Source organism: Microtus oregoni, unplaced genomic scaffold, assembly GCF_018167655.1.
Source record: "Microtus oregoni isolate MIOR12 unplaced genomic scaffold, Mior012 000001F_ref0000356, whole genome shotgun sequence".
Lineage (NCBI taxonomy): Eukaryota > Metazoa > Chordata > Mammalia > Rodentia > Cricetidae > Microtus > Microtus oregoni.
The window spans coordinates 58192501-58607500 of NW_024543060.1; the positions used below are offsets into that span (position 1 = coordinate 58192501).

At 44.7% G+C, this 415000-nt stretch overlaps 4 protein-coding genes and 1 pseudogene across 7 annotated transcripts in view; 4 read left to right on the forward strand and 1 right to left on the reverse strand.

Moving 5' to 3' along the window:
* The window catches only part of CUNH12orf56 (chromosome unknown C12orf56 homolog), a 53679-nt gene extending 22391 nt beyond the window's left edge, over window positions 1-31288 (forward strand). The window contains exons 5-13 of the mRNA XM_041675791.1: window positions 2030-2103; window positions 6984-7128; window positions 11817-11923; window positions 12958-13047; window positions 22524-22647; window positions 25330-25404; window positions 25659-25733; window positions 28834-29012; window positions 31162-31288. Coding sequence (XP_041531725.1) covers window positions 2030-2103; window positions 6984-7128; window positions 11817-11923; window positions 12958-13047; window positions 22524-22647; window positions 25330-25404; window positions 25659-25733; window positions 28834-29012; window positions 31162-31288 — 996 coding nt within the window. The remainder of the gene's footprint in view (window positions 1-2029; window positions 2104-6983; window positions 7129-11816; window positions 11924-12957; window positions 13048-22523; window positions 22648-25329; window positions 25405-25658; window positions 25734-28833; window positions 29013-31161) is intronic.
* A 38240-nt stretch (window positions 31289-69528) lies between these two features.
* Kics2 (KICSTOR subunit 2) lies at window positions 69529-85884 on the forward strand. 2 transcript variants are annotated; one of them, XM_041677305.1, is made up of 3 exons: window positions 69529-70063; window positions 75219-75504; window positions 83267-85884. In XM_041677305.1, the coding sequence occupies exons 1-3, from the start codon at window positions 69829-69831 to the stop codon at window positions 84081-84083; spliced, it is 1338 nt and encodes a 445-aa protein (XP_041533239.1). In that variant the 5' UTR covers window positions 69529-69828; the 3' UTR covers window positions 84084-85884. The 2 variants fall into 2 exon arrangements, with proteins under 2 accessions (XP_041533239.1, XP_041533247.1); XM_041677313.1 differs by having other exon boundaries at window positions 69934-70063; window positions 75386-75504.
* Window positions 85885-115179: 29295 nt separating this feature from the next.
* Srgap1 (SLIT-ROBO Rho GTPase activating protein 1) lies at window positions 115180-398508 on the reverse strand. 2 transcript variants are annotated; one of them, XM_041665937.1, is made up of 22 exons: window positions 397881-398508; window positions 271388-271583; window positions 265179-265341; window positions 233240-233302; window positions 206056-206238; window positions 205454-205582; window positions 190571-190792; window positions 187958-188059; window positions 174262-174459; window positions 173483-173567; window positions 166458-166485; window positions 163504-163537; window positions 160512-160572; window positions 160227-160304; window positions 157907-158041; window positions 145892-145997; window positions 142699-142923; window positions 137715-137794; window positions 129725-129905; window positions 127013-127147; window positions 126537-126876; window positions 115180-120073 (listed from the first exon to the last, which is right to left on the reverse strand). In XM_041665937.1, the coding sequence occupies exons 1-22, from the start codon at window positions 397945-397947 to the stop codon at window positions 119696-119698; spliced, it is 3189 nt and encodes a 1062-aa protein (XP_041521871.1). In that variant the 5' UTR covers window positions 397948-398508; the 3' UTR covers window positions 115180-119695. The 2 variants fall into 2 exon arrangements, with proteins under 2 accessions (XP_041521871.1, XP_041521870.1); XM_041665936.1 differs by lacking the exon at window positions 163504-163537 and adding an exon at window positions 164054-164156.
* On the forward strand, window positions 357113-358311 carry LOC121457302 (ribose-phosphate pyrophosphokinase 1-like). 2 transcript variants are annotated; one of them, XM_041665950.1, is made up of 2 exons: window positions 357391-357398; window positions 357809-358311. In XM_041665950.1, exon 2 carries the CDS (start codon window positions 357839-357841, stop codon window positions 358181-358183), a length of 345 nt encoding a protein of 114 aa, XP_041521884.1. In that variant the 5' UTR covers window positions 357391-357398; window positions 357809-357838; the 3' UTR covers window positions 358184-358311. The 2 variants fall into 2 exon arrangements, with proteins under 2 accessions (XP_041521876.1, XP_041521884.1); XM_041665942.1 differs by having other exon boundaries at window positions 357113-358311.
* A 14562-nt stretch (window positions 398509-413070) lies between the features above and the next one.
* LOC121463534 overlaps window positions 413071-415000 on the forward strand; it is a 2691-nt pseudogene continuing 761 nt past the window's right edge.

The window sequence follows — 415000 nt, forward strand, 5'->3', positions numbered from 1 at the left end:
GGCCCCTGGTCTTGTATTTCCTTATTGCACTAGTGTAACAGCAATTGTGAGAATTATTTTTATTTTATTTAGATATTGTCTAAGTCTCTATTTTCCTTTTCCTTTCTCTTCCCTCTCCCCTCTTCTCCTTCCCTTCTCCTCCCTCCTCTCCTTCCCTCCCCTCCCTCCTCTCTTTTTCTCCCTTCCTCCCTTCCTCCCTTCCTCCCTCCCTCCCTCCCTCCCTTCCTTCCTTCCTCCCTTCCTCCCTTCCTCCCTCCCTCCCTCCTTCCCTTCCCTCCTTCCCTCCCTCCCTCCCTCCTTCCCTTCCCTCCTTCCCTCCCTCCCTTCTTCCCTTCCTTTTATCGTCTCTTTTTTCTTTCTCCTTCTCCTTGTGCTCACTCTGTAAGACAGACCAGCCTTGAATTTGCAGTAATACTTCCGTCTTAGACTTCCAAGTTCTGAGATTATAGGCACAAGACCACCACATCAGCTAAAATGAGGCTACTGAAGCACAAAAATTTCAGTGCTTTCTTCACGGCAACTTTTTTGGTGGAACTTTAAGCCAGAACTCTCACTTTTGGTGATAAAAAAAAATGGCAGGCATGTATTTGATGGCTGAGCTACATCCTGCTCTCAGCTAAGGAGCCTTAGATACACTAGGATTGGTTTATATGATTTACTAGCTCGCAGGGGATGTGTGATTGAGTCCAAGCACTCAGGAGACTCAAGCAGATCTCTGTGAACTCAGGGTCAATCTGGTCTACATAGCCTGCCCCAGGGCAGCAGAGTTACATGGTAAGATCCCATCTCAAAGAAACAAAGTCACAGCAGCAACAGCAAAAATACTCACCCAAAATATATTTGGGAGGCTGGAGAGATGGCTCAGAGGTTAAGAGCACTTGCTGCTCTTCCAGAGGTCTTGAGTTCAATTCCCAGGAACTATAGTGGCTCACAACCATCTATCATGGGATCTGATTCATATACATAAAATACATAAATAAATCTCAATATATATATATATATATATATATATTGAGTTATCTTTGGTGATTACTAACTTTTGTTAATATTCTTCCAATAAAATTTTAATAACTATGAAACATTTTGTACAGAACAAATTGGTTAAAAGGAGTTTTATAAGTGCTTAGAAAAGTGAAATACAAGTCAACTAAGTTTTTCCCTAACAGTACATTTCACAAGGATCAAAATATCTGAAATTCCTCTCTAAACATTTTTAAAAAGTTTTCTCCAAGTTAAAAATGCGAACAAACCCTCAAGAGAGGAAAATTGGTCTACTAAAAGAAAAATCTCATAAATTCTAATTTTAAAAATCAAAACTTAATTAACTTAAATTTTGCAATCTATATAAATACTTTCTTTATTTATGTCTGAGTGTCTGTTTGGGTACTCCATGTGTACAAGAATTCTAAGAGGTCAGGAAAGGGCTTTGGGGTCCCTGGAACTGGAGTTACAGGCAGCCATGTGTTGATAGGAACTAAGCCTGAGCCCGCTACAAGAATACTTGTGTTTGCAGGCATAAAACTTCTAACCGAACATGGTAAGTCATTTATAAAATACAGAATTTTGCCAGGCCTGGTACCATGTGCCTTTAACCCCAGTGTCTGGGAGGCCGAGGCAGGAAGATCTTTGAAGGTTTGTGTTCAGCTTTGGTCTGCATAGTGAGTTCCAGTCCAGAGCTACAAAGCAAGACCGTGTCTCAAAGCAGCAACAGTAACAGAAAAAACAAAATTTGCACGTCCTCCTTGAGCAAAGGCCATGCCAGTCACTGCATTGTTCCAGTTTTAACACGTGTACAGCAGACTCGAGCATGAATAAATCATTTTATAGTGAAAACTGTTATACTGAAATCTTTAGTGATCCTGAAAGAGTTCCTTGTGCTGCTATCGGATATCAGAATGGGTCGCATAAGTGACGCACATGGAATGCCATAGGCAGGACTGAGGAGTGGGGGTATATGACATCGATCAGAACTAGAGATTATTTTTGGTAGACAAACATTCTGACAGTCCCTGCTCTCTTCCTCATTCAGAGAGCTACTCTTTCACAAGATCCCCTATGCTCCAGTGAAGACAGTCTCATCAGCGGGACTCCAAAGCCATACAGGTAAGGGGCCATGTATGATAGACTCATGGGAGACTTTGCTCTGCTCGTCTCTTCTTCTAGCTCTATGCTGTGCATATGTGTGAATTATGCATGTGTGCATGTGTACGTGTGTGAGTGCATGCATATGTGTGTGTGCGTGCACATGTCTGTGTGCATGTGTGTGGCAGTGTGCACACATGTGTGTATGTGTAAGTGGGCATGCATGCATGTGTATGTGTGCCCATTCTTGTGTGTGCATGTGTGTGTGCATGAGCGCATGCGTGGGCTCATGCATGTGTGTGGTGTGTGTGCAAGCATTGCGTGCAATGTAAGTGTGCTCATGCATGTGTGTGAGCGTGTGTGTGTGTTGTGTGTCTGCCATACTTGTACCTCTACCTCAACATCTGCCATAAATTTTAGGTCTGCATTGACACAAGTTGAGTCCCAGAGGACACAGGACTAGGGTGCCTGAAACACAGCGAGCAGATGTGTGACGGACATCGCAGAAGGTGCCCCCACCCCCACGCAGAGATAAAACACAGTGGATTTGAGGACACTGGGCACCAACCCCTTTCTCTGTAAACAGCTAACAAGTGGTGGGAATGGTGCCTTTCCTGTACCACTTCTGGGTTACCAAGTGGCCCTAGCTGGTGATGGCAAATTATCTTTTACTGCAACCCAGCCAATGAATGCAGATTTAATAGAATTGGAAAATTACCATATTTTTTGCAACTTTTTTTTGTAGTGTGTCACTAGTATTGCTTCAGCAATAATTTCTTTTTTTTTAATTTATTTATTTATTAAAGATTTCTGTCTCTTCCCAGCCACCGCCTCCCATTTCCCTCCTCCTCCCCTAATTAAGTCCCCCCCCCTCAGCCCGAAAAGCAATCAGGGTTCCCTGTCCTGTGGGAAGTCCAAGGAACCCCCCACCTCCATCCAGGTCTAGTAAGTTGAGCATCCAAACTGCCTAGGCTCCCACAAAGCCAGTACGTGCAGTAGGATCAGAAACCCAGTGCCATTGTTCTTGAGTTCTCAGTAGTCCTCATTGTCCGTTATGTTCAGAGAGTCCGGTTTTATCCCAGGCTTTTCCAGACCCAGGCCAGCTGGTCTTGGTGAGTTCCCAGTAGAACATCCCCATTGTCTCAGTGTGTGGGTGCACCCCTCATGGTCCTGAGTTCCTTGCTCGTGCTCTCTCTCCTTCTGCTCCTGATTTGGACCTTGAGAATTCAGTCCTGTGCTCCAATGTGGGTCTCTGTCTCTGTCTCCTTTCATCGCTTGCTGAAGGTTAATATTCAGGAGGATGCCTATATGTTTTTCTTTGGGTTCTCCTTATTTAGCTTCTCTAGGATCACTAATTATAGGCTCAATGTCCTTGGTTTATGGCTAGAAACCAAATATGAGTGAGTACATCCCATGTTCCTCTTTTTGGGTCTGGCTTACCTCACTCAGGATAGTGTTTTCTATTTCCATCCATTTGTATGCAAAATTCAAGAAGTCCTTGTTTCTTACTGCTGAATAATACTCTAATATGTATATATTCCATACTTTCTTCATCCATTCTTCCATTGAAGGGCATCTAGGTTGTTTCCAGGTTCTGGCTATGACAAACAATGCTGCTATGAACATAGTAGAGCATATACTTTTGTTGTATGATAAGGCCTCTCTTGGGTATATTCCCAAGAGTGGTATTGCGGGGTCCAGGGGTAAGTTGATCCCAAATTTCCTGAGAAACCGCCACACTGCTTTCCAAAGTGGTTGCACAAGTTTGCATTCCCACCAGCAATGGATGAGTGTACCCCTTTCTCCACAACCTCTCCAACAAAGGCTATCATTGATGTTTTTGATTTTTGCCATTCTGACAGGTGTAAGATGGTATCTTAAAGTTGTCTTGATTTGCATTTCCCTGATCGCTAAGGAAGTTGAGCATGACCTTAAGTGTCTTTTGGCCATTTGAAGTTCTTCTGTTGAGAATTCTCTGTTCAGCTCAATGCCCCATTTTATAATTGGGTTGGTTAGCCTTTTACAGTCTAGTTTCTTGAGTTCTTTATATATTTTGGAGATCAGACCTTTGTCAGTTGCGGGGTATTTTTTGCAACTTTTGAAGAAAGAATAAATTTACTGCAATCCTCAGTGGATCGAAGCAGAGGAGAGGGTGTTAGGTCCTCGGGAACTGGAGGCAGAGACAGTTGTGAACCAGCATGTGGGTGCTAACTATTAACCCTGGGGCCTCTGGAAGACCAGCCAGTGCTCCTAACTACTGAGCCACCTCTCCAGCCCCATAACACTTCATTTAAATGGTAGTTGAGGCTGATCGTATCGTAAAATGTACTCTACATTTGTGGAAACTTTATCTCTGTTGTTTCTGGAGTTCTCAAGAGAGTATAAAGATTTTATAGTCTTTGAAAATGAAATACAGGAATCAGAAGTGGATGAAACACGACCTCAAACTTATTCCAGTTTTATTCAGAGATAACCATGTATTTAACACTTGTAGCAGGGAAGGTGGTCACTGGAAGCATCATAGGCCAGTGGCTATCATCCCATTGTACAGACTTGACAACTGAGGTCCAGAGAGGCTATCAACGTCCCTATAGTTGTTATCCAGCTTCATAACGGAGCCCATCTAGGGTCTGGCCTCAGCCCTCATGCTCCCAATCATTGGTTTTCTGCCTGTAGAATTGTTATTGCTGAAATGATATTGATAATCTTTTCTCTAGCTTTCCCACTGGGAAGGACTCCATCTCTTCTTCCAGAAGTTGGGTTTAATAAGGAAGGCTTGTTGGCTGCCTTGAGGAGAGCATCAGACACTTTTTAAGGAAAGAGGCAGGCGGTGGCAGAATCAACATTGCATACAGTAGTGGGGTAAATGGCTGTATCCAGGTTTCTGCAGGAGGTGGTAAAGTTGTTTTTACCTGAAGTCAAGAGTGTTGAGTCCACTAATCTATAGGGAACACAAACTGTTCTTCCTGTAGTTTACACACAGATATTCTAAGTAATTACCCGTGGAGCTTGGACAGGTTCTTCCTTTCTCTTCCTTCTATACTAAAGCTACGAGGTTTCCCAACCAGTCTGTGCAGGGCAGCAGGAGCTCCACCAATGAGGAACGGGTCTCTGAAAAGCCCCAGCCTGGAGCTTTCCGCACAACCAGTGAGTGCCCCTTCTAGGGCCAATTGCGATGTCTAAACACAGGCCACATGAGGTCCATTTTAAAAAGAATTGTGTGTGTGTGGTGTGTGTGTGTGGTGTGTGTGTATATGTATGTGTGTTGTGTGTATGTGTGTGTGTGTTGTGTGTATATGTGTGTGTTGTGTGTGTATGTGTGTGTTGTGTGTATATGTGTGTGAGTGTTGTGTGTGTATGTGTGTGTGTTTTATGTGTGTGTGTGTGTGTGTGTTGTATTCACCTGCCATGGCACATATGTGGAAGACAGAGACAACTTTTTGTTTTTTGAGACAAGGTTTCTCTGTGTAACAGCCCTTGGCTGTCCTGGAACTCACTCTGTAGTCCAGGCTGGCCTTAAACACAGAGATCCTCCTGCCTCTGCCTCTTGAGTGCTGGGGTTAAAGGCATGCGCCATCAGGCCTGGCTTAGAAAACAACTCTCAAGAGTTAGTGCTCTCCTTCGCTATTAGGCCTCAGGATTGAACACAGGCTGCGTCTGCTTCACCCCAATGCCTTACTTACCCTGCTGAGTCATCCCCCTGTCTCCTCTGAAGACAACAATTTTTGTTCAAGTTTCAAAATTCAGCTGAGGGGCACAAATAATTACGATAGGTAAAATGAGATTAATGTAATAAAGTATAGGAGGGGGTTGCAATGCGGGTGGTCTGGAGAGATGGATTAGGGATAAAAAGGTAGACTGTTCTTGTAGCAGACACCAGTTCAGTTCTGAGAACACACATGGGGCTCTTCACAGTAGCCTGTCCCCCTCCATCTCCAGGGGATCTGATGCTTCTGACCTTCAGGGCACCTTCACTCACGTACACACACACACACACACACACGCACACACACACGCACACACACACGCACACACACTTAAAAATAACAAAAATAAATGGAACTTCAATGGAAGAGAGTCTGCACTGGCCTTGGCTTCAGGGAAAGATCTAAGACAGGGTTGTCCAACCTTTCATACTTGAATATGATGCCATCTGCAAAATTCACTCCTGTGATTGTTTAATCAAGTGGCAAAACTGAAAATTTAAGCTGGACCTCAGCCATAGCTGTCTTCTCTAAGGAGAACCCATGGTCTTTCAGTGCCTGTTTCCTGAAGAGTGGAGACCTGTGGGGTCAAGGATGGAGGTGATTTCCAGTGGCACCCACGCAGAGGGAGGGAACTTCCATCTCCATGGTGGAAGAGCAGTTCTTACTGCTCATCAGCAAGCACTTCTTAGCTTGACACTCTGTGCTTTCTGCCGAGCGGCAGCCTGTCAAACACAGACGTCTGTCAGAGTGTGTGTAGCTTGCATGCCATGTTTATAGCTGCTGGCCACTTGTGCCAAGCGGTCCTGGTTTCCCTGTCAAGTAATGAAATGGAAATTTCTCTATAAATGCACTTACTTGGCAAAGGAATTGATGGAAGGAAAAGATTAAACAAATAATTTTACCCAGGGCTCCGGGACTGTGCTAAAGATATAAATGAGCCCCCATTGAAGACTTTGCCAGAGACAGCAAGAGCGTGCATGCCAACTGGCCAAGGGCAGGGTGAAAGTGAGTTAGGGAGTGATAGGCACCATTTTGTGGGGGTGGGTTTCCCTGCTTCTCAGTACTAAGTCTAGGAGTTCAAAGTTCACCTCAGATTCTACCAGTCTCAAACTTTTATAGACTTGTCAATAACTGTGATATTTGGGAACTGCCATTTCTTACATTTTACCCGAATCTTCCTGTGTGTTTCCGTAGGTCCGAGGAGAAAATTAAGCACTTCAGTCAACTGAAATCTGAACTCTTTCTTCAAGACAACACTCTGAGGAAGATTTTGAGTTTAATCACGGAACTCAGGATAGCAGCCCAGAGAAATTTTATCCTGAAAAGACTTTTCTGGAAAGTAAGTATCTTGTTCCTCATCTTTAAAACTTGTTTTCAGCTAGTCCGGTTTTATCCCATGCTTTTTCAGACCCAGGCCAGCTGGCCTTGGTGAGTTCCCAATAGAACATCCCCATTGTCTCAGTGTGTGGGTGCACCCCTCGCGGTGCTGAGTTCTTTGCTCATGCTCCCTCTCCTTCTGCTCCTGATTTGGACCTTGAGATTTCTGTCCGGTGCTCCAGCGGACAATGAGGACTACTGAGAACTCAAGAACAATGGCAATGGGTTTTTGATCCTACTGCACGTACTGGCTTTGGGGGAGCCTAGGCAGTTTGGATGCTCACCTTACTAGACCTGGATGGAGGTGAGTGGTCCTTGGGCTTCCCACAGGTCAGGGAACCCTAATTGCTCTTCGAGCTGATGAGGGAGGGGGACTTGATCGGGGGAGGGGGAGGGAAATGGGAGGCAGTGGCGGGGAGGAGGCAGAAATCCTTAAATAAATAAATAAAGTTAAAAAAAAAACAAAAAAAACTTGTTTTATCTGGTTATCAAATTTAAGCGCAAATCAAAGTAGAAATGCAAGTTGTATTCTGATGCTGTATTTTTAAAATGGCGATTATATTTAATGTAGTCATGCTTTAATATATAAAAATGTATGAGATAATTGATAATATGTATGCATATGGGGGACAATGGAATGAAATGGAGCCACTGTACAAAGTAACCGAAGCAGGCTGCGTTGGTATTGTCCAAGGAGAGGTGGTAGAGGGCAAGTTTTGGTATGTGTGATGGAGGAAAAGGAGAGTTTAACAAGTTTTCCTTTAGTAGGAATACATATTTTAAAAATGCTTTTAAGTACAGGATTGGTGTTTTTTTAAAAAATGTGATCCCCAGGGAATCCCAGGAGCTTGATTCTCACATGGTAAGTTAAAAGTGCTTCGTTCTCAGTTATGGTTGGAAGGTGTCAAGACGCCACAGCGATAAATGCTGGGTGTGCATGAGGCCACTGCAGTGCCCCTGGACACACATGTCACCCCCGCCTTCTTAATGAGCAGCTATGAATTACACAAACACTCAGCCGTTCAAGCAGTGAGCGTGACTTCACTGTGAGGTGCTGTGTATGCAGAGGACTAGCCATCTCGGTTTTCAGATGAGAGCAGCCTGCTGTCTCAGTGTGGGTGGCTCTGAGGATGTCCCTGGGACATGGGTTAGCTGGGACAGCCTCAGGCAACTCAAGGTGGCCAGCTGCCCTAATGATATGAAAGACTGGCTATAGAAAATAGCAGGTCAGTTTGCAGCAACAGGGCAAGGGGATTGCACTGCAGCCTAAAACAGTCAAGAGTCATAGATCCTATTAGGGACACAATGTACACACTTTGACTCTAGGACTTCACAGGGTTGTGGGAAAATACAGAGGTGGACACCAGACACTAAAATAACCAAGGATGTTAGTTATGAAAATGAAATTCATACAGAAAAGCTAAGGGAATTGGAAACTGCAGACACCCCCGCCTGTGTGCTGTCAATTTAATCTATCCTAATCATATAGATTTGTTTGCTCAAAGACCTTCTGTAGACTTCCTTATGAAACACAAACACATGACTATAGTATTTAAAAGGGCCTTTGTTTTTAGCAGGGCAGGGTAATCAGCGGGAGCCATGATCTGGGTAGGCAAGGTGGTCAGGGAACTGATCCAGCCGTCGCTCCTCCTAAGAAGGGTTGGAGCCCAAGCGTGAGAGTCACCTTGAAAGAGGAGTGGGCACACTGAGATGGAAGCGCAGTGCCCCGTGAGATCATCCTTGAGCATCGAGTAATCACTTAGCACCATGAGGTCCGGCTTGGCGAGGGTGCAGAAGCAGGTTCTCCGGGGAATGACACAGAAGATTGTCAAATGTAGAGCCAGATGCTCAAAGAGCACAGCAGAGCCCAGAGAAGCGTGCTAGGACCACCGGAATGCAGGATTTGAAGTGGGGTTTTAAGTAGGAGGATGCATACTGCCTGGGGTTGCATAGGAGAAAGTGTAGCTGTTGGCAGTGCTGGCCTGGCCATTTAAACATCTCCAGTTTTAAAGCAGGCCTGATCAGTAGGTGGCGCTGTCGTGGAGCGGAAGGTTGGCAGAGAAAGGGTGAGGACAGGCTGAGCTCATCCAAGCCAACCTTCATCTCTCCACCTATTGTTTGTTTATTTGTTTTGCTTTGCTTTTTGTTTTTTTTGAGACAGGGTTTCTCTTTGTAGCTTTGGAGCCTGTCCTGGAACTTGCTTTGTAGACCAGGCTGGCCTTGAACTCATAGAGATCCACCTGCCTCCGCCTCAGCCAAGTGCCGGGATTAAAGGTGTGTGCCACAGCCACCCTGAGCTGGGTGTGATGGCTTGAACACCAGGTAGTATTCTCTGATCCCATCCTTTTCTCTGTTCTTCCATTTTCCTCTGTATCTTCCATTTTTTCTCCCTCAGTAAAGGCCTATCTGTCCTCAAGGCTCTGCTCAATTGCCATTGTTCTCTTCCCTGTTTTCCCCAGTGAGGAGCCAGGTACCTTGCTCCTTTTGATTTCTGGACCTACTCTGTGCATATGACACTTTGCTATTTGTAGTCTGTGGGGCCCAGTTCAGTAGACACCATCTGCACTTGGAGGTGGCCAAGGACAGAGGTAGTGGAATTTCAACTTTAGTTAATTTAAATAGCCCCCGTGGCCAGCTGCTACCATAATGGGCAATGTCAGTTTCCAGCATCACCCACAGCATTTTAATAACACAGCAAACATTTATTATATTTCTAATCAGTGCAAGACAAGGTCACAGGCGTTAGGCGTGGGAGTGGGGTTAAGACAGCATTCCTGCCCTCAAGAATCAAGCAAACATTTGTTATATTCCTAATCAGTGCGAGGCATGGTCACAGGCGTTAGGCATGGGAGTGGGGTTAAGACAGGGTTCCTGCCCTCAAGAATCAAGCATGGTCACACTAGTGGTTGGCTCAGGTGCCTACCACAGCATGCTCAGGCCCAACACAATGCATGCATATGCCATGCTGGAAGCAGTTTTTATTAAATAGAACTCTTACTCTCTTGTGAAAAGTTAGGACTAAAAACACCCATTTCATGTCTCACACTTGAAAATCCTAGCCATTCTTCAGCATAGTGCCGGTAGCTGGACTAAAGAGACTTTAAATTCTGCTTGTGGAACATGGAAGGGTTGAGTGGAGAGAGGACACACACACAGAGGACACACAGTCTTTGCATGCTTCCGTGGCTCCTCTGTGGTCCTGACCATATAAATACATGGATACATGGATATCCCGGAGTTTTATCTTTGCCGTCTCTCTTTGCCACCATGCAAAGTTCATTTACACAAAGTTAGCATCTATGGCTAAGGAAGACAACGTTCTCAAATCCTTTCAGGAGGATTAACTTTTCTATTTAAAAGATTATCTTTTGTGGTCCCAGCTAAATCCCTAGCTTTACCAGAGCCTGGGCGATGTCCCCCTGGAGCTCACACAGAAGTAGAGAGAGTAGACATACTTCCAATTTTCAGTTCTGGGCAAGAAAATCAAGATTTACATCTCCATTGCTTCTTTAAAAATCAACTTTGTGGAGGCAGGAGAGCTGGTGCAGCAGTCAGGAGAGAACACTGACCTTGCAGAGGACTGGAGTTCACATCCTGGCACCCACATGGGCTGCTCACAACCACTATGTCCTCACATTCCGGGGATCTGACACCCTCTTTGACCTCCCTGGCCACCCCCGTGCCACCATCTAAATAGTGTAAGTTGTCACCAGTCACCACGGGCCCAGGGAAACAGTGAACAACGGGACGAGAAAGGAGAGACTGCACACTTCTTATACTGACTTGCCTGGTTTTATATATGTCACTAATTTTCACGCTTAGCTCGTGAACTTGAATAGGAACACAGAAACATGAGTTTCTCAAACCTAAGTGTTTGTTTGGATAAAAATGACAATCTGTATTTCAAACGCAGCATCAAAAGTGTTCGTCTGCTTCCCCACTGTTGTAAAGGAGAGGGTTCCTTGTTTGTCCCAGCTGCCTGGCTACCTTACACCCGAAATAACCACACAGAAACTGTATTAATTAAAACACTGCTTGGCCATTAGCTCTAACTTCTTGTTGGCTAACTCTTACATCTTAGTTTAACCCATGTCTATTAATCTGTAAATCGCCACGTGGCAGTGGCTTACCGGGAAGATTCTACAGTGTCCGTCTGAGGCAGAAGATCCATGGCTTCTCTTCTCTGCCCTTCCTCTTCCCAGCATTCAGTTCTGTCTTCTCCACCTACTTAAGTTCTGCCTTATCAGGTCCAAGGCAGTTTTCTTATTCATTAACCAATGAAAGCAACACATGACCAGAAGAACCTCCCACACCACCCCACTGCTTTTATTGGCTATTATCACACCATTATTACATGGCACATTTGGTCTAGTGTTGTTCGGCTCTGTTCATGGCCTTACAATGACCTCCCACTTACTCCTGGATGACGTCATCAATGCCTGGGCCAGAACGAACTGAAGTCCCCTAGCTCTTGATGTCCCACCTGGATGGCCCTGAGCGAAAAAGTATGTGTCTGTTCGAATTCCGCTCGTGTTAAAGAAACTGTTGTAAGTCTCTTCCTGAATCGAAGAGATGTTTCCGTTGTCCTTTTATGTGTGGATGGAGCTTTAACAACTGGTGTCTTCATTATTTCCTCCCCCGCTCTTGCAGACCAGTGAGCTTTTCTACTTCCTAGTGAACAAACTTCATGAGTATTTGCCAGAGTCTCAGGATAAGACTGCACTTCAAAATAAAAGCCAAAGGGCCAGTGAGCTGGTGTAAGTACTAACTATACAATCGGGTAGTAGCCCACTAAGGCAGAGGTTCTCAACCTGTGGGTTGGGACTTCTTTGGGGCTGCATAGCAGATATTTACACTACGATTCATAACAGTAGCAAAATTACATTTATGAAGTAGCAATGAAATAGGTTTTTGGTTGGGGGTCACCACAACATGAGGAGCTATATTAAAGGATTGCCCCGTGGAAGGTTGAGAACCAGTGTTGTGAGGTGTTAAAGATAAATGAAGATACTAGACAAAATATATGCACTATTAATGATTAGTAGTGCTTCAACTTTGCTTCACATAGATTTTTAAATTTCAAAAGTTTTTCTTTATTGTTATTTAATTTTTTTGAATCAGGTCTTGCGATCTGAACCACCCTAGAACTTACTATGTAGACGGGCTGGTCTCAAGCCTCGTCTTCCCAAATGTTAGGACCCTGGACTCTGCATGATGCCATGCTTTCAGATGGATTTAAAAATTTTAGCGCATACACAAGAAATTAGTAATAGTGACTGCCCCAAAATGGGGAAATAGCTGCCTTGAGACGGACATTAGGGGCTGGAGGTGTGTTTCAGTGGTTAAGAGCACAACCTGCTCGTGCAGAGGACCCTGCTCAGTTCTCAGCTCCCATGTCTGGGAACTCACACCCCTGTAACTCCAGCTCCAGGGATCTGATGCTCCTGGCCTCTGCGGGCACCTGCACTCATGGGCACAAGCCTACATTCAGGTATACACATGCAAATATTTGAAAATAGATCATTGGAAAAAAATATGCATTCAAAAATGCTTAGGTCTGTGTCTTGATCCTCTTGAAGCTCTTAGTCAGTAGGCATGTTTTGATCGTCTCCTGTGCAGCAGCCCCAGACTAGGCGTGTAGCCGGTGCTGGCAATCAGACATGTGGAATTTGATGCTCTTTTGGCTAATGAACATCTGAAAGCCGTTCTCTCAAGGCTTACTGCTTTTGTGGGATTCCGACCTTGGGGAACTGTGCCATTTTCATTGCTCATGTTTTCTCTTATTTCCTAGGGCATGTATTGAAATTATACGAACCCTGGGACTGATGTTCAGAGAAACAGAAATTGAATCATCACGGTTGAGCACACTGGCAGCTAAGAAGTAAGAGTGTGTGTGTGTTGTTGTCTTATGTTTTAAGAAGACTTTGGGATGATGTAGTCCCTGCCATTGCTCAGATTGGCACATGAATCGGGAAGGGTGGGGCCTACAATGAATCGACTAAAGTCTCAGGCCATAGCCAGCTTAAGGCAGAGCCTCAGGTAGTTTTCACTCTGAGGGTTAAGGAAAGTCACCCGAGGAAAGTGAACAATCACAGGGTCAAGCTGTGCGTGGCAAAAACATGTTTTTCCTCGGCGGCACATGAAGTGAACTCACTCCTCTCTGCTACTCCCTGGGGGGCACAAAAGCACGTTCCACCAACATCTGTGTTTTTGAAGAAACTGAGCTCACAAGACTCTTGTCTTCTTGGAGTTTTCTCACAAGCACTGAGAATTCCCCTCTCATGACTCCATTCTTTTTTAAAAATTTATTTATTTATTCATGTTTTATGTACGAGTACTCTGCTTGTACACCTGTGTGCCTGAAGAGTGCACCAGATTCTATTACAGGTGGTTGTGAGTCACCATGTAGGTGCCGGGAACTGAACTCAGGACCTCTGGAAGAGCAGCCGGTGCTCTTAACCACTGAACCATCTCTCCAAGCCCCTCAGGACTCTATTCTTGATCCATACTCTCTAACTTCTCTGTTCAACCCCTTGTATTTTATGTCTGTCTCTCCATGTCCTTCTGAGCTGTGTAGATTAACTGATGCGTGCTGAATTCTCTCTGTCCCTCTGCATCTGTAAGGGCACAGAGATATTCTTAGCTCAATGCCTTTTGTTATAGCTCAGTAGACCTGAAGCAGACTAAATGACCCATCATACAGCCAAGGCCTGGAAACAGAGTCTCCACTAGAATTCATCCACAGCAGAAAATTGTGTTTGCTAAAGCAAGAGTTACTGAGGCCATATTTTATTCATAGTTATGGACTACATAACCATGGGAATATGTCTACTTACAGAAATTTAGATGGTACAGCCTACTAGACACCTAGGCTATATGGTGTAATGTATGTAATATATGTATATATAACACATATATATGTATGCACACAATATAAAATATATAGGATATATATGTGTACATATATTCATACTATATTGCATATTGCCCTAAGGCCTTCATAAATTAAACAAGTGATTCAGTCGAGCCAAGGGAACATGATGCGAGTGAATTCAGTAACCAGATGCTTGAGCTATATGAAGGCTGTCGCTGGCGTCACTTTGTAAACTCTTCATTTCCATTTTATGTTGAGTGGTTTGCTTGCCTACATAGATGTCAGCATGCCATGTGTGCACAGTACTGGCAGAGGCCAGAAGAGGGTGTCAGATCTCCTGGGACCAGAGTTACCCTGGGGATGCTGAAAATTGAACCTGCATCTCTCTGGAGGACCAGCCGATGCTTCTAATGCTGAGGTCTCTCTCCTGCCCCAGCACACACTCTTGTAGTACACATGTAGACACACACTCTAAAATAATGACTGAAGGCATAGTAGTAAATCCCTGAACCCGTAACACCACTGTTAGAAACACCAAGCATTGTGTACTACCATAATGTTGTGCTATATTTTTATAAGACATGCAGCACAGCGTGTTTATCAATAGCCCTGCTGCCATGTGCACAATGCTGTGTAGGAAGGATAGGGCTAGGATGGCTGTAGTTCTGCCACACAATAGGAAGGTTAAAAAATCAATATATATCATATGTTGTTAATTATTATTATATGATATTGTATATTATTAATTACATATTCACGAGACCATAATTCCATACCATGCTGTCACTGATGACAGTAGCATTGCCGTGTAGCACACGACTGTGTCTGTGACTTTCATGAATGACTTGTAAGTTTTATTAATGTGGAGGGTGAAATGCTGAGGAAAGATATTTAAATGTGGCCTAACTGATAAGTTTCCCTTGACCCAGTAAAAAACTCTCCTCCATGCGTATGCAAACAACCCTATTTAACTCAGTGAATATGCACACATGCATACACACACACACACGCATGCACACGCACAAACATGCACTCACACAGGCATGCACGAACACACACATGCACACATGTACAATAACGTGAAGGTAGAGAGGAATTTGTTGGGGAAAGGGTTTTAGCGTGGGAGGGGAGTAAGGGAGGGGAGTGAAGGGAGCCAGAGAAGGGACTGAGAGAGGGGAACGGGAAGTGAAAATGGCTAAAAATCATTAAAACATTCATGAAACCATTAGAGGAATAAATAAGAAATATGTGTCCAAAGGTATGTAGAAACATAAACCGTTCTCACATAGCAGTCTAGAGCAGGTAGTGAGACTTTCCTCAACAGGGTCAGCCAGGTCCCAATTTCCTCCTCCTTTGTTATTCTGCCATGTTAAAAACATTTTATCTATTCACTCATACTGTATACAGTGTGTTTTGGTCATCCCTCCTGATGCCTCTCATGTCCCCATCCCCACGTCCCTCATAACTTCCTGAGCTCTTTTATTTTAAACCGCTGAGTCTGATTGGTGCTGTTGGTATATATATGCAAGAGTATAGGGCCATCCACTGGAGCATGGGCCTATTATGACCACATCCAGAAGAAAACTGAAACCTCCCTCCCCCACTCACCATCAGCTGCCAAGAATGCCTCACCTGGGTGGAGCTTGGGGAGCCCTCCTTCATCCTTGTTAGGTTTTGACTGGCTCGCTCTTATGCAAGTCCTGGGCGGCAGCCCCAGCTGCCCTGAGTTCATGTGTGTAGTGGCCCTGCCATGTCCAGAAAAAAAAAAACAGTTTTGAAGCCTCTCTTCCCAGCGTTTGCCTCTTTCTGCCCCCTCTTCTGCAATGATTCTCAAACAGTGGAAGGAGCAGGCATGATTGCGAATAGATGCCCACTTAGGACCAAGCACTCCACAGTCACCTCACCCGCAGCTTGAGCAGTTGGGGATCTCTGTATTGGCTACCGTCGCCTGTAAAAGGAAACTTCTCTGATGAGAGAGGAACACTGGTTTGGTGGCTCAGAGAAGTCAGATCCCAGGGGAACTGGGTGCCCATGGAGTGTGAGGGAGTGGGGCTTGCCTGGCAGAGCCTACTGTGTGTTTTTCTGGTTTTTAAAATTTGATTTTATATCTGTGCCTACGTGTAAGTTTATGTACGCATGTATGCAGTAGCCCACAGAGTATCTGTGCCTACGTGTGAGTTTATGTACGCATGTATGCAGTAGCCCACAGAGCCAGAGAGAGGGCATCTGGTCTCTGAGAACTGGAGCTCCAGGTGGTTGTGATCTGACTGCCATGGGTGCTGGGAACCCAACCCAGGTCCTCTCCAAGCGCTGTAGGCTCCACTTCTGAGCTGTCTCCAGCCCCTGCCTGCCATCTTTTTCATACTGCCTGTGTCCTCATGATTAAGCAAGGCCTATAACACTCGTGCTTACATTCTATTGGTTTCTGCTTTTCTCTGTCCTACTTTTTTAAAAGGCCTTTAATTGTTCTATCTTGGTTTGACCCTATCAGCTTTAGCAAACCTTTTTCCCAGACATGACTAGTTATTTTCCTAGCTAACCTTCATTATGTGTTCAGTACCTACAGGAGAGTGTGGTGATAATATTAATTTTAGGCACCTTTGATATGCATAGGATTATCTTGAGGACAAAGGTGTAAGGTGATAGTATTAAATCCATTGCCATGTAATAAGTTGCAGAAGCATAGCGAGCTAAACGTTTAAGTTTTCTGTCACATCTCTGTGGATCAGGACTCTGGGCAGTAAGCGGGGTCCTGGGCTCCTGAGTTCAAACATTTCCTTTGTCGTTTTGACTGGATTCAGTTCCCCCCTCAACTCAGGGAAGTGGTGGCGGAGAGGGCAGCCATAGTTGGCAGGCTCTGTCTGTGAGTTCCGGGAAGGCCCACTTCTGCAGGCTTCTGCTGACTGGATCACTCCCACCCGGGCTCATTTCTGCTGGACTGACGAAAACATCAACTAATGGTGGGTCCTAGTTTATGTGTGAAGAGACCTTCCTACTTACAATTTACAGTCATGAATGATAGCCACAGTCGCAGGTCATGCCCACACATAGGGAGGGGGTCATGTAGGATCTCTATGCTCCTGTGGGATAGGAGTGTTGGAGACCATATTAGAATGCCACCTTCCACAGTATCACAGACCATTTGACCTCCGACATCTGCATTCTAAAATAGAGTGTAATAGATCTAAAATCCATATGTTATTATTAATAATAATAATAATTGAATAATAAACCCATTCAATTGTTGGGATGGTTTTAGGCCTGCTGTCAATCCTCGGAGTCTCTATTCTGGATGAAGCTACAGTTTGACCAGAACCATTGTCCCAGAGAGTTTTAAATTAAGTCAGTTGTTAGAAGGGGTGGATTTCAAATTAAATTCCATTTAAGGAAATAAAGAAGGAGTGTTCATTTTGCATTTCCTCTTTCTCTTTCCCAGAGTGGAAACTTCGTTAGTTCAACAACCCACCTTGCTACAGTCGTGACATGAGCCATGTTCTTTTGTATCTTGGTATTATCCTGGTCGGATTTCTATATTATCACAGCAAGTGACCTGGAACGTTAGAGTTCTTTCTCTTAGATCTGAAAAGAGACTGTTAGTGAAAATAAAGGGCTATAACTGAATAGAGCAGAGAACAGAGTGCCATTCCAAAGGCCGCATCTAGAGAAAGCTTTCAAAAGGATGTTCTGGGAGCTGAGGTGATGCTTACTGGATAAGAGTGCTTGCTGGGACAGTGTGGGAACCTGGGTACAAATCCCCAGAACTGACATAAAAGGCCCAGCAAGGCTGTGCTTCCCTGTCGCCCCAGTGCGGGGGGGGGGGGGGGGGAGGAAGAGAAGGGAAGGTCTGTGGCCTGCCGACAGCCTAGCTCCACGTTCCTTGAGAGACCATGTTTGAAGGAGTAAGAGAGAAGGAGGTGGTAGACTATAAGACAGCCGACTCCCTCCTCTGCCCACCACATGCAGGAACACAGGAACACACCCAAACACACCAGTGCACGTACAACACACACCAACACAAACTCACAGAGGAGTAACAGAAATAAAAAAGGATCGTTCTTTTGATCAGGAAAGTCACAAAAGTGATTTTCTGATTTTCTCACGTGCCTACACTGGTGTGACACCAGTAGCTGAGGACGACTGTCAACTGGCCCTCCTGTCTCCATGCCCTCTAGGGCTCAGACTGTAGGTTTTGATGACTGTTTCTATTTCTTTAGCAGTTATAGGTCTATTTAATTTGCTTATCTGGTCTTGATTTAATATTGGTAAGTGATATTTATCCAGAAAATTGTCCTTTTCCTTTAAATTTTCCAAATTTGTGGAGTACAGGTTTTTGAAATATGGCCCAATGATTCTCTGGATTTCCTCCGCGTCTGTTGTTATGTCCCCCTTTTTGTCTTTGATTTTGTTAATTTGAATGTTCTCTCTCTGCCTTTTGGTTAGTTTGAATAAAGGTTTGTCTATTTGTTGAATTTCTTGAAGAACCAATTCTTTGTCTTATTGATTCTTTGTATTGTTTTCTTTGTTTCTATTTTGTTGATTTTAGCTCTCTATTTGATTATTTCCTGCCATCTAGTCCTCCTGAGTGAGTTTGTTTCTTTTTGTTCTAAAGTTTTCAGGTGTTCTGTTAACTCATTAGTGTGGGATTTTTCCAGCTTCTTTATGTAGGCATTTGGTGTTTTGAACTTTCCTCTTAACACTGCTTTCATTGTGTCCCATAAACTTGGGTATGTTGTGTAGTCATTTTCATTGAATTTTAGGAAGTCTTTAATTTCTTCCTTTATTTCTTCCTTGACACATTGGTGATTCAGGTGAGCATTGTTTAATTTCCATGTGTTTGTGGACTTTCTGAAATTAGTGTTGCTGTTGAATTCTAATTTTAAGTCACAGTGATTCGATAAGATAAATGTGGTTATTCCATTTTTTTTGTATTTGTTGAGGTTTTCTTTGTTACCTAGTATGTGGTCAATTTTTGAGAAGGTTCCATGAAGTGCTGAGAAGAAGGTATATTCTTTTATGTTTGGATGGAATATTCTTTGATGTCTCTTAAGTCCATTTGAGTCATAACATCTGTTAGTTTCCTTATTTCTCTGCTAATTTTCTGTCTGACAGGCCTGTCCAGTGGTGAGCGTGGGGTGTTGAAGTCTCCCACTATTAGTGTGGGGTTTAATGTATGATTTAAGGTTTAGAAGTGTTTCTTTTACATATGAGTGTGTCCTTGTATTTGGGGCATAGATGTTAATTATTGAGATTTCCTCTTGATGAATTTTTCCTGTGACTAATATGAAATGTTCTCTTTGTCTCTTTTGATTGATTTTAATTTGAAGCCTATTTTGTTATATATTAGGATAGCTATACCAGCTTGTTTCTTAAGTCCATTTGATTGGAAAAAATTTTCCCAACCCTTTTCTCTAAGGTGATGTCCGTCTTTGAGGTTGAGGTGTGTTTCTTATATGCAACAGAAGGATGGAGTCTGTTTTTGTATCCAATCTGTTAGCCTGTGTCTTTTTATAGGTGAGTTGAGTCTGTTTATATTAAGGGATATTAATGACCAGTGATTGGTAGCTTCTGTTATTTTAGGTTTCTTTGTTGGTGATGTTATTGTGTGTGTTTTTCCCTTCTTTGGGATTTGCTGCTGTGAGATCATTTATTGTCTCTCCTGTACATGTCCTATTTTTCAGCTGGTCTTCCTCCTCTTTCCTCCCCTGCCCCCACCTCTTTACGTCTCTCCTTTCCTTGATTTTTGCTTCTTTAAGACAGGGTCTCATGGAGTTTGGATTGGTCCTGACACTACAGCTGAGGATGACCTTGAGCTTTGTAAGCCCCCTGCCTCTGCCCAAGTGACTGCCCAGCTTCCTTCCACACCTTTTTAATTTTTCAGTGACATCTTACTGTGCTGCCCAAGACGGTTTTGGATTTCTGGGTCCAGGCGATCCGCCTGGGCTCGGTTTAGCTCATCGTCCAGTGGCCTGCTTTCAGCCCCATTTCAGCCACACGTGACTGCACTTGGCATTTGAAGATAATCTTAGACTCAACTCTTTAGGATACATAATTCGAATTGTGACCTTTTCTTATTGTTAAGTAACTAGCTCCCATGTACTGTCAACCGTGTAGTAACAGGTATGTGATTTGTTTGTTAGTGGACAGTTACAGTGCATTTGAAAGGAAAGGCCCTCAGCTGTAAACTGGTTTTATTAACTAATGTTTAGCTTTTAATTCGCTAATGGTGCTTGATGGTGCAGAAGACCCTTAAAATGCTCTGATTTAAAAAAAAAAAAAAGAGAGGCTCTGGAGTCAAACTTTGGGTCAAATGAGCGTTTTAGGAAGTATTTCACATTATTGATTGGGGACATAGTTCAATGCCATGTCCGGTGCTACTGGGACTTGACCTGACTGAGGAGGTGGCAAGGGAATGAAGAAAGTATAAACACACATACAGAAAAGCTGGGGTCAGTGGCCTGTGCTGACTATGATGGAGAGCACCTATCACACTCAACAGCCCAGAATCTCATCAAGGTTATTATGTATGGCACAGGGAGGAGTTAGCTAGTCTCTGTTGGAGGCCTCTGTAGTAGAGCAGTCTCAGGCTGTAAACATCCCTGAGGAGGGAAATCTGTGCTCCCTAGTTTTGCTAGTTTCCCCTGGTCCTGAGGCACTGACCCTTGACCTGGCCACGCCCATGTCAACAATGCACACTCACTTGGAACGTCACCCACTCACTGAGCATCCGCTCAAGCACCTCACTGCTCAGTAGACAGTGCTTCCATGTGAGCACAAGGACCAGAGTTGGATCCCCAGCAGCCATGTGACAAGCCAGGTATGGTAGCATTGTTCACAAAACCAACACTAGGGTGGTGGAGATAGGCTGGGGATTGCTGGTCAGTCTGAATAGCCTAATTGGTGAGCCAGATCCCTGTGAGAGACTGTCTCCAGAAACAAAGTGGATGGTTTTGGAGGAGCAAAACCCGAGGTTGACCTCACAGACCCACATATGTGCATATATACACAGATCCACATATATATACATATATACACATATATATATACACATATATACACAGATCCACATATATGCATATATACAGACCCACATATATGCATATATACAGACCCACATATATGCATATATACAGATCCATATATATGCATATATACAGACCCACATATATACATATATACAGACCCACATATATGCATATATACAGATCCACACATATGTGCATATATACAGACCCACACATATGTGCATATATACAGACCCACACATATGCATATATACAGACCCACACATATGTGCATATATACAGACCCACACATATGCATATATACAGACCCACATATGTGCATATATACAGACCCACACATATGCATAGATACAGACCCACACATATGCATAGATACAGACCCACACATATTCATATATACAGACCCACATATGTGCATATATACAGACCCACATATATAATATATACAGACCCACATATATGCATATATACAGACCCACATATATACATATACACTATAAAATATGGTAAATATATGCAGTAATACATTGCTGAATCCATCAAAATATATGATATTTTTATTTTTTTTAATTTAAAAAGAACTATGTAGTACTTTTCGTTGCCCCAGAGATACATGCTTTCCATTGACAAAGCAACACATCTGAGAAGTCCTGTAGTGAAGAGATCCAATGTCCATCTTTCAGTTATGTGTATATGTGTGGGTAGGTGCACAGGAATTCAGGTGTCCTGGGAGCCCCTGGAACGGGAGCTACAGACGGTCGTGAGTCACCGTATGGATGCTGGGATCAAGCCTGGGACCTCGGCAAGGGCAATACATGCTCTTAACTGCGGAGCCATCCCTCTGGCCCCAGTAGTCAGTATATTTAAATCATTAAATATTTGAACTACATATACTGTGTGTGCATAAATAAGAATGTGTCATTTGTGGTGAAACACTGCCTAAGGGGATCTGAGATGACAGTCTTCTGGTCCAGCGTCTTACTCTGTCCCCACTGTAACCTGCTCGCGGCTTCCCTTTTCATCTGTCTGGTTTCCTCCACTCGCCCGCTTCTATGACACTGTCCACTTGCCGGCCCTCCAGTGCTTCCCAACACTTGCCGCTTCATCTCTTCTCACCATCTCTTTTTCTCTGTCTGAGTGGTTCCTGTGTTTGTGGTTCTAATGGACTTACTTTACCAGTTACTTACTTCAATTTTAGCATCTATTTTGTCTGCAGTGTTGCTTAGAACTAATAATCCGTAAATATAGCCAGATGGCAGTGGCGCAGGCCTTTCATCCTAGCACTAGCAGAGGCAGGGGGATCTCTGTGAGTTCGAGCACAGCCTGGTCTACAAAGCAAGGGCTACACAGAGACACTGTTTCAAAAAATTGAAAAGAAAAAACAAAGTGTTTCTAAGTTTGACCTCACTGCTTTCCTTTAAGAACTTTATCCATTAATGGTTTTTCTTTTTTTTTTTTTAGGGGAACATTGTTTAATCTCTTAGTAATTTTAATTAGCAAGCCTACGGTTCCAAAGTCTTGCTCCCGGTCTAACACCCAGCTACAGTCTGACTCAACTCCAGCCGAAATGTCTTTTGATGCTCAGGTGAGATGAGAATTTGGGGTCGACTGAATGTAACTGCAGGGACTCTTGTTCCTTACATATTAACACGGAATATGATGCTGTAGAATACAGAAATGTGCATATTAAAGAGGACGTGCTTCGTTAGTGACCTGAAATCTGAGCCATTTGGCCAATATTAGTGTATCTATTTTATGTTTTCAGGTCTATAAACTAAGGAAAAAAATACTATTTTAAAATGCCATGCATCTGCCCAAATGTCTCTCTGTATATTATTCAAATACCTGTAATTCCATAGTAGAAATCTGACCATAAAACAAAGAAACAAAACTCCTAAAGAATGTCTTCCAAATTTTAAGGTCTACGTGGACTGTATTTCCTCCTAACAAGTGAGTAGTGTTCAAATAGTGCTCACGCAGTGAGAGCCACCTCTTTTCTTCCGTTTTAGGAAATCATTAGAAATACCGAACTGTATCGAAAGTGTATTTCCAAGAGAAGATACCAGCTCACAATCAATTGATTTTTTTTTAAGGGTGGGATATGGTTTGCCGGTTCTTAAGCACACAGCTGGAGCTGTGTTGGAAGGTGTATCCCCGCGGCATGCATTCACTGATTGCCTATTAGAAGCAAACAAGGCTAGGCAGAGGTCCAAAGACTAAACAAAGCACATTTACACAGTTTTCACAAATTCACAAGCATTTGCCATCAAAATAGTTCATGAGCTGTGAGTGGGACAGGTGTCGGTGAGGCGTGCCGTGCCTGCATGGGGACACCTGCTACACACCTTGAGATGGTTGAGCGAATGAGGAGATTGGAGACTCGGTGAGAAGCGAAATGCGTACAAGTAGAGCTACTATATACATGGTGCTACTATATACCGTGTGCAGTGGCTTCCTACACACCACACATACAGGGTGTGGTGACACATGCCTGGAAATCCAGCACTTGAGAGGTAAAGGAGGGGGAGGAGGATGGGTAGAGTGCAGCCTAGCTGAGGGATAACAGAAGTCAGCAGGAAGCCCTGGAACAGAGAGAGATGACAGTTCAACAGTTAAAGAGTGCCTGCTACTCTTGGAGAGGGGCCAAGTTCAATTCTAAGCACCCACATGGCAGCTCTCAACCGGGTGTAACTCTAGTTCTCTTCTGGCCTACATGGGTACATACATACATGCAGGCAAAACTTTCACACACACGAAATATATTTATGTCTATTAATATATTTGTATAAAATATGAGTATATTTATATAATATAAAAATGTGTGTGTGTGTGTGTGTGTGTGTGTGTGTGGCTTTTTGAGACAGGATTTCTCTCTGTAATAGCCCTAGCTGTTCTGGAGCTCTATCTGTAGAACAGTCTGGTCTTGAACTCACAGAAATCCACCTGCTTCTACCTCCCAATTGCTGGCACCACCAGAAGGCTTAAAAACAAAAGAAGAGGGAAGCCTTCCCTGAGCCCTAGAAGAGACTAGTCCTCTTCAGAGCTGTCATAACTTTCTGTGTTTTTCTTTTGGACCTTTGACTCAGTTTATGTCTATGCATTAACTTACTAATTGCTAGCTTGGTGCCTGTTTCTTCAGTAGGCTGTATTCCACGAGAGAGGCGGGGCTCTCCAGCGTCTAGCACAGTGCCTGATGCGTATTTGCTGAATAAATACACAAAGAGGAAGGGAGACGTCATCTCACGAAGAGGGTAGATTCCAGAATATTTTGGGAATTTGAGCTGACACTTGACATTAAAATAAAGTGTGGAGACTAGAAGACAGCTTTTAGAATCTGTCCGAAGAGTCAGACATGAGTAACAGCAAGAAGACCATCTTCAACAGGGAGGAACTGAGCTTGGTTGGGTTTGTTAGTCTGGATGGGCATGGGTGTTGTGTTTGCAGAACCTTAGATCTTCTGCACTGGGCAGCCAGCGTGGCCATCAGGAGACTATGCAGATTTTGGTCACCAGATGTAAAAGGAAGGGAGACAGTAGACTAGAGTTCATCCTGCACACTGTATGAGGGCAGAGTTGAGGCCTGGAGCATGTCCACAGGCCGTTCTCAGGCCCAGAGTGACTTATGGACCCTCTCAGCTGCCTGGAGATCTTGTGGACAGAGTTCTCTGAGCCCCATATATACCCATTCCCCAGAAGGAACAGAAGTTCAAACTGGGCACAAGCCTAAATCCCTTAGAAAACCTCCTGCATCAAGCCCAAGGAGCACGTTCACACCCTGAAAGGAAGTAAGGTTGTTGATCTGACTGCTGATGTGGACCCCAGTGTGCAGGATTTTCGTGGCTTTGTCTGGGCCTTGGTGTGTTCCACGTTGTTAAATGTGTTGTCTGTTTACACAAATGGCTTTGGTTTTGGTCGTGCTGGGAGTGAACACGTGAGGAAAGCATTCTACCACTAAGCTACTAACTTTTCATTTTGAGACAGGGTCTCACTAAGTTGCCCAAATAGGCCTTGAACTTGTGACCTCTGTGCCTCGGCTCTTTCGTGTCTGGAATAACGTGCCTGAGCCAGCCAGCCCAAGTTTGAAAGCCACCTTTCTGGGAATGGCTGAACCAAGTGGAATGGAAAGCGGACATCACAAATAAAAATTTAAATCAGAAATCCTTTTTCAAGGATCTAAAGGGAAATGACTTTTTTGGCTGAGCCAATGGTAGTGTACTGATGACTGGCTCAGCCTCTGGCAGCGCGCTGATGATTATTGAAACTTCTAGTTACAGAAGCTCACCCTGGAGTATACAGATACGGCTACAGCCCTGCTCTATGAGATTCTTCTTGTCTTTCAGCAGGTACAGCGTGTATTCTAATTTTAATTCTAACTTGATTATGTTATAACATTTAACAGTGTAACATTTGGGGGGATGGTCTCTAAAACTGGTTGGCCTCAGTGATGCTGCCTTCGCTCTTCAGTGCTATTCTAGGTGATTTCACAGTAACTGATTTGAAAGATTTGATTGATTCGGGTACAAACACATTTGGGAGGGAGAATCCTTTAGCTGTGATTTAGACGTCATGTCTGTAACTTGTTTCCTTGAGTCTCTAGGGAAATCTTGGATTGGGATCCACAAAGTTTGCTATTACCTGGATGATGTCTTTTCTACAGAGCTGTCCTCCCACAGTGAGTATTGAGCAGAAAAGGCCCAACTTACTGGATGCTTTGTGCTTCATTAATTAAACACAGACATTGTCCTGTGATTTACTTGAGTCTACAGAGCAGAAGCAAAAGATAAACTTGTTGATTTTATTATTTAATGAAAAGGAAATGTTTTTATGTTTGAATTAAATATATTAGAGGTATTAAATTATGGCTAAAGATTAGCTTTATTTTTATTAAAACAAAAAACCCAAAACTTTGAAGGTATGTATAATAAATGAAGTGTTAGAATTTAAGTGACAAGATTGACATTTGCCATAAGTAGAAACACAAACAGAACTCTTGGGATTGGCTGTGCTCTCTATCCCTGCAGCCTCCATCCTGGTCCCAACTCGGATCTCCTTTAAGATTCCATTCATGTCCAAATGGTCCATGTCTGTTATTTTACTAGGTTGCAGCCAGAGGGAGCTATTTAGCACAAAAAAATGTGATTGCCCTGCCTTTCTGTTAGCTAGATGATCTCTCAGCAGCTTTTCCCTTTGCCAACCTCCTTCCCAGGCCTGCAGGGTGGGCATCTTAGAGCTTTGCTGCTTCAGCTGGTCCTGCCTTCATCCTGCCACGGCATCTCCAACTCAAGGGCCAGCCCTCCTCCTCCCTCTGTGTTGGTCTTTGTTGTAGCGGAGTGGGTAATTTATCAAGGGCAGAGGTTCATTTGGCTCATGGTTTTGGAGGCTGGCTGGTTCAAGATGGAAGAACTATATCTCGAGAGGATCTTGCTGTGTCTCTCCATGTCTGAAAGCCGAAGGGCCAGAGAGCACAGTGGGGTGTGAGGCAAAGTCATTTGGGTATTTTTGAGAAGGTGTCTTGCTATGCTGCTGAGGCTGGCCTCCAGTCACCATCCTCCTGCCTCTGTCTGGTTGGTTTTTGGTTTTGCTGAAGTCACTTTTATAGCAACCTCTTGAAACAACACGTTCTCTCACTGGCTGTCCATGTGCACAGTTGCGTCATTCCATTCTCGAGGGCAAGAGCCCGTGATCTGACAATCTTGTATAGCCTCACCTGCTCGCAGCTTAAAGGAACGAATTTTCTAACACATGGAAACATGAGCTGTAGCGTCTGGGTCTGAAATCCTCTCCCTCTCCTTTCCCACCTGGTTAACCCCCACTCATCTGTGAGTCCTCAGCGCCAATTCCTGGAGCGGGAAGGCAGGTCTCCAACCTTCTAACTGGGTCAGATTCCAGATACAGTCACAGTAGACACCGTAGCCTGAGTCTCCACCCCTTGAGCTTGTCACTGTTGCAGATTGCATTGGTCTCTGTTGTCGCCTGGTTCTGTCCTACGGTAGCTGTCGGTGGCTTTGTCTTCCGGCACACTTTCCACTAGGCACAAGGTAGGAGTGGGCGTCACTCTCCACTCGATTACTTTGGCCTGAGTCACTTCTGGGCAGAAGTTGTATAGCTTGTCCAGCCTGCTTCCCTGGGTCACTTTTACTTCTGGAATGCTGGCTAGTCCTCCACTGGTGCTCCCCAGTGACGGTGAACAGGGCACCCTACTGACCTGTAAGGGCTGTGTGGTGTGAACAAGCAACAGAGCTTTTCTGTTCTGTACCGAGCCCTGGTAATTTGAGGTTTGTTATAGATGTAGTCTGTCATGACTGCGACAATGGCTTTCTCCACGGGACACGAGGACAGAGGACAGCGATATGTCTAGAGTGCCACATGCTCTACAAAATATCGCATGAGCTAATTTTTGTACAGCCTCCATCCTCCGTCTCTCCCCACTTCCCCAAGCTCGGTTTCCCTCTACTCATTCATGCGTTCAGCCAACCAACGTATGGTTTACTGGAAATCTCTTCAAAAAGCAGCGCTTGGGGCTGGTGAGACGGCTCAGTGGGTAGGGGTGATTGTTGACAAGCCTAAGAAACTGAGTGTGTGCCCTGATCCCAGTGTGGTAGAGAAGAGAACAAGTTCCATGAGTCGTCTCCTGAGTTCCACACATGTGTAGTGGCCTGCACACCCACATGCACATGTGTGCACGGGCACATACAAATCACATACACACACACGCACACATACGCAGGTAAGGTAGCGAGAGGAGTACTAGTCATGAAGAATGTGTTCTCTTTCCACACATGAGCGTATGCCTGCTGACCCATTCCCAGCTGTGAACTACTTTTCAGAGCCGGTCCTGAAGAACCCGTATTCTCTTGTCGGATCCCTACGGCACGTTTATGCAAAGCTGGCCAGGGCCGCAGTGTACAGTATCAATAGAATAGCCTACTGGCCAAAGTGATGAAGACACGGTGTTGGCTCCTTCAGCAGTGCACAGAGCTCGGCCGGGCTCAGATCTACTCAAGGAGCACCATAGTGTTTACTTCTTCATATTTCTATGTGCAATATGAAAGACCCGTACTTATCTTAGGCAGTGGTCGTAGGATCTATATCTGACTGAGGTCCTAAGGGTCTCAAACAATGGCGAAGCCTCTCACTCAGTCTTCAAGGAACCAAGTCAAGTACTAGGCCAGTGTGTGACTGTGAAGCCCGGCAGGACGTAGGGTGCCCTGAGGCAAGGGGACACGGACACGTGAAAGGTATTAAGCCAGCTCTGAACAGGAAACTCCTGAGGGGGTGGGGTCATCAGATGTACCTCCTGAGGGGGTGGGGTCAGCGGATGTACCTATTTGTTCAGCCAGCCCTGATTATCTTACCTAGTAAAACCAAGGTGCCGTGAATTGAGGAGGTGGCTCAGCGGGTAAGAAGCACTTGCTGCCAACCTGAGTTGAATCCCCGGGACTCATACGTAGGAGAGAATCGACTTAAGCAAGCTGTCAGCCAGCTTCTGCATGCACACCTTGGCAAGCATGCATAGCATGCCACCCCTAAATAAGTAAAAAATGTAATTTAAAAATTAAAACAAAAATATAAAAATGCTAAAGAAATTAAAAGTGTAGTCACTGGTGGGTCCGTGATCTGGTACTGAGAGCATGCCAGTGGGAACTAGCCCAGAAGCCTGGGAGGAAGGATGGCAAGGGCATCAGCCTAGACCTGTCGATGAGGCTAACAGCTGAAGTGGGACGCGTGTGGGTGGCCCCCTGCCCACGTCTAACTGCCTTCTCCTCATCTAGATGGCGTTTGTGGCCAGTATTGTGAAGCGGGTGGTGAGCGGGCTTTCAGCCTCGCTCCAGCTGCTGAGTCCCTGCCAAGCGGTTCTGTTGTACCAGCAATTTTACATCCTCAAGAGCTGCCTGCAGTACAGCAAGACTCTCGCCGAGTACATCAGGAATGACCACAGCGAAGAGTTCAGGTGAGGAAAAAAAAGCACGGCCAAACCAAAATGCTCATGGCGCCTTTTCACGGACGCTTACGACAGGACCTGATCGTTAGGTAAACGGTGATGGAAAATTCCACTTCTGTTTTCAGCAGTCCTTTATTTGGCCACAGGTAAGGTGACATTGTGTACAGGTCTCAGAATGCCATCTGAGGAGTGTCCCCAGCCCAGAAACTACTTGCCACTCGTTGCCTTGCTGTGTGCGGCCTGCATTGCACAGAAGCATAACTTGTTTTGGGGTAACAAACCCTAGAGAAAGGGGATGATAAACTGTGAACCGGAAGTTGAAGTCAGCTGCTGCACGCACGTTGGGGGTGACCAGTCAGTAAAGGGGGACAGTAAACAAACACTGGGGAGTCTGTTGTTGATTTGTTCCATTTACTCTTTATTATCCCCAGTAACACAACAGTAAGCAGAAGTAGCAGGTTTGGTTCTGTCAGTCCAGCAGCCTGCTCTGCTGTCCCTCGGGGTTTCCACTTCTACACCACGGCTAGCAAGGCCAGGGGCACTTGACACTACCCCTGGTCGAACATGTATTCAAGAAAACTAAGGTAGTTTTTCCCATAAATGAGAAGGGTGCAGCCAGCGTGGCTCCACCCTCGGTTCAGAGGGAGACATCAAAAGATGTGGAGGCTTACATTATGGCTTTATATTGACCTCAAAAGGGGTAAAGTCAGCCCTCTGTGTAGACTCTGTGTTCCCTGCATGTGGCATTACACCAGAAGGTCCACTCTGGATACCATAAAAGGATTTATTTGGCTCCAAGCTGATCCCACAAGTCGGCCCCAGCACCCTCCCTCTCCTGGTTCCTAACTTCTCTTTCCTTCTCATTAGGAAAAACTGACATAGCGTGAAATTTACCCCTTTCGAGCATATAATTTGGCCGCTTTGAGTACGTTTCACAGTATTTTGCAACCATCATCACTGAACGTTGTCATTATCTGAAAGTACCCGTTAAGCAGATACATCCCTTCCCCTTCCCCCGCTGCTGGCAACCACTCACCTACACGCTCTTCCTGACAACCTTTGGTCTCAGATCTTTCATCCATCATGTTTCCAAGGTTTGTTCGTGTTGTAGCATGAATAAAAACTCCCCACCCCAACTTGTTTTTCCCATTTGGAGACACGGTCTCGTGGTGTAGCCCAGGCCAGTCTGGAACTCACTATGTAGCTTAAGTTGGCTTTGAACTCATGGCAAGCCTCTTGCTCTAACGTGAGGGCTGTAATCATAGGCATGTGTCATCATGCCCAGCCTAACTATAAAAGCTGTAGTTATAAACTTGAGAAACTACCAGAACAACTGGCAAATACGGTGTCATACTCCTGGATAGCAATAGCTGACTGGAGCTCCCAGCAGGCCCTGTCAGGAGGATTGTGCGCCCTTTGGCTACCATCTCCCCATCCCCCCTTACTCCTCTCACCCCACTGCTTACGTTACTCATGGACATTCAGTTTTGTAGTTTCTGTTTTAATCTAGTGGTTTTTCCGTTTACCTTGCATTACAGTCATCTGGGTAGTTATGAATAACATCAGCCCAGCTGTGCTCCTGTTTTGGTTCACCTGGGGCATAGTCTGGGCAGTGACAGTTTTTTTTAAGCTCCCCCTGGCAATTCTGTTATTCACTGGGGGCTGAGGACCATTTGATGCTACCCACGGAGATGGCTGAAGGCTGTCTATATATTCTTATGTAGAAGCCTCTGCTTATAGAGGATGCGGGAGATAAGCCCTGCTCTTTCCTCTTGATTGGTCCCGATGGGTTATCTTGGCTTGACGTCCGTGCCTTATTCTTTTCTGTGCACTGTCTGAGGAATCCAGCATCAGAATGCTCACACATTGTTGAGGACAGTCCTGTCCTGTCTTATCTTTCCTGGTCACTGCCTACATGGCGGATGCATCATGAGTTCCTTTCTCAAGTAAAGTACCTATGCTCAGTGAAGTGCACACACAGCGGAGATCTTCTAAGTCTTGAGTCAGGAGGTTGGAAGTCTGACACGCTGAGTCTCATGGCTAAGTCTCCCCACCCCCCACCCCCACCCTCAACCTTGTGCAGTGAGTGTGAACACACTGGATGGACCGATGTGAAAATCCTCATTTTCACAGGTGTTTTGTTTCTCTGTGGTTGCAGGTACTTCATTCACGTGCCAGCCTTGGAAAAGAGGCTTCCTGGATGGTACCCTATTACGGAGCCCACCACTCAACTCTGCCGTGAAGTTCTACAGTTGATTGAACAGAAACAATATGCAAAATTTTAGAGGAGATAAAGTATAAAGTGTTCATTGAAGTCAATCTTTATGAGAAACAGCCTTTCGGTTTATTCAATATGTCGCTCTCCCCGGGTCTTGTAAAGATTTTAGTTAAATGTCCACTAGCCCCTCTCTAGGAGGTCTTACTTTCTAAGCAACCATGACTAGGCTGAGATCGTACAGCTCCATGATAGCATCCTCCACGCCTAGCATCTGTGGAGATGTGGGTTCAGCACCAGCACAGGAAAAATGAAACAAAAAACAAAGCACTACAACTCCGTCTAAATCTTTATGTAGAGTGGTGTGTTTCTCCATAATGAAAGGTTTCTTACAGACATGAACCCAATACAGGGCACAGAAACATAGAGACTGAGTGTGCACAATAGATCCATTGGTGCAATAAGGGAGCTTGGTAGAAGCCACCAGAACACCCACAGCAAGATGGTTGTGGGAAGTACAGACCACACAGTGAGCCCAATAGAAGTGCCCCGCAATGGCACAGCGCCTTCTCCTCCACCTGGAAATGTTCTGTGGCAAAAGTATCCAGGCAGCAATGGGCAGGAGAGCAGCCGCAGGCACACAAAAGACAACGGGAACCAGGCCCGACTTGCTTTGGCATAGCCTGCTTCCTGCCCGGGGGGCAGTCTGAGCCATCCTGTGGGGCCCTGTGGAAGAGAGGCTACTCTTGAACTTTATAACTCTCGCAACCACTTATGAAAGCCCTCGGCCACACTGTGTGGCCGTACATTACCTGCGTCCCAAATGCTCCCTATGTGCTGTTGTGTTTGGACATCTGGGAACACCAGAACTGGGCTTTCTGTTCAGCATGTGACCACTTGAGGAAAGTCTGCCTCCAAAGAAATCGCCCTTTGGGCAGCTCTGCTTGCAGTGGGCAGTGGAACCACAGCTGGGGACCCTGTTGAGGAGACTTAGGATCTCGTCATTAATTTGTCCAGCAATATTTAAATAAATTATTTTACAGTGACCATTTTTATATTATTACATTTGTATGACTTTTAATTGATGGTCTAAGACATTTCTTAGATTTAATACTTCTACGGTTTTGTAAACATTCTATGTAAACATAGACTTCTTCTTTCTGCCAATGTAAGGGCACTTGCCTAATGTGTGGGAGGCCCTGGGTTCAATGCGCAGCACTACAAAAAAAATTGTCTTCTAATTACGAGACTTTGTGTTAAAAATGTGCACGCAGAGACACTTTGAGCTTCCCAAATTGCTCCGCTGAGAGGCTGTGGGTGGGTGAGGAGGGAACCTTCTTACTTGTTCCGTCCCTTGGAGGTAACAAGGCTGTGTGCCCCTGCTCCCAGCGGTGGCAGCCTCCTCCTCACTTCGCTCCACTCCCCACAGGTCATCCTTGCAGATCCGGTAATGACTTAATTTGCCAGCATCACAGGTTCCCATCATTTACAAGCTCTTATGTGCTTGTTTTATTGCCAGCGCAATATTTAATACACAGAGGCAGAACCATTGTAAGACTTTTCGGAAACACACAAAGGCGGTACTGAGTTTTCAACTTGCGAAACCCTGGTATACTGTTTGGTTCAAAATAATGTTTTGACACATTGATAAAAATATTTTTGTTTGCAGATTATTTATAATAAATTGTTAGCTTTATTTGTGTGAGATTTCATTTTTTATATTGACTTTTTAAAAGTCTTTGGTATTGTACTTTTGCAAAAAAAAGTAAGAAATGAAACCTTCAATCAGGAATCTTATTGTAATTTAAAAAGAGAAAGATGCCATGTGACAGAGCTCACATGGAGGGGTTTTTATTGGGAGAAATAGAAAAGAAAAATGGGTAGGGATGGGGGGTATCAGCCTCTGGGGCCAGGAGCAGCAGAAGAGAAGAGAGAGAGAGAGAGAAATTGATGGGAGGCGGGCAAGGTTCACCTTTTAGAAAAAGGGAAGATAGCGAACGTGCACCGGAAGTGCTTTTAGTGCCTGCACCTGAGGGTGAATCCTGTCAGGACCTCAAGGGCAGGCCAGTGCAGACACCCGAACACCAGCAAAGCGCATTCCTAGTTCTGACCCCATAACCAGCTATTTAACTTCAGCCTGCAGGTCCTCTTCCTCGGCCTTGTCTGGCTCCTTCTGTTCCTCTGCTGTGCAGCAGGATGAGGCTGGATGGTCTCCAGCTGCTCGCTAATGTTGCCTGTAAACAACACTTCTGTTAGTTTACTCAAACAGGGTCCCACATAGCCAGGCAGGCCTTGAGCGCTCTCTGTGGCCACGGATGAGCTGGCACGGCGAGTGTGGAGCCACACCTGCCTCTGAACACACACTGTTTGTTTTTATGTGTGGGTCTGTAGAGACCAGAGAGGGTAGCATTGGATCGCTTGGGCTGGGGTCACAGAGTTGTGAGCTGCCTGGTGTGAGTGCTGGACACTGAACCCTGGTTCTCTGGAAGAACAGCAAGAGCTTTTAACCACTGGGCCATCCCTGGCACGTCTCTGTGTATGAGAGTTAACACTCTGTAATGATGCAGTGTGTTTCCCCATCCAATCAAACCGTGCACTCCTGTGTTTCTGTATGTGTGTTGGATCGGAAGTGTTCGTTCCTTGTGGCGAAGGCGGCTTGAGTCCTTGGCTAAAAATCAGGGTCGCATAACTTGTGCTGGAGTCCAGCTGCTCTGAACAGAACTGTCTACCTACTCACCCGATGAAAGGTCTTGGTAGGTTAAACTCGTTCAGAGACTCTCTATAATCAATTCTAAGACAATATGAAACCCTTTAAAGAGTCTCTGTAAGTATGAATGTTCATTCAAGTATCCATTTCTCTGGTTAGTTTATATGAAACTGAAACACATGGCCTTGCCATTTGGAGGTCCAAAATTGTTGAGAGCTTCAATCCCATATAGAAGTAGAAAACCCTAAAAGATGGAGGTTATTATATTAATGGAAATGCTAACTTGCTTAGGGTCTTTGTGTTTAAATGTATATAATTTTTTCTAATTTTCCAGGTTGTATAGCACTTGTAACAGCTTATTCTCACACAGGTTTGGATAAACTGTGAATCAAGTCATGAAGCTCAATTACAAACTGTTGAGCAGGCATAGCACACTTTATCCCAAAATAAAAATCTTTCTTCTCCCAGTATTTCCCCTTCTCCCATTCACCTCACATCACTCTTCAGAAGTTCCTGACAGATGTTTTCCTTAATGCGATCCAGCCGCAGCAGCAGTTAGAATAGTTCCTTCAGAACACATTCCTGACCTGCTAACTTCTCAGCTGGGGTCACCACTCTCATTTGTAGCAGTTTACATTCATTTCTTTAGTATATATAATTTATTTTTATTTCATGCACATTGGTGTTTTGCTTGCATGCATGTCTGTGTGAGGGTGTCAGATCTTGGAGTTACACACAGTTGTGAGATGCCCTGTGGATCCTGGGAATTGAACTCAGGACCTCTGGAAGAGCAATCAGTGCTCTTAACCACTGAGCCATCTCTCCAGCCCCATTCAGTTTACATTCTTAAGCCCTGGAATCTTCTCTCTGGAGTGGAAGTGGAGTCAACTGACCAGCAAGGAATCAGTAAAATTTCTGGTTAAAAACCCATATGTTAGTTTCTACTGCTCAAGAATAAATCAAAGTCCCTGCATGGCCTTCACTGCCTTTGGAAGCCTGGTCAGCTGACTGCCTCTGACAATCCATATCATTCTCCCTCCCTGTTCCCTTCTTTCCTGGTCCTTCAGATGAACACCCCAAACTCTTTCCAACCCTGGGAATCTGTGCTAACAAACTTGTCCCTTGGCCTTCAAATGCCACTTCAAAGAGGACTTTGCTCACTCTAAAGTGCCTCCCACCCACTACATTGCATTTCAACATAGTTTATCACTTTGTCTGTTCTTTACAATATAAGAATTTAAACTCCACGAGGGTCAGACTCTCCCCCACTCTTTCATACATTCCCAGTGCCTACAACATTGCCTGACTTGCCGTGCCTTCCGTGCGTAGAATGAATGAAATAAGAAAACACTAATTATAATTACCAAACACTTCATTATAGTTGGTTTCTAAGATCAGTGTAATATATGTTCTTCATCAGTGACTAAATAATGTCACCAGTCTCTACCGTTACTCGCTGCTCCCTGCTCCAAGAGTTGGAGCTTGGGGTGGGGAGATGGCTCGGTGGGTTAAGTGTTTGGTGCACAAGCATGAGGACCTGAGTTCAAATCTCCATCACCCATATAAAAAGACAGGTTACAGACATATGCACCACCATGCTGGCTTTTTTTATATGGGCGATGGAGGATTTCTGGGGCTTCCTGGCTGCCAGTCTATCCCCAGGTTCAGTGAGAGATCCTGTCTCAAGGGAATAAGGTCAAGGGTAATGGAGCAGAATACCTGACATCCTCCTTTTGTCTCCATTCATGCTCATGAGTGAGTGTGCCTGTATATATGTGTGCACACTACACAACACACCACACACATATACACACACAGGCACACAAACACCGGGGAAAAAAAGAGTTGGACTCTATATATTTTGGGAGAATGGATCTGTGATATTTTGACTAATTACTTGGAGAAGTGATGTTCATGACTGCAGAGCCTAGGGGGTTTGTTTGTTTTGTTTTTTAATGTGCCTCTCTGTTTATGTCTGTGCATACAAGTACAGTACTTGAGGAGCACAGAAGGACCTGCTGGGTGCCCCTGGAGGTGCAGGTGATTGTGAGCCACCATGTGGGTGCTGAGGATTGAATTTGGGTCCTCTGTGAGACCAGCTGGTGCTCCTAACCCCTGAGCCATCTCTCCAGCCCCCCTCCCCAGTCTAGTTTTTAAAGTCTCTCAGCTGCTGCCTCTGCCTTTTAGAGTATGAGTCACCATGCCAGAAAGATGGGAGATGGCACCATGGGCAGAGACCAGCAAGGATACTGTATCAGCTGCCACACTTGTGACGGCCTCAAAAGAGACCTGTAGACTGTTTGGCCAATTCATAGAATTCTGAAATACAACGAAGTGTGGTTTTAAGCCGATAAGTGATTTATTACATAGCAATAGACAAAACAGTCATGAACAACTTCATCTGTTGCTCCTCAGAAGTAAACCTTCTAGCAATGTTCTAGTAATTCCAAATTAAACAATTCACCACCATCAGACCACACCTACCAACCCAAGGGCTTCAGCTGGCCACAAGCTCCCCCACAAGCTCTCCCACAAGCTCCCCCAGATTCTTCCTAAGTTACTAAAATCATAAGATCTCCTTTTACTGTTTGGGTAGATTTGATAACATCTTTACATAGCTTTAAAATCAATTGTCCCTTGATTTTAAAAATGTTTAGATACTGGAATCGGTGTCATAACTGCCCCTTAACAAAGAGGGGCCCCAGAAATCACATTATGAATGATAACTGACCACATTAGCAGCCAATGTCCACCAGGTCAACTAAATTGCCTCTTCTCTAGAAGCTTCACATTCCAGCTTCTAGAAGGCACTTGTGGGACAGTGTTACAAAGCTGGGAACAGGTGTTGTTAGGTGTACAGTCCATCTGTACTGTACCGCCTGAACAGGGATGGTTCACGAGTCAGGCAAGGGGCTGGAGATTGAAACACACACACACACACACACAGAGGCAGAGACAGGGGTCTTCCTTGAAACAAGAATGCCCCTTTTATTGTGTTTCAGGCAGCTTATATAGGATTCTCTTTGACTAATGGCCACTCCCTAGCTTTTGGACTTTTCAGCTGCAAGTCCAACAAAAACCACTCTCTGCCATCAGGAACTCATGATGGTCCCCATGCTCAGAGCAGCTGTAAACACAGGAAAACAAACTGTTTACCCTGGAAGGCAAGGAGTCACAGAAAATTTAAGGTCTAAGGGCCTGCAGTTCCCAACATTTGGGTGTTTATTTGCCATAGGTCTGGGAACTTCTTGATGTGAGGAAACTTTACATTGAAAGATTTTCCTTCCCCTTTCCCACCTCTGGTATCCCTTTCCTCTCTTGTTGCTTATAGGAAATTGTGTTTAATGATAGAAAGGTCAGGGGACAATGGGTGATTAAGAGAAAAGAAGGCATGGCTTGCCAAATGACTGCCCAAGATTCTGGAAAAGGCAGAGGGCCTCTTGGCTTCCTCTACCCACCACCCCCTGCCTCCATTCTTTCTACTTCTGGGGTGATGAGGGCAGATTAACCTTGGTGGTAGCAGTGACTGCAGATACGGTCATTATTGCTAGCAAGGAGAGCAGCGGAAGAGGGTGGTGTAAAGCAAGTGATATGGTATTGCTATCAAACCTACCTCAAGGGCTGGGAACATAGCTCAGTGGTTGACTACTAGCCTAGCAAGCCCAAGACCTTGGGTTTGATCCCCGGTCCTGAAAACAACCTTAAGAACAGTAACATTTGAGTACTGCTTAATGGGTTTTGATGGGCTGCACTATCTACCACTGCTTATGTTTCTGCAGGGAATCCCACTGCCCTCCATAGTGCTGACATGCAAACACACTTGGGAATGATACTGTTATTTGTAGTGGGAGAGAGCTTGTTTGTTCCTGGCTGCTCAGCCCCAAACTAACCACACAGAAACTGTATTAATTAAATCACTGCTTGGCCTATTAGCTCTAGCTTCTTATGGGCTAACTCTTACATCTAATTTAACCCATTTCTCTTAATCTGTGTCTTGCCACATGGCTGTGGCTTACTGGCAAGGTTCCCGCTGGTGTTTGTCTTGGGGCAGAGGGGCTACATGACTTCTGACTCCATCTTTTTTATCCCAGCATTCAGTTTAGGTTTCCTCGCCTAGCTTTGTTCTGCCCTGCTATAGGCTCAAAGCAGTTTCTTTATTCATTAACCAATAAAAGCAACACATATACAGAAGGACTTCCACGTCAGGTATTGTTACAGGGTATCTGCCAGAAAAGACTGCTCGGACACAGGTTTAAGTCAATAGAAAGTCTTTATTACCCAACTGCAGCCTGGTGTTTCAGATCCCAGTGCAGCCCTGAGTCTTTCTCAGGGCGAGCTTTAAGTATAAAAACTGTATTCTGGATTGTCACACTTCAGTTAGCAAGAGCAGTTAGCCAGAGTGGAACTTCAGAAGCCAAAAAGCAAGGTTAATATATTTAGGGACTTTCCCAGAACTATGGACTTTGATGGATTAGGTTTTTGTTCTTGTTTTGGCAGGCGGTGCTGTCTACCTGCTGAGTTTTATGGTCTGAAAGGTGATTCCATCAAGGAGTATTTGTGTCTAAGGTCTTGGGACTTACAAAAGGAACATGGCAGTTGGCTTCCATTAGCAGCTACAGCCAGCAGAGGGCGCAGGTGGGTTAGGAAGAAAAAGAAATCAGGGCAAAACTATGGTCTAACAATAGAGCAATGTTGACTGAGGTTTCAGCCCCACCAGGTCCCACATCGTTTTCGTCCTGAATAAACATACAGAGGCCTACATTAATTATAAACTGGTTGGCCTAGTAGCTCAGGCTTCTTATTAATTAATTCTTACATCTTACATTAACCCATTATTCTTGTCTGTGTTAGCCACGTGGCTTGGTATGTTTTTTGGAGAGGCGTCACATCTTGCATCCTCTGCGTCTGGAAGATGACTGCAGACTGAGTCTTTCCTTTTCCCAGAATTCTCCTGTTCTCATTGCCCTGCCTCTACTTTCTGCCTGGTCTCCCCACCTATACTTTCTGCCTGGCTACTGGCCAATCAGTGTTTTATTAAAATACAATTGACAAGGTACAGGCCATTGTCCCACAGCAGAGCAATTTTTAAATCATAAAAAAACCATCATCATCTTAGGCAGGTTAGTTTGATTTACTATGGAATTCATTTTATACGCTTCTTATAATACAATGTATATACCTCAAACATATACGATATAATGTATATGCCTCAAACATATACGATACAATGTATATACCTCAAACATATACGATAAAATGTGTTCATTCACCCTTGGCAAATGCTGAAGAGTTTTGCTATTGTTAACTTGTGCACATGTCTTCTAGGACATTTCATCTTGTATGACCAAACAGCAACTAATCTCCTGCCCGGGCCGCCATAGTCTAATGTGACCATTTTGGTTACTTTACTGATCAAGATGATGAGACTTTTGAAACTGGATTACAATATACATCAGGAGACAAACCCGAGACTTTGGGTACAAGGAGAAAGTAGGAGGTCATGATGTCAGGAGATGTACTGAGTTGAGTAAAGTTGTGATGGTTGATCTCAGTTGTCAATTTGATAAGATCTTGAATGCCCATGGAGAATTATCTTGATTGGACCAACTGAGGTGAGAGGATCAGCCCACTATTCCCTGGGCGGAGGTCCCGGTGCTCACGGGAGAAAGTGAACTGAGTATAAGCGTTTACTGCTCACTGATGCCTGGCGGTAGCTGTGATACGATGAGCAACTGAAGCTTGTTTCCATGACGACCTATTCTTTCAAACTATATGCTAAAATTACCCCATTCAGGTTTCTTTGAGACAGGGTTTGTCTGCGTAGCCCTGGCTGTCCCTTGACTCACTCGGCAGACCAGGCTGGCATCGAACTCAGAGATCTGCCTGTTTCTGCCTCCCCAGTGCTGGGATTAAAGGTGTGTATCACAGACTGGCTGACCCTTTTCTTGTTTCTTGTTGAGTATTTTGTTTTAGCAACAAGACAAAGTTACTAATGAGCTTATGTAAGTGGAATCATGCAGTCTTTGTTGTTTTGACACTAGTTTATTTTACTTGGCATAATAATCTCAAAATCCATACTGTAGTATCTAGCAGCATTCCCTTTCTAAATGCTGAATACTATTCTGCTGTATGTATATGGCATATATGTATAATCTATATGTATATGTCTGTATACGTTCTCTTATTCATCCTTTGAAAGATGATTTTGTTGTTTCCACCAGCTGTGTACCGTGAATGCTGATACATTTTTCTACATGCACGAACATTTTGTAGTTAAGTTTTTTGAAGTCTTGTTTTCAATTCTTTGGGGCACATAGCCAGGTCATATGAATGTAGCTCAGTTGATAGGGTGCTCACCTAGCATGCACAGATTCCTGGGTTCAGTCCTCAACACCACCCAAGACTGGGTATGGTGGTATATACCAACAATCCCAGCACTCAGGAATTAGAGGCAGGAGGATCAGAAGATTAGGATCATCCGGATTATTTCATGAATTTGAGGCCAGTAGTGAGACCTTGCCTCAGACAACATAAAAACAATCCCCTCAGGCTTTCACGTTGTGATCCAGGAACCATCACTCGAGAGTCTCTATCAATAGCAGGAGGGAGATCCATGTTTGAGGCATGGTGATCCAACGGGATGGCTGGCTTGTGTGGGTCTGGCTTAGGCCTTGTCTCTTGGCACTCTTTCACTTTCAAAAGCATCCTGTTATGGTTATGGTTAGTATCATCAAATGTACGTGAGGTTTTATGCATTAGTCATGAATGAATTCTGGCCCAAGACTTTTTGTTGTTGTTGTTTTGAGACAGGGTTTCTCTGTGTTCTTTGTGTAATAGTCCTGCCTGTCCTGGAACTCGGTCTGTAGACCAAGCTAGCCCCAAACGCACAGAGATTCGCCTGCCTCTGTCTCTGCCTCCTGGGTGCTGGAATTAGAGGTGTGCAACACCATCATCCAGCATTTGGCCCAAGGCTTTTAAGATCAAGAAAGACCTGTGTCATCATAGGAGGGAGTGATGGAGCCATGCAGACTTTCCTCGGAGAACACAGCTCGTTCACAGGAGAGAGACTCTGGGTGTCTCACCAGGTTCAGACATGTTATTCTGATCATTCACTGTGTCCTAGACTTCAGTGCATCCCCTGTTCTCTGCATCACCACACACTACTCTAAACTCCAGCTACAGAGAGGAAATAAAGCGGAAGATGTCATTTTCATCAGGCTCTGATTTTGTCTGAGAGAATGTAAGGTCATTCCAGGGTAGGAGGAGCAAACTTCTGGAAGGGTCTAGAAGAGGGGATCTGGAAGATGAGGACAGTTTTGTAACCATATGACACAATTGGCTGACTCTGTGGATGGCGTTGCTACATAACAACACGAGTCTTCGATGAATGCCAGGTTTCAAGACTGAGCCCAGCTGCCAAGATGACTTCAGATAGTGCAGTGTGAACAGTAAGAGAGAGATGGTGTAAAATAGTGATTTTTTTTAGGAGACTGAGAATGGTTTCTCTTTTTTAAAAAAAAATGAAGTATTTGGATAGCAAGTGTGTGTGTGTGTGTGTATATGTGTGTGTATGTATGTGCTATGTATGTATATGTGTGTATGTATGTGTGTGTATATATATGTGCATGTGTGTGTATTTATGTGTATATGAATGTGTGTGTATGTGTGTGTGTGTGTGTGTGAGAGAGAGAGAGAGAGAGAGAGAGAGAGAGAGAGAGAGAGAGAGATCCTGATCAGATCCAAGAATCAAAGCATCACCCAGACTGAAGCAAACTGGGATCATTTTGTTGAACAAGCATATCCCGGCAGCCTCACCCTCCTTCCTTCAGAGGTTTGTATTATTAGCATAACTTTATATTAAGTCCCAACTGGGGCAACTTCTCACAGTGGACATGTCAAAAAGTGGAGCTTTACCATCTGTTCTCAGAACTGACAAGTGGTGGGGATAATATTAAGTTGTCTGTCTGAAGCCTCAAAGGTTAATCATGAGTTTGAAAGGTCTTACTAAAAATACTTTTTCCGCCCCAGAGAAAAATCACTTCAATAAGCGTCGATTGTGAGTTTGCTGGATGGTTGGGGGATACAAAAATAAATAAAACCAAGTGTCTCTTGTCGGGGACAAATGTTCTAGTGAGTTTTCTATGGTGAATTAGTTGAGCACAACAGTCAAAATTCTTGCCTTATCATTCAGTTCTTTAACTAATATTTTCTAATCTATTTACTTCAGTAATTTTCTAATTTATCAACTTAGCTTTGTCCTAAATAATGTTTGAGAACTCATAGAATTAATGTTTTAAATATATATTTTATATGTGTGTGTGTGTAAGTACATAGCTAGACATTTAACAATTCATTTTTTGGATTTTTAACAACAAATAAACTTTTAAAAGTGTTAAATATTTTCTCTTGGATAATCTAAAACTGTCTTGGTATCACTCCATACAGAAAGAAAGCATCATCATGGCAGAATAAGTCAGCTAGTGGTTTTGGAGGTACTAGTCCTGGCTTGGTTGACCCCATTGTTTCAGGCATGTAGTGAGGCATCACGCCATGTTGGAGCCATGAAGTGAAGTCCATCTCATGCCAGGAAGAAAATGACAATGAAGGGGTACCCAGATCCTGCAATGCCTTTCAAGGGTGCACCTCCATGGCTGCAAGATGTCTTACCAAGTCCTATTTTCCTAATACACAATACACCATGCTGAAGGTTAAGGCCATATGGACCCTTGGAGAGCATTTAAGATTCAAATTATAGCATGGAGACACATCTCTCACCCCTTTAGTTGGCTCTACTGAAAAAGACAGATAATAACAAATGCTATCAGGAATCACCAAAAAAAAAAAAAATTTACGTTACTGGTAACAATGGAAAATGTCACAGATGCTTAAAAAGGGTTTGGAAGATTCTCAAATGGTGAGGTACAGAGTTAGCAAGTATTCTAGCAGTTTTCCTCCTAGGAGTAGAGGTGAGAGAAATGAAAATGTATCCGAAAGCTTGCCCATGAATATCCATAGCAACATTATTCCCTCTAACCCCAAATGGAAAGAACCCACAGGTGCGTAAGCTGATAACTGGATAAAGGAAATGAGCTATTATTTATATGATGGATCTATATTTGGCGTACAGAAAGGAATGAAATGTTGACTCTCTACAGCATGGGTAAATCCTGAAAACATGCTGAAAGAAAGAAGTCAGCCACAGAAGGTCACAGACTATACAAAATAACCCAAGAAAGTGAATCCATAAAGATAAAAAGTAGATAACCAGTTGCCTAGGGCCATGTGGGACTGGGGAAGGGTGACTACCATGGTAGTGGGGTTCCAGGGTGTGTGTTGCAATGTTATGAAACTGATGTTTGCACAATCTTATGAAGCTCTTACAAAACAACCCAAGGCATGAATCAGTTGGTCTTCCTGCCAGGAGTTTGCCAGCCTTTGTTGTAGACACATTTGTAGACGATAACAGATGAACTTTCTCAAGCTTTCTAATAGATTCCGTCATTTATCTTAATGGCTATATCCAGAAGGACTTTCTCCCTGGGGTCTACTGATGAGGGGACTTGCATATCCTAGAGCTGAGGGGCAGATGCAATAGTGAAGAGTCATCGACCTGGTGGCTTCAATAAAAGCCAGGAATTTAGCCTACAAATTCTGATACCCCTGACACACTGTCCTATCCGGTTGGTACATCATCACTAGATTGTGAGGGCCTTGACTTAGTCCGAGACAAGCAGTCATTTTGCCAATCTCACTCTAGACTCCTTCATTAGTGTCTCTCCCTGTTTGGGACACTGTTAACAGAATACCATCACCCCAACTTATAAGCAACACACTTCTATTTCTCGCCACAACCCACCCCGGTGTCTCGTAGAGGTCACACAGTTGGTTCCCCTATCCCACAAGGTATTAAGAGGGAGCGAGCTCTCTGGAATGGTTTGAATATGGTTTGTCTTCTCTGAAACTCTTGTTGCAGTTTAATCTCCACCATTAGGTACTGAGATTAAAACTTAATTCAATTAAAGTGTTTGAAAGCAAGATTAGGATTAACCACCAGACTAGAGTCCCCGTGACTCCATACTGCCTTAACAGGGAGAGGCCAACCAATACACATATGCATATGCTCCCTGGGTCTCCTGCTATGTGATAGGTACCCTAACCCATCTTGGGATTCTGCATTCTAAGAAGGTCATCACCAGATGGGATGTTGACCTTGAACCAGAACCATGAGCCTTCATAAATTCATAAAAGTCCTTTTAAATATGTGTTGCTTTTATTGGTTAATGAATAAAGAAGCTGTTTTGGCCTGTGATAGGGTAGAATAGAGCTAGGTGGGGAAGACTGAGCTGAATGCTGGGAGGAAGAAAGTGGAGTCAGGAGACACCATGTAGCCACCAGATGGGAAAGACATGAGCTGTCAGCTGTAACATTACCGGTAGGCCATGAGCATCATGGTAAAATATAAAATAATTGAAAAGGATTAATTATAGTTGTAAGAGCTAGCTAGCAATACACTTAAGTGATTGGCCAAGCAGTGATTTAAATAATATAGTTTCTGAGTGGTTATTTCGAGTCTGGGCGGCCAGGAACGAACAAGCAGCCTCCTACAACAAATTCCCTTTTAATAAGGAATACCATCTTCAAAGCAGCTTGGGTGAGAAAGAATTCATGGTGTTTTGAATGAAAATGGCCCTGTAGTCTCGTAGGTTTGAATCCTTGGTTTTGCCAGGTGCTGAGACTGTTTGAGAAGGATTAGGAGATGTGGCCATGTTAAAGGAGTTGTATAATGGGGGTGGGTTTTGAGGTTTCAAAAGTTCATGCCATTCCAGTTAGCGCTCTCTCTCTCTCTCTCTCTCCCCCCTCTCCTCTCTCTCTCCTCCTCTCTCTTCTCTCTCTCTCTCCTCCTCTCTCTCTCTCTCTCTCTCTCTCCTCTCTCTCTCTCTCTCCTCTCTCTCTCCTCTCTCTCTCTTCTCTCTCTCTCCTCTCTCTCTCCTCTCTCTCTCTTCTCTCTCTCTCCTCTCCTCTCTCTCCTCTCCTCTCCTCTTCTCTCTCTCTCTCTCTCTCTCTCTCTCCTCCTCTCTCCTCTCTCTCTCTTCCTCTCTCTCCTCCCTCTCCTCTCCTCTCCTCTTCTCTTCTCTCTCTCTCTCTCTCTCTCTCTCTCTCTCTCTCTCTCCTCATACCTGTGGATCAGATGTGCACTCTTAGCTAGCGTCATGTCTATTTGCCTGCTGCCACACTTTCCCACCGTGATGGTCATGGGCTCTAACTCTCTGGAACCGTGAACCCCACATGACATGCTTTCTTTTGTCAGTTGCCTTGGTCATGGTGTCTGTGGAGGCCTGAAATTATGAGCCAAAGGTGGGTCATGCCTGAGGCTTGTCCGCACGTGTGTGGCCCTGGAACCCGCAAGTGTCAGCCTTATTATGGCTGAATTATAACAAAGGGTATTTTAAGCAGTTGGAGATTAAATGTGGGAGAATTTTTAGTACTCATGAAAATTCCCTCCTGATACTATCCTATATATTTCTTTGCTTTATCATTTTATTATTTTCATTTGCATCTTCATATTCAATACTGTATTTCTAATCCCCACGGCTTTACCCTGGTGAGAGGTATTTTTGTTGTGGTTGGTCCCTGGCAGGTTCTCTTTAGAGCAAAAGAAAGGTAACTAAGACAGGGTTGAATTTAGCTCACAATCCCAGGTGACAGTCCGTCCTTGAGGGGAGGTCATGGTGGAACAGTTAGCCACATTACATCACCATCGAGAGCAGAAGAAGGAAGGCAGTTGGTTTGTGCTCAGCGGACTCATTCCTTTTCATTCAGCTGAGGCCCTGACTCACAAACTGGTTCTTCTCTACCCAGATTCAGAGTAGGTTTTTCCACCTCATGTTATACAATTTTTAAAAAGTTCCTTCACAGGCCCATCTCACTGACCCCCTTCCAAGGTAATTCTAGATTGTATCAAGTTGACAATTCAAACTACCTAATGCTACATCTAAACCTATGGGATTTTTGAGATTGCCATGTTTATTAAGAGCTAGGTAGGCCAACAATGACTCTCTGAATATTAGAGAGGCTGAGAACCCTGAGGTTCTGCAGCTGCTCAGTTCATGAGGCTGGCTCTGGTACTGAAGGCCTCGTGGATCTCTGGAAAGCCATTTGTTTTCAGTTCATGTTAGAAGGCCAAAGAAAATAGGGTGTGGTGTCAGCGTGGCAGCAGCAGCAGCAACAGCAGCAGCAGCAATAGATATATGCGCACACCAGCAAGAGGTGAAGGTGAGCAGGTGAAGAATCTCTGCTTTTCCTCTTCTCTCTTTACACATGGGTCATTGGAAGGTGCCACTCCTGCTATGGGAGAGGCTGTCATCACTTAGTTCATCCTTCCTAGAAACGACCTTCCAGACCTTCCAGAGATGTGTTGATGTCCTGGTTTGCTTCCCATTTGCTACAACAAATGCCACAGTCAAAAGCAATGTGGGGAGGAAAGGGCTTATTTTATCTCTCACCTTATAGTCCACCATCAAAGGAAGCCAGTCAGGAATCCGGAGGCAGGAACCCGGAGGCAGGAACCCGGAGGCAGGAACCCGGAGGCAGGAACCCGGAGGCAGGAGCTGAAGCAGAGGCCGTGGAGGAACAGCTGCTTGCTGGCTTGCTTTCCTCTGGCTCATGCTCAGCCTGCTCTCTTCTATACTTACATAGAGATAGTACTGCCCACAATGGACTGGGCTCTTCTCCGTCAGTCATCAGCCAGGAAAATGTCCCATAAACACATCCCCAGGCAATCTGTGGCTGGCAATTCTTCAATTGGAGTTCCCTTTCCCCAGGTATTTCAAGTTGACTAGTAAAGTTCACCACGACAAACTGCTTCGTGGATTCCAGATCTTGTCAAGCTGGCAATCAAGATTAGCCATGGAAGGACTGAGGAGGTACGGCTCAATGTGTAGAGAGCTTTCTTAGTTTGCAAGAAGATCTGGTTTTGATCCCCATAAACTCATCTAAGTGGCCTGTGCTCTCAGCACTCAGGCGGTGGAGGCCAGAGGATCGGAGGTTCAAAGTCACCCTCAACCACACAAGACCAGTCTGGAATACACAAGACTCTGATTCCAAAACAGGAACCGTTACAGAATGCTAGGCCATTTAAGAAAGAAGCTGTGATTTTCCTGCTTTTCAGTAACTCATCTAGGCTCTGAATTCTATGGTATTTTGTGTCCCATCTCTTTGTGTGTGCATGTGTGTGTGCATGCGTGAGTGGGTGTGTGTGTGTGTGTGCATGTGTGTGTGCATGCATGCGTGAGTGTGTGTGTGTGTGTGTGGCCCAGGTAGTGCTAGCTAACTGAGAAAAGGAAAAACCAGACAAGACTCTTTGGTTTTATCAACGTCAGGCAGAAGGATTTCTAGAAAGAGATGTATCATCATGCAGAAAACAGGGCCCTAAGAGTCTGGCGGACTTTGGTTCATATGTAAATGGTGAATAAATGGAAACGCCTACCTTCTGTAATGAGGGAAAGATGGACAGGGCTGAAATATTCAGAAGATTCCAAATTTAATGAATCATCCATACTTAAGAAAACATACTGAGATTTTTCTCTGAGGTACACAAAGTAAGAATTTTAATGGGGCTAATGATGCTACTAAAGAAGAAAATCTGAGATCATTCACAGCCCAGAGGGAGCGTCCTGATGAGCGAGTGTGCCATCTTCTGCAGAGTTAATTGGAAAGAAAATGTTGACAAAGCCTTATTTCCAATCCAATTCAGGGGCTTAAATAACATCTACCTATGAAAACAACACTTAGGGTTCTAACATAAAATAGGAGCAAGCGTGTATTTGCTGGGTCATAGATGGATATGAGCACTCCCATAGCTACTTATGGAGCACTAAGTGTAGAGAGACCAGGCCTATTGCCTGCTTCATGAAGCTCACAGTGTCCCGAGGGGAAGAAGTTAGTCACAAAGTGACTGAACTATAAAGTGACATGTGTAATTGAAAGACCCCCGGTGTGGGGAGACTCTCACTCAAGTCTCGGGATAACACGATCCCCCCCCCCCCCCCAGTAACTCACGAGAGACCATCCTTGCTGCAATCACAGGAGGCTTTAATCGATGAGATGAGACGGGAACCAGTGCACTGGGGCCGAGACTCATAACCCACGCAGGGGAAGAGCTTGACCCCGCAGGGGAAGAGTTCTACCCCAGAGACCAAGAGAAGGGGTTTTTATAGGAAGAAACCACAGCCCAGTAATCCGAAAGGGGCAGGGAGGGTGTCACAGAAAATCACAAGGGGACAACTCCCCTGCCTCTCAAGATCACTCAAGGTTCATAATCAGCTAGTTCCTGAAACACATTATTCCAAAAATACCAATGAAAATCACAAGGGGGAAACTCTGTTTCTCAATATTATTCTCAAGATTACAATCTAACTTTATCTTCAGCTAGTTCCTGAAACACAGTCATTGATCTGGCTAATCCTGGATTTCTGATTCTTCTCTTCCTGCTTAGATTTTTGGCTATTTTCTTCCTGCTGGGGGGGGGGCTGGATTTATCCAGGGCTTTCTTTGGGGATACCTGGATTTATCCAGGCCTTTCATAATAAATATGTAATAACTGCTATGAGGTAGTGGCCAGATTTCAGCATTATACACTAAGAAGGAGGCATTCATATCTCCTTCAGTCAGAAACATGTTCACAAGGAGGTCACACTGCCAATGAGGCTTAAAACAGGCCGTCTTGGTCAGTGTTCTATCGCTATGAGGAGACACCATGACCACGGCAACTCATAAAAGAAAACATTTAGTTGGGGCTGGCTTACAGTTCAGAGGTTTAGTCCATTGTCATGATGGCAGGGGGCATGTCAGCATGTAGGCAAACATGTTGCTGGAGAGGTAGCTGAGAGTTTTATCTCTGGATCCACAGGCAGCAAAGTGACGCTGGACTTGGCTTGGGCTTCTGAAACCTCAAAACCCAGCCCCAGGGACACACCTACTCCAGCAAGGCCATGCCTGCTTTAATATGTCCATACCTCCTAGTTCTTCTATGTAGGGCCTTGCTGTGGAACAATCCTCTGTGCACTGTGAAAATGTGTCACTCTCATTGTTAATAAGAAGCTGATTGGCCAATGGCTAGGCAGGATTTCCAGGGCAGAGGGAGTGCTGGGAAGAAGGAGGGTAGAATGAGAAGAGTCTCAAGCCAGCTGGAGAGGAAGCAGGACATGCAGAGAATGTGGGGACCAGCCATGATGATCTAAGTCTGGACAGGTCACCCAAAGGAAGTTCTTTACTTCCAACCATTATCACCTGGGACTCTGGCCATTGATGAATTTAAATCGAGTCTGGAGGCTCAGTAGTTTACTCTGAGACAACGCCTGGCTGCAAGAGGAACCACAGGGGAGATTGCCTGACCCCAACCCAAGAGCAGATCATTCAAAGGAAATGCCTGGCATTCCAACAGTTGAAGAAAGAATCACCTGACAGCGTACCTTAACAGGACACCCCTAGACAGATGTCAGGCAATCAGAGGACCTGAACCTCAGAAACCCCTCACCCCCACCTTTACTACTATAAAAAACCAGTTCTAATTGAACTCAGAGCTCTCTGGATATTCCAGTACGTTGGACATGCAGAGAGACCAAATTTGCAAACTGATTAAAATAAGGGCTCTTTGCTTTTACATATATAGGACTTGGTCTCCTTTGTTGGCTTTTGTGGGGACCCCGCGGATTTGGACGTAACACAGAAGAGGTAAAAGCCATGAGCCTCAGGGCAGCACAGAGATGAATAGAAATGGGTTAATTTAAGCTGTAAGAGTTAGTTAGTAATAAACCTGAGCTATCAAACAGTTGTAATTAATATTATGTTATAATATTTAATTAATATTATCAATTAATATTATATTAATACTATATGTTATAATATGTAATTAATATTATATGTTCTTCTGGGAAGCAGCCAGCAGAACAGAGCTGCTTGTGGTCTGCCTACAGAGCCTCTTCTTGATGACTAAGCACTCAAATGTGAAGGGGCCTCAGAGTTGGCACAAGACACACCCAGACACCAAATTCCTGGCACAAAGGAGATTTATTACCCAAGAGGCACAGGCAGGTAGGGGTGGTCATAGAGATGGGGGTCTCACTTGGCTCTGGATTGAGCAAAAACAGCAGCAGGAGGCTCTGCAGGAGTGGGTTTTAAGGAGAAAAAAGGGGGCAGTCTCTGCTAGGATGAGTTGGTAAGTCCTGGTTGAAACTGCTAGCCAGTGTAGCCAAATAATGAATTTTGATTGCCTGAAGTTGGTGTTTTAGTCAGGCATAAGGAAGTGACCAAATAAGGAAGCAGACGTTGTTGACTGGCTTTAGGAATGTAATTTAACGGTTTAGCAATGAAAAGAGGAGAGGGTGGGCAAGACCTGCTAGCGAGCCGCGCGTTTGCAATGCTTGGGCCCGTTAGAGAAGCTCATCACGATATATGAGCATATGGGGGCTGTTCTTATTCAACCACCACGCACATTAACACATTCATAGTCTAGGTCCTGGGGTGAGAGAGAAGAACATTCCAGGAAGCGGGCATCATGACAGCAAAGGCCAAGCGGTTTTTAGGAAACAACGGGTGTTTGGCTGGGATATAAATTAATGTGTTTGGGAAGGAAGGCAGCAGGAACCACGACTGTAAGGGAACAGGGTCAGACTGTGATGAGCTTTTCATTCCTTCTTTCACCCAACAAATAGTCACAGAACATTTGTGCCTGGCTCTGTACCCGACATGAGTGAGTGAGAACCCACAAGAGATGCCTGAGAGCTATACTTTCAGTACTTGTCCCTGGACATCTCCACCCAGACTCCCAACATCCCTGAGGTAAAATCAAGTCACATTATGTATGCATGTCCTAGCTTTCATACTGACTTGGTGAATGTGAAAGGAAACACACCTCCTTTTCTTGCAGGGGTTCAGGAAGGATTCTGAGGATGATAGAGACACATCTATCAGCAATTTTATGTTCAAATTAGATTCTTGTTTCAACGAACTAGGTCAGATTCCTTAGCAGGTTTCCGAGGACCTGACCCAAGTCCTTATCTGAGAGACAGCGACTTCTGCGATTCATTCCGCGAGAGGCGGGGCAGGCTCATTTTGCCCCAGAGAGGGTGAAAATTTAGCAATGATCTTGGTGGCTGATGCACTAGATAGGTCAAATTTGGTCTTCAGCAGCAGAAGCTGCGGCTCAGAAATTCCAAGGCCAAATCCTTGCAGCTGCACTCAGCCTTGAGCTTGGCTAGAATGTCGGTCTACCAGCTGGGCTGTGGCAGGCCCCGAGGGGCAGCAGAGATGGGAAGAACCCGGATTTAAAGTGGCAAAGAAGGCCGTGCGGGCTACTGAAGAGGCTGTGTCTGTATTGAAGTTCTTTAAAAAAGAAATGCTAAGTAAGAGAATGTTAGAAGTAGAAGTGGGGTGCGGGGCAGTTATACTACGATTAAAGTGAAACCGGAAAACGCATCCGGGAGGGTGTGATGAGCATCAACTCCAGGAAAATGAAAAAGCATACACCCCAGGCTAAGTGTTACTAGGGTGGAAGGCAGAAGCTGGGGCAGGCCAGGCTTCCTCAGTTTGATGACCTAGCGGAACTCCTTGTGCCTGGGCCAACACGGAACACTCTGGGGACGATAAATGAATCCGTCATCACAAACCCTGACACAGAGCTCTGGGACAGGCTGACCAATGGGAAGCACTGACTCTCCTACTTACCGCTGGGGTGTTAGCTTCCTAATCGTTTAGTTTCTGATCAGTCATTCTCGTAGCCCCTCAGTCTAAAATCCATCCGGGCTTGCCTACCTAGGAAAACAGCCGTGGTCTGACCCCTAGTTAAATGTACTGACTGTAGCAGGCTTTCTTTGGGCTGCCAACCACTTCCCAAATAAAGACACGGAGACAATATTAGTTATACATGCTCGGCCTTATCTTAGGCTTGTCCTGCTCGTCCTCATAACTTAATTTAACCCATTTCTCTTCATTTATGTTTACCCTCCATTCTGTACGTTCTACTTTTCCTGTTTTCTCTGTGTCTGTCTGTCTGATGACTGCCTGCCTGGCCCAGGCATCTCCCTTTCTTTCTCTTTTATTTTCTCCTCTCTCTCTTGAGCCTAGATTTCTCTTCTTACTCAATCACTCTGCCCGCCAGTCCCGCCTGTCCCTCCTCTGCCTAGCTACTGGCCATTGAGCTTTTTATTAGACCAATCAGGTGCCTTAGGCAGGCAGGGTAGAACAGCAACGCATCTCTACATCATTACACAAATGCAGCGTAAACAAAAGTAACACACCTTTACATAAATAAAGTAATATTTTGCAACATAAATGTTGGGTCTGGGGGGGGGGTTGTGCAAAGATGGAGACAGACCAGCAAAGTCTAATAAACCAGAAGTGAACTTTGTTCCAGAAACCAGAATCCAGGAAAAAAATAAAATAAAATGTCTCCATGGGACACAAAAAGTTTATCAGCTAGCTGAGACCACAGCCAGAGATGGATTCTGTAAGGCTGTGGCAAAGGCCGGTTTCTGAACCCACCTTTTTATACTAGGGGCACCAGGCATTAGATCTGAACAAAGGAATTTTTACAATCTCAAGGTGAAACTCAGATACAGATTGCCTTACTTTATAATCTTCATTAACAGAGTTTTTCAGTTAAACTAGTGTTTGTTCTTAATTTATTGTCTTCCTTGTTACTCCCAGGTGGTCTTTACTGAAGCCCTGTGCCCTTTGATGCTGCCGGTTTCACATAGCAGGGATAGTGTATAACCCAGAGGTTATGTATCTATCTCCTAAAACTTAAATCAGCTCATATCCGTGCTAATCAAGGATGGCGGGGGTGTTAGACTCTCAGTTTGCAGAGAGATGCTTTGGCTTTGTAAATAGAGCTATGGGTTGTAAAGCGGAATAACCCACTGTTAATAGTTAATCCTCAAGCTGCTGAGAAAACTGCCAACAGTCTGCTCTCATTCTCCTAGGCTAACAACTTTATATTTCTTTATTTCTACATTCTTACTTTTGGAATCTACATTTTTATATTTATTAATGGACCCTTATTCTTGGACCCTTATTCTTAGACCCTTCAATAAACAAATGTAACACACCCTTACATAGGTAAAGTAATAGTTCACAACATAAGCAAATATAACACATCTTTACATAGTTAAAGTAATATTCCACAAGGAACCATTTTTAAAAGCCAAGTTTTGGCTCAGATGACTCTCGCTGTTCTCAGTGGTATAAGGAGGAGTGTTGGAGAATGACAGCTAATGATATAGGCCCAACAGGAGCAGGTAAAGGAATAAGACAGTTCGTGATTGGCTGTTCACTTCTCTACTTTGTGTCTTCTATGTTGGGATGGCATCCTTGTCAAACTGCCTTGTTACCATGGTGATAGCTACTAAGAAATGCAAAGATGAACGTCTGAACAGGTTACAGACCTCCCTGTGTTTTAATATATAAATAACGCTTTCACAGTAAAGAAAAGTGGCACTTTTTATTGCATTGTTATGTAGAGATGCAGATTGAACTCGAGGCCTTCCCCCTGCTAAGCAAACTCCATCACTGAGAGCTACATCAGAAGCAGAGAAGAATGGCTCTTACATCCGGTTCATGGACCGTGCAACACTCTGCGTTCATGTTCTTGACAAAACTGAACTTAAAGCGTGTGGACACATGCACGCTGACCCTGCACAGTCTGGGGTTGATCCCACTGCTGAGTGTCTTCTTTGCAGATTTATGACAGTTTGGGATAATTCAAGGACTCTCGAATCGCTCTGAAGGAGCTCGGGATGAGGATGGGAACTGGCTCTCTGTAGGAAACTCCCCGCCGAGTCTATCTCTACAGGCTGAGGCCCTTTTACATGCTCTTGGCATAATTTTCACCCAAGAAGCCTTTCTGCCTTCAGTCACAGAGTAACTCTTTGGGTTTTAAAAATTGGCCTGTGTCTATGATGAAGGTACTGAAGGAACTGGTTAGAGCTGGTTTCTTGGTGGTTTTGTTTGTTTGTTTCCCCAAAGGAAGGTAACACATGACAAAAAATACAAATTCTTGCGAAGGAAGATATTTTTCCTTGGCCAGATGTTCATGTATATTTATATAATATCACACACACACACACACACACACACACACACACACTGTGACCTTGTTATTTTCTATACAGAGTACCATAGAAGACATGAGGAAACTATCTGCCAGGCACACTGCCTTACACCTGTAATTCCAGCATGTGGGTAACTGAGGCAGGAGGATTGCCACGAGGACAGGTGAAGATTGGGCCACACAGTTTTAGGCCAATCTAGACTACAGAGTGAGACCTTATCTCAAAAATAAAACAAACAAATAAAAACAAAACCCAGATACTACAGAATATAGGGCAATGGCATAGAATAGGGGACCCAGAAATAACCCCCACCCCTCACAGGTACAGCCTCCTAATATTTGACCTAATTATCAAAAAGAAAAAAAAATGCATTGGAAGAAAAACAATCTTGTCAACACACAGTGCTGGGAAGCTGGATTTCCACATGGAGAGGGACAGAACTGGAGGCACGGTTCTCAAGTTAGAGATCTCCATATAAGACTCGGAACTCGCAAGCCATAAGAGGAAAAAAATGTAAAGAAAGTTCTTCAAAATGGGCACAGGCAGGACTTTCTGGAAACGAACCCAGCAGCACAGAAAACAGTCCTAGGAACTGACTAATGAGATTAATAAAACATGAAGAAGCCTCTGTCCTGGTAACAATCACAACAGTGAAGAGGTGGCCTAGAGGACAGGATAAAAACTACTAGCTAGACAGAGAGGGGAGAATACCTAAACTATATAAAGAAGACTAAAATAAAAACAAAGACACAAAACCCAGCGAACCATTCATTTAACCAAAGGGCCATTCAATCAGACAGGCAGGTCTCAGAGGAAAAAAAAATCAATCAGTATTTGAAAAAATGTTCTATCTCTTAAGCCACCAGGGAAATGTAAATTTAAATGTTGAGATTTTTCTCTCAGCTCAGTCAGAGTGGCTATGATGGAAAAAACCCTTAGCCGTGTTTGTGGGACTCTAACTGCTCCAGCCACATGGAAGACAGTGTGGAGGTTCCTAAAGGAAATAAAGACAGTGTCCACCAGAGGACTCTCGGTCAGTGTTCCACAGAGATCCACACATAGGTGCTGACTCTTGTGATGGCCACAGTAGCTAAAAATGGAACCAGCCGAGATATCCTTTAATAGATGGAAACAGCCAAAGAGTATGTTATAATATGTATATATTCATATATGGACATAAAGAAAAACAAAATTATCACAGTTCCGGGAAAATAGAGGTAGGTCATGAAAACAGAAATGAAGTCAAATTCACACAGCTGAGGGTTGTTCTCTGAGAAGATGAGCCTTAGAAGGGTCGGCGTTTCTCCAGGGTCACAGAGTGACTCGCTCAATAACAGAGGTGGATACCCTAGCTATTGTCTTGAACAGGGCAGGAACCTGGAGGCAGGAGCTGATGCAGAGGCCATGGAGGGATGCTGCTTACTGGCTTGCTCCTCATGGCTTGCTCAGCCTGCTTTCTTATAGAACCCAGGGTCACCAGCCCAGGGATGGCACGACCAACAATGGACTGGGCTCGCCTACAACAATCACTAAATAAGAAAATGTCCTATAGAGCTGCCTATAGGCTCATCTATGGAAATATTGTCTTAATCGAGACTCCCTCCTTTCAGATGACGTCAGCCGATGACATCTAAGTTGACGTATAACTAGCCAGCACAGACAGATTGTAATATCAGAACTATTTACCATTCTCCATATATACCAATTACCTAGACAACAATAAGACTGAACTTCTCTTTGCAGAGCTTGCCCAGGTCAGGAAGCAGTCTTATGGGATAGCAAGAACCAAGGCTATGGTGAGAAGGAATGACAGGCTGCGGAAGGGCTAGAGTCAGAGCTGCGGAAGCTCACCGAAGGCAACCAATTCAATAAAAGATGGAAGGAGGAAAGGGAGTAAGAGGGGGCCTTTCTCAAAGGGATAAAGTCATGGATGAAAAGAACATACAGCTACAACTCAGTTGTGTTGGTACTCTGAACCGGCCCTGGCTGTCAGGCTCCATTCCATCTTCTGGCTGCTTTCTTAAGCTGCACAATGTAAAAAAAAAAAAAAAAAAAAAAAAAAAAAAAAAAAAAGAGGAAGCACATCTTCCATCATCATCATCAGAGTTCAGCTTCTGCAATTAGATGCACTTGACGGTGGATCTCAGGTCACTGCCATCTGTTTTGTCTCCACAGTCAGACAGACGTAGGTTGGGCACATTCGACTTCCCTGTAGGAGCACTGCAGCATCTAGGAACCAACTCTGTGGGTGTTGAATGTTAGGTGGAGGACAGCACTGACTCCATTACCCTTGGAGTATGTCCTTGAGCTAGAGAGCCCTGTGGCTGCACCTCCCGCCTGCTAGCCTAATTACCGCAGCTCCCCTGGGGACTTGTTCCAGGAGTCCAGACTCAGGGTCTGCTAAAGAATGCCTTTAGCTTTCTAATGATTTCGCAAGCTCCTGAGGCATTGCATTTGGCTTCTCCCCCCCCCCCCCCCCCAAGAATGGTCTACTGCACCTGATTCTTTTGACAAATATACTGACAGATTTTTTTCCCTCAAAATATAAAATGTGCCATGAATAATTAATACCATTTGCAGGGACCAGAAGAATGGCAAACTTTCTTTATCAAGGGCCCAGATAGAAAATATTTTAGGTTTTGTGTGCCACAAATGATTTAATCTCCTCTTCCTTCCTTCATCTTCCTCTTTCTTCTTTTTCCTCCTCCTCATCTTCTTCTTTCTAAATAAAAGTATAAAAACTGAGAAACCATGCAGAAAACCTGAAACATTGTAGATTTTGGTTTGCTGCCCCTTGAGAGAGAGAGAGTGTTGGCAGTATGAAGAAATATATATATATATATATATATATATATATATATATGTAAAAAAAAGTTAAAGGCTCCCAAATTCTTTACACTGAAGTTATGGTTGATGTGGTTACCAGATTAGAGCGCACATTAGCCAGTCCTAGGACAGGATCCCAGGCTGATCAAAGGCGACAACAAAATCCAGTAAATAAGAAGCTGCCCTACGCCTACCCAACTCTGACGTGCAGTCTAGTTATTTAAAGAACGCTGGGAAGATGGCTCAATTGGCAACGTGTTTGCTGTGGAAGCGTAATGATCCCAGACGGAATCGGGAATCAAGAACTGTCTGAAAGCCCCAGCAGCGCGCTGCTAATCTGTGATTTGATTGGTGAGGAGGCAAAGGTAGGCAGATCCCAGGCTGACTCAGTGAGCTGCGGGTTCAGTGAGGGACTGTCTCAAAGACTCCGGTGGAGAATACAAAGGCACCTCATGTACACTTCCGGCCTCTGCCTGGGTACTGGTGGAGGTGCCGGGACTAGAAGACATCCACTAAAGGTCATTGCAGTCTCGGAATGAAGCTACGTGTGTCACGGGCAGCAGAGCTGGAGGGACAGGGGTAGTCCTGCCCTCGGGAGCCCAGATGTTTTCATCAGGAGTTCCAGATGCTCAACAGGGCTGTAGGCCTTGATGTTTGTCTTATCGGACGTTAGTGTCGCTTTAGCTCCGGCTTTCCTGGCGGTGTCCTCATTCTTCCCTTTGGGATGAGAAAGTTTACTCTGTGCCATTATATGCTGCAAGTATTTTATTTTATTTTACAGTTAGGAGATTGTTTTGAGTCTCAGAAGAGACTTTGGACTTCTGAACAGGGTTGGACTGTTAGTTAGCTAGGGAGACACTGGAAGCAGCTATGAATGTATTTTGCAGCATGTGATGGCCATGACCCTACGAGCCTAGGGGCAGAATGCTGCGCTTTGGATGTGTCCCCAGTGGGTTTATGTGCTTGAACACTTGACCCTTAGTTGATGATGTTCTTTTGGAAGGTGTGGAACCAACAGGAGATGGGATAGTGGATCGCTGAGGGAAGGCTGAGGGTTTAAAGCTGGGTTCCATTTCCTAGTCATTGCCTATCATGCCGCTGACCTGCTCCGGACGGCCACCGTACCTCCTCTGCCTGCTACTGTGTGCTCTCTGCCTTCTGTCCCTTCAAACCGTAAGCCAGAACAATCGTTCCCTTCTCTAGCTTGGCCAAATGGTTTGGTGAGACAGCAAGGAAAATAACTAAAGTGGATGAATCTCTTTCCAGAACTCGTCAACTCTCCTATATGTGCACCCAGACGCAGAACTGCTGAATCATATAATAGTTCTGTTTTTATTTTTGAGGAATCTGCATTGTTTTCCAAAAGGACTGTGCCATTTTATATTCCACCAGCAGTGGAATGTTCCAGTGTATCCGCATCCTCACCATGATGCTTTATCTTGACAACTTGACTGTACTAAGACATGCCTAAATTAGCAAAGGGTCTAAAGAGTGCTCGGGGATTTCCAAAGATGCTGGAAAACCCACCTTGAGGGTGGGCAGCACCACGGGCGCCATAGCCTGGGGACCTGAATAGAATAAAGGGGGAAAGGAGAAAAATCTAACAGTTAAGGCATTCTCTCTGTCTCGATATCCTCTCTCTTTTTGTTTCTGTGTGTCTGTCTGTCTCTCTGTTGCACCCTGCACCCCAGTCTGTTTCTTTGTGTTTCTAAGTCTTTCTCTCCTCTCTCTTTCTCCTGGCTACCATAATGAACTGCTCTGCTCTGCCCCTCTACCGTGATGGACAGAATCCTCTGAAACAGTGAACTAAAATAAGCCTTTAAAGCCAGTGGATCTCACCCTTCCTAATGCTGTAACCCTTTAATACAGCTCCTCATGTTGTGATGACCCCGATCATAACATTGTTTTTATTGCTACTTCATAACTGTAATTTTGCTACTGTTATGAATTGTAATGTATATATCTGTGTTTTCCAGTGGTCTCAGGAGACCCTTGTGGAAAGGTCACTTGACCCCCAAGGGGTCATGACCCACAGGTTGAGAACCCCTGCTTTAACTTGCTCAGTCATGTATCTTATCACAACATTGAAAACTAGAAAGTGTAGGCTGTGACCATCTGACCATGTAAACCTCTGGAGAATCGAGAGATGCAAACTCTCCAGCTAAACCTTAGAATGTCATAGGTAGAATGTGACTGCAGTCAGATGTCCAGGGTTTTAGAGGTTTGAAAGAAAATGGCCCCCAGAAGGAGTGGTGCCATTAGGAGGTGTGACCTCGGTGCAGTGTTGTTGGAGGAAGAGTGGGGCGCACTTTGAGGTCTCTTTTGCTCAAGCTTCCCGCAGAATGACTTTCAGACCATTTCCGTTTGCCTGCAAGACGTAGGCCTCTCAGCTGTTACTCCAGCACCATGTCTGCCTTCATGTGGCCATGCTCCCCACCATGATAATGGACTGAAATTCTGAACTATAAGTGAGCCACTCCAAGTAAATGTTTTCGTTTATTAGAGTTACCATGGTCACGGTGTCTCTTCACAGCAATAAAACCCTAAGATACCAAGAGTTGTGGGATCTGGGCAGAATACCATGGCACCCGCTGGCAATGTTAACAATGATTATCTCTGGGTTTGGAATTAAGGGTGGTGGCTTTTCTCTTTATGTTTTATTTATATTGTTTTGAATTTATTATAATGAGCAAAGAATTGCTCTAAAGATTAAACAAAGTAATTCAAATAAAGCACCTAGCATCCTCATTGAATTCATTAAGTACCCAATAAATTTACCTATGATACATCGTGTGCAGCTTTTTATTTGCTTTCGGTGTTGGGAATGCACCCAGACCCTGCACGTTAGACAAATGTTCTACTATTGAGCTTTCGGTGTTGGGGATGCACCCAGACCCTGAGCGTTAGACAAATGTTCTACTATTGAGCTTTGCTCCTTCTATGTACATTTAGAATCACAAATACAAAATACCCAGAGGCAAATGTACTGACTACTTAATAACCATATATAATTTAAAGAAGAAAATGTAAGTGTAGCTACTATTGAGAAGAATGAAAATGTGAAACAGGATTTAAAACAACACATGTGCCTTGCTGTTCATTTTGTTTTGTTATGACTTGTGGAAGTCTTCCTTCCGACATTGTTTCTCTCCAGTACTGTCCAGTAGGGCGCTCTGTGATAGCAAGTTTCTATGCCTCTGCTGTCTGTGCAGTACGGTACCTATTGGGTGGTTATCAACATCTGGAATGTGAAAATACAAATGAGTGAGGAAAATTCTAATATTGGATAGTTTTTTTTTTTTTGCAACTTTACACAAGCTAAAGTCATCTGAGAGGAGGCAATTTCAATTATAAAATGCCTCTATAAGATGGGGCTGTAGGCAAGTATATAAGGCCATTTTCTTAATTAGTGACTGATGGGGGAGGGCTGGGCATGTGGTGGGTGGTGTCATTCCTGGGCCGGTGGTCCTGGGTTCTATAAGAAACCAGGCTGAGCAAGCCTAGTGAAGAAAGCCAGTAAGCAGCGCCCCTCCATGGCCTCTGCATCTGCTCCGGCCTCCAGGTTCTTTTCCTTTTTTCTTTGTTTTGTTTTGTTTTTCGAGACAGGGTTTCTCTGTAGCATTTTTAGCCTCTCATGGAACTATCTCTGTAAACCAGGCTGGCCTTGAACTCACCGAGATCCACCTGTCTCTGCCTCCCGAGTGCACCACTGCCAGGCACGCCTCCAGGTTCTTTCCCTGACTTCCTTTAGATCTAGATGGAGATGAGTAAGCCAGATAAACCCTGTCTTCTCCGGCTCGCTTTGGTCATGGTGTTTCCTCACAGAAATAGTACCCCTAACTAAGACAGTTTTACTTTCATTTGCTTAGACAAACAACCACCTGGTGTCACTGGCTGCTTACCCGGGGCAATGCAGCTGAAAATCAGTGCTCGGTAATGGGCCGAGAAGAGAACTGAAATAGTCCTCCTTTCTTGAACTGGGATTAGTTCCTCAGCCCATGACTTTGTAATTCCCCAGCCTTGACTCCAGAAGCTCATTATAATTAGATGTGTAGGAAAACAAAATTGGAAGAGCTAATTAAACATAAAAGACTGTGTGTGTGTTGTTAAACAGATGCTAATTTATTTACATAGAAAAGTAGAAGGAGTTCAGTTGGAAGTTAGGTGCCAAAGAGCTATCTAATTCATCGCCAACTGCGTAATAACTTCAGTGAACTACCTGAAGGGGCAACAGAAGAAGTTGTTGTACATGAAGAGTTTGGTCCCTGCTCATAAGCCAGGGAAGGCTTCTTGACACAAATCTGCTTCAACCACACTCCCGATACAGTAAGAGAGGTGCTGGCACAGACAACCTAAAAAGGCCAGAATGACAATCTGAAAGTCTCTTATTGCTGAGGTTGAGGCTGCCTGTAGGGCAAACTCAGAGCCAGCATCCTGCCTCTGCTGGGTGCTGGGTTTCTGCGGCAGGCTGCCACATCTCACTGGAGAGACTGGTCTCCATTTGTACTCTTGGCTTTCCAGTTCCTTTCTTTGTGCACTTTGGACAAGGTACTTACACTTTCAGAGTCTCCATTTCCCCGAATTCAGAGGGCACTGACCACATCCGTATTGACTTGGAGGAGTATTAGTGAAGCCTGAAGCACTTGTAAGGGCTGCATCAACCACAGTCTCACGATTGATGGTATTCTATTCAGAAACTGATCAGGAAAAGGGAAGTAAACCCAAATGCCATAAAATTTAAGTCATAATGAAATATATAATCATGCAATTATAAAATCATGTTATGCTCCTAAAGCCAAAGACTGAATGTCTAACCCCATTTAAAAATTAAAATTAATTGAAAGTTTCTATATTAATACAGTGTATGCTGGTCTTACCCATCCACCACTGCCTACCTCCAGCTCCCCCAAGTACCCAATACTCCATTTCCCTCCCAACTTTATGTCTTTTTAAGTTATAACTCCCTGAGTCGGGTTAGTGTTGCCCACGCATGCATGATGTGTGCACTGGGACCTGAGCAGCCTCCCAGGAGCCACATTCTCAGAGAAGAACGGTCCATTTGTCAGCGCCATCAACTGTCCATAATTCCTCTGATAGGTGTGGACCTGGAGGTGTGGGGGGAGGGGTTCCCTTAGCCATGCTGGGAGTTTGACTAACCCCACTTTTAATGTCCCCTTTCAGCCAAAATGATTCTCTCTGCATAAAGCGGTTAGGGCACTGCACTCCCTATCCCTAATGGAATTCTCAGAATCCCATAAGGGGCAACAGTGAGTCAACACTTCTGAGCCGAATTGTTCTTTTAGACTTAGCAGGAGAGATTTTGGTTGAAATGCAGAAGCAACATTTTTAGCAATAAAACAACACAGCAGAGGCCATTAGGGGCTTCTATCTTGTGATATGTTTAAGATGACTGGTAATTCTCTATGTTAACACATAGCCGTTTGTGCCAGCCAGTCTCCAGGATGACCCCAATGATCCTTGCGCAGATTAAATTCAAGCTGGCCCTAAATATGTTGGAGAGGTGACTTCCAAGCACAAGTGATACGAAGCACTGTGACTCATGCCTTGGTCTACTGTATCCATCAATTGCTCCAGGATGAGTCAGTTGCCAGGCCCTGGAGGGATTCAGGCAGCTCTGTGGAGAGGCCCCTGTGGTGACAGTCTGTGCTAGCCCACCAGCATGTGGCTGTCACTTTGGAAGGAGATTCTCCATCTCCACTCAGGTTCTCAGCTGACTTGTGCCAACACCCAACTGTTCTAAGAGTCTGCTTGTTTGTTTCCTGGCTACCCAGGCTCCTGAAATAACCACACAGAAACTATATTAATCAAATCACTGCTTGGACCATTAGCTCTGCATTCTTATTGGCTAACTCTTACATATTAATTTAACCATTTCTATTAATCTGTGTATCACCACGAGGCTATGGCTTACAGGGTAAAGTTCTGGTGTCTCCAGCGGGACTACATGGCTTTTCTCCGGGCTACCTGGCTTCTCCCTGACTCAGTCTTTTTTCTCCCAGCATTCAGTTTAGTCCCGCCCCCCCCCACACCCGCCTAGCTCTACTCTACCCTAACACAGGCCTTAGACAGTTTCTTTATTAACTGATGGCATTCACAGCATACAGAGGGTAATCCCACACCCAACTGCAGGACAAAAGGGGCTGAGTCAGAGCTGCTAAATGGAGCCAATCTTAATTTCCCTGATTCACTAAAATTGTGAGAGATAATAAATATTTTTTATCGTCTTTAGTCATTAAATTTTGAAATTATTTTATATGCAGCAATAGATATTTAACATTTATTGATGACATTAGAATATTTGGTTTATGGGCCAAATGTGCAATCAATAAAGGTAACTTCTTGCCTTACTTTAATGTTTAATATGTTATTAACTTATCATTAAGTCTACATATTTTCACCCAACCCTAGCAAGGAAGGTACGTGACGTAGTAGCAATTGGTCTGCTTTGTATTTTTGGCCTAAGCCAAAATACAAATGTGTCCTTTTGAACTTTAGATTGTTTTCTAGGAATTTTCATCTCAAAGCTTTTATCAAAGCATATGATCTAACCAGCAGTTATTTTATGGCTTTGTTTCAGCTAATAATGCACACTGAAACCTATGACTGTGTCTTTCAGCATTAAGATTAAAGGAATTTAAACTAAAAAAAAAGTCTACATATTTTCTTATAACATTCGCACAAAGCAAGGAGAGCTGGCCAACCCCAACTTTACAGAACATAGACAGTTATGCCAGCATCATTTACTAAAGATGTTTTCTTTTTTCCATTGTATAATTTTAGCTTCTTTGTCAAAAATCAGGTGTTCATAGGTGTGTGGATTAATAGCCGAGTCTTTGATTCAATTCCATTGGTCCACCTGTCTGTTTTTATGCCAGTACCAAGCTGTTTTCATTACTGTAGCTCTATAATAGAACTTGATGTCAAGGATGGTGATGCCTCTGGTAGTTCCTTTCTTGTACAGGCTTGTTTTGGCTATCCTGGGTTTTTTGTTTTTCCATATGAAGTTGAGTATTGTTCTTTCGAGGTCTGTGAAGAATTGTGTTGGGATTTTGATGGGGCTTGCATTTTTCTTTCAATTTATATTACAGAGCTATCTATATATAGCCTTTTGTTTGCATAGTACTGCCATGAGGGCAAACACAGAGCAAAGGAAGGCAACAGAAAGACCAGAAACAATTCCCTGAATGCCTGGTCATTAATCTTAAAAGGAATTATTCTTTGGTAATTTCACACATGCAGACAGTGTATTTAGATAGTATCGACCCCTAATTCTTCTTCCAACTCATCCTGAACTCTGCCCTCCACAATCACCTCCTGACTTCACATTCTTTTAATTTATTTATTTTTAACTTCATGCGCACAGTGGTAAGACTATTCACCGGAGCATAAGAAACATGGTTCACATGACTTTCCCTCTCCTGGTAGTGTTTGACTGCCAAGAGCGCCTCATGGGCCTCTGTCTCCATCCATGTTGGAATGCGGACAGGCTTGATCTTGTGAAGAGCTCAGGCGGACAGCCACAGCTGTCCAGAAAACACGATTTTTCAGCCGTCTCTCCTCCCCATTTTCTAGCTCTTCTCTTTCTGTCCCCTTGTCTGCACTGTTCCCTGCGCCTAGGCGGGAAGCGATGTGATGCAGTTGTCCACTTCTGGCTGAGCATCCCGCAGTCACTTACTCTTTGCACCTCGACATGTCGTGAGTCTGTGTTAACTGCCTCATACTGCAAATAATAGTAGGAGGCTGTCGTCTATCAAAGTCTATCGTCTTTGTTAAGAACATAAGCGTGCAGAGATGCGAACAATAATGTCTTCAGTAAATGGTGCTGGAAAAACTGAAGATCTAAACAAAACCATAGCTTTATCTAACAGCGCATTCAAAATTGAAATCGGTTAAAGACACACATGTAAAACTCGTTGGAGGAAACAGGAAGTCAATGCTTTTGTTTGAGTGAGGACATTAAAGTATGGAGAATAATAGTGAAAATAAACAAGACTTTGTCAAACTCAAAAGCCTCTGCACAGCCAATGAAACAATCAGGAAAACAAAAAGTATCCCTTAAAAATATATGCAAGCCACGTGTCTGCTCTGATATGAGATTAATAACTAAAATATATAAATGTTCATGCAATTAACATCAAAAACCAATCTAATTTAAAAATGGGCAAAGGAGCTAAGTGTGGTGAGTGAGACTTCTGTGCCAACAGGACGATTTCATGGAGCTGTCCCACGCCTAAGTTACCTAGTAAGAGCCCGTATCAAAGAAGGGTTGGAATGTGGGGAAGAGAACTCAAAGACATTTTTTTCAAAGAAGACAAATGCCCAACAAGTACATATAAATGTGCTCAGCACTAACTAGGCAAAGGCAAATCAAGGTCATGAAATGTGGGTTGGAGAGATGGTTCAGTACTTAAGAGCACTTACTTCTCCTGTAGAGGACCCAAGTTTGACCAGCTTGTGTAAGTCCAGTTCCAGGGAATCAAATGCCCTTTTCTGGCTTTTGTGTAACCAGACATGGACATGGTACTCAGACATACATATAAGTAAACCCCCATAAAATAAGTAAAATATAAAAACACTCACATACACAAAATAAAAATTAAAAAAAATAAAATGTTGCCTCCTATGTTATGAGCTCCTATTATAAATATGACAAGTGATAATGAGTATTGAGAGCAGGGAGAAGAGGGAACTCTTGTGCCTTGTTGGAGGAAATAGAGACTGCTACAACCATGATGGGAAATTGTGCAGGAAACCGTTCATTTGTGTGGTAACCTGAAGAGGATATGCCAAGTAATATAAGCCAGCCATAGGAAGGTGAATACTCTATGATCTCATTTCATGTAGAATCTAAAAAAGCTGAACTCAAAGAAGCAGGAGAATGGTGATTGCAAGTATTTAGAGGTTGGGAGAAATGAAGATGTTGGATAAAGGGTGGAAACATCCCATTATGAGTAATGTTCTGTGGACGCTGGTCTAGTGCACACAATGGTGGCTATCGTCAGCATTGTATTGAGTGTACACACCTTCATATTGATGGATCCTGCAACACGGTGGTGGCTATTGTCAGCATCGTATTGTGTGTAAGCCTTCATATGGATAGACTGCATCACATGGTGGTGTCTATCAACAACACTGTATTGCATGTACACCTGCATATGGAGAGATCTGTTTAACAGAAACACCAAGTTATATCCACACCCACAGTGCACACATTCACAGAATACACTCGCAGTACACTGGTCAGCACTTGAAGATTGGTTCAGCGGTTGGGAGATGTTGGGGGGATAGCTCACTCAATAAAGGGACTGCAGTGCCAGCATAAGAACCTGAATTCAGATCCCACATCAAAGCTGGGCTTGGAAGCAAATCTCTTTAACCCAGGCTCTGGGTGAGGGAGGCCAGGTGGATCCCTGGAACTTATTAGCTAGCTAGCTTCAGGCTGTTGTCTGAAGTTTCTGTCCCACACAGTCTGGCAGCCCTTAAGTCCCAAAGAATCACACAGAGGTCTACATTAATTATAAACTGATTGGCCCATTAGCTCAGGCTTCTTATTAACTAATTCTTATAACTTACATTAGCCCATACTTTCTGTCTGTGTTAGCCACGTGGCTTGGTATCCTTTTTGGCAAGGCGGTCATGTCTTGCTTGCTCTGTGTCTGGCTTCCTCTGCGGCTGGGTGATGACTGCAGACTGACGTTTTCTCTTCCCTGAATTCTCATTACCCCACCTCTACTTCCTGCCTGGTCACGCTGTCTCTACTTTCTGCCTGGCTACTGGCCAATCAGTGTTTATTTAAAATACAAGTGACAGGGTACATATCATTGTTCCACAGCAGTTAGGGTTTTGATTGCTGTGAAGAAACACCATGATCATGGCAACTCATAAAGAAAAACATTTAATTGGGGCTAGCTTACAGTTTCAGAGGTTTAGTCCATTATCATCATGGTTGGACATGGTGGTATGCAAGCAGACATGGTGCTGGAGAAGTAGCTGAGAATTCTACATCTTGATCCACAGGCAGCAAAAGGAACTGTGTACTGGGTGTAGCTTGAACACAGGAGACCTCAAAGCCTGCTTCCACAATGACAGACTTCCTCCAACGAGGCCACACCTTTTAACAGTGCAACTCCCTATGGGTCAAGCATTCAAACACATGAGTCTCTGGGGGCCATAACCTATTCAAACCACCACACTAGTCTAACCAATCTGTGTGCTCTAGGTTGAGTGAGAGACCCTGGATCAAAGGATAAGGTAGGGGAAATTAAGGAAGACACCTTAAATTATATTTGGTCTCTACATGCAAATACACACATGTGCACTCAAACCACATGCACACACTCATGTGAACATACACTCCTACAAAAACACATACTAGTGTTTTAATCTTACTTCGGGTCTGGGCATCGTAATTCCTGTCTGTAACCCTAACACTCAGTAGGCAGAGCCATAGGATTATTCAAGGCCAACTTTGTCTACATAGACCCTTCATCAAAAAGGAGGTTCATTTATTAATTTCATAGTCCACAAATGAATATAGTAGTTTAGCTTGCATTTCTTTGATGGGTGAAGCTGGGCATAAAAATTGTGTTTTATATTTCTCTTAAGTGAGCACATTCCTAGCCTTTCAGACATGTATTTGTTTTGTGTGTGGGTGTACGTGTATGCTCAGGTGGAAATCAGAGGACAATTGTGGGACTAAGTACTTTCCTTGTAACAGGTAGGTTCCCGGGATTTGACTCAGGGCCTCAGGTTTGGCAGCAAGTGCTCCTGCCTGTGTGGCCATCTAGCGCCTCTTCTTTTTACTGGCTAGAGAGCGGTCTCAGTCCACTAAAACTTAAAACATTAGCCCTTTGTCTGGCATATCCTGCACACTGTTTTTCTCAGGGTGAGAAGAGGAACCGTTAGGAGTGAAAGGGTGCAAGGGGAGGGAGTTAGGGAGGGGAGGGCAAGAGAGAGGAAAGGGGAGGTGGACACAGCCAATGCACAATATATGCATGCACGAAATGTCAGCGTGAAGCTCACTAGTTTGTATATTTAATTTCAATATATTAACTTTTCTGTACCGCAAGTCAATTTGATTCTTTATAAGTTATTCCAATGCATTTATAGTTGCAAGATTTTCTTTCTTTAGACCTAGTAATGCTTACTTTTCCTAGTTTATGGTTTTTAAATGTACACTTTGTTACAGGAAGCAAGTAGACAGTCTTTCCCATTTAATCATGTGTCCTTCACTATTCCCTAAGTTTCTTTCCCCCAGTGACTATAACATTGCCTTTATCATCTAGGCAGTGGTTCGCAACCTTCCTAAGGCTGCGACATTTTAGTACAGTTCCTCATGTTGTGATGACTCCACCATAAAATTATCTCGTTGCTACTTCATAACTGTAATTTTGTTACTGTTATGAATTGTAATGTAAATATCTGATATGCAGGATATTTGATATGTGACCCCTATGAAAGGGTCATTTGACCCCCAAAGGGGTTGCGACCCACAGGTTGAGAACACTGACCTGAGGACTTCTTGTGTTCTCGGGGAATGCTGGGAATGAACACTGTCACTGTCTGTTGGCGCGGGTGTCAGTACCACACTCTGACTTTTAATTTTCATCCATTCTTCATGAATAGCACATTCTTGGGAAGCTTCCCCGAGTCCTCAAAAAATGATTGTTCCTCCCTTAACCATAGCTACCTTTTTGTCAAGCATAAAGCCCTGCCTTATAGACAATTAAAAGGCTTGGACTTATCCAAGCACATTCTTGAGGACAGAAAACAAATGCACAGTCTATGAAACTAGATTAGTTACTGGTTAAAAGGTACCAATGAGCTGGGTATGGTGGCCAAGCCTTTAATCCCTGCAGTTCTAAGGAAGAGCAAGCCGATCTCTGTGAGTTCAAGGCCAGTCTGGTCTACAAAGAGATTTCCAGGCCAGTCAGGGCTACAGTGTGACCATGCCTCAAGTAGCCAAAACAAACACAAACAAAGACAATGAAAATAATTAGTAATTGTTATTAATAATAATATAAAAAAACATAGGTAGTGATGACATAACAGCTGTAGTTTGGGGAGAAAACCTGAAGATAGGCAGTTCTTTCAACTGTCCAACAAACATCCCCATTTCCATTACGAACAGTTACAATGGCAGGTAGACTCTAGTCTCGGCCCAAGTCAGCTCATCACTGATAGGACAGAGACATATAAACACACACACACCTACACTCAGTGTGACTTGTGTAAAATAAGCACGTATATTTAAAATACAAAATATGCAAAGAAAAAAAAACACTGAGTGGGTCATGGGCGGCATTTTAAGATAGCAGACACAAACATACGTGAACTGAGCTGCAGGTCCTAACATGTCATATGAAATTGTGAAGAACCTGCACGACAAATTGCACCGGTTTATGTGAATTTATCCTTGACTCTGAGGACCCCACCAGGAAGCTTCACATTGTTTTGAGAGGGATGGGCAAGGTGAAGGGTGCCGTGTAGCCCTGGAGGCGGGCCCACACAGACAGATCTGGCAGGGACGGGTGTTAGCTGATGGCGTGTGTAGGGATGAAAACTAGGCGACTAGTCATCAACAGTCAGGCTTCCACCTAACCACCTCCATCGGTGTAAACGCTGATCAGGCCTCGGACTCCGATGTCCACGCAAGAGCTGACGTCAAGCCCGCGTGACGTCATCCGCGCTAAAGGATCTCAAAGGGGACAGGGGTGCAGGAGACCTCACGGGGCCTGGAAGTGACAGCCTCAGGCTCGGTAGCGGGTCTCTTGTCTGCCAAGCTAGGGAGCCTCCTCCACCCTCCGCGAGGTCCCCGAGCAACCCGCCGCCGGACAGCTCGCCGGCCCCGCCCCCGGCGCGCGCACGTACGCGACAGCGCAGGCGCGTCCCCTCGGAACCCGGAAGTGTGAGCGGAGCCACGTGGGTGGAGGCTGGCGCGCAGGTCGCATGGGGGAGTCTATCCCGCTAGCCGCCCCGGTGCCGGTGGAACAGGCGGTGCTGGAGACGTTCTTCTCTCACCTCGGCATCTTCTCTTACGACAAGGCCAAGGACAATGTGGAGAAGGAACGAGAGGCCAACAAGAGCGCGGGGGGCAGCTGGCTGTCGCTGCTGGCGGCCTTGGCGCATCTGGCCGCGGCCGAGAAGGTCTATCACAGCCTCACCTACCTGGGGCAGAAACTAGGTACCTCCGTCCCGCCCCCGCCCCTTGAGGAGGAAGGAAAGGGGGTGCGCTCCCCGGTCGGCCGCGGCCCGGGTGCCCTGTCACTCCCAGCCGCGGGCTCCGCTCTGCCCAGGTCTCCTCCCACCGTCCCCTCCCCCTCCCGCGGCTGCCGCAAGCCCCGCCCACCTCCCTGCGCCGCCGCTGCTGCCTCGGTGGACTGGGTGGATGCTATTTGCTAGGCATGCCCCAAACCCCTTGGGTTTATTGAACCGTGCGTGCATGGATCGGTTTCATAAATGACAAGTTAACCAAGTTCTGCGTCCCCCGTTCTAACTAGTGACACTGTGGACTGAGGAGTAAAACCAGGCCATGGAACCTAGTTATGTTAATAAATACGACTTTTGTCGGGCCTCTGACACAAGTGGCGTCCTGTCCCCTCTTCGTAGTACCTCAGTGCATATTTAGGAAAGGAAGGAGTAAGTGGATCCTGGGCAGGAAACACTGCTCGTCCTCAAGTAAATCTTAATCCTGAAAACAAGACGGCAGGAACTCTTAACTGATCATCCCAAGAAACAATTGGTATCAGTTGATAAGGAAGTAATACATAAAAGCCAAGGGCTATGCATTCAAAGTATTATTTATAATAATAATGGAAAATGATAGCTGCCTTCCAGAGGATTGGGCTAGATTTAGCACTTCGGCTTTTTGACGTGTTACTTATTAAAAGTTCAAGGTCCTTTCATGAATAGAAGGCACACATCCACGCCATAAAAGATTACTAAGGTGAGAGTGAGCGCCAGTTACACAGAGTTAATCCCTTTCTGTTGCCAGGGATCTTAACTGAACGCTTGGTAAGCACTCAAGGGAAAGGGCTTCCTGAGATTATAATTTACGTAGCTTTCCAGATAACTTGTAACTTAGTGTGATGATTTATTGGCAGAAAGTACCCAGGGATTTCACCCTCTTTAGTTTTCTCTCTACAGTGTTACCTCACACAAATGTGCGGTTGGTGTGCCGTCTTACAATTCCGTTTTCTACAGTGTAGTGAATTGTGCATGCATTTGTAACTGTAGGTGATAGATCTCAAACTTGAACACCTGCCTCGAGTTATCAGATCAGATGTATACATATAATTTATTTAAAACTTGCACATGTAGTATAATTTATATACTTTATTTTTGTGTATGTATATGATATGTATATGATATGTATTTTAGCTGTAACACTGAAAGTACATAATATTCTGGCAGTGTGGGTTGTTTTAGGCTTCCCTACCTATAAAAAGTGAATATTGACTCAAATGTCCTGATTGTTAACTTTTTGTTGTTGTTTGAGGTCATCCATACGAATGTATTGAAAGTTGCCAAGTTACGCCCCCCCCCCCCAAATATATGTATATTTATAACCGGAAGGAGAGAATAAGAGAACAACTGGGTTTCCTGAAGTCCATTTGTGGATCCCAGCAAAAATAAACAAATAAAGTCTGCACTAAGTTTAAATCATATTCACCAGGTTTCTGTATAAAGAGAGCTGGGCACATCGGCTCTGAACATTTAGAAGTCCTTTACTGTCATTGGTTGGCTGCCATGAAGTGACCCTTATTATGTAAAGTGCTGAGTTCTGCTTGAACCTCAGCTGTCTTGTAGGTGAGCCGCAGGGACCTGGCTTGAGGTTGACTGACTACATACCAGTTCACACTGTGAAACATGCCTGGGGACTCTAGGGTTCATCTAATAATGTTCTGAAGATGTCAGTTTAAATACTTACTGACTTACACACTCAAGTGATAGTTGTTTCAAAATTTAAACTTTAACATGTTTGAATTTATATAGTGATGCAAATGTGATTGCGATTGGACTTTATGATGATCAGAGAACGGAAAAAATGTTATTTAAAGCAGTACCATGTTCTGTAATCATGTACCATGTTCATATGGTTTTCTTTGTTAAGCAAAGTGAAACAATTATGCGTACTCTAAAAATCTGAAACATGGTTTGGGAATGTGGTGATACATGTCTTTAGTCCGCCCTCAGGAGTCAGGCACAGGTGAGTTTGAGGCCACCTCATTTAAAGTTCCAAGCCACCTGGGGTTGCATAGTGAGACCCTGCCTCGAAAGACAAAACAAAAAGAAGCATGGTCTGATAAGTCTTTACATTTTTTTGAAGGTATAATAGACAAGTAAAAATTGTATATAGTCTCAGGCTCTCCAACTTGATGTCTTGATATACCTTATGAAGCGACCACTGTAGCAAGGTGGTTGATGTATCTTACCTCTTCATTCTTTCTGTAAGATCTACTGGGTTAGCGAATAGCGAGTGAGTCTAAACCGGTGTCGTGTGAGGTACAACGTGCTTGTAATCCCTGCACTCTGAGGCAGGAGTGTGGAGAATTCAAGGTCAGCTTGGGCTACAAAGTGAGACCTCGCCTGCAAGAAAAAAAAAGTCTTTGACCTCTGTCTGAAGTTCCAGCTGCTGGTCCTGATTTAAAATGCAAGCATGGGCCTTTAACCAAAGGACAAACCTGAGGGGAGTCTTCTGTCACTGTCGTGGATCAGTCCTGAAAAACTGGGCATGACTCTTATCTTTGCTTTGAGGCCAGAAAAATTTTGGGAAAAGAACAGTGATTAAAATGTGCTGAGTGGACACAGTGAAGGATTGAGACTGTCTACCTCCCTGCCACTCGAGAATGGGAGTTTAAGGACGTTTAACAAAGTTTGACAGTGCTCAGGATGCTTGACATGGTTTTCTTCTTTCTTTTCTTTCTTTTTTTTCTTTTTTTCTTTTCTTTCTTTTTCTTTTTCTTTTCTTTTTTTTTGAGACAGGGTTTCTCAGAAAACTTGTAGCTATGGAGCCTGTCCTGGAACTCACTCTGTTAGACCAGGCTGGCCTCAAACTCACACAGATCTGCTTGCCTCTGCCTCCCGAGTGCTGGGATTAAAGGTGTGTGCCACCACCGCCCAGCATGGTTAACATGTTCTTTATGCTTTAAATTTCATATGAGATAAAAGGTTGAAATCTTGGAAAAAATAATGGCCGTTGATAACTAGAACATTCTGGAAAAAACCCTGAAGCATCCTAATTTATAAATTGAAAGTGCTAGAAAGGTAAATGAGTTGGGTGTTTCTGTTGCTCCCCAGGAAGAAGGAAGGCTAATCCTTATTGGGTATTAGAGGGTAGGGAGTCAAGAGATGGGGTTGTTTTGCCAAAAGCTTTGAGAAAAGAGCTGGAATTGGAGTATTTCCCTGCTGGTGACTGGTGTGGGTAGACCTGGAAAGGTATTGTTTGCGTTTATGCTGTATTTCTGTTCCCCTGTGTTCAGATGAGGGTAGGCTTTACTTTTTCGGTGCAAAGTTCAAATTTTGCTATGTCCACCTTTTTTTTTTAAATAGCGGGTGTAGAGTCAAGGTCACCTATCTGCCTGTTAAATAGTAATTTACCATAGAATTTCCCAAGCTCCATTATAAAGTGGAAAGAAAGGGACCAGCAAGACTGAGTATATTCTTCCTTCCAGGCCTGTTCAAAGTGCTGCCTCTTCTGTCTTTTCAACAATTCTGGTTTTATGGTGACGGTAACAGCATTTAAAGCTCAGAAGAGCTAGGTGGTTTGAATATCACACAGCATTTAAGTTTGGCAGTGAGAACTAGAAGTTGTCCTTTAGATTTGTAAAGCTTTTGGCTTTTGCATGATGCTTTCTGATACTGCAGTTTCATTTACAGAGAATCTCCCATTGTGCAGCCTGACCTGTAACTCACTTTGTGGCTGAGGATCTTTGAATTTTGGATCCTCCTGCCTCTGTCTCTTGAGGTCTGGGGTTATAGGTGTATGCTGTCATAACCATCTCTGTATGACATTTTTACTACCTTCCTAATGTAGGGGATGTTTGTTCTAGACATGGGCACAGAGGACTGTTCTATACCGATCACTATAAAATCAGAATACAGACACGGAGGACAGACTTCTGAGAACTATCCCCGCTGTTAGTATAGCCATACCCCATGCTAATGAGAGAAAATATTTCTATAGAGTTAGGGATCGGAATGAAGTAGAGCTCCCAGATCAGGGGCCTTTAGATGTAGAGCTGCGCCCTGTGTCACGGTGTCAGTCGGTTCATTTCCAGCTTAGACAATAATGAGATCAACAAAACATCTGGATGAAGGTTTTCCTGGGAGATCAGACTTTTGGTGTTAAAACCTGGATCATCTGGGTAACAAGGGGTGTAAGGTTCGTTTCTTGAAACATAAGCCAAGAAGCGAAGTAAAAAAAAAAAATCCTGAAAAAATAATTAAGCGGATATTTTTCAAATTCCTTCTAACTTTCAATCTTAATAGATTTATAATAGCAATAACTTCATTTCACGAAAGCGCTCTGAACGTAACAAAAGCCTCTGAGGCTTTTGTGCATTTGTAGAGATTGCCCTGTCAGCTCTCCCTGTTTCTTTTCATTTTACTAGTCTCGCTTTTGTCTCTTTGATGGGGGATCTAATGCTTAAGAAACATAGTTAGTCATATACAAAGTCACAAGTAGGTAAACGATGCCTCTGCTGTTTGGTCCTTTTCAACCATCAGCAACAATGTAGCCTCTCTGATGCCTGCGCAGGTTTCCTTGGCGGCAGAGCAGCGGTTACTTATAATTGGTTCTTGGCCTTAATAATTCACAGTGTGGTGCTTATTCTGAAGCCTGCATTGTCAGCCTTGTCAAGAGCGCTGCAGTCCCCTGCCTCAAGATCCCAGTGTGTGTTCTTTTTTAAAAAGATGTGTGAGCATTCATTCTCATTTCCTGGCACAGCCTGAAAGATAAGATTCAAGACAATTGCACCTCTGAAGAGGAAACAATGGAAGTGTTTGATAATCCTTGTGTGTTCTCCTTTTTAAAAAAGTATCTATAAAAAAGGAGAGCTTTTTAAAAAAAGATTCAGGGTAATGATTCTAAAGAAGTTTTGAATGTCCGTGGAGTGGAGTAGAGGGGAGTTGATACATGAGTGAGATGAATTTGTAGCAAGTGCTCAGTTTTGACTTGTTCCTCAGTGAGGTGCTGACTTGGGTGTCCGCGCCCCAATCCTCAGTCCAAGCTCGCTGAGTTCCACAGGTTCTAGCCCTTTCCATGTGGGGGCTGGGAGGTGCCAGGTCCTTCTGCTCCCTTCCTCACCTGTCACGTGCTTATGCTGTCTGCTTCCCAGGAGGCCAGTCGTTCTTCAGCAGGAAGGACTCCATCCGCACCATCTACACGTCCTTGCATAACGAGCTGAAGAAGGTGGCCACAGGCCGAGGTGCCCCGAGTGGAACGGCTCCTCATGTGGAGGAGCTGCTGCCCCACCTGTCAGAGCAGCTCTGTTTCTTTGTTCAGGCCCGGATGGAGATCGCAGACTTCTATGAGAAGATGTACGCCCTCAGCACGCAGAAGTTCATCAACACGGAAGAGCTGGTCGGTATTTTGGATACCATCCTCAAGAAGTACAGCTCCAGGTGAGTGTGGAGAGTGTGAGAGTCTGTCAGCCCACAGGCTCTGGATTTCCCCTCGCTCTTTTTTTAAACATTTATTTATATATTATATGTGCAGTGTTCTGTCTGCATGTTCTGCCTGCACACCAGAAGAGAGCATCAGATCTCATTACAGATGGTTGTGAGCCACCATGTGGGTGCTGGGAATTGAACTCAGGACTTCTGGAAGAGCAGTCGGTGCTGCTAACCTCCGAGCCATCTCTCCAGTTCATGTGTTCCCTAACTCTCAGGAAGGTTCCTGTACCCTATTTTCCATGTGCTCATTAAACAGCAGGCAGCCGTTTGTCACTTTAGGGTTCAGTTAACCGTGCTGAACAGCCCCCTCTGTATGTTTTCAGGAAATACAGGATTCTCACAGTAGAACTGTTACTTTGGGGCCAGAGAAATGGCTCCATGGGTAAGAGCGCCAGTTCTGATCACCAGCACCCATGTAGACAGCTGGGGCCCACTGCATGCACTGTATACCAGTGCTATGGCTGTCGTAGACAGGAAGACACCGCACATACTGTACACCAGTGCTGTGGCTGTCGTAGACGGGAAGACACCGCACACACCGTACACCAATGCTGTGGCTGTCGTAGACAGGAAGACACCGCACACACCGTACACCAGTGCTGTGGCTGTCGTAGACAGGAAGACTACTGATGTTCAGCAGGACATCCCATGTCCAAGGGACAAGGCAGAGAATGATAGAGCAGGGCGCCCGATATTGTCTCTGGCTTTTGCACCAAGGCACATGTACACACACACCCTGCACGCACACACAGGTGCATGGAGAGCAATGTGATTGAGCGGCTACTAGTCAAATAAGTGCTCTTTTTTGGGTAATAACCTGGGAGTTCTCCCTGTTACTCTCTTGTGGTCATTACTACGCACTTCTTACAATGAACTTCTATCTTCTTCTCTTGTGGCTTTGGTTTCAAATCTTAGTGAAGGCATGCATTGCTGTTGAAGGACAAACTTTAGTTCTTTGTGATAGGTAAGAAATTATTTTGAGGCCAATTTAGCTTACTTTTTTTTTCTTTTTTTTTTCTTTTTGGATTTTCGAGACAGGGTTTCTCTGTAGCTTTTTGGTTCCTGTCCTGGAACTAGCTCTTGTAGACCAGGCTGGCCTCGAACTCACAGAGATCCACCTGCCTCTGCCTCCCGAGTGCTGGGATTAAAGGCATGCGCCACCACTGCCCGGCCACTTTTTTTTTCTTGACTGGGAACTGTTACATTTGAAGAAACTTGCTCCTTACAAAGAAACGGAGTTGTTTGTGATATACTGCACACCGCTTGGCCTGGAAACAATTTCCGAAGAATCGCAGGAATTTAAGAACATCACCAAAGTGGAGGGCCTAGTTTTATTTTGGCTTCCTTGGAGTCCAGCACAGTAGCTACTACTTGGATTAGAAAGATGTCCTTTGAAGGATATTACACATTAGGGTTTATTAATTCAGATTGGTTTGATTTTGAAAAAAGGTTCCTGAACAAGATGCCACCTGCTTGAAATCCTAAAGCAGTGGCCACTGTACGGCAGCTACTCAATTGAAAACACTGAGCAAATTAGTAAATAGTTGTGTTCAGGATGAAAGTTGCCCAATTTGGTGAATAGTGGAAACCATGAAAGGTTGTGAACAGGGGAATGTCGTGTTCTCATCTCTATCTTAGGCTAATTACTGTACCACCAGGGTGTAGGGTGGGAAGGGGCGGGCGGTAGGTGGGCTGCTGGGGTAGGTGCCCAGCATGTGGTGGGCGCTCCGCGGCTGTAGGAGCAGTCTTGGCAGCCAGATGGTAGGAGTGCTAGGTGGTTCCTGCCACAGAGGACCTGGAGGCCCCGTGCCCTGTGCTGGCATCACAGACAGGATGGACACGTAGAAAGGGGCTGGAGTGCTTTAGAGGAAAGGTGGTGAGCTGAATCTGAGGTGAAGCTGTTAGTAGCTGGTTTCAAGTGAGATTCAACAGGCAGATTCCAAGTAGAGTCCTAAAGCTCAGCTGAACGGCCCCAAATCAAGGAAAGAGTCAAAGCAAACCCATCCAGTTTTTAAATTGTTTCCAGATTAAAATGTCATTTACTTAACAAAGTATAATTTGATTTTGCAACTTATAGGTCAAAGGGTGCAGTATTTATATCAGGTATTATTTCTGTGTTTGCTTTTGGAGAGAAGTTCTCTCTATGTAGACCAGGCTAGCTTCAGACTCAGAGCTCTGTCTGCCTGTGACTCCACATGCTGGGATCAAAGGCTGCGCCAGCGTGCAGCACAGGGCTCTAGTCCTCTACTGTGCAGGGAAGTGGCCCCTGTTGAGCCGCTGTCGGGGACCTGCATTGTGTGACTCTCACCTGTCACCTGACTTCAGTCATAGGCGGAGGTGGCACTCCTTGTTTGAAGACTTAGTAGTGAAGCGGTTGGCTCAGAACTCACCTCCCTCTGACTTCAGAGCCCGTATATTTTTCTTTCTTTTTGCTTTTAGAGCTAGAGGTTGGACCCGAGGCCTCTCTCAGGACAAGCGTGTGCCCTCCTTCCTAGCAGACTGAAGCAGAGCCTATGTTCTGTTCTGTATTCATTGTTGCTTTTATAAAATTTGAGATGCTCTCTACTTGGTCCAAACATTAATTTATTTCTGTTGACTTTTGCATTCAGTAAGTGAGTTTGTTTGTCAGGTAACAGTACAGCCACTCCCTACACTCATCTCCGGGGAGTAAGGGTTGTTTCCTCCATAAACCCACATTGTGCCTGCTTGCGTGCTTTGAGCCCCAGACATTATGATTAGTTTTGTCCCCTCCCTCTTTTTGATTTGTTTTAGTTGGTCAAGATGTAATCTTGTTTTGTGTAGTCCAGCTTCTCTCCACACTCATATGAATCCTGCCTCAGGCTTCCAAGTGCTGAGCTTACAGACATGACCTCCTGTGTGTGTGTTCTATTCGAGGCAGAATTTCACTGTGTAAACTGTATAGCTAGCCTTCAGATCTCCGTCCTCTTCCTTCAGCCTTACCTCAGCCCTCCCAGTGCTAAGATTGGGGTATATGCCTACGTGCTTAGTTCCTGGATGTTTTTGTATGTGTTAGAGGTGGTTTGCCTGCAGTATGCATGTGCACCATGTGCATGCCTGGTGCCTACAGGGCAAGAAGAGGGTATGAATTCCCATGCAACTGAGCCACCATGTGGGTATTTGATGTGGGCTTCCCTTCAGTGTGCTGTGAATATGTCTTATTACCATTGGGTAATAAAGAACCTCCTGTGGCCTATAATAGGGCAGAATAGCAAGATAGGAAATCCAAGCAGAGATAGAGGAGAAAACAACGTGGAGTCAGGCCAGTCACCTGCCAGCCGCCTAGGAAACGACATATAGAAAATCAGGTAACGCCATGGCCACAGCCACATGGCAGGACATAGACGAATAGAAATGTTTTAATTTAAAATATAAGAGCTAGCTAGCTAGCTAGAAATACACCTGAGCTGTTGACCAAACAGTGTTGTAATTAATATAGTTTCTGTGTGATTATTTAGGTCCGGGTAGCCAGGAAACCAAAGCAGAGTGTCCGATTATTTGAACTTGGATATTGAACTTGGGTCTTGTGGCAGAGAAGCCAGTGCTCTTAACCTCTGAGCCAACTCTCCAGCCCTGAAGTTAATTGCAGAGGCCAGATAGAGGGCTCAGCGGTTATGCACTGCTCTCATGCTCTCACAAGACCTGAGCTTAGTTTTCAGCACCCAGTGTCGTGTTCTCATCTTTATCGTAGGTCTGTTAGTTTGTTCCAAGGAACTTGCATACTGACATGATTTGGCCTGGTGTGCTGCCCTCAAAGGTCATCCCTGCTCAAGCACGTGGCAGTGTTCTTTCCTTCTGTAAGGCTGGCTAACAATCCCCTGTATTTTGTGTCTCTCGTATTAAATGTGTGAGTTTCTGCTGTGTGTGTTACAAATACCACCTCTCACTATGGAAGATCTTACAGGGCAGCCCTCTGACCCCATCTTTGCACAGTAGTCCCCCTTGAGCGGTTCTCCTGCTTGTCATCCACTAGCTGAAATTCAGCAAGTCAAGAAATTAACAAGTTTTAAATTGCATGCCTGGGCTCGAGAGATAATTCATTCAGTCCAGTGCTTGCAGAGGACCTGAGTTCCATTTCCAGAACCCACATTAAAAAAACACTCAGGCACAGTGGCATGTGCACCTGGAATCCCACTGCTGAGGAGGTGGAGACAGGCAGATCCCTGTGGCTTACTGGCCAGCTAGCCTGGCCTGCTTGGCTACCTCTAGGCTACTGAGAGACTCATCTCTCTAAAAACAGGGAGGCCATGTTCCTGAAGGGTGACACCCAAGCCTGTGTTCTGACCTCGACATTCAGTGTTCACACTTGTGTATTTGCATCCAAACATGTATACACATGAACACACACTGTGTGTGTGCCACCCTGTGGATGTGGTCCTTGTCCAGTAGGTCCGTATTGTATAAGCTGCTGAACACCTAGATCAGTGAGGGACAGCATCATTTTAATAATGATTCTATACTGTTAATAATTGCTAATTGTTAATAATGAATAATAATTAACTCATTATTAATTATTAGTTTCTTACTGTGTCTAACCTATAAGGTAAACTTTACCATGTCTATGTTCATTACTGTCTCCCATGGAACTAGGAACAGAGGATCTATGGACCAGGGAGACTAGAATACCCTCAGTGGGGAGGTAGCTAAGTAGCAGCAAACTAGTGGCTTTAAGTGAGAAAGGACTGCAGATTTCTTCTGTTATAGTAAAATGGACACAACATAAAATTTCCCATTTTCATCATTTTTAAATGTGTATTTGTGTAGATTGATTTTATTTTTTTACTTCTGACTGTCATAGATGCAATCAGCATACTTTTGGAACTCCACATTGTAGGTCTGTAGAGTACGGAAGTAGCATTTCTAGAGTTTTGCTTCTCGTTAGCACAGATGTCTATTTTGCACCTTTCTCTGCTCTGGACCCTGGTTTCCTGCTTGCCTGTCCTCCTCCCTCTGTTCCTTCCCCTTCTCTCCCTCACTCTGGACCCCCCCTGTTTCCTGCTTGCCTGTCCTCCCCTCCTCCCATGCTCTTAGAGCCAGTGTTCTCCACAAGCTGTTGGCGGTCTCCTGTCTCAGACACTTCCAAGCTCACTACCTTGACTTAGGTGTATGTTTGTGGATCACAGCCACTGAGCTGGGAGTAGCTGTGAGGCACGTGGCAGAGAGGAAGCTGGGAAATAGTGCATCATAAAGTTCCCATCTGCATTGGGCAGACGGACGATGGTATGAATGCTCGCTTTCCTGGAGGTTGAAAACTAGCTTTGCTGTTCACATGTGTTGGACATTGTGCTTCTGTGGTGTCGTGGACGCGCTGTGCACACTCTCTGAGGTTTGTAGTGAGAATTCATGTCCTTTGAAGCAGAGCATGGGCTATAAATGTGATTTCTAGGGGCAAGCGGTAGGAAGATCAGAGGTGATTCCTGACTCATGATTTTTTTTCAGTGCTGAAAAGGTGATAAACATTCAGTAGAAACTGTGCTTGGAACTTTGAACTTTGATTGTTTCCCAGGTAGAGCTCTAGTGACATTGGGCAACCTCACTGTCAGCCAGCCAAGCAGTCATGGGGTGTCGCAGCTGACGCTATAGTTATTGCAGGATGAACTACAATGGTTGGTAGGCTAGGGGCATCCAACATATTTTAACTTGCACTATTTTAAAGGTAGGATGGGCTGATGGGGTTACAAGTATAGGAGCATCTGCAGCAGGATTGTCTACCAATGCTGTCCTGTTAGCCCAGAGTCTTCTGAGGGGTCTGAATTGGGGGATGTCCAGGTCAGTTTGGCATGCCGGCATGTCTGTGGGATATTGTCACGACTAATGATTGCTATGGGAGGCCCAACCAACTGTGGGCAGAACCATGCCTAAGTAAGTGAGCTCTGGCTACATAAGAAATGTGGCTGAGGAGCTAGAGAGATGGCTCAGTAGTTAGGAGCACACTGCTCTTGCAGAGGACCTGGACTCAGTTCCCCTCACCTCCATGATGTCTTTCTTGTACTAGCCTCTTAACTCCAGACTCAAGGAGTCTGACACTGTCTTCTGACCGCTACAGACACAGAGCATACAGGTGGGGCACACACAAATGCAGACAACACACACATAAAATTAAATAAGTAAATCTAAAAAATCAAGAGTGGCTAGGGCTGGGACCTACCCTGGCTTGGGAGCAGATTTCTCTAAGGCGGTGACCCTGCAGAGGAGACCTGAGAGGAAAAGAGAAACTTGCCTCAGCATTTTCAAGTTGCCCATTCTCCTCTGCTGAAAAATTAAGGCCCTTCCACATCTTGTTGCCCCTCCTCCAGTATTATTGTGAAGTGGAACGGTGTTTACAGATGACAGTCAGCGGTTTATATTCATAAATTCATTTACTAACTAGAAATGTGACATATGATATAGATATATTACAAAATATCATGATACACTGCACAGTAAGGAGTAAATTTGCATGTGTGAGTACTCAGTACTTGGTCACAGTATAAAATGTCACTGCAGCACATGGTCAGGAAGTTTTAAGAGACTTTGTATAGGTGGGAATTTATTTATTTTACATTATATGTAACGTGTGGGGAGGGTGTGTGCATGTGAGTGCAGTGCCAGTGGAGGCCAGAAGAGGGCATTGGATCCGCTGGGGCTGGAGTTAGTTACAGGTAGTTGTGAGGCAGCTGATGTGGGTGTTGGGACCTAAACTCAAGTCTTCTACAAGAGCACTCTGTGCTCTTCCCCTCCAGCCAGCTCTGTAGCCCCCCCAAAATGGTGTGCCCTCGTCATTTCACGGTAGCTAGGACTCAATTTGTGACTCAATTTCAATGAGGACCAGAACACTTCAGGTCTTAAATACCCCCTGTGGATTTGAGGAAAGTGATTTTTAAAAGATTTTAGATCTTCATTTGTGGCCACCTTTTTTTTTTTCAATTAATTTTTTAGATTTGATTGCAAAATAATGGGTTTCATCATGGCATCTTCTTACGCAGGAGTCACTCTTCTTGTTTGAACTTGTTACCCTTCCCCACTGCCCTCTGTTGACCTGTGCCCCTCCCCCGTTCTAGAGGTCTCCTTTTGCCCAGTCAACCGTCCTTTCTGCTTTTCACTGCACGCATCCCATTGTGCTTTTTTTTCTCTGTGGCTGCCATTTTGTTTTGAATCATGGTTAACAATGAAGGGAATCGGGAAGTCGAATGGATGACAGTTGTCTGGTAAATGTGTGTTCTTTTAAATGCCTGTGTCTATTGAGTTTCAGATAGAGGTTCATCTGTAGAGTGGGTCTGTGGACAGTAAAATAGTTTATCTGTGGATGACAGGTGTCTTAGTATTGTTTTTTAGTTGCACATCCCAAAAAGAGGATCCCTTGTTTTGATGATAGTGTTAGTCATACAGTTCTCAGAGTAAATAAAATATTACAGCCAATGTAATTTCTCCTTATTTGGAAAGAAATTAGTTATTTTCATTAAAAAGAAAAACCACAAAATAAAGGGTATTTTCTTAGGAGAGTAAGATGAACTGCCCAAGTTGTGTCCGAGTTGTAAAAACAACAACAGACAAACTCACCGACCCTAGACCCTCTGAGCCCAGGCTGGCCCAGCGTAGCGTCACTTGTCCCTCGGTCTCGTCTGGGTTTATGCTCTTGCTGTTTTGTTAATTTGAAGGTTTCTCCTTGTGAAGTAACATTGCTACTGATTTCTGTCCATCCCCTCCCCTCTAGATTTCACCACCCTATCCTCAGCCCTCTGGAAAGCAGTTTCCAGCTGGAAGTGGGTGTTCTGAGCCATCTCCTGAGGGCACAGGCCCAGATCTCCGAGTGGAAGTTCCTGCCTTCCCTGGTGACCTTGCACAACGCTCACACGAAGCTGCAGAGCTGGGGCCAGACCTTTGAGAAGCAGCGGGAGACCAAGAAGCACCTGTTCGGAGGGCAGTCCCAGAAGGCCGTTCAGCCCCCACACCTCTTCCTTTGGTTGATGAAACTCAAAACCATGCTCCTGGCCAAGTTTAGCTTTTACTTCCACGAGGCACTGAGTCGACAGACGACCGCTTCAGAAATGAAAGCGCTGACGGCAAAGGCTAACCCAGACCTCTTTGGAAAGATCTCCAGTTTCATCAGGAAATACGATGCTGCCAATGTGTCCTTAATTTTTGACAACCGAGGCTCAGAGAGCTTTCAGGGTCATGGCTACCATCACCCACATTCCTACCGAGAGGCCCCCAAGGGAGTGGACCAGTACCCAGCCGTAGTGTCTCTGCCCAGTGACAGGCCTGTCATGCACTGGCCCAATGTCATAATGATCATGACAGACCGGACATCCGACCTGAACAGCTTGGAGAAAGTGGTCCACTTCTATGACGACAAAGTCCAGAGCACCTACTTCCTGACCCGCCCAGAGCCCCACTTCACCATCGTTGTCATTTTTGAGTCAAAGAAATCCGAGAGAGACTCCCATTTTATTTCCTTCCTCAATGAACTCTCCCTTGCCCTTAAGAACCCCAAAGTGTTTGCAAGTCTGAAACCTGGATCCAGAGGTTAGCAGGAGCTTGCTCAAGGATTCTCCAGACTGGATGCAGTGTTCTTAGCTGCTCTGAGGGCAGCAGTGGTTTGTGACTAGAACTTACGTTCACTCATGCTTCTTTCCGACCTGAGCTAAAGACAGCTCCGCCCGAATCATGTCGCACACTTCAGAAGCAATGAAGACCAAGAACGGAATCTCCAAAGAGTCGTCTAGGAAGTGCCATGGCTACTGTGTATCCCCATGGCCTGGTTTTCCTGTCTCGTGTAGCTGGAATAGTTAACGAATCTGTCGTGTATCTGTCTAGATTTTTTGTTGTTATTCTGAACATTGTGCCCTAACGCACTTCTCAACATATTCTCTCTGTGTGTCTGAAGAGCAGCCAGGATCAGACATCAGATGGGACTGTTTCACCTTCATCAACGCCCATATTAACCAGTTTTACAAGTAATCTAATTAGTATTATACTGTAATTAGAATCTGGGTGAGGAATTTTCACCAGGTGGTGAAGTGGAGCTGATTGGTTGGTTGGTATTGACCCTCATGGCAATAACCAGTCACAGGCTCTTTTCAGGTGGCTGTCACACACTTCCTCTTATCTTCAGAACGTTTGTGTTATTCTCTTTGGAGTCAGCCAAGGCTTCATGCAGGCTTTCTCCACCCCGGGTACCCCGGGTACGCTTGATGTCGCTGCTTTACCGAACTGTGTTTTCTCATGTCTGCTTACTCTCAGGTTTAGAAAGCTCGCAGCCATGTGTCTGTAGCCATGTTTTAGTTTCTCGCACAGCACAGCTTTTATAAAGTCAAAATGATGGTCCTGATACTTCGTGCTTGCTACAAATGAGTTGTCTTCACGGTCCAGTCCAGTCAGCCCATCAGCACGTCTGGACCTGGTTTATTGCCTTCTGCGATTATGTTCAGATGCAGTGCCATGCATCTGGGGACAGGCTGCTCTGTGCACTTCCTGTGTGTGTTCACAGGAAGCGGATGGAGCCACGTGGGGATAATTTCTAGCTTATTGATTCAGAAGGGAAAGAAACCACCAAGAATCGAGCTGTCACCTTCGGCTATGTCCTTCATACTTGCTGGGTATGTCCTTCAGAGCTGCGTAAATGTCCTGTCAGAGCAAGGCTTTCGCCATGATCGTGTGGAGCCACTGTCCTAAGGGGTGGCCACAGAGCATGATGACCACACCAGCAGCCGTGGAACCCTCCAAGGCCCGGGCGAGTGCTGGCTCCCATAGGAGAGTCACTGGCTAGTGTTCTGGATCTCCCCCTTCCGCATAAGCTAATTAAGCCAGTTTTCTTTAAACAGAAAGTTTAAAGTTTGCATTTTCTCCAGGTTCTATACAAATACAGATGTTTATAATAGTGACCTTACATTTAAAAATTGAAAGCATTTGGAATTAAGAACCAAATCATTTTCCTTCCTCTTGTGTTTTGCCGAAAACCTGAAAAATTACTCTTGGTATGTATTTTTTTTTCTGGATAAAACCACCATTAGCCTTAATGATATGGCTCCCTAGGTACCTAAAAAAATAAAGACTTCAGTGGACCATGGAGGAATGTAAATAAAACACACACACATATATATCATACTTAAAATTGTCAAATGTATACATATTTGAATTGTATATTTATTTTTAAGCATATTTTTGAGTAATACAAGAGGTATTTACAAAGAACAGAAAGCAGATATGAATATTAATGAGACAGCACAGACTCCTAAGTCCCTGTGTGCTGTCAGGAAGTACAGGAGGACCCTCAAAGAAGAGTACTGATACTTTAATTTTGAAGTTCCTCAATAAAATTTTATAATTATATATCTCTCTCTGTATTTTCTGATCAAGCAAATCTTATTGTGTACATGTTTGAAGGGTTCTTCTCCAAGAGCCTCCTGAGATAGGAGGGCTGGGTTGTGGGTTCCTGTGGGACCCCCACACACGTTACATTTAGACTCAGGTGTAGACACCTGGACCAGCGCACAGCTGGTGGGCATCCTCCCTTGGGCACAGGAGGTGCCAAGGTGAGCTCTTCATTTCTTCGATACCGGCTTCTTAGGTCTGTGTGATGGTTTCCCCTTCCAGGGCCTCCCTGCTGCCTCCTTTCTTCTAGCATTTATTTTCCCCTTGGCCAAGCTCTTGTGCTTCTGGGGAGCCAACTTTTTGACTTGTTTGACAGGCATGGCCTCTGGGGATAAATCTGCGTCCTCCTCTTCCTGCTCTGCTTCCCAAGGTAGGTCTGAAGTCTTCTACTATTCCTGGGCACCGTAGAACACGGGTCTGAGCCAGACTGCAGCTGAAAAGTCATGGCAGGAGAAAGCGCTACACTGTCGGGGTGACCAGAGGCAGGACGGGGGCCTCCAGGGAAGCGGTGATACACGTATACACACAGATACAAGCTGCCCATATGTTGGTTCAAGTCAAGAAGTGATGTGTTCCTGGGATTCGCTCTCTGGAAGCAGGACCGAGATGGTCTGTAGTGCCTGCTTTGCCAATTGCAGAGGAAGTGTGCACATTTTCCCTGACCTGCCTTTCTGACTGTTACTTCTAAACCATAGCCTGATGAATTCTGGGTAACTGGAAATGTATCCAACACTGAGTTTGTCTGGAGGTCCCCTGAGGAGTGTCATGTTTTAAGGTGACATTGGTTAGTAGATGAACTCTTAGTGGCTTTGGCTTTGTTTTTATGTGGTCCAGCCTAGTTTCTGACGATGTCTTTTGGGAGAATATGTTCAAATGAAGCCAGATTGTTAACTGGGGAACCAAGGCTCTTTGTATACTGGAAAATTTACCTTTCGAGAAAACAAAAAACAAAAAAACCGGGACTTCCCCTCCTGCTCACTCCCCTAGTTAGATAATAATATATATATTATCTAACATATATATGCTAAAGTCTAGCCCGCAGCATGGGAGTCTGTTACTTTGGTGTGTCTGCCTCAACTTTGTAAAGTGGGGCCAAGAAAACATAGGCTGCCTTTTCCCAGGGTTCGGGTGGGGTGTGAGAAGGCCGTGTATGTGAAGTCATGTTGGAAATGGACGGGAAAACGGTATGAATAAAAGGGGAACCACTCTTCCCTGACTTAAATGCAAATTCTCATGTTCTCTTCCTTCTCATGGAGCCTGAGGAACCCCTGAACTCCCATGACAGACAGATGGATGCCTAGATGACACTCAGTGTGTCCAGATCTTCATGGCTCGTGGTTCCTAGTTTTTTATGGTTGGTTGATAGTGGCATTTCAGATCTACGCCACTGCCCTTTTATTGGGCTGCTTTGTCAGTAACACAGAGGTGTGCTCAAATTGCTCTCTGTGACTGTGTCTGTGTCTTACTTCCTACATAGGTTGAATGACGGAGGTTACAAAGTGTGGATGTTCTCATTATTTATAATTTATTAACCGGAATATATATGTCTACCATCTTAAACTATTGGGTTACCTTGGAATGTAGTCAATTTGATTTCTGACTGTTTTTACCTTTTTTTTGAATGTTACATCTTTGTATTTCTTTTGCCTTACATTTTTCTTTCATTTTTTTTATTAAAAATTTCCACCTCCTCCCATCCTCCCATTTCCCTTCCCCTCCCCTCTCCCCCTCCCTTCCCTCTCCTGTCCTAAGAGAAGTCAGGGTGCCCTGCCCTGTGGGAAGTTCAAGGCCCTCCCGCTCTCCATCCAGGTCTAGGAAGGTGAGCATCCAAACAGAGTAGGCTCCCAAAAAGCCAGTACATGCAGTAGGATCAAAACCCGGTGTCATTATCATTGGCTTCTCAGTCAGCCCTCATCATCAGCCACATTAAGAGAGTCCGGTCTGATCACATGCTCATTCAGTCCCAGTCCAGCTGGCCTTGGTGAGCTCCCGTTAGATCAGTCCCACGCGGTCCTGACTTCCTTACTCATGTTCTCCTGCTCTTCAGGGGCCTTCTCCCATAGCCACACTGATGAATATCTTGCATATCACCATAGAACCTTCATCTGGCAATGGGTGGAGATAGAGACAGAGACCTACATTGGAGCACTGGACTGAGCTCCTAAGGCCCTGTTTTTACTTTTGTACCCCCTTTTGACACTGCTTGTAATCAGAATCATGGCCTTATGGGCACTGGGCAAATTCAGGATCTCAGTGTTATGTCCCCAGCCTCTGTTTGATCTTACTGGTGCTGGAGAGCGAGCCTAGTTCCACATTGTAGGGAGGACTGGGTGGCTGACACTGTAGCCCCTGTCCTAAAGCAGTCTTAAAAATAGTTCTTAGCATGTTTAGAGACCTGTGAATTGCTTTAAGGAATAGATCTTTACGCTTATAAGGGATTTTTCAGTTTTTAATTTTTAAAAATTTTTGGAATTATAATAAAGAATTTCTCTTCACTGTCTTCCTTCCAACACCTCTTATGTACTTTCTTTGCCCTCTCTCACATCCACAGTGTGGATTGGTCTTACACACACACACACACACACACACACACACTCCTAAATATATAAATACAACCTGCTCAGTCCCTATAATGTTACCTGTATGTATATGATTTCAGGACTAAGCTCTTGTATAGGATAACCAACTGGGCTCTTCCCCAAGGAAGACTATTTCTCCTGTTCTCAGCATTACTCAGGGTTTTTTTTTTTTTTCCATCTTAGGCTTAACTTTAGATTTGAAACAAAACAGAGTCATTTTCCATCTTGACACAAGATAGTCTATGTAAATATTATGACTTTCCCTTCTTGCTTCTGGCTATTTTTCCCCCTTTGCTGTTGTCTGTTTCCCTTGCTTTCCTCTCTCCCCTCCTTTCCCGTCCCTCCTGCTGTGTTCCACGGATCTTCTTTTGCCCTGTGCCTTCTTCACCTTGTGTTTCAGGGAGCCAGAGCATGCCCCAGTGATTCGCTCCAGCTTGAGGAAAGCCACATCCGACACTAACCATTTTTTATTTTGGTTTTATTTTCTCAACTAGTAGGTCATTTTCAGTAAGGCAAGAAAACGGGGCAGGTTCGTGTCGCCCCCATTGGGGTGAGTGTAATGGTGTCCCACCCGTCATGAGTCCACACCCTTTAGCCAGCTACAGCAAAGCAGGACTGTATCTAACAGATAAAGTTAGCTGTAAAATCTAATTCAGATAAAAATCTTTCCAAGCTGTGACAGGCTGTCAACTTGACACACCTGGGAAGGGGTAACCTCAGCTAAGGAACTGCCCCTGTCAGATCGGCTTGTGGGCATATCTGTGGGGTATTTTCTTAACTCCTGATGATGTAGGAGAGCCCAGACTGCTGTAGGCAGTACCATCCCTAGGGAGGTGGGCCTTAGATACGTGACTGAAGGCAAGCCTGAAAGCCAGCAGTAAGCAACATTCCTGCACGGTCTCCACTTCCATTCCTGCCTCAAGCTCTGGTCCTGAATTCCCTTGATGATGGACTGGCACCTTTCCTTTTCAAAGTGCTTTTGGCCACAGTGTTTATCATAGCAATACAAAGCAAACTAAAACAGTGTATTTTTGTGATATATTTTTTAAAAATTAAAGATTATAGTAGACGGAAACTGCTTGTTCGTTTCAGGCTTCCCAGACCCCAAATAATCACACAGAAACTGTATTAATTGAAACACTGTTTGTTCAATCACTTAAGCGCATTGCTAGCTAGCTTGTATATCTTAACCCATTTCTATTATTTTATATTTTACCATGAGGCTCGATGTTTATCAGTACTGGTGTGCTGGCGGCTGGCTATGTGGCGTCTCTCTGACTCCGCCTACTCTCTCTCTCTATTTCTCTCCTGAAGCAGCTTCTTTATTAACCAGTGGCAATAAAACATATTCACAGCATACTGAGGGGATTCCCATATCAGATATGTTTAGTCTATTAGTTCTTCTTCTTTTTTTTTAGGTTTTTTTCTTTCTTTCTTTTGAGATAAGGTTTCTCTATGTAACAGCCCTGGCTGTCCTGAAACTCACTCTGTAGACCAAGCTGGCCTCGAACTCACAGATATTCTCCTGCCTCTGCCTCCTGAGTACTGGGTTTAAAGGCGTGCATCACCACTACCCAGCTAGTGATTTTTTTTTCTAATTAGTGTATAAGAGCATTAAATTAGTCTCTGATTTTTTTTCCTTCTTTAAAGTCTTAAGGATCCGGGCTTCCTCCCTTCCTTTCTAAATGAGAACTTAAAAGCCACACTGGGCGACTGACCCTCTGCAGAAGCCCTGTAGGCAGAGTGATTTTGCTGTTCCTCTTTTGCTTTTCTGATGGCTTCCTGTTACCAATATAATTATTCTGAGTAAGTTCTCCAGAGGAAATGAGTCAGAAGAAACGGACTGGATGAGCTCCTTTGTGTGGAGACTTCCCTTGGTATTGTGCAACCCCGCGCAGCGTCTGTTAGTGGACGCACCGTGACTTATCCGCCTGGTTACTCAATCTGGTTTGGATGACACGGCCTGTTTTGGGGGTGCTTTAAGTTGAAAACCATATAATATCTGTAAGATATCAATGCTGAAGAACAGAGGGAGGCAAATAGTGGCCCTTTTTGGTAACCCTGTTCTCCACATGAGCCGGGGTTCTGAACACTGGCTCAGAGTGGGTCCTGGCAGCAACTGCCTTGGAGCGCACGCTTCACGGTTCCTCACTGTCATGAAAAGTCTTACGTTATTTAAAAAATATACATGTTCTATTGTTCTCTGTAGTGTATGGAGAACATCTATCTAAAATATATCTCTGTTTAACCTTTAAAACATACCTAATTTGGCCACAACTTTGATCGGTAGATGACTAGCCACTAAACTGTATTTGTAAGTTACGTGCCCTGAGTGCGCCCCGAATGCAGAGAAAGAGTGGGACCTGCCAGCGGGAGGAAGACCGTCCTTTCGCTAACTTTGTCCCTAAGGATAAGTGTGCGTTTTTGCTGGTCTGGAAACTGTAGCGTGGTTCCAGAATGCGGTCATGTTTGAAAGTCTGATTTGATCTGAGATTGCAGGCGTGCAGCTGGTTGACCTGTATCCATGAGGGACACTCCAATCCCTCTGGGCTCACACTGGTCTCAGTGGCTCTCTAGGCTCGGTGTTAGCTGTGCCCAAAGCAGAAGGAGAATGGGGTGTGAACTGCTCCTTTGCAGTGTTCCAGTGTTCACTCAGCTAGCAGTAACTGTGGGACCTTAACTGTGCTAACCCTGGGGGACTATCAGTACGCAGAGCTTGCTCCCAGCACTCTGGCAGCCAGCCAGCCAGCTAGCCAGACGCTAGAAGGGCCTGTAACCACTACAGCAAGAAACAGATCTCAGACTTGTTACACTTAAATCTTCCCTTCACATTTTGCCTGAGCTGTGACTCTCAGGTTTCAAGAAACCTGCCTGTGGATGACTGGTTCACTATCAGAATCCCCTGTGGGCAGAGACAACGTGAGAATAACTTAGTGGGTGCGGAGAGCCCTACAGTGTGTGTGCCTCCAGCAAGGTTTCAGTTACTGGGATTACAGGCCAAGGGTTGTACTTCCAGAGCAGCTGGTGGGTGGCTGTGCACGCCTTTAATCCCTGCTCTTGGGAGGCAGAGGCAGGCCGATCTCTGTGAGTTCAAAGCCAGCCTAGTCTACAAAGCAAGTTCTAGGACAGCCAGGACTACACAGAGAAACCTGTGGGGGAGGGTTTTTTTTGTATTTTATTTGTATTTTGGAGATTGGTAGAGTTTCTTCTCTTCCTCCTCCTTCTTTCTTTTTCCTCCTCTTTCCTTCTTCTTCCTTTCCTCCTTCTCTCCTTGTCCTTCTCTCTCTTCCCCTCCCCCCTCTCTTAGGGGTAGGCGAACTCTTTAAGCAGTCAAACTCTTTTAAGAGGTTTTCCATTAAAATAAATAAATAAATAAATAAATAAATAAATAAATGTAATTGCGAATCTTTTAGTGAGCCTGAGAATAAGAGTATATTGGTGGTATCCAGTAGAGGGCGCTATAAAAGCAACCCAGCTCCCACCCACTAGACGGCGGAACGCCAGCTGAGCCGCAGTTACTTTAAAATGGCCATTTTCACTGTTTCCGGTGAGGATTTCTGGACCATCCTTGTAGAAACAGATACTCAGTCAACTGGCCCAAGAAATGAGCAAGAAACAGGACTGTGACTTCCACTGAACGTTACGGTGTTTCTGGTGATGTGTGCGCGCCACATTCATTTCCGGCCCATTCAGAGGTGAGAAGAGGATGTCAGAGCTGGAACTGGAGTGACAGGTGCTTGTGAACCACCACGTGGAAGCTAGGAACCCGACCTCGATCCTCTGCTAGAGCAACAAATGCTCTTAATTGCTGAGCCATCTCTCCAGTCCCATTGTCTTACCCAGTGTCCTCCAGTGTGCTAGGGTTAAAGGAATGTTATAACCAAGACATTCTAAACTGTTTCCTGTGCTGGTGCCTGTGTAGTTAACCCTCGGCAGACTCGGCCATTTGGGATACTGCAATCGCCTCTCTTCACCCGCGGACATTTTTGGTTTATTTTGAGATGCATGTTCCTTCTTCCAGTTTTCAGATGCAAGGGTTTACCTTCTTCTATTGTTCGGCTCTACAAAGGTAGATGGTTTTGGCGTTCAGCCTACGGTGTCCGCAGTAGGAAGAGAGACTTAGAGAGAGCAAGTTAGGTCATGGGGCCAGTACTTGAGGGGAACAGTGGGTCCCTGGCCTTTCTCTCTGCTTTTTATGGCCATAGAGTGAGAAACAGCTTTAATTTTTCTGGCCTCAAAACAATGGAACCGGCCGACCATGGACGAAAATCTCTGACTGTGAACCCAAATAAGTATTTTTCCCTCTGAAAAGTGACTGGGGCACCTGGCTTGTGGCACTTGGAGGGGCAAACAGCATGTCTTCAAGACAAAGGTGGGAATCCAAGTGCATCGAGTTTGTATTGAAAGTGTACATCTCTTTCCCAATATCCGTGAGCACAGAGTTTTATACTGCAATTGCAGGGGTTCATTGGAACCCCCAAGGGACCTTCAGGATAATTGCCCCCCCCCCACCCCATTGTGGGGACATTCCTCCGCAGGAACGTTTCTCTTTGCTGCAGTCACACTGGGGTGTTTTCAACGCCATGCTCCCCCGGAACCATTTCAGCTGACCTCCTTCCTGTTTATCCGTGGGGACCCCTGAAGCTTTGTAGTCGTTTTGATTCTTCTCTCTCAATGGTAAGCCCTCAGCAGGGCCTCTTTAACTTTTTAACTTGAAAAATGAGGTGTACAGGTGTGCGTTTGTGCACGTGAGAACAGGGGTTTGTGGAGGCCAGAGCAGGGGGCAGATCCCAGATGCTCTGGAGCTGGAGTTCCAGGCATGGGTGCTGGACTCTGAACTCGGGTCCTCTCCGAGAGTGAGTCACACATGGCCTTCACCACTGAGCCGGCTCCCTAGCCCCAACTGCTGAGTTTTTATCCATTCAACTTTCTTAGAAATCTTGTCTTCAGTCTGGTCTCTTGCTTTCGGTTTCTTTGAATTTCAGCGGCTTTTCCTACCCTGACAAAGTAATCTATATGTCTTAATACTGAGCCATCTCTCCAACCCTAGTGATTTATATGTTTGCTTTATTTTTTGAGGGTTTTTTTTTTTCTAAAAAAATAAAGAAAAAAAATCCGAGTCAGAGGCTCTGCAGAGCCTGCTGGGTAGGGTGCACTTTGAAAGATCAGTTTTCTTGCTTTGTCTCAGGTTTCGGTCACACTGAACTCCTGCCTTACTCTGTATTTTCCCTTCTCTAAGCCTTTGCTCAGTTTTCTTTGGAATCCTTCTAGACTAGACATATATTCTTTACACTAAAACCTATGACATTATAAATTATGACATAAGATTATAAAAAATATTTTATCTATTTAAAATTTACATTCTCTCTTTACACACTCACACACACATGTGCATGCACACACTTTTTCTCTTTACACTATGCGGGCCCAAGGACAAACTCAAGTTGTCAGTCTTGGGAGCAGGCGCCTTTACAGCTGGTCCATCTCGCTGTCCCTGTTAAAGTATTCTGAAATCTGTGACGCTGCATGTGTTTGTTTCTGAGACAGGGTCTCAGGTGTACCTCTGGCTAGCCTGCAACCTGCTATGTAGACGAGGCTGGGTTTGAACTCACATCGATCCTCCCACCTCTGCATCGTGGGTGCTGGGGTTAAAGGAGTGAGTGGCCATACCTGGCCTTGATGCAGTGGCTATCAGGATGTAACACTCGGTCCTAACAATTATCATATTTGTACTGCCTTCTGCAATAGAAGAATGGACTAAATTTTTGTGAGCGGCAAAGGAAAACGAGGCTGTAGGTTTTTCGTTTGTTTAATTTTCAAAAAGTTATATGTATATGAATGTTCTGCCTGCAGGCATGTCTGCACCTGAATGTGCATGCCTGGTGCCAGTGGAGGATTGAAGAGGCTGTCTGCTCCCCTGGAACCAGAGTCACAGACGGTTGTGAGCTGCCACGTGGCTGCTTGGAATGGCTCTCTAGAAGAGCAGCCATCTCTGTGTCCCCCAGGCTACAGTTTTTCCTCCCTGAAGTTCACAAGTCTCAGGCTGAGAACCTTAAACCTAGGGAACTGATTCTCAAAGTTGAGGATGTGACTCACGCGCCTTAATGCTGCCCACTAAAGCAGTTCCGGATTTTGTAGGCAGGTCAGCAACTTTCTCCCGGAATCACCTATGTGGCAGGCCCAAGGATTAGACTTTGAGAACTGCTAATCTCCAAATCTTACCTCGTAACTGTCGTTACCTATCAACTCCTCTGCCTTCTTAGGCTCCAAACACCTCCTTTTCTGTCGTTTTCTGTTGTCACCCACGGGAAGAACGGCACTACACTTCAGCGGTTCATCCACTTTGCACCAATACTGTGGTATTCAGCTTTGTACTTTGTATCGGGGTCCCTGGGGTAAAATGTGGTTGGTTCTCACAGTGGACTCCAGGCTTCTAAGCTATTCATGATCCTGAAAGGCTATGAGATTTCAAACCTCTCCTTTGTTACCTTGTGAGGTGTGACGCATGACTTATGATTTAACAAGAAGGGAGGGAAAAGGGAAGGGACTTCCTTTTTGGGTTGGATCCATTTGGGAAGTTGACATTAGCATAGACATTTGGTCATATAAAGGAATGCTTTGTTTATTCACTTAGTATCCTTCCTTTGTTCTGATCCAAAAACGTACATAGAAGAAGAGGCAGGTTACATATTGGCCTTCCAGGGAAGATAACCTTCTGCCACATGGCAATCACATGGTATAAGTGACTCGGTCACTGGTTCTTACCTTGGGGGATCCCAGGAGCATCTCTGGATATTTCAACTAAGTCTTTGATGGGATTATCATGGGGTTATGGTAAAGGCAGAACAAATACTAAAATTAAGCTTATTTATACCTGATCAGACCTTCTAAATATTGAGTACCCCTAATGTGAAGCCCTCCTAATAGGACTTACCTGGGTAAGTATTGAATTTCTCCCCTAAAGCCATTTAACCTTTTCAGAAGCCTCCTCTTCCTCTCTCCTTCTCCCTTCCTCTCCCCTCCCCTCCCCAGGACAAGCATGGTGATAACATAGCTTAGAGGTTGATCTATGGAGAATAAGGTTCCTTCCCACCTGAAATCCCCGAGACTCTGGCATACAGACCCATAGTAGGGCTCTCTATCTCCTTACGGAGCCCTGTGCTCGGGATCTCCTTCATTGGCACCGAAGTCACCTCTGAACCCATAGATGCTCTGAGGTCTCGGTTCAGGCTAGGCCCAACCTTACCATGTCATGTCAGCCTTCAGCTCTGTTACTCTGTGGAGTTGAGACAGCAAAGAGGTAATTATTGCCAGCCTTGATGATGAATATTGGTAGGAGCCCTTTTATTTCTAAGTGGCTTGGAAGAGACCACATGGGTCTGTTAATATTCCGGGTCAGAGAGTTTCCCTGAATGATCTAGTTTAGTGGCGTTTGCACGTCCCCGTCACTATAAAAAGTCCTAAATTCTCACTAACAAGTAACAAGTGTCCTCTTGGTGCCAGCTGTGCCCCTACTTCTGCTCCTGTGAGAGGGTTTAAGAAGACAGGGAACAACTATTACAAAATTCTTTCTTAAAAGCAAGAACTGAATTTCCTCTGGAGGCTCAGAACAGATCTGCAAATAATTCCCTCCACTCATCGGTAGTCGCAGCGGTGCCTGGCCAGGTAATTCAGGAGACCCAGTGAAGTAGCCTGCTTTACTCCCCAAGGGAAATCTCCCCCTGGGTGCAGTGCAGATGTTTTCCATAAAGCTCACCCCATGACTCGACTTCCAAATACTCTGGATGATTTGCCCACATTTCTCGGTATGTGATTCACCACCAGGAACGGGGTCCTACTTCTTTCTCTTTCCCACCTGTTGTATATGGTACTGAGGCTTTGTTAGTGGGATCAAAATCTTCCATTTGAATCTCATCTACAATTAGGGTTCATGTACTAACATTCCCAACCCCAAACACGTTATTTCTATCTATATATTCAAACTTAAATCATATTAAATTCATTGGGGAGCATAGTAAATAGTACACGATGCATTGGTGCATGGTTTAATGACTGAAGGTTATGTTTTGTAATGAACACTATAGTGTGTTGTCAGGGGCTATAAAATTCTCGTCACTCCCTGTCCAACCCCAGCCACCTTTCATGATTGTTCACTGACTCTTTGGATCATCAGCACAGCCCATGTTGTTCCCTGTGTCTTGAATGTTTTTCCTCACCTGCTGTTGGGGACTGCAGACTCTCAGACCCTGAATTTTCTATGATCCCTTGCCTGCTGGAGTAAACAGCTTGTTTTCCTGTGCTTACAGCTGCTCTGGGCACGAGACCCTCATGGGTACCTGATGGCAGGGGAGTGGTTTCTGGTGGGCTTGCAGTTGAACAATCCCAAGAGCTAGGGCATGGCTGTTAGTCAAGGAGAGCCCCATATAAGCTGCCCTGGAACACAATAAGATTGGCATTCTTGTATCAAGAGTGACCCGTGTCTCTGTATGTTTTTTAATTCCCAGACCCTTGCCCGATCGTGGTTTCGGGTGGTGCAGGAGCCATAGCCCGCCATCTTCTATCATAACCCACTCTACTTTTCCCCTGCCTCCTTAATCTCAGCCATCATTTGTCAGGGTTCCCCAGCCAGCCCCTCCCAGCATTGTCCAGACTCTTTAGACAAGGGGCCCCCAGGCTTTGCATCAGAGCCTCCATTTTGATTATAAGTGGATGGACATTCATCCCCAAGTTATTTCCTTTCTGTCTTGTAAGCTTCCAGTGTCTCAGCCTGTTTTTGCTGATATTGGTGCTGTTAGCACAGAACCTAGAACAGCACCAAATTCTGCTTGGGGTCGGTGCACCCCACTATTTCCGTTGTATGACAGAACGGTCCCATCTTGAATACAGGCATTCAGGACCTACTGTGAAGGGCAGTCTTGTTGTCATCCACCTATGTACGCACACTGAGCACTTACAGCCAGAGCTATGAAATGTTTGCTGAATTCATAAAAGCATTGCAAACACTTAATTGTGGGTGATCTGAAAAGCAGTGTCAGGGCAAGGCCCCTTCCTGACCTCACCCTTGTGCCAGGCTGCATTTTAATACCCATTACTTTAGTGGTGCTGGTGCTGCCCGCTGGTGGCTTCTCTATTCGTATTTCCTGAGAGCCCACATCTGGGCGTTTTAAAACATCTTTCCCAAAAGTGCATGCCGATTAAAAGTGTTACCAACTAGAGGAAGGGTTGAGGATGGCGGCGGGGCTTGGGATGGGAGCAGGACATTCTAGGCATCTCCTGCTTCTAGGACCATTCTAGGAATGTCTATGAATACCTGGACTGTTTGCTTTGAGCAAGTACCAAGGAAAACTATCAGGTGGGGAAAATGTCTTTAAAAAGCACAACAGCTTTAAGCAAGCACAGGTTTTAAAATAAGACACTGAGGGCCTGACATGGTCAGGCACACCTTTAATTCCAGCACCCAGGAAGCAGAGACAAGTGAATCTCTGAGTCTGCAGCAAGCCTGGTCTACATAGCTGTTGCCAGAGGTTTCTGTTTTGCCTGGTTCCCACAATTGTTAAGTTCCAAAGAAATCACACAGAGGTCTTCATTAGTTATAAACTGATTGGTTCATTATCTCAGGCTTCTTATTAACTCTTATAACTTATACTAGTCCATTATTCTTGTCTATGTTATCCACGTGGCTCAGTACCTTAGTCAGTGAGGCAGTCACATCTTACTTCTTCTGTGTCTGGGTCACGACTGCGGACTAGGACTTCCTTCTTCCCACAATTTTCCTGTTTTCCTTGACCCGCCTCTACTTCCCGTCTGGTTGTCCCGCCTATGCTTCCTGCCTGGCTACTGGCCAATCAGGGTTTATTTAAAATATAATTGACAGAATACAGACCATTGTCCCACACCACATAGCAAGGTCTGGGCCAGCCCAGGCTGCATAGTGAGAACCTGTTTCAAAAAATAAAACAAGATATTGGGGCTGGAAGGATGATTCAGTGGCTAAGAGCACTTGTTGCTCACGCAGAGGACATGGCTTGGTGTCCAGTACACACATGATGGTTCACAGTCATCCTTGACACCAGTTCCAAGGGATCTGATGACCTCGTCTGGTCTTTGAGGTCATCAGGCATGCTTGTGGTGCATATCGATACATGCACACAAAACACTCAGACACATAAATAAATGAATCTGAAAACGACATTTTAATGTTGTATATGCCAGTTTATATGTCTTCATGCAAACTTCATATAGCCTTCAAAACTCCCCCTTCATTCAGCTTGTCAGTACGTCGCCTTGCAAAGACGCCAGCTCTCTGTCGGTGACCAGTAAGTGGCTTTGGCTGTGAGGAGTATGTGCCTTGATGTTATTGCAGAAGAGCATCAGAGAGGGTGTGGCTCTCTTGCAGCACTGCCTGTCTCGGATATTAGACAACAAATCGTCTTGCATTCATTGAGGTGCAATTATTAGACACTTGTTGAAATGGGTTCTCCTCCCAGCATGTAGTTCTGCGGGAAGTTCCTGGGAAAGCTGAGACACTGGAAGCTAGACACAGGCCAGGGTGATGGCAGAGCAGCCTTCTCGGTGTTGTGTGGTGGCTAATGGATTCCGACAGCCACCCAATCAGACAGTTTGTTTTTAGACTAATGCTTTTCAGCTGGTTACTATGGCAACGATGGAGTACTAGTTGTCATGGCAACAGAATGGAAATTTGGGGGACCATTTTCTTTCGATGAGGTAGATTCATTAAGCCCTGTCTTTCTTCCCTTAAGGCTTGCCATGCTGCACAGGGCCTTGTGGTGGGTCTATTTTTCTCGACTTTGCATACATCTCAGGCTTTAGCAAGGTCTTTTCTTACTCTTGGCTCTCCTGGTTTAAATCTTTTCAACTCCCTGATGAGAGTAGACACTCCTTCCCTCCCCCTTCCAGTCTTTGATAGCTTATATTAAAGAAAGAATGATATCGCAACAGCTGGGTTTCTTTTTATTCCCCCAGGAAATATTTCTGCCAAACTGTATTAGACAGCTCCAAAGTTATTCTGGTGTAAAATAGAGCAGGTCAGAATAAACGGAACAGGCTACAATAATAGAGAGACTTTCCGCAACACTACGCAGTACCCATCCACTCACGTGTTTATTGGGTCATTCTTTGAGGAGAGCCTTTGAGAAGTGGGAGCTCGGCTCCCTCCCCTCCTCATGCTGGTTCAAAGCTCTTGCTGCTGAGTCCTCGCTGCCTGGGTTCGCCAGGGGCAGATGCTTGTTGTTCACATGGACACCGCCTTGGTTGACCCTTTTCTTGGTTGCGCCCAAGGAATCTATGCAGCTGTTCGTTTTTAGGTCTTGAATAGAGAATGGTAATCATAAGAGTTTTGTTAAATCTGGGTCTCATTAGAAAATTTAGGGACTGGAGAAATGGCTCAGCTGTTGAGTGTTTGCTGCTCTTCCAGGGCACAGCAATGTGGTTCCCTGCACCCACATTGGGTGACACATAACCACTTGTAACTCCAGATCCGCAGAGTCTGATGTCCTCTCCTGTCCTTCTCAGGCATCCACACACATGTGACAGATACACAGACATATGCATACACATAAATGAAAATAAAGAAATTTAGATAAAAATGTATTGGAAAAATTAGAATATATAAAGCTCAAGTTTTTTTAGTATTTGAGATGACCCACTGTATTCTGTAACTCACTGACATGGAACTCAGCATGTAGTCCAGACTGATCTCCTACTCACAGCCATTCTCCTGCCCCATCCTTCTGAGTGCTAGGATGATAGGCATTAAACATCTCACCTGTTTTTTCTGGATTATTTTTGGTGTACTGTTGTGTTCTGGGGGAAAAACATCTTGGTGTGTTTCTGTTGAACGGATCTGCTACCATAGGAGTTTACATGCTAGTAATAATAGCAATTCCCAAAGTGCACTGTGCTGGCAAAGTCCTGGAGATTTAGAACGAAAACTCTTAAGAGAATTTCCTAGATTTGTAGCTCTGTACTAATTTAGACATACCAATTCACACGAGGGCCTGTGAAGACCCAGGACATCTTTTGAATCAATTCCTGCTCTGTCCGTACTCAGGTGTGACTTTAGGGCTTCCTGTCCCTTACAGGGCATGGCTGGGCATTTGTCTGGAATTTTCCTTCTGGTCTGTGTCCCTGTCTAGGGCTGCCACAATGAGGCACCGCAGGCGATGCCATAAGCAGCAGACATTCCCAGGCTGGAAGCTGTGCATCGCGCCGTGGGCAGTTCTGATGTCTCCTATGCTTCCTCCCTGTTTGTGGTTGTGCACCATTCTGTATTCTCAGATCCTGGCATCTGATGTGTATCTCCAGTATTCTCTTAATAGGACACCGACCATTCAGACAGGATTGGGACTACCCTAATGATCTTGTGTTAACTTAATCATGCCTTTAAAACCCTTTTCTCCGAACACGGTCACATTCTGAGGTGGCGTCCTTAAGATTTCGGGATAAGCCATTAGTGGGGACACATTATAGCCCGCAACACACTGCAACACCATATCTTCGTCAATTGTTTCTATCATCTCTCTGTCTAGGGCTTGAAAGAAATGGTGGCAGGCTTCATGCAATGAGAGGAAAGACTTTACCATTATCTGTACAAGAGGATATTCAAGTAGTCACTGAGAGTGTGAGGCCACTTGGTTTTAAGGATTTATGTTTGATTTTTTTTAAAGATTTATGTTTATTTTTAATTGTTCATATGTGTATACTTCTGTATGTGTGTATGCCAAATGTATGCCAGTGCCCAAGGAGGCCAGGAGAGGGCATCAGATGCCCTAGAACTGGAGTTGAGGCAGTCGTCAGCTGCCCAATATGAGTTCTGGGAATTAAACTCTGCTGTCTGTGAGAACAAGTGTGTTTGACTGTTGAGCCATCCCCAGCCCCTAAGAAAGTGGTTTTCAACCTTCCTAACGCTGTGACCCTTTAATACAGTTCCTCGTCTTGTGGTGACCCCCCCCAGTCATAAAATTATTTTTGTTACTACTTCATACATGTAATTTTGCTACTATTATAAATCGTAATGTAAATGTATATATTTGAAAATAGAGGTTTGAGAAAAGGGTCACAGGCTGCAGTTCTCAAACTGCATCCCTAAGGAATTTCTTAATGGATTTAAGAGCTCGATTGGGTTTCCTTGGCCTAGTAAGATGGACATTGGAGGAATCAGAGAAAAGCAGGGTGTTATTAAATGAGGTTAGTAAGAGCAGAGGGAGAAAAGGCATACTTCAAGACTGCCTCTTAGCGGAAGGTCCATGTCCCTCTAAGGTGGTGATTCTCAGTCTGGGGGTCATGACCCCTTGGGGGGGGTCACATTTCAGATATCCTGCAATCAGGTATTTTATATTGCGATTCATAACAGTAGCAAAACCACAGCTGTGAAGCAGCAGCTAAAATAACTTTATGGCTGGGGGTCCCCACAACAGGAGTTGCTGTGTTAAAGGGTCACAGGATTAAGGCTGAGAACCACTGCTCTAAAGGCTGTGGCAGGCAGAAATGACAGCAAATCTACATGAACACCTAGATTTCTGGTGTTTCCGACTACATAAGGCAGCAAGGCTGACGTTCTTGAGCAAAAGCAATTTCTTGCTAATCCGTTTAGGCCTTATTACAATAACTTCCTTTGTCAACTGAGATGCAGAGGTAGATGGGTTCCAGTCAAAGGCAGCAGTCAGCCACTGGCCTCTGCACGACTCTGCTCTGTTCTCGTGAACGAGGTAAGGTACCAGGGAGATAAAGATATTACCTGGTCGAAGTGGAAGTGGTGTGTTCCAGGCTTTCCACCCACCTAGAAACCACAAATCCATCCTTTACGCTGCCACCACCAGTTTGCAGGGTGATCCAGAATGGCTGTTTTCTCCCCTCTGAGAGAAGGTTTCTCTTGTATAACAGTCCTAGCTGGCCTGGAACTAGCTCTTGTGGACCAGGTTGGCCTCGAACTCACAGAGATCCACCTGCCTCTGCCTCCCGAGTACTGGGATTAAAGGTGTGAGCCACCACTGCCTGGCTTCTGTGGGAATTCTTATAGGCTATTTGTGAAAGTTAATCTTAGTTGTCAACTTGATATAACTGAAAAGAGGGAACCTCAGTTGGGGAGCTGCCTCCATCAGTTTGGCCTCTGGGCACATCTGGGGGGCATTTACTGCATTGCTAACTGATGTAGCATGGGCTGGAACCCTAAGGGGCAGCGCTACACCTGGGCTACTGTAGGAGAAAGGTGACTGAGTAAGTCAGGGGGAGTGAGCGGTAAGTAGTGCTCCTCCACCGTCTCTGCTTCAGTTCCCTCCTTCACATCCCACAACAAAGGACTGTGAGGTGGAAGTAGGAGCAGAATAAGCTCTTTCCTCCCTCGTGTTGGTTTTGTTTTGTCTTCTGTCAAAGTAACAGAAAGCAAACTAGGCCAGAATTTGCTGTTCCTGTGACAGGCCTGTTGTGTTGTTTTGTGAAGAATTATGGTGGTGCGGGAGAATTGTCTGTATTCTGTCAATCATGTTTTAAATAATTAAAGAATTGGGCCGGGCGGTGGTGGCGCACGCCTTTAATCCCAGCACTCGGGAGGCAGAGGCAGGCGGATCTCTGTGAGTTCGAGACCAGCCTGGTCTACAAGAGCTAGTTCCAGGACAGGCTCCAAAACCACAGAGAAACCCTGTCTCGAAAAACTAAAAAAAAAAAAAAAAGAATTGGAACTTTGGGCTGGAAAGGTGGCTGAGGTCTGAGAACTTAGTGAGCTGTTCTGTGGGACTTAGAAGGGAAAAGAGCTGAGGTCAATGTAGACACGGGTGCCTGGCCTATGAAGTTTCAGAGCCAAGTCTGGGATCCCCTCATAGACTCAATCAGGGCCGTCTGTGTGATAGTTTGAATCAAGCATCTATGGAAGGGAAACCCAGGCTTCATTGGGACACAGTAGATGCTGGTCAGCTGGGTCTGAAAAATTAGCTGTGATTATAGGAGACAGTATCCCTGAGATAAAATCATCTGGGGAGCGTTTCCACAGGGTCAGTGCACAGAAGTGGTAGTCCACATGTGGTCAAGGCTATTCTCAAGTTGGTGCCAAATTTGGCAATGTGTAAGAACCTCTTTAAAAAGAGAAACGACAGCTCATCTACAGATGAGACAATCATACAGGTGGTAAGGAAACCTCCTAAGGGTTGGGGCAGGGTTCTGCTCTTATCTTTGCAGGGAAAACACATCTTCAAAAAGTTGAGAGACCCTGGACATCTAGATGCCTAAAGAAAAAACATAACTATCTAGAAAGAATTACCAAGCAAAGAAATATCTGCAGAGTAAAATTTCATTACCTGAACATATATATCTGTATTTCTCAGTATAATAAAATTGTGACTCACTTAAAAATCAAAGCTGACTTTGGAGTTGGACAATAGCTCTGTCCTTCTCTAAATCCAAGCATATTATTAAAAGAAAAATTCAGAGTTTCTGTCTCATATCAGGAGACATCAGGTATGGGACAAAAAAAAATTAAAAAACATTTTACTTCTCTCTATTCCTATTTCTGTCTCTCTTATACCTTTTGTTAAATATATGTCTATATAAATAACGTTTAAGTTCTCCACAATTAACAATCAAATTTCCTACAGTAATCTTTAAAGTTTCCAGGAAGAAGATGGGACCCCACAGCAACAATTCCACCTGGTTGATATGACATCATGATGCTGATAGCGCTACTATAAGATCTGTGTTTGGTTACCAGCTGCTCAAGATGATTCCAACTTGGCTAGTTAAAATGGAGTACCTTCTTACATTGTTCTGGCCAGCACTTCAAATAAAAACTTCAAAAAAACCCCTACCGACTATTCAGAGACTATTTGCAATTATACCAGACAGCAATCTTAAAACTTAACCATCATTTTAGTTTTTACAGGATCCCATAGAAATAACATCACCCCCATGACAGCTAGAAGTAATTCTAGAAGACTATGTCCCCTCTCCCAACAAAATTTGTCCTTAGGTTAGGGACATCTATTAGGGTTTGATTATTGTTGGGGGTTGGAGTAAAAATTATGTAGGCTCAGGGATCTCTTTTGAAAAAAAATTGATGAGATAATAGGTAGATTAGTGTGAGCTTACTCACACTAATAATAATAGTGAACAATAGAGTGAATACTTGTGAGCTATTATTCATGGACAATTTACATTGGTATACATTCTTGTATATTGATACAAATTCAAATTATATTTGTTAAATCAAATATACTCCCATTTCTGTTTACAATACTTGTACACCTATGCAATTTATTTTGTCAGATTATATGCATGCATGTTTCTACCTCCGCTTAAGATATTTTGTAGATTGATGCAATTTTAGGATATATTTGTCATATTGCACTATACATTGCTACCTCCGATCAACATACTTATGCATTGTTTACATTTTGAGGTCATTGTCCTTATTTGCTGCACAGTTGTTTAAAGATTATCAAATATTCTAATATAAAGCCTTAGTTTTTAAGCTATATAGGTATTAAAAATTATAGGCTGGGGGCTGGAGAGATGGCTCAGTGGTTAAGAGCACTGGCTGCTCTTCCAGAGGACCCAGGTTCAATTCCCGGCAACCACATGGCAGCTCACAACTGTCTGTAAGTTCAGTTCTAGTGGATCCGACACCCTCATACAGTTATATATACCGGCTAAACACCATTAAAGAAGAATGATAAAAAAATTATAGGTCAATAGTCATCCATATTTGTTATACTTATAGCCAAACTAATCAGGTTCTTTAGATACATAGAGACTGTATTCTGCATAGATCAGTAATCTTCCACCACTTCAAAGAACTATAGAACATGGCATTTAAATAACTTAGGGTTCTGTTGACTTGAGATATAATTGTTCCTGGCAGCACCAATCTATTCCTGAGAGAATGTTGGGCACTGAAGACACTCCACTTGGAGCTTGTTTTCTTCTTGGCAAAATTGGCCTTTGGGCAAAAAAACTGTCCATACCTCAGCCACCGAAAAAATGCAGTGTCCATACTGGACAAGCAGGATATGGGACGGGGGAAGACTGCCAGACCTTGCCAGAACAGGGTAACATGGTTCTGAAAATTTTCCTGCCTCTGAAAATGGTCTGTCAGTTACTCTAGGCCTCAGCCAAAGTTGGATGCTCCAATGTTGCAAATGAGACTTTGGCTGATTACCCAGGTAGCCAATTGTCTCTATCATTTATCGCACATTTTGGAAGTTGCTTGATTGCACTTCCTATTTACCCAAATAATATTATTTTCCTTCTCAGATCTTTGATGGATTTGAAGACAAGATAGTTGAAGTTACTTTCCTCTCATAACTTAGCCAAGCCATTTCTAATACAAGACTTAGACTCCTTAGAATAGAATAACTATTAAAACATTTAGCATATTATGTTTCTTGCTTGATATTGTTTATGCTGGTTGTAATTCTAATTTTTATACTTGATATTTGTTCTTATTGTATATAACTTTGTATTAGGTTTAGAAATCTTTTATTTAAACCAAATGGGGAGGTGTTATGGAAACTCCTCAGTCAATAGCCCTTAAGATGCTGGCCTGCTCTGAGCATGGCCACATGTACTATACATACAGATACAAACAATGTGCACAGCCTCTTGGCTGCTGCCACTCATGTAGAGGACTGCTGATTTATGAGTCTACCCTAACTGAAGAAACCTTTATTATACTCCATGCTGAACTAGTATCGGACTATTTTATTATAATCTACAACATTTACCCATTTATATTAACCTACTTTCTGCCACATGGCCTTTCCTCAGGACAGTACTTCCAACTTCCTCCATGTCTGACTGGTGAATCCCCCCTGGCCCAGATTCCTTCCCAGAGTTCCTGTCTCTGCCCAGAAGTCCTGCCTTTCCTCTCCTGCCTAGCCACTGGCTGTTCAGATCTTTATTAAACCAATCAGAGGGTGCCTTAGACAGATGAGGTAAAAGAGACATCTTTACACAGTGTTATCAAATATCCCACAACATGAGTTTGTATGTGTGTGTGTGTTAGAGAAAGACAGAGACAGAGAGAATGCAAGTATACACATGCCAATACATGCATTAGTGTGTGTGCACAGGTGTGCACATACCAATGCATGCATTTGTGTGTGTGTGTGTGTAAGAGAGAGAAGCAGAAAGAATGAAGGTGTATACATGCCACTGCATGCATTAGTGTGTGTGTGTGTATTTGTGTGCGTGTGTGAATGCAGGTGTGCACATTCTGGTGCATGCATTTGTGTGTGTGTGTGTGTGTGTGTTTGTGTGTGTGTGCGTGTGTGAATGCAGGTGTGCACATTCTGGTGCATGCATTTGTGTGTGTGTGTTTGTGTGTGTGTGCGTGTGTGAATGCAGGTGTGCACATGCTGGCGCATGCATTTGTGTGTGTGTGTATGCAGGCCAGCACATGCATGTGAAGGTGAGAGGCTTTCTAGGGTTGGTTCTCCCCCTTCACCATGTGTTCCAAGGATGGAGCTAGTCTGACAGGCCTGCAGCCCAGCGAGTGCTTTCCCCTGCAGAGCAGTCCTGCTGGGCCTCTTCTTTTTCTTTAGCTCAGCATGAAAGCCTTTGCTGGAAGCAAGGGCTCTCTCCTGCCCAGCGCTTTTCTCCTGCAAAGAAAACCAGAGCACCAACATTAACTTTAATTAGAATCAAATTGTGATTTAAGCAGAAATACAGGCCGTTCTAAAAATGCCCATCTTGTGAGTGGCCCTAGGAAATCAGGGCTGCCATTCCACTAGTTCTGTAAAGTTCTGTAAATGGCAGAGATTGGGGGTGGGGCACGAAGGGACCCCGGAGTGGAGCAGGGAGTGGGTCTTCCAGGAAGTCTTCTCCAAAGACCTCCCTTCAGTGGGCAGAGCATCTGCCATGTCTTCCACACCAGAGATTATCTCTCTCTCATCCAAACATTAAAATAAAGCTTTATTTTCCTTATTTTTGGCAAAGGTAGTAATTTTTGATCAATCCTCAAAAACCAGGAACAACAATAAAAACAAAAATATAATACAAAACAAAACGCAGAGGGGGAAATGATGGTCAGCAGTTTTCAGCACTGGAAGGCAGATGCCTTGAGTTAGAAGGGTACCCAGGATGTAACGACTGAATCTAAAGGAATATTTAATTTTAGGCTCATTTGCATTTAACAGTTCCAGCAGTGTCATGGGAGCGAGTGAGGTGATGTGCTTGTCCTTTATTTGTCTTAATTGTCCTTGTTCTTCAGGGTAGACAGTTCTCCACCCCAAAGCGTCTTCCTAGCAGAGATGTCAGACAGATGTGGAGTTGAGAACAAGCAGACCCTGCTAAAGTAGAAGAGCTCAGCACACACTGAGCCACGCCCTGAGCATCTGTTAAAAGGGAAAAGGATGTTCGTATTGAACATCGAGGCCCAGAACCACCAGGAAGGCAGTCTTGCTTCTCGATGTGTGCAGAAGCTGAAGCCTGCGGTATTCACACTGATTTCCCAGGTTCCAGATTCCTTAGGAAGAAGGCATGGCTTTTCAGGTACACGGTTTTGCTTAGGTTGACTTGAACAGGCACGGTTCTTTTGTTCCCTGTGCCCATGACAAAAAGACAAAGGGACAGAGAGCATTAAGAAGGTAATGGTGTACTTTGCATAGTTTAAAATCGCATTAAACTTTAAGTCAGCTCTCCAGAGCTCTCCCTAGCATATCTGGAAATGAGAAAATAATCTCATTTGTTCTGCTTCTTGGACTGGGAAGTACTTGTCAACCACTAAATGTGAAAAGGGGGCCCAGTTACGGGGCAGGCATTAGTCTGAAGACTTCCAGAGAAACTGTTTGGGCAATTCAGTCATCTTCGCTTATGAGCCTGTGTCTTTGTGCAGAATTGCCTGTTTCGGAGCGTGTGCCCACCTTAGCCCCCATGTCTGCTTTGGGGACAGGGACTCCCTCCAGTTCCATGCTTTGGACACAGCCATCAAAGGTCAGGAACTGCACAGCTAGAGATCCATCCGTGTGTAAACCAGTGTTAGAAAGCGGAAGAAACTCAAGAGTTCTGAGGTGAGCAACAGTGTAGATGCCAGCAGGGAATGAAGACAGGCAGGCAAGAATGGCTTTCCCTTGGCTGGACCTCACAGGATGCAGGCTACTGATGGACGGTGCTGGGGGAGGGGATGCCTCTCAGTTCATCCTTCCCGGGTAAACTCCACACCTGCCCAGCAGCGATTCTCTTAGTTGATTCAAGGGCCAGCCAAGTTGACAACCAAGATGGCTGGCCCATCATAGCAGTTGGAAGTTGGCACTCAGTCACTCACACCACTAGAGTGGGCGGCAACACTTGTCTTCATGGTGACCAATACTTTTCCCTGTCTAGATCTTTCTGGGGATTGTTTGATATAACCTTTACCTTCATTCTGCATATATTTCTCAATTTCACTGGCCTTCAACATTGTATGGCCTGCATTTAGATTCTATGAATTTTATTTTGAAATCAATTTTTTAAAATGGAAATCATTCTTAGAGAGTTCACAGGTGATTCTGGGAACACATAATTGGATACCTTTTCTCCTTTCATGTACTGTGCTTGCCTGCCTAGTGATGAACCTTCATACACCCCGTCACTCACACATTCCCATTCTTGTTTTGCTTTGATACCCTGACTCTTCTGGAACTCACTATGTCAGCCAGGCTGGCCTCCACTCATAGAGATCCTCCTGCCTCTGCCTCCCAGTACTGGGATTGAAAGTGCGTGCCTCACACCCCCACTCTTTTTTTTCAACGGAAGGCACTTCTTTATTAGTTCCAAAGGCAAGGCTGACACAGCCTAAGCTGGGCATGGCAGACTGGTACAGCCCTTGGCTCCTTTACACCAACACGGGTTGTGTCCTGCTGCTGTTTAAGGACCCGAGTTTCTGTTGAGGACCGGCCTCGACAAAATCCTCTTGCCAGGGTAAGGGCGCGGGAGTTGAAGAAATATAAGTAAAGATTATAAAGACACATAAAATAACAAGACAGGACCATAGAATAATACCGGGAGGGTATTCCAGTGATTACAGAAATCCTGAAATTCACCCGCGTCTATTTTTCCACAGCTTTTATACCCAACATATACGGGGATGGGGGGCGGGTAACAAAAGACTTTATTAACCTGATACGAAGGATAACTCACACAGTCGATCGCTTTATCACTCTGAGACTTCAAATCATTAGTGTCCTGTCATCTAGGTAATAAAAGTGCTCTAGATCATGTGTGCTGAAGACCGCCCTTCCCCAGGTGACCTCATAGTTACCAAAGACAGAGCAGAAGTACAATTGCATATGCTGACCACCTGTTAGGATGGCATGGCCTTACCTTAACTTCACAAGAGCCAAGCGGTCACATCCTGAGTCGGGGCACGCAACTATGCTTGTCAATCTCTAAGCTCTCCGACCGGCAGACAAGGTGGAATGGGCCTGCAATTTTCAGCCTCCACAAGTTTCCTCCAGGCCTGCTTCCTCTTCTCTATAGGAAGGGGACCGAACTACTTGATTCTCTTCTGAAAGAGTTTCTGGTGTTTGACAAATCTTCTATACTACTCAGGCAGAAGGCTGTTCCCAGATATGACAGACCAGTCTTGAGTGCGCTCAAGTCTAGGTTTTGTTTCAGGCTATACTAAACTAGACTGCATCTCTTCCAAGAGGAAGCAGGCAACCTGTTTGCTTCCTAGTCCCTAAAGTCTAACTACTTCCTTCCAACCTCAGCCTGTACCCGTCTGTGTTCCATGGCTGTGACTTGACCATTTCCCGTGCCTGGGACTGCCTGTGCTTTCGAGAGTATCATCGTCATGCGCTCTCTCCCACTCTAACAAACTAGATCACAGCAGCTCCTTCTCCAAGTAGAACTGTGGGCAGGGTTTGCTCATCCCAGCAGCTGCTTCCAAATTACCACATTGAGGGTTATATTATTTATAAATGCTCAGTTGATAGCTCAGGCTTATTACTTACTAGGTCTTGCAACTTAAATCAATCTACATTCTGCCATGTGGCTTGTGGCTTTACCTGTTCTTCAGCATATCCTGCTCCCTCTGTGGTTACCAGTGACCTCTCTGATGGCATTGATGTGAGCGTGGTATAGCATTTGTGTGAGCGTGGTATGGCATTGGTGTGAGTGTGGTATGGCATTGGTGTATGCATGGTATGGCATTGGTGTATGCATGGTATGGCATTTGTGTGAGCGTGGTAGGGCATTTGTGTGAGCATGGCATGGTGTTGGTGTGAGCGTGGTAGGGCATTTGTGTGAGCGTTGGTACGGCATTGGTGTGAGCATGGTACGGCACTGGTGTGAGCGTTGGTACGGCATTGGTGTGAGCGTGCTACTGTATTTATGTGCACCATCTCCTTTGCCTGAGTCTTTGACTTTTTATATGTCTAGGTTCTTCTCATTATGTAGCTATTAGTTCACATTCAACCACTTCAGAAGTGACGTTCAAGTGGTCCCATCTAGACTCTTCCTCCCAGATGGTCTAATTGTGTTACTCTGTTCACTTTGGGTTTTAGGTCCTACAGCAGTCATGAGACTGAACTAGTTGTTGGCTTGGTTTGTGCTTTTTACCTCATGAGTCCAAGGATCATGTGTTTTGTTCAGACTTTATGCCCAGAAGAGAGGCAGGATTGAAGGAAAGAGGTTCACTGGAAGCCTGGAGGGAGCAACTGGAGAGTGAGTATGTGCATGTGTGAGCCCCATCATCTGCGTCTGACGTAGCCACATCAACCCCCTGTGCGCATGCGCTAGGCAGCTTTTAAAAGCTGGACGCACCATCTTCCTCTGTCTCTGCATACCGACTTCCCAGGCCTGTACACACCCCCTCTAATAAACTCCTAAGCGGGTTTGTTGCGTGTTCCGTGTTTCCTTCTCACTCGCGTCAGGTAATTTCGGGGGGGGGGGGGAGGGCTTTCTTGTGGGAATTAAATAAGTCAACATTAGTAGAGTGGGTTTGACTCTCAGTATATGTTAGCTATTATCATGTAACATGCTAAAAACAGAGTTTGCATACATGCGTTTTCAATGACTTAACTTTGTTTTGTTTAGAAAGATGAACAAGGTGTAGGCAACTTTTGGAGCCCACAAGACTCTACAGTGGATGCCCTGTTGGAGCCCACAAGACTCTACAGTGAGTGCACAGCTGAGAGACCAATAGGCAGATCCACAGGAAGTGTATACATCCACGTCCACACGGAGCAACCCGTTTTGCAGAACTGCATGGACAGACTTATTTCAACTGCTTTAAAAACCTCAAATGATGATTTCTCAGTATGTCATAGAGTCTTCCTACAGCTTTTCTTCCTAATGCTACATTGAAAATCTGCCTTTCTCTCTTTACAGATCAAGCTATTCCTGCTCCTGGTTACAGGGGAGGGAAATTTTCCCTCTCTCCCTGGGCTAAAATGCCTTTCTCTCATATGCCAAAACCGTACCTAAGAGATAGTTTCCTTTCTCAGGTTCCTTAACTTCATGTTCTTCCATTAGCATGTATTTATTAATCATTTAAGGTGTTGCAGATTGCTCTTCCTCTGGCCAAGGCTGCCGTGCAGCAGCTCCGCCCTGCTCTCCAGCTTTGCCCTCCAGTTCTCATCCCAGGAGGTTCTATTGCATTCTCCAGAAACAGATGGTTCCGAAGCTGCCTGCAAGTCTCAGGGAGCCTGAGACAGCCTGCTCTTCCACCATGTTCCAGTGTTCCAGCCTTCAAGACAGGACTTCCAACTTCTCCCCTTAGCAGAAAACAACCATGAGAGACTTCCACCCCCTACATCATCTTTCTGCCATGTTGAACTATAGCCCAAAGAACTGGACTAAATTTTAAAAAATGATTCATTGTAGAGTCTGCCCATAATCCTGTAATGTACATGTTATCAGACAATCCCCTTATGTATTTCTGACAATTGTTCTTCTATGAAGATACTGCCCTCTCATAGCTAAAATGCTTTGTTATTGCCTTGATTACAAATTAAACTTATCAGGTCTACTTCACCTGTGGCCTTGGTCCTACAGATGCACACCACTAACTAGGTAAACTCTATCTAACAATACTTCATGGATACACAGTCTATTAAGCAAAGGTTGATAGATAAAACTAACATTTTAAACTAAGACTCCTTTCCTTTTCTACCTCAAACCTACAACTTTCAGACACACTTAACCACATCGTGTCTTACTACTACAGATTTTTATATTATTCTTCTGTTTCACTGTAGATAAGATATTTTAAAATCATATACAATTCATCTGCAAGATGGCCAAACTAGTTCTCAGCTTGCCATCAATGGATTATTGGCCATTAATTTTAAAAAATTATTCATTGCCTAGAGAGATATATACATGCTGCATTCACTAAACAAAAGAAGTGGAGATGTTGAAGCCCACAAGACTATACAGTAAATGTACAGATGACAGACCAATGGGCAGATCCACGGGAATTGTTAAGTCCACGTCCACATGGAGCAATCCATTTTGCAGAGCTGCGGGAACACTTGTCTTTTGGAAAATTCACTGAGGGTAGTGTGCCCCACCTTTGCTAACAAACAATTCTGGGTGTCCCCCAAAGCTGGTTATCACAAAAGAGACTAGAAGAGGGGATTGGGGGAATCCAGGATTCAGGGATGTTTAGTGACTTTATCTAATGGTGTGGAACGTCAGGTGTTTCCCCTTGGATGCTGGGTCTTTCCTGGTGGTGTCACCTGTTGTGAAGCACAGCTTTGTCAGACTCTACCTGCCCTCTGTGATTTTGATATGCATATTATCATAGTCCTTACCAACTATGAAATTTTCCAGCTATGCCTATAAAAACTAGAAACCTCATGGAGAACACTCTTTCTTCTTCTTCTTCTTCTTCTTCTTCTTCTTCTTCTTCTTCTTCTTCTTCTTCCCCCTTCTCCTCTTCTTTGCTTCTCCATGAAAAAGGAAGAAAGCACATGTAACAGTAATGTGCTTGAGTTAATTTTTTTACCCTCAGATCCTTGCTTGCCATAGACATCCTATTTGGAGGGGTACTGAGGCTGGTACTCAAGGCTCCACAGAGGCAACTGCTCCAAAGGAGGGCTGATGGGTGCAAGACGTCTCTCTGGGCCACCATGATAGTTGAGGTAAATGAGAAGCACAGAGCTTGGGTAAAGGGGAGGGTATGCTCGTAATGAAGGATAATAGTTTGGGGGTTCTGTCGAGCTGAAGATGCCCGCGGAAAATCCCTGTTTCCTGCCATTCAGCCTGAACAACAGCAAGACTCAGGCAAGACTCAGTACGTCAAGGCAAGTAAGAAAGGGATGTACACGCTTGGCTGTGCACATTAAGGGAGATGGGAGGGGGAGGGGCGAGGATGGATTACACTAATGACTGGTACCTTTTTTCTGTATATATTTTATACTTTTTTCTGTACATATTTCATACTTCAATCAAAAATTAATTTTAATTATGTCTGTTTTCTGAGACAGGGTTTCTCTGTGTAGCTCTGGCTAGCCATCCTGGAACTCCCTCTGTAGGCTACGATGGGCTTGAACTCACAGAGATCTGCATGCCTCTGCCTCCTGAGTGTTGGGATTAAAGGCGTGCGCCACCACCACCACCTTGCTGATATTTTTTTTTTGTTTGTTTTTTTGAGACAGGGTTTCTCTGTGGTTTTGGAGCCTGTCCTGGAACTAGCTCTTGTAGACCAGGCTGGTCTCGAACTCACAGAGATCCGCCTGCCTCTGCCTCCCGAGTGCTGGGATTAAAGGCGTGCGCCACCACCGCCCAGCTTTGCTGATGTTATTTTAAAAGCAGATTTAACAGTTTTAAATCTGATATATGACTGGTTCAATTTGAACTGAAGAGTTAGCTTTTGTGCTTGATATTAAAGTGTTGATACATGGGCAAATCTAAACAGTCAGTAATGAAAATTCTACTTCGGTATAATAAAATGAAATGAATATTAGCTTGACAGGATTTACAGTGGGAAGGAATTTGTGAGGACTGGACTCAATGCCTGTTTTTCCCCTACACAGGTGTCCCCAAGCCATTGACTTTGAAAAACCGCAGCTTCTCGGATGAGCCTGTGTATGGGAGGCCTCGCTTTCAAATGCATGACCAAAAATGAAAATGAAGCAAAAACCTTTTAAGAGAGCCAGGCATGGGTGGTGCTTGCCTTTAATCTTGGCAGAGGGAGATAGATCTCTGGGAGTTGAAGCCAGCCTGTTCTACAATAGTAAGTTCCAGGAACAGCCAGGACTGCATGTGTGAACCTATTTCAAACAAAACAGAAAAAGCTTGATGTTTCCCATTTTCAATGCAACCCATTAAATACATCTCTGGGGAACAGAGTGAAAAAGGAACTTACTGTAAGCACCCAGGTACCCCTGTCCCTGTGCCTTGAGGACCCCACAGAGTGCATCACCCCCGTGCAGGGCTGGCAGTACCCTGGACCCCACAGAGTGCATCACCCCCGTGCAGGGAGGGCAGTACCCTGGACCCCACAGAGTGCATCACCACCGTGCAGGGCGGGCAGTACCCTGCACCTTTAAAAGGCAGAACTCTGCCTACTTCTCTCTCTTCTTCCTCTTCCTCTCTCTGTACTTCTCCCCTTTCCCCCCTCTCCTCCTACCCATCCCTGTGGCCCCCTGGCCCGCCAAGGTCCCTCTCCGGGCCACCGTATCATCCATCACACAGACACTTCAGAGTCACAGCAAATGGCAAGCAGACAAAGGCAGCCAGAACTATCGTATTTATTATAAAGCTACACCTCGAAGAACAAACCCGACCGTATACTGAAGCCTGTAATGGTACATGCCAAGAAGTACAGTACTATACAGAAAAGTGCGTTGTCACGACAGATTAACAAAACATTTTCTTTTCTTCCAGAACTGTAAAAGCCCCCTCTTCTCTTCACCTCGGAGAGGGGGGGATGCACTGGAGAGACAGTATAGGGCTAGGGACAGGATGGCAGGTAGCAGTGTGAGTGGGACACAGTGGGACGCATGGGACGGGTGGCAGGGAGTCACTGAGGCGAGAGAAAGGCACGGTCACGTCTATGAGGGTAACGAGACAGTCTGATAATCCACACGGATGCAAAACGCACGCGACTGAGCACTGAGGCGCAGGAAGAAACGGAAGTGGGGCTGGTGGAGAGGCGGGAGCAAGTGGAAGTGGAAGGAGCCGGAGACCACTCCGGCGGGCGGGACACGGTGGGCGACAGTACAAGAGCAAGGCTAAGCTCCTCTAAGATAGGAAGGCACTTTCACATGTACATACTGCAGATGTACATTGACACGGGTAGGTCACTGTCACAAGCAGGAAGCAACCAGTACTGCAACTGACCAAACCGACAGCAAAGGACAATACTGATTTCAATTACGTGGGCAGGAGTCACCAGGAGGAACGCGGGGGAAGAGCAGTCTCCTGTTACTACACGATAAGTATCTACAGCAACCATCACACTACACACGAACTTAGATGAGCGCGCTCGGAAGGGGCATTCACAGATGCGCAGTTTCTAGAGTTTTCTTTTACTAGTTTCTAAGGTAAGCATTATGGAGCCCAGTACAATTATTTAAACATACAAAATTCCCTATATAATTTAAAGATACAGGTACCCATTTTGATTATACCACTGAGACATTTTCTTTTTTTAAATAAAGTATAGGAGGATGAGCGAAAGCTAGGCTTGGTCTCTGGCTTTACTACCTGTGCTGAAGTCATCCCAATTCAAGCCTGGTACTCCAGCCCAGCTGGAGCTTGAGGGGGGCTTTCAGCTCGGGGGGGGGGGGGAGGTCTGAAATAGGAGGGTTCTATTTGTACATGGGTAGAGCTCTCAGCTCTGGGCTGTGTCCCGGGGTCTTAGTGGCAGAGTGGAGATGGCATCCCAAATGCATTTCCTGCATTTATGGTCTTTGCTGCTATGGTCGGGAAGAAGGAGCAACCCAAATCTGAGATCTCAATGGACGGACAGTCTCTTTACTGTTGGATCTCAGATTTCGGATCATGGTTCCTTCAGTTTGTAGACATCAGAGGCTGAGCCATTCCTAAATGCCGAGACCACCACCACCAACCCAACTCTCTTTTCCCCTTCTTAATTAAATCAAAAAGCCTTTTTGGGAATGGCAAATATATACAGAAAACTCAGAGACCATCTGACCCTTGGGAGTTCTTTGTCCATTCATGACTATGGTAGCAGAATAAGTGGGACCTCACTGTGAAGTATTCCATGGATGGTTCCCGGGGCACCACAGTTAGCTGATGTTCTGTGAACACAAGTAAGACTGGTGAACAGTGATGCTGACCTGCAGCAAGAACTTGAGCTCCAGAGTGTCCTCAACAGTTTGACATTTTATTGCAACACTCTTTTAAAAAAATGTGCGCTCGGTTGCTAACAATCTATCCCTCAAACCCCAACTCACACCAGAGGGCTTTGTAAATCGGCACCAGGGTTCTACGGACGGGACAAAGCACACAGTCCTAACAACTATGGCTATTTTGTGTACGTGGAGTCAGGTAGTGTTGTGGACTACAATCTGCTCAGCAAACGACCCCCTCCCTGAACTTCATATGGTCACTAAGATCTGGGAGGGGACGGAGGACCTCAGGGTCCATGCATTTACTTCCTTTCCTTGTCCCTTTCCTCTGTGCGCTCCACCTTGAACCCTGCCAGGGTGACCCGTCTCAGCTGCTACAGCCTTTTGTGAGCTCTAGTGACTGTTTAGGATCCTTCGTGCAGGGGACATCTTATCTTAAACTATTCTGTGCATGGCTCCAAGGGTGCCCACGCCAGATGTAAAGCTGTAAAACTGTTGGTCCATCACTAGGCAAAGGAAGGAAAGGTGACTGCTTCTCTGGGGACATCTGGAACTGTCACTGGGACTACAGGAGAGAAGAGGGAGGAAAAGATAAGTGAAGGATGGGAGGGAACTAGGAGCCATTCCCTGGAGGCCCAGGCCTGAGATCCCAAGGGACTTACAAAAGCATGTCCTTTCTCTTTCAAGGCAGCAAAGGCCTGACCTAGGGGGACAGAAAGGCATAGATGGACACACAGAAGGCAGCAGTGGGGTTGCAGTAGGGGTGGGGTGGGTGGGGAGGATTGCCAGAGAGCTGTTTGGAGGAGGAAGATGGGAAAAACTAAAATTCAAGTTTAAGAAAGGTATTTACAAATAGCTCCTAAAGCTGCTAGCTTCTTACTCCTTCTGTTAGCATCGTCCATCAAAGAAGAAACATGGTTTGAAAAATTGATATTGATTTCTAGTAAATGGCGGGTTCATTAAGGAGACGATGAACTTCCAAGGAAACCAGAGGTGGGATGTTTAAAAGGCTCAGTGTCCAGCAAACCTCAATCCTGGCTGGGTCTCTATGGTTTCTTTTACAAAATGGCCAAAAAGAATGGTTCTAAAAATTTTGAATTATTTTTCTTTGTGTAGTTCTGGCTGTCCTGGAATAATTCATCCTGCAGACCAGGCTGGCTTTGAACTCAAGAGATCTGCCTGTCTCTGCCTCCGAGTACTGGATTTAAAGGTGTGCACCACCACTACCACTGGCAATTGTGAGGTTTAAAACCTTACCATCCCGGGAAGTACCTAGGGGTGGTTGTGAGACGAGGAGAGTGACTTAGAAAGGGACTATTTCATCCACGTTGTTTTTCTGCAAAGGAATGACTAGGTCGGCAAACTGAGGTAGCGGTCACTCATGATCTTGATTTTAGTACAGCTCTTACTTGGTTCCTGCGTGAATTATTGTCAACACCATGCCACTCTGAGGTGGGTGATTAATGGTGTGTCCAAAGGGGCTTGTTCTGAGCCATCTGCTGGCTTCATCAGGAAGTGCGTGCTAATGTAGACACCAGCGGCTGCGGCTAGATGGGCCATCTGTACCTTAGTAAAAACAGTTGTGTTCAGGACGATCTGGGCATGGGGTGGATATAACTCAGTGGTAAAGTGTGTGCTTAGCATGCAAGAGGCCTCCGGTTCAATCAATCCCAGTACTAAACAAACACACAATCTGCCATTTTTTTTAAGCTAGAGGAAAAATATAGTGAATATATGATAAAGAAAAATGGCTATGCGCTAAAATGCCAGGAAAGAAGTTCCTAACGGAGTCCATTTGACTAGATGAGTTCTGTAGAGGTCACGGGCAAAAATCCAAAACAACAAACCAAACACGAATAGGAAAGAACAGAAGTCATGATTCTGAGGTACAAAACTGGGAAGAGGCCATCCTGGCACCACAGGGTCATCTTCCCATGGTGGCCCGGCCGGGCTCTCACTCAGTACCGTAGCCAGATCTGGCTTGGCTCAAAGAGATGTGGGCATCAGAGCTGGGGGTTCAGGATTTGGGACCATTGGGCCTCTGTGGTCTAAAAGAAGCAAGGTAATTGGGTCACAACATCCGTGAATCAATTTCCTGTCTGTCTGTTTCCATTGCCATAAAGGAGAGCATGGGGTTTGAAGGAAGGGAGAAATATTTCTCAGGCAGTTGTTGAACAACTTTGTAGGAGTTTGTGCTGTAACCAGAAAGTCCTCAATATTCAACTGCTCTAGTCCTTTGCAAGTGGAGGTGGTGGACTTGGACATCTCCAGGGCCTGATCGTGTTCTCGGAGGGAGCAATGCCAACAGCTCTGGAGACACTGTCTCCTCTGCCTTTCCAGGTTCAGTTCAAGCAATAGCTGAGGTTTTCCTACCTTCTTCCATTGAGTTCTTAACCCAGATCCAGGGAAATGACATTTATGGAAGGGGCCATCATGGACTCCCTGCAAGCCATGGACTGAAAGTCTCACTGAAGCCCCCTCTGTGACTTTTAACAGGTACTGGACCCCACTCTGGATGCTTGGTGTTGGTTTCTACACAATGGCTCTTCCCGCATGTGTCACAGACCATGGCGGGTGATACTCCAGTAAGACCTGGAACTCAGGTTCTCTTTCTCGCAGGCCACTCACCTGGGCCACACAATCCAAAGCCATATACCGCAGGGGGCAAGGTGTCGCCTTCGTGACAAGGGCTGCAGCATTGGATTTTCAAGTAAGTCTGAGAGTTTCTATTGTCTTTAAAATGACATATGTCCAGTTATTAAAAAAGGTTACAAAATACAAATGCCCATGTTAATGTAGCTAGTCCCCGACACCATTACATTCGACGACATAGAAAAGTCAAAAAGATCTCCAGTTATAGGTGCAAGACTGAGGAACGTCACTGACCACTGTCACTAATCCATCTTCATCTTCAGACTCCCTCCCCCAGGACCTTGGTTTCTACATGGTGCAAGACTTGTCTGCGGGACCCTGGGAAGGTGCGGCGGGCCCTACAGTAGGGTTTGTTTTTGGAAGAACAGCAGGCTTTGGCCTAAGGGCTGGGGGCTTCAGCTGCACGCCCATCCTGGGTGCCACCATCGGCTTGAAAGTACTCATTGTATCACTGGACGAGCTGGTGCTCCGGCGAATCTGAGGCTCCGAGCTCCTGAGGGCGACGTTGTGCAGGGGGCTTAGAGATTCCATGGAGGTTGCAGGGGTGGGCGAGTTTTTCACTTGCTCCAAGGTGTCCAGCACGACATCGGGGGCATGCTTCACCGTGCTCTGTCTTTCTAGTTCCCGGAGTTCGTTCAAAGCAGTGTTCATAGTCTCTTCGATATCCTATTGGGAAAAAACGATAGAGGGAAAGATAGGCTTGTAATTATAGGAACAAAGTGAACAGACTAGTAAAGAACACACATATTTGAACTTTACAGTCTGCCCATAGAGTGTATGCACCATCGCCTTGTGCACTGGGTTTGATTCTAAATGATACTTAGAAGCCATGCACATGGAGCCATAGATCAAGCAATTGTCATTCTGAGGTAGCAGGCAACCTATTGAGGTCTCTTATAACTTGTGCGGTATTGATCGGAATTCTATTCCATCTTGTGTGTGTGTGTTCATGTGGGGGCGGGTGTGCATGTGCAGGCCCGAGGTCAACTTCGGGTGTCCGTCATCAGGTGCCGGAACTCTCTGCCTGGCCAGCAGACCCAGGGGTCTGCTCGTCTCTTCCTCCCCAGGGCTGGTTTACAAGCGCACAGCACTGCACTCTGGTTTTTACTGTTGGTTCTGAGAATGGAACATCCGTCCTCATGGTTGTGCATCAAGAACTTCACCAAATGAACCTTCTCCCCAGACTTTCTTGAGATATATGTAAAAGTAAAAACCCTGTTTATAATAACCAGAATTATTAAAATATAAAAAAAATTAGCCAGAAATGTGCACATAATTAGGGAGTTCTGTGTGTGTAGTGACCAGTGTAGGCTATGTTTATATACACATCACACACACGTGTGTGTAGTGACCAGTGTAGGCTATGTTTATATACACATCACACACACGTGTGTAGTGACCAGTGTAGGCTATGTTTATATACACATCACACACATGTGTGTAATGACCAGTCTAGGTTATGATGTCTATACACATTATACACACACATGTGTGTGTGTAGTGACCAGTGTAGGCTATGTTTATATACACATTACACAAACACGTGTGTATAGTGACCAGTCTAGGTTATGATGTATATCCACTGTCTCATATGCTTATTGCTTCTTTGTGTTGGGGCATTCAAATTATTTTCTAATTAATGATATTTAAACATTTAATATTAAATATTTGTGGTAGTTTGGAAGAAAATGGCCCCCATAGGGTGTGGCACTATTAGGAACCTCCAGCTTGCCCCCGCATGATTCCAGAAAGCCCCGTTCTAGTCTCTGTCTCTCTCTCTCCAAAACTTACCCACTCTGAGTCTCTGGACAAAGAGAAGGCACAAAAGGCCCAGTTTCCAAACCCAATTCTCGGCAGCAGTTGCCTCCCATGAAGTTCTCAGTCGCCCAATTCCCTGCTTAACTGTTCAATTTTTACCTTACTCAGGCACAAACCCAGCTTGTGGTGGACCGTAATCATCCCTTGCCAACAACCCATAAAATCTCCCTAGGAGCAATGCCTCTGGCTCCAATCTCTGGGACCAGAGAACCCACGGGGAGTTGCTCCAATAAACCTGTTGTTATATATACTTCTTCAGTTTAGCTTGATCTGTCTTTCTGCATCATTGGCTTAGAAACTTATTAGGGGAGGCAGAAAACCTACTAATTTACTTTTTTGGGTTTTTTTTTTTTTCATGACAGGGTTTCTCTGTGTAACAGTCCTAACTGTCCTGGAACTAGTTCTTATAGACAAGCCTGGCTGGCCTTGAACTCACAGAAATCCACCTACCTCTGCTTCCCAAGTGCTGGGATTAATGGCATGTGCCACCACCACTTGGCTTAATTTATTTTTTAAAAATTTATCATTTTCTGTTTGTTGTTTTGTCTTGACTGGGTTCATTCAGAATCCCCATCTTGAATTCCTGGAATTTATTTTGGGACTCCAGTGTAGTCTTGTGTTGTGGTTCTCAAATTATATATATATTTAAATTCTACTTACTGAATTCGTGAGGTGTAAGATTTTTGTTTGGGTTTCGTTTCAGGATTTCTATCTCTTTGTTGAGTTTTATCATTTATGCCATGAAAGGCTGTGTTTTCTGAATTCTTTGTCTTCTCTTGTTCTCACTTAATTCTCTAACATTATTTTGAGTTTGTTTTCAAGGCTGTAAATTTTCTTTTTTGGGGGGTCTGCTAACCAGTGTTACTGTGAGAAAACCTATTTCTTCATATTTTGTTGTTTTCTTTGTTGATATTTCTACAGCTATTGCAATATTTACATTTCCAAATTTTATAGGTTACTTATTCATTTCAGAGAGGCCTAACGCCTGTTGTTGGATATTGTTACCCTGGATTCTAGATGGACTCAGTATCCTGACTACTGTGTACACCATCTATCATCCTTGTCAGAGATGTCCATGATGGCATCATTGGTCCAGGATGCAGGTGTCTATGTCTATACTGGTACGACAGTTTCCCTGGAGGCGGGCACTACGTAGGCATATGCAGGCACTGTGCCTGAAGCTGTCTGCCTGACCTTTTGGTAGGTTGGGCTGCCACCTGGTTATTGGGCATGGTTCTCGCAGGGACTGGGAAGCAGAACTGTGCCTGGTTGTCTATAGACCAGTGTGGCATATGTGTGTGTCCTGTGTGCTGCGTGTGAAGTGGACTAATGAGGACGTCAGGCTGCTGCCTTGCTGACTACTGGTCCTCGGCTCTGAGCAGCCAGGGGTATGGTGCTGCAGCCAGTTGGGTGAACACGGTAGACAGTAGTAGAGACGCAGAAAGGGAGCTACTGTGTGGTCAGCGGGCGTTAGAGAAAACACTCTAGCAGGAGGGTCCAGTTCAAAACTGGAGCTGGTCCTCATGACTATGTCACAACTACTATTCTGTGCCAGTACAGCTTTATGAATTCTGGGAAATTCTCCCTACCGTGCTGGAGGCTGTAAGGACCATGCATCTCTCCCAGGCAGTCATCTGCAGGACCAATGCTACGCACATCAACTTCCCTTTTCTCATGAGAATTCCATCTCGGCTTTGAACCCATTGCCAGGGGAGATAGGATGTGTGTTGGCTAGTTTTTATCAACTTGACCTAGGCTAGAGTAATTGTGGAAGAGGGAACTGCAGTTGAGAAAACACCTCCACTGGCCTGGCCTGTGGGAAAGCTCGTGCTGCATTGCCTTAAGCAGTAACTGATGGAAGAGAGGCCTGTCCAGGTGGGTGTACACCCCTAGGCAGGTGCAGCAAGCCAGTGAACAGCACTTTGCCAGGACCGCTGCGCTGGGTCCTCCCGCTTGAGCTCTTGCCCCGACTTCCCAGGATGTTGGACTATAAGCTGTAGCATAAGATAAACTCTTTCCTCCCCAGGTTGCTTTTCATTATGGTGTTTCATCACAGAAAGATACCACTAAGACAGAGTTGGAGAGGCAGTGAGCCTCACTTGCCCTCTGTTACGCTATCTTGGCTTTAGTCTTAAAAATCTATAGAGTTCCTGCCACTCCCCTGAGGAGTAAGGACTTCAGTAAACTCCCTTGGTCATTCCAGTTGGATGGATTAGGGCTGGCTATTCTTTATCATGGTTTCCTCTCTTTGGGGGGGGGGGGGAGAGGGATAACTGACAGGTAACCCTACTTTCTTATTTTACCATCTTTCTCATATTATGAAAATTTTGAGGATCAAAATGGAGTACACTGTCATGCTTAAATAAGTATATGCATGTGTGCTTGATTGAAGAAGAGAAAGCAGAAGTCCGCTCAAAAACCCTGCCAGACCTATAACCTTGACAAAGGCCATTGCATTCTTACATGGAAATTACTTCTGCAAGGACGTCGCTCCAGCATGAACATCTGCCTAGCAACTGTCTGTCCTCCAGCCTTGGATGGATGCCAGTCTTGTCGTTTATTAGTCCTTCTAGTCAAGGACTGCTCTTTCAAAATAGTCAGTCCTCCTCCAGCTTTAGAATGCTTCTGTGTCTCTACTTCCTCACACTGCCCCAGTCTATTCCCAAGCAATGTCCCTGCCATTCCCAAATGAACACCTTCGTTCTCTGAAGAACGTCTCTGATTGTCATTTAGGCTGACAATATAGAAACATGAAATACTTTTTGCATGGTGGCAAAATTCTCTAGGGCTATCATTATGTGAATCGCCCTTCAACTGCAACAAGGGCTGCCCATCCTTGAGAAAAATCACAGCTCCGGGAGGAGCATCTTTCGCAGAGTATGTAAGCTAACAGAATCGGCACTGCTATGCCAACGCCCACTTTTAACCGCTGAATTGATGGAAAGCCTACATGCGGGTATAAGAACACTCTTTTTGCATAGTTATTAACTAACATTCATACGAAGTAGCTCTAGTGCTCAACAGCACAGCAGGGCAACTATAGTTCATAATTAGTTACACATATGTATACCAAATTATTATACTGCATCCTATAAATATGTAAAGTCATTATATTGATAAAGAAAACAATTAAATGAATTGAATTTTTAAAAAATACTGATTTCCTTATATTTATCACTTTTGTTATCAAATATATCCAGTTCAGATATAAAGGGAGAATTGTACAAATTTCAAAGGGCAAAGTGTTCCTCATTGAAGAACTGATAAGATAATACATGCTTTTATCATTAAGATAATAATGCTTGTAAAATTAAATATATATATATATATATTCATAAAAAATGGAGTACCATTCAGAATTGAAAGGAATCTTGGCAAATGAAACAGCATGTATGTACCTTGAGGACCTTGTGTTATGTGGAATGAACCAGTCACGAAAATGTAAATATTGTCTGATTCTACACATACAAGATTGTGGAGTAGTCAAGTCCACAGGAGTGGAAAGTAGGATGGTGGATTCCAGGTGCTGTGGGAAGGAGGACTTGGGGCTATGTTCCTCCCTTTATCCCTGGGACTTCTGCCATGTGCCTGGACCACAATCCTTACTCCCCACAGTGTCACTTGTCCTTGTCCCCTACTGTATTGCCAGCACCCTGAGAAAACAGTGGCATCTAACCTGTTCAAGAAGGCCTTTCATAGCCTGGCAGGGGTGCCACAGCCTTTAATCCCAACACTCGGGAGGCAGAAACAGGCGAATCTGTGAATTCGAGCCAGGCTGGACTACAGAGCTAGTTCCAGGACAGGCACCAAAGCTACAGAGAAACCCTGTCTCAAAAAATCAAAACAAAACAAAAAAAGAAAACAAAGAAAGCCTTTCACAGATGCTGGCATAGCCAATGCTCAATAAGCATTTGCTATATGAATAAGCAGGGGCATGATATTAAAGTATAGTATCCAATAAAGAGTAAAGCCAATCATGGTACGATGACATCTGTGGACAGCACACTCTTCCTCTACTCGAGGACCCCACGGACTTGCTATAACAGGACTTGCGCGGTTTTGTATGAACATCACTATGACATGCTCTTTTGGTTGCGTGGGAATTTTTGAAGGCTGGAGATGGATAGACGAAGGAGAGAGCTAGAAGCCATTTTGATGAGGGTGACATGAAGCTCACATTTCAGACAATTGCCTTCCTATGTGACTCACTTTACCGTGAGACAGAGGGATAAAAACGTGAGAACCAATTATCTGCACCAGGCAGAATGGATAGAAGCTGGATTATCTGTTGACTTTTCATCTTTATGATTTATAATAAAAGGCATTCCTGGTTCTGGCAGTGAAAGGGTTAAACAGTTTATGTCTTTTAACCTTTTTCTAAATCTGTCTCTAAACAAATCACATTTCACCTCCTTATTACAGCAGCAACGTTCAGGGTTTCTCAAATCATGACTTTTGGCTACAATCAAATGGGACTAGTTCTAAAAGGTCTCAAAAAGCCTTGCATAACCCTCGAAATAGAAAAACTCAAAGGTCAAAGCCTTTTTGATTTTGGCTGGGAAACTGCTCTATACCTCAAGTTCATTTACTTGTTTACAAATGCATTAGACTACTCACATAGCCCACGCTGCCACCCAGGACTATTTATCTCTAGGACTGTCTCTGCTGCTAGACACAGACAGTATCTGAAGCAGAGGCTCAGATGGTGGATCGGGTAAACTCATCCACACTGTTTACCTCTGCTTTTTCAATTCTGATCATTAGAGACGAACAACAGAGCCCACTATGGAGTCAGTGCTGGGAAGGCAAGACAAGAGGCACATAGGACCCAGCACTCTGGGTCTTTACATGGTTAACCATTATTGATTACATTATTTATTGCCTAATCTATCAGTTGCCAAGTTGAAAGTGTCATCTTTGGTTTTAATAAATAATTTATTTTGTTTCTGGGCTTTCTGCCCTTTTATAACTATCTGTTTTGCAAGCTTTAGAACCACTGGGCTCTATTAGCAGGTCCTTCTTCATTCCATATTTTCCTGGCTATTCACCACTGATGCGTATGAATGTCCTGGCTTCTCCGTTTCTGACACATCTACTTAATCAATATGAATCTAATATGCCTAGAATCAATCTTCCGGCGGCAAATGGATCATCAGGAGATTCGTGGCCAAGCGTTAGTCCATGAGACTATTTCCTTTGTTTTCTCTGGCTATTCCCATATGAAAATATAGTTTACAGATCTTAAATCTTTCATATCATCTTCACCATAGCCAAACACTTAAAATACAACATCCAGTTAAAAGCACTATACCTGAGCAATTGTTTCTGGGTCCAGTGGCTTGTGGTCATTGAAGCCTGTGTATTGTCCTGATGATGTCGACCTCCTGATAGGAGGGCTATCAATCTTCTTGAGGGAGTCATGGCGGCTGATGTTGGTCAGGCTGCCATGGCCCGGCCGTCGCCGTCGCTCAGGGCTGTCATTACTGAGGCCACGATTTTGCAACAGGCCCCTGGGGTGACTGGCTAGGTTTGGGGACCCCAGATCAATTGAGGAGTTGGAAAGAGCATGTGGGGGATGGAGGGGACAATGGCCATCACTGGTCCTGCCAGGACGTCTTCCTGGAGGGGGTGGCTCTCCTCTTTTTCTTTGCCTAGACATTCACCGAAGGAGAAAAGAAAAGAGAAAAATCTTATGACACTGGGTAATACTTCAAGATTGAGTGTATGATTGTTCCTCATAGCCCCTGAAGAAGGGGGTTTAGGAGCTTTTGACCAAATGTCACTTACCTGGCTAAATAGCTGTCAGAATGGCGGTCAGTTGGAGAGTTCATGTCCTTGGATGAAGACTTGTCTTCAGTGACTGGCCCGCTGCTGGCTTCACTGTCAGCTTTTTGGCTCAGAGTGTCTGAAAATGTATCATCCCTGAAACAACGGGAAGCAAGTGAGAAAGCCTTCGGCCTGATGAGTAGGTACAGGAATAAGGGATGGCATGTATGTAAGCCTTTTATTAACTTCGCTTTCCTTGTTTTGTAGGTTTGTTGTGTGTGTGTATGTGGGGGAGGGGGGAGGAATATGCATGTGAGTGCAGATGCTCCAGAAGCCAAAAGGGGGCACCCTACCCCCAGAGCTGAGGTATGGGTGTTTGTGAGCCACCAAACCTGGGTGCTGGGAACTGAACTCAAGTCTTCCGCAAGAGCAGCAAGAGCGGTGTGGGCTCTTAAACTTGACTGTCTTTCATCACCCGAAATATAATTATGGTGCAAGGAAATTTCAGGCATATAAAAGAGTACATAATAATCATCTATAACATACTATACCAGTCAGGTGTGGTGGCTCACGCCTTTAATCCCAGTACTTGGGAGGCAGAGGCAGGTGGATCTCTGTAAGTTCAAGGCCAACCTGGTCTATGACGCTAGTTCCAGGACAGTCAGAACTCATAGTAATGAAAACAGCAAAACCCCCAACTACACCAAGAGGCAACTGTGGTTAGGGTCATAGGAAATAGCCTTCAATACTTTGCTCCTGTGTCTAGTGTACCGTGTGTGTGTGTGTGTGTGTGTGTGTGTGTGTGTGCGCGCGCATGCGCACGTGTGTGTGTGACTGCCCAGGTAGCCAGTTGTCTCTGTTATTTACTGCACATTTTAAAAGCTGCTTGATGGCACTTCCTGCCTACTCAAGTAATATTATCTCCCTTCTCAGGCCTTTGATGGGGTTAAAGACTAGATAGTCATAGTTACTTGCCTCTTATGACTTAGCCAAGTCATTTCTAATACAAGACTTAGACTCCTTAAGATAAAATAATTATTAAAACATTTAACATATGTTTCTTGCTTAACATTGTTTATGCTAGTAATAATTTTATTTTTTATATTTAGTATCTGTTCTAACTGTATATAGTTTTATATTTTGGTTTGGAATGCTCTTATTTAGACAAACGGGGCCGGGAGGTGCTGGGGAACCTCCTTCAGCCAATGGCCTTTGAGAGGCTGGACCAGGTTTTGCGCTCTCTCTCTCTCTCTCTCTCTCTCTCTCTCTCTCTCTCTCTCTCTCATCTGTCTGTCTCCTATCTCACCTGGATTCTGGATTTGGTTCCTGTTCTCCGTTCATGCAGAGGACTGTGATCTATGAATCCCCCGCAAATAAAGATCCCCCTTATTATACTCAATTCTGAGCTAGTGTGTGATTACTTTATTCACATTCTCCTTCATGTGTGTGAGTGTGCATATATACAGTATGTACACTATGGATAATGGGCTTCTCTGTTTAGTAATTTAGATACACATGTTTAATCAATTGCCATATACACACTTTCTTGTTTCTAAAGCTGTGTACGTCACTAAGCATGTCTACTCACTTTATAGAGTGTATTTCTCTTTTTCCTGAACAGTTACTTGGAATTGGTAATGAACAGTGAAGCAGCACACTCAGGAAACAGGGCTCCACTCATCCACTGTTTGTAAGCTGTTTCTTCACTTACGCCACCTCCTCCTCACGTCTTTAAACAGGCTGGAAGTTTTAGAGCTTTCTCATGGGTGAAACTGAGAGCATCGACAAAAGCCTCGAGGACTGAGATGATTCCTTTCAACTGTAAGCCTGCAGCCTCCCTTTTGGGTTCGGGCAGGATGGGAGGTGGTGGTTGAAACAGCCAGATAGCAAGAGAAGCATCACCGCGGCAATGCTAATGTCAAAAGTCACTTTCTGCAGAGGCTAGCCTTCTGAGACACCATCAAAAGATGTCTCCCACCAGCTCTCGCTTCAGTTTGGTAAATGAACAGTTGCTGGTTCTAAGACATCAGCAGCTAGCACGCAGTATAATCCTGAGGTCTGGGATTACAGCATCACTCCCACGCCTGACTTGTGGGTGTGTGCTGGAGATGGGATCCACGGCTTTGTGCGTGCTAGGCAAAGCAGTCTAACAGCTGACTGGCTCTATCTTGGTTTCTTTGAGTACATTTCCTAAAGCTTTGCCAATTTGAGAGTAGATTTTCAAGGACAAGAGAGAAATCTACCAAATAAGCTATATGCAGTGATTATTTAATCATTTAGCATTAAAGTTACTAGGAAGGTGAAAAACTGCCCAGTGTAGTTTATTATTATTATTATTATTATTATTATTATTATTATTATTATATTGCTCAAGTCAACTTAAGAATAATATCCGGGAGCTAGTGGGCTGTAGCTCAGCAACTGAACTGAACACTTGCTCAGCATATGCAAGACCCTAGACTGAATTTCTAGCTTTTATTTATTTATTTTTTATTTATTTATTTATTTATTTTTTTGATTTTTCGAGACAGGGTTTCTCCGTAGCTTTTGGTTCCTGTCCTGGAACTAGCTCTTGTAGACCAGGCTGGCCTCGAACTCACAGAGATCCGCCTGCCTCTGCCTCCCGAGTGCTGGGATTAAAGGCTGTGCGCCACCACCGCCCAGCTGAATTTCTAGCTTTTTCCCTTCCGGCAAAAACCTTTACTCTGACCACTGAAAAGTGAGACTACTCACATGTCCTGCACCACGATGTACTGATGAGGGACGAGACCATCAATGCCATTGTGTCTGCCTTCCCACCAGTCCTCAGAGGCGCGGTGATACAGCAGGAGGGATGCACCCTTCTTGAAGGACAGCTCTCTAGCAGACCGCCCGACATAGTCAAACTTGGCGATTGCTTCGATTGGCTCACACTCTACAGAAAAACGACAGAAAATGCAGAGGGACAGGGAAGTCAGGAAGGCAAGTCGCGGTCTCTGAATGGGCAACACAAGGCTTTACAAACAGGCTGAATGGGGCAACCATCAAACGAGAGGCAATAAGAGGCAACAGGAGAGAGAGAGAGAGAGAGAGAGAGAGAGAGAGAGAGACAGAGAGAGAGAGAGAGAGAGAGACGGAGGGAGAGAGAGAGACCTCTAGCTGTCATCTGTTTCAGTTTTCCAGGCAAAGAAAAATTATACACTAGATCTTAACTTCCTCAACTCCTTATTTGAGATACAATGACAGTATAATAAAAAGATTCTGACTTTGCAGGATGATATATAAGCCTCTCCTTGGTTGTAAGATTCTCTGCAGTTGTTCTAACCTTCCTTTGACATTGATGGAGCATCTCTGCAACATGTTAGTTGCATTTACAACAGCAGAAAACACGATTCCAGCAAGCAGGCTTTATTAGTTTTTTTGTTTTTTAAAAAGATACACAAAATCAACATGATAAATGCTATTTAAATAAATTTATTCTCCTCATGAACTCTTTTTTGGGGGGAGATATGAAATCTCAAAATCAACATTAAAGCTCAGGAAAACTTTCTTTCTCTCCATAAAAATTTTAGATTTAATTATACGGTAAATGACCTACTCGAAGTGATAGATCAGATCCAAAAACTGTTTTCTGGGGATCACGAGATATTGGTGGGAGAGACTATGATAAATTTAAAAAGTTAGAGCTCAAAAGGGTGCAGGTTGTACAGTACCATTCACGCAAATGACATAATGGCAGAGATGCAGTCGACTAGTGGCTGCCATGGCTGCGGTAGGTGGTGATGGAGGAAGTGGTTGTGGCTATAAAGGGGAGCACACGTTTCCTGTTAATGTAAGCCTTCTTTATGTTGCCTGTGATTGTGGTCACATAAATCCACACATGTGATAAACGACAGCACTAAGTGAACTCCCACACAGGTGCAATACGAATATGGTCAATGACCTATGTTGACATCAGCTTTCTGGCTGTGGCATTTTATCACAGGTATGCATATAGGATATTACCAGTGAGGGGAAACTGAGAGACGCATATACATATCTCTCTGTGTTCTTTCTTACCACTGCAAACAAATCTGAAGTCTTGGTGGTGGGGGGAACCATTACACTTTGGGCTTAGGACTAGAATACAGCTCTGACTTGTGATTAAATATTAAGAGGAAAAAAGGACAAACCCCACTAATTTAAACCCCTATAAAGGGTGCTTTGTGATCTGTCCTACTTCAGAAATGTCCTCCATACACAGCCTTTCTCCTCCTTTCCCACAGCCCCTCATGCTTGTCCATGCTGTCCAACAGACGGGAGTGGCTGTCTAATGAAATATAATATAAAATAATAATTATATATAATATAAAAGAATAAGTGGAAATGAAATAAGGAGTGTATGCTTATAGAATACAAGCTTACAGGATCATCTGTGTAATGAATGCAAGGAGTGTATGTTTACAGAACATGCTTATAGGAGCATCTGTGTAATGAATGATGCCTCATTTGCTAAAACCTGGGCATGCGTTAGTTTCAAAATATTCTAGAATATGCAGGCAACGTGGTGGAGGAAAGCCTTCCATCTCTCAACAGTCCAGGAAATAGCTTTTTATTTATTGTGATAACGAATCTACTCATTTGAAAGAGCTTATTCATCCCTGTGTTCGCTGTAGCGTCAGTTATACAATTGTGAGAAATCTTGGGATAAAGAAAGCCAGGCTTCTCACTCACTTGACAAATTCAAAATTCTCTGGGACATATAAGGCAGAAGCAAGGACACCAATGAACATCAAAAACCTTCATGTCAAGGGCTTGGGTCAACTACAGCAAATCATCTCAAGATCATGTTTGAGGTGAATATTATATCACAATACTCATAACACTAGGCCTTGCGTGGAAAAAGGTATAAGAGCATTCAGAACAATAATATAAGTCTTTTTAGTAACTAGGTAAAACCTTTATATCAGATGTTCCTGCTTAGGGTTGATTGTGAAATGTTCCCATGGCCCATAGTTTTAATGGTTAGTCCATAGTTGGGTGTCACTGTCTTGGGACACTGTTCTTTCTTTAATGGAAGAAGTTTCTGGATATGGTGCCTGCCTGGCAGATGTTGACAGGGCAGGGCTAGGAAGATAGAGGTAGGTGAAATTGTAGTCAAATTCTCTGCTCCCTGAATACCGGGGTAACCAGATCCCTGTCACTCATGCTACTGCCCTGTCTTCCCCACCACGATGGACCACATCTCCTGAACTATGAGCTAAAACAAACTTCTCCTTCCTCAAGTTGTAGAGAAAACTAAACAGCTTATCACCTCAAGTCACACCTTATTAAACCTACACAAGTGGGAGCACTATTAAATATTTAATAATGGAGAGGAGAGGACTTCCCATTTAAACGGAATGGCCCTTTGTTCCGAATTTCCAGAGAAAGCATCAATCCTGGTTGATCTGGGATGATGAGATACGAAAATCCACACTCCAGTTTTCCCCAGAGGATGGAAACAAATCTGTTCACGGAGTGAAGACACGCTAATTTATTAAAAGTAACTTCACCACACAGGATTTGCCAACTCTTGTGTCAACATACTCTTATATTTATATTTTTAATTAAAAAATGAAAAGCTATCATCGGAGGACGGGATATATAATCTATGCACAGTGTGTCAAGGAGAAAGGAAACGGGATTCAGTATGTCTCTTCTAGGCATGCAGTGCTACGATGTTAATGCTGGTCAAAAGCTACCGAGAATAACTTTGCATACACAAATAATTTCAGAATCACGACTCTGTGATCGTCACATCTTTTTATCATGACTTTTTCACATAACAGGATTATCAGCTTCACTAAATTTACTGAACCGTGGGGCAGGTTGTACAAGAATGACCGCAAGTGTCAGAAGACCATTTTATTGGTGACCCTAGTGTATCAACAAGTAATTTTCAGCAATTTCATTATTTTGACTCCTTGTCCTCTCTTGGGAGCCATTTCACAGTCAAGTGCCAATCAATATGCTATTTACAGTCATCTTAGTCTGGGCATTGCATGGCAATCAATCCCAGGGCACGGGGCACCATGGCGCTTTCATACAGAGTCTTCTGGTCCTTTCGGGTCCTGTGGAGACTTCTCAGAATGCTGCTACTGCTGACATCAATACCAATAACAGCAAGGGTGTAACGTGATTACTTAGTGCTTCTGCAAGGCTCTGCTAACCGGGCAAAGGGGAAGCGGACTCAGCGGAGTGGCTGCCTGGACGGTCTGGTGCTACCGAGTCCAATGTTCATGTTGGAAGTTTAGTGTGATGTATAATGTTGCACCTTCTCTTGGGAACTTCCTTATCCCTAATACGCTTCCTTCTAGATCTGTCATCTATCGCCCTTGCGGAGACGAGCTTTGTTCTGTGATAGCCTATCTTGAAAACAGAACTTGGTCTCTGTAGTGATACCGTGATAGAGAAAAGAAAACACACTGTTTGGTGGTCAAAAAGGCCATTCATTTAGCTACGATTCCAGTTAATTCAGCTACGGAACTCGGAAGGGTGTGGCTGTGGGTAAGAACATGTTCTTTGAAAGCAACGCTTTTCCTTCCTGCAAAAGTGGTGGCCGTGATCAAAATGAGATCCACACTGTTGCGTGTGCAACAAAGACTCTCTCTTGTAGTCAAGGGGCAAAAATTTGACAGGTGGAGTGAAGTGGAACTGGTAGGTGGGGAGAGAGGAGGAGGGGCTTTGCCTAAGCTTTTCCTCCACAATAGAAAGCAAAGGAACATTCAGAGGTCAGCAGGGGAAAAAAAAAAGGAATGAACAGAGAGAGAAACAGATAAACCTAGCAAGGAAAAGAATGGTATCAGAGGTAGGGGCTCAGAAATGTTCAGAAACATCTTAGAAATATGAGCTCTCACTAGAAAGAATGACCTTTAAGCCCAGAAAATGCCATTTCATCCCACTTTCAAAAGGAGCAAAGGTTTATGGCCCACTCCATGAGACAGACTTGGGTCTGACACTGCTCCAGTGGCCAAGGAGCCTGAAACTGGACAAGGGAAATGAACCTAAGGGCTAACCAAACACTACTGCTCTCCTGAAGGAATGGAGGAGTAAAATTGCTCATAATGGCATTCTGCTGCACCCACAGATCAGGGCCGTGCTCGGCCATTCTCAGAGAAGCTTCCTCCTGCAGGGGATGAGAACAGAAACAGAGACCCAGAGATACTGCCAGACGATATCTGAGAAACCTTGGGGCACTCGTCCCTAAATGTGACGTCTCCATCAAATCCCTCTCCTCGGCACTTGTAAAGCCTTCAGAAGCAGAAGTGGAAAGGGTGTAAGAGCCAGGGGAGACGGAGGGCACTAGGAAACCAGCGTCGTCTGGACACAACAGGACTGACACACACAAGAACTCACAGAGACTGTGGCAGCACGCACAGGTCCAGGTCAGATGAGAGGGGGAAGTGGGCACAAGCCCCATTCCTCACCCAGAACCTATCTCCAATTGACAATTACAAGGGAAGAATTAGTTTTCCCCAAGAGTCTCACTGGGCATACAAACCACACTTAAGGGCAGGATTCATGCCTTGCAGTAGATAGCGAACACAAAATAAAACTCAGTGGGATTTTTGGAGGTTCCTTTTGTTTCCTATTGCTTTGTTTGGGCATTTTCACCTTGCTGGGTTTTTTGTTTATATGCTATGGTTTCCAATTTTATGTTTTTATGGGTTTTGTGTATGTGTTTCTCATGCTTTGACTTTTTTTTGTTTTATTTTGTCTTCTAATGAGACACACAAAGGCATAGAGTGGGAAGCTGAGGATGGGGGAGGACAGCGGGGAGGGGAAACCATGATCAGATACACTGTATGAAAAAAATTCATTTTCAATAAAAAGGACCACAATGAAAAAATTTTTTCTTTCTCAGCAGATAATCAATGCCGCACTAAAGGCCCTAGTTACTCTCCTGCTAAAACTCCAGCTTTTACAGTTACAGTCCTAAGCCATCAGTCAGGAGGGAGAATCAAAGGCCAGAACGAGATCTAGGGACACGACTGGACATGTGAGCCATCACGTGTAGATCTCTGTTGGTCTTCAAGGAAGTCAAACCTGGGATCTGTTTGACATGGCAGCCTGGGTGTCCTCCCGCCCTACCAGAAGAGCTGTCCTCTTCATGTCCTAACGAACTTTAGGGTGACATCCTGGAACCCCACTGTCTTGCAACTCTTTCTGCAGGCCATTACCATCTCCCTCAGTGTACACCTCTGCCCCACCGTCTTCAGGGAAGAACCGTCTCAAGGCTTTGGTACACACCATCTCTGAGACTCCCAAGTGTATTGTGGTCCTTAGGCTGGTTTGGAAACTCATAACACCTGGGATGTGAAAACCTTCAAGCTAAAAATAGACGTCATATTATAGGCTGCTGTGCCTCTGGGAGGAATAGATGAAGGATTCATCGGAGGAGGCTATCTTCATGAGGTTCTAAGACACACATCAAAAATCTACATGCACGCTAGAAAACAAGACCTAATAAGTGAGCGCTAACGGAAGGTTCGGAAAATGTGTCAGAATTATCAGACATATAACGTGAAATAGTGGAAAAACTGATATTTAGGACTAAAGATCCAGGAGCTTAAACAGAAAAAAAAAAAAAAACACACACACACACACACACACACACAAAACAAAACCCCCAATGACCAAGCAGCAGATGTGGTAAGTACACCAGGTGGACGGCAAAGGAATAAAGACAGAGGTAAGAGTTCAGTGGGTGAAAGGAGAATTGCAAGCTAGAGAGGCTCTCGGAAATCTCACGTTATGTATTCAAGGACACGGTGGTAATGCCGACAATCCCAGCTCTCCAAGGCAGACTGGGAGGAGTTTGTTTATAGTAGGTCTCTATCATACAGCAACACTTCGTTTCATTTCATTTTGCTTTGAGTTAGAGTTTCTCTGTGTAGTCCTAGCTGTCCTGGAACTCGCTCTGTAGACCAGGCTGGCCTTGAACTCACAGAGATCCATCTACCCCTGCCTGTCGAGTTCTGTGATTAATAATGGCTTGCACCATCACTGCCTGGCAAGACCCTGTCTCAACAACAAAAACAACAACAACAACAACAAAACAACAAGAAAAACCCCCAAAGACTGGTGGTTGAATATTTTTTTTTCACAGGAAGAAAAGTCATGGGCCCAACCTTAGCACCATAGAGAAAGTGTTAAAAATTAGGGCTAAGCACTCAACTGTAAAAGTCAGAAAAAGAAATGGTCTCTTAAAATAACATATCAGAGTTAATTTGGAGATACCAAACAATTGGAAATATGCTCGTGGGCTGAGCTATAAAGAGTGTAGAACAGCAGTTCTCTCTGTGTCAACATCTGTAAAACAAGGGCAGCTGTGGCTCGCCTCTCTGCAGGGTTTTACATATTAAACCCTTTTTAAGGGTTTGAAAAACAGAGCCTAAAATTTAAGTAGAATGGGAAAGGATCAAGAGCAGTAAAAAGGACAAAACCTGAGATCTTGCTCTGCTTTCTGTTCCGGTTAATTAAAAGGTCTCACGTGAAGACAGTGGTCGAGGTAGGCCAGTGGGAAGGACAGAACACAGGAGGAGCCTTCACACATAGAAGGCACCTGGTTTATAATGCCGTGAAAGGCCAGCTGGCATGGGGACAGGTGTGACAGCTATGTCTCTACGGGCAGGAAAAGTAAATGACCCCTACCTCATAGCATAACCTCCATAAGAATAAGCACTATATGAAAAACCAATTTTTGAAGGAATTCAAAAAGAATACAAGACCATAGCGGACGTAGCATATGGCTAACACCATTATCACCAAGGATGGGAAAATCAAAACCACAGTGAGTTACTCCTGATGCTGTGAGGAGGGCTCCCTGCTAAAGACAACAATGTCAAGGGCTGGAGGCAGGTGAACCCTCTGCATTCATCCTGTTGGTGGGTCTACACAAATGGTACGGATGCTATGGAACATGGAATGGGGAGCAGGTCCTTAAAAATTAGAGTGATTATACAACCTAGAATTCAGATACTCATCCAAAAGAACCGAAACTAGAATCTCAAAGAGGTCCCTGCAGTACTCGTCACCAGAGGGAAGACGTGGAGACAGTTCCCAGAAGAAGACGGATGGATAGAGTGTGAAATGGACGCGCAGAGGATGCTGGGCAGGCTTTCTGAAGAAGAAAGTACTCCAACATGTGGCAACGCAGGTGGACCTGAAGTGAGCAATAAGCTAGTCTACTGCATGGCTCCACTTATACTAAGAGCCTAAAAGGGTCACATTCATAGAGTCAAAGGGTATGGAGGTTGCTGAGGGCTGGGGAGAGGTGACACAGGGAGTCACCCTTCAGTAGGAACACAGTTTCCGTCAGGCAAGGTGGACATGCCCTAGAGATCTGGTGTGCAGTGCCAGTCTATGGTCACAAGAACACTATGGTGTATTTAAACTCCATGAGGAGGGAGTCTGTTACTATGAAAGGCAAGGACTGTCTTCATTCGCTCAGGGGTTAGAAGGATTTCTTAACGTTGACCCAGCATGAAAAACAAAACACAGAAAACCGATAAAACCCTCCTGCCTTCAAACAAGCACACAAAAAGATACACTTCGGAGCAGAGAAGACATGTGGAAGGCACAGAACCAGTTCTGATATACAACACGAGCAAAAAAAGAATACCAAGCTGAATCGCACCAAATCAACTAAGAGAAGCCTGGAAACTCTCCTGTTCCGACAAAAAACAAAAGCAACCCACAGTAGCCCCAGCGGGGGACTTACCGTCTTCACTGGTGTGGGGCTCGGTGCCGGCGTCCTGGTCCACTTCCTCCAGTGTACCATGCTCACTGTATGGGCTGTCGCTGTTGGGTAAAAATGCATATGAAACCAGAGTGAGTAATTAAGTAAATGAGTAACTAAGACAGCAAGGAAAACACGACTCCTAGTGCAGAAACACGCCTGGATAATCCGACCACAGAATGCCAGAGCCTCCATTAATTACCACCTGGCTCTGTGGGTGCGCATGTGGACACGTAGGTGTATGACAGGTATCGTAAGTCAGCATCGACGTTGGGGAGCTCTAGAATAACCTAAGCGACCGGACTTGGGGCGAGCCTGTGAGGGACTCTCTGGTTAGGTGAGGACAGGTGGGAAGACCCACCCTAAGAGTGGGGTCCTGGATGGCAGAAAAGGAGGATGGTAGTCCCTTTAAGGCTTCCTGAGTGCTGATGTGTTCTGAGCAGCTGGCTCACACCTCTGCTGCCATGATGGACTACACCCCAGAACTGTGCCTCTGCTGCTGTGATCGATGGACTGTACCCCGGAACTGTCCTCTGCTGCTGTGATGGACTGTACCCCGGAACTGTCCTCTGCTGCTGTGATCGATGGACTGTACCCCGGAACTGTCCTCTGCTGCCGTGATGGACTGTACCCCGGAACTGTCCTCTGCTGCTGTGATCGATGGACTGTACCCCGTAACTGTCCTCTGCTGCCGTGATGGACTTTACCTCGGAACTGAGCCTCTGCTGTTGTGATCGATGGACTACACCCCGGAACTGAGCCTCTGCTGCCGTGATAGACTGTACCCCGGAAATAGCCTCTGCTGCCGTGATGGACTGTACCCCAGAACTGTCCTCTGCTGCTGTGATGGACTGTACCCCGGAACTGTGCCTCTGATGCCGTGATGGACTGTACCCCAGAACTGTTCTCTGCTGCTGTGATGGACTGTACCCCAGAACTGTTCTCTGCTGCCGTGATGGACTGTACCCCGGAACAGTCCTCTGCTGCTGTGATGGACTGTACCCCGGAACTGTCCTCTGCTGCCGTGATGGACTGTACCCCGGAACTGTCCTCTGCTGCCGTGATGGACTGTACCCTGGAACTGAGCCTCTGCTGCCACGATCAACACCCCAGAATTGTGAGGCAGAACAAACCCTTTTACCCTCAAGTTGCTTTTGTCTGTGTTTTACCACAGCAACAGGATAAGGAACTAAAACTTTTTTGTACGTATACATATGTGTATGCATATATGTATGTACATGTGGGTTTGCATGTATTTGTGTGCATGTATGTGTGTGAGTATACATGTGTGTATGTGTGCAAGTACAGATGCATGCATATGTATATACATGCATGTGTGTATATATGTGTGTGTGCACATGTGTATTTGTGCATGTGTAGGTGCATGTATGTGTGTGTGTGTAGGATATATGTGTGTATGTGTATTGTATCTTTTACAATACTATTATGACAGAAGTTTACGTACAGAAAACCAAAAGTATTACAAATAATTTCTACTTAAATAAATACAGATTAGCTGATTTCAGGCAGAATATGTTTGCTTATTGCTCAACAGACTGGGAAGTTTTTGCAAGTTCATCATTTTACCTACATATAAATTGAGAGTCCTTCGGCATCTGTGAGGTGATTGTCGCATCTTTTCTGTTACCAGTTCACATGCAACTATTTCATTTCTGCATGAGAAGCACGACGTTTGCTATCCTGCTTTGCAACTTTAACATCGCTACCACTATTTGCCTTCCGGTGTTTGCTAATCAAAGGTACTGGCCACGAATACCAGCCCAGTGTTACTCTAAAACTTCCTTTAAGAACTGGGGACAGGGGAAACTGCTGTATTCCTGATTTTGTGTTTAGAAAGAGTGGCGCTGGACTGGGGAAGATGGTCTAGTGGGTAAAAGTGCTTGCCGCCTAAGCATGAGGACCTGGGTTTGAATCCCCAGCACCCACCAAGGCCGTGTGTTCCTGCAGCCCAGTGCCAGGAGGCCAGATGGGGCTGACCACCATCCTAGCTCCAGGTCAGAGAGACCTGTTTCAGGAGTGAGGTGGAGCGTGATAGAGTAAGACACCTGAGGTCCTTCTCACACACTAGTATAACACACACACAGGTTCCCATGGAAACAATGTGTAAGACACACCTGTATAACATGCACACAGGCTCCCATGGAAACACTGTGTAACACACACCTGTATAACATGCACACAGGTTCCCATGGAAACACTGTAAACAGAACATTCTCTAGTCCATGCTACTGGCTACAAGGCCATTTCAAAGGCCTTTTTGGCAAAAGCAGCAGCAACCACGCTCTGGATCCAGTCTGCACACACTGGGTATCCACACACCTTGTCTTTTTGACACAACAGAAAAGGTGGCAGCAGATCGTACTTACAACAGCCCTACACCTGGGGGAGTGCCGAGCATAGCTCCCACACTGGCCTCAAAGTAAATAAGACTGAAAATGAAGCTATGTGTCTCGGCATGATTGGATTCGTTCTCTTACTTTCCCAGAGGAAGACTTTAGTTGGCACCTGTCATACACATGCCCGTCAATATTGCTGAATTGAATTCCATGGATAACATTGCCACTACGGCACAGAAAAATGCTTGGCTCCTAATTATGAAAGTAGTACTTCTGGAAATAGCAACACCCAATTTTCTTTTTTTCCTTTTTTTTTTTTTTTTGACAGGGTTTCTCTGTAGTTTTTGGAGCCTGTCCTGGAACTAGCTCTTGTAGACCAGGCTGGCCTCAATCTCACAGAGATCTACTTGCCTCTGCCTCCCAAGTGCTGGGATCAAAGGTGTGTGCCACCACCGCCCGGCTTTAATATTTTTAACACCCAGTTTTCTTAACCACCACACTGTATATGACTTAGGTGGGGGGGGGGAAGAAGCATTTTCTGTTATTTTCTTATCTCTTAGGTACTTGTTCCACATCTCCGCAGTCTGGGTAAGGGAATGGGACTCAGGGGTCTCTTGAGAAGGGTGCAGAATAAAGAATGTAGGTGTGTCTCCTTCAGAGCTACCCTGGGAAGACTCGCGTGTTTTGGAACCAGATGCATCGCTGTTATGATTCCACTGAGTCCTCCAAAATTCATGCATTGGAATTGGAACCCCCAATTTCCACGTGGATATTCTCAAGTGGGTCCAAGTGGGGAAATTCAAGGGCGCTGAGGTCATGGAGGGGTCACAGAGTTCTGAGCATGCTCTGTTCTCGTCCTCATCATTTGATACTGTCTACCTTGTTAGAGAACAGGAAGGTCTCCCTATGAGACCTCCTAGCCTCTGTAACTGTGAGAAGTTCCTTCTTTCTAAATGACGCAGCCTGTGGTACTCTATCACAGTAACGTAGAATAGACCAAGATCCCTGGGCTGTTCCCAGTTACTATTAAATACTATCAATACTAAATATTAACCTTTGGGTGTACTCCTTGACCTCTTATTTTGAAGAGTATTCATGGTAAATAAACCACTGATAAACAAGTGCCCAGACTAGCCGGCATAGCAGAGGGCCTGAAGGCTGGAGCCTTCTTTTGTTATTGATGATTTATAGAAAAATGACTGAAACACACATATCAATAATCAAATACCGAGCACAGACATTTTAAGATTTCCGCCCTTTAGAGTTACTCAACTGACTCCACTCTTACTCATGTACTTGGTTGGGAAGTGACACCATGTTAAAATTTTTTAGTCTCAAAACATATTACTATATACTTGTTCATAATGACCCATACTACTATAAGACTTACTTGTAAAAGTGAAAATGAAAATCAATAAGAATAAAAATGTATTTGATTGATGGAGCTCCTACGAAAAGAGAGTATCAAGGTATTTGTCCTGTAATCAACCTATCTGATTAGGCTGGGGACACAGATTAGGCCATGCACACACAAGGTGTCTGATCCCTGGCACTGAGAAACCAAAACCCAGACCCAAATAAAACCCAAGAATGGAAGTGAAGTCTGTTAATTCAGTCAGTCATCATTTCTTGATTTAGTATAGTACTAAAAATTAATCTCTCCCTGTCTCTCTGTCTCTGTCTCTCTGGCATCAACATTCCTAGGCTTTGTTTCTGTGTCTCTGCCTGTCTGTCTGTCTCTCTGTCTCTGCCTGTCTCTCTGTCTCTATCTCTCTGGCATCAACATTCCTAGGCTTTGTCTCTGTGTCTCTCGCTTAGGTTTCTCTATGCTGCCCTGCCTGTCCTGGAACTCTCTATGTAGACCAGGCTGGCCAGTGCTCTGCTAAGCACACCCTTATATAAACAAACTCTTAAAAAAAAAAGCCCTTATTCTTTACAGAGGGCCAAATAGGTCAAAATTATCTACAAAAGTCTGACAGTATGCTTCCATAATAAAGCCCCCATTGCCATGGATTTCACTGTTCTAACTTAAATGCTATTGTTGCTGTTTATTCTTTAAAAAAATTTAGAAGCATTGATAGCTTATGGGCAATTCATTTTATATTTTGTGTATGTGTGTGTATATATGGTGTATGCATGTTTATGCTGGTGTAGTGGCTCATGCGTGTGCACGTAGAAAGAAGCTAGAGCCGTGTGTGTGTGTGTGTGTGTGTGTGTGTGTGGTGTATGCTGGTGTAGCGGCTCATGTGTGCACATGTAGTGTATGCATGTGTATGCTAGTGTAGTGGCTCATGTGTGTGTGCAGAGAAGCTAGAGCCTGTGACCAATGTCTTCCTCTACTGTTTCCTCCCTTATATTTTGAAACAGGGTCTCTTACTGAACCTGGAGTTCGCTGTCTAGAGAAGCTGGAGAGCCAGTGAGCTCCCGGCACCCTCTGCTTTTGCGCCTCACTGCTGGGGTTACAGACACAATGCTGTACCTAACTTTAACGTAGGTGCTGGGGATCTGAACTCAGGTTGTGATTCAGCAGCAAGGCCATTAAACCCCTTTTTATCATCCAGTCGGTAGCGATGTGTCCCTGAGAGGGAGGACTCTGTTCGTGCACCCACCAGTAGTCGCCTCCAGCCATACACTTCTCATACACGGGGCCATCCAGCTCTTTAGCATCTGGGAAGATGGTCTCATGATGGATGATGATGGTCTTCACGATTTCGTTCACGTGTGCCTGGCAGGATACTTGGTCCTGTATTTCTGGAACAGGCATCAGTGTTGGGCCGAAGCAGATGGCCAGATTGTAAGGGTCCATCATGTTCTCATCGCTGTACTGGGAAAGGCTGCAGACGGAAGCAAGAAGAACTTGTCAAAGGGGAGCTGGGGAAAGAGAGTGCTTAATAGGATACTTTGTATTTTGAATTTATTTTACTAAAAAAAGTGTGTTATGCATTTGTATGTATGTGTGTGCATTTGCATGTGCGTGTGTGTTTGTGTGTGTGCACACATAACTGCGCAGGTGGCCTGGGAGGGCCTAAGGGCATGCCAGGTCCCCTGGAGCTGGAGTTACAGCTGGTTGTGTTGACTCACCAGATGTGGGTGCTGGGATCTGAACTCACATCCTATGGAAGAGTAGGGCATAGTCTTCATGACCGAGCTGTCCCTCCAGCACCCTTACCTCATATTTTGAAAACATGGATTAAGCAATTTATTTTTTTTAAGTCATTAGAGGAAAAATGATACCCATCCCACTTAATTGAACCCCAAACAGAGTAAGATGACTACGACCCACTAGGTAGGAAATGAGGGGAGCAGACATCCTCTTTGTGTGAGGGAGAGGTGCTTTTCCTAAAGTCCTGAGTCTAAAACATCAGCTGTAACAGAGATAAGGGCCAAGAAGAGCGTTTCACCCGTAAATGTTAAGGTGGAGGTTCACAAATGCAGCTTTAGTGGCTCTGCGCTGTGCCGTCCAATTTCCATAAAGCCATACGGTCATGGTGTCTTTACATCTGCCTCACCTCTCAGAGGTATCTTAGTTTTCAACTCCCCCCCACTTAGAAATCTTGTAAAAAAAATTTTTAAAAACTAGAATAAAAGCACAACCATCTTTTTTTTAAAAAATTTTTCGAGGAGGTAAGGAACACTGTGAGTTGATAACCTTCTCTGTGTGTCTGTGTCCCTTTATGCCACAAAAGATGCTGAAAGGAACAAGACAAAGGGCAAATCTTTAACTCTCTTATTGTCCCATCTAAGATAGGGAAGCTCTGGGGACATTGCTGGGTGTCTGAGACTAATGTCTAAACTCAGTATTACAGATATTTATGATATTTTTAATGAAATATTACAGCTATTTCACAAGCGACTCCCAGCCAGCCAGCTCTTTAATGTCTGGCCTCTAACACACAGGGAATTTGCAATTCTTTGGAGAGTTTAGAGGCATTATCTCTCAGTGTATAGAATGTCACCCACAAAAGGAACTATAAAATGCGGGTGAGCAGATGACAAGTGGAAGGAAAAAGGAGACTCAGCTGCCTTTGTGAGATGGTGACAGACACAAAGAATCTAAGACACCATCCGACGTGACACTTCAGCCTTTAGTGGAGAGAAGATAGTGGAGAGAGAGAAAAACGCAAAGAATGATCCCCGTGGCTACCATATGCCCTCCCTTCTGCCATTTCTCAAATATACAATAAAAAAAACCCCTTCACATTGCCACCAGGCAACTGAGTGACAGATCATCTTGAAACACAGGGTCGGGGGAAGAAGCAAGATTCAGAATAAAAACTGTCGAATTTTCAAAATTCACACCTGAGCTCAGTGGGAAGCGTCAGGCTTAATTTTTCTAGGTCTTTGTTTTAGTCCGGGCTTGAAGAATATAAACTTGAGTTAAAAACCTGTGATTTCCAAGTTTTGATTTTACAGAAAAAAAGAACAGTTGATCCCTGGGCTGAGGTGGGGGCCCTCATCTGTCCTTAGGGGCAAGTGCTGGCATCTGTGGGCAGAACCAACAAATAGTGCCAGCTGCCTGACTCAGGAGATATTTGCCATTCAATTCTTCACCAAGAGTTGCATTCAGGCCTCTAGAACTTTCTTGGTTCGAACACTGCTTTCCTAGGTCATTGTGGGTCATTAGTTTCATTCTGGAGTGTCAGAAAAACTCACAGAACTGCACTGCTGGCCTCCTGGGGGTACACATCAGTCGAGGGAGGGGAAGCGTGTATTTTCAAGGCAATCCTGGGCTCTGACAGCTGCTTGGGTGACCAAGCTTAGTCAAGGGTAGCCACGGGCAGCATCTGTTACGGTAGGCACAGTTCATATCCATTTTCAGGTAGCACTTCTCTCCATATGGCTTCCTACCATCCTTTGGGAATGTTTTCGGTACCCTAGGGTGAGCGGCAGAGCTTCGCTCCGCTCCCCCTGTATGTAATTCCCTAGTGTATACTCCGTGGCTCTTGTGGCCAATCGGAGTGGGCTTGATTTTCGAACTAGCTAGCAGGGTTGTCATGAGTCTCTGTGGCTTCTGTGAGCGCGAAACGCCATTGAATCACAGGTGAAAAAAAAAATCCTGATTTGAAGAAGGGAGACCCCGTACTAAGCTGAGAACACATCGCCCTCTGTTCACTTAGCAGTTGACTCTGGAATAAACTCTCTGCCCTTCTAGCTGCTTAACTGCAACCTGGCAAAGCGAAACGACGTTTAGATGGCTTTGAGGGAGGCAGGCCTGCAGTGGAACCCGCTCAGCAAGCAACAGCACTGAAAACCAAGCTGCCCGATCAAGAGTCGAGTTTTGAAAACAATGTGGTGCTCTCTTTAGATTCCCGTTTCAACACAGTAGCGACTGCAAGACAAATATTTTCTTCTTGACAAGGACTCAATAGAGCGAATGTGTGAAAATTCTGCCTTTGGATTGATGTCTAAGCCATCTATAATCCCCCTCTATCCTGGCTACATTAATTCTTTTTTTTTTTTTTGGCTAGGAGAAGGTTGTTCACATCATTTTGACAAAAACATTAATGACATGGGCTCTGCATGGAAGTTAGAAAAAAACACATATTTCACTGGAAAGTGTTATTTATAGCAGTGTTCTGGATATTTTGCATTTATGGGCAGCCATGGTTTCTCCAGACTTTTCATGTATCATAAAAAGGCCTTGATCTCCGGAGATAAAAAAATGTGCCCTCGGCTTACATTCAATCACGCCCCCTTTGATTCTGCTGATGGATGGAACTCCATGCACGCTGCATAGCACTCAAGAACACAGAACACAGGCGGAATGCAGGCGGGCGTGTTGACAGGACGTGGGGTACTTACTGATTGAGGAAGGCAAACAGATATCTCATCACAATAAGGACCGACCTGGGCAAGGTCAGGAGCAGTTTGCGGATGTGAAGCGCTCTCTCATAGAGATTATCTATTCCTGCAGGACAGAAGGGGACAAGGTCAGAGGCCCTCCGGGTCACATTTAGAGCAGATCATTGCAGTGCCCCTTTCAGGGACACACCCAGACAGCAGCAGTACCACCTTGACCATCTCAGGAAGCAGTCACTTGTGTGCCATCTTGGGGGGTGGTGCTTTCTCTGACCCACCAGCATCTGCTGTTTTCCCTGAATTTGCTGCCCTTACCCACCTTCCTCTCTCTTTCTCTATCCAGTTTTTGAGAGAGGGTCTCATGTACCCCTGATGACCTCAAACTCAAAACCCTTTGGTCTTCGCTTCACAAGGGTCGGGGTAGCAGGTGTGTACCGCACTGGTTTGCTGTACGTGATTGCCACAGTCTTGGCCTTGAGTTCTTTATACATTCAGAAGCAGCTTCTCTCCCTGTGTAAGTGCTATATTTTGCTGCTCATATGGTCCCAATGCCTTGTTGCTGTTTGTGAACTAAGCCAGCTTTCTAGATATAGCAACATTAATGCCTATCTGTCTGTCTATCTACATACCTATCTATCCATCCATATATATTAGCATATATTAATATATCAACATATATAGATACATACACAGAAACATACACATACCAATGTATGTCTCTATCCATCTATCAATATATATCAACACATATCTATATATTAATACATATAGATCCATATATAGATATACACACACAAACACATACATATATTAATGTATTATCTATCCATCTAGATACACCAACATATATATCTATATGTCAATACATACATATATATCTATATATAGATATAGATACATAGCAATGTATCTATCTATCTCAATGTTTTGAAATAGTTTTGAAGCTTTCCTGTGATTTTTGTATTATGGTTGCTCCTTGACTGTTCTGGAGGTACCGATAAATCAGACCCTGTCCTGAGCTGCTGACACCACACGCTTCGCTCTGTCTCTGGTGGGCCCATCGCCGATGATCTCACTGCTCACGTCCCCGTAGGTTTCACCACGTCTCACTCCGATGACTGTGGCGCTCTCCTACCTAGTTTCTCTTTCAAATTAACTTGTGTGCTCAACCTTGACTTGGGGTCACATGGGGAGGGGTTCAGAATCACTGGGATTCGTTCACGCAGCCAAGGATGGAAACCATGGCTCTGATTACTCATACTGAGCTCATTGTCCCGGAATTCTGCGTGCTGACTCAAGCTGCTTTCTATCTGCTATGGAAGTGGGCATTTTGTTTTACCCTCCATGCAGCTGAAAAGGTATGAAGAATATATGAATATTTTTTGCTCAACCACAGAGCACATAACTTAGCAGGGTGAGTAGGGACAGACACTTCGGCTCTACACTGAGGATGCCCAGCTGGAACGAAGCCTGCTCATCTCCTAGGAAACAGGAGTTCAGAAACCATCTACCGGAATGTGACAGTATCATCATATGGTTAACATTCCTATAACACTTTCATTCTTTTAACCGCAATCAGTAACTAATAGTATGAGTGTAGTTATCATGAATTGGATATGGATAGTTCACTTTCTTATGTGTAATGTATTTTGAAATTGGAAAAAAATCCACCATGAATTGGGGTGGGGAGGCAACATCTACTGAATACAAATACATATTCATTGCCCAAGCCGTGGTCTTGACTATTTCTTCTGGAAGAAAAAAAAGTATAACCTACTTATTATTTTTAGGTTTTAAGCAGGTATATAAATTCAGGCCACAAGAATGAAATAATTAAGTTGTCAGTGTTGCCACTCAGTGTAGTCCCAGTGAGATCAAAACAGAAGCCAAGAATAGCAGTTTACCTCCTACAACAACCTGGGGTGGAACCTGGGAACTAGGGGAAGGAGATGGAAGACGAATACTTGAAGTGATGTGGTCTGTGAGCACAGAGACTCTTAAGTGGGGAACCGTGTATCCAGAGCACTGCAGATGCTGCGGGGGTTTATGGCAGGGATTAACTGGCTGAAGGCTTATTATCGAACAGTTTAAAGAGTCTAAGGTTGTTGCTGCTCTCTGTTAAAAAGAACAACACCTCCCCCCGAGAGGTAAATTATATACATTATTCTCAATTCTTAAAAATCAACATTGAGTGCCGGAGAGGCAGCTCAGCAGTTTGGGAGCTTTTGCAGAGGATCCAGATTTGGCTTCCAGCACACATTACCTGTGACCCCAGTTCCAGGAGGTCTGATGTACTCTTCTGGGCTCCTGCATGCATGTGGTGTACATATATTTATGCAGGCACATGCACGTACATATAAATAACAAAAATAAAACAACTGGAATTTAGCAGCACTTCCCCACTACCCATTAGAAAACTTTAAGGAGGCTGGGGAGATGGCTCAGCAGTTAAGAGCACTAACTGCTCATCCAGAGGATCCAGGTTCAATTCCCAGCACCCACATGGCAGCCCACAACTGTCTGTAACTCCAGCTCCTGGGGACATGACGCCTATGACAAAACACCAATGCATTTGTATTTTATGAAAATACAAATAAATCAACTTAAAAAAAAAGAAAACTTGGACTAAATGGCTTTATGTTCATGCCCTAAACCTGCTACAAGGTTTACTATACCCATGGGGATAATACATTGCAAAGATAAACAGTCTCACTACTGCTCCCTTTGCTGGCGACATAGAAAATCACCTGCAGGTTCTGATGGAACCGAGAAAAACCGTGGGCCACTTTCTATTGAAGATCTTGTGGGTTACAAGAGTTAAATCTTTTGAGTCTCTAAGCTAATTTTCTTTTCGACATTAAGACTGAACATTTGAGACAGAAATTTAGCAATTTAAAGCATTTTTTTGGGGAGGGTCTAGATTAGGGCAGAAAACAAGGGTCAGAAAGGAAATAATACAAATGCAGTCACGTATAATTAGCCCCCCCCCCATAGGGTTTCTCTGTGTACCAGCCCTGATTGTCCTGGAACTCACTCTTGTAGACCAGGCTGGTCTTGAACTCAGAGATCTGCCTGCCTCTGCCTCCCGAGTGCTGGGATTAAAGGTGTGCGCCATCACTGACTGGCCTGTATAATTATCTTTAATGTCTGTCCTATCTCATAAAGGGAATGCCACTCCAGAGGTTAGGTCACAGCCTCCGGAGGCGTTAGTCTGATGTGATGAACCTTTTGCATAGATTAAGACCCTCTTCATCTCTCTGTTCTAAACTCAGTCTCTTTTTTTTCCTGGAAGGCAGTTTGTACATGAAATTCACAGCGACACTATTTATAATATCTCAAAAGTGGGAACAACTCAGATATTGGTAGACCAATGGATGGATAAGTATAACGTGGCATAGTCATGCGCTGGAAAATTACTCAGCCATAAAGAGGAAGGCTACTCCATGGATGAACCATGAGGACGCCACTCTAAGCAAAGCAAGCCATCCACAAAGGATACCATTTACGTGAGTCGCCTATATTATATCATAAAGCTGAGCTGCAAGGCCTGGGGAAGAGAAGAAAGGGACAGCTGTTGTCTGATGACTTCCAAGTTTCTGTTTGGGAAGAAGAAAACATGCTGGAAATAAACGACAGTGGGGGTCACAGTGCTGTGAATACATTAATTTTACCACACACCCAAAGATGGTGAATTTGGTCATGGATTTCTCCATAAAAGAAGACTAGCTGGGGAGCCCATGGGGTGCAAATGCAAGGCTTAGATATAATGGGGCTAAAAGAGAGACTCCGAAAAGATGACAAAAACTACAGCACTTATACATCAGAGTGAAAAGAACCATTGCTGGCGGTCTGGGAGCTGCTGCAAATGCATCTGCACCCAGGCCTGGGTCCTATGATGGATGCCTTGGTGCTTCCTGGTGGGCTGCACAGGAGGATTGTGTGTGCAGCCTACAGGAGCTTAGCTCTGCTACCAACAGCCCACTTCCTCTTCTGAGTGCAGTTAGCAGGGCTGAGTTTGTGACTGCCACCAACACACTGATTAACGCGTACTTCTAGTTGGCAATTCATGGTCCTTCGGCTGTACTGGACAGAAAGACGGATTGTTTATTCTCCACCCAGGAGGTGGCAGGAAAAACAGACTTCATTTGGATTTCTTTTAAGCTGGGTTTTGTTCCCACAATAGAAGACCTCATGCAGTTAGGTAAAAGTGGCATGCATCTAATCTTGGTCATACATACAAAGCCCCAAGGTGAATTTATGAGCTCTTCCTAGAGATTCAGGGATCTCATGCCAGTGTCCCAGCTTCACAGTAGGGTGACAGCTCTATGAGCATGTGTGTGAAAAATGCCCCAAACTGGAGCGACTTGAGGAAATGACATCAAGCCCAAATGGCCACTGCCCCTCGCATTACTTCTTTGGTGGCACTCTTGTTAAAATATTCATCTGCCAGGACACAAATAATAAACCACAAGGCAGAAATTTCTCCTTAGGCATGAAGACAAGGGAAGGAAAGCCTTCGGTGGCCACAGGATGTATTTCTGAGCCCCAGAGACCAACCGTCAGCCTGCAAGATGAGGTTACCAATAGCAAGGTATGAATCAGTTGCTCGTATGAATAAAAGGGAAAGAGACAGCAGAGGTGTGTGCTAATTCATACAGAAGGATTTCGCCTCGCCTTCTCCTAAGTGACCGCTAGTTTGCAAGGGAAGAGATAAAGCACATGGTGTAAACAGCTGGCTGCCTTCTGCGCGTGAAACCACTGCCTTCTCTCGTTCAGTAGCGGCCTTTTATCTAAACAACAAAAAATAATCCTGGGTCCGCTGACTTACACTGAGCACAAGAGAGAAGCTGAGCCTTCACTTAGAAAGCCTTAGACATCTTCACCTATTGCATACACGCAGCTATTAAGCATTTGCAGAGATCAAGGAGCTCTGAAGAACACAATTCTGTGACATCAAATAGAAATGGAGAATCAGAGGGAAAGCCACGGGGTACGTCAGGAAAAGCAGACATTTTATAACAGCCGTAACATACAATGTCTGGAAGAGTTCAAAAGCTCGGGGGCTGGAAGGATGGCTCAGTGGATAAGGACACTTGCTGCTCTTGCAGAAGACCTGGGTTCAATTCTCAGGTAGCTCAATCTGGCTCTGGGGGAGGGGGTTGGGCACTAGCTTCTATGGGCACCTGCACTCACATACACAGACACAGACAGACACATAATAATAAGGCTTTCAAAGGCTTTCTGCCATGAAAGAACCAAGAGTGGACAACGGACACATATACAAAGAAATACAACAGAGTATTTTGTATGTTCCCAACTCTCCAGAGCCAATACAAACGTGCAAAAGTAGGATTTGTTACATAAAATAAAAGCCACCATACGACGAGTAAAAACCATATTAAAAGTATGGACTCACAAAGGTAGCAGACCATGATATAATTTAACTTCTAACAACATTATTAGGTTACATATAAGTTACCCATTTAAAAGATGAATCTAATGAACTTAATATACCAGTGTTACATGTCATCTCCATCAAGTTTAGAATATTTTCATCGTTTTGAAAGAAACTGCATACTGGTTAGCTAATACATGGTATGATGAATTTTTACTGAAAGCATGTAGAAATGCTCAATGGGTTATTATTTTCCAGTAACAGGGTGAGTATCTGATTATGATACACGCTAAGGGAAAGGCCCAGTTACAGAGACCAAAGGTGTATGAGTCCATTTATGTTCAACAATCAGAAAAGGCAAATCTATAGAGAAAGAGAATGGATTCGTGGCTGCGAGGGATGGGAGTGGTTATGGCTACAGTTGAATGGTAAGCGATTGCTAGGGTTTATCAATTGGGCTTTTTTTTTTCTGGGATAATGAAAATGTCCTAAAATCGATCATGATAACGGTTGTCTAAAACTGTGAGCAGACTAAAACGCTGTGCCCTGTGCTCTCCGGTGGATGAGCTATACGCTATGAGAACTACTAGAGAAAGCTAGTTTGGGAAGGCTGCATCACGTATGTCAGTACTATGTGCAGAATCGGAGAGGCACTGGAAGAGCAGTCATTCTCCCCATGTAGATGACCAACGGGTGTTCTTATTTAATAACTTCCAACAGTGATTGTACATTAACTGCATATTAGCTAGTTGTAAAAAGCACGGACTGCCTGCCTAATGGCTCCGAGGAATTGCTGACTTTAGGGTGTAACAGTGGTATCAGGGTCATCTCATGTGTTAACACACATCATGTTTATCACACACACAATGGTTCTCAGTGGTTTACATGCTGTTGTTTCACTCTGGGCCGTGGGATTATTATTCTGTTCTATGTGCTTCTAAGCCATTTCCAACCACTTTGAAACGATCCCCCACTGTTTTGTGATAAGAACGCTGATGGAAAAAGAATTTCTCATCTCCCAGAGATGCATACACACCATACATGCTATTATGTCACAGGGAAGACAGCTGAGGCCTGCGGAGCTAGACCCACCGAACACCAGGAATTGTTAAAGCTGGGTGATTAATTACAGCGAGGTCACAGGGTCACTGTCTTCTGTAGATGATAAGGAAGAGGAACGTGCAAGTAGTAAGGACAGCGTATGTCCACACCGGCTTCAAAAGCACTGTGTGCACACGGATGCACAAATGCCCAGAAGGAACACTTCACCACTTCTCTTTGGGTGGTGGCTTACGGGGGTGGGGGTGGGGGAGGAAACGACAGTATTTTGTCCTGTGTGCTTTTTGTGTATTTTTAGAGTTATTTCTGTGACAGGAAAAATATCTGCTGCTCTAAAAATGTTTTCTCATGTCTAAGAAGTCACCTAAATGAGAATACGTTATGCAAATTGAAGTGCAAATGTTCCGTCTGGGCCCACAACCAGGCTGGGGCAAAAAAAAAAAAAGAAAAGAAATCCACGTCTTCCTTGAATAATTGCTTGGCTGTATACCTCAGGAATCCAGAGCCATGCTGCCCAGACCGCAGGTGTGACCTAGGGCACTCACAGCCATTCAGAAAGCAGCCAGTTGAAAGAAGCAAAAATAACATTGTTTGGGTGAGAAACTGAGAAGCAATGAGGCCCGCCATTTTCCAATGTATATTTAATCTGATTTCATCATGTGCTCATCTGGGTAAACCATCCTTTAGAGGAGGTTTCCAGCGAGCTGGGGAACGGCTCGCGTGCGCATGCGTTACCCACAGAGAACGCCGCTACACCCCCTCCCCCTCTACTACACCTGTCTAAGCTTTCCAGGAGGCTCTGCAGAGACACAGAGAGAGGCAGGATAGCAACTGAAGCACACATGCAGGAGTCTTTCAAACAATCCAAAAATAGGTAAGCAGAAAGCGGTTGGTGTTTCAGGAACCTACATAAGCTCCGAGGAAGAATGAAAGGGAGACCTTCCCGTGTGAACTGTCATATGAAATGACCTTAGTAGGAAAAATCAAACCAATCACCGTGACTTAAGATGCCACAGGTAAAAACAGCCTATGACCACCAAGATTTCTCCCCTCTAAAACTTTTGCTCTCAGCATCCCTAACAACACTAGCTTATGCTGCAGACATCCATAACCATATTTATTCTCTTTCTTGCTAGATTTTAACTTTCTTGAATGCAAGAATCAAGTCTTGGAGTCATCAGAAAGCTCTGTGTTTTGCAAGTCAGATGTCCCGAGTTCAACCTCTGGATCTGAGTTAAAAGTCTAGAAGTCTGGCTACAGTGGCGAGAATCTGTAATCCCATCACCTTAGGGGGGAGATGGGAGGCCAAGAAGGAAGGCTGCCCCAAAGCTGGCAGAAGAATGGGCCTGGAGTATATAGCAAAGAATGAACTAGAGAGATCCTGCTTCAGTGGAGGGGAAGGAGAGGGCCAACTCCTGAAAGGTGTACTCCATACATATATGCTCCATGGCTCGCTCTGTCTGTCTGTCTGTCTGTCTGTCTCACAAACAGCAACAGCAGCAGCAGCAACACCAAAATTTGTAGCATTGATGAATACGACATCAGGGGATATATTAATAAGTGGCATGCCATTCTCACATTTAAGCCAACATACCACAGTCATGATGGTAAGAGCAAGCTCTGATCTAGAGATCAGTCAATATTAGCCAGGCGTCTCCTCCTTTTTTAAAGAGGCTAGTGATCAGAAGAAAGGGGCTTGTTATATAAAGGGGAAGTTATATAAGGAGAGATTCAACCATGCGTCCTTGGAAGTCCTTCCATGCCGAAGAGCTGTCCACTAAAAATAATCACACTTATTAGGAAACCATGACTGGGGAAGACTGCTCGGTACATATGGGAGTTCGCAGCACAGTTAATCAGTTAAACCCCAGGCTGCAAATGCACCCGGAAGTCTGCAGCCCTAACAGTTCCTGAGTCTTCTGTAAGACGTGGGCTCTTGGAATGGGGATGCGGCTCACTGGTGGAACGCAAGGCCTGGGTTTGAACCTCAGTACTGGAAAAACAAAACAAAGCAGAAAGTCCACTACCGCCAGGGCGATGGGTAGATGTGCAAGTCCGACCACCTAAGCTGGATCCCTGGATTCCCCAGTGGAAGAGACAACTGACACCTGAAGGCTGTCCTCTGGTCTCACATGTACACCATGACATGTGTGCCCTACCATCACGTATGCAATGTACACACACACACACACACACACTCTTACATACACAAACAGTAAACAAAGAATTCCATATACTTCTCGTTTTCTCCTTCTTAGTCTGCATATTTTGGTAAGCCCAATTTGCTGAAAAACCTTGAGTTGGAACCAAGCTAATGTTTTGGACAGAGAAACTTCATTTCTAAAGGCACCTGAAGCAATCATGCCGGAGAAAGACATTTGGCAGAACAGCCAGACTGCTAAGTGGCTGTATCAGGTACTGGCACGGGTGACCTGAGCTCCCCTTAGGCACAGCTGTCCCAGAAATGAGGACTGGCGACACCGATGGAGGCTTACTTTGTCTCCGCATGATGTTAAACACTTTACCTGAGCTGTCTAATTTTTTTCTTCACCTAGACTCTATGAAGCTCAAGAAACAAGTTAGTTAATAAGATTAAGTATTAACCTCGGCCCAACTTTAAAAAGCTCGCAAAGCCAGGATTTGAGCCTAAATCTTCCTGACCGGGTGACCTCAGTTATTAATACCAACAATGGAATGCTGCCTCTCACCCCGAAAGCGTCAAATGACTCAATGATGTTAACTGGCCATGCAGCCCCATGGTCTTTGCCCAGCTGTTGCATTTGATTGACATGCTATATCTCCTCAGGAAACCACAGAAAGACACAGGTGACCAGACTTAACTTCTCTAGCACGGACGAGAGGAACTTTTTCGACATGGCCAGCTGGGCCGGCAGTTACTGCAAGGACTCAGCCTACGAAAGAACCATGGGATGTTCACACCACTCACCCATCTGAATTCCACACAGGATATCTGCCTGGAATGTCTGGGGAGTCTGAGAGCTGAGGCTGTCATACACTGAGAGCCAGGACTTCGCTGATGCTAGCAAGGGGACTTCCAGTGCTAACTTGTTCTTCTTTTCATTTCAACTTTACCCATAACAATGGACTGAACACTTACTGCGTACTGAGAATTAACCACGGCAAGTGTGGGCTACAAACCCGAAACGTCCCAGCAGCCCTCCCCAGCTGCAGGGCTAGCCACGGGCACCACATTGAGGAGACGCATGCTTCCTGGGATCTGAATGTATTACACACTGTACAGCCCTGTGGTGTACTGAACAAGGCTCTGCTCACTGCACCAATGAGAGACTATGGTGAGGCAGGCTTACGGAATTTCTACCATCACAGAGATGGCGAGCCTGTGGGGAGCTGAGATGTGAGCCCAGGCTGCCTGTGCAAGGCCCGGCTGCTCGATCTCGACCCTAGAGCCGTTGTCTCATGGGAGGAGACAGAGACAGATTTATGGAAGTACAGTGTGGACAATGAGAATGAGAAAAGAGAAAGAAACGGATGCAAATGTTATTCTGGTTTATTTTGTGAGCTTGATACAGTCATTGGGAAGACAGAACCTCAGCTGAGAAGGTGTCCCTACTAGACTGGCCTGGAGGAAAGCCCTCGGGTCATTTTATTGATTAGTAATTGATGTGAGAGGGCCCCAGCTCACTGGAGGTGGTGCTACCCTAGGGTAGCTGATCCGAGGTGAAAGGCTGCACGAGCCATAGGAAAAAAGCCGGTAAGCACTCCTTCCCACTGGCCTTTGCAGCATCAGCGCCTGCCTCCGGTTTTTTGCTCTGACTTCCGTCAGCTCTGGCCTGTTAACCCGAAAGTACAAGAGGAAATAAGCCCTTCCCTCTCCAGTTTGCTTTTGGCTATGGTGTTTTATAATAGTAACAGAAACCCTAAAACAGATTATATATATATATATATATATATATATATATATTAGAATACCGGCAAAGGGGAAGGTGACTGACTAACTAACCCCATGTGGGGTGAGAAGGAGGATGGCTGGCATTCTTGGAAAAAATGCCAGGGTGGCAAAGCCAGGTAGCAGTGGCTATCAAGGTTAGCGGAGGAACAGCCTGGGTAAAGGCATGGAGGTGTGGTGCGTATGTTGTTTGGTGAGCCACCCTGCATGTTTCAACAGTTGGAAAGAGTCAGGCAGTAGAAACAGAGTCCGGCTCCCAGAGAAGACAGGATACAGGATCGAGTCACTTCACTGACTTGGCCTTATCAGGAAGGATGTTTTTATGTGGGACACAAGGAAATAGGCTTTCAGCGGTAGAGGAGAGTGACTGGATTCACGTGTTTGAATCTGTGAACAAGACGGAAGGGCGGGGAGGAATTGGAGCTTACCTGCAGTGATAGTGAGGGAACCAAGGGAAGGGGGAACAGGCATTAGAGCAGAGGTCAAGGCAGCAGATTTGTTAATTCAGGGGGCGTCTGATTTGGGGAGGGGGTGGGATGGGACTAGGGGTGGGGAGGTTTTATTCTTTTTTTTTTTTTTTTTTTTGATTTTTCGAGATAGGGTTTCTCTGTAGCTTTTGGTTCCTGTCCTGGAACTAGCTATTGTAGACCAGGCTGGCCTCGAACTCACAGAGATCCGCCTGCCTCTGCCTCCAGAGTGCTGGGATTAAAGGCGTGCATCACCATTGCCCAGCTGGGAGGTTTTATTCTTAAGAGTGAAATCTGGGGGCTGGAGAGATGGCTCAGAGGTTAAGAGCGTTGCCTGCTCTTCCAAAGGTCCTGAGTTCAATTCCCAGCAACCACATGGTGGCTCACAACCATCTGTAATGGAGTCTTCTGGCTTGCAGGCATACACACAAGAGTGAAATCTGATTCTTAGGAAACCTTCCGTGGTCAAGGCCAGCTGGGCTTCTAGCGGGGGACACGGACACGGACAGAGAGGGGTTCTGCATTTACAGACTCAGGACGCCTGATGGCAGTTCTAACTGAGGCTTGCTGCCGTGATTTTCAGTGTCCTCTGTGAAGTGTCAAATCCCCCACTGAAGGAAAAACCACCAGTGTTTTGCTGGTGACTAACCACCAGCCTCACACTGCACGGAACACATCTGCCTATAGGCTCGGGATACTGCTGACAGATAATTTCCACTTGGTGTTCGCATACCATAAAAATGGCCTTTCATCTCATTTTACCTTATTCCTTGAAGGACTATTAAAAGGTATTTCAACATCAATTGAGAAAATCAAGACGGAAAAGGCTACATTTCCAAGCTTATATTGTTTTCCTGTCACCCAGCACATTTTTTTAGTTGTTGTTGTTTTGTTTTTTTCTTTCATTTTTTGGTGACCTAGAGTTCAGTTCCCAGATCCATGCAGCCCCAGGGTGTTCAGAAACAAAGTCCACCCAGCTCAGGGTGAAGGTGACTCACATTGGACCCAGAAGGAAACAAATGGCCTCAGGCGGTTGGTGGTGGTGGAATAAATGGGGCTTGGGGTAGGGGTAGGTGAACGAGGGCAGCTGCCTTTCCAGGAAGTTGGTGAGGGAAAGAATTCAGTTGAGGCAAGAATGAGGAAAATGGAAGAGGGGAAGGCTCACTTACTGATACAAGAAATCAGGTCATTAAACCTTTCCTTGGGAAAGAGGGGGTTTTCCAGCCCCCGGAAGTAGAGCTTCAGAACTCCAGCCACAGAGTTAATATCGTGGTTGCTCTGGTCATCGGCCAAAGGATTTTCACCTAAAAGAGAATTCGTTATATACACAGCACTTTTTTTTTTCTCTCAACAAAAACCCGAGTGTACACACACACACAGGGACATATGAGTCTTTTAATTATGTCCTCTGAAAGATTATATGGTACTAAAATTGAAATAATTGGTTTAGATATCCTACCCCATGATTAACCTAAAAATAGCTGGCTAAAATAAAGCTTAAAAAAGTCTTATGCTACCAAACACTCCCTTAGAACTTGCCCAAATCTTAAAATAAAACATTGTAGGGTTTATAATTTTACCCAGCATCTTTTTTATAAAGCTAAATTCAGTAAGCTTAGGTTGACATGAACTAGGAAAAACTACATTCAGCGTTTCTTACTTGTCTGGGAGAAAGATACAGTTGGGGTTGGTCTGGCTATGCAATGCGGGTCAGCAACATTTTCCAGAAGTACCCGACATGGGCTGCGGACACCTGCACTAAGACAGCAGCTGTTCGTGGAGGTGGCATGGTGGGCTGATGGCATATTTGAAAGCCGCCTTCAACAGTGGGAGACTCCGGGGCCAGGGGAGGAGACTTGACAAATAAACCCTTACTCATTCCCAGGACTTTATGTGAAAAGTGAATGTTAAAAAAAAAAAAAAAAATTGACCCCAAACAGAACTATAGTTTCCTTTAGGGCAAATAGGTCTAAGATAATATCCGGCTCCTTACCCTCCCTCCCTGGGAAGGAATATGAATCAGATTTCTTCAGAGCACAGCATGGCACAGAAATGTACATCAAACTCCACTGTGCACCGGCAGGCCTGGCCTTCCTTCCCACAGCTCACAGAACAGTCATTACACCTAACACAGGCTTGCCTTTGGGGGAGCTTATTCTCGGGGGCCTCCTGCTTCCCTTCCCTGTTTTATAGGGCAGAAAATTGCTGAGCATGAAATCAGAAGAATCACTTGTATTATTATTATTACTACTACTATTATTATTATTTACTCTTATTATTTGTTTTGCCCTTTGAGAGAAAAATCTCACCTAGGTATTCAAAATCAAGAGGAATTTCCAAGGTTAAATAACAAAGTATTCATTTGTCTGTGGTGGCCACAAAGAGCTCTGTGTGGGCTTAGCCACTTCCACTGGCCCTCACCACAGGGAGGAGGCGTGGCATGCTTAGCCGCTGATGGGAGTCTGTCCCACGTGTATGGGTCGGAGACTTGGAAACCAGAAAAGGACATTGTGGTGCCAAGTTTACCTCTTCAACCAAGGTGTCCAACTTCAAAGGGCTCTATGGCAATGTTAGATCAGAGACAATAGGACACAAAGGGAGATGGCAGAAAACTCCGTGCTATCACCACTCTGCATTTCTGCTCTGACTGACTTCCAAGCAGAGGGAAGGCACAGATAAAGATGCGATGCAAATCATGATAGTTGGCAAGTGTTAATAACCAACAGCTGGGCGGTGGTGGCGCACGCCTTTAACCCCAGCACTTGGGAGGCAGAGGAAGGTGGATCTCTGTGAGTTCGAGGCCAGCCTGGTCTACAAGAGCTAGTTCCAGGACAGGCTCCAAAACCACAGAGAAACCCTGCCTCGAAAAACAAACAAACAAAAAACCCAACAGCATCATTAAGGGGTCAGCTATTTTCATAATAACGTAATAACCCTGGGGTTTTGCATATGAGGAAACAGGTAAAATTAAGACTGGAACACCTTGGCCAAAACCCACCATCAGCAATAAAAGAGACTTTGATTCAGTTCTGGGTCTTCCTGACACTAGGTCGGTGTATGGTTGTGAGAATTATAACACATTCATTAACAGTTTAGCCCAACTTGTATCTCAGCAATCATGAACATAAAGAAGGCACCGACCCAGGCCACAGGAAGGGAGCCAGGCAAGAGGGTAGGAGGACGGAGAGGGCCACTGACAGAAACCGGAAGTGGGAAGGAGATGCCCCACCCCCACATGTAGGCTGAGTCTAGAACCCTACCAGGTGCCACCTTGACACATGCCATAACCAGTCAAGGTGAATCCTAAACCCAGGGACCAAGCCCATAGGCTTTTCTGCTTTTCACAGCAATAACTCATTCCCAGCTCCCACAACAAAGCCCGTGCAAGATGGAGGCTTAGGGGCCGCTCAGAGTTGAGTGTGCAGGGCAGAAAACAGAAGAGAGAGGTTTTTCAACACGTTTTACTTTTGGGGAGAGACATCCAGTTACCTCTCTCGAAGGAATTTTTGATATCGTTCACTTCCACCTGCGAACCAGACACTCTGAAAATCCCCTGATGCTGAAGACCTACAGGGAGACAGAAGAGACAATGTGAGAAACCCTGCTGAAGACTTCCGGGCAACAGAAGGGAGAGCGAGAGAAACTCTCTCCTGCCCTACAACCCCACCCCCACCCCACTGCCGCTGCAAGAATAAAATTCCAGCAACAAACATGCTTATGGAAACAAACCCACTACTTGCTTTAAAATGAGGTTCCACGGTGAAGACTGCTTACCATAAAGATTAATGAACCGAATGCAGCTTTCCACGATAAGAGGGATAACCTGGCCTGAGTCCTGGGGAGAGAGACAGAAACCGGGAAATGTCAGAGGGGCGAGTCACACAGAGAAATAAGCCTCAGAGTTTAGTCGTTAGAGTCAGGTGACCTCTTCCAAATACCCTCAACCCCAAATCCTCCTGAAAGAATGAAGAACAGAAAGAGTGACAAAAATGGATGTGTAGACAAAGGTGCATTTCAGTTCTGAAGCAAGCTAAATTAAATACATTTAACATACGCTCTCCTAGAAAAGCTAAGAAGCTAATTCACGTTTGGAGCGGTGGTTGTGATCCCCCAGCTGGGAGGCTGAGTTGGAGGTGAGAGTGGATAATACCATCGCCTCACACAAGAGCAACGAGGCCCAAACCTAACTTAGGTGTCTATGCCGAAATGAGTAGCTCCTTATGAGAGGTTATTACTCAAAGTGATCAGCGTGGAGCATGTCAGAAGAATGTCGTACAGCTCAACTGCAGTGCCTCTGTCTGACTGGCTGGTTCAGGATTCTTAGGACCCTCCCCACCACATCGCTACGCCCGCAGCACCACGGGGTGGTGGCAGTCTCTAAAGCCTGCTGTATTGAGTTAGTCTGCATCAGAACTTACTGAGCTTTATAAACTTAGCCCGTCTTAAGGATGAAGACAAGGAAGACTGCTTTGGCCTTCTTGGTCCAACACCTTGTAAAATGGTCGCCATCCTTTACTAAGAAAATGCTGGAAATGATTTAAAAGCCACATGTATAGGATGTCAAATGAGTTGAGGGGCCACAGAAGCCAGGTAAACATGTTCTGATGGCATGCACTCTGGGAGTTACAAAGAATGACTAGGGATGGCGTCGCTTCACATGTCCTTTTAAGACCCATCTTTTAGGAATTAGATCTCTCCAGGAAACTCAGGACTTGAAAGGGATCAGCTGAAGTTGGGCAGACACTCCTGAGGAGTTTTGTTCCGAAACGTTAAGAACTTGGTCTTAACATACTAGGACAATTCGGACCGTTAACTTTCCCAGTCCAGCTGGGAAGGAGAGACTGGGAATGATGCCTCTTGGCGGCCCAAACTCTTCTCCCTGTCTTCATTGTCTCCAGAGTGGGCAATGTGCTTCTTAAGACACAGTTTTATTGTCAAGCTTTAAGGCAATCAGTGGATAAGCCACTTAATGTTTCAATTACTTCTGGAGACTGTATTAGGTTTCTCTAATGAGTTAATTTGTTTTAGGAGCATACGTTTTTATGAATTCCTTAAAGAAGAGCCTTAAAAAGGAAAACACATTTTAGTGAAGGGCTAGTTGGCTCATGAACAGTGATGTGATCACATCAAAATCTACCGAGTACGTGAAGGGATCTTTTTCTGTAAGACACAAGCATGGCTTCATGGAAGCAACATTTTACAAACAACTCATGTCACACTGCAATTTAAAAGAGCGACAAACAGTTTTTACGTGTGAGTGATGAAAAAGAAGATTAGTTTACATGAAGACAGAGAATAAAAGATTAAAAGAAAACTGTTTGCACTCAGCGAGTTCGCATCTTCATGGCATTGTATGAACCATTCTCGTCCTCACTGTCCCTTAGATGATGGCTGATTTCTTCCCAAAGATCAGTATCTCATTTTAGATAGAGTGCACTTTGTAGTCAAAATATAATGAGCATTTTAATCTCATAGATGCCAGCTGTTTGGGTTGAAAATATTTAACAAGGAGTGAAATTATGGGCTACTTTCCAGCTACTACCATTCAACCATCTCTCTGTGTCTCAGTTCCCCTGGGGGAAGATGGTTTTGCTCTTGTTGTTTCTTGGGGCAATTTGGGAGAGCTCAGACGCACTCTCTAGTAGTAGTAGAGAGAGAGACCTCAGCATCTCTCGGTTGCCCGGGTGCCAGAGACTCTTGAGTGTTCCATCTGCACAGCACACACAATGGATTTTTCACGACAACGCCCTTAGTCTTTCTCTAGTCCCTCAGTTTGCTTGCCTTTAGCTGACAGTTTTTAGTGGAGAATTATCAAAATCCCTACTGTGGGCATCAAATTAAGCAGCTGTTCCTGCACCACAGCAGCAAAGGGAGCAGAATGGTTCCTTTGCCTCGCTGGCTTTTCTGCCTTCTCCCCATGCCAGGCCATCAAGGGCATAGCTCACTGTCTTCCTTTGATTGCTTCCCTCTTTCTGTTTAACCAGCTTCTGTCAATAAGCTATGGGGTGGGAAACTAGATAGCAAGTAAAATTTGACAATAATTTATATTAAATTAGAGTCAATAGGAGCTTAAGGCTCAAGGCAATGGCTTTGTGATTGCGATTTAGGTTGTTCGGTGGTCTTTCACTTAATCCCAGGGTTAGGGCTCACTTTCAAGGCTTCCAGAGGTTTCTAATTTCTCTCTTTGTATGCACACAAGTATAAATGTATTTAAGTGTCATGTATGCAGCACACACATGCATTAATGCAATCTTTTAAATTGTCAGTGCACAGATTTAATAAATAGATCTATCTTAAGGAAGTTAAGATGTCTATAACATAGAAATTATGGACTGTATCATACATTTAAAATGTCATTTTTCTATTATAGTTAGTTTTCAAAAACACTGTAGCCCATTTCACGAAATGTTATCTCTAACGGGAAAGTCTCCTTTTCATGCAATTTACATAATAAGAATCCACAATTAAATATTAAATATGTATTTGATATTTAACACTGGCTTTTCCTAGCACAAACTGCATACATTTGCTGAAGGCATCAGGTTAAAAACTGGTTCATCTACTCTTATTGGTGAGGCTTATTCCTCTTCAATTAGTGTCTACTTCCCACGGGTTTTTCTAAGTAAACCTATTTATAAACTGTCTATTTCCAACTGCAAACATTTTTCTTTTAAAGACCGTAAAAACTCCAATTAAAGCCAAGCATGGGTAGGACTCGCAAATAATGCCAGCGCATAGAGACCCCTGCTTCCCTCCGGCACAATACCTGATGTCTCGCGTGAGAATTCCTTCGTCCCCGGCTAGAAGCATTATCAGAAATACAGGATGAGAAAGAAGGCAGAGAGTAAACACAGCAGAGGTACAAGATACAGACTTCAGGGCTGTACAAAATTTATCCAATATAATGAATTCCTTAAGTCATGAGAAAGCCAGACTCGTGCCTTGCTTCAGAGAGAGGCTAACACGGATTTAAAAACATATACAGTGGGCCGTCTCATTTGCACAAGAGAAAATATTTAATCAAGTTTGTCTTTTCCTTTTTCCTGCAAATTTGGCTTGGAAAAGGGAAAAAAAACAGGGCTTTTTCTTTGATATGATATCACCATATGATAACACCCACATTTATTTCTTTCTTCAGAAGATTCTCAATCCAAATATTCTCTCTTCTCTGACTTCAGGAAATATTATATTGATTTTCTGGGGGAAGCAAAGAGCCCCAGGACAGACTCGGACATAATGACCTGCCTCATTCACGGGAGGCTGAGACCATTATAGTGAGAAGCAGGGAGGTCAGCCACTGGTGACTGATGCAGTACCTTGACGAATGTCTCCAAATCCCCATTAAACAACTTAGCATTATACTGGGAGCGGGGCCTGGACTTCCTGTGTTTCTGGGGCTTAGGGGGGACGTTTGGAGGCCTAAGGGAAGGGAATATAATTACTGAGCATGGCAGAAATCAGACAATAAATGAAATACCTTAGGTCACATCAAAATAACAAAGCCAGGGGATCCTGGGTTCCTTCCCCACCCCAGCCCAGGAGAAAACACTCCCATCCTTTCCCTTCCACTTGATTTGATGTATGTATTAGATTACAGTGTTCCTATGTGCTGGAACTGGCCATTTTGTTTTGTGTTCCATACTGAAAAATGGCAGGTATTCTAAATTGCTATTGCGAGCCATCTAGTCAAATGTTATAAGGCCAGGTTTTTGTTTGGTTTATGGAATTACACACCAGAACATAATTGTAATCAGGTTTTGAGAGGTTTCCAAATGAGGATTTAAATGTTTTTAGTTAGTTCATAATTCTCCAGTGCAGGTAACGTCGCATCGGCCCAGCATCCCTCATGCATTAACGGGGTTTGATTTTTATGTAAACATTTTCATGAACAGGTCAATGTGGTTTTAGAGTGTGAGGTCCAGACTTACATGAGGTACAAATTGGTAGAAAGCAGGATGCCCTCGCCCACATATCCCTGGGGCAGTAGATCGCACCTGTCTGTGTTGCTCTGGACTCTCCTGCCTGTTGGCTTTGGTGAATAAGCTTTCAGACCTGCACACACGCTCTTTCAGGCTTACACACATCCTGGGTGCCAAATCCTGCACCGATTGCCTTGCACCACTTCAGAATGAGGAAGCTAAGGCCCCAAATGATCAGACTCAATTTCCACATCTATGCTGGTCAGCCTCTGCAAGGCGGGCAGGAGAAGGCCCGCCATGCCTACAGACTGTTTGCTCTTTGTGAAGCTGTCCTTTGGACTAATGTCCTTTTAAGTTCATTTGGCTTCAGTTCGGAAAGCCCAGGTTAGAAAGAAAGTCCCAGGAATTTCTGTGAGACCCTGACAAGCTTCATTAGCTATTACCGCAGCAATCAACACGTGTACGAGAGACCGGCTGGTACAGCCTTTCATGGCTAAACCCTCAGGCTCACGGCAGGAGGGCCGTGACTAATGGAGCCTACAGCCAGCAGCATCTGAAGTCCTGCTGAGCTCTGGAGCTTAAAAGGAGCCTTTGCTAAAACACAGAAGTGTGTGGAGCCCTCTCCGAGACAGCACACCTTGTCCTTTCATAGCTAACATTTCTGGGATATTTTTATACACTAAATTCCAAGCTGCACATGAAGGAAGGACTGTGGTAGCTGTGAGGAAGTCCATCAACGGGCTGCCAAAAGTTTCATCAGCGCTACTTGATGACGTCACCCTTCATTATCCTATGTAAGATTTCTAATGCTGATTTTTATATTATCAAGAGATGACTGCCCATGAAGAGACAGGGCTATGTTATAGCACTCAGAGACACAGGTGTGTCCTGGAACTCTGCCATGGAGGGTCCAGGCAGGTGGGCCTGTCACCTCGTGTAAAAGAACCAATTAAGACAGACTCCGGATTGGTTAACCTGCATAGGAAAGTTACCTTTGGGAGGTGGTTCTGACCATCCCTGGGAATCTGCAAACTGGCCATTGATGGTCCCTGGTGTTAACAAAACCCTAGGGCACCAAAGCATCAGATACAGAAGCTAGAAGATCTGTTAGAGACCTTCGTGTGCCTCTTGCCTCATCCAGAACTCAGCCTCAAACATGTGAGTCTTGCTACGTCAAGTCCTGTGATGTCTGTCTGTCTGCTGTACAAAAGGCACCATTCAGAAACAAATGTTGCCACGAACATTCCCCAACTCAGACCAGAATCTGCTTCCAAATGTTCTGGCAAGAAGCTTTACTGTCCTACATGGAAGGGTGAAGGGGCGGAGGGAGGAAGGATGTGTAAAAGGTGCTATGTGTTAGAATTCACATTTTATATCAGATTCAAAAGTAGACAGAGATCTAAAATTCCAAAAAATTCAATCTATCTGTAATTTTTAGACAGCATCGAGGAGTAGGAACTGGAGAGGTAGGTGATTCCATTAACTGATACAGCTGGTCCACACCCCCTGTTACCCGTCAACTAAATTACCATCAAAGTGTCGACAGTCTATCCAAAAAGCTCATGTGTTGGGGATGAGATAAATGAAGCCCACCTAACTCTGGTGCAACTGCCTACTAAGGCGCTTTGTGATTCCGCCAAAGACAATCTTAGCACATGTCACCTGGCGAGAACCCAAGCACCTCAAGGTGCTGGCTTCGTCATGCCCCATGCCCGGATGATCTTCTGTAGTTATCAATTACTCTTGCTAAAGAGAAAAGAAAGTGAGACAGACCACAGATTATGATCAAGTATCTTCATACCTTGTAGTCATATATTCAGCTCTATGACCTGTCAAAAAATAAAATAAAATACAATAAGTAATCTGAGTGGAATCAGTGGGTTTGATTTGATAGTCTTGTGCAGCATCGGCCCCTTATCTCAGGATACCGAGTTACAGATCTCTTGGTAGAAAAGATGTAACTAGCATATGATCACAAATAATCCAAGGCCATTATTTTCATAAAATCTCAATCCAAAATTTGACAAATTCTATGGGCTAGAGAAACATTTTTCATTTGGCAATTTGAGGCAGTTTCTTCTTTTTTTTTTTTTTAAAAAAAAAGAGAGATAGCTGTTTGACTAAGTTCAAACAGAAAACACACCATGCATATCTAAAAGTTTCATGCTAGTGATAGTTATTCGCTCTCTTTTGATTGACAGACGAGCAAATAGGGTTGGGCGAGCACAGTTTCCCATAGACTAAGTTGGTCTTCTCTCTGTATGAAATCAGGGCACCAGGAGGGAACTTGTGTTCCCTATTCTGAAAGGATGCGGACATCATACAAGGGCATTAAATTATTCTACAGTCTATCACCTTGTAAGCGAAAAGTCTTTCGTAGAGTTCTGCATCTAAACCGCCAGCTGCTTCTCATACATTACATATGACCTTCTTGTTGTAAATAATAGGGCTAAATCATTCTAGCACACTCACGGCCTGTACGCATTTCAAGTGTGCAAGTGTCTACAACTGCTGTTACTCATCCTGCATTCAGGGTGGGACTGTGGCAAGGTGTGGGAGAGTGGAACCATTCAGCTGGTTTGTTTGTAGTATGATGAGATGGTTCTGAAGGAGTCTGAAACTACAGCTGGCAGAGAAAGGCCACACTGGAGCACAGGCAGGTGAGCCCTGCCCATCACACAACACAGTGATTCAGGCCACAAGACAAGGCCAACTGGACAACAGGCTGGTACGAGTGGTCAGCGAACACTGCCCGGCAACAGCTGAGCCCCTCTCTCTACTTTCCTTTCTTGAATAACTAGTAACATGAGAGACTTGATGTGTGTTGGTTAAATGGGAGGCAACAGATATTCTCAGGGGACCCCTTTCTCCAGTTAGATCTGAGCCAATACAAGTTGTAGCAAGATCAGATTCTAGCCAGAGCTGCAGTGAGTGGAGTGTGGTAGATGGCACCTTATGGCCATCCTAATGGAAATGCCATGGGAAACTGGGCTAGACTGGATTTGAGCAGATGACAGATAAGCCTGAGAGTACCTGTCATTTTGTTTGGGCTGAGGCCATAGGAGCTGGCTGAGATCATCTAGGGTGAATCAGTGGGATGAGCCCAGGATTGAGGGGACAGACACTATCTGGCAAGTCTGTACTATATTGCTAGGTTCAAAGCTTTATCATGACATTGGTGTGCTATAGTAGTAAAAACAGACCAGAAACTATCCAAATAAATGTCCTAAGCAGAAGATAAGCAACAGGTTCTCTCCAGTGTTTGAAGCACTATATATTTCCTTACTAATTTTGAGATAGTGACACTAGGCAACTTTGGTATGCTGTAGCCTAGCACTCCTGAATGTTCTGCTTTAGCCCCTGGGGACTGGCAGTATTTGTGTTTCCATACCTGGCCTGAGCACTTTATATTAAATATGCTAACTCATAGTTTTCATAACTTTTATGAAGTAGCTTCTATTATTTTTCTTACTTTACAGAAGAGATGGAGCACACAAAAACATGACCTGACCCAGGCTGTGTTAGTGTGGCATGGGCCTGGCCTAAGGTTGAGGTCTATTTTAATTACAGATCTGAAATCCCGAACAGTGTACTACATACAGTACCTTAAAAAATGTAGCAGTTGGGGTGGGGATGGAGCTCAGTGGTAGAGAACTTGCTGAATATTCGGGAGGCTGTGAGTTCAATGCTCATCCCTAACACACACACATACACATGCCGCATGTGAGCAGACACACACACACACGCACTGCACACACGCACAGCACCCATGCACACACGTGCGCACGCACACACATGCACAAACACACACACAGCACATACGTTTTGGCATTGGGAAGATGGCTCAGTAGGTGATGTGCCTGCCATGTAAGCATGAGAACCTGAGTTCAGATCACAATGACTATGTAAAAACTAAACGTGATGGCACATGACTCTAACCCAGTGCTCGGTAGGGTAGAGACAGGAGGATCCCTGGAGCTCATTGGCCAGCTAACCTAGGCCATTGGTGAGTGCCTGCTTCAGTGAGAGATCCTGTTTGAAAAACATAAGGTGTAGAGTGATCCAGAAAGATATTTTGAGCTGGACAGTGGTGGCGCATGCCTTTAATCCCAGCACTTGGGAGGCAGAGGCAGGTGGATCTCTGTGAGTTCGAGGCCAGCCTGGTCTACAAGAACTAGTTCCAGGATAGGCTCTAAAGTTACAATGAAACCCTGTCTCAAAGAACCAAAAAGATATTCTGTGTGACCTCTGAGGCCTCCACAGGCATGTGGACATACATGCATGTGAACATACATGCATGTGGACATACACGCATATGCACATGTGCACATATCCACATGAACAAGAACATAAACATGCACATCTGCACTTAAACCCGGACAACACTTTCTGAGCAATCTTAGAAGGAAGGAATGGACCCCAGCTTATACTTTGACCTGCCTGGTATGGTTAAAATAAAATACAAAATAATGAATTAAATTAAAAATTACACAGACATGTGACTGTGCAAATTACTAAATACCTTCACATTTAAGTTGAGCGGCACAGCCTAATCACCTTCACGTGGTCCGATATTAGAGACACTGATGATTAGGAGAAGTGAAATATTTTCTAACCTGGAAACTTGGATATTTTTGCTCAACTATCCCAATCAATTATTTCCTCGACTGAGAAAAAGATAAATGATAAGACAACTTGCATTATTTTGCTTCTCCCACCTATGGCTGACAAAATGTACACAGAAGCCATTTGGAATAACGAACTGAGAGCAGCGCCATGGAGTCACGGTGTAAATGCAGGGCCACATCCATGGCTTTTCCGGGTACCAGTCCCGTGTGCATCTCCACGGAGAAAGGGGCTTTAGTTTTTAATCTATGTCATCATTACAGAGCAATAACACCTAAGCAAGGACAACTCGCCTTCCTAAAGAAATGCCAAAGCTTCCAGTGCTCTGAGGATTAGATTTGTTTGGAAGTTTATTTAATTATTAAAAACCACAGTCCCCAATTAAGCCACTTGGAGGGAGAAAAAGATCAGGATTAAGTTTTTGTCTTGGTACAAACAGCTCCTTGGACCACCTTTTTTGGGGAGGGAGACGGGGGTGGGGTGTTGTTACTGAGGTAGAGATTGGCCTTGTTCTGTAGCCCAGGCTCACCTTGACCGTTCCATCCTCCTACCTCTGCCTTCAAGTGCTGGGACTGCAATCTGGGATAACCGGCTTCTTTTAATCCTCCTACATTTTGTTTCACAATTCTGAAGTAAATTATCTTTCACACTTAAATGTTTTTTATTCAAAATGAAGGTTGGGGGCAACTTGAGGTCTAAGAGAAAAAAAGACCTAGAGAATCCTATTTACAACATGCCTAGGTGGAACTGGACCTTTGGTTTGCTTCCCCAAGAAGAGGCTGGTGAGCAAACTTTCCAGCTGCTTTCTTTCCTAACTCCGACTACTGGGTGCTTCTGTAAGGAGACATTATTATTCACAATCCGATCCTCTTTTGAAAGAATATTTGTGCTCCTACTCAAAGGCAGACAATGGATTATTCCAAGATAACCTATTTAATTCCTTTGTCAAAAGCGGCATGTCTAGGAGAAGAAACAATATAATGCAGAGATGGGTTCCCACCGGCTCATTCTTCTGTTTAGCTGTACAGATATTTCTACCCCTCTTACCTCACACAAAGAAAGAACTTGATGTGAACACAAAAGCTCATTATTAGACGAAAAAAATTTCTATGTCCCAGTTTTATAGATAGAGATCTCATTTACTGTGGCCGATTCAACTTCCATTCAAAAAAGAAACGATCTCCCTAAAAGATCTAGCAGCCTTGTTGGGCTGGGGGAGACGAGCGTGGCTTCCATACCCGCGTGTTTCTTCTTTCTATTTTGGCGGTTTTTAAAGTCCTGGGAGTCTGAGTCTGGAGAATGGTGCCTTAGGAGCCTGATTCAGTTGCTTCGCTGGGTTGTAAATCAAAGAACTGACTGGGCCACTGGTAGCCTGCCAAGAGCCGGCAGCAAGACAGGCCAAACACATGTCTGCAGCTAGAGTTTCGTCTGTGGACGATCAGCTGCTAAATCCCAGGGCCGGGCTAGGTTTTACTAGGAAGGCCGTTTTCGCAGCAGCAAGTCTAGGAGAATTCAGAGGTATTCCTATCTGAAGTGTCAAGCCAGTCCCCAAACACGCCACTTAATCCTGGACTACTAACCTTATTTAACCAGATGGGGCTTGGATTCCTTCCTAAGGGCTCACTGTTAGACTGTTTTCCACGGGACAGGCGCCCTTAACCCTCCTAGTCTCCCTTGTTGTAAGCCTATTAACAGGAACAGGGCTTGCATAGAAAGTCAGCAGGCTTACATGGGTTGAACCCTTTTAAAGGGTGTGTGTGTGTGTGTGTCTTCTGCTCATTTTCTCTTGGAGGTTCAAACTACACATCCATGAGTGACCAGCAGCTGATGTCAAGCTGGCACAAATTATTGGACCAAGAGCAGCAGAGGTCTGTACCGAGTTACTGCATAGCACCCTGATGAAAACCATACAGGTCCTTTTCACAGAGTTAACTGAGTGTCACACCAGGGACACTGGAGTCCACTGACAGAAATTCCCAGACAAAGGAATCCTGTCTTAGCATTCACAAGGTATGACAGCTTTACGGAGTGTGGCTAAGGACAGCCTTTGGCAAACGGTCTCAGCCTACAAGGCCAAAATGTAGCCCGATCCAAGAATGACATGGAGATTAACATTAACCAGTGGGGCTTTTCTCTCTGGGAGACAGAAAAGAATTCATGCTGAATGACTACCATAAAAACTGCAGAATGTTGCTCCAAGCCACAGTAACCCTCAACTGTGCACGGGACTAGCAGGCGCACAGCTCGGATCCCTCGATCTCACCGTGTCCACGGTGGCTCTCAGTCCTGGCTAACAGCCTTTCCCTGCCCTGAGGAGAATGCTATTCTCTGGGGGCAGCAAGGGACCTCGAGGGCATTGTGTGAAATACTGGGCACTTGTGAAAAAATGAGAGGAAAAAGGGAATTCATTATGAGAGAAAAGGAAAAAAAAACCCACAAAACTAGGCCATGATTATACAAGAAAACTATTCAGAGATAAAAAGGTTTACAAAAAAGTTTAAACCTACAGAGGAGATCAAAGAACAGTACAAGGAATACACTGATCATTCGCACATAGATTTCATAATTGTATGTATGTTTGTATGTATGTATGTATGTCTCCTTTTAAAAGTCCTGAACCATGCCATGGGGAAGTAAGTTCTGGACAATGTTTTTTGTTTCTTGTTTTTTTTTTCCTCTCAAGAATAAGAACATTCTCTTTATGACCACAGTATCATTATAATACATAGGAAAATTAAGTCAGTAATACTTAACATATAGATTATATTCATTTTCCGTTATGTTTAAAATGACCTTCATAAGTTTTAAGTTTTGCCTTTTGGTTCAGATTTTAATTAAAGTTGACACATTTGGTTATTTTATTTTTCTTGGATGCTTTTTTAATAGCTAAAACAAAATTTTTTTTCTTAGGTATGACTGACTTTCAGCCCACACCCTGGGAGCAGACATTATGCATGGTAGCCTTTGCCTGCAGCCATTCCCTGAGGAGGATAACTCCTTTGAAGCAAGTCATAAGGTAAAATGGTAGATACACTGCCTTGTGGGCAAGGAAGGTTCCATAATGCAGGAGGCAGAACTCAGGTAGAAGACAGAAAACTCTTTTTTAAAGATTTATTGATTTTATGTGTAAGACTGTATGTATGTAAATGCACTGTGCATGTGTGTGTGTATGTGTGTGAGTGTGTGTGTGTGTGTGTGTGTATGTGTGTGTGTTGCTTGAAGAGGCCAGAAGAGGGCACCAGATCTCCAGGAACTGGAGCAAGCCACCACGTGGGTGCTGGAAACCCAACTCAGAGCTCAGCAAGTGCTCATAGTGGCTGAGCGGCTTTTCTGGCCCCGGGAGTCTCTGCTGAACTCAGTCATTCCCACACCCCATGCTGTAGTTTCTCTTGTCCTCTTCCCAGTGCCCACCAGGATCTAATGTGAATAAAAAGAACTGAAACTTTAGACCCCAGACACTTAACTAAGGTAGGGCTTTGCCCGAATAGGTTTGTTTTTCCTTTCTCCATTTTATGAAGACAAAAGAGGGAAGCAATAGTGTTTATATAGTCCGTTTAGCTTGTAGTACACCCTACCCCAGTTTCCTCATTTGTAGAGATGAGGAAGCTCACAGTACCCAGTTAAGACTATAATTCAGAACAATGCATAGCTCCGAGAATGCTTTGTTAGAATCAATGCTATTGTGTTTGTGACCACACATAGGAATGTACATATACCATTAGATCATTTCTCAACTACCTACAATGCCTTCGGGAAGAAAAAGAAAATCGCCCAGACTGGACAAACTAGTTTCTACAATCCCAAAAGGCAACAGATGGGGCAGTTATTGGCCCATGCAAATGGACAGGGGTGAGTGAGACTGGAGGGCAGAGACCTCCCCACCCCAGGTAGAACAAGCAGAGACTGGGGTCAGTGGGTGTGGGTCCCTCCCTAAAGGAACCTCTACACCAGAGATACTCTTGCTTGGATTTACCTCTAAGCTTAAAATGGCTTCAGAGAAGAACACAATTATCAGTGAGACAGATCAACTGAATCTAAATGTACATAAGTTGAAGGCGTGCGTGTGTGTGTGTGTGTATGCGCGCGCGCGCACACACACACACACACACACACACACACATACACTTCACACTCTTCAAAGAACACTCATCACATAACACACAGGCCAAATCATTTCCCCGTTTGCTCCCAGTGACCGACCTTCTCCAAGAGTCCTCTGCAGCAAGTCATGCTTAGCCTGAAGCTTTGTGATGAGATTACTGCCTTCCAAGAACTCTCGGAGTTTCTGCAAAAGGAGAGGTAAAAACTCAAACCCATCCAGTGTCCAGGGACTTCCCAGAGGGGCGCTAAGGTAGAGCTGCTTTGTGTCCTAGAGTTCTGCTACTCTCAGTGTGGTTTCTAGTCTAGCGGAGTCAGCCATCTCCTGGGAGCCCATGGGAGATGCACGCGCTGGGCTCTTCCTCCCCAGATCTGTTGAAATGGGCTGTATTTTAGCAACCTTCCCAGTGACCTGTACCCACATGAAGGGGGGCGGGGAGCCTGGATTGGGGAAAAAGGGGCAGGAGGAGCTGAGTTCAGGTCTCCAGTACTGGGCACGCATCAGGAACCTTAGCACTAGGGTGGGGGGGGGTGGGGCCAGGAAGATCCCAGGTGCTGATTGGCCACATTGACTACTGGTTCAGAAAGAAACCTGTCTCAAAAAAACAAAAAACAAAAACAAAAACAAAAAAACCCAAGATGGAGGAACAGCTGAGTAACACATCCTCATATCTGCTCAACACCCAACCTCCTTCCAGTCTGTTTCAAAGAAACCCCATCTCCTAATGCCCACCCAGACCGGCTCAGTCTGGAACTGTGAGGGTGTGCAGGTGAACGTATTTTTAAATCAAGGCCTCCAGGAGACTGTGGCCTCATGGCAGAGGGGCCCGAGGCAAGCGAGACCCTGGGCTCCGTTGGGAGGGGCTGGGGAGCCGGCGCACCATGAAGTAGAAATGCTCCGTTTCTTGCTGGTTAGCGCGTCTCTTGGCGATGCTGGGTTTACTCAGGTAGGTTTCGGACACGGTGGACTTGACGGACTCCGTGGACCGGCTGTGCTGGAAGCACTCGGACACATCGTAGTCTTCGATAGTGACCATATCTTGGATGGTCTGGAGGGTGGCTTCGGTCGTTTTCTTGACCTGGGCAGAGAAAAACATTTCTCTCATTAGCATATTGCTCTGTGAGCCTCAGGTTTCTCAGCCAGCGTCAGTCCCTGGGGAGAGATTACTTCAGAGTGGGGTGGGTGGAGGAAGAGAGGCAGGCCAATCGGACCTCGGGTCACCAGTCTGCGCCCTTATAAATCTCACAGACCTCTGGAGACTCCCAATTTCATTTCTGTTTACTATTACCTTTTAATTAAAGTAAACCCACAAACAGAAAGAACGCACAGACCATAAGTATACAGCCCGAGAAATAATCTCCAAGCAGACACACCTGTGCAAACACCACTCAGACCCGAAGTGTGTTTTATGAACGCCCTCACAGTCCTTCAAATAAAACCCCACACCTTGCTTCCTCTCGATCTACTAACCTCCTCCTGCCTTGCTTCCTCTCGATCTACTAACCTCCTCCTGCCTTGCTTCCTCTGGATCTACTAACCTCCCTCCTGCCTTGCTTCCTGTCTTTTTTTTTTTTAAGTTGGGAACCAAAGCCAGAAGCTTATATGTGCTATGAGCAAACATCCTTCCTCAAAGCCACACACCAAACCCTCCCCTGAATTCTAATATTTTGGTGATGTTTTATACAAACAGAACAGTACAGCTTATATCTTTAAATTTGATTTCTTTTGCTCAGTGTCAACGAGATTCATTTCTCATGACAAATTCTCAAGTATTTCACTACTTGACATTTATTGCTAGGATAAATCTGTGCCCACTCCCCAGCCCCTGTGATTGATTGATGATTAACTTTTAGTTTGGGTCTTTTATGAATTAACTACAATTCATGAACATAATTTTGATGGGATACGCATACATGGACGGAATTGCTGTATATGGAAAATGGGAGATTGTTCTCTAAAATGATGCTACGTATATTCCCACCAGCCTGGTGGACAATTCCCATCACTCCGCATCCGCGTCAACAGTTGGCACTGTCAGTCCTTTCAATCTAGGGCACTGTGCTGGTGTGCAGTGGTCTTCGGCCCATAAGCATCTCCCTGTTGTATGAGCTTGAGCATATTGTCCTATGTGACAGGTACCTGGAATCTCTCCTGTGAACACTTTGTTGAGACCTGTCAATCAATATTCTATTGGGCTCTGAGTCTTGTTATTCATTCATGTTACTAATTATTTTCCCACTCGGTTTCAGCTCCATTACTGTCTACATGAATACAGCTCCTACTTTTATTTTTATAAATTTTTTAGTGTGTTTGTGTGTGTGTACGTGTGTATGTGTGTGTGTACATGTGTGTGTACGTGTATGCGCGTGTGTGTGGATGTGTGTGTGCACATGCCGCGGCACTTGACTGGAGGTCAGAGGACAACTCTGTGGAGTCATCACTTTTACAGGGTTCCCAGGCTTGAGCTCAGGTCTCCAGGCTTCTGTGGTACATGCCTTTAGCTGCTATGTTGTCCTCCTGACCCTGGATTCCACTTTTGATACAATTATTTTTTCAGTTCTTTCCTTTAGTACTAGAGCTTGCTGTGCCCTACTTATGAAACATTTCTTTATCCCACAGCCACAACGCTACTTAATCCTACTTCCTAGTGCTTTGAAATTTATTTCCTAGCCTCACCTTAATATTTGCTTTTTATTTATCAAAGATCGCTTCATTGGTGCTCATCAAATCTATCGTGAATTAACAGGTTTTCTTTTTGTCATCTAATATAGAGTCTAGAGTTTAGCTCCATTGTCCTCTCCTAATTCAGATACTATTTTATAATGCATTGTCATAGGAAATTAGATATATAGTTCTACACACTTAACTGAGACATTATTACTTTTATATATTCAATATTAATCTTGATTTATCCATGTATTTAATAGGTTCTTTGATCTCCATTGCTTATATTTTAAAAGTAACCACTGGGAATTCTTTTTAGTTAAGTCTGTTTTATCCTCTTGAAAGTCTTTTATCTCTCTTCACGTATGAAGAACTGTTAGACAGTTATTCTTCAGTATGGAACGTGCCATTGTACTTTTTGTGGCTTCCATGTTCTTGCTGAGTAAAACTTTTACCTTTAGTCTGTCATTGTTTTGAATGAAATCTTTCTCCCCTCCATCTTCCTTTAAAGCCTCCTATCCATCTTTGGCTTCTATACTTTCACCATGTCTAGGTACTCATACATACATTTCTATCTGTTTCATTTATGTGTGTGTGTTTGTGTGAATGCACATGTTTGACAGTGGGACTGTGAGGACAATGGACAACTTGAGAGACTCTGTCCTCTCCTTCCATGTGTGTCCCAGGGAGGAGCTCAGGTTGTCAGACTCAGCCCCACATACACATTTTAAAGTCAGATCCTAACTGAGTGATCTGCTTAACTTCTGGCTTTATCCTTGTCTTTTAAGCTACTCCCTCGGTTTCTAAGAGGCCAGCTACAACAGCACACTGTGTTCTCTTTGCCTTGTAATCCTTTTCTTCTGTATTTTCAATTCTTTTGATTCTACTTGTAGTATCGTGATGATTTCCCCTCTGAGATGTCCCTTTTGGCAATTCACTCTTTGGCTGTGTCTAATCTACTAACCACCCACCACTTTGAAGTGGTTTGCCTGTCATTCTTAGCTCTTCAATGGCTACAAGGTTATTTCCCGATCTCTTATCTCACTGCTTGTTTTCTCTGCTGAAATCTAAGCTGGTTTTCATCTCCTTGAGTCCAGGAAGAAGTTCTTCTGCAGCGTGTTTCTGATAATTCCACTGCTGGTAGCTTCTGTGGTCTGTCTCCGGGATTTACAATTTCTTCTGGCTATCACCAGTGGCTTTTCCAAAATAGGTACACTTCTTGTACTTAATTATCTTTCTTACACATGTAAAAAATTTTAATGTCCCTTACATTTATTTTATTTATTGTGTGTATATGTATGGGAACACCCATGGCATAGGGTGCATATGAATGTCAGGGGAAAACCTTTGGTAGTCAGATCTTTTTTTCCACTGTGTAGGTTCCAGAGATCAAACCTAGGTCTTTAGGCGTGGTGGCAAGTACCCCTACTGATTGAGTCACCTTGTTGGCCCTTGCTAGACATCTCTACACAGATGTCTAGAATTGAGGTCTAAACTAATCTCATTAGCCTCCAAAAACAAAGTTTGTTTTTCCAAGCTTACAGGACACCTGTAGCTTAGAATTTGTAGATTTTATTACAGCTCAAAATACTGGACACACTTCCTTTTGGGAGGCTCTGGCTCTTGTGTCATGGGCTTCATGCTTTGCCATGTACTTTGTCCTGGACAATAAAACATGAATGCAAGAATTGGCTGAGTGATCCACACCATCACTCTAAGAAGTGGAAATCTTTTTAATTACGTAAAAACGACAATAAAACCCAAGGCTGTTGAGACTCAGTGGGTCAAGTTGCTTGCTGTCATGCCTAATGGCATGAATTGGATGCTTGGAACCTCCTTGGCTGGAGGAGACAATCTACTACTGTTAGCTATCCTCTGACCTCCACAAGTGTGCCATGGTGTGCACGTGTGTGCATGTGTGCACACACACACATACAGAGAGAGAGAGAGGGAGGGAGGGAGGGAGGGAGGGAGGGAGGGCAGGAAAAAACATATTGCGTGGCTAGAAAATCAGAGCAATCAATCAGTACTAGTCTGGATACTGAAAAATGATCATGCTATGGGACTTCTTAAAAAGATGCAGAGAATGCCTGGTGGCTCACATCTTTCGCCCCAGCACTCGGTAGGCAGAGGCAGGTGGATCTCCATGAGTTCGAGGCCAGCCTGGTCTACAAAGCGAGTTCTAGGACAGACCTTGTCTCAAAATAAAAATAAAAATTTGCAGAGAATGTAATAGATTTTGTTGTTCCTGGAGTATGCATTATGTGGAGAGTAGCTCTCTCTGTAAGTGCCCATTACTACGGGCAGCAGCTTCACAGGCCAGGACTGTCCGCCTCTGCCCATGAAGGTTAGGAGACTCACTGCCTTAGGTCAGGCCAATGTGTTCCTGTTACCTGTGGAGACATTTCTGAAATGGGCACGAGGTGCATAAACCATATTTCTAAATTAAAGCATACTTTTAAATATGATTTAATGTATCTGTGCATAAATAAAGTGATGGTTACTGAAGGCAGATATATTTTTAAAGCTCCCCGAGTTTATATTCACATTAGGAAATGGAAAGTCTGTTAGTTGACTGAAACACTATTAGATAAGTGGTACCCCCTCTTTAGTCATGGAAACTCCTGCTGTTTTACCAAGAGGTGTGAGACTCTGCGCTGTTCCCTCAGGCAAGGCACTGTGGGAGTCGTGCGGGGGGGGGGGGGGGGGGGGGGGGGTCAAGAAGTAGGCACCGGTCAAAAAGGACTCAAACTAGAAGATGGAAGGGAGCAAGCTTGGCCTCCCGGAGCCACAGCAAGCAGCTTCATGAGTGGGAGAGAATATAGCTTTCACAGCCACATGCTAATCAAGTCCCCGGCACAGCGCAGCCAAGGGATGGCCAACGGGGGCCACCGCAACTACGGCCACCGCAACCGCAACCGGGAGGAGCTGGAAGAACTGGTGTGTCGGCTCAGTTTCCTGCTTTTAAAATATACCGGGGCCAATGAGCAATAAAAGGGAGAGACAGAAAGGAAGAAACGAGCCAGGAGATCTTAACTTGGGGCAGAGGTCGTGATTGCAGCGCTGGGGAGAAACACCTGAAGTGAAACCTCTAGGCACATTTGAGAGACATTCAGTGATAGAAGTGGAGGGTTCATTTTTTTCTAAGGAAATTTCTTAAGTGTAAAATAAAAATTACCAGAAATAGCAGTGTAAGGTGAAGCACACCTTCCAAAGCTACAGAGAAATGCTAAGACCTGAAAGGAGAAGGTGAGTTAGACAGGGAGTGTTGATAGTTTCTACTTACATCGCAAGTTCCCAGTGCCGACTGCCGAAAACAAGAAGACGGGGAAACTCCCCCAACCTCCCAAGAAGGCCTGACCCAAAGCTAAACAAACAAAAATCACCATGAGTGAAAATTAAAATCCATGCCTGTAGTTTGCCCTAGATGACCTGTCAGTGGGTTGGAATTTGTTAATTAAAGTATGCTCACTGAGACAGTAAGATAGCTAGCTATAAAACATCTCACTAGAAGCATGTTCCGGTGGATAAGATACCCAGGGGTTAGCAGTGTTTAGCCAATGCACCCAAACGGATCGTACGCACCAAGAACCAAATCAACTGTTTTCCTCTGAGTGAGAACTTCCTCCTCAGAAACGGCGTCACAGTTAAATCTGGAGTTGCCAGGAAAAATAAGACACTATGGCTGGGACTGTGTCTCATCCCATGGGATGGTCCAAATGACAGCAGCTCTGACACACAAGCATGATAATGGGTCGCAGAGGGGATTCACCAAAAAGAAGATACTACAGCTAACAGTGCTCACACTGATGCCCCATTGGCTGCAGGGAAACACGGGTGTGTTCGGTAGAAGTGGATGCCAAACAGTTGATGAGGAACACAAGAAAAACACATTTTTATCCTCAAGGCTGTGGATAAAGATGAGTGATGGGGGAGAGGTAACTCCTGCTGGATTAGAAACATCATCATCATCATCATCATCACTATTAGTGTGCTTGTACGTGTGCATTGCACGTTTGGGCTGTGTATGTCATGTCCATAAGTCAGTGTATGGGGGCCAGAAGAGGACGCTGGCTGTCTTCCTGTATTTTCTGCCTTGAGACAGGGTCCTTGCTGAACCGGAAGCTCACTCTGTTGGCGAGGCTGGCCAGACGGTTGTCTCCACCCGCCTGTGCTGGAGTTACACACCTGTGCTACCATGCTCTGATTTCACGATGTGGGCGCTGGGGATTTGGACTCAGGTCTGCATCCCCGCACAGGGGCACTGTTACTCTGAGCCATCAAAAGTCCTTCCTGTGAGATTTACACATATTGGCTCTCGGTTGTTCAGTCCTTAGGACAGTCTTTGGAGAGAACCTGGAAGGCCCTTCGCTAGTCTCCGGCTTCAAAGGCACTCTATGAGCTTGCTTGGGCAAACTGTCTCCCCAGTGTCATAACCAACAGAGACCTGTCATCTCCCAGTCACGGAGGCTGGGTTTATGCCGAGGCTATGGAAACTATGTCGGTACAGGCCATAGGTGGCCAGGGTAGAGAGCAGAGGCAGCATCCTGCCCTGGCCTTCCCTCTCTCCTCCTCCCTTAACAGTGGAACTGATCCCTGTGACCCTGTCTGAGCTGGATAAGGTATTACAGAGCTGAAAAGCATCTTGCCTTTGTTGCTCTACCTGGTCTTAGTTGAGGGGTGGTGGTTGCTCTAGAACCACCAGACAAGGCCCCATTGATCCTCTATTGGCCAGCATCTGAGGTTGTATTTATAAACACTGGGGTCACTTGATTTTTTTTTTAATTTATTCTTGGGGCTGCAGAGATGGCTCAGGGGTCCAGAGTGCTGCCAGTTCTTTCAGAGGTCCTGAGTTCGATTCCCAGCACCTACATGGTGGCTCACAACCACCTCTAGTGAGATATGGTGCCCTCTTCTGGCATGCAGGCATAATACTGTGTATGTGATAAACAAATCTTTAAACAACATTAAAATTCAGTCTCAGCAGTGACAGAGCTTAGCCCAAGGATGGCAACAGCATTGTTGCCTAGGGGCTCTCAGAACACAGTTCCTGCCTCCAACTGTCTCGGGAAACCTGTGTTCCTGAAGTCCACCTGCCCTGATTCTGATTCAATTGCCCTGATGGACAGAACTGACTCTCCCTGTGGCTGAGAGGATGACTTCAAGTCCCTTGCTCATAAGCATCTGGGACAGAATTTAGAGGTCTAGGTCTCTGCCTATTTGGGGCAACATGAAACCAGGAATGATTTATTCCTCTTAATGTCACCCATGATTTGTGCAGTGGACCTCAGAAGACTCAGAGAAAGTCTGTTGGTGGAGGTGAGGTTGAAGCCACTCCCCTCCTCAGGGATGCTGAGGGCTCTCTGCACAGAGCAGCAGCCTGCGACAGCTCCACTCAGCCCTTCTGAGCTCTGCCACCCCCCAGGGCCTTGTGCCTGTATTCATCTTCTAGAAACTCTCCTCATCTTCCCTGTGGGTTCTTGTGGATCAGTGTCCTCCCTTCTGGGAGCTAAAGCTTGTTCGAAACAAACACAGTGTATGTGTGTTTGCAGTGGAAGACAGTAGACTGTTCTCAATTTTGTCTGCAAGACACGGTCACTTAAGGGACAGATGGCAGCTGTCATTTACCAAGGCTGTCACTGTCAGCTCTGCATTGGAAAGCTGCAGGCCAGCTGGAGATGCTGCAGGCTGGTGACAAAAGCCACAGAGAAGACAGAGATCTGAAACAAAGATTAGAACTAGGTAGGTTACCTGCTCCAACTCTTAGATCAAGTTTGAAAAGGAATCGAAGATTCCCATGGAGGGTTCAGTCATGGGTTTATACAACTTGGGGTTTTGTTGCAGTCATTGATAATGTGAGTGGAAAAAAAACCCACTTTTTTGGTGTGTGTGTGTGTGTGTGTGAGAGAGAGAGAGAGAGAGAGAGAGAGAGAGAGAGAGAGAGAGAGAGAGATCTTACCATGAAGGAAGGATTTACAATGGAAATATTTTAACTTTACATGTCATGGAAGTTGTTTCAGCTTGCCTAAAATCTTGCTTGTTATGGCTGAACATACCTTGTCTAAGGCAAATGTCTTTGTAAGTTCATGAAATTCTCCAAGCTGCTGGTCGGAGATTTTAAGCAGCGCCAGGGAATTTCACGCGGGATCTTAGCGCAGCTAACACCCAGGGTGCTGCTCCACGCGGGGATTTTAGCGCAGCTGACACCCAGGCTGCTGCTCCACGCGGGGATTTTAGCGCAGCTAACACCCAGGCCGCTGCTCCACGCGGGGATCTTAGCGCAGCTAACACCCAGGCCGCTGCTCCACGCGGGAATCTTAGCACAGCTAACACCGAGGGTGCTGCTCCACGCGGGGATTTTAGTGCAGCTAACACCCAGGGTGCTGCTCCACGCGGGGATCTTAGTGCAGCTAACGCGCAGGCCACTGCTCCTCTTCCCCTCAGGTGGGCAGACACACCCACAGCATCTCAGACAGTCTGGCTGCTTTGTTCTACTAGAACAATGTCCTGCCGGCACAAAAGTGAAGGCTCCATTTTCCATACCAAACACTGGGACAAAGGTGTGAAAACGACAGCGTTCTTAAAGCCAGCACAATGAGAGGCAGCACCATTCTACTTCCAAGAAGCTCTCATTTTCCACCACTAACAAGTTTGTGTGTGTGTATGTGTGCGCGTTCATATCTGTGAGTGAAGATGCGCGTGCATCATGACATACGTGTAGAGGTCAGATGACTACTTTGGGTGCTCATCTCCACTTTCTACCTTGTTTGAGATGTCCTGGTCACTACGGCATATGCCCAATTAGTCGGCCCATGTCCTGCCTTGAGCAGGAACACTGTGCTACTGTGTCTAGTCTTTTGTGGGTTGTGGGGACCCGAACCCCGGTCCTCACACTTGGATAGCAAATGTTTACCTATGGAGTCATCTCCCAACCCATTAATGCCCTCTTTCTTCAGGAGTGCACGGTCTGAGGGATGCTAAGCGAGGAAGGGGGGTTATACTCCAGGAGGAATTATACCAGCGGCTAGCTTTGAAAATGACCCCAGGCAAATATTCTTAAGATGGAAATGAAGGAAATGACGTCACAGGTTGGTGTAGGTGGGGAAGGGTTTTGAAATGTTTATACTACATGGCTCTCATTCTGTGAATATCAGATATCCTGCATTTCAGATATTTAAATTATGATTCATAACAGTAGTAACATTACAGTTATAGAGTAGCAATGAAATAATTTTATAGTTGGGGGTCACCACGCCATGAACTGTATTAAAGGGTTGTGGCATTAGGAAGTGTGAGAACCACTGGTCTCCAGTGAGGATTCCAGGGGATGTGGCCAAGGGACTGAAAATGTAAGAAGTAAACAGTTAAGCTGTGAAATGACCATGGCACAAGCCCCTCTGCCTGTCGGTCTGATACCATGTAACTCATCCCTTTCCAAGCCTTTCCTGTCAGCCAAGGACATTTTTTTTACTAACATCTCTTGCTTCTTGCTTGCTTCTCATTAGGGTGGACATTGTAAAACTAAAAAAGATCAGTGGAAATGAGGAGAGAGGGCAGTGTGAGAACTCAGAAACTAGGAAGTGCCGAGACTGAGGTGAGGGCACATGAAGGCCCCTCCCGTGGTTGTCCTGTGGTAATGTGGCCCCAATGTGGCCCCAATGTGCCAGGTCTTCCAAGGTTTTAGGATACTGATGACTCTATGCAAAACTTCCTGTCTTTGTTTTATCTTTTCCTGACTGCATCTCAGCCTGGGCTGGTCTTGCATTCACAGTCAATCTCCTGCCTCAGCCTCCCAAGCGCTGGATCACAGGTGTGCTGTCATCATGCTCAGCACAACTTCCAGTATTTAAATGAGAGCAACTGAGTTTTTAAAATGAAGTGGTGTAGAGCAAAGACAATTTGCCCCTGGGCCACAAAGGGTCTCCACAGGTTAGTCTAAAAATTCCCTTCCTAGGGTTACCTCATGTGGCAAAGGTCCACACTATTTAACTGCGCAGTCTACACAATCCAAGTTCTTCAGGAGTGATCTTGGCACAGGAATTCACAACTCTATGTGGTTAGCTAAAGTTTCCCAACAAGGTCTGGGCTTAGCATCTGCACAGACAAGCAATTCACTGTATGTTCTGTTCCCTGTGGGTTTTGGTTTGGATATCCACTTGCTGGTTTTACATCCCTTCTCTTATCAGAGGAAGACAGAGGCGAATTCCTTAGTTAGGGTAAAGACGGGAGCCACAAGGGATCTCCAAATCAGCGAGGTTGTGCCCACGAAAACCACTTCCTCTCTTTGCCTCTCCTGGTAATCAAGGCTGACCAGGATGGAATCATCTCCACACCTCACATCAGAAAAAAACACCTGGAATGTCACACCTGCTCTACAACATTCAGGGAATGAACGGGGCAAAGAACACAACTCCTGATATCAGCTCCATCACCAACTCACCCTGAGGGAGAACCAAACTGCTTTATAATGCCAGGCCTCTGTGTCTACTGAAAAAATCCTCTCCTCACTCCGTACCACTGGAAATCGGAACCAAGAACTCAGTCCAATCATTCCTTATGGGGATGCCCACTTCCTCACAGTGCCCAGCAAACCAGAGACTGCTGTGCTGGCCACCCTCGCCTTCCAGTTCTTTGACTCTAGAGTAAGCCTTTAAAGGGTGGCGGTGAAAAGAAGCCACCTGCTTCTTCTAGTGTGTGAGGCTGCACGTCTCTTCCCCACGCCTAATGTGGTCTATATTAAGGGTCACAAGCTCAAACTGTGTAGCAGCCAGACGCAGAACTGCGGTTGAATGAGAGGACAAAGTGGAAATGAGGTGCCTCACTTCTCTTTTGGCCAGATTTTCTGATTTTTTTTTTTTTTTTTCTGAGACAGGGCTTCTCTCTGTAACCTTGGCTATCCTGGAACTTGCTCTACTGACCAGGCTGGCCTTGAACTCAGAGATCCACCTGTCTCTGCCTCTGGAGAGTTGGGATTAAAGGCATGCACCACCACTGCCTGGCTGATTTTTTTTTTTTTTAAACAACTGAAAACTTCAAAGCCAAATAAAACAAGCCTGTAGCCTGCCAGCTTCAACCCTGTGTATAATACGGAATTTTCCTGGGGTTTAGAAAGTATTTTCCAAGTAAAAGAGCAGGAAGATTTAAAAACAAAACAAAACACAAAACAGGACAAAATAAAACAAATCACTGAAAGTTCCCCGATATAAGCAGTGGATCCACTAAGAGCCAGCACCTTGCAGTAGGCTAGTGAGTGTCTCATAGTTCCTAGCTAAGCTGTAGCCTTCCAGGACAGTAATGGGGTCCTTTATGAAGCGTCATTTATGAAATGGCTACACCAGAGGTTCTCGCCTTCCTAATGCTGCGACCCTTTAATACAGTTCCTCATGTTGTGGTGACCCCAACCATAAAAATATTTTCATTGCTATTTCATACCTGTAATTTTGTTGCTGTTATGAATCATAACATAAATGTCTGTGACCCTCGTGAAAGGGCCAGTTGAACAGGGGGGGAGAGGGGGTCGTGACCCACCTGTTGATTGAAACCACTGTTTTACTAGAAATAATTCAGGTTGCATCTTGAGTAAAAGGGCTGGTTTGGTTTCTCTAGTAAGAATGGAAGCAAAAAAACGAAACCAAACCAAACCAAAATACTCGACAGTAGGTTTTGATCAAATTGCAATCGTGTAGAGACACATTGCTCTTTAAATTTTGTTTTGAAGTATGAGTCTGTCTGTCTGTCTGTCTGTCTGTCTGTCTGTCCAGGGCACCCACAACAGACCACGGGGTCCCTGGAGTTGCAGGCAGTGATAATCCACCCAGCAGGGGTACCAGAATGAACTGGGATTCCCTGGAAGAGCAATGAGAGCTCCTAACAGCTCAGTCATCTCTCCAGCCCGCAAGCATCCCAGGGAGATGAAAGCGGAGCAGGATACGTAAGGTAATTGTGAGAATCTGTTTATTATTTATTTTTCCAATTTTAACTATTTATTTACTTATCATTTATCTGTTTGTGTGCTTATTTATTTATTTTGGTGAGTATACGTGCAAGGGTGTGCGCAGGTGCCCATGGAGGTGCCAGAAGAAGGTGCCGGATTCTGGAGATGGCATTACTGGCACTTGTGACCCCCTCCCCCATGTGGGTGCTGGGATCTGAACTCTGGTTCCCATGGCAGCACAAGAAGTCCTTTGTTACCACTTAGCAAACTGCCCCGCCCCTTATTCTCTAGGGTTTTTTTTTTGTTTGTTTTTTAAACACAGGGCTAACAAATCCCAGGTTGGCCTCAAACTCAATGTGTAGCCCAAGGAAGACCTTGAACTTCTGATCCTCTTGCCTCCATCTCCTGAGTGCTGGCACTGGAGAGTGATGTGCAAGCGAACACTCCACCAGGGAGCTACACCCCTGCTCCAGTGATAGACTTTGTTGGTCTGAGTTTGTTCTTTATAGCACATTCTACACTCCAGAAGTTATCTGTTTCTGGATAACTTCTTTTGGGGCTGTCAATCACAGGACAGCATCAAGTCTGGCCAATTAGAGAGTTCCATTTCCTGGATGCAATGGTTGGCCCCGACTTAAGCCCAGCCATCAAAGAGCTAATCTTCCGTCACTGGATGAGGACGCTGCTGAGGACATGGGATGATATGACCAGCAGCAGGACCCTGGAGCTCTGGAGCTATGCCCTAAACCTCACCAGTACCCCTATATCACAAACCCAGTAATGTCAGAGGCCAATTCTGGGTTCCTATAAATCACCGTTGAGAGTCTTGAATAACAAAAACCATCTGTGCTTCCTACCTTTCCATTAGGAGAGCATGAGCCTGATACAGCAGACAGAAAACGGGCATCTGAATTGTGCAACTGTGCTCCAGCCTCACGATATACTGACAATTCACATTTTATAGTCTATGCTTTTAAATATGTCAGCAAATTATCATTTTTGATCCCACTATTTCAGAAGTGATTTTTTTGCACTTTTTACAACCAATGCCACATTTAGTACCAAAAATTTAGGAACTGTGGAAAGACATAAGCAGGGGGTGGGGGATTTCTAAGTTTAGAAAACAAGATCAAATTAACTTGCATTTTACACATGACTGTATTTTTGGACATATTCAATGAGGTAGATAATTCAGGGAGCTGTTCTCAAGATGAAGTATAGCTTAAGAAGACGAACTAAGTTTACAGCCACATGAAGCCAACTCTGGCAAAGTGTTTATTTACAGAGGCATCAGAACCCTTGCATTGATCCTCTGCGAAGAGTCTGTGGGAACCCTGATAGTGAAGGGCACAGTGAGGAGGCCTTCAGAATGACAGTGTTGCTGAGGCCATGTGAGAATGCCTTCCAGCTTAGGTGTTAGCTCAGACCCCAGTGGGTCAGGGAGCACGCTCACCTCCTCCCGGGGAGCACCTTATCTCCTCCCAGGGAGCACACTCACCTTCTCCCAGGGAGCACCCTCACCTCCTCCCAGGGATCATGCTAACCTCCCAGAAAGCGCACTCACCTCTTTCTCCCAGGGAGCACCCTCACCTCCGCCAAGGGAGCATGCTCACCTCCTCTCAGGGAGCACCCTCACCTCTTTCTCCCAGGGAGCACTCTTATCTCTTCCCAGGGAGCACCCTCATCTCCTCCCAGGGAGCACCCTCACCTCTTCCCATGGAGCACCTCACCTCCTCCCAGGGAGCACCCTCATGTTCTCCCAGGGAGTATCCTTACCTCTTTCTCCCAGGGAGCACCCCCACCCCTTTCTTCCAGGGAGCACCCTCATCTCCTCCCAGAGAGCACCCTCACCTCTTTCTCCCAGGGAGCACCCTCACCTCTTTCTCCCAGGGAGCACCCTCACCTCCTCCCAGGGAGCATCTTCACCTCTTTCTCCCAGGGAGCACCCTCACGTCTTCTTCCCAGGGAGCACACTCACCTCCTCATTTTCGATCTTGAGTGTGGCCAGTCGAGACTGCAGCTGCTGGTTCCGGAGCATGAGCTCCGCCTGGACTGGCTGCTGGGCGCTGACCTGACACACCTGATGCAGAAGCAGGAAGCACAGTTATGACAGGCACCAGCAGCAGCCTCAAAAGCATGAGTAGTATTCATTGGGTGTGGGTGTGAGCATGTGTCTGTGCATGCATGTGCTTGCTTGCTTGTGTGCATACGGAGCCCAGCAGTCAACAGTGGGGTGTCTTCATCTACTGCTTTCCAAGGTGGTTGAGACGGTCTCTCAAAACCTAGAGTGTAAACATGTCAGCAAGGCTGACTGGCTGGCCGGGAAGCCCCTGGGACCTGTCTGTCTTTGTCCACCCATCCTGTTTCACCCTTGGCCTTGGGGTTACAGGTCTGTGAGGCCTGACTTTTTATCTGGGTTCTGGGGATGGCTGCCCATCGAGCCCACAGGTCTCATCCTTAAACGCCACATACAGGAGTCGTAGGAACACTCTTATTCCAACTTTTCTAGTCAGAATGTTACGTTATTGAGACAGATTATTATTATTAGGTAGCCTGGGCTGGCCTTAAACTTAAAATCTTTCCATTTCTGCTTCCTGGGTGCTGGAACAGGCATAGACCACCATCCCTTTCAACAGCCACTGTAAGGCACCGCTTTTGAATAGTTTTAGACATGGGTAGTGAACAGCTATGGTCTGACAGTCTCGGGGAAGGCAATGGCACAGGAAGCTCTGCCCTGAGAGCAGAAGGCGGGACCTGGGACCGAGCGCCATGCTGGCAGCCTAAGGAATCCTAACCACCACAGGGCAGAAGGCAGAGGGCAGAGGGTGGTCTAGGTGGACTGCAAGGGCAGAAGGGAGGGTCAGGGAGGTCACAGAGCTTGTTGGCTAGGGTGTAGGCTCTGCAGCCAGGAAGCTGTGCCTGTATGCCTGCCCTGCCTTCTACCTGTGCGATTTCAATTTCCTGCTCTACAAGGAGGGATGATGAGACTCCTAATCCTGGGCTGCTGCAACACTGAAGTGATACAATGTATACGGATACAGAACGGTCGGAAAAGTGCCTTTTTAAAAAAGAATATTTCAATCATGGCTACTAGCCAGCATCAATTAAATCATATGACTCACCACAGACGTCACAAGATAAATTATCTTTGGTATTGGAAGGAGATATTTTGGGCAAGATTTCAATGATGGATTTGGTCAAAACGAAAGCATCATTAAGATTGGGCATGAAACAAACACTTCCTTTTCATCCTCCTGGCCACAGAAATTGTCCTGGCTGATGAAAGATCCTTCTCATGGGGCAACAGAACATTAGAGGTTACTGCTCCCTAGCAGAGATGGCCATAAGAAAGGGAACCAGCCCACCCCATTAACAGTAAGGAAACTCTTCTGACTGAAGCCTGTCTGTGACTTTTACCACCCCATGTTAGTATATCCACAATGGAAAACAAAACCAGCAACTATTTGACGTTGGAAAGACAGTGATGGGTAGGATAAATACTTAGCTTGCTGACATGTGTGTGTTTGATACCTGTGTGTTGACACATGTATGGGTGTGCCGACATAGACCTGTGATCTCAGCGCTCTAAAGGCTGAGGCAGGAGGATGACGAGTTCAAGGCAAGATACTGCTTTAATAACGAATGAAAATCTCATATTGGTAGGAGAACTGCACCTATAGAAAAGGCTGCAGATTTCAGAGGTCCGTGGATTTGGGGATACTAACACAGCCTTTAGCAGCCGAGTGTCCCTAATCTGAAAATCCTCAATGGAAAATGTTCCAAACCCTGAAGCTTTCGAGAAGACTTGTATCATCTTTTTCGAATTTTGGGATTAAGGATATTTGATCTGGACTCATCATTTTTCATCAAGCAATTTACTAAATAAAAATAAAACATATTAGAAACACAGTAGGTATAGACATATTTATATCTATCTATATTTATTTACCTATTCATAGATCTATAATATATCAATTATCTATATGTAATCAAGCAATCTCTCTACTTATCTATTACTTATCTATCTATCACTGATAATATGCTTTATAAAATTTCCCCCTGGTTTCGTCTGTTCATAGATAATGTATGTTGTTATAATTTATGATCAGTTAAAATGGATTTCTGTCTTCTTTTTTTTTTTAAATCAGGATAGAAGCTTACATTCATAAACAGAATACATGGCAGGGGCTGGAGAGATGGTTCAGTGACTGAAGCGTATGCTGCTCTAGCGGAGGACCCATGTTCAGTTCCCAGCACCCATAGCTCTCGGTAACTTCACGTCTAAGGGATCTGACGTCCTCTTCTTGCTTCTGTGGGCATTGCCCTCAGGTGCACACTACACACTACACACACACACACACACACCCAACTACATCTTAAAACCCTTTCAAGGCAGCTCAGTGTGGTAGCTTATACACAGCCTCAGCCACTGGGAGATGGAGAATCAAGAGTTCAGGGCTAGCCAAGGCTACAGTGTGAGTCTGAGGCCATCCTGGCCTCTAGGAGGCGCTGTCTCTAAAGGAGAATACGTGAGATAATAAATGACACACGAAGAGACAACTGGCTCTTACAAAAACAGTCAGTCACTGACCTCATCACCCATATGTGACTGAAACTCAAACTTCACTGGTGGACAGAAGGCAGCAGGGTACATCTCCATGAATCTCTGCTTGTCGCTCCTTGGCTCTAAATTGTCAACAGCATTTTCGATAATGTCCAAGCCTTCATGTCTGGAGGTTTCAAGGTTGTACTCTGCCGAGAGGTACGTTCTGAGGGCTCTGTTCAGACTTGCATGGTAGCCAAGATCACAGCACTTGAGAATACACAAGAACACAGATAGAAATGTTAGTTCAAAACCAATTAAAGGCCCAGCTGTGTGTTGTGGCCTATGAGCATGAGACCTGGAAGATCATGACATCGCATTAGACACGGGTTTCTTGGCTATGATATCAAATGCCCATGAGCAACCAAAGAAAAATTAATCTCAGTTACATTCATCATTCATGCCTTTCAAGATTTAAAAGACACTATAAAATTGGAGGGACAAACCAGAGTGAGAAAGATGTTTATAAAGGAACGTGAGTCTAAATATATAAAGAACTCCCACAACTCAACAATTCGAATTGTCTAAGAAATGCGGGGTCTCTGAATAGAGACCAGGAAGATGGAAGAGAAATGGTCAACAAGGATATCAGAAGACGCTGGCGATCACTGGTTATTCCCCCATAACCAGAAAAAAAAAAAAAAAGATAGTTAGAGGAGGCCGGCGATGGCTTGCAATTATTAGCGCTTGTTGCTCTCCCAAAGGGCCTGGGTTTGATTCGGGGCACACAAGTGGTGACTCACAACCGTTTGTTAACTCCAGTCCAGGGGAATCTGATGCCCCCTTCTGGCCTCTTGTGGGTACTGCATACACATGGTATACAGACATACATCAGGGCAAAACCACCCATATACATAAAACAAAAATAGATAAATGTTTTTTTTTTTTAAGGACCTAACTCACACACATCGGCACGGAGATTCAGAATGGTAGATACCAGCATGTGCTGGAATAAACTGGAACCCTAACACACTGCTGGCGGGAAAGGGAGGTCGTAAGTCTCTTTGTCACCAGTTTCTCAAAAGGTTAAACACACTGCTATTCCAAGACTCTGGGCTGGGGAGGTGGCTCGGTGGGTAGCCATATTGTCCGCATATGCAGAGGGATCCAACTTCACACCCTGGCACCTGTGAGAATCAGAGGGTGGCCGTGCACACCTGTGACCCTTGCACTACGAGTGTGTGGAGACAGAACACTTGCAAGGGTCAGCTAGCTCTGCGCTCTGCAGAGACCCTGGGTCAAAGGAATTGGGTGGGGAATGACAGGTAAGGTCTCCCTGTGACTTCTACATGCACATACAATATACATGTATGCATACACACATGTTTGCATGCCCACACACATGCTCACAAGTCAGCAATTTCTCCCGAGGTACAGATGCCAGAAAAATGAAAATCACTTGCGCCTGAGTATTTGCAGCAGCTTTAATACAACAACCAGAAACAGTGTAAATGTCTTCTACTCAGTGAAGAGATAAATAAATTCTCATGATATAACAACCCGAAACAATGTAAATGTCTACTACTTAGTGAAGAGATAATAGATTGTCATATAGCCATACACTGGAGTAGTATTTAGCCATGGAAAGGAACGATACAAAAAAAAAAGTTACAAAAAGAAAAAAGAAAGGAACAAAATATAAATCCATGTTACAACATGGATGAACTTTAAAATCTTATGCTCCCTAAGTGACGTCGGTCACAAAGGATTGTGCACTGTATGAACTCATTTATAGGCAGCGAAGGACAGAGACAGCTTGAGACAGAAGATACACTGGCGGCTGCCCAGTGCTGGGGACAGAGGAATTGGAGGGGGCGACTGCTGAGGGGTGCAGGAGGTGTTTAGGTGGTAATAAAAATGTTCTAGAATTGATTGTAGTGACGGGTCCACAGCTCTCTGAATGTGCCAAACGCCAGCAGTAGGCCATGCGTGAGCGGAGGGGCCTGTGCACTACACACAATAAAGCTTTCAAAACTGTAACGGCAGAGCCCGAGACTGAAAGGAAACAATGAAGAATACTATCCAAGTTTCATTCACTCAGTGCTGGGACTGATATAGCAATTTATTCAAATCCTTCTAGGAGACAAAAAAATGCTAAGTGAGACTCCAGATTTGCATATTTTATTGACGACTTGAGACGAATCAGCATTGTAGAAGGGAACAGGCTTGAGTCTGTCAAAACATTCAGAAACGCTTTCCCTTAAATCCCCGCAGAAAACTCTGAAATAAGCAATGGTAGCTAACGTCCTTTTCAGGCAGAACATATTCCTCGGAACTAAAGAGTGCTGAGAAGGCTGGACAGGTGGTTTTAGGGCTTAGGAGTGTCTACTGTTTGCACAGAGGATTGGGGTGCAAGTCCCAGCATCTATGTGGGTGGTTCGCACCCACCTAGAACTTCATCTCCTGGGGAATTCCGCGCCCCAGGCCTCCACAGGCACCTGCACGCATATGCACACTCCACACAGATGCAGAAACATAATTAAAAATAAAAGTCATTTATTTTAAGGAAAGAGTTTTGAGGTACCCCTGCCTCTGAGTCTTTACTACCTTTATTCTGTACCGTTGTTCAACCTTCGTGCATCTTAAGCAAATGTGATTTAAAAGAAGTATGGAAGCCTGGAAGTGAGCCAGCAATTACTGACAACAGAATGTGTTACATTAAAAAAAGGGGGGGATAAATTCCTTAAAGAGGAAACACACAGTTTTAAATAGACAAAACCAGGTCATCTCCATGTCGCTCTAATGAAGTCAATCAACTCAGCTTGATGCAGTTCAAATCATTAATCGGCCAGGTGCCAGGGACTATGCTGGGCTCCAGGCACATTGAGGCCGGGACACAGTGAAACAGTTCCATCCTCAAGGAACCGGAACGGAAGCTGTTCATTAGTTTGCTGCTAAGATAGGAGGATGGGAGCATACGGGAAGCAGCCTGGCATAGGCAGCAGCTCCTCCAGGCTACGGAGATGAACCAGCCTGCGCAAAGGGACATACTGAATTACATGCACTTAGAAACACCAAATGCCAGGCTGGAGGCAGAGCTCAGTGGCGAGTGCTTGCTTAGCACACCCAAGGCCTTAGGTGTGTTTTCCTGGGCCTGCAATACAAATTTTGTCCCTCCACTTTCAATTTCCATATTGTTAAAATGGAGGCTTTAAGACAAAGTTACTGTGACATCCTGTTATTCAAAATGTGGTCAGCAGTAATAGCTTCACGAGGGGCTTGTTAGAAGTGCAGAATATTGGGCCTGCGATATGACTCAGCAGGTATGGGGGCTTGCTGCCAAGCCTGAAGATCTGAGTTTGATCCCCCGGACCCTCACACAGCGCAAGGATAGAACTGACTTCCATGGGCTAGTCTCTGACCTCCACATGCTTGCTATGGCCTGTGCTCCCACACACAATCCCTACAAAATCACATAGAAAACATGCTTAGAAACCCTCTAAAAATGCAGACTATTTGGTCCCGCCCCTGACCTATTAATTTGGAATCTGAAATTTAAGAAGGCTGCATAGTTGAATGATTAAAACATTGGCGACACTCCCCACCCCCCAGCACTCCAGTGACAGGGTCAAGTGACTCTGCCCCTTGGGGGGGGGGTGCTGCTTCCCCAACCTGACGAGACAATTTGATTAAATATGCCTTACAAAATCAGATATATGATATATATGATATCACAATGGCAAACACCACAATTGTGAAACGCAGTAATTGGCTCACCATCACTCATCTCCAGTGAAGTCAGCTGCACCCAAAGACAGAGAGAAGGATTCATTTGGGTTAATTCGGAAATTCTAGTCTCAAATGGATACAGACTTCTTTCATTCCTTTTGCTTCTCCTGATCCACAATGGCTCCCTACAGTTTTGCGTACATCAAAGGGATTGAAAAATCATTCTTTCTTTCAATAACATCTTGTTTTATAAAGACATGGGTTTGTAAAGGAAATGGGCCTCATTTCTCTAAGAGGAACTAGCGCTTAAAGAGTCCACGATTCAAAAAGAAGACAGATTCTTCTACCTGATTGTAAGGAAGCAGGAAGACCTGCTGTTTTACTTTATAAGTATTGATCCAGGTGGGAGAGTTAATAAAACAAGTGGGAATAGAAGGAAGCAATGGACAATGGCTTTTTATTCCTTACACAACCTGCATTCCTTAAAACAAGAGGAAGGAGGAAGGAAGGAAGGGAGGGAGGGAGGGAGGGAGGGAGGAGAAAAGGAGAGAGGGAAGGATGGAGGGGGTAGAAGGTAGGCTGGGGGAAGGAAGGGGGGAGGGAGAAAAAGAAAGAGGGGCAAAAAGAGGGAGGGGACCAAAAGATTTCTAACCCCAACTGACCTGGTGTTTTGAAGAACACCTATTAAGTTTCTGTTATTCCCTGACTCTACCAGTTCACTGCACGAAATGACTAAAGTACCCTGTGTGTTTCCTGTCTCCAGTGTAGCCGCGTGGATTCTGTCCGTGTGAGACCTGGTTTCAGCATGGCTTCCTAAGGGGCTGGTGGAGCGGCCATGAGGCTTAGCTGCTGTGAGGTACTTCTGGCTTGCCTTCTACGTCTAGGAGGCTTTTGATGGGCGGTCGTCTTCTCCAACCCCCAGAGTGCTCATCCGTTGGAAAGTCACTTAGTTGGCATGATTTTATTATGCCTGTTATGTAGTATTTCCGAATTCTAGGTTTCTCAAGCATCTTGAACATAGAAAAAAAAGAAACAGGAAAAAAAAAAGCTCTTTGAAGTCCCCTGAGAGCACGTCCAGCCATAGAAGTCTCCTTTTTTTCTAGACTAGAACTTGAAATGACATTGGATATATTAGGGCTGAAGATATTTGGCTAAAGACGGTCTCAAGTAATTCTGTGGGGCTTATGAAATATTAATGAGATCTGAAAGGCGTCCGCACAAAGAGCTTGTGGTAGCCCAAGCACATTTAATGATGGAAACACACAGGAAACCAATAAACTATTTCATTCAAACAAATCACTGTTATTCTGGCAGATGAAGAAAGAACTCTAGATGGGTACATAAAATTGTGAAGCAAAAATTGAGAGAAGGAAAGACTGTTGGAATCAAAAGTGTGCATTAAAAGAAAAAAAAAAATCCCAAGAACTGCCAAGGTGAAGCCTCCTAGGTGTTAGTCCAATAAAAGCAGGGTGACTTCCTCAGCCCAAAGACTTGCCACCAATATCAGACAGAAGATGAGAGAGACCTAAGCACTAAGGACAGTGACAAGTGCAATCACTTTGTTTTGTCCCAAACACTGAGAGCCAGCTGAAGCTTCCAGGGTGATATTATACCAGGTGTGAAGTGTACCCCAGCTCCTCAGAAAGCCTGTCCCTCCCTTCCTCTCTGTACCCACTTAGCACAGACTCCATGAAACCAGGAGCCCAGAATGGAAAGAAGCCTGACATTCCTGTGTCCCCAAGTCAGAGCCAATGACATCTGCAGGGCATCCTTGAAGAACAAAGGGGATGACATCAAGTTCCAACCTGGTGACTCCGGCAGCCATGGGTCCTGAGCAGAGAACAAGGGTTCCCTGTTTTCTGCAGAAGGGCCTCCCTCACTCCCGTGCTCCCCTCCCTCACTCCCGTGCTCCCCTCCCTCACTCCTGTACTCCCTCCCTCACTCCCTTGCTCCCCTCCCTCACTCCTGTGCTCCCTCCCTCACTCCCTTGCTCCCTTCCCTCACTCCTGTGCTCCCCTCCCTCACTCCTGTGCTCCCTCCCTCACTCCCTTGCTCCCCTCCCTCACTCCCGTGCTCCCCTCCCTCACTTCCGTGCTCCCCTCCCTCACTCCTGTGCTCCCCTCCCTCACTCCTGTGCTCCCCTCCCTCACTCCTGCACTTTCCTCCCTCCCCTCCCCTCCCTCACTTCTGCACTCCCCTACCCGACTCCCTTCACTCCTTACTCCCCTCCCTGCACTCCTGTATTCTGGCCTCTGCCTGAGAGATGCCAGTGGTCTTTTTTCACCTGATTCGTTCCTACCTCTGGCTTTCATTTCTAAGGAAGCGGAGTTAACTTTATTAAGATTCCCTACAGACCGACATGTGAGCGCTGTGGTAGGGAAAGAGAGAAGAACAACCTAGGGTGGGCGCGGGCTCCCCAGGAGAGCTGCTGACTGCAGGTGTGACAGGCACCTTTGACTGTCACCTCTGCCATGGATATTGGATAAAGACTTTTCCTACGCTTTATTTTGAGTCTTTTTGAAAAGTAGGCCAAGCCAAGGACACCAGGATTCTAAAAAAAAGCAGTTTTCATCTACCCACGAGTGACTTTGAGAGGACTGGAAGGAGGTGAGTCCAGGGCTCTTGTATTACTCGTCAGGTGAAGAGGGCGGCCTGCCTTGGGGTGGCTGCTTCCTGCACGCCGCTATACGCCGCTATTTTCTTTTCTAACTGTTTATTACTCTAACCCAGAAACCATAAGTAGATTTTTGTGAGAAATAAGCGTAGCATCAAGCCAGACACCCGAATTCCCACAGCACATTTTACACACCCATTTTCATGTCGGGGTTTCTGAGCATCCACAGAAAGCTGGCAATTCAATTCCTGTAGCTTCTTTACCAACTGTAGCTAAACACTTAATAAAAAGGAAGTTTGGAGTTTTCCCCTGAGCAAGGAGAAGGTCCCAACCAAGGATACATCTCTGTAACAGGAATGGATACAAAGCAGGAAGCAGGATCAATGTTGCCACTGATAGGTCTGGTTCATGAACAGCTTCATAATCACCGGTTACCTGATGCGGCAGGCTCATTTCCTCAGGGAGAAAACAACAACTTTGTAACTAATGCAGACGAAATCAAGAGAAAGGAGAGAGATCAAACACGGCAAGCTCAGAGAAGTACCACCAGTCAGAGGAGCAGCATGGACCTGGAGGGAAGGTTGCTGGTCTTTTATTTAGGGCATGAATGTGTGATAAGCTCAAGAGGGAAACTCAGCCTTATAAAGTTCTGCAGCAAAGCACAAAGGCCCCAAGCAAGGAAGTGCACGTGGTTCTGTGGAACAGATGGGTGAGCACAGCTGAGGCATAGTAAGTAGAGGCAGTATGTAGACGGAACTGGGGGGGGGGCAGGATGGGAGGCACGCGGGTGCCAACTCATAATGGGTAACTGGGAATATTTGGCTCTTATTCTAAGGATATAGGAGGCTTGGAGAATTTTGAATATAAAAGCCATGTCTGATTTCTGATATTTAGTACTCTGGGAAGAGAAGAGAGATTTAGAAGATATGAGGTGGGTTGTGGGGTACATTTCTGGAAGGTACAGGAAGCAATGCAAGCAGGTGACGCAAGTCTCTGCCTAGGAGTCCAAGGGTGTCACAAGAAGTGGTACCAAAGGTTGGGACCTTCAGGAGGAAGAGTTGATGGGATTTGCTGATGCATGGTATGGGAGGAATCAGGAAACTGGGTGTCAGCCTGTGGGTCCGGGTGGAAAGTGGTAGCCTTTCTTGGGGCATGAAAAATTGTTAAGAAGAGAGTTGTCTGTATAGAGAATGATGTAGGAGGGTCATCTGTCTATGTGTTACTTTCATTGGTTAATAAAGAAACTGCCTTTTCCTTTGATAGGCCAGCCCTTAGGTGGGTGGAATAGACAGAACTGAATTCTGGGAGGAAGAAGTCAGTGAGGTCAGATGCCATGGAGCCAGCTGCCAGGTCAGACATGCTGAATCTTTCCCAGTAAGCCACCACCTCATGGTATTACACAGATTACTAAATATGGGTTAAAGCAAGATGTGAGAATTAGCCAGTAAGAGGCTAGAGCTAATCGACCAGGCAGTGTTTAAATGAATACAATTTGTTTGTTGTTATTTTGGGGCATAAGCTAGCCAGGCGGGCTGGGAGCTGGGCGGCAGGAACGCAGCCTGCAGCCTCTTCACTACAAGAGGGGAAAATAAATAGATATTAATGTTGCTTAGGGAGTTAGACCTATTCAGAATGCCTACACAATTGCACAGGTTGCTGGCAGGAAAGCTGATACACACAGGAAATAATAAGAACCTAAGGGCCATCAAATGGTGCCTAAGCAAAAACAAAAGGCAGAAATCTGGGGCCACCCTTCAGAGGCTTTTGACATTCAGAGGTCCAGAGGAATATGATCAAGAAATCACTGGCGACTAGAGAAAGAAAAAAACCAAACCAAACCAAAAACACCCAATCCCCATTTCAGGGACTTATGCCTGGCATTTCCATTGGAAGAAACTTTAAATGTCCAGTTCTTCAGTTACCTAACTCATTTCTGTTTTAAAATACCCACTAAAAATCACGACGGATTAATGCCATGCCAAAATTAGTCTATATGACCAATATGATATGCCAACCCACTGAACACGATCTCTGTAATCTTTCTAACGAGAGTTCAGATCTAATGGGGAAATACAGTATCTCTTTCTGGCAGGTTTTCACAGATGACTCTCAATACCACCGAGCACGGGGAGGGGGAGGAGATCTGACTAATTAAGGAAACTGAATAAGTTGCTTTTTAATGAAGTGTAGGTCCCAAGAGACAAAAAGATAAGGCTAAAAGCTTTAGCATAACTGATTATTCAGAACTGATAACCAAAGGCAGCAGGGGCTCGGCACTGCGATCTAATTTCAGTCTCATTCTGTATAAATGGCTAGGAAAGCGTGTGTGACAGATATCTGTAGGGAGACAATTGGCTAGGGTAGGAGATTATCTCCTGGAGGTACTCCACGAGGAAGGCTTAGCCTTCAGGCCTCCAAGGGGGCTGCAGCCCTCGAGGGGGAAGTTAGAACCAGAACTATACTGCAGGAGTGACAACTAAATATCACCGGGCACATACTTGGTGACAAGGGACCAATAGCATTTTATCATTGAAGACTTAGTTTCTCCGGGTGCATCTTAGGAGCATGGATCTGTGTGGAAAGAGGCCGTGGTATCAGAAACGAAGTCTTAGACCGTGTTATTGTTTTAAGAATGGTAAGATAAAGGTGTAGGAGGGTCTTCTGTCTAGGTGTTACTTTCATTGGTTAAATAAAGAAGCTGCCTTGGCCTTTTGAAAGGCCAGCCCTTAGGTGGGTGGAGTAGACAGAACAGAATGCTGGGAGGAAGAAGGCTGTGTGGCAGATGCCATGAATCTCCGAGAGATGGACGTAGGTTAGGACCTTTCCCGGTATGCCACAGCCTCGTGGTGCTACACAGATTTAATTGAAATGGGTTAATTAAGATGTGAGAGTTAGTCAAGAAGAGGCTAGAGATAATGGGCCAGGCAGTGTTTAAATGAATACAATTTGTGTGTTGTTATTTCGGGTGTAAAGCTAGTTATGTGGGAGCTGGGCGGGATGAAAAGCAGGCCTGCTCGCCTCAGCACTACAAGTTTACAGAATGGTGGATTTGACAATAGATTAGGGAATCCTAATATTGAGTACTTAACTGTACACTACAGTGCACACCTTTAATCCTAGTACTCTGGAGGCAGAGGCAGGTGGATCTTGTGAGTTCAAGGTCAGCCTGGTCTTCACAGCAAGTTCCAGGCCAGCCAACTGCATTCTTGGTGAGAAGGATCTAATTAAGTAAGGGGCTCGCTGCTTGGATCTAAGGACCCGAGCTTGAATCCCTAAGGCCCACACAATGCTGGGTATAGTGATGAGCACATCTGTAATCGCCGGGCTTCTAAGGTGAGATGAAACGTAGAGGCAGGAGGATCCCCAGAAGCCCATGGACCAGTGAGCCTGGCAAATGCAGCCAGGAACGAAATACTCTTGTTTCAAACATGGAAATGGAGCATCGATACCCAAGGCCACTGTCTGACTTCCACGCGTGCTCCACGGCACACCACACCTAGACACCCTCACGTGCACATACACACCCTAAACACCAATCACCACTACATGCAAACACGCAAAACAGAAATCTTTCAGAAAGAAAATTGCTGGAAACTCAGTATTCAGTGAGAAATACGGCCTGCAGGATTTGTTTTCTAGTTGTAAAAGATCTTGATTTTATTTTTACAGAATAAACTGTCGGGTCTTTTGCCCTTAATATTGGACAGAGCAATGATAAAGGACATGAAACCTGCTCCTTGTGAAAACAAAACAAAAAAAAATCTATTTTCATGTATATGCCCTCATTTTCTAAAACAACCAATTTCTTTTGTCATAAGATACATGTAATGGGGGGGGGGGGTGCTGGAGAGACAGCTCAGCAGTTGAGAGCACTGGATGCTCTTCTAGGGACCCAGGATCAATTACCAGCAACCACATGGCAACTCACTGTCTATAACTCCAGTTCTAGGGTTTCTAACACCCTCATGTAGACACACATATATGCAAAACATCTATGAACACACACATACACACGGACCTGGGTTCCATTCCCAGTTTCCACATGGGATCCACAACCATCCCATGCTCAGCTCTAGGGGATACAGCACCCTCTTCTAATCTTGTGGGCACCAGGAGTGTATGCAGTGCACATACAAACATTCAGGCAAAACAGTCAGATGCATAAAATAAATAAATGTAAAACAAGGATTGCTGCTCTCTAGGAAGTTCCCGACACTATCCCTCCCAGTCACGATCCCTCCTCTGCCTTTCCCTGGGCAGGAAACAGCACTGTGCACTGCAGAAGACTAAAAATGTCACCAGCAAAAATGAAGTGACCGTGTTCTTCCTTTCGCGTGGCTGCTCCGTTAAGAGCTGACGTCATCACCTGTAAGGTCATACTTGCTTTGTCCACACAGCCCTCCAGAGTGGGCCTGGAGCCAGAGATGTCTATCCAGTGTCTGTACTTAGCATTCATCTATTTTCAAGCCCCACAAACAAAAGCCACCACGACCAGATGCTCGGAAAATAGCCAAGCTATCATATTCTTTGTCACACTATCTTGCATATCAAAAAGTTGAGTTATAGGAGTTAATACTTTAAATTTGCACAAAGACATCCATTTACCTACAACACTTAATAAATTATAAAAAGAACCCATTGATCTCAAAAAGTGCAATCAAGGCCTTAAGACTGACTGAGATCCTAGCAGGGCTCTAAGACCCATTTATGTTTTAAAGTATGAGATTTTTCTACTCCGTTACACATTTCTGAAAAAGAAAGATCAAATTTACCTAGTCAAGTATTGGTAAATAAAGGTTTTATTCATTCAATATAGAAATGTTAGCATCATTAAATAACTTTTAAGTATCCAAAAATCTCCAAATAAATAAAAAAAGATTTGAATAGGTCTATGAAAGTGTTAAATTAATTATTAAAGTTTCTAGCCTTAGTAGTTAAAAGGAGGATCTTGAATTAGTTAAGGCACCATTGGTACATATGCAAATCGATTAATCTTGTGCTTCAATTATATTAGAAAACAAACCCTTGACTTTCGTTTAATTTACAGCCTAAGCAAGGATTTTGCTAACCAAGAGTAAATTATAGCTCAGGTGTTGCCAAGGTTCCAAACTACTACATCTCAACAAACTCCAAACCAAAGAGACTTTGACACCTTTTTATCTGTTAGAAGGGAAAACACTTAACCCCACGATGGGGGAATCAAAGTCACGACACACTAAGCCGATGTGTGCACTGTTCTCGGGAGTTAAACCCCAGTTGCTACGCAAGACGTAGTCACGTCATCTATGATGGCGTCTACCGTGGAGTGGCTGACTTGACTTCATGGAGCCTTCATCTCAAGTTCATTTTGTAGGGGGCAGAAAAACAAAAAAAAAAAAAACACCCAAAAGAGATGTGATGAGACAAATCCAGAAGCTGGGGCATTTGAAGGAATATGTGCCTGTCTCTTCAACAAGGGTTTTGTCAAGAAGAGAATTAACATCTACATGGCCCAGGGAAGTGTCCTACACCGCGCTCAGTTTGGTGTGATCTAGATGCAGCGGCCGTGAAGCACAATTTAGAGTGAGAAACGCGAACGCAGCTTCCGAGGCCACTAATGGGAAAAAAGCAGGTTAAATGGTGTATGTGCATGAATGTGTGTACGCATGCTTGTACATGTATGTGTGTGCATGTGCACGCACACGTGTGCGTGTGTGTACAGCAGGTCTGAGCTTCATCACTGATAATCTCAGTTGTATTATCATGGTGCTTTCATCATGGCTTGAAACATTTTAAATTTTCTAGATTCTACATGTGCTGGCCCTGAATTAACAAAATAATTTAAAATACGTATCCTATGGAAAAATCCTTGACTTTCTGTCATATGAATAGACCTGTTTATGATCATCCATCATAGCAAATTTGTTGGATATGGATCTGAGATGGGAGAACTGAAGATTTTTATAAAAAGGCCCCCTCCTCAATTTTCTGACTTTCTGAAGCTGTGACTATTGAGATTCATTTAGTGACTTTCATGTCATTTCAATGGCACGTTAAAGACACCATCTTGACTTCCTCTCACTGGAGACATAGTAGGTCTCTCCACTAATATCAGATAGCTCAGAATGAAATGTACATCGTTAAATCAACTCACACAGCATAAAGGATTTGAGGAACCTTGGGATAATAACCAAGCTGTTTCTATTCCACCAGGAAGGGCTAAGCTAATGGGTTTTCAGATCACTACTATATATGCAAAATGGGACCCTACAAAATAAGCAGCCATTTTAGAATATCCACTTTCACACTGCCTGAAAAAAAGCAAACCAGGGAAAATGGTTTCCTTTCATCTCAGGGCCTTAGGTTCTGGCAGATTCTGACAGCAAACCGATTCTATGCCGCTTCTTTCAAACTTCACGGTTCACTCACGACTTTTGGGAACTGTTCACGTTTTTAATTTAAGGTTGATCTTTAAAACTTTTGAAAAGACTAAATCGCTAGGCACTTTTAACCATTGTCTATTTAGAGCAGAGTCAAGTGCATCTGGGGATGAAAAACATCTCTGTTTAGGGCTTGGGAGACGGCCCATTAGGCACATGAAGCACCAGTGTTTGGGGTCTCCAGAACCCAAAGAAAAACGGCAGACACATCAGTGTGTGCCTGCAATTTCAGCGCTGGGGAGGAAGAACCCTGGGTCCTGCTGGCTAGCTGTCTCGGTCCCTGCTCTGTTGCTGTGAAGAGACACCATGACCAAGACAACTCTTACAAAAGAAAGCATTTAATTAGGGGCTTGCTACAGTTTCCATTATCATCTGACAGACAGCATTCTAGCGAAGTTGCTGGAAGCTACATCCTGATCTGCAGTCTGAGGGAGAGGACCTGGGACTGAAATGGGCTTTTTGAAACCTCAAAGTCCACCCTTAGTGACACACTTTCTCCAACCAGGCCACGTCTACTCCAAGAAGGCCACACTTCCTCGTCCTTCTAATCCTTTCAAATAGTACCATTCCCTGATGACCAGACAGCCAAACCCTTCCATGAAGTTTCCAGAGTCTTCAAAATATACACCAGGTGAAGTCATTTCTCTCTTCAAACCCTTTGCTGGCTCCTTACCACACTGAGCACAGAGTCCAGACCCTTCACTGCCTCAATGGCTGTGGACAGTCCATGCGGCCCTCACTCCAAACACTTCATTTTCACTCACTCCGTTCCAACCAGACCATCCACTTTCATATCCCATGAGCACCTTGTGCCTTCAGAACAGACTTCTGCCTCTGGAGCTCTCACCCAGCCAGTGCGGCTGTGGGGGATTCCGTCCTGGAATTGGGTGCTGTGCAGCTCCCAGCTTACATCTTGGTTCAAGTATCAGGCCTTTCCCAGCAGAAAAGAACACTCATGGCAATATCTTACATTTCTTTTTGCTTGGTTGATTTGAGACAGGGTCTTACTATGTCACCTTGCCTGGCCAGGAACTCGCTATGTAGCCTAAGCTTGTCTCAAATTCACAGAGACCCGCCTGCCTCTGCCTCCCTAGGACTGGGACTAAAGGTGTGCGCCACTATACCTGGCTAGCTTTAAAATACCATCAGTACGCACTTTAAATACATACACACACACACACCAATTTAGTGTTTGTCTCTCATCACATATGTAAAGAGCACAATGATAAAGACTCTGTGTTGTTCACTGATGAAACCCCAGGGTCCAGGATAATGTCTGAGGGAGGTTACATACGGCTCTTTAGCCCCAGTCAGCACTATCGCTGTACACTAAGCCCTTAGCACAACTGACTGCAGCACTCAGCACTTAGCTCATGAGCATGTAACATGGACAAGGCCCTGGAAACCTTAGCATGTGTTTACAAATAGGTATGTGCCTGCCTGTACTTGTATTTATTTGTCTATCATATCAAGGGTCTGGGCTGCAGCCAGGTGTGAGGTCTTGGGTTTGTTTCCTAGCACTGACAAACCAAAAACCCAAAACCAACTCAGCAAAGAAGTGCTCGTGCGGGCTTGCTACTTGTAGGCAAGAAAGAAATTCTTTGCCGTACGTGGAAAGTTTGTTCCTTGTCAAAACCAGCTTAGCCTTTGAGGGCACAAGGAATGTCCGTGCTGCACATACATTTGCAGGCTATAACAATCATGTACATAAAAATTAAATGAATCTACACTGGATTTCAGATAGTAAAGACTACATGTGGGTTGTGGCTTCTTGGAGCTTTTGTGGGTTTGTTTTGTTTTCTGCAGTGCTGGGGACCAAACTCAGGGCTCTGTACACCCGAGGGTAATGGTCCCTCCATGAGCAATAACCCCTGTCCCAGTGAGTTAGTTTGAGTTGATACAAACAGAGCGGTGTTATGGCATAGTTTGAAAACTGTATTCTATCCTTTCTGGTTGAGTCCACCAGGATAACAATTTGCTTTTATCAGACTTAGTTTGCAATTATGCTTTGTGATATGCATCTTACAACTGATCCTGTCAAAGTATCTTGCGTGGCTAGGTCGGAATCACTTTTTTCTGAGCACTTCATAAACCACATTATTCTAGTAAATAATGGCATTTTCTCATTAATGAATGATACTTTCTGTATATAAAGCGTCAAGTACTTACATCGATTAAGTCTGAAAGATCGTGAATGTAATACTTGAACACCGAGGCATTGGTTGCTTCGAGTGTCAGGAGATACTCGTTCCTTGCTTTAATCGATTTCAGCTTGTTTTCTGAATATTTTGCTTGTCTCTGGTAATGAAGAAGACACCGGCATCAGGAACAAAAGTGAAGTCATTTTCATAAGAGAGAAATACATGCGGGTTTTCACGAATCTAAGCAATTCATTCCACATACAAAAATGATCCCCAGGTCCTTTGTGGAAAGTGTGTTTCGAATGTGATTTCAATAACAAACTGAAGCTCCCTGGCTCTGGGAAGAACGACAATGGATTTGGGCTCCGGGCCCACTTTCACTGAACCATCTCTGTCAATATTCAGTTCTCCAGATTTGTCCTGATCACTTGGCGTTCACCAGGAAATGATGTCCAGCTGTTATGACATAGTTTTATATGTCTTAAACAGTCATCACTCCCATGGGAGGAAATGCATGTCTTTAAATAGTAATTCACCATGTGTGTCTATTGCTGGCGGATCGGGGTTTTTACGACTGTCTTGTCTCCCCATATGAGGAGTCAGGGCTCTGCGATGGAGTTTTAAACCTACCTTTTCCTTCATCTTTTCAATTTTCTTCACGGAGCTGCGCCTCTGGTGCCGTTCTTCTAGTCTGAGGTGGAAGACGGGGTCTCCGGACCTCCCGATCTGCTTCTCCTCTTGTTTCTCAGCTTCCTTCAGCTTGCTCTCAGCACTGACGCTCTCGGCGTGGTACATGTGGTATGTCTTCATCACCTGGGAAGAGTGGCCCAGACCGTTAGGAGATGTCTGTCTGCAGCGTTCTCAGAGAACGGGACTGCTATGAGGTGTGCATGTTAAAAATACCACCTTCCAACAGGAGAGGGGAAAGTCAGATGCAGTAAGACAGGCACATTTTGGCTCCTGCTTCTGTATAAACCAAAGAAATATGCAAATTCACCCGATGGGAGGAGGCGCTCAGGGGACAGGCTCTGATGAAAAATTATTTTCAATATGTGCAAGTTCTCTTAGGTGCGAAAGCATGCTCCCCAATCTCCTGCGTGCTCCCCAATCTCCTCTTGCTATGGACTGGCGGCCCAAGCCATCTATTCATGGGCAAGTTTTAGCCTAACTGGAGCTCCGCATTAGTACAGTCCTTACTTAGAGGACTTTTCCTGAACAAAATGTATTTGTCAAAATACCAACATAAATATTAATACAAGGTTTAGAATAAAAACGGATTTTCTGATCAGAAAGAAATACTTTATATTCAGTGTAGAAAAATAAACAATACAAAAAGGAGATTACCAAATAAACAGAAAACAATAACAACACTGTAAAGATCTGGCATATAGTCAAGGCTTTTTCCCACAAACATACATACACATACCCTTCATTTTAAAATACCACATATTATTTCTTCAGTTAAAATTTAGGATCAACCAATAATATAATTTTAAGGTGTTTTAAAATAAATACATTGTGGTGTAGTATTTGTTAGAATGGGTGTGGGCATGTGTGCAGGCGTGCGTGTGTGTGTGTGTGTGCGCGTGTGTGTGTGTGTGCATGCATGTGTATGTGTGTGTGTGCATGCATGTGTGTGTGTGTGTGTGTGTGTGTGTGTGTGTGTGTAGGCCAGGGTCAGGTGTTTTTCCCTCACATGCTTCCTGCCCTTATTCTTCTGAGACATGGCTCTTACCAAACCTGAAATTCTGTGATTTGGCCAGGCTGACTGGCCAATGAGTTTTAGGGCTCCTCCTGTCACCAACCTTCATGGCGTTGGGATTCCAGTCACCCCCTTCCACGGACAGCCTGTTAAATTTTACATGGGTTCTGGGTCTTTGCTGAGTGAACCACCTCCATGTGAATCACCAAATGTTCTTTTAAATTGTATGTTTGAGGCTGTACAGAGTTTCCAAGCACCTGCACCACACTTGACTAACGTGCTGCTATTGGTCGTGCTAGGATTGGGTTGTCCTAACCCCTTCGTGTGCATACTCTTCTTTTACTAGGAACAACACATACTACTAGTATGTTAGTAAAATTTAGGAATAAGTGAAACAATTTTTATAGACATCTTTCCTATGGATATGACAAACTCACATACTAAATCTACAATTATTAAAAACTTTGGGTATGTTATTGCTACAAAGATGTTGTTCATGAACACACTGTCACCTAGGACAATTTTTTCAAGGTAAAACTGTAGTGTTAGAAAAAAAGGCACATATTTTTGTGTGACTTTGAAATGCATTGCTAAGTTTATACTCTTTAATTAAAGAAATAAACCAAACTGATTTTATAATCTTTTAAAGTATTACAAATAACTAGCCTAGATATTTAATAAGTATCTTCCTGGATAATAAAGGTAGGTATTACTCTTTCAGCTACATTTTAAAAAATTATGTGTTTTGTGTCGTGTCTTTGCGGCTGCCCCAGGAGGCTAGAGGCATCGAATCTCCCTGGAACTGGAGCTATGAACAGGTGTAAGCTACCTTTCATGGGTGCTGAAACTGAACTTGGGTCAGTGCTGCCAACTGCTGAGCCATCTCTCCAGTCTTAGTGGTCATCACCTAAGGTTTAAGAAATTTTACCTGGAATGACAGCTTCCCCATATAATTTTAATGCTCCATTCAGGGTTAGATGTATTTTGTGCACAATTACAAGAAACCATCCATGTCAGGCGTGATGCCCCAGTGAAAGCCAGAAGGCAGATTTTATTTCACCCTCAAATAACCAAGTTATCCAGATTCGATTTTGGAACTAAGGTGTAGTTGTTAAGAAGTTAAAGTACAAGTAATGTTTTAAAGCAATAAACTTTCCTTTTCTCATTTGGAGAGATGAGCTTTAAAATAGATTGGAACCTGGATGTATCATTAGAATAAATGAACTCATTTAAGTAGAGCCCTGCAAAACTGCTGTTTCTCTAGGCCAGCAGGAAAGGGAGGAAGGGAACACTTCACTGGGGCCCAACAGCGCACTCTCAGGATGGCTGCTGGAGAGGCTTGCCTTCATCAGCTGTGCTCATCTCTTTAAAGCATGCAAAGTCAGTACCAAGGAAACCAGAGGAAGGCGTAAGTACCAAGCAGCGGCAACGTCTGTGCAGCCCTGTGCCCTCAGAAAGTCGTCTGTTTATAGTAATTACTGGACCTGGAGGAAGTCTGGTTGCCCACTCTAGTTTAAAAGCAAAGAAAACAGCATCAGGAAGCAGCTGGGCAGCTGGGGGATGAAAAGGAGTAAGCCTGCAGCTGGGCAAACAGCGGAGTCAGTGAATCTACTACACACCTTGCCATTCAAGGCTGGGCTCTGTTTATATTCCCTGCCTGGAGCAAGCCCACATACCATTCCGGCCCCAGTCACATCTTAAAATGACAGGGAAAGAATAACTCCACACATGGACACCACTCTCAGAGCTGCTTCGCTCTCTACTTTCCCTGCTAACACAAAGTTAGAAACAACAACGTCCATCCAGACGGTGCTGCGAGTCTGTAAATTTCTTTTTAATACCCCACGGAGAAAGAGACCCGTCTTCGGAAGCCTTGGGTTACTTGCCTACTGAGGGCTAGATGAAGCACGTTTAATTTGCACACACTAAGCCTAGTGCACAAGTAAGCACACTGAGTCTGCTTCTAGCATGGTGTGTTAAAAGGAGCACACTTGAGCCTGAACTATTGTAAGACAGCGTGAGTGGGGGGTGGGGAGCGTGTCTCACCACAACGGAGGTTTAGTATGATGGCCGGGGGTTACTTTTACCTAGTTCAATAATCAACTTGGTTTGGTTTCCTGGTTTGACTCAGGATTTCCACTCTCCTCGAAAGTGGTAAGTGTTAGGGTGAATGAATTTTTAAAAAAGACAGGGAGGAAAAAAAAAAATTCTCAAAGCCTGTTGAGAATTCTAATTGCAGATAATGAACACAAGTCTGAACTGCATGATTCAAAATGTAAGCTGACAGAAGGCAAAGGTGTTTGTCGTTAAAACGCCATACAGCCATCCCATTTCTCAGAGAAAAAAGAACTTTTATATTTTAAGGTGTAGTTGGAAGGTATTGCAAGAAACACATCAGCCTTTCCTTCGGCTAATGCAAACATATCCTTTGCATACCAAATGACCCCGTGGGCATCTAGCTATTTAAATGTAGTCTCAGGGCACATTTCCCAACTTGAATTCTTTTCTACTAAAAGTTCATGCATAATTCCCAGTCAGTATCCTCAAGTTATCATTCCCCAACTGCAGGAAAAAATACAGTTCAAGCAGAAAGCGCTCCTGAGTGAGAACCGGTTTTTGTTACTATATTTCTGTGTATGAGTGTGTGTCTGGTGTTTGTGCACTTGTGGAGACCAGAGGATGCCACGCAACACCTTCTACTTCTTCTCTCCTCACTTCCTTGAGACAGGGGCTCACAGGGAACCCAGAACTGGACCGGGGGCTCAAGCCCCAGTGATCCTACTGTCTCCGCTCCCCCACAGTGTCGAGGTTACAGGTGCAGGTATCATACCTGAGCTTTTATGTGGGTACTGGGGATTTTTCCTTAGACCTTAGCGACTGAGCCATCTCCCCAGACCCACACTGTGTATATTTTTGTGAGCCTGGGAAATATTACATCATAAACTTTGCACAAATATTGTTGATTTTTTTTTCTTACTGAAAGGCCCATGACATTTAACTGACACCAGCCTTGTACTTTAAGCCATAAAATCTAAAATACCTGTGCTATACTTTAATATTCTGTAAGAGAGGTTATTGCGCATCCGAAAGCGATGTGCACATTGGAGACCAGTGGGCCAAAGCCACAGTTTCTACCTTTGGACTCTGGCGCAGATGTTAGAGATGCGGATTGGGAGAACCAGTTGCTCAGGGTGGAGACGATTAAATGCCCTCCTGCTCACCTTACAGAGTTACTGTGGATTCCACATTGTGTGTGGAATCACTAAACTTCACGGAATATATATGTGTATATCTATGGTTACACCATCAGGTCTGATCGGTGCACATACACATATATGTATGTAGCCTACTAAGCACTATAAAATGCTCACTGCCTGCTAGACACCAGGGAATATAAGTGCTTTGCTAATACTTCTAGTCACTCTTGGAGAGGTATTTCTATTTTCCTCATATCCCCTAAGGTAAACTTGAATCCTGTTTCCGTTCTATGGGTGGAAAAACCTTTTTCTTTCAACTCTCTTGACTTATGAATGGCACTCACGCTGCCAATCATGAGTTACAGAATTCCATGTGCCACCCAGTATCACGGTTCATCTTGTAAAATCAGCCAGGACACCGACAAGAGAGTTCTCTCTGCCTTTAGAGCCTTAATTCTACTTCAGCTACAATGTAGATAAGAGACACTTGATGAGAAGCAATGAAAGATGAGAGCTCACGTCTCGGTGTGCTCTTACATTTAACAAACACTCACTGAATGCCGAGGGTATGCCTGGCACCTTTTCGTCCCTGGCATCCAAATGAGCACACTATTAAACATCTGAGAATAGATGAAGGTTAAGACAAATAGCTCAAAACCATCTGTGAGATACAGAGCTAGTTCCTCTTCTGTTGCTGCGGCAAAACACCGCAATCAAAAGTGCATTGTGGGAAAAGAGTTTAATTTTATTTAGGGTTCCAGAGAGATAAGAGTCTATGGCAGTGGGGAGAGACACACCAGCTAGCCAAGCATGCATGGCGGATGGATCACGACTTTAACCTCAAGCACAGACCAGAGCAGGGTATGTTGTGTGTGTGTGTGTGGGAGGGGATTGGTGGTGGAGAAGAGGGAAACAGGCAGCTCGTGCATGTGGTCCGAAGCTTCAAACTCGCGAAGCTGACTGCCAGTGCTGTACTTCCTCTGGCAAGGGAGCATCTCTGCATGGCCTCTCCAAAGAAAGCCACCAGCTGGGGACCAAGTGATTGAACACCTGTACCTATGAGGAACATTTCTTATTCAAACCCCACAGTTAGCATGGGAATTTTGGGCCCCTCTGAATAAAATGCGCACTGGCTTAACAGGGGAAGAAGGTGGTATCAAGAACGTTCCTGACAGGATTGCCTAACTCCACGGCCTGCTGCCTTATTAGCCATCTGTTGCGGGAGCTCCTCCCGCTCCTTCAGCCAATAGCCGCTGAGATACCAGCCCACTGGGGCGTGGTCTCTCTCCCTTTAAAAAAGCGGCCACTTCCCTCTCCTCTCTCTCTTTTACTTCCTGCTCCGCTTCTGGCGACTAGACTCCCTTCCTGATTGCGCAGAGGGCTGATGTCTGGGATGATGATCTGTAAGTTTTTTCCCCTTTAAATAAATAACCATTCTATTAATCATAATTCCAAACTGGTGTGAGATTGTTGTGACTTACGCCTTCGCCTTCAGCCATCAGCCCCTAAAAGTTCTGAGAAACACTTCAGCATTCCGTGTCAACCACTTAAGGGAGAAGTCTTTTTATAAAAGCGCATGTACACACACACACACACACACACACACACACACGCACGCACGCATTCACACAATAAACATTCGCATACACCCTCACATATAATATACACATTCACACACTCAGACACACACTCATGCACACATTCACACACATTTTTTTTATATTTAAATTTATTTATTTATTAAGGATTTCTGCCTCGTCCCCACAACCGCTTCCCATTTCCCTCCCCATCCCCCGATCAAGTCCCCCTCCCTCATCTGCTCAAAGAGCAATCAGGGTTCCCTGACCTGTGGGAAGCCCAAGGACTGCCCACCTCTATCCAGGTCTCGTAAGGTGAGCATTCAAACTGCCTAGGCTCCCACAAAGCCAGTACGTGCAGTAGGATCAAAAACCCACTGCAATTGTTCTTGAATTCTCAGTATTCCTCATTGTCCACTATGTTCAGCTAGTCCAGATTTATCCCATGCTTTTTCAGACCTAGGCCAGCTGGCCTTGGTGAGTTCCCAATAGAACATCCCCATTGTCTTAGTGTGTGGGTGCACCCCTCGTGGTCCTGAGTTCCTTGCTCGTGCTCCGTCTCCTTCTGCTCCTGATTTGGACCTTGAGATTTCTGTCCGGTGCTCCCATGTGGGTCTCTGTCTCTGTCTCCTTTCATCGCCTGATGAAGGTTAATATTCATGAGGATGCCTATGTGTTTGTCTTTGGATTCACCTTCTTATTTAGCTTCTCTAGGAACATGAATTATAAGCTCAATGTCCTTTATTTATGGCTAGAAACCAAATATGAGTGAGTACATCCCATGTTCCTCTTTTTGGGTCTGGCTTACCTCACTCAGGATAGTTCACACACATTTGTACACACACTCATATGTTAACATACATGTATGCACATACTCATGCACACATTCACACACACATTCACATACACACAACACTTGTGTACACACATTCTCTCTCACACACACACATATGCACACGCAGACACACACACACGGTTCCAATTATAACTGAGTTTCTGCAGGTCATCATCCTATCGGGACCAGCAGGCTGGGAAGGCAGCCTGGAAGTCCATCATTGTTGCCCCCCAGGAAGCGTTAAGATTCAAGGAGAAGGACAGGCCGCTGAGACACCCCAGTCATACCAGAAACTGCAGCATGGGGAGCCTGGTCCCTCCAGGGGTTTTGAGAACTTCAGCCTATCCTTCTGAGTTTGGCCTCCACTTAGCCATGCTGTGTCTGCCAAAGACTTATTGGAAACCAGGGCGACAGCAGTCCCTTTTAAAGGAGCACTTGGGCTACTGTGGCATCTTTCCTCCTGACATCACTAGCCTTCTTGCTCTTTGGTAAATAGGGCCATCCCATCCCATCCTAGTCTATCCCAGCCTAGTCTATTCTATCCTAGCCTAATGTTCATCCTGTCATTAGTGGTAGAGTGTACAAAGCACAGGGCAGTGTGGGTAGCCCTCCTTCCTTACAGTTTCTAAGGCAAGATGTAAGGCAGAGGTTCCCCACCTGTGAGTCGTGACTCCTTGGGGGGGGCACACATCAGATATCCTGTATATCAGATATTTACATTACAGTTCATAACAGTAGCAAAATTATGGTTTTAAAGTAGCAATGTTATCATTTACGATTGGGGGGTCACCACAGCACGAGGGACTGTGTAAAGGGTTACAGCAAGAGGAAGGCTGAGAATCACTGATGGAGAGAAAAGCGCAGGCTTTGGCCCATGGTCCAGCCTTGAGAGCACAGGCCACCGTATCTTAGAGGCAGCTGAGAAATTGTAGGTGGAGCAAAATTAGATCAGCAGAGGTGTTTCTTATTGTTTCATGCTGACAGGCAGGCCAGCAAAAACCTCTTCAAAACTCATACATACACACACACCAGTGAGGAAGCTCTAGGAGTTGACTGTATAGACAGCTATATGTTCACAAAACATGCTAATTCATAGAAGCTTCCAGCCCCTCAAGATTGCAAACCCCGCAGTTAGCTCCCTGTTCAACATATGATAAGTTAGCTATAAAATTAAGAGGACATTAGACTAGTTTTTTTTTGTTGGGGGGGGGTCAGAATACATTGGCTTGTATGTGGAGGCCCAAAAATGTGAGCTTATTTCCACCTCGTCTGAAGGTCAGAGTTTTAGCCTGTTCAAAATTGTTGACAAGTGCAGCTACACACCCTGACCTAGGGTGTGATTACTTGGTCTCTTTGACATTAAGATGGCCCAGACAGGTAGATCCACTCCACCCTGACCAATGGTCGGAATAGTCAAGCATACTTCTGCTCCTTCTTTTGAAATAGGAGGTTTGACAGTGGGAGTGGCTGCCTTCAGGATACTTGGTCTAGGGTGGATTCACTGCCTAAACAACAGAATGTTTCTCTCTCCTGAGTTAATGGCTTGATGACTCAACATATTGAAGCAAGTAACTCTTAGTTTGTCCTTTGTATCATGTTAAAGAAGCCTTTTGTCTTCTTCCCTGTTGTATTGAGGTATAAAAGTGTATAGAAAATTAAATGGGGCGAATTTCAGTATCCCCTGGAACTCCTTCCCGATACTATCCAATGTTTTCTGTTTTATTATTTTCACCTGCGTCTTTGTCTACACTTTTTCTAATCCCCGTTCCCAACCCTGGTCCTCCACACTTGTAGCCATCTACCTAACAGCTTCTGAGCAGCTACTTTCCAGGGCTGTGTTGGGTTTGAGGCCAGACAGGACCCAATGGGGCAGGGACCGGCAAGCTGACCCACACTGTAAAGCAAACAGGGGTCTGTCACATGTACAGGTGTGAGTGGACCGTGTGGATGTTAGGGCCGGCTGAACGGAGTTGGGTGATGAAGGATTCTCAGGGGTCTTTTTAATTAGTTTATATTTAACTCTAGAAACACAGAGAGAAAAGTGAGTGGCAAATGTTTCGTTTATATTAAGAATATAAAATGAGGAGAAGCGAGCTCTCAACATGAATGCTAGTCAGTCAGTATCTACAACATAGCCCTCTCATTCCAGCCCTGCGTCCCATTCAAGTCCCCCTATACCAGTGGTTCTCAATGGGGGGGAGGGGAGAATGACCTTGACACAGGGGTCGGCTAAGACCATCAGAAAACATAGATATTTACATTACAATTCATAGCAGTAGCAAAACTATAGTTATGAAGTAGTAACAAAAATAACTACAGTTGGGGGTCACTACAACACAAGGAACTATGTTAAAAGGTCCCAGCATTAGGAAGGTTGAGAGCCACTATTCTAGACTGTATTTCCCATTGCCATTTGGGGCACCAAGGCGCTAAGTCACAAACAATTGGTCAGTAGGACTGAAATGGTGAGCTTTCATAAACCCATCTTCCTTCCCTGGGCCTGTGTGCCTCTTTCGAGATTAACAAAATCAATTTGCAAAACAGCATTTTCTGAGTAAATTTTGTAGAAGTCACTTGGCTATGAGTGCAGAATCATAAGATAAACTACCTGAGTTCACACAGCACATAAGTATGGGAGCAGATTTGATCTTGGACAGAACCATTGCTCGGAATAAATGGCACACCAAGTAACGCCACTTAGATTTCCAACAGAGTACAGCTACCTAGAAAAACAACTTCAGGGGCAGCCTTTCCTGGGGAGTCTTCTCTCTCAAGATTGGACCCACCAAAAGGGAACACACTTGCCTTTTATCTTCTTGTTATTTCATGAACCAACAAGATAAAATTCATAATGCCGAAGAAAGGCCTGAAAGTCAAACATTACACCAGCAAGCAGGTGAACTTTGTCCCAGGCTGTTATCTCTTCTGCGGGCTCATTCATCTCCTCCAGAAACTACCTACTCCAATCCAAAACTGCACACAGACCTCTGTTCCCTCTCCCCTAAGACGTCGCTGAAATTTCAAACTTGAACCTTCTGTGTGGCTCTATTGTACCTGTGTGTTAATAAGTTTACATGCTTCAATTTCATTTTCTGATAATTTGCTTTCTGTACGTTTGCTTTATAGATTGGGATTATTAAACTTCCGGGAGGGGAGGGCTGAAAGGTTTTCTTCCTGTCCCTATATAATCTAACTGGTGCCCCAATTTCTTCACTGTTAAATAAAATTGCAATGTTGTTGCCTGGACGGGGCTGTGGGAGGGTTCCGGGCGTTACTAACAAACGGCATGGAAGAAAGCCGACGGAACACCCCCACGATAGATGCCAGCTGCTGATATTTGAGGAAAGTGTCATAAGATGACTCATTTTAATACTATGTGATGACTTCTCCGCAATTGGGGCGGAGGAGGGGGTGACCATTTCCAAAGGGGCAAAAGGAGCGGGGTGAGAAGTGGCTTTACTCAGTGCATGCTAAGAAATGTTAGCAGTTTTACTCTTTTGAGCTAATGAACGGACAAAAAGGAACAATCATGTTGAACAAGCAATAGGATGAAAGACTGCGAAGCTGGCTTCTCAGAGAAAACGTGCCGTGCACCCTGGCTTCACTGGCTCGGGCTCAGCAGGGCAGTCTGAATTTATCATCAGATTGGACTTAGAATTCACACAAATGCTTTGAACGAAAGACACTGTCTGGTACTCTAGACCCTGCTGGCGAGGGATGGCCAACCTACCAAAGGACAGGGTGATGGAGATGCAGAGAAGAAACAGAGCATAGGTAAAGACAGAGAGCCCGCGTGCAAAAGGAGTTATAAGGATTATAAAAATTATGAAAATAATTTAGTTCGGCTCAGTGTACCATTAAGGACTTCATTTCCGGAGTAATTACACAGGCAGCATTTTTAATGGAAAGCACCGACCTATGGAACAGTAGTTGTGGGCTTGGTACGGGCGAGGCTACAAAACTGCTCCTAACTTTAGCCTTCGTGACTCTGGCGGGGGCCTCATCTATGAGAGAGGGCCACACGAGGTCTCCCTACAGGACCAAAGTTAGGGGGCTCATCAGACCAAACTATCACATTTTAGGGAAAGAAAGGTTTTATTAATCTTCTACTTCCAGGTCACAGTCCATCACTGAGGGGCAGTCAAGGCAGGAATATAAAACAGGAAAGAAACAGGTGGATTTCTGTGAGTTCGAGACCAGCCTGGTCTACAGAGCTAATTCCAGGACAGGCTCCAAAGCTACAGAGAAACCCTGTCTCAAAAAAAAAAAAAAATTAAAAACAGGAACCTGAAGCAGAAATCATGGGGAACACGGCTTTGCTGGTTCACTGGCATGCTTGATTACATGTTTACGCTAACTTAGGTTTCTTATACAGCCCAGGACCGTCCGTCTAGGAATGCTACTGCCCACAGTAGGCTGGGCCCTCCTGCATCAGCCAGTACTCAGGACAATCCACGCAGGCTCCCATAGGTCTATGTCATCTAGCAAGTTCCTGGAGACTTCTCCTCAGACCGCACTAGGCTGTGTAAACTTGATAAATAAAGCTGGCCCGAACACTTTTCCTCCAGATAGACTGGCTGACTTTGGGTTACTATTCCTTCCCATATTGCTGGTTCCAGCAACCACTCCGACAATCCTACAGTTAAAAAAACTCCAAGTGAGAGGCTGGAGGGATGTCTCAGCCGTTAAGAGCACTGGCTGCTCTTCCAGAGGACCCAGGTTCAATTCCCAGCACCCACATGGCAGCTCACAACTGTCTGTAACTCAAGTTCCAGGGAATCTGACACCCTCACACCAATACACATAAAATTAAATAAATTATAAAAAATTATAAGTGAAGTCACTGTAAGTCAGAGATTCCCGGAGCATGAAAATCATGGTCAGGCTGGTATTTATTCCCCCCTGCTAGAGACTGGATGCTTTCTTACCCATGCTCGGGAACCGTGCTCCTGAAGGGGCTTCAGGAGTCTCAGACACTCCAGGGTGAGCGTGCTCTCTGCTTCTTGTGTGCAGTTTGTGCCCTGGGCACAGCTTTGTAGGGCTGTGCTGGCTCATAGCTTCCCCTTCTGAAGGCCTGGGCGGTCCACACAATCTGTTAGGTCTTTCTAACGCTAACTGCGGCTGGATTTGAGTCCAAAACTCCAAACAGTGACAACTACACACTGTACGGAGGTGATAAAGCACCATGACCAGGGACGCTCATGGAAGTGTTTATTTGGGCTGGGGTTCTGGGGGATAGAGTTCATCACGCAGGGCAAGTGTGGCAGCCAGCAGGCAGCATGGTGGCAGGAGGAGATGCTGACAGGTCGCATCTTGCTCCCAAGCAAGAAGCAGGTAGAGGGAACTGAGGTGGTGTGTTGTCTTCAAACCCTTCAAGCCCATCTCCAGGGCCATACTTCCTCCAACAAGGCTGCACCCCCAAACCTCCCTGAACAGAGCACCGACTGGGACCAAGTGTTCACACATCTGAGCCTACAGGGATGTTCTCAGCCCAGCCAGGACAATAAACAATATACTTCCCAGTAGCTAAAGGCAAGTTATTGTTTTTTTATCATCAGGGTAGATGATGGATAAATTTTAGTCCCAAAGAAAAGTTGGGGTAACAATATACTAATTATTGCCCCATCTCTGCTGACTGGAGCCGGGAAGCAGACCACCACACTGTGCTGGGGGTACGGGGTTTCTCTGGAACCCTCTGAGGGCTCTGGTAACTCATCCCATCTGCTTCGTCTCACAGAACACACCCAGAAATGAACAATGCCTCCTCCCTGCAGGCTGTCTTGCTCATTGCTGTATTGATGAACCTTACTCGGGGATATCTATCATCCTAGTGACTTTAATTAGCTCCCAAACTGATTATTGATCAATCATCAAGGACTCATTAGGGAGGAAAGCCCAGAATTCTTTGGCAGCGTGGGGCTGATATACAGAGACGCAATGGGCTTCTGTTTCGACTTCTACATTTGAGTTCAAGGGGGGCGTTTGTCATGTTCAAAATGCTAAACTGAACAATAATTTCAAAGTGTTAATATTAATTACAATTGGTTTATAAGACTTTGCTACTTTAATAAAACTGTTTAGTGGAAAATGGGTAATTTGGCTTATGAAGGATAAATTATTTTATGCCTCATTAAAAAGCAAATGCTTCTATTTGTAATGAGGGAAAACTGTACAAATTAATCTTAATCTGAGCTTTTTCAACAGCTTTTAGAGGCAATTTCTAATTTAAAGCTTGGAGTCATGGCCAAGCGTTACTGGCCATGAAGGGACTCCTGATGAGCAAGCGTACTCAGCAAAGACTGCTCCCGCCCCTTCTGTCACCAGAGAATCCTTGTCCAATGACTTCATTAATATATCACTTCATCGTGTGACATATGTTATGTAGCACATATACAACAACATGTGATGTATTCTTGTTTCTGCTGGTTTTTTTAGCACATAAGGTAATTTTTCATAAGTACAATAAAATAATTTAGCGAGTATAATGCTAAAAGAGGTACTTACTTCAGAACTATCAGAGACTTCTCATATGAACTGCCAATAAACTTTTACCTAGTAAACTCTCCAAGATTATTCTCCTATCTTGCTTCTTATGTATATTTCACCATAGATGAGCAAAGGGGTGGGCCTAGATTTCTTAAAAAGTCCAGCTTATTCAACATTCATTTTTAAATCACAAACTGGCCAACATCCTTACAATGCCGTAAGGGCACGGAGTTCCATTCCAGGGCAGTGTGCTTTCGCTCACGCGTCCCTTCTTTGTGGAATGTCCTTCCCACCCGTCCTTTATCACTAGAGGAAGGTGCTGGGTGTCTTCGGGAGGTCTCTGGAAGGTTGGCATCTATGAAGCCCAGCACCTAACACCATACAGAGGAATATCCCACCAGCCTGCTTCAGCGCCTTCAGGACTGTGCAGCCATTGTTGCTCCCAGGACTTCCAAGTTTGCTGAGAGTCCTCCCCTGCAAGCCAATCTGTGCACATGATATGCAGGTGACAAAGAACCCTGTAACAGTTCTAGAGCTGACTGAGGGAGAAACACTTCAATTACCTTCCATTTAACTGACTTCGGGCACAGATTCTGGGGTTTTGGACGGATGGCAAATACTTGTATTCTCTACGCCCAGAGATATTACAAATCACAGCCTCTTTGCACGGACTTACAGTAAAGATACTGTACTGGTTGCTTTTGTGTGTCAACTTGACACAAGCTAGAGTCATCAGAGAGGAAGGAGCCTCAGCTGAGGAAATGCCTCCATGAGATCCAGCTGTAGGCATTTTCTCAATTAGCAATCAGTGGGGGAGGGTCCAGCCCATGGAGGGTGGTGCTGTTCCTGGGTTGGTGGTTCTGGGTTCTATAAGGTGAGCTGAGCAGGCCAGGGGAAACAAGCCAGTAAGCAGCTTCCCTCTACCGCCTCTTCGTCAGCTCCTGCCTCTGGGATCCTGCCTTGTCTGAGTTCCTGTCCTGCCTTTCTTTGATAAGGAACAGCAATGCTGAAGTGTAAGCCTAATAAACCCTTTCCTCTCCAACTTGCTTTTTGGGCCTGGTGCTTCATCGTAGCAACTGAAACCCTAAGACAGATACCCTCTGTAAAAACAAGCATACTGTCTTAAAGACAGTGCGTTTTATTTCTGAGTGACTTAGGTAATCAAGCTCAGAAAACAGGCTGCCAAGTCCAAAGCTTAGTCTTGCCTCTTAGCTTTGGCACCTCTATCCCAGGAATAAGATAAAGAGAAGGCTGTTGTGGCTACAAAACAAATAAATACAGCCCAAAGCCCTCAAAATTGTAGCCAGCATAGTGGATGCTTAACAAATTGTTATTGTGATTAATAAAACATTTCATCGTTCTTTCCTTTCTGCTGGGGCATGACTGTTGACTCCCGGAAACTCACTCAGATTTTAGAACCCTACTCCCACGGGTCATGGGATTAGGTGGACAAACTGGAGCGATTAAGTCATGGGGGCGGGGCTGTCATAAATGGATCGCTGCCTACTAAAGAGGTCTTAGACTGGCCCTGCCCACCACGTGAGGAAACAGAGAGGAGCTCTAAGCTAGAAAAGGCCAGGAGGCACTAGCCAGACAGTGAAGCCTGTGTCTGTCATGATCTTGTACTGTCCTCAGCCCCCAAGCTGTGAGAAATGAATTTCTGTCGTTTCTGAGCCCCTAGAGTCTTGTTACAGCAGGCTGAGCAAACTCAGTCACAGTACCTATATTACAGTTCCACAGAGCCCTAACCCAGGCAATGCTCACTTATATATTCCTACACACCTGGGGGAGGCTGGGGAGCAAAGAGATCTTTCTGTTGTTGTGTTGTTTTGTTTTATGGATCAAAGAAACTGGCCTACAGAGAGACTTAACCCTTGCCTCACAAGTCAGTGATAAACAGGGAGAGCCATTCAGAAAGTTCCTGCATGGACAAGGGCTTTCATCTGAGGCTCTCAGAGGCACTAGAATACAAGCTCAGCCTATTGTTTGTAGAGGGAAGATACCTCTACCAGCCCCCCCCCCCCCCCCTGAACAGTGGGGGCAGGAGGGAAACAAATGAGCAACGCGTTTTGTGCAGCTGGAGATGTTGAAGGGAAGGCCACCAAATACACTAGAATCTCAGTGTCGCCTGCCACTTATACAGCTCTCTCAGACCTCCTCTGCTGTGTGGGTGTGCCAGGCATCTGAGTGAGGACGGGTTAGAGACGAGATGCCTGACTGAGCACATAAAACACTTGGGGATCTGGAAGTCACCCCAGCACTGCGACTTTAACTAATGTGGAAATGCCACAAGGGAATCCTTTTCTTTTAATGAACAGTAGTCTGAAATTTGACACCTCTTCCCCAAATCTCAAACTGAATGCTAGGCTGGTGTAGAAGACAAAAGGAAAGAAGAAAGCACAGCCCTTTGTTAGTCTGAGCAGGAAAACCTTTTGAGTTTTCATCCTGCTTTTGATTGGAACTTAACCATTTTTTGTTTTAAAATTCTATATGTGTGTGTGCTCATGTGGATGTGTGTGGAGGCCAGTGGCCAGTGCCAGTTGTCTTCCTAATCTCTCTGTACCCTTTCCTTTTCCCTTTCCTTCCTTTCCTTTCCCTTCCCCCCCTTCTCTCTCTCTCCCCCTCCCCACCCCCCACGCTCTCTTACTGAATCCCCAGCAGGAATATTTACGAGGTTGGTGGCTCAGCAAGCCCTAGGCCTCCTGACTCCTCTGCTCAGAGCTGGAATTACAGGCAGAGGGTTCCGTGTCTCATGTGGGTGCTGGGAGACCACATTCAGGCCTTCATGCTTGTGTGGCAACCACTTTCCCCACTGAGCCATTTTCCCAGACCTCACCTATAGTTTTGTTTGTTGTACAATCTCCTTTTAGTAACTGTCTTGAAACCGTCCAGCCACTGACCTTCCCAGATGTGACTGGGGGGCGGATCCCACGCATGGAACTTGGCTTTTCCCAACTCTGCGCTTTGACCCTGCTGCTCCCTTCAACGGCTACTGTATCTTATCTCCCCCATTAATGAATGACTGTGGCTCTTCTTAGTCCTCACTGCAGGCCTTTCTTTATATCACCGAGCTCTGTGGACATCGCCCATCTTTCGGTGTAAAATGGTAGTCTGTGGTGAAATGTTGTTTGTGATCTCACAAATAAAGTCTGTCTGAAGATCAGAGTGTGAGGTGAAGTCAACTAGTTAGCCATAGAGGCCAGGCAATGGTGGTGCACACCTTTAATTCCATAACGGGGGAGGCAGAGGCAGACATTCTCTGTGAGTTCAAGGCCACCCTGAGCTATACAAGATTTGATCAAGTCTAAAAGAGAAACAGAGCCAGGCGGTAGTGGCTCACACCTTTAATGCCAGTACTTGGGAGCCACACACATTTAATCCCAGCAATAGGGAGGCAGAGATAGGAAGGGATATGGCTGGGTAGAGAGAGAAATATAAGGCGGGAGGAGATAGGAGCTCAAGGCATTCAGTCTGGGGATTGTTAGACAGGATCTTGGCCCCTTGCTTCTGAGGATTTCGTGGAACTAAGAACTAGTGACTGGCTGCTCTGCTTCTCTGATCTTTCAGCTTTCACCCCTAATATCTGACTCTGGGTCTTTATTAAGGCCAATTAGAAACTGTGCTACAGGAGTCCTTCAGCATCTCCAGGGGACAGGTTCCACAATGCCTCACAAAATCTGGATGCCCAAGTCCTTTCCTTTAAAGGGCATAGCACTGGCACAGAATCTTTGTATCCCCTCCCATGTATTTTAAGTTATCTCTAGATTCTTTCCACTAACCAGTGCAAAGCAAATGTTGGGTACATAGTTACTACACTGTTACCCAGAGAACCGTGACAAGAACACAAGGTCCATAAATGTCCAGTAGAGATGCCAGGTTCTGGACCGTTTTTGGTCCATGGTTGGTTGCCTCCACATGGATGTGGTGGCCAACTGTGATGCTCTGCTTGGCTGTATCATCGCTAATGAAAAGGTACAGCATGTGGGCTAAATGGGCAGTCAGTCTGCTCTGAGACTTCCTGTCATCGTGGGCAAAGTACTTCTGTCTCTCTGCCTTGGCTGCCTGCCACAAGAGTTTAAAGAACTAATTATGTAAATGGTTCTGACCAGAGCCAGGAGGAAGGCTACCTGCTATTACAATGGTGCTGTGTACAGCTGCCACTCTGCAAGCCTCTGAGCTGGCCCACACCTCACAGGAAGCTATGCGCTAGTCGGAATTCAAGCCCCGGTTTCATTTCCAGCCTGGCCGTGAATTAGTTCTGGGGCTTGAGTGAGATATCACCTGGGTTTGGTGAATCACTCCCAACATGAGCAGATTTAGTCGGTCATTGCTAGAGATCAATTTAGTACTCAAGTTCTATTAACCCAAGGCATTTTAAATCCAGAATGTCACATGGGTCAGAAACCAGGTGCACTTAGGTAGGTTGAAATGGCTCACCAGATGTAATTGACTTAGATCTTGATTTGCTTGGTCTTTCTTTCTTTCTTGTTTTTTTTTTTTTTGATTTTTTTTTGAGACAGGATGTCTCTGTGTAGCTTTGGAGCCTGTCCTGGAACTAGCTCTTGTAGACCAGGGTGGCCTCGAACTCAGCCTGCCTCTGCCTCCCGAGTGCTGGGATTAAAGGCGTGCGCTTCCACCACTGTCCGGTGAGTTGTTTTCTTTCTACTGAGAATCCTTTCTTGTCCATTTTTTTTTTCAGATAAAAAAAATTGAGGAAAAGGGTTTATTCTATGTTTCAGAATGTTTATCTACACTGTGTGAAGATGTGTCACTGTGATTGGTCAAATAAAGGGCTGAATGGCCAATAGCTAGGTAGGAAGGAATAGGTGTGACTTCCGAGGAGAGGACGGACTCTGAAACAAGTCAGACGTACAGAACGGAGGAGAGGTATATGGACCATGAGGCAGAACGTAGATCAACAGACGCAAGTTAATTTAAGTTATAAGAGCTAGTTGAGATAAAGCTAAGTCCAAGCTTTCATAATTAATCAGAAGCCTCCATGCTATTATTTGTGAGCTGGTGGCCCACAGAAAAGTTCAACTATAGTTCTATGTTCTAATTAGCACTAAATATATTAATATACATAATATATTATGTATATACATATATAGGTTTGAAGAACAATGGCAAGCAAAGCTCAACAGCTTAGGTACCCAATAAAAATAATCTAATTAAGATGTCTGTCATTGATAGATTCTAATAATTCAAAAGCCATAATTCTATGTTTCAGAATATAACAGTTTGGGTAAAATACTTTGTTGTTGGCGAACATTCTAATTATGAAACATTTTTTTAGTGTTTGATTTTTTATTTATTTTAATTTTTTTTTTTTTTTAGGAAAACATGCACTTTCTTTTTCACCTCCAAGCCAAATAGTTTTGGGGAAAGCAAGTTCTCATTGCTCGCGTAGACTGCCACAGCTGTGTCTGTGTATCTGTGGTTGAGAAGCACCAATCAAAAGCCATTTTCAAATCATATTAATACACGAAAAATCTGGGCAGTGATGGAGGAAGGTCATTGGCTAATAAAGGAACTGCCTTGGCCCATTTTATTGGTTAGAGGATAGGTGGGAGGAGTAAACAGAACAGAACGCTGGGAGGAAGAGGAAGTGAGCTCAGACTCCACAGCTCTCCTCTCGGGAGCAGACGCCTGAGAGAGACGCCATGCCCCACTCCCGGGATGAAGCTCCGACCCAGGATGGACATAGGCTAGAATCTTCCTGGTAAGCGCACCTTGGGGTGCCATGCACAGATGATTAGAAATGGGCTAAATTAATATGTGAGAATTAGCCTAGAAGAGAATGGGCCAAGCAGTGTTTAAATGAATACAGTTTGTGTGTTGTTATTTCGGGGCATAAGCTAAGCTAGCCATGCGGGCGGCTGGGGTGCTGGGGACGCAGCCCCGCCGCCCTTATTACTACAGGGCAGGAATGAAGCGGGGACTGAGCATCATTAGCTCACAGAGGACCCTAAATAGGACCCCTGTAGAGCTGTTCCCAGACGGGCATCGGGGATCCGCGAGATGTGAACTTCTTTGGGAAGGTTTGCTTACCTCCCCCGAAAGTCAACTCTGGGGTTGTTGACCAAAAGCCGTATCATACCAACACCTTTCTGTTTCCACTCAGGTAACAAAGCGAGGGACAGACACATCGGAAAGAGTTTGTTGTCCATGATCTCTAAACAGGCTGCTTTGGGAAAATCTTTCTAGGTCCCTTCACTGGGAATGTGGTATTCCAACAAGGGTTTCCAGGTGGGAGATATTGATATTTCTCCTTATTTCCGTCTGTTCAGGTTTTACTCCGGGGCTCAGCCCTTTCTTTTGTAGTTCATCTCAAAGGAATGAATTTCCATTTTCATTATAGAAATCTATTCCAAGTATTCAAAATGCCCGGAGGTAAAAGAAACACTGCATGGGGAAAAAAAAAGTTCTTTGAGGCTCTCTGAAAAACATCTTTTTGGGAACCTCTAACATTGCCTGGGGCATGCTTCCTCGGGAGTCTGTTGGCTCCAGGTTTGTAAGCTTATAAAACCAATGGGAGGCTTCCTTTCACAGTTTTGAGGCCAAGTTTCCAAAGACTCAAAATAACAGCACCATCTTCCTTATTCCTGATAACACAATGATGAGTCTTTGTATTTTAACATTTTTCAAGGGCTATGTGCTTCAAATACATGTAAAGGCCAGGGTGGACACTGTTCTCATAAGTGTCTCTAACAGCTACTCCCTGTGTGAGTTCCTGAGAGCCTCTGGGATGCTGTCTAGGACAGTGTCTATCTGCCATTTATGTTTCCGGACAAAAAGGATTCAAAGAAGGAAGAAACAGAGGTGAATGGATCAAGACAGTGGATCTCAGCAATAATCACTATCTGAACAAACACACATTTGACAGACAGCATGGACAGTACCATGCTCAAGCTAAATGAAAGACAATGTTTTTAAGATTCCCTAAGTGGACACACACTAACACTAAAGTTGAACAGACAAAGGAATTTATCTACCAGCTCAGTAACCCACAAAATAGTTTTAGAAGCTCTATCAAGGTTTTAAAAGTAAAAAAATGTTTTACCTCTGAATTCCTCTGTTCCTCGGGTTGGTCAGACACAAATGTACGCGTGTGTGTGTGCGCGCGCGCGCACACACACACACACACACAGACAGTTTCTCCCTCTGCTTCTCCGGCATCCTCCCTAAGGCAGAGTGGTCCAGTGGGGATTGATGGGTTTTGGATAAAGCTGGGATTAGATTTTGGATGAGTCATTTACTGTCTGTGTGACCGCGCTAATTATTCTGTCTCAGTCCCTACTTGTAAAACTGAGCCTTGGTCTGCCCACGTCATGGGACTGCTATGTGAAATCAGCATCGTGATGAGTCCGCCTGAACTCAGGCTGGGTATCACCTCGTTTGCTCAGTTCTCTTCCTGGTGATTTAACAAAACTTGAGGGTGGATCACTTCTGGAGCACGGCTACTCATGCACAGGCCACTGATACGCAAAGTGAGCGGGATCAATGATACAAATTAACATCCAGGTTCATGTGTATTTATCCTGATGCTTGTGTTCATCTCTGTTAGAATTAGTTCACATAAACCCGTAAAATGCCACAAAGCCTATGGGAGGTAAAGGAACATTAACAGAAGACAAATCATTATAAATCTTAAGTTTATAACATGTAATTTCACCTTTCGAGGCTTTGGTATTGGGACAAAGCCCTTATGGGGTAGATTGAAGGCTGTCTGGTTTTGAATGCTCGCTCTAACTCTGGGTCATAGGTTCCCTCGCCCAATTCCCTAGCACAGTCCTGTTATTACTCATTTAGTTTTCTTTTCTTTTTTTTTGGCCGGGGGTGGAGTATCAAGACAGGGTCTCTTTGTGAAACAGTCTTGGCTATCCTGAAACTTGCCCTGTAGACCAGGTTGGCCTCAAACTCACAGAGATCCGCCTGCCTCTGCCTCACGAGTGCTGGGATTAAAGCTGTGCGCCACCACAAATTACCTCCCTTGTTTTTTGTTTTTAACAAAATTCACTCTAAAACAAAAAAAAACCCCCCAAAACCAGCTAAATCTGGAACACCCAAATTTAGCGTGTTAGCCTGATATTTAAAAATTCTACACTTTGAAACTTTTTGGAGCTTAAATGCTTTGAATATTCCAAAGCCTGACCTGGCCACAAACAGTGTGGAGAAGGAAGACAATCTGCATACATATAAAAACACCCGCAATATCGGCCACATTGTCCCTGATCTCTACATCTAATCCGCGAGGCAGACAAGGGCGGGTTACCATCCATACCCTACTGATGACCAAGAGAACGACGGTGAGGGCGACACGAACGGGCAGGTGTTTACCGCAGTCCCGAATACTTTCATGCTCTTGGTACCTCAGCCACCGTATCGCACGGTCATCTGCCTTTGCTGTTTCTATCTTCTCACTAGAACGTGGTCTGTTTGCATTCCTGGCTCTCTCTCCAGGGTATGGAACTGTGCCTGGCACAGGAACACGGTCAAAAAGTCTTGAATGAATAATTGTCTTAGTAACACTCACTCCTTATAGGAAGTCTAAGAGTAGGGTATTATCGTGACTGCCGCTGCAGATAAGAAACTGAGGCAAAGGAGGGAGGGCTGTGATTTAAAAGCCACCCATCCCCCCTGCTTCTCTGAAGCTTTGTTAGATGCTATGGTGGCTAATTTTAAGTGCCAACCTGACAAAGTCACGGGCTACCTGGTTATTTTGTTAAACATCACTGTAGGTTTGGGTCTGATGAGTGTTTCTAGTTGAAATTAGCCCTTTAGCCAGAACACTGTGTAGAACAGATTGCCCTTCCCATCACATCTAGGTCTTACACAATCCATCCGTGGCTTGCACTGAATGAGACAGCTGGGAGATGGTCAGTCTACTTGCTGTGTGGCAGCCTGAGGCTGAGGCACTGAACTCTGTCCTCACACTTGGAATCTGATTGGACCTACAGGGCCAGCCCTCCAGGTTTTCTCAGGCGTTTGGACTCAGACTAGAAACTATACCATTGATGCTCCGGTGTCTCCGCTTTCCTAACTGAAGATCCTGGGATGTTTTCATTCTCCACAGTTGTGACTGTCAACCAAGCTGAGCTTGTGACACACACACCTGCTACCCCAGCACTTGTTTCCTATTAGGTATTCAAGGTCTCAACCTCTCCTGTAGAACGAGTTTGACGCCAACCTGGGCTACATGAGATCTTGTCTCAAGATTACTTTACATGTGTGCATAGACACATGCGCACACGTACGCACACATACACATATACACACTCTCACACACACACTCACTCACACACACAGTCACTCACACACACACTCACGCACACACTCAGACACGCATGCTCCCTTACACACACACTCACGCACACACTCACACACACAGTCACTCACACACACTCTCACACACACACTCACTCACACAGTCACTCACACACACACTCACGCACACACTCAGACACGCACGCTCCCTTACACACACACTCATACACACTCACTCACACGTGCAGCTTCACTGCCCCACTGGTTGTGTTTTCAGAGAGGTGAATTGCTTGCTCAGGACTATACAAGGACCGGAGCTGGGGTCCCAGCACAAGTCTGTTGACAGCCTGTCTGGTCTTTGCTGTTCCATCATGACACACTACTGCTTGTTTTCTGACCTTTCTATCAATAACACTGTTGATTCTGATCTTTATCTTTAGTCGAACGCTCAACTTGGGAAGTACATTAGCAGCCGAGACTCAGATACAGAGTTTGAGGCTCCTGGTTTACCCTCTTACTTTCTGGTAGACTAAGTTCTGTCTGTTTGCTGTTTAGATGAACATTTCTAAGCAGTACAGTTTGCCATCCTGCCCCATGTTCATTTTTTCCCTTACATTTTTAATTAAAGCAACATTAATTCTACTGATTCATTAAAAAAAGCACAAATGGGCAGGTGATAAATTAATTTATCCTTATTTGGGGGAGACAATAACATTTAGTTATCTGTTTTCAGAATGATTCCCTAGGCTATAGCAACAGAGACAAAGAGGCAGCAAAGGCTCCGGAGCCAGATGTGGCTTGAGTTCCTACTTCACTGGAGACTAGGCAAGCCAGGGCAAGCCTCTCTATGCCCTTAGGTTCCACAACTACAGAATCAGGATAATGAGATAACCACCCCGGCAACGCTGAGGAGATCATGTAATGTGCTAGCACAATTACAGGTACCTACACAGTAAGTCTGCAATAAATGTTAGCACTTTGGGAGGTATGACTAGCTATGAGTAACTTCCTTTTTCTTCCAAGTGAACAAAATCCCCATAAAACAAAGACACAGACAAAGGTTAGCAATAAACTGGCTAACGAGAGACTGCAATTGCCAGATGTCCTTGAGGCTCCCAGGGACCATTCTGAGTTCTGGCCAAAGAGTGACACTTGAAAACAAAATGTAGGGTTTCCACCAGGTCTTCCTGATAACTGGGGCCCTGTGCTTCCCTCTCTCAGTTCTGTTTCCAGGAACACAGAGGCTAGAGTTCCTGTAACTATCTGCAGCTCCAAGGACAGATGCTGCAATTGAGTTTCTCTGAACAACAGATTAAAAGTAGCCTGGTTCCCGAAGGGTTTCCTGGATATCAGCCCTGTGCTGCAATCTTTAAACTCTTAGGAGAAAGCACAAACTTCTAATGCATTCCTGCTATTATTTCTGGCATCTCTGTCACTCAAGGCCAAACTGAGGGCTTTGGCTTGTCCCTCACGGAGTCTAAAAATCCAACTAGAGGCTTGAACCCATTTTGAGTCCATGTTTTTGCAGATAAAGGCAAGATGGGACAAACACAGCTTGCACATCTTCAAGACCCCTCGTCCTAAGATGGTTCAATCTTGACTGACAGCTTGAGTGGAAACCCTTGGCTGTGCTGATGAGGGTGTGTCCAGAGATGACTAAGGCAGGTGGGAATGCTTACCCAACTGCGGGTGGCAATCATGTGACAGAACAAATTGTGCGAGGAAAAGAGGAAGGAAGAGGAAGCTCACTCGTGCAGGCAGGAGCTCCCTTCTCTGCATCCCAGCAACCAGGCTGTAAGCTAGCTCTGCTCTTGCCCAGGCTCACAGCAATGGAGCCATGCAACCACGAACTCAAGCGAAACCATGAGCCAGAATAATCCTTCCACCCTTTCAAGTGTTTCTCTCAGGTGTCTGTCAGCACAGCGACAAGATGCTAAGGACACCTCTCTCAGAAGTTAGTCTTTCACCAAAATCTCCTCTCTCCTGTTCAGAACTCCAGGGATCCATGTTCTACGCACTACGTAGCTTGCCCGTTATCCATTGATCAGAGCTTTATATTGTACGCTATGGCATCCCAGACAACCTTAGGGATGTATGGGATTAGATTCAGCTCTGTCTAACGGGTGGGTGATGATAAAGCATCCTTCTTTGTTTCCCTGAGCAGCTACAGCTATGAGCCAAAGCCTCCTGGAATGTCTGAGTAATCACCAAGCGTGATGGGAGCAACAGGTCAGAGCCAGGGCACATGCTGAGACTGTCGCCCACTAGGAGCCTGACTGCAGCTTAAAACAGTCTCCTCACAAATAAGTTAAGACATTTCCCAAATGCTCACTCCGACTCCCAGGGAGTTTCAAGGGTTTGTGAGCAAAGGAGAAATGAATATTTATCTGACTAGGAAATTAAACAGCAACCAAATTCCCCGGGGTTATGTACTTTACACCCTGACTTTAGTGACCAGTATGACATTATCAGCTGTTCAAAATTCTACATAAGATACCAGAAGGTTATTTGTTCCTGAGCAAATACTGGTCAGTGGTTAAACCATAATCATTAAACCCACGGTCCACTGTTCAACTATCCTATGCTTTCATTCTTTCTTAATACGAATTGAATATGAAAAATGCATAGATTTCATTTGGACAAGTCAGGATTTGTGTGTCTATAGGATAAAGTGTAGAAAGAGGCCAAGCAACAGCTCCTTTAAAAGTAAGTGTGCGTGACTGTGTGTGTGTGTGTGTATCTGTGTATGTGTGTATATGCCTGTATATGTCTGTGTGTGAGTGTATCTGTGTGTGAGACTGTACCTGTGTGTGTGTGTGTGTGTGTGTGTGTAGTGCAGTGTGCATATGTGAGGGATGGGTGGGAGGAGGAAGAAGGCGATCTCTGGTCTTCACTGAGCATGCTCTTCAAAGTGAATTTTCTTTCTAGGAGTTCAAAAAGATCTACAGATAATATGCCATTGCCTTTCCCCTCTATCTCTATCTATCCCACTGACTCTGAGAAGTTAAATGACTGACAAGGCCACCCAGTTCATAGTCACCTTTCCTAGGACCTTCAGACTTCAGATTGATGTTGATTAGATTTCTGAGGACATGTGTCAGCAGCCTTGATCTAACTCCCAGGGTCTGCTAAATACTCAAGCCCGGTGGACAGAAGGATCTAGGAGACACTGGAGAAGTTACACCACCTCCTCACTACATGTCCAAGCCGCCCAACAGGCTTCTCTTGGATCTATCTGGTCATGACATTAAATGTGACTCCAGGTATACAGCTAGGCCTGCTAACATGGAAGTTCTGCGGGTTGCATGCAGATCAAAGTTTCTGAAGGAGAAATTGACATACAGAAGTCATCTCTTCAATTCAAAATAAAAAATGCAGCAAATGTGCTCTATAAAAACATAGTTATTATGTTCACAGAAAATATAACAACTCCCCAATATCATCTAGATACAAAAATCAGCGGGTGGCAGTGACACATGCCTTCAATTCCAGCACTCAGAGGCAAGCGGATCTCCAAGCCTGGTCTACAGAGAGTTCTAGGACAGGCTCCAAAGCTACAGAGAAACCCGATCTTGAAAACCCACCCCTCCCCCAAAATAAAATTTTAGAAAAGAGTCTTGGGAGATGGCCCAGGAATTAAGAGTGACTGGTGCTCTGGCAGAGGACCTGAATTCAGTTCCCAGGTCCACAGTGCAGCTCACAACAGCCTGCAACTTCAGCTGGGGGAGTTGACCCCTTTTCTAGACTCGCCTGGCACAGGTACATATATAATATGTGCTCAGAGGGACACATGTATACACAAATAAAAATAAATCTGAAGAGAAAACCTTAGTGCATTTTATAAAAATGTTATTTATTTTTTAAAAGCTTAATTAGTTAAAAAAACTTCCTTAATCGGTAAGCATTAGAGAAATGTAATTAATCAAATTACATTTTACACACTTGTCTTTTTAGGAACAAATAATTGTAAATTAAGAAAAATATTAGTAGTTTAAAAAATAAAGCGGTTCTATATTATTTAATTTCTTACAATGATATACAGTACCCTAAGTGAACTGTAACTCAAATAAAGCAAATTATTGTATTATTATTATTACCTTAAGTATTATTACTAAATTATTCCTTTAAGTACCCTAAATGAAATGTAAGTCAAATAAAGCAACTTATTACAAGGAAGGACATAAAGATATTATCATGCAAAAAAACCCAAAACAAAACCCCAATAATCTTAGTGTGGTGCCATTACCAAATAACCAACTGAACTGAAATGGAGGAGGGGCATAGAGGAGAAGGAAAAAGCAAGGCCTAGGACACAGCTCAGGAGCAGAGCACTTATCTGGGAAAGTGGCTCAAAGGTCAATCCCTAACCCTGCAAGATCCAAGCAAGTAAGAGAAAGGCAGACACGAAAGCACCTATAATAAAGCAAGCCTCAACTTGCATCTAAGAATGGCCATTTTAAATGCAATATTCAAAAATTGAAAGCAGGTCTCATTTCACCCAACCAGTAAAAACATGTCTAACTGAACCTCTATATTCTGTTTTCTTAAAGTACTTAGCCACGTGTGTGCACACACTCATACGGTCTCTAAATGTGGGGGGACTGGCAGAGGAATGTGCTGAGCGCATGGCTGCCTCATTCCTGGTTTTCAAAAGATCGTCAACACTTGGAGGGAGTTGTAAAACAAGCAGCTCCCACAGACCAGGAAGCCGAAGCAGAAGCCCACGAGCAAAGGAAGACTATGTACGTACCGTGTAGAGCTCATTAAGAACCTTCATTAAGTCCTCGTGCAGTTGGAATGCGATCTCCTTGCTCTACAAAGAAGAGAAAAACATTACGATAGGAGAAATTTTGTTCTTAAAGTTCACAAATTTTAAAGACCACTAACTGAAGATAGATGGATGTATAAAACATAATAGAAAGCCACTGTATTCTTAATACCACAAAACACCTTCAGCCCTAAAGCCCCTTCCCATACGGAGGACCATGGCCGACGGTCTGTGTATGAGGTGCAGGGGCTGCCCGGGAGGCTCCCCGAGCAATCATGTCAGACACTGTGGGAGAGTGGGTAATATATGCACAAGGTAAAGCGTCATGCTTGCTTTGAAGGTGAGCGGCAGACCAGGCATGGCGGTGCCTATGATAATCCTGGCATTAGGTAGGCTGAGGGAGGAGGACAGGGAGTTTCAGGCCAGCCTGAGCCACTGTCTTAATCAAAACCCAGAGGCCAGCGAGATGGCACTCGTGGTGTAAGCCTAAGGTTTGCCCACATGAAGGAGGAGGGAGAAAACTGACTTTACAAACCCGTCCTCTCACCGCACGTGCAACATAACACCCTACACACACCTACACACACCCTACACACACCAACAGGAAAATAAGTGGAGAACAGGCTGCAAAGGGTGAGCTTGAGCAATCAGCTTTCCTCAATGGAATCCCACTGCATTCTACGGTGGCGATGACCCAAACAGTAAAGTTAGAGGAAATGAACTCTTCGGGGTCACTACAATTTAAGAAAACACTTCTGAAGCTGCCCGACAGCAAGTCCACGTAAGGTCCACACACTTCTACATCTGCCTTATTTTTTATGAAGACCATACATCAGAGGCGACCCCTCTCTCTGCCTATCCAGAGTTTGATGGTGGGATATTTGCATATTGTTTTCCTTCGAGCTGATTTATTTTATAGGAACCAGAGCCAGACGTGTCTATCTGTTTTGGGTTCATCCCGTAGTCATCTATAGAAAATGCAGAGTGTATGGTTGGCTCCATTTATAGTGTGAGATGGTACCAGGAGCCACTTCTGCTCACACTGGGTTGTACAGTTTCCCATGCCACCTATGAGTGGGTACCTAGGACATAGGATTTAAGATGGCTCCTAATCAATCTCACCCAACCTGGCAGTCTTGGCTAGGTGCACAGGAAACTCTGAGCAAAGCCTTTGATGACCACAAGAACAAGCTGAACTGCTATTTCTGAGGGGAGTGAAGCAGTTGCTATGGCTACCAAGACCACCTGCAGACTGCCATGGAGGGGAGATGACCATGGTCTTAAGAAACTGGGACTCAGATCAAATCGGATCTGTCTATTTTGGGGAGGTTATTGGTGTAGGCCTCAGGAAGAAGCAAAGACCAAACTGCTGAAATGAAGATTCATGGGTGATAGAATGACACGGGCAGAAAGCATCAGAGTCACACAATGTTGAGAGATTCAGATTCAACAGCCGCATTCATCACTGGCTTTCCTTGGGCTCCTGGACAGCGTTGCATATACCAGGCTGTGACAGGGTCTAAGTCTCTAAATTGGATTTAGGAGTTTTGAATATTCTTCTGTTAAATAAACATGTGGAGACTAAGAGTCACTCCCAAGTAAACGGGAACGCACACGTGGGCTAATATAGTCCCGGAACTCTAGGCCCCCAAACTGGGACTCCAAATGTAAGCATTATACTACAATCTCCTGTGACTTCAGCTTGGTGTTTTTTTTTAATATCAGGTTTCATTCAAAGAACTGGGCCATCAATTTAAACTCTCTAATGGGATCAAAGGCCACCAAGGAGTCCTGCTCAGTTACCCACGTTTCAAGTAGCAAGTCCAAAAAGAAAATATATCTTGGCTAAGATTTCCAAACAATAATAGAAAAAAAAGAATCCCACCGGTTCAATTAATCTCACACCAGTATATTTAAGGTCAGAGTAAAAGCTTAGCTTGAGGCTCTATGGGTCATCCATGTAACCCTTGGCTACGCATCCTAGAACGAGCAGGGTGGCTCTTGGCACGTTGTACAAGATTTCAGGTGATGGGATAGAAGAAAGCTGGGCTACATTTGCATTTTAATTTCACCTTTCATGAGATCCCCCCCCCCCCGTGTGTGTGTGTGTGTGTGTGTGTGTGTGTGTGTGTTTTCTAGGAGGCAATATGTCAAATGCTTAAAAGGAAGGGCTCAAGAGTCAGAGAACCCATTTTGACTCCTCAGAGATGTTGGCTCCCTGTCTCAGTTTGTGATCTATAAGATGAAGGGCAACTCTTTGATTGAAAGTCCATTGACCTCCACATAAGAGGTGCTTCTTAGAAACTGTCTGATTTGATGCTGATGCCACTCCCCATGGCCCTGGGTTTTTAAGTTTCCCCAGATGGCTGTTAACTTTGAAAGGCCCCTAAGTACTGTGTTCCAGCACGCGTTTTCCCTACCACCTCATCATGGACATGGACTCAACTTAGCTTCCTAAGCTCTGTACCCTTGGGGGTGCTGCTGCTAGTGACAATGGATGAATTAATGAAGCACATACCAGAAAACTGATAGCCCTTGAAGTCAATGTGACATGACCTATACGTTCTATGAATGAGACCTTTAAAAACCTGTCTTCAGTGGTAATTTTAGCGATTGTGGCAAGTTGATAGAGCATTGCTTTCAGTAGGGAGCTATCCCCCAGAATACAGGATCATGGTTTCTATTCGCTCACGAACTTAAAATCTAAACCTGTCCTGACCTAGCAGGCAAACTCACAATTGATCATTCTCTTCCTACCATCATGCATTTCTTCTAGGAGACAAAGTCTTGTTATATAGTCAACGTTGGCCTTGAACCCCCCACCCCATCACGCTCCTTCACAGAGCTCTGGAGTTTGCCACCACTCCTATGTCTTTAGGGATCAATAAGGAGCTGGCTGCTTTGAACAGCACTAGTTTATGCAATTTGTGAGAAACACGAATCCAAATCTTTGAATTTAAAGATACATGGGCCGGAACAACATCACTAGCTAAGGAGAGGTCTGCGGGCATGGTTCCTGTTCTCACGGCATGGAAACCTTACAAGGGTCACTTCATCTTACCCTCCCTCACTCCAGTCAAAACGTGGCTCCCACTGATCACTGTCACAACCGAAGTAATGATTCCCTCTAAATAGTACTCCAGACACCTACAGCATCACTTCTTCAATCAGAACAGCAGCTGGAGCACCACAAAATCCAGGAACCCTACACTGAGAAGCTTCTTATTGCTTAGCTAGCATATAAAACAACGAGCTTTTAGAACATTTCTGGATGTCGAAGGTCATCAAAATTCAGCAGGGTGTCATGCACCTGGGGCCTGTTTCACTAACAATGAAAATTAAAGAGACCCTTGACACTTGAGCAAGAACTATTGCCTAGATAAAAAAAAAAAAAAAAAAAAACAAAAAACCAAAAGACACAGATCTTAAGGAGGGAATGACTGTTCCTTCTGTACAGAATAAATACTAACACATTATACTTTCCAAGGATAAGATGGTTTTTCTGCTATTTGAGTGAAGGTGGTTAAGGTTACTTTTCTGTAGAGGAGGAGAGCCCCTCGATTGCCCAGAGCCCCCTAGAAACACAGAAAAGACCACTTCTTCCCAAACTACGCCTACAGGAGCTAAAATGATGCTCAGTCTTCTGATGTTTTGACTGATCCAAGGGGAGAGAAATTTAGTTAACACTTGTTAAATGCCTCCAATATAATCCCAGGGGTAAATTCTAAACTCTGAACTTTGATATTTCAGATACATCAAGCACAAATTCAAAATGAACGTTTCTAGGGCTTTTATTCCATTTTCATGCTAGAAACGAGTGAAATGTGTTGAAGGTCACGAGGAAAGAGGGACACCCACCATTGCAACATACTGCCTTTCCTTCCAGTGCCTTTATCTAACAATGGTCTGAGATATTACTGTTTTATCATAATCAAGCATATTGTTCTACTTTTTTTTAGTTACCATAATATTTTCATGTATTTATATCATGTTCGGAGTCCTAATAGCTCACTTCACCACAGCCACCCAGGAGCACACACCTTCATCTTATACTATCACTTCCATGTTTCCTCCATTTCCCACCAATCATGCGATAATTTGGTTTATTTGACTTCACCTTAAGACAAGGTTTCCCAATTTAGCCCAGGCTGTCCTTAAACCTGCTGTGTAGCCAAGGCTGACTATAAATTTACAATTCTGCCTCAGCTCCATGAGAGGCTCACTTTTTCATACTTTATTTTTTTTTAAATTTCAGATACTAACATACAAGTTTCCCATACTGTAATCATTCAATTTATAGATATAAAACAAGAAACACATGACTGCTGAATGCTATAAATCATAAGATAATTTAAAATTTCAGCAAAGTAGTTTTAAAAAAGACAAAAGACAAGAATGATGCTGTTTTTTAATGCAAATATAAAGCAAGAATGAAAGATCTCAACAAAGCTAGTATTCTAAAGAGGTTTTTCTCAACTCTACTCTCTACTCTCCTAAAAACCAAGAGAGTATTCATTACAGATTAGAAATCTGAAATTCCTAAAATTTAATTGATAAGTATATGGTTTTCTTTATAGGCATTATCTATTACACAAAAGCCACTGGACAGGGTTTCTCTGTGTAACTGTCCTGGCTGTCCTGGAACTCGTTTTGTAGACCAGGCTGGCCTCGAAATCACAGATATCCACCTGCTTCTGCTTCCCGAGTTCTGGGATTAAAGGCGTGAGTCACCACCACCCAGCGAAAAGTAATTCTATATCCAAACTAAAGGGCCAAAGCTCAGTAGGTGGGGAAGGTGTCAATTATGCAGTTGTGTGGTGTGTAGGATGCTGTAGTGAGCTCAGGACAATGCGCACAGAAGGTTGGTAGCAAGAAATGAAGCAATATTTTTTTCAAGGTCATTTGGGTGGGTTCCTGGCACGTATCCCACTCCAGTGTCTGTTCCAAGACAGCTCTTGGTATCTGATCATTTGCCAAAACGGTACAATCTTTTGGGCAGGCACAAAGCCTTCTTGTTAAGTTCTGCAGAATGAAGGTGTGGGACACATAGACAGTTCTGGAAGTCTTCTCCTTAGCTGTTGCCCAGGAGGCAGAGAGCAGGAACACCAATTTCTGTAGGCTAGGGCAGGCCAATCATATCTCATTTGCTCTGAAATAGTCCCTTCAGGGAGGACCAAGGTGGCCAGCCGTTTGCACAGAACTTCAATCTCACTAACGTGTTCACTTGCATTCTGTGTTATTTGCTTTAAGGCATTTCCTGGACATGGGATTTTTGAGGATTAAAATTTGAGTTTGAGTCTCTCAACACATGCTGGAAGGCCATTTTCTTTTTAAATGCATGCTGCTGCTTTCAGTACAAGGATGTTCCTTAAGTCAGAAAGCTGAGGTTTACTTGGTGCTTCTTCTTGAAGTGATGGTTACTCATTCATCTGTTCTGGCTGATTAATTTTTCTGTATGTCATTAGAAATAAGAAAAATCGAATTATATTTCCCTTGGCAGGAACTGTGTGTATGATGTTTTAGGATGGTTCAGAGATGTCTTGCCTCATCCATCCCTTTCCCTCTATCCTAGTTTGCAACCATTGCTGTGATAAAGCCATTCCCAGAGCAGCAGAGGGAGCACGTATTTCACACTACAGGCCAGGAATGCAAGCAAGAACTTGGAGGCAGAAACTGCAGCAGAGACCACGGAGCAATGCAATGGTGCTTACTGGTGTGTAATCATGGCTTGCTCAGTTTACTTATAGAAACTGAAACCACTAGCCTAGGGGTGGCACCACCCACAATGGACTGTCCTTCTTACACCAACCATTACTTCCAGAAATGCCGCACATACCAGCCTGATGGGAGCAGTTCCTCAGTCGAGAATCCCTCTTCCCAGCTATGCCTAGGGTGTCTGCCAAGCTGATAGATAACCAGGGCACCTCTCTCCTTTATTCTCCACACCTTGCCTGGTCACTGCTGCGGACCCTCGGTCTAGTGTTGGCCTCTGTGCTTTCCCCGGTTCTGTGCACTGCCTGGGCTCTGCTTTCTTCCCTCCACCAGATGCAATTCTACAAGCTGCTCTGAAATCATTCTTGCACGTTGTTCCCCAGAGACAAATCAGACCTTCCCTTCAAGGTGACGTCACGGTTAACTCACTTATCACCATTCCCCGGGACCACTGTCTGGTGATTAAAATTTTCAGTCTCAAATCAAACTGCCTATGTTCAAACTACTTTGTGAAAGTCAGTAGATAGGTTTTCAGAGGTCTTAGATTTTCTCCCCTGTAACACGAGGGCTGGCTTGTTGGGGTTTCTGTCCCACATGGTACCCCACAGCCGGCAAGTCCCAAAGAAAATTACACAGAGAGCTCCATAAGTTATAAAACTGATTGGCCCATTAGCTCAGGCTTCTTGCTAACTCTTATAACTTATATCAACCCCGTTATTCTTATCTATGTTAGCCACATGGCTCGGTACCTTCCTCAGCAGGGCAGATCACATCTTGCTTCCTCGGTGGTCTGAGCTGGAGTCGGTAGGAATGGGCTTCCTCCTTCCCAGCATTCTCCTGTTCTCATTGCCCCACCTCTACTTCCTGCCTGGCCAATCAGCGTTGATTTAAAACATGATTGACAGAATACAGACAATTCTCCTGCACCACTCCCCCAGTGGCAAAAAAGATACTGAATATTCTCTATGCCACAGGGTTTTATTGGGATGGTCCTTATTAAACACTGAACACAAGTTATTATGCTAACGACATTTCCTTTTTACCCTTCAAGGGAATTACAGGGGTACAGGGGTTCAAATCTGGCCCCCTGCCCTCCAGAGTCCACCATCCCACAGAGGAGCCAGACACGCTTCATTTGCTTATTTTTCTGTTGCTATAGCAAAATGACAAGTACCTGAAGCTGGGAAGAAAAACGGCACACACACACACCCCACACATACCACACTCACACACATACAGTCGTATATCCCCAGCCTCCACCACCAAACTCACACACAAAGGTTTATTTAGCTCATAGCTCTGGCGGCACAAGGAACACGCAAGACCCAGCCTGGCTCTGGAGAGGGCCCATGGTGGACAGCACCAAGAGCAGGAGGAGGATACATGAAAAAAGGGATTGGATTTCCAGATGAGGAGCCAGAAAGGGGTCAAGCCATTCTCACAGCAGCTCAGGAGTCCCACCAGGGTAACTTTAATCCCTTTCCTGGGCACCCACCCCCCAGGTCCTAAGAACCTCCATTAGGCCTTGTATCTCAGCAGCCTGCCTCCTCTCTCAGGGCCACAGAAGCCAGTCCTCCAAATCACGAGCCCTGGGAGAACAAACTCACGCCTTGGCACATGTGAGAGCAACATTCTGTACAGAGTGTTGGAATCAGTGCCACTTTGGTGGTGGTGCTAGCCAGACCTCTGCTACTAGAGACCTACAGGCCTGTGGCCTGGAACATTCCAGAAAGGAGAGGAGACAACAGAACAATGGGCAATAATTAATAGGAGCGATGTGGGTACACTGAGCAATTAATCAAGCGACCCAGTGCTTGGATTAAATGGCTGACTCAGAGAGTTTCTGCATGTCGTGGAGGGAGTTTTTAAATAAATATATCGAGATGACCAACCCAGGAATGCTGGCCTTCTGCTGAGCCAGAGTGGGAGTGAGGGGGACAGGAGAAAGCAGATGAAATATTTAATGAGTGTTTCAAAGGATTTTAGTGTCTCACACTTGCTTATTTGGAATATAAATTCTGGGTAAAGAGGTCAGGGTTATGTTTCCACAGAATGTCTGCTTTTAACATTCTAGACCTCATTCGAATGTCTCTACATTAATAGAGCCCTTTAACTCACATAAACTCTGAAGACAAGGACAAGAATTTCTCCCAGAAACACTTGACGGCAAGAACAGGGTTGGGTTTAACGGCCTGAGTCCAGGCTCAGGCGAGTATGTGGAGTGTTTCTTCAGGAGTCTCTCCTACCTGGCAGGAGGCATTTCTACTTAACACCAAAGCTAGAACTGGGCACGGTAGTTCATACCTATTATAGCAATATGTGGAAGACTGAGGCAGGAGGATTGCTATGAATTTGAGGCTAGCCTTGGCAATAAGTGACAGGCCAGCCCAAGAATACATGAGCAAGACTGTATGACACACACACACACACACACACACACACACACTAAAGATAGGAGTAGGCAATTATCCTCACAGGGCATTTCATCCCAGGCTGGGGGCAAACTCCAGGCCAGCAGAAAACATGGGGCAAAAGACTCAAAGAGGACACGGTCATGTTTTCCAGAAACAAGTCAAGACTTAATCCTGAAGGATGACATTCAGGGCATCTTCCAGGATATATGGAATGGGCAGGCAATGCGTCACTGCCCACTGAGGCAAGAGAAAGCCACCCAGTTTGTGAGTGGTGGTGAGAGGTGGAGAGTCACTCACCCAAGTCATCTGCAACCTCCGGGTACAGGGGGTCCCCAGCAACACAGGGCAAATAACTCAGAGTGAAGTTTAAAGCCCGATTTTTGTCTTTCCATTCTTTACTTCATTAAAAGAAATCAGGATTTTTTTTTCTTTCCTTTTGGCAAGGGGAGTGATGTTCCTCACATATACCAGACCTACAGGAGGCCAGAGGCATGCCCCCCAACGAACTACCCTTCCCTCTCCCACCTGCCAGAGTCCCAGGGAACAAGGAGGCTGCAGAGGCCAAGCCCCCACCCTGCCCGGGCAGCATGCTGCGTGGCTAGCGGGGCCTGAGAACTTCACCTTTCACCTCAGCACAGCTGTGGCAACAGGCACTCCCTAAGTGTCCTCTTCGTTTCTTGTTCCATTTCATTTCCCCTCTTGCGTATGTCTTGTGCTCTGTAGACAGCTCAGGTTTTAGGACCGTTGTTTATGTTTCCCCACTAATACACTCTAAGGCATTCTTCACTGTCTCTTCAATATACCAAATAAACTCCCTCTCTTCATCCTACGTCTTCCCTTCTCTCTCATCCTCATTCCTGACTCCTCTTACTTCGTACTTGTAACCATCCATAGCATTAATCTCTAAGAATCTGTGGTCCCTACCAATAGCCCAACTTCCCCATCCAGATACTTTATCATCCTGAAATTAAAAGTTGTTTCTCAGAAAAGATCTAATACTTCTCCTATCCTTTCTTGCCTTATTTTCTTCCCAATCCCGTTCTTAGTAACGGAAACCCGACTGTGCTCCACTCCTTCCCTGGCTATTGTCTAAATAGGTACTGAAGTTTAGGGGTCTCTGCCACTAACTGGCAAACACAGAAGGTACACAGTGGTGGTACCCACAGCTTCAGATGCTCTGCAGCTAACATTCTTCTCAGGGAATAACAGAGTTCACCAGGGACCCTGAGCCCTGAACTGAGGAATTATTTTCAGAACTACATACTTCACTCTAGTAAACTAAATATTATTTGAAAGCTGTGAATTCTCTCTCTCTCTCTCTCTCTCTCTCTCTCTCTGTCTCTCTCTCTATATATATATGAATGTATAAATCTCAATGCAGTAATATATGAAATACACACACACACACACACACACACACACACACACAACGTCTCCAGAAACTATCAACTCTACAGCACTGTGAGGGTGTTAGGTTGGCCATAGTGGAACAGGCCTTTAATCCTAGCACTCTAGAAGCAAGAGGCAGTTGGGTTGAGGCCAGGCTGGTTTACATAGTGAGTTCCAGGCTATCCTAGGCTACATAATAGGACTCTATCTCAAAAGAGAGTGCATATAAGTTGAAATCTCAGGCAGAAAGCTCAAAACGAAGATTGTAAGTGTGACTATAGGCAAAGCAGCTGAATAAAATAAATAATTTAACATGTCCAGCAAAATGGCAGGATAAAAAATTAGCATCCAAAAATCTGCAGCTTTCTTAGACAAATACACTGAAAAAGAAGTCAAGGCAGCAATCCCATTCACTATGGACTCAAAATGGACACCACCAACTAACTAAACACATCAGTTGAAACAAACCTAATCTAGACCTTCTGAAATATCTCTTTAGTAAAGGTTTAACACTTAAGGAAAACACCAGAAGAATGAAATACCTCATGTGGTCATGAATTAACAAGACTAGTACTGTGAAAATGGCTTTGTACCAAAAGCAACTTGCTAGTTAAGACAATCAAAATTCCTCAAAGAAATAGAAACAAACAAACGAAAAACAATCTTAAACTTTATATGGGAGCCTAACAGACCCAAAGAGCCAAAGCAGTTCTGGGCAAAAGGAATATTGTGGAACTTATCACCATCCCTGACTATACTACACATCCATCACATTCAAAACAGTGCCATAATGACATAAAAACAGACATGTAGATTGATGGAATAGAACAGAGGGCCCAGATAAAAAGCCACACACCCGAATTTTTACAATATATATATATGAAAAAAGAAACTCATTGGAGAAAAGTTGCAGGAAAAGTATGTCTAATAGAGATGAATGAAACTAGGTCTTATCTCTCACCTGCACCAGACTCAACTCTAGATGAATCAAGGACCACGGATAAAGAAAAGAAACTCTGAAACTGCCAGAGAAAATATGGGAAATACATCCTATGATACGGGCATAGGTAAGGATGTTTTGAATAGGGTTCCAATCTTCAATACATAAGGCTGATAATCACCAAATGGAGTTTCATGAAGTTAAAAGGCTTTTGTATAGGAAATGAAAAAAATGTCAAGTAAAGAGAGAGCTGACCGAATGAGGACAAACCTCTGCCATCTGCATATCCAACAGAGGATTAATATCTAGAATTATAAAAAGAACTAAAATACTAAGCATCAAGAAAAAAAAACTAATTTAAAATGGGTCAGAGAATCAAACAACAAAAGAATACCAACAAACAACAAACAAAAAAGTTTTCTAATTCATCAGCCATCAGAGAAATGCAAATTAAAACTATGTTCAGATTCCATATGACTCAGTCAGAAAGATGATCACCAAGAAAACAAACAATGACAAATGCTGCCGAAGACACAGGGAAAGGGGGTGTTTACATACTGCTGCCGAAGACACAGGGAAAGGGGGTGTTTACACACTGCTGGTGAAGACACAGGGAAAGGGGGTGTTTACACACTGCTGCCGAAGACACAGGGAAAGGGGGTGTTTACACACTGCTGCCGAAGACACAGGGAAAGGGGGTGTTTACACACTGCTGGTGAAGACACAGGGAAAGGGGGTGTTTACACACTGCTGCCGAAGACACAGTGAAAGGGGGTGTTTACACACTGCTGGTGAAGACACAGGGAAAGGGGGTGTTTACACACTGCTGCCGAAGACACAGGGAAAGGGGGTGTTTACACACTGTTGTTGATACAGCCACTCTGGAAAAGTGTGGCAGGGCCTCAAAGCACTAAAACTTAGAACAGCCAAATACTCCATCTCTATCACTTCTGGGAATATACCCAAAGGATTCCACACATGCAGGGCAAAAGGGGGAAAAGTCATCAGCCTATTACCCAGCAATGAACACTGACCTCCCAGGGAAGGCGTGTCCACAACTGAAACAGTGGCATGGCGGTTAGGGGCCACCCAGCTACCTTCTGGTCGCCTTTGTGACCCTGCAGGAAGAATCTGCGTCTGGAACTATGAACCTCACTGTCTCAGTTTCACTTCCATTTCTGAGATAAAACACCCTGGCCCAAAGCAACATAGAGGAAAAGGGGTTTATTTCAGCTTAAAATGTCAGGTTACACCATCCTTATATGGGAAAGCCAAGTCACAAACTTCAAACAGCTAGTCACAATCATATCCATAAATATGAGCAAAGAAAGGCATGCATGTATGCTGCCTGATTGCTAGCGCATGTCCACCTCTATTTCCCTGTTTTTATCCAGTTCAGGATCCCTGCTTAGGGCAAGTGTAGCCAGCAGTGGACTATGTTTTTCCATGTCAATTGACCAAAGACAATGCCAGACAGACATGCCTATAGGCCAATGCAATGTAGACACCCCCTCACTAAGTTTGTCTTCCCAAGTGATTCTAGGCTGTGTGTTGTTAACAAAACTAACCTGGTCTCAGTGCAACTTTTTGAGTAATTGTCTTAGACACTGTTCTATTTCTGTGAAGAGATACCATGATCAAGGTAAATTTAATAAACAAAAGCATTTAACTGAGGGCTTGTTTACAGTTTCAGAGGTCGGTTCATTATCATCATGATGGGGAGTATGGTGGCACATAGGGTGTTGGAGAAATAGCTGGAGAAGAGCTTTATATCCTGATCTGCAGGCCAGGAGAAAGAGAAAGAAACTGGGACTGGCTTGGGCTTTTCAAACCTCAAAGCCTGCCCCAGTGACACACTTCCTTCAACAAGCCCACACCTCCTAATCCTTCTAATCTTTTCAATTCTACTTCCTGGTGTCTAAGCATTCAAATATGTGAGCTTGAGCGGCAGGTTTATTCAATCCACCACACAAATGTACCCTGATTTTTATATTTTTGATTTTTCAAATGTCGATGACATGAATGTACTTTTCTTTGTTGTTGTTGTTTTTCAAGACAGGGCTTCTCTATAGCTTTGCAACCTGTCCTGGAACTAGCTCTTGCAGCCCAGACTGGCCTCCCAAGTGCTGGGATTAATGTCATGCATCACCATCACCTGGCATGAATGCACTTTTCATGAAACAATGATCACTTTATGAAGTCTATCCAGCTCCCCTAAGAAGAAACAAAACCTTTAAACAACGAGGACATCACCATGACCACATTTGTAAGTATTAAATCCTTGTGCAGGAAAAAGGACTTCATCTAAAATTGCATGTCGTTGGTGAACTGGGCACTCTCTTCTATGGATTTAAGGCTGAGGAAGGTGTACCTCAGAAGACTACAAGTCCAAATGCCTTCAATCTCTTGATTCTGCTTTCTGCTCCATGGGGCCCTTTAGTCTAGAAAGAGCATAGGCAAAAGCGAGAAAACACAAGGGTTCTCTGTGAATTCATCCTGAACTTGCATCATGAGAGGCAGATCTAGCCACATATATAAAACTCAATAAAAATTTGTTTCTACATCTCTACTTTGCAGTTGTCTAATTATATTTAAGATATAAGGATTAAAACTGACATATGGCATACTAAGTGCCTATTTTATTCACACATACCAATGTGTCTATGGGGGTGCTAAGTAGATAAAGACAACGTGGACCAGAGGTAGGCATGGCTATAAGTAGGTCATAGGTCTGTTTTCTCTATTTTGAGTCACTGGGCCATGAAATCTAAATAAATTATTTCTAAATGGCATTATCAAGTGATAAGTAAGCTCTGATGGTGTCTCTTTTTGGATTTTTATAGATTTCTAAGTTCCAATCATGACTTTGCTTTGTCCTTGGAAAGGTGTTCTCCTCCCAAAGAGAAATGGGCTCCATCACAGATGCTGGGCTTTACTAGACAGGCCATGTTTCCTTCTTCCTGGTGTCTGCCTCCTCTTCCATTTGTCTTTCCTTTCTCCAGCATACACTTTCGTAGTCTTCTGTAACTGCTCAAATGAACTCACTAAAACACCAATGGAGACAAGGAAAACAACTTACAATTCTATAACTTACAAACCCTCTCAGGCTACATTCTCTCAAAGTTTGGGTGATTCAATAGTTAATTAGGAAAGACGCAGAACTGATATGAAATTCATATACTATTGAAATACAGATAGGTTTTAAAATCAGGCCCACTGGGCATAATGATGCATGCCTTTAATCCCAGCATTCAGGAGGCAGAAGCAGGTGTATATCTTTGAATTCAAGGTGAGGCTGCTCTATATTTTGAGCTCCAGGACAGCCAGAACTACATAGTGAGACCCTGTCTCAAAAAGGCTAATGAGAATAAACTCAGGCTTGTGAGCCAGGTTTTAATACAATAAATGCTTTAGGATTGAAGAAATAGGACAACTTTTCATACTGGATTTATTTATTGAAAATGGTAATAAATTGGAAATGCTTTTTCTATGTCACTAATTAAATAACCATTTAAGTGCAAATTCTCTGTGGCCACACACATAAACCTACTCAATTAAAGGCAGGACAATTTCAGGAAGCAGAGGCAGGAGGATCTCTGTGAGTTTGAGGACAGTCTGATATACACAGAGAGTTACAGGCCAGCCAGAGTTCTACAGTGAGACCTCGTTTCAAAAAAAAAAAAAATCAGAACAAATTAGTAATACTTTTGTTCAGTCCACAGTATAACCAACTAAACCACAAGTGTATTTTCTAATTAGTTTTTAACACACTAAACTTTGTGCAAAATGTTAGTAACTGCTTTATTAACTTCAGAACAAGAACCCAGAACAAGAACTTACTGAGAGAGCCAGGGCTTTCTCTCCTGTCCAAAGCTCACATCCGCTGCACAGCTGGCTCAGGACCACAGTCTATGGTAAAGCACACCACGCAGGAGGCTCATCGGCTTGAGTCTCCACAGCATCGCGGTGAGAATGCATGGGCCATCCACTAAAATACACCAGTGAGCTGGTTTGCTCATCTTAAAGCAAAGGGCAGAGAATCTTGGAGACAGGGACAGAAACTCAGTCATTCAAACTCACCCAGACATTCTCCCCCTCTTCCCAGTACTTTAATGAGTGTGATGCAGATGGCAAGCAGAGAAAAGAGGCCAGACCACCTAGTGTGAGAGGCAAGTGAACCAGCTTCATTCCAGTCTGATTTGTGTTAATTCAAACAATTAAAAAAATACCCATATCGCTTTGCAGCAAGATACCTAATTTTCAGAATTCCTCTTCAAAGATACAACTGGTTTGGAAGCTTCCTTTAGAGCCATGGTTCTCAACCTGCAGGTCGTGACCCGTGGGGGGGGGGTCACCTAAGACCATCTGCATAGCAAATATCTACATTATGATTCATAACAGCAGAAAATTACAGTTATTAAACAGCAACGGAAATAATTTTATTGTCGGGAGAGAAACTGTATTAAAGGGTCACGGCATCAGGATGGTTGAGAACCGCAGAGGTAGAGTCGCTCAGAACCACATGGTTGATGAGCCCACTAAGCTGACAGCAGATCTCAGGAAAGGCAGAGGAGGCACTGGAGAAGAATAAGAAATTCCTGTAACAACCCCCTTTCACCAAGAACTGAACCACAGAATTCATCCCAAGAAATCAAAACAACAAAACACACCCCCAAACAAAAAAGCCAAACATCCACGGCTAGTAGGTCAATGCACACGGAAGGACAGCCTGCCTGGAAGAGTTTAAACCTTCCAGAGAGGCCCAGGGTCAGGACATTCAAAAACTGGCCTTCCTTGGAGCTGTCTCCTCATCGCTGCCGTGGAAACTATTACAGAGCCTGCCCCTGTGTTTGCGCGCGGATTAGAGGAGCTGCCCGTTGTTTTGTGTGTGACAGATTGCTTGGCACACACCACACATTCCATAATCGTTACCTCTTACTATCACTGTGATGTCTCATCAGCTCGGCGTGTCCTTATTTTATCTTAGGAAGCCACTTTCTGCTTTTCCAAACACTGCTGAAAATGGCCTTCTATTCATATCGCCTTTCAAATCAGAGCGTTTTAGTCAATTCAATACAGAGCCAAACGAGTGTTTTGGAATACTACATTAAAGAGACTGAAGTCCATTCCAGAGCGCCACAAGGCTGCAATGAAGCAGACCGTCGGAAAGAGATTTCAGACTGTGTAATTGCTAGGTCTGCCTTGGGAGAAAGGGAAAACCTGTCTCCACTTACAGTCCACCGTGCGTTCTCAACTCCTTGTAGAGAGAGTTCTGCTGCTGTCTACGGGGGTAGGCTTCAAAAGCCTGAAGACAGCTATCATGTCCTAGTTAAGACTCCCTTCCTCCGGTGCTTACGGTTCCCAGTGGCTCTGTTCCTTGGACAGCATGATTTGAGGAAGCCAGCGTGAGTTCTCCTTGTCCCCCCGAACAACTGTGTATTGTGTTTGCAGCTCCCTGTACCACACTTGCATTGCGTTTCCCAGGGTGGAGGCTAGGATATCGGAACACATCTGCATCAGCCCTGTCTTGTGGGATAGGGCCCCATTTACAGCTGTGTGATCAATAAAAGGCCAAGCATCTTGAAATAATGGCTCAAGTCTCTCAGTCTGTTCCTACTTGGGTAAAGAGCAGCCAGCTGGAGCAGTGGAAATTTGAAGAAAATCGGATTTGGATGTATGACTGATGAGCAACATTTAAAATACTAACAGGCCTTTAAAACAATGGAAGTCCAGAGGGTTCAATCTTAGTTGATAAGGACAAGGACTTTCTGAAGGATGGACCTATGCCCTGGTCACAATTCACATGACAGGGTCAACTTCACCCCTGCCCCCAGATTCCTAAGTTATCACAGCTTCCTCCTGAGTTCCCCAAGGCAAGCTAGTTCCCATTTCAATTACTGTCAACACTGCATTCAAACATTAGAGCAGTTTATATCTCACAACTCTGGGTTTTGTTTTTATTTTACATTTATATTTTATTTTATACCCAAACAGCCACAGCACAGCCTGTGGGCAGAAGTCAGAGGGCAACTGGTGATGGCAGTTTCTTTTCTTTTACCATGTGTATTCTGGGTCTCCATCCAATCATCAGGGGATTCTGGCTCTCCGACTCCAATCATCAGGGTGGGTGACTGCCTTTACTAGCTGAGTTATCTCCCTAGCCTGTATCTGGTTTGGGTTTTAATAATTTTGCTTTTCAATTTTTATCTCTCATTTTATGTGTATGAGTGTTTGTCTGCATGTATGTGTGTGTGCGCCATGCATGTGTGTGGTGTCTACAGATGTGAGAAGAAGGCAGTGGATCCCTTGGAACTGGAGTTATGGGTAGTTGTGACCCAACCACACAGGAGCTGGGAACCAAACCCAGGTTCTCTTGCAAGAGCAACAAGTGCTCTTAACAGTGGGACCATCTCTCCAGGCTGTTTTATTATTTTACTTTTAATCTTTTTATTGCTGTGTGAGTGTGTGTGTGTGTGTGCTATGAATGTATGAATGTATGGTGCTATACTGTTAATCTCAGCCAGATGTGTGACATCTGGTCCAGGCAGAGGAGGCTTAGAGCATCTTTAAGCGCCCTTAGTTAGGGTTACTGCTGCTATGATAAAACTCTCACCGGAAGCATTTGGAGAGGACAGGTTTTTTTTGTTTTTTTTTTTTTTGTTTTTTTTTTTTGGCTTACACTTCCACATGATCAAAGGAAGTCAGGGCAGGAATCGGAAGGCAGGAAATGTCGCAGAGGCCACAGAGGGGTGCTGCTTATTGGCTTGCTCGGCCTGCTTACTTATAGTATCCAGGACTACCATCTCAGGTGTGGCCCTGCCCAGGGTGTTGTGCCCTTCCATCTCAGTTACCGATCAAGAAAATGTTCAAAGACTTATCCATAGGCCAATCTGGTGGGCATTTTCTCACTTGAGGTCCCCTCTTCCCAGATGACTCCAGCTTCTGTCAGCCAACAAAATAATTGACCACTTGGGGCCACAAGAGAACCTTCTTCCGTCATTTTTGCCTGAGTTCACTTCCTGAATATACATAAGGGTTGGTCATCAGTCTCTGCTCTTGTTCTTGTTGATCTCTGTATAAAAGAATGTTTTTACCCAATTTTTCAATAAACTTAATCAAATTTAAGATCTTGATGACTTCATCCTGTATTCCCATGGGCTCAGGTCTTTTCTTTAAGAACTGTTACCAATTTATAATTTAATTCTTATATCTGTGTTTCTTTCTGGTGCTAGGCTCCAAGCTCCTGCAGGGTACCAAGCTAAGAATTCGTTCCTTGCTTTTGTGACCTCAGCATTTACTACCAGTCCTGTCACCAAAAAGGCAATCGACAAATGCTTGTTGAATCAAGAATGACATGAAACTTCTATTATATTTTGGGAAAACCACTGATCTTGATAAAGTTAGATTTCAAGAAAAAAAATAAAAAGGGAGTAGAATTTCCAGTGGATTTTTCATGGTCATAACTGTTTAGCAGAGGTTACAGATGATGCTGTATGTCCAGCTTCGCCTGGCTTCTGAGGCTCTGAGCGCAGGCATCCACACTCGCATAGCAAGTGCCCTACGCTCTAAGCCACCTTCCTGGCCCACCTATGACCTTTTAAAAGTAAACTTGATTAGGTGTTGATCTTTTGTAGATAGCAAAACCTAAACAAACTAAAAACAACTTTCTAAAATGCCCTTTTAAATGGGAACCGAGGGACCAGACACTTTTCAAACCCATCTCCCACTTGTCAAGTTTATGAACTCCATGATTATAAAACAAACTTAACCAGAAAAATTCTTTTTAAAGCAAAATACCTGTTTGGGAGGGATGAAGCCTCAGTATAGATCAATATTTCTCATCTGGGGCCAATTTTGCCTGCGGAAACATCTGGCAATGACTGAAGGCATCTCTGGCTGTCCGTGCTGGGAGGTACTGCCCACACGGCGTGGAGAGAGCATCCCGCAGTCTGAGCTGGTGTTTCCCAAAAGGCATGGTTCGTATTTCACTGCATGCTTACAGCGCTTTTTCTTGTCTCCAGTTTCCAGGTTATGTATACTCGGACTTGGGTTGGTTTCTTTGGGCTTATCTAGTCTGGATTCAGTAAACTTGGATGCATAGGTTGCATCATTTGCTAACTTCGGGATATTTTCTTGTAATTGTCCTCAAATATTTATTCCTGTATCACACTTTTTCTCCTCTCTTTCAGAAATGCTGATGATGCAAACATTGGAAACACTATGTGAATGGTCCCCACGGCTTGTTCACTCTTCTTTCTTGCTGTTCGCATTAGGTCATTTTTGTTCATTTAAACTTCCCCAGTGCGCCCTCGGTTAGCTCTGCTCTGCTAGGAAGCCCGTCTACTGAGTTTTAAAGTTTGGTTACTAAACTTTTTCAGTTAAAAAAATTTCCCGATGGGGTTCAGCAGTTAAAAGTACTTTGGTGCAAAGCCCAACAGCCCAAATTCAATCCCTGAAGCCCATGGTGGAGGGAAAAACTGGCTCCTATGATCTCCACACACGCCCTGACAAAGGTGTTCCTCCCTCAATCTCTTCCCTATACATAAGAATAATATTTTAAAAATAGCTTCCAATAATTTTATTCACTTTAAGAGTGTTTGATCTTACTTCTAGAATATTCTTCTAATGGCTGCTGTGGAAATCTTAGGTAGCCCAAGCATCCATGATAGCTCAGCATGGCTGTCTCTTTTGTTTTTTTCCTGCATGCCTTCCTGGCTTTCTTGATCTCTTCTAGGTTGAGTAATTTGTGTATTGTATTCCAGATATTTTCAATATTATGTCTCTGGGCCTTACTTGAATTAACTCTAAACTTTAGTATTTCTGTTTTATCAGGAAACCCAGCTGCTTAGACTCGGGTTACAAATTCTGGCCAGCCTTGTATAAGTTGCGGTTCCCATGTTAATTCTGTTTCCAGCATCTTTGTGCTGCTCTTTAAATCTTCCATCATACTTAATAAATACTTAGTTCAGTCCTCAAGCCTTTGTGGGTACACTGTTAGAGATCAGATCTGCTGTGTGCAATGGCAATCTGTCACTGCAGTCTCCACGACTCTTTGGTTTTCTAGGTTCCCCCTTCTGGTCCTCTAACTAGAAAGCCAGGAGTCTATTCTATTGTTCTGTTCCATTTCTTTCTATTTCTTCCTCACATACTGAATGTCTGAGACCACAATCAGTGTTTGCTAACCCATGGGTAACCAATGCTCCCAGGGAGGGCAGTTTCTCTCTTCAAAAAGACCTTTAGAGGGTTGTAGTCCCTGTTGCAAGATGTTTGAGTACTCAGTGGTAAGGAACAGCAAAGGAAACTTTGAATAGCAAAAATCAGCATTACACGGTTCTCTCCCCTTTCTGGTCTTTGAATCACAGCCCAGAGCCTCTTCTCCAGGTCTGCGTGTTCATGTCTGCTGTCTGCTTCCAGGTTCCTCGCTGTCAGGCATCTGGGCTGGGAGATACTGAGGGGGAAACAGGGGAAACACTGCCGATCTGGCAGAATTTTAAAGTCTGGTCTCTCATCTACCCTCCTACTAGTTAGCCTTCAGATTGCTGCTGCAGGCACTGTGTTTACGTCTGATGGACTCACTTAGTGGGAACGACACGGTGGACTATGCTGACTCGGTTTACTGAGAGCCTGTATTTACCTTTTGATCCCATCTTTCCTTTTCGGTGAGCATGGATATCGACCTATCATTTAGCTTTCGCTATGTAACAAGGCACATTTCCCTTAGCTCATGATTCTTCGAGTCAGCTGGGAGATGGCTCTGTGATAGGCTGGTGGGGCCGCATTCTCTCACGCCTGTGGTGCACTGGCAGCTGGATGGGGTAAGATGCTCTAATTCATACGTCTAGGAGCCGGCTAGCTGTCTCTTAGGATGTCTGTCTCCTTTCATGTGGTCTCACTCACACGAAGGATAACTAGGACTTGTTTCCAGGCTGCTCTCAGGGATCCAGACGGCATCGTGAGAGGTAAGATCCAGGGATGAAGGAACTTCCAGCATCCTGCCTGTCTCACATCCACGGGTGTCCCAAGTCACACAACCTGAAGTCAGTGTGGCTGAGGCTTGCTGATGGCAGATGCCAGGCAGACCATCACTGGGACAGTTCTGTGTACAACATGTCACAATCAAGTGTGTATTCAAGAGAGTATGGGACACATTTAAGATGGTTACGCCACCGTTTTCTCAAGAAATATCTTCATTGTATAGAAAACGGTAGGATCGTCACTTGCCTTCAGGAAACTTTGCTCCGTTGCCTTTTGACATTTAAAACCATGCTCAAGACCCAATCTGTTCTTTTGGGGAATAGGATTGTTTGTGTGCTTGTAGAATTCAGTCAAGCCTGAAAGTACCACTAAGATAAATTTGAAACACTTTTAAATAGAAAATACTTCTACTTATAAAATAGGTATACTCCTTCTATTCTCAAATTGTATTTTATTTTTAGTCCTCAGTTTCCTCAGGGGGTTGTTTATAGCATCTTCTCTACTTTCTGCAAATTCTGGGCTCCCAACAGACATCTCAGCACTTGGGAACACAGCCACATCTACAAAGGACCTGGACCCAAGAACCTCACAACACCCTGTTCCCTTCCTCCCAATGGGACTATCTGCAGCCACACCAATTGAGACATCTGTTCTCCTAAGAGTCCCTTGCCAACGACCAATCCTCCTGTCAGTCCTTTGGATCCCTTTCGGCCAAGTTATACCTGTGTTCTCCAAGCCCAGCCTTTGGAGTGTCTCCTTTCCCTAAACCCTAGTGTGTAAGTTGAATGTGTGTGTGTGTGTGTGTGTGTGTGTGTGTGTGTGTGTGTTCAAGTGCTCATGAAGGCCAAGGATCAACCTTGGAGGCTTCCTCAGGAGCTGGTCACCTTGTTTTCTGAGACAGAATTTCTCACAGGCTTGGAGCTCATCAAGAAGGTTAGGCTGGTTAGTCAGTGGGTCCCAGGGTTGTACCATGTCCATCTCCCCAACACTGGACAAGCATGGCACCCAGCATTTTCACATGGGTTCTGAGGGAATCAAATTCAAGTTCTCAAGCTTGCGTGGTAAGTGCTTTACCAAACAAGCTATCTTCTTGCCCAGTTTCCCCGTTTTTCTGTAATGCCTTCTGCTCACGCTTTTTAACTACTTATGTTTAAAAACAAACAACAAATGAAAATTTGATGGTGACCAAGGCAAGAAACTAACATATGTACTTGAAAACAAAACCTTTCCTGGTCCCATATTCTTCCTTAAAAATCCACACATTTCCACCATGACTCTCTCTTTACAAGTAAACTTCTAGAAAACACTGCACATATTTCATGGGATAGCTTGCTACAGTGGTCCATGAAAGAACAGACAGCCTGTCCAGCGACAAGGCCCATGAGTCTTCTTACTTGACCCTTGCCTCTGAAATAGGGGACTATTTCCCAGGACCACCTATGATTTCTTTCTCTGGGGAAGTAGTTCACATGGGATTGTTTAGATCTGGCCCTGTAAATACTGTATTGCGCTAATATGCTCCAGGCTTTATGGTATATGGATGCCATTCATTGCTTGTTTCTAATCAGATGTAAATTTTTATCCATTATTTTATTCGCTCATGAAAAATCTGCTGAACACCTAGCATGTGACAGTCACTGTGAACAACACACACACACACAAATTGTCCCTTGGGAGCTTATATGCAAAAAGTGCAGACACCAACAAGCATATATGGAATGTGTCAGAAGGGACTAAGCCCATCCACCTCTCTCTCTCTCTGTGTGTCTCTATAGATAGATGAGAGAGAGCTATGAAAGGGAACTTGGGGTGTATACTTTCACTCTGAGAAGAAGGAGTCTGTGAAAGGATCTGACAGAGGAATAATGGCAGACACTTGAAACCGAAAGGATCACTCTGGTTCCCTTTATGTGTCTGCCTTGTCATTTATCATGACTGCTCGGGAGGTCGGGCAGTTAAAGCCTCCATCCAGCTGCCTTCTTATTCACAGACCTTATTTCATTCTTCACCCTAACATTGGAAACTCAAAGTATACATTTTAACAGGACCTGAAGCATCAGCCAGGTCCTGACTAGTATCTGGGGACAAACTCTTTATTGTATATATTGCTTTCTCCTTCTTTAGACATTAGCCATTGGTACAATCTGGACCATGTTGTTTCTCTTAAGGTTTCAGTTTATAAAATAATTATAATTATTTATATTGGGCATCTCCTTTATACAGAAAATTTAAGTACACAATCCAAAATTCACAGAGAGGCAAATAGAAGAAGACAAAACTAACTTAAGAGAACCCCCCCACCACCACCAAGTTTTCAAGTGTTTCTTGGCAACTAGTCTCAAGGTAATTAATTACTGGTTCAACTACTGACACTTGAGCATTGGCACCAAAGTAACACACCATGTGGACAACGGTTTCAACATCGCTGACATCAGTTGGCTTTTCTTTATTATGTAATGCATTTTCAGCGAAACGCACACGGATCACATGCTTGACTCGCTCTAAGACTTTGATAAAGCTTCAGAGCAGATGGCAAATTGCTCATCTGGAGCTGCTCACAGGCTTACCTTCCAGCCAGGTGAAACAGACATCTCTTGTTGCTAAGCAACAAAGCGACTATAGGACTCTAAGAAAACCACAACCAGCTATTATCATTCATAGAGCCTTCACAAGGGCCGCCATCTTGGTATGCAATTCACTAAAACCAACTGAAACTATTTTACAAAAATACTTTAGAAAATTCTGCCATTATAAGAAAACAACAGTTCAGCTTCATATTTCTAGAAGAACAAGCTAGCCATAAGGTTGCGAAGACTCAAGAGAACCAACAAGTAGTGGCAGCTTGGGCTTTTCTTACCTATTTATCCCGGCTATATCAATAATTCATCTGTCCTTTGAGGTCACCAAAGTACCATTTAATTCTTCTGCTACAGTGCACTAAAACACCTTGGAAAAGTTCTTGTTATATTATTTACGAATGTTGCATAAGCATATTAACTCACATCCGGTAGCTCTCTGCTAATAAAAAACAAAACTAAAAAAGCCAAAACTAGTCCATTTACTTTTCAGGGAACCTATTACTGGATGTCACAGCCATGACCATCATCATCACTCCGGGGTAAGTCACAGCCATGACCAGCATCACTCCGGGGTAAGTCACAGCCATGACCAGCTTCACTCCGGGGTAAGTCACAGCCATGACCAGCATCACTCCGGGGTAAGTCACAGCCATGACCAGCATCACTCTGGGGTAAGTCACAGCCATGACCAGCATCACTCCGGGGTAAGTCACAGCCATGACCAGCATCACTCCGGGGTAAGTCACAGCCATGACCAGCATCACTCTGGGGTAAGTCACAGCCATGACCATCATCACTCCGGGGTAAGTCACAGCCATGACCATCATCAATCCGGGGTAAGTCACAGCCATGACCAGCATCACTCCAGAAACTCAAAAGGTTAAGACCGGCATCCAAGTTGTGAAAGTCTGAGGCCACCCTTGACCTGGCAAGTCTTTTCAGTTACACAACGCAAGTTAAATGTCACTGGTACATAGAGATTCAAATGTCCAGTTACAGGAAAAAGCCTGGAGTCAGGCAAACAGTGCTACACACCATGAGGGCATCAAATACCCTATTTTGAGGGGCTGTTTCCAGATAGGAGAAATGCTAATGTTTTACATGAAAAGGGCAGGTTGCCAAGCAACATGGTATCTCTATTAAAAAAAAAAACTGCAGTATACAAATAAATGTAACACAAATATATGATTGTGAAATATTTACAAACATATAGCATAAAATGTTTGATTACACATATAAATATCCATATCATTATTGAAGAAAGAATGCAAGACCTTAATTGAATGTGTAAACCTGGGTAATCTAACAATACTTTCAGTGTTTCCTATATTTCTACAAGGAATATGCATTGTTATACTTAAAAAGAAATAAGTCTATGCATAAATAGGTTGGCAGTTTTCAGCATCTCAAAATGTATAGGTTGTTAAAAAAATATTTGTGCACGTGTGTGATTTGTGGATTTTGTCACATACCAGCCATTGTGTGCGCATGGAAGTCAGAGGGCCAGCCTGCAGGAGTTGGTTCTCTGTCCACCAGGAGGGTTCTGGGAACTGAACTCAGCTTCATCAGACTTGGCCTCAAGTACCTTTATCTGCTGAGCCATCCTACTGGCCCTCATAGACTTTTTCTCAAAACAAGGTCAGAGCCTTAGAGACTGGCAGTAGACTAGTGGTTTTATGTAAATTAACTTCAGCTAAAGCATCTGTTTGCAGAGTGACTTACTTTAAATGCTCTTGATGTCAGCATGCCTTTATCCCATGAAATAACTCTGTACTGGAGCATAGAAATAGATACTGCTTCTTTTTGATAAAAGCAAATTGAAAGACTATGGATCTTAGTAGTAATCACCCCTTCCTGCCAGACTAAGCAACTCACTCAGTGGTCAGCGAGGTGGGCTAATTTACCTTACAAGTCTGAGTCTGAAAACCCATGTACTCTGGCCAGAGGAGGGCTATTCCCAGTGGCCCGAGGCCAGTCTCAGCTACTTGAATGTGGATGACCAGCAGATTGTCTCCATCCACAGATAGCTTTCTTTGGGTTTTCAAAAAAGAATTGTCATTACATTGGTTCTCTGACCATTTCACAAACATTCTGCCACCCACCTTCTTATGCCCCCTCCCCCATCCTCTCCCTTTCCCATATATGTCTTTTTGTTTGGTGACCCACTGAGTTTACCGAGCACCACTTGGGAGCCTGGTGGGCCCCTCTATGGGTACCCAACTAAAGACAATGATTTCTCCTCCCCCAGAATTCTCCATTAGCCCCCGTTCAGTAGGGAGTGATAGGGGTCTATAATCCCTCCCCGGTCATACAATAATAGGCACACTGTAATGATACTTCATTTGTATTTTAATAAGTAATGCTTGCCTGAGGATCAGAAAAGTAAAAACAGCCACACTGGCCAGCCTTACAGACCAGGCAGCAATGACACACACCTTTAAGCCCAGTACCCACACTAGTTGCCATAGAAACCAGGTGGCAGTGGTGCACGCCCTTAATCCCAGAACTAGAGAGAATTATAAAATGGGGGCAGACAGCTCTCAGGCAGTCTCATTCTGAGATTCCTGGAGGCAGGACCGCCATTTCAGACTGAGGTCGAGTTAAGAGCCAGTGACTGGCTGCTTTGCTTTTCTGGTCATCAGGTTGAACCCCAATATCTGTCTCTGAGTTTCTATTAATTGTGTTTCAGCATCTAATAAATAAGCTTCTCCTCAGTTGTGGAGTTCTGACTTAGGTGACAGAACCAGGCATTAATTCTCTCCTGTGGAATAGGCCTCGGGTCCACGGAGAGCTCGTGGTTGCCCATGTAACACTCATGACAATGATTCACTGTAGTAAAAGCTGCGGGCTGTGTTCCTGCCGCTCCAGCTCCTGGTCGCCTGGCTAGCTTTAAACCCGAAATAACAACATACAAACTGTATTCATTTAAACATTGCTTGGCCCACTAGCTCTAGTCTCTTACGGGCTAATTCTCATATTTTGCCTAACCCATTTTTAGTAATCTGTGTAGCACCAGTCTTACCGGGAAAGATTCAGCATGTCTAACTTGGTGGCTTGCTTCATCGCATCTGCCCGAAAGAGGGGAGCATGGCCTCTGAGCTCACTTCCTCTTCCTCCCAGCATTCTGTTCTGTTTACTCCACCCACCTCTGTTCTAAGCTACGAGGCCAAGCAGTTTCTTTATTACTTAACCAATGAAATCAACAGATTGATATATGACACTCCCACATCAGTTCACCATTGGGTACCTTGCTTGTCAGGTTGCTACTGCATATGGTTCACAGATAATTAAGGCTCTTTATGGTTTTTCTCAACTACTAACCTGTATAGTACACCTTCAGGCTCTAAGAAAGCCAGTCAGTAGGGAGAAGTTTCCAGTTCAGTTTGAAATTGATTTCTCTGTGTATGGTGATGAAGGTCCTTGGCAACAGGGTCTTACCAACCAATTCCGGTCGGCAAACGGGAAGAAGAGCAATAGCATATATTGTTTTGTGAGGACTGGGGGCTTTTTTGACCAGTCAGTCGCTTCTAAGGAGGATTCCACATGAGGGCTTTGGCACTGAGACTTCTGTAATTTCCTCCTTGCCCCTCCAATTCCTTCCACAACCTTCCCATTACATCTTCTTCCCAACCCCATGTTCTCTTTCTTCTTTAAAACAACCCACTGAGTCCAGTTGGCCCCTCATGTGCAGGGGTGTAGCACCAGCCATAGTACATGAGCAGCCTACCAGGCACCATATTCTTGAAGAAAAATGGATTCTTCTTCCCCCAGCAACTATCAACATTCAACAACTCCTTAACTCAGGAGCCCCTCCCTGCCATCCGCGGTAGAGCTCCTCACCTGCTTGGTCTCACATGGGTCTTACGCAGGCAGCCACAGCGGCAGTGCCTTCCTGGGTACAATGGCTTTGTCACATACCCAAGTCACTTTTCACAGCGGTCTTCTTCGACCTCTAGCTCTTAAAACATCTCTGCTCCCTGTCCAATTATGTTCCCCGAGCCTTGGGAGGGGTGGTGGGGATACAGATGCTCCAGTTAGACCTGAGTCCTCCCGCACTGATTAATCATCCTCTGTATCTTGACCAGTTGTGAGTCTCTCTCTATTAGCCATCCTCTGCAAAAAGAAGCTTCTCCGATGAGGGCTGAGAGCCGCACTTAGGACAGTAACCCTTGGGTGCTAGGATTAGGGCTATCCAGACGTGCAGGCATTGACTTATTACTCTTCTGAACTTTTATTTATTTTGTAAATTTTTTATGGTTTATTTAACTTTATTTTATGTGCATTGGTGTGGAGGTGTCAGATCCCCTGGAACTGGATTTTCAGACAGTTGTAAGCTGCCATGTGGGTGCTGGGAATTGAACCCGGGTCCTCGGAAAGAGCAGCCAGTGCTCTTAACCACTGAGCCATCTCTCCAGACCCTGAACTTTTATTTTTAAATTACCTTACACAGCAGTATGTTTCTCATATAATTGTGGGGTTTGGCTAACCCTCTCCTAGTGTATCTTCCTCTTCCTCACTCCCACCCCCATGCCTCCTGAACCCCACCCCCCAGCCCTCCTCCCTAAGGTATCCCCCAGTCCATTGGCCCTCTCCTAGATTCTGCTGGCATTGCAAGTTAAATCCACAAATCCAAAGATTCAGAACTGGGACACACACATGAGAGACAGAACATGGCATTTGTCTTTCTGTGCCTGGGTCACCTCACGGAACAAAGTGGTTTTCCCCAGCTTCATTCATGTATTTGCAAATTTCGTTTTCCTTTGCAGATGGAAAATTTCTGTTGTCCTACATTTTTATTATTCGTTCATCAGCTGATGGACACCAAGGCTGATTTCATTCCCCAGCATTGTGAATAGAGCAGCAAAGGCTAAAGGTGACCAAGTGTCTCTGTGTTAGCATGTGGAAACCTTTGGTCTTTTACTCACTGCTCAGAGGTGATATAGATTTTGCAAGAAAGGAATACAGTTCAAACCAGTGCCCTAATCTCAAAGTGTTTTACCATTCACATAAAGTGACATGAACAGTTATTGCCCCGCCCCCCCGAAAAACCTAAGTAAGTCGATAGTAGCTACAAACTGTCTCATGTCTCTGAGCAAAGGCAAAAGAGTATAGAAAGCACGGCTCTTCAGCTTGAGCACATCCTTCCATCACCCCAAAATGTGGCTCATAGTGTCTGTCCATTCAGAGTAAGAGGATTGGTGAGCTGGTACACAGGGCTTGGCCCCTTCGACATGAGCAAGGGGCAACTCACAGAAATCATGTCATTGTTATTGATAAGGGAAAGAAACATAAATTATGCTTGCACAGTTAAGGGAAACAGAGACAGATGCAGATATATTAATAATTTGAAAACAGTTCATGAATAAACCACAGCTTTGAAGGTACTCTGAGACACAGGGATGATTTAAGACAGTCAAACGCCGCCACTTTATAGCTCCCTCTGAACTACACATGCCTATGAACAGTTCTGAAACTGGCAAAGTAAGATCTCGTGAGCAGGCGTTTACACAAGTGGTTCCTGCAATGTTGCCCGTGACTGTCACTACTGACATGGGCCAAATTTTCATATGCAGCATGTGAGCCACGTACCTGCTGTCAGGAGCAGCAAACCAGAAGCAGAACACCTTCTTTCAGGGGCGTGGTGGAAAGGAGGAGGGTCTCTGGACCCTAGGAGGTGGGGCTAGCACAGGCGGAGGCACCTCACCAGCCCTTGTTGGAGCGGGAAGAGTGAGGTTTGATATTGAAACAAACCCTTGTGTACAAGGGGGGCCCAAATTCAAACCTTCTCCAAGAAGAGTGAAGCACAAACTAAGAAGCAACAGAACCCCCTCTTGTTCATGTTTACACTGCTCATACTTGGGTGGGGTCGGGTCGGAATGAAGCTCACTTGGTTGAGGAAATGAAGAAATCAATGAAGACCCAAAGATAAGACTCCCTGTAAAATGGTTGTTGGGGGTCTGAGGGGCATATTTGCTGGCTTGGCATCCACTTGGTTATTCACTAACTGCCAAAATTTAAAGACAAATACTTTAATTTAGCTATAAGCAACAATGACGTGGGTAGATTTTGGAGTTCAGTGATAAGACTGCTTAGTTGGTTTACAAATACTCCAAGTCCATCCAGCTGCTAACAATGTCAAAGCCATGATTTCCACCCAAAACCCCTTTTCCTCATATCCTTAACTCTATCAGTATTGGTTAATTCCATAAAGGATTAAATCTTAAGTTCAATACTTTAATAACAGTATTCATTTTATTTTTAAACAAAACCAAAGCAAGCAAATAAAAAGCCACCTCAGTGTTTTGTAATGCTGAGTAAGTGGGTGACTTTGTGCTGGGCCACACGCAGGTAGGCTCTGAGCTGGGCCCACCTGTGAGTTGGCTGACAGACTTCCTCAGTAGACCTTGTCTGGTTGTAATGACTAACCCTTTCTGCTCATCAACCATGATTAACAGCGAGAAGGCTGTTCAAGATGAACAGAACACTCCCACTAAACAACCAGGTTAGCAGGAATCCGCCACACACACACACACACACACACACACACACACACACACACACGGTGATAAGCCTCAGTATCTAAATAAGGAGTAAATTCTAGTAGCTAATAAGTAGCATGCGTCTATCTCCTGTGTACTTCCCAGAGTTTTCCTCACAAACTAGGATTCATTTCCCCATCTACTGGGAATATTGGCTGTAGGCTGTTGAGACTCACAGCTGATCTCTCCTAGGAACCGCTCTTGAGAACTGCCCTCCATTAAAGGAAACTGTCTTTCCCTAGAGCACTCCAAGTTCCAGGGATCCAAACCTAAAGCCCAGGGCTCCTGCCTGGATATACAACTCCAGAGGTTCTCCCAGGCGCAGGCTCACGTGGCTTCAGCCTCTCCCTTTGCCCAACCTTGTTTGTTCATTCTCTGGAAGATCAGGCAGACTTTGAACAATCTCCCAAGATCCCAAAACAAGGACACAGAAGAACTGGTGTTCTCACCCAGATACGTGTGACTGTCAGTCCTAGCTTCTATCAGTTTCATCAGGCCCTAGACCTTGTCATACGAGGTCCCTCTTTTGTCAGCTTCTATCACATCACTCATTCTCGTCCTAGCAACCCAGGCCAGCCCCACAGAACTCTGTACTTTCTGCTACACACATGTCCCTGCAGACCCTTGCCTTGTCTTGCCTCATGGAAGTGTCCCCTTCATTTCCAGAGCTGCTTCTTTAAGTTTTTCATGTCCCCTAGTGTTCCTACAGTGAGCTCTGTAGTCTCTTTCGCTTGGAGATGCTTAATTTATTCTAATGCGTTCCTTGCAAGCAGGGCAGTCTCTTAACTAAGTTTTGCCAGTCACACAGCTTACAGATGTTTTGTTCAATGGATGAATAAATGAGGAGCTGCTTATGTAGGTCCTGGCTGAACCCCTGCCAATGCCCCCATGTCGAGGAAGTATCTTTGAGTAGCATCCAAATGTGGAATTGTTACAACCTTTCTCCATTGTGGCAGCCTGACACGAACATCTGGACGCCACTGCAGATGCTCAGGGATCCAAACTGTATGTGGTCTCCACAGATGGCGCTCACAGAGGGGCAGAGAGTCCGTCACTTCCCTAGCTCAGTGGAAACTGATATGTATTTTTAAGCTCTCTTACTTAATATGTGAAGATAGTTCTCTATCTCTACCTAGTCTTAGATCCAACATAGAAAGCTCTGTTGGAAACACGCTCCCTCCTCCATTTGACATGGCACACAATGACTTAGAACTTGCTGAATTCCCATTTCTAGGTCAGAAATCAAATCAACTGTGGCTGCATCAAGCACAGCTGGTGTGCACGCCCCTGCACCCATGTTGTGAGTGGTCCCTTTGAAACACATGCATCGTGAATAGACAGGGTGCACCTCCTTCTCTGAAGCTAAAATATTACTTACTAAAGGAGGGTCCGGGCATAAATCTAGGCAAGGAACTCTATTAACACCAAGCAGAGAAGGCTTGCGGAGTCTCGTGCTCTCAACATAGAAACTGAAAGCTGGGCAAGGAGCTGCGTGTGCCCTTTGCACAGGAAATGCTCCAATTTTGTTATTGTTCTCAACAAAAATGTGCAAACAACAAAAATATTTGCTGAGAGCTGACTGAAGCTAATGATGACACGAAGGTTTAAAAGCCCAGGTTTTTTCCCCTCCCCTTTGTTTCTTGTTTTTCTGTAAATGGAGTCAGGAAGGAGGAAACTCTTTAACACAATAGAAACTGAACTTTCTGGGCTTTTTTCACTTCACTCTCATAGCCTCTGCGGCGGGGAGCATGAAGACAAGGCAGTAATGCCTTCCTGCGAGGACACACATGTGATATGCTTTATCTGGTCACGTGTGAGCTGAAGCAGAACCCAAGCCCCTCCTCTCTAAGTGTGGCTCTTTTCCACACATGGAGGTCAGTTCTAAGGACAGAGATAAATAAGATTTTTATCACTTTGATTAAGTGTACATGCGTGTGTTTGTGTATGGGTATGAGTATATGAATGCATGTGCCCAGGCAGGGCAGAAGCATCCAGTCTCCCTGGATCTGAGCTGCCCAACCTGGATACTGGGAACCAAATACACATCCTCTGCAAGAGCAGTGTGAACTCTTTAACTGTTGAGCCATCTCTCCAGCCTCCTGCAGGCACCCACCCCCAAAATACTTCTGTTCATGTTGCTCAGGTCAACTATTCATTAGTTTACTGATATACATAAGTATATCCAGCAGATAATATTGTATGCATTATACATATGCACACATATCATACACACTCACCAGCACAAACACATAGTATAAACACACACCCTCAGGTTTAACTGTCTAATCTGTGTCTTTAGAATATCCACGCCATTCACTCTTTCCAGGCACCTTCCCCTAAGAGGCTGCAGGTAAGGTGGTTATCCAAGGCTACCTTTTTAAACATCCGGGTGGAATCCTCGCTTATCTGCATGAACCGCATAATGACATTGTTCAGATAGATGTCGCTCAGGGTGGCATGGTCTTTGCTTTCTCTCCTCACTTGGTTCAGAAGCAAATACCAGCAGTTCACCGGAGACAACAGGTTCTGGTCTTTCCTGAGGGGTAAAGGAAGACAGAATTACCATCATTTCAAAGTGGCCTGGCTCAATCAAAAGAGGTCACCCAGGCAGGCGGAGGAGCCCCAGCAGATAGGTGCTGGGATCCTTCTGTCTGCTCTGAGTATTCTTAGATCAGGACAAGCCACAGCCTGCAGGAATCCTGCAACTTACCGGGAAAGAAAACTTGGAGCAAAAACCTGGGTACAACTTCCTGCCCCTGACCAGGGCCCCAGGTGCCAGGCCTGGACAGTGCTTGGGCAGCCCCAGGTTTTGCAGCCCACTAAAGAAAGCAATCATGTTTACATGAGGATCTATTGGCTACTGTCTCACACACAGGCTGGTCTGCCCCAGCTCACAAAGTCTCCTTTGAGTGTTCGGCCTACTGCTGGAAAAGAAATTTGGCTAAGCATGCTTTCCACGGAACACAAACTTGAGGGTTATTTATTAATCCCTGGATGTATAACCTCCACCCTCCAGAAAACATTCCTGGGGAATCCGAGGGCTCATGAACAGAACCTGAAAGTTTGCTGGCTCATGGCATGTCACATGTCTTGTTGAAACTTACTGAGCCAGCTCAGATTCATAAATGTTCCTGGTTTATTTTAGAAAATAAAACTAAGTGAACTGCAAAGCATAAAAATTAGACATATATACTCAAAGAAAAACTCCATCCCAACACAGTAAGCAACCAACATATCATTCCTTAAAATAAATTAGATGTCCTCTCCCCTCTTGCCCCTGCCACATATGGTGGATGAGGGAGTTGACCTTCCCCCAAGCAGCTGCAGCACTCGGGAAAGTGGGCCCTGTACCCTGCCTGGGCAGCACAGCAGAGCTGGCCCTATTGACAGGGTACAGGTGAACAGCCTTGAGAACATGAGCGGGAGACTGACCCGCCCCTCATCTGCCATATGGTGGTGTGGGCAGAGGAGTTGCCACCCACCACTACCCATGGCGGGTGGGAGAGCTGCCCCCGCCCCTCACCAGCTGCAGCACTCAGGAGAGTGACCTCTGCCACCCACCTGGACAGCACAGTAGAGCTGGCTCTGAGGGTCCAGGTGCGGGAGGGCTGATTCTGAGGGCGCAAAAGCAGGAGAACTAGTCCCACTCCTTGCTCATCGAGGCTAGGGATGAACTAGCTAGGGCAATGCTGGAGACCTCACCCGGGTGATGAGGCAGTGTGTGTGTGTGTGGGGGGGGGGGGGGACTGGTGGGCCAACCAACCCCGCAACTATCCAGGCCCAGAACCAGGATATGAGCTGGCCAACCCCAAATCTACCCACATATGATCTATGGGAGCAGATTAAGAGGTCCGTTCTGCAGACCCAAAGCTCCAGGATCTCCATGACATGGGGCAAGATGAGGGTAACCAAGAGGAGTCCCAGTAAGGGCCCAGCTTCAGTAGTGTGGCAGAAACAAAGACCTTGAAGCAGATCAATGGCTTCGCAATGAACACTTGCAAGTGAAGATACATGAACAAAAGAGTGTACCATATGATTCGCACTGTCATACTACGGTTTCCATGACAAGATGCTTGCCTTCTTTTTCCTCTTAAATTTTGTTTTATTTTGGGGGTGGGGTTGCAAGGGCCGAGGGCAGATATGGAGGGATGGAAAATAAGGGGGATCAAGATGCATGATGAGGCCGGGTGGTGGTGGCACATGCCTTTAATCCCAGCACTTGGGAGGCAGAGGCAGGCGGTTTTCTGTGAGTTCGAGGCCAGCCTGGTCTACAAGAGCTAGTTCCAGGACAGGAACCAAAAACTACGGAGAAACCCTGTCTTGAAAAATAAAAAAAAAATTAAAAAAAAATAAAACATGCATGATGAGGAAGACACAGAGAATAAGAGGAAGTTAAAAAAATTCAGAAGTACAATTTGTTATTGACTGTAAAAACTAACCACAGAATGACAAAATGTTTCTCCTAACTCAAGCACAGAAGAGCCATGCTATCTGATGAGGAGTTTTATTAATTTTGCTTTTAAAGTTGCATGTGATGTGAAAGAGAAGGGATGGGGGGCAGGGAAGGGGGATACACGCGCCATGGCAGAAACACAGAGGTCCGAGCCAACCTCCGATGTGTGCCCTCGCCTTCCCAAGGGTACTGGCCTTTAAAGTTCTAAGGATTTTCTCATCTTCTCCCAGGAGTGCAGGGATGACAGACACACATGTGCTAACATGTTTGGTTTCTACACAGGTTCTGGGATCATGGCAAGCGCTCTACTCCCTGAGTCATCCTTCCAGCAAGATGTAATGTTTTATTATTCATGAACATGTATGACTGAACATTAAGTCAGGGGAAAGAAAAAGAAAGCCATGTCGTTCTACCATTCGGGTTCTTAGAGTCTGCATTTAATATTGCATTGAATCTAGGAAGCTGAGGCAGGAGGATCAAGAGTTTGAAGCCAGGCTAGGCTACATAGGCTACATAGCAAGTTCAAGGATGCCTTATAAGTCTCATCTTAAAAGCAAAGAAAATCTCCACTGTCCCCCAAACACCTACATTGAGTTACAAGCTCTGTTTACAAGACAAAGAAAGCAAGAACAGAGGCAGAAATGGGTTCAGGAAGAAATCCCCATGCACACTGGGAATGCCTGCTCTGACCTGGGACGTCTTTCCTCTTAGAACCATCAAGAAGGAATGGTGAGTCCATGGCAGGTACGTGGAGCCTTTCTATCTGTGTCTTGTCAGCCCCAAAAGCAAGCGCTGCTTGGTTCATTTGAACTATGCTTATCCTTTATCCTGAAGCAGCTAATAAATTCCCTAAGAATATTTCATATGCCTTTATATCCTTGGTACACACCCGGATGGAAGCATGAAACAGTATTTCATGGATTGAATAAAAAACGCATTATTTTTGTCTTGCTTATTAGTGCCAATCACAATATTGATGATAATAATAGAATAAAAATAGAAGGTATCATTTACTGAGCCTGGGAACTTCAAGCCAGGTTTGGGGAGGTAAAGGCGGGCAATCTCAGCAACACGGAAGGCTGAGGTAGGAGGATGACAAATTCAAGGCCGGCCTGGACGACTCAGGGAGACCCTGTCTCAAATTTGCATAAATGTTAATGAAAGCTTGTGGGTCTTTCTCAGGCTGGGCTCTCGCCTCTGCTCGCACACCCTGTCTGTGTGGCTGGGATAACTGTTAATGTCTCTGTAATTCATTTACTTTGTACAACTGGTAAAATAGCAGAGCGGGTCTCATGGGGTTATTGTGAAGATGACGTGGGCTACTATCTACATTTAAATGCTTGCTATCATGCCTTGGGCACAAGGTAAGTGCTGCGTATACAATGTTAGCTATTTTTGTCTAAGAGGCCGCTCCGATCGAGATCTGACAGTAACTCTACTTAATCCTTCCCACAGCCACTCTCTGTGTCCTGACTGTCAACACGAGAACTAAAGCTCACCAAGGATTTGGTGAGGACCAAAGTGAGGGCCAGAGCGAGACCTTGTGTGGGAGGCTGATCTGAGCCTTGCTGGTGGCATTTGCTGTAGCAACTCGAGGCTACAGACTAGTGTGTGACATGAGTGATAGTGACCCCAAATTAAGTAGAGCCAGGCTCCGAGGTCTAGTTTCAACAGGTATGTGCATGACTATGCTTAAAGGCTCAGTGTCTGGAGAGAAGAGAAGGAGCGTTGTACACACATCCCGAGCCAGCCACCAGTCACAGCGAGGGCTCTGCCCTGTCTGTTACTGCCACTCATGGTCATGAGCCGTCAGGCCTCCTGCCAGAGAAACCAAAGCTTGAGAACATATGTACTGCCACGGTCACGCAGTCGTTAGTCTATTCCAACCCAAGTCTGGCTGATGGCTAATGAAGCCAGCTTTTATGTTTCTGACCCATTTCCTCTCCAGCTCTACAATCAATAACCAATAATGCTCAAGCCAAAGGTGATTTGAAGATTCATGTACAAATATTTATTACATTTATTTATTTGGTGGAGCACAGGCCCATGGGGGTCAGAGGACAACTTTTAGTAGTTCTTCCTCTTTCCACCAGTGAGTTCTGGCGAACTGAACCCAGGTCATCAGGATTGGCCTCTACCGGCTATAAGTAAGTAGCCATCTTGCCAAACTGGCTACTCTTCTTTTAATCCAGGCTCCAAAGTCATGGAAGGGTAGGAAATGGAACTTCAGATCACTGAGAAGAAAGAGGCCCAGTTCTCAGCAGCACCCCCACAGCCAGGCTGAGCAGATCGGGGGTCTCTCTGCTGCCCTTGTGTAAGAGGACAGACGGTCTTGTCTTCCTTTGTCACTGGGATGGGCTGTCCTCTGGAAGTAGAGGACAATGAGGAGGGGCCGATAGTGAAGCTTTCTGCTCCAAATCCTTACCTTGGCTTTACCTTTTCACGGCTGGTCTTCTGCAGGACTAAGGCATGGGTACCTTTGACAATAACTAGGCCTTCCTTCCTTCCTTCCTTCCTTCCTTCTCCTTCTTTCTCTCTCTCTTTCTCTCTCTTCCTCTTTTCCTTTCCCCCTTTTTCTTTTCTTGACGGTGGAAATATCCCCTAAATCCTATGGATCCAGGTGTACATTTATAAGATATCAATTACATTTTAACCATCATTTCTGGGGTTTTACGGCACCGGTGTTTTCCACATTCCCTGGCCCACCGTGCTTTCTGAAACAAAAGCCCACACAGCTTTTTTACTACCTCCCCAACTGGGCGTTCCCCTCTCCCTCCACGGTGGCTAGATCACAAGGCCACATGCCATGAGAGACCCTTGGTGTTCTTCCTTCTCTGATAGCTTCCCGCAGCCCACAACCTTACCTGTCGCTTAAATGCAGGTGTGGGCGGTTCCACTTAAACCACTCCAAAGATTCTTGTGTGCACAGGGAAAGCCCACAAAGATGTGTGAGAACTTGTGATGTGCTCCGATTAATGCCTGTGGCCGCACTGCCCATCCGATTACGGTGGACTCCCAAAGAACCGTGCAAACCTGGCTTAGAGCCCTTCCCCTGCAGTCCTTTACTAATGAGGTTCCCTTCTTTAGTCCCCCTTCCAGCCAGCCAGTCATATGCAGACTACTGTATCACTCTTCCTGGGAGACGACGGTTCAGGTAGTGTTTGCCTTGCAAGCTCAAGGATGTGTGAGTTTGAGCCACAAACCCCAACACTGAGGAGGCAGAGGTGGGCAGGTAATACCCCTGCGTTGTTCTCTGGCCTTCATGGATGTACACACTAATGTCTGTGCACCGCTATACATACATGCGCTGGCGTATGTGCATGCGTGTGCACACACATACCCTACTCTTCCAGGACTTTCCCTTCTCATCTTCCATTACAGGACATGCTATCACAGTCTGCCAATGGAACCCCGCACTGGTCACTTGTGTACAATCACTTACCTGTCTCTCTGACTCTGGGGTTTAAGTTATAAAGTAAATTTCATGAACCAAATAACCTGCATTTTTTTTAATGACTACAAACATGTTGGGTGGAGGTGGGGCATGCTCCCCAGGAACACTAAGCCCATACAAAAGTTGTTGCTCATGTTCTTACAGAATCACCAGAGTGGCGCAGGTCTATAATCCTGACACTTGGCAGGCAGGACTTTCACAGGTTCTAGGCTCGCCTGGGCTACAGAGTGAGACCTGGTCTCAAGAAATGGCAAGAAAAACAAACAACTCACTGCACAACTCCTGAGGCCTTTGCTTGAAGCAGCGCCTGCAAACTCACCCTTTCAAAGGTCTGCCTATGGCTGAGAGCAGCTTCTTCTCTGTAGCTGGGAATTTTGTAAACAGTGATTTCAAAATATAAGTTTATGTCTCTGCAGCATGAGTGGGAAGGGAGAAAGGCTGCTAGAGTTATGGGGACACTATCACCAATAACTTCTTAGACAAAGGAGGAAATGCTCAGAACTGAGAAGCGGGGTACCTGAACACCTTGGAAGTTGACTCTGAGTCAGGTCTCTCTCCATCCATCTGTCCCTCCCTCTCTTACCCTCCACCCCAGGTATTGAACTTATGAACTCATGCACGCCCGGCAAGTGCTCAGTCCCCAGAGCAACACCTACAGCTGGAGAGAGTTCTTACTTGAACTGCTGGTGGTCCTTGGTGCTTCTCGTTTTGGCCATGAACCTTTCTGCCAACTTCTCCAGGTTCCGGGAATATTCCGTCTCTATTTCAGCTTTCTTCCGGAAGAAGTCTTGCAGGTCCTGGAGCAGCTGAACCCGCATCTCCGTCTGCTGCTCGAGACATTTCTGTTGCTCCACCAGCTGAGCTCGGATCTCTGAGGAGAGACAAGAATCCACCTGATGACATCATGAACGTGACCAGGGTAAGCGGGCAGGCAAGGCACAAAGAGAAACTCCTATCAATCACACAGGTGGCCTTGTTACGGCCTCTACTGGAGTCCTGTATATGGCATCTGTTCGTGCATTATAATAATGTGTACTGCACACATGTGGGCATATGTACAAGACAGAGTGGATGTGGGAACCAGAAGAAAATCCGTGGGAGTTGCTCCCACCTCCCTGCCATGTATGCCTAAGAAATCAAACACAGATCATTAGCTTGGTGGCAAGTACCTCTAACCATTGAGCCACCTCACTGGCCTTTGGTTGTTTAATTTTAAAAAAAACATCTGTTGGTCTATTTTTTAAAGAAAAAAATGAGCTGAGACCCAGGGAAAAATACAGCAGATTTGAACAGAAATATGTCTCACACGTGTTAGAGCACAAACACACAACTGAGTCAGGAGGGAAAGAAGTTACAGCTTGCAGACAGTCCAAATGCTAAGGTGCTGTTGCCATCAGAGGGGACTCTAAACTCGTCAGAGGCATTTCACATTAACTACCCCTTTGGAGCCCAAATAGAAGAGAAATGGGCACCGTCTCTTCCGGACGCTGGAGCTAACACACGTGTCAGTTGGCACACGCAGAGACTGACATCTGGCAGTTTTTATTTCGGGCACACATTCCTCATTTGTAAAACACTTCGCTTCGGGGTTTATAGGCATGCCGGAACTAAAAATAACTTCTTTCTATATCCAAGTAATCCATTCAGAACAGGCAACCTTCGGGTCCAACTTATTCTACTCGGAACAGCAAGGCTGCTCTCCCAGCCTTCAGCTTGAGCACACTGTTCAAACCAACCAACACCTTTACATGACACCCATTCTGAGACTCCACTGACCATGGTAATATTTTAGGAAGTCGAAATATGCGTATATACGGATTCAGGGAAAGCACTGCGCAAACACAATGGATACAACTTAGTTGTAAGTGGCCACTACAGGGAAAGCTGTGCTCTGGAAAACAAAGCACACTAAGCACACACTGCTGGCTGACTTTTGTTCTAAGAGTTGTGGTTAGCTTCCAAAGACAAGGATAGTTCCCTGTGGAGAACCTCTGTGCCCCTCCTTCCCCACTGTCCACACCTATGCCCGAAAAGAGGGCAGCAACCTAGTTCAGTGGAGACAGAGGAATCCAGTGCCAAGAGTACTTTCTTCTAGACACAGCCGATGATGGATACGCGGGGATACGTGGGGATTTGCTCCTGCTAGTTAAGCTCACTAGTAGCCAGATGGTTACGGTGTGAGTGTAGGAGGTAGGTCAAGAAGTTTGCTGACTTTCCTAACACTGAATTATAACATTTACTTCATTACTCGCGTCAGCACTGCCTTCACAGTTGGTAAGGCGATGTGCTGGGATCCCTTCTCTGCTCTGTGAGCCTGACTATTGGAATACTTCCTCCATCTTTCTATCCATCCAGCAGCTGAGTGGTTGTCGCATCTCCCAGTGAGAGCTTAGCAGAGAGGCCTAAGCTCTGCCCTGAGCTCTGTTATGGTCTAGGCACCGCTGCGGGGGCGGGGAGGTGGGTGCCTCAGCAAAGGCAAGGTGGCACGCCTCACGTGCTCTCTGGGCTGAGGGATCCTCCTCCCAACCTCTCAGGAGTGTGGTGGTTGCCGGAGAGAACACATCAACAGGCTTTTAACCACAAGGAAGGGCATCTGCTTCACCGTCAATCAAAGTAAGCGGCTTCCAATATAGTATTATAATCAGCGCGGCTGCCAAATGCTTTCTCCTAAAAAGATGGAGCTATTTTTGTTTCATGAAGGAGAAAAAAAAAATCAAGGATGAGGGTGTTTTTCATTCAGGAATTCCAGTAAATCTTTTGAGATGAAGTGATTTTTAGTGAATCCTGCTGTGCTAAGAGAAAACGAATCAATCACATGAGGTCCGCCCCATGAGCCACTTCCTCTCCCTGGTATCCAATAGGAAATACAAGTGGCTCTGCGACAAGGCTTATCAAAGTTGCTCAGCAATTAAACGGGCTTTCTTCAACTGCGTATAAATAATTAAAACTCCTGGAAAAACCATGAGCCTTTGGTTCTGTACCAAGGACCGCAAGTCCTTCCCTAAGCCCAGATTCCTGGGCAGTCCATGAAGGCCTCTCCCAGCAGCTCTCGTGAGCCATTCTCGATGCAACTATTACCTTCAGACTCAAGGTTCATTTTAATGTAGCGGGGCACATCATTATCGAGCCTGCATCTTATGTTAGTGAGAGTCCCAGGCTCTGGAGACATAGCTTCACTGTGGACCAAATCCTTTTGTACACCGTGAATATGTATTACTGTCATTGGCTAATAAAAGCTGATATTTTATCAGTAGCCAGCCCCCTCCCCCCCCCCAAAAAAAATAGGTGGAATGATCAAACTGAGGATACAGAGAGAAAGATGGGCAGGGTCAGAGAGTTGAAAGCAGCCGTGGAGAAGACAAACATGCCATACTAATCAAGGTACCACCACAGGGCAGAGCATAAATAAGGAATATGGGTTAATTTAGAATGCAGGAGCTAGTTAGTAATAAGCCTGAACTATTGGCCAAGCATTTACAATTAATACAAGCCTCTGTGCGGTAATTTGAAAGTGGCTCTCAGGATGGGAAAACTCTGCCTATACACTTATGCTATGGTGAACCTTCAAAACGGAAACTCAGTGCTGCTCAGCTGATAGAGAGCTTGCCTACCGTGCACGAAGCCCTGGGTCTGGCTTCCAGCACTGCGTGCAGGCACCGTGAGTTGTAGCACACACCTATCAACCCTGCGCTTGGGAAGCAGAGGCAGGAGGGTCAAGAGATCAAGGTCATCCTCAGTTACCAGTTTGAAGCCAGTCTAGATTACAGGAGGTGCTGTCTCAAAACGAGAAACAACAGATCTGAAAGCTTACTGCCCGGAACTACTCTCATGAGATGGTACAGCCTGTAGCTCCATTCACGTCAAGTGTCCAGATAGACTCCTTCAGAGACAGAGGTAGATGAGTTTTGCTTGGAGGCTGGGAAGTGGCTGCGGTTGTGGGAGAGTTCTTTTGGGGCCGATGAAAAAGATCCACCAGAGTGCTTGGTTCATCAGCGAGTTGTGTAACTCAGAATACACTAAAGCCTCCGCGTTAGTAAACAGCAAATGCAGCGTACATCCCAGAGCCAGCTGTTCCATCTGGAAAACACAGCGGCACCAGTCTGAGGATCTCCGTTGCGGTTCCATCTTAAGTGACGGTGACATCAGTGAGGATGCCATCTTCTTGTACTTTTTTTGTATGTCTTGTCAAATTAGACAGGATTTAAAACAATGTCTGCGTAAAGTGACCCTTCCCTTAGTTCTTCCGTTTTCGTTGTGAATTTACCCAAGCCTGAGAGTGAATGGACTCAGCAGATACCATCACTATGTTGTCAGTTCTGATGGGATACGAATGCTTTACCTAGCCAAGAATCAGCAAGGATATATGACCAGGACCCCCACACTACCGCAAAACGCCGCAGAAAATGTAAAAACGTGGTGTCTCTGCACGGGTTCTGCTGCTCAATATTTAAAAGTCTAGGCCAGTACCTATTAAATAATCATAATTGCTGTATCATTAATAATAATAATAATAATCATATGGTCTCAACTACTGTCATTTTACATTTATTTTTAACTATGTCTCCTCCAACCGTGTGTGTGTATGTGTGTGTGTGTGTGTGCATTTGGGTGTATGTGGAAGCCAGAAGTGTTGGACCCCCTTGGAGCAAGAGTTACAGGTGACTGTGAGTCACCCAAAGCAGGTGTTGGGAACTGAACTCAGGTCCTTTGGAAGAGTAGTATGCGTTCTTAACCACCAAGCCGGCTCTCTAGCTCCTCCAGGCTTTGGCTGCTGTTTGTTTTGTTCTGAGTCAGAGTCTCAGTATACAGGCCTGGATGGCCTGAAGCTCACTAAGTAGACCAGGCTGGCTTTGAACTCACGGTCTCTATTTACACCACCACACAAGGCAGCCTGTCGTTTTTTTTTTAAAAAAAATGACTGTTATTCATTCGTTTCCTAACTAAGCATCAAACAAAACGGAGAAACACCAATAGTTTAATAAGCACAATGCACACGGCTTTGTAACCACTGCACCTGATCTAAGGGGAAAGGAAAAGTGGGAGAAACAGTTCATCTAGGTTATGAAAGTCCGCTAACAGCAAATTAAATTATATTACCCCGAAACAGAGGAAATGGAGGAATGTGTTACTCTTGCTTTGACAATGGGAAGTCCTAACTCTTAAGATAAACCCGTGTCAATAGTAGGTGTGACATGCTCTATGGGTTGCTAAGTGACAAGGGCACTGGTGTAGACAGAGGGACCAGGGGATGCTATGGTCACCTGGCAGATGACAATACAGTAAGAGTTGTGAGAGCACCATGGGCCACCTTTGTTCCTTCATTTTTCTTCTGTGGTCAGGTTTCCCTCTCACTAGGAGTCTGTATCCTGTGAGAACGCGTTAGTGCCTTCACCCAAGGAAATAAGGGAATGTTGGGATGATGCACCAGCCTCTTGTCGTCAAGAGACTAAAAACCCAGTCAGACTCCAGCCAGTCCTACTGGTTACATATGTGCTCACTGCTCACGTGACTGTTTAGACAGCCTAGTGAGGGCTGCTCAACTACACACCAGTTGTAAGGCTGGTGAGATCGGCTTCTGAAGCTGAAAATTTAGAGCAGAAAAGAAAAATCTATAAGAACAATGAGCTGAACAAGCAAAAGCCATTTTTCTCTCTTTGGCGTTCCAGAACATGGTTTCTCTATGTCGCTCTGGCTGTCCTGGAAACTCGCTCTGGAGACCAGTTGGGGGTTGGCCTCAAACCCACAGAGATCTGCCTGTGAGTGCTGGAATTAAGGGTGTATACCATCAGTGCGCAGTCATTTCTCTACAGTAGAAATCCAAAGGATTCATGCTTCTGCTATAATCTGGGCAGAAATTAAGTAATTGCAGGATGGATGCAAGGTAGAGTTAGTGTCACAGGTTGCAAATCTTGTGGGTGAAGCAGGTCATTCACCCCCCCCAAAAGATTCCTCATGTAAAATGTCTTTGCCCCCCTCAAGGTTATGGTCAGAATTGAACATGATGCCTTAAGTATAAAGCATGCCACATCTGTAAACTAGGAAATGGACAGGCAGATTGTCACTAGTCCTGGCAGACTTCCATTAGGAAAACACTGGGCCAGTGAGATGGCTCAGTGGGTGAAGAAGCTTGTCACCAAAATTGAAGACCTGAGTTTAATCCAGGACCATATGATAAAAGGAGAGAACCCATGTTCACAAATTGTCCTATGTCCTAAACACACACACACAAACATGCACACACACACACGAGCCGCATGCACACACATGTACACATGCACACACACATACATACATGCACACACAAGTACATGAATCCACACGCATAATCATGCACACACGTACGTACACACAAAAAGACAAAGAAAAATGTTTATTGATCATTTCCCTGTACCACTCTCTGTGGAGGTTCTAAACAACACAGCGGAAGTCACAGCCCCATCTTAATAAAGAGGCAGGGGCAACACAGGTGGCAAGAGCTGTTGCCCCTCACAGTCTTGAACGTAGGAACGATGGGAACACTGAGAAATGTGGAGGGGATACTGCGGGACAAAGGGGGACAACTAAGGAGACAGTCCTGGGCCAGACTCATCACTAGCGGGGAGACGGGTTCCAGGGTGAGGGTGGAGGGGGAAAGGGGACACCACTCTGACCTCAGCTGCTACAGCTGAACCCTTGAGTGCACACACATGTAGTCATGCGCTAGGTTAGAGCATGTACGAAGAGTCTAAGGAGTAAGGCTTTATTAATATTTCACAGACCAGTTTCCCAAACAATGTTGATGAGAGGACCCCGGCTCAGGATGGATTTTTAGGTTTTGTTAGTCTAGTTGGACACAGAGTGGGGGATTCGCAGTAAGTTTTCAGGTAAATTGTTTCATCTGACATCCTAGTCAGATTTCTGTTGCTACGATCAAACGCTGACCAAAAACAACTTAGAGGGTAGAAGTCCATAACTGATGGAAGTCAGAGCAGAAACTCAAGGTCTGCAGACAGGATCTGGACCAGAGAATCATAGGGATGCTGGCTACTGGCTTGCTCAGCTTGTTTGCTCAGACAACCCAGGACCCCCAGGCCAGAACGCCCTGCCCACGGGTGGCACTGCACAGAAGGAGCTGGGCCCACATGAATCATTAATCAAGAAAATTCCGCATACACATGCCCATGGAGCAGCATAGTGGGGATGAGTCTTCCGCTAAGGTCCCTCTTCCCCAGTGACTCTAATTTGTGTCAAATTCGTTTGAGAAAAACAAAAACGCACACCTGGCAACTTTTAGAAGCTCCACTGAGAAGAAACTACAGAACTCTGAGCAAGGAAGACAGAATCAGATCTGCATCCCAGAAAATGGCATAGATAAACAAACAGAGGAAATGCTAAGTGTCCTATACCTCACAAAATAGTTTCATTGGCAAGCTTATAGTTAGTGGCTAAAATAAACTACCACCTGCAAGAACAAACAACAACAGAATAAAATAATACATAAAAATACAAGAAAAAATCATCATCAGCAGCAACAATAAAATACAGCAATTTTTTTAAAGCCTTCAAGAAAACAAACCAGCAGAACTCTTGCAGGGACGAATGGGGCTCCTGTTTCCCCCTGAGCCTCCCATTAACTTAGCTATTTGTGCCTCATTTCCGTCTGCCTTCTGCTATAGAACTAATGATTACTGTATTTCTGTTTAATTTCTTACAGAGAATAGAAATTGATTTTCAGTTACATTGTCGAGAAATCCAAGGACCTGTTCAGCCCACTATGTGGCCATCAGTCACACTGAAGAGTTGAAAGATGCCTTATTCTCAAATCTTTGTTTTTGGTTTTAGAGACAGTGTCTCATGCAGCCCAGGCTGCCTGGCTCCAAAGTCACTAAGAGGCTGGCCTTGAACTCCTGATCTTCAGGCTCTGCTATGCAAGTGCTGGGATTAAAGATACAGATTCCAAAATCTTAATAAAGCAAAAAGAAAAGGACCCCAATAATTTATATATGAGTGCTAAAATTATAAACTATATAGACCGTGTCTTATAAATATGAAACTAGTTTTGTCTATCTACTTTTTTGTGTTTTCTTAAAACAGTATTAAAATATAAACTGTAATTATTAAAACCATCAAAATTACCAACGTGTAATTACCACCTAAGAGATAGTTTTCCTCTAAGAGTTCAGAAAACTAGAGGCTAGCTTCCTGGTGAGTGGATCTCGAGTCCTGTCAGTGCCCATTGGTCAGAAGACAAGGCTTAGGCATGAGGCAAGAGCAGAACTCACTTAGAAGTGTGGCATTGAAGGAGTAATAGTTGCTGTAGAACTCTGTGAAACAGCTGTTAGCTTGCCGGTTTCCTTCCACAAGTAGGGGAAGGCTGCAATGTCTATGATAGGTAAATACTTCTTTACCATGTACCATGTGCTTTGTGAGCAAGATTCATATATATATATATAAACCAAGTAAATGAAATCACCAGTAACAGGCCCAACAGGATACCCCACATCACCAAATGACGCTTCCAGTACTAGGAATGAACTCACGGAGACTGATTTAAGGCCCACTCCATAAGATAAAACCCATATCCAATACCTCTTGGGGGACCAAGAATCTGATACTAGATAGCCCAAGGTCATAGGGGAAAACCAAATACTACTGAAAATGAATGTAGAAAAAAATGACTAAGTGACATTCTGCTATACTTATAGTATGTGGCTTGCTCAGCTGTCATAGAGTAGCTTCCTCCTGCAGAAGATTGAAACAAATACAGAGACCCACAGCCAGACAATATACAGAGAGTAAGAGACCTGGGAACACCCAGGCATAAAGGGGGTATCTCCATCAAATCCCTCCCTCAGGGCTCAGGGGACTCTGTGGAAGAGGAGGTGGACAGAGTGTAAGAGCCCGAGGGGATGGAGGACACCAAGGAGCCAAGGTCTCCTGGTTACAATAGGGCAGGCGCACACCTGAGCTCACAGGGCCCAAGGCAGAGCGCACAAGGCGGAGTACACAGGGCCTGAATGGGGCTGCAGTAGATGGGGCCCTAGAGCTGAAGGGGACATGGGCACATGCCGCAGCCCTAACCCAGAAGCTATCTCCAATTGATAACCACTGGCAAATGAAAAATTAGTTTTGTTCAAGGAAGTCTCACGTGGAAGCAAACCACTCTTAAGGGTAGGCACCATGGTGGCCATACTACCCAATAGTAGATGGCGAACACAAAACGAACTCAACAGCATTTCTGGAAGTTCTTTATCTCATAAATTACGTCAGGGCCTACACATACATATACATGCACACATATATACACTAATACATAATACTATATGTATACAATGATTTGTCCGGGCATATACATATACACATACAACCATATATGTGAGTGTGTATATATACATATACATATATATATTACTTTACAGATCCTTTGTGTATATGCTATGACTTTTAGTTTGTTTTTTTTTTTAAATAGAATTCCTGTGTCTATGGATGTGTGTGTATCCGTATCTACATGGGTTTCTTGTGTTTTTTCTTTTGCTCCTTTTCTAATTTTGATTTGTTTTTGGTTTATCTTATTTTACTATTTTTCCTTAGAAGCCTGTTTGTTTTCTAAGGAGAGACAAGAAAGGGGGCTGGACTGGATGGAAGCGGAGGTGGGGAGGAGCTTGGAAGGGTAGGGGAAGGGGAAAGCATATTTTGAATATAGTGTATTAGAACAGAAATCTATTTTCAATAAAAAGAACAACAACAAAAACAGGAACGAGAGAGAACCCTCTTTGGATTACATAGAGCAAGGAGCTGAGCCCTCAGCGTGGTTTATTCTCATGACTACTGACCAGGACGGTGGTCTTCAGCTTTCCGTGTCTTCAACATCTACCTTGATGTGAAGTGATGGTAGTCTCACTATGACTAAGCATCCGTTTTTTAATAGCCTTTGAAAGCCAAATATATCTTAGCCTATTAACATTTTCAGAAAATGCACGAAAAGTGAATTTGCATTTTTCAGATGCTGCCCAGGAGCGGCAAAAAGGCAATAAATCCGGGCAATCAAAGACAGTCGTTTAATCACCTCGCAGCAAAGGGCAGTTGAAGGAACGGAAAGGCTCAATGATCCACGGTGGGGCTGTTACTTAGAATGATGGAGCGGCAGAGTTTCATTAACTTCCTCAGGCTTAAGCAAGGGCACTTAAGACCTGATTAGTAGATCAATTTTCACAGCCAGATAAAAGAACGTGTGTGGAAGTCATTGATGTGCAGTGAAGACCAAGGTTCCATTTCCCAATGGCACCCTCTAACACCAGTGATAACTCAAGATGGAGTCTTGGGGACCACGGGCGAAAGCTCACACATGGCTTTCTTACAGAGGTTTTAGGGATAGAGAACCTTAAAACCAGTTTAAGGCCTCTGTACTGAATTAATTGCACAATGAAACTTTTCCACTGTTTTCCTTATTACAGCAATTAGGGTTTTAAATGTCGACTAGCACCCAGCTCAAGCTCCCAGGCAAGGTACCATTTCCGTCTCCAAGGAGACAGTTATTGTATCCTATGGTCTAGGGTGTGATGTGATGTGTTCTTAATAAGCTTATCTCATCTCATTCCAGCAGCGTCCTACATGCGGTACCCTCTGTTGCAGGTGAGGAAACTGAAGGATAAGTATCATGTTTACATGATACATAATTAATAAGTATCAGAGCTTGGATTTCCATTCAAGTTCATCTCGATGCAAAGTCCACATTACAAAATATGACGTCCAACAATTACATGTATAACCACAGAAACCAAGTTTACTTGAGTGACTCAGACATGGTCCTCACTAGATTATTTTCTAGAATGTTCACAATAGAATGTGCAATGCTTAATCAAAGAGTTCACACATCACACAAGAGCTAACGTGCCAAGTGTCTAGCGTCACAAGCAGCATTTGAAGAAAACCAAAAGATTCCCCAAAAATATAGATACTTTCTCAAGCCTAGCTAAATGTCTGAATTTCCTAACTTTTCCTTGACTGTATGACTTCTTATGATACTGTATTTATCTGAGTTTAAAATCCTAGTTATACTATTGCTATTTTGATCTAATTACTTTAACTCCTGAAATACAGATAATGTTTCTAAGCTTCCAAGTAGCACACAGTAGGCGCTCTGATGTGCTGGTCTTAAAGAGAAAAAGTCAAAGTGTTTCGTTATGGCTATGCACTTAGTAACCAACATCTGCGAATTCATAAACTCCCGTTTCTTCTTCATTTCCCTGTAACCCACTATCCCACTCTGTCCAGTCTTGTTCACTGTCCTGGTCCCCAGCTCAATGTCGCTTCCTCTATACAGCCTCTGATTTAGTCAGCAACGTGAAAATGCTCCAGTGATATTCATCCAGATGTTCATGTGTATCTCCTAAACACAGATATATGCTGAAAGTCTACCACAGGGCTAGAGAGATAGCTCAGTGTCTAAGAGCACTGACTGCTTTCCCACGGGACCCAGGTTCAATTCCCAGACCCCACATGGTGGCATACAACCACTTGTAACCCCAGTTCCAGGGGATCTAACTTTCCCTTCTGGTACACAGACATACATGCAGGCAAGACATCCGTCCACAGAAAAATAAATACATTAAAAAAAAAAACAACAGAAAAAAAAGTCTCCCTCTACCATAAGAGAATACCGTAACTTGGGAAAGGAACAAATAAAAAATTAATAATTTTATTTAGTTCTTTGGAGACCCTGGTTAGAGACTTGAGATTGTATCGACAGCTGTATTTCTTAGGCTGATTTAACTGCAGCTCAATAAAGCATCTCTAACAATCTCCCAGACTGCGTGAATGGCCTGGGCTCCGGGATCAAGGAGCTGATAAAGCAAAATGAGAAATATTCTAATTACTTTGTAATTCCTCAGCACCCACTCAAACAACCCGGAGCCACAGCTCTGGCTCACAACCAAGTAAAGCTTCCAAGCTGGAGGCTACACAGGCCTCACACAGATGACATTATTTGGTCATATAGTTTTATATATTCCCGTCTGCATGCATACACACTGTATTCATACTCCAACACACACCTTTTAAAGACTTTTTTTTTCCCCAAGGCTTTTCCAGGCAGTCAGCCAAAGTCAAAGAGAAACCCTGCATTCTCTCCCAGAAATGATGCAACTTGGCCCCTGACCCACAAAAGGCTCGCATTTTCCAGAAGGCTCTGGAATGGATTGCAGCCCAGGAGCTAGGAAATGGTTTATGATGGTTGGAGAGGGTAAAACTCACTGCCTCAGTTCTACTTGGAAATGTTCTTACTATCCACAGTAGTCATGAGACCACGACTCTGCGCTTATGCCAAAGCTGTAAAACCTGACAGGGATGCCCAGCCTTAAGGTCCCAAGTGTCACCTTTTACGATGGAAGGGCAGTGAACACTGTGCAGAGCTGGGGAAGTCCCAGGGCAACAGAAGATGGCGCGACCATTGCAAAGTCAATGAGAAAGGAGAAATATAAAACACTGGAGCTGAACTTGTTGACGGTGTTGCCAAGAACGCAAATGAGGAGGCTGGCATTGGCACCACCATCACTAGGGTTCCACACTCCAGCGCCAAGGGTGGCTTTAGGTTAATCCTGTGGAAACTGGGGAGGCGTGAGGTTGGCCCTCGATGCTGTACTTGCTGAATTGAAGAAGGGTCTAAACTGGGATGATCCTTAAAGAGATTGTGTAGGTTGCTGTAATTTCTTCAAATGGAGACAAAAAGTTAAAAACATCATTTCTGATGCAATGAAAAAGATTGGAAGAAAGGATAAAAAACGCCGACGAGTGAATTAGAAATCATTACAATCATGAAGTTTGATCAAGGATCTATTTCCCCATGTTTTATTAACACAGGAAATGGCAAAACTGGGAATGACAGGATGCCTGTGTTGTGCTGAGCTAAAAGAACATTTCTAATGTCCCATCCACTGTACCAGCTTTTGAAACTGTCAGCACTCACTGGAAGCCCTTGGCCATTGGCACAGAAAATGGTGGTAGAGACACTAAGTTCATTGGTTCTGGATGGGCTAAAATTTGATTTTTCAGTGGTAGCCGTTAAATTCCAGGGTTTGAGGACAGTACAGAAGAGATGGTTACTGCTACTGGTGCAACAGCTTCTGGAATGAACTTACATCTTAAAAATGTTCAGACTCGTGTCTTGGGAGAAATTGGAGAGACCAACAATGTCACATTTCTTAAAAGGAAGAAAAGTCCAAAGCGAACAAAGTATTCAAGGAATCACTGAGCAAGCAGACATCACTACTAGTGAATAGGAAGAAGAAAAGCGGCGGAAGGATTGAAGGGCACTCTCCAGCTCCTAGAATGTTGCTTTGCAGGATGCTCAAGGCAGGGTTCCTCACGTAAACTTCAGAGGAGTCCACTGAAGACAGAGCTGGCTGACATTTAAGGAAATCCCTGTATCAGCGGCTGCTGGTTTGAGCTGACAGTATAGAGTGGTTTACTACTGTATTAAATGAGGACGCCTGGACACTTGTGATAGCGGGTGTAAGAACCATGTATCAGCATCCTGCATCCAACTTAAGTCACTGAGGAATTTCTCCTCCTACTCTGTCACAGTCAAGATGTCCTGCTTGCCAGCACCAACCTTTCTGAGAAGAGTTAAGAGAAACGGCATACAACTATGAGTCAACCTTCATATCGCAAAATTTTGCTTGGAGTTGAAGATTTCATAGGCCTTGGCAAATACTGAACAGCACCTATCTTTGTTAAAATTTCAAGAATATTCTGTTCACTGTTTAACCTCTACAAAGTACCAAAGCAGCAAATGCATCCTCAGAGATAAGAAAACTCAAAGACAAGTGTACTTATGGCTCTTCACGAAAGGCTAGCTTCTCCACAAATAATAGGAAGACAGAATCAGTTTAGTAACGGTCACTGAGTAATGTCTACTCAACATGGAACAAGAAAAGGTAAAAAATACCTGTGTCACTTGGGTGACATCACTGAGCACTCTCCAGGCTCTGGGCCCTGGAGACAAAAGGAGCAAGCCCTACTTGGGGGTGTGGGGGAGGCTCGGACTAACTGCTGCCCTGGAGACTAAAGGAACAAGCCCTGCCTCTGGGGCCCTAGGACTAGCCACTGGACTGCAGACAGGAGACAGGCTGCTGTGGGTTCTCTAACTTTCATTCACTGTGTGATGAATACAATGAGCCCCGTGAAGGAAGCAGAAAGATTCATCCCTTGGCGGGGTCATAATATGATATCCTTATTAGGAAGTAACCAGAGGGAGAAAGAGGGGCTAACTGGAGGAAATAGGTCACAGGATCCCACCAGGCCCTCTAACCACAATGATTGACATCTTTGACCACAAATTGGAATAAACCTTTTCTGTTCTAGGCTGTGCACCTCGGGCACATGGTTACTTTAGTGACAAGGCTAAGCAGTAGAGGAGGCTAGCCCATGGAGAAAGGAATTCAAGAGCTGCTTCATGCTTGTTTAGAAGAGCATGAATGTGATGTGCTGGTCAGAATACTGAAGATGCAGGATGAAAGCATTTATAAGTACTGTAACGACATAAAATTTGGTTTCTGCACATTGGCACAGGAGACAACTTCCTGAACAAAACACCAATAGCACGGGCACGAAGATTGACAATTAACAAATGGGACCTCACGCAACTAAAGAGCTTCTGTAAGGCAAAGGACACCATCAATTGGACAAAATGGCAGACTGCAGAATGGAAAAAGATCTTCATTAACGCCATATCCAACAAAGGACTGATTTCCAAAATATATAAAACTCAAGAAACTAGAAATCAATGAACCAAATAATCCAATTAAAAACTGGGGTACAGATCTAAACAAAAAATTTGTAACAGAAGAATCTCAAAGCTATCAGGGAAATGCAAATCAAAATGACTCTGAGATTCCATCTTACACCTGTCAGAAGAGCTAAGATCAAAAACACATGTGGGGGGCTGGAGAGATGGCTCAGTGGTTAAGAGCACTGCCTGCTCTTCCAAAGGTCCTGAGTTCAATTCCCGGCAACCACATGGTGGCTCACAACCATCTGTAATGAGGTCTGGTGCCCTCTTCTGACTTGCAGACATACACACAGACAGAGTATTGTATAAATAATAAATAAACAAATAGAAAAAAAAAGAAAAAAAAACACATGTGACGGCTCATGCTGGAGAAGATGTGAAGTCAGGGAAACACTCTTCCATTGCTGGTGGGAGAACACCACGGATCTAAGCCCAGAGTACCAGGCAGCTCCCATCACCTCTGCCTCAAACCTACAACTACTATTTAAGTACGATGTCTGTGTTTAGTGTCTCTTCTCTGTTCTCTTCCCCTGCATTCACCTCTGTTGAGGTCCCTGTGTTGTGGTTAAGGGGTAGAAGAAGTAAAAAAATGAAACAGGAGATGATGTACTCACGGGCTGGAGGAAGGACCAACGGACGTGAGGGAAAGATGATGGAGGAAGGTCATTGGTTAAATAAAAAGAAACTGCTTGGCCCTCATTGGTTAGAAGATAGGTGGGAGGAGTAAACAGAACAGAACACTGGGAGGAAAAGGAAGTGAGCTCAGACTCCACAGCTCTCCTCTCGGGAGCAGACGCCTCAGAGAGACGTCATGCTCCCTGCTCCCAGCTCCCAGGCAGACGCACGCCATGAAGCTCCGACCCAGGATGGACATAGGCTAGAATCTTCCGGGTAAGCGCACCTAGGGGCGCTACACAGATGATTAGAAATGGGCTAAATTAATATGTGAGAATTAGCCTAGAAGAGGCTAGATAGAAATGGGCCAAGCAGTGATTAAATGAATACAGTTTGTGTGTTGTTATTTCGGGCATAAGCTAGCCAGGCGGCTGGGGTGTTGGGGACGCAGCCCCGCCGCTCTTATTACTACAGAAAGACAATGAGAACACAACGGGAAAGAAGACTGGAAAGCAGGAGAACGTAGAAAGGTCACACTAGGAGGCAAGGGGTGGGTTAAAGAAGGAAGCAAACACAGGTGACAGAGGTGTGGCAAAGCCACCACAGTAGACCTGGCTACCTGAGGTACCTCTGGAGGCCTTCAGTCTCCCCATGCTTTGACCAGATTCCAGGTTTCAGACTTCATTCCTGGGCCAGTGTGGGAATAAAATGTCAAGATCAATCATATAAGCAAAGTGGTTATAAGATGCCCCTGGCCCCACTTTTAGCCCCTTTAATAACCTAGTCTGCAAGTAAAATTGATCGGGAACCTGCAACTTTAGTTTTAATTCAATTTGCCCTAAGATGCATCCATGGTCTTCTAAGCCAGTGTCCTAAATCTGAGGCGTCTCTAGGACCAAACAGGAATTCTTTGTATTCATCTTCCTTTCACGGCTGTAAATTCAGCTACCCTGGCTTCTTAACAGTCTTGGCACAGCAGAGGCAGAGTGGAAGACCATCAAACCCAGGTAGAACCCAACAGGATGCTTCACGCCCTCTCCTTTCACCGCAAACCGGCCCGATTCAGTAATACCAAACACTTTGCACATCAGCCCCCAGTACGGATTTTTCCCCCTTTGAAGTTGAGATGTTTCTGGCAGGAACGCACACTACTCGCAGGCGCGGCTGATGTTCTCTTGGCTGCCAGCATTCAGAAAGCTGTCTGAATGGATGGCACGGTGCCTGCTGCCCACCCCCACTGGATGCCTCCAACAGCTCAGGTGCCAAGTCACCATGAGCTGAGGCAAGCGCGCAGTCTGCAGGGCACTTCAAGCCCTGTCCCCTAGACCAAGGCTCTCGGGATGCCAGCAGATCAGCACACGATGAATGCATTTTTCTTCTTTGATTTGGTTACTCGGTTGGCTCCCTGAGATGGTCCCAAAGGTGGAAGACACTGCCCATAGCCAACGAAGTAATTCACATGGTTTGGTGATCCCCTTGAGGGATGGAACTAATAGCTACTCGTGTTTGAGACCTCTTGTGAGCACTACATATAAAGCCAAGCTCACGAACTCAGCCCTCTTTGGAGACCAGATGCCGTGTAGATGAGAGAATCATGACAGACAGTAACGACTGTGGTCCAGTGGGGGCAGGGGACACACGTCTCGTCATCTCGCCACCAAGCTCCAGGTGATATCTGCCATGGGAAGGCTTCATGCAGTTATGTCAGGTCAGAGGTTTTTTTGTTTGTTTATTTGTTTCATTTTGTTGTTGTTGTTATTCTTAATGAGAATCCAGGAGTCTGGAATTTAGGTAGTCTACTACTTTCTGACTTTTAAGTAAACTTATTTCTAACTTAGAGGGACTTATCTTGTCTAAAACTTCCCCACTGGCTCCCCTGCACTGAGGACACCACAGAAGCCTCTGCTCAGGCATATGCTCCCTGACGTGGCTGACATCTGGACGATGGCTTGACGGCCTCTTCCCCTAACTACTGCTTTGAATGTGTACTTGATGCTAGTCCTGCTCCCCGTACTGGCACAAACCTGTCAACCAGTATTGCTACCAGAGCCCCGAGAACATCTGTGTGGTTCTGATTAACTGTTCCGTCCCCCCCTGTGGACAGAAGTGAGAAGCACCTCACACTGATAACTCTTGGACATCGGTCAATCCTATCAGATTTCTCTGGATCTATGCCTGCTTGGAATTCTCCATAGCTCATAGCAACCATCCCTACCCCACCAGGCAGCTCCAAGCGTAGAAAAGTCCCTTGCACTCAAACAAACGTCCATCCACTAGTTCAACAGGACTCGTGCTGCTAGCTTTATGTAAAGATGGACAAGCTAGGGCCCTGCCCTCCTCCAAGGCTCAGGGGAAGGATGAAGTGATTATAACACTGCACACCAGACTTCCACAAGAGTGTTTTGTGAGTGTACTCAAGATATTGGGCAAGGCTAGTGAGATGGCTCAGTGGATAAAGGAGCTCTGTCACTAGGCCTGATGATTTGAGTTCAATCGCTGGGACCCACATGATAGAAGGAGAGAACCAACTCTCCCAAGTTGTCCTCTGACCTCGACATACATGCCATAGTGTGTGCACGCAATATATGCACACACAATTTAAATATATATTCGTATATATTATATATAAATTTATATTTTGTGTGTAAATATATATTTTTATATGATACATATAATATCATATGTGTGTATGTGTGTGTGTTAACAAAGCTAGCCAGCCAAGAAAAGACTAGGACATATGACAACCCTTGAGAAGAGAATGTGAAAGTACTGGCCAGACAAGAAAAGTCTGATAGCTGTATAGGGAAGTTATGAGGATATACATAGGAAACTTCCTTGAGACTGAACCTGAGAATGGAAGCCCATCAAGAAGACAGCGGCCACTCTCATCTCTCACGACGCAGAGGCTGACTGATTCAGTCTCTAGAACTGCACACCCCTAACACCGAATGTTGTCACTCGACAAACCTCTCCTTGATGGATGCCTGCACACATTCTTCTCATGCTCTCTACCTCAAGTCAAATGAGCACAAAGATACCCAATCAGAATTATCCCTATTCTTTCTCACACGCCCAAGTCACCTAATTAAAAAGAGTCCTGGAAATAAAATCCGGACATGGGGAGTACTTTAGATTTATTTGGCAGCTCACAGCTGAGAAAGCCTGGCTCATCACGAATGTGCTCTCAATTCTGTGAAGATTTTTACTTCCCCAGATGAGCACAAGTGAAGATTTTTGTTACCATAACTGTGGTTCTCCTCTGAAAGCGCAACTTTAAATTTGGAGTCCCACCTTGGGTAATTCAGATAATAACTAATTAAAATGTAATTGAAAACAATCTCATTAAGTTGCTATGAGGATTAAACTGTGTGATGCATATGAAAAGTTTGAAGGCAGAGTGTCCCCGGCAAACGCTCAGGAGGGGACGCATTGCTATTAATATTACATTATTATGTCCCTCAGTCCTCAGGCAGCTTTATACAGCTCCCTCGGACCCATACTTCTGTGAGTTCTAGAACATGATCAGTTTCATTTTGGAATGGTGGTCACACCTGTTAAGATGAACTTTTATCTTTTCCACCATTCATTTGAACACACTCATCTGAAAAGACACATCTGTTCACATGGTCTGATTACCTTCTGTGATTTAATAAACACAAATGATTCTCTTAGGAATAATCTTGTATTGCTAAATAAAAGGGGCAAACATAAAAAGCAGACACATACATTGAAAACCGAAAGTAACAGTGAAAAAAACACCATTTGGTTTTTCTCTTCCTAGAGATTTTAATCCCCTTTTTCCTTTCTGTTTTGTACCGGGGGTTAAACCCAGGACCTTGCACGTGCTAGGTGGTGGGTGCTCTACCTCAATCCTGTTTGTTTCCAGATATTTTTCTACCTGGGCATGGTAGCATGGGCCCACAATCCTATCATTCCAGAGGCAGAGACAAGAGGTTTGATTCAAGTTGAAGATCACTTTGGCCTGCACAGTAAACTCTAGGCTAGCCAGGGGGTCACTGTGATACTCTCCGTCAAACAAAACGAAACAACACAGAAACTAAAAAGCCTGCATGGGCACTAACTAAATAAATTAATCTTTTTTAAAATTTTCCAAGCAAATGTTTTTCTAATGTGCAGATTCCTAGATGCCATCCATCAGAGCTTTCTAGCACTGACTAACCTCCTCACATACCATCGCTCAGGTGTGGAAGACTTGATTCCTGTGTGTTATCCTGGAAACATTTCCCAAATCCCAGCAGCAGCATCCCTGGACCCCTCCTGAGGACTTCACTCTCAATCTTCAACAGTTCCCAACATACAGGTCAAGAGCACCATGGAAGATGAGGAAGGCTTCAACAATTGTCAAAGGCCACAGAACATTAGCAGACAGAGGTCCCTTTTGGTCCATTTTTGCAATTGTTTTATCCCTAAACTGGCTAAAAGTTAGTAAGATGACATACTCTGGATCTAAAAACAGTGTCAAGGCCTCAACTGAGCTGGTTCCTTGATTTAGGAGTGAAGCAATGTGACTCTCCTTATATAGCAGGGCATAGGTGACTGACTAAGGGCCACATGCTGGACAGAGGTACAGTTGAGCCTCAAACACAGTAAGATAGATGAGGACATTATCATTTTAATACAGCATTCCCCCTTGGCTATGAACTGTTACTATTTCAAGTCTGCTGGGGGTCAAGTTAAAGTAAACATGCCCACAAGTAGTCACTGGGGAGCTATTTCAGGAGTGCAGTTTAAAGAGGAGACTGGTGTGGGAGGTCCTTCTGATTTTGTGTTCCTTTTATTGGTTAATGAATAAAGAAGCTGCTTTGGCCTGTGGCAGGGCAGAATAGAGCTGGAGGGGAACTAAACTGAATGCTGGGAGAAAGAAGGCGGAGTCAGAGAAGCCATGTAGCTGTCACAGGAGATAGACACGCCAGAACCTTGTCAGTAAACCACAAGCCTCGTGGTATAATATAAAATGGGTTAATTTAAGATGTAAGAGCTAGCTAGAAATATACTTAAGCTATTGGCCAAACAATATAGTTTCTGTGTGATTATTTTGGGTCTGGGCAGCCTCCGACCACAGGAAACCTCCATGTGAGTAGGGACTCAAGCCTCAAAATCCACCACAGGGTGGAATCGTCACTAAATATCTAAGTTAGTCTGGGCAAGGTCTAATTCTCTTAAGAACTCAAGTCCCTTCTTCCTTCAAACAGGCATAATAAAATATCCTTATGGTAGGACCATAAAAAGGTGTGAGAGTGTTAAGGAGGCATATGTATGAATAAATGGTTTATGAATCAGAAAGCTTGGGAAATTTACATTTTCATTCAAAGTAATAACTACAACAATAGCGTTTCACCGTAAGCTAAATCTCAGTGAGTACAAACCAAGCCAGGCACTATCCTATCTTACAAAGACATATTTAACTTCTCCTATTTAAATTCTCATGCCAATCTTCCAAGGGAGGTGAGTACTTTCATTATTATCTTGTTTCACAGATCAGTAAACTGAGGCAAAGGAAGGAGAAGAGCTTTCCCATGGTCACTGCGTGAGCATGTAGAACTGGGTTATGAGGCCAGGCGGGCTAAATCCGGCCTACGGCTTTCTGTTTGTTTTGTTTTGTTTTCTCCCACATGAAACAGAGGCTTCTACAACCTTTAGTTTCCTATTTTCTCAATTCCAACAGCATCTGTGCCAAACCCCTGCAGAGAAAAATTAATACCAAGATCCGGTCTATTCCCTCAGCAACTTCTTCTTCTCCAGTCGTATGATTTTCTCTGTGAAACAACGAAAACAGGAAAATAACCTTGAAGCTATTCTCACAAACCTGTTGACTAGGAAAAAACCAATTTATCCATTTCACCAGCGCTATAAATAGATATACCAGGTGATGTTACACAAACATTCTAAATGATTTTAAAAAATGTTCTCAATTAAACTTCCCTCCAACAGTCCCCCCAAAATTATACCTGACTCTTATCGAAGTCACAATTGCTAACAAATATGAAGTTATAAAAAAAAAAAAAACTTAAGCAAAAGGTGAATCTGACATGGAGGAAAAATTCTGAAGTATGTAGAGTCCCGGCTGAGGTGGGGCTCTACAGTAATCCTAGCACACAGTGGGGAAAGCAAAGGGTTCAGAGGTTCAGTTTGAGGCCAGTGTGCCCTACATGAAACACTGTCTCAAAAACAAACAAACAAACAAACAAACAAAATGGCAGCACTTGTAGGGCAGAGGCAGGTGGGTCTTCGTGAGTTCAAGGCCATCCTGGCACACACAGTTGTTGAGTGCAAACCAAGAAACAAATTTAAAAACTTAGCAACATAAAAGAAACAAAGGCAATTCATTAACCTACAACCAGGCCCTTTGTCCCAGCTCTTTGTTTTAAAGTATCAGTTCCTGTAGAGGTAAATCTCACATACTATAGGCAGCGCTACTGGTGAATACATGCCTCTCAGTTGATTTTATTTTCTTAAGACATCCCCCAACTGCGAATGAGTACCTTCAGAAAGCAGTCACAACCAGTTCATTAGTCAAGACTGTAGGCCACATACATAACTTGAAATTTTCTAATAACCAAAAGACAGGTAAAAGAAACAGACGACATGGATATTAGTAATATATGCTTAAGTTCACATATCAAAATACAGCCATTTCAACTAAATAAAATTTAAAGGAAATTTATTGTATTTCACAATTGCACATACAAATTCTTCAAAATACATCATTTTCTTTCCCTGACAGCGTAACTCGGCTTGGACCAGCCACCTTTAGGGGCCACAATAGCACACATCCCAGCAGCTATTACATGGGACGTCACCGGAGGCTAACGAGACGAAAACTAGCCAGTCACCTGAGGATTTCCTCAGCCGGAAAAAGATCGGCCAAGAAAGCCACCAATGGCTGGCGTGGCTGTGCTGCTGGAGATACAAAATCTCCTTGGAGGACACGTCAATAACGGTTCAGATCGTGAACAGGGGGCGCTTGTTTTAAAGGAAAATCATATGTTAGAATTCCACGTGGTGCAGTCTGTAAGGACACTCACTATTACTATAGACAGCAGGTGTGTGTGTTGGCATGGTGACAGAACACTTAGGGACAAAGGATTTAAGGAGCCAAGCCAAGTATGCTCATGGTTTAAGGACTTCAAAGCCCACCAAGGCGGGAAAGACCCCAAGGGCAGAAGCTCACATCAGAGCAGGACCTGCGGTGAGGCCACTTACGTCTCAGAGCCCTGGGAAACAGGGATTGACACTGGGCTGAAATAGGCTACGACTTACAGTTGGCCCCCCGCAGCCCACTTCCTCAGCTAGGTCACAACTCCTAAAGATTCCACAACTCCCCAGAACAGCACCAACAGCTAAAGGCCCAATGCTCAAACCCATGGACCTAGACAGAATAGTTCACACTGTCTAAATCTGTATTGGCATGGAGGATGTGGGGCTGGGGAAAAAGCATTATGGATATTCCTAGCTACAGAATGATTTCCGTATCTAGGTAATCATGAGCAATACAACTTGACTGGCGTGGATACTCAATGGGATCCTGTGGAGGGAAGTGGGGGGGGGGCAGATGTGGACAGAGCATGGCATAGCAGGGGATATCAGGGTCTGGACAGGAGTGAATGCTCTCAAGTCTATCAGCTGCCTTTCCCCCTTTCATTTCTCCTCTTCCTTCTCTCCTTCCTTCCTCATGAGAACGAGACATCCAAAGATGTCTCCTCTCCTGAACGATTTTATTCAATTTTGTCCTTGGGGGTCCGTCAGTGGTGAAGCATATTCTTGGCATCCACCAGACCCTGGGTTTGATCACTAGTGTCCCAGATAAGGCAAACCCATCAGACCCCAAATTCCATCTAATCTATTTCATTGTTTTTGTTTTCCCAGCACTTACCATGTCCTGACACTATTAGTACCTACACCTATTTAGTGGCCAGATACCTATTTTCCCACCTTGTTCAGATTAGCTTTTGTGCTGCAATAACACACGAATCAAAACTAACTTTCTATCATCAAGGGAGGTCAGCACAGGAACTCAAGGAAGGAACCCGGAGGCAGGAACTGAGGCAGAGGCCATGGAGAAGCGCTGCTGATTGGCTGGCTCTCAATGCTTTGCTCAGCCTTTTTTTTTTTAAAAAAAAAAAAAAAACCAACAACAACAAAAAACTTATTTTCTGTGCCTTGGTGTGAAGGTGTCAGATCCCCTGGAACTGGAGTTACAGACAGTTCTGAGCTGCCATGTGGGTGCTGGGAATTGAACCTGGAGGAGCAGCCAGTGCTCTTAACCACCAAACCATCTCTCCAGCCCCCCAGATGCTTTCTTATACAGCGCAGGAATACATACCTATAGTGACTAGCAGTGGGCTGGAGAGTAGGCCTTTCATATCCATTATCAATCAAGGAAAGACATGCCAATGGAAGCAAACCCTCAACTGTGGTCCCCTTTCCTGAGTGACACTCTAGTTTGTATCAAGATGACAAAACAAACCAATCAGCACAGCTCTGGAGCGGAAGTGCCATGAGGATGGGGAAGTGGCTTCCAGGGAGAAGCCGTTCCTTTGCCTGCTCTGACTGCCAGAGCCTACTCCCACAATGGGCTCGGATTGAAAACACTCCCACTAGTGCTGTCAATCATCATTACGCCCTTGTACCCCTCTTCTGAAGACCCACCTGGTGCACTGGGTGCACCTAGATAACCAGAAAAACCGGCTTATTTCAAGATCTTGAAACCCAGCTGAACGTGACTCATTCTGAGGACTCGGGGCATGGCATTCATTAGCAAGCCTACCACAGGTTGTTGAGAACAAGGAAGACAGAGTTGGTAATCAGGGCAATGAGAGCTAAGGCTTCTAGAAGGATATCCATGAGACGACTACAGGTAGCTGCGGTGAACACAAAGAAAGAACAGGATGAGCAGCAGGTGGAATTCACAGAGGGTTCCCTAAGGGAAACCTTCAGCCCAGAAAGATGCTGGTGAGAGAACGAGAGGCAAACCTCTAATAGCCACCTCCAGAAATACTTGTGCAGTTTTCCTGTCTGTCAAAAGTTACGTTAAGCCAATTCCATGCATGGGCCAAAACATGAAGGTGTTTTATACAACATACATGCTGTAAGAAGTTGGCCGTCACACAGGCATTGTGGAAAACTTCTATTAGGTGATCAGAAATGGGGAAGGAGGCCCCAGAGTTGGTCTTCCCTCCAGCTGACTTTGTTTTGATATCATATCAAATATGAGCTTAATATCGGAGCTCATCAAGGGTTGGGCGTTTTCAAAAGTTTAAAAGGCAAATGGTTTGGAAATTTCAAAGTCAGAAGTTAAATCTGACATTTAAAAAAAAAATGGGCTGGAGAGATGGCTCAGTGGTTAAGAGCATTGCCTGCTCTTCCAAAGGTCCTGAGTTCAATTCCCGGCAACCACATGGTGGCTCACAACCATCTGTAATGAGGTCTGGTGTTGTCTTCTGACCTGCAGATATACACACAGACAGACTATTGTATATATAATAAATAAATATTTTTTTAAAAAGAAAAAGTTAAATCTGATGGATCCCCCTGCCAACACTAGAGTGGTTCAGCTTTGATCTCAAAGGCCTAAATTCAAATACCACCTTTGCATCTTTACTAGCTTTGTGACCTTGGAGGAAACCATTTAACTCTCTCACCACAGCCTCCTCGTAGTTAAAGGAGAGAATATGCATATTAGAGAGTAGCTGTAAGGGCTTTAAATGGTCCATTTCATACCTAACACTGTGCCATGGCTGTCCCGTTTCATACCTAACACTGTGGAATCGAGGAAGGGAATTATTACTAACTGAAAGCCTTGCTTAGAAGAGCCATAATTGGAAAAGCATAGGTTTATCACGAATAAATTTAATAATGCTAAGTAGTTTCATTGAAAAAAGAGCTCACATAATTAGGGATTTCAAACATGGAAAGAAACAGATCAGTTTCCTCATAGAATAAGCGAGTGACCTCCCGGCTTGGGTCTTTAAATGTGATGGAGGATAAACGCCAGCTGAGCTGGGTTTCTGGGGCTTCTGCTCTGGCTATAAACCTTCCACTAGGCTGCACTACAAAGAAGCATAATAAAATTCACCTCATCTTTAATCATCAAGAGTATAAGAAAAAAAACCATAGGAGTCCTCAACTTAAGAACAAGCTGCACCCCTGAAGGAATATACAGGTTGCAAACTAGATTTGGGAAACTGAAATTTAATTTTCTCATGATAAATACAAGAGAGTATTTCTCTGGAAAAGTTGAATAACGTTTTGGGGGGGAACCAGTCACAAGACTGGTATAGACTGGTATAGATGGTATTTAGTTTCTTGGCAAAGATGCAATCAAGCACATGGAATTCTGGATCTTGACAGGGTCATGTGATTGACATTGAGGAGAAATCCCCAGTTTCTGTAATGACTAACCAGCCTGTCCTATAACTGACAATTTGGAAGACAGTCTAACTCATGCACGCCGTGTTTATCTGTCTCTTCCTGGACCAAGATATTAGAGATATTAATCACCCAACCATGGCCAACGCTTTAGGTGAATGAGACAGCTACATGAATAGTCACACCATTTAGACCACGGGGAAAGAAGAACAGGAAATGCTCAAGTTTAAGCATAAGAGATTACTCAATATCAGTGTGATGCCACTGAGGCCTATGGTGAGGTGTGGTGTAGACATTTAAGAACACATAGAAATGTATAGCTGTCCTTTTAAAGTAGAAAAAGCATCTAGAAAATGCAGGTAAACAATTTGAAGTATCGGTGCCAAACTAACACCGTTTGGACAATCAGCTTCCTCCTGGCAAACTCTACCTACCAGAGGACAGCAAACTAAATGCTAATCCTCACTGTCCACACACAGCTTTTTTGGACAGCATCTTCTGGATGCACCTTCCCCTTATTAAACATGCTGTGTGAGGCCTTTCAACAAGGATATCCATCATAGTTAATGGCTGCAGCGAACGCCTGCCTGAACCGCCTAAGGGACAGTTTCGTAATTAGGAGCAAGCATGGGATTGCCTTCCAATGTGGAGGGTTTCATTCCTTAGGTCTTCTGGGGAACGAGGGGACAGGGGAGGATTAACAGCAGACACTTAGCACATCTGTGGAGGGAGGTGGCACTCTACACACCAGGCATGCAGAAGCTCCGCACCCCCGCCCTGCAGTTACAGAGAAGGGAATCTGGAAGCCACAACAACGCCACTGTGTGTCATGCCATAACTTAACACACTAAGTATGTTCTGAAGTACACTATAACACTCTGGTTCCAAGATTTCAAATAGGTCCTCAGAACTGTCTCTGCGACCACCATTCCATTACTGGGGATATGGAGCATCTTCGGGTGTGGGTGACATCTGACATTTGTCCTCTTGCTGTTTCACACTGGCCACTGCATCTACTATTGCCTGAGTCCTGAAGCCAACGAGGTACAAAGGATGCTGGTGCAAATCTGACCAAGAAATTATTTCAGGAGAGGTTTCTTTTTTAAACACCATGCTTATCATTTAAGATTAAATCACATGTGGTGGGGGAGCAAATCTTCCCAGAATAAAATTGGTGAGAGGAAAAAGAACACACGAAGAAGCAAGCAGACGAGTAACAAAGAAGCAGACTGGTGCTCCAGGCCCGACTCTCTCCGCCAGTATGTTTTATCTCGCACCCATATGTTCACTGACAACTCCCATATGGTTTTGCTTTTACTATAAGAAGTCGGGGATGGGGTTAGGGCAGAAACAGACATTCATTCACTTTCTATCTCCAAAAGCTGTTCCAGATGCCGAGAATCTGACAGCTAGGAACAGAGACACCCAAGTCAAAAGAAGCTCCCTCCAGGTCATGGCTGACGTACTCCAGGTTGGTGGTAGTGTGGGGAGTGACTCTTCCTGATTTCTCTGCCTGTTCGGGTCCTTTGTGAGGTCCTATCACAGGCACAGCTATGGCTCTATGGTCCAGCAGTGGGCATATGTCAGAGGCCTGGCCATGAGCAACAGATCCGCAGAGTGTTTTTGCAGAGGGTTTAGCATATAAGAGATCACCAACTCCATCAACAGCCAATGACCTCACTTGGCCAGCTAACTGACGATAAAGACACAAACCCCTGCATGGTTCATTAACCTCAGTGATAACTGGACTTGGTAAAGCAATGGGCCTTCAAACGTTTGCAGCAGCAAAAATCATCAGAACTAAAAAGTGAAAATAATTTGATTGTCTACCAACTAAGGGATATTCAAAAGGCTGAATATCTACTTAATAGGATATTATTTGGATGTTAAAAGAAATGGAATATGTCCTATGTCATGATGGAGCTTGAAATCATGCTAAGTAGAGAAGTGAGACACAAGAGGACAAATAGAATTTCGCTTGTATCGGTTATCTTTGAGGGCAGAAAGTAAAAGAATGGCAAGTTAGGGCTGGAGAGGGGGAGAGTGAAGAATTATGGCTGGTGGGTGTGGACTTCTATAGGGGACAATACTGACATTGTAATCTGTGGGGTTAATTGTACAACTCTGAATAAATTAAAAACCACTACATTTTTATGATTATATATTAACACTACAAAATTTAGCATTTTAATAGTTAGAAACACATCCCCAAGGCCCATGTTTTAAAGGGCTGGTGGCCTTTCAGTAGAGATATTTATAGGACCTAGTGGAAAGATCACTGGGACCGTGACAGGGCAGCAGGCAGGCATGACACAGGGTCAGTAGCTGAGAGCTTTACCTCTGACCCACAAGCACAAGGCAGAGGGACACTGCATCTGGCATAGGCTTTTGAAACCTCAGAGCCCACCACTCCCAGTGACAGATCTCCTCCAACAAAGTCAAACCTCCTAATCCTTCCTTAACAGTCTACCTGGGAACCAAACATTCAAGTATATGAGCCTAGGAGGGGCATTCTCATTCACACCACCACCAATAGTGTCTCCCTCTGATTCATCCGCTTTCTTGGATCTGTGGAAGGCCTATGTTGAAGCTGCAGTTGGTAGAAGTCAATAGGCATGTGATCTTGACCTAAGTCTGAGCTCAAGGAAGATGAGCACTACCACTCCATCACCTATAGTCTCCATCATCTGCAGTCTCCATCACCTATAGTCTCCATCATCTGCACCCTTCATCATCATCTGCACTCTCCATCATCATCTGCAGTCTCCATCATCATCTGTAGTCCCCATCACCTGTAGTCTCCATCATCTGCAGTCTCCATCATCATCTGTAGTCTCCATCATCTGTAGTCTCCATCACCTGTAGTCTCCATCATCTGCAGTCTCCATCATCATCTGTAGTCTCCATCACCTATAGTCTCCATCACCTATAGTCTCCATCACCTATAGTCTCCATCATCTGCAGTCTCCATCACCTATAGTCTCCATCATCTGCAGTCTCCATCACCTATAGTCTCCATCATCTGCACTCTCCATCATCTGCAGTCTCCATCATCATCTGTACTCTCCGTCATCTGCACCCTCCATCATCTGCAGTCTCCAACATCTGTAGTCTCCATCATCTGCACCCTCCGTCATCTGCACCCTCCGTCATCCTTGTACTCTCCATCATCTGTATGCCTTCCACACTGGACACATTTCAGATTGGCACGACTTTGCTTCTCCTCTTCATGGATGATATATAACCCTCAATAATCAGAAACCTATCATGACTGCAGAGTATGGAATCCTAAGTGACTAACCCTAAAGAGTAAAAGATTTCAATGTGAGGTTGTTTCTTAGAAACACTGGTTTTAGAAATGGTAAATCTGAATTTCAAGGACTGAAACAAAATTCACTCTGGGGAACTCCTACTATCAACCAAACTAATCGTAAGCCTGTGTCTTGTCCATGGGTCACATTGCTAAGTACGCCTTGAGGATTGCGTAATGCCTACAGAATAGCATGTGGCAAATAAAAACTGTTATAAACAAATTCATAATGAAAACTGGATTTCAGCCTGATCAACATGAACCACTCCTGCAGGATGGTTCATGTTTAGTTTTTAGTTGTTTTTTGTTCATGGTTAGTTTTTATTGCTTTTTTGTTCCTTGAATGCATGTTATTTATAAACTTCATTGAAGAATCGACCGACTGTTTGTACTTATTAAAGCAGGAAAACATCCTTCTCGAGCCCTTGCTCCCTAGCGGTCACCATAAATACACAGGCCACAGTGAACCTTACAAACAGAAGAGCACGATGCTGGTCTATTTTCACCTGTACTTTCTAGGCAAGAAGCCATGGCTGGTCCTGCCCAGTCACCTACGACAGTCACTCTGCCCATCCTCTTTGCCAGACACATCAACATGTCGGGGGTGTTTTGATCTCGGTCTTGGTGTTTGGCAATTTCCAGGATATTCCCATAGCTTACTGTCTTCCTCCTTCCCAGATCAAACTTTACCTATTCAATAACACCTTGGGGGATATTTTGTTTGCTATTTTTTCCCCAGAGTCTAGAACATCACCTGTCACATAGTAGGCAGGCATTAAATATTTGTCTAATACATTTTATATGAAGAATGTCAACCGTTGAAGCATTCTAGAGTATTTCTTAATCTATAATTAAACACTACTATCAAAATTTCAGAGTTTGGGATAGATGAATGGACAGCTCAGAGTGACTTCTGCTCTAGCAGAGGACACACAGCCATCTGTAACTCCAGCTCCAGGGTATCCAACACCTCTGGCCTCCTGGGACACCAGCACTCAGGTGCACATATGCCTATCCAGATATAAACACATACACATAGTTAAAAATAAAAAACACAATCTCTAAAAACAACTTAAAATGTCCAGAGTTCCACATGTGTCTGGGTAATTACTATGCCATCTTTAGGGGTTTCCTTTTCTTACAACCTGAGAGGATTCATCGCTCACTGCGAACAGACCCAACAGACAGCAATGACTGGTCAGTGTGGCACGGCCAAGTAGCTCATTCACAACAAATCCTGAAGCCCACGGTCGGTGGCCACTGGACAGGGCCGCTGTGAAGAGACCCAAGGTCTCTGCCTTCTTCGGAGAGAACTCACAGCTCTCTGAGTTCACAGTCTCTGAGGGAGGGGACTCCCAGCCAGTCAGTAGGGTGCATCTTCAGGTGACTTTAACTGAACAGGTGCCGCCATCACAGCCGCTCAATGAAAGAATCTGCTACTATTCTAAGGATTATTTCCTTATTCCAAGCTCCAATCCACGAACAGTTTATTATTTAAATTCAAATATAGCTCAGGTATTTTTTAAAACATAAAAGTCTTGCTGGGCGGTGGTGGCGCACACCTTTAATCCCAGCACTCGGGAGGCAGAGGCAGGCGGATCTCTGTGAGTTCGAGGCCAGCCTGGTCTACGAGAGCTAATTCCAGGACAGGAACCAAAAGCTATGGAGAAACCCTGTCTCAAAAAATCCAAAAATAAAAAATAAAAAATAAAAAAAAATAAAAGTCTTCAAAGGAAAAAAAACAAAAATAAATAACTCCATATGATTCAGTATAGCAGCCGAAGGGACAGCCGACACCCAGTGCCACCTGCCTGCCTTCTCACCAGAAGGTACTGTTTAGGGCTTGATATGCTCACCTAGGGGCTCATTTTCATTTATCCAATGAAGTAGATATTGTAATAGGTCTGAGAATCGAGTCTATATAAGTATAGAGGAGCAGTCAGATAACTGGGCCTCGTCACACACACACACACACACACACACACACACACACACACACCCCTGCAATGTTTGTGCTCCAAAGTGGAGGCAGGGGGATCCCGAAGGTTAAAGTAGAATACATAGCAAGCCCTTGTTTTAAGAAAAAGAAGAGAATGAGAAAGGCAGGAAGGACACGAAATGAAGGGCATGGGAGGTGACACATGCTAATTTACTTGATTCAGTCACCGCCTGATGCAACCCAGCGAAAGATCATGTCATTCGGTGTAAGCGATGCTTTTCTTTTTCCATTTCGTGTGTGTGCGGGCGCACATGAATTGAAGTGTACATGAACACGATGGGGGCCCAAGGTGGATGTTGGTTATCATTCTTGATGGCTCTTCCACCTTATTCACTGAGGCAGGCTTTCCTAATCAAATCCAGAGCTCATTCATATCACAATTCTCCCCAGCCTGCTTGCTCTGGGGATCCAGTCTCTAACTTCCTAGGCTGGGACTTATAGGCAGGGCACCATGCTTACCTGGCATTTAGATGGGGCCTGGGGATCTGAACATTCAGGACACTTAGAGACAAACACTCTAACCACCGAGCTCACCCATCAGCCCCAATATAAGCATTTTAAAGTTTCCAATAAAAAAATTAAAAAAGAAAGGAAAAACTACAAAAAAGTTATTTATTTTGTGTGTTCGCTATGCTCAGAGAACAGAAGAAGGCATCAGATCCTCTGGCACTGGAGTTACATAGGGAGTTGCCAGTCACCTGACGTGGGTGCTGGGAACTGAACTTGGGTCCTCTGCAAAGCAACATGGGCTCTTCACCTTGGCTCCCTCTCTGCAGCACAAAAGCATTTTTAATATTTTTAATGAAAAGAAAGGAAGAAAAGGTATTAATATTTGTTGGCACATCATGAGTCCCATCCACTTATTCCTTATTTGCATATTCACTCATTTTTTCATGGTACTGGGGATTGAAGCCCAGGTCTCATGGCTCCTAGGCAAGGGAATACCTGACTTACTCTTTTTTTTTTGTTTGTTTGTTTTTTTTTGTTTGTTTGTTTTTCAAGACACGGTTTCTCTGTGGTTTTGGAGCCTGTCCTGGAACTAGCTCTTGTAGACCAGCTGGTCTCGAACTCACAGAGATCCGTCTGCCTCTGCCTCCCGAGTGCTGGGATTAAAGGCGTGCGCCACCACCGCCCGGCTCTGACTTACTCTTAAAATGATCTCGAAGGCAGTTTCTACACACATCAAGATGCGAAAACAAAAACAAACCCTGGGGCTGGAGAGATGGCTCAGAGGTTAAGAGCATTGCCTGCTCTTCCAAAGGTCCTGAGTTCAATTCCCAGCAACCACATGGTGGCTCACAACCATCGGTAACGGGGTCTGGTGCCCTCTCCTGGCCTGCAGGCATACACACAGACAGAATATTGTATACATAATAAATAATAAATAAATATTAAAAAAAACAAAAACAAACCCTGATTTCATGAGAAGATGCAACCTGTTCAAGTCCTACACTCTGCAAAGCAGCGCTCCAGGGCTGTCCCACTAGATCCAGGGCCCTCGGTGCTCCAGGGTTGTCCCATTAGATTCAGGCATCCCTAAGACCCCTGAGCATTGCTTTAAAAACTTCAACAAGAAGTGGGGGGGAGATCCCATCAAAATTGTCAGAGTCAAAGAACTGACTCTGAACAACCAACCTGTTTTACTAGACTTGAGTAAGCCTGTGTCCTTTTCTCCCCTGGATAGTGGAAATTTCATTATTTTTTTTTTTTTAAATCGTAGCTGCTCTCAAACCCTACCATGTTGCACAAAATAGGAAAAGTGTTTTCTATACAATTTTACAAGAGGCATTCATGCAAAGAGCTATGAAGGCCTGTGTTGACAGGACAGTGTGTCTGCAATATAGGAAAAACGATTAGCAAAATGTCTTACAGAGCAAAAACTCAGTTGATAATTTCGAGGTAACAGTATCTTCAGGCTTGGGATATAGCTCAGCGGTGGAGCACTGGCTAAGCAGGCATGAGGCCCAGGCTGAACACCTGGTACTACCTCTCACATCCCAGTTATATTTACATAATCACATATATACTACTAGCACACAGTTGTACATAATCAAGGCTGTTTGCTAGAGCTTAGGCTCAGCTACATGGCGGCATCCTCGGTTCACCCACGCTGTCCAATGGCAGCATCACTACTGAAAATGCGAATAGAACACCAGTTCCAAGTTATCTTAGAGATGCTGCCAGATGTTAACGACAGTCAGGAACCTTGGGGTTCCCTTTCACTTGAGTTTATATGCTTTCGGTTGAATCATGAACTTTCCATTCATTGAGAAACTAAATGAAAACCTGCGTAAAAGACACAGATCAAAACTTCACACATCGAAGATGCGTCTTTGTTTCTAGTCTATGTGTGGGGGGAAAAAATCAAGCACCAGGAGGTGACGGACATTGCCTGTACATGTGGTTTGTTCGTGACTCCTGACCCCTGTGGCAGACGTTACCAATGGACATCCCTTCTCTACACTTCCCCAGCTGTCCAGCCACACGATGTCAACACTCACTGCAGCATTGAGGAATCTGAAGGACCGCAATGGACTCAGGCTGGAACCACACAGAGCTCGAGGCCCGAACCTCAACTTTGTCACCTCCTAATTTTATGACTCCAGGTAAAATTACCTCTCTTCTGGATGTCTTGGTTTCTTTTTTCTAGTTGCAAATTAGGAATGACATTTGCCTTCAAAATGGCTTTAAAGATTGAATGAGATTATGATTTTTCTTTTAATGCTAGCAACTTTACTTCCATGAGCATATCGTTTAGCATTACTCAATACTTCAGCAAAAGCTCTTTGTAAGGCTGGAATGCATGTATTTTCCATGCGAATTCTGTTTGTGGTCCACTGCATGAGTACTCTGAAGCCACCTTCCATGGAGTGTCAAACATAAGATACCACTAATTCTTGCTGGGAAGCTGGCCCCAGGCCCAGCAGTGTGGGTCTTGTCTGAGTTTGGTTAACCAGGGTCATAGAAAGTAGAAGAATCCAGTGAGAAGTCAGAGTGGGGAAAATGCAGGGCCTTGGAACTGTCATGTCCAAGGATGGCAGTGAATCACAAATGCCAGTGAGGTCACTTTCTACATGAGTCATTGGTCAGATGCTGCGCCAGCCCTCCCCCTCCCCCACACGCAGGAAAATTAGGCAAATCACAGATTAACTAAAGAAAGGGAGGCAAGGAAAGAGAAAGATGGGGGAGGCGCAAGGTTCACCAAGTAAATGATTACTTCCCATGAGAGAAAACATTTTCATGAATTCTGATTATAGAAGCTTATCATTTACTAAGTCTGAAAGGCAGGTTCCCCATCACCCATCTTTTCTGAGTGAGAGACTTTAAATCCTAAAATTAAGAACATGCTGGCTCAAGATTCTTGATCCTCCTTGCTTCCACCTCCTGAATGCTGGGGTTTACAGGTAGAAGGTACTATATCTATTTTAGAAATTATTTTCCTCTTAATTTTAAGGGGTTTTTTTTTTGGCAAGGTATACAACTCTTATTCCTCGTTATTACAACATTACAGCAAGAACACTCTCCAAATTTTGATGATCTTTAATTGTCCATTTCGCTGCTGTGGACTGCTGGAACACGTTCTGAATCTGGTACCCAAGGGGAATGAAGGGATCAAACCAGTTGGTTTAATAACTAATTCTTATTTAAAAACCAATTTAATAAATGCTACAGACTGGTCTTTTTTTTTTTTTTTGTGGTTTTAAGAGACAGGGTTTCTCTGTAGCTTTGGTGCCTGTCCTGGAACTAGCTCTTGCAGACCAGGCTGGCCTCGAACTCCCAGAGATTCGCCTGCCTCTGCCTCGAGTGCTGGGATTAAAGGCGTGCGCCACCACCGCCCGGCCAGACTGGTCTTTTTACAAATGTGACTAAACACCCACTGCATGTTAATCACATCGGAAATCCAATAAATTTAGACTATGGATGGTCCCTCCCAGAGCTCCAAGAGCTTTCAGGAGCAAGGCAACAAAAAAAAAAGTTGTTTCTTCCCCACTGTATTATGAGCTAAGTGCAAAGACAGCAAGGAGCAGGGAATGTAAACAAACAGGACGTGGGACACCTCACAATGCAGAATGAGGAGAGGGAGGATGCAGGCCAGCCTGGCTGTCCCTTTGAAAGGCTGCACATTGCATGAGGCACACTCTGGAACAGCTGGAGGTTTGCAGTTAGCAGGCTCAGTCACCGTTTCCCTGGCGCTTCTGCAGAGCGCTAAGGCTCAGAGAGATTTTATCACAGGGAAACTCACTTTGTTAAATTGACCTGCTCCGGGGTGAAGGGAGGTCAGAGGCAGATACAAAAAGAAGCAGCCATTGTAGAGACTTGATAGGAGACCGGTCAACAGTCCTTGGGAGGGAATCAGAGGCAGGCCTTGTGCTGGTGACATGGGGACACCTGTATACCATGTACTGTACGCTGAGGCCGCTGCCATATGTCTGAATCCCAATAATAGCCAAAGACAGAGAGCTGACTTACACAAGGTGCAAAAGGCTATCTGCCCAATCCTTTAAAGTGGGACAAGTTATGAAGAGAAGCAGTGTTAAGGTATAGGGAAGTGACAAAGAACCCACACCTCACAGGATGAGGATACGGGGGTAACAGCCATCCGATGCCTTCTCTGAGTATAGGCGTATCAAAGGCGGCTTTGACACTTGAAGATGCTTCCACGAGGGGACGTGGAGCAGAGAGAAGGCAGAAAGGAGGAGGGCTGTGGGGCTGAGGGTTTCCATTTCTCGCCTCCTTTGAGAAGATATGTCTCCCTTTCAATAAGTTTATTCACATTCCAGCCAGCTGCAAAACAGGGTTGAGAGCCAAGTCCCTCCTGCCAAAGCGACTCTTCAAACCGGCAGCCTCAGGTCTGATAACCAGTTAAAATGTTCAACACAATCACCGCCTTTTGGTGGAGAACAGAGGCGCCGTTGTTCGGAGATCCATTTTCAAGTTCAACTCGTCTAGAATTATGAAATTCAAAACAAGAGCCATTGGGTTCAAGCGGTATCAGAGTGAAAGGAATGCCTGTGTCCAATGTGGGTTCCCTTTCTTCACCCTCACCCGACACACAAAGAATATCTGGATTCCCCTGCCATGGTCAGGAAAGCAAACTGTGAATAACGGTGACTGCTCAGGAACTGAAGAACTACCTCAGAGCCGCACAACCCCGCACGGGGGACCGATTCCATTTCTAGAATGTGTGCTATTCTTTAAAACCAAAACACCTGATGTAAGACTCGAGGTTTCCCAGAAACCGATGGCTCAAGAGTGAAAAGCCCACATTCAGCACTGATCTGAGTGAGCGGAACACAGAAAAGCAAGCACCACTGAGAAATTACCTCCTGCTCACATCAAAGACTCCGACACTTCTTCTATAAGAAATACATATTTTTGGAAATTGCATAAGTCATGTTCGTCTATCCTTTCAACATACATATGAAAAATGCCTACTATTCTTGAGAGAGTATACCAGGCCTGTCTCATGCCCCCTCCCCTCCCCCACTCCTATGTAGGGACAAGAAAGTACTGCAGAGTCGGGATCCTCAGGTGTTTAGGATCTTGTGAGAAATAGGAAATATAAAAGGAAGAAGAAAGAAAAGCAAAACACATGTGCCCTGAAGTATGAACGCATGACTATGGGGGAGGGGTCAGGTCCAGGCGACACTGATGGGGTACCCACTGTCTATCCACATCTAACAATAGGCTGTCCCCTGAGAGATGGATCAGTAGAAGATGCTGGCCTGAGGAAGACATTAATATCTGTCCACTGGGCAGAAGACCCTTATTCGAAGGAACTGAAGGGTCAGAGGTGGGCTCTGTTAGAAGAGAAATGAACAGTAAGGTCAAAGGTCTTCTTTGGGAAGGTTTTTCTCAGATTACAGCAGGAAGGGAGAGAGACTAGGTGTAAAGACACCGAGAAGCCAGGCTACTCACCAAAAAATGATATTCCTAAGACGAGAGGGTGCAGACACTGGAACCCGAAGGAGAAAATGAAACCTGGGTCTTCTCTGTTGATGATTTACGTTATAGAGACCTCTAGGGATTATGCAGTTTAGGGCAAAGGAAACCAGGTGGCATTTTCAGCTAAAAACACTCTTTGTATTGCGGAGATCATGCTTGCAGGATAAATCACAAAACCATAGGAGCATTTCAATTAATGGAAAGAAAAGTCTCTTGACAAAATTCAGTACAAAATCTGAGTAATCAAGAGCAGAAGAAGGGCTGGAGAGATGGCTCAGAGGTTAAGAGCATTGCCTGCTCTTCCAAAGGTCCTGAGTTCAATTCCCAGCAACCACACGGTGGCTCACAACCATCTGTAATGGGGTCTGGTGCCCTCTTCTGGCCTGCAGGCATACACAGATAAAATATTGTATACATAATAGATAGATAGATAGATAGATAGATAGATAGATAGATAGATAAACGTTTTGGGAAAAAAAGAGCAGAAGGAGACTTTGGGGACCTTACAACGGGCACCTATGAAGTACCTATAACTCACTCTGTATTTAGTGGTTAGACGGCAGAATGTTATCCTTGAGATTGCAACTGCCCGTTGCATCTATTCAGCACTGAGCTGGATGCCAGAACAACAAACTGGATGGAGGTGGGGGTTCCTTGGACTTTCCACAGGACAGGGAACCCTGATTGCTTTTCGGGCTGGGGGGGGGACTTAATTGGGGGAAGGGGAGGGAATTGGGAGGCGGTGGCGGGGAAGAGACAGAAATCTTTAATAAATAAATAAATTAAAAAAAAAGAAGAAGAAAAAAAAATAAAATCATGATCTAATTACAAAAAAAAAACTAATGAAGAAGAATAAAAGACCTCAACCAATCAAAAATGTTGAAAAAGAAAAAGCTGAAGAAGTTTATGTATTACACATTACACGACTTATTAGAGTTATAGGAATCAGTAAAGTGTGGTATCAGTATGAAGCTAAATATACAGATCCATGCACCAGTATAAAGTCTGGAAATAGGAACACTCAGAGTCAATTTATTTTTTTAATAAAGCTTCAATCAATAAAGGAAGGTATTTTAAACAAGAAACCTGGAACGACACATATCTGTGTACACAAAAAAGGCAAACCCTTAGTGAACATCACAAACCAACATTAACCAAAAGTGGGTCACAGAGCTGAATAAAAGAGCTGGAGCTTACAGCACTTCAAGAAGACATAGAGGGGAAAAATTGTAATGACCTTGAACAAGGACAGGTAGAGCAAAACCACAGTGAGTCACCTGACCCGCTAAAATGTTCAGGAACCGAAGCACTGAGCTCAAGAGGATATGGGGCAAACGCAACACCAGGCTTCCAGCTACGATGCCAAGGGGTGCTGCTTTAGAAAACGATTTGGAAATTTCTTATAAGGTCAAGCCAACCACAGGACATGGCCATTGCACTCCTGAGTAGCCAAGAGACATGAGCGAGGGTGTCTACATGACTGTGGGTATATAAGATGTTCGTGGTATCTTTATCTGTAGTAGCAAAAACTGCAAACAATCCAAATGCCCATCAGATCAGAATAGGCACAGCGTGGACGGACCTCAGCGCTCCACTGAGTTAGAGAGGCCAGTCCACCGCACCCCCACTCCCCCATTCTCCACTCCACCGCACCCCCACTCCCCCATTCTCCACTCCACCGCACCCCCACTCCCCCATTCTCCACTCCACCACACCCCCACTCTCCCATTCTCCACTCCACCGCACCCCCACTCCCCCACACTCCCACTCCCCCACACGGAGGGTAACTACTGCTATGATCTCATTTCTACAAAAGCCCAGGAAATCCAAACCTCGCTAGTGAAAGAAAACAGATCAGAGGTGGCTTGGGAAGGTAGGGCTGGGAAGTACAAAAGAAAAGTTTTCAAAGGGGCAGGGCAAAGTTCAGGAGCAGTGGCACCAGAAATGATCAGAGGCAAACTGTGTGCCAATCTATAGAAGACAACCACAGAAAAAGAAAACTTTTTATAAATCTAAATAAGCATTATTAAGGCCAATTATTAGGATGCTAACAAGGGCAAGATAAGGAAGAAATAGGACCTGGGCCTTTCCCATTGCGTTGTTTGACTCGGTTGCTGATAAGAACTCGCATGTCGTAACACAGCTCATGGCAAAAGAACACGGCAGGTGCTTGTAGTCAAATACCTGTCAAGATGATCATGTATGTAAAAAAAAAATAAAATAAAAACCCTGAAAGAGTGAAGACACCAGTGTGAGAGGACCAGACAGAAAGTGGATTGCAATGGATGCTATGGTCCTTCCCGCGTACCTTGCTCTGAGACAAAGGTTCCCAATTCTACAGCAGCCAATAGTGTTGGCTGAAAGGTTCCTCCCACAATAACTGACCTAGCTAAAGGGGATCCCTTCCTACATCCATCCCCGTTCCAGTAACCCTGTGACATCAGTTCAATCCTCTTAGGAAGTGTTAGTCTCAAAGGACTCCCCAATAAAATATCTGCACACAAAACTCAGGTTTTCCAAGAACTGAGACCTAAGTCATTTCTCCAAAGTAGTTTACTATAGGATACCGAATGTCCTGGTGAAAAGAAGAAAAGGCTTATTGGAGAATCAAGGTCTGAAAGAACCAATTTCTCAAGCTGAGCGGAGAAGAGAAAAATAACATTGTTTTTGGTAGAGAAAAATAAACTATCGTTATTAGGATTGATAAACAATTACAACGAAGTCCACAAAATCCGTTTGTGTGCCATGAAGAGCAGTCTTCTGCAATGCTGCCCCCCAGGACAATGAGAAGGAGACCTCAAAGGTGAGCCTGCTGGGCTTCCCTCTGGCCCCGGGAGAATTTCCTGCTAATGCTGACATCAAGACAGAGTTAAAAGTCACAGCGATGAGTCAGATTTCTGCTGCCTGTCTCAGGGAGATATCAAAATAAGGGAATTGTGTTTCCAGGCACTGAGAGGGGCTGTGGGTGGGCTCCCTGGAACTCTGCAGGACCTCATCTTTTTCCGCCTGAATGACCAGGTTTTAAGAGAAGAGCAACGGCGGCCTGTCCACGTCACTCACATACACCAAAGAGTTACACATCTCTGTCGGTGTTATGTAAGTCCCCCGAGTGGGCATCTTTACAGCACAGTATTAGGAAACTGTTAGGATATCTGTGAACTGCACACTTCCCACTCTCCTTGCAGCTCTGCACACAAACTACACACTGGTGAAAATCACCTAAGTGATATTCTATTTCTATCCCACCGCAGCTATTCATACCCCGCTGCCCATTAGGTACCTACATTCCTGAAGCATTCAGAAAGCACCGTTTCCCAAGCCAGTCCACTTTGACTATCTCTGTGTCCCATACACTACCCCTCCTGCCAGGGGAAACAGAGAAGAGCTTAAAGCAGAGGCCCAAAGCCAGCCACCTTCACCAGGGTTCAGATGCTTGCTCTTGCTGTTCACAAGCTATGTGCCCTCCAGCAATCACTCAACTCTTTCCCCCACTTCAAATAAAAAAAAAAAAAGAGTAACAATAATATTGGTATCTCAGAGGAATATGATGATCGGTGCATTTCCATGGGTAATTCCTGGTGTATTATGAAATCAATGAATACTAATTATCACTAATAAGTTAGTGAAATGTAAAGATTTCTCAGTGATGATAAAGACCAGATATCTCCTATTCACTTTGTGGATGTGCTGAGTTATCTGCCAGGCATCTTGCTTACGTGTACACACTGTTCAGCTGGCTCTGAATGTCTGGACCATACGACCCTCCTGTCTTAGCCTTGGGACGCTTAGACTAAGGGCACGGACTAGTGTGACCAGCTCTCAGTGCAAGTTCCTGCTGAATAATAAAAATATGCTGCTATAGTTTACTGCAAAATTACAGTGAAAGAGGCTGTCAGTTTGCTGTGTGGACAACTAATTAACTTCTAAGAGAAAACCAGTTGTTTCTCCTCGTTCAGATAACAGATGATGGACAGTTCATGGTTTTTCTCTGTCTGAACCTTCAAGAGTTAAACCTGGGACTCATCTGTAGTAACTATACTTAGCCTAGATTTTCTACTAAATAGATCCTGTGTGCTTTGAAGGCTCCTTTTTTTTTTTCTTCCTTTCTATTTTCTTATTTTAAAAATGTCTCTCTTAGAAACTGGCCTAAATAACTTTTTTATATATCTACTCAATTAAAAAAATTAACTATCCATTTAGTGAACATTTTGTGTCAAATATAGCTCTAAGAAAAAATAACAGATGACCAATAGAATAATGGCAAGGATGTTAGCTGGGAAACAGCCCCGAAAAGGAGCCGGTTGGAAAGTTAGGTGCAGCCAGACCAAAGTCTTTTCTGAAATAGGGACCAGAAGTGCTTCAGATTGTGGGTATTTCCAGATTCGGGAAAATTTACATATACTTCATGGGGTCTCTAGGGAAGAGGACCCAAATCTGACATAAAATTCAATTATGCTTCCTATGGGCCTCACACACATATCAGAAGCAATTTAAACAATATTTTTAGTATCTTGTGTTTTGACTGTGACCCATCATGTGGAATCAGGTGTGGAATTTTCAACTATGGCACTATAATAGTAACACACACAGGCATGCATGTACGCATGCACACACATTCACACACGCACAATCACACATAAACACACAATCACACACACACAGACACACATACTTGCACACACACGCATAGACACACACACACACACACACACACACACTCGGAGCACTTTGGATTTCAGATTAGAGATGCTCATCCAACAGTGGTGAGGAAAGTGGCTAGGTTCAGAGAGGGCAGAACCACAAGCGTGCTGCCCAGGCTAAGTCCACTCCTTTATGCCTCCTGGGGCAGCTTGAAGACAACAGTGACAGTCACCATAAAGTGCAAAGAACTCTGTTGGGACCCTGATGGAGGAAGGTCATTGGCTAATAAAGGAACTGCCTTGGCCCATTTTATTGGTTAGAAGATAGGTGGGAGGAGTAAACAGAACAGAACGCTGGGAGGAACAGGAAGTGAGCTCAGTCTCGACAGTTCTTCTCTCGGGAGCAGACGCCTGAGAGAGACGCCATGCTCCTGGCTCCTGGGCAGACGCACACTATGAAGCTCCGACCCAGGATGGACATAGGCTAGAATCTCCCCGGTAAGCACACCTTGGGGTGCTACACACAGATGATTAGAAATGGGCTAAATTAATATGTGAGAATTAGCCTAGAAGAGAATGGGCCAAGCAGTGTTTAAAAGAATACAGTGTCCGTGTAATTATTTCGGGCCATAAGCTAGCCGAGCAGGCAGCTGGGGTGCTGGGGACGCAGCCCCGCCGCTCATATTACTACAGGACCCAGGCCAGTTGGGCCAACAGAGAACCACTGTAGCTCAACTGGGACCAACGGAGCAGAGCCGCTATGCCAGGGATCAGAGGCAGTGAGAGGCAGGAAGAATACTACCTTATCTTACAGACTGTTATCAAGTCTTCCAAATATTTTCAGGTGGCTTGCAATAACAGGCAACAGTATGATTTTAGCTCCCAATGTACACACACATGCACACACACACACACACAAACACACATGCACAGAGTACATATGGCTAATTTGTTTACATGGGACATATACATATAAGCCATACTATGGATGGCTATTATTCGATGTTTGCTTTCTCTTTAATTCAAGAGCTACAACTATGGGCTTTTCTTTGCATGCACATGTCAGAGGTGTGGCTCCCAGAATCACATGCATGCCCATATACAACATGTCAGAGGTGTGGCTCCCAGAATCACATGGATGCCCGTATACAACATGTCAGAGGTGTGGCTCCCAGAATCACATGGATGCCCGTATACAACATGTCAGAGGTGTGGCTCCCAGAATCACATGCATGCCCGTATACAACATGTCAGAGGTGTGGCTCCCAGAATCACATGGATGCCCATATACAATCTTACAACAAAACTACTTTCTGTTCGCCTCATTTTAGCACAAGTACACAGGGTTGAGAGGAAGCAATTTCCAGGTTGGTGGGACAGTTACAAGCGTGTAGGAGTTCAGGTTCTTACAGAGGTCCCCTGTAGATTGCTATTGTCACCTAGTTCTTCTCATGTTCAATTCCAGTTCGCTCAGTCCTGATTCCCAAACCTGGATTATAGACAGGTTAAACATGGCAGAGTTGGGAGAGAGCGATGTCACGGAGGAAAGGTCACACAAGAAGAGCGAAAGATTCACAGCTGGATGGGGAGCCGTGCTGCTCGGGGAATCCAGGTTGGCGTTGTGACACGAGAAGAGGGCTAATTTAATTTCAGCTAAATTTAAGACACTAGGCAAGAGAATGCTGGGAAGACTCTGGGGCGGCAATCTCTTATCTTCCCTTTCTGTAAACAGACATGCCGGAAACTGGGGCTATACCTCCACTGCTGCTATAATCAAGGTTCTACGAGGGTTTCTGGAATGTTTACAGCTTCCTGCTAAAAGGACAACTTTGTTGAAATCTAAGTAAAATGCTAAAACAAAATGCCAATTACTATCTGAGAGAAAACTGCGAACGGCAGGCCCTGGGCATTGATTAGCATGGATCCACCGGTTCTCAGACATTCCCCAGACACCTTCCAGATGAGTTCATGTCAGATCCAATGGACGTCACCAGTATCTCCTAACCGTGAAAGCCCTGCGCATTAGCCAGGTCCCCATTTAAAAGCATAATTAGTTTTTTTTCTTTCCTTTTTGACATGCTGTCAAGAACAGTTGCCACCCCACAACCCTTCCCCTCCCCTGAAAAAAAGACAAGGAAGGGATTAGAGTTCATCTTGACAGATAGACTAACACTAAGCTGCAGAGTCCAAACACAAGGGGAAAGAGTATGTAGCCGGCTAATGTGTAGTTATCAGGCATTGGGGCCATCTCAGTGTCTACTTTAGCATCCACGAACTTCTCTGTTATAGACCAGCAACACTCAACGACTCCAAAACATCACTTCCATTCAGGGGCCATTAAAGCGTCTGACATCCACCTCTCGGGAATCCAGGAGGGACGATCGCAGCCTGCGTGTAGAGCTAGGATGGCAGTATTGAACCACACAGTGATGATGGGTCTGGTCGGTTCTTCAGGCAGCCACCGTGCTCCAGATGTTAGGCATCCATAACGCACAGGGGCAGCAAGTTCCTTTGTGAGCCTTCCTGGTGACACTCTGAGGCTACGGCTTCCAGCTATGATAACACTGGAATGTGCGAAACAAAGGGAGGCCCAAGCAATTTCCCTAAATACTGTTTTTAAGCTGTTGCTGTAGTTAGTGGTCTGCTGAACACAGAATACAATTACGAACAATTAGCCGTTTAGTGGCTTAGACACGGACGGTTCGGCTCAGCTTTTGGCCTATATTTTAAACAACAGCAAAAAGGCTATCAGGCAGAAGCCCCGGCCATCCTGCAGCTGAAGGAAGTACAAAGTCTACTTCCCTTTTCCTGCGTGACCTCAACTCCAGACAGCAGTCCTCTAGTACTGTGGCACCCCACCCGGCCCCTTCCTCTCCTGACACAAACACACCGCCTTCACGCTCATCTATCCAGCTGCTCTGTCTTGCTCAGTAGGGAAAGAGATAAGCAGCTATGTGCGGAAGACAAGTTTGCGGGGATGCTGGGTCAGGAAAAGTTGGAGTGGAGGAAAGGTAAGAGGAAACGCACGCTGAATTCCTAGTCAGGAAATTCAAGAAGCTCCAGAATCCACAACTTGAGCAGGGACAAGAAGTTGATAGAGGAAATCCTACATTTAAACGGCATAAAATATCTTAAAATACGGTAAGAAGTGACTTTGGGCTGAGTATAGTATTCGTACACGAAACGTGAGCCGGTCGCCTCATGTGGACTTGATATCCAACCTCTGAACATCTGAAATCAGAAGCACTTCTGGTCCCAGCCTGTCTTAGGAAGCGTTTTCCCTGCAGGGTAGAGAGGCTTGTTTTCTAGAGGACAGCATGGTGAAGACTCTATGAGTAATTACCCTCCCTCCTCCTTAAAAGAAACTTTGCCTTTTACTTCCAGGTCATCGTGACTCGATTCACAGACCAGTTAACCCTTTCATGAGACAAACATTCTCCAGAAGGTGAAAGTTAGGCTGGTCCCAGGCGGCATGGGTTATGAGTCTCCCAGCCCATGTCTAGGACAGTTTTATGCCGGCCTCTCGGTCCTTTCTCTCAAGGGTTTCTTGTGTCTGTGTCAGGCATTTGTTCCTATAGTCTCAGGAGGGAGGATGAGTTTAAAGATGGCTGATGGGACAACTCGGCTAATAAATACGCTTGCCACATGAGCCTGACGACCACAGTTCAACCCCTGGAAGCCACGTTAACGTGGGGAAAGGGAACTGACTCCACAAAGTTGTCTTCCGACCTCAACATGTGCATCTTTTACCCTCCACATTAACAATTATTAATTAAAAATACTGCGCTAATTGGCATGGTCCGACTGCAAATGAGAGACGGGTTTTGAGACTGGCGCTCCAATCTCCTCGGAATGCACCTCCTCTTAAGTGAGAAATCTTGGCACACTAACAGCATTGAGTACACAGTTTTCATGCTCCAAAGAGCACGCTGGTGTTTTCCTCAGATAGGAGTGAGAACATTAATAAACCTTATGCCACTAAGGTACATTTTCACTCAAATTAAAGAGACCTCCAGCACAACCAGAAACAAAGTCCTCAAGGAATTTCACACACAGCAAGGCACCCATAAGGTGAAACTTACTGTTTCGTTCTATTTCTGCATGTGCACAGTGACATAAAAATGTATAGCATCTTCCAGCTACCCAACTGTCCAGGCATCGTTTCACCAGGTAGGAAGGAGGGAAAGAGGGCGGAGTTGGCGAGGCCACTGTTACTTTTTCCTTACCCGGTTCACGATGGAGTTAGGTCTGGGTTGACAGGTCCTTTCTAAACGGCAGTAAATTAAGCACATCCCATGGCCCAGCAGGGACAGGTGACAGGCAGGCACAACCAGACACCTCTTCAAGCCTGAGTAGCATCTGCTCTCCCTCACCTGCGCAGGCACTAAGGGCCCTGCATAATTTATGAGGCTCAAGAAAATTGAAACATGAACTGGATGGAAGTGTATGCTTTTAAATCTGGAAGCGGACAAGGCGCCAAGGGAAACCAGCACATGCCTCCCAAGCCCTGGGAGATGGATGGAAGGCCTTCCACAAGACCCTGCATCTTCAACCTCACCTCTGTGAGCTCCATTGTTCCTGGGCCTCTAAAAGGCTGAGCGTCTCACACCCCATGTCCATGGGCTCATCTTAGCGAACTTCTCTGGGGACTTACCACACACTGCTTAGTCCACATGCATGGTGTGCTAATAATGTGTGTAACAGTCCACTTGCGTGTGGGCTCATCTGACAATTATGGTCTCCCTTTCTAGAATGTGGGAGATTGCTGGAAATTGCATGTCAGTGGGAGCTTCTAGGCCGCGTGTGCTATTTCCACACTGTGCGAAGAGGGACGTAATAGTAGCAAAAAGTAATGAGTCCCAAAAGGAAAAGAAGAGTATTGTGGGCTTGTGTTTAGAATGCCAAGTTATTGGTGAGAGCAATTTTAGGCAAGCTCTCGGGTGCTAAATCCCAGCTACATATCTGATTAATAACATACATATCATCTACTGTTAGGCTGTAGACTGCCTCTTGCTGTTACATTAAAGTGTTCTGTATGCAGAGAAATCAGAATGTCAGGATTTTGCTGTCTTAGTCCTATGGGAGATGAGCCATTGAAGAATCTACCAAACTACCCCAGTTCACAACATTGCTTTAATTAACCCACCAAATGGGGTCCAGATGTCACAGGCAAGTTTGATTTCAACTAAGTAATTCATACAATAATATACTATTAAATTTCATTTTGCACAATGGATAATGCCAAGTTATTCATGTATATTTTAAAAAAAAATACACTGCCTGGTTTCTAAATTTAATAAAAAAGTCACATTCTACAGAAGTTATATATAAAATGGAAGGTATGCAGGAAATAGAGTTGATCAACAAAATAAATGGGCCAGTGAGATGGCCCAGCAGGGAGAGTTGCCTGTGGCCAGGCCTAACTCCCTGAGTTCAGTCCCCAGGATCCAGAAGAAAACTGCAGCTCATAAATTGTCATCTGACCAGCACACGCATGCTATGGCGCACTCTCCCACACCCGTGCAAATACTTAAATATGACAGATAAAGAAACCGCACCTCTAAACCTTCCTTCTGTTTTATTTAATTTTATAACATTCTCAACAGCACAGATTTTCCCACTGTATAAAGCACTAACTCTGCACTGGTGGTCTCAGGTCCCAACTCCATTCCCTAAGGAAAAACAAGAACAAACTATGCATACATCTGTTGTGTGTTTGTATGTGTGTACCGTACACAGGTGTGCCATCAGGCAGAGAGGGAGATCTCGTAGGAGTCAGGTCTCTCCTTCCCTTCTGTGGATGGAAAAGGTGTTGCCCGCTAAGGCAGGAAACAGTCCTTGGCAGCTGTAACTCTGCTCTCTGGCCCAGTTATCCCTGCACTCCAGCCTGCCATAGTCACCAATGCCAACCAAACGTTCATACGTGAACAACTAGGCCCCTTTCCCCTCCTTCCTCATTTTCTCTCCTTATCCTCCACTCTAGATCCTCAGTTCCTTGACTGCTGCTTAGCCTGATGGGCATTTCATCCTGTTTATACCAAGCTATCCATGAGAGTTAGAATTTGAAAAAACAAAACAAAACTGGTTTTCGGCCCTTAGGCAAGTTGCAGCCTTCTAGCTTGAGTTTCGTCTTTGCTATATGGGAATAATTATATATATATATATATATATATATATATATATATATATATATATATATTTCACTTCACAGGGTTGTTGTTCAGATCAAAGCCAAAAGAGGGCATTTGTTGAATTACTGTTATCAGTGATGATGCTTTCATCCCAATTGGCAGTCTGAGCAGAGGAGAAGCAATCAAGGCAGAGCGGATGACGTCATTCACTCCCGACATGATTGAAGTGTCAGTTCCGTCTAGACCCTGCTTGTCCCCACTCCCATGCCTCTTGTCCAGCTGCTCACAGCAGACTAAAGTCCCCAGACAAGAAACCATCTGGTACAGCGTCAGGGAAAGTCCCCAGTTTTCCACACTGACATCCAGATGGAAATCTCAAGCCTTGATCACATCATCAACAGAGGTTTCCTACAATCTTTAAGGGACAATTAGGAAAATTTAAATACGACTTGGGTATTCGCTATGCTTCTTATCAGTAGAGCTGTTTGGTATGATAGTGGCACGGTCCTTGTGTAAGAGAAAGCTTTGATTCTTAGGAGATTAATATCCGAGCAGTTAGTGGTCACGGGTCATATTTACAATTTACTTTTTAGAAAGTAAGTGTTAAGTGTCCATGTGTCTGCGGGGAGAAGAGAGAAAGCACAATATCAAAACATTAACAACCGCCAACTCTAAATTGGAGGTATTTGTGATTCTACTTTTATATACATATAAAAGTATATGTAATACAATTTTATATATAATATGATTTGTGTGTATGTGTGTGCATTTGTGTGAGAAGTGTCTGTTCCCCTGGAGCTGGGGTTACAGGTGCTTGGGAGCTGCCTGACAAGGATGCTGTGAATGGATCCTCAGTCCTCGTTAAGAACAGCAAGTGCTCTCAACTGCTGAGCTACCTTTCTCTAGCCCCTGGTTCTCTTCTCTTGACATATGTAAGTGTATAGAACTTTTAATGATTAAAGTGTAGGAAGAAGTGGTGGGAGGAGGGGTACAGAATAACTGAACACATGTAGATGAAGCAATTGATTGTGGTTGCAATAACGTACTAAAAGTAGCATCATTATTGGGGTTTTCCCTACACTTCGAGGTGCTGCTCAGACCCCAGGTCTGTGTACTCCCCCATCCAAGCCCACACGTCTGCTCTCGGGCTCAGATGGCTTCCATTTGCTCTTCACTGCACACTGCTGGGCAGTTTCTTTTCAAATACTTTAATCCTATTATTCTAGTAATATGGGAAGAAAATTCAGATACTTACAAAGGAAACAAAGCTCCACCTTATTCTGTAAGACAGTCACACGCAATTATTTTACAAAATTGTCTTTTCTCTTTTTTCTACGTCTTTTTTTGACTTTCGTTTTCTAATTCTGTATAAGGGAATTATCCTGCTCTTGGTTTAAATCCTGGCCCTCTTAACTAAAATTGACACTCATTAACAGCTGGCCTTTTTTTTCTTTAAAGTACTTTTTACCAATATCTATAAAGGTGACAAAATCTCAAAGGCACATACTGGTCCATATTTGTGGTCACCAACAAAAAAAAAATGTATTTTTCTTTAGGGGATTAAGAAGAAAAATTTAATGACATTGACATGCCAAAACACACAACCTACTTCTTCGTGTGCTCCTTTTAATCAACACAAGAAAGCACAGAAAACCTTGCGGCACCAAGACTTCTAACTGATACATTGCTTTATATGAATAATTTTTGTTTTCAAGACAGCATTTCTCTGTGTAGCCCTGACTGTCCTGGAACTTGCACTGTAGATCAGACTGGCCTCAAACTCAGAAATCTGCCTGCTTCTGCATCCCAAGTGCTGGGATTAAAGGCGTGTCCCATCACCACCCGGCTAAATAATTGTATTTTTTAAACTAGAAGATATTCTACAATTTTGTTCATCTTTGAAAACCTCATTTATATCTATAATTAAAGTCATAGATGGGATAAATACAATTTTAGGAATCATTATGCTCAGATAAATCAGCTCAGAAAAGGAAGTTCAGGCTGGCTGTGCAGCTCAGCATGAGAGAGCCTACATAAGACCCGGTCCAAGCCCACAGAACAGATAAACTCACTACAACGTCTATGCAAATATTGCTTCTACACTTCTGAATCACGTTTTCAAAAAACATTGCAGCTAGTTGCTGTGGGAAACATAGTGTAAATATTATAATAACAGAGATAACACCTCTGTCAATGTATCTGCTTTTGAGTCTCAGACTTTGAGACCAGCAAGGTTTTCTAAACCAAAGACACAGTTCTATGTGGCAGACAAGCCATACAGAAAACTTTCTACTGCCAGCCCCTTCATAGGACTTTTATGGGATCATTATTATTGAATCAATATTTGCTTACTGAACATTTATTTGCCAGACACAGGGGATTGTGTGGTGTACAAAGACACTACTCTTGTGTTCACAGGCTAGTGTAGAGCCTTGGAACTAGAGTTCCATCATATGATGGAGAGCCATCAAATGGGAACCACAGGCAGTTCCTCTGCAAGAGCAGTAAGCACTCCTAATCCCTGAGCCACCTCTCGAGTGTGAGCTCTGAGCTCTTCCACTTATTCCTTCCTTAAGTACCAAAGAATGGCTGGATGGTGGTGGTGCATGCACGCCTTTAATCCCAGCACTTGGGAGGCAGAGACAGGCAGATCTCTGTGAGTGCGAGGCCAGTCTGGTGTTCAGAGTGAGTTCTAGGACAGCCAGGGCCACACAGAGAACCCCTGTCTTGAAAAACCAAAAATGAAAAAGAAAAAAAAGGAGTACCAAAGAATGAACCCATTTTCCAAACCTCTCAAGACCAGCAAATCTGTTGTTCAGAAGTTTTACCCTTCTGAGTAATAACTTGGGTCCAGTGTTAGCTGCTAAGTGACTGATTGCCTGCACCAGCCAGGCTCATATCAGAATGGAAGGGAAAATGGAGAAGAACACAAAAAAACTTTTTTTTAAAAAAAAAATATTTATTTAGTTATTATGTATACATTATTCTGTGTATGGCTGCAGGCCAGAAGAGGGCACCAGACCCCATTACAGATGGTTGTGAGCCACCATGTGGTTGCTGGGAATTGAACTCAGGACCTTTGGAAGAACAGGCAATGCTCTTACCCTCTGAGCCATCTCTCCAGCCCCCCACAAAAAACTTTTAAGATGACTTATTTGAAAATTGTATTTGCTCAATTTCATGGAGAGAGTCTGCTAAAGGAGCCAGGGCTGAATATTTACTAGTTGGGATTTTTTGACGATCACACGTTCTGCTACAGATTGGAATGCAATTTAAATTTGTAAAAGGTCTGTCAGAAAAAAAAACTCCAATCTACAGCGTGTATTTTTTGCCAATCTAAAGTAAATTTAGAAGTTCTGAAGATAAACCTCTGAAATATATACAGCCAGAATAGTAGGCATCTCTGATTCGACACAGTCAACTGTTTCCCAGCTCGCTCTGGGGAGGACCTCTCATATGGTTCTCGTGCTTTTAGCGGACTTGCTTCTGGACAGGGAATGCTACCCCAGCTGCTTGTGGGACACATGTTCAGGACAGTCTATCAGTGTCCAGAGGTGCATGCCTCTTACGTCAGCACTTGGGAACGGGAGCAGGCGGACCATGACTTTAAGGCCAAGCTGAAGCGCTGAAGCATGGACTCCAAGAAAATCAAAATGAGACAAGTTCCATCCCAGATCACAGGGTGGGAGGAGATAACTAACACCCATCCACACCTGGGCAGGCACACACAGGCACATGACCCCCCCCCCCCCAATAAAGAGAAGCAAGAACAACATAGCCAGATCCAAAAAGCATTCTGTATTCTGCCCTGCCCCCTCCTCATGGTTGTAAACTGTACACTCAACTCCTGGCCCTATGCCTGCCAGATTCCCTTTGCATAGTGGTCCCTGTGGATCAGCATCTGCCCCATGATTCTCATTCTGTGCCCATACTGTTCCTCCCTCCCAGAATTCACTTCCCATGGGCACCTACTAAATATCTTACTTCCTTGTTCTCGGGCACAGCGCAGCCAGCACTAATGTTTTTGTCGCTCACATGTTACTTCAGTAACTTAGAGACAGCGAGGGCTGACAGCTCGCCTCAAGGTCACCATGCACCAACACTGGTCTTGAGCTCCTGATTCTTCTGCCTCTACCCCTCAAGTGTTGGAATTTCAAATGTTCTAATATGTAAAATGTTCTTCATGGTGAATTCTCCCTCAATAAAGTGTCGTTTCTGATTTTCTAGACACTGCATTTGGATTTATTCATCTAGATAAGGCATATCCTTCCTGCCTCATATCTTGTCTCTGGGAATCACAATGAAGCAGTTGCTGGACAAAGAGTAGTTCAGGTGACTTGAGCAGAAAAATCTCCCAATTGATATGTGTCCTTATTCAGAGTTTGGGCCTTCAATAAATGTTTGTTATAGGAAAGAAAGAAAACAAAATAAATTTCAATTTATCTTTTAGCTGTATACCGAAAAATATATCCAAACAGTGGACACATCCATCACAGAAAGAAAGAGTTCTATTAATTGATCAGTAGTACTTTGATGATCACTGTATCCTCTATTGCTCAAAATATAAGTAACCAAATCCATTTTAAAGATGTATAAACTGAATCCCAGGGAAAAGAGGAAAAGAAAGACACTTGTGGCCTCATTTCATCCCTTCTGATATAATCTGGAGTGAGCCAAGACAGCACACATGGGAATCATTCAATAAAAGCCGCAAAAATTAAACTTCTCACATGACTTCATTCTTGAAGAAGAAAGACAATATGACAATAGTGGATGACTTCCTTCACATGACTGGATGTTTCCCAGTGGTGAGGGTGAGCATGTGCTGGCTGCAGAAATGAATCTGCAAATCCATAAAGCAATCCACTAGCAAGTCATTATCAATAAGAGGCACACAAGTATAAATAAAGTTATTTCAATAAAAAGAAGCAAATCACACATTTGTGCAAAATCTCATCAGGCTATATTCATCTTCCAATGTAATAATAACATTATGATAATAACCAAAAGCTCATCAAGGGCCACATGTGGCATTCTTTGTTCATGACAAGCTTGACAACTTTTTCCCGCTGATTCCCAAAGGAATAGGCTCATCTTTTCCACCAGTGCAAGCCCCAGGACCCATTAAGTCAGTCAACAAAAGTGAGGCCGGGTTGGCTTCTCTCCTTGAAGACAGGGTTGCTTTAACCCACTCCTACATATCAATCAAAGATCTTGTTCTTCCAGCACTGCTTGAAAGCACAACTATAAAGGGAGAAATGGCATCAAACATACGACTCAGAACGGCCAAGCCAAGAGTCTTATGGTCTGCATATTGGGTGTATTGTTACCATAGACACTTCTAGAGTGTCTTTGCTTTATCATCCCAGCTTGGAGTAGTGCTATTCCCCACCCTACCTCAAGCACTTTGCATCATTTATGATTCTTTCACATAAAAGAAAAGGACAGTCTGAATAAAGAAAGGTGATCTCATGGTTCCTCTTGAACACTAGGGTTTCCTGGTAGCTCTCTGAGAAGGTAAGATGAAGCGAACACTGACAATTCTTACGGGCACTCATTACTAAATTTGCTTTTATAATTTCCACTGCAAAGGCTTTTAATGCTGTTGGAAATGCAGGAAATACAGTCCACCTGCTGCAAAGTGCTATAATGATGGCAACTGAGAAAATAATTATAATACCATACAGAATGATTACTCAACAAAACGCCAAAGAATGGGGTGCATTTGTGTAAGAACTTTGCAAAATCTTGCCTGGAGACTCTCCTATGCAGCCAGGGATGAGGACCAGCGAAATTTTGTCTTGAAGATCAGCATGTTTTACTTTAACTTTTAGCTTATACAAATATAACAAAAACAGACAAATGCACATGATTCTCCTAAGAGCTTTATAAGGTAGATGCTGGTTTCATTCACACTCGGAAGATGAGGAAACTAAAGCAGACACTTGGGCAATTAGCTAAGGACTCCGAAGACAATGAGTGGCAAATGTGCAGCTGTATACAATCGTGTACAAACGTGCAGCTGTATACAAACGTGTACAAACGTGCAGCTGTATACAAACATGTACAAACGTGCAGCTGTATACAAACATGTACAAACGTGCAGCTGTATACAAACATGTACAAACGTGCAGCTGTATACAACCATTTACAAACGTGCAGCTGTATACAAACATGTACAAACGTGCAGCTGTATACAAACGTGTACAAACGTGCAGCTGTATACAATCGTGTACAAACGTGCAGCTGTATACAATCGTGTACAAACGTGCAGCTGTATACAAACATGTACAAATGTGCAGCTGTATACAAACATGTACAAATGTGCAGCTGTATACAAACATGTACAAACGTGCAGCTGTATACAAACATGTACAAACGTGCAGCTGTATACAATCATGTACAAACGTGCAGCTGTATACAATCGTGTACAAACGTGCAGCTGTATACAAACATGTACAAATGTGCAGCTGTATACAAACATGTACAAATGTGCAGCTGTATACAATCGTGTACAAACGTGCAGCCTCCACCCAAAACAATATTGACATTTTCCCCATGTTTTTCACTATACAAGTGGCATTCTAGAGCCTTCTGTCTGTCTACTGTCTCATCTGTATGTCTCTCTCAGCTAGAAGTAGGATGATACAGATTTAGTCAAATCTAAAATCTGATTAGCTTGCCAGTCGCTGATGCTATTTCCACCATGGGCTATCAAGAAGAAGGCTGAAGATACTTCTGTTCATGTCTTGTTAGGGTGTTTATCTTCATTCTCTTGTTTGAATTTAGGAAGGAGACGCTGCTAGATCATAGAGAAGGCATATACGTAACTCTACAGAAGTCTACTGCACGATTTGGTAAAGTGGCTTACTACTTTACACCCGTCCCCAGTGTGTACCCCAGAAGGCCTTGCAGAAAGATCATGCTGCCATGTTCATACGTTCATCCAGAAGGTAAAGTCAAATTTGTTATAGACTGGCTGATCAGGGGTGTTCTGAAGGAAACCTGAAGACCACCATCACTGAAATCAAAACAGGAAGCTGTCTTGCAGGACAACTTAGTTCTGCTTAAGCAGGTGGCCTCGCAATCCCAAGCAGCAAAGAGAACAGACACAGATGCTCTGAAGTCCAGCAAAAAAGATCCTGTGGGGACATTAGTGAACCCCTAAATTAGGCTTAACCCAGTTCTCAGAGGGGCCCAGATCTCCAAACCGAGAAATACGCACTAATGCGCTGTGGTAATATCAACGCTACAGCATTTGGAGAACAGCACTGGGAGAGCAACGCCTCTGAGAAGACAGACAGAGGCTCATCAAAGAGAAAGGATTTTAAATGGCTCTTGCTAGATAATGCAGCAGTTTTAAACTCGGGACATGGATAGAAAAAGGTTTCCATTTCAAGCTTAAGACAGAATGAGAATTAATGGACAAAATGAGAAGCAAGGCATTGTGGTTTGTGCCTGCAAATGCTAGCACTCCTGATATGGAGGCTGGAGGATCAGGAGTTCAAGATTATCCTCAGCTTCACCGTAAGTCTGAGGCTAGCATCACCTACAAGAGGCCCTGTGCCAAAACACACTGGGAGAAGCAGGGGAAGTGTGGAAGGCATAAATACTAATTTGCTTACTGAACCGCCTCCTGGGTTAAGAGAGATCAGAGTCAGGCAGGAGCAATCTGCATTTTACCATGTAGGCATGGGGATGCCATCTCTGCCTGTTAATCAGCTGGCCTGTCAGCTTGCAAGGGCACCACAGCAGTAATGTCAGCCTGTAAATATTTACAAAGTACCTAATTTGGGCCAGTCAGGATCTGCACCAGACACTACTGTAACTCCCAAAGTAGCAGATGCACTGGTATCTTAGGGTTTAATTGCCGTAACAAAACACCACGACCAAAAGTAACTTGGAGAGGAAGGGGTTTATTTCATCTTAAAGCCTGTAGTCCATCATCCAGGGAAGTTAGATCAGGAGCTCCAGTAGGGCAGAAATCTGGAAGCAGGAACAGATGCAGACACCACGGAGAGCTGCTGCATGCAGCCTTGTTCGTCCTGACTCGCTTGTTTGTTTTCTTATACATCCCAGGATCAGTTGCCCAGGTCTGGTACCGCCCACCAGGGCTGGGTCCTACCATACCAACCCATCAGTCAGGAACATGTGCCCTACAACAGGGTAGTGGCGGCGGCATATGCCTTTTATCCCAGCCCTCAGGAGGAGAGGCAGGTGGATCTCTAAGTTCAAAGCCAGCCTGGTCTACAGAGTGAGTTTCAGATCAGCCAAAGCCACACAGAGAAATCCCATCTCAAAAAACCAAAAACCAACCAATCAACCAAACAAACAAAATGTACCCTACAGACTTGCATGTAGGCCAACCCTATGGGTGGATTTTCTTGATGAAGATTCCTGTTTCCCGGATAACCCTGGCTTATGTAAACTGACAAAATAAGCCAGCACGAGTGTCCACTCTTGCAGAGCTTAGGGTTTAACCCGGATGTGCGGCCACTCACTAAGAGAAATTCCAGAATAGGAATAGATGGGCACCCCAAATCCCCTAAGCCAAGGGCACAGAGCCAACTCGGGAATTTCCGAGGAAAATAACAACACAGAAAGGAAATGTAAGAGAATTGTTCACCCCTCATTACTATGTATCAGTGGTGGGTGGGGGTCATGGAGAAGAATCTGAAGTATGGGTGGGTGGAGATGGTGAGGAGACAGAATAAAGATCCACAAAGACAGAGTTTATAAATATGCTATATGTCAAATGGAATGACTTCAAAATTACTTTTAAAAACTGTTCTTAAATCACAAGAAAACCAGGATGATGTTAGACCATAGAAATGAAAAAGACATAAGCCTTATCCTGGCAGAGCCCGGTCTCAGTAGGGAGACAAAACTGATCTGAATTCCCCCTGGACCATTTACAACTTGGGTGATGTCAACCAAGGAGATACCTACTCTGAGCCTCACTTTCTAAGCTTAAAAGTTGGTGTAAATGCACTCACCGTCTGACAACACAGGTAACAAAGCCCCCAGAGTACGGTAGTGACGACACAGGTAACAAAGCCCCCAGAGTACGGTAGTGACGGCACAGGTAATGAAGCCCCTGAGTACGGTAGTGATGACACAGGTAACAAAGCCCCCAGAGTACGGTAGTGACGGCACAGGTAATGAAGCCCCTGAGTACGGTAGTGACGACACAGGTAATAAAGCCCCTGAGTACGGTAGTGACGACACAGGTAACAAAGCCCCCAGAGTACGGTAGTGATGTCACAGGTAATGAAGCCCCTGAGTACGGTAGTGACGGCACAGGTAATGAAGCCCCTGAGTACGGTAGTGACGGCACAGGTAATGAAGCCCCTGAGTACGGTAGTGACGACACAGGTAACAAAGCCCCCAGAGTACGGTAGTGACGTCACAGGTAATGAAGCCCCTGAGTACGGTAGTGACGGCACAGGTGACCGAGCCACCAAGCACGGGAGGGGCTTAGGAACGTTTAGCTGAATTCTACCTTAAAAAAACAAAACAAATGAACAAAAGATAAACCTCTACATTTTCTTTCTGTTAAGAGAATAAATTAGAAGGATATTTTTGGAACACCTAAAAATTGTGTGAGTAACTGCTCCTAAAGATATAGAGAATCAAAGTCCTTAAACCCCTGGCATATAACAAAGTAGAAAAATACACATTTCATTCTAATAATTTTTAGAATATGAAATAAAATTGTAGATTCGGAGAAAAGAGTAAAAAGAAAATTACGCTGTAACTTCAGCCATGCTATGGTACTTTTGGGCTCAAATTAATTTTTCACTTGCTAAAAGGGCCACCATGGTGTTCGTAGAGATCAGAGAACAACTGTCCAGGGATCAAGCTTGGGTTATCCGGCCTGCAAGCCAAGCTCTTTCCCTGCTGAGCTGCACCATCTGCTCCCTAAAAACTTCTTGTGTGACGTTAGTAACAAAGGCACGGGGTTGCCTGTCACTTGTTCCCCTCACAAAACTCAACCAGATAATGAAGAAACAAGTGTACCCTTTTAAGAATGACTGAGAAACACCCCACTCCACCCCCACCCAATGGGCAGAGTAGCAGGGAACTGGTGCCCTTCCTGTGGGGGGCTATACTGAGGATTGCACCACAGAAACAGGAGTAGCAGACGGCACTCCATCTTCACCTCCTATTAGGTGAAGATTAGGAGAGATGTCTATCATCTCTCCTATTTGTCCAGAGGTCAGGTAGATTCATCCTTATGGTGAAAAGAAGACCTGTAGACCCTCATTGTCCCCACTGCTATCACAGACACCTGTAGAGTTTCTGTCTCCTTGCCAGTACAGTATTGAAACCAAGACCTTAAGCATGATACACGCTTAAGGTACATGTGTGATCCGCAGCGAACCACATCCTCTGCACTGGACTCAGGCTTCCTAACTGCCAAGTGTGGTGGTTTGAAAGAAAATGGTCTCCATAGGGAGTGGTAATAATAGGAGGTGCGACCTTGTTGGAGTAGGTGTGGCCCTATTAGAGGAAGTGTGTCTCTGTAGGGGCTGGCTTTGAGGTCAAGCTATGCTAAGTGTGACATACAGTCTCCTTCTGCTGCCTGCAGATCCAGATATAGAAATCTCAGCTCCTTCTCAGCACCATGTCTGCCTGTGTGTCACCATGCCCTACTATGATGAAAATGAACTAAAGTAAGCCAGCCCCAGTTAAATGTTTTCCTTTACAAGAGTTGCCTTGGTCATGGTGTCTCTTCACAACAATAGAAACCCTAACACTAAGACATACAAGCCAGCTTTGAATTCCTGTATAACCCACACTGGGTTACAGCCCTATTGCCCTAGCCTCCACAAGTAGCTGAGATTATAGTATGTGTTATGACGCTCATACAATACATTCATTCAGTCTTTACTTCAGGAGACTCCTGTAGGCCTCACAGGACCCAAACACAATTTAAAAGGAGTCAGGCATATGTGACTCTGCTCCTCCAGAGAAGCCAGGGTTGTATACCTACAGCCAACTACAACCTAAGGAGTGATAACAGTGATCGACTGAAGCTGGGTTCACCGCTACCGCTGTTCCACAGGGGGAGCAAAAACTGAGGGAAATTGCCACCACTAGACCTGCCTACAGGAATGTTTAAAAGAGTCTCACCCCAAAAACGAAAGGTAATCACTATCAAGAAAACATGAGATTCCTACCAGAAACTGAGAGAAAACCCCTGAATGATGGGGGAGAATCTTCTGTTTTGTGTTAATTTCATTGGTTAAATAAAGAGACTGCCTTGGCCCTTTAATAGGACATAAAATTAGGTAGGCGGAGTAAACAGAACAGAATGCTGGGAGAAAGAAGCTGAGTCAAGGAGTCGCCATGACTCTCCCACCCGACACAGCCGCAGGTTAAGATCTTCCCTGGTAAGCCACCTCGTGGGCTACACAGATTATTAGAAATGGGTTAGATCTATATGTAAGAGCTAGCCAATAAGAGGCTGGAACTAATGGGCCAGGCAGTGTTTAAAAGAATACAGTTTCTGTATAATTATTTCGGGGTATAAGCTAGCCATGTGGGCGGCCGGGTGCCGGGGACACAGCCCCACTGCTCCTATTACTACACCTGAACTTCACCAGGAATCACAAACAATCCCGAATAGCTACAACAATCCCCAGCAAAGAAAAGGTAACACCCTAACCATCTACAAAATTATATATATATATATATATATATATATATATATATATATATACCCTCCCTTCCTTTCTCAAAAGAAAAGCAACAACGATAACAAAACGACAGACGATGGAACAGAGCACAGAACACGGAAATTTAGCTAAGCATTTAGAATGGTTTTTTTACAGAGGCACCGAGAGCATCCAGCAGAGAGAAGATGGCTGCTTCACAATGAATTTTATGAGGGAACTTGAACATGATATGCCCAAGAATGAAACTAGAGCCCTACTTCTCACTATATATTCTTACTATATACAAAATCAACTCTAAGGGTAACAAATATATAAGAGTCCCAAGCCATGAAACTTCTTGAAGAAAACATGGGACAGATGTTTCGGGGTGTTGGCACGGGAACTGGGGAGCAAGGGCTTTTCTTGATGATTCCAAATCACAGGTAACCTTAGCCAAAGTGACCAGAGAATCACCTCAACCTGTGAAAGCTTCTACCCAGAAAAGGAAACAACCACAGAATGAATAGACAACCTATAGAATGGAGAAAACTGTCAATGCCCTCCTACAAGGGTTCTGAATATCCAGAATAAGGACAAGGAACTCAAACATGTCAGTGGCAAGCCCCAAAAAATGCTTCAAGAATGAACCATGTCTGTGGGCACATGGTTCCCCACTACACATACATGGACAACAACACTGAGCATCAGGAGAATGTTGCTGTGGAATAGTCCTTTTGCACACTGTGAAGATTTGCTGCTGTGATTGACTTAATAAAGAAGCTGGCTGGCCAATAGCTGAACAGGATAAATGTAAGCAGGAAAGCAAAGTTAAGAATGCTGGGAAGGAGAAGGGCAGAGTCAGGAGTTGCCAGCCAGATGCAGAGGGAACAGGAGATGAATGTGCCATGCTAATAAAGGTACTGCCACGTGGCAGAGCATAAACAAGGAATATGGGTTAACTTAAAATGTAAGAGCTAGTTAGTAATAAGCTTGAGCTATTGGCCTTGCATTTATAATTCATACTAAGCCTCTGAGTGATTATTTGAGAGCAACTGTGCAACAGGAAAACTCTGCCTATAGAATGCAGATCAAAACACAATGGGATAACACCGCATTCCCCCACCAATGGTTGTCATCAAATGGATGAAGGTAGTAATGCTGTTGAAGTAGGAAAGAAGGGACAGGGAACTGTCACACACTGTCCTTGGGAGGGTACAGTAGTAGGTCTTTGTGGAAAGTTGTAGAAGGCCTCCTAAAAATCTACAAACACAACAGTTTCTCGGAGGGTATATATCTGAATCTTGAATGTCCCCACAAAGGCTTCTGCACTAAATGCTTGGTGGCCAGTCGTTGGCATTAGATGGTAGAATCCTGAAGGGAGGTCATTTGAAGTAGGCCCTTGAAGGAACCATTGGAACCCCAGTCTCACTGTCTCTCGTCTAGCTTCCTGGCCACCAAGAAATGAGCAGTTCTGATTTGTCACAGGCTCACCACCCTGACATTCTTCCCCACCACATACGCCAAAGCAGAAGCCAACCGAGCATGAACAATGGTTTGGACTCTGAAACCTGATTCAACATGAATTCTTCCTCCTTGGAAGTTGATTTACCTCAGGTCTTTGCTGCAGATGAAGGAGGGTGAATAACAAGAAATCACATCGAAGAGAAATCTGCTTTTTCTTACATATGTATTGCAGATCATTAGATTGGATGCAGAATAATCCTAGATATCCAGTATGGGGCAAATGGGTAAAGAAAAAGCCATACAGATAATACAGTGTTATTTGGCCACAATAAAGAATGAAATCCTATTCACCAATGCAGTATGGATGAAACTGGAAGGCACTATGTTAAGAAAAATGAGTCAAGCACAGAGACCCATCTATCTCACTTACATGTATACGTCAAAGGAGGTGATTTCGTAGAAGTAGATGTGGATTAGTGCTGACCAGAGGCTAAAGAGGTATAGGGTGCTGAGGGTGGGGTTCAGAAAAGATGCCACCCCGCCCTCAGGTGTATAACAGGTATAGGATAGAGGAGTTGTGACTTATGATATTCTCAGAGTAGTTGTGTAACTATGGTTGGAAACGATTAACTATTCACTTCAAAATAGCTAGGGGCGAGGACCTAACTGGTTCCTACACAAAGACATGAAAAACTTAAGAATGGCTGAGATGCCTATGATGTTGATTTAGTTACCACATGCTACATACATGCAGTAAAATATATTGCACTCCTTCAATATATGTGATTACATGTCAAAATATTTTTGTTTTAAGATTATCCACATTAATTTTTTTGTTCTACTTAGCTTTCCTTTCTTCTCTGTTCCCCTTGGTTGGAATTTCCTACTTCTAATGCTAGCATACTGGCATCTGCAAAAATTAAGTCAGATAAATTCTTGATTAAAAACTCACTTCCCTCCATCTTTGCTCTGTTGACACTTTTCCAGAAGACTTTAATTCTGGGACAGAGAAAGTGATGAAAACTTAAAGATGTTAGTCATTTTGCTGCAAACGTAGTCCCCTAATTGACATAACTCTCAACAAAATGAAGACACCCTCCATCTTAGTGTAGTCTTCCAAATAGCCATTAGATGTAAAGATTTAGCATTTACCTGCAGCAGTGGGACTAAGCCACGGCTGTTCTGGGTCAATCTTCTATAATAAAAGGATCCTCTCAGCAACCCCTCCACACTGAATGTGGTATCTTCTGCACTCAGCACAGCCGTCTTTCATTCTAAGTGAGGCAAGGTGAGCTGCTCAATCTAGAAATGCTTTCTCTGCTAAGTCAGGCTCCAGGTAAATAAATGGCAGCCATCTGAAGCCATCTGCTTTTACAAGCACCGTGGCCACCCGGGAAACATCACACCCAGGACCAGCCATGCTTCTTTTTATCATGGCAAAGCGATGCCACTTAAGAGCCATAAATAGTCTCAACCAGATGGCATGGATTGGCTTGAGCGAATGCATTTCTTCCTTCAGTCATTCATTTGGCAAATGTGTATGGCCTCGATGCAGATTGACAGCGTGCCTAAAGAAGACAACAGCACTTGGGGAAGTCACACACGAAAACTATTTCACATCAGGAGGCTGGCTACCAAGGATGAAGGGAGAAAGCAATCAAGTAAGACCCACAAGTATGGATGATCCCTCAGAGGTCTCCGTATTTCTCCCTCCTCCATCCTTACTGAAGACAGACTCACCCCAAGGAGCAGGCCAGAACAGTCCTGAGGTGTATTCTAAGAGCTTTCTCAGTCCCATCTCTATCTTGTAACAATGGTCACCAATGCACTGCGTTCTAAATCACAAAACAAAAGCCGGGTATGACAGTGCACACCTGTGATCCTAGCCCAAGAGGCTAAGGCTGATTTCTCGTGCAAGACTGGCCTGGGCTATGTAGCAAGAACTAGACTAGCCAATGCTACATAGCAAGACGTGTTCAAAAAGCAAAACATAAAATAAAATAAGAAGAATACATGAAAGAAAGAAAGGAAAGAAGGAGGGAGGGAGGGAAGGAAGGTGGGAAGAAAGGGAAGAGGGAGGGAGGGAGGGAGGGAGGGAAGGAAGGAGAGAGGGAAAGAAAGAAGGAGGGAGGTGGGAAAGAAAGGAAAGGAAAGAGAAAAGGAAGGAGGGAGGGAAGGAAGGAAGGGAAGAGGGAGGGAGGGAAGGAAGGAGAGAGGGAAAGAAAGAAGGAGGGAGGTGGGAAAGAAAGAAAAGAGGGAGAGAGAAAATGAAGGAGGGAGGGAAGGAAGATTAGTAAGGAATGAAGGAAGGGAGAAAGGAAAAAAGAAAGAATAGAGGAAGGAAGGAAGGAAGGAAGGAAGGAAGGAAGGAAGGAAGGGAGAAGGAAAGAGGAAAAGACCATTCACAGGCTCCTTCTGTAGCACATCCAGCCTCTCCACACAGTGAGATCTTCCACATACATCCTTCAACAGGGTCAAGTCCCAGTCCTTCCTAAGCCATACCCAAACTTCCCTCACTGCCATATCTACCCCATGCTCCTTGGACCAGGGGACACATCCTACAAACCAGCCAAGCCCCCTCAGTCTACCTGACTTCATTCCACCCAATCCATTTTGAGCCTGTAGGTCCAATCTGCCCTTTAATCCTCTCTTCTGCCCCAACCTGCTATGTCCATAGCAGACTCAATACAAAAGAAAGCTACATGCCCAGATCTCAGCATGCACACACACACACACACACACACACACAGAGAGAGAGAGAGAGAGAGAGAGAGAGAGAGAGAGAGAGAGAGAAAATGCAAACCATACAGAATACCAAGCCAGTCTCTCCCCTCCAAAACTTACCAGTCCTGTGGAAATGTTTGCTAATAAAAATTACCTACAAGAACTCCAGGACACAGAATTTAAAAGAATCATAAACTTCATCAAAGAATTCAAGGAACTCAAAGAAGACACAAAGAAGCAGCTCAATGTAGTTAAGAAAACTGAATGTAAGGAGAATCAATAGAGTGATGCCCTAGAAAACACAATCATAGGCTGATGGAAATGGTGACGACAGTCCAGGACTTGAAAAAGTAGTTAAATAAGGAGATAGGGAGGTAAAGGGGCCTCAGCTGAGATGAATGCGGGGTTAAAAACTCAGAGACTCAATAGAAAACTCAGAGGAAAACCTTACACGTGGAAGGGATGCAGCAGAAGACACAACATCAGGACTCGAAGATCAAGCAGAGGATCTAGACTAAATAAGCAAAAAATATGAAGTTTACAGCACAGGAAATGAAAATGCAGGAAATGCGGGGCATCATGAGAAGACCAAACATTCAAATTATAGGCGGTCAATGTCATAGACCAGATTATTCAGCAATATCATAAAAGAAAACGTTCCCAAACTAAGGAAAGACACACCCATACAGCTACAAGAAGCAAACAGAGGACTAAAGGAAAAGACAAGCAGGGAAATCCCTACCAAACACCACAGTAAAAACACTAAGTATGCACAAGAAAGAAAGTGTAACGATACTGCAGAGAGAGAAAACACAAGTCACACAGAGCTATCTGGAGATTAACCTACCCAAGGAAGAGAAGACCTCTACATCAAAAACTTTAAACATCTGAATAGAAATGAGAAAGACATTAGAAAATGGAAAGACGTGTTTAGGAATTGGTAGAATTAGTATTCTGAAATGATTATTTTACCAAAAGCTATTTAGAGATTCAGTGTAACCTGAATCGAAAGATCCATCTCATTCTTCACAAACAGAAAAAATTGTTTACAAAGATTCACATGGAACCACAAAAGACCCTGGATAGCTAAAATAATTCTAAACAAAAATAACAAACTTAGGGGACTATGATTCTAGATCTTGAGATATTATTACAGAGCCATAGTAAAAAAACAATATAGCACCGGCACAGAAACAGACATATAGAGCAATGAAACAAAACTGCAAATCCAAACATGAGTACACGTAACTTCAACCACTTAACATATGATGAAGATGCCAAAAACAAGCTGGGATCTTCAACAATGGTGCTGGGAAAAGGAGATACCCACATGTGGAAGAATGTAAATCTGCCACCTTGCACCAAAACTAATTCCAAATGGATCAAAGACCTTCCAGAGGAGGAAATCGACACACAGTCCTGTCCAGCTCTGACACCTATGAACTGTAACATGACCAGCACGGCACAAAAACCATAGCTGTGCAACAGTGGAAGGCATGCCTTGCTGGTAACCTACATCTATTTGGCTGGATGGAAACCATGCCTGGCAGTGGAAACCCAGTTAACTATGCAGTCTTGGAGGAGAACCTACAAGTGCCACTTTACTAAACCAGCATAACCCCTAACTACACTCCAAATATTTGTTGATACCCACAGTTAAGTGTAGCCCTCAGCCCTCAACAAGAAAACTTATCTTTGTAAGAGATGGGGACGATTACAGAAAACCACAGCCAATCAAATGCACAGCTGGAGAGCTCAGGAACAACGAATACATCAACAGAATACTCTTGCACCTAAGACTGAGGAAACTGTGGAAGAGGGGACAGAAAGATCACAAGAGGCACAGGAACTGAGACTAGGTCTCCTAGAGATGTCATAAATTCACCAACATGACTGCCTAAGTATGAGCTGACCAAGGACAAAAACAACAGCCATGCTAAAGAAGATGGGAGTACCAAAGAACTCCAGGTAACTAAGGAATGCTGAGAGCAGAAGAAACAGCCTTGCCCAGGGACAGTGTCACCAACTGGCCACCCAAGAACAAATGGTCAGCCCTAAAAACATACATACAGGAAACACTATAGACTGAGCAAGTTATGTTTAAGAATACATATATTCATGTAACAACAGTTAATGAAAAAAAGAGGCTATGAATTTGAAAACCATCAAAGTGGGTGGGTTTGTAGAGGAGGAACAGGAAGAGGTAATATAATCTCAAAAATAACAGAAATAATCAAATAAAACAAAGAAAGGAAATTATACAATTTTGCTATTGTTGACCTCAAAAACAAATCTTAAAGTTGGAACTGAAGAGAATGCTCCACAGTTAAGAGCATCTACTGCTCTTGCAAAAGACCCAAGTTTGGTTTCTTGCATTCATATCTTGTAGTCTAACAAACTGAGTGGAATTCTCTCAGACTTCAACCCCAATGCCCACACAAAAAGATGAGTAAAATGGACCCCACAAGTTGCCATTCAGCTCCACAGGAACCCAGCACAAGAAAACATGTAAAAACATTTTTTAATGTGGATGTTTCTCGTGGAGGCGGAGTTGGGGCATTTTGTAGGAAGAATTTACCTACAAATCAGACAAAAAGGAAACTGATAACCAGTTTCTGATTCTTTCAGTTTCTCCCGACCCCTTCTCCCTGGAGTCCACTCCCCATATCAGGGTTTTTAATTTTTTTTTTTTGAGTCTCTCTATTGTAGTCTTGGATGTCCTGGAGTTTCCTATGTGAATCAGGCTGGCATTGAGCTCACAGAAATCCCCCAGTCTCTGCCTCCTGAGTGCTGGGATTAAAGTCATAAGCCACCATACTGAATAATATAATATGAAAAATAGTATGACTACTGAAATCCAAAGGCAGTTTCACAGCGTTCCCAGTTCATTGGTATCAAATTGTACAAATAATATAGGAGGTTAGCATTTAATTTACCAATTAAGTTCTTAAGAGCCAGTGGCACAATGGGATCCTCTTTACAAGTGACATCCCAGTGAAATTAAAACATTTTTGTATACATCATGTATACTTCTTTTTCCTTTATGTGTATGGGTATTTTGTCTGCATGCATGCCTGTGCACCACCAAGTGCATGCCTGGTGCATGCCAAGTGATGCTGGAAGAGAGCATCAGATCCCCTGGGCCTGCAGTTACAGATGGCTGTGAGCTGCAATGTGGGTGCTGGGAATCGAACCCAGGTCCTCTTGGTGAGCAGACAGTGATCTTACCCACAGAGTCATCTTCATAACCCCATGTACACTTCTCAAATAAAATTAAGAAACTCATAGTATATTATATAGCCTAATAAGAGAGGAAACCAACTTGATATTATGTAATGAGGGGATTTTTAAATGAACATTTGGAGGTAAATGATTTTGATTACAGAGACACAATAATTCTGGCTATTAAATATTATGTTAATTGTGTAACTATAACCTCAAGTTTCTTCTGTTCGGTTTTTTTAAATGACTGGTTAAAAACTCAGAACTATTTCCTTGTCCTAATTACATCTTAAACTTTAAAATGTCAAATTAAAGTACTAAAATAGAAACCAGAAATTTAGACGCTTTAGAAAATAATAATGTAACCATGGAATATCATACAGCAGCATGTGTAAGATGACCATGACCTAATATCTGTTATCTATTTATCGTCTATACTCTACCTACCTACCTGCCTATCGCCTACCTACCTGACTACCTGCCAACCTGCCTACCTACCTAATTTACTTATCTATTTATCTATCTATCCATCTATCTATCATCTGTCTTTATATCATATCATATATCATATCATATATCATATCATATGTCATATCATATGTCATATCATATGTCATATCATATGTCATATCATATGTCATATCATATGTCATATCATATATCATATCATATCATGGTGAACTACCTATCTGGTCACCACGGCAGCCTTGCTGCTCTCACGAGTTGCAGCCATCCTGCCAATAGACATACACGGTTAGCTCATCTGTTTACCTGTCTTGAAGTCACCTCAGAAGCTGAATTTCATTAGTTATTGGGAAAGGTCAGTGAAGATCACAGTGAATACTGGTCTGACATCCAACAAACTGAAAAGGAAAACATGATTATCCTATGAGGCCTGGTGACAAGAGGACCAACTGGGATGCTTAGTCACCCAGGGGAGGAAAGGTCAACTGGAGCCACCCGCTTGGAAAACAATGGGATACCCTCAAGTGAAGTTGAATGTTGACATACTGACGCCGCAGCAATCGCACTCCCAGAACAGCCGCGGAGAAACAGCAGCAAGAAGCACACCCACAGAAACTTCAGCAGTCCCATTCAGACATCCAAGAAACTGGAAACAACACAGACACCAGCACTCGGCCAGTGAGTTGATTATCTTTCACATCTGCCCAACAGAATAAAATCCAGCCATTCAGGTGACTTGCCTAAGGTTACAAAGTCACATGCAGGGTGATAGCATTTTTAAGATCAAAACAAGCAAGTGAAACTAAACATCAAGGCTTGGTAGTGGTTTTGTTTTCTTGTTTTTTTTTGTTTGTTTGTCTGTTTGTTTTTAGATTAAAAGCAAGAGAAAGGCAAGCAGAAAGTTGCCTCCTAATAGGAAGGGCTGGGCACAGAAACAGGCAACAGAATTCAGCACACCTAACTCTTAGATTAGGTGGTAGACATACAGATATTATACTGTTTGCTTATAGCTAGTTTAAAAACATTTGCATTCCATATTAACTCAATATGAAAGCCTAAAAAGCCATAGTTGAACCAACACGAGGAATAAGTTACAATGGTAGGTAAGTTTTAAGTTATTTTTCCCTTGAATATATAAAACAACAGCACATTTTCCAGGAATTTATTTTTTAGTACAGTGCATATCAATCTGGAAAGTATATACGGAAAAAAGTATTTCTATCTTCCCTCTGCCTTTTCTTGTCTCTCTCTCATGCTTGCTTGTTCGTTTCCTTGTTTGTTTTGCCTCTCCCAGTAGAATATAAACTCCCAGCTGTGGTATCTTTGACATTCTTGTCCACCCCACCACAGTAGGCACAGGCCTCAAGAGTACATGGCATACACAATCAATACTTAGGGGATAAACAGACAGATGCCCGGCGCAGCCAGTCCCAGCAAGGCAACAGAACACACCACACTCAGTACATGAACTCTCGAGTCACGAACCTTGACATTCCAACCCAGTCTCCATTGAGTCGTCTCAACTAACCGTAAATGAGTTACTTGGTTGAATGTTTTCTCATCTATAAAACTAGGGAATGCAGTGGTTGTGGAGATTAAAGACAAGCAGAAAGGTTAGGAAATGGCTGCCTCCTAATAGGAAGTAAGTAAGTACTAAAATAATTTATCACTTTGCCCAGAAAATTTGCTTTTCATTATTATACAATAACAACACAGTCGCCCAATAAAAGATACCTGTACTTGGTGCTTTTGAGCTATTTGAATTCTTCCTGCAGTTTTACAATGATCTATTTCCTCCACGCCCAACTTTAAAGCATGAACCAATTTGGAACATTATAGTTAGCTCTACAGGTTGGTCACATGTGCCAGGGAAATCCTGTAGCCACAGATTTCCAGGGAGGAGGGCACAATGTAATCTTGTATCTTCCTAGCTGATGAGCTACAGAGAATAGCGAGATGAGAAAAGGCAAATGGCATTTGCCCTTACAAAGGCATGCTGCACAACCAACAACATCGACAGGTAGTTTCTCTGATTTCTCTCCGCGCCTGGGGAGATCACACATGAAGGAATTCCAGAAAGCAGTTCACAGACAACTTTAGGCCCCAGCAAGTTCTAGAATGGAGCCCATATTCAAACAGGAAACAGCACATCTTTAAGAGTACCTGTGTACTCAATCACAATATACAAATGAAAAAAAGTGAACCAAAAAGCACAATCCTTCATAAATTTTATGTGTGTGTGTGTGTGTGTGTGTGTGTGTGTGTGTGTGTGTCTTATTTTATAGCAGTAGTGTCGAAGGATTTACAAAAAAAAAATCACCTACCCTTCACAAAGACTAACAACGGCCTCATGCTGATGCTGGCTAGCTCACAGTAAAAGGTAAAAGTTCATCTCCCTGTGAACTGAGCCGTGTATTCTAACCCTGGGACCCAAGACCGAAACACTGGTATCCCTCCCTCCAGAAGTATCACAGACTCTTAGAATTCTAAACATTTTTGAAAGATCTGCATTACCTCTCATTAGCTCAGGCTCAAGGAACACTCCAGAGGTTCCTGCAACTTGGGAGGATGGATGGATGGATGGATGGATGGATGGATATTTGTTGATTTAACTAGTCTAAAACTAGTAGGCATAAAACTTGCAACATAATTAAGTTCTGCAAATGAGGGCCCTGAAAGTGAATGCGTGACATCTAGATGGGACCAAACATAGCAGGGGAAGAAGGTGAGGCCAGAGCACAAGCCCAAATGTCCAAACAGCCCCAACTAAAAGAGTCAGCTGCTCACAGTGGTCTAGCTTCATGACTTTGACCAAGTGGGTCACCACTTTCTCCAATCACAATGACTATGCTCCAGAATTTACAAATCAGATATAAAGAGACAGGGTGGAAGACAGAGGAGGTCATTATGAGTCATATGGCTGCCACTCGAGTCCCGTGGCCTGCACCTAGACATTTCTCCAGTCCACATCCTTCCTATTACCCAGTGTTCTTTATCCGCTTCTCAACAGTCTCCAGAGCCACAATTCTCCTAAAATTTCAAGATCCAGATTCTCCATGTCACCTCCGCTAGGCCCTTTCAATGCTAACAGTGGGCGTGTTCCCTACACCATGCCATTACTGAGTTAATTTTCTTAGTGTTTTGTCAAGGAGACACTTGTCTATAGGTCAGAGGAAGGGCACCTTGTGGGGCTGGCACAGGTTCTGGGGATCAAACTCAGGTCTCCAGCTTTAGTGACAAGTGCCTTCACTGACTCTGTCAAGTTGCCAGCCCTGAATTTATTTTTAAATTCTATTTTATCCTTCTCCTCTTAGGCCATGGGTGACAATTCTTTTCCCTATCTCTACTACAAAGCTGATGGGGCCCCTGGAGACAGGCAATAAGAATTCACTGGCCAAATAAACTAAGGGGATTTCTGATATCTGTACCTTGTGGATGCCATGAGATCCCTCACCGTCTACCTGAACAATGACCCCGCAGAACAGCAGGGTAAAGATAGAAAAGGAGGCTTCCCCTTTGGTGGGACTCTGTTTGAGTTCTAATGAAGGAATTACAAGGGAGCCCTTTCCTTGGGCTTCCTTCCAGCTCGAAATTCTAAGTTTGTATCATTCTCAATAAAGCAACCACTGCCACGGCCACCTACCAGCAAGGCTAGCTGTCAGTCCTGGGACTTCTCGGCTTCATTAATACCCAAGTTCTGAATAGCATTTGAAGTTTTATAAAAGGCTGCTCACAGTCTTTTGAACAGAGCGTCTGTTCTGAGAATTACTTTTTCTCTTCGGGGCAAGTCCCACTTAGATTTCCTTTATCTTCCTAATAAATGTTGCTTATGAGGTTGGAGGCATTGGAGGTGAGGAGAGAAAGATACGTTACACCTTGTCTTAATCAATATGGAATTTCTCCGGGCATTTCCGTGACCTTGGTGCTTTTTGCATTTCTGCAGGTCTCCATGGTGACGGTTGCTATGATTGCTCGGTGTCTCCAGTTAAAAATCTTCAAAATGTGGATCAGTGCTTTTACGCTCTTGTCTCCTCTGTTAGCTGCTTTGCCCCACACAGTTGGTTTCTCTGTGAATGGAGCTCACAGTTTTAATTTTTATGACATTATTTTAACCTATAAACAGAATACTGCCTGAGCTCGCTTGGACTGTAACCTGGGCAGTCCAGTCCATGTGGAATGTCATTTATATTTTCAGATTTCCTGCTTCTCTGAAAGCAAATTATTCATATGGAAGGTTGGTCCTGCTTCCTTCCCCTCAAAACCCCAGTCTGCCAAACAGAAATAAGCACCGAGAGTGAGGGCACCAGCCTGGCTGATTCTTCTCATGGGGCTCGTGTAAGAAGCTCTTGGCTTGAGGAATATTATCAGGGGACCTTTTACATGCATGAAAAATGTCCTAATTTCCCCTTTACTACAGCTGATGTAAACAGACTTTTCATTCATTCTATATTTGGCAGTCACACTTGAAATATCTGACTTATTACACGATGAAGTTCCTTACAAATACATACAAAGGAATAACTTGAAATGATGAGTAGGCTAAAATTATAAAACTTAATGTCCAATAATTGGGAAAAATTAAAATTCAACATCTTCAAAGTCTGGCACCTCCTGCCCCAAGAATGGTTAAAGAAACTGTAGAATTCAAATAAAAGTTACAAAATGGATCTCTTCTTAATTATATAGATCTAGAGAATAATAAATAGTTTAACACAAATAACTATATATTTATTATATATAGTATTTCATATGAATATATTTATACATATTTGTGAGAACTATATTATTATATATTTCACATATATGATTTATTATATGTGATTTATATTATACATAATTATTTATATTGTATATAATTTATATATTACACATGTATATAACAAATCATATCTATGTATAAAATATATCATAGGAAAGGCTGTTGGAAATCTTTAGTGATTCTATTTGGGGAGGACAAGGAGCAGCTCAGGAATAATTGCCAAAATCGAAACCTACAAAGGAGGGTACACCTGCAGTGACAGGGTTATGGCACTGGCAATCATAGCAGCACGATGCCAGGGCCTGTAGGAGTAAAGAGTGTGACGTCCATGCTGTTCGGGCGGGAAGACAGTCTCCTGAGCTGGAGCTAATAGCTCACTTGTTTCAGAAATGGCAACACCAGTAGGCTCTGTTGCTGGACACAGGATGTCAGTCCTCCACGCCTGTTCTAAACATTTAATACAACTGTGAGTGAATGAGCCCAAAGTGGGGTCACTAAAAAAAACAAGAAATGGATAAAGAGAATTTACCTGTATGTCCGAGCAATAGGTGTGTACTGAGCATTTGTCACCATTATACCCAGACACTGGCATCGACCCTTGGGATCAAAAAGTGCTTGAGAGCTGGTTGCAACAGCCCTAAAGGACTTAGTAGGAAAGACAGAACCGTAAACAGCATGAGGAGCAGTCACTGAGACACAAACCAGCAAAGCTTAGCCTTTTCAGAGACACTAGTGACACCCATAGCAACAGGCGGGGGAGAGCAACAGCCCCAATCATCCTGGACTCGAAGGTTCTAACTGAAAAATGCTTCTCAAGCAAACTCTACCTCGTGGGGGCTACAGTCTAGCAAAAAAGACAGACAGGGCGTGGAGGAAGAAAAACAGTGTTTCTCAAACTACAGTGTTGTTTAAAAGAAGGACCTCTTTTGTAAAAATAGAAAAAATAAAATAAAGGATTAAAAAAGATCACAAGATGGACTCTCCCATAAAATTAGCCTGTCAACTTGTTAAAACATTTCTAAATGCTTACCTTGAAAATTCACACATTTCATAAAGGAATGGTGTTTTGGTTGGTTTTTTTTTTTTTTTTTTTGGAAGTCTGGAAGTCTGACACAAACTAGATTCATCTGGAAAGAAGGAACCTCCCCTGAGGACGTGCCTCCCTCAGGTAGGGCTGTGGGTGTGTCTGTAGAGAATCATCTTGATTGATAGCAGATGGTTCCACTGTGGGTGGACCCAACCCTAGGCAAGTAGGCCTGGGCAAACTAAGAAAGACAGCAGAGCGCAGAAAGACAGAGAAAGAAAGAGAGAGAGAGACAGAGACAGAGAGAGACACAGAGACAGAGAGAGACAGAGACACAGAGAGACAGAGAAACAGAGAGCAGAGACAGGGAGACAGAGAGAGAGACAGAAAGAGACAGAAAGAGACAGAGAGAGAGACAGAGAGAGAGAGAGAGAGAGAGAGAGAGAGAGAGAGAGAGAGCAGTGTTCCTCTGTGGTTTCTCCTACCAGTTCTTGCTATGAATTCCCCATGGTAGACTGTGACATGTAAGCTAAAACCCTTCCCTCCCCAAGCTGCTTTTGTTACCGCGTGTCTCATAGCAACAGAGAAGCAAACTAGACCAACCAGTTGCATGTGTTTGCAGCCAATAAGACAAGTACTGCAATTAAGTAGGACAGGTGGTAAAATCAAGTCCTTAGGATATTGTCACAGAGGAGAAAGCTCTCAGTACTGGAGGAAAAACCTTGCCAGAAAAATAGACACAAGGGCAGAAGGAAGAGCATTCCAGGTAGATAGCCAGAGGGCGCAGTACAAGTGCCTCGTGAGAGAAGGGAAAGAGCAGGTCAAGGGGAATTAGCACACTCCCAACCCACCCACACCCACACTCACAGGGTCTTTAAGATAATGTTACAAGCAACAACTGCACCTCTTGCAACTGAATTTAATCCTCGTGGGTAGAGAGAGCCCCTCTGTTCTAGAAGCCGCTCATTGACTTAATAATGGCCCCAAGGTGCAACTGGGAAGTACAGCGAGATACTTTGAGTATGTGTGCACGTGTGTTCACAGAGCCTTCATTACAGTACAGTGCTACAATTAGACACTCTGTGCTTATTGCTGTCGATTGTCCCAGGTTGTAAAGGAGTCCCCATGTACAGGGTAGAACACAGCACACACACAGGACCTGCTATTTCAGGAACTCCCGGAGGCAGAGGGCCAGCAAGGCGTCCCCTGCAGAGAACCGGACTGCTGGGCTCACTTCTCCCACTACAATGGCACAGTCACCCAAGGATCCAAAAACAGGGCTTAGTGACCCCCCTAATTCCCAGCCCGGCACGTCACCCACTAAATCTTGTCAACATCATTTTAAACCTAAACAGGTATTACAGGTAGAGAAAATAGAGCTAATTATAGGCCTCTGGGGCAAAATGACAGTGGAAGATCAATAAGGAAGATTGTATTTCCTCTCGGGATCCTACCTTCGTTATCCCTAAAATTAGAAGCCAGTACTTTAGGATTATTGAAAGCCACTTCCTCTGTGAGGGGAAGCCAGAATTAGACAGGACTGTGTAGGCAGGCTTCTAAAACATTTAGCACCTCTTAGAAATATGATCAGGGTGATGCTTAAATATTTTACCGTCTGAGATGGTTGTGGGGAGTTCACGGGCAGTGTGACTGCCGGGGGCTGTAGAGCAAGCTCGGGTGGCCAGAGTGGACACTGAAAGCTCCGAGCAGGGAGATAGTGATCTGGGCTGAGGAATGTCAGAAGTCACCTTAACTTAGCAGCACTAAGTTAGGTAGCACTGGCAGCAGCCATGTCCAGTGAAGTCTTTTGGGGGTCTTCACTTTTGAGAGAGAGCAGCTTATAGGGTACAGGAGGCTAGACAAAGCCACATCCCAGCACATGCAGGGCCTATGAGCTCCCCAGTGTCAGCAAACATGGTGGTTGTGGGGCTAAAGCTCTGCAAAAAAAAAAAAAAGTGATTTAGAAAAAAGCCCTGAAGATGTTCAGTGTTTGTTCTTCCCCCGCCGCTGTAAGTGTGTAGCTGCGTGATTTCTACACTAGCTCCTGTCACAGCCACACTCCAAGCACTCACACACCACCGCTCTGTAGCTGTTAGGACAAATGGTGGAGGAGGCCCTTCTTAAACATCAGACAAGGAGGATGACTTCCTCCAAAAGGCACAGTCCCTCAGACCCAGAAGTCACATTCATTTTACTGTCACCTGGGGAGACTGAAAACCCAAGAGGAAATAAGGGCATGGCACTCACAGACACGGGCAAACCTCTCCGCCATATTTGTTTCCTTACCCTAGGTCCCAGCCAAGACAAGCCCAAAAGAGGCCTGAGTTTCAGACTACCCTAAGGCAATACCTGGTTCCAGGAAAGACCACAAACTGCAACGACCCAGGCACCACCCAGGAATGAACCATCCCAGGGGAAAGGACCTAGTGTTCCAAACGAAATTCCTAACATTCCAACCTCAGCAGATAGGATCACCTGATGTCCCTTAGCTCAGCACACACCCATACCCTTTCACCAAGATACCCCTACATAAACATCATCTCATCAATCAGGGGTCTTGAACCTTAGAAATCCCTCATCCCAACCTCTGCTATTATAAAATCCCCACCCCAACTGAGTTCAAGGCTGTCTGATTATACCAGTGTGCTGGACACACAGAGAGTCGAAGTTCCATCTTGAATAAAGGCTCTTTGCTTTGACACACAGGATTTGGTCTCCATGTTGGTATTTGGAGGCCCCCATCATCTGGACATAACACTTTCCAGCTTCATTTTAATTTGTTCCCATGTCTTACAGATACAATAAAACAGGATGGTAAAAATGTCCTCACTAACTACAACACATCATATTATCGGTGTTCACAACACCCAGTGTTGCTCTTCCTGGAGACAGACACAGCAAGCAAGAGATGCTAGCAAAATTAAGACGGGAAGGAGAGACTAGACAGGGAACGGCTACAGTGTTCCTCTTGACTGCCACATATACTGACTACTCATGAAGACTCGGTCAGCTAAAGTAAATACCACAGGAGCTTATATGTCACTGCCGTGTTGTGTGGTATTTTAATTGTGTTCTGACAGATAAAGCTTGCTAGGAGTCAGAGGGGTGGAGCTAGCCACTAACTGACCAAAATTAACCATAGAGGACTGTAGACAGATGGGAGACAGGAAGTAGTAAGGCGGGGCTGCGAGGGGATCTCACTGGAGGAACTGAAGAGGTAGGGACTCACTGGTGGCTGTTACCCTGCTTCTCTGATCTTTCAGGTTCTTGCCCGCATATCTGACTCCTAATTTTTTATTGATAAAGAATAATTAGTTAAGGCTTCAGTGCCATGCGGGAGGAACAGACCCAGGACAGAAGGCATACCATATTTAGTCAAACCAATTGGGCTGCCAGAGACTGGGGAAATCATTTTCCAGCTAGCACATCCAATAATGAAGAATGCGCAAAGCAGAAATAATCTTGCCAAAATTGTGACCCTCAAGTAGTCAGGTTGAAGTTGGGGTTTAACCCCTGGAAGTTTCATAACCATTTCACTGAGTCTCTATGAAACATCTGTTGATTGGTTGGTATCACGCCTGATTCCCTGTAGAAACGAGAAAGACACAGGATTGTCCTTACAGGAATTAAACCTCTAATGGTTAGTTCTGACCTAATATTTTGACAAAATGCCTTGAACGTCACACCCAGGACTTCAAAGACATTCAGTCCACTCTAGTATATAATGTAGTTACTATAAGGAAGATAGGCACAAAGGACAGTCAGGGAGGAGAAATCGAATGGCTATTAAATGCCTGATGGAGCTTCAGAAAGTGAAAAGATGTCAGAGTGGGTGAGAAAGGATGCAGGAAGAGAGGGAGGAGCCAGCCAAGTAGGATGCAGAGGTAGGCATGTGTATATCCCAGAAACAGAAAGATCCTGCCCCTAAAGCTCCAGCATGAGATGCTTTTATGTTTCTCAGTACTTCAATTATTTTCTGTTGATGTCATGAACACACAGATATATAAATACTTTGGGGTTCCACTAAGTCTCTTATTACAATGGTGTATATATAGTCCAGAAAGAGAAATGAAATATTGACATCGGTGTGACAGAATGCAAGATCAGACGATGAGAATGGATTCGAGTCCTGGTCTGCTAATGGTGATAGGCAATCCTCAGAATGAAATTAGGAAGATAATCCCATGCATGATATTCTGAGACAGAACATAAAAACCAGGAGCAGCATCTGGAGAAGAAGCGCCCTGGACAACAGCCTAAAGCCATGGTTGAAAACGGGCAGGTGAGTCAAAGTGGAAGCATTACTAGTCCTCGTTTGCTTTCTGTTGCCGGTATAAACTCCGCAGCCAAAAGCAAGCTGAGAAGGGTTTACTTCATCAGCTCCCAGGCCTCATGAAGGGCAGTAGCTCAAGGCAGGAACCTTGTAGCTGGACCTGAGACAGAGGCCACGGAGGGACGCTGCTTAGTGGCTTCTTTCCGTGGCTTCCTTAGTTTGTTTATAAGCAACCCAGGAGCCCCTGCCCAAAGGTGGTAGCAGTGCACTGGGCCCTCACACATTAGTCATTGATCAAGAAAATGCCCTACAGGCTCTACAGGCCAATCTGATGGAGGTGTTTCTCAACTGAGGTTTCCTCTTCCCAGATGACTCTCACTTGTGCCAAGTTGAGCAACAATAAAACAACAACAAAAACTAACAATCACAGTATCTTAAGTCACACAACACGGCTAAAAACATGCCCATGGTCTCCAAAGTGAAATACAGAGCCAATGCAATTTCTATCAGAATAGTAGCTTCTTTGATTGACAAGTGACAAGTGGATCCAAAAATTCATATGGAAACACAACCTACTAGAAAATATTTTCTTTCCTTGTGGTGCTGGGAGTGGAACTGAGAGCCTTGTAGACAACTAAGCAAGAACAGGGTGCTTAGCTATATCCATGGCCCTTGTTTTTTTTTGAGACAAAGTCATGCTGTGTAACCCAGGATAGCCTTGAACTTATACATAGCCCAGGCTGACTTTGAGATCTGATTCCTGCCTCAGCCTCCTGAGTGCTGGGATTACAAAAGGAAAATTCTTGAACAGAATGTCAGAAGACTGTATTTCAGACTTTACTGCAAAAATAGAGGCATCGAGGCAGAGTGGGAATGACACAGGGGTAAACAAATATGTTAACATGCACCAATGAAACAGAATTGATAACACAGCTAACATTCTGACATTCGTGGTGAATTGATTTTCCACACAGTCTCAAAACAATTCAATGAAACAAAGGATTATTTTCAACAAGTATTGCATAACAAGCAAAACAAAGCTTGAACATATACTCCATGACTTAAGAGAACTTAATACTAACAGGGCTAGAAACTTCAAGGGCTGAAACCTTAGAACTCCTGGGAGAATGCATGGAAGTGAACAGCTTTGGGTTAGGCTATAGTTTATTGGGCACAAAATCAAAAAACACACAGCCAAAGCAAAAACAGGGGCGTTAGACTTTGTCTTAGGCTTAGTATCGCTGTGATGAACACCATGACCAAAAAGCAAGCTAGGGAGGAAAGGGTTTATTTTGCTTAGACTTCTACGAGGCCATCCATCATCAACGGAAGTCAGGACAGGAACTCAGGCGGGGCAGAGACCTAGAGGCAGGAGCTGATGCAGAGGCCACAGAGGTGTTGCTTACTGGCTTGCTCCTCGTGACTTCTTTAGGCTGCTTTCTTATGGAACCGAGGGCCACCTACAATGGGCCTGGGCCCTCCCACATCAATCACTAATTAAGAAAATGTCCTACAGGTTTGCCCACAAGCTGATCTTATAGAGGCATTTTCTCACTCAAGGCTCCCTCCTCTTTGCTTGTGTCAAGCTGACATGAAACCAGACAGCGCAGACTTCATCAGAATTCAAAACAGGATGTCATTAAGGAAGTGAAAAATATAGCCCACAGAATGGGAGAAAATATATGAAAATTGCATAGTTAGCAAAGAATCCATACCTAGACTTTCTAAAGAACTTTTACAATTCAAAAATAAGAAGGACAAGATTAGCTTAAAATGGGCAAAAAAAAAAAGTGTAGTTGAAATTCTTCCATGTAAGCTACAGAGATGGCCAATGAGGACATAAAATGATAAAAAAGATGTCTAACAGAACTGACCACTGGGGAGATGCCACAGACTTGCCATGCCACTACACACCCACGTGGAAGGCTAAATAAAAAGTCAGATAATAAAAACGTGGCATCTGTATACAGTGGACGATCATTCAGTCGTACAAAGGAGCGAAGCAGACACTCATACAACACGGAGAGGACCGGAAACATTAAGCGAGAGAAGGGAGCCAATCACAGGAGACCACAGGCATATATTTCCGGATGAAATGTCCAGCTTTGCTGATTTCATTGTTTTGTTTTGTTTTTTCCCTTTTCTGGGTGTAGAGGCTGCTGGCTTTTGACAGAGCTGAAACCATCTGTGTCCCTGGCTGTTCCTTCTGGATGCTCAGGGCTGCAAGCTATCATTCCTCCCTGGGTCTGTTTAAGTTTAATCTCAAAGACAGTGCACTGCCCAGATGGTTCAGGCTCATCTCCACAAACATTAGTTACTGGGTTTCACTGCTGCAGCTCCAACATAACCCTGGGGGCCTGTTGAGGAATGCCAAAGGGCCTGAGCCTCAGCTAGCAGCCCCACGCTGCACGCTGCTATGGCTTAAGGTATTCCCACGTTGTTCCTGCCTGCTGCTAATTCTCATGTCTGTTCACAGGACTGCCTATGCAGTCATGCTCTCCCCATTCCAGATGTGCTGACGTCATCGCTCTGTGAAGTAAGAACCCAATTTAAACACGCTGGTGTAGAACTGTGTATATCGAGGCTTTGAGTAAAGCGTTGCTCCCTACTGTAAAATGCATAAGCTCCGGTACACAGCCCAGGCTTTTTCAACTAATGCTAATGCTAGCCCCTTGTTTCCCGTTAGAGAGGCGGACTGTATGACCTCTGCACTGGTGTATTTTCTGTTCAGTGCTCATCAAGTAATTTGTTAAAGAACCTAGGATGGAGACACCTTGGGGCTGGGGATAAGAACAATAGAGTTCTTGTCTAGTGTGCACAAAGCCTTGGATACAAGCCTCAGCTCTGTATTATCTGGGCATGGCGCAAACCTGTAACCCCAACCCTGGAGAAACAGAGGTCAGAGATTAAAGTCATCCTCAGCTATATAGCAAAGTTGAGGCCACCTGGGCTACACAGTGCCTTATCTTGGAATCAGGGTGGGAGAGATCAAGACAGAGATTGAGATCTCAATCATCAGATAACCTGATCACGTGTGGACGCTATCCCCTCTGTGACCAAAGCTGACTTTGACTAAAGATGTGACGATTTATTTTGTACTTGCTTATAAAATAGATTCAGAAGTCTTTTTGGCAGCCCCATAGTAAGGTACAAACAACATCAGAATTGCCATTAATACGCAGGAGCATAGCTCAAAGCAGGGTCTACATCTATTTCTATTTAGGCACTATAGGTATTCTATAATTTCTAAAACCTAATTGTATTAAAATATGCATTGTTGCAGAGATGTCCCCGATGGATTTTGAAGGAAATGACAGTACTATTTGCTTTAGCAGTGGCTCCCAACCTCCCTAACCCCGCCACCCTTTAATATAGTTCCTCATGTTGCGGTGACCTCCAACCATAAAATTAATTCCGTTGCTACTTCATAACTCTAATTTTGCTACTGTTACGAATTGTAATGGAAATATATCTGTTTTCCCCATTGGTCTTAAGCATCTCCATCCATGGGTTGAAAACTGCTGCTTTAGGGGGAGGTAGCGAGAAGCCAGGGTAAGGGAAAGATGTCCATCTATGCCATAATGCCTTTCAGATTTGGGGACTTGACCTTGTTACTTTGTCAAGCACATCCTTTTTCAAATTGCATAATCCAGTGACTGTCACCCACTCAGACAAAAGGTCACATGGTCAAGGACATCTCCAGCACAGTTTGCCCTGTTGGTCTAAAAGGACGGAAGGCACACCCTGTCAACCAATAGGAAGGGAAGAGGGAGGGGCCCAGCTAACCCAGGGATGCAGGAAGAGAGCTGTCTTATTTCTATTCATACCACAGTGGTCAAACTTGAGTTACCAGATTATCCACAACAGCCCAGGGAAGCTGGGAAGTGTGGTCTGTGATGTTTCCAGCTGCAGCAACGACTGGGGAGGTGTAGCACAACAGGAACAAGGCACGGGGATGTTGGGGCATTATCTCCCACACAGTGAGTAATTACAAAATTCAGAGCCGGAGTTATCTCTGGCAGGAGGGGCAGGAAAGAGTCCCGGGGAATCTGATGTGTTGAAAGCACTCTGTGTTGTCAGCCAGGTGGTTCCAACACGGGCTCTACTTTTACACTGTCATTCCTCATATATGTGCACATGTGTGTGCACACACAAATATACAGCTGCATTCACGAGCATATACACATACACATGTATATGCACATACACAGACAGACATATGCACAAATACACAAACATATACATGTGAGCTGGGCTACTTGAAACTGATCCAGTCTAAAAGAGAAACAAAGCCAGTTGGTGGCTTACACCTTTAATCCCAGTACTTGGGAGTCACACGCCTTTAATCTCAGCAATAGGAAGGTGGAAACAGGAAGGGATATTTGGCTGGATGAAGAGAGGAATGTAAGGCAGGAGACAGGAGCTCAAGACACTCAGTCTAAGGATTTAGAGAGACAGGGTCTTGCCGCCTTGCTTCTGAGGATGAGGATTTTGTAGGGGTAAGAACTAGTGACTGGCTACTCTGCTTCTCTGATCTTTCAACTTTCACCCCTAATATCTGACTCTGATTTTTATTATTAAGGCCAATTACACAAACATACATACCATGTATAGTTCATAATTTTAAAATCTGTTGCTAAACCTCGATTTAAGTGCGCAGGGATTCACATATTATTCTTTCTCCTCTTTTGCATGGGCGGCTCTCCCCACAAACATTTGTTTATTCATGACCTCACCTTAAGATCCCTTCAGGCACACAGTACTTACTAAAACCCTACTTTGCAAGGAAAAACAAATAAGTTTTGCTCTGATAGCTGGCCGAGGTGGAATCTGGGAGATCAAAAGTTCAAGGTCATCCTGAGCTGTGTGAGAACCAGTCTCTGAAAACAAGTAACACAGAGGTGATTGTCCTAAATGCCATTTATACTGCCATGAGACATAAAAGGCCATGCTGTCTTTAAATGTTTAAAATCTGACTGGGAGATAAAGACTGACACACCAAAGTGATTGAAGAAGTCCAGACATAGTTCAGCGAACCTGGTGCGGTTTAGGAAGGATGGGGCCGCCACATCCCTAGGAAATGAGCAAACGTGACTGAGACAGTAAGCAGCTCTGAGTCTTCATAAACACGCAAACTCACTTCCAGTGGTGAGATTTGTTGCAGCGTCTTCCTGCAGCTGTGGGCTTGTTTCAAAGTTGGGGGTCAAGTTAAATGCAAACTGAGCAAACAAAAAGAAGCCTTGGGTCTGTTTTGCTTTCTTTACGGTCAAATCCGGTTCATCATTTTAGGGATGAATTGTTCTTGAACAAGTGCCTTTGATGCCTCTGAAGACACAGCAAAGAGCAGCGAACTCGGGTGTAGGTGGCCGGCTTCCCCAAAGCTGGAACCGAACGTTGCCCAGCTCAGGGCAAGTTGCGTCACCTCTGGGCTTTGGCTTTCTCATCTCTAGAGGAGGGATCCCAGACAGGTTCTTCAAGGGTTAACCCTGCTCTTGGAACAGTGCCCGGAACATAGTAAACATTCAGTATGTTGCTGGTGTTATCTGCCTCTTCCATGGCTCTTTAAAATGAGCTCATTTATTTCCTGTCCCCTGGAGTCCACTGGGGGCTGGGGATGGTCATTTCATCCGAAGAAGACTTCTGATGTTTTGGGATATTTCTTGACTTTTCAAAACCTATAAAGGTCAGTCAAGGTAGAAGTGCAAGATAATTCCAGGGAGCTACCAATCCATGATTTAATATTTTTTTAATTTATTTTTAATTACTATAAGGCAGTATGTACACTTGAGTGCCAGTGCCAGTGGAGGCTGGAGCTTCAGTCAGTTACGAGGTTATGAGCCAAGGTGCTGGGAACTGAACTCAGGCCCTCTGCAAGAGCGGGATGTGCTTTTAACCCCTGAGCTATGGCTACAGCCTTCATGTTTTATTTCCTTAGAGAAGATAGCTTTAAGTGACTTCCTGCATGGCAGAGAATGTTCAAATCAACCCTGCCAAGTCCCAAGTCAGAATACTTCCACTGCCTCTAAGCGCGATCGTTCCTCATGTGGGGTAGATTTCTTTATGATCCTTTATAAATTTTACATCAGGTTCTTTCTTGACACTCACTTAATGCCAGAGTCCAGCTTTCTTCCCCTGGGCGGTTGGGCATCCAAGCTGTACAGCCCTTAACAAAGTTGAAGCAAGGCCCCTGTGCAAGCAGCATGGGGTAAGCGCTGAATGGAGGGAGGCCAAGCCTGCCTGGTGCAGGCCGAGAGTCTGGTGTGAGCAGGAGCGAGCAGAAAGAGGTGACAGTGTGCGGACAGTGAGAACTTGCACAGCCTTCAGGCACACATACTATCCACACAGGGAAGGACACACAGCAAATAAACTGTAGAAAAGACCAGGCAGGAGAGTACACTGAGGGGCACCGTGAGACCAGACCACAGAGCTCGGCAAAGGGAGTTGACAGTTTGGGGAAGAAAAGCCTGCACAGGAAAGCACAGGGCCCACCTAGAGTGGCTCTTTGTTCTTCTAAGAGTTTCCCCACTAATAGGGTTATCTAGGACTCCGTATCTCTCAGTACGGAGCAAAAGGAACCTATAAGGAAGGAACTGTGCTTCTTTTGAAGAGCAACTGTGGCAACTGTCCTCATCCTGAAGCTCTCTGCACCTAGGACACTAACTAGTAACAACATTTTAAAGTTGTCTGTCAAATAAATGACAGGACAGCCCCATAGCCACAGCCCACATGAGCGGATCACGCACAATCGTCTCTACTTTTAAGAGAAGGCGTGGCTGGGAGTCAGGTCTATAAACACCAGTGAATGGTGTTGGTATCCTCTACCACTAGATCCTCCTCTAGAGCCTCTTTTTATTAACTATGCATGACAACTTTTCAGGTATGACTGCAGAATTATAAATAATGGCTTCTTTGTAATTGAATTTTAATTTAAATTTAAAAAGGTGGAAAGACGAGGTGCCGCTTCATTTGCAAAACAGCTCATCTTTTACTGTTACCAGAAAGGAAGACGAGGCCCTGCAGACACGGGGGCATCCTTGCATCCTTGGTCCGAGTCTTTAGATCACTGTCTACCACAGGGTTTTATTTCTCACCTGTCTGCCTCCTGCTGGAGTTGGGAGCTGCAAGGGGACTCCGGAAGCCTTTTGTCAATGACACTGTTTCTGCACTGGGTTCCATGACTCACATTTATTAAGGCCTTTTTCTAAAGTTGGAAGTACCAGAACAAAGATATCGAAATGTATTATGTAAGTCACTTCACGGTCCCTTACTGAGTCTGTCACAAGCACCTAGAGTACAGATATTAATAAAAGCCATGGGTAATGTCAACAGAGGATTCAGCAGCTACACGTCATCAGGTTTGTTTTTTTTTTTTTGATGGAGGAAGGAAGGAAATGAAACACTATAAATGTCTTCTAATAACCTCTACATTGACTCACTGTAAAGCAAAGAAATTGAGAAAGCCTTCCTGTGCAATCCTTTTGTCCAAAAGTGTGTGGATTCAAAGTTATTTCTGTTTAAAATAAAATACAGAGGCCTGTTAAGTGTTTAAAAAGTTCAAAACAAAAACAACAGCAAAGAGACGAACTAACATATTATATATATATATATATATGAATGAACTAATCTAAAATATAATATATTTAACATTTTATGACTTCCACTGTGGGACTTAGTTCACAGTTCTCTCGCGTGACCCAGACAGCAGCTCCATCATGGCTCTGGTAACTCCTTTGCTTCTGCATTACCACGTGACCAAAAACTCCCGACACTCTCCACATCACGGCTCAGAGCCCAGAATTTTTGAAGAAATGTCTCCATTGTTAGAGCAGAGACTGAAATGTCCAATAAAGTGTCCATTCGTCTGTCAGAATTACAATTTGAAATTATCAGAAGGGGAAATGTTCAGTGCCCAAGAGAACACTCTCATTTAAAGCAACTACATTATCCCTTGAGAGTGGGCACGGGGGCTGGGCAGATGGCTCCAGGGATAAGGGCACCTTGCAGAGAGCCAGAATTTGGTTCCCAGTGCCCACGTGGGTGGCTCACAACCATTCACTACTGTTTGAGGGCATCCAATACCCTCGTCTGACCTTTCCTGGCACCAAGCCCAGCTCACGCATGGCACACACCCGTATAAGCGGCTAAAACACCGACTCATTAAATATATAAACCTAACAAAAAGATTTTTTTTTTTAATGACTAGGCACAGGATACCTAACCTAGCGCCTTCGAAATGAGACACCTTGGGCTGACTGTAATATGCGGCCCATATCGTATTAGATTCCGTAGCTAAGAAGCCAAGCTCTGTCAGACTGGCCTCTACGTTTCTGAATGAATGAAAAGGCTTCCAAGCGGCTTCCCCTCCCAGCACAGGAAATCCTGCCGTAGTCCCCTGGCGAGCATGTGTCACACACACCACACACAGGTTTGCATTTGCGCCCTGGGAAAGACCAACGTTAGCTGTGCGTCGCAGGAAGTTCTTCCTCCCCCCCTCCCCCATCAACTTTGGGGAGCTTTGGCCGGACACAAGATTGGCATAAATTGAGCTCTGCATTCTTATCACACTGAAGCAGCTGGGCTGAGTGTGTCAGCCACCGCCCCCGACACACTCAAGCCTTTCATTTCCTGGATGTTGGAGACCTCAGCTCCAAGTGACTGGGTCTTTTGAACTGTCTCTTTCTCTGATTTCTATAGGAATATCTTAAAGTATCTTTGAAAAAAAGAAAAAAACAAAACATATGGGTTTTCCTCCCCCAAATCCAAATGCTAGCCAGACGGAAATCCCCAGATGTGTTAACTGTCCTCAGACTGAGCAATGCAATGGAATCGCTGCAGAAACACTGTATGAAGTCGTGAGCCGCCACTACTGCAACCGCTGCAACGGTGGGAAACCATACCGGAAACGGCGGCGAGGGAAACTGAGGTTGCCACCGGAACAATTCCTGAGCGCATGCGCATGTCCCTGTGTAAACAGAAGGTCCGCGAATTCCTTTCAAGAAAGTTTGCCAAAGATGGCGGAGTAGGAACGCGGTGCGGTCGGTGTTCAGGCTACCGGCTGACTTCGTATCCCGTCTCCGCAGCGGCGGTAACCACTGAGCAAAGAGCGCGTCCGTGTAGTTGCCCAAAATGCCGAATATCAAAATCTTCAGCGGGAGCTCCCACCGGGACTTATCCCAGAAAATTGCTGACCGCCTGGGCCTGGAGCTCGGCAAGGTGGTGACTAAGAAATTCAGCAACCAGGAGACCTGTGTGGAAATTGGAGAAAGCGTACGTGGAGAGGATGTCTACATCGTTCAGAGTGGGTGTGGTGAGATAAATGACAATCTAATGGAACTTTTAATCATGATTAATGCTTGCAAGATTGCTTCAGCCAGCCGGGTTACTGCAGTCATCCCATGTTTCCCTTATGCCCGCCAGGATAAAAAGGATAAGAGCCGGGCTCCCATCTCAGCTAAGCTTGTTGCAAATATGCTATCTGTCGCAGGAGCGGATCATATTATCACCATGGATCTCCATGCATCTCAGATTCAGGGCTTTTTTGATATCCCAGTGGACAATTTATATGCAGAGCCAGCTGTCTTAGAGTGGATAAGGGAGAATATTTCTGAGTGGAGAAACTGTACTATTGTCTCACCTGATGCTGGTGGAGCCAAGAGAGTGACCTCCATTGCAGACCGATTGAATGTGGATTTTGCCTTGATTCACAAGGAACGGAAGAAGGCCAATGAAGTGGACCGCATGGTTCTTGTGGGCGACGTGAAGGATCGCGTGGCTATCCTTGTGGACGACATGGCTGACACTTGTGGTACAATCTGTCATGCCGCTGACAAACTTCTCTCGGCTGGAGCTACCAGAGTTTATGCTATCCTGACGCATGGAATCCTTTCTGGCCCAGCCATTTCCCGCATCAACAACGCATGCTTTGAAGCAGTAGTAGTCACCAATACCATACCTCAGGAGGATAAGATGAAACACTGCTCCAAAATACAGGTGGTTGACATCTCCATGATCCTTGCAGAAGCCATCAGAAGAACCCACAATGGCGAGTCTATCTCCTACCTGTTCAGCCATGTTCCTTTATAACAGAATAACTTGTGAAGCTTTTTGAAAATAAACCAACCCCATCCCTCATGTTTCTTGGTATTTGATTTCGGCAGAAGGCCCAGCTCGCTCCAGTGTAGATGTTTACATCCCACATTAGATGCATTAGAATTTTGCCTAAATTGGAAAAGGACAGATTGTGGTTAACTGCTAGGATGTCCTACTTGTGTTGTTTCATCCTGACTTGCTTGTTTGTGAGCCTTGCAGCTTTAACTAGAGGTCAGCTGCTGAAAGAGGTATAGACTATTGAGAATATCCCACAAGGTCCATAGGACATAATTGACAGAGCTCATACTCCATTGCTCGGGAATGCTTTGGGGTTTTTCTTCATAGCAACAAAGTCAGCCCATATGTGATACATTTTCAGAGGTTTGTGCTAAACTATAGCAAGAGCCCTGAGCATCCTTAAACATAGTTCTGGTAGTTGAGCACCCTGTTAGGCAGGGGCAGGTAGCTCAATGCAGTAATTAACCTTTGGGAGGAAGAAGCCTGATCCACTGCCATCTATTTATAGCTTGAATTCTCTACACCGGTTCCTTTCCTTTTGGCTTTACCTTCAGCCATCTTGACCTTTTCCTAGCCAAAAATATCTTGGACTCAGCGATCATTGTACTTGTACCATAATCTTGTGTAAGACAGACTTGCTTCTGGCTATGTAGCTGCTAACTTTTAGATAACTTGCTGTAGTATAGTCTTCCCTAGCCTATTACCACTGTGGCGGTAGCTTTGAGGTGGTGTCTTAGTGCCTTTTGATTAATTTAAGTATTTAATTTTCATCTTTCTTGGATCCATTTGGTCTCTCAATTGAACAGGTTTCTGCTAAACAATTTGGTGTTACAGTCTCTTGTTGAGAACTTAATAAAATGGCTTAACAGACATGCATGCAAAGAAAAAAAAGAAAGTTTGCCTTTCCTGTCCCAGACCATGCAGAGATTTCATTGATAAGGTAAAAATATCCCTTTGTTCTCTACGTAACCAAGCTGTTACGACACTGGAGAAGAGACACCAAGCAAAAGCGGGATGTCCAAGCGGTACTCTGCGGAACATGGCTACAGTTCTGAAGCTTCCCCTATAGTTATCACCCTAGATCTGGCAGCAGAGGCTTATACTATGACCCACAGCTGTCAGATTCCCAAAGGAAAGTAACTGGCTCAGTGTCTATGGCTACAGAGAGCAACACCAGATAGTATACACATGTTCTAGAGAGAAGCTTCAGGGTACTGAGATCTTACATTTTGAAACAGAAAATCAAAATCTGGACATGATGGCACAAGACCTCAAATCAAGCATTCAGGAGCCTATGAGGTTAATGACAAGTTGGTCAATATAGCCAGGGTCTCACTCTTTCCCAAATGTGCCAGAAACTGTCTCAAAAACGAATGAATGAATGCAGAAAATCTAGTATTGTCAAAACGAACAATTCAAGAGTGTCACTTACATTGAAAAAGGATTATCAATAACTTTAACATTATGGTTTCCTTCCCAACATTAAGATCCCACTTTTAAAATATTTTTTTATTTTTATGTGTGTGTGCATGTTTTGCCTGCGTGTATGCATGTGTGCCAGATGCATGCAGTGCTAACAGAGGTCAGAAGATGGCACGGGGTGCCCTGAAAATGGAGCTACCGACAGTTATGAGTTGCCATGTGGTGCCGAGAGCCAATCCCAGGTTCTCTGTAAGAAAAAGCAATGCTCTAACCCACTGAGCCATCTCTCTCAGCCCTAAGATCCCACGTATGAGGGAAGTAGGTTCAAGAGATCAGCCTAGGGTCCAGAACACAAACACTCAGGAAATGTGCGCCCAGGAATATCTTCTGGGCTATGCTGTTGGACACAGCATTCTCTGATCAAGTAATGATTTAAGAATCAAATGGATAAAGGAGTATTTTCTTAATTAGTTGGATCATACAACTATGGCTCCTCAGGTTTATTTGACTAGGGACAACCCCAATGAAGCAACTACAAACTAACAAGAGAGTTGGCACTTTTAGAAGGCTCCTGGGACATACTGCTTTAAACAAGCAACCACCCAACAGTGGTTTACACGTAGATAAACTTATCCACAGACACATTCTGCTTGCCATACACAGAGCTTTAAACAAAAACTCAGCCAACACCGGGCATTTGGAGATTTCACGTAAACATCTGGGCTTACAAACACTCGATCGGGACAGTTTAACTAGCTTAGGCACAGCAATAGACATAGGTCCTTTGGAGTCCACACTGTCCCATCTGATGAAGTCCTTCCCACACAGCAATCTCACATCTACAGTCGGCTTTATGTGTGAACATTTCCTGACTGCTTCTCTGGAGACTTTGGGTGCAGGGCTGGAAACTCAAAGGAAACACAGTCCTGTCCCTGTGAGTTATAAAGGGTAGCCACGTGAAAAGGCCCATCTCTAGGAGAACTCACGCTTTCTGACGCTATCCATACCTTCTCTACTGATGCTCAAAAATTCATGACCTGGGTTTTCTTCTCTCAGCTGATAGGTCAACCAGGATGTTCTGTGGTATACTATAGGTAGGCACTATGTGTGGGTATTATTTGAACCATCATTGAATTATTAGTCCATTATTTGACCAGAGTGATTAACTGAGCACTTACTGTGTTCCAGGAACTAGGCCATATTCAAGGCTAATAGGTCACTTGACCCCATAGCAACTCAGGGTCACATGCTCCACTTCCTCCTTCCCTCATTTATCGGTGAGACGGGCTAACTGAGGTGACATCTGAGTGTGTGATGAAGGACAGTCTTGACCATTACAGTACTCAGAGACTTAAGTCTGACAAAACAAACCTGGACCAGGCTGCAGAAATGGCTATGCAAGTGTGAGACCCTGAGTTCCTGATCCCTAGAACCCATGTAAAAATCCTGTATAGCAGTATGTGCCTATATTCCCAGTGCTGGGAGGCAGAGGCAGCTACATTGCTGGCCAGCCTGTCTAGATGAGCTGGCAAGTTGCAGGTTCAGTGAGAAAATTCATCTTAAAAGAATAATATGGAGACCCTTTCCATCTCTCTTCTGAAGAGGCAGCTTCTGCCTCTCTTCCTTCTCCCCACTTCTCCTCTTCCTCTCCCTCTCTATCTGTTTCTCTTCTTCTCTCTCTGCCCCCCCTCTGCTCTTCTCCCTTCTCCCCTTCCCCCTTTCCCCTCCATAGCCCACTTAATAAATACCCACTTTCTCTGCAAAAACAAAAGAAAACAAAAACCAAAAGTATATTGAGAAACAGTCGAGGTAGACATCCTAACCTGAATAGTCAAATTTAGCTAACTGCTCCTACTCTGGACAGCACAAGGCCCAAAGTTCTCTGTCCTATTCAATCACACTTTCTGTACATCATGAAATCTATTTTCTCTGAAGGCATGATAACTTCCCTTCCCTATGGAATAAGAAACTGTTTACAAAGAGCCAAAGAAAGGCTCTAGTCTTTGTCTGAACACTGAGTTTTTAAAGTCACCTTATCCCAAGAATATCTTTTTAAAAAAGAGAAAAAGTCTGGAACACAAGTACTCAATAAATAATCTACTTCAGTGAACAAACGGCTGCTTCCCAATGTGTAAAAGACCCCACAACAATGTCAGATGTATCTGCAAACCAAGTTCTAAGAAAGAATAGCTATTAAAATGCACAGATATACCCTGATCTAATAACAGCAAAATGCTGCAGACAGATGTGCAGGGCTATGGCTAAAGTCACCTAGTGGCGACTCTCCTAGTTGGGTTACTGTCACTGTGATGAAGCACTATGACCAAAGCAACCTGGGGAGGAAAATATTTATTTGGCTTACACTTCCACATCACAGTTCATCATCAAAGGAAGTCAGGACAGGAACTCAGTCAGGGCAGGAACCCAAAGGCAGGAGCTGATGCAGAAGCATGGAGGATTGTTCCTTCCATGGTTTGCTCAGCCTGTTTTCTTATAGAACCCAGGACCACCAGCTCAGAGGGGACCCCACAATGGGCTGAGACTCTCCAAATCAATCACTAAAAATGTCCTATAGGCTAGCCCAATGCCTGATGTTATGGAAGCATTTTCTCAGTTGAGGCTCCTTCCTCTCTGACCACTGTCCTCAGTGTCAAGTTGACATAAAAGAGCCAGTACGATGACTTGCATGCAATCCTCTTGGCTTTTCTAGTATTAGGCTTCTCCTCTGTGGAATGAGACCTGCTAGCTGTTGATTGCTAGCCATTTCCATCCGTCAAATCCTAGCTGTCAGCTGTGTCACAGGCACCTGGGAAACCTTCGCAACCTGATGACTGGCACCAAGAAAGCCCAGAAACGGGAACTCTTACCCAGAAGGCTATTCTTTCCACTGAAGCCCTTGTCACCTACAGGGACACTAGTAAAAGTGCATTTCTGCACTGTCTTAGGCAGAAATGGCCCCTACCATCTATCACCCTTCTAAGCCACCTATGATCAAGCCTGGGCTGCTGATGATAACACACACAGGACTATTTCTCAGATCTCCAATTTCCTTATTCATTTACTTCAGCTTGAAACAGAAGCCCCACTCAAGCTCAAAATGATACCCTGTTTTTTAAGCTGAATATATAGCACTCACTTTTTAATAAGCTAAGCAGCATCTACTTGGGGTGGGGGCATAGAAAACAGCATATTCAGAAAATATCATTCATGGCGAGTGACTGGATTCATCTGGTGATAGTTTAGGTGGGTAGCCAAGAAGCCAAAGATTCTAATTTTATGCCATGGCTTGCTTTATTGCTCTTCAAAATACCCGCTGCATAACTGACAGCCCAGCTCCACCTCAGATTTTGGCATGCAATCAAGGAAAATAATGGGACACGGCAAACAACTTCAAAGCCTCGCCACCACTTACCTTAATAATATATAATTGCTGCAATTTCTTTTAGCATAGTACTTTTAATTAAATGCATTAAATTCTCAACCTCCCAACTTAAATTTTCTACCACTGGCAGCCATTTTCCTCTCGGAACCGAAGCACATAGATTGTGTCCCCCCTTTTTAAAAGCACTCCCCTCCTCAACCCCATTTCCTGGACCGCTGGCCCCGGGTAGGGCACGATTGCTTTCTAAGTCCACCCTCAGAGAGAGCAAGCTGTAGGTTTATAGAGTTCCATGAAGAGTTTGTTGTGGTTTTGTAAATCTAGTGTGATAAATTTCCCATACAGTGTACTCGTAAGAGGCAAAGAATATGAGGAGCGGGGGCGTGGCGGGGGCGTGGCGGGGGCGTGGCGGGCTGGGTGTTGGCTCTGGTAAAGAATTTGCCTCCCAGGTGCAAAGCTCTGGGTTCAACCCCCAGCGCTGCAGTCACAACCAGAAATAAGAAAAACAATACGCTAGCTTAAAGAAATTGGTCTAGAACACTTTTTAAATAATTTTTATAATGAAATTGGTTTAAAAAAAAAGCAGCTGCATAGGTGACTCTCATTTTAATATAACACTTTCATTAATTCCTTCAGAATTTTATACAATGCACTTTGATCATATTGAAACCCCTACTTCTTACCCTTATCCCTACCCTGCCTACGCTCAACCCAGATTCTCCATTTTCAGTGGCTGGTTTTCACTAGCCCTGTTAAAGATCAAACTGTAGAATTCAGAGATGTAACAACCAGCAGAATGATTAAAAACATTTAAGAAAAATGGTTGGCATTCTAGTTCATGACTTGAGGTAGGGAGAGAGGAAAAGGGTGTTTTCTCATTATATAGTTACTTATATGAGATTATGCTGGGGAGATGCTGTGGGTGACAAACTGTCTTACAAGCATGAAAACCCAGGTTCAGTCCTCAGAACCCACATCAAGAAGCCAAACGTGTAGCCCTAACATGGATATCCCAAGGCGCAGGGATCCTTGTGAAAGATTGGAAGGGCAGAGGGGTTAGAATGGTTAGATGGATCGTAAGAGGTCCGGAAGTGGATGACTACGACAGAGGAGGCAGAGGAGCAGTTTCCAGACACAGCAGGGTGGTTGCTCATGTGAACTCACAGTAGCTGTGACTCGCACGCGTGCACCAGATCAAACAATGGGAGGGGCTCGTGATATCATACTCTAGCTGGCTGAAGAATTACCAGTCACTGGAGGTTTCTAGGAGGAAAAAAGTCACTTTCTTCAGGTTTGTAGTCCCTTGGAGGCTACCTATGCTCCAATAGATGGGAAGCACCAAGAAGATTCGGTGGACTTTAAAACAACAACAACAAAAACACATGAAACCTAGTAGCGGGCCAGCAGAGTTTGAGGCCAGCCTGCTCTACAGAGCTAGTTCCAGAACAGGCTCCAAAGCCGCCACAGAGAAACCCTGACTGCGAGGGGACGGGGTGGGACACAGACAACAAAAAAACAAACCTAAAAGGAAAAAAAAGTGCATGAAACTGGGAAATAATAGAGGTAAGGGGCCTAGAGGAGGAGTTGGAGGTGAGGAAATGGGGGATGGATTTCATTAAAATGCATTATATACATACATATATGAAATTCTCAAGTAGAATAATTATTTAAAAACAAACAAAAATAAAAACATTCATGGAGGCACGACAGTTTCCATGCTGAGGGAACAAGCATGAAGCGCTCCCTAGCCAACTGCCTACATTGCAAGTTCTAGGCCAGTGAACGAACGAGCTTGACTCAAGAAATTAGAAAAAATAAAATCAAAAAAATAAAAATTGGACAATACTAGACGAACAGCACCACAGGCTGACCTCTGACCTCCACACACAGGTCACACGCGTGCACTCACACGAAGACACGCATGAACTGGCACAAAAATAATTGCACATGTGTATTACTTTGATAGTAACATTCTTTTTTAAGTGACATGATTGAATTTGGGGAAAGTGTCTACCAGAATCTCTGGAATGAACTTCTTGCTACTACTGCCATGGCCCTGGCCGACAGTTTTCAAGGTGGGGCACAGAGTTGCCTCTACTGCCGATATTTCTTTTCCTGAATATATTAATATGCTCCAAACTTTAAAAATTTATCAGTAATATTAATCAGTTCAACGCACATTCCCTGTACAGAAATTCTAAAAGGCACTGACCATGTAACCAAGGGTCCAAAGAGGTATGGTAATCCCGCCCGCCATAAACAGCTATGTAATGAAGGAGAGACAAAGGGACGGAAAGAGTCAAATAGAAAGAGGATCGGCTTTGATGGGGGTCACAGGAAAGCTTCATGAGAAAGGGGAGAGAGGCATGGTGACCACGAGGCTTGGAGAAGGCAGGAGAGAGGAACGAGACAGGAGACTGGGCTCACTGAAGCCACACACGCGAACGGCACAGGGGAGCAGCAGAGAGAGCATCAGCCACCGCTTTCACGGCAGCAGGGCCAACGTCCTCGGCCTCTGATAACAGCCCGGGTGGGGAAGTGAAGCGCAGAGGTTTTAGCAGTCAGGATGCCTGTGAAAGATGCCAGAGCGTGGATAAGCGAGCTGAAACCTTGTCCGTGAGAGCCTGAAAGAACCAGCAGCTGAGGCCTGGTTCCCCCGCGGAGGAAGAGCTTCCATCAAATGAAAAGACAGCAGTGGTTTCTGCCTCATGGCCTTCAGCAGAGGTTCTGCCCCATCCTAGCAGAGCACAGAGCTCCCTCTAGAAATGGCTTTTAACGAGGCTTCACTGTAATTCTTGAGACAGGGCTGGGGACAAGAAGTGGAAACCAAGTTCTCTGGGAGTGGTTTGTGATGAGCACCAAAAGCTGGGGACACTCACCTCAAAAATGTAACAGCTCTATGTAGGCCCCCCCAGCAGGGGACCCCACAGAAAGCCTCAAAGGATGGCACCTGTGTCGCCCTGGTGAAGGGCAGGCGGTGCCACTTGGGTTGGGTCTGCTCTCCTGCCCCCTTGTCGTAGCTGCAGCTGGCTACTGGTGGGGGCAAGGAAACAGAAGCTACACCTTCGGCTCAGCCACAGATGTCAACCTGGCATCCTTTAAATAGCTCCAGTGTCAACGTTCAGTCGCTACGCTGGCTTCCCACAACCAACAAAACCACAGTCCTTTAAATTAACATGGACTTTTTTTTTTCCTACTATGGAACTCAAATTCAAACTTCTGCTATTAGGTCCTGCAGCAAGTGTGAGGGAAAACACACCATACAGGGAAACCTCCTACTCTGTGCTCGGCTCACCTGTAACCTCCCGCCAACCCACACTCCCCCGGCCCCCGGCTCTCACTTTGTCAACCAAGGGCTCTCACTTTGTCAACCAAGTGTCAGCGGGGCTCCTGACACACCAGTCCCTTCCCTCTCTTCATGGTCCCCCATAGCTCTGGCTACTTGAGAGCACCTGTGGCCCCCCCCGGAAGCGGATGTTGGAGCATGCCAGCAAAGCCCCCTGAGAAGTACACATCTGAGTCTGCAGCCATTTGGAAAAGGAATGAACGGAACAGATCCTGCAAACCAATTAGGAAGGACTGTCGAGACAAGGAAGAGCAAATAAAGACGAGGCAGAAGACTCAGTGACAAGTGGGCATTCTTATGACCTTCGTTTACTACAAGTCCTTATCCAGCAAGTACATCCTCCCTGCCTATGTGCCAGGCACAGGTTAGATGCGAGGATTGGACGTGGCTATCTGCTTCAACACAGACTCGTCAAGTACTAAATATTATCCTTACGGGAAAGATCCAGCTTGGTGGTCAGTTGTGTTCTCTGCCACCCTGTCCACTCAAGGACAATTAGGTTCTTTTTAACCCTCCAAGGCCACGGTGTTCTGCCCACACCTAAGCTCTGCACTATGACATTGCATCATTTCTACCACAGTGAATCTTTCCAGACTTGAAGGGCATCATGGTTCCCAGCGACGGCAGCAGCTGCTTCTGTGACTTATGACCAAGACCAGAGAATTCGCGAGATACACCACTTCCCCATCTACTGGCGTAGAGGGGCAGGGCAGGGATCAGAGCCCAGGCCACAACTGCTCCCAGAAGAATCCTGGAAGGAGTTCAAAGCTTTGCTGCTGGGCTGTCTGATGAGGCAGCAGGGGGTAATGGGTGAGTCTTCGGGACCACAAATGTGGCTTTGTCTGTGGCATGTTCCCTTTTTACACGAACATGGGTGGGGGCCCCTGGCCACCCACTCTGTGCCTGGCCCTGGCCTGGGCACTGGGGTGCCACCACGAGCACAGGATGATATTGTCACACCTCCTCCCTGTGTGCACCGAGGGGAAAGTTTTCCCAAAGGATGGAGGAGAATGGGTGTGGGCTCGAGGACCATAGAAAACAAAAGTCTAAAAAGGGGGAGAAGAGATTGTAAGTAGGCTGTGTTCTCTTTCGTCACCAGGCATAGCCTCGGTGACCTCCCCCATTCGCATCCATGATGGCTGCCTGGTGTTCACTGCAGTAAAGAGGGCAGGGACATGAGGATACGATCTGGCCATGAGCTGCACTGTGGGCCGTGTGAGATATTATGGTTCTGCGACAGAATTTCTTAACTATAGGAGCTCAAGTCTTGGCATCAAGAACACGACAGGAAGCGGGGTGGTGTGTCCTGGGAGCGCTGATATTACCAACTCCGGCACTTCCAGGCTATTTCTTTTCTATTGGTAATAACAAAACACCATTCTACCCAAGAAATGGGTTCCAGTAGAATGCCAACCTTTTGTCTAGTTTTATCCTGCCATGGGAGAATATGAAACTCCATGCTGCAAGATGCTTTGGATATAACCAGCTGTGATCTGGTCCGTCATGCTTTATAATGAATCAATTTGGGAATGAAAAAAAAAAACGCAAGGCTTCAGATTATGATGTCTCGGGGTCTAATACTACAAACCAACTACTAATTCCCTAGGCAGAAACTCAATCCATCATAAAGACATAAGTAGATAAGGCTACAAAACTAAACAGTGTTAAGGGCAACAGAAAATGCCTCAGCATATCCACAGGTCTGAAGGAATATGTGTGAAACCCTGAAGGCCTGGCCACTGCTTAGAGAAAAGATCACAGGGAAATGGGAAGGACCAGTCCAGAGGAGAAAGGAGGCAGCCAGCTGAAGCTACACAGTTTGGTGTGCATCTCTCCATCTGAATTGGAGAGGGCACCAACTCTGTAAGTAGCACATCTAAAGAGGGCCCAAACGTTCACCTGACAGAAAACCGTAAAAGCTTTCACAGTGAACAAGCCTCAATGAAAAACCTCAATAGTTCAAGATCTCTGGGAGATGAAATAACAGAACTCTACTGAAAATTCTGAAGCAGGGGGCATGATGGGCCATAAGGATGGAGGCCTGGACACCTTAAAAGGAAATCTGGGATCATTCAAATAGGCAGGGAGACCCCCATTGTCTCAAAGCAGGTTCCATGGTCTGAACCAAGGCTTATCATCACCTGGGGCCATGGAGGGCACTGAAATAGCTCAGAGGTCGGACTTGCTCCTAAGCATGGACCCTAAGCATATGATGACCCAGGTGACAATGGGCAATGAACATTAGGTGCCATCACTTCTGTCACAGGTAAGCCACATATCCCTTACTTCAGTCTCTTGGCCACCCGACTCTCTGTCTCTGTCCTCCTCCATTGTCAAATCCATGGTCTCCAGTGGACATAAGCAGTTTCCTCTTCCATCTCCTCCCCATCCACCAGAACCAGCATCCCTTGCTTCCTGCCTGCCACCCTCTGGATTGACATCAACAAGTTCCCTTCCTGGTGGGCTGGGATCTCCCTGGACAACTCCATACATAAAATGGAGGTGAGCTGGCTTCCTGTGTCTCTCAGTCTCCACGGCACCCTGCTGGTCAAGGTCCTTGAGGAGGGAACCTTCGGTCATTTCATGTCGACTCTTTTCTTCTGAAGGATTTTTTGAATCATTTCTATCTTATGAAACATTCTTTTAAGTAAGTGTTCTTATTTTTTCTCAAATTAGAACAGTATAAATTTGAGACGTCTTTTGGTGAAAAAAGATTAGTTTATTTCCATTATATTATATACCTAGAAAACGGAGTAGACTCATTTTAATCTGGATTAGCCAGAACACAACCCTAAGCCGCACATCCATCCTCTCTAGCAGTTCGGACACCTTGGCACTTAAAATAGTAAAATGTTTCTCTCTACCAAATTCTTTGTTTTTCTCTGCCAAATTAGTGCACACAACATGGTATCAGGAGAAAGCTGAACCTTCCCTGTTGGTCTCATACGATTCAGCAGGTGTTAAAGTCTTCTGGAGAGCTGGTGCGGTGGCTCACTGAGTAAAGGCGCTTGCCATAGGGCCTGGCCATCTGCATTCATCCCTCGGATCCACTCAGTGGAAGGGAAAACCAACTGCTGCAATCATTCTCTGACCTCCATATACACACGCAGGCAGACTACAAACACACGTATGCACATACACATACCCACACAGAAAGAGAGGGACAGAGACAAAAAACAAATGTAATTAAAAACTAAACACACTTTAAAGAAATCTACCAGATGGCTGGCAAGATGGCTTGCAGGTAAAGTGTTGGCAACACAAACCCAAGGCCCTGAGTTCAAGCCCCAGAACCTACAAAAAGTGGGCAGACTCCTGAAAGTCTGCCTCTCACTTCTAGACGCAGGCTGTGGCATGAGCACCCCTACCATACACAGAGACATGGTAGCACTTTAAAAGACGTCTACTGGAATCATGGAATAAAAACCAATAGTAGTATTCAACTTGGCAATGTAAAACTCTTGGTGATTAATGCACTCCATATGTCTGACTATATGCATCCAAGGAAATGTCACAGAAAACGCATCCTTGCTGATTGGTGTGCAAGTCGTGCGGAGGGCTACCAATGTGAGGACACATGCTTGTGCCACAAGTATTCTTACACGCTCAACAGTTCTGCAGATACCAAATGCCACCTCCTTCTAGTCAGAACTGTTTGTGTTTTCTTTAGGAAGGCACTTGGTTATCAGAACAAGAACATTTATGGATGCTTCAAGAAAAAAAAACAAGGTTTTCTTCCTGCTTTCTGGTGAGAAGATTTAGCATGGTAAACTACCTGTGCTATTGTAACAGTGTGTGGGGTGAAGGGCAGCCCTGGGAATGGCCTGGGATGCGCAGAGGGCAGACCCACCCAACAGAGGAGCAGCGCTGCAATACTAGACGTGAAGAGAGATTCCTCCCGCCCTCCAGGAGCTCCACCCATCCTTCTGTTTGGATGGTGCCATCCAAAAATGAAGACATTCGGGCACAGACTGACATGGAGTAGGAACAATAGGGCTGGCAGGTGGACCCGTACACCCTGCACGGCAGGTGTGTGCCAGGCTGCCGCCGTGCCCGTGATCACATGGTAAGCCAGAATCCACGGGCTGCTAACTAGATAGCCCACATATGCTCTTGGGACCCCTCAGAGCTGAGCATGAGAGACACTTGTCTTGTTGTCTTCTCCCTGGCCTTGAACATGGCCTTCGTGAAATGCCTGCAAGGGTACAAACAAGGCACTTCAAAGAAAGCGGCCTGGACCTGTGTAATAATTAATATTTGGATAATGAGCAGTTCAGGGTGGGGACCTGTTTGTTCTCAGCCATCTAGGACCTTAACTGACAAAGCACTCACTTGATTTCAATCAATATTTTATTTATAAGCAAAACAAAGCAGCTATTTGTTAGATATGCTTAGATTCAATAGGATTTTTACTACCTTATTATTTTAACCAATTGGAGAGAACAACTTATGTTTCCTTTCTTATTTATTTATTTATTTATTTATTTATTTATTTGTTTATATTGAGACAGGGTTTCTTTGTGGCTTTGGAGCCTGTCCTGGAACTCACTCTGTACCAGGCTGGCCTCGAACTCACAGAGATCCACCTGCCTCTGCCTCTCGAGTACAGGGATTAAAGGTGTTCACCACCACTGCCCCACCAACTTATGTTTCTTATATTTGGTCTTTTAAATTGTTCAGTCATAAAAATATCATGGTAATATGACAAACAATGAAAATGGGGGAAGGGGGGAGGTCTTTGAACCACAATTAAAATACAGCACTTTTCTATTCACCAAAACTATGCGCATTTGCTCAGTTATATCCACGCCATCTCTTCAACTCGATATACTAACTTCATTTATTTTATATTGATAGACTTCGTAACTTTTCAAGGCAAGTACTTTATCCACTGAGTTCTCTCCCTGTCCCCCACAATCCATTCTAAATTTTTCTAACTCCACTGAATTAGAATTTCCATGTGGTTTGTTCTGATTTACTAAAGCTTGAGGTAATTTTGTTGCTTTTGAGACAGAGTTTCCCTACGTAGCCCAAGCTGGCCTTATATCCCCAGAAGTTCTCCAGTCTCAGCCTTCCTGAGTTCTGGAATAACAGGTCTGAGACCATGCTTGGCAAGTAATTTGTTTAGTAAACTATAAATCACATTTTAATTTTAAATATTTGTAAGTTAAAACCCACTTCCCAAAGAAGAAGCCAATGTACATAAAGAATCTGAGAAAGGCAGAAATATGACAAATTAGAATTCTGCACATATAAGTAACTTCCATTTGGAAGTTATTGTTTCTTTGAAGGGAGTCATTTCTTTCCAAAAACATCTCTATGCTAACAACCTATGCACATCCAGTGATAGTAAAGCTAAGAAACACTGGTGCCACTAAAGACTTCCAGTCATGTTTAAATTCACAGTAGCGTCCACCTATCACTAGTCCCATTTCACAGACAGGAAAAATAAGGTTCAAAAAAGGTAGTACCCTACACAAGGTCAGAGAGGTGGTATATTGATTATACACTAGATGTTGTGACCAAAGTCAGTGTACAATCAATGTTATTAACTTCACAATTCATCCCCAAACAAAGCAAAACCAAAAACAAACAAATAAAACAAAACAAACAAACAAAAACACTAACCCACCACAGACTATCACTTTATTTGGGGAAGATGTTTTTCCTTTCAAAGGCCTGTTAGGATGCAAATTAAACCCTAAATCCCTTTCATGATCCCCTCAAAGTTATCATTCAGAGTATATATCCCCACAGATGGTTACTACACTAGTGATCACCTATATTCGTGCAAACACTGAATACGTCCCGGCCCAGCCAAGCACCCACACTTCATCCTCCTCTCCCACAACGTGGCTATCTACACTCAATGGCCTTGGGTTTCAACTAACTTAAGGTGTGGCCTTGCGAGTTTCCAGGAAATCAGTGTGACAACTCTGAGGGTCTTGGCACCGTGCTGGCTGCCTCCAACGCTCCAGCAACAAAATACGAGGAAAGAGGAAAACACTTTACTTCCCAAAATACACAGCCCTTGTTTGGGTTATGGCACCGAAAAAGAGTTGACAGCAATGTGTTCTGCAGTGACTCCCCCTTCCCTCCCCCAGTCCAATCTGGTTATATTTCTGAGAGGGGCCCTCACTAACTGAAGAGCAGGCTGATAGAGGATGTCAGGCTGGTGAGAGGCCTGGAGGACATCATCACTCACATGTTCACACGGTAACACCTTTCTAGGGTTCAGTGAGTCTACCAGAGTCAAGGGGACAAACAGAGGATAAGGTAACCCCCATTCTTGCCAAGCCATGGATCTATGGGGGAGCTAGAGAAGATAGTGGCAATAAAATACATGGCCTAACAAGGATAATGGGGGATGCTTCCAGAACAAAGAATGGGGTGGGGGATGACCCAAGGTCTGCAGACCGCACTCTATGAGATGTGAACTCTCAGTGATGGAACCCAAGGGATTCCCTGTTGACTGAGATGCTGCGAGTCAGGGCCACCTCCAGAGGCCTGTTCTCCATAAGAATGTACAGATATCTCAATGGAAGTAACCCAGCATTATAGAGTTCCACTGAAGGAACAGGGGCTTGGCTCAGTGGATACCTTTCACTGACAGTTAATAACTATTAAAGAGGGACAAACTCATCTAGTTAGTGGCTAACTCAATCCAGGAGAGACTGGCATAGCATATTAAATGAACGCCCATGAACTTGTTTCTCGCCACTCCAGTGCTACAAGAGTGGCCAGTACCAGCCTGTTAAGACAATCAGAAAAATTGAGAGTAAGCCTTCAGAAACCTTGCTTCTCTGGCCGGCAAGATGACTAAGAGAGTAAAGGTGCTGGTCGACCAGCTGGTACCTGAGTTCAACAGTCAGGATTTCTACGGTGACAGGAGAGAAACAGTGATCACAAGTCAGCCTCTGACCCTACAAGGGCACATGTATACACACAAAATGAATAAATGGAATAAAAATGTTTTTAGAAAGAAACGTGTGCACATGTGCATGTGTGTGTGTGTGTGTTTTATTGAAAAACTACGGGGTTCAGTATTTGAGTATCTTTGCTTATTTAATTTCTGCATTAATTTTACTACAGTTTATGGGAGCATCAGGGCCCAATAATAACAATAATGATACAGTTAGCCTACCACAGTCTAAAAGGCACAGCTCCAAAGAAGTGTTAGTATATAGGGATGTAGAAAGAAAACAAACGAAACACAAGCCTGGTGTGTCTCAGTTGGCAGACTGCTCACTCCCCAGCCTGCCTGAGGCGCTGGTTCAATCTCTGCCGGGGCCAGGAGAAACCAACCGCTCCTGTTCCTGTCCCAGCAGGTAGAAGAGGCTGGAGGGTCAGAAGTTCAAGGTCACCCTCAGAGAAGCTTGGGAAACCTGAGACCCTGTCTAATTTTAATTGCCTTGTTTTAAAGAACTTCAACAACAAAAATAACAAAGTTTTTTTTTTTTTAAATAGCCATCAAGATGATTGTCACTCAAGGTTACTTTGATCTGTTTTACTAGGCTTCAGAAAGGGCCTTCCAGCCTTCCAGTACACTGAAGGCTGACCTTCAATTTGTAAAAACCCTCACTACAGCTGGGGCTGCAGGTAGCACCACCAGGCCCCAGGGCCTCCTGAGAGTCTGGACTCCAGTGGTTGATTGGGATTATCTGACTCAAGAGCTAAGCCACACCCACCATTTTCAATGAAAGGGGGAACAGAATGACTCTGGAGATAAGAAATCACCAGGAACTTTAAAGAGAGGCTAGCAGGCTCTATTCTATACGGGGGTGCGGGTGGGTGGAGGGGGGGTGTCAGCAGGCTAGAATCTGTTTCCACAAAAACAGCCTTGCTTGAACATGGCCACCATCTAAAATGACATATTTTCTACACCTGGTTTTGGCAACAGTGGTAGAGCAGCTGTGGCTGAGAGAGTCAACAAGTCCTCAAGTATTTTACCCTCTGGCTCCTAAAAGAATTTGTCAGCCCCAGCTTTACATTGCAGCCATAAAAGAGCCCTTATCAATGTCCCCATAACCTGTAGCCTCAGGCCTGAGCACCTGATGGAGCAGAGCTTCTCTGACTGTTACAGCAAGCCAGAGGAAGACTAGCTCCTGCGCTGGACACTGCCAAAGGGGGCCTAGTGAGTGACCTTGGCACCTCTAAATTATCCTCCCAATCCATGGTGTCCAGGTCCTGAGGCCCTAGCTGAATGATGGTGACTGCCCCAACCACTTTATACTAGGACTTGGCTCTATACCCAATTTTTAGGAAATGACCATTTTTTAATATTTTAGGAATTCAAAGGAAGTAGCCAGAGGGCAAGAATGATACTGTCACGGTTCTAAGAACAAGGTTGTACCTGTCCAATGAGCTACTTACATGAATGAGTCCCTGTGTCCACTTCAACAAAGGACAGAGAGGGGAAAAAAATCACCGAGACACGTCTCAGTTACAGGCTTTTTCCTTTCTTTCTTTCTTTCTTTCTTTCTTTCTTTCCTTTCTTCTTGAAATCAAATATGAACCGTACTTTCCTATTAAATTTTATTCTCCAAGTCAACAAGCATATTTTAATCCTTCCAAAGGGGAAAATACCTTTAACACCCTTTCATAGGTTTACCTTCGCAAAGAAGAAGACAGCAAACCAAGTTTTCCCAACACACACACATGGGCACACACACACACACGGGCCCACAAATAAGTGCAGATTACAAAACTAAAAAGGCATTCTCCCACACGTTATTTTCCTTCAAGATCAGATATTCAGTTTGAAAGTTTGGTTCATATAAACAAAGAGCAACAGATTGAAAATACCCCAGCAGTGCTGGAGAGTGGGCCCAGTGGTAAAGGCACTTGCCGCCAAGCCGGAAGGCCTGAGTTCAGAACCCACATGGTAGATGGAGAGACCTGACTCCTCAAGGTGTCCTCTGCCCTCTACATGGCGAGAGAGAGAGAGAGAGAGAGAGAGAGAGAGAGAGAGAGAAAGTAAAAAAAGAAAAAACCGTATATTTGTTTGCTTTCTGCTGGCCACGAGCGGCCTGAGGAAGGGGTTTATGTCTTACAATCTGCAGGACATCACCAGGGAAGCCAGCGCAGGAAGCCGAAGCAGAGGCCACAGAGAAACACCACTCACCGGCTTGCTCAGCCCGTTTCCTTACACAACCCAAGTTCACCTGACCAGGGGTGGCAGAAGCCACAGTGGGCTGGATTCTCCCACATGAACTGAGTAAATGCCCACAGACATGCCCAGTGGCCAATCTGCTGGAGGCAGTTCCTCAACTGAAGTTCCATCTTCCCGGGTGCATCTCGTTCATGTCAAGTTAATATAACCTGTCCATCACGGGCACACCTGCTTGGACAGTCAACCAAAGTGGGGTTGAGATTTATTCTAAGGAGGTAGTTAAATCGTACCTGGCCCCAAAAGGCTACTAATACCCTGGCTGGTGATCTATTTTTACACAAACTAGACTGTCTAAATCACACGTGTCTTTGATGTCAAGCATTCTCTCACGTCCTGCTACTGGGCAGTAGAGTTCGAGCTGAGAAGTCACTTGTCCCCCAGGCTATGAGCGACTGCTGAACGGTAGAAGCATCTGGAATTTCTTAGTCTTTAAACATAATTCTCCACCAAAGGGGTATGTGCTTTTTGGAAGCTGAGTTCCATAAACACTGTAATTTTACTGTTAAACATATTTACACGGTCATAAATATGCAAATTTTGTAATAAAGATAGCACAAGCGACTGATAAATGCGATTAAGATTCATTTACAGGAGATCCGTGGGCTTTGCCAAATGCTGCTTCCCTTCACTCTTCGGGGCTTCTGATTGCATTAAGTTCCTGATTATTCTCGTCTATCCTAGGATGGTTCGGTACCATTTCTCAGACGCCATAGATCGCTATCGAGAGGATCAGAAGGTCTCTTGGAGCGCACAAACACAGAGGTCATGATTCCACCTTCCCAACAGTGCATCCTTAGCTAGCACTTGGAATTTCTTGTGCTTGAAAAAAAAAAAATTGGTCCTTCCCACATCTTCTTCCCGGTGGAGCTCTATAAAACGAGAGACCTCTGTAAAAAGGCTCTTCTAGAATGTTCTGGTGGTTTTGTGTACATATACCCACATTTCTTTCCAAAAGCAAGTAGCTCTCAACTTTCTCTGAAGCGTTTGAGATTCACCCTGCTAAGCCCTCACGGGGAGATACAGTAAACACGGTAGTTATGTTTTGAACAATAACTACTTCTGTCTGCACATTATTTTCATGCAGGGAATTTTTTATCATTTGGTTTTATAAACAGCAGCTGGCCACTTTTACTGAGTTTCCTAGTTCATCAGTTATCAGCAAGCATTAGGAAGAGACTACATACAACTAAGATATTTAGATAATGCAGAGGCTTAAAATCGACCAGAGACTGTCCTGAGAATTTTAGGTCCAAAGATATCCCTACTGTCCTCCCGGAAAACCTTCCTAGACTACAAAAAGTGCTCATACTCTTGCTAAAAGTCGAACTTTAAAAACAAGATGTCTAGAGTAGGTCTGCCATAATCTTGTGAAATTCTTATTCGAAAACCTGAGAATTCCAACTCTGAAAAATTTAAAGAAATATTAGTACTCTCGTACATATATTATGCCAAATCCATATTTCTGGTTCAACAACATGCCACTTAGAGCCATGAAATCTCTTCATTTATAGTCACTCAGCTTTGGCAACACAAATTCCTACCTGGGAACAGCTAAGGCTTCAATAACTTTCTCACCAGTGACTTTCCTGCTAAGAAACTCAGATAAGAGAAAAATAAAAGAAATCTGATCTTTGTGGGCTGAAACCAATATTGACTGAGCCCTTGCTGTGTGCTGGGTGCTGTGCTCAGTGCTGAAGGTAGAGTGTCTGTGGCAAGTAGGATCTTTAAGAACCACAGTCTATGGAGGACAGAGACTAAACAGAGTGATTGCACAAGTAATTACAATTTAGAGTGCGGTTACAAACGGCTTCCTTATTATAAGTAAGGGCAGCAGTAAAACAGGCATCTCAGAGGTCAGTCGGGGCGGCTTAGCGTCAGCTCTGTACACTTCTCACCCACTCACTCTCTTGCTCACTCACTCACTCACTCTCTTGCTCACTCACTCACTCACTCTCTTGCTCACTCACTCACTCACTCTCTTGTTCACTCACTCTCTTGCTCACTCACTCTCTTGCTCACTCATCACTCACTTGCTCACTCATTCACTCTCTTGCTCACTCACTCACTCACTCATGGAATGTTTCAGAAACGACAAGAACATCCAGTAATTGGCCATTCTATTTTCCAAGGAATAATGATTATGTTAGATAGGTGGATGTTGTATTGTATTCACTGGCTATCTTTCTCATGTGATAGTATATAAATTTATGATTTTAGTAGCTCCACAATATTCTAACACTTTTACATATAATGCCTGCTTTGATTATTTCCTAACCCTGGATATTTATAATTTATAAATATTTGTAAGGCCGGGCGGTGGTGGTGCACGCCTTTAATCCCAGCACTCAGGAGGCAGAGGCAGGCGGATCTCTGTGAGTTCGAGACCAGCCTGGTCTACAAGAGCTAGTTCCAGGACAGGCTCCAAAGCCACAGAGAAACCCTGTCTTGAAAAACCAAAAATAAATAAATAAATAAATATTTGTAAGTTTACCTCTATCCATAATTTCCTTTGTTTAAGGAAACTAAGGTGAGGAAGATTATGTAGAAATTCTTATATTCATCCTTGATTATTTCTTTTGGATAGAATTCACGTACTGGGCTGAAGGACTCAAATCCAGGGTATCAGTCACGTTAAACACAATCTCTATTTGTGAGCTACCCTGCTGGTCCCTGGTAGGGCTTCTAAACAGTGAAATTAAATGTTCTAATTACATTCCAAACAGATTCCATCAGCTTCCATCTCCAGTCCTAGTGAGAAATTATGCTGATCATCCTACATGTTCAACTACATCAAATGCAACTCTTAAAAATGAAATACAACCCAAAAAGGAAAACTCACACCTCATTGCGTGTGGTCAGCATATGCAGCAAAGTGCTCTGGCTAGGACTAAATGGTTTTTTTTGTTTTGTTTTGTTTTAAGATGACAGCTTAATTACATTAAATAGGGATTTCTACTCAGAAAAGTTCAAGTGGCAAACTGACATTTTTCTAGATAAACAAGAACAATAACAAAACTGGAGTTCTCTAATGCAAACCCTTGCAGCCGGAAGAGAGGACTTGAAGACTCTCTTCCTCAAACGGCTCACATGTGGAGCACCTCCACACTGCTTTGGCGGGAGAAATAGCAGAACTAGTGCTCCAGCCAGCAGAGTGTGGTGTAGACGTGGTAACTAAAGGCAGACAGCAGGAAGCACTTACCAAGCGCTGACCCTAACAGAAACGGGATCCAAACAACAACAACAACAAAAACAACAAAAACCAAAAAACACCACAAAGAAGAGGAAGGGAGAACATATTACTCATCAGTTCCAAGTGATTCATTACTGCTTTGGGGAAAACACCAGATTTCATGAGATACCCTCACACTGTGTCTGGCCTTGAGTTCTTGGGAGTTTAATGTCTCTCAAACCCAAGGAAACTGCTAGAAAATGAGTAACTGATCTTACTGGGGGGAAAAATTTTAAATACAAGAGATACTGATAAAAAATTTATCTTTGAAGAAATGTGATGTTGGAAGAAATCTGAGAAAGATATAAAATGATTTACACACACACACACACACACATTTTCTCTCTCTCCCCCTCTCTCTCATTCCCTCCCTCCCCCCACACATACACAGAGGACATACACAATAAGTTTAAAATAAGTAATAAAACCACATCATTCTTTGTTCTTGGTTGGCTCAGTCAATGAAGTCCTTACTTTGTAGGAATAAGGACTCCCACAGAAAAACAAGGATAGTGGCTGGTGCTTCTAATTCCAGTGCTGGAGATACTGGGAGGAAGGAACCTGGGAGTCACTGGTCAGCCAGCTCAGCTCAGCCATCAAGCAAGGCCCAGGGAGAGACTCCATCCTCAAATATAAGGTGGGCTAATGGCACTCCTGGTGTACGACACCCAGTGTTGTCCTCTGATCTCTACTGACACATATATATGTGTGCACATTTACGTAGACACAACACACACACACAAACACACACCCCAGCATGCTATTCCGGCACATCACGGTGTGTCTCGTGTTCCAGTCTCTACACTTGATGAATCAGTCAGTCACTTCTTTCCTTCCCTGCAGTTTCATCTCTTCTCCCCCCATCCCATCTGTCAAGAATTCTACTGCCATGGTCGTTAATGGAACTGAGTCTTCCACCATGCTAATGAAGAGTATAAAAAGACTTTTAGAACTGGCCTCCCTCTGCACAGAGTTTCTGAGTGTATCCTGTTCACTCTCCTGTCTTACTCCATCATCTTCAGTGGCTCTGGTCTGTCTCCAGACCACACCTAAACCCCTTCTGTGGCATTCAGGTGAAGCATATGCCACTTAACGCCTGGTCTCTCGCTAACCACGTTATCCTCAATCACGTTCAAATCTGGAAAGTGGGCTTTACCTCAATCCTTGCACTTCTTGTAAGATTTAAGTGCTGTGTATAAAGGACACTTGGACTGCCAGACACACAGCACACACGTGCTGGCTATCAACCATTCATTCCAGTATGGCCTTTTGACACTTATCTCTGGTGTACACATTTAAAATGCTAAGCTAGTGATTCCTAAAAAGGAAATACATGAGAGTCCTCGGAGCCTCCTCTTCACCCGGGATGCCCTCCCTTTGCAAGGGAACACCCACTCACCCATCAAAGTTAGATCAAATGTCTCTCCTCTGAGTGTGCTGCACACTCCTCCAGGCAGAATGAACCCTCCTTAAGTAATTTTAAGATACTTCTAACGTGCAGGGTAGCTAATCTCTGTTTACTTCTTCACCTAGAATGCCGGGACATGAACCAGAAAGGGGCATGTCTTTCCTTACTAGTTTCTCATTCAACAAACACCGCCTTACAAACACTGCAAGCCAAATCAGGTGCCTTGGGTGGCTTTTACACACGTGGGAGATGACTATTATTACCAGTGAAATCAAAGACCCCAGTGGGTGATGGACCATGTCACGTAGTTCAGGCGGCAGGATAACCGGCACTGCCAAGGCATGCCCTGGGAGAGCCTCACGGTAAAGCAAGAAAGAGCTGGACAACCGCTGATGGAATGAAGAACGGATGGCGAGCAATGGCCTCATGGCGAAAGAACCTCAGAGCAGCTCCCAGCACGATGGATCTGTGGCATAAGCACACTTCATTGACTGGCATTTAACTACGTGGTTATTCGGGTGGGGGAAGGAAAGGGTTATGACTATTCCTTCTTCCACCTGGAACCTGGTTATGTGGAAGGAAGAGGTGAAACATGAGTTAACGTCTGACTTGTGAGGGTTATTGGATGCAGTTCTTGGTGAGCTCCCCCCGCCCCTACTCTCTCTATCTCTCTCTCTCTCTCTCTCTCTCTCTCTCTGTCTCTCCCTCTCTCTCTCTCTCTCTCTCCCCCCCCCCCTCTCTTCTCTCCTTTTCTTTAATGTGTATGGTAGAATCTCACTATGTCATCCAGGTTGGACTTGAATTCCAGAGCTGCCTCAGACTCCTGAGCAGCTGGGACCAAAAGCATGCCACTGTGTCTGGTTGACTTGAGAGATTTCAAGGATCATTTTGCTGAAATGTTTCTCATTGTGAGACTTGAGCCCTAACCTTCAGATGCACTGGTATTCCCACGTAATTGTTGCTAAAGCAATTTCATGAATGGCTGTGGACCTAGGATTTGAAAAGCAAAATCAACCAAGAGCTCTCGTGAAATAAAAGAAAATTGTCTATTTCTACAACAGCGCCCCTCAAATGAGCCATAGAACGCAAAACACTTCCCCTTGGGCTGTTCTCGAGTCTGGTGTCAAGTCCCTCAAGACTTGGCAGTGAGAACAGGAAAGAAAGCAGAACACATGAGTGAAAAGACTCTTCAGCTGGGGGTCATGACCCTCTGAGGGTTGTATGAGCTGTGCGAGGAATCATGAGAACCTGGGCAACAAGAAAAGGTTTCTGAGCATTCAAAACCAGACACAAGGGTGAAAATGACGTTCCTGCCAGCACCTATATCGTCTACCTCACTGCAGCCTTCCCTCTGCACACACAGCCTGAAGCACAGCGGCGCAGACTCAGGTCGGCTACATGCTATCAGCCGCTGGGGCTGCCATTGCTCTTATACAAGCATAAAGGTTTAACTACAGAAACCCAAATGTTTTTCTACTGTCAGCTCCTCAGCATGCAAGTATCAAGTTAGTGGAGTGGAGTGGATTATATTGTTTAGGATGTGTGACTTTAGAAAAGGCTTTTGTGGTGGCTGGAGATATGGCTCAGATGTCAAGTCCCATAACCAACATTGGGCAGCTCACAACCATCTGTAACTCCAACCCCAGGGGAATCCTATGCCCTCTTCTGGCCTCTGTGGGCACCAAGCATGCTGGCAGTACATATACATAAATGCAGGCAAACACTCATATACATAAACTAGAAATGTAAACCTTCCCAAAAAATATTATTTGAAAAGAAATTTCATTAATGAAAACAGGGAGAGCCCAAAAATTGCTGTCTGAGTTGCAGACTTTGAGTTTCACAAAAGAAAACATTAAGTGAATTTGGGCTTGGCATTAGGACAAAATTCCTAACCATTTCAATGACCCTAAACATTCATCTGCCATTTTGTTCTATGTATGTATTATATGTGACCCTCTCTGTACTGGTGAGTATATAAATCGAGATATCTAGCCATGCCGAAAAACACTGAAGAAGTTCCATATATACCTTAGCACCAAACATTCAGTCAAGATCTAATTCTGTATATAAAAATAAGCATTCACATCCATGTCATTTGTATGAAATTTTTATCCCATGGTTAATAAATGATAGAACTATATACATACATAAGAATTAGCCGGGCAGTGGTGGTGCACGCTTTTAATCCTAGCACTCACAAGGCAGAGACAGGTGAATCTCTGTGAGTTCAAGGTCAGCCTGATCTACAGAGCAAGTTCCAGGACAGGCACCAAAGCTACACAGAGAAATCCTATCCTGGAAAATTAAAAAAAAAAAAAAAAAAGAGGACCTCCCTAAAGTCTCAGCTCCAGGCAAAGACTCTTTGCCCCTCTCCACACACAAACGTTTAGACGTTGGACTCTAGTCCATGGGGGCCATATCCTCTGGAGTGGACAAATGCTATCATAGGGGTAGACTCCTCAGATGGGTGAGTTTCTTTACAGAGGTGATGTAACCCTCATCCCTCAGCATGTGCACAGGCCCTAGTACTTATTCTTACCCCGCCTCCTCACCTTTCTCTCCACCTAAGCTTCTACCACCAACAACACAGGATGAGGCATAAGAAGGCCCCCATCATAGGACAAGGCAATAAGAAGGCCCCCAACACAGGATAAGGCGGTAAGAAGGCCCCCAACACAGGATAAGGCAGTAAGAAGGCCCCCATTACAGGACAAGGCAGTAAGAAGGCCCCCAACACAGGATAAGGCAGTAAGAAGGCCCCCAACACAGGACAATGTGGTAAGAAGGCCCCCATTACAGGACAAGGAAGTAAGAATGCCCCCATCACAGGATGAGGCGGTAAGAAGGCCCCCATCACAGGACGAGGTGGTAAGAAGGCCCCATCACAGGATGAGGCGGTAAAAAGGCCCCCATCACAGGACGAGGCGGTAAGAAGGCCCCCATCACAGGGCAAGGAGGTAAGAAGGCCCCCATTACAGGACAAGGAAAGAAGAAGGCCCCCATCACAGGACAAGGAGGTAAGAAGGCCCCCATCACAGGACAAGGAGGTAAGAAGGCCCCCATCACAGGACAAGGAGGTAAGAAGGCCCCCATCACAGGACAAGGAGGTAAGAAGGCCCCCATCACAGGACAAGGAGGTAAGAAGGCCCCCATCACAGGACGAGACGGTAAGAAGGCCCCCATCACAGGACAAGGAAAGAAGAAGGCCCCCATCACAGGACAAGGAGGTAAGAAGGCCCCCATCAGATGCTGGCCCTGTGCCATCTTGGACTTTCCATCTCCAAAAACATGAGCCAAAAAACTTGCTTCTTATGAAATCACCTGGTCTGTGCTGTTCTCTCAGAGTGGCACTGGGACACCACACAAACACACACCACACACACACACACACAAACACACCACACACACACACACACACATCCCACCTAGAGGCACAGAAAAAGGCTGTGCGTTTGATGGACACATGGCATGACAAATGGTTCCCTTCATCTGTTGGTGGAGGGTTTATTTTTGGCAACTCTTAATGAATGAGCGGCTAGAGGAGATTACTTGTAGAGCAATTTCTATCTATCGCTGCAATCATACACTCCGGGAAAATTACACTCATTAGTCGTCAGGCTCCCCGTTAAGGATGCTGCAGGCAAGCGGTGCAGAGTGTCCCCTTGCAGGTACCAGTCACAGAAAGTCGAACAACCCTTCTGAAGACCGGCTCGCTGTGGCTCCTGCTGATTGACTAAATGGGTCTGATTATATTTCTAAGGAACTATTAAAACTCTGCGTATTTAGCGTTTGCTTTGTAAAGCTTGAACCCTAGTAAGTAATCTCAACGTCTTTAGAGATGAGGATGCTCTGGGCTCAAGATGGAGCTGGCAGAACACTTGCCTAGCATGCTCAAGGCCCTGGGTTCTATCCCCAGCACTGAAAACTGAACAAAATAAATAAGTGTGTGTGTGGGGGGGCAGGTCCTTAAACTATATGTAACTTTCCAGGTTCAGTGGCTTATAGCTTTAACAGTCACACTTAAAAGACAGAGGGAAATCTCTGCGAGTTCTGCTCCAGCCAGTCTGCACAGTAAGACCCTGCTTATACCTGCGAGTATCTACTTCTTAGAGATGAGAAAGTCATAAGTTAAGGAAGTTGATTTGTCGCTAACGTAGATCACAGCTTCTGAAGATATTGACTAGCGGTATTACCACAGCAGCTCCCTGTCACTGAGTATTTTCTGAATCCCAAAGAGTGCTGAGTCTACAGGCATGGCCACCCTGCCATGATCCCCCTTACCTCCATCTCACAATAAGCTTAGAAAACTGGGCTGTTCACCATACCGGCGGTTCAGATTGAAACGGGTCATCTGAGATCAACTGTTACAGGAAGCCTGTGCTCAGAAATGATGGGGATTTGCAGATGCAGCCAGCAAGGTGGCCACCACCAATCCACTAGGAGGACAAGGGTAGAAGGATGATGGTACAAATGGGTACCACTCCCAGGCTGGGGAAGCCCTCATGCTGGGAGCTTGCACTAGAGCATCGGATCTCTCAGCTGTTTGCTTTAGCCTGTGCTCTTCTGTAGCAAGACGTTTTGGATAAAGAACTCAGCGTGTTGATTTGCCTTCTCCTCCCACAAACTGGAGACAAGTGGCCTGCTGACCAGTACCAGACTACTGACCATGTCTGAGTAGTGATGGGAGCCATGATTTATTAAGAAGACGAACAAATACAAACAAACAAAAGCATCAAATATATTGATGTCAATAACCTGCAAATGACCCAATCTATTTGATAAATATGTCTTAGTTGCTGTTCCATCTCTGTGATGAAAAACCATGACGAAGGCAGCTTTGAGGGGAAGCATTTAATTGGGCGTTTGCTTGAGTTTCAGAGGATTGGTTTCATCATGGCAGGGAGCAGAATGGCAGCCACGGAAGCAGGCATGCAGCCAGAAGAGTAACTGAGAACTTGGGTCTGATCAGCAGGTGGCAGGAAGAGAGAGCCTGTGGGAGACTGGGAAACCTCAAAGCCTGCCCTCGCTGATGCATCTAATCCTTCCCAAACAGTCCTGCTAAGGCCTAAGCATTCAAACGTATAAGCCTACCAGGGCCTTTCTCATTTAAACCACTACAAATACATTATAAATAGAAACACAAGCCAGATAAGAGAGCGCATGCCTGTAGTCCCAGCACTTGGGGGAGGCTGAGGCAGAAGGACGATGGCGAGCAAGACGTTGGTTTGAGCTATGCTGTGAGTTCAAGGTCAGCCTGGGCTACAATGTGAGCCTAGGCCTACAAATGAATAAATAAATACAAATGATGTGATTTGGAATGTTCTATTCTAAAATAATCACTTATTTTCTGATTTACCCAATTCTGTGCTTGTAGGAAGGATGATGCTTTCCTATGTTACCCTAAAACACTTTTTTTTTTTAAACATATTTGAAGTTGGCTATTCAGAGAAACTGCAGACCTCTACTGGCTGGCAGGAAAATCTAAATGCCTTAATCTGTGGGCAGGAAGGCTCCTCTTTCTGACATTCCTTTCTCTGCCTAGGAAGGGCCGCTCATGGGAAGGACAATGAACGGTCTGACATCTGGCCCAGGAGAAGCAGTCACAGGCTTCGGGGGAGGCATCATGAGCACTAAGACCCATCCTTGTGTGCATCCTTCCACGCCTTGCCAATATCTCCCTTGTCCTAGACGCCCAAGTCCCACCCCTTTGTTTAGCTCGGGTCTGGCACCTTGCTCCTTACTGGGTCTTGCGCTGACTGGGTATGGCTCTGGTATGTTCTTGGTGGCTGTGGCTCCATCTATTATTACTTCAGCCGACTCTAAAATCACCACACCTTCACAGTGAAAGGAATACGTTTAAGAGATTCCTCGCATGGTGTGTTATTAATCATTGAAGTTATCCGAGTGGAACAAGCGGAACAGAGCTCACCACTCAGGAGGCATCGGCAGCCGGATCAGTAATTCAAGGTTAACATTAGCTATATACTGAGTTTGGCTATGGCGGGACTATGTCAGAGAGAGAAAAAGGAAAGAAGGAAGGAGGAAGGAAAGAGAAGCGGTGAGAAGACAGAGGGAGAGGGAGGGAAATAAAAAGAGAAGAGGGTGACAATGTCACACACAGGGCGTTTGAAAATAGACCACATTTCTTCAGTTTAAGTATATCTCTACATAAGACCAATTCTTCACGGGAACCCCCTTAGTTCTTTATTTTTTTCCTTTTTTTTTTTGGTTTTTTGAGACAGGGTTTCTCTGTAGCCTTTGGAGCCTGTCCCAGAACTAGCTCTTGTAGACCAGGCTGGCCTCGAACTCACAGAGATCCGCCTGCCTCTGCCTCCCGAGTGTTGGGATCAAAGGCATGCACCACCACCGCCCAGCGAGCCCCTTAGTTCTCTCCTTATCCAGGGACCCATCTAGGATACAGGATACACTTAGTCCTCTTCCTGGCTTCCTCTCTCACGGAGCCTTAAGAGTGTTACCTCGGTAAGGCAGTCGCATATGCTGTGTGCTTAACAAGTTTGTTTAACACTCTGGTTCTCTCAACAGTACTCTGAAGTGGGTATCATTATCAAATTACCCATGGTTAAACTGTTGCAAGGAATCTAATTCCTAAGGCCGCCTTCTGACCCGCAGCACTCCACAAAACATGTATCAATCTAGTTAAGTTTCTTTCCTGCAGAGTGTCCAGCTGTTAGGAGGATGCCAGAAACATGCAGAAGATAAAGGGCCACAGAGACAACAAAAAGAACTAGTGTGTCACAGCACACAATGCTCTCTGTACGGTACTTCATGATCTGATCCCAGGGACCATTACAGGGAGTAAGATGCCCAACCAAAAATGAAATAATGAAATAAAATGCTGACCTAATTATAGAAAGGTAGGTATTTATTTATAAAACAGGTATCTGAGGAACACAGATAGATGTGTATAATTAAAATTCTACAGAGCTAGAAAAAAAAGCAGTCTGGAAATTTTGAAACACAGAATTCTGGTAGCACGTGTAGAAATGCCCATCAAACACTGGGATCGCCCAGACCTATGAGCCCGCCCCTTTCCGTACCACGTGACAGTAAGATCCACCCACCTTCTGTACCGCTGAAGAGAGAAGCAGGAACAAGCAAACATGAGCTAATGAATGAGTTACCACCAACCCTTGAAAGATACACGAGGCAAGGCTGAGCCCACTGTGGCTGTGTGTGAAGGTGGTAGAACCAAAACCTAGTGGGAGCTCCCTGGAGTCCTGCATGTGGGGCCTACCCCGAGTGAGTGCCTGACAGAGGCTAAGACAACAGCGCAAACCATCCCCTTTGCCTTCCAAACTAACAGTGTGGTTTCTTGTTACACGGAGCCCTCTGCTCCCCCACGCTGATGTCTCCCCCGTGAGTTCCTCTCCAGAGATACTGTGCTTGAGTTTTCAGAACGGTGAGCTCAATAAAGCTTTTTCCTCCATAAAATACCCAGCCTCCAGCATTTCATTATGGCAACAGGAAAACTAAATTCAATCATGATAGGATTATTTATATCTTCTACTTCTTCAACTTGGTTTGGAAAAGTTGGAATATTGTAGAAATGTGTCCACTTTTGCATATTTTTAAATAGATTTTTATAATATCATATTGTCCTCATCTGGTGAGATGTCACTTCTCGGGAATAAAAATAACCAAAATACAATCTGAAAAGAGATCCCATGACCATTAGTGGAAAAGACTGGATCATGACATTACTGTAACAAAAGCATATTAAATGTTAAACTTTACAGCTAGACCCTACACGGTGACATCAATACCATGGAGAAGAACGACACACACACACACACACACACACACACACACACACACACACACAGGTGCTAAGTGTCCTCTAGCTGACTCTGTCTCAGCCAAAAGGCCAGTGACACTTCCTGAAAGGGAACAGACTCGAAAACATAGTGGGGGCTAGGAACTGTGACTCAGTGGCAGTGTTCCTACCCAACACAAACGAGGATATCTGTTGTAGAATATTATTTTAAGGTGTGTTACATTTGTTTATGCTCACTAGAAGTGTCTTCCTAGCTCATCTGTGTAGGCGTGTCGTCCAGGGCGGGAGGATCTCTCTGCTCCTTTAAATTATCCTGTGTTCTACTTCTCAATGCTGCCAGAGACTAGGGGAGTGAACATGGCTGCCTGTCTGAAACCAGGTCTTGAATATGTTTATAGTCCGGCTTGCAGCAAGGGAAAAGCAGGTAAAAGGTTTTGAAATTCATCTGCTCACATGGCCACACCTTGCTGCAAAGGAGGCTGGGAAATGTAGTCACTCCTCAAAGATAGACACCCTCATAGCTAGGCATAGTCCAGTGACCTCCGAGGAGAGAACCAACTTAAGTGTGTGCCTGGCAGTTGCCATGAAGACCCGTGTTTGGAGAGGCTGTGGAGTGAAATGGTATTTGGTCTTAATTTGTATGCCCTGATTGCTAATGAGAAAATCTTTTCCCATCACAGGCTACTCGTTTGCATAGCTGAAGTACTTACTCATGTCCTTGCCTCTTACTGATTTGTGGGTTTTCATTTGTAGTGTGTTCTTCATGTTAGTCTGTTTTCTGTTACATTACAAACATAATTCTCTCAGTTTATAGCTTGTGTTTTGACATTTGAAAATAATGTTGCTTGGCAAACCAAAGTCATTTTGATTTGCTCATGCGTATCAATTATTCTTATTTAATTTCTTTTGGTTGTTGAGGCAGAGTCTTACTATGTAGTCCTGGTTGGCCTGGAACTTGCTATGTAGAGCAGTCTGGCCTCAGAATTAGAGCTATCTTCTCGCCTGTGCCTCCCCGGTACTTTGATAGAGGTAGGTGTGTACCAGCATGCCTACCCCAGTTGCTTATGTCGGTGTTCAAGTAATCTTCTTCTACTCTCAAGTCAGAGAGACATGTTCCTTTATCATCTTTCCTGAAAGGTTCTTGACTTGCTTTGGATATGGAAGGGTTTTGTTGTTGAGACAGGGTCTCACTATAGCTCCATCTGTCCTGGAATTCACTCTGTAGACCAGACTGGACCAGACTGGTCTTGAACTCAGGGATCCACCTGCCTCCACCTCCCTGGTGCTGGGATTAAAGGTGTGCATATCTGGCTAATATAGAAGTTCTTAATTGAGCTGAGATTTATTTCTGACATGTGGACATTAAGAACGCATTTGTAGGTTTCAAACTATGGGCATTTTTCTTCATTTCCCCAGGTGTTTAAGGATTTACTCTTCTGTTGTTTTATGAATTATGTGTGTCTCTGTGTGTGTGCACGTGTGTCTGTGTGTGTGCGCAGGTATTTCTCTGTGTGTGTGCACGTGTGTCTGTGTGTGTGCGCAGGTGTGTGTGTGTGCGCAGGTGTGTGTGTGCACGTGTGTCTGTGTGTGCACGTGTCTGTGAGTGTGCGCAGGTGTGTGTGTGTGCACGTGTGTCTGTGTGGGTGTGTGCACGTGGGTGCAGGATCCCGAGGAGGTCAGAAGGTTCTGAGTACCCTGGTTTCAGGGTTTTTTGTGGGTTTTTTTGTTTGTTTGTTTTGAGACAGGGTCTTTCTATGTAGCCCTGGCTGTCCTAGAACTCACTATGTAGACCAGGCTGGCCTCGAACTCACAGCGGTCTGTCTGCCTCTGCCTTGTGACAGCTGAGATTAAAGGTGTGTGCCACCACTGCCCGACTTTCTTTCTCCGTATTACAGCAGTATCGCCGGTGCTGTAGCTAACACACTGGCCAATTCTATGTGCTTTTCATGTGTGTGGAATTCCTATTCTCCACTGGGAAGAGCGTAAATACCGTGAGTCTAACAGACACACACAGCATTTGAAATGTCATCAGTCAGCAACACTATCAACAGCTCAGATTTAATGTGGAAAGGGAAAGTGGCTTATGGCATTTTCATGTACTATAATACTACACGCCAGAGGATATTTGCTGTAGTAATGAAGTTATAGCTCCTGATATTAAGTATCGATGTAATATTAAGTTAAAAATGGAAGTCGGAAGAATATATACTGTTATTTCTAGTGCTAGAGATGAAAAATTTATGTCCTGTCCAGACAGACAAACACTTTGTCACTGATCTAAAGCCTCATATTAGGAAAACCACACACACACACATGCACACGCGCACACACACACACACGTACAAATGCATGCACACACACGTACACACATACACGTGAGAATATGATGAGTCTCACATACGTAATAATCATCAGCTCATGAGCAGATCTTATTTTAGCCTATTTCCTATCTCTCTATGGCTATGATAGAAAAAAAGAAAGAAGCCGGGCGGTGGTGGCGCACGCCTTTAATCCCAGCACTCGGGAGGCAGAGGCAAGCGGATCTCTGTGAGTTCGAGACCAGCCTGGTCTACAAGAGCTAGTTCCAGGACAGGCTCCAAAACCACAGAGAAACCCTGACTCGAAAAACCAAAAAAAAAAAAAAAAGAAAGAAGGAAAAAAACCTTCAATTTCCTTTCCCCATCCTCATCCTCCAGGAAAGTGAGGCTGCACATGAGGTTCCAGCATTAAAGTCTCAGAGCTTGCCAAGGGCAACAGGGCACAGCAGAATCCCAAATGCAGGATGGAGAAGCCACGAGCAAACAAGTAGATATCTCCCTGCCCGGGACAGATTTTGTGAACCTGTTAAGTTTGTCTCCCCCTGGGAAGAGGCCACGATGGCAGTTGCTCACTCTGAGCACACAATAACGTTAGTTCTGGTTATGATTATCTATAATTAATATCACCATCCTTTTATAGACCTTTTCTTTTCAATTATTATAATTCACCATGTAATAACTACTATTCAAAAACCATTATAAATGACTACATCACACTCCACGTGTACAAGGAGCTCTACTCAGACGTTACTCACGTTAAGGCCTCGACACTAAACTGGGCAATGGTGGTGCACGCCTTCAATCCTAGCACCTGGGTGGCAAAGACAGGCGGATCTCCGTGAGTTCGAGGCCAGCCTGTCTACAGAGCGAGTTCCAGACCAGGCTCCAAAGCTACAGAGAAACCCTACCTTAAAACCTGCCCCACCCCCCACAGATATATTATTCCCAATCCCACGTCTTTCTAAATAGAAGTTGCAAAACAATTTTAATTCTACTTAATGTTGTGGTCTTACTTGGGGGAGGGGGGCACTCTAGTATTCTAATTCTGAATGAACCACGCTTATTTGCAATATAAACAAATTTTTATTCTACACTTGATTCTCTTCATTCAGTAAATGTTTCGTGAAGCCCTGTACAAGGGGTGGGGGAGAGGCATCAACAATGACGTCATAAAGAATTCCTTTCTAGGGAATTGGAAGCAAATTGGCCATAAAAGAAATTCTCATTTCTAAAATAATTTATAAAATAAAAAAAAAATCCGTATAGACTCTGAAAGGGGTTGAGTGTGGCTGTGCACGCTGTAACCCCAAATCTTAGAGCCGTGAAGATCCAGGTCCCAAACCGTGTATTGCTCAGAGCAAGTGCAAGCCCAGCCGAGGCTGCAGAGTGTGGTTCTTTCTCAGACACTATGGCATTAAGTCAGTGACTTTACTAACTTCACAGGAGTGCTTTCACTCACAGGTAAACTCAGCCAGTGGTCTACAGTTTTCATTTCCCAGGTAGCATCATTAAACGGAAATAGAGAAAAATCTAATACAAAGTCCTAAGCAAATATGGCTGCCCAATCTCAGAAAAGTCACTTTTAGAGTTAGTAGTATGCACTTGAATAAACAAATAATGACCCAGAATAAAGTCCACCTTATACAGTGCTTAGAGGGACTAGAGAGACAGACGGCTCATTGTTCCTACAGAGGACCTGGTTTGTTTCAGAGCACCTACAGGACCCCGTGTGCAACTCAAGTTCCAGAGGCTCCAGCACCCTCTTCTGGCAACTGCAGGCACTGCAAACATGTGGTGCAAAGACACACAAGCAGGCCAAACACCAATTCATACAAAATAAAATTAAATTTAAAAATCTGATTTTTTTTTTTTGTGGATTTTTTGAGACAGGGTTTCTCTGTAGTTTTTGGTTCCTGCCCTGAAACTAGCTCTTGTAGACCAGGCTGGCCTTGAACTCACAGAGATCTGCCTGCCTCTGCCTCCTGAGTGCTGGGATTAAAGGCGTGCGCCACCACCGCCCGGCTCTGATTTTTCTTTTTAAAAAAAAGTCTATTTATTGCTTTTGCTCAGGACTCAAATTCAGTTCCCAGCATTCACACTGAATGGCCTGTGACTCAGCCCCAGGTTATCTGACTCCCTCTGCTGGCCTCTGAAGGCACCTGCACGCACGTGGTTCACATAAATGCAATGTAAGCACACACATACACACATATAAAAATAAATAAATAAACCTTTATAAAGAGCTCGGCGTCTGTCTTTCATGCCCATAGAATTCCTATTTTTTTGCTCCACCAGGAAATATAATCCATTCTAAGGTCCATGTACTTTCTCAGGCTAATTCAAGATCCACCCTGCAGACAATCCATTTAGGTAGGAAGACTGGAGATTAGGTATCTGGATTTCAAAAGACTTAATTAAATCAGAACACAACAAGAGTTAGGTGAGACACAAAGGAAATAATTATACAACGACAATGACTAACATTTATTGAGCATGTATTATGTGCTAAGCCTGGGCTGAACGTTTCCCACAAATCAGCCCAGGGCAACCCCACAAAGGCAAGGCAGTCCTATTATTATCCATGTCTTGTAGATGAAGAAGCCTCATCTTCAATGTCACAAGTGGAGTTAGTAGCAAGGCAGATAGGTAACTCCAAGCCTGCGCTTAAACTGTGTCCCATCTTCCCTGAGAAGTCAACAGGGTAGCAATGTGTCGGCTGTCAATGAACAAGAAAGCAGCTCTGGACCCAGAAGTATCAAATGCAGCAGACAAGAAACACAAACTATTATCATTATTTTTTAATTTGTCAGCTAGGTAGCACGAACAAAGGAAGACGAGGTAGGTGTGACTTCACAGGCGTGAGCACACCTGTGACCCCTGTCCTTGGGAGGAGGAGGTAGGAGAGTCAGGAGCTGAATGTCATCCTCGGCTAGAGAAGTTCCAGGTCAGCCAAAAAGGAGACCACGAGGAAGAAGAAAAGTAGGAATAGGAGGAAGGGCAAGAAGAAGGAGGAGGAAAAGAATAGAAAGAAAAGGAAGTCAAGGCTCTGACACAATCCGAAACCCCGCACACGGCTAACACAGTGTGCTCCTCCTGGTCAACCCAGGCCAAAGAAATGGGGATGGTTGGAGCTGGGGTTTTCTGGTCTGTGCCGTACCCTAACCTTTATCCCCTTCAGGGGGAAGGATGTTTGCTCAAATTGGCCTACAAAAGTGTTCATCAATGTATTTTGTACTTAGGAAAGTTAGTGAGCGGGCTGGAGAGGTGGCTCAGTGGTTAAGAGCACTGGTTGCTCTTCCAGAGGTACTGAGTTCAATTCCCAGCAACTACATGTTGGCTTAGAACCATCTGGAAAGTTAGTCAGGCAAATGGCTTCATCACAGTGGCTGCAATGTTTCAACAGAACCGTGGGTGCACATTCACCGTGCACTTTCCCTTGACCTTACAGGTCACCATGTGAAGCTGCCTCTGGGCACTGTGGTCCCTTGAAATGATCTTGGCGAGGAGGGGAATAAACCCAGAGATAATTTAATAACTGGAATCATTTACCCCGACAAATGCGCGCGCGCACACACACACACACACACACACACACACTTGGGTTCAACTGTGAGTCTTCAAGGAACAAGTCCTCTCCGGGGGTTAGTACTGCCTTCCAGGGACACTTGGAAGCAAACTCCTCAAATGAGAAGGACCCTGGTTCTAGTCTCAAGGAAGCCACAGTTAACTGTACAATTACATAGCTGTCATGAGGCCTCCCTGCATCGTAAGAAAGACTGGGCTGGCCAGAACAACTGAAGAACATCTGAAGGCCCTCCCAACCATAAACTTTTAGTTCCTAATTCAAACAGTTGCCCTTTTCCATTCCAGTTATACGGCAGCAGTAAAGCAAATTCCATGACCATGCAGGGAACACTAGCATTTAAAACTTCCCTCTTAAAGTTCACGGCATGGCATGAACCCACACCATCTTAAAATGCCATGTCCTTATGTTCCAGATGGCACTGAAGTGTACTTCCTGTATCCCAGGTAGCAGAGCGGCCAAGGGAGCACTGATTTTCCCGGTCCCTTCTGTGCTATGGGGGTTGGGGTCAGGTTCCCATCCTAGGAGATGCAGCAGATCATGGCTGTCCACTCCGAACAACCAATGTGTGCTATTTAAAACCAACGTGTCTCATTGGCATCCCCTCAGAAATGCATGGCTTCTCGCTTCAGGTTCCACTTAGGTGACTCGTGGATCCTTTCTCTACAGATTTACTGAGGTCGCTCAGAGAGACCCCCAGGTAATCCCCAAGCTCCTGTGAGCCGGTCCAGTCTCCTAGCTTGCCAGAGGTGATGAGGAGCGGCCATGAACTGTTTGGAATCTCCTGCATTTGTCCACCATGCTGACGTTTTAATACCAATCACATTTTTTTTCTCAAGATTCTGTCTTTCTCCATTCTTCCCCTGCCCTTTCTTTGTTTCTTTTTTCTAAAGAATAGGGTCTCTGCCTTAGCCCATCCAAGTCTCTCTTGGTTCTGTGTTTGAGATGCTGGCTGACATGGGACATGGCCAGACTCTTTCAATGGTGGCTTGGTAGGTATGCTTCTGCCCCTACCGAACTGTTCTTTAACTATCTGGATAACTCCTACTTCATTTTACAAATTTCTTCTATATTTATCTGATCGCGGTTTTATTTTTCCATATTCTTTATTGAATTATAATTTGATTTCCCAAGAACTCAATTGACTCATTATGGAAAAAAATTAAAAGCAAAGATGATTCCATCCGCATCAGGACAGCCAAGAAAAAAAAAGAAGAGAAGAGCCTGAACATTTTATGAAGCAATTAATATGAATTTTCATGACATCTTCAATTAGATTCAAAGACCCTAAGGATTGAGAAAATGTAAATGCCTCATAGATAAGAAAAACCACACCCCAGAGACAAACAAGAGACCTATCCAACATGAATCACAGAACTAAAAGCAGTTCCAGCCACACACGTGAAATCGCATGTTATTACCAGAGGCTGAGGACAGGTCCAGGTAGTCTTGCTCTCCCAGCCCTTGCAAGCAGCCCTAGTGATAAAATCTAGGAACTTGAGTTATTCTATCAGATCAGAATACTACCCCAGGAATTCTGAGGTAAATCCAGTGGCTGTCAGGGAAATGGGAGGTAACGAGAAAGAACAATACCCCAAGAGTCTTGGGCTCAAAGTTAGAAGGTGAAAAAAAAAATCACCTAAAATGGAAATGGTTTGGAACCACCCATTTGCCTGCCCGCTCAAGCTACCCCGAGTTCATGCCTGTGGCTTCATTCACTGGGAACAGACCTAATGCAGCCAACAAAGGCAGGTTCTTCCCTCAGCAACAGAAGAGGCTGCTTCTTTTGTTTAGCATGGGATGAAGAAGATAGCTGGGATTAAAAGAGTAGGTTATCCAAAATCACAAATGTAAATCCTGGCCTGGTGCCTGCACTCCCCTTGAAGAGGCGGCAGGGAAGGGAAGAGAATGGGGGCCCCCCAGAGGTGTCTCTCAGGCTCTCCTCCATAAGGGGTCTGCTTCACAGGACAGATGGCTTTAAGTGCTGTGAACTGTCATCTCTCTCACTCAGGGTTCGCCCAGGAGGACAGGTGAATCTGTAGCTGGGACTGACCTCACTGAATTAAGACAGCCAATTCCCATGTTTGCATATGAATACAGAGACTCAGGTTCCTCAGCAGTGGGGACACAGGCAAGGTAAAGTCTGGCCACAGGGCAGGGCCAGGCAAGGCTGGGCAGGTTCACTGAAGTCCTAAACCTAGAACTGGGTGTGGACAATGGAAGGGAGTAAGGTAAAAGTCACACATCGTGGGGCTGAGTTATTTCAGAAATACCTTTCACCATATTCATCATTTTCCCTTAATTTTAGATTTGATTCATTATAACAAATCTCATTTTTATCTTTAATAAAGGTTTATACTCTCAAATTCTCCAGCTACCGCTTATCACAGAACTCCCCCCCCCCCAGAAGAAATTATGGTAATATTCAAATACTTGGTTAGGAAGGGGTCAAATGCAGTCAAAATGGCTTGAAGTGAGATACCCAAACCAAGAGAGGTTTATGGACAGGAAGTGTGCCAGGAAGCGCTCCCAGCAGTAAGCAAACCAGATTGCCACTTCTGGATGACCTGCCTGCCACAAAGAGCCATGAGGAAAACCAAAAACCTGCGCAGGGAAACAGTGATTGAGCAGGAGCCCTAGCCTGTCAATGAAAGGCTTTAGGCTGCACTGGGCATACAGAGGAAAACTGTTCGCCTCATTAGAAAGTTTCCCCGACTTAAGGAAATAATTCTCTGCTAATATAACTTCAGCATCAATGTTAAGAGTTCATGGGAGTATAAACTGTCTTCATGACAGGCAGAAAGAATTCTGGGTTGCAGAAAATACTTAACTCCACTATAAAGGCCAGCCCTGAAACGTGTGTCCTGTTTGACTGGAACTTGTCTTGAGTTACCTTCCCACTCAGGTGACCCAGGATTCCCTGGCCCCAAGTCCTCTCCAGGGCTCATACAAAAGAAGACAGAGGCTCCAGCCTTTCCCCAGGCAAGCACAGTTAGTGTTGGCTCCATAGCCCTTTCCCTTTCACAACACCGGGTATACACATGGGTGTTGATAGAGCAATCTTTTCCAACTTTGCACTAAATGCACCACTGAGCAGCAATGATCACAACACTCCATCCATTGTCTTCATCAGGAAATATACAGAAAGACCACACATGCGGGGGGGGGGGGGGGGGGGAGCGCAAATACATAGATGTTTATTAAAACACCCAGTGCAAAACAAAACACTTGAATTGGAAGAAAAAATATATATTTTTAGAAGTATGAAGCACAGAAAGTAAAAAGGCTCAGTCCACCTTAATTAGGTTGCCTACGTTAGTTGGCTATGCAAATGAACTGAAACCACTCAGTCATCTACTCAAGCCTTCATTTCATATGCAAGTACCCTCCAGCAAATGATAAAGCAATATCCTCATGTGAGTGCGAAGGCTGGCACTCACATGAGTGCTAAAAAAAAGGAGGGGTCAGATTCCAGCAGTCGCTGTAGGTTTAAGTGGCACGGCGTGGAGAGAGCGATTTCATAAAGGGGACTCGCCCTACTAAATTAACAGAGAAAAGTGTGCATGTCTGTTGAAAGAAGCAAGCAGCCTTCATAAGCGAGGCGCTCGACCACTAAGGCGTTCAGACTTTACCAAAATGACTCCATAGAAAAAATATGCCGTGACAATGATTTCACATTTATAAAAAAAAGGGGGGGGGGTTGTGATGATGACAACTGGGCAGGAACTCTGGGCGCTGCCGGCCTTTGAGTAAATCGCCAGCTGAAGGTGATTAAGTTCCAGCCAGTTGTCTCAGCGTTGGAGATAGCTCCAGCCAGGGGAAGCCACCTGGTATCCTGTCCCAGCGGGTCTGATCAGGTTAAGACTGCCTATAGGACGCCCTGGGGGCTCAGCCAGGAGCCGAGCTGTCCCCTCGCCACCTTCCGCCCACGCAGACAACCAAGTTACACACGGGAACTCCAGAAGCACAATGACAAGCAGGCACACAAAAGGAGCGAGGCAGCCGCTCCCATCCTTACCTTTCACTTGACTTTCATACTCGGCTATGATCTCTTTGTCCTTTTTGAATCTGCTCGGGGTGGACATTCTCCGGCTGTTCCGGGCTTGCTTTCAATGGGCAAGTTCTGGTCGGGTGGTCACCGGCCGGTCTCCTTGGAGAGGCAGAGAGTTGCACTCCCTCTCGCCGAGAAGCCCGAGGCAGCACCCACGGGAGGGACGGGAGGAGCGAGAGGAGGAGGCAGAGGAGCGTTTAGAGAGAGCCGGGCGCCGGCACCATGCTCCGGGCTGAGCCGCCGCGAGCGCTGGCGAGCGAGCGGAGCCCCAGCCGGGGAGGCCAGCCGCGCAAACTCGGGCGAGCGTGTGGCGGGGGGCGTCGCCCGGCTGCTTCCTCTACGGCCGCGGGGCGGACGCGGGGATCGCGCCAGCGCCGAGCACCATTGTTGAGACCCGCGCGGGGGTCGCGCCCCGCCGGCCGCCGCCGCCACCTCCCTTCCTGCCTGCGCCCCGAGCTTGGGATGCTGCCGCCCGTGCCAACGCCCGGCAGGCCGAAGGGGTGACAGTCCCCACGCGTGTCCGCTCGGCGGGACTCGGAGGGCGGCGGCGGCGACGACGATGGGACGCGCCCGGTTCAGCCCCGGCGGAGTTCGCGTCTCGAGAGCCGGCGCCGCGAGGATCCTCTGCCGCCTCGGTCGCCGGGCGCCCCGGCTCTTTCTCCGCCGCCCACTGGCCGCTGCTGCCCCCTGGCGGCCGCGACGACACGCGCACCCGGAGCCGCGCCCCCCTCCGGGCGGCCGCCCAGTCGCTCGCTCGGCTCACCGCTCTGAGCGCCTGGTCGAGAGGACTCAGACGAGGCGGGGTCCTGTCGCCCGACGGGACGGCGTTCCTCGGCCGACCCCTTCTCCGCCCTCGCCCTGGCAGTGCACTGGGTTCTTCCTGGAAGATGGATGCCCCTGGTGGCCAACCCGAGCGGAGCTCTGCACACCCAACGGCGGCCCTGGGCGGCGCCCCCTGCGCCTTGCTCTGCCGGGGCTCGGCGGGAGACCCCACTGAACTTGGGAACAAACCCTCTTGCCGCCTTCCAGCTGGGCTCTGGCCACGATCTTATCCAGTGGTTGAAGTCCTGAGTTGGGTCATCCGTAATAGACTCCAAGATGTTGGATCCCAGAAGGAAAACTGAGCATTGGATTGCGAAAGACCTTCCTGTTAAAAATAGGAGGACAAAGATCTACAGTTGAGGCAGGGAAGAAAACTTCTTGACACCATCCCATTCTCTGTCCTAGACGCATCTCAGATACTAGGATGGCAAAGAAAGTGTGTTATAATAGGAATCAGTCACTCTTGCTAGCTTTCATCCACCTGTTTTTACCCTTTAGACCTTTCCCGGATCCTCTCAAATTAATTTCCCAAATGTTGTGATCCTGAATTATCAAAGTGATACGGCAAGGCATATCTGTTGCCCAAATGTTTCCACTGCGAGATCTAAAGGTCGTAGAGTCTAAAAGCATTCATTCCCGTAGTCAGTGATGAACATTAGTTCTTGGTGCTACCAAACATGAGCTAAGAGCGGGGGCGGGAGGGGACGGAGATGGGCATTAGGCACCTGTCCTAAAGGATCTTAATTATTTGCATAAGTAAATAATCACAGGCAGTTGGTGGTACAGTAGGGAAAATAGTCTCATTCAAGTATAGGGCTTGGGGACAGAGAGGGAAAAGAAAAATGGGTCATGTGCATGCGGCATTTTGGGGAGTAAGAAATCGTAGAATAGTACTTCAGCAATTGATTGTTACTTTGCCGCTATGGAGCACAACCAATGGCCTCTCACAGGCGAGACTATCCCTAAGCCACACCCCCAGTTCCTGTGTTTAAGGATTGACCAGTAAATAGTTGGCGATTTTAGTGAGGGGATGGCGCATTTCAGAGAAAAGATGTATTTTACTCTGGGTAATACACTCAAATAAATTAGGTACGACTGGAGGTGAAAAATACTTTTTAAACATATGCAGGGGTCATATATATGCAATGGGTTGGCATTTTTTAAATTGCTCATTGCATCAATTTAATTTTTAGTGATGTTCCCTTCTGTAACAGAAAAGAAGGCTCTTTTATTTTGGACACAAGACTGGGCTGGCCTTGAATTTCTTTGTCTATTTGAGATAAGATCTTCTGTAGCCCAGGCTGGCCTCAAATTTGCTAGTGGATAAGGATGACCTTGAACTCCTGATGCCAGTTTCTACCCCCTGAATGCTGAGATCACAGTCCCACGCTGGTTCCGTGTGGTGCTGGAGACGAAAGCCAGGGTTTCGTGCTTTCTAGCTAAGCTGCACCAGCTGCCAGCTCGGTTCCAGCCCCGAAGCATTTGCTTTTCTGTTTCGCTGCACAGGGGTGTAGACTAAGAAAGCTTCTATTCTAAGGAAGTAGTGGTCTCACCACCAAGCCCTCTGTGTCTGGGGCTCAGGTCTGGGCTGCCCTGGCTGCAGGTGCATCTCACTTAGGAAGCAGTACACAGCGAAGCTCCAGACTGGAAAAGAGGCTCAGAGCCGACTGGGAGAGGCCTCCTGGACGCAGTCCTGGGACAGCGGGGAGCCTTTTAAGTAGAGAAGTGCCATGGTTAGATTGGTGCATTGGTGTGATAACTCCTGGCAGAGCAGAAGGATGGCTCAGCCCGGGGAGAGTGAGAGCAGAGGCAGGGAGACGGCGTGGTTGACAATCAAAGTCCCATTTAAATGGGATTCCTTCAAATCTAACTGGGATTCTTATCCCCAATGGTGCCGTTGGAGTTTATTTCATTTTTGTACCTGAGAAAGCAATGTAGCAGAAGGGACTGAACTACTAGAAGAGAATTTTTGCCTGAGCCTAGAACGGAGCCCCAGACACAGTGGGCTCAGTGGAGAGTTTGAGCCTTAGCATGTATATGTATGTGTATAAATATCACTGTACCTCCCTAGACCTCCATTTCTTCATTTTTAAAGTGTGTTAGCTCCTAGATCTTTGGAATAGAATAAGCTTCTACTGAGGTAATTCTTTAATTCTCCAACAGAAGGGCCTCTGCTTAAACTCCGCCTTAGTCCCTGTTCTATTACTGTGAAGAGACACCATGACCAAGGCTCCTTATAAAAGAAAGCATTTAACTGGGAGCTTGCCTGCAGCTGCAGAGGGTGAGGCCATGGCCATCTTGATGGCGAGCATGACAGCAGGCAGCGGCAGCTGAGAACTTATATGTTGAGATAAGAGGCAGACAGAGGGAGGGCCTAGCAGTCAAACATAAGAGCCTATGGTGGCCGGGCGGTGGTGGCGCACGCCTTTAATCCCAGCACTCGGGAGGCAGAGGCAGGCGGATCTCTGTGAGTTCGAGACCAGCCTGGTCTACAAGAGCTAGTGCCAGGACAGGCTCCAAAGCCACAGAGAAACCCTGTCTCGAAAAACCAGAAAAAAAAAAAAAAAAAAAAGAGCCTATGGTGACCATTCCCATTCAATCCACCCTAGGCATCCAGCTCAAGACATCTAGATGTTTGCTTCCCGGAAAGCTGAGACATCCCTGGATTCCACAGTAAGCCACTGCTTACAATATCAACAGTCAGCTGAAGCGCTTTTGCACACACCAACTGCATTTCACCATTATTATAATCTGTTCTAATTACCTGTGTACCTTCGTTCTTGTTTGTGACAGTCTTGCCGCGTGGCCCAGCTGCTCTCAGACTCAAGGCCACCAAACCCAGTTTTAAGCAACTTTAATAGAAACATTTTAAAAGTCAGAGACGATACCTAACCCATCTTTGATTTCATCATGGTGCCTGTATCACAAACCCTTCTCACTGCTGTGGTAAGATATCCTGACAAATGCCACAAAGGAGATAAAGGGCTCGTCCTGATGTCCAGTTGGAGGGTCAGTCCTTCCTGGGGGATGACATGGCAGCGGAAGCCTAGGGGACAGTATGGCAGCGGCAGCCTGAGGGATTTTGTCCACTGTAGAGGGACTTGAATGTTCATATTTGGCTCTTGTTTACCTTTTGGTTCAGTCCTGGACTGCAGCCTATGGAACAGAGCCACACAGTCTAAGGTGGGTTTTCCCATTCCTGTTAACCTCACTGAGATAACCCACCACAGGCAAGCCCAGAGGCTTGTCTTCTGGTTACTTCTAGAACCTAGCGAATTGACAGCATAAACTATCACAGTGTCCGGTCAGCCAGTCAATGTAATATGTTGAACGTTCTTGGCTTGACATTGCTATGTGTGAGCATCTCTCTCTAAGGTGAGCATGTTGTTCACATTCTCACAGCTATGTGTGAGCATCTCTCTCTAAGGTGAGCATGTTGTTCACATTCTCACAGCTATGTGTGAGCATCTCTCTCTAAGGTGAGCATGTTGTTCACATTCTCACAGCTATGTGTGAGCATCTCTCTCTAAGGTGAGCATGTTGTTCACATTCTCACAGCTATGTGTGAGCATCTCTCTCTAAGGTGAGCATGTTGTTCACATTCTCACAAGCACCCCACAAGGTGGGTACTACTGCCCGCGAATTACAGAGGAGAATCTGGAGGCAAAAGGTTCAGTAGCTAAAGTGGAACAAGGACAGAATTCCAGAGCCCGTCTTCCTCCACCCAGACTGTCTTCTTTGCCATGGTCGACTCTATTTCCCATGGGACTGTAAATTCCTTGCCTCTGGGAAGGAGGCAGGTTCACATCCACCAAGAAGAGCTGTTCTTATTGTGGTTGTATACCAACGGATCTTGTTTCTTATTTGGTCATTCAGTGTAATTATCTTTCCCATGTTTGAGAACCAAATTTATTCCCCAATTGGAATGTGGTGAATGGCTAGGATTTAAACCCTAGAAAGCCAGGTGACCAGGTTGGTGAAGTTGGGTTTCACATCAGTTCTCTGTGACTTTGCTCCACCTTGTGGTGGCTGTTTTCCTAGCCCTATGCACCTCCAGACTGCCTCCTAATGTACATATCTTCACTCTTCAGGGGAAAGTTAGAAAAAATTTGCCCGGTGGTGAGATTCCTGTCCTTTCTGGATGGCCCAGATTTCCATAAGCAGAACTTAATTTACCATCTAACCATTTACCCTTGGAGCAAGTGTTCACCAGAGGCCTGGAGTCACAAAACATCACTTCCTGAAGTGTTAACGTCGATTCAGTGCTAAATAATTGAATGGTGTGTGTGTGTGTGTGTGTGTGTGTGTGTGTGTGGTGTGTCTGTGCACGCACACATGTGGGTATGTGCACTTTCGTGCATATATGTGTATATATGTACCTATTCGTGTGGCGGAAATACACTGACATCATCTGTCTTCCTGAATCACTTTCCACCTCATTTTCTGAACATGGTCTTGCTCTGAACCTGGAGTTCAGCCATTTTGTTAGACTGATTGGCCAATAAGCCCCCAGGGAGTCCCCTGACTCTGCCTTCCCAACAGGGAGATGACAGACACACACCATCCCAATGAGAACTGTTCACGTTTGCCAGGGACCCATACTCAGGTACTCATGCGTTCCTAGTGGGCACTTGACTAGAGTTGCTTCACCTTCCCAGATTCTGACAACTCTTGAAAACAGTAGATGGAAATATATAGTCATTGCAGAGTTTGCTTACATTTTTTCAGCTATTATTTTGGCTTTAGTGAATTTCATATCTGATGTGGGCCATTCTAAGACTCCCTTCAATGAAAGAGGACATTCTTGTCCCCCAGGGGGACTGAAAATGAAGAGGTTAAGCTTCCTCAGGCCGGTGTGTTCACTCATGGACCAGGCCCGATCTCAAGACCCGGAGTCTCTGAGCAGACACACAGCACAGTCTGGGCTCTCCAAGAGCCCTGGCTTCAAACCTGTTACACTGAGGATTTCAGTGGATTACATTTGGGGATCAAGCCCTGGGACATTTTATAATGTGTGGCCTGCTATTGGTCATCACATCAGAATCACTTTAGAGACTTTAAAATTTAGACACACTATACCTAAGCCGACACTTCTCAATGGGCCAGCTGGATCTTGTCCTGTGTATTTCTGATGCCTTTAGAGGAAAGCCCGAGGTCCCGAGTTCCTAGGAAACTTTAGGAAGCCGTGTCAGGAAAACCAGCATAGACGCCATTTTGAGGAGCAAAGAAACCTTAAGGTCCAAAGACTGAGTGGGAAGAAATTCTCCAGGTGATTCTATCCATGTGAATCCTTGCTCAAAAGTAAAGGGCTTCACAAGAATATCCTTACAAAAGAATTGTATTAGGCTAGTCATGGTGAAGGCGTGGAGACTGTTCATTTCATGTGTCTCTATGAAACTGTTTCCTCAATAAGAGTTTCATTTTAGCCTTTTCATCTGTAAGACTGAAACAATACACCTTAGGTTTGTGGTGGGGTAAATACAGCCTGTCTAAAGCACTTTGCGCTAATTCTGGTACATACTAGTTGCTGGGTAAACACAGCCTATCGTCAGTGTCCTAGTGACTTTGCTCACACAGGCGTTTAAGGCCTGCGCGTACAGTACAGTACAGGACAGTCACTACCGAGGTAGAAGACGGCAGCGCCTGCGTCACTACTGAGGTAGAAGACGACAGCATGCGCGTCACTACCGAGGTAGAAGACATCGGCCCAGCATCACTACTGAGGTAGAAGCCGTCAGCATGCGCGTCACTACCGAGGTAGAAGACTTCAGCGCATGCGTCTCTATTCTATTTATCTTCATCTTGGAACTTTCGGTGATAGCTGAGAATTGACTTAATGCAATGTGTTTATTTAATAAGTTTTTCTGCCATTTCAAATATTCTATAGAACAAAATCTATTTACTGCCTTGGGCTCAGGAGTTGGTTTTTGTTGTTTCCATTGTTTTGTTGTTGGCGTGTGAGACAGGGTGTTGCTAGGTAGCCCTGGCTGGTCAGGTGCTCACTGTGTCGCCCAGAGTGGCCTTGGATTTGTAGCAATCCTCCTGCCTGAGCCTCCTAAGGCTAGAACGACAGGTGTTAGTCACTATGTCCAGCGTCTTCAACTCGATTCTAATCAATATTTACTGGGTAGTTATGAGGCTAAACCACATGACACTCAAAATGCTTGATTATTTCTGAACATAGAGATGGTAGTACCTTGTAGTCCAGCCTAACGAACTATGAGCCTAGCAGCCGTTGGCTGTTGTAAACAAAATGCAGTATTCAGTACCCTCTTTGGAGCAGCCAATGAAAGCTGCGCTGACCCCTGCCCAGATTTAGAGCAAACTGACTCTTAGGCTGGATTAATCCAGGGTGCTTATCAAGGAGCCCAGCCCAGAAATGTCAGTGACTATTTTAACAGACACTCGGACCATAGCAACAGTAGCTGGTTGAAATGATGTAAACACCCATTTTCTTTTTGGGGGCGCGTGGCAGAGTGGAAAGACAAACTGTTGAAAAGTCTTGCCAACCTCATTCTGATGCCCCTTCCGTGGCAGGCAAGAGCACTGGACTGGACGATAAAGGGGAGTTTGCACTGATGGTGCCGGGGACCCGATGAGAGACGGAAGAAAGGGGCAGAAAGGAAAGAAAGGGACTGTATTCAGCGGCAAGGTGAAAGAGAAAAAGAAAGTGAATAGTTAGTCTAAAATGTTCAACTGGATGATTCAGCTCTGCTCTGTTGCCAAAACCTTGAATCTGATATTCAGAGACGTGTCTAAAGCTGAAATAATGAGAATTTTAAAACTCATTTCATTCAAGAGAAGCTGCTTTGTCATAGCTTCAGGCCTGCGCTCGGAACCATGTTTTTCCATTTCGCACAATTCACAATTAAAACAGCTCTGCCTTCTTTCATCTCCTGTCTGTGACTTCTGAACACCTACGCCTGTGAGCTCTCATTAGGACAACCGTTTTCTGCTCTTAGAATTCTACTATGGCTTCCCGCGTGTCTGCTGTACAATGGACTCGGAATATGAATATTCCATGAGCCCATGCGGAAGAAAATATTCGAGCCCATCACTTATTTTAAGAAGATGGTTTTAGCTCTCAAAGGAAAACAGCCCGTTAGGCCAGGCCAGATATGACGGCAGCAATTCAGCGGTCAGAGTGACAGGCGGAATAGTGCGCACACAGAGTAAAATGCGACAAAGATGTCTGAGCAAATTCGGATCCCTTCTTGCCCATATTTTAGGAGGCAGAGGACACCCTCAGTTCTCTTCTGCTTTCACTCTGGTAGGAGGTACTTAGGGGCTGCGTGCTTTTCTCACCTTCTCCCGAGAGACACAGGCTGTGAAGATACTCTTCATTTGCTGCAGAGATCTGTGCTCAGTGGGGAACGTCTGCAGTCGCTAAAGTGAGCAAGGACCCCTCCTCCTGAAGGCCATCAAAGAGTAAGTGAGGCATCTGAGTACCCTCACCCCTAGAACTTGCAGTGGCTCTAGACAGCATGTCCTTTCTGGGCAGTACCATCACTTGGCTTTTAAGTATCTCTGCTCTTTTGCAGTCTCTGCATGCCTTTATTTCATTCTGGAAGAAGAGGCCAAGAACCTGGAACACTTGGCCCAGAGCCCTGACCAGCGGTAGCATCAGTACCTACCGAGGCTCCTGGTCCATACTGGATTGCACATTATGTCACATTTTCACAGGTTTTCACAAGTGTTTAGTGGCAGCGTAACACAGGTGGTTCCATGGTCTAATTCCTTCTTTTTATCACATTCCCTGACGTCTCATTTTCATTGTAAAATAAAGTACAGGTATAAAATATATTTGCTTACTGCCCTTTGAAAATGGATCTGCAGTGGTCCTCAAGGGAGAATTCATTCCCCATTGTAAATAAGAAGGTTGTGCTTGGTCCCCATGTGGAGTCCCAGGACTTGGGAGGGGTGAGTGAGAGGGACTGTCTGGTTCGAGCCCAGCCTCAGCTGCTGTATTAGTCAGGGTTCTCTAAAGAAACGGAACTGATAAAATGAATGAACACATGCATATGTGAGGGGTTTATTAGAGAGGCTTACTGGCTCTGAATATCCCAACAATGGCCGTCTCACAATGGAAAGCCCTCTAATCTAACTGTCGTTTGGCTAATGAGGCTGGATGGCTCGGCTGGTCTTCAGTATATACTGGACTCCAAGAAGTAGACTGTAACCAGTGAAGGAATGACCTTACCACCATGAGGGCAAGCAAGCAAAGAGCAAAAGCTTCCTTCTCCCATGTCCTTTGGAGAGGTTGCCACCAGAAGGGTGGCCCAGGTTTAAGGTGGGTCTTCACACCTCAAGTGATTAAATCAAGGAAAACTTTTTACAGTACTCAGAATCTTGGTTCTAGTTCATCCCAGATGTTGTTAGGTTGACAACAAGACCAGCTGTTGAAGCTAGCTCTACTTGGGAAATAACCAGGCCAGCTTAAAGATAAATAATTATATTTTTAATTGTTATAAGGGGAAACTCACGTTACAAGAATGGAGAGTCTGACTTTCTCTGTGTCTGGCAGGAATCGTGCAGAGAGCGCGCACCTGGTCCCTCTCAGTTTTTCTTCCTGGGTTCCAGGTGGCCACACTTAACTAGACGTGATTGGTTAACAGAGCTTCCCCATCATCTCCCCCTTTTGTCTAAACAAGATCGATCCAAACCCAATACAACTATATACCAAATATAAAATTACAAACAATATAAACAATATTAAGCAAGGAACACATAACAAAAGTTTTACTAAGCAAACTCTTGCATCGAAATTAAGCTTGGCTAAATCACGAGGAAGGTAACTATAACTATCTACTCTTCAACCCCATCGAAGATCTGAGAAGGGAAACAATATTATTTGAGTAAGCAGGAAGCGCAATCAAGCAACTTCCAAAATGTGCAACAAATGACAGAGACAACTGGCTACCTGGGCCATCACCCAAAGTCTCATTTGCAATGTTGAAGCAACCAACTTTGACTAAGGCCTAAAACGACTGACAGACCATTTTCAAAGGCAAGAAACTTTTCAAAACTATCTTACCCTGTCTTGGCAGGATTTGACAGTCCTGTTTTATCCATTTACGGATACTATGTATCTTTGTCAGTGGTTGAGGTATGGTCATTTCTTTGCCCAAAGGCCAGTTCTGCCAAGAAGAAAACAAGCTCCAGGTGGAGTGTCTTTGGTGCTCAAGATTCTCTAGGGAAAAGATTGGTGCGGCCAGGAGCATTTATGTCTCCCTTCAACAACTAGCTATGGAAGCTACACAGTGAATCTGTCTCAAAAGAGCGGAACCGTGGAAGAAAGAGGGGTCTCACTCTATCTATGGTTGTCAGAGACTGGACCTTTAGACAGTTCTTAGCTGCAGTCTCTATGGTTGTCAGAGACTGGACCTCTAGACAGTTCTTAGCTGCAGTCTCTATGGTTGTCAGAGACTGGACCTCTAGACAGTTCTTAGCTGCAGTCTCTATGGTTGTCAGAGACTGGACCTCTAGACAGTTCTGAGCTGCAGTCTCTATGGTTGTCAGAGACTGGACCTTTAGACAGTTCTTAGCTGAAGTCTCTATGGTTGTCAGAGACTGGACCTTTAGACAGTTCTTAGCTGCAGTCTCTATGGTTGTCAGAGACTGGACCTCTAGACAGTTCTGAGCTGCAGTCTCTATGGTTGTCAGAGACTGGACCTCTAGACAGTTCTGAGCTGCAGTCTCTATGGTTGTCAGAGACTGGACCTCTAGACAGTTCTGAGCTGCAGTCTCTATGGTTGTCAGAGACTGGACCTCTAGACAGTTCTGAGCTGCAGTCTCTATGGTTGTCAGAGACTGGACCTCTAGACAGTTCTGAGCTGCAGTCTCTATGGTTGTCAGAGACTGGACCTCTAGACAGTTCTGAGCTGCAGTCTCTATGGTTGTCAGAGACTGGACCTCTAGACAGTTCTTAGCTGCAGTCTCTATGGTTGTCAGAGACTGGACCTCTAGACAGTTCTGAGCTGCAGTCTCTATGGTTGTCAGAGACTGGACCTCTAGACAGTTCTTAGCTGCAGTCTCTATGGTTGTCAGAGACTGGACCTCTAGACAGTTCTGAGCTGCAGTCTCTATGGTTGTCAGAGACTGGACCTCTAGACAGTTCTTAGCTGCAGTCTCTATGGTTGTCAGAGACTGGACCTCTAGACAGTTCTTAGCTGCAGTCTCTATGGTTGTCAGAGACTGGACCTCTAGACAGTTCTTAGCTGCAGTCTCTATGGTTGTCAGAGACTGGACCTCTAGACAGTTCTTAGCTGCAGTCTCTATGGTTGTCAGAGACTGGACCTCTAGACAGTTCTTAGCTGCAGTCTCTATGGTTGTCAGAGACTGGACCTCTAGACAGTTCTTAGCTGCAGTCTCTATGGTTGTCAGAGACTGGACCTCTAGACAGTTCTTAGCTGCAGTCTCTATGGTTGTCAGAGACTGGACCTCTAGACAGTTCTTAGCTGCAGTCTCTATGGTTGTCAGAGACTGGACCTCTAGACAGTTCTTAGCTGCAGTCTCTATGGTTGTCAGAGACTGGACCTCTAGACAGTTCTTAGCTGCAGTCTCTATGGTTGTCAGAGACTGGACCTCTAGACAGTTCTTAGCTGCAGTCTCTATGGTTGTCAGAGACTGGACCTTTAGACAGTTCTTAGCTGCAGTCTCTATGGTTGTCAGAGACTGGACCTCTAGACAGTTCTGAGCTGCAGTCTCTATGGTTGTCAGAGACTGGACCTCTAGACAGTTCTGAGCTGCAGTCTCTATGGTTGTCAGAGACTGGACCTCTAGACAGTTCTGAGCTGCAGTCTCTATGGTTGTCAGAGACTGGACCTCTAGACAGTTCTGAGCTGCAGTCTCTATGGTTGTCAGAGACTGGACCTCTAGACAGTTCTGAGCTGCAGTCTCTATGGTTGTCAGAGACTGGACCTCTAGACAGTTCTGAGCTGCAGTCTCTATGGTTGTCAGAGACTGGACCTCTAGACAGTTCTTAGCTGCAGTCTCTATGGTTGTCAGAGACTGGACCTCTAGACAGTTCTTAGCTGCAGTCTCTATGGTTGTCAGAGACTGGACCTCTAGACAGTTCTTAGCTGCAGTCTCTATGGTTGTCAGAGACTGGACCTCTAGACAGTTCTTAGCTGCAGTCTCTATGGTTGTCAGAGACTGGACCTCTAGACAGTTCTTAGCTGCAGTCTCTATGGTTGTCAGAGACTGGACCTCTAGACAGTTCTTAGCTGCAGTCTCTATGGTTGTCAGAGACTGGACCTCTAGACAGTTCTTAGCTGCAGTCTCTATGGTTGTCAGAGACTGGACCTCTAGACAGTTCTTAGCTGCAGTCTCTATGGTTGTCAGAGACTGGACCTCTAGACAGTTCTTAGCTGCAGTCTCTATGGTTGTCAGAGACTGGACCTCTAGACAGTTCTTAGCTGCAGTCTCTATGGTTGTCAGAGACTGGACCTCTAGACAGTTCTTAGCTGCAGTCTCTATGGTTGCCAGAGACTGGACCTCTAGACAGTTCTTAGCTGCAGTCTCTATGGTTGTCAGAGACTGGACCTTTAGACAGTTCTTAGCTGCAGTCTTTATGGTTGAACCTTGGTGGGTTTTTTTTTTTTCTGGATTTTTTGAGACAGGGTTTCTCTGTAGCTTTTTTGGTTCCTGTCCTGGAACTAGCTCTTGTAGACCAGGCCGACCTCGAACTCACAGAGATCCGCCCGCCTCTGCCTCCCGAGTGCTGGGATTAAAGGTGTGTGCCACCACCGCCCGGCTTTTGTTTGTTTTTGAATACTGGAAATCACAATGAAAGGCTGGACCTGCTACCTGCTTTATCATTTTATTTATTTATTTATTTATCTATCGAGATAGGCTTTCTGTGTGTAACTACGTTGGGTATCCTGGAACTCGCTTTGCAGACCAGACTGGCCTCAAACTTGCTTGCCTCTGACTCCTGAGTCCTGGGACGAAGGGTGTTTGTCACTACACTGGCTTTAAACATTTTAGTTTTTGTGTATGGGTGTTTTGCCTGCATGTATGTCTGCATACCACATGCATGCCATAAGAGGGCACTGGAGAGGTGGCTCAGCAGTTAACAGCACTGTCTGCTCTTCCAGGGGTCTTGAGTTCAATTCCCAGCAACCACATGATGGCTCACAGCCATCTACAGTGGGATCTGATGCCCTCTTCTGGCATTAAGTCATAGATGCAGACAGAGCACTCAAATACATAACATAAATAAATAAATCTTTTTTTTTTTTTAAAGAGGCCACCAGATCTTCTGGAAGTTGTGAGCCACTGGGTAGGTTCTGGGAATTGAACCAGAATCTTCAGAAAGAGCAGCAAGTGTTTTTAACAACTGAGTCAACTCTCCAGCTGCTTTTTAAAATAAATACATTTAGATGTAAGAGGAGTAACTGGGCCAGAAAATATTTCACACGAACAGTACAAGACAGTAAAAGACGGGTAAAGGTGAAAGCTGGGATTACAAGAACCTCCGTGCCTATCTTCCAGGTGTGTCCTGTCCCTCCCTCGTATCTTCATATTTCTTTATTTTGCACGTTCAGAACTCAATTCAGTGAATGGCCTGAACCATGCAGAAGTCTGTGGTCTGTGTTGCCCCATCATAAAAGGCAAGGAAACTTCGTTTGCAATGCTATGGACGGCGGCAGACTCACAGTTGAGACACACAGAAGGCTTCTGTGACAACCACTCCTTCTCAACTCCCACCTCCACCCCCACTCACCCCCCTGCCAGGGAAAGAAAACAGTCTAGACAGGAAGCCATTGAAAACTCCTAAAAATTGTGATAAGGAGGCTGAAGGGTAGAATTTCACAGATAGACTCAATTATCTTTAAGGGGCTGGCCACTGGGAGTTTGATCATGCTCCAGTGAGTATGTGGGTATATTTTTCTTTTCTTTTCTTTTTCCTTTTTGTTTTGGAAGAGGTTACAAGGATGCGGGGGAGACTGGACTGGAAAGTGAATGTGACCAGGGTGCATTATGTGAAATTTCCAAATAACCAATTAAAACATTAAAAAAATCATATCCTGGGTTGACATACTTCAGTTAACAAAAACAGTTAGCCAGAAGCAGAACTCCAGAAGCCAAAAAGCAAAGTTAGGACATTTAGAGACGGCCCCAGAACTATAGACTTTGATGGATTACGTCTTTATTTAAATTTGGCAGGTGGTGCTGTTGACGTGCTGGGTTCTATGACCTGAAGGGCCCTTCCCGCACGGCATTATTTACCACAATTACCCCACAGTACAATACCTTCCTAGCAGACCGTCATCATGTTTACAAGTCGACCACCATCTCCTCCTTTCGCTCCTGCCCCAAACCTGGGCAGCCGTCCTTGTCTTCCCCATTTCCATGAGCCTGCAATTCTTCACTTCTCTTTAAGTGAGATAATATTACTCTTACCAGGTTTCACTTGGCAGACTGTCTCCATGTTTAGCCATAATTTTTCTTTGCATGGAAAAAAATCTTCTATTGTGTGTATGCATCATATATGGTGACTAATCTTGGTTGTCAATCTGACTACATCTGGAATCAACTAAAACTTAAGCATCTGGGGACACCTTGATCCAAACTCTCACATTTACCTCTCCCCTCAGTCTCCTTCAAATTGTCTTCCATCGATTTGTATGACATATATATATATGTGTGTGTGTGTGTGTGTGTGTATGTGTGTGTGTGTATGTGTGTGTGTCACGCCCAGTCCATATAATATTATTTGGATGTATGCTTTCAGGGCTGACCATTTGGCACTGAACAACTAATTGGTGTGCTCTCCATGAAGCTGACCACCTCCATGGAAAGACTTTTCTTGATTGAATTATTTGAGATGGGAAGGCTTGCTATCAAAGTGTAAAAGTAGATCACTGACTAAGACAGCAGCCTAGGGGATCCTGATTCAATCAGAGTCAGAGGTAGAAGTTACAGTTTGTCCTGGCAGGGGAACATTTCCCATGACATACCAGGGAGACATCAGACTCCACCAGTCTCCTTAGCTGGGGTATGCTCTTCCTGCTTCTTCCCGTGTTGCTGACTTGCTGTAGCTGAGTAGCCATGAGCCAAGGTAGGCAGTCTTCAGGAGGATGGATGCGTCTGCCTCAAGGGAGTGCCAGAAGGGGTAAACCAGCGCCAATGTGGAGCTTAGGCAAGCAAAGCAAGTATGTGCCTGTGTGGTGTGCCTTAGGGACACAAGAAAGCTCTCTGGGCCCAGCTGGCTTCTCATGGTGCCTACTGTTCCTTCATGGCTCTGTCTCTTTGGATAGGGCCTAGCCCAATTTGGAAGACTGTGTGTGTGAGTGTGTGTGCACACATGTGTGCGTGAGTGATTATGATTATGCAGGTAAGTGTATGTGTGCGTGTGTACGCATGTGTAGGTTTCATACATTATTCCTGTTCTCTGATTTGTCTACTTGAGACTATTCTGAAGAAAACCTTCCCGCCTCAGCTTTCTTCGTGCTGGATTATAGGCGTGACCACAGCAGCTCTATGTTTCAATATTGTCCTTCAGTTGAATTCTTCCCAGTGTTCTCTGGGGATTAGATTCATAGATTGTGATTTTATCAGGATTGGCACAGAAATAGTTTGTGTCTTTCTCAACCCAACCTACGAGGTCCAACAAGATCCATTTTTGTTAAAGTATCAGTTGTTGGTTAGCTCATGTCAACCAAGGCTCACAGCTGTCGCTGTCTTAGAAATTACTGAGCACATTGAAAGGAGCAACAGTGACGCTGTGTAAATCCCTTTTCAGGTAAGTTTCACTTACTAATGCTAGAAACACTGGACTCCAAGTCAAAGAAGAGTAATTATGTTTTGTGTTCTACAATTAAACTTGCTAGTCAGAAAGGAGACTCTTCACTTAGAGTCAAGGGTCATAGGATGGGTACTCGTCTTGGCTTGGTTAGGGTTACTATTGCTATGAAGAGACACCATAACCATGGTAACTCTTACTTTTTTAATACTTTGAATTTTACTTTATGTGCATTGGTATGAAGGTATCAGATCCCCTGTTATGGGCTGGAGAGATGGCTCAGAGGTTAAGAGCATTGTCTGCTCTTCCAAAGGTCCTGAGTTCAATTCCCAGCAACCACATGGTGGCTCACAACCATCTGTAATGGGGTCTGGTGCCCTCTTCTGGCCTGCAGGTGTACACACAGACAGAATATTGTATACATAATAAATAAATATTTAAAAAAAACAAAAAAATATCCCCTGTTACTGAAGTTAGAGACGGTTGTAAACTGACATGTGGGTGCTGGGAATTGAACCTGGGTCCTCTGGAAGAGAAGCCAGTATTTTTAACTGCTGAGCCATCTCTTCAGCCCCAAGCATGGCAACTCTTATAAAGAAAACATTTAATTGGGATGGCTCGCTTATAGTTTCGTAGGTTTAGTCCATTGTCATCATGGCGGAGAGTATGGGGGCTGGCAGGCAGATGTGGCAATGTAGCAGAGAGTCTTACATCTTGATAAGAAGGCAACTGGAAGTTGATCGATTGTCACACTGAGTGACAATCTTGAGAAAAAGACCTCAAAGCCCACCCCAACAGTGACACACTTCCTCCAACAACACCACACCTCTTAATAGTGCCAAACCCATTTGGGGGCCATTTTCCTTCAAACTACCACAGTTATGATGAGACAATAAATATCCATCGCATCTCAGTGCAGAACAAATCAAAAGCTTATTGCCTTCGCTTTCCATGATATTTGTGGGGGCTTGATGATCACTCAGGATGGAGCTGGCCAAGATTCACCCTCATCCAGTGCTACACCCTGAGGGACTGAAAAGAGGGAGTCAGGTGAAATTTGCGTTGGCTCCTAGATTCTGCCTATACAAACACGTAACACCTGAGCTAGACTGTTGCCAAAACAAGCCACAAAGTTAGATTCATCTTGGGACTAACTTTTTGTTCAGCAGAGGGGAAAGGACCCAGCCCTTTCTTCTAGACTTATACTTCAGAACTATGAAATGTGATCACGTGAGCTCTGAGCCTCACAGTGCTCACGCGAGCCCGGTGAACACCTCGAAGAAGATCAAAGGCTGTGTGGAAGGACAAATTCACAAATCTAAACAGTTTGGTTTGAGCCAGAACAATCTGCCTGAGCTGTTCTGAGAGAAGACCCGTCACCAGTCAAAAGAGAGAAGAGGTGTTCAGAGAAGAAAATTTCTGACACAGAGGAGATAGTTGGAACAAACCTCAAAGATGACAGTAGGGGACACCACCCCCAGCCTGACCTTCTGTGAGGGGCCCAGGCCCAAATCTG

Excerpts from the sequence above, each read along its gene's own strand:
- Kics2 (XM_041677305.1), top strand. The coding sequence starts at position 69,829 with ATGGGGGAGTCTATCCCGCTAGCCGCCCCGGTGCCGGTGGAACAGGCG. Across the intron at positions 70,064-75,218 it reads CTACCTGGGGCAGAAACTAG|GAGGCCAGTCGTTCTTCAGC; the intron begins GTACCTCCGTCC and ends TCTGCTTCCCAG. Across the intron at positions 75,505-83,266 it reads CTCAAGAAGTACAGCTCCAG|ATTTCACCACCCTATCCTCA; the intron begins GTGAGTGTGGAG and ends CCTCCCCTCTAG.
- LOC121457302 (XM_041665942.1), top strand. The coding sequence starts at position 357,227 with ATGCCGAATATCAAAATCTTCAGCGGGAGCTCCCACCGGGACTTATCC.
- Srgap1 (XM_041665936.1), bottom strand. The coding sequence starts at position 397,947 with ATGTCCACCCCGAGCAGATTCAAAAAGGACAAAGAGATCATAGCCGAG. Across the intron at positions 174,460-187,957 it reads TCAAGATCGAAAATGAGGAG|GTCAAGAAAACGACCGAAGC; the intron begins GTGAGTGTGCTC and ends TTCTCTGCCCAG. Across the intron at positions 120,074-126,536 it reads ACCCAGAAACAATTGCTCAG|GATATCGAAGAGACTATGAA; the intron begins GTATAGTGCTTT and ends TTTTCCCAATAG.